Source organism: Trichomycterus rosablanca, chromosome 8 (genome assembly GCF_030014385.1).
Source record: "Trichomycterus rosablanca isolate fTriRos1 chromosome 8, fTriRos1.hap1, whole genome shotgun sequence".
NCBI lineage: Eukaryota > Metazoa > Chordata > Actinopteri > Siluriformes > Trichomycteridae > Trichomycterus > Trichomycterus rosablanca.
In genome coordinates, this window is record NC_085995.1 from 4,200,789 (window position 1) to 4,742,948 (window position 542,160).

Below are 542,160 nucleotides of genomic sequence, written 5' to 3' on the forward strand. Positions count from 1 at the left end.
GATAAGGAAAAGGTTAGGAGAAAAAAAGTCCACAAAAACCACACATTCTACGTATTTTAATTGTCTGCAGGTAACAAACAGTTTTAACAAACTAGGCATAACATTATGAGCACTGACAGGTGAAGTGAATAACACTGATTATCTCTTCATCACAGCACCTGTCGGGGGGGTATATTAGGCAGAAAGTGAACATTTTATCCTCATAGTTGATGTTAGAAGCAGGAAAAATGGGCGAGCGTGAGGATCTGAGCGAGTTTGACGAGGGCCAAATTGTGATGGCTAGACGACTGGGTCCGAGCATCTCCAAAACTGCAGCTCTTGTGGGGTGTTCCCGGTCTGCAGTGGTCAGTATCTATCAAAAGTGGTCCAATGAAAAAACTGTGGTAAACCGGTGACAGGGTCATGGGAGGTCCAATCTAACGGACGAGCCACTGTAGCTCAAATTGCTGATGAAGTTCATGCTGGTTCTGATAGAAAGGTGTCAGAATACACAGAGCATCACAGTTTGTTGCGTATGGGGCAGCAAAAGGGGGACCAACACAATATTAGGAAGGTCATAATGTTATGCCTTATCGGTGTATATATTTAAAAGTAAAAATGTATAATGTAGGATTCACAGAAAAATCGTTGTGAGTCCAGTCTTCCCAAAATCACCAGGTGACACAGCAAGAAAAATTACAGGACAGGAGTACAGGACGCCAATCCATCATCATTCGTGTCTGTATGTAGATTCTTTTTCAGCCGATAGCATAGCTGAGGACTCAAACCGTGAATCCCAGCAGTAGTAATTTACTACAGCTCCACCCAGGCTCCGGTTTAAAATATTTTGTGAGGAAAAAAGTGTGTTCTATCACATTCTGTCAGCACAAGTACATTATTCAGTGAGCAAATAAGTTGAAATGCATGAAAAATAATTAATAGCATATCGAATCACCACACAGAATGATCAGTCCACCACCTCTTGTCACTATCTGTGAGAAGTTGTTCATGTTCATGCCTCATGATAAATGTGGGGCTTATTTTTTCCTCAACATCCCAAAAAACAAAGACGGTTTACTAACTGACTGCTTTAATTTGTTCCAGAGTGAGCGAGTAAGAAAATGTGTGGATACGTGTTGGAATGTCTCTGCTTTGCTTACAGTGATTTCAGGTTGCTCCGGACCCACCACAAGCCTGATCAGGATGAGACAATAGGCACAAAGGTAAAAATAGAAGACCATCATACCCCCTGGCAGTGCAGGTAGTCGACAGTTTTTGTGATGGTGTAAAGTACAGCGCTGGCCTCCCGCTCGGAGAAAAACTTCTGTCTGAGGATCTTATCCAGCAGTTCACCTCCCTTCATCAGCTCCGTCACCAGGTACACGAACCTCCCCTCATCGTACACCTTACCACACACACACACAGTCAGTCAGTCAGTCTGTGATGTACACACAGATCTACACGATGAGACCTTTAGAAGTGATGTTGGGTTTGACACTCACATCCTTTAGTGTGATGATATTCGGGTGCTGCCCGTACCGCATCAGGATCTCAATCTCCTCAGAGGGGTCTCGCTTACTTTTGTCAATAATCTGTAATAATGTGAGAGAAAATTTGGGAAAGGTTCGTATTAGGGGCCACAAAAAAAGTTCAAAAACACTTCTGGCTGAGGTGAGTGATACAGCCAAACCTTTATATCGTAACACAACACAAATATCTACAGCAAGATTGCAGAACAACAGGAAGATTTTTGTTTTATAAAGGTTTTATTGTAGTGTAGCATCTCTCACCTTTACTGCAAACTCCATAGCTGAGACTGCGTGAATGCAGCGCTTGCATATGGAATAGGAACCCACACCGATGGTCTCTTTCACCTCGTAAACGTCAGAGAATAGTGTCGATTCACTGTGCATCTGTGGGGGTGTTTATACAAAGAGGGGGTGTTCATGAAGCAATCACACACAGCCTTTATTTGAACCGACAGTCTTCCTAATGATAGCCCAAAGCTCTACCCACTAGGCTACCACGTGTAAAATGGTATGTAATATGATCCAAAAAATACCAAGTAATTCTGTATTCTTGTGAAATGTACTTGTGTTGTGTATTTTATTATTATTTCCATTTTAAATGAATTTCAGCAAGCGTTAATATGACATTTATATTTGATCTTACTTTATTGTGTGTACCTGTACAATAGGGAGGATGTCAGACAGAGAGGAGATCTTGTTCTCCTCCAGTGAGACAGGAGCTACGAAGCTGAACCCTTTAAAGAGCTGGTGAGCGTTAGCACTGGCAGGAATTCCAGGAGAGTCTGTAGTGAAGAGAACGTGAATCAGAAGCATATAGGATAACACCGAGTACAGACTATGTAAGGTGCACGATTCTGTCTCAGGTACTGCATCAAAATGAACGGTTTAGATAATTAGAGAGGTTTAAGCTATTAATCCCCCATCACAGGTTTTTGGAAATTCTGGATACAAAATTACATCGATCTAATGCTGAGATTAAACAATGTCGTCATTGTTCATAATGTACATGTGTCCAAAAAACTGAGTCTGTAACCAGTAGCACAACTGCTTTGCTGTGTTGGCCTTTCACAGTGCAAAGCCAAAAAATTATAGACAGTTGATTCTTTTTTTTACTTCTTTTATCTACCAATCTAGACATTTCCAGTCCCCGATTGTAAATCTGTAGCCGCTTGCACAACCCCAGAACTTCTTATCACCTACCAGTGTTAGGTTCCCACACAGAGCTGTATCATGTACCCTGCTTCCCAAATATAATGCATCAGAACTCTGTTAGAACTCTCGCAAAACTTCTGATGCGAATACAATTTGCCAGAGATACCAGGAGGAATTTAGTGTAAAATTTCAACTACGACTTACAGACCTGTTTGACCAGTATGACAATTTCTCTGGTACTTCAATCAGTCTCTATCTATTTCCTCGGCTGGTCCCAGTAGGGGTCGCGGGCACAGTTTTTTTATGCCAGATGCCCTTTCTGACACAACCCTCCTTATTTATCCGGGCTTGGGACCGGCACTACAGTGCACTGGTTTATGCATCCTAGCGGCTTGGTACCTATAGGACAATTTAGTGTCTTCAATTAGCCTGGCTGCATGTTTTTGGACTGTGGGAGGAAACCAGAGCACCCGGAGGAAACCCACGCAGACACGGGGAGAACATGCAAACTCCGCACAGAAAGGACCCGGACCGCCCCACCTGGGGATCGAACCCAGGACCTTCTTGCTGTGAGGCGACAGTGCTACCCACTTAGCCACCGTGCCGCCCTGGTACTTCAATCAGTATAGCAGTGTAAATACAGAGATTTAATAACGCGTACCTTTTGGCGTTTTGGCGGTGAACTCTGGGTCAAAGCAGAATGTGTCGTCTGGTTTTCCTGTAGCTGGTTTGAATGGAGGCTGCAGTTCACACCGGTACAGTTTCTGTACACAAAAAAATGCAACTGCTATACAAACACACGTAGACCTGCACTGACAGCACCAGAGACAGGGTTTATACTGAGGTGTACTGTACCTGCGACACCCTTCTGACTTACAGATTCACAAGGTTATATCAAACACAAATCATGGACAATTTTGTATCTCCATTTCACCTCACTTGTATGTTTTTGGACATAGTATGTTACAGACAGGGGGAGAACATGCAAACCACACAGAAAGGATCCGGACCACCCCACCTGGGGATCAAACCCAGGACCTTCTGGCTGTGACGTGACAGTGCTAACCACTGAGCCACCATGCCGCCCATCGCAGCTTATACAGCCTCCTTTCTTCTAAAAAGGCATTTTGCAAGAATTTGGAGTGTGCCCATGGGAATTCTGTCAATTTGGTCAAAAGAGCATTTAGAATCAGGCGCACATGTTGGATGAAAAGGCCTGTCTGGCAATCAATGTTCTGATTCATCCCAAATGTGTTCAGTGTGGTCAAGGCTAAGGCTCTGTTCAGACCACTGAAGTTTCTCCACACCAAAATTAATAAACTAATTCTTTATCTCTTTACACTGTGTACGAGGCAAAGTCCTGCTGGAACAGAAATGGGACTTCCCTAAACTGCTGTCACAAAATTAGGGCATTGAATTTATATCACTGATTTAAAACTCCTATTAGCAATGAGTCTAGCTGAAAGGCCTTAACTCAACATTAGCAGTGGTGTCCACATACCTTCAGCTAAAAAGCGCATAAACATCTCCATTAGGAAACTCACGTTCCAGTCGATGGTGGAGAAGAAGACATGCCGTTTGATCTCCTCGACTCCATCAGGACCTGCTCCTGAACAAGACAGAAATATCAGCACTGAAAAAGGCTCCTGACATTGTGGTCATCATGCTGGAAGCTGCAGTAGATGTGGTGCTCACCTAAACGATTGGCTGGGTTTCTTTTGAACAGCATTCGTAACAGACTCTGTGCTTCAGAACTTAAAAACTGGGGCATTCCCAACTTCGCTCTGGACAAGAATATAAAGACAACGATAATTTAATTAGCACAGTAATAAAACTATTGCAGCCTTTTTAAGTGAGTGAAGTTCCACTCACTTGAGAATCATGTTCATGGTCTCATTTCGGTCTCTCCCTTGGAATGGTAACGTACCTGTTAGCATTTCATACTGAGGAAAAAAGAGAAACAATGCTTTACAAAGTTTGCTAAGTGGGGTGCTATGGGAGCACCTTTCTATTGATAAATGGGATCAATGACAAAGTGCATCTGTATGGTAGGCACAATGAATTTATGTACACGATGGGTATACCTACACAATTTGATATAAATTAAGTCAATTGTTACAGTTTATTTATTTATTTAGATGTTTTACACTGCATTTACACAATGGTTAATATTCACGACAGGAAAGGGTAGGTAATTTCTACAGTATATATCTCTACATGTCTATAGCACTTGTTAAGCACTGTTTTAGTATGTTTTTCATATTCCTTCTTTAAGACCAATTTTTTTTCAAGAATTTGAGAAGTGTTTCTACTTTCTCTTGGTTACAATTTTTTCCATAGTTTTTGGTATTCCTATACGTTGTCACACAAGTATTTGGGGCTTTCGGTTCAATTGTTTCAGTGTACTAGCTAAGCTGTCACACAAAATTACCCAATCAGACAACAAAATGTTCAGTAAAAATGTAGCGACGTGTTGGGAGGCTGACTTTGATTATTAGAAGCCGGTTGTTTGATTAAACTTACAACATAATAAACTTTGGTGCCCACAAATTCATTTCCAGACATTAATCCGCATTCACTGAGCTGCAAATTCAGAATGAACTCCCAAATTACAACCTGACAAAGTGCATCTGTGTGGTAGGTTCATTTTAATAATTGCACAATGACTGTATGAACAAAATAGGTGTACCTAAACAAACAAAAAAAATCATATGATATGTATGTGGACACCACAGTTTTAATAAATTCAGCTATTTCAGCCACACCCACTGCTAACATGTGCAACATCAAATAACCTTTAAATGTGTGAATAACAGCATTTTGTTGCAGCATAGTTCTGTTACTGTACACACAGCAAGGTCCATAAAAACACAATTTCACTGGTTTGATGTGGAGGAACCACAGTCTCGACATCAACCCCATCAAACACCTTTGGCAAAATATGACATGGCAGCTGTGAGCCAGGCGTTCTAGTTCAGCATGAGTGTATGTTGGTGAAGTGTCCACATATTGGAAAAACAAACACACAGAAATTTTAGCATGTATGCAGTTCCTACCATCAGAACACCAAGAGACCACCAGTCAGCACTCTGCGTGTGTCCTTTCCTGTTGACCACCTCAGGGGCCATATACTCCACAGTGCCACAGAATGAATAAGCTTTTCTGTCCTGGTCTACTGACTCTTTACTGAGCCCAAAGTCTGCAACATCGTCAACAACACATCAGTAGGTCATGAACACACTACGTTTAAAACCTTTAAATCAGTATTAAATGTGTTACCGTCGAAAAAGAACGTACCTGTTAACTTGATATGTCCAGCTTCATCAAGCAAAATGCTGAAAATTAAAATCAGATTCTCCAATACAGATACACACAAATATGGAGCAATAAAAACAACAAAAAACACAGACATATAAATATGACAGAATTTAGAACAGTCACAATAATCTGTATGTTAATTATTATAAGACAAAATAGAGACAGAAAGAGAGATGGTTTTATACATATTATGTTCTTTTATAAATATTTAAGGCCAAAGGAATGTATTATGTAAAGATTTAGCGGTCTCAACATCAAAATGATGGCAGTAAATAATAATCACATAATAAATTGATTATTTTCCAAGTCAATGTAAACAATGTTAACAGCAAGTTATTTAACTATAGAAATCACAAAGTTTATTTGATCTGTTTAGAAAACAGACCAAGATTTATCCCAAACAAGTTCAAGTGTGAAGAAAATTGTGAGGAATTCTGGTAAAAGGACAGGCAAGTCTTAATAGGGCAGAATCAAATTTAGTTTATAGTTTAGTTTTTATACATTTTAATAGAATTTTAATGGAATAAAATACAATTCACCCAAGCACACAGCAAAATGTTCAGTAAACATCTAGCGACGTGTTTGGGAGGCTGACTTAGATTGTTAAAAGCTAGTTGCAAACTTTGGGTCCAACAAGTTCATTTCCAGACAGCTGAACTCCCAAATTACAAGATGATTTGGCCAAAATTCTCAGTTAAAGCTAAACTGCTAAATGAAACACAGTGGCAGAGCATTTTGCTTAAAATCTAGCCATCTCAGCCTGACCGTGGCCACTTTGCAAAGCAACAAAAACAGAAAGTATCTGGTGTGCTGAGGGTGTTAGACTGCTGTTAGTCACATGTAACAGAAAGAGAAAGATCTACAGATAAAAGAAAGAGATGAAATATGGAACAGAGGAAGGGGATGCATTACTTTTCAGGCTTCAGGTCTCTGTAAACAATGCCTAGGTTGTGAAGGTGATCCAGTGCGAGGGCCAGCTCTGCAAGGTAGAATTTCACATCCTCCTCTGTAAACATAACCTAGTAAGAACTAAACAGATTTACTCTCTCATCCTTCACCAAAAACCATCAAATACAACAAGACGAGTCCATAACAGTAGCATGAACACAATACACACAGACATGTTATAGAGATCCACACAGTGCAGACGTGAACCAGGTAAAAATAATCTTTAAATGCCACAGTGGCTGAATATGAGTATTTATTTCAGTAATCAAGTTGCATGAGTATAAAATAAAAATGTTATTCATGTAAATAAATAAGCAAATTTTACTTATACTTCATATTATTATGGCAAATATATTATGATTTTCTCCATATAATTTCAAATATATGTTCAATAATAATAATAATATGTTCAATAATTTCCTTCGCGATAAAGTATCTATCTATCTATCTATCCATCCATCCATCCATCCATCCATCCATCCATCCATCCATCCATCCATCCATCTATCTATCTATCTAAAAGATTTCCCCATATAATTTAACATCACTACCTATTGATTAATCAAGACATTTAGGTTTTTAGTAACAGTATGTTTTCAAGTTTTCAAGTTATATTTATTCTTTATTCTTTATATTTATTCTTATCTTTTATAACTAGACTAATTTCTCATCTGTCACCCAGCACTTTTAGCCGTCTTAGTCAATTAAAATAATTAAACTTGTACAACATCAGGCTGAATCGTTTTGCTGTGGGTTTTTATCTTTCTAATTTCTTACATGATGTCAGAAGTCTGCTTAACCACTGAGCTATAAACCACATGCAAAGCACCCTGTAGGGGGTCCTTAGATGTTCAATCAGCAGAAGCTAGCGGGCCAGTGATAACCGTTTATAGCAGAGGTTCTCAACAGGCCTATTTCTACTGTACATTGATGCATGTGTGCAGCTGATGAGGCCAGCTTTACTCCACTGATGAGCCGTGTTTCATGTTGTATAGTATAGTAGTGAAAAGTACGTTAAAGTAAAAGCTTATACAATCTGAAGTCCCTATTAAAGTAATGGAACACGTTGAAGGTGATACACATTTTGGTTGGTACAAACTTTTAGGAGCAATTTAGGTTTTTCAGATGGCTAAGTGTTCAGTTTTTCTCCCTTTCTGTGTATAAATCGCCACCTAGTGGACTTAAAAAAGAAGTTCAAGTTCGATCCGACTTATAAAGTGAAGTGTTAATTTGAAAATAATGTTTAACGTTTAATCAAAGACATTTAAAGACAGGATGACAGGAAACAGGACTCTTACCTCTTTGGATAAACGAGTAAATACATCTCCACCCCTGAGAAAATCCAAAATTAAATAGAGCTTCCCTTCTGTCTGAAACGCTGTGAGAGAAAACACAACATATCAGAGGAGCACATACTAATCAAACACACACACACACACACACACACACACACACCAAACACACACGTCTGAGAAGCAAACATGACACTTAAATCTTAAATAAATATAGGAAAGAGAAAGGGATAAAAAGAAAAGCTGATGATTCCTGATGATCAATGATCAGTACGAAGGCTTAAACACCTTTTTTACTGACATGGTGTCAGGAAACCAGCAAACAACCAGCACATTTAGTTCAGTTTAGAAACCAATCATAAGATAATCAGATGTACAATTTAAAACATAAAGGTCTCATCAACATTTAGTTTTTACCGTATTACTTTCTTTACAAAGCTGGAGCAGCTGGAGTCAGGTGATTATCACGACAGTGGTATTTGCATGAGCAAAACAACAAACTTTTACAACTTGCAAATGTGCAGAGTTTAAGGTTATTTACATGAACATATATAAACTACAGTGATGCAAAACACCCCAGCTCAAACACCATGTTTAAATGATTTATGAAGTTTAGGCAAGTTATCACGCTCGCCTAGAATCGCTGAGAAATCGCTGAATTTCAGCAGGTGCTATCAGCCCACTGGGTGCCAACACAGGCTTGATTGGCTATGTCTGAAGAAAGGAGATGGCCAAACACAGTCTTAGACAATTTAGTATCTCCAATTCACCTCACCTGCACGTCTTTAGACTGTGGGAGGAAACCGGAGCTCCCAGAAAAAACCCACACAGACCCGGGGAGAACATGCAAACTAAACACAGAAAGAGCCCAGAGAAACACAGAGAGATGAAAAAGGTGATGCTGATCTTACCATAGTGCAACTTTACAATAAAGGGATGATTCACTTCCACCAGAATGTCTCGCTCCATCTTGGTACGAACCCGGTCCCTCACTGTCAATCACCATCAAACGACATACATCACCACAACATAAGTTCTAACACCCGATCATCAAAACAACACCGTCTGGCTGAGGACTCACCTTTTAACGAGGCCTTTTTCAGGACTTTCATTGCATAAAGCTGACCGGTATCTGGTCCGATTAACTTCCGTACCAAGAACACCTGAGATCGAGAGTAACAGACGTGATTAATTAATGAAGCAGAACCAGTCATGATTCATCAAGTACCAACATACAAGTTGCTGTTTGATGCACTGAGACCATTTTTCCTTTTGGATACCTGATCCATGTCAGGTGATACAGAATATAGATACTAACTCTAACATAATAATCAAAATATTTATACACTTCAATCAGTTCTATTGTTTTATTTTGGGGGGAAATGCTCTGTATCAAATTAAAACATACTAAGCTTAAATGAACTCATTTTAGATCTTGGAAATATTTAGTGCTGAATTATACAACCAAAAATGTGAATGCAGAATCCACTGGATATTCATTCATTCATCCCAGCAGGGTCACAGTGGGTCTGATTAGTTGAGCGAGAGGCAGGAAACACCCCAGACAGGTCGCCAGTCCATCACAGGGCAAACACACATACACACTCACTCAGGGCTCAGGACTCAATTTTAGTAGCTCCAATTAACCTGACTGCTTGTCTAGGAGTTATGGGAGGAAACCGGAGCACCCAGAGAAAACCCACATGGACACAAGGAGAGCATGCAAACTCCCTACTGGATATTTTACTGTGTATTACAGTCTGTCAGTAATTATACTTTATTATAATACAGTAATATATAACTGACTTCACAGCAGTTACTGCAGTCAGCATGAATATATGAGTGAGGACAAAATAATCCATAATTTATGGTTCAGTGCATACCTTCCCAAAAGAGCCCTGACCCAGCACTTTGAGCAGCTCGAACTGGGACGAGTCGGCCTTCTCACAGCCCTCCTTCACATGATGAGTGATGGGAATCTCCTTATACGACCCTTCATCCTGTAGCAACACAAAACACCATTAAAAAACTTTTCTCACCAATAAAGACTTCAATTTGAGTAGAAATTAAAGTCCTTGTTAGCTTAATGCAGTCAATTAAAAAGATCACAAAAATCCATTGTCAGAAGCGAAAAGTTCATATTTAAGTTAAAAGCAGACCTCAGAGTATAAATACTACACATCAGCCCCAGAAACATTCAAAGTTGTGCATAATTAATTTCCACACCGTTACCAACAACACATCATGACAAATTATGCCCCCCTTTACTTTTTACCCAATCACTGTCTTTAAATGACAATGTACTTTGCCAAATCTCTCTATTCAAGCGAAATAAATAATGACAGTAAAAAACACACAGAGACTGACATGTAGCTTTAAAATAATGTCCCCAAGTCCCGAGGCTTCCCCTGATAGTCACAATTTAAAAATCAGGCATAGCGGGCACCTTCACCTCCTTTTGTAGAAACCAGTTTTTAGTTATTTTGGCTTTATGTTTGGACTTGTAGCCTTGTCGAAACATATTTAGTTTCTGGGCTGATAAGATGTATTTTCCTCTACTTTTGCTTTATTCAGGTTTTCTTCGATGACATATAATACTTCAGTAGCATTTGCAGAGAAGCTGCTCCATATCATGATGCTCCCACCTTTAAACTTCACTTTACGTTAGCTGCTTCTCTAAACATGACCAGCTGGATTGTTACCTGTTTTTTTATTGTTGTTTGTCAAGCACTTATGTGTAAATGTTTTAAACTTCAGCATCTCTGTGCTTCTTTATTTGTATAATGTTGAGCTGTTTGGCACCCAGTAGTACAGTAAATACTGCTCAGGTGGATGTCAGAAGGAAATCCAACAACTATTAACACATTAGCAAAGCAAATGTGACACAGTCAGTGAAGAAACTGAGAGAAAACAGGTGGGATTTTATGACAGGGCAACAGGACAACCAAACTAACATTTACAAACCAAATCAAGCAAATCAAAGTGCTTGCAAGGACAAACGTTGTGGTCACCTGGATTTCTCAAACCCGCAGCTCCACTAGAAATAGAAATGCTTGCATTAAATTAATAAACCAAAGACTAAGTGGCATCTAAAATACAAAACAAATGCTGGTGATGCAACATTAAGCTTACTGAGACACTTGTGCACTAAGCAAATACAAATAAAAACTATTAAAAAAATTTGCTAGTTCTGTTGTCCTGGCTATTGATTTATCCAAGCATGATAATAAACATGATTATGAACATCTCGCACAGTGTTACTTACAAAGTGTGTACAGGACTCTCCCTCTTCCATCGGCTCATCTGTGATCTGATGCCCATTGACCTAAAGAGAAAAAATGTAAAATCACAATTTTAGAATTTTAGCAGTGGTACATAGTTATTTGTGGGGGGTCTTTAACATTACAGTGCACTCTGGGGACCTCTGCCTGTTGCACAACAATCTCACAGGCCCAATGAGGGTGAAAGGCAAGCACACACCTCCTCCCACCCACAGGGCTGCAAGGGGCATCATTTTTTATTACAAGTGTAGTGATTGAGCTGTATTATTGACCTAAATTACCCTCCCCTATCCCTGAGCAGTCAAGCATACTAGACCCACATCAGATAAAAACCATTCAGTACTGAATGTGTGTTTTGCACCTCCTTTAGAGCATCATGCTAAATCAGGTGTAGGTGTGAAAGACTTGATCTGATGCATCCAGTAACCTTTCAGACACCGCTGTGCAATGAGTTTAATAGAATTTAAATAGTAAACATACAAATAGCCTGGGGTTAACACTATATAGTTGTGTTTTGCAGAAAAATCGAATGCACATCCTCTCACATCCTTATGCTGAGCCAATACCCACAAAGCACTGCAAGACTACCTAATGCGTTTGGCCTGGTCCCTCCAGAGGATGAGTCATACTACTTATCACTAGCGCTGAATGGAACTGCTTCGTGTGCTTAAAACACTCTAAGGTAGAACAAATCCATTTCATCTTATAGACATTTATCTTCCAGAGGCATTTTGGGCAATTAGTAGCTAGTATAACGTCATAACTCTTAACCTCAAGAGTCTCACATTCAGAAGAATATTGAAGTGAGGACACCGAATTACACTTTCTGCTTTTATACTCATTTTAACACTCAGAGATAAATTTAGTGTATGAACAGCACATGCCTATTCATTTGATCTGTCTACTTACTGATCAAATGATGAATAGGTGGATGCATCAATGAGTAGGTGGATGAATGAATAAAAGGATGGACGGATGGATTGGTGAATAGACTGATGACTAACAGGATGAATAAGGACAGATTGATGATTGCATAACGTGTAAAAAAAGACAAGATAAATTAGTGGGTGGATAAAAAAAAGACTGATGAATCAATGATTAGAATTGTAAGTAGATTAATCAATAAATTGATAGATTGAAGAATTGATGGACAGATGATTTGATGGATGAAAATATGGATTGGGTGGATAAGTGGATGGAGAAGATCCCAACGGAGGATCCCAGATAGCGGAGGATAAATAAATAGACTGATAGATGAATACGTTAATCAATGGACTGAGAAAGATGATTGATGGGTGGATGGGTGAAGAAACAGAGATGATACAGCTAAACATTAACTGATGTCTTTTTTATTTCATGCATCGGCGTTCTTGCTTTATTAGGGAGGTAGAAATGGTTGTATGGATAAATGGAAAAGTGGATATACGGATGGAGAAATGAGTAGGTGTGTTAATGACCTGGATGTATGGATGAGTGAGTAGATGTATAATTGGATACAGGGATTAATGAACAGATAAAATGATGGATGGATCAATAAGCAGGATTAACAGATAGCTTGATGACTGTGTGGATGGACAGAATGAATATATGAATGGATGGAGTGGTTTCAGCATGTTTAATAGGACCAGAATAAGCAAAGACACCTCTAGCATCATCAGCCAGCTAAATAACATCACACAAGATACTCTACCTGGTTTGAATGCTTTAATGTATGAAAGTGACTCATTTGAATGAGATAAAAACAACACAAGTAAAGATACAAGTAAAAATGCAGCTTTTAAACGATCACTCCATTTACTGAAGATGAAGATTTATTAAAAACCTATATCCCCCATCTGAAAAAGTAACTGTCCCAAAAATAAACTAATAACTGGCTGTGCTAGCCTTGGTAGTAACAACTGCAATCAAACATTTGTGATAACTTGTAATAAGTCTCTTACATCCATGTGGTGGAATTCTGGCTCACTCTTCTTGGCAGAGCTGCTTTAATTTGGCAAAGTGTTGTAACACAGTGAAAGAAAGAGCTGCCATTCTAATACGACCACAAAAAACCTTTTTATGCATTTATATTATTTAAATCAAGAACAAAATTAAAACCCAATTGGAAGCTGTTTAGTGTCTGACTGCATGTTAAACTCTGCATATGTTGACTATTTGATTATATTTTACAGAAATAATGTGGATATTTTGCATCACGCTCCAGTATAAATAATAACCACAAGTTTGATGTCTGGAAATGCTTTAATATAACTACTGCATCCTAATTCCGTTATGATTAGCGCTTGTAATGAACTGTTTGATACTGTCTACCCGTCAAAATCTGCATTGTGAATGCTGAAATGCTTCTAATCAGTGTTTAAGTTCATCTTACTGTTCTACATTACACTGTTTTATTATGAGACCTGAAGTTGCTTTGAAATTACTCTCCGACACCCCTGTCTTTCACATGTATGATCCAGCTCTTGCGACCTTTACATAATAGGGATGTTAACCACTTAACCCTTGACTCTCAAAGAAGTCACTGTTCAATTAATGCTGTTGGTAAAAATGTCATGTGAATGTGAAGCTTGGCTCCAGCTGTACAGAGTAAGAAACTCTCACCCAGCCTCAGTGTGCATGTGACAGCTCTGTGTACACCTGCATTGTGAGTTTTTAATCGAAACAATTTTGTGCATTTATGTAATCAAAATAATGATCCAGTTAACTATTACGAATGAAACTGTGATGCTGTTTTGCATTATTATGGACTATGACTGCTCGATCATTTCTGCACATATGGGTCTGTATTGAAGGTTTGTTTTGATGTGGAGGCTTTGCATCATGTTCCAGTGACAAGGTAAATCTCTGAACGTAAGCTCATAATCAGAATAAGTTATCAGACCAACTGCATTTACAAAAAAAACTTAAAATTGGTTTAGTTAGTGTCTGTAATGACCTTTTATTTACTGACTGTATAAAACTAATTCTGAATGATCTGGTTTTGCTCGTTTGTGTTTAAGTTCATCCTACTGTTTGTTCCACATCACTGCTACGTTTGCTTTGTTACACTGTGTTTTTATTGACTTAATAAAGCATAAATACTTGTTAATATGTGTTCTAAATTACACTTTAACGTCGACTCATGACAGTTGGTTATGAGTTAAATGAAACTGGCAGAATGTGCATCCTTGGAACGTAACATCAACTTTCTTCACCACAAACTTCATCACTTTAATACTGATGTATACAATATTTAAATCACTAGCTCTTTAAAAAACGCACAATAGACATTTGTGGGGCAAAATTACATTTGTAAAAGTTTATGGCAATACAGTATTCGTTCCAATAATTCAGTCAACCTGCGATGTACGGAGTACTGTTAACACTTTAAATGTTCAGCACAGCGAGGCAGTCAGTAAACATTGGTATTTATTTTTAAATTGACTATTCAGAATTAATCAAATCAAAGATAAATTATAGCTCATATCCTCTCCCAAAATATAAGACCAAAAGTCAGGCTTTCCTATCGTCGTACTGCACAAAAGTGTGCGGAATCAGTAAGCTGTACGGTACACTGTGACCTTACGTTATCTGGAGCAGGCAGAGATTATACAGTTGTCTCTGCACTGTTAGCATCTGTGCTAACTCTATTATTGTGAATGAACGTTAGCTACATGCTAAATGCTACACAGTCTTTATAAAAGAGGTAAACAATGCAGCGTTTTGGGTCTCTGACAGTTTATAAAGCCCAGCACAAGTACAAACACCAAAAAACATAAACAGAACGGCTGCTCAACCGTACCTGGGAGCTGAAGCGGTGTATGTCCATGTTGTACCGGGAGAGCTGAGCTTCACACCGGGGGAACCTGCGTTAGAGCCTCCGGGAGACTAACATCCCTCCCTGTACTGATTAATCCCGACTCGCCTTCTCCGCACAATCTACCGGCACTCAGCAGATATTCTTAATTATTAGAATGGACGTAATTACTACACTAATGGTGAATAATAACTATTGTTAATCCTCCGCCTCTGTAGTTCTCAGTAACACTCACACCAACATGGCGGATCACACCCACTCACTGCTATCAACTACCAGCCCACCACACACCGTCACACTGACGCACTACAGCCCGGGTTTCCCTCCACTACCATTTTATTTCATAATAATCATTATAATCACCATCCTTTTATATTATAATAATTGTTAATTAATTTTTTTTTAGTATAGTTTAGAATAGTTTTTCTTGATATTTATTTTACTAACCTCATTATCATGGTGGGGGTTCAGTAGGCCTGCCAATACAGGTAAACACACCCTGGACACTCACCTACTCACATTTAGAGCTAATTTAAAATCACCAATCCATCTCCTAAATGTTTTTTAAATAAGGGAAAACTTCCGATAGACGACAGACAACAACCAAAAATAAGAATTGAGCCTAGGTCCCAGGACTCTATGTAGCTATGCAGGCACTCAAAACACCATCTGTGCAACAGTATCTTTGTAATAATAATAATCAATTGTTGTGTTTCTTTATATTTATTTCACTAACCTCATTATCCTGGTCAAAGGTCAGTAGGCCAACCAAAACAGGTAAACACAACCTGGACACTCACCTACTCAATCCATCTTCTATATGTTTTATAAAAGAGGGAAAACTTCTGACAGACAACAACCAGAATAAAGGATTGAGACTAGGTCCCAGGACTCTATGTAGCTATAAAAGCACACACAACACCATCTGTGCAATATATCGTTGTAGTAATAATAATAATCATCTATTTGTTTTACTGGTCAGGGTTGAATTTGATCTATCATCTCCTGGAATTACTGGATGCAAGGCAGGAGTACACACTAGATTGGGAGTTATCTTTAAATCTTCAGATAAATCATATATACGTATAACATATTGTTTGTTCCAAAATGTGTACAGTAAGACTACATAATGTAAATGTATATAAATTACACTGGCACAAAAATGTATACACACCTTCTCAAATAGTATCACCTCTGCATATTTTGTAGTGTAAATTAAAGTTAAAGTACCGTAAATCCATATGGATGTGGCAAAAACATACCTCACGTGTCGGAGATAGTTTTGCTACTCCAGTTAGTTCATTAGAGAACATGGGTGAAATGAGAAGAGCATTATTACCATAATAAGATCACATTTCAACTATTTTTTTCTTATATTCTTTTGCAAATAGTTCCAATAGAAAGTCAAAACAGAGATGATGTTTAACTTAGAGATGTTTATTGACAGTTAAATCCACACAAGAATGATAGTCGGCAAAAAAGGCCGCAGCAGGTCCGTAACGGTTCAGAAAACGTCCACAGGCACGGTGCGGAGTGTTTAGTACAGGAGAGGAGGGATTACAGTCACACAGGTTCTGTACCTCCGTCCCCCTCTGATACAGAGGAATCCTTCTGGTTACAGTTCATCTCAACATCCCGTTCTTGACTCGCCGCGATGTCGTCTTCAATATGGTGAGGTAGGCTGGATAACAGCTCCTGCAGTGAAAATTAGCAACAGAACCAGGATAGATTAGAATGGAACTGTATTGTTCTAAATTTAAGCAAATAAGCTTTTTATAATGACGTACCTGCTGTTTTTCTGTGTCGTTGCTCTTTAGCGCTGTCAGTAGGTGTTTGGTGAAGGTCATCAGCTCATGGTATTTCCTCTTCTGGCTCTCCAACTCGCTCTCAAGGTACTGAACCTCCTCGTGCTGAAAAACAAACAGGGTCTGTATTCCACTGACTAAGTAAAGTACATTTCTGGAATTACAAAACATTCACATTAATATACATTATATGGGCACAAATATGTGAACACCTGACCATGAGTCTGTTGGAGATACCAGCCAACACTCATAAGGAAAGCTTTCTTCAAGATTTTAGAGTGTGTCTGTGGGAAATGTATGCCTGTTGTATATGGTTGTATCTTAAGCTCACTATTCAGTGTTCCAATGTATCCATAGATGTTCCATGGGATTGAGGTCAGGGCTCTGTGCAGGACACTGGCATTGGCATCTTCGTCCTGCCAACACAGTGTAAATTGTTGGCCCTTATGAACCCAAGTGGGGGCTTTTCCAAACTGTAATGGTCACTTTAAATAGCAGCAACTGGACTCCAGTAGAGTCAAGAATAATTGAAGCATACAGGATGCACATAGCCAACTGTGAGTGACACAGCCAGAAGAATTTGTAATTCGCCAACGTGAGTCATTACATGTAAATGTAATTTCATTTATTTAAAATTAAATCTACAGCAAAAGGTGTGCAAAAAATCAGGTCAGAATTTTTGCTCAATCCACAGTAAATGTCTACAATAAATTGCCAATTAGCTTTATCCAAAATTCTAAAGTACAGTGACGATTTTCTTTCTTCTGTGCTGATAACCCTCCGCTCAGTCCTCTTCTTTCTGAACACATGACTGGTCACATTGGAAGCCCTGCACTGCCACTAATCTATAATCCTCCATCTGAATGAAAAGGTTTCTGCATGACTGAATGAGGATTCACCAGCCGTTCTGCCCTTACTCTCAGATACACACTACGGCTCCAACTTTGCATACAAATAAGAACTGAACGTTTTTATCACATGTATTGCTTTACATGCAGTCAAAGTTACATACAAGTCTACACACATTTAAAACAAAGGTGTAGGTTTGCTTCCAGCACCAGTAGGGATGAGAAGTACATTTTGCTGGAGTGGTGTGAGTAATAATTATAAACAAAAACAATAAATAATGGATGATGATAATAATTACTATTATTACTGTTATTATTCCATGATGAACACGTCCTGTCCAGAATTTGATACTAAATTCCAGAGAAACAAACCCACCGCAACCCTGACCAGGATAACTATGATACCTGATAACTATGAAGGAACTTTTATCTTTAAAATTAAAAATTTTAATTATATATTAAATATAATTATATAGTAAATAATTTGAATATATAATTTCCAATTCCTTTTTACATAAGCATGACAACCGTGCAAAAGACTGCAAGCACACTGCTCCTCTGACACACTGGACGCCACCTGCTGCTTCTTTACACCGGACGGCAGCAGATTCAATTTATTTATTGCGAATACAACTCAAACTGCACTTTTCCTGAGAAATAAACATATTTTCAAGAACTACAGAGCTTCAGAATTAGAATCAGATTTTATGAACACTGGGTGAGAAAAAAAAACCTGTGTGTGAAAGGAACAATATGCACATTAGTCCTAATTAACCTTTAGTTTGTATTACCAAAGGAATCATGGGAGGAAATAGTGTTCAGTGTAAATGTGCTGCTTTAATTGAATGAGCTTAAGCCTGACATGTACAGTAAAAGAAGATCAGGGTTTTGTACTCACTTTGTACTCTAAAAAACTTTGCATTTGCTCCATGTCTGTGGCCATCACATCACCTTCATCGTCAACATCATCGTCATCATCTTCATCAATAATTTCAATCTTCTGTAAGGAAACAGTCAGGAATATAAATCCAGGACCAGGGTGCAACACAGAACACACATGCAAAACAATACACACTACACACTGCAGGTAAAAATAAACAGTACAATAAATACAAAGATCTACAATAAATACAAGAGACATTTCTGTTGGCCAGTACATGGTACTGAGTAAACGATAAGTGAGGTAAAAAAACATATTCTGATATACTGTACAGTTAGCAGCATAGGGTTTATATAGCAGCAGAGATATTTCTATTTACACTATCAATCAATGTTTTATATGAACCATTTAATTTATTTTATGATTTTGCACACATTATTTACACAGTCCTACAGTGAAAAGGCATCACTTAATTACCTTTGTGTTTTAGAGGCAAATTTAGAGGCAAAACTCAACATTTGTCACAGTAATTACATTCTAAACCATAAAAATGGTATGTTCTATGGGAGGTCTTAACTGGTACTGACTGTTAACCAATACCAGTGCACTAAGAGAAATGCATAAACATGTTAATTACACTATAAGGCCAAAAACACAGACACCTGCAGACACCTGACCATGAGCAGTCTCCTCTTTTCTAGAAAGGTACTGCAGAAGATATGGATGTTGGACAAGAAGGCCCAGTTCAAAATTAATAATTGACACAGTCAGTCATTTATTTCATATAACAGATTTAATACACATGTATATGGTGCAAAAAGGTATTTCTAAAACACCAGATCTCAATAATTCAAAAGGGTGTCCACATAGTTTTGATCATACTGTTTATGTAATTTTCAACATGGACAGATCAGCAGCACAGACATCTGGGATAAACATTTTACTAAAATAAGCTTTGCCTATAGGGAATTGTTTTTATATTTCATCTGTAGATGTGAGTCTCCAGATGAGGGTCTCATCATAGCAGGACTGTTTCCTGAGTGAGGCAAATGTGAGAGCGGTTAAACATAAAAGTAAATACTTTAAAATTCGACTACTATGACTAATGACTGCATGCACTGAAGATGGCTCCACAAGTTTGTGCAAAATCTGATGATCGATGTTCTCCAAACATGAGCTGTGTTACTAAATGCTTGACCTTTTTAGTCTTAAAGTGCCTCCATAAATGCTCGATGGAGTTTAGATCAAGTGACTGTGGAGGAAAGTCCTTGACAGTCAAGTGGTTTTAGTAAAACTTTTAGGATGAAGATTTTTGATGGAAACATGCAAATGACAAAATGGATAATTTTCACTAGAGATCTTAAACTTTTGGCTCCCACGGTATATGTAAATTAACAATAGTTTGCTAAAATTTATTTAGACTGGTACAGGAGGGGGTGGCAGATGGCCTGCTATGGATTGGTGCCTTGCCCAGGGTATTCCTGCCTTGTGTCCAGTGTTTCCCAGCAAAACTGGACTGGCCGCAACCTTGGTCAGCATAATGCGGTTGATGAAAATTAGATTAAATCTTTTTTTGTATTTTAGAAAACAATATTTAACTATTATTGTTGTATTTGATTAACACAAAACTCTGTGATCTTATAAAACGAACTGTTTCCTACCATGTTCTCATTAAGGACAGAACTATTCGACCCATCATTCACGTCGTCGTTCTCCTTCAGGTAAGAGTCACTTGCTCCATCTGCAAAAACAAAAGTGATAATATTAGTTTTGTTCATACTGGTACACTATATAGCCAAAACTATGTGGACACTTGACATTGACTGCAACAGAATACTGTGTAAGCAATTAAAGGTTAAGGGCCTTGCTCAAGGGCCCAACAGTGTCAACCTGGCAGTGGTGGGGCTTGAACCAGTAGACTTTCAATTACTAGTCCAATACCTTAACCACTAGGCTACAACTGCCTGCTTAACCAAGAGCATAAATATGGAATTGTTGCCCTTGCTTTTGCTAGAACAGCCTCAACATGTCTAGGAAGGCTTTATCAAGATTTTGGAGTGTGTCTGTGGGCATTTGTGTCAGTTCAGTCAAATTGGCATTAGTGTGGTCAGGTACTCACAATCAACATTACAATTCATTGCAAAGGTGTTCAGTGGGGAGCTGAGGCCAGTGCTTCTCCACACCTCAACCATCAAACCATGTTTATATGAACCTCAGTTTGCACACAGGGTGTGTATGCATACTGTTGCCAAAAAACTAGAGGCATATTGTTTACATCACAATTGATTTTTTACACCAAGCAATGGGAGTGGCTGAAACACCTGAGCTTAATAATTATAAGGGGTGTCCACATACTTTAACCACAGCGTGTGTGTATACATAAATATAATATATAGTTTTATGTATATAAATAGCTAAATTATAACATGATTTTGTACCTTCAGACAGACAGAGTGACACTGCATCACTTTGCTCCCCATCCTGCTGGGGTGCTGTGTACCTAACCCCGTCCCCCTCAGGGGTGGAAGATGGTGGCAGCTCCGTACCTGCTACTTTAGGAAAGGTCACTGGTCCTCCTTTGGGAGGTGGAATTTCAATGCCCATCAGTCTGTACTTCCTTCTGCGATTGCCGATCCACGTCTGCCAGAAAAGCATAAAGTAATAATGATATTAATACTGATGATAAAATAATAAGAATGATTCCAGAAAACAGGTTCAGCAGGAATCTCAATTCACACTGTAGAGACACGAGTCTACCACAGAGCATCACACTCACTCATTTACACTCACACCTGAGGGCAGATTACTGAGGATCAGGCTGAATGTGTGGCTGCGTATATATTTATTTTTTTATGTTATTTGAAGTCACTTTTAAGGCAGCAAAAATCACATTTCTGCTCTTGTGAAATTTCTCCTAAATTTATTTAATTTCGTCCTTTTTCCTTTAATCTCTGATGAGCTTGGCCTATGTAAAACCTCACTACACCTACAGGGGTTGGACAAAATAACTGAAACACCTGTCATTTTAGTGTGGGAGGTTTCATGGCTAAATTGGACCAGTCTGGTGGCCAATCTTCATTAATTGCACATTGCACCAGTAAGAGCAGAGTGTGAAGGTTCAATTAGCAGGGTAAGAGCACAGTTTTGCTCAAAATATTGCAATGCACACAACGTTATGGGTGACATACCAGAGTTCAAAAGAGGACAAATTGTTGGTGCACGTCTTGCTGGCGCATCTGTGACCGAGACAGCAAGTCTTTGTGATGTATCAAGAGCCACGGTATCCAGGGTAATGTCAGCATACCACCAAGAAGGACAAACCACATCCAACAGGATTAACTGTGGACGCAAGAGGAAGCTGTCTGAAAGGGATGTTCGGGTGCTAACCCGGATTGTATCCAAAATACATAAAACCACGGCTGCCCAAATCACGGCAGAATTAAATGTGCACCTCAACTCTCCTGTTTCCACCAGAACTGTCCGTCGGGAGCTCCACAGGGTCAATATACACGGCCGGGCTGCCATAGCCAAACCTTTGGTCACTCGTGCCGATGCCAAACGTCGGTTTCAATGGTGCAAGGAGCGCAAATCTTGGGCTGTGGACAATGTGAAACATGTATTGTTCTCTGATGAGTCCACCTTTACTGTTTTCCCCACATCCGGGAGAGTTACGGTGTGGAGAAGCCCCAAAGAAGCGTACCACCCAGACTGTTACATGCCCAGAGTGAAGCATGGGGGTGGATCAGTGATGGTTTGGGCTGCCATATCATGGCATTCCCTTGGCCCAATACTTGTACCATTCTGGAGGACCATGTGCATCCAATGGCGGTGCCGTGTATCAGGATGACAATGCACCAATACACACAGCAAGACTGGTGAAAGATTGGTTTGATGAACATGAAAGTGAAGTTGAACATCTCCCATGGCCTGCACAGTCACCAGATCTAAATATTATTGAGCCACTTTGGGGTGTTTTGGAGAAGCGAGTCAGGAAACATTTTCCTCCACCAGCATCACGTAGTGACCTGGCCACTATCCTGCAAGAAGAATGGCTTAAAATCCCTCTGACCACTGTGCAGGACTTGTATATGTCATTTCCAAGACCAATTGACGCTGTATTGGCCGCAAAAGGAGGCCCTACACCATACTAATAAATTATTGTGGTCTAAAACCAGGTGTTTCAGTTATTTTGTCCAACCCCTGTATATGAATGTCATTATGTTTCAGGTGCAAATGGCATGTAAATAAATGCATTTATATTCGATTCTAAATCACCAATTGGTTAATCAGACATACAGTAACCCCTGTACTTGTACTTAGACTCAGAGTCAACTTTTAAAGCATTACATTTACAATTAAATTTTTGGCATTTAGCAGTTACTTTTATTCAAAGTGACTTACAGTACTATTACAGTATACTGACTAAGCAATTGAGGGTTAAGGGCCTTGCTGAAGGGCCCAACAGTGGCAACCTGGCAGTGGTGGTGCTTGAACCAGCAACCTTTCGATTACTAATTCAGTACCTTAACCACTAGGCAATGACTGCCCTTTTTGTCCTTTTTTACTACATTTAATCTGAACATTAATAACATCAGTAGTAGTTCTGTTATCATTCAAGTGTAGGTTTATCATTTACATAAGATTGTTCCTCCACACAAATGTCCACTGTTCTTCTATGCCCTTGAATTTGTGCCAACCTTCTACTTTCAACCATGTGATGCAATTTGGTTACATTTGTGCACTTTTCTAGTAATATTTTGAGATTCAGAGTATCAGCACAGTAAAAAGACATTTTCATCTTAAAGACTTTATGACCGGATGCATCAGAAATAATTGCTGGATTAATTACAAACCTTAATGATTTCGGCGTCCACATTGAGCTCAGTAGAAGCTGCTGAGATCTTCTCTCTGCACACGGAGCCCAGACTGGTCATGCCGTTATCCCAGTACCTCTTCAGCGTGTACAGATCCCCATTGCTAAACTGGGTTCGATCCTGGAGCTGCACACAGATTCAATTTAGAGACGCTTATGTTCTAGAAATGACGGCTACTTACGGCGGGAAGTAGATGCACTCACCGTTCTTTTCCTTGAGTTACTGAGAAGCCAGGGAGCCGACATCATACTTTCCTAACAAAACACACAATGATGAGCCACATTTTAACCCATTCCATGAAGTCTAAACTTCTTAAGAAACAGCAAGAAGGAAAATAAAAGCATCAAATAAAACATGTAACATTCTAGAACTCATACATTATATTGACTAATGTATTGGGACACCCATTCTATTTTTGAAATGTATGCGTTTCAGCCAAAACAACTGCTAACAAATGTTAAAAATTAATTATATAAAAAAATTATATGCTTCCAACTTTGCAGCAACAGATAAGGGAAGGCCCTTTTCCTGTTAGCAAGCTCTATAAAGACAGGTAGAAAAGTTTGGTTTAAAGAAACTACAGTGGCCTGCCCAGTCCCACTGTACAGCTTTGGAATGAACTGGAACATCAACTGAGGCATCATGTGCCCAGCCATGCAAATGTTTTTGACTTAATGGGCACAAATTACTACAGACATACTTCAAAGTCTTGTGAGAAGCCTTCTCACATAGGTGGCTGTTGTTATAGCTAAAAAGACCATATAGATCAAATAGAGGTTTAACAAGCTTGTGGTCAGGTGTCCAAATACTTTAGGCCATATAGAGTGGCTATAATAATAATAATAATAACAAAAACTGTGGTAGACATCATTGTACCTTGAGGTCGGGTACCCTTGATGGAGAAGTCTCTGAGACTGGGAAGCTGCCATGTGAAGTTGTACTAAGCAACAGAGGGCTGTTGGTTTGACACCCCTTCTCCCCAAACAGGGCTGAATTTGGGGAATGTGGAGAATTCTGCCCCACATGAAACTGGGACCTTGCTGTCACAGCATAAACACCCTGGTTGCTGATCTGATGAGGCTCTCCTGTTGAGCTCCTGTTGCCCTCCACAGCACTGGTACTTCCTGTGGACTTGCTGAGGTGCAACTGGGCGCTCATGTTGGCCAACTCCTCCTCTCTTGAATACTCATCATCCGCATCTCCTGTTTCCATCGCTATCGAAAAAGTATCTGAGGAGCTGGGCATGTTTATTTTTCTCACCCCGTGATCCTGACTGGTACCAGGAGAAGGTCGAGGTGAGGAGTCCGTGAGCCCAGCGATGGTGAAAACCTGCTGAATCCGAACTCCACTGTCTGCAGGACTGGCAGGAGGAGTTCGGTGAAGGTTTGCTGATGTTTGTTGGTGTGAAACCTGCGGCCAAGGCTGGTGCTGTGGAGCTCCGTATTGCTTTGCCCAGCTAGGGGGCACAGATGCCAGGTCTCTGAGTGAGATTGTCTTCCTCATCTGGTTTAGCATGGGGACCTGAGGGGATTTGCGCTGGAGAGAAGCAACATCTGGGTGCAGCACCAGTCGAGAGTGCAGACTCTGCTCAGGGTTGGAATTCAAGGGCACCACTTTTGCCGCCACCCTGCTCTGAGATGAAGCATCTGGGCGGTTGGCGATGCGCTGGAGGCTGTAAGCACCAGTCACTATGACGTCGTTGTTGTTCTTGAGTCCATTAGAGGAGGGTGAGGATGAGGTTGAGGAAGAAGAGGTGGAAGAAGGGCATGAGGATGGTGGAGGCAGGAGGTGAGCTACAGCTGGTCCATGCTGAACATTACGAACAGCAGCTAGCTCTGAGGTTAACACCGGGGAAACCACAAGGGCACCACTGGCACTCACAATGGCATGGTTAGATAGACCCACCACTCCATTCTTCTCAGCCTTGGAGGCCAGCTTTCGTCTCTTATTGCCAACCCATGTCTAACAAGGACACACAAGGAAATAATTAATGTATCATTAAATTCCAACCAAGGTAACATGATTTGGCTCTTTTACCAACCTGAGAAAGAACATTAGCATGCTATAGACAAAGCCAATCATGTCTGTATGTAGACCCCCGATCGTCTATTAGCAACGATGGGGATTCAAACCCTGGATCCCAGTGATTCTGGGCTGCACAAGCACCTGCTATTAATTGTTTCTTGTCTAATTCTAAGCACTAACATTGTGGCTTCTGCTGTCTGGTTGAGGAATCAATGGTGCACAGCATGATGGTTTGTACATGTTAGAATGCTTGGTAAGTCCATTACATGTATCAGAAAAGACATGTGCTAGCCTGTGGCCTTAACTGGCCAGCAAGGGTGTCATGCCAGTGGCAGAGGGCACCAGAGTACAGGGGAATTGGATATTGCTGCTTGGTACAATGCAAAAAAGTGGGCAAATCACCACGTAAAATTAATAACATGTATACTATCATAAACCAGACTGATGTGTGTCACATGCTGCACAGTCAAAATATTTATTCAAAAATGCGATTCAGAGCAATTTCACTGGTCTACAAACTTCTGTGAATGTGTGATGATTGACAATAAAAGATTTTTACATTTCCCTGGTTCAGTATGGGACCAAACGACCCATAACACCCAGAGACATACCCACCCGGACTACGCTGAAGTCAAGTTTGACCTCCTGTGCGCACTGCAGGATGAGCTGAAAGCAGCCCTTACTCTGATTGGTCATGCCATTTTTGTAGTACCGCTCAAGGATACGCTGCTGTTCTGCAGTGAACACGGACCGAAGATTCATCTAAGGAACAAACAAAGACAAAGAAAAATTACAATCATTTATTATAGGTGCAGCACCTCATCCATATCCAAATCTGCCCCCAACTTTTGTGGCTATAACAGCATCTACTCCTCTAGAAAGGTTCGTCTGTTGAAGTACGTTTAGTCAAAAGAGCATTTTTGTGGCAGTCGGCATTCCACTGATTCCAAATGTGACAAAAGTGGTTGAAGTCTGTTCCTTCACACCAAATTCATTAAATAATGTCTTTATGGAGCTCACTTTGTGTACAGAGGCACATTCATGCTGGAACAGAAAAGGGCCTTTGCTAAACTGTTGCCACAAAATTAAAAGCATATCATATTTTTTTTATAATTGTATATATGTGGATTTTATACCCCTATAGGCGATGGGTGCTGCCAAAACAGATGCACTAAATAACTGGGACAAATCGAAATTGTACACGGTAAAAAAATACCTGAAAGCACTAGGTCCAAAACAACTATTATTTCTAAACACACTAATAGAAAGACCTTCTTAGAACACCTGGTGTTAACGCCAATACTCACAGTGTGCACACTCCGTTTCTCCTGCCATGCTTCCATGCTTCAGGTGAGGTAAGGACGAGATCAGGACCACTGTTCTCCAGCGACGAGCCATTCAGCACCAAATCACAATCAGCTACTTTCACTTCCCTGAGGACTTTATAGTTTCAACCGAACAAGTTCTAGCATGTTGGGATGCTATTGGACAGGGTTAGTCACTCTGTAGCATGGCACGGCTCTGCCCGACTCTACGCTGGCATCGGGATCGCCTATCAGCTCTCTGGTCAGCTCAAACTCAATCTGGAATACAAGGGAGAATAATGAGAGGTACAGCAGGAAACATCATCAATATTGGGACCGAGTGTGAATGAATGAATCAATATTAAATAAAAAATATTAAACAGGTAGAAACTCGTTACACAAGATTCATCAGTTTTTTCTCTCTCCCCATATTCCTCCCGATTTAGCGCACTCAATTTTGTCTTCCGCTGCTGAGAGATACCAGATTGCATCCGAGGAGAGCATGCCGCTGTACACGCCTCTTCCGTCACGTGTACAGCCCTCCTCTTCTCGTCCCTGCATTCTGCACAGGCGTCTCTTCCACCAATCACGGTCCTTACACAGCGGATGAAGACCCACCCACACATAGTCCGGCCCCCACCCTGCAGATACGGTGGCCAATTAGTATCTGCTGCAGGCACGGCCAATTATGCCTGCCAGTTTTGAACCGAGGAGTTCAGAAACTCGGTGCTGGTGTGCTAGCGGAATATCCCGCTGTGCCACCTGGGCACCCATCAGTTCACAAGTTTGACACAGCCATGAACAATCTTGTATCAGACACAGGGAGAACTTACAAACTCCACACAGAAAGAAACCAGGACCTTCTTGCTGTGAGGGGACGGTGCTACCCACTGTGCTGCCTGGGACGGTGGTAGCCTAGTGGGCAGAGCTTTGGTCTATCAACCGGAAGATTGGCGGTTCAAATCCAGGCTCTCCAGCCACTGTTGGGTCCTTGAGAAAGGCCCTTAACCCTCTCTGCTCCAGGGGCGCCCGTACGATGGCTGACCCTCCGCTCTGACCCCAGAGATATGGATATCTTCTGATTCTTTGAACAGAAATGCTGGAACAGAAAAGGACCTTCTTTTTATTTAATTGATTTATTACACCTGCTAGGAATTGTTTGGGAGGAAACGTGTTAATTCAGGGGTAATTAGGAGTGTCCCAATACTTTTGTCAAAATAATGAATCATCTATAGTACAGAATAAAATCAAAGGAAACACAATCAAATGCATCAGAACCAGTGAGTGTTTTGTCTGACAGCGCTTGGATCGGTGGAATACATTTTGATCTATGAGTTGGCACATTTGAAGGGGGAAGGGACCTAAAACAAAAGGGACAGGCTGTAGCAAGTTGAGTTGAGAGGTGCAGCACGGCTGCTGCTGATGCGTTAGCTTAGCCACCATGCTAAAAACATGGCAAGTGCGCGCGGTGCGCCCGAACAACATCAAAGAGCCGAAAGATCAAACGCGACTCCGAATATCTGCTGCACGACCGAATCCTTCCGGATACAATAAGGAACAATAAGTGGGTTTGCAGCAATAAATCGGGAATAAAATGAATGCTATGTGTTGTGTGTGATCTTGAGTTCCCGAATGCAATTAAAATGAATAGGGGGGTATTTTGGGTTATACGTGCATCCCCGAATTTAGAATACCCCCAGTGCGCATGGCAGTGCAATAACAATACAATCACGTTGCACTGCAATGGAGGGGATGAGGAACACTCACATGCACGAGTGGAACCGTTCCAGTTCCCTAATACCACTCCGAATTCAACACGAGAAAGAAAAGTTTGGAATGACCGATGTGGTGGTGCCTGTGCCAGTCAAAGCACCGCGCTCAGGCCCGGCACATCCATGACCACACCGCGCACCCCAAACTTTTCTTTCATTTCCGAAACCTGCCCTGCTCACAGACCCTCTCCTTGTCCAAACCAGTGACCTGAAAGGTGCGGGGTCGAGCCTGCATGCCACCCAAACCCGTGCCACACGATCCCCGACAATAACCAAAATAAATACCTCTCTTTGTTGACAAATCAGCGGCGCTCCAATTCAGCAGATTTTTTTTTCTTCTCTGCACCAGACAATGAAATCAGACCGTCCGATCATCAATTCTAATCATGATCGTGACGTCAGGGCAGACAGGAGCCAATCAGATGGCGAGATCAGCCCGGAGCGCCTTGGTCCCGCCTCCATCTGGCACTCTGTAGGGCACCTATGGAGGGAGCAGGAGGGGAAGGGAGGACACCGACAATTCAATACCAGGCATTAGCACAAAATAGAGGACTTAATTCTAATGGGTAAAATCAATATACGAGGTTGTAAATATTATTCATAAATTCAGTAAACAAGACTGTTTCTGTCTGTAGCACTTCTATAGATCTTTTAAGTTTGTTTGTTTGTTTATTGGGATTTTAACGTCATGTTTTACACTTTGGTTACATTCATGACAGGAACAGTAGTTACGATTCATCAGTTCACAAGGTTATATCGAACACAGCCATGGACAATTTAGTATCTCCAATTCACCTCACTTGCACGTCTTTGGACTGTGGGAGGACACCGGAGCACCCGGAGGAAACCCACACAGACACGGGGAGAACATGCAAACTCCACACAGAGTGTGAATCAGAAGCTTGCCGGTTCAAGCCCCACCTGGCAACAGTGGCAACCTGGCAGTGGTGGGGCTTGAACCGGCAAGCTTCTGATTACTGGACCAGTACCTTAACCACTAGGCTACAGCTGCCCCTGCCAGAATTCAAAGATGGGTAGCACTAAGTGGGTAGCACTGTCGCCTCACAGCAAGAATGTCCTGGGTTTGATCCCCAGATGGAGCGGTCTGGGTCCTTTCTGTGTGGAGTTTGCATGTTTTCCCCGTGTCTGCATGGGTTTCCTCCGCGAGCTCCGGTTTCCTCCCACAGTCCAAAGACATGCAAGTGAGATGAATTGGAGATACAAAATTGTCCAGGACTGTGTTTGATATAACCTATAACTGCCCCTACATTTTTAAGAAATCTAGCCATTTTGCAGCATAGTGGTTCAATTTTGATCCAGCTTATTAAAGGTCTAGTTCAAGAGCTATAACGTGCTTTATACCTTCAAGATTAAATAACATGACTATGTTTTTAAGATGCTTTTATAATCTTTTTTTTTTTTTACTAATTGATGATGGACATCCTGAGTTTGTCAATACATTGACATAACTCGTGTATTTGTCTTGCTTTATAAATGAATGATTTTAACTGTATAATGAATGAGTTTTAACTGTAGTTATCCTCTTTCCATGGGGACAGTGGTAGTGTAGTGGGTAGAGCTTTGGGCTATCAACTGGAAGATTGGCGGTTCAAATCCAGGCTCTGCTATGCAGCCACTGTTGGGTCCTTGAGCAAGACCCTTAACCCTGTCTGCTCCGGGGGTGCCGTATGATGGCTGTCCCTGCGCTCTGACCCCAACTTCCAAACAAGCTGGGATATGTGAAGAAAGAATTTCATTGTACTGTACACCTGTATATGTATATATGACAAATAAAGGATATCTTATCTATCTTATCTGTAGATGAGTGTAGTATAGTATTATACTATTTTCTGATATAAAAAATAGCCAAAGTGAATGTTCCTCTTTAAGCCCAGCTGGGCACAGATGCCCACTGGAAGTTGATGCACAATGCATTGTGAGCTGCATGTGAAATGTGCAGAAATGTGCAGGTGTGTGTGTGTGTGTGTGTTGCAGTGCATGCAGGATTGCAGGATAGTTTCTGTCCACTAGACTTGCTGCACCATCATCTGTTCATCTGGGTCGTGATGCTGAGAGAGAGGGAGAGTGCGAGAGAGAGAGAGAGAGAGAGAGAGATTAGAGGGGGTCTTTTACACCTTATACATCTATACCCCCACAGCGGTCTGATCAAAGGGTGAATCCGATAATGACCGGACCCTGAATGTGTTACTCGCGGATCTGCACCGATGCGCCTCCATCCAGCCCGGGCGGCTCATTCACACATCGCGCTGTCACAGCATGGCTCTCATTATGGAACCCATAAGTAAATGGACACCCAAGCAAGTGCTGGAGTGGATGAAAGGTAAAATAAACGTTTTATTTACTTTGCATAAAGGCATTCGGTGCCATTTGAAATGAAGTGGAACGTGAATGCTTAATATCCTGTTATGTCATGCTCATTACGCCAGATGTGATCGTGGCATGAAACTGGCACATGGATGCGCGTAGTTTTGTTATGACACGAGGGTATTAGATCTACATTTAAATTTAAAGGTTCGATTATGCAGTTGATTCTTTTGGGGTTTTCGTGCCTTTATGGTGTTTATTTATTAATTAGGATTTAAACGTCATGTTTTACACACTTTGGTTGCATTCATGACAGGACAGGTAGTTACTGCTTACACAAGATTCATCAGTTCACAAGTTTACCGTCAAACAGTCATGGACAATTTTGTGTCTCCACTACCATAACTTCCATCACTTAATAATTAGGAGGGTTGTCCACATTTTAGTCAAGACAGGGTGGCAGCGGGTGCTTGTACTGTTTGTAGGTCTATTTCTGTTGTTTAAAATGCAAATGGGGCAGCATGGTGGCTGGTGGGTAGCACTGTCACCTCACAGCAAGAAGGTCCTGGGTTTGATCCCCAGTTGGGGCGGTCTGGGTCCTTTCTTTGTGGAGTTTGCATGTTCTCCTCGTGTCTGCGTGGGTTTCCTCCGGGAGCTCCGGTTTCCTCCCACAGTCCAAAGACGTGCAAGTGAGGTGAACTGGAGATACAAAATTGTCCATGACTGTGTTTGACAGTAAACTTGTGAACTGATGAATCTTATGTAATGAGTAACTACCGTTTCCTGTCATAAATGTAACCAAAGTGTGACGTTAAAATCCTAATAAATAAATAAATATATCCCATTATGTCATATATTTCTGACCATTATCAACATTTTACTGGTACCACAACCTTCCATCACTCAATAATTAGGAGGGTTGTCCACGTTTTAGTGAAGTCAGGGTTTCACTGGGTACTTGTACTGTTTGTAGGTCTGTTTCTATTGTTTAAAATGCAATAGAGATAATTGATTAAAATAAAAAGTAAAATGCATACTGTTTAATTACTGGGTGTTTTTTAGTCTAGACATGATTTTTGAATACTTCAGAGACATAAAGTTATTTATATTCATCTTAAGTTTACCATCAAACACAGTCATGGACAATTTTGTGTTTCCAATTCACCTCACTTGCACGTCCAGAGCTCCCGGAGGAAACCCATGCAGACACAAGGAGAACATGCAAAATCCACACAGAAAGGACCCGGACCGCTCTACCTTCTTGCTGTGAAGCAGCCACCCTCACTGCACTTTACTACATTCTTAAGATGAATGGTTCCACATGGTGTATTTGTACGATTCAATTAGATGATATATTTACATTAAAATTACAGTGAACCAGAAGAAACATAAAAAGTTTGCAGTATTTTGTTAGCTGGTTGTGCAGTTCTAAATAGATTCATTTCCACTTGAAGAACTATCTGAAAGTCTTTGATGGTTTGTCATGTGGTTTGAATCTATTTGAATTTAGACTGGGCATTTTGAAACACCACCAAGATAAGTAGAACCAATTTTTCTTAAACATTTACCTGAAACAGAATGCAATGGTGTGTTGCTGCACCTTAAAAGTGATTTCTAATGCAGGGTTTAATGTAAATAATTTACAATTCATACAGAATACAGTTCAAGCATTTAAGGGTTAAGAACCTTGATGAATGGACCAACAGGCGTAACCTGGTAGTGCTGATTCTTGAACCTGAACCTAATCAATAGCCCAGTACGTTAACCACTGATCCACCACTACCCATTAATTCCTATGAATTGTATGATTCAAATCCTAAGTAAAATATTAGTTGTTCTATTTGTGCTCAAATAGAGCACCACAGGAAAATTTCTGTGGGTAGAATTATATAGCTAAAGCTACGCTGGACCATATAGAACCACTAACGTTTTCCTAACCAAGCTTGTAAACACTGAAACATACAGCATTAGGAGGATTCAACCATTTCTCTAGTTGGAAACCATTCAAGTGACTGAAGGCTGGTCCACTGCAACTCACCCTGGCAGGTGTTTCTGTGTCCATCATCAAGCACTAATTACACCAAGTGTTGTATGTGGGCTTGACTTGACCCACCTCTTAAGATTTAACATAGTCAAGCATAAACACCCATGGTGAAATGAACTTACCCCTGGCATAAAACATAACGGACGCTATTTGATAATTTGCAAAAACCAGCACAACTAGCAAAAACACAACAAATGACACTTGGTGACCAGGAAACCCAATAAAGAATGCAAGTTGGTGACCAGCAAAAACATGCTCATATACAAGCAAAACTAATTCTGCAAAAGCATCATAAACTGCACAAAATTACAGCAAAACTGCTGCTGACCAGATTAACCTAGAACTACATCAGTATACAACAGCATATACCAGCCAACAACTGATGCATTTCTGTTCTTTATTTCAGTTAATTCTAAAAGAGTTTGATGTAGCAGTGTGCTTTACATCTCTTCAGTCAGTGCTTGACTTGTGTAAGAATACTTGGTCTTGGAAACCTGATTTATGGAGTTCTTAATAAATAGTTATATTGGTAACCACAGATAGATTTTAAACAGTTTTGCTATGGGCTTGTGGAGCTTCATTGCTGAGGTGTTGTTGCTCCAAGAAGTTTCCATTTCACAACAATAGCACATGACTAGATAAGCAATAGATAGATATACTTGTTAAAAATGACATCATATGACATTAGCATTTTATGACCAGGTCCGATCTTTATATGGAGTCGTGATTATGTTGGTGATTGGAGTATCAGATGAGTGACTGAACAGCGCTGTGATTAATCACATTTTGATGTTAAATGTGTCCTGATTGTGATTGAAACGAAAGTTTTGAGAGGCTCTTGAGATCACATGAAATGAAAGAGATGCTGTTCAGCTTAGGAAGCACCTCAGATTCACACTTCAGGGATGATCAGGTTTCCCTCTAAGTGCTGAAGGGGTGCAATTGAAGTGCCGCTCAGTTATTTTTTTGTCCCAGTTTTTATGGCAGAATCCTCCTCCTCCCTCCAGTTCAGGTGCATCGCTGTTGTGTAAGAGTTGTGCAATTGAATTATGGTTATTAGATTGGAAATTGGGCTTTCATGAAGCATCACATAATAGACGTACACCGTGAACTATTGGGGGCACCGCTATGAAAGAATCATGGCATCGTCATGGCAACATTGTCCTGAATCTCATCCGCATCTATTGCTTGGAAATGGTAGATCTACTTTGTGAGAGAGGTTTGTGCACTGGAGATCCCCGCAACCTCATTCTGCGACCTCGTGAGAGATGCCTCTGTGAAAATGATTGCATTTCCACCGTGAGACCCTTATGTAATAAAACCAAAAGTAAAAGTGGTCATTTGTGTGTGCGTGTAATTAGTGGATGCCGTGCTGAGGATTAAAATGGTAAATGGTTACATAAACACACACACACACACACAATATATATACAGGGGTTGGACAAAATAACTGAAACACCTGGTTTTAGACCACAATAATTTATTAGTATGGTGTAGGGCCTCCTTTTGCGGCCAATACAGCGTCAATTCGTCTTGGAAATGACATATACAAGTCCTGCACAGTGGTCAGAGGGATTTTAAGCCATTCTTCTTGCAGGATAGTGGCCAGGTCACTACGTGATGCTGGTGGAGGAAAACGTTTCCTGACTCGCTTCTCCAAAACACCCCAAAGTGGCTCAATAATATTTAGATCTGGTGACTGTGCAGGCCATGAGAGATGTTCAACTTCACTTTCATGTTCATCAAACCAATCTTTCACCAGTCTTGCTGTGTGTATTGGTGCATTGTCATCCTGATACACGGCAACGCCATTGGATGCACATGGTTCTCCAGAATGGTTCGGTAGTCCTTGGCAGTGACGCGCCCATCTAGCACAAGTATTGGGCCAAGGGAATGCCATGATATGGCAGCCCAAACCATCACTGATCCACCCCCATGCTTCACTCTGAGCATGCAACAGTCTGGGTGGTACGCTTCTTTGGGGCTTCTCCACACCGTAACTCTCCCGGATGTGGGGAAAACAGTAAAGGTGGACTCATCAGAGAACAATACATGTTTCACATTATCCACAGCCCAAGATTTGCGCTCCTTGCACCATTGAAACCGACGTTTGGCATCGGCACGAGTGACCAAAGGTTTGGCTATGGCAGCCCGGCCGTGTATATTGACCCTGTGGAGCTCCCGACGGACAGTTCTGGTGGAAACAGGAGAGTTTAGGTGCACATTTAATTCTGCCGTGATTTGGGCAGCCGTGGTTTTATGTTTTTTGGATACAATCCGGGTTAGCACCCGAACATCCCTTTCAGACAGCTTCCTCTTGCGTCCACAGTTAATCCTGTTGGATGTGGTTTGTCCTTCTTGGTGGTATGCTGACATTACCCTGGATACCGTGGCTCTTGATACATCACAAAGACTTGCTGTCTTGGTCACAGATGCGCCAGCAAGACGTGCACCAACAATTTGTCCTCTTTTGAACTCTGGTATGTCACCCATAATGTTGTGTGCATTGCAATATTTTGAGCAAAACTGTGCTCTTACCCTGCTAATTGAACCTTCACACTCTGCTCTTACTGGTGCAATGTGCAATTAATGAAGATTGGCCACCAGACTGGTCCAATTTAGCCATGAAACCTCCCACACTAAAATGACAGGTGTTTCAGTTATTTTGTCCAACCCCTGTATATGTATGGTGTATATGCTGTATGGTGTTGTACCTTTTAGAAAGCAATATTAAAAAAGCAGAATGATAAATGGCATGAAACTTGCACTGACATTTGTGAAATATTGTAATTTTAGGGACACACAAGCACAACTATTGCTAGACAATATATAAAATTGAAAGGTAAATAAAAATGCCATTTATGTGAAAGAACAGCTGCTGATATTCTTGGCATGCTGGGAGCTCCAGACAGATCAGCCCAATTTTAATGTGGGCTGTTATAGGGGAAAAAGGGGCTCAAGTAATTTATACTGTTACCAAAGCAAACTTGTAAACGCTTTTACTAGCGACTGGCTAGTGCTGCTTAAGCTCATTGTGATAAAAGACTAAACGTAGCAAATATACTGAAGAACTGTTTGATTTGGTCGCAATCTACTTGTTTCATATATCCCAGATTCATCATGTCAAGTATTTCTGACCATTATCAACATTTTACTGGTACCATAACTTCCATCACTTAATAATTAGGGGGGTTGTTCACATTTTAGTCAAGACAGGGTGGCAGCGGGTGCTTGTACTGTTTGTAGGTCTCTTTCTATTGTTTAAAATGCAAATGGGGCAGCATGGTGGCTGGTGGGTAGCACTGTCACCTCACAGCAAGAAGGTCCTTGGTTTGATCCCCAGTTGGGGCGGTCTGGGTCCTTTCTTTGTGGAGTTTGCATGTTCTCCTCGTGTCTGTGTGGGTTTCCTCTGGGAGCTCCGGTTTCCTCCCACAGTCCAAAGACGTGCAAGTGAGGTGAATTGGAGATGACTGTCCATGACTGTGTTTGATATTAAACTTGTGAACTGATGAATCTTGTGTAATGAGTAACTACTCTTTTTGTAACAAAAGTGTGACGTTAAAATCCTAATAAATAAATAAATAAATATATCCCATCTTCATCATGTCATATATTTCTGACCATTATCAACATTTTACTGGTACCATAACTTCCATCACTCAATAATTAGGAGGGTTGTCCACATTTTAGTCAAGTCAGGGTTTCACTGGGTACTTGTACTGTTTGTAGGTCTGTTTCTATTGTGTAAAATGCTAATTAAAATAAAAAGTAAAATGCATACTGTTTAATTACTGGGTGTTTTTCAGTCTAGACATGATTTTTGAATACTTCAGAGACATAAAGTTATTTATATTCATCTCCCCAAACCTCTCACCTTGTTTATCATCTTCATTAGTGTTGTCCTCTTCTCGACTTTGTGTTTATGCAAATCCAGGTTTATTTATGGAAATCAGCGAGTACCTACTAGAATATTTTACCAGAAAGTCAAGAACAGCGATCGCTGGTTGTAAATCACATGTTTGTGCTGTTTTTGGTACAAATCTGTGTAAACTTGGACACATACTAACACACTCTTCATGTGCTAGTTTAGAACTGCAGAACTGATAGTCAAGTTGACTCTTCTTACTCAATTCCTGAAATCTAAAAAAACTATCCTTTTAGCTTCATGGCATCAATTTGGGGAAGGCTTTTTCCAGGATGACTGTGCCAGTGTGCACAAAGCAAGGTCAGTAACGACATGGTTTGATGGGTTTGGTGTGGGCAGTTTTAGCCTAGTGGTTAAGGTACTGGACTAATAATCCAAAGGGTTGCTGGTTCAAGTCCCACCACTGCCAAGTTGCCACTGTTGAGCCACCGAGCAAGGCCCTTAAGCCTCAATTGCTTAGACAATATACTGTCACAGTACTGTAAGTCGCTTTGGATAAAAGCGTCTGCTAAATGCTGTATATGTAAATGTGCAGAGAAACTCCAGTGGCCTCCACAGTGCTGCTTTATTTATTTCTATGTTAAATCTTGTCAGATAAAATATCTCTAAAAATTATAAATGATCACTGCTAATAAATTCAAGAAAATTATTTACTTGAATCCTCAAACATATAATTCTTTGTTGATTGTTTAATTCTAGGCATTGGGGGTGGCACAATGGCTCAGTGGGTAGCACTGTCGCCTCTCAGCAAGAAGGTCCTGGGTTCGATCCCTGGACCTTCCGGGATGATTCTGTGTGGAGTATGCATGTTGCACCCCATGTCTGCGTGAGTTTCCTCTGGGTGCTCCGGTTTCCTCCCACAGTCCAAAAACATGCAAGTGAGGTTAATTGAAGATACAAAATTGTCCATGACTGTGTTAGACATTAAACTTGTGAACTGATGAGTCTTGTGTATCGAATAACTACCAGTCCTGTCATGAATGTAACCAAAGTGTGTAAAACATGACATTAAAATCCTAATAAATAAACAAACAATTCCAGGCATTGAGAAATGAGAATTTACTCTGATGCTACTGATTTAATTCACAAACTTGAAGCTAAATGTGTGGAGAAATTGTGAGTGATTTTGGCTTTAAAAATGGGTGCTAATAAAGTCTCAACAGGATGAGACCAAACTCAGAGTAGCAAGATTACTAGACTTTTAAACCACATGCTATCATACTTAATCATATGTCCAATTAGTGCACTAACAATGATTTAGTTACACACTATGTAGCACATACGATTTTGTTAAAGGCTCAGCAGGAAATCCCTTGTGTATGCTGTGTAAACAATATCCCTAATCTGGGGAGAGAAACGTCAATAACAGCGCTGTGAGTCTCTGCTGATCTATAATGATACCATACAGTCCGAGTGAATTTAATGCTACATGAACTAACAGCTGCATGCATGAGAATCGAAACATGAGGATTTATGTTGTTGTTTTGCTTGTGTGATGGATGAGACGGGTAGAGGGTAAAAAAACGTCTAAAAATAGCCACTCTCATTTTCAAGACTTTCCCCAGACCTTCATTCATCTGCATGTGCTCCTGTTTAACCTTGGGCACATGTTCCTTTAAACGTCTTTATATGGGCCTGGTATGCAAGTAAAAGCAAGTGCTTTTCTTAAAGTAAATGTTGTGTATGTCAGGATTTGACATAGAAATCAAGAAATCAAAGATCAGATGTGCCTGCAAGTGTGATTAGTGTGATAAACTGACAGAGAATTTAAAATATCTCATGTAAGATGCTCCTCCATCATCTTCTTACATTTTTTATCATCCACACAGTGATGAGAAATCCATCACAGATTCTTATAAACACGGAACGGTGTTGCTATAGAGTTGCATCAGAACTTATCTGGTCTTTATTAGTGCGTGTAGCTGTAGGTTCCTCATAGAACATTTCATGCTGAAATCAAACAGGGGGTAAGGACGGGTATTTTTGTTTTCTTTGGCTTCTTATTATAATCCTGAAGCAAAAGTAGATGTGGATTCAGGGCTTGTCATGATGAAAAAAGTTTATCTTCCATTTATTATGACTGTCATGTACATCATTGTGATTCATGATTGAATTCTCCTCACTGTTGACTTTCTGGAATATTTTTATGTCACTTTTAGTTTGATTGTGAAGGCGGATAAATGCTTTGTGTTTTAAAAATTAATATTATGACATCTCTTTCCATTCCTGTCTCAAATAACATAACAACTGCTGCTTACATCTTTGTGTAACTGCTGCTTACATGTTAAAGTGTGGATTGTAATTCCTTTGAGGATTTGAACTCTAGCATTAAATGTTTTTGACTTTTTATGAGGTTACATGAGGCACATACACCGATCAGCCATAACATTACGACCACCTCCTTGTTTCTACACTCACTGTCCATTTTATCAGCTCCTTTTACCATATAGGAGCACTTCTACAATTGCTAGTTCTACAATTACTGACTGTAGTCCATCTGTTTCTCTGCATATCTTTTTAACCTGCTTTCGCCCTGTTCTTCAATGGTCAGAATCCCCCAGGACGACCACAGAGCAGGTATTATTTAGGTGGTGGATCATTCTCAGCACTGCAGTGACACTGACATGGTGGTGGTGTGTTAGTGTGTGTTGTGCTGGTATGAGTTGATCAGACACAGCAGCGCTGCTGGAGTTTTTTTTTAATACCGTGTCCACTCACTGTCCCCTCTATCAGTCCAGCAGTGACAGTGAGGTGTTTAAAAACTCCATCAGCATTGCTGTGTCTGATCCACTCATACCAGCACAACACACACTAACACACCACCACCATGTCAGTGTCACTGCAGTGCTGAGAATGATCCACCACCTAAATAATACCTGCTCTGTGGTCGTCCTGGGGGATTCTGACCATTGAAGAACAGGGCGAAAGCAGGTTAAAAAGATATGCAGAGAAACAGATGGACTACAGTCAGTAATTGTAGAACTACAAAGTGCTTCTATATGGTAAGTGGAGCTGATAAAATGGACATTGAGTGTAGAAACACGGAGGTGGTCATAATGTTATTGCTGATCAGTGTATATAACCAACAACACACTGAGGGTCACAATGAACACACAGTATTTTCCACACTATAAAGTTATCTACAGATTGGATCATCATTAGAATTTAATGCTAACATTAATCTAAGGACATGCCAAAAAGAAATTGTTTCTTAGCTATTATGCTTCCAACCTAACAGCCATTTAGAAAATAAATAATAGAGAATTGATTTCGGACACAGTGGACATTTTAACCAGACAGCACATTCAAACATAATTTCCTGACCAAAATATTTTGGAGGATTTTGTTATTGCAAGTCTTTCCCCAGGGGCGGCACGGTGGCTCAGTGGATAGCACCGCGCCTCACAGCAAGAAGGTCCTGGGTTTGATCCCCAGGCGGGGCAGTCCGGGTCCTTTCTGTGTGAAGTTTGCATGTTCTCTCCGTGTCTGCGTGGGTTCCCCTGGGAGCTTCGGTTTCCACCCACAGTCCAAAAACATGCAGTCAGGTTAACTGGAGACACTGAATTGCCAGATAGGTGAATGGGTGTGTGTGTATGTGTGTCTGCCCTGCGATGGACTGGCACCCTGTCCAAGGTGGGATAGGCTCCAGCACCTCTGGTTAAGAAAGTGAGTGAGTCTTTCCCCAGTAACCTTGAAAAAAAGACAGTTTGCAAAAAGGTCAAAATTAAAACACAATGCTGCAGGAAGCTAACCATAGATGTCTCGAACCTGGAACACTTACTTTGCAATAAAGTACCACCGGTAATGAATTTATGCTTGAATTATTAATTTGTGCCTAAATACTTCCCTCCAAAAAAGAAAAAGAAAAATGTTCGTATTTATTTATAAGGTAAAAGTCATTATGTGTGTAAAAAGGTGGATATTTTATTTAAAGTATCTTTGTTGGTTTGCTGTGTATGGAGAGAGGGAAGCATGTAATGTATCATCTGACTGTGTGATGGACAGAAATAGCCATTGCTATTTGTGTTTGTTATTCCTGTAAGGAGGAACAATTTAGATTTAGATTTGTATTTCAAGTTAAATATAGCTTTATTGTTATTTTAGCCATATACCGCTGCACAGTGGTAATAGTGTCGCCAAAACCTTAGAAATGCTGATAACAGTTCAGTACAGCAAATTAGGAGGAGCCTCCATAACACCCTCCAATCTTCTGGGAAGGATTTTTACAAGATTTTGTGTTTGTACAAGAGTTCATTTGTTAGAATGTATGGCCATTAAGTTGAACGAGAAGGACTGGTTGCTAATGGCTCTCCAGTGCATCTAACTGAAGTTGTGGGCGGGGCTCTGTGGATTTTCAAACAATGTCAAACAATGACAAAGGTAAAGGGCTTTAACCAAACTTTTGCTGCAAGTATTTAATTCAAGAACATAATGACAAACACCCCCCCCCCCCAATATTCAGATATGCCTTAAATTGAAGCCCCCCTAATATACTGGTATAAATATGATAAACAAACTTTCCACTCACTGGCATTGGGTTCCCATTAGTTGTTGATCTGGAAGGAATATTTTAGAATAGCTGGGATCCCCATTTCTCCCATATACTGTATGTGGTCCCCCCAATGATCAGTTCATGGCTACGGCCTTGATATAACCTTGATATAGAAATGATTTATTTCTAGACCGTTAGCATTAGGAGCACAAGAACATGCAGTGTTTATTAAGGAGATAATTAACTGATCAACTTTGCTCACTAACACTATGTAAGTTACCCAGTGCCCGTTGTTATGAGTTTGAAACCTGATAAAGCTGTGAGCTGTAGTGAGCGTCACCTGTAGCAGAGCCTGTGAGATACTAATGTTTTAAATATAACCGCACATTTACCGCAGCATCTTGTCATCCAAATCATTGGTCAGTTGGCTTTCAGAGTAAGGTTGCTGGATTTTGGCTAGACTAAACCTGGACAGAAAAGAGGTTTTTGGAAGCTCAGTTTACCTTTATTGTTGCATTTGTGGTATTCTCTCGGGTGATATATATATTTTATTTTATTAGGATTTTTACGTCATATTTTACACTTTGGTTACATCCATGACAGGACACGTAGTTACTGGTTACACAAGATTCATTAGTTCAAGTTTAATGTCAAACACGGTCCTGGAAAATTTGTGTATCACCTCACTTGCACGTCTTTGTACTGTGGGAGGAAACCGGAGCTTCCAGAGGAAACCCACACAGACACTGGGAGAACATGCAAACTCCAAACTGAAAGGACCCGGACCGCACCACCCGGGAATCGAACCCAGGACCTTCTTGCTGTGACCAAGCCACCGTGCCGACCTGTCTTGGGTGATAATATATGACCCACTTAATCTGTAAACCAGCTGATTTGCTGTTGGTTTGATCTGCAGTGTTATGTACACGTGTTCCATACAGTTTATATAAAGTATCCAAGTAATAGACACCAGTGTATATTCTCCTCATCTGGGCTCAAACGTCTGCCCCAGATACTTCAGGTACCACATAGCGCCTTCAAAAAAGATTTTCAGAGTGGCCCTGCTGATTAGAATTCTTTAGAATATCTCTAAAATTAAGAAAGAGATTAATGAGATTAATGAAACTGCATATTAATTTAATCAGATTTCTCTGTAAGACACTTTTAAGAACATGAAAGTAGGCCAAAGCGATGGCACAGTTTTGCCCCAAAGGGCTGACAGAATCCTGGATCCAGACCGTGCTCCTGTTCTTTATTCATCATGAACTTTATATAACTGGCTGGCAGCACAGAAAGAGGACAGTTCATTTCTAATCAGGTTTCTTACTCAGATGAGACAAAACCACAGAATCTCACTGATAAGTACGAAGATGAGCACAATGGGACAGACAGGAAAAAAGATACGTCATAAACGAATATTTCAGTTACAAACTTCATTTCAGGAAATGTTGGGACATTTGGCACAATCAGTGTTAAATGTGCCTGAATGACCTATGAGCTTTTAGACAGCACTGCATAAGAAATCATCATGCTACTGTGATAGTCACATGGGACATGGGGTCCACGGTTCAACTTGTATTTGGGAGTAACTTACATTTACATTTTCAGCATTTAGCAGATGCTTTTATCCAAAGCAACTTACATTACTGTGACAGTATATTATCCAAGCAATTGAGGGTTAAAGGCCTTGCTCAAAGGCTCAACAGTTTGCAATCTGGCAGTAGTGGGGCTTGAACCGGCGACCCTTTTGATTACTAGTCCAGTACCTTAACCTACAACTGCCCACACTGACTTCTGAATTTCTCCACACCAAAGTAAAAATAAAGGAGGTTCCAGATTGTTTTCTGCTAAGAGTGCAAAAGCCAACATCAGTCATGGTATGATGGTGCATGGGTAACTTGCATATGTGTGACTGTAGCAGTGACACAGAGATTGTAAACTGAAGTTTAAGAGAGACACATGCTGCCATCAAGTCCATGGTTACTTCAACAAGACAGTCTAGGTCTCATTCTGCATGTGCTACAGCAGTGTGGCTTTATAGTCTCAGAGTGCGTGTGCTTGACTGGTCTGCCTGAAGTCCAGATCTGTTTTCTATTAAAAATGTGCTCTGCATAATGAAAAGGACAGTCAGACTACAGCAGTGATGGACTGTGGACCAACTGAAGTCTTGTATTAAGCAAGAATGGGCAAAAATGCACATGCATAACTGGAACAGTGAGTGTCCTCAGTTCCCAAATTATAAATAGGAAAGGTGATGGAACACAGTGGTAAGCACGCCTCTGTCCCAACTTCTTCTGAGTGTGTTGCAGAAATCACATTTTAAATTTGTTTATATTTACAAAAGACAATGAAGTCATTTTTTTAGGTTTATTTAGTTAATGAAATCACATTTTACAAAATGTCCCAACTTTTTTTATAAACTGGGTTTGTCAATTTAAAGAATGAGAATCACACTATGTTTAGTTTTCACCTTTTGAATGTTTATTGTTTATGGCTATAAAAAAGAAGCACTAACATTGAAAACTGAAACTAATAAGATGAATAACTAGCCTAGGTTCGTGTCTGTGTTTTCTGGACTTTCTTCACTTTTTACTGTATCTTGTGTTTCAGGTTTGGATGACTGCCTCCAACAATACATCAAGAACTTTGAGAGGGAGAAGATTGGTGGTGAGCAACTCCTCCACATCACCCATCAGGAACTGGAGGAGCTCAGCGTCACGCGGATCGGCCATCAGGAACTCATCCTGGAGGCTGTGGATCTGCTCTGTGCACTGGTAAGTCTTAATCACGGCGTCATCATGGCCACTTTCATGCTGAATTTTCTCTTTTATTTTTATGATACTGTGAACAGCAAACATCACATAGGATCCAACATTTTAATTCAAATCTGGGCCACTTATATATTACAACTCACCCTGTCTAAATAGAAGACTTGAAAGGGATTTCTACAAGTTTTAAATCAAACCAACTTGCGATTTATCATAATGAAGAAATCAAATTATAATAAATGCAGCTTTTGAACTGTAATTTATTAAAATATCTGGTATTTCAATGCATTTTAATCCCGAACAAGTTCATAATCTTGTACTACAGACAGAACGACACTTATTATAAACCACTAAATATAATAATGACCAGGATCATTGTGCATCTATTAACTATATTTGATTCCTTTACATTTAGTCAGGTTCCTTTAGATACTTCCTTTGTGGAAATTCATTCATTCATTCTGTGTTGGCTGGTTAAGGTGCCTGTATGAGGGGATGATTGATTTACGGATATTAGTGCACGACTCTCTCTGCTCTCTCTGTGAGACCCCGTCTCTTGTGCATGTGGAAAGGGCACAAGATAATCTGCAGCTCTCCTCAGTCAGGGTGCATGGAGAAAGTTACAGTTGGAGTTTGGATATGACAAAATTAAGAAAACAAGGGGGGGAAATGCAAAAAAATAATTAAATAAAAAAGTGTCGTTTGACTGAAATGTTCCAATTATTCAGTCACAGAAAAAGAACAGTTGCAGATATTGCAATCTTAAGACTGTCATGAAATTTCACACTATTTTTAGTATAGAATTTGATCATCTTGTGCCTGAAAACCATTCCAAAATGTTCAGTTCATCTAAAGCTCAGTCATATTCAGTAATAGTTGTGTGCAGCACCTATTTTCATTTTATTAGAGTCTTGCTGAACCAGCTGAGCTCATCTACCACCAGAGTGGTCGAACACGATGGAGGTGGAACAGTGGGCATGCTGAGAGATTAGAGCTTTAGAGAACCGTTCAGATCTTTATCCTGGGTAAAGAAAGTGCCCGATATCTTAGCTTTGCACTCGGCCACTGGATTAACGTGCACCAGCGCGCTGTCCAAATAAAACCTTCTTAACAACCTCCCCTTCACACCCCACTGAAATAAACAGAAAGGTGCCATGTCTGGCATGGAGTCATAAGATGGTGAATTTCTAAAATTGACAGAGCTAAAATACACCCATCAAACAATAAGTGTCATTCAGGAGTGTCTAAACTGCGGCCCACATGCAATTTGCAGCTTGTTACCATTTTTAAACCAGCTTGTGAGGTATTTATCAGGCTAAAAAAATTGCTTGACATGTTTGAATTCTGGGTTTCGCTATCAAATAAAACAAATCTAAAACGCTCCTCATCTTCCTTCCCCCGACTCAAAACATTAATGTCACTCCTACATTAACGATCCTGAGTTTTTGGTTGAACACGGCGGCTCCAAAGAAACTAAAACTAGACAACGAATGCATAAGATTTCAGGCATGCTGGGAAAATTAACATTTTCAGAGGGAGTTCAGAGGGAAGTGGGTATGTTTCATTTAAAGAAGTATGATAATCTTCATATTAGGATTATTAACTGGTGAATGAAATTGGCAAAATCTTAGTTTACACAACACTGTTAATGATATATCATTAGTCACTCAGATGTCCCCCAACAAGAAAAGTTTGGACATCTCATGTATGCATCCATCCATGCATTTCACTGCTAGCTATACCATGGATGACCTGTATGTAACAAATAAACATTGATTTGATTTGATTCGATAATAATGCTCTAAATGGTCACAAATTCTTACAGACACACCTCATAATCTTGTGTAAAGCTGCAAAGGAGGGAGGGACTTCATATTAATGCTCATGATTTTAGAATGGACTGTTTATCGAGCTCATTTTCAGCTGACCACATACTTTTGGCCATATAAAGTCTGATGATCATTTAATGCCTGTATATGATCGTGCACATAACGATTACACACAAAAGAAGCTTTTCTATTCACAATTAAAGGTTGTTGTCATGGCAACATCCTAAAAAGGCCTCAGGAACGGAGGGGCAACATCAAAGTCAATTACTGACTGATGTTTTAATGTGGGTGAACCCACATGTGTGTACAGTGATGTCATTAGTGATCAGATTGTTAAATTCGTATATAAATACACTGATCAGCTATAACATTAAAACCACCTCCTCGTTTCTACACTCACTGTCCATTTTATCAGCTCCACCTACCATATAGAAGCACTTTGTAGTTCTACAATTACTGACTGTAGTCCATCTATTTCTCTGCATGCTTTTTTAACCTGCTTTCACCCTGTTCTTCAATGGTCAGGACTCTCCCAGGACCACCACAGAGCAGGAATTATTTAGGTAATGGATGATTCTCAGCACTGCAGTAACACTGACATGGTGGTGGTGTGTTAGTGTGTGTTGTGCTGGTATGAGTGGATCAGACACAGCAGTGCTGCTGGAGTTTTTAAATAGCAGCACAACACACACTAACACACCACCACCATGTCAGTGTCACTGCAGTGCTGAGAATGATCCACCACCTAAATAATACCTGCTCTGATGTCCACAGATGGACTACAGTCATTAATTGTAGAACTACATAGTGCTTCTATATGGTAGGTGGAGCTGATAAAATGGACAGTGAGTGTAGAAACAAGGAGGTGGTTTTAATGTTATGGCTGATCTGTGTATATTAATACTATACCCATAAATAAACATATTCATGAGGAGGAGGATGAACAGTGGGATGAAGTCAGGCTTTTATCATCTACATTTAGTTACTAGATTTGAAGATGATAGAAGTTTGATGAAGAAGTTATATAGTTTTTGGGCTGCTCCGGTCCTCATTAGAAGCTTAGAAGACTTAGAAGAAGTCTTGTATTTTTTCCTCTGTGTGATAGCAGCTCATTAATTAAAGCTGCTTCATTAAGGTTTATCAGGCTGTAACGAGATAGCATAGCTAATCAACAGCAGGTCAATCAGAGTCAATGTCAAGCACAAATGTTCATGAAACCGAGTACTGCAGTGTCCCCCCATCCACCCCAAATCCAAAATGATTGCAGATGGGTAACAACATGCAGAATATGACTGAAAGTAGGTTGATGACTCATTTTGAACTTGTTACACATTAATGTCCAAAACCATGAAGAAACATGACCCACATTTTTGTGGCTTTAACAAACTCCACTGTTCTAGGGATGCCAGGCTGCCCATTCAGGTCAGGCACTGATACTGGATGACAAGACCAGACTCGCAACTGACATTCCAATTCATCCCAAAGGTTTTCAGTCAGGTTGAGGTGTAGGACTCTGTACCGGTGCCTGGAGCCTTTCTACCTCTTTGTGGACCTCACTTTGTGCACAGGTGCTATAATGCTGAAACAGGAATGGGCCTTCCCTAAACTGTTACCCAAAATATAATAAAAGCAACTACTTTATTTAATATTATTGCAATGTGGGTGACTAAAATTCAGGAGGGACGCTCAAATTATTTTGTCCATATATCGTATTTATTTTTAAGTTGCTAGTAGGGATTTGAATTGCAATCCTGCAATTTTTGCCCAACTTATTATTTTGTTCCTCAGCTTACATAGGTTGGCGCCCAGGCACACCCGCACCGAGATTCTGAACTCCTCGGTTGCCACCTGTCGGCTGGGCGCCATCTAGCGGGCATAATTGGCAGTGCCTGCAGCAGACACGTTACAGCTAGGGCGGGATGAACGGACTATGTGGGCGGGGTCTTTAAACACTGTGTAGGGACCCTGATTAGCAGATAGAGAGGCACCTGTGCAGAGGGTGAAAAAGGGTTCCGCTAAGGGCTCCCCACGGGTTGGAGGAGGTGTGAGCAGCAATATACCCACCTTGACTGCAGTCAGGGATCCCCCAGCAGCGGAAGACAAATTGACCACACTAAACTGGGAGAAAAAAAAGCTCACATAGCTGAAAAGCAGTGTTTTTAATTTTCATTTATTAATTATTTATTATTATTATCTTCTGTTTCTCTGAATGAAGGTGATGTATATTTTGGATGTTCCTCCTAAATGTGTATCATTCTCTTGTAGAACTATGGGCTGGAAACGGAGAACCTGCGCACTCTTTCCCATAAACTTAGCGCCTCAGCAAAGAACCTGCAGAACTTCATCATGGGTCGACGCCGGGCGGGGCACTACGATGGACGAGTCTCTAGACGTTTACCCAACGACTTCCTCACCTCAGTGGTGGATCTCATAGGAGCTGCCAAATACCTGCTGGCCTGGCTTGATAGGTACAATGATAACAGTCAAACAGACATTTCAATTAGACACAGACTGTAACCGTTAATATGTTTCAGAGGACAAATCGATGCCAAACCACATTTAAAAATGTTTTTCCTTGGTTTTGGTCTGCAGGTCACCCTTCGTCAATGTTACAGAGTACTCACTACTGAAAAACAACATTGTTCAGCTGTGCCTGGAGTTAACCACCATAGTGCAACAGGTACAAATCATTCACTTTCCACTGAGGTCTCTATCAAATTCTCTGAGTTTATTCCTGTTAATAAACTGCTTTTATCAGACGTTTTTAAGCGACTTAAAGTAAACAGTCTAAGCAATTTAGGCTTAAGGGTCTTGCTCAGGGGCTCGACAGTGTCAACTTGGCAGTGGTGGATTTTGAACCAGCGATCTTCTGATTACTAGTCCAGTACCTTAACCACTAGTCTACAACTGTTGTAAGCAATTAATTAAGATTTCTGGCTTAAGCTTTTAAGAATTAAAATTTTATGGTTGCTAATTCTTCTTCCTGCTGAAATTTAAAGACTAAAAGATGAATCTGTTTTTTTCTGTTCAACTACCAGCATTGTTTAATGACTAATAATATAAATTGAATGAATAGAATATAAATGTGAGTTCTGTATGTACAGCGAGAAAGCTGCTAGCTGTGGGATATTCTGCTAGTACACCAGTGCCGAGATTCCGAACTCCTTGGTGCGAAACTCGGTGTTGCCACCGGTCGTCTGGGTGCCATCTAGCGAGCATAACTGGCAGTGCCTGCAGCAGATACTAATCTGCCACCATATCTGCTAGGGCGGGACAACCGGACTATGTGTGGGTGGGATCTTCATACGCTGTGTAAGGACCCTGACTGGCAGAAGAGACGCCTGTGCAGAATGCAGGGGCGAGAAGAGGAGGGCTGTGCACATGTCGGAAGAGGCGTGGGCAGCGACGTGCTCTCCTCGAATGCAATCGGGTATCCCTCAGCAGCGGAAGACAAATTGACTGCGAGAAAATGCATAAAAAAAGAAAGCTGCTAGAATGGGTGTCACACAGCAACATGTGAACCCAGGGACCTAAGTCTGATCCCTGCCTCTGGTTTGTCCGTGAGGAGTTTTGCATGTTCTTACCAGGTTTGTGTAGGTTCACTTTAATTGAATCTACGTGTGTCAGTCATTAAATGTCATTAAAAGTTTATTTCACTCTTTGATGGATTGACACCCTGTTCTAGTGATGTAATTTGAGGGTTTCAGGACCACATGTTCTCTCATGCCTAATGACTGGCACCCTACTTTTAATAGCTAATGGAAAGACACCAGCATGAGGTTTTGTTCGATCTAAGGCACCGCACAGCAGGCCTGCCCTTTATCCCCTTTACCCCACAGTGTCTACTCCTGTTTACATCCCCACGCTGAGTCAGATTGATTCAGTGGTTTGGCGTGGTGAAAGTGATGGCACGGACCCCCCACCCTTCCCGAAATACACATGGCAATATCTATCACATATGTCACAGTAAAGGATTTATGAAATGTTCTGTGGAAACTGTCCTTTATAATGATTTCCTCTGTTTGATCTGTTTGGTTGCAGGACTGTACCATATATGAGACAGAGAACAAAATCCTTCTTGTGGTGAGTTCCTCTCTGTACATAATTAAATATGAACCACATCTTCTCTCCAAATTTAAATACAATAGTGGACACTATATGGCCAAGGGTATTTTATTGATTTTATTGTGTTATCATATATTAAATCACTGATATGAAATATATGCTTTCAACTTTCTTGCTCTTGTACACAGAGCAAGGTCCATAATGACAAGTTTGGTGTGGAGCTCTAGTAGTCTCCATAAAGCCCTTACCTCAAGTTCACTGAACCTTAGGATACACTAGATTGTTACTTGGTTACTTGTTTGCTAGGTCTAGCTACACGTTATTAGGTTAGTTATGTGTTTACTAGGCTTTTTTACAGCATGAGTAACTTTATTGGGTGGTGTGTTACTTGCTTATTTGGTCCCTATGCAAGTCTATCTTCTCAATGTGTTTGATACTCAACTTGAATTGATGAATCTCTAAATAATTAAGTTATCTACTCAATGTGTTACAAAGCTTATTACTTTGGTGCTCCATTATTTATTTATATGGTTGATAAACTTTTGGTTTGGTTACTTGGTTCTTAGGCTGCATCAGTATTGGTACTGGACAGTGCAGATTTGGCTCTGGTATAATCACAATACAACTTGGTATCTCCTTGTTTTTATGGCATATTTACGTGTTATAGATAAATACTTTGATAAGTAAAGCCTAAATTTGCTGTTCTTTATAGCGTATATTAATTTTAACATGTTTAGCTTCCTCAGTGGTTTCTCATTATACCATGAGTGTGTAGCAATGGTCTCGCTCTGCTTGGCTCGGTGTGTATGTGGGAGAAGTCTTTTGAGACTTGACCCATTTATGGTAAAACTTTATCCTCTAGCCCTTTCTCACTGGTTTCACCTCCTTCCCTGTAATTATGACCAGTGGTCTGTACTTCTTTGTGTAGCTTTCAGTCAGCAGTTCAGTGTGGTCCAGTAGTCATATGTGACCCCAAATTCAGTGGCTTTTTTACTGCTGACTGAGCTGTATTGTACCAGTGTTAATACCTGTGCTAAATAAATTAGCTTTTAGCACTGAACCAGAGTTTGCTTTATTTGCAGATGTTGTGAGTCTTTTGCAAAAGTTTGGACACCCCTGGTCTAACTCCATGTACTGAAAATGTGACAAATGTATTCTGTAAATGATAGGCAATAAGTTTGTTCTTTTAGAGGATGTGTTAACTTCTTTTCACTTAGATAATCAACTAAACATGGGATTTGGACAGGGGTGTCCAAACTTTTGCAGAAGCTCTTATGAACCTTATGAATCAAGGTTTTTTAGCCTTGGAAGCAGAGTGCAGTAGATGTAATGGGATCGGTGAATGGCTTATTTATGAGTCGGTCCTCATATTTCTATAAAACAGCAGTTTTCTGTTTGTTGCTGGCAGTTGGTGTTCAATTATGCAAACACCCCCAGTACAGACCATCTCTCGAGCACAGATACATATACTGTGTGTGTGTGTGTGTGTGGATACTGGGCCATGAGTATAATCATGCATGCATGAAAACTTCTGTGTCCTAGTTGTGGAAATCTGTCCGTATACACACATAAAGTACAAAATCTTTATGCATGATGAGTTGATTCATGAAATTACTCATACATACACTAAGCAGCCAAAAGTATGTGGACACCCCTTTTATTTGAGAGGGTTTAGTGCCCTGGTCAAGAGCTGAAAACACTTTGTTGCTGAAAACAGAATACTCTACAGTGCTAGTGGAAAAAGTGCAATGTTTATAGATCTTTACCTCAGCATTCCCAAAAAACATGTATTAACACTTTAGTATGTGAAACATTTGCCAAATTATGATTCAGTAATTTTAAATGTAATTATTATTAATTATAGGATAGGGTGTTTCTTGCCTTTTGCTTAATAAATCAGACCCACCGTGACCCTGACCAGGATACAGTGGTGGTTAAAAAAAGACAATAAATGAATAAATGGATATTTTAAAATTGTTATAACAATTTATTTAACAATAGGTTCTCTCTCGCTGATTAATATACTGTTCTTTTGCTCGGTGGCATGGTGGCTAAGTGGGTACCACTGTCGCCTCACAGCAAGAAGGTCCTGGGTTCGATCCCCAGGTGGGCGGTTCGGGTCCTTTCTGTGCGGAATTTGCATGTTCTCCCCGTGTCTGTGTGGGTTTCCTCCCACAGTCCAAAAACATGCAGTCTGGTTAATTGGAGACACTGAATTGCCCTAAAGGTGTATGAGTGTGTGTGTGTGTATGTGTGTCTGCCCTGTGAAGGACTCGCGCCCCGTCCAGGGTGTTACTGTGTGCCTCGCGCCCATTGAAAAGCTGGGATAGGCTCCAGCACCCCCCTGCAACCCTAATTGGATAAGCGGTTAAGACAGTGAGTGAGTGAGTGAGTGAGTGTTCTTTGCTCTGACTTTAATCTCTTTCACATTTTCTTTCCTTTACCAATGAAAAATAGTGTTTTGATTAAATGATTAAAATTAGAATAGTGTAGAAGTATCTGAGAACATTACATTCTTAGAAGGAGATTCTTTTGAACAAGTCCATGGGAGATTTCACTGATCACAGCAGAGTCACGTCACCCTGTAATTAATCAGAGAAAATGTTATTTCCCTGCTGTCCTAATTTGCTCTCGTTTGTTTTTGTATTCTTCCTCTTTCAGTGTAAAACGTTATCTGGAATCTGCGACCATATCATCTCACTGTCTTCTGATTCATTAGTGAGTCAGTCTGCTCACCTGGAGGTGGTTCACCTCACCAACATCATGCCCAGTGAAGGACTGGTATGTTTGTTTAACGTTAATAACTATCCGTAGTTAATCTAAATGAAAACTCGTATGGGTTAAAGACATAAGATTTATTTCTGCAAATAATAAAAAAGTGTAAAATTTGATCTTTTTTGCTTTGTAATACACAAAATGTGAAGGATACGACTGTTCTAACCATATACTTGGCTGTGTGCAGCTACTAATTATAATTATTATTACTTATTATTATGCGGGTCATATCGTGATTTGCCTTTTGTTGATCTTTTTCCTCAAGGAACAAACGTGTGCACTTCTTAATGCACAAATTACAGTTTCTTTTCTAAATTTACTGAAAATTAAAAAGTAGCATGTGCAAAAGTAATGACACATTTAATATTATTTGTGTTTTTCCCCAATATTATTAATTAGGATCTTTAGGTGAGATCTGTAATGTAGTGACAAGTTCAACAGCTATTTAAAAAAGAGAAAATGTAAAGTGTTAATTTGGCCAAATATATTTTGTTCATGTGTGTTTGTGTCTTTTAAGATTTGTTGTGTATAAATGAATGAAATAACATCTATTGTTGAATAATTGTTTATTTTTTTCATAAGAGGTTTCTGTTTGCACTGTGTATTTGGTTTGGGTAACATCACTTCCACCCTGTCTGTCACAGGGCATGTACATCAAATCAACGTACGATGGGCTTCATGTAATCACAGGCACGACAGAAAATGTAAGTGGCTGATGGGAAGAACTGGATGATCTTTAGATCATCAGAAAAGAACCCATATTCATATGTGCAGATTAAAAGTTATGATTACAAAGCACATCTGCAGTTTTATTGTAAGTGTATTTCCTAAATGTAAACTTTCTGACAGCAGTTTGTGAAATGATCTTCTATATACTAAACCAGCTTAATAATGAAATGGGTTGGGAAGTTTGGTGTGGAAGGACTTGAGGTTATTAACGCTATTGTGGCTGTATGAATCACCGGAGTCATGTCCACGTTTTTCTATTTCTTAATTTGTAGATGCCACATCGCTGAATGCACCATAGACCCGTGCTAGGCTTTATTATTAGACAAACATGTTGATTGACTCTGCACTGCCCCACTCGCCGTCTGTCCTTGCATTTGGCCTCACTGTCCATCTCCTTCATACAGTTTCCATTAATATACCTGTATTGGCCAGATGGGTTCTGCCAGCACCGGTCATTTAGTGAGTACTGAGAGGGAACAGTTCCAGTTCGATGATTACCCTGCCGTTCGCCAGAGAAGCCGGCAAGGTGTTCGTGGAAATACAAAGGACCTGGTGGGTGAGACTGCAGTAGTGTGGCTGGCCTCCACGCTGGCACCTTGTCTGCCAGTGTGGTTTAATCAGCACAGCGAGACTGGCATGAGGAGATTAGTGTAAACGCACGGTTGTTACCGTTTAACAGAGGCTATAATTAACAGGGGGTCAGGAAATGAGGACGGATTTTAAATGAACCATCAGCGGTGTCTGCCAGGATGAGGTTTTGTGAGATGTGTGGCAGCGTCATGGTTTATTTTAGTCTTATGCAGCACCGTTGGAATAAAGAATGTACCGGAAAAATCTTAAGAAAAGTTACTAGCCGGTTTAGCTTCCAGAAAATGTTAGATGATGGACCTTATGCAACTTTAAATTCACACTTTTAAATGAGGTTTACTATCCTGACACACTACACTATGTGACAAAAGTATTTAAGCATCCTGATAATAACTGGGCTTGAGTGTTTTAGCCATGCTGATTGCTAACAGGCAAATAAAATCATATAATCATATAAAATTAATTACATGCTTCTATTTCTGCAATTTTCAGCATGACTGTGCTTCTGCACACAAGCAGGTCTATAAATAAATGTTTTAATGTCTTTGAGCTCAGTATGAATAGTATGATGACAGTCTAGTGATCAGCACAGAGCCCTGACCTCAACCCTAATTAACCCATTTGGCATGAATTGGAATATTAATTGTAAGCCAGGAGTTCTAGTCCAACTTTAGTGGCCGACGTTACACGTGATCTCTTTTTGTGGAAAGTGTTTCCAGTACATCTATTAATGCCCATGGTTTTAACATTGGAATGTACAGCAGGCTCATGGCCACCCATTAAGGTACAGCTCTGCCATACAACCACTGTTGGGCCCTTGAGCAATTCAGATTCTTGGATCCAGGGTTCTTGGATTAAATCTGACAGTCTGGATTTACTGACCAAGAATCATTTAAAACATCGTCTGTAATGAATCATGATTCCATACTGAATTTGATGATATGAAGATCTGATACTGAACGGTTTAGTTTTACGGATTCATTGGGAATTTAATTGACTTTCGGTGACCCAGTTGAGTCTGACAGAGTGATTCCTCTAAACAGCATGCATCTCCATCATGCCCGAGGCACAAAGTCCACCATCTCTAGCTCGATGCTTCCACAGCTGAAGCTCTGCCTCCCGTTGCTATGCAACCATGTGGTTACCTTGGAGACAAAAGCTTTGCTTCTATCTCATGAGTTTGATGAGTGGACCGCCTGAGTAAAGAGCACATGTACACACTGGCCTGGAAAATGAACTCATAATTAATTCCAGTTGTAGCTTATTATTATGCCATGTTTACCAAAAGTTTGTGGACATTTCATCTAATTATTGAGTTCAGGTGTTTCAGTCACTACCACTGCTGAATCCAGAGGTGTATAGAATTAGTTCAAATGAAATAAAATTAACCCCTTTAATTAGGTAGCATTCCTCTGCATGGTAGTACCAAACCAACTTTATTTTAACACATACTGCTCCAGAACCCAATAGTGATGTACTTTATACTACTCTGGACACTAAATATTGTTCGTGGTGATCTTTGGTGCTATTGGCTATGAAAACCTGATTCATGGAGCTCCTGATGAACAGTTCTTGTGCTGATACGGCGTCCAGTAATATCAGCAATATTGGCACTCAGTATTCAGTACATTTTAAGAGAGTCAGATGCTTAGAGCTTGTATGGCTTCATGACTGAGCTGTGGTTGCTCCTAGATGTTTTCATAAAAAAAAAAAAACTCTGACAGCTGACTAGGCAAAGCAGCTCTTGACTTGACACTGCTAAGTAACTGCTAAAGTAACTGAGGTCTTTGGTTTGACCAATGTTACTTCCAGTGTTTGCATTTTGGCTGTTTGCATGCGGCTAATATAGTGCAACACTCTACCCCTTAGAAGAGGTGTCCACATAATTTTGGCCATGCAGTGTACATATTGACTCCACAAACTGTTGGTGCTACCAAATTTTACTCACATTCTAATGTGACATTTTTTTTAGATAGACAGACAGACAGACAGACAGTCAGACAGACAGATAGATAGATAAACAGACAGACAGACAGATAGATAGATAAACAGATAGATAGATAGATAGATAGATAGATAGATAGATAGACAGACAGACAGACAGACAGACAGATAGAATGATATATAAATAGATATATAAATAGATAGATAGATACTTCATTGATCCTGAATGAAATTAAAGATTAAAGGAAATGAAAAACAAATTAATTTAATTTGCTCTCCTTCAGTCTCCTGCTGACCACTGCAAAAAGATCCACGCAGGAGACGAGGTGATCCAGGTCAACCACCAAACTGTGGTAAGTCTAAATCAGTCAAAACTCTTTCTTCTGCACACACTGCAGCTCCAACATGGGGGTTCTTATCTGGGTTCACGTTCAATATTGGAAGCTGAAAGTGCTGATGCAGGACCAGGTTCCTTTGGTTTATAATTGGACCCCTTGGGATCAGATATTTCTTCACTGAACAGCTTGATAAATGCGACCCATGGGTCAGATTTAAAGCATCCTGAAAAAGAGCACACCAGCATGAAGTGTGAACTTTTTTAATCCACCAGAAAATTCTCCGGTCATTATTTCAAGATGCCACCAAAAACTCAGAGACCTGGTGAAAGAGCACCAGGATACAGACTTAGTCGCACTAGTGTTTAAATGCAAATCCACACGTGAAATGATATTCATGATAAATGATTTTATAATGTCAACGTTCAGGGTTCAATCCTCGCTTCTAATCACTGTCTGTGGGGAGTTTTGTATTTTTTGTTGTGCCTCTGGTTTCTAAACCGCTTATCCTCATCAGGTGGGCGGCACGGTGGCTGGGTGGGTAGCACTGTCCCCTCACAGCAGGAAGGTCCTGGGTTTGATTCCCAGGTGGAGCGGTCTGGATTCTTTCTATGTGGAGTTTGTATGTTCTCCCCGTGTCTGTATGGGTTTCCTCTGGGAGTTCCGGTTTCCTCCCACAGTCCAAAAACATGCTGAACTGACAGATCTTTTGTAACCAGTAACTACCTGTCCTGTCATGAATGGAATCAAAGTGTGTAAAACGTTGACGTTAAAGTCATAATAAATAAATAAAATTCTAATCAGGGTCGCTGGAGCCTATGCCAGTTTTCAGTGGGCGCAAGACACAGGACAGGGCGTCAGTCCATTGCAAGGTAGACACACACACATTTATCTATTGGGATTTTTTTTTTTTAGTATCTCTTATTTATTTATCTGACTTTATGTCTTTGGACTGTGAGAGGAAACCGGAGCTCGTGGAGGAAACCCACACAGACACAGGGAGAACATGCAAACTGCACACAGAAGGCATCCAGACTGCTCTACCTGGGAATCAAACCCAGGACCTTCTTGCTATAAAACGACAGTGCTACCCGCCAAGCCACTGTGTCGCCCTACTCTTCATTTAAGGGATTTTTAATACTTGAGTTTTTACACTTTAGCAGTGGGTGTGGCTGCAACACCTGAACTCAGTCATTAGGAGGGGTGTCCACATACTTTTGGCGGTTAAGTATCTGTAATCTGTTCTGCTGTAGGTTGGCTGGCAGCTTAAAAATCTGGTGAACGCGTTACGTGAAGATCCCAACGGTGTGATTCTCACTTTGAAAAAGAGACCACAGAACATGTTAAACTCGACCCCAGGAATGCTGAAGGACATACGATGGAAACCTCTCACCCTACAGGTAACAGGTTACTTTCATGTTTGTTTACTGAACCGACCGGTGATGTCTTTACTGAGATACTGGGGTTCTGATGGGTGTTGTTTAAACTTAATTTAAATTAGAGCCTCTATAATCAGTACTGACATTAACTACACCCTGCAGTTTGTTCCTTTAATAGCTTTAGTTAAAGCATAGTGCAGAGTAGAGATGTGAATGGAAATGTGAGTGGTGATGTGAGTACACAAGTGAGTGCATAAGTAGATATGCAAGTTAAAATGCAAGTAGAGATGTGAGTACACATGCAAGTGCATGAGTAGACATGCGAGTGGAGATGTGAGTGGAGATATGAGTAGACATGTGAGTGCATAAGTAGACATGTGAGTGCAGATGTGAGTATACATGCAAGTGCATGAGTAGACATACAAGTAGATATGCGAATGGAAATTTGAGTAGATATGTAAGTACATAAATTAAGATGCGAGTGGAGATGTGAGTAGACATGTGAGTGGAGATATGAGTAGACATGCGAGTGCATGAGTACACATGCGAGTGCATGAGTACATATGCGAGTGGAGATATGAGTAGACATGTGAGTGCATAAGTAGACATGCCAGTGCAGATGCGAGTGGAGATATGAGTAGACATGCGAGTGCATGAGTAGACATACAAGTAGATATGCAAATGGAAATTTGAGTAGATATGTGAGTGCATAAGTTGAGATGCGAGTGGAGATATGAGTAGACATGCGAGTGCATGAGTACACATGCAAGTGGAGATGCGAGTGGAGATATGAGTAGACATGTGAGTGCATAAGTAGACATGCGAGTGGAGATGTGAGTAGACATGTAAATGCATAAGTAGACATGTGAGTGGAGATGTGAGTAGACATGCGAGTGCTGAAGTAGACATGCAAGTTGAGATGCGAGTGGAGATGTGAGTAGAGATGCGAGTGGAAATGAGAGTGGAGATGCAAATGGAGATGCGAGTGGAAATACGAAAGGAGACTCGAGTAGAAATGCGAGTAGAGATGCGAGTGGAAATGCAAGTAGAGATTTGAGTGGAGATGTGAATGCAGATGCGAGTGAAAATTACGTGTGGAGTATTAATCACATTCTGTTTATGTAACAATTCAGGTTAAATGTAGCATTTAGCATTTTTTGTGCATTTTTGTGCATTTATTTTTTATTCATATTTTCAATTTTATTTTGTATTTTTTGTTCCTGTTGATGATAACGCTGATCATGATAAACTGTAAACATTGTGAATGACTATTACCCTTTTAAAAATTAAAAGAATAATTTAAATATAATAATTACACTTTTTTTATAATATTATATTTTTATATAATTATACTTATTGTTTATTATATAACCTTATATATTTACTATATAACATTTTTTATATATAACAGTATATAACATTCTCAATATATCATATATAATTATATACAACTTTTATATGAAATTTAGTTGTATGTATAAAATAAAGAATTAAATAAAGGACTCAAATAGTTGTATATCAGAATCTGTATTGCTAAAAAGTGTTTTGTGGTAAAATATTAAACACTGAAAGAATATTTAACATTTTGCTGAATGCTGGCACTAAATGCATGATTTTTCCAGTGACTCGTGCCCGTCTCATCATGTTTGGCTCTGTATCTGATGCCCTGTATTCCTGATGAATGATTATCCTCTGTAAATGCTGCTATTTTGAGCTTTTGTGCACCGCTGTGCATCGTTCATAACACGCTGTAGCGTCGTTTAGCTGTAAAATTCTCTCCATTCTGCACTTTTTGTTATGAAGAAGCAGAAAAACCCTTTTCTGAATCTTCTCGTAACATGTGATGATAAAAGTGGTGTTTAGTTCCCTCCAGATGTCAGAAGCAGGTGCAGGTTTAGTTACAGCATTTGTAAAGATCTTAAGTGCTGCACAGCTGCATCACCCAGCACAGAAATCATCTATAATTATATTTATCCACAGATACTTTATTTCTTCTTATTTTTATTAACAACTTTATCCTGGTCTGGGTTGTGGTGGTTCCGTTTTCACTGGGAAACACCAACGGCAATTAAGAAAATGTAGTATAAATTCTTATTATTTTTATTATTTTTAAACAATACACCTCTCATGCCCATCCTTTTGCATCTAGAGACTTATACAGAGGTCCGAGGGGGCGCAGGTACCTGTCCAGGTGGAGTGACGTTATGAGATTTTTTTTTATTTTAAAACTAAAGCAATTCATTTTTCACCCACAGGAGACATATTTAATTAGTCTCGTTGACCACGCCCACACGCATGTTTAATGTTATCCAGTTCAGTCTAAAAAAAAAAACTTTAAAAAATCTTTTATTTCTTTTATTATTCAAATAAAAATACAATAAAATTAAAAATCACAGACTCTTCTTTATATTGCGTTTTACACAATGTCCCAACTTTTCTGGAAATGGGGTTTGTACTTTATTTAATTAAACTTTTAAACGTATTATTACTTAAAAGTGCTTGGGTGGTGCAGCGGTTTATTGACTATCCCACCACTGCTGAGATCTGGGTTTGAATCTCAGTGGTGCTTTGGGGCAGCAGGGCATCTACACAGACATGACTGGCTGTGTCTGAGATGGGGTGTAGTCGAATTCCTGTGATGGATTTGCACCCTGTCCAGGGTATTCCTGTCTTGCACCCAGTGTTTCCACATGGAAGCAGACCCACTCCACTATTCACCAGTAAAACTCTCTCACTTCTCATTCACGGTTCATGGCCGCTACGGACATCACGGTTGCTGAGGCGGAGAGATTGCTGGTGGGTTTCTCCTCACGTCCTCTCATAAATTTTGAGAGGATTCCCGAGGTTCACCCTGTTCATGGAGCATCACTCTGTGCTGTTCATTAGGATGCAAATAAAGCTGCACCGAGCTATCTTTAGCATCGGCATCGATCAGCGTGACTCGGACTGCAGCAGATCTGAATATCTAATCAGTCTGATGACCATGCCTGCTCTGAGATCAGCTGCAGGCCAGTTCTTACCCTTATTTCCTCTTTCATGTCGTTTAAAAAGAGCAGGAATTTGTGTTGGATCCTAGAGGTAAATGGTAATGTGTGCTTACGCTGGTTCCTTACTGTTTGCACTGCATCAGAGACTGAAATGCACATGAGTGAATGCACCAAATTACACTTTTACAGCGGTGTGAAAAAGTAGTTGCCCCCTTTCTATTGCCTCTCTTATTGAATATCTGTCACTGAATGATTTTAGATCAGTAAGCAAAACATAAAAATACTCTACACAGAGGGTTCATGCACTCTGCACCACATATGTTGTGCTTATTTTATTTTATTTATAATAATGTTCAAGTAATAATAATCACTTTATCTGTTTTTAATCATAGCCCATTTCCACCAGTCCTAATGGAGATGTCACCACTCCAACTAGCACAACAGGGTCTAATACACGGGACGTTTTCATTCTGTCTCTAGTCTCAGGACTCTATGGTACCAGGTCAGTACTTTAATAATTTGGTCATTGTTACATGATCACTATTACATGATTAAAATACTTAATATTTGCACAACAAATAAACAAGAAGATAAAAGCAGACCTACAGTTAAGTTTTATGTTAAAATAATTTCACCTGATGATCTTTAGAATCGTATTTAATGTATTTTAACATAATATTTGACACATGTATTATATATAGTATTTAGTCTGGGACACAGCCATGTTCAGTTTAGTGGTTTGCTAAATTCTAATACATTCACGTTAAGCACAAACTTTGACAAATCTCAGTCAAACCTTTTTGCATTAAAAGCCTGAAAGAGCTGTGGCTGTTATAGCTGCAAAGGGAGTTGTATGGTCTTCATTTTAATGCCAGTATTTCCAGAATGGGATGTCCAACAAGGTCATGATCAGGTGTTAGACATTTGGACATACAGTGTATTTTGAATAAAGCGATGATGTAGTACTCTTAGAAACACTGAAGCTACCAGCAGACTTTATCTTCAGTAACTGATGTTTTACCGTTGTACATGATGTTGTGTCCCTCGGTTGTTTCAGAGATGAGATCGGCATCATGTCGTACGATGATCTCAGCAAGTACAGCATGAGCAGGTCCAGTTCCAATCAATCAGAGTCACCTAACTACTACCTCAATCATGAGAGTGGCAAGTTTTACCCTCTGGTGGAGGGTGAGGGGGTTCCCGTTGGATCCGAATATGACCGGGGCCGATCTACAGGGGTACGTAGGAGAGACAAAACCCCAAGTCATGGTAAGATTTGCTTTCTTTCACACTATCACATCTATCACATATATTTAAATCATTTAAAGTTTTAAGGCTTACGAGCCTGTTGATTGTTGTTGTGTGACTGGATAATACACAAAACTTTATTTTAATGACATTTTTCAATAATCTGCTGGATCAAAAGTATATATACAGCACAGCCAGTCTTTGGTTCTATAGTTCTTTTGATCTCCATCAGCAAAGTATTGGAAATGATATTCCTGACTGCTGCTAAGTGACACTAGGAGGACATACAACAAAAATTAATGCTATTCTAGAAATTTCTACACCATCAAATTAACCATCTAAGTTGCTCTATGTATATTCTTGACCAGCCAGAAAACCCACAATAAACTTACATGAGAAAACCCCAAAAATGTGTCAGGTCCCACAGTTATGCAACCCTATTTATGACTGGTCCAAGTCCACAGCCTGGAATTTTCCTCAAACTCCACTTTATTCTATCCTCCCTCACAAACACGCCCCCAATTAATTTTCCGTTCCCCTATTCCACCTACCGCTCACCTACTTTTAGTATTGTTTCCTCTTCTAATAATAATCACTTCACTTCCTGAGCCTGCTGCCCAAATACTGCCCTTCATGCACTAAATAACCCACACCTAAACTGCTGATTGGACTTTTTTAGGAGATCTCAGACCCACGTCAATGCCCCCCGAGTACAACTGGATGGCTGAAGCCAAGGAAACCAGTGCACACAAGCGGGGCAGCCGAGGCGTGTCCTTAAAAATAACAGCACCCACCTCTACTGTTCTGGTGACCCTGAACGTCCTGTAAAACACCTGAGATCATTAGGGACAAATATGTCAGAATTAAAACTTACTTTTATGTAAAAAACAATCATGAATTTTGTGGATCACATATATTATAATAACGGGCGCTCGATGGTGCAGTGGCTTATTGCTGTAGCTCACAACCACTGAGTTCATGGTTTGAGTCTTAGAATGTACTATCAGCCAGCCAGGCATCTACACAGACATAATTGGCTATGGCGAGTCTGTGCTGTTGACCTGTTCTAGGGTTTTTTTATGCACCCTGTAAAAACTTAAAATTATGCTGTTTTCATTTCTTAAATCCAGTCTACAGGTATGTTGGTAGCTTTTAAGCATTTAAGCCTGTGTTCCATTGTACATCATTCTGTACAAAATATATGAGTAATTATACACAGATGAAGCATAACATTATGACCACCTTCCTCTTCCTAATATTGTGTTGGTCCCCCTTTTGCTGCCAAAACAGCCCTGACCCGTCAAGGCATGGACTTCACTAGACCCCTGAAGATGTGCTGTGCTGCTTCTATCAGAACCAGCATGAACTTCTTCAGCAGTTTGAGCTACAGTAGCTCATCTGTTGGATCGGACCACACGGGACAGCCTTTGCTCCCCACGTGCATCAATGAGACTTGGCCACCCATGACCCTGTCGCCGGTTTAGCACTGTTCCTTCCTTGGACCACTTCTGATAGATACTGAACACCCCAGACCGGGAACACCCCACAAGAGCTGCAGTTTTGGAGATGCTCTGACCCAGTCGTCTAGCCATCACAATTTGGTTCTCTTGGTGAGTCAAACTCACCCTCGCCCATTTTTCCTGCTTCTAACATCAAGTTTGAGGATAAAATGTTCACTTGCTGCCTAATATATCCCCCCCACTAACAGGTGCCGTGATGAAGAGATAATCAGTGTTATTCACTTCACCTGTCAGTGCTCATAATGCTATGCCTTGTCGGTGTATAATTGTATTGTTGTTTTTAATCATGTTTAGTATGTAAAATACCCATTATTGGTAAAAATGACATGTATTATAATCACCACTAACAAGAGCTCTCTCTTGTGGAAAGTCCTCCACCCTCCAACACTCAGAGAATGAATTACAAGCCACATTTTACATGACTAAACACCCTGCTTCTGTTTACCTTTCATCCTCAGACTCAGACACGTCCCTCTTCCACTTCATGAGTGACGACAAGATCCTGGCAATCCAGGAGGAGCCGGACGGGTCTCAGGACTGCAAGCGGGACACTAATCGGTATACCCGTAAAAAAAGCAGGAATCCCAACAGCCCCAATTTTCCTATTAGCCCCTCATTACTGGGTTCCACTGTGAGACTGGATGCAGCCGTACCCCCGAACAGCCTGCCTTTCCCACTGCCCGAAAACAACACAATGCCCCATTATCCTGTAAGTACTACAACAGTCCAGTCTAATTCCAGTATAATTATACTGCAGGTTTAAACTGGGGAATTAATGTGTGTGTGTGTGAGTGGCAACGTAAATGTGTTTGCATGTACAAATAAAGTGATCAAAATCTGATTTTGGCAATTATCCAGTCAACACATTAACATGCTCTCTAGTAATCTGATAGTGTTAAAATGTCAGGTGTGATAAGTTAATAATACATTTCTTTTAACAGCATCTTGTAAACAATTAACTAACTAATTTAATCATTTAATTTAATCAACCGCATAATTCTGGTGAAGGTTGCGGCGGGTCTGGATCTGTTGGGGAAACACTGGATCTAAGGCCAGAATCCCCTGGACATGGCTTCAATCCATCACAGGGCTTTGGCCATCCACCATGAGATGGCCAATAGCATAACAGGCCGCTACGCCAACCAAGCCATTGTTATTATTATTTATTATTAATTTATATATAACAGTTTGTGGACATATAACTAAAGACATGTGAAACATCCCAATATAAAAGCATTGCAATTCTACAAAACGAGTAGGGGTCTTTATTTTTACTCACTCACTCACTCACTCACTTAACTTAACTGCTTATCCAGTTAGGGTCGCGGGGGGTGCTGGAGCCTATCCCAGCTTTTCAATGGGCGCAATGCACACAGTAACACCCTGGACGGGGCGCCAGTCCATCGCAGGACAGACACACACCCATTCACCTATAGGGCAATTCAGTGTCTCCAATTAACCTGACTGCATGTTTTTGGACTGTGGGAGGAAACCGGAGCTTCAGGAGGAAACCCACACAGACACAGGGAGAACATGCAAACTCCTCACAGAAGGGACCCGGACCGCCCTGCGTGGGGATCGAACCCAGGACCTTCTTGCTGTGATGCGACAGTGCTACCCACTGAGCCACCGTGCCGCCCTAATACAAAACAGTGGTGTAATAAATATTAAAATTGTAATTTGGTAAATAGCTTCAACAAAGACAATATTTTCAGTGTTTTTTAATAACATTGATAATTGTATTTTGTAAATATAAAAAAACAATAGAATGTGATGCCTGCAAAAAAGAGGCAAAATAATCCTCAAGTTATACAGGGAACACTGTTCTGGAAGGTTCCACAATTAGCAGTGTAACTAGTAACAGGTGCAGCCATCAAGACTGAGTATAAAAGGAGCTTCCACCAAAGCCTCAGTCTTTGCAAGCAAGGATGAGTCAGTTTGTGCCAAACTTTGTGAGTCACGTGTCAGTCAGATCATATGCACAGATTAGGTTAGATTTGATATGGGTTCAATCCAGAGTTCTGTATTATAATTCATAAAATTCAGTTAGTTAATAAATCTAATCTGATGTAATATATCTGAGCATTTTGTTTATGCAAGCACCAAAGTAATCAGATCACATTTGTAGTGCGCACATGAACACGTTCACTGAGCCGGACACGATCAGAAACGCTGTAGCTGAGCAGATGCGGCCCTGACTGGACGGTCCCACTCTCTGTAGTTTAGCCCACATTCCCTCATTAGACTCAGACGTCTGTTCTTTTGCTGTACTACATTATTAATGATCCACAAATGCTCCTGTCAGCCAGAGTTAGTGCAAGTCCAGCAGATCCCCCACGGCACCCAGACCCAGCTAGTATTTCTGTCCTATGCTACAAACAGTATATTTCCTAATGTGAATCCTGAGTCTGTTTCCAATCTTAGAATGAACTGATGATTGTATGATAATCCCTTGATATTTTTATTGGCTTTGTAACTCAAGACTAGTTTGGATGACCAGCGTTTGCCCAATTCTTGCTCAAATTCAGTGCAAAGCAACTCACAAAAAGTGCGAAGCTGCAAAGTACTAAATGATCTGTGTATTTAATTCAGACATCCCAAGTCTCCCGGAAGTTCCGGGAGTCTCCCGCATATACATAGCGGCTCCCTGATGCCCGCAAGTCAGATAAAATCTCCCAGAATCTAGAACGAGTGGTCAAGAGCGACACACACACACACACACACATGCACGCACGCACGCAGGCGACACAGACTTTTTTCCCGATCGTGTATTAAATCCGGTATCTGATATACAATCTAGTGCACTGTGTAGGGAACATAAATCAATTGTCTAATATACTGTCTAGTGCAATAAGTAGGGAACATAAATTCATATCTAAAGTACTATCTAGTATCCGTTACCTGATATACAACTTAGTGCACTATGTAGTACACATTAATGTGTTTGTGACGCGAACAGTTAGCTAAGTAGCTCAGTTAGCAGCTTCTAAAAGTTCTGTTATAGCCCATATGGTCCGGGGGTTCCTCCCGGAAATGAGTTTTTGCAACTTGGGATGTCTGTTAATTACCTGATGAACCAGAGACTAATGTCACAGTAAATCCAACTTTAGGTGACAAGTCATGTATGAATTTAGCTTTGTTCCTAGCGTTTTGGCCACACCTAACTCCTGCGTGTACATAAGGTTTTCACATGCATCACTTGTTGTCAGTCTGCCTCAAATTTCTAAGTTGCAGTTAGCTTGTTAAGCTAAACAAACAAACAAAACAAAAAAACACACACACACACAACCAGATTTTTGCATCTGAAAACTTTTGTGTGATTTTCAAGTTGAATAATATGTAAACAGAAGTGATCTTAGTACACAGCCTTGAGGAACACCCTAATTGGTAGGAATCAATGACTGATGCTCAGGTTTTAGTGGTATGATCAACTACTATAAGATCATTGCAGATTGTTGAAGGTCTGAGTCTCTGTAGTTGGACAACACAACAAGAGCCACAAATCAGAGAAAAGTTGTTGGTCTTTCACCGTGTAAGCCTCATCATCTATTAGCTTTGGTATTGCCAATTAACTACATACACCCAGTCACACAGAGCATGGCAGGAATCTTGGTGGCCCGTGAGGTGAATTACGGGAAGAATTTCACCCAGGGGTTTGATTACAGCACTGAGACATTTTCTGTGAATAAGAGAGAAAGTCTAGAGAAGAACGAGATCAGATGTGGTGCCTAAGAGCAGAAACTGAATCTATTCTTCTGTAATGAAAGTCGTGTCAGGACTCATCACGCAACACTGAGAGAACACTGAGAGAATTCGACTGGATGGATGAATCAGGAGGGTTAATAATAGACGTGCAGATGAGGTTCAGATTAAGTGAAGAATGAGCTTGAGGTGTCGGTAACCAACAGCAAAGTGGGCGAGCAGATGAGAACAGAGAAAGATTCGGAAAAAAGGTCACACAAGCTGTGAAAACCAGCAGATCCAAAGTATGTGGACACTTTCGTGACTATTACAGCTTTTTACAAGATGTTTGATACAGAAACAAAACAGTTTATTTATTTATGTCAATATAATGCCATAAACAAGTCTGATTGTAAGCAGATATGTGAAGCAGTGGTATTCCTCACACCATGATGATCACTACAATGTTCAGTATGACAGAACAACAAAATTGTATAACAATTTCAATAACTGCAGTGAATTAAACAAGCAATTTCTGATTTTTTTTCCAGCAACAGAGAGTGGCTGATGCACTTCGAGTAGAACCAGAGAGGTGATTGATATTCATGTAGTTTAAATAATTTCATAATAAACGTGGTGTAGAAGACATTTACCCATAATTTATGTGCAGGTTTCCAGGTTCTGGTGTTGAAATACAAGGAGGAGCATCCATGAAGAAGGTACAATATACATCACATTTGCTCTTTTTGTAACCTTATTGTGGATCAATCGCTGACATTCAGATTTTCTTTGCCATTGCATATTTGGTGCACAGAACAAATTTAGATTTAACCATTAACACATCATGATGTTACGGAAAGAAAACTCAATTAAAACCTTACTCATTTGGAATGAGGTTATTCAATATCAATTTCACCCTAAAAGTAACGACAATACTGTATCTAAATACTTTATCATTTTGTTTGATTGTTCAACATCACTTGGAAATAATTGTATCTCCATTACTGTCCACAAAGTCCCAATTTCAGCAGACAGGCCACTTCTGGGAAGCTCACTTTGTCTGGAGGTAATGACTCTTACTGTTGTTTGTTGGAGTTCTAGATCCTTGGTTTTGTAGCACTTTTTTTGCTCTTCTAGAACTTTCTTGGATTGTGGCATTGTATTTCTGTTGAAACCTTATTACATTTTGATAATAAGGGTTTAGATGAGAGAAATGTATACCTTATATTACTTCTGAATTCCTGGCTATGCTCAGCCAGCTAAATTGGCTTGATAAAGAACATTTCACAATGATGAAATGGGTGTTAAATAACTTTGTTTATTACTTTCACATCTTTGTATTTTCGGCCATGTAATATGGCCATGTAGTGTTACTCTTAAGTAAAAAACACAAATCGTTTAGGAGTAAAGCATACATTTGTTTGTTTGTTTATTAGGATTTTAACGTCATGTTTTACACTTTGGTTACATTCATGAAAGGACAGCATACATTTGTGATTCTCAGACTTTATACCAGTAGTAATAGTATATACAGTTGGGGTCAAATGTTTACATAATGTACAGCTCACTATTTTTTGTTGTGCTTGGATTATAATTTGGATTTTCAACACACACTTCCATGCCATTTTCATTGTAGTGCCACTGCAGTGCTGAGAATGATCAAGCACCCAAACATTATCCGGTAATTTGGGTTTCTATGGGACATTTATTTGTATGATAGGTTTAGATTATAAGATAAAGTGTACTTATTGTACCTAGTGCTTAATGGGTGTAAGTGTAAGTACACTTTTGACTTCAACTAAAGTAGACCAGTGTTAGGAATTCTACAAAATGACAAAAATAATGAAACTCAATATAATTTGTTTTGTCCTTTTTATTTCTCTTTGCTCCACAGTCATTCACCTACACTTCATTAAGAAAACCCAAAAAGAGAGCGAAAGGTACGTTTGTGCATTTCATCAAAATTATAAATCATATTTGCACCACAAAACCTTTAATGTTCTGTATTTTACTGCTATACAAGGTTAAATATTTTATCATTTGTTGTTAGGTTCTCTGTCCGGCAGCAGCCGGAGGAAAATCTCCTGTAAGGATTTAGGACACGGAGACTGTGAAGGCTGGCTGTGGAAGAAGAAAGATATCAAAGGGTACTTCACCCAAAAGTGGAAGAAATACTGGTTCATTCTGAAGGATTCTTCACTCTACTGGTACACAAACCAAAATGTGAGTGCTGGGACATATCGAGTAATACCATGTTACATCCATGTGTAATGATTTTCTGATGCACTAGAACACTTACACTCACTAAATCATTCTGGTCCGTGTAGCAGTGGGTCTGGTGCCGCCCTCGTAACACTGAACACATGGCATGAATACACCCTGGACAAAGCCATAGTTCATTGCAGGGCATTGCTCACACATAGCCAGTCTATTTTCTGCATATTTTGGGTGGAAAGAGGAAACCCAAGCAGAAATATGCAATAGCAGGCATTGAAAAAATATACCAAACTCCACACAGACATTGACCATGAGATGTGGACACAACAAGTAGGCTTCTATGTCATTGTGGGTTTCCTCCTGGTACCCTTTTTCTTTTGGCTGAGGTGGCATGGATGTTGGCTTCTATGTTACTGTAGGTTTTCTCCTGGTACTCTGTTGTCTTATGGCTTTTTGCTAGATTTTTGGATGGAATTTTTGGATGTCTACTTGTGCGGTTAGCAAAACTAGGTTTCAATTTTTCCCAGAGGGGTTTAATAGGGTTGAGTTCAGGGCTCTGTGCATGCCAATTAGAGCCACACCAAGGTCATTAAACCATATCTTTATGGACCTAGCTTTGTGCACATTCATACTAAAAGAGAAACAGACCTTCCCCAAACTGTTGCCACAGAGCTGAAATGGTATATTTTAAATACATAATTATACAACTGTTAGCAATTGGTTTGAAACCCCTGAGTTTAATAATTAGGAGTGTCCACATACTTTTGGTAATGTTAGGTTCTGAACCCACTGTAGCTCTGATCAGGATGAAGCCATTACTAAAGATGAATGAATGAATGAATGAACGAACGATCTGTTCCTCTCTGTGCAGGATGAGAAGGCGGAAGGTTTCATCAGTTTACCGGAGTTCAGGATTGACAGAGCGATTGAATGCAGGAGGAAATTGTGAGTCTCCGTCAGCTTTACCTCCAGCTTCTCATTTCCTCTCAGCCTCTCCTCACTTCCTGTGCATGCAGAATTGACATCTGAATCTGAATTGCTTTTTGGGTAATTTGGAGCGTGCGTTACCTTATACCTCATGTCTGTTTCAGTGCTTTTAAGGCGTGCCATACCAAAATCAAGAGCTTCTTCTTTGCCACTGACAGCTTGGAGGAGATGAACAGGTACAACTGAGACTCACCTCATCTCATGTATTCAAGGGCACCTAGACTATAAACTATAGACTATATATAGGTCCAAAAGTATTTAGACAACTAATTATAACTTGTTGGACGTCCTATTTCAAAACCATGGCCACATTAATATGACCCCCTACCTTTTAGCGACCCTGGCAACTTTTGCTTTTCAGGCAGGTTTGGCTATGGAAAATTGTGCCAGCTTTTGGGCAGGGTCACAACCAATGGTAACCCTACAACAGTTTATCCTCATTTAGTCGGCCTACCACATTTAGTCCATTCAGCCTACAGCACTTTAGTCCTGTGCATTCAGCCTACTGCAATTTAGTCCTGTCCATTCAGCCTACAGCAGATTAATAAGGCCCATTTAACCTACAGCAGTTTAGTCCTGTTCAATCAGCCTATAGAAGTTTAGAAAGGCCCATTCAGCCTACAGCAGTTTAGTCATATTCATTCAGCCTACAGCAGTTTAGTAAAGCCCATTCAGCCTACAGCAGTTTAGTCCTGTTCATTCAGCCGACAGCAGTTTAGTCCTGTTTATTCAGCCTACAGCAGTTTAGTAAGACCTATTCAGCCTACATCAGTTTAGTTCTGCAATTTAGTTTAGAGCAGTTTAGTAAGGTCCATTCAGCCTACAGCAGTTTAGTCCTGCTTAATCAGCCTACAGCAGTTTAGTAAGGCCCATTCAGCCTACAGCAGTTTAGTCCTGTTCATTCAGCCGACAGCAGTTTAGTCCTGTTCATTCAGCCTACAGCACTTTAGTAAGACCTATTCAGCCTACATCAGTTTAGTTCTGCAATTTAGTTTAGAGCAGTTTAGTAAGGACCATTTAGCCTACAGCAGTTTAGTAAGGTCCATTCAGCCTACAGCAGTTTAGTCCTGTAATTTGGCCTACAGTTCAATTCCCTTCTCTGCCTGATTAACCTTACTTATTCATTGTACAACACTTAATCCAGTTGACCATTTACCAAACATAAGTAAATTTTTACCCTGTAAGTTTACCCAGTTTGGTCCTGCCTATTTAGCCTACTGCAGTTTAGTCCTGTTAATTTAATATACAGCAGTTAAGTATGGCCCATTCAGCCTACAGCAGTTTACCACTAATATACAGCTCCAGAGTTACCCATGTCCTTGTGATCCTCAGTCTTCTCAGGGAGCATGCGAACCTATTTTAGGTGGGTAGATTTTGAGCTTTTTTGAAGGACATATGGGGGTTAATTCAGAATGACAGTCAAATGTTTTTTTCCTGTGATGCTGGTGCGGGGTTGTGGATAATGGAGCAGGTTGTGAGGTTATATTTAGATACATGTCGGCTTGAATTGGCTGATGAAAATGAATGATTTAGTTCTTTCAGAGTCACCAGACCCATTATACAGTCAAGTCTAAGCACAAGGACAGTCAGAAATAGATTCTGATTAGCAGTTTATGCATAATAATGCAGCTTTTCATGCTAATTAACTGACACAACAGAGGAGTGTTTGGGTTTCCAGTTATTTTTATCACACAGTGATGCTCTGCTCCCTTGTTTACAGTCGCTGATGTTCTCTGTTTAACCTCCAACTGTGATCATTTATTCACTGAGTGAATATTTAAAGTCCTAAATCTGGCTGGCTTGAAATACATTAGAGTAATACAGCAGAAGGGGTTGGGCAGTTCAGGTCCAGAGACACAGGTTTGATCCTTGTCTGTGATTCATGCTTCCGTTCATGTTATGTGGAGTTTGATCTCCTTGTGTCCACATTTTTTTGTGTCCTGTTTTTCTCAGGTGCTTCAAATTCCTTCTACATCTACAATTGATTCCACAAAGTAATTTGGCTGCCCTACATTATACCAAACTCTGGGTTTCGATAAATAAGTGATATGTAATAGCTTATGATCAGAGATGGTTAGTAAACACTTTAAACTAGCTTGTTATTTGATAACTTTCATTTCCTTGGTAGGATCAATCTGTGGAATACTATTGTTTGTTTGATAATGAGGCATAACATTATGACCACCTTTCTAATATTGTGTTGGCCCCCCTTTTGCTGCCCCATACACAACAAACTGAGATGCACTGTGTATTCTGACACCTTTCTATCAGAACCAGCATGAACTTCTTCAGCAGTTTGAGCTACAGTAGCTTGTCTGTTGGATCAGACCACACGGGCCAGCCTTCGCTCCCCACGTGCATCAGTGAGCCTTGGTCGCCCATGACCCTGTCACCGGTTTATAACTGTTCCTTCCATGGACTACTTTTGATAGATACTTACTACTGCAGACCAGTTTTGGAGATGGTCCAACCCAGTCGTCTAGCCATCACAATTTGGCCCTTGTCAAACTCGCTCAAGTCCTCACGCTTGCTTATTTTTCCTGCTTCTAACATCAACTTTGAGGATAAAATGTTCACTTCCTGCATAATATATCCCACCCACTAACAGGTGCCGTGATGAAAAGATAATCAGCGTTATTCACTTCACCTGTCAGTGGTCATAATGTTATGCCAGATCGATGTATGTTTTGAACATTAATCAGAAGTAATAACATGTGATTTGTTCTGTTTCTTAGATGGATGAACAGATTGGGTTTGGCAGCAATTGGTTACACACCTGATGATAAAGTGCCCAGACAGGATGAGGGTAAGGATGGAAACACGTTCATGTTCTTAACAGCAATATAGTAAAAGAACAATCAATGTTTAAAATGGAGATGATAAATTAAATCTAGTTTCTGTATCAGATTATTGGAGTGAGAGTGATCAGGAGGATATGGATGGCACAATGACCCTTAAACAGGACGGACCTTCTTCACAAGGCTCCCACCATCAAACATCCTCGGTATATTGCAAGATTCACTCATTCACAAAAATATACTGAAGAGTTTACTGTTGTTTCCATGTTTAACATGTTTTTATCCCAAATTGCATGTACAGTAGTACAGTATAACTATATGGCCAAAAATATATGGACACCTGACCATGAGCTTGATGCACACACCTTTTCAGAGCCACAGAATACATTAATGAGATATTTATGTGCATAGTGGAACAGTCATGTTTAACCAGACCGGCCTTTTTCAGACTTTTTCAGACCGTGACCCTAATTGGATAAGCGGTTAAGACAGTGAGTGAGTGAGTAAATAAAGTAGATCTGCGTTCTTTACATGTAAGTTGGTTCATAACATTTCAGAGCATATTATGTGATTTTTAATCACTGATGCAGCGGTTCAAAAGAAATTAAAAATAAATATATTCTTATATATTATATTACAAATGAATAGATTGATTCCAATTGTTCAGTTTTAGATATGACAAACATGACCCTTGCAAATGTAAGTGAACTTCACCAGTAGATGGTGAAATTTGAAGTTGATTGAAAGCCAATGGAAAATGTTTATACTGGTGTAATATGATCCATTTTGTATTAACCCAGTCTATCAATATAGGGCAAAATACAGATCAGATCAATATGACATGGTTCCAGGCATTTGTCTCATCTCTGGACTCCCTTTGAAAAGTTGATTTAAAAAAATGAAATCTTTATTGACCAATATTGGAAGCAATACTCATTTTCCATGTGCTCCCACTCCGCCTTCCCTGTATTCACCATAAATCCCTCTGACTTCATCCATATCCTTCCTCTCTACACTCCACCTGCCATCAGGTTCATCAGATTTTTCCTCGCTCTCAGAGCTCTGTGAGCTTGATGCGCTGCCCTCCGTCCCCTCTCTTCCTGCAGGTAAACTCCTCCAGCCCCTTTCCAGAGTCGAAACACGGCCGACATTTCTCCAGCGAGTCCACCTACTCTCACTCCTCGGCCGAGGACTCTCGGGGAGGTGGAGAGGGAGGATCGGGCAGCACCCAGTCGTCCAGCTGCCGGTCCGGTCATCGCGAGCGCCGCTCATGGCAGGATTTGATCGAGACTCCGCTCACCAGTTCAGGTCTTCACTTCCTGCAGACGGACGGAGATGACGCTGATCCGGGGGGAGTCGAGTACATCTCAAAAGTGCCTGAACACATAAGGCAGGCCACTCTACCTGTACGGAGGCACCATGTGGACTGTGAGGGACCGTTTCCTCTGGACAAGGGAGTGCAGACGCATCGCAAAGCCCAGCAGCAGCGCAGCCAGAGTTTACCGCGGCACAGAGAGGCGAGGGCACGGAGTTTGCAGAGAGGGTACGCCGAGGAGAGGAGCAAGAACGAGGACGAGGGAGTCTCGACACCTGCTGAGAAAAGCAAGAGCAGCAGAAACGGTGAGCACCTGGTCAAATGTTAATGTATTAGCTCCCAGCTGAGGAATGCTGAATTGCATGTGCAATATAATGACTGCAAATATAAAAAACCTAAAAATATTAGGAGTGTGTAATGGATCGTGAGTGGACACGGTATTTAAAAACTCCAGCAGCGCTGCTGTGTCTCATCCACTCATACCAGCACAACACACACTAACACACCACCACCATGTCAGTGTCACTGCAGTGCTGAGAATCATCCACCACCTAAATAATACCTACTCTGTGTTGGTCCTGACCATTAAAGAACAGGGTGAAAGCAGGTTAAAAAAGCATGTAGAGAAATAGATGGACTAGAGTCAGTAATTGTACAGTAGAACTAGAATGTGCTTCTATATGGTAAGTGGAGCTGATAAAGTGGACAGTGAGTGTAGAAACAAGGAGGTGGTTTTAATGTTATGGCTGATTGGTGTAGATATATATTATGGTACAAATTATAAATAATACTGGCACATGAATAGATGGAGGGAAACCTTTTTAAGAATAAAAGAAGACATTCATACCATTACATATAATCTAATGTAATTCTTATAATCTAATCTGACTTGCACCATATATCATGTTTACAGTAAATGAAGGGGATGAAGTGAATGCAGTGGACGGACTGGAAGACCTCTATCGTACCCTGGTCATGGCTAAGCTGTCCGTCCTTGGTGACCTTCGACCCACCACCAAATCAGACTTCCGGCGTGCATTCCAGAAGCGCTGCAGGGACCCCGTCATCAATGACAAGCTGCACCACATCAGGGCCCTCAATAGCACACTAAAGGTAATCCTTCAAAAATAAAAGCTATCCAGCGACCCTGACCAGGTGAAAAACAACAGAGAAAATATGACACGAAATATTTCATATTTATTTAAGATTTTTAAAGATCTAGCAGGTATTTCATGACAACACTGGGTTGTCTGTAATTTCTGCAACTCTGCTTTTTCTGTGACTGAATGATGGGATGCATCATTCTTTATTTAAAAAAGTTTATTTTGATTTTATTTTCCTAAAATCTGATGAAACTTAAATGTATAAATTAGCATATCATAGCATTAGCACAGTAGCCCCACAGGTTTCACTCCAGTTTATGGGCCATTTAGTTACCTCACCCTTAATCTAAATGCCCAATCATTGATTTGCTTATACCCTCATGTTTCACTAATCTAATCATTGCCATGCTATGAACTTCACAAACACTCTTAACATGAGCGCCGGTGCCTCAGAGGTCACATTTGCACAAAGGCAATGAAGCACATTGAACCAGCCTCCCCTCAGGCACAACCAATTGTGTGTGTTTGGGCATCTGGTCAGTTCAAGAACAGCGTCAGGGATTCCAACTTCAGAGCTTAAGATCTTTTAAAAGTTACAACTTTTAAAAGAAATATATACCGTACAATAAAAAACTGCATAATCAAGAACTTTTAAATATCGTGTCCACTCACTGTCCACTCTATTAGACACTCCTACCTAGTTGGTCCACCTTGTAGATGTAAAACCAGAGACGATCGCTCATCTATTGCTGCTGTTTGAGTCGGTCATCTTCTAGACCTTCATCAGTGGTCACAAGTCGTTGCCCATGGGGCGCTGTTGGCTGGATATTTTACGTTAGTGGACTATTCTCAGTCCAGCAGTGATAGTGAGGTGTTTATAAACTCCAGCAGCGCTGCTGTGTCTGATCCACTCATACCAGCACAACACACACTATCACACCACCACAATGTCAGTGTCACTGCAGTGCTGAGAATGATCCACCACCCAAATAATACCTGCTCTGTGGTGGTCCTGTGGGGGTCCTGACCATTGAAGAACAGCATGAAAGCAGGATAAAAAAGTATGGACTAACAGATGGACTACAGTCAGTAATTGTAGAACTACAAAGTGCTTCTATATGGTAAGTGGAGCTGATAAAATGGACAGTGAGTGTAGAAACAAGGAGGTGGTTTTAATGTTATGGCGAATCGGTGTATTATATAATATAAATATATAACAATATAATAATGTTATAATATCTTCACACACTTAAACAAAGAAAATGAACAAAAATAGTTCAAGTTTAAACATAATTGAAATGTGTTCATGTTTTTACAAATTCTATGGAAAGTGTTTATGATCTTGTACCAGTAGACCTCTCTATTTCCTTTAATTTCTTTTATTCTTTGTATTTCTCAGGCAAAAGTGGACGAGCTAGACGTTATTAATCAGCTGCTGGATGATCCTGGTCTCACAGTGAAGGAATTCCGTGAGTGGAAACAGCAGCATTATGAGCTTTTATTGGAGATTTGTGAGTTTAGCTCGGGCCGGGACAGACCAGCCGAGCTCTCGGCTCTTACATCTCCTTTACTGACCCACACTCACTCGTTCATCGAGACCCACGTGTAAGACCGTCTGAGACTGAACCACGACGCATCAGGATTTACATGCTGCCTCGTTTCTCCAGACATCAACCTTCTACTTTCCTTATTTAACGTGACCACTGAAGCACTGTAACATGTGAATACAGCCACGGAGCAGCAGGTATCTGATCAGCAGCGCTGGACCGAACCTGCTGCACACTTCAGAAACTCACCTAAACCTTTTAATGTAGAATTGATTTCATTAATTTGTTATTTTAGCATTTCTTTATTTATCTTTGTGTGTATGGAGGACAAGGTGTGTCAAGTATGTAGCAAGACAATCTGACAAACAGCCCCTGGGTCCAAGCACTGCTTGAATAAGTCAAAATCTTTAATGATTATATATTAGCCCAATGCCAAAGTATATTTTTGCTCATTTCCTTATTAACCAAAAATTGCATTTACTTATAAAAACACAGTGATTGTGCAGCTGAAACAAAATCCTGATGTTTCTAGTATTGCAAGATTGCTAAGACGTTATTAGGACGTTGCTTTATTCCAGGCATTTGGTAGAAATTTTCAAGGTGGTTATTATGGCATTTCAGGTGACTGCTAGGGTGTTGCAATATATTTGGTGGTTGGTAAGGTGTTGCTAGGTGGTTGTTATGGTATCCCAGGCGGTTATGTCCCTATTGAGCCTGAAAAGTCTATTTTATGTAGAAAATGTGGACAAAATATTTTGTAATTACAGCAAAACACAGGGATTTTACCAGGGTGCCACCATCCCTTTACTAACACCATGTTTTAAGGTGTGTTGTGCAAAACAAAGCAGAAACAAACAGTGTTGCTGGGTCAAGATCTGAAAAGGTTTTCTTTTATTCTAAAGGTGTAGAACAAATAAAACCTATAAAAAACTTGATAAAACATAAACAAGTGTGCAAAAGCGCCACCATCAGGCTGATATGGGTGCCCTTAAAAATGAAGAAAAACAAAAGTGGTGCTTGGACCTTTTCATTTTTAACAAACATAAAACACAAAAAAACATACAATTAATTAATTTACAAAAACACAATTTAATTTTAATAAATAAGAAATTTGTAATGAGTGATCTAAACCAGGGTGCCCAATACGTCGATCGTGATCTACCAATCGATCACGCAGTGCCTGCTGGTAGATTACACCTCATTCAAACAGGTCAACGTGATTGACATGAAATGTGGCCACTGTTTCTTTAATTTGCGGTTTGTTGCCAGAGGTACGCCTCAGCCCGCCTAAAGCACTGCGAATCTAGAAAGTTTTCATTCATCAGTAGCCAGTTTGCACCATTTTTGCATTTTTCCGTTTGTAACCTGCACTGTTTGTGAAGATGAGTGCACAACCGAGCACAAAGAAACCAAAAACGCTTCGATTCGGGCAGAAACGCTGCAGAGACGCTGTTTTGTTCCAACAAATCTGACATTCATATGAAGTCAAGCGCCTCTGCTGGACAATTTTGGAACTGGCTGAGGAAAAATATCCAAACATGAGAAAATGTGCCACATATTTGACAGCATTTTTTGTATCAACCTACTTGTGTGAATCAGCGTTTTTAACATGAAAATAATGAAGTCTAAATATGGGTCCACTCTTACTGATGAACACTTGGAAACCTGTTTAAGAATTGGCTACATAAACCTGGCTGACACCTTCAAAGCTTTTTTGAAAAATGATGAGGCCAACCTTAATAAGTAGATCGCGATGACCTGTCGACTGAAATAGTAGCTCTCAAGCCACGAAAGTATGGGCACCCCTGATCTAAACTGTAAAAGAATTAATTGCATAATCATTGATTATTGCATGTTCCAGTGTTACTGTATTTTATTTCATAATTTTTTTATTTATCTATTTAATTTTTCCATATTATATTGGACATTTACAATTTTGCATCAGCCTTGAACCTCTATTGGGTTGCTGGAAGGAAATCGGAATGATTACAGGCCGATTTTATCATTCCTAACACAGCACTGTAGCTTTATATTAAACCCGACACACCACACACGTCGTCCTGTATATCAGTAGGATTTATTTTATGAAGGTGAGGTGAAACTTTACTGCAGAGCTCCAGACGTTGGTGTTTTTAGACGTAGCCGCTGTTTAAACTGTGAAATATTTCCCTGTGAATGCAATCTATCGATACAGCTTAGTTTGGCTGTGTTGCTGGTTATATGGTGTGAAAGGAAAATGTTATTCTGCATTTAGGATGAATGACGAATGTTCTTTTTTTTGCAGTAGCAGTATTTTTAATTCTTTTTTTTTACAGCTCATAATACAAATATATGAAGCATAATTAAGCACATTTATGATCAGAGGTGAAATATTTTAGCATGTAGGAATTAATAGAAACCTTCCATGCATCAACTAGACAGGATCAGATGCACTGAGGTGTAAAGTACTGACTGATGTGTTGTAGGGAGTTTGTGTTTGTTTCAGTACTGCTGGGATCCAGGGTTCAAATCTCCAGTGGTGCTATTGGCCGATGGGGCGCCTCGATACAGACACTTGGACACATATGTCTGAGGTGGCCGAGACCCCAAAATGTATTGGCATCCTGTCCTGGGAAATTGTACCCACCACGTCCCTAACCTGGACAAATAAAATAAAATGGAAAAATCTCTACAGAATTAAATGACTGCAGAATTTAAGCTCCAAAATTGTTTTTAACTATAAAAAATTGTTTTTCACTTTTATTTGTGTTAATTTATTGAAAGTTTGGGTGATTATTTAGAGTGGACTTTAATGTGATGCATCAAAAGGTAATTTATGCAAGAGTAGCCTTCAGCTCACGTTTGATGAGCCAGTCCGATCTAGTGTGAAATGCTTCAATACATGCAAATAAGATATACTTTATTTGTCATATATACATATACAGTTGTACAGTACAATGAAATTCTTTCTTCGCATATCCCAGCTTGTTTAAGAGCTGGGGTCAGAGCGCAGGGTCAGCCACCTTACAGCGGCCCTGGAGCAGACAGGGTTAAGGGCCTTGCTCAAGGACCCAACAGTGGCTGCATAGCAGAGCCAGGATTTGAACCGCCAATCTTCCGGTTGATAGCCCAAAGCTCAACCCACTAAATCCGCCAGTTTAATTAGTCTTCTGGTAACTCTGACCCGTTGACTAGTTGGTAGAATTGAACCAAAATTGTGTGTGTAAAAATAAAAATGAGAGAAAACATCCAGCAGGTGAATGTAGAAATGCTGAGAATGAGCGCGGATGTTTTTAATGCATGTGCATAAAGGAGCATTTAAAAACAATTTAAAAGTATTTTGAGTAAATGTTTGTATTTGTTTCCTGTGAACGGGAACACAAAGAGCACAAAATATTTATTTTTTTATATCATGCTGAGTAGCAACTGGAATGAGAAGTGTTAGTACTGATTCAGTGCATGTAAATTACTGAAATGTTCAATCATCCTGTCCAAATCAAAACTAACTTCAATAAACAAATAATAACAAATAATAATAAAGAAAATAAAAGATATGATTAAAATATGATTTAAAAAAGAAAAATGACAGAATTAAAACATCCAGTAATAAAGGGATGTAGGAAAAGAATTAGTAAAGGATTGAACAATATGAAGAAGATTAAAGAGTGATAGAAAATATAAGAAAAAAGAAAATAAATGATGGAATAAATAAGTAAAGAAAAGAACATTTGAGGAAGGAAAAACTAAAAGATAATGGTGAATGGACAGACAGCAGGCAGGAAGGAATAATAATTAGGAAAATCTAAATGAATTCAATAGATTTAAGGAGAATAATACAATGTATGAATGATATGAAATAAATGTTATTAAAACAAAAACAATAAGAGAAAAATAAGAAAGAACCAAAAATAATCCCTACTTACACTGTTTGAATATAATGGCTGTTCACACCAAAACTGCAGGTCTGATGTAGCAGCATTAACATGTGAACTGTTCAAATTTGTTTACTTCCATAACCTGTGCTGACCAGGATACGATGCACAAACTACACAGCCAAAAGTGTGTGGACACCCAAACATCACATGCATGCATGATTCTGGAACATCTCAATCCAACACTATGTGCATAAATACTGGGTTTGTGCTGCTGTACCAGTACCGGTCTTTTAAGGGACACTTAGAATTAGAATCTGGAATCATCAACGAGCATTAATCTCATTGGGAATTGACATTAAGTTATAAGCCCTGGCGGGCAGCACCATGGCTTGGTCGGTAGCACTGTCGCCTTACTGCAAAAGGTCCTGGGTTAGATCCCTAGGTGGAGTGGTCTTTTCTGTGTGGAGTTTGCATGTTCTCCCCGTGTCTGCATGGGTTTCCCCCGGGAGCTCCGGTTTCCTCCCACAGTACAAAGATGTGCAAGTGAGGTGAATTGGAGATACAAAATTGTCCATGACTGTGTTTGACTTTAAACTTGTGAACTGATGATTCTTGTGTAATGAGTAACTACCGTTTCTGTCATAAATGTAACCAAAGTGTAAAAGACGTTAAAATCCTAATAAATAAATAAGCCCTGGTGCACAGTGATGGCTCTAATTCGTAGATTTACAGTCAGGGCTCTGTGCAGCAAAGCCAAATTATTACACACCAAACTCACTAATCTATTTCTTTATAAAGGTCACTGTACTGGAACAGAAAAGGCATTCCCCAAACTGTTGGCATTTTTTTTTAAACGTATAAATCTGAAAAACAGCATGCGTTGGTATAACACACTTAATGCACATAAATGTATTAAGTTGGAAGTTGGGTGTTATAAGTAAAAGGGGTGTCCATATACTTTGGATGTGTAGTGCATTTTGTTTTACTGCTTTAACCAGTGTGTGTGTGTGTGTGTGTGTGTGTGTGTGTGTGTGTTATATTTATTATTTATTAGAATTGTTACTTGTTTTTTTTATTGTATTTTAATTCTGAGCATCTATTTATTCTATTTAAAAGAACAAAATCGTGGTACTGAGTGTAGCTACTAATCAGACGTTCACTGTGAAGTTACAGGTTTTCAGAATATTAAATTATTACTAACTGTTAGCACAAATATAATCTTTTTTATATAAAAATACACATTATTTTCACAACAGAGCTGAATCGTCTCAATAACTCAGTTGCTTTTGGTACGATGATTTTTTTTTTTTTATCTAGTTCATTTTAATATTATTTAATGTGTTCATAATTTTGTTTATGATTTCTGTGTCCTGACGTGGTGTTTTATTTTGTGGTCGGTCTCTAAGCTGAGTGTGATTGGACTGCACTGTGTGATTTTTGGGAGTGTACTCCTCTCAGTCTGATGTAAGTTGCACTGCGACATTAACAGAGGAACATATTGCTCTTTATTCAATGATATTACTACTAGCCAAGGGTTCTTATTATATCTGTACTCTGTATTATAGTAGGAAGAGAAAATATTACAAATATACACGACAAATGGCATTTATTCTTCCTAAAGTAGCCTTTTTGTTTCATATATACAAATATATAAATATATATATTAACAGAAATTCAGATTGTAAACTTGAGTTGTAACTTTGAATTCAATAAAATAGTCACTGCACTATGAAACAAAATGTGTGTAATCATTAATAACTTCCTGTAAAAAACATTTTAACTCTAATGTTATGTTTTAAACATTTTACATAAAGGCACATATAATTATTTACAGCATACTCACATTTACTAATCACTATCACAGAAACTCACGTCTACATTTACTAATCACCATCACAGAAACTCACGTCTACAGTTACTAATCACTATCACAGGAACTCACGTCTACATTTACTAATCACCATCACAGGAACTCACGTCTACATTTACTAATCACCATCACAGAAACTCACGTCTACAGTTACTAATCACTATCACAGAAACTCACGTCTACATTTACTAATCACCATCACAGAAACTCACGTCTACATTTACTAATCACCATCACAGGAACTCACGTCTACAGTTACTAATCACCATCACAGAAACTCACGTCTACAGTTACTAATCACCATCACAGAAACTCACGTCTACATTTACTAATCACCATCACAGGAACTCACGTCTACATTTACTAATCACCATCACAGAAACTCACGTCTACATTTACTAATCACCATCACAGAAACTCACGTCTACATTTACTAATCACCATCACAGGAACTCACGTCTACAGTTACTAATCGCCATCACAGGAACTCACGTCTACATTTACTAATCACCATCACAGAAACTCACGTCTACAGTTACTAATCACCATCACAGAAACTCACGTCTACATTTACTAATCACCATCACAGGAACTCACGTCTACATTTACTAATCACCATCACAGAAACTCACGTCTACATTTACTAATCACCATCACAGAAACTCACGTCTACATTTACTAATCACCATCACAGAAACTCACGTCTACATTTACTAATCACCATCACAGAAACTCACGTCTACATTTACTAATCACCATCACAGAAACTCACGTCTACATTTACTAATCACCATCACAGGAACTCACGTCTACAGTTACTAATCGCCATCACAGAAACTCACGTCTACATTTACTAATCACCATCACAGAAACTCACGTCTACAGTTACTAATCACCATCACAGAAACTCACGTCTACATTTACTAATCACCATCACAGAAACTCACGTCTACATTTACTAATCACCATCACAGAAACTCACGTCTACATTTACTAATCACCATCACAGAAACTCACGTCTACAGTTACTAATCACCATCACAGAAACTCACGTCTACATTTACTAATCACCATCACAGGAACTCACGTCTACAGTTACTAATCACCATCACAGAAACTCACGTCTACATTTACTAATCACCATCACAGAAACTCACGTCTACAGTTACTAATCACCATCACAGAAACTCACGTCTACATTTACTAATCACCATCACAGAAACTCACGTCTACAGTTACTAATCACCATCACAGAAACTCACGTCTACAGTTACTAATCACCATCACAGAAACTCACGTCTACATTTACTAATCACCATCACAGGAACTCACGTCTACATTTACTAATCACATTCAAAAAACACTCACCTACTGATACTATTATAATCTCTAAATGTGCTGCTCAGGTGGCGCAGTAGTAAAACACGCTGGCACACCAGAGCTGACATTTCAAACTTGCTAGCCGAAACTCAGCCATCCGGCAGAGCGATTGGCTGTTGTTCGTACAGGGTGGGAGTCGAAGCCGGGACCTCATAACTGATGCAGTTACGACCTCTGCTGGCTGGTTGATGGTGCCTGGACAGAGACAAGGGATCATGTGATCAGGGTGTGGCTCTCCGTACACACAGCTGACACGTATATGAACTCGCCTCGTGCAGGTGAAAAGATGCAGTCGGCTACTGCACACATGTCGGAGGGGGCGTGTGTCAGTCTGGCTCTTCTCAGTCAGACGTGGAGATCAGCATCAGTAGAGAGGAAGCGTAATGTAATTGGATAATTGGATACAACTCTATTGGGAGGAAAATTGGGAAAATGCAATTGTTATAAAAATTTTACCACATAATAATTGTTAAATCACAGAAATAATTGTTACAATCATGCAATAACTGTAAACGGGCAGGTTTTTGGTTCTGGAATTAAGCAGCTTTCTACCAGACTTTAAATGCAGAGAGAGATGACGGCTCATTCCGCAGCTCCACACTGTAGCCGGCAGGTGGCGGTAAATGCACACACATACATACAGAACATTACAGAAGAAAGGAAGAAGCACAACTAGTACCTCGGTCATGTCCAAGGTAAATCAACTTTTTCATACCAGATCATTAAAATTAACCCTTAATTATTATTGTTATTAATAATTACAATGTTAATTATTTCCGCTATTTATATGTGTGTGTCTACGTGTGTCCCTATTAAACAAAACTTACCCAGAATTAAATGTCAAGACCCTAAAGTTCACTCCCCATTTTAAGTAACGAGTTTGGCATATTCTCCGTGTCTGTGCCGTTTATTCTGGGTGCCCTACATCTCCAAAAACATGCTAAAGAATGATTGGTAGGGGAGAGTCTAACAGTTGGTGTGACTAGGTATTCCTGCACTTTTCATGTTGCGCCTCAGTCAGAGTCTACACCGGACTCACCGCGACCGTAATCAGGATGTGGTTGCTATTCAAAATAAACGATTAAATGGAAAGATGGATTGGCTGCTCCAAATTCCTCTTAGGTGTGTAAACTACTGAATAAATAGTTAGGTAAGTGTTTATGCTTGGTCCCACATTATTGGTGTTAATGAGCTGTAAAGCTGTTATTATAAATAATAAGTGTGTGTGTGTGTGTGTGTGTGTGTGTGTGTGTGTGTGTGTGTGTGTGTGTGTGTGTGTGTGTGTGTGTGTGTGTGTGTGTGTGTGTGTGTGTGTGTGTGTGTGTGTGTGTGTGTGTGTACTTTGGTTATACAGATGCTAGTAGTGCACAATAAGGACAGTCTTATTGTATTTATCGTGCACTGCTAGCATCTGTATAACCAAAGTTAAATTCCTTGTATGTGTGAGCATACTTGGCCAATAAAGTCTGATTCTGATTCTGATTAATTTCCCTGTGTGCCCCTCTCAGGTGGTGAAGGTGGCGGTACCTGTCCTGCTGGGCGTGGCCTCAGTCAGAGTCTACACCATGAGCGAGAATAAATCTGAAAGTTTACTTTCACCTCACCAGGTAACCAAATACACCTAATGTACATGATTTACTATTCATCTATCAAAAAAACTCAAACAGCAGGTTCTACAAGTGCACGGGCGGCATCTTGGATCGGGGGGTAGCACTGTCGCCTCACAGAAATAAGTTGCTGGCTTCGATCCCCAGGTGGGGTGGTCTGGGTCCTTTCTGTGTGGAGTTTACATGTTCTCCCTGTTTCTCCGGAGCTCCGGTTTCCTCCCACAGTCCAAAGACGTGCAAGTGAGGTGAATTGGAGATACAAAATTGTCCATGACTGTGTTTGACATTAAACTTGTGACCTGATGAATCTTGTGTAACCAGTAACTATCTGTCCTGTCATGAATGTAACCAAAGTGTAAAATATGACGTTAAAATCCTAATAAATAAATAAATCTCTGTTCAAAGAAAAGCACAGAGATGCTAGCGTGTCTAAAATTTGCAAATAAATCAAAATAATGTTCAAAAGAAAGTGAAATAAAAACTCGTCTGCAAGAGCTCAGCTGGGCTACTGGAGCATTATTTAAAGAAAAAAATACAACATGAATGAAGCAAAAGCTCCAGGACATTAAATGAGAATTAAATCTGACTGACTGAAAATCTACATCTGGACATTATGACATGACAAAGTAGCCAAACATGAAGCCTAAATAAAAATAAAGGCTTTTTAAAAAAGGTGAAGGCGCTTTCAGTTCCTAACCAATCTCCTAATTTAAGTTACATCAGAACTGTGGTACATATGAGCACATAATCGTATTTTATTATGACTCCGTTTTATAATGTCCCGCTGGATGGTGAAAAGAACAGCCATGGCTTCACACTGGTCAGGGAAGCATGTGCTAGTCTGCAGTCTTTCTTGAGTTTCAGTATCAAACTGTGGAAGAATTTGGAAGGAGTAACTTGATCTTCTGAATGTGCTGACACACTAAATCAGCTACACGTGACAGAGGAGGAGTGTTAACCTGCGGCCCTTCTCGTCCGGTGAGGGTGGCACTCGCCAAGAAAGTCCAACTGATTAATTTTGTAGCCACTAAAGCTTGGTACCACGTTATGTACCATGTTATTTACACGTCCACAGTTCCTGCTTGCTGAACACCAGTGCGTAATCAATGTTCTTGCTTTAATATTTTAGATTTTTTGTTGTGTTTCCTCCACAGCTCTCGATTTACCCGCCTCAGGAGAGCCGACACTATATAGAGGAACAGCCGGGCGTTCTACAGAGAGGTCTTGGGAGATTCCGGGAGACTCTGCAGTCCTACGTACAAAACATCAGAGTAAGAAGAGTCATATATAATTAGAGATACACGGATGCACCCGTTTTGTTCTGAGCAAAAACACATAATTTCTCCTGCTTTTTAGAAATTATCTGATTAGATATAAAATGATTTGCAAATAAAGTTTAACATCTGTTATTTATTTGTGTGGGGCTGCACAAGGGAATCAGAATTACAAATTTGTGTTTATCGAGTAATGAAGTTAATAAGATTCTTTTTTTATTAGACCCAAATTCATTGTTGCACACTGAGGTGACATTTATTATTCTAATTCTTTTTTATCTTATTATTATTATTATTATTATTATTTTTATTATTATTATTATTTATCTTATTATTATTATTTATCTTATTATTATTATCATTTATTTTATTTATATTATTATTATTATTTATCTTATTATTATTATCTATCTTATTCTTATTCTTATTATTATTCCTCATCTTATTATTATTATTGTTATTATAATTCTCAGATAAGACCAAGCTGTAAGTCGTATGGACATGGGACTTGGTCAACATGTAGTAGTCCCTCCCACTAATCAGATGCTCAAGCTTGGCCCACTTGACCTGATGGTGGCGCTATAGCGTACTGTTAAACATCAAGGTCCAATTTTCCTATCCTGTATGCCATAGAGACAAAACTTTACACTGTTTGTTTGTAATGTTTGTTAAAGTTAATGTTAATAAACAAGGATTGTCTATCTGGAATTAAATTTGTCATAGTACTTTTGTACCTTCAGAAATGGTCCCACATTGGGCTAACTCGTGCTCGGACCTTGAAAATCACCACTTGCAAAAATGCTTTTCTGTTTGTGAATGAGCATTATATTACAGATTATTGGTAAGGAATGTGACTTTACAACATTTGGACGTTACATGAGGTCAAAGGAAGTACAGATACCATTAAATCATTCTGACATTTAATACAATGTTTTGATCATGCACTGCTCTGTAATATAGACTTAACTGTAAATGAAAACAGGTTTCTTGTACACACATGTGTGATGTGTTTTTGCAGAATGGAGCTTTGTCGGTTAAACAAACGGGAGTGAATTTGTACCATGGTGCTGAAGGTAAGAAAGATAAACAGTGAGCGATTATTTCTGTTTTTTTTATTGCTGTAAGTTTTAAACCAGATCTACACTTTTTTCTTTATATTTCACAGACGTCTATCACTTCCTTAAAGATCCTCCACCTGGGTTTGTACCAAAAGTGACTCTGATCACCGTGTCCGGTCTGGCTGGTGTCATTCTTGCAAGAAAAGGTCAGTCAGGGCAGACACACACACACACACACACACACACACACATTCACTTATAGGGCAATTCAGTGTCTCCAATTAACCTGACCGGAGCACCCTGAGGAAACCCACACAGACACAGGGAAAACATGCAAACTCCACACAGAAAGGACCCGGTCTGCTCCGCCTGGGGATCGAACCCAGGACCTTCTTGCTGTGAGGCGACAGTGCTCTTTTAGGACGTCCTATTCCAAATCAGTGAGCAATAATATGGAGTTGGGACCCCATTTGTAGCTATGAAAGCTTCTACTTTCCTGGAAAGCTTTCTAGAAGATTATGGAGTGTGTCTCTGAGTACCTATTAGGTCAGAACAGCATGTTTAAGGTCGGGCACTGATGTAAATGGTTAAGTCAAGGCCTGGTTTAAATTTAGTCTTTCAGTTAATTCCAATAGTCATCAATTTTTGGGATTTATTAGGTGCTTTTATCCAAAACTACTTACAGTACTGTGACAGTATACAGTCTGAGCAATTGAGCCCAACAGCAGCAACCTGGCAGTCATGGAGCTTGAACCAGTGACCTTCTGATTACTACTCCAGTACCGTAACCACTAAGCTACAAGTCTTTGTGCACAATCTCATCAAAGGAATAACAGTTTATTTATTTATTTCCCTGTTGATGTTTTCCTTATTAAAGCATCGAGTCCATAAAGAGTCTCTAGTGTGATGAGAAACTTGTTTCATTCTTGTCTTCAGGATCCCGTCTGAAGAGAGTGATGCTTCCTGTGGGTTTGACGAGTGCAGGATTAGGGGTTTGTTACCCTGTACAGACTATCACTGTGCTGAAGGTATGATACCTATGCTGTAATGTTATGTAGATGTTTTCAGTCCTGCAGTTTTTCATTTCCTAAATCTTGTTAATAAGGTGAGTGGAAGGAAGGTGTACACGGCCTCACAGTGGACCAGCTCAACTGTAGCATCACTGTGGAAATCAATCACAGCAGTGCCAGTACCAGCCAGTCCAGAGCCACAGGTATGCTACTCTCACACGCTTAAACTATACAGACTGAGTGTGAAAGAATCAGACGTAAGAAAATGAGCAAGAAGGAGTGTATCTATCTGGTAATGCTCATGATCTTTGGCATTTATTGTAAAAAGTCCATGAAGAACATCAAACCAAAAGTTAAGTATTTAAGAAATGTGATCTAAAGCATTTCTGTCGGTCAGGGTTTTTAACCACTGACTGGTGGTGCCACTGCATGTTAATGCCCCAGTAATATGCTGAAGTACCTGGTTGGCAAAGTGGTCTATTGTGCTAGCATACTGCAACCTGAACTGTAGTGCTACTTATACAGTATCCAGAGGGAGTGAAGACGGTAAACAGTAAATCAGCTCCCTATCACAACAACATCGAACCCTTGAGAGCTCCGGTTTCCTCCCACAGTACAAAGACGTGCAAGTGAGGTGAACTGGAGATACAAAATTGTCCCAAAAATTTAACTTGTGAACTGATTAAGCTTGCGTGACGAGTAACTACCGTTTCTGTCATGGGTGTGACCAAAGTGTTTAAAACATGACGTTAAAATCCTAATAAATATATAAATGTGTTTTTTCTCTCTCCATGCAGTCAGAACCATCAGCTGAACCGGTGATCGAAACATCTCCTGCTCAAGCTGATGATCCAGAAATAGAGCAGGTTCCTCCTCCACCTGAAACCAGTCCCATCTCCACACCTGAGGATCAGGACTCTGTTCCAGTTTCACTTTCTGCTCCAGATAACACCAGTTCATCTACAGTGGAGGAATTCCTGGTAGTGAATACAGAGGGAAAACCTTCATCATTATCTCAAACAACTCAAAGAGAATCAGAAAGAGCGTCGTTACCGTCCTCAGAGGAGCTCCAGACTCTTACAGGTGAGCAGATATATTCATTACTGTTCCTGCTCTCATATCTCTTCATTATAACTTCATGATTTAATAAAATGATGAGCATGAACAGAAATGAGCTTCAGTTCTCTTCAGGTCATGTGGCTTCTTATTTCTGTGGTGCCCTGCGAAGGTGGGAATTGATAAGTCTTCTGATGCTTTGTCATGTGCTGATGTGAACATAGTGTTATATGATCACTGAGGTTTTGTGGGCAGAGTCACAATTGTACCATATTTACCATATACATTCTTTCCAAGTTTCCTCACAATTCAGTTGTATCCAATTACCCGATTGCATTACGCTTGAGTGCAGTAGCCGACTGCATCATTTCACCTGCACGAGGCGAGTTCATATGTGGATCAGCTTTGTGTACAGAGAGCCACACCCTGTTTAACGTATTATTCCTTGACTCTGTGCAGGCAGAGGTCGTAAATGCATCAGTTATGAGGTCCCATCTGACACCCCCCCCCCCCTTCATGAAAAACAGCCAATGTTCAATGGTTCAAGCCAAGTTGGCACTGTTGGGCCCCCGAGCAAGGCCCTTAACCCTCAATTGCTCAGACCGTATACTGTAACTGTAATGTAAGTCGCTTTGGATAAAGGCGTCTGCTAAATGCTGAAAATGTAAATGTAGAAGGTTGCCAGTTCAAGCCTCAACCGGTTCAAGCCAAGTTGCCACTGTTGGGCCCCTGAGCAAGGCCCTTAACCCTCAGTTGCTTACCATGTATTGGTCACAATTGTAAGTCACTTTGGGTAAAATGTTAAATGCTGTAAATGTAAATATAATCTGGTATTATGATGACAGTAGTGATCGTGGTGATCGAACAATATTGTAACGTTATAATTTTCATGTCGGCTGTTCCAGAGGAGCGAGAACACCGAGCAAACCCTCAGCTGAAGGATTTCGGACAGTCAAACCCGGAGGACGCAGATCTGTACACCACACGCAGCTAAACCGGATATGAGAGAAGATCTTACCTATTATGAATGAGTGTATGATTATTGATCCCACTTATTGAGAATGAGTGTATGATTATTGATCCCACTTATTGAGAATGAGTGTATGATTATTGATCCCACTTATTGAGAATGAGTGTATGATTATTGATCCCACTTATTCAGAATTAGTGTATGATTATTGATCCCACTTATTCAGAATGAGTGTATGATTATTTGGTTTAATTAGAGCTTTATTAATTTTTTTCAGTGTTCCTAAATCAGAATGCACTGTGTTCTACTGTATGTAGACAGTGTGTTTGTGGATCAGCAGTCCCAAAGTAAATGCACAAGAATGTTTTATTCTTTGTAAAGGCAACCCTATAATCCTGTTTACCAGATTGGACCTGTATGAACCTGATGATGTCTGATCCTCTCAGATTATCCACACAAACCCTGGACATCACCTGTATTAAAATATGAGACCATCACATATTTGGTGTTTTATACATATTACAGCTTGAGTAGGTTGGGTCAGTTATTGTGAAGGTCCTGGGTTGCTATTCAAATGAAATGTGTGTTAAAATGAACCAATAATTGATGATTTATTACCATCAATGAAATTCACAGTTATGTTGCAGAGGAACATAAATATATAGGTATGTACCATGGTCACCAATGGAAAATTCTGGTTTCTGATTGGCTAGCAGGTGTGTAATGTTTTATGATCTGACAAAACTTGTTTACATTTGATCATACTGCATTTTTAAATTAGAATTTCTACACTTCTAAAAAATGCAGAAGGTGCAAAATCTGTTACCAATATTCTTACGATTAAATTAATTATATGAACTGCACAGACACGTGTCATGTGATCATTATTGCACTATTAATGTGGTTGCTACAGGATTAGGGTTTAATTCTACTGGAACGAAGGGGTCCAAACAGTTAATACAGTTTTATTTTATTATTTATTATCATAAAGTTATTACAATTTACAGTTTTATCTGTCTAGTCTGTGAAATGCTGAACGGTTTCCAATACCCCAGAGTCTAATGGCAATGTGCTTTACAGCAGTTACACCAGCCCAAACCCACTATAAGATTCCAGTTGCCATTAGAAATGGTCAAAAGCTAGAAAAACAGCAGCATTCAGATGTTAACCAGAATTAGAACCTCTTTGCATCCCATATTTTTGTTAGTAAGGATTTTGATGCTCACTATGAACTTATTTGTACTTTATATTGTTGCTGGGCTGGGATGGAATGTGTGTTATAGTGAAAGTACAGGGATGAAACTATTGTGTTGCATTATGTGAAACTGAGTGGCTCGAGGAGGATGCAGACCAGTGAGAATGAGGAATGAAGTACAGCAGATTTGGGATGTTCTTACTACATAACCCTCTCACCCCAAAAACATTGCTGTTTCACCACCACCAACTCCCAAAATCCATCATGTCTTATAAACATTACATCAGCACATGGCATCAGCAAAGAACTGAACATGATCAATAACAATCTGCACATGTTGCTAAAAACAGTAATGACATCAAGTGCAAACTCATATCTAGGGTTCTGAACTTCTGTTTACATTTACAGCACCACACAGGCCTACAATTACAAATACACCTTTTTCAAGGATGCGGCAGTGACAACCTAGCAGAGGTGGGTCTAAAACCAACACGTTTCTGATTACTAGACCAGTACCTAGCACAAGTAAAACACTGTCATCAACTGTAATAAACTTCAAAGTCTTCAGAATTAAAGTTTCAGAAATAGGTTTACCATTGGATTCAGTTCTGACAGAGGTTTGTCAATAGTGCTGCATTTTTCTCTAGTACAAATCCTATTTACCCAGGACGTATAGTGTCGTTATTAATCAGCAAACACGTACAGCCCTATTATTTACTTTAACTTTACAGAGGGCGGCACGGTGTATAAGTGGGTAGCACTGTCGCCTCACAATAAGAAGGTCCTGGGTTTGATCCCCAGGTGGGGCGGTCCCGGTCCTTTCTGTGTGGAGTTTGCATGTTCTCCCCGTGTCTGTGTGGGTTTCCTCCAGGTGCCCCGGTTTCCTCCCACAGTCCAAAAACATGCAGCCAGGCTAATTGGAGACACTGAATTGTCCTATAGGTACCGAGTCACTAGGATGCATAAACCAGTGCATTGTAGTGCCGGTCCCAAGCCCGGATAAATAGGGAGGGTTGTGTCAGGAAGGGCATCAGTAAAAACTGTGCCAAATCAATAACCTAACGGGAGCAGCCGAGGAAATAGATAGAGACTCTTGCTTTACAGAAAGTCCTGAAGAATCAGGTAGACTCAAGTAGTTGTTGAACAGATCTCCACTTCTGTCATTCCACGAGCAACGGGAGGATTTTCATCATAAAAAGCTCCAGCCTCCCACCACATCATTCATCCTGGGTTGTATAGGGATTATCATTTAGATGAGGGGTAAAGCTGTTATGCAACCATATGCTGATCTAGCTTCTTTCAGCTCCACCAAACACAAATTGTTATGAGTTTCTATTTTTTATATTAATCTTCTGTATGTCTCCATGTTATCCAGCAGTAATTAATGAATGGAAGATGAAACGTGATCTCTGCCCTCACTGTCACTGAGCGTTAATGAGAGTCACTTAGAAACTCATAAACACTTCCTCTCTGTTATTGTGACTGTCAGGTTCTGTCTATAAGCACTGGCCATCATGCTTCGACCCCATCAGGGTCAGTTACCCTCACTTCCTCTGGCCTTTTTCCTCTATCGTTCCGAATTTAATCTTCCCACAGTCCGTTCGGGGGGGGAGTGCTCCACTGAGGGATGATGGGGATGTAAATTGGCAGAGAAAAACAAACATCAGTGAATAAAATCTAAAGCGGGAGGAGGGTGCGGGCTTTCTCGTGTCTCCAGATCACTGGGTTAAAAGCATTGGAGTGGATGGATGAAAGGATGGAGTCCCATGTCGTCCCACCCACAGACCCCTGTTTCTGGGTTTGTTGGTTATTTTTGGTTCTTCGTGTCTGAATGGAATGCACACTTCAGGACTTTATGAATTTTGTGCTTTCCAGAAAATGTCTGGCTATAGGGTCAAAAGTTTACATACACATGCTTTATGGTCTTGTGATTTTAATGATATGAAGATTGTTTTGGGGCTGGAATGATGGTGCAGCTGGTAGAGTGGGTGCAATGCAACACAGGGCTTTGGTATCTGGGTTCATCGAGTAAACCAGGGTTTTTTCACATTTTCTTCAAGCGACCCACATTTTGTCCATTATTTGCACTGTGACAGACATGCTTAAACAATATGCTTAATTAATAAAAATGGTGGCAATCTGATCCCACTGCAGTTTACAGAATGTTACGTAAAACCTCCACAAGGAGGCGTTCATGTACAAGTTTATTTCGTGTTTGTGCCTGTTAATATTTGTTGATTTAATTATTATTATTTTTCTCTGTAACCCATTTTTTTTGGCTCGCAACCCTTGGATTTGAAACACCCTGGAGTAAAGAATGAGTACATGGGTGGGTGTGTAATGCCTGGTTATGGACTAACACAGTGCCATGATGAAGGTAAATTAGTAAAAATATTAAATATTAAAATATTAAAAAGTAAAAGTATGTGGACACTACTGTTTTAATTGTTGAGTTGAGATGTTTTAAAGTAAAAGTTGAATTGAATTGAATTTAGTCATACTTACTGCTTCGCCTCACAGCAAGAAGGTCCTGGGTTCGATCCCCAGGTGGGGCGATCCGGGTCCTTTCTGTGTGGAGTTTGCATGTTCTCCCTGTGTCTGTGTGGGTTTCCTCCCACAGTCCAAAGACGTGCACGTGAGGTGAATTGGAGATACAAAATTGTCCATGACTGTTTGATATTAAACTTGTGAACGAGTACTATCTGTCCTGTCATGAATGTAACCAAGATGTAAAACATAACGTTAAAATCCTAATAATAAATAAATAAATACTTATTGCTAACAGATGAATACAATCAATTATATCAAATAACTTGTAAAAAAAACTTGTAGCCACAGTTTGGGGGAAAGTCATTTCCTGTTCCAGTAAAACTGTGTCCCTGTGCACAAAACAAGGTCCATAACGACATGGTTTGACAATGATTCACACAGACTCACTCCAGATTTACTTTGAAAACCATCCTAAAAGACGTCACAAAGGCTGGCGACTCATGCCAATGGTTTTGGAATAGGATGTCCAACAAGCTTATGCTCAGGAGTCCACATAATTTTGGCTGTACAGTGTGTGTCATTCCAGTGTTTACTTATTGGCTCGTTTTGATCATTAGCTGTCATGCTACATTATACTAAATATTTTTTGATGATCAGCATGTTTATTATTCTGAGTTTAGTTTGTTTTTGTTGTGCAGAGGGTGGATTTCTCTGTGTGTTTACTTATTTTTGATCAAAGGCCGAATGGCAAACCAGATCCGAGGGAAAACACAGTCTTCATTAAATTTCGGAATAAACCTTAATAAAAACCAGTGGAGGGAATCGGCTCTCCTTAAAACACCTCTGTTCCTCCGGTTACACAACCACTGCATGATTTACAGCAGGAGGGAGAAGAAGCTCCAGAGTTACTGAGAAACCGCTGGATTGTGTCCAGAAATCTGGTCCATCTTGCAATGTTTCATCTTCAAAATGTGTGAATTAAAAACATATAACAACAGGCCAAAAGTGGACACCTGACTATGGGATTGTTCAACATTTTATTCAAAATCTATGGGCATTAGTATTGGTTAACTTACATCCAATATATATAGATCCCATTTGTTTCTCTACATACCTTTTTAGCCTGTTTTCACCCTGTTCTTTAATGGTCAGGACTCTCCCAGGACCACCACAGAGCAGGTATTATTTAGGTGGTGGATCATTCTCAGCACTGCAGTGACACTGACATGGTGGTGGTGTGTTAGTGTGTGTTGTGCTGGTATGAGTGGATCAGACACAGCAGCACTTTTAAATACTGTGTCCACTCACTGTCCACACTATTAGAAACTCCTACCTAGTTGGTCCACCTTGTAAATGTAAAGTCAGAGACGATCGATCATCTATTGCTGCTGTTTAAGTTGGTCATCTTCTAGACCTTCATCAGTGGTCACAGGACGCTGTTGGCTGGATATATTTTTGGTTGGTGGACTATTCTCAGTCCAGATGTGACAGTGAGGTGTTTAAAAACTCCAGCAGCGCTGCTGTGTCTGATCCACTCATACCAGCACAACACACACTAACACACCACCACCATGTCAGTGTCACTGCAGTGCTGAGAATGATCCACCACCCAAATAGTACCTGCTCTGTGGTGGTCCTGTGGGGGTCCTGACCATTGAAGAACAGGGTGAAAGGGGGCTAACAAAGCATGCAGAGAAACAGATGGACTACAGTCAGTAATTGTAGAACTACAAAGTGCTTCTATATGGTAAGTTGAGCTGATAAAATAGACAGTGAGTGTAGAAACAGGTGGTTTTAATGTTATGGCTGATCGGTGTATAACTGATATACAACCCCTGGCAAAAATTATGGAATCACCACTCTTGGAAGATGTTCTTTCAATTGTTTAATTTTGTAGAAAAAAAAGAAATCACAGACATGCCACAAAACTATCATTTCTCAAACTGTCAACCCTCTGGCATTAAGAAACAATAAAAAAAGAAACAAATATAATAGTTGTGGTCAGTCACAATTGCTTTTTTTTAGATCAAGTAGAGGAAAAAAATATGGAATCACTCAAATCTGAGGAAAAAATTATGGAATCATTAGAAAACACTGCACCATTATTACTTTGTTGCACCACCTCTGGCTTTTATAATGGTTTAAACTCTATGAGGCATGGAGTTAACTAATGACAAACAGTATCCTTCATCAATCTGCCTTCAACTGTCTCTTGCTGTTGCCAGATCAGCTTTGCAGGTTGGAACCTTGTCATTGACCATTTTCTTCAATTTCCACCAGAGATTTTCAAATGGATTGAGATCCGGACTATTTGCAGGCCATGCCATTGACGTTATATGTTTTCTTGAAGGAAAGTTTTCACGTCCTTTGCCCTATGGCAAGATGCATTATCATCTTGAAAAATGAAGTCATCATCACCAAACATCCTTTCAACTGATGGAATAAGAAAAGCGTCCAAAATTTCAATGTGGACTTTGGCATTTATTGAAGACCATCTCCCCTGTGCCTTTACCCGACATGCAGGCCCATATCATCAACAACTGTGGAAATTAACATGTTTTCTTTAGGCAGTTATCTTCATAAATTTCATTGGACAGACACCAAACAAAAGTTCCAGCATCATCACCTTGCCCAATGCAGATTCGCGATTCATCACTGAAGATCACTTTTATCCAGTCACCCACAGTCCACGATTGCTTTTCTTTAGCCTACTTTAACCTTGTTCTTTTCTTTTTAGGTGTTAATGGTGGCTTTTGTTTGGCTTTTCTGTATGTAAATCCCATTTCTTTTAGGTGATTTCTTACAGTTCAGTCACAGACATTGACTCCACTTTCCGGCCACTTGTTTCTCATTTGTTTTGTTGTGCATTTTCTGTTTTCAAGACATATTGCTTTGTTTTCTATCTTGATGCTTTGATGTCTTACTTGGTCTACCAGTATGCTTCCCTTTTACAACCTTCCCATTTTGTTTGTACTTGGTCCAGATTTTAAACACAGCTTACTGGGAACAACCAACATCTTTTGCGACATTCCACAATGATTTATCTTCTTGAAGGAGTTTTATAATCCTCTCACTTGTTTCAACTGACATATCTTGTGTTGGAACCATGATTCATGACAATCTGCTTTGTGCAACAGCTCTCCGAGGTGTGAGCACTCTTTTTAAACTGAAGAATAATTAGCAAATCTAATCTGCTGCAGATGTTTTGTTTTTAAACTGCAAATTACAGAGTGATTCCATAATTTTTTCCTCAGATTTGAGTGATTCCATATTTTTTTCCTCTACTTGATCTAAAAAAAGCAATTGTGACTGACCACAACTATTATATTTGTTTCTTTTTTTTATTGTTTCTTAATGCCAGAAGGTTGACATTTTGAAAAATGATAGTTTTGTGGCATGTCTGTGATTAATTTTTTTTCTACAAAATTAAACAATTGACAGAACATCTTCCAAGAGTGGTGATTCCATAATTTTTGCCAGGGGTTGTATACTGATACTCACATCTACATTTACTGTTACAATCACAACCAAAGAAAAATCTGCTATATTTATACAGATTTAGGGCGACACGGTGGCTGAGTGGTTAGCACTGTCTTACTGTGCTACTCAGTGTATCACCGTGCCGCCTTAACCACATTCTGATTTATTTTATGCAGATTTTGCAATTTGCAACCTACAGTCCCCAGGTGGGCCGGTCCGGGTCCTTTCTGTGTGGAGTTTGCATGTTCTCCCCGTGTCTGCGTATCTTTCCTCCGGGTGCTCCGGTTTCCTCCCACAGTCCAAAGACATGCAGTTAGGTGAATTGCAGATACTAAATTGTCCATGACTGTGTTTGATATGGCCTTGTGAACTGATTGACCTTGTGTAATGAGTAACTACCGTTCCTGTCATGAATGTAACCAAAAGTGTAAAACATGACGTTAAAATCCTAATAAACAAACAAAATATACAGATTTAGATTTGGAATGATGTAAGAGTATTAGATGTTACCACATGTGTTTGAGGGTGGAGGCGTTCAACACTTTGCCCAACTATTACGAAGCAAATGTTTCTCCTCCAAGAGGGGGCCTGGACATCTTGATTTAATTTGAGTTTCCTCTACTCTCAAAGTTGAATCAGTTCATCTGGACACAAGTTTGTTGTAGAGATACGTTTCGTCACTCAATCTGAATGACTTCTTGGGGATTTGTGTACCTGGATTATTGAGCATGCATCAACAGTTTCCTCTACTCTCTTCCGAAAACCCTCTCATCTGAGATATATTCATGAGGAACGGGGTGAAACGACACATTTCCTGCTCGTGGTTTCTCTGGCACTGGTTCAGCTAAACCTGGAGGAGGACGAGGTTATAAGATCCAGCCCGAACCTCCCGCTGTTCAGACTGCTGGAGCACTCAGAGACTGTAAGGTAACAGTTTTATATTATTACTGATCACTGCTATAGACTAAACAAACTGAACTAATGTTTTCTAAAATGCATTTTCTTCTTTCTTTAACTTATAACTTCTCATATTGACATGAGTTTAACAGACTTTTATATTTAGAAATGTTGAGTGTGAGGTCTTGTTAATAATTCCACATTTGACTCTTAAAGTCCATGATGAGTTTATACACAAATCAGTTCTATTAGAAATCAATTACATTTACTTATTTAGAATTGTAGCATGTTTTACTTGCATTTGTTTATTTAAAATGATTACTAACATGTTTAGCTATAAATAACCACATTAGTTCTTTCATTAATTGTCTGTTTTACCACCGCTTTATCCTGGTAAGGGTTGTGGTGTGTCCGATTTACTGGATGAAAATCAGGAGACACCCCAGACAGGTCACCAGTATATCACAGAGCAGACACACACACTCACACTTAGGGCAGTTCTAGTAGCCCTATTTGACCTGACTGCATGTCTTTGAACTTGTGGGAGGAAATCGGAGCACCCAGAGGAAACCCACACAGTTGATGGAGAACATGCAAACTTCACATAGAAAATGACTAGGGAATTTAACCCAGGTCCTTCTTACTGTGCTACTCAGTGCATCACCGTGCCGCCTTAACCACATTCTGATTAACGCTATGCTGAATTTGCAATTTGCAACCTACAGTCACAGTGGCTAAGTGGGTAGCACTGTTTCCTCACAGCAAGAAGGTCCTGAGTTTGATTCCCAGGTGGGGAAGTCCGGGTCCTTTCTGTGTGGAGTTTGCATGTTCTCCCTGTGTCTGCGTGGGTTTCCTCCGGGTGCTCTGGTTTCCTCCCACAGTCCAAAAACATGCAGATGAGGTGAACTGGAGACACTAAATTGTCCAAGAATGTGTTTGATATTAAACTTGTGAACTGATTAATCTTGTGTAATGAGTAACTACTGTTTCTGTCATGAATGTAACCAAAGTGTAAAACATGACGTTATATAAACAATAAACAAACAAACACCGCTTTATCCTGGTCAGGGTTGTGGTGTGTCCGATTCATTGGGCATAAAGTAAGAAACAGCCCAGACAGGTCTCACACCTAGGGCAGTTCTAGTATCTCTTTTTGACCTGACTGCATGTCTTTGAACTTGTGGGAGGAAACCGGAGCACCCAGAGGAAACCCACACAGTTGAGGGAGAACATGCAAACTCCACATACAAAATGACCCTAGTCACATGGTTTTGTGCTGTGCAATACAGGTTTGTCAGTTGGGTATCATGTTTTCAGCAGGGTGACATTTGGTTTTGTTGGGTGGGGTAAGTGTGATTGGGGTAAATTTTGCCCTAGTCACCAGATATCTCGGGGTCGGTCCTTTTCTGCCATTAACACAGGCTGCTTTTCTTCACAGTGTGGAAACAGTGCCATCAAGGTGCCAGAATGGCTGGACTGCTTCAGACCAACGTTTCTTTGAAGAACATCTCAGTTGAGCAATATGAGCTGCATTCGAGCTGTCAGATGAGTCCTTCAGTCCAGCACCAGAACGTCTTAATCCCTACCATTTACAGCATTATTTGCATCCTGGGTGTTTTGGGAAATGGATTGGTGGTGTTTGTATTGAGTCACAGCTCAAGTCGTAAGACGGTGGCTAACACGTACATCCTGAACCTGGCGCTGTCTGACCTGCTGTTCGTCCTCAGCCTTCCGTTCTGGGCTGTTTACTACTCTTTCGACTATGACTGGATCTTCGGAAAGCTCATGTGCAAGCTGTGCGGTGGTCTGCTCACGCTCAACCTGTACGCCAGCATCTTCTTCATCACCTGTATGAGCATAGACCGCTACATGGCTATCGTACATCCACTGAAGGCTCAGCGGTGCAGGAACGTTTGCAGAGCAAGGGTGGTCAGTTTTATAGTTTGGTTTGCTGCCGGACTGGCCTCAGTTCCAACCCTGATTTTTCGTGACACTCTTGCTATTGGTGATGTTAACGCTTGTGTGATCCAGTTCCTCAGTCCGAGCTGGTTTGTCGGGTTTGCATTGATGAAGAACATCTTGGGTTTCCTCCTGCCCTTCGCCATCATCACCAGCTGCTACTGCAGCATTGGGAAGCATCTTCTCACAGCGCCCGGTCTAGACAAGAGCACCAGCAACCTGGATAAAGTTCTCAAGATGGTAGGAGCTGTGGTGCTCGCTTTCTTCTTCTGCTGGTTCCCCTTCCACATGCTCACATTCCTGGACGTCCTGGTGAGCCTCAAAGTGCTCCAGCTCTGCAGTGTCAGCAATATAATCAGCCTCGGAATGCCCTTCACTATCTGCTTAGGCTTCTCCAATAGCGCCATCAACCCTTTCCTGTACTGCTTTGTAGGAAACCACTTCCGTGAGCAGTTAGGAGGCCTGACCCAGACCCTCAGCTTAGGATCCTCTCAGAAACGAGGGTCGTTCAGCACCAGGTTAAGTTCCTTTACCAGGAAGCTGAGTGACCTCAGAGATCTGTCGCCTCTGGAGAACGAAGCAGTATGAACGGACAACATGGACTTTTGTGTGTGTGCTGATGGACTTTTTATGGTCGTCTTTATATTTTTGGTCTGTAATCCTAAAGAGTAAATCAGATTTTTTGGAGCAGTGCCACAGATGGAACACTTTTGATTCCCAGATTTCTGTCATGGCTGGAGAACATGAAGCCGTTTATCATTTGTAACATGTATACACCAATCATGCTTGTTTCTACACTCACTGTCCATTTTATCAGCTCCACTTACCATATAGAAGCACTTTGTAGTTCTACAATTACTGACTGTAGTCCATCTGTTTCTCTACATACTTTTTTAGCCCCCTTTCATGCTGTTCTTCAATGGTCAGGACCCCCACAGCACCACCACAGAGCAGGTATTATTTAGGTGGTGGATCATTCTCAGCACTGCAGTGACACTGACATGGTGGTGGTGTGTTAGTGTGTGTTGTGCTGGTATGAGTGGATCAGACACAGCAGCGCTGCTGGAGTTTTTAAATACCGTGTCCACTCACTGTCCACTCTATTAGACACTTCTACCTAGTTGATCCACTTTGTAGATGTAAAGTTTGAGACGATCGCTCATCTATTGCTGCTGTTTAAGTTGGTCATTTTCTAGACCTTCATCAGTGGTCACAGGACTCTGCCCACAGGGCGATGTTGGCTGGATGTTTTTGGTTGGTGGACTATTCTCAGTCCAGCAAGGACAGTGAGGTGTTTATAAACTCCATCAGCATTTCTGATAATAGCAAGAACAAACTGAATGAAAAACATTCCAGAAGATGGGAGACTGTAATAGCTGCAGAGGGGTTCTGTATTATTGCCTGCAGTGGTCAGGTGTCCAAATACTTTTGGCCATCTCGTGTACCAGCTACATGAACAATACCAACAGTTTTTTCACCTAACCTTTTGTAAAACATATAGTTACGTATAATATTACACTGAAAGAAAACACTCATGCTGATGGGATTGCAAAGGTTCTGGACTTTTTATGTCTTTTACCAGAAAGAATAAAAGTCGGTGTTTTTTAATATTCCCATGTTTGTTTTTTCTTCATTATTTGCCAGAAAGATGTTTTATTCCCCTCAGTGGGAATCACTGTGATGGTGTAATGCATGACAGAATGCTTGACATCATCTGAATGTTGTTGCACAATTCCTGTAATCTGATGAACAGAGTTTACAGACAAACTGCTGCAGAATTACTAAACACATGAAAAAGTGAGAACAGGCTGAGCATTTAAAATGCATTTACTAACGCGTCCACATCTCTCCTACAGCCTTGGAAATAAACCTCTGTTTAGATTTGCTAAAGTGCTAACGTGGTAAACATTACTCTCACACTGGGTCAGTGTCTGTGGGGAGTTTGGTATGCTCTCCTCATGGGTCCATGTGGGTTTCCTCCTGGTACTGCAGGATTTTCTCATCTTAAGAAACATTCAGTAAGTGCATCAAGTGCTTTAAATTGTCCGAGGTGTGTGTGTGAGTAAATTACTGAGTCAGTTAATGAGTCAATAAATTAGTCAGTAAGTAAATTAGTGAGTAAATTAATGAGTCAGTAAATGAGTGTGTGAGTAAATGAGTGAGTCAGTAAGTAAATTAGTGAGTAATCTAACGAGAAATTAAAAGAGTTTGTAAATTAGTAAATTGGCAAGTAAGTAAATTAGTGAGTAATTTAACAAGTAATAAATGAGTGTGTAAATTAGTAAATTGTTGAGTGAGTAAATTAGTGCGTAATCTAACAAGTAATTGAATAAGTGTGTAAATTAGCAGGTAATTAAGTAAATTAGTGAGTGAGTAAATTAGTGAGTAATTGAGTAAGAGTAAATTGGTGAGTAAATTAGTGAGTAATTGAGTGAGAGTAAATTATGGAGTAATCTTACGAGTAATTGAATACGTGTGAAAATGAGCAAACTGGTTAGTAAGAAAATTAGTAAGTAATTAAGTAAATTAGTGAGTGAGTAAATTAGTGAGTAATTTAACGAGTAATAAATGAGTGTGTAAATTAGTAAATTAGTGAGTGAGTAAATTAGTGAGTAATCTAACGAGTAATTGAATAAGTGTGTAAATAAGCAAGTAATTAAGTAAATTAGTGAGTGAGTAAATTAGTGAGTCAGTGAGTGAGTAAGTAAATTGGTGAGTAAATTAGTGAGTGAGTAAATTAGTGTGCGAGTAAATTAGTGAGTAATTGAGTAAGAGTAAATTGGTGAGTAAATTAGTGAGTGAGTACATTAGTGAGTAATTGAGTAAGAGTAAATTGGTGAGTAAATTAATGAGTGAGTAAATTAGTGAGTCAGTGAGTGAGTAAGTAAATTGGTGAGTAAATTAGTGAGTGAGTAAATTAGTGAGTAATTGAGTAAGAGTAAATTGGTGAGTAAATTAGTGAGTACATTAGTGAGTAATTGAGTAAGAGTAAATTGGTGAGTAAATTAGTGAGTGAGTAAATTAGTGAGTAATTGAGTAAGAGTAAATTGGTGAGTAAATTAGTGAGTACATTAGTGAGTAATTGAGTAAGAGTAAATTGGTGAGTAAATTAGTGAGTACATTAGTGAGTAATTGAGTAAGAGTAAATTGGTGAGTAAATTAGTGAGTACATTAGTGAGTAATTGAGTAAGAGTAAATTGGTGAGTAAATTAGTGTGTGAGTAAATTAGTGAGTAATTGAGTAAGAGTAAATTGGTGAGTAAATTAGTGAGTGAGTACATTAGTGAGTAATTGAGTAAGAGTAAAATTGGTGAGTAAATTAGTGAGTGAGTAAATTAGTGAGTCAGTGAGTGAGTAAGTAAATTGGTGAGTAAATTAGTGAGTAATTGAGTAAGAGTAAATTGGTGAGTAAATTAGTGAGTACATTAGTGAGTAATTGAGTAAGAGTAAATTGGTGAGTAAATTAGTGAGTACATTAGTGAGTAATTGAGTAAGAGTAAATTGGTGAGTAAATTAGTGAGTGAGTAAATTAGTGAGTAATTGAGTAAGAGTAAATTGGTGAGTAAATTAGTGAGTACATTAGTGAGTAATTGAGTAAGAGTAAATTGGTGAGTAAATTAGTGAGTACATTAGTGAGTAATTGAGTAAGAGTAAATTGGTGAGTAAATTAGTGAGTACATTAGTGAGTAATTGAGTAAGAGTAAATTGGTGAGTAAATTAGTGTGTGAGTAAATTAGTGAGTAATTGAGTAAGAGTAAATTGGTGAGTAAATTAGTGAGTGAGTACATTAGTGAGTAATTGAGTAAGAGTAAAATTGGTGAGTAAATTAGTGAGTGAGTAAATTAGTGAGTAATTGAGTAAGAGTAAATTGGTGAGTAAATTAGTGAGTACATTAGTGAGTAATTGAGTAAGAGTAAATTGGTGAGTAAATTAGTGTGTGAGTAAATTAGTGAGTAATTGAGTAAGAGTAAATTGGTGAGTAAATTAGTGAGTGAGTACATTAGTGAGTAATTGAGTAAGAGTAAATTGGTGAGTAAATTAGTGAGTGAGTAAATTAGTGAGTAATTGAGTAAGAGTAAATTGGTGAGTAAATTAGTGAGTACATTAGTGAGTAATTGAGTAAGAGTAAATTGGTGAGTAAATTAGTGAGTACATTAGTGAGTAATTGAGTAAGAGTAAATTGGTGAGTAAATTAGTGAGTACATTAGTGAGTAATTGAGTAAGAGTAAATTGGTGAGTAAATTAGTGTGTGAGTACATTAGTGAGTAATTGAGTAAGAGTAAATTGGTGAGTAAATTAGTGTGTGAGTACATTAGTGAGTAATTGAGTAAGAGTAAAATTGGTGAGTAAATTAGTGAGTGAGTAAATTAGGGAGTAACTTGTGAGTAATTGAGTAAATCCGTAAGTAATTACATTAGTGATTTAATGAATGAGTGAACAACTCAGTGAGTAAATTACCAGATCAGTGAATGAGCGTGTAAATGTGTAATGAGTGAGTGATTAACTGGGTGAGTAAATTAGTTAGTAAATTAGTGATTTATAAAATGTTTACACGCAGTCGTGACTGCGCTCTTCTATTAGAGTCATTTAAACTTTCTGTAATTAAACCTCTAGAGGGCGACATTTCATAATAAATGCTTTACTTTGGCCTCGCCCTGCTCAAGGTTCTTAACAGTGGTAACTACTGTATACTGGTATCCTCGCTGGGACCCTGAATCGGGTTGGTGTTGGGGATTGGGTGTGGCATGGTGAAAACCAAGGGCGTAAGCATGAACACTGAGGTGGATTTCAAATCTAACGGGCTGGGGGGGAAGAGATGGTTTGGTTCTTGACGTTCTGTAACATTGCTGTCATAAAACTGAGAACAAAGAACTGAGAACACTGACTTATCCTAACATTACACAGAGCTAGGGAGTGGAGTATATTTCTTAATCACTTTATATCAGTTTATAGGGGAAGGAACATTTTGAGCATATTGATTGATTGATTACTTTATTGATCCCCAAAGAGAAATTGCAGTGTAACAGCAGCAGTTGACAAACAACACAGGCATCACACAGATACATCCATGTGCTGTGATTTCAGCTTTGTTGAGAACACTAACAATCTGGAGTTCTTATATTATGCAAATGAAAGCCATTGGCTCATGAATAGGTTCAATAATTTATCACCACACTGGAACAGACTTCTAATGTGAATCTCAGTACTGCTTCTTATAAAACCTGCCAGTTTAGGAGTTTTTCACCTGCTAGTAAACCAGACTGGTCTGCCACTGAATTTAAACTTTCTGTAATTATTTGATATTTTTATTATTATTATTTTCATAAATTTGTTATTATCATACTTCAGAGTTGTAAAAGGTAAGATAAAGTGATTTCACTTACATTTTGTATTAATGCTGCAGTAACGTTTGTCTGTCACTGGTGTCCCAGTATTTATTTATTTAACAGACAGTTAATAATCCTGTGTCTATGTTTCTTTCATTTTAGCGAGATCATTTACATTTTCTGCATTTAGCAGACGCTTTTATCCAAAGAGACTTACAGTATATACAGTCTAAGCAATTCAGTGTTAAGGGCCTTGCTTTAAGGGCCCAACAGTGGCAACCTGGCAGTGGTGAAGTTTAAACCAGCAACCTTCTGCTTACTAGTCCAGTACCTTAACTGCTAGGCTACAAGTGCCAGATCACATATTGTATGTCACTGATGTCACAGTAATTATATAATTTAAATGCTGGTCCCTGCTCCTGATTGGGGAGGACGAGGCTGCTCCACGCCCCCTCCGACAACTAGAGCATTGTAGGTCATATCAAACACACCTGAGATACCTGAATTTAAATCTTAGAATCTCACCAGCAGAATGTCAGTCGAGCTCTAATTTGAAAATATAACGGTAGAAAACTTAGAATTTTTTGAATCACACAGTGTATGTGTTATGTGTAATGTATGTATTTCATATGTCAAACAATCATAATCCTCAGGATTATAATAATGTAAGTTATCACACTTTAAAATCAATAAAAAATTATTAGATTTTAAATAAACACAAATTAAAAACTACACATTTTTAAATTCCACCAAAACTGAATTTGTAAATTGCACTCACACTCACACTTCTACAAAATCTTTAGACAGCTGCTTATAAATCACATTTGCTGTACATATTTACAGTATGTTCCTCATGTTTTAGAGATCGATAGCGTGGCCGGGTTACAGAATCATGTCCTCCTGCCTTGGTAAAAATGGCCAGCAGAGGGAGCATGGTGGTGCAGAAGATGAGTCTTTTCTAAAGCAGGGTCCCACAATTTGACCCACACCGGGCCAAGGCTGGGCAAGTTGCATGGCTCATTCATGGCTGTTTCTGTTGCTCTGGGTTCCTTTCTTTTCTCTTTTCTAAGAACCGTGTAGTCGCAGAAGCTGACATATTGACATATTGTGACGATCAGCTTTCATTTCTGTGCTCCATTTCATTTCTCTATTTCTGTTATTTTGGCCACTAATTTTATTTTCTTTTTAACTCTTTTTGTTTGTATCTTGCTCCACTATGGTTAAGCATATGCAAATTGGGTTCGTTTTTAATTGTTGCTGGTGCGGGGTTACACGTGGTGCTTCAGTTGCAGGTTGCGATCCACCCTGTTACAGCTTTCCTGTCAGACTATGAATTTGGTAATGTATTCATTCATTGTCTGTTTTACTTTATCCTATTCAGGGTTGCGCTGTGGAGAGGTAGAAAACACCCTGGACAGGTTGCCAGTTCATCACAGGGCAAACACACACACACACACATTTACATTCATGGCAATTTTTAGTAGCATGTCTTTGGACTTGTGAAAGGAAACCGGAGCTCCCGGAGTAAACCCACGCAGACACGGGGAGAACATGCAAACTACAGAAAGGACCCGGACCGCCTCACCTGGGGATCGAACCCAGTACCTTGTTGCTGTGAGGCGACAGTGCTACCCACCAAGCCACTGTGCATCCCATTTTTAATTTTAGCTGGTGCGGGGTAACACCTGGTGCTTCAGTGTCAGGGTGCGATCCACCACGTTACAGCTTTCCTGTCAGACTATGACTCTGGTAATTCATTCATTCATTCATTGTATGTTTTACCACCACTTTATCCTATTCAGGGTTGCGATGGGGCCAATTTACTAGGGGAGAGATGAAGCTCCCCTAGTAAAATCCCTGGACAGGTTGCCAGTTCATCACAGGGCAAACACACAAACATATGACAATTTTTAGTAGCACCAATAAATTTGACTGCATGTCTTTGGACTGTGGGAGGAAACCAGAGCACCCAGCGTAAACCCACTCGGACACGGGGAGAACATGCAAACTCCACACAGAAAGGACTAGAATCACTCCACCTGGGAATTAAATCCAGAATCTCCTTGCTTAAAAAGCTAATGAGAAGTGTAAGGACTTAAATAATCATCTGTTTTGGTTTCATTTCTTCTGTTTAGCATCTCTACCATACTGACAGACCTCGCAAGGTTGTAGATTTTTATCTTTCAGCACTAGAACTGCTGCGTAATGTTGAATCTAGTTTAGTCTCGTATGCACTGAAACTGAAAAGCAGATATCAGGTGTTTATCTCCTGAACTCGGCTCCAGCGCTGCTCATTCCGACGTCAGCTGGAGAAAATCAGAAAACATTTTGCAGTAGTGACAACACAAAACCAAGCGAATCTTATCTCTCATCTCACATCAAACCTGCAACAATAACTGTTTAACTGACATTTTCACACTTGCACAAAACCTTTCTTGTTTCTTTTAGGCCTGAAGTGATTTCCTGCCTGGTGTGTCACTTCCTGCTGAAGGAGTCACTACCTTCGGGTTCTTTTGAGGTGCATCAGAGTACCACAGAGAGCATCGAGATGGAATCTCTGCCAGTTTATCACGGTGCCATTAGCAAGGAGATGTGCGAGAGGCGTCTGGGTGAGGCCGGCAGAGACGGCAGCTACTTAATTCGGGATAGCGAGAGCGTACCCGGTGCCTACTGCCTCTGTGTCCTGTAAGTTCTCCATCAGAATGAATGTTAAGCTTTACAGCACTTTGAAGTATATTGAAGCAAATTTATTGTATGGGATAGTGTTATAAATGCCAAGTTACTGTATAAACAATGTTCTGTATTGTGACATTTGGACATTGTGTTGGCAGGTGTGACGGGTTAGTTTACACTTACCGCTTACAGAAGGACAACGCCGGCTCCTGGGCAGCAGAGGTAAGACCTGGGTGTGTATACTGAGAACTTCACCTTTTAAACATTTAAATATGTACTTCTATTTACATTAATAAATAATATAACATTAACACATTAGACACCAAAAATAATTTTAAGAGTTCCAATAATTTTGGACTCTTATGTTTTAATTTTCCTGCATTTCCTTTTGTGTGTTTATAACTTTGTTAGTTTATATAAAGCAGCACAAAATTTAAATGATCCATTTTTCAGTTCTGTTGTGTGAGGTTGAATTATTTTCCACACGGATTTGGTTTATACAGTGACGGAGGCTTCATCAGTTCAGGCTTCATTCCAACTACTAACTGGAGTAAAACTACTTCATAGGCATCAAACACATGATGAAAAGACGATAAGTAATATGTTGCTCCAGATAAATAACCAAAGATTTCACCTGCACTTTTACCTCACCTTCCAAAAATCGAGGTCACGATCTGCACAACATCCGGATTAAACTTACAGAGGCAACTATAATTAGTACTCAAATAATGAAACACTATTAGTAATAATAACACCATTTATTTATTTATTTATTTATTTATTATTATTTATTATTTATTTTTAATAATAATAATAAAAATGCTAATAAAACCTTTAATAATAATAATAATAATAAAACTTTTAATAATAATAATAATAATAAAACTTTTGGGTTTGATTTAGGAAAAACCAAAATGATTAAACAAAAATAATAAACTGTATAAGCTCTCTTTACAAATACAAAACCGACCACACTACAAATTTAGGAAAATGAAGATAGCCAAAGCGGCCAAAGCAACAATTTTTTGTCTGAAAGTTGTGACTTACTTATGTTTGATCATTCGTTTAAAAAACACTGCAAATATCCCACACATTTAAATTCACTGCTAATAAATTATTATTATTTATTATGAATTTTGGCAACACACTTGTTGAAATGTTCCTACATTGAGCTTCTATAACACACTGATAAGCTTGTCAAATTCCTTTAGGTAAAAGGTGGATAATAAAGATCATAAAGAATTTAGAAAAGATTAAGGTACATTTATGTACAGATGCAGCCACAAGTTTGAATGAAAAGTAAACTAAATAAAATCAAACTAAATAGTCAAAAGTATGTGCACACCTCTTGATGATTGAGTTCAGGTGTCTCAGTCAACAGATTTATTAAATCGGTTAAAAAAAGATATGGATCACTTAGTTGGAAGAAGAGGAGGCCTGTTGAACCACAGCCCAAAGACGAGGTCAAAAAATATGGGGCATGGCATTTCCCAAAACTGCTGAATGCAGTACATGCATCACCATGCAGGAGAGCAGGATGGAAAGGGAAAACATTTGTTAAATGTATTAAATGTAACATGTCTTTGTGTGTTTCAAAGACAAAAAAACTGCTTCCTGTTGTACCATGCGTGGTGCTGTAAATGCTGTGTGATGTGATGTTTAGGTGACTATTTAGGTGAATGCAGTTTTAAGAAAAAAAGTTCCACTCTGAGATGTTTTTCTTTCTTTCTTTTCAGTGTTTAAGGGTTTAGATGTGTTTCCCTTATCAAACTGTTTTAATGTAGTTGAAATAAAATGAAATTTTAATTTAAATCTATACTAAAATAAAAACAGTATCATTACATTACATCAAATTTTTTGATCAAAAAAGACCCGATGTTCACTACAAAGGACAGATGATAAAAAAACAAACATATAACATTTTTGAAAAATGAATTGTTTCTTTCAACCACAATACTTAAATTATTTTATAAAATCCTAAATACTAAAACCTTTTTTCTTCTGGGTCTCAGGAGAATATATATATATATATATATATATATATATATATATATATATATATATATATATATTATATATATATATATATATATATATATACATATATATATACTGTATGTATATATATATATATATATATATATATATATATATATATATATATATATAAAACATGAGACAAAGAGCAAAAAACTAAACTAAAAGAGTAAAGCCTAAAAACATCATGGTGTTTATAAACTAAGTGATATATGCTTAAGTCATAAAACAACTTTGGTTGAATTGGAACTTTGATTTTATGCCAGGCTTTCTTGTCCAACGTTAAAAACAGGGATCCTTCACACGGTAACTGGGCTTTCCTAGAATAAGGAGGATATTTGTGTATTTGGAAGAACCGCTGGGTAAAGCCTTCATATCGATGAGAGATTGAAATAAAAATGAACATTTACAGCTAAATGTACTAAAATCTACTAAAAACCTGAATGAACCTACCTAACATAATGTTGAATCACATATTTAGGCATTGCATCCTGTAGCAAATACAGTAAACAGTTTTAAGCTGGTCAGGGTGGCAGTGGGTCCAGATTCCCTGGAATTACTGGGCGCAATGCAGTAACATCCCCCGGACTGAATGCGAGTCCATCAAAAGGCTTAAATAAATGTAAATAATGAAATAAAAATTAAATGATTAAATTATGGGCAGTGGTAGCTCAGTGGTTTTAAGGTGCCGGACTGGTGATCAGAAGGTCATTGGATCAAGTCCCACCACCACACTGTTGGGCCCTTAAGCAAAGCCCATAAGGCTCAGTTGATTGCACTGTGATTAGAAATGTAGGTTGCTTTGGATGTAATGACACAAATATTAAAATCTTACATGTACAGTTGGGTTCATAATAAAACAGTTATACAGAGCATGTGTAGGGCAGGTATATATACAGACGCAGATGAGGCATAACATTATGACCACCTTCCCTAATATTATGTTGGTCCCCCTTTTGCTGGCCCGTACACAACAAACTGTGATGCTCTGTGTATTCTGACACCTTTCTATCAGAACCAGCATTAACATCTTCAGCAATTTGAGCTACAGTAGCTCGTCTGTTGGATCGAACCACACGGGCCAGCCTTCGCTCCCCACGTGCATCAATGAGCCTTGGCCGCCCATGACCCTGTCGCCGGTTCACCACTGTTCCCTCCTTGGACCACTTTTGATAGATACTGACCACTGCAGACCGGGAACATTTGGAGATGCTCTGACCCAGACGTCTAGCCATCACAATGCAGCCCTTGTCAAACTCGCTTAAATCCTCATGATCGCCCATTTTTCCTACTACTAACCTCAGCTTATCCACTGCCTAATAGATCCTAATATATTTATCCTAATAAGTGTTATTCACTTCACCTGTCATGTTATGCCTGGTCGGTGTATATATATAGTTTTTCATTTGAAGCTTTTTCCCCTAACACCTACTATAAGACTGTAAACCCATCAAAAACTATTTGATTTTGAAGTAAGAAACAGGGACGGATCGTCCCGACATGCAGGTGGAGCCGCATATATATATTACTCTTATTGTTCAATGAATAAATCAATGAATTCCTACAGATGTACAATCTTGTGAAATACAAATCAGGTTTCTGGATAAATAAAATCTCATAAATATAAAGCAAAGCTCTGGGAGTTGTTTTCACTCTGAACGCATTGAGATTCATGATAAACATGATGTAAATTTTACACTGTTTCCATTTAAATCCTTACTGAAGTCACACTGCATCAGCGTCTGCTGGAGGTCTGAGGTTCAGAATCCGAGTGTTTTTAAAAGTGTTTTTAATTTTATTACAAAATAAATGATTTTAATGCACAAACTGCAAATCAGTTGGGAAAAAAATCTTAAGAGATTTAATTAACATCTTTAATATCGGCGGCCTGGGCAGATTTCTGTCTTTTTTTTTGTAATTAGTCTAGTACAGGTTATAAAACCATTTCTAATACACTGAGATTCCTCGTAAACCTCAGCAAGAGTCGTTATCTCCAAATGGAGGAACTTTTGAACCTGCTGAATCTATCCAGGAGATAATATCCACATTTTGGACAATAAATTTCTCATTATACTTTCATTTCCTGCAGTTTCTTTTGGCACTTCCTCCTTTTCACCTTCAAATTTAGTTATTTCCAGCTCCCTATTATACAATTCCTGTGCTGCTTGTAATACCCCCACTTGATTTATGAGGACCAGGGACTACCAACCACCCTCTCCAAGTCAGCATCGACTTCTTTACACCAGCCAAAAGCCCTTGTATGTACCTTGTATGAAGAGTCAAGCGATGCTCGCTGTTTGTCCACAATTGAGTCAGAGCCTCGAACAAACATGTCACTATTATTGAATAACCCTTATCTGACCCACTTTCAGACACGGCTAATCGTGTCTCTTAAGTCACCAGCCAGTAGCCAGGTCAGTAACACTGCTGGGCCTCATGCTTTCATGCTGTTCTTCAATGGCCAGGACTCTCCCAGGACCACCACAGAGCAGGTATTATTTAGGTGGTGGATCATTCTCAGCACTGCAGTGACACTGACATGGTGGTGGTGTGTTAGTGTGTGTTGTTCTGGTATGAGTGGATCAGACACAGCAGCGCTGCTGGAGTTTTTAAACACCTCACTGTCACTGCTGGACTGAGAATAGTCCACCAACCAAAATCCAGCCAACAGCGCCCCGTGGGCTGCGTCCTGTGACCACTGATGAAGGTCTAGAAGATGACCAACTCAAACAGCAGCAATAGATGAGCGATCTAGGTAGGACCAACTAGGTAGAAGCGTCTAATAGAGTGGACAGTGAGTGGACACGGTATTTAAAAACTCCAGCAGCGTTGCTGTGTCTGATCCACTCATACCAGCACAACACACACTAACACACCACCACCATGTCAGTGTCACTGCAGTGCTGAGAATGATCCACCACCCAAATAATACCTGCTCTGTGGTGGTCCTGTGGGGGTCCTGACCATTGAAGAACAGCATGACAGGGGGCTAACAAAGCATGCAGAGAAACAGATGGACTACAGTCAGTAATTGTAGAACTACAAAGTGCTTCTATATGGTAAGTTGAGCTGATAAAATGGACAGTGAGTGTAGAAACAACGAGGTGGATTTAATGTTATGGCTGATCAATGTATATATGTTATTGTGTATTGAACATTATCAGATTTCATATTACTTCTTTAGTTGCATTGTGAATCATTGGGTTTCACTCCGCTCTGAGTAAACCCACCAGTTCACCCTGACCCTGTTTAAAACAAACCACAGTTTCCACTGCATGTGTTCTAAGTGGTCACACTTTGAGCTCGCTGAAAAAATCAAGAAGCCACATCATTTCATTCATTTCCGTAGTGCATTCTTTTTTTTTTTTTTATGTTTTACTGCTGCTTTGTCCTGGTCAGGGTCATGGTGGGTCCAGTTTCCCTGAAAGCACTGGGTTCAATGTAGTAACACCCCTCCCCGAACAGGACGCCAATCTATGGCGGTGCCTCAGCCATCTCCGATCATGGGTGTATGTAGATGCCTCACTGGTCGATAGCACCACTGGGGATTCGAACTCTTGATCCCAGCAGCAGTCGACTTGCATAAATTATGGCTGCATCACCCAAGAGCTGTATTTTGATTTTTTTTCATACACTACGATCTGAGTCAGTGTGAAGTTTGTGAAGGATGGACTATGCTTTTTTAGATTGGCCTCTGAGACACGAGCCCTAATGACAGAGTAAAAATACTTTTTTGTGCTTTTTATAATTAAAAATTGCTTAAAAATTAAAAAGTTCAGACCCTCATACACCCAGGTTTGTGACTTTCTAAACAATATATAAGAAATATATTAAAAATGCAACAAGTAGATACCACACCTAGTTTTAATTTGGAGTGCCAAAGCAAAGGGTCTGAATATTTTTATGGATACCAGATTTTAGTTTTTGATTTTTACACACTTATAACACTTATACACCCTTTTGTCTCCCCCACTTTTTCCTGCACTTGACTCTACAATACATACTACACACATTTGTATATATAGTTGTATATATAGTTTCCTATATAGTTGTAATTTGTCATACTGCTGTATAATACTAATTGACATTATATAGTCAATATTTTATTTTATTCTACCGTAATTTATTAGCTTGAACTGTATTTATTTTAACATCTTTCTCATCGCATCTCATCTCATCTCATCTCATCTCACCCTTTTTTTCTCTTCCTTTCCTTTCTCTTCCTTTAATTTCTTTCTCTTCCTTTCCTTTCTCTTCCTTTCCTTTCTTTCTCTTCCTTTTCTTTCCTTTCTCTTCCTCTCCTTTCTCTTCCTCTCCTTTCTCTTCCTTTCCTTTCTCTTCCTTTACTTTCTTTCTCTTCCTTTTCTTTCTCTTCCTTTCCTTTCTTTCTCTTCCTTTCCTTTCTCTTCCTTTCCTTTCTTTCTCTTCCTTTACTTTCTCTTTGTTTCCTTTCTTTCTTTTGCTTTCCTTTATCTTCCTTTCCTTTCCTTTCTCTTCCTTTCCTTTCCTTTCTCTTCCTTGACCTGACCTGACCTGACCTGCATTCAGGTCATTTCTGTGATCTGATTTCTGAATGGGCAGCCTAGAAAAAGTCAAGTTATTTATTTATTTCAGTGCAACTCTGAATATGAACAGAATCCCTCATTTCCGCTGATGGATCTTTATGATTTTTGAAGAAGCTAACAAAGTTACTTGCGGTTTCATTGTGTATTGTGCATTGTGAATAATTAGTCTACATTTAATAATACTACACTGAATCAGCAGTATAACCAAATGTATACTAATCATCTTTGTGTTGATTTTGCAGACGGCACCTGGTCTGCAGAGACGTCTGTTCAGAAACGTGAAGAATTTAATCAGCGCATTTAAGAAACCAAACCAGGGCATCGCTTCTCCTCTGCTGTATCCCATCACTGTTCAGGACCACTGCACAGTGGAATCAGTCAACATACCCTGAACACCCTAAACAGACTCACTATTACCATCAACAACGTCATAACGGCCTCTGAGGATAACAAACTGGAAAATTACCAATTACTCAAATGTTCTTTTTGGGATACAGTTCAATCTGGAATTCAGATTGATTTTCCTGCTGTTAAACTCCTGATGATGATGATGATGATGATGTGTTTAAATACTAATTTGTATCTGTGAAATACTGTATGTCCGCTTTATAATAATCTACATATGTATCTGCTATGCAGCTTTTTAATAACAGCTGAGAAAAAGCTAAAACTGTTTGTTAAAGTTTAACCTCTTAAATTTACCTTCTTTTTTATACTCTGTTTACCTGAGAGACATGCCCAGTACTTTTTTTAGTATAATAGACAAAGAAAAACTGACAATCTAATGTTACAGATAAGAAAATATCTATTATATATTTTCATATATTTTGAATATGCAAATCTTATGGTACACATTAAGTAATAAATCATATCAATCATGGCTTCAAAATTCATTTTGGTTTACATGTAGACGGCAATTAAAGTACATTTAAGTTTTACCCACAACTTAAGTACAGAGAATTAACAGGTTTTTTAAATGAATAATATAGATTTTTAAATACAAAATTCATTATAATACAGTCAAGACCAAAATTTACACACAGTGTAAGAGCCAAGTAGGTCGTATTAGTTTCTTTCTGTGATCGGCTGGCTGGAACACATACAAATGGTGGTCTAGGCAAAGATTGGGAAAGAAAACCCAAACTGTCACCTTATTCTCCAGAGAAATGTTATTCAGAGCTGTAGATGTAATCCCAGAACCTTCTAAAACAGGTCTGCCAAGATTTACAAGCTGCAAGACCATAAGAGACACGGTTCACAGTCAAGCGCCCTTAACATCGCCATGATAAAAAAAAAGCAGCTTCTGCTCTGAAACTGACACCTTGCTTTACTGAAGATTGTTGTTGCTCACAGCACAGCACAGTTGCTTTTCTACCCTGATGAGGATGTAAAGCTTGCTCGACTGTGAAAAGAATGTCTGACTGTGTTTTACTGAATAATTAAACATTACTTATATATTTGAATCTTATTGTTTTAACATTTCTTAGTAACTGTAAGAATTGCTACTAAATCAAAATCTAAACTAAATCTTACATTAATAAATCTTAATTTGAGTCATCATTTATTTAGATATAATTATTAGAGTTGCTACCAGTTAAACCAAAAATAGAAAATGCTGGAGGAATTTAATCCGATTTTTTGCAAAATTCCAGCTGCATTTTAAACTGTCTTGTGGTCAATAGTGTTCAAAACAGATACAGCTGGAAATGTTTTTGTTTTCATTGTTAATTACACAATATATATATAAAACAGTATTCTGCTTATAATTAGCTTTTTTAATTGTTTAAAATAAATACTCGGATAAGATGGTAGAACAAGGGCGTCACAGTGGTTCAGTGGTTAGCACTGTCGCCTCACAGCAAGAAGGTCCTGGGTTTGATCCCCAGGTGGGGCGGTTTGAGTCCTTTCTGTGTGGAGTTTGCATGTTCTACCCGTGTCTGTGTGGGTTTCCTCCGAGAGCTCCAGTTTCTCCCACAGTCCAAAGACGTGCAAGTGAGGTGAATTTGATACACTGAATTGACCATGACTTTGACATTACACTTGTGAACTGATTAATCTTGTGTAATGAGTAACTACCTGTCCTATAAAACATGGCGTTAAAATCCTAATAAACAGATGGTAGAACATCCTTTTGCACTGTTGCAAACCTGTAACATTTGAATTGAAGCAAAGTAACATGGTATTTATTTGGGATCAACCTGTGGAGAAAAGATGCAGCTTTGTATTTTGTGGGTCTTTGGATTCTTCTACAAGATGCCACTTTCAATTTGTGTCCACAAGTCTGGAATTTAGAGTCTATTTTTAAACCATTGAAAATGATTTAATTTTAGTATGATCTGGTTTGGAAAAAAAAGTAACTTAACAAATAAAACATCATATAATTAAGTTTTTTATTAACTTTTTGACTATTACATTTTACTTAATTTCCATTCACTGTACATTTACACACACGTTGACCTACAATGTTTTTTTTTATAAATATTAACAGATTGAACACGGGGGCCAAATTCATTCATTCATTCATTTTCTTATCCGCTTATCCAATTAGGGTCGTGGGGGGTGGGGTGCTGGAGCCTATCCCAGCTTTTCAATGGGTGCAAGGCACACAGTAACGCCCTGAATGGGACGCCAGTCCATCGCAGGGCAGACACACACACACATACACACACATTCACCTATAGGGCAATTCAGTGACTCCAGTTAACCTGACTGCATGTTTTTGGACTGTGGGAGGAAACCAGAGCTCCTGGAGGAAAGAACACGGGAAGAACATGCAAACTACACAAAGAAAGGACACGGACCACCCCAGCTGGGGATCAAACCCAGGACCTTCCTGCTGTGAGGCGACAGTGCTACCCACCGTGGGGCAAAATTCTGAAAATAAAAATATTGCAAACATATAAATATTATATATATGAAAGAAAATCAAAAATGTTCTACCTTAATGATAAGAATGTGTGTGGATTTGTGTATTCTGTTTGACTTCTATTCAATTAAAAATAGTACAAAGACCGGATTTGTCATTCTTGTTTAAAACAATATGCATTTTTTGAATTTTGTAATATGTGGAGTGACTAATTTTATAATAAGTAAAGTAGTCTGATCACGAGCTTCAAGGAAAATAATAAGATCTAGAAATGGAGATGATTGCAGATAATGTAGTTCAATTCTTATTAGTGTGACTGTTGTTTGTGCTGCTTACAGGTTTCCTGAAACTCTTTTAAAGTCACTGTTGGCTTTTATTTTACCATTTTAAAAAAATGGATGTCCACTGAGCTCATGGTCAGGTGTCCAAATACTTCTGGCCATATAGTGTATAGTATGTTTTTAACTTCAACAAAACTAAAGTTGTGAAATATACACTGATCAGCCATAACATTAAAACCACCTCCTTGTTTCTACACTCACTGTCCATTTTATCAGCTCCACTTATCATATAGAAGTACTTTGTAGTTCTACAATTACTGACTGTAGTCAATCTGTTTCTCTACATACTTTTTTAACCTGCTTTTACCCTGTTCTTCAATGGTCAGGACCCCCCACAGGGCCACCACAGAGCTGGTACTATTTGGGTGGTGGATCATTCTCAGCACTGCAGTGACACTGACATGGTGGTGGTGTGTTAGTGTGTGTTGTGCTGGTATGAGTGGATCAGACACAGCAGCACTGCTGGAGTTTTTAAATACCGTGTCCACTCACTGTCCACTCTATTAGACACTCCTACCTAGTTGGTTCACCTCATAGATGTAAAGTCAGAGACGATCGCTCATCTATTGCTGCTGTTTGAGTTGGTCATCTTCTAGACCTTCATTAGTGGTCACAGGACGCTGCTCACGGGGCGCTGTTGGCTGGATATATTTGGTTGGTGGACTATTCTCACTCCAGCAGCGCTGCTGTGTCTGATCCACTCATACCAGCACAACACACACTAACACACCACCACCATGTCAGTGTCACTGCAGTGCTGAGAATGATCCACCACCCAAATAATACCTGCTCTGTGGTGGTCCTTTGGGGGTCCTGACCATTGAAAGGGGGCTAACAAAGCATGCAGAGAAACAGATGGACTACAGTCAGTAATTGTAGAACTACAAAGTGCTTCTATATGGTAAGTGGAGCTGATAAAATGGACAATGTGTAGAAATGTGTGTAAGCAGTTTGCTGCGGCTACGTAGCTTTTTGTTTTAGAGGACTTGATGAAACATGATTTTATTGACCTTGCTCGAGCGCTGGAGGACCATTGTGTGGAACAGGAAAGGGTCAGTTTATTTATGTAAATAATTTGTCTACGTGTGTGAATAACGTTTTAAGCAAACAGCTTTGCATCAATCTGGAAAAATCTGCGCCGCTCCACAGGAAGAGCTCGTTTCCTAGCAACTGCTCACTTAACTCTCCAACAAAGTCAACAACCGCCATCGAAATCAGCCTCATCGTACGTCTTTTTTTTTTACCCTCATGGATATTTATGCTGCTGGTATTTACACAGAGCTGTAGTGGTGGAGGAAAAGCAGCAGATGCTAAAACAAGAAAAATGTAGACAGCACCTGGTCTGGATAAAAAATGAGAGACAGAACAAAAGTTCAAAAAAATAAACATGCTAATCTGTTTTAACTGAGATGGGTGTGTGTATGTGTATGTGTGTGCTTGTGTATGTGTGTCTGCCCTGCGATGGACTGGTGCCTTGTCCAGGGTGTTACTGCGTGCCTTGCGCCCATTGAAAAGCTGGGATGGGCTCCAGCACCCTAACTGGATAAGTGGTTAAGAAAGTGAATGTTTTAACTCGGCACTCTTGGCATTATGCTTATGAACATTTACATTTACATTTTTGGCATTTAGCAGACCCTTTTTTTACAAAGCGACTTACAGTACTGTGACAGTATATTATCTAAGCAATTAAGGGTTAAGGGCCTTGATCAAGGGCCCAACAGTGGCAACCTGCCAGTGGTGGGGCTTGAACCAGTGACCTTTGGATTACTTGTCCAGTACCTTAACCACTAGGCTACAACTGCCTACATGCTCAACAGTTATAGCCTAGTGGGTAGAGCTTAAGGCTTAAGGCTATCAATCAAAAGGTTGAAGGTTCAAATATTAGCTCTGCCATGCTGCCACTGTTGTGTTCTTGAACAAGGCCCTTAACCCTTTCTGCTCCAGGGGTGCTGTACAATGACTGACCCTGCACTCTGACCCCAGCTTCCAAACAAGCTGCGATATGCAGAAAAAGAATTCTATTGTACTGTACATCTGTATATGTATATATGACAAATAAAGGCATTCGCATTTATTTGTTGTAGATATGCTGGGTTTTGCAGGGTACTTTGGGTCTGTACAAACCTTTAGGCAAGCTGAATCTATTTACACAGCAACAACATGGGGTATTAAGCCGGATAAGGTCTCCTCGTAACTGATGCAACTACGACCTCTGGTGGCGGATTGATGCCGCCTGCACAGAAGCGGGGAAAGAGTGCTGTCAGGGTGTGTCTCTTTGTACACAAGGCTGATCCGCATATATGCACTTGCCTAGTGTGGGTGACAAAATGCATACGGAGGGGGCTTGGGTTAGCTTTGTTCTCCTCTCATCAGAGTGGGGATCAGCATTGGTGGAGAGGAAGCGTGATGCAATCGGGCAATTGGATGCGCTAAAAAGTCGGGAGAAAAAGGGGAGAGAATGCATAAACAAAAAAAAAAGCACAATTTTGAGTTTAAATTCAAAACTCTGGTTCTCTTGAGAAATGTCCATGTGTGTCATTATTCAAGCCCCAGCCTCAGTGCTTGGTGGAACATCATTTTCCATCCATAACCACTACTAAGTGATTTTGGCACATCGCTCTCATGCAAAAGCTTCCAGCTCGCTGAGGATTTTTGGCCTTCATGCAGGAACTGTTTTCTTTAAATCTCTTGGATTTGAATCTGAAAATCAAGTAAGCCAAGGATATTCCTGGCCTATTCCTAAACCAAGCTCTGGTTGACTTGGAAGTTTGTTTGGATCATTATCTTGCTGAAAAGTCTAATTATCTCCAGAAGGCAGAACATACCTCCTAAAAATGCCCTGGTATCTGTGAATTATTGATGCCAGTCATACAGTGAAGATTTCCAGTTTCTGCAGCTGGAACTCCATGCTTGACCGTGGGGATGGTATTCTTCTGCTTCTTGCTTTTCTTGTGCCAGACAAATCAGCCAAACAAAAGGCTAAATAGCTTAAATTTTAATTTATCACTCCATAGAACTGTATTCCAGGCCTATCGACATTTTTATCTGGTATATTTCAGTCGACCTTTCCAGTAGTTGCGCACATTGTGTAGGCTGGCCATGAAGTCCTTGGCTGCTAAGTGGCTTTCTTATGTTTGCCATCTTTGTTATCCTGATGGTATTGCTAAGGCCTTGGGACAAAAATGGTCATGTAGGTTTACTGGTGTGCCATGAGTTTAAAACTTGAACACAACACTCCCAATAGCGTCTCTAGAAATGTTCAAGGTCTTAAAAATCTTTTTTATTTTCATTGTTCTTTGGGTGTAAATAATAATTTTCTCTATTAACTTCTGTGAGCAGCTCCAATGTGGTTGCAACATACCTCGAACACTTGAATCAATGGATGGTGTTTTATATAGCACATCACAGCTGGAGCAAATTAAGGGTGGTTATTGAGCTTCCACTGGTTTAAACATGTTGTAACCCAACTTTAGGTCATACAGACAACAAGTAGGCTTCAAAATCAACAATATTATGAATGCGGTTGAATAACTGTAACTCGGCAGTATTAACAAAATATCCTGCAACTCTAAAATACTAGAGTGCTGCACTTTATTGTAAATGCTTGCTTTCATTAAGCAAATATGCAACAACAGAGACAATCAGAAAAGGCGAATCACTTTTTCAAAGCACTGCAAATAAGATCCGTTCACAAAGCATCAGAAACTCTGTTCAGTTACTCGTGACCACATAAAAGAACTGTGTGGTTTATATTCTTGGTCTTTACTTCTGTGGGGTGCAGGTGGGCTGAGAGTTTCTTCGTAATGTCTGCATTGCATGGAATCGCTTCTCTTTACATCATTTTCTCCTGTGGTAAAAATAAAACAACATTCAGGTGATGTTAGCGCTGATCTGAGATGAGGGGTTCTCCCAGAGGATCCATGTGAGAAGTGTTTCATCACATCAGTAACACATCCAGCTCTAATCCTCGACTTTAAACTTAACTCTTAAAGTCCTGTGTAAAAAAACTCACACATGGATCATGATTTACTGAGATCTGATATAATTTAGCATGATATAAAAGCTTTAATTAATATATTAATTAATATCTGTGTAAACATACACTATATGGACAAAAGTACTGGGACACCCATTCTAATTTTTCATATTCATATGTTTCAGCAACCATAATTGCTAACAGGTGTAATAAATCAACTATATAAGGGAAATGATATGCTTCCAACTTTCCAACAACAGTTTAGGGATGGCTTCATCCTGTTTTATCAAATCCCCTGTGCCCAAAGCAATCTCTATAAACACATAAAGACAAGCTTGGTTTAAAGAAACTCCAGTGTCCTGCACAGAGTCCTGACCTCAGCCCCACTGAACAGCTTTGGAATGAACTGGAACATCAACTGAGGCTTTCTTGGCCAACATCAGAGCCCAGCCATACAAACGCTGTCATCTTTTGACTACAGAAGCCTTCTCAGAAGAGTGGCTGTTGCTATAGCTGAAAAGATCACACAGTGGTCACTTTATTTTATTACCATTCGTTTTTGGAAATGGATGTCCAACGAGCTAATGGCCAGGTGTATTTTATGTTTTTAACTTTTAACAAAACTAAAGTTGAAGATGGGCGACACAATGGCTCGGTGGGTAGCACTGTTGCCTCACAGCAAGAAGGTCCTGGGTTTGATCCCCAGGTGGGGCGGTCCGGGTCCTTTCTGTGTGGAGTTTGCATGTTCTCCCCGTGTCCTTGTGGGTGTCCTCCGGGAGCTCCGGTTTGCTCCCACAGTCCAAAAAACATGCAGTCAGGTTAATTGGAGACACTGAATTGCGCTATAGGTGAATGGGTGTGTGTATGTCTGTCTGCACTGCGATGGACTGGCGCCCCGTCCAGGATGTTACTGTGTGCCTTGCGCCCATTGAAAAGCTTGGATAGGCTCCAGCACCCTAATTGGATAATTGGTTAAGAAAGTGAGCGAGTGAGTAAAGTTGAAGATTGAAGAGCCTCCCAAATATCTCAAGTCCTGTAATGAAAAAAGTAGAAATAAATAAAGCAAAATGATACAGAAATGTACACATAATAACTTTAATAAGATTTTATACTCCGATCTCCAGAGCCAGTAATTTCATAGCATATATATATAATCTCCTGAAAAAAAAACTTGCATCTAGTTATAACACTTCATTAGATGACCACATATTTAAAATTAGCACTTTTTGCTATCTACAGTGTTTTAGTGCATATGTATATACAGTATCATTTATAACACAATCTAATCTGAATTCTTTATCAGTTCTTATGTCCGTATCGTGATCGTGAGCGTCAGTGTTATTCTTCAGTATCTGAATTATTTAACAAGGCCTCGCTGCTCAGAATGTAAACTCTATTAGGTTGATGTAACATGAAAAGTGAAATAATGAGAAAATACCGTCAGATTTACACATTCGACCTCTGCATGGACTGAACGATGTGGTTTTTACAGCTTAATTTGAATATTTTGGCACTGTTATCATGTTCTCTTCACATCTCTCATCACAGAAATGATAGAGCTGCATTTAGAGTTCAGTACTCAGCAAAATACTGTAAAAACTGTGTAAACCAGTTCACCTAAAAATATATTAGTTGTGTTGTGAAATAATGTGCTAAAGGAGCTGAGTTGCAAATAATTATCCGAAACACAGAAGAGCAGCATTAAGAATCAATTATTTTGTGACAGTAAAAAAATCTCATTCATATTGATTTCTTAAATATGTATAATAATTCATTGAAATTGGCTTTTTCTAAATATTTGTTTCATTGACTGTTGAGTTGGTTTTGTTCTGGTTTCAGATACATTTCTGGCATGTTTTGCTGTTTGGATTTTTTCTTTTTTCTTGGAGTTTGTATGTTGTATGTGTATAGTTTTGGGTTTGGTTTTTATGATTTTTGGATTGGTTTTTGTATGAGTTTTAGGTTTTTTGTTTTAGAAGTTCTGTGGGTTGGTTTTGGATTGTGTTTTGGGTTTTGTATGAGTTTTGGGTTGGTTTTGGATGAGTTTTGGGTTAGAGCTTTAATGAATTTTGGGTTGAATTTTGTATGAAGTTTGGGTTGGTTTTTATATGAGCTATTGGTTGGATTTTGGATGAGTTTTGGGTTGGTTTTGTATGAGTTTTGGATTTTTTTGTTGGGTGTTTTGGGTTGTTTGTTATATTAGTTTTGGGTTTGGTTTATGGATTGGTTTTTGTAAGAGTTTTAGGTTTTTTGTTGTATTAATTCTGTTTTGGGTTGTGTTTTGTATGAGCTATTGGTTGGATTTTATATGTGCTTTGAGTTTATGTTTGTATGTGTTTTGGGTTGGTTTTTGTTGGAGTGTTGGGTTGGTTTTGGATCGTGTTTTGGGTGGTTTCTGACTGATCTTGTACAGTAATTGTGACCTGCTTTGAGATTGGTTTTGAGTGAGTTTCGGTTGGTTTTGGATCGTGTTTTGGGTGGTTTCTGACTGATTTGGTGTGGTTATTTTTTTTACAGTGATTGTGGTCTGCTTTGTGTTTGGACTTGTATTGGTTTTAGCTGGTTTATAGGCTGGTATTTTGGCTATATTTTTGGCTGTTTCTTAGAAGGCTGTTTTTAGATGTTGAGCTATTGTATGGAATAATATTGTTTTGTTTTTAGACTGGTTAGACAGTGGGATTAGACAGCTGATTTTGGGCTGAATTTTGGACTGGTTTTGTTTTGTTTGGTGTTTTAGGTTGCTTTAGGGCTGTTATTTGGGCTGGAATTGGTTACTTTTGAGCATTTTGGGCTGGTTTTAGTTAGAGTTTCTCTATTTTTAAAGTTTTTTAGTAGACTTTTAGCACTGTCACCTCACAGTAAGGTCCTGGGTTTAATTCTGGGTCCTTTCTGTGTGAAGTTTGCATGTTCTCCCAGTGTCTGTGTGGGTTTTCTTTTGGAGCTCCGGTTTTCTCCCACAGTACAAAGACCAATAAGCAAGGTAAATTAGAGATATGAAATTGTCCATGAGTGTGTTTAACATTGAACTTAAACTGATAAATCATGGATAACCTGTAACTACCTCTCCTGTCATAAATGGAACCATTTCAAATCCTAATAAACAAACAAACAAACAAACAATGATGACATTTCTAGCAATAAAAACATTTTAGTGCACCTTTAAGATTAAGTTGTTAACAATACCTCTCATTTTTAATTGTGATTGCGAATCTTCACTAGAAAACTGACTTGGCGTTTAAGGGATTTACCATTTATCATGTCCACAGTAGCAGAAATATATCTGGTAACAGAACTTCATAGTTTGAGGTCACGATGGTTTAGTTTGTTACCAGTTCTCTCAATTATAAAGAAATACTTCATTTTTTAAGTTAAAGACAGTTATTTTTTACACCCAATAAATTATTTCACATCAGAAACGCTGTGTGTTTGTAGGCTGTAGCTAGCAGAGGAAGTTTGTGTAAATCCAGACTAAAACGATGCTAATTCTTCATCAGTCTTACTTCAGTTCATCTCTGCAGTTCATAAATATGAGAAAAAGATTATCTTCACATAGAAAAGCTATGCCACTGAAAAAAATGCATGTGCCACGTAGAAACGTCACCTGGAACATTAATAATAATAAAATACCATCATTTTGTCAGGATTAAAGGCAGGTGAGACTTGTTCCAAACAAATCTCCAGTTCGTATAAAGAGTCCAGCAAATCTAGAAACAAGTCTTTGGTGAAGCAGCCAGGTCTGACCTGGCGTTACCTCCGTCCAACCTCACTTTGTCTCATGAAGTGAATGTTGTTGGCACTGTCAGCGAGCTCCGGGTGCTGATCCACTGGCAGGACAAAATATCCATCGTACCCAGTGACCTTACCATTAGAAAGCAGCTGCTGTTTCTCCGATTCTGTCCATGCCTGGCTGCCGTCTTCACCGTCTAAAATCCGGCTCTGTTCCTTTGCCCACGCCCGTTCCACGGCCCTCTCCCGTGCCAGCTCCAGAATGTGTTCCCTGGCCTCGTGGGCTGAAGCCCCGTAGCGGACGTTCAAACCCAGCGCCCCCTGCTGGAGCTGTATGTCAGCCACGCGCCTAGTCCTTCCACCACTGGACGACGTCATTTGCGTCACCGTGACGTTCACGCCGTTCTCCATGACGCGCCCTCCGGCGCCGCTCATCACCAACAGGTCCTCCTCCAGAGGCCCCAGTTTAACAAAGTGGTGCGTGTCGCGCCCGTCCACGGTGTAGTGCAGGCCCCCCAGGTACACGGCGCCATGGATTATAGCCGCCAGGCGCCGGCTGTCCTCGCTGGTGACGCTGATGATGTCTGCGGACGCGACGCCGTTCCTGATGGAGAATTTGATGCCCTTGCCAAAGATGGAGGGGAGGGTGGAGAACAGCGGAGTCTGGCTCGAACACTGGTGCAGGCGGCCGATTGGAGGAGTCATGGGGAGCCTCTCTAAAGAGATGAAGGATCGTAGCTGGCGCTGAAGCTCGCACTGAATACCCAGAACCACCTGCCAAGGACACAGAGAAATCAATACACATAAAAAACCTTTTACACTCCTGTCCTCCCATGTTAACCTGTTAGTCTAACATATTTTGGCACATCAGGCTGGTTAGTACATGATGTGCTCTTTAGATACACTATATGGCCAAAAGTATGTGAACACTTGACCATGTGCTTGGTAAAAAAACATACCAAAACCACAGATATCTATATGGACTTTCCATTTTAGAGAGGCTTTCTAAAAATGTTGAAGTGTGTATGGGAAATGATGTTTATTCAGTCAAAAGAGTATAAAAATTGGCACCAATTCAATCCAGATGTGTTCAGTAAAGTTGAGATCATGTGACGAAATTAGAAGCTTTTAATTTAAATTGTATTATTGATGTTATACACCTCTTAGCACTCTTTAGCGCACTCAATTTGTCTTCCGCTGCTGAGGGATACCCGATTGCATCCGAGGAGAGCATTCTGCACAGGTGTCTCTTCCGCCAATTTGGGTCCTTACACAGCGTATGAAGAACACCCACACACACACATAGTCTGCCCCCCCCCAGCAGATATGGTGACCAATTAGTATGTGCTGCAGACACTGCCAATTGTGCCTGCCAGATGCCGCCCAGCCGACCGGTGGCAATGTCGAGTTTCGAACCGAGGAGTTCAGAATCTCGGCGTTGGTGTGCTAGCGGAATATCCCCATATAGTGTATTTTTGAACAGTTTCTTGATATGTCAACATTTTTCTACTACAAAATACTAAGTTGGTCCTGAATTCTGCTCGGCGGCACGGTGGCTAGCACTGTCGCCTCACAGCAAGAAGGTCCTGGGTTCGATCCCCAGCCGGGCATATTCTCCCCGTGTCAGCGTGGGTTTCCTCCCACAGTCCAAAAGCATGCAGTCAAGTGAATTGGAGACACTGAATTGCCCTATAGGTGAATGGGTGAGTGTATGTGTGTGTGTCTGTCTGCCCTGCGATGGACTGGCAGGGCAGACACACACTGTGTGCCTTGAGTCCATTGAAAAGCTGGGATAGGCTCCAGAGTCCCCCCCCCGACCCCCCCACGCAACCCTGATTGGATAAGCGGTGAAAAAAGTGAGTGAGTGAATTCTGTAAATTGTACTTACTTTACTGGCGTCCCAGTCCTGGGTTTTGGTTTGGGTTTTCATCATTTCATAGGTCTGTTCCATACCTGGGTCAGGTTTAGGAAAACCAGGTACCACGTTGTGGAGCTGGAACCCAAACAGCTGCAACCAGCTGCCGATATCTGCTCACACAAGTAAAAAAAAAAAACACAAGTAATAAATCAAGTAACTGACGTGACCTCAATTCTAAAAAAGCTGGGACAGGATGTGCAGTGCTAATACCAACAACAAAAACAACAAAGCAACGACTTTACAGTCTAAACAGATTTTATTTCATCTGTAGTGAATTTATTTCAGTGCAAAAATATGATGTTTGATATTTGTTCATATGAACTCATTTTAAATGTAATTCCCCAGAGACATGTTCAAAAACGTTAGATTGGGATGTTTGCCGCTGTGTTTCATCACCTTTTCTTTTAGCAACACAGTAAAGATTTGAGCACAGGCGCTCAGGTGGCAGAGCGTAACACACACTACAGATCAGGGGTACGAATTTCAGCTGTGTTACTGGTTGGTCGGGCATCAACACAGACATGATTGACTGTTGCCCGAGTGTTGGTTCCAAACCCGGATAAAACGGCACCAAATTTATTTAGTTATTAGGATTTTAACGTCATGTTTTACACACTTTGGTTACATTCATGACAGGAACGGTAGTGTCATGGACAATTTCGCATCTCTAATTCACTTGACTGCACGTCTTTGGACTGTGGGAGGAAACCGGAGCTTCCAAAGCACACCTGAAACACACGCAGACATGTGGAGAACATGCAAACTCCACACAGAGAGACCTGAACTGCTCAGCCCAGGAATCAAACCCGGGACCTTCTTGCTGTGAGGAGACAGTGCTACCCGCCAAGCCAATGTGCCACCAGAAGTGAGGATTGAACCCAGGATCTTATAAGGTATGTTTCTGTGCAGCACCCATACCAATACAGCACCCCTGAGGCCTAATTTGTTCTTCTGCCATCTCAGATAGTAATAATATGTATTATTATGAAGACACGCCCACTTGGGGACAATATCAGTGGCTATATCATAAACATCAAACAGACTGACCCAATACTTCTGAACACACACGTACCTGTGGTAAACTGAGTGACCTCCTCGATGTTTCCCACGGGGCAGTTGTTCTTAAACATGTAGAGATTAAAAGGTTTCGGGCTGGCGCTCAGCTCCCTCCACAGGTTGTAGTCGGGCGTGGTCCACCTTCCCGCGACCACGTCGTAGTCCCTACGCCCGAAGTGCACCAGCTTCGAGAAAGGATCGTACATTCCACCGTGGAATCCGATAATCAGCTGGAAGGAAGGGTTGGAGTCGTGATAAATATCCCCGTATGGGGTGTAGTGGATCTCCTTGATGATTTCTCCTCGGCTGCTGAAAATGGCCCGGGGCGTGGCCGTGTTGTCACAAGCTACGTAGTACTCCTCTCCGCTACTGAGCTCCATGGCGATGATGTGGCCCTCCAGGTCGTAATACAGGGAGGTGATTTCGGAGCTGCTGTGGTTGTACATGTGCGTGACGCGGGTGGGATGAGCCAGATCCGCGTAGAAAAACTGAAGCTGCCGGCCAGTGCTGGACCTGCTAGCGACGCGTCTGCTGAGCCCGTCGTAGCTGTACTGCACGCTCTCCTCTGACACTTTGTTATAGACCCGCGTGAGGAGCCCGTTGGAGTTGTACTCGAATATATCGTTGCCTCTCACACGCAAAAATCCATCGTCATCCACCTTGTATTGGATCTCGCCCAGCCGGGTAATGCGGTCACGCAGATCGTAGCGTAGCGGCGTCAGCCTGGCGCTGGTGCCGTGGCTCAGCAGGTTAATGTTTCCGTTCAGGTCGTAGCTGTAGCGCCACTGGGGGCGCTCATTCATCAGGACGGTCTGCAGCTGGCTGTCGGCATCGTATTCGTACTGGTAACGTGTGATGTTGCCGTCCACGCCAACCCGGATGTCGCAGATAACGGTGCGACCCATGTCGTCATAGTGAACCGTCATCCAGTAAGCGATGGATTTGAGGATCTCGTACTGGACCTCGATCATCTGGCCGTAGGCGTTGAATATCTTGGTGTGCTTCATGGCGTGGGTGGTGATCACCTGGTTCAGGTCGTAATTGATCACGCTGAACTTGCCGAACTGCTCGACACGCCCCGAGACGTCCACGTAGCGGTACAGGTCGATGGGCAGAGGGGTCTCGTTGATCATGGCCTGCATGCTGGTCACTCGGAAGTTGTTGTAGCTGTAGTCGAAGCGGGCGTTTACCAGACCCTCCTCACTGAAGCGGAAAATCTGACGGCCCACAAGCGGACCTGAAACAGGGAATTTTATTTATTTATTCATCAGGATTTTAACGTCATGTTTTACACTTTGGTTACATTCATGACAGGAACGGTAGTTACTCATTACACAAGATTCATCAGTTCAAGTTTAATGTCAAACAAAGTCATGGACAATGTTGTATCTCCAGTTCACCTCACTTTGTACTCTGGGAGGAAACCGGAACTCCCGGGGGCAAACCCACACAGACACAGAATCAAACCCAGGACCTTCTTGCTGTGAGGCGACAGTGCTACCCGCCAAGCCACCATGCCGCCTGGAATTGGAATTAGAAAATTCCTTATTTTTTTTATTTATTGATTATTTTTGGACACATGCATTTTTTTAGGCCGTAGGAGGAACCCCTGTGGGCGTCAGGGTTGGAGTGATCACATGTACGTGCCAGTCTTGGCCATCAAATGGTTTAAAATTAATGTTTTCTTATAGACCTCCATTCAAAATTAGCAGCACATTTCATATAAGGTTCTCAGAGATCAGAAAATTACACATACTTTGGAAGGATAGGAAAGTATTTAATGGCAGGGTTTGGATTCCAATTGTTTATGCTTTTTTTTTGGACTAAATTTATGTAAAATTTTAAAGAAAAAATCCTAATTTTATACACAAATCAACTTGATCCATTTAGTGGTGGAAGTTCTGGAAGGAGCCCTCCTAACTCCTTATTATTGATTATGCCTTAATACAGCTTGAGTTACAACCGGTTTACCATACGAACATTTTGGGTTACGAGCGATCTTTTTCAACTTAACGTATGAACAAATTTCGGACTATGAACTGAAATTTGCGAAACAGGTCTGGACCTAAATGCATTTTATTACGGACCGGGTACAAATTCACAAAGAGAGAGAGAAAAAAACCTCACAGAGACACGCACCAGCCATTCCATAAGAAAGAAAAGGCTAAATTAATTTCTCTGGCTGTGAATGAATCACCGGACCACACAGACAACGCACAGCTTGTCGTCTTTTCAGAGAAAGCTGGAGGTGTTCAGAACTGACACACAGGACGACATGGTACAATTCCCAAAACTACTGGAACAAACGCAGGGACCTGGTCACCAGCGGAGTCCTGCTGCATTCATGGAAAAGCTAATTAAAAATTTCAAACTGGCTTTGAAGACCTCGTCCTGTGTAAACAAGTCTTGCTGTGCATTGAAAAGCCATTTCCTGTCAAAAATGTCATAGAATTCTCAAAGGAAGCACAGAGGGATGGCCCATGGACCAATACGGCTACCATGCAAACAGAGAATACAGTACATTGCTCTGCAGGAACTTTCTGGTACAAAGACGGTCACAGCAGCAAGTGTTCCTCTAGCAGAAGGCGGCTGTTCACATTTTTACCATGTTTGTATCAGAATACATCTGTTAATCGGCATTTCCAACAGTTAATATGGTGAAGAACTCATATCGACTCACAAATAAACACTTAAACAGTGTCTCCGACTGGCAATTTTACCTTCTGTTCCCAAGCTTCAAGACTTAGTAGACTTAGAAGACTAAGTAACAGAAAGCAGATGTCAGTTCTGGATCTATTGAGGACTTTTACTTCATCAGACTCATCTTGTGTTTGGTGGAATGCCTGGGATTGTATTGCTTATCTGTCCTAGGACTGAGGTGGACCTTCAGCTTTGTGGAAATCTAATACGTGGACCTTTATGATCCATATGTAAAGTCATCAGACTACGTCTTCATGGGCCTTGCTCTTGTCCACGGGGCACAATCACACTGGAACAAAGAAGTGCCTTCCCTAAACTGTTTCCACAAAATTAAAAGCACATAATAAAAAAAAAATTGATTAAATGTGTAGCTGAAACAACTATATGTAATACACTGACCAGGCATAACATTATGACCACTGACAGGTGAAGTGAGTATGAGGGTGACCATATTTTGGTTTTCAAAAAGAGGACAATTGGCAGGATGGCAGCATGGGCCAGATGGACACCTGAACTGGACTGAAGGTTTGGTTTAGATGGGGTGGGTGGTTGGCAAAGTAATTTCACATAATTAGTGGCACCATGGCAATGTGTATAAAGTAGAGGTTTAAATATTTAACAAATGCATCAATAACCATCCAACTAAGTTAAATCATCAGCTACTTTTTAACAAGACCACTAACAAATGCATTTATGGTCAGATAATCTTATTACTTTTAATTCAGCTTCCTCTCCACCAATGCAGACCCCCGCTCTGATTGAGGAGAACAAAGCTAACCCACGCCCCCTCTGACACGTGGGCAGCAGCCGTATGCATTTTGTCACCTACACTTTGACGAGTGCAATGCGGATCAGCCCTATGTACGGAGAGACACACCCTGACAGCACTCTTATCCCGTCTCTGTGCAAGAACCATCAATCAACCAGCAGAGGTCGTAATTGCATTAGTTATGAGAGAGTCCCTATCCGGCTTAATCCCACCCCTGTATGAACAACAGGCCAATCGTTGTTCATGTGGTTGCTCAGCCCAGCCGGCAGGCAGAAACGAGTTTCGGCACTTGGGCATTTTTAAGAGAAGTGTGAGAAGGCGAGACCTAAACAGAAAGGTGAAGTCAGTGCAACAACACACAAAGAATAGAAAACACAGACAACAACAGCCGAATCCCGGACATGTTTGGTGATTTAGAAATCCAGTTCTGACGCAAAAAAGGGAACGTCTGGGAAAAAGAGGACGTGTCCAGTAAAAAGAGGACGTATTACCACCCTACCATATAGTGTGTGTGTTTTTTCACAGCTCTGTGAACCTGACACACTCGTGATGAGCAAATCGGCGTTAATAAAAGACCTGTGACATTGATGATAAGAATGGCTTTTAATTTGGACTAAATTGCCGCTGTGAACTCATCGGTGATGATGTTTCTGAACTGGAAGTTGACGACATTTAATGCTTTTAAATGCACCACATTACCACTAAAAGCTTCATGAATCATTTCATCAGTTAAGACCAGAGTGCTTTTAATGCTTCTGCTTCACCATTACAACACAACCTGCTGTAAAATTTATTAGACATGACCAGACCCACCAGTCCGTCTGCTGCTATTTCAGACTCGGACGGTTCGCTGGACAGGAACATGAAACAAAACGCTGGCAAAGTGGACCTGCTTTAGCTAGCACACTTGATAACAGCTAACACATAAAGAGTTTCAGTTTATTTCCGAGTCCGGTTACTGTGACGTGGCTTCTCTGTCTTGTTAATGGCTCCTTCTTACTCACCTTACATACCTTCTGTCTTATTTTAAGACACAATTAGCATTGTCGCTGCTTTTTAAAAGCCCTGTTTTGTTTGAGTGAAATGAGATCAGTTAAAGAAAGGTTAAATCCAATTGGTTCTGAGGACAAAATGATAAACCAGTCAGCAGGGCAGCTGGAAAGCAGAGATTAGCTCACAGAATGAACTAACCGGGACGAAACTGTCGTCCTGACGCTTTATATGACGGCGGGCAGAACACGAGGGAATTGTTTACCGATAGCACGGGCCGCTGCATTTCTAATGAAGCCCCGCTAAACTGCCGTTAATCAGGTTAGCTGCTGCCCGACACTGAAAATTAGCCTTATATTTCAGCTTAAGTTATTTGACTCCGAGATCTAAATTGTAATTACACGGGGAATGTTTACTACAATTTGTTTTAATGAGCACATAAAATTAACAAAGATATCCAGGGTGCTAAACGAGCTCTTCTGCATAACAAGGTATATATCATGGGCACAGATTCCAATAAAACGCAGTAATGGTAAGGGCACGGCATTTAGAGACTGGTTCATTAGTCCAGTTTATCCATAAAATGCTGGGAATGTAAATTTCCTCGGAGACGAAACAGATGATAAGGAGCTTTATAGGCTAAATAAAGGCAGAAAACAAAACAAGCAAAATTAGGAGACGGTATTTGGACTCTTAATTTTAATTAGTTGATTTTGGTCAGACTCGTTTCTAACAGATCAATAGATTCATGGATCAATATTAGCAGTTAAATGGGTCATGCCTAATACGCTAGCCCACCTAGAGGGAGTCTTGAGCCTCGGGTTCAAATCCTGAAAATGCCAATGGCTTAGTCAAGCGCTTAACAGATCTGGACATCTGGAAGTCTGAGGGAGTGGGCGCCAGATTGAGGAATTACCTTCTTCTACAGTGTGGACTGAGGGCAGTCATGAGGTGGAGGAATACAAAGAGTACAGTGAGTACACTGCTGTCCGGCGCTAGTCTGTGACCATTTTTGGCCAAAGTGGGGTTGAAGTCAGAGCTCTGTGCAGATTAAGTCTTAGGATTTCAATATTTTTACTTATACAAGGTACTTGTAACTCAAGCCTAACCCAGCTTTTCAATGGGCGCAAGGCACACAGTAACACCCTGGACGTGGCGCCAGTCCATCGCAAGGCAGACACACACACACACACACCCACACCCACACCCATTCACCTATAGGGCAATTCAGTGTCTCCAATTAACCTGACTGCATGTTTTTGGACTGTGGGAGGAAACCGGAGCTCCCAGAGGAAACCCACACAGACACGGAGAGAACATGCAAACTTCGCACAGAAAGGACCTGGATCAAACCCAGGACCTTCTTGCTGTGAGGCGACAGTGCTACCCACTTAGTCACAGTGCCGCCCTTGACAGCTTTTCTTTTTTTTTAATGTATTAATCTAATTACAAATTAACAATGAACTGTTGTTTTGCTCAGCGCTCGGCTTGAGCGATGCGGTAACAAGTCATCAAAGTGCGAACATGAAACGAATCTGCATTTGTGTGGAATAACCATCAGATCTAGTCTGAAAGCTCCACATGTATCTGTGTTTATCTGGATTTTCCTCACTGTTTCACTTTTAAACTTGTGTTATAGCTCGAGGTTCAGAGAAATTTGAGAGTCTAAACACATAAAAAAGCTTAATATGGCTTAATGTATTAAAAGAATGACAAAGGAGCACTAAACTCTCCTAATTATTACTGCTCATAAGTTCTCGCTCGTTTTAGTACAATAAGTCATGTTAAGCTTTGTGCACCGACACACTCTATAGAAAACAGTCGGCACAAAAGCGGTTTTGCTTGCCTCTCATGTGAATTACTGAACTCACTAAGGAATACGATATTCCAAGATCAAGCATCTCCATGATTAAGAAGCATAAGAAAACTATAAAGAATTAAAGGTAGTGCAGGTTTAATTTTATTTAACTTTTTTAGTTGTAATTCAGTGTTTTTTTTTTTAATTATTATATTTGTGTTATTTTCAGTGTATAAGTGTCAAAACAAGCTATTATTTACATTAGCCTAAAATATATGCAGTTCTATGGGACCGTGGAACACATTAACAGGTTTCCCAAACATCCTTATGGGAAAAAATACCTTGAAACTCAACGTCTTTAAAACTTGAGAACCAATTGACGTTGAGTTTCAAGGTACCACTGTATTGTCATGTGATCAGCACCAGACTTCTGTTAAGCTTTATAGTGATAATTTTTGAATTACAGCCTCTAAGCCCATGGTGATGTGAAGCTATTTTCTGGAGGGTTTCTGAATTACATGGCTCAGTCTAATGACTGCCGTCATAGTCAATTATAATTACAGAATAATAGACAATTTCTACAGCATTACGTTAATCATCTTAGTTGCTGAATGCACCTTTTTTTACCCTGCAGATTTTCTGTAGAAGTGGGTTACAAAACACTCACCGGTCTGCCTGTACCTGATGGTACAGACGAAGCCGTCACGCAGCAGGTGGATGGTCTTCATCAGGCCTGAAGAATCATCGTAGGTAAATGTGACCTGCGTGGTATCATAGATGATTTCGGAAAGTCTGGCCTGCTTGTTGTATCTGTAGAGCACACGACGGCCAGAGCCCAGGTGGAGAGTCTGTAGCAGGCGCCCATCACGGCTGAAGTCCTGCATGACGTGTGCACTGCTGTCTGGAGGGCTGTAGATGTTCCTGTAGTAACCGACGGAGAGCATGGACTGTAGACTGTGCCGCACCATGCTGGGCATGGTCACTGCCAGGAGACGGTCGGTCTGATCGTACTCGAAGCTGTATCTGCGCTGGCTGTGCAGCAGGAGCACCACCGACTGTGGGTACGAGAGAACAATGGAGAACGGTTATTCCATAGCCACAAAGGTCTGAACAAACCTCAACCCCAGAAACGTTCTATCTATGTATCACTCTCTCTTATATGCTGTATATACACTGATCAGCCATAACATTAAAACCACCTCCTTGTTTCTACACTCACTGTCTTTTTTATCAGCTCCACTTACCATATAGAAGCACTTTGTAGTTCCACAATTACTGACTGATCTGTTTCTCCACATATTTTTTTAACCTGCTTTCACCCTGTTCTTCAATGGTCAGGACCACCACAGAGCAGGTATTATTTAGGTGTTGGATCATTCTCAGCACTGCAATGACACTGACATGGTGGTGGTGTGTTAGTGTGTGTTGTGCTGGTATGAGTGTCACAGCAGCTTCTGGAGGTTTTAAATACCGTGTCCACTCAGTGTCCACTCTATTAGACATGCCAACCTAGTTGCTCCACCTTGTAGATGTAAAGTCAGAGACGATCGCTCATCTATTGCTGCTGTTTGAGTCGGTCATCTTCTAGACCTTCATCAGTGGTCACAGGACGCTGCCCACGGGGCGCTGTTGGCTGGATATATTTGGTTGGTGGACTGTGTCTTATCCACTCATACCAGCACAACACACACTAACACACCACCACCATGTCAGTGTCACTGCAGTGCTCTGAATGATTCATCACCCAAATAATACCTGCTCTGTGGTGGCCCTGTGGGGGTCCTGACCATTGAAGAACAGCATGAAAGGGGGCTAACAAAGCATGCAGAGAAACAGATGGACTACAGTCAGTAATTGTAGAGCTACAAAGTGCTTCTATATGGTAAGTGGAGCAGTGTGTGTAGAAACAAGGAGGTGGTTTTAATGTTATGGCTATTATATTAAAATGTAATATCTAAGGTTTTCCTTCTTCAATATGCTTAATAGAAATTATGCACTAATGTTTGCAAAGCAGGAAATTTGACCAGTGGTGTCCAAACCTTTTTGTATTTCAGCAGTAATTTATCATATAATAACTCTAAATCACAGTGTGACTTATTTCTTATCATCATATCTCATATATTTTATAAACCTCACTGCATTATTATCAATAAATCTCTACCACACAAACACAACTAATAACACTACAATAGAACAGCAAAAAAAATCAATACCTTCTCCAGAAACGAGTAGCTCCAGATTTTGCCGTTGACCCAGGTCCTCGATGCCACCCTGCCGTTATCGTACTCCAGTCGTTCAGACCAGTTCCCGCGCTGGATGCTGGTTACCAGTCCGGCAGGTGAGTAGGTAACATTCACCTGCTTGTATTTGCTGCTGGGTGACCACAGGATGGGCCGACCCAGCTCGTCGTACAGGATCTTCAGAGTAAACTTGCGGTGGTCGTCGTAAATCTTGCCCATACGGGTGGTCTGATCAAAGTCTATGGACAGCAGATTTCGGTTATGAGCCTGAAATCAGAGAGATCAGACAGGTTTGGTGTTATGGATAGACTATATGAATAGTTTTTTAATCAGACTTTTATTAGGGCTTTTTCTTTGCCCTTATGGTCTATCTGGTACAGACATGAATTTTTAGTACAGTCAGAGTATTCTCAGATCTAGGAAAGGTCAGAACTTTAGAATAAAAGCCATTTTAAAAATCGTCAGTGTAATTTTATTTATTTTTTTATCTGTATTCAACATTTCAGTTCACAATAAATGTTGTGGGCGGCACGGTGGCTCGGTGGGTAGCACTGTCGCCTCACAGCAAGAAGGTCCTGGGTTTGATCCCCAGGCGGGGCAGTCCAAGTTCTTTCTGTGTGGAGCATGTTCTCCTCGTGTCTGTGTGGGTTTCCTACCACAGTCCAAGAACATGCAGTCAGGTTAATTGGAGACACTGAATTGCCCTATAGGTGAATAGGTGTGTTTACGTGTGTCTGCCCTGCAATGAACTGGTGCCCTGTCCAGGTTGTTACTGTGTGCCTTGCGCCCATTGAAAAGCTGGGATAGGCTCCAGGGCTAGCATGGCATTTACTGGCCGTGTCAGCTAGTCTCATCATTGGTATTGTGATGCTGGGTAATGGTTTCTATGGGTATACCAACAAGTGGTAGCCTAGTGGGTGAAGCTTTGGGCTGTCAATTGGAAGATTGTCGGTTCAAGTCCAGCCACTCCTGGGCCCTTAAGCAAGGCCCTTAACCCTGTCTGCTCCAGGGGCCCCATACAATAGCTGACCCTGAGCTCTGACCCCAGATTTTAAACAAGCTAGGATATACAGAAAAATAATTTCATTGTACTGTATATGTATATAGGTATAACATTATGACCACCTTCTTGATATTGTGTTGGTCCCCCTTTTGCTGCCAAAACAGCCCTGCAACTGTGATGCTCTGTGTATTCTGACACCTTTCTATCAAAACCAGCATTAACTTCTTCAGCAATTTGAGCTACAGTAGCTCGTCTGTTGGATCACACCACATGAACCAGCCTTCACTCCCCACGTGCATCAATGAGCCTTGGCCGCCCATGACCCTGTCGCCGGTTTACCACTGTTCCTTCCTTGGACCACTTTATGTTATGCCTAGTTGATGTAAATGACATAAAGTTGTTCTTCTACAAAAAAAAAATCTTTTTCATCCAACGGCTTCTTCTTCCATCGTGGAACTGATTGTCCCTTTGTCATTCAAACACAGTGACCTTATAAATCCTTATAAAGTGAGCTCTGCATTTCATTTTAATTGAACTGACTCAAGACCTCACATGATCTACAGGAAACATGTTCAATTCGATGATTTTTTCATATCTCAGTGCATGCTGAGTGGTCTGTGGTTTCTTTTAGCGTGCAGCAAATGTCACCTAGGGGCTCAGCCCGTTGACGTACCCGCAGCCTGCACTCATAGGCGCTGTGGTTGCTCTTGGCCTGTTCGCGCCGTTGCCTCCACTCGATCAAGCTCGGACTGTGCTCGCTGGGTAGCGTGATGTTGCACCTGCTAGCAGCCGGGTTCACGGCACCCGCCGAAACGTGCGTCTCGGTGGCCAGCGTGACATCCATGCCACTGGCAAAGGTGACATGAAAGGAGGCGTCGGAGCTGATGCGATACAGGTTCTGAGCGTGGTCTGCAGAGAGAGCGATGAACGTGTCAAAAGCGTTAGAAACAAACGCTGTTAAAAACAAAGGTGTTGCTTTCACGAGTAAACAGAACCGTTTTTTTCATCTGGCTCATCGGGTTTGTCTCCAGAACAAAACTACAATGAATTAAATAAATAATAAATTTAACTTAATTATTCCATATATTTCTATTTTATTAGATTTAATCTCAAAAGGATTGAAAAATTGTGCATAAATTAACACAAGATAAATTAATTAGTGCAGTTCATTTAGACTTCACATCAAACTGTTATTAGTTATTTCTATTTTAATAGAATGATCATGCAGATTAAAATTCAGTAGATAAATACATAACTATCTAAAAATGATATAAACAATTATTTTTATTATGTAAATGTTTAATAATTATATATTAATAATAATAATACATGAATATCTAAAAATGATACAAACAATTATTTTTATTATGTAAATGTTTCATAATTATACAGTACAATAATAATAATAATAATACATGAATATCTAAAAATGATATAAACAATAATTTTTATTATGTAATTGTTAAATAATTATATAATAATAATAATAATACATGAATATCTAAAAATAAAATAAACAAACATTTTTATTATGTAAATGTTTAATAATTATATAATAATAATAATACATAACTATCTAAAAATGATACAAACAATTATTTTTATTATGTAAATGTTTAATAATTATATAATAATAATAATAATACATTAATATCTAAAAATGATATAAACAATTATTTTTATTACGTAATTGTTTATTAATTATATAATAATAATAATACATGAATATTTAAAAACAATATATTAAGTTATTTTTATTATGTAATTGTTTAATAATTATATAATAATAATAATAAGATATGACTATCTAAAATGATATAAACAATTACTACAATTATTATTATTATTTAATAATTATATTATTATTATTATTATTGTATTAATGTTAATATTTGCATGTCTCTTAAATTTAATGTACCTAAATTTCAGAAATAGTTCCTTTTCAAATAATGTGACTATGTATTTACTTATTTATTAATACTCCAGGTTCATAGAATCGTTCATGCTATGTTTCCTGTTTATGGCTGCTTTTAGTTGACGCCTCTTTTAGTTTCACACCTCTGCAAAATGTTCTCACCATGTAACTGAAACCAAATTCTCATCAACTCTAAATAAAGTGTAAAAATAAAAGGTATAAAAGTTTAACACTTAGGGGAGGCAAATTGACCACCATTAAAACAGTTAAATAAAGAATGATGAAAAATAAACATCACTTGTAACTGATTCAAAAGGATATTGATTCTTTTGAAGCATTAAAATGACAGCTTTAATTCTATGTAGCATGGACTCCACAAGGTACCAAAGACATTTGTTTACTATTGTAGTACATAATAATGAATGGTTGTTGGATTCCCCCCTTTTATTTCTCAATCTAGACATTTCCAGTTCCCAATTGTGAATCCGCTGCTGCGTGCAACCACCCCGATCTGATCAAAGAGATTCAATCTGCAGCCACTTCTTTTTACCTGCCAGTGTTTAGTTCCAACACAGAACCGTATCACATACACAGGTGCCGGGACCAGTCCTAGACGTCGCAACAGCGGGAGGAGACTCGAATTCCACTCTGCCAAACACGACCGACTGCGTTTGAAAGGTTGGTGACGCAGCTGAGGTTCAAACTCACAAGTTCAGACACTCCACAGTGGTGAGCTGGTGCGTTAGACCATCGCATCAAATATTGTTGCAGGTTTGATTTTTAATAGCCAGGAATATCCAGAACAGGGCAATTTCTGGGTATGTAAACAATTTTACTATTTATAGGCAGGTGTTTAAGTAAAATAAACCTCTTTGTTTCATTCTATAAACTAATCACATTTTTTATCCAAATTCTTAACACAAATTCTGCCCTTTAGAGCATTTACTTGCTGATAATTCCCAGATTATTGTATTTATTCACATTTACCAAATTGAAACTGTTATGAAACGTGTCAGAGGTTTAATTGCCAGTTTGAGATGCATGTCGGTTTGAAGACCAATGAGTCAGACTCATGTTGAGTCAGACTTTCAGTTTTAGTAACTGAGCTCCACTACTGACTGTATGGGACAAATTAAATTAATGAAACTGCTGGATGAACTCTGGTCGAGTACAAAATGAGTAACACATTCAGAGCAGGTGTAAACTACACTTAGAAAAGGACACATATTCCATATAACTGTGTGTGATTTTTAGCAGCAATAACTGATTACTGCCCAATAGCGGTTTCCTTTTTTTTGCTGCAGTGTGACCAGAAAACACGGCACGGACACATCAAATGCTGATCAGATACAGTTCCACTGCTCAGTAAGCAGATCTTAGTTTTTTCCTTTTTCTCCCTTTTAGCACGTCCAATTTCCCGATTGCGTCAATGCCGATCCCCACTCTGATTGAGAAGAATGAAGCTAACCCATGACCCCTCCGACGTGGGCAGCAGCCGTATGCATCTTATCACCTACACTTACACGACGGGTGCAATGCGGATCAGCACTGTGTATGGAGAGACACACCCTGACAGCACTCTTTTCCTGTCTCTGTGCAGGCGGCATCAATCAGCCAGCAGAGGTCGTAATTGAGTCCCGGCTTATTTAATATCCCACCCCTATCTGAACAACAGGCCAATCGTTGTTCATGCGGCTGCTCAGTCCAGCTGGCAGGCAGAGCTGAGATTCGATACCATGTATTCCAGATCCCAGCTCTGGTGTTCTAGCTTGTGTTTTACCGCTGCGCCACCTGAGTGGCCCAGATTTTTTAGCCTGGCAACTAGCTAATGTTGATATTCAACATGCGTAAAGTTAAACATTGTACCACGGCTTAAATAAAACATGTCTCAGCTTTTTCAAAAGGCGTTGGAACCTCCCATGTTAAAGCAGGCACATATTTACAAAATAAAATATAATATAATATAATATATAACTGCTTTAGTTTTTATTTTTATTTTTGCATTTTTCCCCTAATTTTCCTCCTAATCTAGTCGTATCCAATTACCCGATTGCATTACGCTTCCTCCTGATGTTGATCACTCTGACTGAGGAGATCCGTGACTAACACACGCCCCCTCCGACACGTGTGCAGTAGCCGACTGCATCTTTTCACCCGCACAAGGTGAGTTCATATGTGGATCAGCTTTGTGTACGGATTATGCATTATCTCTCGTCCTTGTGCAGCACCATCAGCCACTAGAGGTCATGATTGCATCGGTTATGAGGAATCTCCCTCCGTGACCCCCCTTAAACAACAGCAAATCGTTGTTCATATAGAGTGTGGTAGCTCAAAAGTTCAGTTGTGGGCGCTTGGGTGGTGCAGCGGTAAATTCTGTTAAATTCGGCTGTCAACCAGTTGGGAGTCTACATACAGACATGATTAGCTGTGTTTGCTGGAGGGAGGGAGGATTTGAAAGTCCAGCGATGGATTGTTGTCCTGTCCGGGGTCTGTTACTCCATTGCACCCAGTGGTTCTAGAAAAACTGGACCCGTCTCAACCCTCAATGGAATAAAGCGGTGCTGTTTTTATGAACATTTTACTTCATTTTTTTTATTACAATATTGTCCAAATCTGGCTACCGAGCCTGGCGAGCCTCTGTACCACGCTGAGACTGGCACGTGTGATTTACACCAACCCTGCCTCTGTTATTCTACACGAGGCAGAATTAAACTGCAGTGGTGCCACTGTACTGAGTGTTAATGAAGTGAAACGTTTCCTGAGGGGAAAAACCCTGAGCTAACCCATTCTAAACAGGACGGTGCCACATTAAGATGGTGGTGCAGTGTCCACCCACAGAGCTGAATCACTCTTCATAACACTGGGGTTTCATCTAAATTCGGGTATGACCCCGGGGAAGCAACGATACATAATTAATGAGTATAAATACATGATTTAGAAAACTGTTTAATATTTTTGTTTAGCAGATACTGAGTTTGGAGGAGGTAGCATGTGAGGGAGTTCACTTGGAGCCACCCGTTTGAGAAATGTACCTTGGCGTAGAGTGAAGATGGTATCTGAGGAGGAGAAGTTGGTAACGGTGATAAAGTTCTCAGAGTTGGAGCTGTCCACCTCCACCCGGACTGACTTCTCCATCTTATCGTGGAAGCTGCTGACCTCTCCGGTGGGGAAGGTGACATTGATGACATGTCCTTCACTGTTGTACCTGAACACAGAGAAACGTTTGGAGGAGAACATCACCGAGGTCCCAAAATCACTCAGAGCCACAGAGCTGATTTATCTGAAACTAAAGGGCAGGTGAAGCATCTCATCACGAGCTGTGTGTGCTCACTGAAAGGTCATTTTTAGCTGAGATGCGCTGAGCTGAACCGGCAGCCACCGCTACTTTTCATTACTTATAAGATTTTTAACACTTTTGGGATGAAGGCGAGTCATAACTCAGGAGGCAGTTCCAGTGTGACCTGATTTTCATTCATTCATTCATTCATCCTGAGTCACTGCTTCATTTTACTCTGGCCTCAGGAGGGGGTGAAAGATTTGTGACGACACAGCACTAACCTGTCAAAGAGCATCACTCATTCATTCAGTCAGTTACTCGGTCATTCAGTCAGTCACACAATAACTCACTTAGTCACTCATTCATCCAGTCAGTTACTCATTCATTCAGTCAGTTACTCTGCCATTCAGTCAGTTTCTCACTCACTCATTCATTCAGTCAGTCATTTATTCAGTTACTTATTCATCCAGTCAGTCACTCCTTCATCCAGTTAGTCACTCATTCATTCATCCAGTCATTCACTCAGTCATCCAGTCAGTCACTTATTCATCCAGTCAGTCACTCGGGCATTCATCCAGTCAGTCACTCACTTGTTCATCCAGTCAGTCACTCATTCATTCATCCAGTCATTCACTCAGTCATCCAGTCAGTCACTTATTCATCCAGTCAGTCACTCGGTCATTCATCCAGTCAGTCACTCACTTGTTCATCCAGTCAGTCACTCATTCATTCATTCATTCATCCAGTCATTCACTTAGTCATCCAGTCAGTCACTTATTCATCCAGTCAGTCACTCGGTCATTCATCCAGTCAGTCACTCACTTGTTCATCCAGTCAGTCACTCATTCATTCATTCATCCAGTCATTCACTCAGTCATCCAGTCAGTCACTTATCCATCCAGTCAGTCACTCAGTCAGTCATCCAGTCAGTCACTCACTTGTTCATCCAGTCAGTTACTCACTCATTCATTCAGTCAGTCAGTCATTTATTCAGTTACTTATTCATCCAGTCAGTCACTCCTTCATCCAGTTAGTCACTCATTAATTCATCCAGTCATTCACTCAGTCATCCAGTCAGTCACTTATCCATCCAGTCAGTCACTCACTTGTTCATCCAGTCAGTTACTCACTCATTCATCCAGTCAGTCATTCGTTCTGAGTCACTGCTTTATTTTGCGCTGGACTCAGGAGGGGGTGAAAACTGTGACCACACAACACTTACCTGTCAAAGAGCATCACTCAGTCATCCAGTCAGTCGCTTAGTAAATCAATAACCCAGTCACTCATTCATCCTGAGTCACTGCTTTTTCACTCTGGACCCAGGAGGGGCTGACACATATATCATTTAGTCAGACATTCATTCAGTCAGTCACTCACTCAGTCATTCACTCAATCAGTCATTCATCCAGTCTCTCACTCAATCAATGACCCAGTCACTCATTCATCCAGTCAGTCTCTCACTCAATCAATGACCCAGTCACTCATTCATCCAGTCAGTCTCTCACTCAATCAATGACCCAGTCACTCATTAATCCAGTCAGTCTCTCACTCAATCAATAACACAGTCACTCATTCATCCAGTCTCTCACTCAATCACTCAGTCATTCATCCATCCAGTCTGTGTTTCACTTAATTACTGTAACTCAGTCATCCAGTCAGTCTCTCAGTCACTCATTTATCCAGTCAATCACTTACTCACTCACACTTACTCACAGTCAATCCCTCAGTCTCTCACTTACCACACTCATTTACTCACTTCCTCATTCTCTATCTCACTCACTCACATACTCACTCACACACTCACACAGTTGCATATCCTCACGTTTTTTCCCCCAAATGCACAGTGAATGTGACTGTCCTGATAATAAAAACATGAGCACAGTGTTTTCTAATCCAGCAGGGTGGGTTTCTGTCCGGCTGTAAGTGAAATAAAAGATGCCACAAGATGGCACTGATAGATCATACTGACCAAAACATTTCTAATAAACTCAGCAGTAAATAAAAGGACACTGTAAGTTTAATAGAATTTACACTACATGTGGTTTATAGTAAAGTGTCTCGTCTGAATATCAGTGAGGGTGACAGACTATACGGACAAAAGTATTGGGACACCGTTTTTAATTGTTAAATCTATGTGTTTCAGCCACAACATCTAACAGGTGTAATACATCAAGTATATAATGGTAATTATATGCTTCCAACTTTGTGGTAACAGTTTAGGGAAGGCTCTATCCTGTTCCAGCATGACTCTGCACAAGAAAAGTTTGGTTTAAAGAAACTCCAGTGACCTGCACAGTGCCCTGACCTCAGTCCCACTGAACAGCCTCGGAATGAACCGGAACTTTATCTGAGGCTTTCTTGACCAACATCAGTGCTCAGTCATACAAATGCTTGTTGACTGAATGGGCTTAAATCCCCACAGACACACTTTGAAAACTTGTGAGAAGCCCTTTCAGAGGAGTGGCTGTTGTTCTGGTTAAAAGATCATATAGAGGTTCTACTACCATTTGTTTTTGCTATGAAACCTCCAACAATCTAATGGTCAGGCGTCCAAATACTTTTGGCCATATAGAGCATGTGATCCTGAATGAGTTTAAAGTGGAGCATTGTCTAAAAATCTCATCCTTACTCATACACTGTGGTCCAGCCATTCTCATCAGTCCTGGTTGCTAGGAGACCGCTGTTGCCATGGTAAGAGAGCTGGGCGATGTCGTGGCCCTGGGCAGAGACCCTCTTCAGCAGGCGGCTGTTACTTACAGTGAGCCAGTGAATCTGCCCCCGCTGGGCCACCAACCAGAGCGGTGTTCCGCTGGCGTCTCGTCGTACGTGGATGGCGCTGCCGTCTCGGGTCACCACGCTGCTCAGGTGCCCGTTTGCCAGGTAGGTGAAGTTGTACAGGAAGTGGCCGGTGATCAGGTGTTTGGTGTAGAGGTGGGTGCCGTTGGGACTGAAAAGGTAAAGTTCACGGTCCACCACCGACGCAATCTCGAACATCCCGGCGGGGTTCAGCTGCGGGCGGTTGGCGCTCATGGAGCGGATTCGGATGTTGCCCAGGTCGGCGATGTAGAGAGTGCCGTTGGGTGCCACGGCCAGCGAGGAGGGCGCTTCTAAGCGAGCGTCACGAGCATAGCTGCCATCACCTGCAGGTACAAGCAGATAATAAATAAGGGTTACTTAAATCTGAGTGAGTGACTGGAGGAGGGTATATTTGCCTGCTCCATGCCCCCTCTAACGTGCGCCGTCCCTTGACCCCTTCTTTTACTCCTGTACCTCGGTGGATTTGCACATGAGGCTCATCCACTTTCTGCACAAGCACCTCGGTCCGCTAACCAGGGTCTCTGCACAGTGTTTGATGACCCCACCCACTTAGTCCGGTCATTTTCCCACCCAGCAGACTCGGTGGCCAATTTTTGCTGACACTAACCCACTACCACTGGGATCCAGGGTCTGAATCTTTGGCAGTGCTATTGGCTGGTCAGGCCGTCCCTCAGTGAGGGACTATTGACTGTTAGTGCACAAAAATGGTGATGATATGTTTGGTTAATCGTTGTTCTTACTGATTAAATATAAAATGTCAGTGAAGGCAAATAAATTTTACTTTATTTTAACTTAATTTGCAATTGTAGTTCCTATTGGCTGGTTCTCTGAGTGGGGCATCAGTTAATAATTCAATATAAGACATCTTAAAACAACATCATGGGTCTACATAGACACATTTTACGCCATACTACACTCCCGAGAAGAGGGCATGTCTAAATTGTTAGACAACTTAAATGCTCCTACTGAGGTGCCTTAATTCTAAGTGATAATCTGACTGCATAACGAGGGAGCCTCCGATGCTTCCTTAGCGCTGAAGGCAATCCCAGCATTCAGTGCGACACAAAATTCCAATTTATTTTTAATTTGTATAAAGGTGAATAAGTGTCATTTATTTATAAATTCGCGTTAGTCAGGGACTGTTTAACCGTTTTCAGTAAACGGAGGGAGACGTTAGCTGGCATGCTAGCGGGTTGTGCCGCCTCAGCCCATTGGTATGTATGGCTTGAGGCTAACTGTGTTAGCTTAGTAAGCGAAAACTGCGGTGACATAATCGTCATATTCGTTGTAGTGCGTCTAAATAATCTGCCTTATGAGTTCGATGTCTTATTAGAATCCTCTCTACTGAGGCAGCTGATCAGGTAGGCAGTAGGCCGCAAGAGTGAGGCAGCTCACTAGGTTTTCAGACAGACCCAATGTCATGGGCTGGAGAAGTAAAATATAGCAAAAGTATTTGACTGGGAGTACTGGTTGCATTACCTTTCCACATGTCAAATTTAGCACCAAGGTTCAACCCCTTCATGCCTTGTATCTAAAAGCAGCTTTCGGATTTACTGTTGGTTTATTCTGTTAGCAGTTTAGCAGTTGCTTTAAGAAAAGGGTATGTTCATAATATAATTGATAGGTGTAAATGTCCTTCCCCCCTGCTGCTTTACATTGCTTTAACTTGCAATTCTAAACACAATAACATATCCTATATACCCACATTTTCTAAAATTAGTCTGAGTGTTATTATTTTCCCTCTCTTTTTATTCTTCACATAAATGACTCAGCTTTTCACAGTATCCTCACACGGGGCACCAATAATGTAAGTTATGTAATACTGTCGCCTTCTCAAGTGTTAGAAGCAAGAGTCTTCCAGAGATACGAGATTACAGACCTGGATTCTCATTTCATTTCTGTGACTTAAGCTGCTATTCTATTTTCTCACTCGTCTTCCACAATCTGTGCAAATCCACATATTAATTTTGAATGTCTGGATAGAAAAAGAATTTCATCATTCGTCGAAACATGGGCACTGGCACAGCTTAGAGTGGCATTAGGGATGTTTCAATGAGTTTGACAGTTGGCAAGACATTCTGTTCTCCAATTGAAAAAATAAGGGCATCCTCGAGGGTCCGCAGTGTGAAGGACAGAATGAAAATGGGAGACGAGAGCCTCTGAAGAGAGTAATAATCTGATACCAGCGTGACATGATGGGAAATATGCAAAACACCCAGGGTAAAGTGGGCACTGTTCCACCCTATTAGTTCTTAGAAGAGCCCAAGGACTTCTTATTACTTTTTTATTTTTTGCTGAACAACAAACATTTCCTAAAAAATTAAAATGTGAGTTTTAGGTTTTTTCACCCGTAAAATAAAACAAGTACAAAACTTCAATCAGAGAATTAAAAATAGTCCAGAACAATTCTGTTGATAATGTGTGTCAGCAGGAAAATAACCGGATGCTAATTCAAGCTCGACTAACCCTCCTTCAGTGGGAGTTGTTAAATTGCACATTATGTGCCATCATTGCCCAAGCTTTCAGACATAGTCATGTCAGGATATTAAATGTCAAAATACAAAATATAGAAAATGCTACAACCTACAGCAGTGCAGCTACTGACGATTCACACAATTTCACCCTCCGACTACAAACGACTCAATAAAAAAGGTTGGGGTGCTTCACAATGAGTCAAGGCAATGAGGTTTGTCAATGCACTCCCTGTAAACTCCCCAAAATCACACACAGTTATATGGAATGTGTCTAAACGTATTCTACATCTACTCTGAATTTGTGTTTTTTAATACTGTAGAAGAGTTCAGCCATCTACTTTCTGAACTTTATTCAACTGACAAAAGTACAACAAAACAACTAAATGTTTGTCTGACCAACTCAATTATTCATATCCCACACTACACTGTTGTTAACATGCCACACTGTACTTTACATACACCAGCTAGGCATAACATTATGACCACTGACAGGTGAAGTGAACAACACTGATTATCTCTTCATCATGGCACCTGTTAGTGGGGGGGGGGGGGGGGGGGTATATTAGGCAGCAAGTGAACATTTTATCCTCAAAGTTGATGTTAGAAGCAATGAGCGAGTGTGAGGATCTGAGTGAGTTTGATGAGGACCAAATTGTGATGGCTAGACGACTGGGTCAGAGCATCTCCAAAACTGGAGTTCTTGTGGGGTGTTCCCGGTCTGCAGTAGTCAGTATCTATCAAAAGTGGTCTAAGGAAGGAACAGTGGTAAACCGGCGACAGGGTCATGGGCGGCCAAGGCTCATTGATGCACGTGGGGAGCAAAGGCTGTCCCGTGTGGTGTGATCCAACAGTCAAGCTACTGTAGCTCAAATTGCTGAAAAAGTTAATGCTGGTTCTGATAGAAAGGTGTCAGAATACACAGTGCAGCACAGTTGCAGGGCTGTTTTGACAGCAAAAGGGGGGCCAACACAATATTAGGAAGATGGTCATAGTGTTATGCCTGATTGGTGTATACTGTATTGTATTATACTGTATTATATTATATGTTATTTCATTTAAAATTTTAACTAATTCTCTTTTACTATTTTTCTATTTTTGTAGAAATGCAAAACTTTACTTAGCACATTATAATTTGTACATTGTCTGCTTATTCTTTAGTCCGTATACTGTATTGTCTGTATATTGTAGAGAGCCAGCTACTGTAATATACACCATAATATAACTGATAGGTGTAAAATGTCCTATTTTCAACCATGCTGCTGTACATTGCTTTTACTTGTGTTCCTTAATTTGGAATTCTAAAAACAATAACATATCATGTATACTCACATTTTATAAACTTAGTCTGAATGTTATAATCTTTCCTTTATTTTTATTCTTCACATAAATTACTTTTCACAGTATCCTCACATGGGGCACCAGTAATGTAAGTTATGTAATACTGTCGCCTTCTCAAGTGTTAATAACAAAGGTCTTACAGAGATCCAAGATTATAGATCTGGATTTTTATCTAATTTCTTTGACTTTCCTATTTTCCTACTCATTTTCCACATTCTGTGCAAATAAACAAACTAAATCTAACTGAGGTAGAAGCGTAAGGACAAAATATAATACACCAGCTACTCAATCCACCAACAGGCCACAACACAATTGCAGACCAATGTTTCTCTGTATCTCTGACAATAACACTAACATGGTGATCACCAATCATTTAAAGTTTCAGTTTTGTATTTGAGAATGATTCTCATGAAGAGAGTTCTCTCCAAAAAGAGGTAGGAATGCAAAGTCTGAGCGCCACACTGAACCGACTCGCTTAAACAGCGGTGAGCTCAGCTGCTGGGCATTTGTGCGAATGAGCACGGCAGCCCCTGGGATTTGTAGTCTTCTGAGAACTACTAAGCATCATCCTGTGATTCCTTCTGCTGGTGAAAGTGCTTATCACAGGCTGACCTGTTACACACAGGAAAAACAGAAGCACTTTTCTGAATTTTAATTAATAAGGGAGGTTTTTCTTTTCTTTATATTGAGTAAAAAATAATGAGGCTACTTATTCATAAATCCTATCAACAACACAGATTTGAGCTTTTATACAAAGTAATGGGCAGACAGTGATATCATTTTCATGCCAGTTACATCAGACGTCTTGGCTCCGAGGGCATCTTCGACAAAAAAGAACCAAAACAAAAAAGACTCGGCTGCAAATTGAAAAAAGCTATTAGCAAAGTAAAGCTTTAGTATCAAACAGTCTCTGACCTTCAGTCCTCAGAAAACTTAAAACAGAGCACATTTCATCCCCCAGGACTGAAAAGAAGGTTAATGAATAATGCCATTAGAAATGAGTCGACTTGTGCAAGTACAAATGAATAAAGCAATCCGCTAACTTAGCATGCGACAACAAAGACTCATGGGTAAATCAAACCAGAATGCCGAGATATTTCAATCTACCTCGCCATTATTTCTCCCAAATCTTCTTTTAAGATACTCAAAGGATGATTTTCATTATTTATTGCTCACAGGTTGTAAGAATAATAAATCACTTTTTTTTTTCCTTCTTATAAAGGGTGCGAGCACTTTAGGACCTTGAATAGGTGGAATATTCGAGACTTATTCTGGAAAGTGTTTAATGTGATCAATATTTAACCACTTAGTTTTACAGACTTTAATTTTACAGATTTACTCAGTAATAACACTAATTTACACTGACCAGCCATAACATTATGACCACTGACAGGTAATGTGAATAACACTGATTATCTCTTCATCACGGTACCTGTTAGTAGGTGGGATATATTAGGCAGCAAGTGAACATTTTATCCTCAAACTTGATGTTAGAGCGAGTTTGACGAGGGCCAAATTGTGATGGCTTGACGACTGGGTCAGAGCATCTCCAAAACTGCAGCTCTTGTGGGGTGTTCCCGGTCTGCAGTGGTCAGTATCTACCAGAAGTGGTCCAAGGAAGGAACAGTGGTAAACCGGCGACAGGGTCATGGGCGGCCAAGGCTCATTGATGCACGTGAGGAGCTACTGTAGCTCATATTGCTGAAGAAGTAAATGCTGGTTCTGATAGAAAGGTGTTAGAATACACAGTGCATCACAGTTGCAGGGCTGTTTTAACAGCAAAAGGGGACCAACACAATATTAGAAAGGTGGTCATAATGTTGTGCCTGATCCATGTATGTACTAGGCAGTGCTACCTCTGAAATTGAATACTAGGTTAGTGCAAGCAGTGGGTGAACTGTTATAGAAATGTTTTGATTGTGATGGACCTACTCACCAGAGAAGCAGTCACAGTTGGGGTCAATCTTGCAGTCACAGTCAGTTGGCGCTCCAGCCACGACCAAGATCTCCCCGTTGGTGGTGACCTGCTGGATGCGGTTGATCTTCCGCTCGTCTGTCTCGGCGATGTACAGCAGACCCTGGTGCGACACCGCTATAGCCTTGGCGGCCTCCAGGGTGGAGTGTACGGCTAATTTGCTCAGCAGGAAATGGTCCACACCTGGGACCTGGCAGTGGATCGGACGACCAGCAACAATACGCACCTCAAGGGTTTCTGACACCTGCAGAACGATGTTGTTATCCAGGATGTAGAGCGAGTTGTCCACGGGGTTGATGGCCAGGTCTGTCGGCCATTCCAGACGCACCTGCGTTGACAAAGTGGGGGTTAAATTAGGGTTGCTTTCTGAATTACAAACCAAATTCAAAAAGGTTGGGACGCTTAAAAAAGCAGTATTTTTGTTAAATATAAGTCATTATTTTGAACCAGCTGTCATTATAACTTAAATATCACATAGAGGTCACATATGTATTTATTCATTGTCTGTTTTACCACCACTTTATCTGATTAATGGTCGTGGGGGGTACAATTCACTGAGCGAAACAGTTGGAATCACCCTGGACAGGTCGCCAGTCCATTACAGGGCAAACACACACACACTTAGTGGGACTTAAGTATCTCCAATTAACCTGACTGCATGTCTTTGGATTGTGGCAAGAAACCAAAGCACCTGGAGGAAACCCACACAGACACGGGGAGAACAAGCTAAATTCACACAGATAGGACCCGGATTGCTCTGCAAATCAAACGCAGGACCTTTTTGCTGTGAGGAAACAATGCTATCGACCGAGCCACCGTGCCGCCACATAGAGCTCCAACAATGATGTCCAACAAGCTCAGTCAGGTGGTCAGGTGTCCAAATAGTTTTGAACATATAGTGTATTTTATTAACCAAGAAGTAAAGTGATAAAAATAGTGGGCTAGCATGATAAATATACATTGATCAGGCATAACATTATGACCACCTTCCTAATATTGTGTTGGTCCCCCTTTTGCTGCCTCATACGCATCAAACTGTGATGCTCTGTGTATTCTGACACCTTTCTATCAGAACCAGTATGAACTTCTTCAGCAATTTGAGCTACAGTAGCTCGTCTGTTGGATCGGACCACACGGGCCAGCCTTCACTCCCCAAGTGCATCAATGAGCCTTGGCCAACCATGACCCTGTCGCCGGTTTACCACTGTTCCTTCCTTGGACCACTTCTGATAGATACTGACCACTGCAGACCGGGAACACCCCACAAGAGCTGCAGTTTTGGAGATGCTCTGACTCGGTCGTCTAGCCATCACAGTTTGGCCCTCATCAAACTCACTCAAATCCTCATGCTCACCCATTTTTCCTACTTCTAACATCAACTTAGAGGATAAAATGTTCACTTGCTGCCTAATACTGTATATCCCACCCACTAACAGGTGCCGTGATGAAGAGATAATCAGTGTTATTCACTTCACCTGTCAGTGGTCATAATGTTATGCCTGTATTATTCTAAAATAAGCCAAAGTTAAACTGCTCCCAAGGTCCAAGGCAGTGTGCTTTACACCAACTCATCAACACTTGACACTGCTGACGATGATCTCAGGCTCATGTGTGCCAGCCTGGTTCAGCCAAGGTACCTCAATCCAAGAAGCTTGTGATAAACACTTCTTCTGCAGTTTAAAACTCATTCATGAGTGGTGTAGCCAAGGACAGATGATTTTATTATTTTATTATTTTGGCACTTCAGCATTTTGCATCCTGTTCTGTGACCTTGTGTGGTTTTACAGCTGAGCTCTTGATGCTCCTGCTCTTTTTAACTTCTAAGAACTCATTTTATAAACTGACTTGATGGAAAGGTGGCATCCTTGGATAGTGCCATGAGCCTTTTTACTGCCAATGTTTGTCTATTTAGATCACATGACTGCAAGCTTGGTTTTATAGACTGTTAGCAATTATTGCAGCTGAAGTAGCTAAACACACTAATTATAAGAGGTGTGCACACACTGTTGACCAGACCAAATAGAAGAACCCAAAAGGTCAAGAGCAGCATGAAAAAAAAATGACCCCTGTCTGTGCTGAAGAGTTAATAAGTGCTCGCAGGCTTCTGGCTTTTTTTTTTTAGTTCCTCAAGCAGCTCCTTGACTCACAGACTCGACATGAACACTCCATCAGGCTGCCTCGTCTGAGGAGAAGCAGAGAAGGGTTGGCAGGGCAATGCGCAGGGTATTATGCCTTGTCAAAACACTAATGAATTATTTATCGCCTGATGCCACGGCAAACACCTGCTGGGAGGAGATGGTTCAGGCTGCTGAGACACACCAAAGTAGGACGCATTAGCCTGGGTTTTCACACACACACACACACACACATGCACACACGCACACAGTGGGCACCTTTTGGTCTTAGCAGTAAGCTGGCACTGGTGTGGATGAGCCGGGGGAGGCCGGATGCCTCCAATTAGCCTCTGATTATCACTTGTTTTAAGTCATACTGACCCACCTCCATCACACATACACCAGTTACACCAATTAGCATATTCCATGTGACCTCCTCACCCCCCAGTCTGGACCATGACACAAATGAGATAAACGTCTTGACATCTTTTGTGTGGATAGTGCTGCCTGGGCAACAGACTGACCCTCAGAAATAATAAAGACTTACAGTACTGTGACAGTATATTGTCTAAGCAATTAAAGGTTAAGAGCCTTGCTTAAGGGCCCAACAGTGGTAACCTGGCAGTGGTGGGGCTTGAACCAGTGACCTTTCTAGTCCTGGATTACTTGTCCAGTTTCTAAACCACTAGGCTACACCTGCCCATAATATTTATTTATTTATTAGTAGGAAACCGGAGCTCCTGGAGGAAACCCATGCACGGGGAGAACATGCAAACTCCACACAGAAAGGACCCCGACCACTCCACCTGGGAATCAAACCCAGGACCTTCTTGCTGTCAGGCAACAGTGCTACCCACTGAGCCATATACAACTGCCCATATTGTTCATATGGAGATCTGTATAGCGCACAGATTGCTACACATCGATCTCAATGATCAGCCAGCAGAGGTCGTAATTGCAGCAATGAGGAATCACCTCCGGCATTCGAACACTAGGACGAGCTAATCACTATCTGGCCTGCTGGTAGCAGGGCTGAGATTCAAATTCACAAGTGTGCTAGTGTGCCACCCAAGCGCCCCATATTAGCCGTTAAAATGGTGTAGCGTGTGTGTACCTGTGTGATGTCCATACGAGAGTCACAGCTAAGCGGCTGGGCAGAAAGGATGCCGTTAGATCCTATAAAAGTGGACAGCACTCCCCTCTCGTTGATCTTTTGGATCGTGGTCCCATCCACAAAGTACACGAAGCCCCTCTTGTCCACAGCAATACCTGCAATACACAGAGCGGAGCTGTTTGTTAGGTGGCCAAAAATTCAAGTCTGTCTTCATCCTGTTCGTCATTCTGCTCAGCCAGCCCTGCTTTAATAAACTCATCCCCCTGTAAAAATGTAATTATGTTTCCTGTAGCACACTGGAGGGATTAGAACCACGCCAAACAAACCGAATAAGGAACCTGTGAAATTAGGATTCAAGAAGTGGGCTGTGAAACCAGAATGCTAAAGGCAGCATAAAGGAAACGTGGCTGATGTCGGTGCATTAGAGCAGCACAGCATTTTAATTCATGCAGTAAACAGACAAACGTCTGGTGTACGTGGGGTGGGGAGATCTATCATCTTGGATGGAAAACCAATAGACCTAAATAACAAAAGTAGCAAATTGACACAAATGATATTTAATTTATTGGGATTTTAACGTCATGTTTTACACTTTCATGACAGAAACGGTAGTTACTGTTTACATAAGATTCATCAGTTCAAGTTTAATGACAAACACAGTCATGGACAATTTTTTATCTCCAATTCTCCTCACTGGCACATCTTTGGACTGTGGGAGAAAACAGGAGCTCCCGAAGGAAACCTCAGGTGACAGTGCTACCCACCGAGCCACCGTGCCGCCCTTATATGATATATAACTGTATATATGTACACATAAGAAGTGATAATGTATTTAAATGTGCAGTTTTTCTCTTAAAGAATGTGGGATTTGATCAAAACAGTCCAAACTTCTGTACAAGAAAGAAAAAAAAATGCAAGCTGCTTTCATGCATAATCAGTGATTGTTTTATTAGAGCAAATCCAGAAATCGTCGTGTTTTTTATTAACCAAGAAGTAAAGTGATAAAAATAATGAATTATTTCAAATTCTTAATTTAAAAAGCAAGTATTTGATATTTTATTTCTCTTCTTGTTGAAAGTGCATTTGATTTGAAGTCGCTGGCTGATAAAGATCAATTTTCTCTGACAAAGATTTGTGAGATAAATATTAATGAATAATTTCAAGTTCAGGTTTGAGCTCAGCAGGAGAGTTTTTACCCCGTCTTCCTCTGCCTCTGCAGCTCTGCTATTTCTGGTGGTCATCATGTCAGGGGGATTTTTATATAAAACTGAGGAAGAAAATGAGCAGGAGGATCTTTGACTTTCACTTTTTGGGCTGTGGAGCACAGTGGAGATGGACGACACGGAAGCACATTATAAGGGGTGGCGTATATAAGCACTGTTTTATATCATGATATTGCTACTATTTAAAATATACCATTGTAATACTACTGTAATACTACAATGAGAAAGAAGTCAGAAAATATTAGCTCTACAGAATAAATAACACAGGAACAAATAAATTATAAAGAACAAGGAACAAATAAACTTAACGTAATCACTAGGGATGTAACGATGCACCACAAGACAGTTAAAAATCGATTCACATGTGTAACGATTTCAATCAGTTTACATGTATAATGAATCGATATTCACTTCAAACCGCAGAGGGCACTGACGCTATTCACCTCGCCTGGTTGACGTCACTACAGGGTTGCCAGGTTCGGAATTTTCCAGCCAAATTTATTTATGTGGGGATACTTTCTTTATTTTTATTATTCATGTATTTATTTAATGTGGGATTTATTTCATTTCAGTTTTTTTACACAAAAAGGGAAATGTGCAGCATTGTTTTGCATAGTTTGCACCCACCTCACATATAAACGAACATTCATTATTTAGATAAATAAAAGATCAAGCACAGATAAAGTATTTTATTATTTTTTTTTAAAGAGAAATAATAAAAGCAAACTTTGTCATAATTTGTCTTCGATTTCATTTTGTTTAAAAAATTTAGAAAAAATAGTATCGTGAGCCCAGTATCATGAATCACATTGCATCGTGGGTAGAGTGTATCGTTACATCCCTAGTAATCACATCTCCTTAATGCAGGAACGACATTAAAATACTTTTGCATTGAGACAAAAGGGCTTTAAACATGGCTAATAAAGACTTGGCTTGATGTGTGGAAGTGTATGGTGGAACAACTCAAGTAGTCTAACAAGAGCTTTAATGACTTTAAATTAAATTAAAATACTGATTTGGAGCCAAAACCTCTCATCTAATATCAGTGGTTGACCCCACAGACAGGTAAAGGCCCTTATATCAAGTGGATGTATAGCAGTCTAACAGATGTCCACATACTTTTGGCCATAAATATATATATACACCGGACCCACTGTGATCCTTATCATGATGAAGGCTGTTACATGTTCCTGATTTAGCAAAAAAATTTTAATAAATAATAGTATTTTTTAAAATTTAGTAAGATAAGCCAAAACCCCCACAAATGTTTCACAATCTATCCTAACATCTATCCTAACCTTATTTCATGTTAACATTAAAAAGTCCTGCACAGATTTAAAGGAAAAACCGTCGACACACACTGTTACTCCTTAACCCATGCCCACTGGGTCAACACAACACTGATCTGCCCGGCTTTGTAATCTTTTAACTCAGGAAAAGCAACAGAAAATGAAAAGTAATAAAGCTCAGCCTACAGGCCGAGCTCCTGCTTCACATCCTGTAAGTGATGATGATACCCGGCAGCTGGAACCCTGTCAGCTGAGGTTGCAAAACATTCATCATGCTGTTTTATGTAAGGGCGTTTGGGCGTACACAGTTGAGTCAGAGCTGCTTGACTTTGCCGGGGGTAATCTTGTCCCCTCTCGCCTGGCTTATCAATTCAGCAGCGACAAAACAGGGTTGCGATGTAACTCCTGCATGGCACAGGTGAACGTGACCTCCGCTGCCACCTGCACCCTTCATCATCCCCCCCGACACTGATAGATTATACCGTCCCTTTCACCCTCAGCTCTTCCTTTAGAGTCCAAAAAAAGAAAACTGAAAATAAAAAAATGAAATACCCACCTGAAACATAATAATAATAATAATAATAGAAATAATAATAATAGTATTACAATATAAATAATAATAATAATAATATAATAATAGAAATAATAATAATAATATAATAATAGAAATAATAATAACAATATTACAATAGAAATAATAATAATAATATTACAATAGAAATAATAATAATAATAATAATATAATAATAATAATAATATTACAATAGAAATAATAATAATAATAGAAATAATAATAATAAAAATAATAATAATAATGATAATAGAAATAATAACAATAATATTACAATAACAATAAAAATATTACAATAGAAATAATAATAATAATAATAATAATAATATAATAGAAATAATAATAATAATAGAAATAATAATAATAATGATAGAAATAATAATATTACAATAAAAATAAAAATAATAATAATAATAGAAATAATAATAATAACTATAAAAATAAAAATATTACAATAATAGAAAAATAAATAAAAATAAAAATTATGAAAAAAAATTATTATAATAGACAATAATAATAGAAATAATAAAAATACTAATAGAAATAATAATAATAGAAAAAATAATAAAAACAATATAAAAATAATGATAATAACGATAATAGAGAAAATAATGCTAATAATAATAATAATAATAATAATAGAAATAATAATAATAAAAATACTAATAGAAATAATAATAATAATAGAAAAAATAATAGAAACAATAAAAAAATAATGATAATAATAATAATATTAACAATAATAATAATAATAATAATAATAATAATCCAAAAAAAATAGAAACAATAAAAAAAAATATATAGATAGATTCAGTTACATTATTATTTTTTAGTTTTACCTTGGTAATTTTTTAATTTCTATTTAATTCACACATAATTTATTTTGGACAGCATATAATTAACATATAACTGATTTTATTTGGCACAGCTCTCATGCTGGATATCCTTCCTGATGCAATTTTTCTTATTTTATCAGGACTTGGTACCGGTACTGAAAGAGCACTAGTACTTGCACCTCCCAATGGCTAAACTGTTCTACCACCCAACTCAACATCATCCCACCTCCCATCTCTTCCTCAACATAGCTAATCATGTCTGTGGAGACACCTGACTGGCCAACAACATAAAAAATCAACACATCACGTCCACCCTTACCAAGCCGCCACGCTGCACCAATTTCACTTACACAGCGGGTTTTTCCCGAGCCCCAAACTGCAGGATTCTAATACACTAATATATTAAACTGTTCCTCTGTAGCACAGATACAGAACATTACTCACATAGAAGACATGCAGCACCTACAAAACAGGTGAGGTGTGGGTCCCAGCACTGAACCCCAGAGGCTTATTATTTAAGTCCATGAAAATGTAAATGTCAAAAAGCGAGGTGCACTAAAGCCTGCTGAAATTCTAGACCATGTTAAAGCACAAGATGAAATGTGCATGAGGCCAGAATCAGATTTTTGTTTCCTGATCAACACTGACTGAGACTAGGGATGTAATGATACACTGTACCCACGATGCAATGCGATTCACAATACTCGGTTCACGATACGATTTTTTATCGATTTTTTAAACAAAATGAAATTGAAGACAAATTATAACAAAGTTTCATTTTATTATTTCTCTTAAAAAATAAAATAAAATACTGTATTTGTGCTTATTTTTTATTTATCTAAATAATGAATGTCCTTTTATTTCTGAGGTAGGTACAAACTATGCAAAACAATGCTGCACATTTCCCTTTTGGTGTAAAAAAAAAACTGAAATGAATAAATTCCACATTAAATAATAAATGAATAATACAAATAAAGAAAGCATTCTAACATAAATAAATTTGGCTGGAAAATTCCGAACCTGGCAACCCTGTAGTGACGCCAGTGCCCTCTGCTATTTAAAGTGTATACCAATTCATTATACATGTTTGTTTGTTTGTTTATTAGGATTTTAACATCATGTTTTACACTTTGGTTACATTCATGACAGGAACGGTAGTTACTCATTACACAAGATTCATCAGTTCACAAGGTTATATCAAACACAGTCATGGACAATTTAGTGTCTCCAATTCACCTCACTTGCACGTCTTTGGACTGTGGGATGAAACCAGAGCACCCGGAGGAAACCCACGCAGACACGGGGAGAACATGCAAACTCCACACAGAAAGGACCCAGACCGGCCCACCTGGGGATCGAACCCAGGACATTCCTGCTGTGAGGTGACAGTGCTACCCACTTAGCCACCGTGCCGCCCCATTATACATGTAAACCGATTTGAATCGTTACACATGTGAATCCATTTTTAACTGTCTTGTGGTGCATCGTTACATCCCTAGCCGAGACCCCACGATGTTGGGGTTTTGGGGATTGTGCTTGTGCACTGCATCCAGTGATTCAGAGTAATACGAGCCCAACATGTCAGGGTGTGTCTCTCCGTACACAGTGCTGATCCGCATTGTCAAAGTGTAGGTGATAAGATGCATACGGCTGCTGCCCACGTGTCGGAGGGGGCGTGAGTTAGCTTCGTTGTCCTCAATCAGAGCAGGGATCGGCATTGGTGGAGAGGAAGCATGACGCAATTGGACAATTGGACGCGCTAAAAGAGAGATCAATGGAGAAAATGCAAAAACTAAAAATATATACAAATAAAACCACCATAAATAATACAAATCTAAATGAACAGTGTTTTCTGAACGCTCTCTTCCTGCCAACATTTTTTGGTTCACACGTTCCACTGATGCCAACACATCTAAATGTGCTAAACCGCCGTCCTGCTGGTAATAAACGATAAATAAAATCAAACTACGCAAATATTTACTAAAGTCAAACATGTTCTTCACCCTAAAAATGATCAAAATACAGAACTAAATAATTTCTGCAATTAAAATTCATTCATAATATCAGCACCATCATCTCACATATCCAGTAAACAAGCAAAGAAAATTCCTGAGTGCCTCGGGTGGATAATCACAGCAATCATCTGCTGCACCACATGGTGCGTAAAAGCCAAAACTGGCTGACAATTCCCACAGGCTTCAGCCTTCACCGTTAATAACTTCAGCACGTTCAGATGAACGGATGGAAGCTGTCAGAAGATTCTCATCCAATTCTCGGCTTGGAATTAGTATGAGAATGAAATGCTCCGGCGTTGATGACTTTCAATTCTGCAGCATAGACACCAATTTCTAACATATAGATGATAATGCTACATTTTCATCACCTCATATTACTGATACTGGAATATTTTCACATCTCGCTGGCTCAGTGAATCTGATGCTTGGTTGGTGTGTGGAAAGTATAAAGTCACACCTAAAGCACCACAGTCTTCATAGAGATAAACATCAGCAGTAAAAATAAGTCATACTAAAGAGTCTGTTGACCTTCAGCATCTGGAAATTATTTGTCAATGATACGGAATTCGCTCCTGAGTACCAAACTGCCCCTAAAAGCAACTTAGAAACAACGTAGGATCCGGTTTTACAGCTCAATGCCCACAACTAAGTGTAAAGGTGCAGAGGAAACAGTGGACTCTGGAGCAGATGTGAAATAATTCATAAAAACAGCTCATCAAGTCAAATGAAAGAATCCAGATTTGGTTTGATCTGAACATCAGGAAACACCCTCTCACAAATCATAATGCCAAATCAAGTGGAAAAATAATACTGTGGGCGACTTCAGCTAAATGACCTTTTAAAGAAGTGTGCACTTTGAACCGTGGGGTGACAGTTTGGGAAATGCCCTTTTCTTTTTTCTGCATAATTACCCTGCAAGCCTCACAAAGTCGGTTATATATAGAAACGGTTTGGAAAATTTGGTGTGGAAGCAACTGACTGTGCTGTTCAGAGCCATAACCTCGACCCCATCCCTCAGCTTTGAGATGAATTGGATTTCCAAGGGTGAATGGTGACACTTGACATTAGTAAGTGCTCAGTAATGCTTTTATGGCTGAATGAAAGCAAATGGAATCCAGTTCAATGCAGCAAAGAGAGCCAACCAGACCAACATGTGTAAATTCACGTGGCTTTAATGTGATGTTCTGGTGTTGGGTGTCCATTGTTTTTGACCCTCTTGCTTGTACATTTACAATATTTATACAAGGGCCAAACTGTGATGGCTAGACGACTGGGTCAGAGCATCTCCAAAACTGCAGCTCTTGTGGGGTGTTCCCGGTCTGCAGTGGTCAGTATTTATCAAAAGTGGTCCAAGGAAGGAACTGTGGTAAACCGGCGACAGGGTCGTGGGCGGCCAAGGCCCAATGATGTACGTGGGGAGCGAAGGCTGACCAGTGTGGTCCGATCCAACAGATGAGCTACTGTAGCTCAAACTGCTGAAGACATTAACGCTGGTTCTGATAGAAAGGTGTCAAAATACACGGTGCATCACAGTTTGTTGCGTATAGCTGCAGATCAGTCAGGGTGCCCATGCTGACCCCGGTCCTTATACAGCGCTGAAGTCCAGTCGTTTCCCATCCAGCAGACTTTTCTGGCCAATATTGTGTGCTGCAACAACTGCCAAATGTGCCCAAAAGCAGAGCTGAGATTCAGAGTTCAGGATCTCAGCGCTGGTTCCAAACAGCACAACACCCCAGAACATAATACTACCATGTCCAAGCTAAGCAGCAGATACAGGGATGTTGGGTTTGAATGCCTCAAATTTCCTCCTCAAAGCCTACGATTGGTCATTATGGCCGAAAAATGTGGTTAAAAAACTCTCTTACAGAGAGTCCATGTAATCAACTTCAGTCAGGGTAAGGGAGAAGCTTCATTCATTCATGGTTTCTAATTATTTTTTGTGGTCATTGGATTACATCTAAACATCTTCCTGACCTGCCAAAGAAACCACTGTTCCATGTACTTTGTACTTACAGACCATCGTAGTAATTGGTCTACTGGTCTGTTCCGTTAATCAGAAGGTTGATGGTTCAAGCCCTACCACTGTTGAGTAAAATGATTAATTGTTCAAATTGTATTCAGTCAAAATTGTAAAAAAAAGCACACCAGCGCCGAGATTCGGAACCCCTCCGTTCAAAATTCGGCATTGCCACTGGTCGGCTGGGCGCCATCTGGCAGGCACAATTGGCAGTGCCTGCAGCAGATACTAACTGGCCACCGTATCTGCTAGGGCGGGACGACCGGATTATGTGTGAGTGGGTTCTTCATACGCTGTGTAAGGACCCTGACTGGCGGAAGAGACGCCTGTGCAGAATGCAGGGGCGAGAAGAGGAGGGCTGTGCACGTGTCGGAGGAGGCGTGTACAGCGACGTGCTCTCCTTGGATGGAATCGGGTATCCCTCAGCAGCGGAAGACAAAATTGAGTGTGCTAAAATGGGAGGAAAATGCGGAGAAAATGCATAAAAAAATAAATAACACACGTCTGCTAAATCCAAATCTAATTGGTCTACACAGATGATCTTGAAGCAGCTCAGACTGACATTTTTGGTCTACGATCCATTTTCTGAGATCTGTAGCGCCTCCTGTAAGCTGTCCTGTTATAATCCTGAAGCTCGGTCTAATGAGTGTGTTCAAACCAGCCTATTTATATGAACACAGAGAAGTCACCTGTGATCAATATTAATCACTAATGGGAAATTAGCAGACCATAGCAGTTTAACCCAGTTTTGTCCCTTTTTCAGTGAATCCAAAACTTAAAAAAGTACATAAAATGCTATAAAACACTAAATAATACTTTTAACACTAGAATGATTCCAGTTATGTTTTTTTGCGCAAGGGACTCTAGCCTCTCGATCCCCCGCTCCCCTGTTGTGAGCCACTTAGTACCCATTATCATGGTAATGACCCACAGCCTGTCTATACACAAACACCTATCATCCCCCTCTGCCTTAATTTTACAGACAGGACTGAGTTACAGGTCTGTGAGAGCCAGAGATCTTGCTTGTTTGTGGGTGACCAAATACTTATTTTCCACCATAATTTACAAATAAATTCTTTAAAAATTCCTACAATGTGATTCCCTGGATTTTTTTTTCTCATTTTGTCTCTCATAGTTGAAGTGTACCTATGATAGCTCAGTGGTTAAGGTACTGGACTAGTAAACAGAAGGTTGCCGGTTCAAGCCCCGCCACCACCAAGTTTCCACTGTTGGGTCCATGAGCAAGGCCCTTAACCCTCAATTGCTCTTCGTGTTCAGCTCATTGTGTAAGTCGCTTTGGATAAAAGCGTCCGCTAAATGCTAAAAATGTAAATGTAAATGTAAATGATGAAAATTACAGACCTCTCTCATCTTTCTAAGTAGGAGAACTTGCACAATCAGTGGCTGACTAAATACTTTTGGACCCCACTGTATATGGCCAAGGGGATACCAGGGACATCATGTGCAGCGTAGATATTTATTTACCTTTATGGCTCAAACAATGTGTGCATTGCTTTTCTGTTTAATACATGGTACTGGAATGCACCATACGGCAATTGATTTCACAACATACAGAGGTAGAAGTTCCTGCTGGTAATGTCCTGCTAACAGATAACAGACTGATATATCAGATGTCTTGTAATGCTGATGTATTCGCAAATCAGAGCTGTTTTGAGCTTATATTAGGTGGCATACAAACATGTGTAAACAGGTATGGCACTTCTGTGTAATACATATGCAGCAGGCCTAATATTGTTAAAAAATTAAATTTTTGGACTAAACTCATTAAAGATTTTTAATATTTCAATCTGTGAATAAAATGCATGAGTGCAAAAAGGTGATAATGCCAATTGGTTTGGTTTACCTTTGATGCAGGGGCGCATATTGGGACTTTAGAGACAATAGAGTGCAGAAATATAGGGTGTGTGCTGTGTGTGACTGTTAAGCTGCTAAAATTTGGTATCAAGCAAGAACAGAGAAAAATTCTACTTAGAAAAAATGCACTAATTAGTGTCCTTGGTTTCTCAATTTCATATAGAAATTAATAAAGAAATTCTGTAGTTAGTCCGAGATCTCTAACAAGTGTGACAGGAAATTTTATACTTTATTAGTTATTTGCATTAAACTCATAAGTTATTTGCTTTTTTAGTTTATTGCTTTCTTAGATCAATAGACCACTGAAGTCGTGCGTCATTCTGTAGTCCTCGTTATGCCCATATTTGGAGACCTGGGTCTAAGCGCGATTTCCAATGGGAAAAATTAACAGGGTTTTCAGAAAATCAACTCTAACGCATCCTGTGCTAAATAAACATGTTCAGAACCCTTTACGTTTTGTCCTGTGTACATTTTTCTCCTGTACATCACAAGTTCAAGTTCACAAATTCAAAGTTCAGAGTTTGGTCAGACCATAACAAGGCTTAGTTTCCCACCACCTTTGTGGCACATGTAATCTAGCCATATTGAGACTTTCCTGCCTGTAGTGGAATTACTTAGGAAAAGGTAACTTTGCTGGGATAAACGTTGGGGGTGGGTTGAATAGTGTGTTATCTGCTAGCATTTGCATGACAAAAGAGGACTGATAGCGCTCTAATGGTTGTGTAGAAGGAGGGGTTTGTCCTCAGAATCTCAGATTTTCAGTGAAGCTAGTGTTAAATAGTGATTTACAGATGGATTATTCAACGCCTCTTCAAATCTTAAACGTATTAATTCATTCTGACTCCCTGTGTGACTCATTTACAGCCCAAACTTAATACAAACAAAGGAAAGTAAAAGCACAGGGGAAAATATCAAATTCATATTAATTTGCATTTATTTTAAATGTATTTTAAAAGTCTCCATGAGATCAGAAACAGTGATGAAACATCCTCGTATGGAGAAGTGAGGCGGTTCGACGTGTACAGGACTGTGTGGGCTGGTGCACGCAGACATTTTTGTTTTTATCAGATCAGGATGTGGTGGTTTTTTCTCCCTTTCTCCGAACCTTCGCTCCGCCTGAAAGATCTTCTTTTTTTGTTCTTTTCTACACAACAGTACGACAGGAAGTTACACCTCCTCATTAAGGTCGAGCAAAAACCTCATTTCCACCGACATCAACAATACAGTGAGAAATATAGAAAACATTTCAGTAGCAACACACGGTAGCAGCATTAACAGCAAAACTGTGATTTTTATGAAAAACGTCTGTGTTCAAGCACTAATACAGAACAACACTTGAGGTTACCTGAGATGCAGAGAGGCTCACAGGAGATTTTCTCAACAAATAAATCTTAACTATTTTAAAAATAATTCTAATATGCTTATTTATTTTAGGCTACTGTTAATCTGGAGCTCCTCTCTTACAAATGACAGTAACAGGGCTGGACGTGTCGCACTATTGAATCTCAAGGCGAATCCACACTTACACCTGCAGGAACAGAAACAGACCCCAAGTTTTACATGCTTTAACCACCTCTGTACAGGCACCTCAGGCTACTAACCAGGGTTATTATACAGCGTTGAAGTCTGGTCTTTTCCCATTCAGCAGACTTCACTGGCCAATTTTGTGTGCTGCAGCAAATGCCAAATGTGCCCGCTAGGGGGCGCCCAGACGACCAAAAGTAGAGCTGAGATGCGGAGTTCAGGATCCCAGCGTTGGTTCCAAACAGCACAACACCCCAGAACATGATACTACCATCTCCAAACTAAGCAGCAGGTACAGGGATGTTGGGTTTGAATTCCTCAAATTTCCTACTCAAAGCCTACGCTTGGTCATTGTGGCCCGAAAAATGTGGTGACAAATAAATCATAAATATTTTTAAAATAATTCTCAAAATGCTTATTTTAGCTTAGGCTACTGTTAATCTGGAGCTCCTCTCTCACAAATGACAGTAACAGGGCTGGACGTGTCTCACTATTGAATCTCAAGGCGAATCCACACTTACACCTGCAGGAACAGAAATAGAACCCAAGTTTACATGCTTTAACCAGGGTAGGACAAGCTAAAAGCCACCAACAAACAGGAGGAAATCGCAAATAAAAGAGGTGGTTAAATTAATAAAAACAAAGTAATAAATGAAAGACACAAAAACATCTGAAGCCCACAAGAAAGATTGTGGACAGAACAGGGATAGCGCAAGAATAAAAACAGGATGTCACAATATTACGGGCTACTCAGGCCGACGGCAACAAGCCAGCTCTCGGAAAAAATAGAAAAATAGAGAACCCTAACACACGCCGGGGACTCCACACCACCAACCGGTGTGGTTCCACTGTGTAGGGTCCGTTCTGGAAAAAGGGTCGTCACACCGTCTCTGGTGACACCCCCAAATTACCACAACATCAGCTTCTCTGAAAATAGATAAACGATGCTGGCCTCCCATGCTAGAAGAAAATCAGACTGGTATCAGTATCAGGACCATGTAAGTGTGCCAATAAAGGAGCTGGAGAAAAAACTTCCATCTGAAGCAAATTAACACTTATTATGTGCCTCTGTGCCCCTTTTGCAGGCCAAAATGCCAACTGGACACAACTTTTATGTGCTGGAATAAACAAAGTGCTGTTTGTGAGAAATATTACTTCCCTTCTTTAGGGAATTAATTTGCTTTATATCTACTCTAGAAAATCAAATGACAGCATGGGCATTGTTGGACAATAGTGTTTGTGTCATTGACACTCCAATTCATCCCTATGTTGTTCAACAGGGTGGAGATCAGAGTTCTATGCAGATCACTGGAGTTCCTCCACACTCACCTGGTGAACCAAGTCTTTATGGACCTCAATTTGCACACAGCCACACTTTTAGGGAATTGAAAAGTGTTCACCCCAAATTTGTATTACATTCACATCATTTAGCAGACACTTTTATCCAAAGTGAGTTACAATTATGACTGAATACAATTTAAGCAATTGAGATTAAAGGGGCCCAACAGGGGCAAGCTGGTGGTGGTGGTGCTTGAACCAGCAACATTCAGATTACTGGTCCAGTACCTTAACCACACGGCTACCACTGTAATCACTGCTATTTGTGCCATAAAGTTCTTTCATATAACTGTTTTAATACACTTGATCGAATCGACTGGGGCTAAATCAGCTAAATTCAATAATTAGAAGGGGTGTCCACACACTTTTGTCCAAATACCGTATGTAAAACCCTTGGTGAGATCAATCCTACTGAAATGAGCAAGTCTTCTATACACTTATTAATTCACAGCGTATATTTTTGTGTAAATCACATTATTAAAGGGCAGTTTCAGGAATTTAATAATACAGTGTGGAAATATCAGAGCTGTTCAGGGTTAATTATATAGTAATATATTATTACAGACATACATTCTTCCACTCAATGTGCTGTTTTGGTTGTGAATAAAAGCAGGAACACTTGAGGTTAAACACGTCCGTGCAGTAAAATCTAATATACACCGGTAAGGAATTAATATCTGTATTTAAGTCGCCGCTGGTTCCATTATGAGATTTCTTACAGGTCATAAAAACTCACTGGTCTCAGTGGCTCCATACAGGACGGTACCTGGCTGCCCGGCTGGGGAATCGAAACCCTAGCAGGGGATAACAAGCCATCTGTGATAACCAAATTATACATACGTCACTTTAATATGTTCAAAACTCTGCTGCTCGAGTCTTTCATGCACTAAAAAATCAGCTCATATCACCCAATTCTGTATCAGATACACTGGCTATCCATCCCGCTCCATATTTAATTAAAATTTTATTTAATTTTAATTTTAAACACACTTAGGTCCCTTAATTTCCTTTTGGATTAATAATCTATCTATATATGTCTGTCTGTCTGTCTCTATCTATCTATCTATCTATCTATCTATCTATCTATCTATCTATCTATCTATCTATCTATCTCTCTCTCTCTGTCCGTCCGTCCGTCCGTCCGTCCGCGCGCCCGTCCGTCCGTCCATCCATCCATCCATCTATCTTAAAGTTCTATTACTGACATATAAATCCCTCAATGGTCTGGCCCCGGTGTATTTATCAGAACTTTTACACCCCTATTCCCCTGCATGAACACTTAGGTCCTCAAATACTGGTCTTATGTCTGCTCCAAAATTTAGATTAGTTAGTGTTGGTGGTAGATCATTTAGTGTCACGGCCCTAAAACTATGGAACGCCTCACCACAAACTCTCCGCCTCCGCTCTTTATTTTCTTCAGTACTTCCTCTCTCCCCCTCGGTCCTAAGTGTTTTTTTGTTTCTCTCTAATTTGATATGTAATATGATGATGCATGTAAAGTGACCTTGGGTATAAGAAAGGCGCTATATAAATAAAACGTATTATTATTATTATTATCTGTGTGAGAGTAGAAGGGGGCGTGACAGCCTCGCCCCTCCTCAAGAGAGAGAGAAGCTCCAGTTGGTCACGACTGGACAGGGTGGAAAACAGGGGAATATAAGAACATAAAAACAAGAGTCCTGACTTTATACAAATGATGTAAATCATTCAAGGTCGTACCTGCAATTTTCCTGCACACGTTAACAACCCCCTGCAATCTGTTTTTATTTCTAAGTGACCCGTACAAGCAGATGAAGGAGAATGTGAGAACCGATTCAATAAAACAACAATCAACATTAAAACTTTAAAGCTGGCAAAAAAATGCATACGCAGACATTCCTTCACCCAGCATCCACCTGAGATCAAAAGTCATCTTATCAATTTTACTGCCAAATGTTCAACAGTCTGGTCATGGACTGACCTGATGATCTCAGTCCTGACAGGGCAAACACACACACACACACACACACACACCCATTCACCTATAGGACAATTCAGTGTCTCCAGATAAACTGACTGCATGTTTTTGGACCGTGGGAGGAAACCGGAGCTCCCAGAGGAAACCCACACAGACACGAGGAGAACATGCAAACACCGCACAGAAAGGACCTGGACCTCCCCGCCTGGGGATCAAACTCAGGACCTTCTTGCTTTGAGGCGACAATGCTACCCACCGAGCCACCGTGCCGCCCCTGTTTTTTTATTTTATTTTATTTAAATAATAATAATTATTTTTTGGTTATGAAAGTTCTTTAATGAAGCACAAGGGAAACCAGTAAAAATAAATAAATAAAAACCTTCTGTTCTTTATTATGCTTCTTTTTAATCATCATGGATCAGTATTCACACTGGGAATGGTGACGAGATGCTTTTTGTTTTTTCTTTTATTTATTTTTTTATTCCTCCATCTGCCCTAGCAGTCAACCGTCTGCCATTATTGGCCTCCTTGCCATGATTATATAAAAGCTTGTGTCAGATCCACCAGACGCAAATGAAATCTATTTCTCCCTTCCATGTGGCATAAATAAAAAGCATCAGTGCTTTAAGGTTCTCATGATTCGCCGCGTATCGTGCTATAGACCTCATCCACCTCCACAACGTACGCAGCCATACGGTCTCCTTGGCCACGGTCGTAGAGAAAGGTCAACGATCAATTTGTGAGTGGCCGAGCTGAAATGATGCAAAGTGTTCGGAGTAAATTGGATCTTTAAAGAGTGAGACACGCTTACAAATGAAAAGTCGATAAAGGAGCTTGAATATTGCACCGACAAATGTCTGAACACGGTCTGCAGGAGCGGTGCACTGGGTGCAGATTTCCAGCTTGATATAAGAAGCAGAGCGATCAGAAAACCTGGCTGAATAAACTGTAATAAATGTACTGGGCAATAGAAATATACAGTATATATATATTCCTAATACACTATATAACCAAAAGTAAGTGGACACTTGACCATAAGCTTTCAGCAAAATTCTGAAGTGTGTATGTGGATATTTGTACCCGTCCAGTTTTTAAGATCAGGTATTATTTTCTACTTATTTATTTAGTGTAGCCAATAAGTCTTCCGCTGCTGGGGAACCGATTGCATTCGATGAGGGTATATTCGCCTGCTCCATGCCCCTTCCGACGTGTGCGCAGTTCCTTGACTCCTTCTTTTTTGCCCGTGCCTCGGTGGATTCACACATGACGCTCATCCACTTCTGCACAGGTGCCTCAGTCTGCTAACCAGGGTCCTTGAACAGCAGTTGAAGACCACACCCACTTAGTCCAGCCTTTTCCCACACAGCAGACTTGATGGCCAATTTGTTTCGCCAATTGGCCAATTGTGCTCGCTAGATGGCGCCCAGCCGACCCAGCAGAGCCGACATTCGAACCGAGGTGTTTAGAATCTCAGCACTGGTGTGCTAGCAGAATATCCCGCTTGTAATTAGTGTTTTTGTTTATTTAGGTGTTGAGAGCTCTGTAAGGCCACTGGGTTTTTTCTGCATCATCCTGTTCAAACCATGTCTTCTATAAATCTATACCTGTTAGTGATGGATGTGGCCGAAACACCAGAATTCAATAATTATGAGGGATCTTCAAAAAGTTTCTGCAATTGTATATTTTTGTTGGAAATGGTGAGGGTGGGAGGAGGAGTAATCAGTCGTGTCTGAGAGACTGAGAGACGCTTATAGTCCGGATTTAGCGCCATCTGATTTACACCTCTTTGGACGCTCAAAGAAGCTTTAAAGGGAAGAAGATTTTCATGTGATGATGATGTGAAAGCACACCTGGGAACACTGGGAAAAATGCATTGGAAGTTGACTATGTAGATAAGTGATGTCATTTGTTTTAATTCTTAATAAATAGCGTTAGAAAAGTGCTGAAACTTTTTGAAGAACCCTGGTAGAAAAGGTATTTATACACATTTTACCATAGTATGTACTTTGTTGGATCCTTAACCCACTTCAAAGTCTCAGTTGTCTTTTAACACAAAATTAAGGGTCTGTCTAAAAACCTAGTGATCTCTCTATAGCAGGAGTGTCAAACTCATTTTCCCTGAAGGCCAGATCTGCATTATGGTGGCCCTCAAAGGGCCGATTGTACCGTATCCTGCTGTGATTGTAGTCTGCCTTTTAAGTCTTGGACAATTTGTTGTTTTTCTTGGAGGCTAAATTCTGTGTTTGGTGTCAAAATGCCAAATTTATACTTCTTGAAGCACAATTCTGTTTTCACTTTATCATCTTTCATTAAATTTCCTCCTTCTGCTTTAATTTTCTCTTCTTGTACATTTTGGAATTATTTGTAAATATTTCTTAACATCATCTAGTGGTGGGATGCGGTCACTTTGCAGGTCACAAAATCGGCATGCATTGTGAGAGATGCAGTTTATGTACAATTTTACAGTGTAATTTAAGACAATTGTTCTGCCCTCGCCAAGTTTTCCCCCGTTCTCTGCTAGACAGACAGACAGACAGACAGACAGCTTCCTCCAAAATACAGTAACGTTGGTTTTATTTGCTTCCCAACTGTACACTGTGTGCATTAAAATGGAGTAAAACTACAGAATAAAAAAAAAAAAAAAAAAAAAACTTACTACAGTACATGCACATAGCTGTAGTTAAGTGTTACATCTAGTATGATATATGAAATTTAAGCAAACGTAAAATAGCGTTAACAAGTTAGCATTTTGTATAAAAATACTATTTGCTATAGTAACGGTAACAACCGTATTTAATTACGGAATTACATTCGTAACTGAAGCGCTGGAACATACACGCTAAACATTTACAAACAACTGAGAATATAAATGTCTACTACTAACAGATGATGCTTCTGTATTGGATTGCAGGGGAATTAACTTCTATTTATTATTTTTTACGCCCACATTCTTTTGCCGCTAAAACATGAAAGTGACATGGCTTCTTAGCAAAGTCAAAGTTAGTTGCCATGACTACGATGTCAACAGTTGCCGCTTAAAGGCACAGGTGTCCCATTAAATTATGAGTACGTCTCTGTAACTACTCGAACCATCACAACAATCGTACGTCTTTTAAGCTCTTGCGGGCCACAAAAAATGACGTGGCGGGCCGGATTTTGCCCGCGGGCCTTGAGTCTGACACCCCTGCTCTATATAGACACATTTTACATCACCCTACGCTTCCGAGAAGAAGGCATGTCTAAATACTTTGATACGTAATCTCTGTCTAAGTAGTGAGTCTAAATAATCTGCATTATAAGTTTGATGTCTTATTAGAATCCTCTCTACTGAGGTAGCTGCCTAAACAGGTTTTCAGACAGATCCAAAGTCTATAAAGTCATTTAAAACGTCTCACAGTGAGTCAAGGTGACTTCCCTCGTCTTGTCATCTAGAAATGACGTTCAAGGTGGCATCATAAATCCAATCTTTCAGGCTGCAGATGTAATTGGGTATAACGAAGCTGCCAGGCTGCATTTTCTTGTCTTTTTCAGGCCATGTTTGTGTCAATCAATCAGCCGCTACAATAGAGCAGAGAGACTGGCAGCGCCGGGGTGACAGTGACGGAGCACTTCAGGCCTCCTGGCACCGGGTATTGATCCCTTCCCTGATTTAGCAAACAGTAAGCCAGAATAATCCCTCATAAGGTGTCTGTGCATTCTGATTCAGACATCTTAAAGCTTTCTTTCAGCCACGCTGTTTGGCACCACATTTTTCTGCTGGCACTCAGTAAGCCGCAAATCATAGCTAACACGACGGACGTGACAGATCGCCGGGGCCGGAGTGTTAAACCAGCTAAAAACGTGCTCCACTTGTTATTCATTATTTACGTGTAAAATGATGCTGGCAGTGTCGAATGTGCCACAACTCTGCCTTCTGCTGATAGACCAAACCCAGAATAAACAATCACTGAATGCTGTCACACTTGGTAAACAACGAGGCAACATTTCACCCAAAGGACGGTGGTGCAATCCTGTGTACATGGCTCAATCTGAAACAGTGCCCATTTACAACCGGCAGGTCTATTTCTGAATCCTCTAAAAATAAAGAATAAACCCTCTATAAGAATATTTTTATTTGTGTTGACGATCACTTACTGTACAGAACCTGATTCTGAAAATTACCTCTAAATTATCCCTAGATTTACACTGTGTATGATGCCTATGGTTAGGGTCTCGAACCTCAGACCTCAGATTTCACACATTTTTAAAGAAAAGTGACACATTTCACAGCAGTCATTACATTACACTCATAAATTGAATGATAGCATAAATAGAAGCTACAATACACAGCACAGCCGACCTTACGAGTTGAATGTAAACCTAGAACATCCTGCGATGGTGCGGGGCTTCATGTCCTATCTCAAATACAAAAATTCTCCTCCGTGTTTTGACCCCCAGCGTCCACAGAACTGGTTGGAAGTTTTTCGAACTCAGTTACCCAAGACTTCAACATCTTGGACATTTTGATTAAGCGATTGCTAACTGAATTGCTGTAGGATTGCTTCTCTAGTGGGACCGGACTTGGTCTGTTTATGATATTAAAATCTGGAAAATCTGTTGGCACATTTTGGTTAAAAATGGGTGGGAACAAAGACTATGAGCCCAAAGTCATAATGACATTTCTAACATCTGTGTAAGTAGCCACTGGTGGGCCCTTAAGCAAGGCCCTTTACTTCTAGTTTGAATTGTATCTTGTCTTTATAGTATGTTGCTTTGTATGAAAACATCTGTCAGATGCCCAGATGTAAATGTGAATCCCGATGCTTTTATATTAAATCCACATTCTGACTTTGTGTGTTTGTTTGCATTTCAAACACCGGTTTTTCATTTCCGTGAGCCGCATGTGCTTTTATATTTACATAATACTGAATTTGTAGCAGTATAAACCCAAATCAGATGAAGCACCGAGCTGTCCCAGCATGTTATAACCACGTGCCCTGGAGAAGCTGGGCAGCTGTTACGTGGCGGAGATGCTCATCAGTAATGTAGGAAAAAACTGTATTACAGAGGGACGCTCGGGAGTCAGAGCAGCATGTAGGTTAAAGTGATAAAAATAACCTGAAAGTGCTGACCACACAAACGGCTACTTCAAGTACACAAAGTCAACATAAAATCTGCTTTAAAAGAGCGATGTGATTAATCACGGGTATGATCTACTGTTATTCATCATCTATAAAAAAGATGAGTAAAATCTGCTCTCTTCTTACTTATATGTTTATACTTATATGTTTCTCAATTTCAGACTGACTAGGTGATACTGTTGTTCGGAGAGTGTATGTTTCCTCCCAGTCTAGTCGTATCCAATCGCCTGATTGCATTACGCTTTCTCTCTACTGATGTTCACCTCCTTTCTGACTAAGGAGAGCCGTGACTAACACACACCCCCTCCAACACGTGTGCCGGATCATATGCGGATCAGCTTTGTGTACAGACAGACACACCCACCTTGATCCCATTATCCCTGGACTCTGTGCAGCGCCATCAACCAGCCAGCAGAGGTCATAATAGCACCAGTTGACACCCTCTCTGCGAACGAGGCGCCCAGCCTGCCGGTAGCAGAGCTAATATGTTCCATTCCCTTTTTTATTCTCCCCACTTTTAGTGTGTCCAAATTTTACCCGGTTGCATTATGCTACGTCTCTACTGGTGCTGACCCCCGCCCATGATTGAGAAGAGTGAACTGACACACGCCCCTCCAACACGTGTGCCGTAGCTGCTTTCAGCTGCACAAGGCGAGTGTTCATATGCGGATCGGCTTTGTGTACAGAGAGACACACCCACCCTGATCCTATTATCCCTGGACTCTGTGCAGCACAAACAATCAGCCAGCAGAGGTCGTAATTGCACCAGTTGACACCCTTCCTGCGAACGAGTCGCCCAGATTTGATACGATGTATTCAAAATCCCAGCTCTGGTGCGCTAGCGTATTTTACCGCTGCGCCACCTGAGAGGCTTGATATGTTTCATTCTTGATATCTACAGTCTACCAAACGTTCAGTCAGGGCCTTACCAGATCAACATTGTTATTATTATTAATAAACATTCATGCTATTATTGAACATTAAAACTAAACTTGTCATGTGGGGTAAACACAGTCTTGAAAGACCGATAAAGCTAAAAGCCTAATTCAGTTCCAAATGAGAATAATAAGTTGCCTTCAATGTTTGATAAACATAGAGGCTAGTGATTTAGATATAAGCATGTAGTCATATATTGACAGCACTGCCAACTGTGCACCATGTTTTGATGTCCAGCATCAATGCCTGACATGACAGGGAATGGACTTTCTGTTCTGTGGGACACACTGAGAGTCGCACAGCTTGTAAAAAGCCTTCAAAGGCTGTCAAAACTTCATGTGTGTGTGAGTGTGTGTGTTAGGGAAAGGGGCGGGTGCATTGTGTGTACGACTCCACATTAATGCCCATGGTTTTGGAATGGATCTCCACATCAGTTGCTCGCAGCTTCAATCTGGGATCAGCACTGATATAAAATATTCACTCTGTATCATTTTAGTTCCACCCGGCGTTTTCGTTCAGGACTCGATTCCCGTGATACCGGCAGCGTCCGTGTCATTTCCGGCGTCTCGGCCTCCCGAGCGCTTTCCTCACTACTCTCGGCTTTTTGCATCAAAAATTCCTCTTTAAAGCCGTCACCCCTCGCCCGGGATGAAAACTATCTGTAAATGGTGTTGACTCAAAGATGAAGGGGGTGTGGTGGGGGGTGAAAGCAGAGACGTGATGACTGTGTGTTAGCACCAGATAAAGGCATTAGTTTGTTGCCTCCGGGGCCGAGGCAGGCTGGAAGCTCGGGCAAGAGCCAGTTTCATGGATTCTTCCTAACTGATGCCACTCTTCGCCGCGGTATCTGAGCTGATCCTAAAATAAAGGTGCTAATGTGTTGCTACTCGTGATGGGAGCGGCACGGTCAGGGTGCAGTTATTGTTCTTTGACTCAGCTGGATCAGGCAAAAGTCATGAATATTATGGGCACAAATCTCCAGCTATGTTTACTCATATTTCACTCACAGTGTGTGAAAGCTGGTCCAGGGAACTTATGAATCTTATCGAGATTCGACACACGTTTCCTCCAGCTTAAGACCTGACCTATTGGGTTCTCACTATTTATTAAAGCACAGGGCAAAAACACCTAAACTGCACAGGCTGTGCGTAAACCTGACCATAAGCTTATTGGACATCCTACAGGCACATACACCGATCAGCCATAACATTAAAACCATTAAAACCTTGTTTCTACACATCAGCTCCACTTAACATATAGAAGCACTTTGTAGTTCTAAAATTACTGACTGTAGTCTATTTGTTTTACTGCATGCTTTCATAGTGTTCTTCAATGGTCAGGACTCTCCTAGGATCACCACAGAGCAGGTATTATTTAGGTGGTGGATCATTCTCAGCACTGCAGTGACACTGACATGGTGGTGGTGTGTTAGTGTGTGTTGTGCTGGTATGAGTGGATCAGACACAGCAGCGCTGATAGAGTTTTTAAACACCTCAATGTCCCTGCTGGACGGAGAATAGTCCACCAACCAACAGCGCCCCGTGGGCAGCGTCATGTGACCACTGATGAGGGTCTAGAAGACGACCAACTCAAACAGCAGCAATAGATGAGCGATCGTCTCTGACTTTACATCTACAAGGTGGACCAACTAGGTAGGAGTGTCTAATAGAGTGGACAGTGTGTTTAAAAACTCCAGCAGCGCTGCTGTGTCTGATCCACTCATACCAGCACAACATACACTAACACACCACCACCATGTCAGTGTCACTGCAGTGCTGTTGTGATTATACAGGTACTTGTTTGTATAATGTGAAGTTTTATAGTGTGTACTATTACTTTACTTGCTTCTGAGTCCTTAATTTCCTTTGGGATTAATAAAGTATCTATCTGTAAGTCTGTCTGTCTATATCTATCTATCTATCTGTCTGTCTGTCTGTCTGTCTGTCTGTCTGTCTGTCTATCTCTATCTGTCTGTCTGTCTGTCTGTCTGTCTGTCTATCTCTATCTATCTATCTATCTGTCTGTCTGTCTGTCTGTCTGCCTGTCTGTCTGTCTATCTATCTATCTGTCGGTCTGTCTGTCTGTCTTTCCATTATCCATTATCTATCCTGATTCAAAGCTGCTTTTTCTATCTGGGATTGGGACCAGCACTGTGAGTGAACTGACAAGTGCGCCTCCCAGTGGCTAGGTTGTTACAACCCCCCCTTTCCCTCTGCCATAGAAAATTAGCCAGTCAGGTTCATGCAGATGCCCTACCAGCCCATAGCTTAGATTCAAACCCTGGATCTGCAGATCTCAGCAGTAGCCGGTTAGCTGCACTATCCAAGCGCCCTCACAAAGAACTTAAATATTCAGACTGAAAATAATATTTATAATGAATTTATGTCATTTCAATTATTTACTAATGTGAATAAAAATTGTAGGACAGAAAAAAGATATTCTTAGCTTTAAAACGATACGTCTGGTGCCGGATATGCAAAAATCTAATCCATTTTAAACGCGCTGGTGAGTCCGCGGATCTTAAAAGGTTGATTAATTTTTAAAGTCTCAGGTGACTTGGTGCAGAAGAGGATGTGCTAAAATTCCTTCTCAAGGTAATCTGGGTCTGAAACTGAGGGACTGGAGCACAGCGGTGCGCCAACCGACCACCATTCATCAGCTAACCTTGAGCAAAGGTGAAGTATTGTGAAATCAGGCTTGTGGAAAGAACGGCCTCTACAGCGTTCCTCTCCTCCAGAGGATCGAAGCACATCAGAACTGCATTAAATTATCTTTAACACGGTCATAAATGAAAACGAGTCGATATGGAGTCGCCTGGGAACCTCCGCTGGTTCACGGTGACGTAAAAATCGTCCTTAATAAACTTACACTCAGCTCTGAATATGGATTTTCTGCTTTCATACACACAATATAAGATCAAAAGTATGTGGACACGTCTTACTATTAAGTTCAAGTGTTTAAGCCACTTCCATTGCTAACAGGTGTACAAAATTAAAAATTATTTAATTACTTCTAAGTTTGTGGCATTAGTTTGGAAATGACTTCTACTTTTCCAGCATATACCTCTGTACACCAAGCAAGATCCATAAGTTCATGGTTTGCCTGAATCACATTCCTAAATCCAATTGCTTGTGTTTCTCAAACAGTTTGTTTAGTATTTGATAAAGTGAGAGTTTGGTTAAATGAAAGATGCCCTTTAAAATTTATTTTTAATTGATTAATTATTATTATTATTATCATTTTATTTATTATTTATTTATTATTATTATTATTATTATTGTTGTTGTTGTTGTTATTATTATTAATATCATTGTGTTTCTTATGCATTTATTTTGTATGTATTTATTATTATTATTATATTTTATCTATTTATTTATTTTTTATGTATTCATTATTATTATTATTGTTATTATTATCAATGTCATTGTGTTTTTTATGTATTTATTTTTGTATGTATTTATTTTTATTATTTTATTTTATTTATTTATTTTTTATGTATTTATTTTTATTATTATAACTATTGTATTTTTTATTTCATTTATTCATTTTAAGTATTTTTGTATGTATTTATTAATATTATGATTATGATTATATTTATTTATTTTTTATGTATTTATTATTATTATCATTGTGTTTTTTATTTATTTGTATGTATTTATTATTATTATTATTATTATTATTATATTTATTATTATATTTTATATATTATATATTATATTTATTTTATTTTATTTATTTATTTATTTTTTGCAAAATCCACCAGTTATTTCACAAGGATTTAAGTGTCTTTAAATCACTTAAAACAAAAAACAAACGCTGAATTTTAATACACTACGGCGGATAGCAGAGCGATAGTAGACAGGGTGGTAAACATAGATGTTTTTTTTAATGGTTTTGTATTGTGTCTGAATACAATTTTTTTAGCAAATGACTGTCTAGCCATGAAGCTGCTGTGCTTCATTTTTTATTTATTATAAACAATATACAGTGTATCACAAAAGTGAGTACACCCCTCACATTTCTGCAAATATTTCATTATATCTTTTCATGGGACAACACTATAGAAATAAAACTTGGATATAACTTAGAGTAGTCAGTGTACAGCTTGTATAGCAGTGTAGATTTACTGTCTTCTGAAAATAACTCAACACACAGCCATTAATGTCTAAATGGCTGGCAACATAAGTGAGTACACCCCACAGTGAACATGTCCAAATTGTGCCCAAAGTGTCAATATTTTGTGTGACCACCATTATTATCCAGCACTGCCTTAACCCTCCTGGGCATGGAATTCACCAGAGCTGCACAGGTTGCTACTGGAATCCTCTTCCACTCCTCCATGATGACATCACGGAGCTGGTGGATGTTAGACACCTTGAACTCCTCCACCTTCCACTTGAGGATGCGCCACAGGTGCTCAATTGGGTTTAGTCCATCACCTTTACCTTCAGCTTCCTCAGCAAGGCAGTTGTCATCTTGGAGGTTGTGTTTGGGGTCGTTATCCTGTTGGAAAACTGCCATGAGGTCCAGTTTTCGAAGGGAGGGGATCATGCTCTGTTTCAGAATGTCACAGTACATGTTGGAATTCATGTTTCCCTTAATGAACTGCAGCTCCCCAGTGCCAGCAAGACTCATGCAGCCCAAGACCATGATGCTACCACCACCATGCTTGACTGTAGGCAAGATACAGTTGTCTTGGTACTTCTCACCAGGGCGCCGCCACACATGCTGGACACCATCTGAGCCAAACAAGTTTATCTTGGTCTCGTCAGACCACAGGGCATTCCAGTAACCCATGTTCTTGGACTGCTTGTCTTCAGCAAACTGTTTGCGGGCTTTCTTGTGCGTCAGCTTCCTTCTGGGATGATGACCATGCAGACCGAGTTGATGCAGTGTGCGGCGTATGGTCTGAGCACTGACAGGCTGACCTCCCACGTCTTCAACCTCTGCAGCAATGCTGGCAGCACTCATGTGTCTATTTTTTAAAGCCAACCTCTGGATATGATGCCGAACACGTGGACTCAACTTCTTTGGTCGACCCTGGCGAAGCCTGTTCCGAGTGGAACCTGTCCTGGAAAACCGCTGTATGACCTTGGCCACCATGCTGTAGCTCAGTTTCAGGGTGTTAGCAATCTTCTTATAGCCCAGGCCATCTTTGTGGAGAGCAACAATTCTATTTCTCACATCCTCAGAGAGTTCTTTGCCATGAGGTGCCATGTTGAATATCCAGTGGCCAGTATGAGAGAATTGTACCCAAAACACCAAATTTAACAGCCCTGCTCCCCATTTACACCTGGGACCTTGACACATGACACCAGGGAGGGACAACGACACATTTGGGCACAATCTGGACATGTTCACTGTGGGGTGTACTCACTTATGTTGCCAGCTATTTAGACATTAATGGCTGTGTGTTGAGTTATTTTCAGAAGACAGTAAATCTACACTGCTATACAAGCTGTACACTGACTACTCTAAGTTATATCCAAGTTTCATGTCTATAGTGTTGTCCAATGAAAAGTTATAATGAAATATTTGCAGAAATGTGAGGGGTGTACTCACTTTTGTGATACACTGTATAATAAATAAAATTAACAGTTTTATTAGGTGAGCACACCATCAACTCTCAAACCCCTTTGTAAAACTGTAGATAATACATACTACTAGTTTAAAACAGCTTACACAGCATGTTTTCCACCAGAAGATACATTCAGTATTCGATACCGGTCGACCTCTATACCCCCCTACACCCCCCTACCCCTCAGTCCTCCCTAATTACTTCATTTTACTGCCTGACAGCTGATAGACTCCACTGTAGAGACTAATCAATACTCATTAACATACATCAACTGCACATTTCATTAAGCTGCACAAGTTTTGCCTTTCTGATCCAAACGTTTAGAGCTTTCACCGAGGGTTACACAGAATCATTACATCTCTGCTTAGAACTAGTCCTCAGGTCTGGAGTCAGGACAACCTCGCAAAGTCCAAGGTGAGGTCAAGTGCACAGAAAACTGAGATCAATGTTAAGACCAAAGTCAAGACTAAGTCAGGATTGTGACTGCAGGGCTGTTGAGTCAGAATAAAGGTGAAGAATTAGAATAATATGTAATCTAAAGAATGTCAGGACCAAAGAGTGTCTAAACCAAGCATAGGTCCCATAATACTAAGGAGAACCCTGAGTAACACACGTCCCCTCCGACACGTGTGCAGTAGCCGACCACACCTTTTCACCTGCACGAGACGAGTTCATACGGGGCTCAGTCTAGCATATGGAGAGTCACGCACTGATCTCCATTATTCCCTAAACCGCTAAAATATGAATAAAAGAACATCGCACAGAAATAAAGAACTATATCCAGGAAACACCTCCATAATGCAGGTACAGGTGCTACAATTCTTTACAAGTAGATAAAGACACAACATGGAAATAAATTCAATATTAAATACATAAATTGTTGTTTTAAACAGTATAAAAAATACAGATTGTTGAGCAAAGGCTGAAAAAGATCAAAAAAATCCTGTGTCTGGACGCTGATCTCCTCCAAACCTCTAAAGCTACATATCAACCACACACTATTATACTGTATATTTACTGTCATCTTTTCTCTTTCTGTTGATCTCATCGTGTTTTTGACACATACAGGGATCAGGTTCTAACCTGCTGATATTTAATCTGAAGCAGCTTTGGTTCTGGTACTGATCTGAGATGTGTGAAGTCTTACCTCTGGGGTTGTTGAGCGACGTGGCAGTAGCTTTGCCGCCCTCTCCGCAGTGGCTCTGGTCAAACGGAAGGCACTGCTCCCCTGTACCTGCGACCACCTCCAGGTTCTTGGCCGGATCTTTGGGTTCGCTGAGCGTTTTTAGCCTGTACACCCTCCTGCTGCTGGTGTCGGACAGGTACAGAGCTTCGTTCATCGGATCCATGGCCAGGTAGTACTTATGAGCTGGGCTGGTGCTGCAGAACCAAAATTACACTGGTTTTAAATCATTACATAATACACTGTGTGGCTAAAAGTATGTGGACACCTAATCATAAGCCTGCTGGATATTTCATTCTAAACCTAGTGGTATGGAGTTGGCTACCCCAACAAGATTACTTGTGATTTTGGAGTAGTCTCTAGGAATTTGTGCTCATTTAATCAAAAGAGCATTTGTAAAGCCAGGCACTGATGGTTCTCGAATAGGCCTGACTCACAATCAACATTCCAATTCAAATACACTATATTGCCAAAAGTATTCACTCACCCATCCAAATAATTGAATTCAGGTGTTCCAATCACTTCCATGGCCACAGGTGTACAAAACCGAGCACCTAGGCATGCAGACTGCTTCTATAAACATTAGTGAAAGAATGGGTCTCTCTCAGGAGCTCAGTGAATTCCAGCATGGTACCGTGATGCCACCTGTGCAACAAGTCCAGTCGTGAAATTTCCTCACTACTAAATATTCCATTATTCGACTGTCAGTGCTATTATAACAAAGTTGAAGCGATTGGGAACAACAGCAACTCAGCCACCAAGTGGTACCACGTAAAATGACAGAGCGGGGTCAGCGGATGCTGTGGCGCATAGTGCATAGAGGTCGCCAACTTTCTGCAGAGTCAATCGCTACAGACCTCCAAACTTCATGTGACCTTCAGATTAGCTCAAGAACAGTGTGTAGAGCTTCATGGAACGGGTTTCAGCAGCTGCATCCAAGCCTTACATCACCAAGCGCAATGCAAAGCGTCGGATGCGGTGGTGTAAAGCACGCCGCCACTGGACTCTAGAGCAGTGGAGACGTGTTCTCTGGAGTGATGAATCACGCTTCTCCGTCAGGCAATCCGATGGACGAGTCTGGGTTTGGCGGTTGCCAGGAGAACGGTACTTGTCTGACTGCATTGTGCCGAGTGTAAAGTTTGGTGGAGGGGGGATTATGGTGTGGGGTTGTTTATCAGGAGTTGGGCTCGACCCCTTAGTTCCAGTTAAAGGAACTCTCAATGCTTCAGCATACCAAGAGATTTTGGACAATTTCATGCTCCCATCTTTGAGGGAGCAGTTTGGGGATGGCCCCTTCCTGTTGCACCATGACTGCACATGACATGGATGAGCGAGTTTGAGCACAAGGGGCAGAAAAGAGCCTTTGATAAATGGTTAAAAAAACACAAAGATAAAAGCCTATAATTTATATTAAACAAATGATTCTACATAGCTGTTAGTAATCGGTGTGGCTTAAACAGCTGAACATAATTCTTAATGGTGTTCACATACTTTCGACAAAGATACAGTAAATTCTTCCAATACTAATAATACGCAGATTGACTGTAGAAAATTTCCTAGGTTAATATTAATCAGTAAACACACAGACTAGTGGAGTGTGCCAGCTGCGCCAGTCTAAAGCTGGCAGTGTAAATAATACAGTGTGTGAGTGATAGAGCAGAACAAACAGAAATATTCGACTGTGGTCGCTCCTGATTTCATTAATACAGTAGCGAGCTCCAAACTCCGACTGGGATGAGACCACGCCCGAGCGTGACGCCTCAGAGGGTTTAATCGTTCCCCGGTTTCATTTAAAAACCCTCCCTGTGCCCCCAGAGCTTTTCAATAAGAGGATAAATACTGGCACAGTCAACACAGAAGGAATTAACTCAGCGCTGAGTAATACACTCAGTGCGTTTTCATTAGAGTTTCCATCCAAAAATTGTTGGTGCAGGAGTACGAGGGTGGATGTTTAATTAGATTATAAATCGTCAGGGAGACACGTGACCGAAGTTAAACCCAGTGACATGGTCCAAAATATACAGCATCAATTCAAAAACATCTGGAGGAGTCATGATGTATTTTAATTCCTCTATAAAAAACTGCTATCATGTAACTGAGGGCTAATGTATGTTTCGGTGTAGATGGAGCTTCATGGGTGCATCCCAAAACACTCACAATGTTCTTAAAAACCTTGTGTCCTTCAGCCAGAAATCTGTCCAATTTTGGCACCTTAAAGTAAGTCTCTATCTATAAATGCATTCCAAGGAAGCAAGGAAGCCAATTTGCAGCCATTTACAAGCCAAGCTGGGACACAATAAAGTGCTTTTTAGATCTAATAGCACATCATGTGTACTTCTTTCATGCTGATATGATGCATTTTGTTTTTTATCTTTTTAATAACACAGTTGATGCAGCACAGCAGATAACAGGTAATAAAAAGGTGATGTGACTAAAGTAAAAGTAGTGAAAGTGGAAAGTGTTCAGCCTTGATTCCTGCGTCCTTGTTTCATTTCCTCGCGTGATTCCTCACATCCGAGAAAAAGAGGAATAAAAAAAATAAATAAATTAAGAAACTTCTTGACTTATTTATAAACTGCATTGCAGACTGTACATAAACTAAAGAGGCTGATGGGTGGAATATATTCAGCAGCAAGTGAACATTTTATCCTCAAACTTGATGTTAGCAGCAGGAAAAATGGGCGAGCGTGAGGATTTGAGCCAGTTTGACGAGGGCCAAATTGTGATGGCTAGATGACTGGGTCAGAGCATCTCCAAAACTGCAGCTCTTGTGGGGTGTTCCTGGTCTGCAGTGGTCAGTATCTATCAAAAGTGCTCCAAGGAAGGAACAGTGGTAAACCGGCGACAGGGTCACGGGCAGCCAAGGCTGACTGATACACATGGGGAGCGAAGGCTGGCCCGTGTGGTCCGATCCAACAGACGAGCTACTGTAGCTCAAATTGCTGAAGAGGTTAATGCTGGTTCTGATAGAAAGGTGTCAGAATACACAGATCATCACAGTTGCAGGGTTGTTCTAGCAGCAAAAGGGGGATCAACACAATAATAGGAAGATGGTCATAATGTTATGCCTGATCGGTGTATGTATATATACTGTATATATATATATATATATATACTATATATATATATATATATATACATTATTAAAGCTTTGCAAAAGTATTTGCCCTTCTTTCTCATTGCCTCTGTTTATTGCCACACTGGTTATTGTAGCTAAAAAACACAGTTAGATTTATTAAATGTCAAAACATGCTTAAAGAAAATAAACAATTGCTCCTTAAGTTGCTAATTAGTTGCACCACCTCAGGCAGCAGCAACAACAACAAAAAAACACTTTCTATAACATCACAAACACAGAAAGATATAAGCATGTCAGCAAATTATGTGTAGAATCACCAGTGTTCTGTCTCCTCCATTTAGAGATTATGGCTCTCACTGTTGTTATCCAGAGTCCTAAAGCATTATACGTTCAAGAATGTGTTCACTTAGCCACCATTTAATTTTGGTATACAGGCTGATTGAGTAATCAAGTAATCAGACGGTGGGGTGGCCACTCAGTTGGGCACTTAATGCCAGTCCCAAGCCCAGATAGTAGGGTTGTGCCAGGAGGTATGCTATGTGGATAAGATTCACTGTGGCGACTCCTATATATACACCGATCAGCCATAACATTAAACCCACCTCTTTGTTTCTACAATCACTGTCCATTTTATCAGCTCCACTTACTATATAGAAGCACTTTTTAGTTCTCCAATTACTGACTGTAGTCCATCTGTTTCTCTACATGCTTTGTTAGCCCCCTTTCATGCTGTTCTTCAATGGTCAGGAGTCTTACAGGACCACCACAGAGCAGGTATTATTTAGGTGGTGGATCATTCTCAGCACTGCAGTGACACTGACATGGTGGTGGTGTGTTAGTGTGTGTTGTGCTGGTATGAGTGGATCAGACACAGCAACGCTGCTGGAGTTTTTAAACACCTCACTGTCCCTGCTGGACGGAGAATAGTCCACCAACCAAAAATATCCAGCCAACAGCACCCCGTGGGTAGCGTCCTGTGACCACTGATAAAGGTCTAGAAGATGACCAACTCAAGCAGCAGCAATAGATGAGCGATCGTCTCTGACTTTACATCTACAAGGTGGACCAACTAGGTAGGAGTGTCTAATAGAGTGGACAGTGAGTGGACACGGTATTTAAAAACTCCAGCAGCGCTGCTGTGTCTGATCACTCATACCAGCACAACACACACTAATGTCAGTGTCACTGCAGTGCTGAGAATCATCCAGGAAATTTAGGAAAAACTCTTTCTTTAAATACTTGGATCAGAGGAACCATCGCTACGATCTGAGAGTGTTTTACAGAACACATGGAGACAATTTTACTGACAAACCACAAATCTTTCACCTTCTACTGATCTCTCATGCAGCAAAAGCTCAGAACGTCTCTCAAACCTTCAGGAGAGACACAAAAAAACCTGCTGCTCATAAGCGCTCTGTTAATATTCCACCTTCATCTCCTTGACATTTAGAAACACGTCCCTGGCCTCCTTCCAGCTCCAAACTGTAAAAGCGCCTGCTAAAGGATCCCGGAGGGTGCTCGACGCCACCTGTTACTATGCTCCGAAATATCAGCTGTAACAGAAGCAAACAGCCTCTGTGGGCAGGGAACGAGCGGCAGGCACAGATAAAACCTACAAAGCACCAATCACCGACGCTCCGTACAGACACAGAAACTTCAGAATTCAAAGCAAAAGCTGCTGCGATTAAAATCGGCTCATCAGGGGAGAGTAATTAGGAAAACAGATGCTGTTGCTGTCACCGTTTCTCCTGTTCGCTGTTCGTTAAGGGATATGCAGATGTTGTCTGGCAGTAGAAAGAGGTGAAATGCAAAGAATAGTGAGGATTGGGGGGGGCACAAACTTTCTGTGACATCAGGCACATTTTTGATACTACTGTATATCGTACAACACAATTTCACGCTCGTGAAAAATGAATTGCCTTTATAATTTATCAATCAGTTGCACCATTTTTATCAGCAATACCTGGAGCTAAAAGCTTTAATGTTCGTTACAGAGACGCTGCTGGTTATCAGACACGAACCGCTCGTCTCGTATCTCGGCATCTGTACTGGGTTCTGTTTCTGACCAGGCTGCTCCAAAATGTCCTGCCATTTAGATGTGAACTTTTTTTGCATTTGTATTTTAGATCCTCGTCCTGCTCTATAAGCTTCAGCTCATGGACAGATGACCTCACATCCTTCTCAAGAACTTTCAGATTAAAAAGTAAAGTTTGTTGTTTCCTCATATCGGCTAGTCGACTCTTTTCTTTTAATGATATGTAGTGCAACAAATATGCAATAACAGAAGTAAAGGATGTGCGTGTGTGTGTGTGTGTGTGTGGGGGGGGGGGGGTTCTTGAATACCTATCCCCATCACTGTATGTCTGTGTACAGAGTAAAGGATGAAATTTGTACCTGTGTCTGGTGTCTCTGTTCCTGATGGGTAGAAAAGAGAAAAAGAACAAAGTTTATGTTTAGAAGTCGCTTTCATAAATTCAACAGCTTACAACTTTCTTAACCGCTTATCCAATCAGGGTCGTTTGCTGGAGCCTATCCCAGCTTTTCAATGGGCGCAAGGCACACAGTAACACCCTGGACGGGGCGCCAGTCCATCGCAGCAGACACACACATACACACACCCATTCTCCAATAGGGCAATTCAGTGTCTCCAATTAACCTGACCGCATTTTTTTGGACTGTGGGAGGAAACTGGAGCTCCCGGAGGAAACCCACGCAGACACGGGGAGAACATGCAAACTCCGCACAGACAGGACCCGGAGCGCCCCACCTGGGGATCGAACCCAGGACCTTACAACAAGTTTTTACATCATTTATTAACTGATTTACATATTTATAAAGAACTGAATATTCTGCAGTAATGGCTAAATCATGGTTTTTATTTGTGTACTTTTGCTGTCCGATTACTTTTGGGTACAAAGCTTTTGGGTTATTTTGACTCTTTGCACTGTTCATTAACCAAAAACTCTGGTTCCTTTAACAAAACAGTGTTGTAAAAAGTACACTACATGTTAAAAAAGTATGAGGACACCACTTTAAATAGGTACATTTATTTCACAGAAAATTGCACTGAAAGCCAGATAAATGTAGGCATGGCACTGTCCTAGATTAAACCCAGTCATCTTCTATTACTGTAAAGTGGAATCATCCAGGAGCAATGACAGCTCAGCCATGATACCACACAACTAATGCTGTACCTAATTCACACCCGTGAAATGAGCCATTCCCTGAGTAATATGCAATTTGCTGTGAAATTCAAACTTTATGGTTTATGTTTAGCGGTTTAACGTTTTCATTCGCGTAGCGTTCAATTGCCTCATGTTTACTGGTTAATTTGCACTCTGAGGTGTCCCAGCAATCCTACGGCAATTCAGTTAGCAATTGGAAATCTGTGATTTTTAAAAAATAAGGTCCGTGAAATTAAGCACATTTTCCCGTGAATTTAGTAGGGTTATAAAGATAAGCTTACAGAATGGGATGCAAAGTCATAAACTACAAACCACGACTCCAGAAGATCCAGACTGCTTCTAGAAGCAATGCTACCACGAGAACTCCTCATTAGAGAATTAATGGACCAATTTTATGGCCGACCAGCCCCACACAAGCCTGTAATAACAGCTATAATAGAGTCCCTAATCTTCTGGGCAGTGAATTCTTCAAAATCTAGTGTCTATCCAGAAAAGTGGAGTCTAAAAAAGCAGCAACATGCAGCTTAATGTTAAGTATGTTTGGGTGTCCACATACTTTTGGGTACTTGGTGCATTTAAACCAAATGACAGCAAGGTTAAATAAAAAAAGAAAAAGAGAACAGAGACGTTCGTACTTGAGTTCGAGGATGTTGTAGATGAAGCCCGTCGGTAGAATACGCCTCACAAAGTTGAAGTCCCCGATGTAGATGCTGCCATCCGAACCGCAGGCTAAAGCCACAGGGGCGAAGAGTTTACCCTCCAGAGCCGGACCACTGCAGCCCAAACAGGGAATGGTGCGGTAATACCCGTTTCCCATCACTGTGTTAATAACCGGGGGCTGCTGGGAAATGAAGATGTTCTCTCCATTCCCCTTGTGCAGGATACCTGGATACCACAGAGGAGAGGAGGAGGTGTGTGAGGAACTGGAATTAAACTGTTTTACTCAACACATTTATCAAAACCTTCACATGGTCACATGTTCTTCATCACAATCTGAAATATGGCAGAAATGTTAAATTTGTTACCCAGTATCAGCCCAGTTATCATCATCCATGTTACCATCAAACCTGTTACCATCAGCACATTTTAAACATTTACTAGACTTTGATTTTATGTGTTTAGCAGACGCTTTTATCCAAATTTGAATACAATTTGAGCAATTGAGGGTTGAGAGCCTGGGCCCAAAAATAGTAACTTGGCGGTGATGGGGCTTGAACCACCAACCTTCTGATTACTAGTCAAGTACCTTGACCGCTGAGCTACCACTAACCAGTAAACATCTAAATAAGAGTTCAGTACCGTAACCGCTAATCTACCACTGCCAAAACAACCCTGTAACCATCAACCCTGTTACCATCAACCCTGCTACCATCAACGATCAAGCCTTTACTGTTTGTGTTACCATCAACCCTGTAACCATCAACCCTGTTACCATCAACCCTGTTACCATCAACCCTGTAACCATCAACCCTGCTACCATCAACGATCAAGCCTTTACTGTTTGTGTTACCATCAACCCTGTTACCATCAACCCTGTAACCATCAACCCTGTTACCATCAACCCTGTTACCATCAACCCTGTAACCATCAACCCTGTTACCATCAACCCTGTTACCATCAACCCTGCTACCATCAATGATCAAGCCTTTACTGTTTGTGTTACCATCAACCCTGTAACCATCAACCCTGTAACCATCAACCCTTCACGATTATTTGTGTTACCATCAACCCTGTTACCTTTAACCCAACCCTGTAACCATCAAACCTGCTACCATCAAACCTGCTACCATCAACCCTCTTACTATTATTTGTGTTACCATCAACCCTGTAACCATCAACCCTGTAACCATCAATCCTTTTACTAGTATGTGTTACCATCAACCCTGTTACCATCAACCCTGCTACCATCAACCCTGCTACCATCAACCCTGTAACCATCCCATTTCCTAATAGTCCAGTGACCCTATTGCTATTAACTCTGTTGCCATTATTCAATGTTTCAGTGCTAGGTTAAGTTTTCAGTGTGAGTAGTTAGGAATACTGAAAGTGTAATGTGTTTTCTATACTAGCCTGCGTTCATTAATGGTCAGTGTGGGTGTTTACAGGTTAAGAGGGGTCGCGAGTGCAACAGAGAATCAGACAAATTAAAAACAGAACTGGACAAAAGTGGGGAAATACAAATATTAAAATCTTCCCTTTTTTGCAGCTGGATTAGTAAACTCAAGGATTTGAATAACATTACATGTAATTAATATACTGTTAAAGCTCATATGGCTTATACAATATATAGCCAAAAGTATCTGGACACATGACTGAGCATGTTGGACGTCTCATTTCAATAACAAATGCTATTAAAACAGGATGACCTCTATATAATTGATTTATAACACCTGTTAGTAATTGTTGTGGCCTAAAGCACATGAATTTAAAAATCAGACGGTGTGTCCCGATACTTTTGTCCCCTCAGTGTTACTGTTTGTGTTTCTGAAGTTCGAGAGACTCAGACTGGAGTCCTGTTCACTTCACCACCAGTCGCAGCCATCAGGGAATTTCTCCTGCAGTCCACTCGTGTTGGTCCCTTTCGGCCAAAGCTCCAGCTAATTGACAGGATGTCGATTTTAGGATCAGTGGGGACGTGGCTGCAGCTGTTGAGTTGTAACTCTCAGGCTGAAGAACTCACAGTTGTTATTATCTAGTCCTCAGATGAAACTTAATCTTTTCTAATGTTTATTGTTACTGTAAATGTACAGGATCTGTAATGTTTCTTACATGTAGACAAGCTACAGCAGTAGAATTGTGGTATTTAGGTAAATTTCAATAAATCTTTTATTATTTACATTTCATTGTTCATTTAAATGCTGAGATTCGTTGTGACATCACTTGTTATAATTTTTAGTTTCAATTAATTTTGTGTATTTATGGTTTGTTTAAATCTAATTCGTTTAACTTATTCTTCAGGCCACTCAAAAAGGATGATGGGGGGTCCTGCTGAGTCTGATTCCTGTCAAGGTTTTTCAAGAGTTTTTCTTTGCCACTGTCACCCTTGGCTGGTTTTTGGTCTGTCGGTCCTGGATCCTGTAAAGTTGCTTTAAGACAATGGGTCTGTCAGAAAACCTAGTGATCTCTCTACATAGACACATTTTACGTCATCCTACACTCCAGAGAAGAAGGTATGTCTAAATTCTTAGAATGCCCTAAAATGCTCCTACTGAGGTGCCTTATTTCAAAGTGATAATCTGACTGAATAACGAGTGAGCATCCGATGCTTCCTGAGCAGTGAAAGCAATCCCAGCATTCATTGTGGCACAACCTTTCTCATGAAAAAATTACAAATATGGAATGTGGAGCAACCAACAGAGTTCTCTACCAAATGTAAATACATTCGGACTGATTTTTGATTTGTATAAAGGTGCACAACCTGCATACCAGCAAGTTGTGCCACCTCAGCGCATTGGTTTAAATGGCCTGAGGCTTACTATGTTAGCCTAGTAAGCTAAAACTGTGGTGATGTAATCGCCGTAATCTCTGTCTAAGTAGTGCACTTAGATAATCTGCCTTATGAGTCGATGACTTATTAGAATCCTCTCTACTGAGGCAGCTGCCCAGGGAGGCAGTACGCAGCAAGGCAGCTCACTAGGTTTTGTCTATAGTAAAAGGTGCTATACAAATAAATTTGACTTGACTTTGACCTGACAAATAGAGACGCTTGCTGACCAACATTCCAGCCGGAACAGGAGGTCATTAAAATGTTGGTCATTTGAACAATTAACAACAATCTGAAACTAGTGAACACACTAGTGAACACCCATGTGAACACAGTCCTGTATGAAATAAAAGTTTTACCGCTGTGCACGTTGAGAATGTGATGTTTGTCAAGCGTCCAGCCACCCAAACCGGAGCCCATCATCTCAAATCCCTGGATCAGAGTGCTCCTCCTCTCCCACAGAATGAAACCTGGACAGGATTCGTATTCATATCCTACAGAAACTACACACACACACACACACACACACACATCAGATGGTATGGTTGGCACTTTATCATCTTAATCAACAAACCACAGATTGGCGCCGGCCTCTCTGCCCCCGTGCTGCCCGTTTCTCTTGTTATTGACACTTCTGCGATTCATTGATAAGAGTTTCGATGTACAATAAACAGTAGCAACGACTCGAGTGCCGAATTCTACTCGCCTCCCGTCCCTGCTCCTCCGTCTCTCTGTTTTGCTCGGGCCTCGTTACAAACCATTCTCTCCCGCAAAGTCATTAGCGCATGCTTAATGATTTGATCATGAGCCTAATTGTTATGAATGAGTTCTAAAAGAGAGAAACTAGCTGCTAACGGCCCACACATGGCCTGATTCGACAAAATATATGAGTTAAAGGGCCTGGGGACGTCATAAAAAATAAATAGCATTTTCTAACAAGTGGCCATGTATTAAAGAATGCAGGAATATTTTGGGCTGGAGGTTTTGGACCCTGGTTGAGAGCTGGACTATTTTCAGACACAAAGAGATGTTTGAAAACAGCCAAACTAATAATCCAGACTAAAATAAAATGTGAATTTGGAGAAGTTACAAATCTTCGTGTTCGCTCTGTGGATCCTCCCTCAGGCACCCTCCAGCAGCTGTGGGATGCACTGCAGTCAGCATGGATCCAGATACCTGTGAGAGCCAACCAGGACCTTACTGAGTCACTCCCAGCCACTCTTGTCGAGGTGCTGTCCGTGCTACACTCGGCGGTTACACTGGATATTAACTGGTGCTCATAATGTGGGTAAGACTGTGTCTGATCCACTCATACCAGCACAACACACACTAACACACCACCCAAATAATACCTGCTCTGTGGTGGTCCTGTGGGGGTCCTGACCATTGAAGAACAGGGTGAAAGGGGGCTAACAAAGCATGCAGAGAAACAGATGGACTACAGTCAGTAATTATAGAACTACAAAGTGGAGCTGATAAAATGGGCAGTGAGTGTAGAAACAAGGAGGTGGTTTTAATGTTATGGCTGGTCAGTATATAAACAAAGACCTGTTATAGTCCACTTACCAGTGTTAGTCACCATTGTAATCGCAACAGCTTTTCTGTAAAGGTTTGTAGAAAATGGCACCTCCTCCTCACTACCCAGACTAAAGAGCTGGAAATAAGGAACTGCTTCGAGCTGCTACTTGCCACCATGACACCAATTTTCCACTTGAGCTTCGGGCTAAACGACAATGTGGAGCCACCTCACAACACAGCCCACTCAGATCCAAAATAAAGAGAGCAAACGGGTAATCAGGGCACTGACACCAATTTTCTACTGCAGCTTTAGGCCAGTTCGCAGCACCACCACCCGAACATAAATTACATGCTAGTGGGTCAAGACACTGCTCCCTCAAAAACAAGACCACGACATGACTTCACTTCAACAGAGACACGTTTATTTCTTTTATACGAGCAGAGATTTTGTCCTGTTGTTTCCTTTTTATCTTTGCTATATAATCCAAAGTATGTGGATGAGAAACAATCCATAATTGCTTGTCGAACATCTAATTCCAAACTCATTTGCATGAATATAAAGCTGGTGTGGAACGGGAAGGGACGCGCCTCGCTAGAGAGAAAAATAATAAGGGAGAATCCCCACACACCTGGTAGAGAAGAATTAAGAATCTATTGTGCAGATTCTCAATCCAAGGTAGAAAAGGGAGAAAAGTGGACAGTCAAAAGGGGACTGATAGTGTAGATTAAGAACTGGGCATGTTTGTTTGTTTATTAGGATTTTAAAATTCATGTTTTACACTTTGGTTACATTCATGACAGGAACGGTAGTTACTCATTACACAAGATTCATCAGTTCACAAGGTTATATCAAACACAGTTTTGGACAATTTTGTATCTCCAATTCACCTCACTTGTACGTCTTTGGACTGTGGGAGGAAACTGGAGCTCCCGGAGGAAACCCACGTGGAGAACATGCAAACTCCACACAGAAAGGACCCGGACCGTCCCACCTGGGGATCGAACCCAGGACCTTCTTGCTGTGAGGCGACAGTGCTACCCACTTAGCCACCATGCCGCCAAACTGGGCATGACTCAATCCGCCCCGTTACATGCTGTTATATCAGCGTCCAGTCTTCTGAGAAACCTTAACTAGAGTACGGAACACAACTAAGTCCAGTTTACATAGAACAGGCAGTAATGGTGGGAGATTAGAAGGGTGTCCAAATATTTTTGTCCATGTGATGTAGATTACACATCTGATTTTATGCTTTGGGTTTTATGCTTTGGGTTATAAATCTCTCTCTCTCTCTCTCTCTCTCTCTCTCTCTCTCTCTCACACACACACACAATAATAAATACATAACAAATAGAAACGTTTTTTCTATTTATTTATGCATTTTCTCCCATTTTCTCCCAATTTAGTGGTGTCAGTTTGTGTTCTGCTGCTGTGGATTTTTGATTGCAGTCGAGGAGGGCACATTGCTGCTCATGCCTCCTCCGACCCACGTGCAGCCCTTAGCGGAACCCTGTTTCACCCATGCATTCTGCACAGGCGCCTCTCTATCTGCCAATCAGGGTCCTTACACAGCGTTTGAAGACCCCAACCACAAAGTCCGGTCATCCTACCTTAGCAGAACCGTGTCTGCTGCAGGCACTGCAAATTATGCCTGCTAGATGGCGTCCAGCTGAACAGTGGCAATGCCGAGTTTCGAACCGAGGAGTTCAGAATCTCTGCGCTGGTGTGCTAGGGGAATATCCCACTGTGCCATCTGGGCACTTAAGACTAGACGTTTAAATGACAAATACCTCACTAATATTAACTAACACCAATGTATTAAATGTATGTGTTTGTCTTTGGTAGTTGTAATATCAGCCTGCACTCTTCTGAGAGACCTTTAACTAGAGTTTGGAACACAACTGAGTCAGTTTTACAAAGAACAGTCAGTAATGGTGGGAAATTAGAAGGGTGTCCCAATATTTTTGTCCATGTGATGTAGATTACACGGCTGATTTTATGCTTTTGGTTATGAATGTGGCTGAAACTAATGAAGAAATGAAAATGTTCCACTTTGTCCATGTAGAGCACAAATGTGTGTGTCTCTCTCTCTCTCTCTCTCTCTCTCTCTCTCTCTCACACACACACACACACAATAATAAATGCATCAATAAATGGAGGAAATGAAAATTGCTAAAATTAAAAGTTTTAATGACAACTACCTCTATAATATTAACTAATTTGACAAACTATTAAATGTGTTTAATTTTTTTGTAGAAAGTGTTTAGAAAAATAAATAAATAAATAAATAAAAAGAATGTGTGAGGACTATAGAAATAAATGAATATAAATGAAGTCACAGTCTGCTAGTGCATGTAATTGGCCAGACTGCAGCACCTCTGAAATCCACAGCTGTGAAGAAAAACAGGAAAAACAAAACAAATACCCTCCTACACACACACACACACACACACACCACACACACACACACATACACACCACACACAAACACACACACACACACACACATACACACACACACACACACACACACACACCACACACACACATTCATTTATTATATTAAATATGCTTTTTTATAACCCTAAATCAGGAAAAGTATGGTACAGACTCAGCCCTTCGTGGACCCTGCTTTTGTTCTAGATCATGATTACAATCACCTGTTGACATCACCTGTTTGAAATAACTTTATTATTATTATTTACCTAATTACTAGCCCTAATTGCCCACGTCCCAACTTTTTTGGAGTGTGTTTCTGGCCTGAAATGCAGGAATGGATGTAGATTAATAAATGAAATAAAGTTGGCCAGACAAAACATGAAATATCTTGGGGTAAAGTAAAAGTAAAAATAATATATGCAGTTTCATTCATTCATTCATTCATTCATTTATTTATTTATTTATCACTGTCCATACAGTCCCAGCTTTTCTGTCCCTGATTTGGGGTTGTATGTCCACCACAAATTCAGATCTTTGTTTTTAGCTTCTTTATTTGTTTGTCGATTCATCATCACATAGATTATATGGGCAAAGGCATTTGGATACCATGAGCTTACTGGACATCCCATTTCAGAAACAACCTCTGCATGATCGTTTCAGCCACTACAACAGTCTCTTCTGAGAAAGCTTCTAACAAATGTCTATGGAAATTTGTGCCCATTCAGTCAATATATGACCACATTTTTATGGTTAGAGACTGGTTTCAAAGCTGACCAGTGAGGCTGAGGACAGGATTCTGGAAACTGGAGCTTTTCTTCGTCTGTATAGAGCTTGTTTTGTGCACAGGGGTACAGTCATACTGGAACAGGAAGGAGCCTTCCCTAAACTGTTGCTACAAAGTGTTTCTGTGATTAATTAATAAAAGTTTCAGTGTGCAATAAACAGTAGTGATACACCGATCAGCCATAACATTAAAACCCCCTCCTTGTTTCTACACTCACTGTCCATTTTATCAGCTCCACTTACCATATAGAAGCACTTTGTACTTCTACAATTACTGACTGTAGTCCATCTGTTTCTCTACATGATTTTTTTAACCTGCTTTCACCCTGTTCTTCAATGGTCAGGACCCCCATAGGACCATCACAGAGCAGGTATTATTTAGGTGGTGGATGATTCTCAGCACTGCAGAGACACTGACATGGTGGTGGTGTTAGTGTGCGTTGTGCTGGTATGAGTGGATCAGACACAGCAGCACTGATGGAGTTTTTAAATACCGTGTCCACTCACTGTCCACTCTATTAGACACTCCTACCTAGTTGGTTCACCTTGTAGATCTAAACTGCTAGCACAGTTGTAGAAAATTATAAGGAGTGTCCCAATACTTTTGTCCATATAATGATTTAATACTGTACGTGCAAGTCACTGTTTCAGCTCCTGTGGATTCAATAAATAAATGAATGATTTTTACCAGAAGCTTCGGTCAGTCCAAACACTTCCTGCCCATAGATGTCAGTTTTGTTCCAGGCCAGAACGTAGACCAGTCCAGGTGCTGCCGGGTACCATTTTTGGTACTTCCTGCCCTCGATGACGGCAGACACGTGCACTTTGGTGAGTCCTGGAGGGACGGAGGTGTGGGTGAGGATGACCCGCAGCAGGGTCTGGTAGCCGGAAGCTCTGGTGCTGAGATAGCTGAGTTTGATGAAGCTGTCGGGGATGAGAATCTCTTCCTGTACAGCCTGCAGAGAAAAAAACAACAAAATCTGCTTTTTTATATCAGCTTCAGCTTCACCATGTGCTCCAAACTGTTCACTTTCACCATCAAACCCTGGCAGAAACATCCGTATCTACTGCCAGTAGTGTGAATTACAACAAAAAGCTGGAGAGTCGAGCCATTACGCTCCATTATCATGGAACAGACGGGCGCAGTGCAGATTTCGGGAGCTGAAACAGGTCTCGGGGGTGGAAGTGATGCTCGTTTGTAAAAAGCTCTTTGTGGTGTTTTGGATTCTGACTCATTAGTGTAAAAGCATAAATGTAATCATTGTTCTATAAAAGATCCATGTTCAAAAAGTACAAATCTGCACCTCTTTATATTTTAACATGTAATAAAATCTATTATCTAATTAACTGAAAATAAAACACGACCTCTATCATTCCAGCTCAGTGTGATTTGTTTTAATATAAAATATACAGAAAGCTCTTCAGGTCAAAGTTGTTTAAATTAAAAAGGAAATTAAATCAGTATTTTTATCTTTTTTGACGTATTTCATTATTACCAGGTGTAAATTAAATTATTAACACCACACTATAAACAGACACTATATAACCAAAAGTATTTGGATGCCTGACCGCGAGCTTGATGGATGTTCCATAAAAAAAAATCCATCCAAATCCATGTTTATCTATACAAGTTAATCCATCCATGTTTATCCATCCATCCACGTTCATCCATCCATCCATCCATGTTTATCCATCCATCCATCCATGTTCATCCATCCATCCATCCATGTTTATCCATCCATCCATCCATGTTCATCCATCCATCCATGTTCATCCATTCATCCATATTTAGCCATCCATCCACCATCCATCCATGTATGTTCATCCATCCATGTTTATCCATACAAGTTAATCCATCCATGTTCATCCATCCATCCACGTTCATCCATCCATCCATCCATGTTTATCCATCCATCCATGTTTAGCCATCCATCCATCCATGTTCATCCATCCATCCACCATCCATCCATGTATGTTCATCCATCCATGTTTATCCATACAAGTTTATCCATCCATGTTCATCCATCCATCCATCCATCCATGTTCCTCCATCCAGTCATCCATCCATGTTCCTCCATCCATCCACTCATCCATTCATCCATGTTTAGCCAAAGAAGTTATTCATCCATGTTTATCCATCCATTTATCCATGTTTATTCATCCATTTAATCATGTTCATCCATGCACCCACCCTGCCACCCACCCATCTATTTATGTATGTTTATCATAAAAGGTATTAAATATTTTAAACAGTTTATTCTCTTATTTACATTCAGATCAAATACTGTTGGAAAATGTGTCTAAATGTATGTAGACTAGGTCTTAGCTTACAGTATGTACACTGAAGAACTAGGAACAGAACTGTGGGCCTCTTTTATACTGCTCTAGTCACATCACATTGGGTGTTGGACTTTTGAACCTCCATTCTGTGCTAACTGTTGTTTCTTATCTGCTTACAACATTTAAAACAGCTTAATGACAGACATGTTGCTTATCTCTGTGCATTTTACTCCCAGCTTAACCTTAGATTCTATACTTTATTCAGATTATACTAAGCACAAAATCCAATTTTTCCATAACAAGGACAAAGGTAACAGTACCTGAAGTTCTGGGATGATGGGTCCTCGGAGTGCACACTCCCCTGTGTACCTGGTCAGCGGTGAAGGTAAAACGATGGGATAAGGACTGATGAAGTTCTTGATATCACAGGTTTGGGCTGTGAGCTCCACCTGAGCCATAACCACCTTATCCAGCACCAGAAAATTGTTCCAGGGCAGCCAGATGGTTCTCTTCTGCGTCAGGAACGGTGCTCTCAGGAACACCAAGGTCACCGAGACAGCCCCCGGTGCCACCAGATCAAAACTGAATAATAAATCCAAAAGAAGGTAAAAGTTTGAGGTCAGTTTGACCCCAACAGACGAGCGCAAAGTGGCACGTTAGAAAATTCATTTTAAATGGTTCCAGATAAGCTACACAGGTTGCTGTGACCCGGACATCGTGGTGAAAGTGTGTGTCTATTATTACCTGCCATCCTTTCTGCTGATGGTAAAGCCGTACTCTGGATGTTGTTGGAAGGTGATGTTTACCCCCACCAGAGGAGCACCGTCCACAGCTATGACCTGTCCCTGCACCACTGCCACCCGGCTGAGGATCAAAACCATAAACATGAGTGACACATCCTGTGCTCCTAATTATTAATCAAATCAATGATTTTAATCTTGTGAGAACAGTTCAGGGAAGGCCCTTCCCCTGTGCAATAAGTAAGGGCCAATAAAGACATGGGGTATGTCCGAAAACCCAGTGATCTCTCTACACAGACACATTTTACATCATCCTATTTGCGCTCCCGAGAAGAGGGCGTGTCTAAATTCTTAGATCTGGCATGCTACTGGGTTGTTCCACCTCAGCGCATTGGTTTGTATGGCCTGAGGCTAAATGTGTGATTACAGCGTAATCGCTGTCTAAGTAGTGCGTCTAAATAATCTGCCTTACGAGTTCGATGTCAGAATCCTCTACTCAGGCAGCTGCCCAGGTAGGCAGTAGGCAGCAAGAGCGAGGCAGCTCACTAGGTTTTCCACTGACAACTTATTGCACATTGTGGTCTGCACAGTCCTGACCTCAATCCTACTGGACACATCTGGGATGAACTGGAATGTTTCCTGATAAATAACGAATGTTATTTTGATTGAACGGGCGCAAATTCCTACAGACACACTATACCTGAGTTATCTATCAGCCAGACACTTTTACAGACAGGATTGTGTGTCTGTCTGATGAGTTTAAAGGAAAATGGGGGTGGGGGTTGGAGGTGCCGACACAGAGAGGGTGAATAATGGGGAGCAGCGTGTGACTCTATGTGATTGGGCTCTTTGTCTGGACTCATCACTTGCAGGTGAAAAAAGTGGTTGGCAACAGCACACGTGCTAAAGATCAGGGGGTCTGCAGAATGAAAAATAAATATTTAAAATGAAATAAAGTAAAAATGTAGCTGTTTAAAGTCAGTGCTTTAAAAAATGTGAATGATTTCATATCAAAAGACCAGACGCTACTTTCCCTGGTTTAAACTGTTCACTGTATCGACCCGAACACAGAGATTAAAACCTCGGCGAGACCTCACATGATCAGACCAGAAACCATCACAGGAACTCATTTCAGCATGAGGCGGGGAGCATAAAAGTCTAAAATTGAGCGCAGAACCTGAGGAAAATTGTGATCCACGGCGCTGTGAGAGGGATGAATCTGCCCGGGTGCAGGTCACTGCCCCCGGCTGCCTGCCTTTTCATACAGACAGCAATTCTGCGAAAGAATTTGACACAGATGCTGCCGTGTATAATTCCTGCTCTGTCCGGGCCCCCGAGTCCATCTCCGAATCCGACCTACAGCGTTAAAGACCTTCAAACTCTCCTGTAATGACTTTTGTAACTCAGATGAGGAGAAATTTACAGCCCCACAAAATCCCAAATTCTGCCCTCATTCACGTTCCCTGCTCAATCACCCTGAGCCCCCCCCCACCACCCCTCCTCTATCGTTCCCCTTTAAATTCTCCACCAAGGACTCGACAGTCTATAAAGCACGAGCTCATTTCACCGACCCTAGAACATTTCTTATATGCCTGTATAAGTGCTCATAAGGATCTGTACTGCAGTGTAAAATACTCATTTCTGATTGGCTGCCGTATTAAATAAATGAAAAATCCCAATTTAACATCAAACATCCAGTTAAATTAAATAAATACAACAAGGCAGAGTATTAAACTTACAAAAACAAACTGTAAACTAAAGTACCACACAGCCACACAGCCCCAGGGAGCTGGGTTCAATCCTTGATGATGTAGAGTTTGCTGAGCATCTGGACACACACATTCCAAAAACATGCCAGTAGATACAATATACAGACAAGTATTGGGACACCGCTTCTAATTTTTGAATTCATGTGTTTCAGTCACAACAGTTGCAACAAACAGGTGCAATACATTTATACAGTTTGGGGAAGGCCCTTTCCTGTTCCAGTATGACTGTGCTGAAGAAAAGAAAGAGATGAAGAAAAGCTCAATTTAAAGAAACTCCAGTGTCCTGCACAGAACCCTGACCTCAGCCCCACTGAACAGCTCTGGAATAAACTGAAACATGAACTTTCCTGACCAAAATCAGTGCCCAGTCATCTTTAGACCAAATGAGCACAAATTCCCATAAACATACTTTAAATCCCTTGAAGAGTGGCTGTTGATGTAGCTGAAAGGATCACTGAGGTCAGTCTATTTTAATAGAATTTATTTTTAAAATGCAATGTTCAATAGCTCATGGTCAGCTGTCCAAGTACTTCTGGCCATATTGTGTGTGTGTGCCTCTAATGGATGGGCTCATATAACTTCTGGATTTGTGAAGCCTGAGATTCGAACGCTTGAAAATCAGGCACTGCTGTAACCAGCAGCTTGGGAATAACAATACAGATTAAAATCTAAATTAAGGTTTAATGAAGGGCTGGAAATGGTGTATCATTGTTTTTGTTTTATGTAAACGACAATATTTAGAAACACTTTGTTAGGTGCTCAGGTGGCGCAGCGGTAAAACACGCTAGCACACCAGAGCTGACATCTCAAACTCATTGGTTCAAATCTCAGCTCTGTTACCAACAGGCTGGGCACCTACAAGAACAAACTTTGGCTTGTTGTTCATACAGGGTGGGAGCCAGGCGGGATCCCTCATAACTGATGCAATAACGACCTCTGCTGGCTGATTGATGGTGCTGCACAGAGTCGAGGGATAATGAGGATCAGGGTGTGGCTCTCCGTACACAAAGCCGATCCACATCGCCTCGTGAAGGTGAAAAGAAGCGGTTTGCTACTGCAAACGTGTCGGAGAGGGCGTGTGTCAGTTACGGCTCTTCTCAGTGATCAGTAAAGAGGAAAATTGGATACGACTAGATTGGGAGGAAAATTGGGGAATTATAGGGCACTTGAGTTGTGCAGCGAAAAAAAAAACGTTTGCCGAATCTCAGTTCTGTTATGAGCCGGCCGGATGCCTGCACGGACACGCGATTGGCTGCGTGACTGTGGGGGAGGGACAACGGCTACACAGGGTTCTTCGCCTGTGGGCAATTACAACATCTGCTGACCGGTCAAGTCAGTGTGTGGCTCTCCGACAGGGGTGTGTGTGACAGTTTCAGGCTGCCTTGATCAGAGGAGGGTGAGGCAGCACTGACGAGAGAGAGAGAGATAAGCTCCAACTGACCACGACTGGACTGAGTAAAAAAAGAGGGCAAGATAAATAATAAATAAATAAATCAATGTTTATAATATAATTCTGCTTTGCACAACACTGTGTCCCATCATCTCTACAATCCTGCCTTTCAAATAAACCAAAGCAATATGATCAATTATTAAATAAAGACGGATGTATGACCTTGAAGAAGTGAATCAGGCTTTCAGAGAAGCTCCGGAGACACTGATGGATGAATCCAGAGGTTACAGATGTGATCAGAACGAATGAATGATGACAAAAATGTTCGGTCGTTCCTCAAACCAACGCATTAAGATTGAATTTCTTTCAACATACTGAAGATTTAATGACCTGATTTGTTTATTTGTTAGCACGTCAGACCGTGAGACGCTCCAAAAATAAAGTTTTTCTAAAGCTTGATGGTGTTTTTTATGATTCTCTCCCCTGCGAGGCGGTACAGGAGGCTTTCGGGGAAATTTATGATGACGCTTTTATAGACGCTTCAGCACAAACCCTCGTAAAGAATGAAGGTGTAACAAACAATCCCTCTCTATCTGGGTCAGTCATGAAACGCTCGTTTTATTCACATCACACTTACAGTTTCTGAGTTATTTCTTTTGCTCTGCACATAAAATCTATTCTGAAATTATTGTTAACTTTATTATTTATTTATTTAGTTATTAGTATTTTAACATCATGTTTTACACACTTTAGTTACATTCATGACAGAAACGATAGATACTGGTTACACAAGATTCATCAGTTCAAGTTAAATATCAAACACAGTGATGGACAATTTTGTATCTCCAATTCACCTCACTTGGTACGTCTTTGGACTGTCGGAGAAAACCGGAGCTCCCACAGACGCTGTCTGTCTATCTATATATTTTTCTGTCTGTCTGTCCATTTGTCTATTTTTTTATATCTGTCTGTCTGTCTATCTATATATCTATTTATCCATTTGTCTATTTATATCTGTCTATCTGTCTGTCTATCTATTAATGTAAAAATAGACACGCAGACACGGGGAACACAAACAAACTCCACCCGGACCACTCCACCTGGGGATCGAACCCAGGACCTTCTTGCTGTGAGGCGACAGTAACGTTATTATTAAAGGTTTGTAAAATATTCAACCGTGTACATACTAAATAATATGCTTTTAACAAGTGGGAACAGTTTAGGGAAGGCCCTTTCCTGTTCCAGCACAACCAGTGCACAAAGCATGGTTTAATAAGTTTGGTGAGCCTGCAGAGCCCTGAACTCAAGCCCATCTGTGTTTGACCTTACAAACTCCATTTTGATTAAATAAGCACAAATTCCCATAGACACACTTAACAATCTTGCATTAAACATGGTTTTATAATTTTGGTGCGTAAAAATGCCGGCAGCCCCCACAGAGCCCTGAACTCAAGCCCATCTGTGCTTGACCTCACAAACTCTCATTTGATTAAATGAGCACAAATTCCCACAGACAAACCTAGCAATCTTGCATTAAACCTGGTTTAATAAGTCTGGTGCGGAGGAACGGCAGTGACCTGCGCAGAGCCCTGAACTCAAGCCCATCTGTGTTTGACCTCACAAACTCCCATTTGATTAAATGGGCACAAATTCCAATAGACACACTTAACAACCTTGCATGAAACATGGTTTAATAAGTTTGGTATGGAGGAATGCCAACGACCTGCACAAATCCCTGAACTCAAGCCCATCTGTGTTTCACCTTACAAACTCCCTTTTGATTAAATGGTCACAAATTCCCACAGACACACTTAACAATCTGGCATTAAACCTGGTTCAATAAGATTGGTGAGGAGGAATGCCAGCGACCTGCGCAGAACCCTGAACCCAAGCCCATTTGTATTTTACCTCACAACATTTCTTTCTTTATTAAATGGGCACAAATTCCCACAGACACACTTAACAATCTTGCATTAAACATGGTTTAATAAGTTTAGTGCAGAGGAATGCCAGTGGCCCCCGCTAAGCCCTGAACCCAAGCCCATCTGTGTTTGATGTCACAAAGTTTCCCACAGGAAAAGGCACAAATTCCCACAGACGCACTTAACAATCTTGCAGAAACCATTCACAGCAAAAGAGGCTATAATAATGATCTGATGTCTGATATCTGATGCAATATTCAGCAAGCTCATGGTCAGCTGTCCACATATTTTGCCCCGTGTTTTTTACCACCAGGTTTTAATATTAGAGTTAAAAATAATAAAAGAATATCCTACTGAGATTTTCTGCAGAAACAGTTTGTTCAGTTCAGTTTGTTCTCCACATCTTTATTTAATCCTTTTCAATATTCTTTCGTTTCATGAACATCTGGGCGGCTGAGAAAAGCTGCCTGTAAATACTCACCTGGTATGAAAAGGTGTGTCTCCATATACAGTGTGGGTGCCAGCCTTGCCCAGGAGGAAGCGTACCCGCTGGTAGAAGGTGTGTGTTGGTAACGACGGTGATGAATCAGGCTGGATCAGGGTGAGGGGGTCTGGGGCCCCCTGACAAAATACTTTAATACTGCAGCCTGGATGATCACAGCAGTCTGGATCCATGCAGTCCGTCAGTCCGTCTGGAAAACAGAAATAAACAAAATTCTGCTTATTAAACCAAACACCTGATCAAACACAACAGAGTAACACATATGGCACGGTGGGGCAAGAAGGGCCTGGGTTCTATTCCCTGGCTGTATGGAGCTTGTATGTTCTACCTGTGTGTTCCTCCGGGTGCTCCGGTTTCCTCCCACAAGTCCAAAAACATTCAGTCAGGTTCATTAAAGCTAGAAATTTCCAGGAGTGTGTGTGTGTGTGTGTGTGTGTGTGTCCGTCCTCTGATGGACTGACAACTTGTCCTGTCTTTCGCCCAGTGTCGTGACTATCTGTCTGTCTGTCTCTATCTCTCTGTCTGTCTCTATCTCTCTGTCTGTCTGACTATCTGTATATCTGTCTGTCTGTCTATATATTTATCTCTCTGTCTGTCTGACTGTATATCTGTCTGTCTATATATTTATCTTTCTGTCTGTCTGTCTGTCTATCTGTATGTCTGTCTGTCTATCTATATATATATATATATATATATATATATATATATATATATATATATATATTGTCTGTCTGTCTAACTGTCTGTCTGCCTGTTTGTCTGCTTTCTGTCTATCTTTCTGTCTGTCTGTCTATCTATCTCTCTCTCTTTCTCTCTCTCTATATCTGTCTGCCTCTCTCTCTCTCTCTCTCTCTCTCTCTCTCTCTCTCTCTCTCTCTCTCTCTCTCTCTCTCTCTATCTATCTATCTATCTATCTATCTATCTATCTATCTATCTGTTTATCTATGTATGTAAAATGTAATTGGCCTCTTTCTGCATTTAAAGCCCAGATAAAGATAAATATAAAAGGTTGCATCAGAAAGAGCACTTGGTGTAAAAACTGTGTTAAGACAGACATACACATTATCTGTAATAGTGAGAAGAATCTAAATATCGGCCAGTGCGTCTTTAATCAGGTAAATTTTCTACCTCGTGCCATTTGACTTTATTTTTGGCCCACTTTTGATTTTCAGATATCAGATCATTTACATGTTTTTTTCTCAAAAAGATTTCTCCTGACCTTAGCAGAAGTGTTGGATTGAATAAAGAGGTGATGACATATATTAAAATGTCGAGTTATTTCCATTTCTATAACAATTCCTGTGTACAGTTTATTTTCCCCTGATAGTAAGAATGACATTGACATTTCTACTAAATCACACAGTCACTTTAGAAATGCCAGTAAGCAAAGAAAAAAAGAAAGAAAAATTAGTTTCAGAGCGAGCAGGTTTAATAACAGTCTTTGTCTGTGTTATAATGAGCTATTTAAAAGCACATTAGCAATATTGTGGTCCTGACAGCCGCGTTATCTGTCGCTGCTGCAGCTCTCTGCTGTGAGATAAAGAAGTTTTAAAGAGTTTTTCAGTTCAAGGTCATTTCCTCCTGAGGGGGCAAATAATTACACACCTGCAGCACATTAGACTTGTAAATGTACCCGCTGTGCATTCATACCAGTAGCTCTGCTACACCATCAAGCCTTGTATAAACGCTAAATTACTGAGTCTAAAACAAGAGCAAAACATTAGCACACAGTACACAGCCACATGTGCTTACCTCCTTTTATTAACTACATGTGGGTCAAAGCTTTTACTAATATGCCAGAAATTAACTACACAGACATAAAATCCTCATAAACAAACACTGGCTGTAGAGTCTGGTTAGAAACATCTAGAAGCAACAACAGCTCAGCTGTGAAGCTCACAGAATACTATATCTTTGTTTATACCTTGTTACAGCACTCACTACCAAGTTCCAAACTGCCTCTGAAAGTAACGTAAGCACAAGTGCTATTCACCAGGAGCTTTTATTTATCATATATACAGATACACATGTACAGGGCAGTTAATTTCTTTTATTTTGTTTGGTAGCTGGGATCAGTTAAGGGCCCAACAGGTTCTGGGATGGCTAAGTGACCTCAGCTGTAATGGTGTAAAGCACAATGTAAGTGGACTCTAATGCACTAGAAATGGACTCTCTGTAATAAAGTATCACACTTCAACATCTGACAGGCAAATCAAGATACAGATGCTGTTTTTAATGCTCTAAATCCTCAGCTTAAGTAAAAATAAATCAGATTCATGCCAACAATTTGGGGAATGCCCTTTCCTGTTTCTGCATGGCAGTGCTACAAAGCAAGATAAGGTTGGTCTGGAGTTGCACAAAACCCTGACATGAATAGAACTCATGCTTTTGAGATGGAAACTGGAACTGGAATGCCAGCTGAGAGCAAGGTCTCTCTGTGAGCTCAGCATCAACTCTGAGAGCGTACCAAAACTCTTACGGCTGAATGGAAGTGAATCCACTTGGAACTGAATGTACTGAGACCTACGCCCATATGAATTGGGGAACACAGAATTCCTCTGGCATCTGTCATTCAGACTTATTATACTGTCACATGCTGAAGATAGAAAATGCACATGCACTGCTTCAGAGTCCAGTTATGGTGTGCTTTCTGCTGACATGTCTTATCTTTGGGTGATCATAAAGTACGTACGACCACTCAGCAATAAGAACCCAATCAATGAAGCCTCCAGTACACAGTTCTCATGAGAGTGCTTTCTATTTAAGTTAGCATTAGCACTCTGGTCCTGTTCATTAAGCTTGTGTAGCTTAATAGCAGAGCTGCTGTTGTATATAAGTAACAGGACTGAGTTTTTAATATAGAATTAGTCACCAAACAATGCAGGGAAAAAGCATTTCTGAAAGATTTTACTCATTATATTATTATTATATTGTAAAGTGTCATAAAATATATGTTATAGGGGTTTTAATTACCATTTTAAATTATATATCCTAAATTTGTAGTTAGTCAATGAGCAGGACACTTTGCTCAGTTTAAAAATGCATTTTAAAGTTAATTATCATATACATTTATACATATAACATCCTGGGGATGGAAATGGCACTGATTTTGCGGAATGGACCACTAGCACAAAGTACACAGCCAAATGCACCCTCATACTAGTAACAACATTTGGGCCAAAGCTTTTACTAATATGCCAAAAAATTAAGCTTTGCAACCATCATGGACAAACACTGACTGTAGAGTCTGGCTGGAAACATCTACAAGCAACAACAGCTCAGACAACATATTTCATTACTGAAAGTAGTGCAGACTGCATGGCTACAGGTAGAGCCTGACCACTAGAAACAATGTCTACAGAATTTTGTCCAAGAGTGGCAGAAATGACGTTTTATTGTAATATCATCCTGCCATCGCGCCAGAGGTGTAAAATCTGTGATTGGCATGTTTCCTTACAGCCCGCTCCTAATGACGCTTCATTCAGAATATAAATGCACCTCTAAATGAGCACTTGAATAGACCCGGACCAAAACTACCTATTAAAGTTTGATTTTTCAATCCACAACCTGGTAATTGAATAGATCTGGCTTTCCTTCTCCTCGGGCACTAAAACGACTCCTCATGGATTTTTCAAGCTGCAATGCAGAATCGAGCTGAGTGAAGCTGCTGGTCTCTGTGTGAAGAAAAAAAAAAAAATATATATATATATATATATATATATATACAGTGTATCACAAAAGTGAGTACACCCCTCACATTTCTGCAAATATTTCATTATATCTTTTCATGGGACAACACTATAGACATGAAACTTGGATATAACTTAGAGTAGTCAGTGTACAGCTTGTATAGCAGTGTAGATTTACTGTCTTCTGAAAATAACTCAACACACAGCCATTAATGTCTAAATGGCTGGCAACATAAGTGAGCACACCCCACAGTGAACATGTCCAAATTGTGCCCAAATGTGTCGTTGTCCCTCCCTGGTGTCATGTGTCAAGGTCCCAGGTGTAAATGGGGAGCAGGGCTATTAAATTTGGTGTTTTGGGTACAATTCTCTCATACTGGCCACTGGATATTCAACATGGCACCTCATGGCAAAGAACTCTCTGAGGATGTGAGAAATAGAATTGTTGCTCTCCACAAAGATGGCCTGGGCTATAAGAAGATTGCTAACACCCTGAAACTGAGCTACAGCATGGTGGCCAAGGTCATACAGCGGTTTTCCAGGACAGGTTCCACTCGGAACAGGCTTCGCCAGGGTCGACCAAAGAAGTTGAGTCCACGTGTTCGGCGTCATATCCAGAGGTTGGCTTTAAAAAATAGACACATGAGTGCTGCCAGCATTGCTGCAGAGGTTGAAGACGTGGGAGGTCAGCCTGTCAGTGCTCAGACCATACGCCGCACACTGCATCAACTCGGTCTGCATGGTCGTCATCCCAGAAGGAAGCTGACGCACAAGAAAGCCCGCAAACAGTTTGCTGAAGACAAGCAGTCCAAGAACATGGGTTACTGGAATGCCCTGTGGTCTGACGAGACCAAGATAAACTTGTTTGGCTCAGATGGTGTCCAGCATGTGTGGCGGCGCCCTGGTGAGAAGTACCAAGACAACTGTATCTTGCCTACAGTCAAGCATGGTGGTGGTAGCATCATGGTCTTGGGCTGCATGAGTGTTGCTGGCACTGGGGAGCTGCAGTTCATTGAGGGAAACATGAATTCCAACATGTACTGTGACCAGGGCTGGACTGGGAACAAAATTCAGCCCTGGACTTTTTTCTTCACCAGCCCACTACAAGCACATCGCGCCACACATATCACCCCCTACTCAAATGTTAGATGATTAATATTAATAGTTTTCATCTATCTTACCACTAAAGTTATTAACTCACTATAATAAAAATTAAAATAATAAAAACATAACTACAAACAATTATATATATTTCCAACTTTCCTTTGGGATTAATAGTTCTATCCATCTATCACACACATAAAATTTACAATTTCTTAAATGGTTCTATTGGATTTCCCCATCCTGTTTCATTAAACCGCAAGAAATTAACCTTTCTTTCATTTAACCTTTAACACTGGTAAATATGCTTTTTTCGCACTTTTATTCACACGTGATTCACGTTTGTTCCAAATTAGTGCATTGCTCCGATGAGCAAAGAAATAAATCGCATGTGTAAATACTTTACATGTTGACAAGGGAAATTAACCATGTGAGCTATGCACATAATCACTCTAAAAAATGTCCTGAACAGCTGCATTTTCCGTTCTGTATTATAGAGGACAAGATAGTGTTACTTTTTCTGAAGAGCAGAGACTAATGGTACCGTCTCAAATTATATCCACCGCCCTATGTAGTGCACTTGGACATGACATCATAGAACTTTTACAAAAATCGTCCTTAAAACGGCTGCTTTAAAGCCCCTGATATCCAACAGTAGCTTAGATAACTACTTATTAATCATTCAGTGACTGTTAAAATAAATGTTTTGTACTGTTAGAAATGTTTTGTACTGTTAGGAAGTACCCTAAGTAGGGCATAGGCGACATTTGAGATGGGCCCACAGTCTCTTCTTAAACGGCGTTACTAACGAAGCCGAGTCACTGAACGCTAACTTTTCCTTTTCTGCTCTTTGGCTATGCTGTAGTTCCTCACTGCCAAACAGGTTGTCCAGTTTCCTGCACTTTTCTGCATCTGCTTGCAGCTTTTTCTGTGTTTTATCACGGGCTTTTTCTGCTCACGCTTTTTCGACCCTTTCTCCATCTCGCACTCATTCTGGTGGTTGTGATTACGGTTTATCCTGGGGGAGGGACATTTCTGTGATTGGCCAATGGACATGCAGTGAGGATACTGTGGTGGGCCAATGCACACTTCAGGATTATTATTCAGGAATATTTAAAAAAGAATTTAGTTTTCACTCTCTCAGCGGCCCACATACAGAGCGGCCCACCGGGAAAACTCCCGACCCTCCCGATGGCCAGTCCATCCCTGACTGTGACATTCTGAAACAGAGCATGATCCCCTCCCTTCGAAAACAGGATCTTTCCAACAGGATAACGACCCCAAACACAACCTCCAAGATGACAATTGCCTTGCTGAGGAAGCTGAAGGTAAAGGTGATGGACTAAACCCAATTGAGCACCTGTGGCGCATCCTCAAGTGGAAGGTGGAGGAGTTCAAGGTGTCTAACATCCACCAGCTCCGTGATGTCATCATGGAGGAGTGGAAGAGGATTCCAGTAGCAACCTGTGCAGCTCTGGTGAATTCCATGCCCAGGAGGGTTAAGGCAGTGCTGGATAATAATGGTGGTCACACAAAATATTGACACTTTGGGCACAATTTGGACATGTTCACTGTGGGGTGTACTCACTTATGTTGCCAGCCATTTAGACATTAATGGCTGTGTGTTGAGTTATTTTCAGAAGACAGTAAATCTACACTGCTATACAAGTTGTACACTGACTACTCTAAGTTATATCCAAGTTTCATGTCTATAGTGTTGTCCCATGAAAAGATATAATGAAATATTTGCAGAAATGTGAGGGGTGTACTCACTTTTGTGATACACTGTATATGCAGTATATATATCTGATGGAGATCGGATGGCTTTTGTCTGGGACTTGTTTGAACTTTACATTATTGCAAGTCAGCGACAGTAAAAAACATGATACAATGTGATAAAATCCTCATTTAACAGCTGATCAGCATATTGGGGGTCTGGAAAATTGTCCATGTGGGTCTCATTTCAACATCCACTAGTACGATGAGGTTTTGTTTCTCCTTTTCACTGAAAAGCTGGTGCTCATTTACAGAACTGGCAGGATGACAGTTTTTATCAGAAAAATATATATGCAAATAAAAAATGACAGGGCATTTGGGTGGTGCAGCGGTAAACTGCACTAACTCACTACCGCTGGGATCCAGAGTTCGAATCCTCTGGGGTGTTTTCAGCTGGGCGAGTGCCTACATAAAGACATGATTGGCTGTGCCTGGGGAGGGTTTGGTGACCGAGGCCCTGTCTGGGGAGTGATACTGCACAGAACACAGTGATTCCCACTGTGACCCTGACCAGGATATAGCAGTGGTGAGACATAAAACATAACAGGCAGGTCAACAGATTCAGTTCTGGGTCTAAAATACGCATACAGCAACTTAAGCGATTCATTAAATTGTGGCTAAATACAAATCAATCCCTACAGTCATGTTCCAAAATCTATAAAGAGTGACAAAAAGGGAACAATCCACAGTAACACAGAGCAGGATGGTCTGCACATATGGATGATATTTGGGTGTCCAAATACTTTCGGTCATGTACTGCTTGTATACCTGCCCATGTATTCTAGTTCCTTAAGTCTACTGTTGTGATGTGGTCAAAAGTATGTGGACACCTGACATTGAGCTTGTTGGACATCACATTCAAAGACCATAAATATGGAGATCGTCTTCCTTGGAATACATCTATGAGAATTTGTGCCCACTTAGTCAATATAGAAGCGTCAGGCACTGATGTTAGATAGAAAGGCTTGGCTCACAATAGACATTCCAATTCATCCAAAAGCTGTTTTTAAGGGGTTGAGGTCAGGGTTTCACTGCACAGGTCACTTGTGTCTCTTTATATCTAGTTGGAAATGAAAAGGTCCTCATTTTAAACATAAGTTTGCAACAATTGAACACATTAAAAGGTGTCCACATACTTATGGTCATGTAGTGCATCCCAGTCATGTGATTCTTAACCCTACTGTGATGTGAGCAGTGGGATGTGACCATGCACATTATGTGGTCAAAAGTATGTGGACACTTGACATTGAGCTTGTTGGACATTCCAATCTAAGTCCGTTAATATGGAGATTGTCTCTCATGGAATAGATCTATGAGAATTTGTGCTCACTTAGTCAATACAGAAGCGTCAGGCACTGATGTTAGATAAAAAGGCTTGGCTCACAATAGACATTCCAATTCATCCAAAAGCTGTTTTTATGGGGTTGAGGTCAGGATGTCACTGCGCATATGAATACATTGATGGGCGTCCACATACTTTTGGCAATATAATGTATGATAAAGTGTGTTCTAACTGAGACCCGTAATAAGGAACGACAGGAGCTAAATTGCTACCCTGTAAACTGGCTGCATTTTAAACAAAACGCACCTGCTGAGCTGCTTTTACATTCCATTTTATTTTTGCCAAATTTTAGTGGCATCATTTTTGCCGGCTGGGTTTTGATCTTCACATATTAGTTCATGTCTCACTGCTTCTGTATCGACAGGCTGTGTGTAGCAGACCCCTCCGCTTCCCTCGCTACACCACAAACAAAAAAAAAGAACACAATCCCTGTTTTAAAATGTTTATTGGAAACCATGTACCACTCCAAATCTACACGCCAATCCGCTCCGAGTGAGAAAAGCAATATTAAAAAGGAACACATGCTTCACCAAGTGCCTGAGCACAATCAGTATTGCCGCCTTTCATCTTAACCCGGTCGACTTATCAACAAATCATTTTCCCCGAGCGCCGCGTCACCTGCATCGCCGACCCTCCGGCTGACAATCTGGCCCACAATCAGATGAGGAACAGATTGGTTTCCTTTGCTGTTTTATTTGTTCCTGTTTGTTTTCCTTTTTGAACCGAACAGAATATACAGGTCTATGTGAGGGTGAATATTTTCCTTCTTTCATCTCAGCATGTTTGGGCGACTTCAAAAGCATTAACCTAGATTGCACAGATTTAAAAACCCCTCAGCAGTCGAGCTGCAGCCGCATTTCGATAACAACGGCGGCTAAAGGCCATGAACACCACGCAGAGCTGAAATATATATATAAAAAAAACGACTAATAAATCGACTGATATTTTTCCACACCTGTAATAAAAAAAACTTTTCACTTAGTACCTACTAATTCATGTGTTTTCTGTGTTCTGGTTTGATGTTGATGTCGCTGAAATAGCGATTTGCACATTTATCAGATTATGGCATTTGGATGGTGCAACAATCTAAAAGACTCAACAGATAGTTGTTCATTAACATTGCTTTGCACATTTATTTGATATTATTACATGGCTGACATGGTCATACACTATATTTCGACACCTGATATAATTTTCTTTATATAATGTATTTATTAAACCTGTTGGCATTTGTTGTGACTAAACTAAATCAATCAATAAACGGGGAGAGTGGAAGTCTAGTGGGTAGAGCTTTGGGCTATCAACCAGAAAATTGTTGGTTCGAATCCAGGCTCTGCTATGCAACCACTGTTGGGCCCTTGAGCAAGGCCTTTAATCCTGCCTGCTCTAGGGGCGCTGTACAATGACTGACCCTGCACTCTGACCCCAGCTTCAAAACAAGTTGGGATATGCGAAGAAAGAATTCCGTTGTACTGAACATCTGTATATGCATATATGACCAATCAATAAATAAATAAATAAAAACACACAGCACACTATGTATAAAACAAATGACCAAATTTAAAATAAAAAGAGAGTTTTATTTTTTGTTAGTTGTATTTTTTAATGGTTCAGCTGGTTGACGAGCAGGACCACAGTGAAAGCGTGACCAACATAACCTGCTTAAGCAAGATGGATAACTAGCACAGCCAGCTTATCAAGACTGATGACCAGAAAAACTGGCTTGACCGAAGTGGATGCTCAACATGCTTACCATCAGAACCACCGAACCAAAACAGACAAACAGCAAAACCAGCTTAAACTAAGCTGCTAGGATTTGTGAAAGACTGACAACCTAACATACGTGTCCACTAATGCTGGAGCTGAATGGAAGCAAATCATCACGATCATGTTGTTAAATACGGTATAAAGAATTCCAGACCAATACAAGCTGATAGAGCAACTAATGGTACAGAACATATAACACACATTAAAGACGTAAAGGTGTCCAAATACTTTTCTTAAATTTTTTTTTGGTTGCTATGGATCCCAAACCTCGGCATTCCAGTTTCTTACCTTCATCATTGTCGATGTTATCCTCGCACTCACGTTCTGTCATGGTATTACAGCCCGGGCCACTCCAGCCAACCTGGCATACACAGTGCCACCCGATCTGCTCCATGGTACAGCGTCCTTTACCATTACACAGCCCCGGGCATCCATCTAACACACCCACATCACTCAGGGTTAGAATGAGCCTCATAGGTCACGGACACACTCACAGTTATTATTCTATCAGTACAGGACAGTATCAGTACTGGTCTATAAAGCTATATTTCATAGGAATAATAATAAAAAGAACTGATTTATTCAATTCCATTCAATTTCTTTTAAAATGAATGAATTCCTGAAGCAGTAATTCGACCCCCTGCGGAGATTCACTCTACATTTCACCGTACAGAGCAAATAAACGAGTAGCAATCAACAAGACGACTGATGTGAAATATTACTGACGTGTTTTATAGAAAGTCTGCATGAAACGGACTGATGTATTTGTAAAAACATAAAATAAAAACAGCACTTACCTTTCACAACCACGTCCAGATCGTGAGCTGCAGGAGAGAGACAATTAGTGTTAGCGTCTGTTAGGCTCTGTATAAAAACCTCTTATCTATTATGTTGATTTAAAGAGCATAACTAAGTGTTTACATGTTCTTACAGTAAAACCGCACCAGATTGTTTATCTAAAAATAAATCACCTGTATTTCTATTAGCCGTATAAATGCACAGTGGATTTTCACTGCTGTGAGTTTTCTCTATTTAACCTTGTGAGAGAAAAATTTACACTAGAAGTATTAATACATAATCAATTACTACTTAAAAATGTAGATATGCTTAGGGCATGATTGCCAGTAGTCATGTTCCAATACTCCAAGAACACTGCTACAGTAGATTGTTTGTTTGAATTTTAACATCATGTTTTACACTTTGGTTACATTCATGACAGGAACGGTAGTTACTCATTACACAAGATTCATCAGTTCACAAGGTTATATCGAACATGGACAATTTAGTGTCTATAATTCACCTCACTTGCACGTCTTCGGACTGTGGGAGGAAACCAGAGCACCCGGAGTAAACCCACGCAGACATGGGGAGAACATGCAAACTTCACACAGAAAGGACCCGGACCGCCCCACCTGGGGATCGAACCCATGACCTTTTTGCTGTGAGGCAACAGTGCTACCCACTTAGCCACCGTGCCGCCCCGCTACAGTAGATTGTTACTGGATGTGTATGTGGTATACGGTAGAAGAAGTGCCTCAGTCGCATTGACTGACGTCCAAAACCCAGTTCTAGCTGATTTAGACCAGTTCCTTCCAGTGTTCTAGCTAAGAAATCTCTGTTAATTGTGGAATCTTCTACTGTCCTACAAGCTCACTGACAGGAGTATATAGAGGTTAAGATTAAGATTAAGATATCCTTTATTAATCCCACAATGGGGAAATTTGCAGAAATGGTAATACATTGGGAGAGTAGGAGATAAAAAAAAACTAGCAACCAGATTGTGCTCCCTGAGGAGCACACTGTGGTAACATGAAAAAAAGCCCCTAACAGCACACAAGCACATGTAAACATAAGAACATAACATAGTCACACAACGAGCCACGGGTTTGGGGGTGAGGGGATAGGGAAGGTACCAGCTACGACAAGCAGCCTCAGCGATATGCAGCCATATGCAGGCGCACACTGCAGACCCGTCCTGCCGTATTGGTGGGATCAAGCTAAGAGAGTGGAGACGTTGTTTTTGAGTTGGTAAAGGTCTGACAGTCATTCGTGCAGCAAGAAAAAGTCTGTACAAAGTTCACGATGACATGGTTGTTGACAGCTCTTACTGCCCCGAATGAACCAGCCAGTGGAGGGAGGGTATGGTACTTCGCAGCAGATCCATTGGAGGAATTTTCTTATCACCAAGGTCGTTGATGATAACAGTGGGAGCCAAGAGCAGAAATGACATGTTGTTTAGTCTGAGCCCTAATACAAATTTAACAAGAACTCACGGAATTAATGCGTCTCTGATCCGTCTCATTTCGCAAAGCCGTTAGTTTCTCCAAAATGGAATCCATGTTGCGATTAATAACCACAGTCTGAGTTCCAACAGCTCTACCCACCATATCAATCAAATTGGGCAGTTCCTTGGGACCATTGACAACTGACCCAACTTTTTTAATTTCCCGATACAGCAGGGCTAAGCCTAAACCAATCAGCAGAAACCCCACAATTAAAGTTCCGAATAGGTAAACATCCTCTACGTCCTCCAACGAAAGAGGTGCCAGGCACACGACTCTCCACTTCCCCCACGAGTCCGTCGCGTATCCTGCCATCTGCGTTCCATCGGGGCATGTGGGTTCCCCCGAACCCGAACTTCTCGATGAGAAGATGGTGTCAATAGCATTCAGAGACCATTTAACCAATTCCATAATTTGTTCTTTGAGGAGCTGTGCTGAGAAAATCTCTGTAGAGTAGAGTAGACGAGACAGTACGATACAGGAGAAGCCAAGCAGGAGAGATAAGGGAGGAGGGAAAATGCAACCGCCTTCCACTAGAGCAAGAAAAAAAAAAAAAAAAAAGAGAGCAAACTGACACGCCCCCTCCGACACGTGTGCAGTACCCGACTGAAACTTTTCACCTGCACAAGGCGAGTTCATATGTGGATCAGCCTTGTGCACAGAGAGCCACACCCTGATCAGCATTATTCCTCTATTCTGTGCAGACATCATCAATCGGTCAGCAGAGGTCGTAATTGCATCAGTTATGAGGTTCGTATCCAGCTCCCTAGAAAAACGTTATTCATGTAGCCTCCCAGCCCAGCCGGATGGCAGAGCTGAGATTCGATACGATGTATTCGAAATCCCATCTCTGGTGTGCTAGCGTATTTTACCGCTGCGCCACCTGAGCGGCTTCTACCACAAATTTGAACCATTATGGCTCTCGCTGTGGTTTGGTGAAGTCCACTGGTGAGGTGATCTCTTTTTGATGTATTTATTAATTTTTGCTTATCCAGAATTCTTACATCATAGCATCATTTTTTTACTAAAACTCCTGCTTGCTTTAATAATGGGTTTTGAGATGGGTGAGCATTAAAAAATCAAGTCCGAATATGGTCAGCTGGCTAAATTGGCTTTTTTTTTTATGAATTGGAATAAAATAGGTGTTATATAACTATGAAATGTGTTGCATTTAATCTAGTTTTAACAAATATATAACAAAGAAAATTAGAAAATAACTTTTACAGCACTGTACGTAGAATAATGTGTGCAATTTTGTCAATGGAAAATAAACATTGTAGGATGTTTAGGAACATTTTGAGAATAAACATTGAGGTTCAGTGTAAGCGGTGGATGGTTTATGTTTGACTGGAGCAGGATGGAAGCGTTCGAGGTTCTTTTGTAGCTCTGAATAATTCACCAATGTTAAAAATTTACAGCATCACAGCGAGTGTTTCGAGCTCTCAGAATAAATATCACACTTTAATTACTGACAGATGAGATGTAAACACGACTGGAGATTTACCAATGGTACAGTGTTCGCCCTCCCAGCCAGGCTTGCACTGGCATTTTCCATCCACACACTGGCCGTGCTCCTCACAGCGTGGGTGGCAGGCCTTCTGATCACATGCCGTGCCCTCCCAGCCCTCCTCACACTGGCACCTCCCTCCGGAGCAAATGCCGTGACTGCTGCATGGCACCGCGCAAAGCTCTAGATGATGCAAAATAATAAAAAAAATAAAATAAAAATGATCAGGCTCAGAGACAAAGAGAAAAATTATGCATTTATTTTCCAGCTGACTTATTTTGGGGTTTGGACACTGATATTGGACAATAAGGCCTTGCAATTAACACAGTAACCTTAGAAAAAGCATAGATGTCTACATATTTTTGACCATACACTGTATGTCCACCTCAACCAAAATCTTTTACTGAGACCCATAATTATTCACGTCTTTCATGCCACAATATTTAAGTTTTACTACAAATATAAACACATTTATTGCTGCTTCTTGCTTTTTCCCACTTTGTGTTATACCTCACATTTTTATTACTATTTCTCTTTTTAATTCCAAGTTCTGCTCATGCTTCGTTCCTCTAACCCACTTCTGCCTGATTTTCTTCATCCTAGCGCTCTCAATCAGCTCTCACTTACAGTAAACAGAGGTGCTAGCATGCTGAGATCGTAGCGTCCTAATGAGTTGAGCAATGCCGTTAATCAATGATTTGCTTTCCTTAAGAGATCACATTACCTCCAAATATGGCATTTATTATTATTATTATTATTATTATTATTATTATTATTATTATTATTATTATTAATAATAATAATAATAATAATAACAACAATAATAATAATAACAGCAATAACAATATTAATAATAATAATAATAACAATAATAATAATAATTAATAACAATAATAATAATAATAATTAATAACAATAATAATAATAATAATTAATAACAATAATAATAATAATAATGAATAACAATAATAATAATAATAATAATAATAATAATACAGTGCCAATAATAATAACATCAACTTTGAGGATAAAATGTTCACTTGCTGCCTAATATATCCCTCCCACTAACAGGTGCCGTGATGAAGAGATAATCAGTGTTATTCACTTTACCTGTCAGTTGTCATAATGTTATGCCTGATCAGTGTATAGGTTAGAACGGCTGTTTTCTTGAAACCACAGTGTCCTCTACAAATATATTATGTCAACCAAAGAGTAGATACGGCCCAAACAAGATTACTTAAATTCAGCTTATTTTTACCAAGTCTTTGGACTCAAAGTAAGCTTGACCAAATGGTTAAGCAGACCATTAAAGGGAAGGAAGCTGCACTGAAAGGGTGCAGTCTCAGTTCCGGCATCTACCATCCATTACAAAATCTCAAAGGAGCGTTTCCAACACCAAGTGAAATTCATACCACCAAGTACTGAGGCTGTTCTGAGAACAAACAGGGTTCTGTTGTAAGTATGTTGTTTCTAATAAAGTGGACGATGAGCACATATAGAACCTCTAGTACAGGTATTTAATCAGTCCTGCAGCAAATAAGGATGCATCCCCCCCTACACTATCTCTCTATCTTCATTACTGTACTGTCTATAGATTTCGCCTGCAGCCTCGTCTCTGATCCCAAATGTGCTGATGAGTCGGGCTAATTAGTCAAATTAGTCTCACACCTCGGCATGGAGTCCTACGAAATGGACAACTGTGCCATCTCACTCCTCACCGTGAATAGTAACACCAGTCGTATCTACTGGCACATCATAACGCAAGATTTACAGCATAAATCAAACTAAAATGCTTTACTATCCACAGGACTGTTTCCACAGGAACTGTTTCCTGGGGTGTTCTGACCCAGATGGTGTCCCACACATTTTGCTCTCTCTCTCTTTTTTTAAGTTGGTGATTAATTCCAACATTTTTAGCCTCTGGCTTCCCTACAGAGTGACAATAAACTGGAGGACAAAAATATTTGGACACTTGTTGGACATCTTATTCCAAATCCACAAGCATTCATACGGATCACCAGCATTCACAAGCATTCCTGCCTCCACAAGATTGTGTGTCTATTGAAACGTGTGTCCATTCCATCTAAAGAGCTTCTTTGAGGTCAGGCATTGATGTTTGATGGTTTGGTCTGACTCGTAATCCATGCTAAATCTCATCACACAGGTTTTTAATGGGGTTGAGGTCAGGACTTTGTTTAGGCCATTGAATTTCCTTCACATGAAACCAGTTTAACCATCTCTTTGTGGATGCTGCTTTGTGCACACAAGAACAGTCAGGCTACAAAGAAGGACCTCTCCCAAACTGTTATCACAAAATTAGAAGCATATAAATAATTTCATACATCTGATGTTATAGACCTGCTAGCAGCAGTGGTGGCTGAATTAGCTCTTTTATTATTATTCACATGAGAAGCGGCAAAACCGCTTATGCGCCGGGGTGACGTTGTTTCCTATGGAGTGTGACGGTGCTGCTTCCCTAAGCGGCACACACTGCTAACCGACGCCGCCTCCGACACGTGGGCAGCAGCCGTATGCATCTTGTCGCCTACACTTTGACGAGTTTGTTTGTTTGCTTATTAGGATTTTAACGTCATGTTTTACACTTTGGTTACATTCATGACAGGAACGGTAGTTACTCATTACACAAGATTCATTAGTTCACAAGGTTACATTAAACACAGTCATGGACAATTTAGTGTCTCCAATTCACCTCACTTGCATGTCTTCGGACTGTGGGAGGAAACCGGAGAACCCGGAGGAAACCCACGCGGACACGGGGAGAACATGCAAACTTCACACAGGAAGGACCCGGACCGCCCCACCTGGGGATTGAACCCAGGACCTTCTTGCTGTGAGGCGACAGTGCTACCCACTTAGCCACCGTGCCGCCCCCTTTGACGAGTGCAATGCGGATCAGCACTGTGTACGGAGAGACACACCCTGACAGCACTCTTTTCCCGTCTCTGTGCAGGCGCCATCAGTCAGCCAACAGAGATCGTAATTGCATTAGTAGACGGAGTAGATAGGAGTCCCTATCCGGCTATAATATCCCACCCCTCTCTGAACAACAGGCCAATCATTGTTCATGTGGCTGTGTATTCGAGATCGCAGCTCTGGTGTTCTAGCGTGTGTTTTTACCGCTGTGCCACCTGAGCAGCCTGTATGAACAATGCTTAACATGACTTATTGTATTAAAACAACGAGTAAGGAATTTCATAAGTGGAGAGAACTTATGAGCAGTAATAATTAAGAGAAGTTTAGTGTTCCTGTGTGTTTTTTTAATACATTAAACCACGTTAAGCTCTCTGAACAGCTGATTCTGATTCTCACAATTTCTCAGAACCTCGAGCTGTAACACAAGTTTAAAAGTGAAACAGGGAGGAAAATCCAGATAAACACAGATACACATGGAGCTTTCAGGGTGAATATTTTACACAAATGCTGATTCATGTCATGGTCACTTCGATGACGTTTTACTGCACCGCTCAAGCCAAGCGCTGAACAAAGCGGCATTTGGCGCGGAGGCTCGCGGTCTTGCCGTTTCTCATGTCAATGCGCCCTTTACATACTTTTGGCCATATCACATAACATAATTGTGTATCTTATAAAACATTTCCAGAAAAGTGTTTGTGACATTTTGTTTAATGCAATTAAAACAAGAATTTGTGACTGTGGGAGGACTGTGGCCACCCAAAGAAGATGAGGGTCTCTGCTGAAACTGGTTCCTCTCAAGGTTTCGTCCTGTATCTTTGTATGCTCAACAGAGGTTTTTGGTCTGTTGGTCCTGGACTCTGTAAAGTTGATTTGAGACAATGCCCATTGTAAAAAGAGCTATATAAATAAATTTGACTTGACTTGACTGTGGAAGAAAACCCACACAGACACGGGGAGAACTCCACACAGAAAGGACCCAGACCGCCCCACCTGGGGATTGAACCCAGGACCTTCTTGCTGTGAGATGACAGTGCTACCCACCGAGTGCCACCATGCCGCCCGATGTGAACGATATCAGTGTGTCGACTATGCCTTATTACAATATCACACACTGATGATAAATAATTCATTAAAAATGTAGCCGTGCTTACAGTCAGTCAGGAGAATGAATTAGATTAGTCGTTGTTTTGTTTGTGTTGTTTATTATTTACAGCCTCTGAGTGAGTTAGCTTTGCTTTCTAACAGACACTTGGACGGCCTTGGCAAACTAGCAACAAACGTCCATTATTTAAAACTCTGTGTACACATTAGATCCGACTGAACCCATTCCAGTGTGTTATTTAGCATTTGTGAAGCTGTAAATCCAGAATGAATTTGGATTTTCAAATGAGTCATTTATAATCAAAATGCTAAGTTCTGGCTAAACCGCTCACTGGATTATTGGTGTCATGGGGTAGTGAGCACCATGTGACAGGCAAATTGTGGAAGCCAACAGCTGGAGATCCAAACAAGGAAGAAGCATTCTATCAATGATTATTATTTACAGTATATACACTGACCAGCCATAACAGTAAAACCACCTCCTGTTTCTACACTCACTGTCCATTTTATCAGCTCCACTTACCATAGAGAAGCACTTTGTAGTTCTACAATTACTGACTGTAGTCCACATGTTTCTCTACATACTTTGTTAGCCCCCTTTCATGCTGTTTTTTAATGGTCAGGACCCCCACAGGACCACCACAGAGTAGGTATTATTTGGGTGGTGGATCATTCTCAGCACTGCAGTGACACTGACATGGTGGTGGTGTGTTAGTGTGTGTTGTGCTGGTATGAGTGGATCAGACACAGCAGCGCTGATGGAGTTTTTAAACACCTCACTGTCACTGCTGGACTGAGAATAGTCCACCAACCAAAAATATTCAGCCAACAGCGCCCCGTGGGCAGCGTTCTGTGACCACTGATGAAGGTCTAGAAGATGACTGACTCAAACAGCAGCAATAGATGCTGTGGTGGACCAACTAGGTACAGGGGCTGGACAAAATAACTGAAACACCTGGTTTTAGACCACAATAATTTATTAGTATGGTGTAGGGCCTCCTTTTGCGGCCAATACAGCGTCAATTCGTCTTGGAAATGACATATACAAGTCCTGCACAGTGGTCAGAGGGATTTTAAGCCATTCTTCTTGCAGGATAGTGGCCAGGTCACTACATGATGCTGGTGGAGGAAAACGTTTCCTGACTCGCTTCTCCAAAACACCCCAAAGTGGCTCAATAATATTTAGATCTGGTGACTGTGCAGGCCATGGGAGATGTTCAACTTCACTTTCATGTTCATCAAACCAATCTTTCACCAGTCTTGCTGTGTGTATTGGTGCATTGTCATCCTGATACACGGTACCGCCATTGGATGCACATGGTCCTCCAGAATGGTTCGGTAGTCCTTGGCAGTGACGCGCCCATCTAGCACAAGTATTGGGCCAAGGGAATGCCATGATATGGCAGCCCAAACCATCACTGATCCACCCCCATGCTTCACTCTGGGCATGCAACAGTCTGGGTGGTACGCTTCTTTGGGGCTTCTCCACACCGTAACTCTCCCGGATGTGGAGAAACCAGTAAAGGTGGACTCATCAGAGAACAATACATGTTTCACATTGTCCACAGCCCAAGATTTGCGCTCCTTGCACCATTGAAACCGACGTTTGGCATTGGCACGAGTGACCAAAGGTTTGGCTATAGCAGCCCGGCCGTGTATATTGACCCTGTGGAGCTCCCGACGAACAGTTCTGATGGAAACAGGAGAGTCGAGGTGCACATTTAATTCTGCCGTGATTTGGGCAGCCGTGGTTTTATGTTTTTTGGATACAATCCGGGTTAGCACCCGAACATCCCTTTCAGACAGCTTCCTCTTGCGTCCACAGTTAATCCTGTTGGATGTGGTTTGTCCTTCTTGGTGGTATGCTGACATTACCCTGGATACCGTGGCTCTTGATACATCACAAAGACTTGCTGTCTTGGTCACAGATGCGCCAGCAAGACGTGCACCAACAATTTGTCCTCTTTTGAACTCTGGTATGTCACCCATAATGTTGTGTGCATTGCAATATTTTGAGCAAAACTGTGCTCTTACCCTGCTAATTGAACCTTCACACTCTGCTCTTACTGGTGCAATGTGCAATTAATGAAGATTGGCCACCAGACTGGTCCAATTTAGCCATGAAACCTCCCACACTAAAATGACAGGTGTTTCAGTTATTTTGTCCAACCCCTGTAGGAGTGTCTAATAGAATGGACAGTGAGTGGACACGGTATTTACAAACTCCAGCAGCACTGCTGTGTCTGATCCACCCATATTAGCACAACACACACTAACACACCACCACCATGTCAGTGTCACTGCAGTGCTGAGAATGATCCACCACCTAAATAATACCTGCTCTGTGGTGGTCCTGTGGGGGTCCTGACCATTAAAGAACACCATGAAAGCAGGTTAAAAAGGTATGTAGAGAAAAAGATGGACTACAGTCAGTAATTGTAGAACTACAAAGTGCTTCTATATGGTAAGTGGAGCTGATAAAATGGACAGTGTGTGAATATATATATTCTTTATATGTCTGGCATTACACTTCTCTTTCCTTTAGAAACTTCCATTCCATCACTATAAATAAAGTTTATTTTTAAAACTTTTCTCACACACACCATTATCCTTACCAGTGAAGCAGTCAGATCCGGTCCAGTTGGGTTGGCACACGCAGGTGCCAGTTTCAGGCATGTATGTGCCATGACCGGAACATTGGTCCTGGCAGGCGGGCAGAGGGCTCTCGCAGCTCATGCCACCCCAACCGGGGGAGCACAGACATTCGCCCTTCACACAAATACCATGGCCAGCACACTGGGGGTCCAAACAGTCCACTGCAGACAAAAATAACAACAGTAAACTGATGGTTACAGCAATCAAACACACACTAAAATATGAGGCCGTCTAAACAACTGGGATCTAAAAAGTACAAATCTCACAACTATATACAACACTGTTAAAAAACTAACAATCATTTTCACTGTGTAGATAAAAAGACTGTTTGGTCTGTACAGGACGTGACAAATCCCACCACTGACCGTTATGTTCAGAATTAAAAAAGTGAATATTGAACACACCTCAATTAATACCCAGTTTTGTAAAAAAATGAAATCTGGCAACCCTTCTAACACCCATTACTATACAAAAACGATCATTAAAATGAACAGACTGGCACTCAGATGGTGTAGCAGTACGATAAGCTGGCCCAGAAGGTTCGAAGATCAGTGGTAATACTAGCCTGGCCAGGCACACTACAGACACAAATGGCTGTGTCTGAGGGAGGGGCGGAGGGTTTAATTAGGAATCACATTATTGCTGTTGAAAGAGCAATTGGTAATGTCTGGTCGGGGTAGAGGTACGAGTAATGGAGGACTACCGAAAGTATAGTGTGCTCCTACATACACTATATGGCCTAAAGTATTTGGACAACTGATCATGACCTGTTGGACAGCCCAATTCAATAACAAATGCTATTAAATCAGAGTGACCTTTATGTGATCTTTTCAATTAGAACAACAGCCACTCTTTTGAGAAGGCTTTGCACAAGACTTTGAAGTTTGTCTGTGGAAATTTGTGCCCATTCAGTAAAATGAACAGTGAACAGTTTAGTGGACAGTGGTAGCCTAGTATGTAGAGCGTTGGGCTATCAACCAGAATATTGGCGGTTCAAATCCAGGCTCTGCTATGCAGCCACTGTTGGGTCCTTGAGCAAGACCCTTAACCCTGTCTGCTCCAGGAGCGCCGTACAATGGCTGACCCTGCACTCTGACCCCAGCTCCCAAACAAGCTGGGATATGTGAAGAAAGAATTTCATTGTACTGTACACCTGTATATGTATATATGACAAATAAAGGATATCTTAAAAGGATGAAAGAATCTGTATGGCTGGGCACTGATGTTGGTCAAGTAAGCCTCAGTTGATGTTCTTGTTCATTCCAAAGCTGTTCAGTGAATAGAGCTTGCTTTGGCCACAGGGGTACAGTCATGCTGGAACAGGAAAGGGCCTTCCCTATACTGTTGTTGCACATGAATATAGTTTCCTTTATATAACTGATTTATTAGACTCACATTAGTTTACATTTGTTGTGTCTGAAACACATGAATTTCAAAATTAGATGTGGTGTCCCAATACTTATAGTGTATGCATCATAAATCTCTCTATAAAAACCCACCACTGTTAGGGGAAAACATGGAAAAAGAATCGAGAGTTCACACAAACAAAATAGGGAACTAGTAATTGCTAAACTGGGACAAGAGGTAAAAGCAAACCCCCCCCCCACTAAAAACCCCTCTAATTTTAAATGTAATTGAGATAATTTTAAGTGCACTGATACGAACATTTCACATCATTACAGACATCATTATCAATCCAGCAACCATAGCCGACTCCATCCTAGAGAAAATGACTGATACTGCGGCTGCATTCCTCTGTAACATTCCCATCACACATAATAAAACTCCATACTGCAAATTTTTATACCAGGACCCTGGAGGAAAGCCGCCCAGCTCTTTCCCTGCTGCATTTTACTGCATTATAATAACATTTTTGTAGTTTAAATGGTCTCTCCTCTCTCTATCCGAATATACTGCACTCAATAAGGATCTAGTTCCATTTTACAAACCTGAGAGGCGTGAAAACCTTCACAATGCCTGTTGGTCTGAAAAGCGGCTTTAACAAGGCGCTGCGCGTCAGAACGGAGCGCTCCAGCGCGAATAAAAGCACCCGACACATTAGCGCACGTCTCCTCGTCGCCTACTGTAATAACGGCCCAGTAAATCTATTCTATTTAGGCCGTGTAATTAGTCCGATCCTCCGGCTTTCAGACGAGCTCAGACTAATCAACTCAGGGTTATTTGTGCTGGTGAGCTTTCAGACAGATTCCTATTATCCTCATGGATACATTTAACCACCAAAACCATTTACTCATTGTTCCAGACAGGGAAAGAGATCCGCGTCCTAAAATGCATCAGGAGGAAAATAACCTGTGAGATGTTTTAGCTCTGGTGCACACGCTGTTTAGCAAACGAGGTGAAAAACTGTCAAGAGAGCTACGTGGAGAAGTGAAAATCTGAGCAAATGTTTACTGCATTAGAGAAGTGAATGAATCAAAGGCCAAAAAAGGAATGAAATAGAGAGACGTCGTCTTACGTCATTCACGTCATTGACTATATTTCTATTTGTGTCGAAAACATTTACATGTTAGTCATTTAGCTGATGCTTTTATCCAACACGACAACTGTGACTGTATAGAATCCAAGCAACTGACGGTTAAGGGCCTTGCTCAAGGGCCTAACAGTGCCAACCTGGCAGATGCGAGGATTGAACCGACAACCTTCTGATCACTAGTTTAGTACTCTAATCACTGAGCTACCACTGTCCTGACATAACAACTAAAAAGTCTAATGAGATGATGCATCTGGGTTGACGTTTGATTTCTTTGTTTGTTTCAGCACATACATCAGTAAATGCATAAGGCACTCAGGTGGCACTGAAGTCCGTAATGCTAGCCCACTGCAGCTGAAATTCAGGTGCTATCAGCCGGCTGGGTATCTACACAGACATGATTATGTCCGGGGTGGCTAAAGCCCTGCGATGGATTAGCGGCTTGTCTAGGCTATTCCTATCTTGCACCTAGTGTTTCCATTCGATCCAGACTCACCACGACCCTGACCATAATAAAGCAGCTAATAAGAATGAAAATAAAAGTACTTTTTCATTGTGTGTGGGTTTTCTTCTATTTTTTATTAATTTATAAAGGTGTACAGGGTGGCAAACAGCATCCTAATAACATAGTATCCTAAGATGTTAGCTATTTAGCACAGGAGTCCGTTATGTTTATGTTTGTGAGCAGTTAATATAATGCAGGAGGACAAATGAATCTCGTCCACCTGTGTGTTTCAGCTGCCTGCATTGTCTTAATAATTCAGTTTTATCATTTCTCCAGATTCTCTCACTTTATTTACAGCGATAAGAGGAAATAAATATGAACCAGCATGAACCTTTAATAACAACATTTGTCAAAAAATGTAATTCAAATAATCTCATTAATAATGAAAAACTCAACAGTGCTTCATGAATCTTTAATGTCGGGATTTGAATGTGGACGTGGTGGCCGACTCGCCTTTATAGGCTTTAATATTTACACATCTGTGCTCTAATTAACCAACTAAGTACTAATTAAAAAAGCTAAAATATTACAATATCACATCTGTGGTTTGAATTGTGTCCCAGACCATCATGTGTGATTAGGAGGACCTTTTATTTATCATTAGAGGCTTCTAGTCACTATATTTAGCTCACAGGAAGAGACTGTTGTTTCTATAACAGGACGGAAGAATAGTCTTATAATAATAAAATAATAATTAGTAATAATTTTAATTTTTAGTGTGCTGGCTCAGAAATACCTTTTTAAACCTGCTACTGTTGGGCCCTTGAGCAAGGCCCTTGATCCTCAATTGTTTTTAAGTTGCTTTTGTGGCTGCTAAAATGCCATAAATGTAAATATTCCTGTTAAAAACTTAAATAAATGAAAAACTTTGTGTAATGTTATATTTGTTTTATGCAATAACACAAGAAATCATAAAGATGCCATTTTTGAAATTTTTACATCACTGTATTTAAAATCTCATCACTGGATGGATCATTTTTCCTCCAATTTTCGCGTACTCAATTTGTCTTCTGCTGCTGGGGGATCCCTGATTGCATTCGAAGGTGGGTATATTGCTGCTAATGCCTCCTCGGACCCGCGCACAGCTCCAGTGGACCCCTTCTTTTCGCCTATGCATTCTGCACAGGCACTTCTCTATCTGCTAATCAGGGTCCTTGCACAGCGTTAGAAGACCCCACTCACATAGTCCGGTCATCCTGCCCTAGCAGACACGGTAGCCAATTATGCCCGCTAGATGGCGCCCAGCTGAGGAGTTCAGAATATCGCCGCTGGTGTGCTAGCGGAAGATCCCGCTGCGCCACCTGGGCGCCCGGATGGATAATTTAAGAGATATGTATACTTTATTTGTCATATATACATATACAGTTGTACAGTACAATGAAATTCTTTCTTCGCATATCCCAGCTTGTTTTTTGGGAGCTGGGGTCAGAGTGCAGGGTCAGCCACCTTACGGCGCCCCTGGAGCAGACAGGGTTAAGGGTCTTGCTCAAGGACCCAACAGTGGCTGCATAGCAGAGCCTGGATTTGAACCGCCAATATTCTGGTTGACAGCCCAAAGCTCTACCCACTAGGCCACCACTGTCCCAATCTGCTTTATGGATTTACTATACCAGTCCACGTCTACTGCTGGTGTTAATGGTTTGATTTTTGTTTAAACTTCACTCTCACCTTGTTCACAGTTGTTGCCCTTGTATGCTGGGATGCAGATGCAGATTCCCAGGACGCATTCTCCATGGTTTGAGCAGGTCGGGTCCACGCACTGGTCCTCCTGGATGTTGCACTCGGGCCCCTTCCAGCCCTCGTGGCAGATGCACCGCCCCTTCTCATACTGGCCATTACCGCTGCACAGTACCGGGCACGTGTCTGCAAACACAAGAGACCAATTAGCACTAATCTATCATCATGATATGTACATACACTAGAGGGACTAAATTACACTATATATAACCAGATCTGTGTGTACATGTGACATTCGCTTAATGAGCATTCCATTTGCACTGGCAGTAATATGAAGTTTGCAGCTATAACAGCACCCACAAAGCTGAAAGAATATAATTTATTTTTAGATGTAATTATTTCTATACAGTAAGTAGAACTGTTAATTAAGACTATTCCAGAAACACTTGATTTCAATAACTGAACGGTGTCCACTTACTTCTGGCCATGCAGTGTATGCAGTTAAGCTTTACCTAATATCAGCATTTATTTTTTTGAATCAGTGAAGTCTTTCTGTCAGCATTCTGTCCAATCTCTAGAGACGGTTGTGGAGAAAATCCCTGAATTTCAGCAGTTTCTGACTTAAACCAGCCGTCTGGTACCAACAACCACGCCAGGCTCAGAGTCTCTCATATCACAACGGATTCTTCACTCTGATCCTTAAAAATAGTCATGTAGATTTAGTCTTTTAGATTTAGTCTTTAGTAATGTAGATTGTGCTGCCCTGCACGACTGGCTGACTGAATAATTACATAAAGGAGCAGGTGTTCCTAATAAAGGAGCAGGTGTTCCTAATAAAGTGGCCAGTTTATCCCAAGGATTCAAGATTCTGGCTGGAATTGAGGCCAGGGCTAAGACTGAGGCAAGGACTCCACTAGACCCCTGAAGCTGTGCTGTGGTATCTGGCGCCAATATGTTAGCAGCAGATCCTTTAACTCCTGTAAGTTGTGAGGTGAGGCCTCCATGGATTGGACTTGTTTGTCCAGCACATCCCACAGATGCTCGATTGGACTGAGATCTGGGGAATTTGGAGGCCAGGTCAACACCTCAAACTCATTGTTGTGCTCCTCAAACCGTTCCTGAAGCATTTTTGCTTTGTGGCAGGACGCATCATCCTGCTGAAAGAGGCCACAGATATCAGGGAACCGTCTCCATGAAAGGGTGAACATGGTCTGCAACAATGCTTAGGTAGGTGGTTCGTGTCAAGGTAACATCCACATGGATGGCAGGACCCAAGGTTTCCAAGCAGAATATTGGCCAAAGCATCACACTGCCTCCGCCCGCTTGCCTTCTTCTCATAGTGCATCCTGGTGCCGTGTGTTCCCCAGGTAAGTGACGCACACGCACCCAGCCATACACGTGATGTAAAAGAAAACGTGATTCATCAGACCAGGCCACCTTCTTTTATTGCTCCATGGTCCAGTTCCAATGCTCACGTGCTTGTTGTTGGCGCTTTCAGCAGTGGACAGGGGTCATATATATATATGCAAAGCACAATAAAGGCTGGAGCTTTTATTCAGCTTAGAGCTTTGAGGGTCATTGATGTCATTGAGGGTCATTCCAGTTCCAGTCTGGAATGTCCAATCAGAAGCCTGGAGCCCTCATTCCTGAGCCAGCACTGTCCATAATAATTATAATACCAATAATATTCACTTATTGTAAATCAAACATTAAAAAAGGCTGCTTTGATGATTTAAGCCACGGACCAACAAAATGTCATGGCATTCTAAAAAATGGCTTGAAGCCCTGGCCTCAATTCCAGTTGGAATATTTGGGATAAATTGGAACAGCCACTGTGAGACAGACCTATTGTGGCATCACTGCATGACCTAACTCATTACTCATTCCTTAGAGACTAAATAAGAGGCGAATCGCTGCAGTCTTGTTTCAAACTTTAGTGGATATTCTACACACTGGTTTAGCAACAAATGCCCACAAACTGGTGAGCCACCAAGATCCGGTCACTGGTGATCATGTGGTGATCTACTACTGTTAACAGACAGATCAGAGGAGGGTACACATACAGTAACCGTACCCCCAACCCAGCGCCTCTTTATCGTGGATCTTCAGCTTTCAAATCCCACAGCCTTTCAGAAGAATGCACACTACGCTGTCCCCATCCAAATAAGTGAGACTCATGCTCAGCGTGCACCAGCCGGGTGCCCGTGCTGTGCCTCCGAATATATCCGTCTCACTCGAGGTGCTCCGAGGCACAAAAAATAGCCGAATAAATAAGCATAGAGCAAGCGATGTGCTTACAGGGCCAACTTTTGATTCATGTGTATCCTATTTGTTTTCCTCCACCTTTCCTGCTGCTAGATAAAAGACAGCCTGGCGCTGCCCGTTGTTGCCCTCAGAGGTGAAGAACTCGGTCCTGTCAAATCTAAAAAATGTCCCAGTGCAAGTATAAGCACAGGGTTCAAGTCACTGGCTGGCAGCCTGAACATTAAATCTGATGTGAACTGATGCCTGATGGTAGAGCGTGATAAATACAACTTTAATAGAATAGATTAGAATAGAACGCCTTTATTTGTCATACATACATATACAGGTGTGCAGTACAACAAAAATCTTTTTTCTTATATTAAGGGCCTCGCTCAAGGGCCCAAAAGTGGCAGCATGGCAGAGCCGGGATTCAAACTCCCAACCTTTTGACTGATATGCCAAAGCTCATATCAGTGTGTCATCAGTGAGATCAAACCACATCATGAGAGTTCACACACAGACCAGCACAAACGAAGCATTTTAAATCAGTAATAGCATGTAATCAGTATATTCCTACTACTACTGCTAAAAAAAAAAAAAAAAAAAAAAAAAAAAAAAAAAAAAAATAATAATAATAATAATAATAATAACAATAATAATAATAATTAAAAAAATAATAATAATAAAAATTATAATAATACATAATAATAATAATAATAGTAATACATAATAATATAATAATAATAATAATACATAATAATAATAATCATAATATTATTTCATATTATTGTTGTTATTTTTATTTTATTATTATTTTAATATCATTATATTATTGTAATATATAATAATAACATGGTAACAATACTAGTAATAAATGTTAGCCTGCTTATTATTATTATTATTATTATTATTATTATGTATTATTATTATTATGTATTACTATTATTATTATTGTTATGTATTATTATTATTATTATTGTTTTTATTATTATGATGTATTACTATTATTATAATTATGATTATGATTATTATTAGCTTAGAGGCCTCATGCAAGAAAGAAGCTCCTGCTTCAAAACTTAAACCATAAAACATGTTTGTTGCTGATTACATAAACAAAAAAATATCAGAAGCAGGAATTTTTTCATGCATGGAAGTCGATTTTTCTCATCATTCTGGAGCTGAATGTATATACGTAGAATAAATCTCTGATCTGAGCGTAACCTGGTCTGTGTTATGATTGCAGGTCAGAACCTGATCATGACGGCTCAACATTCTTATTTAAACAGGAACACCGCGCGACCCTCGCCGAGCTCGTCCTGAATCTCTTGCTCCTGTTCTGCACAACGTTCCTCTCTCCTAGATCCAGAGCTGTCTATTAATCTCCATAACCTCGCTGGCACGCTGCCCGAGACGGCAGCAATAAGGGGGCATTATGTGCAGCACAATAATTCATAGGCTCGGGACCCCAGGAGACGGTGAGAAGGTGCAGGAATCAGGTCCCGGTAATAGGCTATAAGGAACGCTCAATGACATCGCTGAGTCCAAGAGGTGCAACCAAAACCGGCCTGATTTATTGGCTTTGTGCGCTCCAGTCAAGCCTTTTTTAAAGTCTTTGAAGCCTGTAATCATTTACTGGTGTGACGGTGGGTGGAAAAAAAAGAGCCAGAGAGAGAGCGAGAGAGAGGATAGTGAGGACTTCCTGATAGTTAGTACCTGTCCTACAATACCAGAATACCAGTACACTAAAACCTGGTCTTTTACTGGCTGTTTAGGAATCTTATGGTAACGATGTTCTGCAGTTGTGTGTTTCTTTAAAATACTAAAGTTTTGTTATCTCATATTGTTATTTGTGGGAAAGTGATGTCTAATTAATTAATGAATTAATATTTGTGTGTGCTTGTGACGTCAGCAACACAAATGGCACCAATTTTTACTTTAAGGTCTTAAGAAAGACTTTTTGCTAATAATGATTTTTAAGTGAATGATTTTATTTAAATTCAATTAATTTAATATGCAAAAAGGAGTAATAAAAATAATCTCAGGCACCCAGGCGGCGCAGTGGGATATTCCGCTAGCACCGAGATTCTGAACTCCTCGGTTCGAAACTCTGCATTGCCAACTTTCGGCTGGCCGCCATCTAGCAGGCAAAATTGGCAGTGCCTGCAGCAGACACGGTTCTGCTCGGGCGGGATGACTGGACTACGTGGGTGGGGTCTTCATACGCCTGTGCAGAGTGCATAGGTGAAAAAGGATTCCGTTAAGGGCTGCGTGCGGGTCGGAGGAGGCGTGAGCAGCAATGTACCCTCCTCGACTGCAATCAGGGATCCCCCAGCAGCGGAAGAGAAACTGACTACGATAAAATGGGAGAAAATGCATAAATAAAATAGAAAATAATAATAATAATAATCTCAGATATGAGATATTTTGTCTAACTTAAAATTAACTTAAAAATGGGAAAAATGAAAAAGAAAATAAATAAATAAATAAATAAAATGCAAATTTCCATTTGCCTCCTGTTTGTTGTTTAGTTTCAGTCCACAACCTCATAGTGTGAAAGGCCATCAGACAGCCCGCTAGCTCCCTCAAACAAAGCCAACATGGCCGACCGTTAAGCCGAAGCATGCATGCAAGCCTGGAAGAGTGAAATCAATGTGGCATCCACAGGAAATCAGGAGGGGATTATGTTCTATAAAACCCTCCTCCAGGTTTCATCTCCTCTGTAGAGCCTCATAATAGCACATGAGCCGAAACCAGCATGGTGTACGCCAACAAAGAGCTGGGAATAAATGTAGGAAGAGATATCGGCCTTAAATCTTCAAACATTATTAAACCGTGGCTGATGTTCTGGTGTCGATACCGCTGTGCTCCAAAAAGTCCTGATCTGAAGAGGAAACATCCACGTTTTACAGCTTTATAAAGGAATTACCATGAAGGCTGCGTAACTGTTCCTCTGTTTTTATTCATTATGTTTGTGGGTGCTTGTGGCTCACACACACACACACGTTTCATTCCCATTACTGCCTTTATAAAATTTTACTGTCACTGTTACCATTTTATTCTTGTTACTATTCGCACTATTTTTTTATTATTATTTTGTTTTACTTTTACATATCTGTAACTATTTTGTATATATTGTACTATTTTATTGGTATTTTTTCCTTCTTCTTCTTTTTTATTCTTTAATTAAGCTTTGTCAATATGAATGTGCTTATTTATCATGTCAATAAAGCTACCTTTGAGACAGATATCCCTTTTCCACCGACGCAGATCCAGCTCCGTTCCGGTTCGCAAACTTGATTTTGAACCAGTACTTTGTGTTTCCACCGAAAACAAGAGGTTCCAGACAGTGAACTAGCATTCTCATCTGGCACCACAGAGTACTTGGTTTTTCAGCGAGAACCGAGACGTCATATGTGGGCGTGTCACAGTGTAGAGGTTTGGGTGCTTTCACATGAGAAGCTACTGAACTGCTGTGGTGCTAAACTTTCATCTTTTAAAGTTCACCTGATTACATTTTGATCCAGTTTGCCGCTGATATTCACTGATATTTTGATGAACTGTGTGACAGAACGAAAACCGCTTAATGTGAAAAATAAAGCGGAACGTGGCTTGTTGTATTAAAACAATGAGCGATAAATTTCTGCAGTACAGAGCACTTACAACCAGTACAGAGCGTTTATAACCAGTAATAATGGAGAGAAATTAAGTGTTAAGCTCTTTCGACTCTCCCGAGCTGCAGAACCACCACACGTGAAGTTAATCCAGCTAAACACAGATACATGTGGAGCTTTTAGACTGGATTTAATGGTTATTTCACACAGATGTTTGTTTGTGTCGTGGACCTTTGTGATGTTTTATCGCTCAAGCCGAGCGCTGAGTAAATCGGCTGTTTGCGTCGAGGGTCGTGGTGAGAGTGAAGCACAAAACGCTTCTCACATTAATGAACTGAAGAAGAAAAAACTGTGACAAACACGTCTACGTCTTCTTATCACCGATAGCTGATCAATGCTTTTTGCATAAAAACGAACATCTGTACCAACAGCACAGATGCTCGCATGTAATCTACACGCTCCGCCATCATGTTACTACTCTTTACTTTTTGTAACGCCCACCGTTGATGACGCAGGCTTGGTTCCCAAAAACTGGTGGAAACGCGGGTCGGTTCTCGAAGAAACCTGAACAGAACCGGTTTAAGAACCAGAGTTCATTTGGTGGAAAAGCACTAAGAGAGAGTTTTATCGGTGCTTCTAGCTTGGTCGGGTGTTCAACACATACAACCGGCTGTGTCTGAGGAAGGGAGGGACACTCAGGGTTTATTCTCATTCACGATGTAATAGTGACTCCTGATTGGTCAAGGACACAGCGAGACTTTCCTTACACTGTACGTGTTAAAGGAGCCACCAATAAGGTGGGTGCTGGTCTATTTCCTTGGCCAACCCTTTCTAAGCAATTTTAAGAGTACATGGAACAGTGGTCGCTTCAAGAAGCAAACTCAAGTTGTTATCTCATGATGAAAGAACATTATTTCTTCAAAATGACTGGACCACAATGGGTGAGAATGAAGAAACTATAGTTAAGTTAGTAGAGTTGGTAGCTCAGTTTGTTCATTACTGCCATCAGATCACAGAAACAGAATACTGAACTCACAGCTTCTGTCATCTAGTGTTCTTATTTGTTACTCTTATATATGATCATATTTATCTATTTTATATTATTAATATTATTTGTTTATTGTTATTATTATTATTTTGTTATTTACTCACACGCTCACTTTCTTAACCGATTATTCACTCAGAGATGCGGGAGGGTGCTGGAGCCTATCCCAGCTTTTCAATGGGTGCAAGGCACACAGTAACACCCTGGACGGAACGCCAGTCCATCGCAGGGCAGACACACATACACTCATTCACCTATAGGGCAATTCAATGTCTCCAATTAACCTTGACTGCATGTTTTTGGACTGGAGACCGGAGGAAACCCACACAAACATGGGGAGAACATGTAAACTCCGCACAGAACGCACCCGGACCGCCTTGCCTGGGATTCAAACCCAGGACCTTCTGGCTGTGATGCGACAGTGCTACCCACTTAGCCACCGTGCCGCCCATGTTATTTACTTGTTTTCTCTAATGTTTGGCTTCTATTTGTTATTGATTTTTATGCAGAACTGTAATAATTGCATCATGCAAAATGTACCGCTTTGGCAACACAAACTCCCTGTCATGCCAATAGAGCTATTTAAATTTGAAAAAAATAAAATAAAAAAAATAATAATAATAATAATAAATTGAGAGAGAGAGAATTTGTGTGTGAGAGAGAGACAGAGAGATACAATTATTCTTTCTCTCTATGGACCACAATGCTAAAGCAATGTTTCTCTGCTAATGCAGCTTTATTTTATTTAACCACATTTTACTCCACAAATATACAATAAAACTTTAACACTTTTTATTTCTTAATGTACTTTTCAATACCATCATGTGTGGGCTCAAGGTTACTCATGAATGCACTGATGTTCCACATTGATCCTTGGTGTAGAAAAGAATGAAGGACAGAGGAAAACAGAGGATACAGAAAACGTCCTCGGCGCAATTCACCATGGTTCACTATACCACTCTAGAAAATGTGAGCTCTCACCTTTTTCGCAGTTGGGTCCCAGAAATCCAGGAAAGCAGTGGCAGTGCCCAGCTATACATTCACCGTTCCCATTACAGCTAGAGGAGCAGCCGTCCATAGATTCTGTAAAACAATGAGTTCTGTCAGTGCTAAATAAACAGCCAACATTATTTTGATGTTTAACCATTTAAAAGAGCTCACCTTGCCCAGCATGAACCTGCATTAACACATCCTTTAAAAATCTGTATGGTGTTTTCTACTAGCTGACCAAAGACACAACATAACCACCCCCTAGAGACCAGTTCATCTAAACACTAGGATGGTTTAATGTGGTATAATTAAGGTCCTACCTAATTCATGGCTGTGAAAATCGTGTCACGGACCTTGAAATGAGCTGTTTCACGTGTAATAAGCAATTTGCTGTGAAATTCAAAATGTAAGGTTTGTGTTTAGTGATTTAACATTTTTCATTTACAAAGCGTGTGAAATATGAAGCGCAATAAGCAATATGAGGCGGTCCTACCAATCCTACGGCAATTCAGTTAGTGTTAGAGTCTTGTTCTGTGGTGTGCTGTGCTGTGCTGACAATATTTGATGTATGTGTTTACGTACTGAGTGCATTTTGTCCCATTGTGGATTCCATGATCAAAGGAAAAGTATGCTTCTCGACACATGTGATCATCTCTGTGCTGCGCCTCAAAAGAACAAGCCAGTAAGGTATTAAGTTCCTAATAGTTTATCTATGTACAGTTTATTTCCTACTGTATGAACTCAACAAACTCTAAAGACGCTCGGTTACACTAACAATCGGTTAGACAAAATGTCCAGGATGTCGAAGCGTACAGCAGCTAAAAACTAAGTTTGGAAAACTCCCAACCGATCCAACCGAGTCAAAGACATGCAGTTAGACCAAAGTGTGAGTGTGTGTGTGTGTGTGTGTGTGCCCTGTGCTGGACTAGCGACTTCGTCTTATGAATCAGACCCACCATGACCCTGACCAGGATAAAGCAGTGACAAAGCAGGCAATAAATGTATACACAAATGAATAAATCAATGAATCAATGAATCAGTGAATCAATTAATGAATTGCACACTATCACTTGTTGTTTGGTGGGTGGTTTAATCAGACTCTGATGATAAGTGTTACCGTAGCAACTCTGGACCAGTCGTTATTCTGATTCCACCCTGAACAAAACCTGACTGGAATAATGAACTTATGAACACACAGTGAATAAACCACATGCTAATACACAGCAGTCTGTTGAACATGTTTATCCTGGTTCTACATTATTAAACTTTAAACGTATAATTTGTGTTGCACCATCTTGTATCTATTTATTTTTGAACGCTTGCTAGCACTAGCATGGCTATCTGCGTGGTCGTTATGTTAGATGTTACGTGTGCTCTTGCATGATGTATAATCCTCATTATTCTCAGCATCCCTCAGAGCTGCATTATTATTTCTGCAATCTGTTTCCGTCAGCCGTGAAATTATAGTAAATATTGTGTGAGGTGTTCGTTTTGTTTCTAGGGAAATTGGTCTTGGAAAGATCTGGCAAGATCATAGACAAGACTGGGAAGCTATAGTGAAAAACATTGTCTGAATTCATTTATATTCTGAAAATTGATATGGAGAGGTCGTCTGGAGTTCCACTCGGTTTACTATTAAAAACCTTGTACATACTTTTTAGTGTATGTAAATGAATGGTTGGGTAAACGTTCTACCTAAAATTCATTATACACTGATCAGCCATAACATTAAAACCACCTCCTCGTTTCTACACTCACTGTCCATTTTATCAGCTCCACTTACCATATAGAAGCACTTTGTAGTTCTACAATTACTGACTGTAGTCCATCTGTTTCTCTACATACTTTTTTAACCTGCTTTCACCCTGTTCTTCAATGGTCAGGACCCCCACAGGACCACCACAGAGCAGGTATTATTTAGGTGGTGGATCATTCCCAGCACTGCACTGACATGGTGGTGGTGTGTTAGTGTGTGTTGTGCTGGTATGAGTGGATCAGACACAGCATTTTTAAATACCGTGTCCACTCACTGTCCACTCTATTAGACAGTCCTACCTAGTTGGTCCACCATGTAGATGTAAATTCAGAGACGATCGCTCATCTATTGGTGCTGTTTGAGTTGGTCATCTTCTAGACCTTCATCAGTGGTCACATGACGCTGCCCACGGGGCACTGTTGGCTGGATATATTTTTGGTTAGTGGACTATTCTCAGTCCAGCAGTGACAGTGAGATGTTTAAAAACTCCAGCAGCACTGCTGTGTCTGATCCACTCATACCAGCACAACACACACTAACACACCACCATCATGTCAGTGCCACTGCAGTGCTGAGAATGATCCACCACCCAAATAATACCTGCTCTGTAGTGGTCCTGTGGGGGTCCTGACCATTGAAGAACAGCATGAAAGGGGGCTAACAAAGCATGCAGAGAAACAGATGGACTACAGTCAGTAATTGTAGAACTCTTTGACAAAGTCTTGTAAGAATTCTAAAGGACACTTTATTTTAATAGCATTTGTTTTATTAAAAAAAATGGGACGCCCAACAAGCTCATGATCAGGTGTCCAAATACTTTAGGCCATATAATGTATAATATCTTGAGTAAAAGTGGCCTGGGACAAAAGTATCTGCCAGACGTGTAATTGTAAATGCATCGCTTTGCATTTTCTGCTGCACCAGTGTTATTAACACCAGAGACATAAACTGCTGCAATTTAATTAGCGCAATGCTATTAGCCGCTGCGCTACACATTTAAATATTGTAGCACACAAACAATAATGTAATCAGTGTGTACGAGTGTGTATCGGAGCGTGCTTGTACCTGCATCGTTTTCACTATGTATTCAAATTAGTGTAACTATTATTAACGTACATTAAACATAACCAGGCTGCAGCAGAATCTTCAGCATCGCAGCTTCGATGTGGACTTTAGTTCTGCACACCAAATCCATTTAGCCTCTGCAGAATGATGGATGGCTGGATTAAAAATGTAAACAAAAGCTCACGGCGAGGCCCAGCAGGAGAAAGAGGCTAGCAGAGAGATTATTTCAGTTAGCATGAAAAAACTCAAATAAGCTGCTTTTATCCACATGTACGAGCTCCGGCGCATGATCTGCGACGGAAACAGAAACTGTACAGCAGTGATATTTTTATCCTGCGTGCCCACACACGAGAGACGGGATGAGACCAGGAGCATGGCAGCTCCTCTGAAAGCTGTTTTACATGAGCAGATGACTGACTAGTCCATTATAACCAGTGGAATAGATTTTTCTAGCCGTGCAGGATTTACAGGGTGACGAATTTAGATTCTGTTGTGCAGTGTGTACCATCAGGTGTCATCACATCAAGAGCTACATCCAATAACTTTATTTTCTAACAACCGCCAATCTTCTGAAAGTACTTTCAACAGGATTTAAGAGTGTGTGTGTGTGTGTGTGTGAGAGAGAGAGAAAGAGATAGAGAGAGAGAGAGAGAGAGAGAGAGAGAGAGAGCGAGAGAGAAAATTTTACTGGGTGAGAATGAAGAAATTCTAGTGTTAGTAGCTCAGTATGTTCATCACTGCCATCAGATCATAAAAACAGAGGATCTGAACTTATAGCTTCTATCATCTAGTGTTCTTATTTCTCACACTGATCTATTGTTATATTATTTTTATTACTTTTATTATTATTATTATTATTACTTTTATTATTATTATTATTAATTATTATTATTATTGTTATTATTATTTTATTATTATTACTATTATTGTTATTATTATTATAATAATTATTATTATCATTATCATTATTATCATTATTATCATTATTATTATCATTATTATTAATATTATTATTATTATTATCATTATTATTATTATTATTATTATTATTATTATCATCATTATTATCAATCATTATTATTACTATTATTATTATTATCATTGTTATTATTATTATTATCATTATAATATTATTATTATATTATTATTATTATTATCATTATCATTATTATTATTATTATTATTATTATTATTATTATCATCATTATTATCAATCATTATTATTACTATTATTATTATTATTATTTTTATTGTTATTATTATTATTATCATTATAATATTATTATTATTATCATTATAATATTATTATTATTATATTATTATTATTATTATTATTATCATTATTATTATTATCATCATCATTATTATTATTATCATTACTTTTATTATTGTTATTATTATTGTTATTATTATTATTATTATTACTTTTATTATTATTATTATTATTATCATTATTATTATTTTGTTATTTACATGTTTTCTCTAATGTCTGGCTCATAATTGCTATTGATTTTCATGCAGAACTGCATATTACAGAATGTACTGCTTTGGCAACACATCAATAAAGCTATTTAAATTAAAAAAATAAATAAATAAATTCAGAGAGAGAGAGAGAGAGAGAGAGAGAGGGAGAGAGAGAGAGAATTTGTGGGCAGACTGTTGGACCAGAAGATCTGACTAGCAAACAAACTAAAAATGTCTTTTGTGCACAGGGATACAGTCATGAGAAAAGGAAAGGACCTTCCCCAAACTGTTCCAACAAAGTTGCAAGCATATTTAGGCGTATTTGTTAGCAATTTAGTCTGACACAATGATAAAAAGGTTGCCAGCTTGCATTTAGGCCTATAGAGCAAATATTGTACATCTCACTTGGAGCTCTAATAATTGGGCTGTGTCCCAAATCACACTCTAAGAGGGATGTAAACATCCAGCCCAGACATGTGCTTTTTAGGTGCTGTTTTGGTGCAATGGTGCAATGACTAACCGATTGCTAACTGAATTGCCGTAGGATTGCTAGTGTAACAGTGAGCTGGCAATGTTTGATGTATGTGTTCACGTATTGAGTGCATTTTGTCCCACTGTGGATTCCATAGTCAATGGAAAAGTGTGCTTCTCTACACACGTGATCATCTCTGTGTAGTCTGTGCTGTATTTCAAAAGAACAAGCCAGTAAAGTATTCTGCTCCCCATACTTACTCACACATCCACAAAGCTGAATCAGTTCATCTGGACACATAGTTTGGTGTGGAGATTCGTTTAATCACGTTTTGTTTCTCCATGTATCTCCACACCAAACTTTGTGTCCAGATGAACTGATTCAACTTTGGAAACATCATTAATGGAGCTGAACTACGGAACCGTGCGAGCTCTTGTTCTCTGGACTCCTTACCGATGATGGAGCTCAGCAGTAAGACCTGCTCGGTCTTCTTGCCGTCGTTATACAGAGCCAGGTACCAGGTCCCGGGGTCCATGTACTCTATGAAGCCGGTGTCCTGCAGAGTGCTAAGCTGAAGGTTCTTCTGTGCTGAGCTCAGGTTCTCTGAAGATTTGGGTTCTGGTTTGATCAGCTGCTTTCCGTCCAAGAGCTTCACGAAGTCAAACTGAGGAGAGGAATTTAAACACAGTCAGAATAAATATGGACACGTGTCAGGAGGAGCTGAGAGGGAAAAAAAAAACATCTTTATTTATCGGCTGAAGGTTTAGGAGGAGGTGATTCAGTTTCAGACACTGAGTTTTGTTCACTGCTAAAACATAAAAGTTCACATAATAATAATAATAATAAATCTATCTGTCTGTCTGTGTCTATCTATCTGTCTGTCTGTCTGTCTGTCTGTCTGTCTGTGTCAATCTATCTATTTATCTATCTATCTATCTGTCTGTCTGTCTGTGTCTATCTATCTATTTATCTATCTATCTATCTGTCTGTCTGTGTGTGTCTATCTATCTGTCTGTCTGTCTGTGTCTATCTGTTTATTTATCTTTCTATCTATCTGTCTGTGTCTATCTATCTATCTATCTATCTATCTATCTATCTGTCTGTCTGTCTGTCAATAGTAAGACAGACATACACAGACAGGATGATAGACAGACAGACAGACTGACAGACAGACAAATAGAGAAAGACAGACTGACAGACCGACAAACAGACAGAGAGATAGACGGACATACAGACAGACAGACATACAGTTAGATAGACAGACAGGCAGACAGACATACATATAGGCAGGCAGGCAGACATACACAAACAGGCAGACAGATAGATAAACAGATAGACAAAAAGACAGACAGACAAACAAAGACAGACAAACAGAGAGACACAGACAAACACTAACAGATGGGCAGACTGACAGATAGATAGACAGACAGACATGCAGACAGTTAGATAGACAGACAGACAGACAGACAGAAAGATATACATGCAGACAGACATATAGACTGACACAGACAGACAGACGACATATAGACAGACAGGCAGACAAACTGACGATAGAAAGACAGACAGACATATAGAGAGAGACAGACTGACAGACCAACTAAGTAAAAGACAGACAGACATGCAGACAGACATACAGTTAGATAGACAGACAGGCAGACAGACAGACATATAGGCAGGCAGGCAGACAAACAGACAGACTGACAGGCAGACTGCCAGATAGATAGACATGCAGACAGACATATAGACTGACACAGACAGATGACATATAGACAGACAGACAGAGAGACAGACAGACAAACACAGACAGACAGATAAACAGAGAGACAGACAGACAGACCGACAGATAGACAGACAGATATACAGACAGGCAGATAGACAGACAGACAGAGTGACATAGATCGACAGACAGCTAGATAAAGAGAGACAGACAGACAAGCATGGACAGACAAGACAGCAGTCACAGACAGATAGACCAACAGACAGACTGACAGACAGAGTACAAAAGGGCTAAGGACCTTGCTCAAAGGGCCCAACAGTAACTGAATGGCGGAGCCAGGATTCAAACCAACAACCTTCTACGTTTATATCTGAATTAATTAATTGATTAACTGTGTTTTTTTCATTCGTGTGGAAATCGAAGGCTTTAGAAATCAGCTGTAATTACACGTAATGGAAATGGATTACAAACAACTCAACCATCAGCAGAACTACAACATCCCACAGCAGATTCTTCAATAAATACTATGACCATCATTATAATAATAATAATAATAATAATAATAATAATAATAATAATAATAATAATAACTAAAATTATAATTATTATATAATTATAATAATAATAATAATTATTATTATTGCTATTATTATTATTATTATTGCTATTTTATAATTATCATTTTATTTTTTTATTTTTTTATAATTATCATTTAATTATTATAATTTTTATTATTATTGTTATTATTATTATTGTTGTTGTTGTTGTTATCAGGGTCGCGGGATAGAGCCTATCACACACACACACACACACACACAAACACACACACACTCAGGTACAGAACATGGTAGGTTATGCTGGCACAGGTACCAATGCTACACTCAACACCCCACAAGTCCCACATATGTGAGATGGGGATCAAAACTGTGAGTGGTGTCAGCAGCTTTACTCTCAGCGGTGGTGGAGATAACAAGGACCAGATCCCAAAAATGCACAAAAGTTCACACGGTGCTGCACTAAATCACAGATAAGTGGAGCGTGACAGTGGCTTCCCTCAGGCACCCGGTGGTACCTCACCTCACCTCACCACATGTCACTAGATTTGCTTATTTGCTCAGTGATGAGGAGGCTGGCGCGGTTACTTCTCTCGGTTAGAACGGTCACCGCTGCACCGACGCCACCGAGGGGAAAATGAGAAATGAGTAAGAATGGGTTTCATTCACAACCAGATTGGTAAATCTCAGCTATTAACGTTGTGGGTGGTGATGCAAGAAAGAGGCAGAGAAAAACAAACAAAGAAAAAAGTTGAGCTATAGAAAGAAAGGAAATATTTATATAATGTTTACACATTTATTTATCATTTACTCTAAACAGAATTTACATCAAATTAAAATGTATTCTGTGACAAATATACAGCAGTCAAAAAAGTGAACCGAACCCAATACCCAGGATAAAGCATGTCAAAACTGTAAGGCTATAAAACTCAACTGAACCACAGCGAGAGCTATTATTTTTAAATAAAAAGCTTATTTTTTCTAATTATTTTAAAATTATATTCACATTGTTATTGCAAATTTTAAAAATACACTCGAGATACTGACATAAAGGAAAAAGTAATTTTTTTATAATTCATACTTCTTTAAAGATTGTTCTTTTTTGTATTTTTTTACTTACTTAAAGACTGTTATCTTTGTATTTTTTATAATTCATACTTCTTTAAAGACTTATTTTCTGTAATGTATACTCATTTAACTGTAAATTTTTTATTATTTAAAGACTTAATTTGTATGTCTTGTAATTTTTACATATTTAAAGACTATTTTTTGTAATTTTTTTAATCTTTACATTTCCACACACACACACACACACATATATATATATATATGTATGTATAAACACTCTTTATATCTCTATATTCTTGAAAGCTGCTCTAATGCAAATTTGCCCCTGTGGGATCTTATCTAATTCATCCTCCTGACTGAACCATTAATAGTTAACGACTAACGTACTGTTCCATTTCAAATTCTTAAATGCTGCTTTGATGTTTTTGGTGGAAAATGTTTCAAACCTTATTTAAACTCAGATTCTTTCACAGATAAAAGTTAGCACCATGTCAAACAGCCTAATTATCTCCGTCATGATAGCATGATCACATTCAGTAATCAGCACTTTATACACATCAGTCAGATGGGAGGGGGTTATTAGAACCCTCTAGGGACCCCCGGTGACCTGTTAGGACCTGTAACAGCAGTCCGGCGTGTTCGGCCACGTTCACTCAACAGCAGCATATGTTCACTTCAGTGAGCTATCGTCCAAATGATGAGGGGTCAGCGATGCTACTCACACGCCATCCAAACACAGCACGACATTTCTCAGACTATATTATATCAAAATGTAATTAAATAAAAAATGCAGCACTATGTGGCCAAAAGTATTTGGACACCTGACCATGAGCTTGTTGTACCACCTATTTAAAAAAAAACAAAAAACGGTATTAAAATCGAGAGAGATCTGTGTGACTTTTTAGCTATAATAACAGCCACTTTTCTGAGAAGGCTTCTCACAATACTTTGAAGTATGTCTGTGGGAATTTGTGCCCATTCAGTTAAAGAGCGTTTGTAAGGTTGGGCACTGATGTTGTTCAAGAAAACCTTGAGTGACGTTCCAGTTCATTCTGAAGCTGCTCAGTGGGGCATTTTTAAACAGAACTTTATGTCTTTATAGCAAAGGGCCTTCCCTAAACTGTTGCTGGGTTGTTGTGGCTCAAACACATAAATGCAATACATAGAAGGGGTGTCCCAATACTTTTGTCCGTATAGTGTATGTAGACACCACTGCTAATTATAAGTTACAGATGTTTGAACCACACTCATTGCTTACAGGTGTATAAAACCAATTATATGCTTCCACCTTTTAGCAATAGTATGGGGAAGGTCCTTTCCTGTTCCATAAAAAAAACATGCTATGACCAGTTCAGTGTGAAGGAACTCTAAAGACCAGCACAGAGCCCTGACCCAACATCTGTGCCTGACACCATACATCAGACACGCTTTAAAAATAAAAGCCATTTTGGCGAGGGTGTGTTATGACGATGTGACTTTCAGAATATTGAGTGTGTTACTTAGCAGAGATGGGAAGCGAGTACTCAGAATTGGGGCAGACGGGGGTGGGGGATGTTTTGGGAATTATCATGCAACAACCACAATGACTCAGTAACTCTAAACAGTCTGGTGGTGAAACTGAACTCTGTATCATCACAAATGGCACCTAAATGTATATATTTGTTATGAACTACTACTATTATTATTATTATTATGCTCATTCTTACCTATATATTTGATATAATATTTTTATATTCAATATTTATCCCTATATATATGTCTACTCACTCATTTTATCAACTCCACATACCATATAGAAGCACTTTGTAGTTCTACAATTACTGACTGTAGTCCATCTATTTCTTATACATACTTTTTTAGCTCGCTTTCACACTGTTCTTCAATGGACATGACCCCCCACAGGACCACCACAGAGCAGGTATTATTTAGGTGGTGGATCATTCTCAGCACTGCAGTGACACTGACATGGTGGTGGTGTTAGTGTGTGTTGTGCTGGTATGAGTGGATCAGACACAGCAGCGCTGCTGCAGTTTTTAAACACCTCACTGTCCCTGCTGGACTGAGAATAGTCCACCAACCAAAAATATATGCAGCCAACAGCGCCCCGTGGGCAGCGTCCTGTGACCACTTATGAAGGTCTAGAAAATGACCGACTCAAACAGCAGCAATAGATGAGCGATCGTCTCTGACTTTACATCTACAAGGTGGACAAACCAGGTAGGAGTGTCTAATAGAGTGGACAGTGAGTGGACACGGTATTTAAAAACTCCAGCAGCGCTGCTGTGTCTGATCCACTCATACCAGCACAACACACACTAACACACCACCACCATGTCAGTGTCACTGCAGTGAGTAAAGAGTAATTTTATATTATATGAATAGTTTCATTTCATTTTCATGTTTTACCACCACCTGGTCCTGGTCTCAGTGGGTCTGGTTTTCCTTGGAATGACTGGAGAACAGGATGCTGATCAGTTGCATTACAGTCACTCATGTCTGTATGTAGACGCCCAACCAGCCGATAGCACTGCTGAGGATTCGAACCCTGGATCTCAGCAGTACTGGGCGAGTGTAATTTACCACAGCGCCCCCCGAGCGCTCCATATAGAAATCTTGTTTAGTTGAAATCATTACTGTTAAGGGTGGATCAATCAGTTAAGGAGGTAATTTCTTTTTCACATCAGTGTAATTTAACTTAACGATATTTAACAGAACTTTTCTCCCCCTAAGCTGATATCTGTTCACTTCCTCTTCAGGAAAAACTAAATCAGGCAGTAGGTGCATCCTACCAGCCGTTAGCAAGGCAGTTCAGCCGTTCCCGGCAGGGTTAACGATTACCTCCGGTGCTTTTTAAATTCTTCCTATTAGTTTGGTGCTGTTTTTTACTGGGAGCCTGAAGTTTTCAGCTTTCATGCGCAGCTGGATAATGGGCTCCGAACCGAAAGGCTTCTAAAGAAAGAGCAAAACCCTCTCCGGAGAGAACGGGTGAGAGCGAAACAAAGAGGTGCTTTTCTCTTGTGTTTTTAATGTAGGCAGCAGCATCTGCCCGAGCTGTCAGAGGGAAGAAACGTTTTGGGAGGATAATTGGGAGGGACTCTGCATACCTGAGTGTGAGTGGGTGGGTTGTTCCTTCTTCCGTAGATGCCGAGAAGAGCATCCTGGGATATAGACAGGTTAAACTTGATGTAGGTCGGGTGATGAACGGTCATGTGAAAGCGCCAGAAGAACCCGGGTGGGATCATGTGCAGGACCTGGGTTCCGATTTCGACGTCGCTGCGCTCGATCGCTCGCCCACGCTGGTACTTATCTAGCAAAAACAACAACACCACAACAGGTGTATTAGCTAATAAAAACTGTTTAAACAATAGTGTGTAGACATATATATCTCTTCTCTGGCTTATACTAAACAAGCACTTTATTAGGTACACCTGTTTGGTACAGTGTAGATCAAGAACCAATAAGCAGAGGTAAAAAAAAATAAAATCAGTATTTTAATTAATAATAATGAAAAAATAATTTAAATTAACCAACCACATCCACCACGTTTAAGTTTTCAGTCCTGTTTGAAGTGTCAAAGTCATTTGAAGGTCTTTCAGTGAACTAACAAAATAATAATAATAATAATAATAATAAAAATAATAATAACAATACTATTGTTTCTACTACTACCAATAATAATAATAAAAATAATTAATATAATAATAATAATAATAATAATAATAATAATAATAATAATAATAATAATAAAAATAATAATAATAATAAATGACAATACCTAATTATAATGATGAGTTGCTAAAGTGGTTAAAGGCAAGAAAATTGAATACTAAATATTTTATGCTGTGTGATTAATTAATTTATCTTTTTTATTTCCTTTATTTAAAAAAGTAGTAGAAAGTACAAAGAAATAAAAAAAAAAAAAAAAATCATAAATTTGAGAATTAGGCAACAGCAACCACAGACAGTAAAGCAACTGAAGTCTTTTATCAAGCAAGAATGAACAAAAAATCCACTTAGAAAACTAAAATGATTAGTGTTCTCGATTTCAAAATAATTAAAAAATGTAATTACTATGAAAAGTGACGTAACACAGTGGTGAACAGGCCTCTATCTCAACTTTTTTGGAGTGTTTATATATTTTCCTTTTACTTTTGTCAATAGAATTAACAAATAACAGATTTTTTGCCTTTTTTGCATTTTATTTATTTATTTATTTAATTTATTTTTTGGCATTTTTTATTTAATTTATTTATTTATTTTATTTTATTAATTATTTTTGCATTTAATTTTTTTTTATTTAATTTTATTTATTTATTTATTTTGCAATTTACAAAACGTCCACGTTGTAGCAAGCAATAAGAATTGTTTATCCAGTTTCAGGTGGAAAATGTTATAATCAATAATGAATAAATTCTGGATTAATTATTGATGTGGATGTGGTAAATGTTGCAGGAACGTAGCATTGTGCCCAGTTGGCATTCGTCCCATGTTAGTTCTACGCCCAGCAGAACTAATTAAGTCTTTAAATTAACTGACTGGACAACCTCTTTTGTCTCCTCTAAAGCAGCCCATAAAAGTCGCACCAGCAAAGTGCAGAGAATTCATCTTGCAGTACGGCTCTATTGTGTCGTGGTAAATTTAACCTTCTTTGGCCTCTTTGTCGGAGCGGCCGGATTGTTAGCCGCCACCTTTCCCCCACAGGAGAGCGTCCACAGTGGGAAAATATATGGCAGCAGAAGCCCTCAGTCATTACCGGACAAAGACGAGGCAGACCTGAGCGCTGATTTATGGACGCCGCTGTTTATTTTCACTCCATAATGCATTAATCTCGCCTACTACAAATTATCCAGAGGCTCCAGTCAGTGAACGGCGGGAGCGATACGTCACGTGGTGATTCGGCACTAAAGGAGAACGTTTCTTCTCACTCAGTGCACTTCAGTTTCACTTAGAGCTCCATGCACAAGCAAAGATCTTTCAGAGAAGAAGAATGAACCCTTTCCCTCCAGGAAACTTCCACCAAAAATAAAGGTTTAAGCTTTATCATAAAGCTGCCGAGATGCTGGATGTATAACGTCAAGCGACTTACAGTACACAGTCTAAGCAATTCAGGGTCAAGGGCCCCGCTAAAGGGCCCAACACTGGCAACCCGACAGCGGTAGGGCTTGAAAAAGCAACCTTCTGCTTACTAGTCCAGTACCTTAACCACTAGGCTATTATTTAAACCACTATTCAGGGGAAAATGTGCTTCCAAAAATCAGATTTCATGGATTTTTAAAGATAGGAGCCACATTTCACGCCCGTCATTAAATAACACTCATAAAAAGAATCATAGTTATCATACAATACACAGCACAGCTTTAACACCCTAACAACTGAATGTAAACCTAGAACATCCAATGATGGTGAGAGACTTAATGTTCTGTCTCAAATACGAAAATTCTCACCCATGTTTTGCCCCCTCCCATGTCCACAGAAACAGCTTTAAACTTCGACATCTTGGACATTTTGACTAAGCGATTGCTGAACTGAATTGCTGTAGGATTGCTAGGACGCCTCATAGTGCAGATTAACCAGTAAACGTGAGGCACAAACATTAAATCTCTAAACACAAACCTTAAGTTTTGAATTTCACAGCAAATTGCATGTTACACGGTTAAGAAGGCTCATTATATGGTCTGTGCCAATTTTCATGGTACTGAATTAGGTAGGGCGTTAGTTACTGAGGAGTAAAGCTGGTGACTCCTTCATGTCTTTATAAATAAGGGAAGTTTGGCAGCAGTCATTAAAGGTACAGTGGTTTTTATCAGGGTCATTGAAAAAAAAAACAGAATCAGTGAGTGAGTGAGTAATGTTTTGACACTTTGACCCTGACCAGGATAAAGCAGAGATAAAACAGACGCTAAATGAATGAATGAATGAATGACTGTAGCTGGTACTTTAGGGCTGAAGGTAACGTTTTGTGAGGTTATAAAAAGATTAAAGACTTTACACTCACAACACATTAAATCTCTCACATTTCTCACAGATTATTCCCAGCATCACCAGTTACTGTAAAATGTTCCGTCGATAATTTCCTGGCGGCGCACGATAAGAAAACGCTGAGGTTCTTTTGAGCACTAAGCGTGAACGCTCTGCTCCTTTACAGACTGCTGGAGCTCCTGAGATTGACTGATGTCTGTAATTTCAGTCAGAAGGGATTCGGAAGCACCCCATAGTTCCCTGATTGTGACGGGGCTTTGAGCTGATTGTGCCGCAGCCGTGCAGCTGGAGTCACTCAGCTCTGCAGCACAAATTGAATTTCGGGATCTGAATGCAGCCTGATGAAAGAAAGATTCATTTCGACTTCAGTCTTCATTAGCTTATCAAAAAACATGTCGGCTAGCTTTTAAATTCAATTCCTGCGCTCGCTTCGGAGAATTAAGGCACTATTTCATTAGGACAGGACTGAGTTTTGTACATTCATCAAATAAGAGCTGCAGCTATTCAGGCTTTTCTCTCTTTTTTATTCATTTATTTGGAACAGTTTTGTAAATTAGCAGAATCCTACGGTTGCAGGCTGCAGCTGCACTTTTTCTGTGACTGAATGTTCGAAAGTCATTCGTCTACTGCTGATCGTGTGATCAGCAACACTATAAGGCAAGAAGTATGTGAACACTTGACCATGAGCTTGTTTGACATCCAATTTCAAAAGCATGAGCATTAATATGGGGTTACATCCCTTTCCGCATGGCCCACATATCCCTCTTTTGGGCCTTTTTATACAGTATGATGATAAAAGTGTGGGAATTTGTGCCCATTTAGTCTATTTTGTGAGGTTCGAACTGGTTTCCAATCAGCACTCCGTTTATCCCAAAAAATCTTTAATGTAGTTAAAGTCAGGGCTCCATGCAAGCTATTGGATTTCCTCACACTAAATTTTATTTATTTATTAGGATTTTAAAGTCCTGTTTTACACACTTTGGTTACATTCATGACAGGACAGGTAGTTACTGTTTATATATATATATATATATATATGTATATATATATATATATATATATATATATATATATATATATATATATATATATATAATATAATATAAATTTTTTTATTTTATTTATTTATTTTTTTTAAATTATTATTTATGCATTTTCTCCCTTTTTCTCCCTTTTAGCGCGTCCAATTACCCGATTACCCGTCATGCTTCCTCTCCACCAAAGCCGATCCCCGCTTTGATTGAGAAGAACGAAGCTAACCCACGCCCCCTCCGAAACGTGGGCAGCAGCCGTATGCATCTTATCACCTACACTTTGACAAGTGCAGTGCAGCTCAGCGTTGTGTACGGAGAGACACACCCTGACAGCACTCTTTTCCCATCTCTGTGCAGGCACCACCAATCAGCCAGCAGAGCATAAGAGAGAGACCCCATCCGGCTAGTCCCGCCTATATCTGAACAACAGGCCAATCGTTGTTCATGTGGCCGCTCAGTTTAGCCAGCAGGCAGAGCCTAGATTCGATGCAATGTATACAAGATCCCAGCTCTGGTTCCAGCGTGTGTTTTTACCACCTAAGCGGCGTTACTGATTGTTAACTTCAAACACAGTCATGGATAATTTTGTATCTCCAATTTACCTCACAGCAATAAAGACTGGGGGTGGAGTTTGCATGTTCTCCCAGTGTCTGTGTGGGTTTCCTCCAGGAGCTCCAGTTTCCTCCCACAGTACAAAGACGTGCAAGTGAGGTGAATTGGAGACACTACATTGTCCATGACTGTGTTTGATATTAAACTTGTGAACTGATGAATCTTGTGTAATGTGTCATGAATGTAACCAAAGTGTGTAAAACATGACATTAAAATCTTAATAAAATAAAATAGTCCTCACCATTATCCTGGTTTTTTGTCTATTTAAAGCTTTTTTTGTGTTTGTAGATTAGTGAGAAGTATCAGATCATCACCAGAGCCATACTGAGCGTTTTTCTGATTCTACTGCCTCGTATTTTAATTACAGACTGAACGGTTCTGTCAGGTTTCACAGCCTTGTCTAAATAAGCCTGTTTGCAAATCGACTGACCATAGCTTTGTTGGTGACTCCGATTTAGGATTTGGGGTTTTTGGACTGTTTGCCAATTGCATCCCAACAACACCACCATGCTTAACAGTATGTACAGTGTCGTTGGGTTGGCAACTACATTTATCTAAAATCAAATCCAAAACACAAACAAATTAAAGTGTGCAAAGATTTGAATGATAATCTTCTGAATCCACTGCATGTACACTGATGAGCTGATCAGCTACAGTCGTTTAAGTTTATAATTAATGAGTTTTGCCCCACATCCATCTAATCACATCTACTAGAGAGAAAAAAATTAAACAAATTCATTTCCAGTACTTCAGACACTGGTGATGTGTTTATATAAAACACCCTGAAGTTATCCACTTCCAACAATTACACCTGTAATCTGTTTCCAAAGGAACTCTGCTGTCTTTTCAATTAATATTATTATTCCTCAAATGCTAATGAAGCCCCGGCGCAGACCGGCCCGTTTAGTATGTGCGCTGTGTGACTCTGGGAAAATAAAATTAGAGACTGAGCTTCAATAAGGAGCCCGATCTGATCATGCTGCTGACCTTAATGGCTTCCTACAGAACTCGCCTGAGGAGAAACAGAAATATCAGAGCCGAGCGGGTCACAATAATTACAGGAATTCAATAAAAGCTTTTGGTACTGCAACCTAACAAGATTGGCACCACTCTTAGCCCTTTATTGCCAAATGAACGTTAGCTGCAGTCAGAGATGAGATAAAGGAGCTTAGCTGGGGTTATATATTACATTTTATTATATTGTTTAGTGAGAAACACGATGTTTGGGTTATGTGGAACCGCTCTGTCACTGTAAACGGTTCCTGTTCTGTACTGAGAATGTATTATAACATGGAGCATTGATTAAACGAGCTGGAGCAGAGAGCGATCAATAACACGACATGGTACCAAATGCACAATATTGATACACTCAGAATAAAACATCGCATGACTCATTAATTAATCCACCTACTGGAAGTATGTACAGTTCAGGTCTAAACTTTACATTTCAATGATTTCTGCAAGTAATACAGCATAATATTTGGTTCTATTTTCTTTAGCTCTTTTTTAATCAGCTGCTTTTATTAGCCATCAGCAAGCTTCTGTTACACCAATGGTCAAGTTTTCTGGTCCAGTAAAAGTACAGAATTGTATTTCTGGGTGCCCAGATGGCACAGCGGGATATTTTGCTTGGACACCTGTGCTGGGATTCTGAACTCTCTGAATCTCCGAGTCTGAATCTCAGCTGGGCACCCCAAGTGGGCACAATTGGTAGTGCCTGCAGAAGACAAAATTGGCCACTAGTCTGCTGTGTGGAAAAAGGGGGTGGGGTCTTTAATGCTGTGTAAGGAACCTGGTTAGTAGCTCGAGATGTCTGTACATAAGTGGAGGAAGGCGGAGATCAGTGCGTTACTCTCTGTGTGCAAGACTGGCCTCACGGGCCAATAAGAGGGGATTGGTGGACTGCACACATGTCAAAAGGAGTGTGTTTTATGCGTATATACGCTCCTCAGACACGATCGGGTTTCCCAGCCGTGGAAGACTAATTGACTACACTAAATTTGGAAAAAAGGAAACAAATGCATAAATGTTTGTATTTTCTGTAAAGTCCCAAATTATTGATAGTGTTGATCGTCAGGACTTTTTGGAAGGCCGCTCAACAAGCTTTAGCCCAATTTATTTACTACAAAACTTGTTCTGATGTGAACTGATGTGTGTTTGGGTTCATTGTACTCAACACACACACAATGGAGTTTAAATTTTCTTTTTTTTTTTAATTCATCCATCCACTTTCTGCACCAGAGAATAATACTACTACCACCATACTTGGTAGTAGATACAGTATTGTTTTCATCCATCCATCCATTAATCCGTCTGTCCATCCGTCTGTCCGTCCGTCCGTCAATCAATCCATTCATCCATCCATTCATCCATCCAATCAATCCACCCATCCATCCATTCATCCAGCCATCCATCCATCCATCCAGCCATCCATCCATCCAGCCATCCATCCATCCATCCAGCCATCCCTTTGTTCCTTCCTTTATTTATTTATTATTTATTCATTATTTTATCCCAAACTCTCCTCCAGAAAGCTCATTTTCATGAATGAAGTGACTGTTAACATAAGGAGTTTAAGCATTTGAGTTTTGCAAAGAGACGACTGTCCCAAGTATTTTGTCCTTACATGACATTGTGCAGGTCATTCTGACATCTTTTTGATGACATTTTTAGGAAGCATTAGGACTGTTTTAGGCTTGTCATGCAGGATGAATGAAAATTAACAGTGAGCTTAATAGCTCTGTGTCTTCATTCTTGAGTCACTGATGGATCCGAGGCTCTGGTTTTATTATAATTTAGAAGACTTTTGTGAGCGGCCTCAGATCCCCTGACATTATAAAATATCAGTCATTTTTTACAAACCTGAGACAAAGGACGAGCAGAAATGCAAATACTATATTATCTGAGGTTAAATTAAAGATAAAAGCATAAATAATGACCTGAAAATGTGTTAAAAACTACATTTCCATTGTCATCCACATATTTACGATGAAGTAGCAGAAGCACCAGCAGCACCAGCATGCATTTAAAATCAGAAATGTGACCAGCTGTGAAAAATAGTCCTGGTATGAATCCAAATACAGAAGTCTAAAGCACTCCTGCTGTTGGAAATAAACCAGTGGACACATTCTGATCGTAGGATCACAGTTGGAGCACTATTCTCCTCCCAACAACATTGCTGCACCTGATACAGTCAAACTAGAACAACATTGCCATTTCAGTGTCATTGCAAATGTGCCAGGGTGCTAAGAACGTCCCATTCGCCAGAAATCCTCCAGTGATGGGACACAGTGGGATGACAAAGTGTACAACGCAACAGTAAGGCTACAGGCTACAGTCATTGTATACATCAGTTCACCTGTATGGAAGGTTATAAAGGAGAACCTAATAAAGTGATTGAAACTTGAAACATGATAATTTATAGATAAATACTACAATTATAATTATACACAATCAAGTCACAATATTATGACCACTCCCTACTTTCGGAAGTCACGTTCCGTGAGCTGGCTTGGTGGGTATATAAGGTGTGTGATATGCTGTCTGCATATATATCCCTTGTTGCTCTTATGGGTAAGAGTACCATGGGTAAAACTGTTCTCCCTGGAGCGAATGGGATCTTCCAGCAAGACAATGTGACATGTCACACGGCTAGAAATGTCCAACACTGGTTGGAAGAAGATGACCAAGACTTCCAAGTACTACCCTGGCCCCCTAATTCCCCAGACTTGAACCCAAGTGAGCATCTGTGGGACCTTGATGGTCGTGTTTGCTCTATGGATCCTGCCACATGCCCCCTCCAGCAGCTGTGGGATGCACTGCAGTCAGCATGGCTCCAGATACCTGTAAGAGCCTTCCAGGACCTTAGTGAGACACTCCCAGCCACTCCCAACTAGCTGCTGTCCGTGCTGCACACGGCGGTTACTCTGGGTATTAGCTAGTGGTCATAATAATGTGACTCGACTGTGTAGTATACAGTATTATTATACAGCCCATAGTCCAATTGGGAAGCATGGTCCATTTAGAGTTCACAATACACATGGACACATGACCTACACTTTAATTCTAATGGCGTATTATTTCTATGTAATAATAGAGGTGTGTGGTCTACATGGCTGGCTTTTTTGCAGATTAACAAAGAATTTAGACGTAAACGTGTGACATGCAATTTCAGTCAACCACCAATCAGAGCCAGAAATACAGATCACAGTAACACACTGATGTCAAACTGGTTATAAATATACCGATTAACCATAACATTAAAACCACCTCCTTGTTTCTACACTCACTGTCCATTTTATCAGCTCCATTTACCATATAGAAGCACTTTGTAGTTCTACAATTACTGACTGTACTCCATCTGTTTCTCTGCATGATCAAGACCCCCACAGGACCACTACAGAGCAGGTATTATTTAGGTGGTGGATCATTCTCAGCACTGCAGTGACACTGACATGGTGGCGGTGTGTTAGTGTGTGTTAGGCTGGTATGAGTGGATCAGACCCAGCGGCGCTGCTGGAGTTTTTAAACACCTCACTGTCACTGCTGGACTGAGAATAGTCCACCAACCAAAAACATTCAGCCAACAGCGCCCCGTGGGCAGCGTCCAGTGACCACTGATGAAGATCTCAAAGATGACCAACTCAAACAGCAGCAATAGATGAGCGATCGTCTCTGACTTTACATCTACAAGGTGGACCAACTAGGTAGGGGTGTCTGATAGAGTGGACAGTGAGTGGACACAGTATTTAAAAACTCCAGCAGTGCTGCTGTGTCTGATCCACTCATACCAGCACAACACACACTTACACACCACCACCACCTCTGTGGTGGTCCTGTGGGGGTCCTGACCATTGAAGAACAGGGTGAAAGCAGGTTAAAAAGGTATGTAGAGAAACAGATGGACTACAGTCAGTAATTGTAGAACTAGTGGTTCTACAGGCTTCTATATGGCAAGTGGAGCTGATAAAATGGACAGTGAGTGTAGAAACAAGGAGGTGGTCATAATGTTATGGCTGATCGGTGTATAAACTATAAATAGGGACATTTCTGATTTTTTTCTATAAGTGGCAAGTCAGTACACAACAATAAAAAAACTCCAATCCAACCCCCTTCAAATTCTCATTTCTGTACCTACAGTACACAGTAGTCAGTAGGGAGAGAGATAAATTTGGGGAGGTTAAATCTAGTCGACAGTAGGATGAAGGCTCATTCATGCTGAAGTATTTCTCCGTACAGTAGAATAGATTAACGACCGTTTCATCCCGGCCGCTTCTGCTCCACGTACCTGTCACATTTAAAACAGGGCTGCGTCTGAAATACAGTGCCCATGGCATTATAAATTCGGCTAATCCCCCGCTCCTTATTCGGCTGCTTGCTAATCACAAGGTTTTCCGGATCTTGCTCGTCTCAAAGCGGCACTCGAGGAATCTGACAGTGAGCACTCGTTCTTCCCTGAAGGAATATTTCAGTATAAATCATGATGAACGTGGCAGAGCCGGGTGGCCGGGAATAAAGAAGAAGTGCTTCCTCTAGCATTCATGCACTGTTGGACACATACAGGGGTGCTGGGAGGAATTTTGGCATTTCCTGAAAATCACACACTGGGCCTGTTGCCTTCCTTCATTTCTCCTACTGTAACCTGTCAATTACAGGGAAGGTTTAGAAACAATCCAGTCTGCTTATTTTGTGTCTGTATTTTAAGAGCACAATTACATGTATTTGGTATGATTTTGCAGGCATTACAGAGTGCCTGCCTGCAGTCCAGTTTTGTGAATCTAATGATCAAACAACGGCAGCCATAGACAGTCAAGCAGCTGAAGTCTCAACAGTCTCAAGTATTAACAGGCAAAAATTCTGCCTATAAAGCTAAAATAATTAAAGTCAATAATTAAAGTGACTTGCAGGCATCCAATTGTATTTTTTAATTATTATTTTTTTTAAATATTTGTAATATGTACTTTTTTATGCATTTTCTTCTTTTTTTCCTCTCGATTTTAAGCGCATCCAATTTTTACCCGATTGCATTATGCTTCCTCTCTACTGGTACTGACCCCCACCCCTGATTGAGGAGAGCGAACTGACCCCCCCAACACGTGAGCAGTAGCTGACTGCATTTTTTCACCTGCACCAGGCAAGTTCATATGTGAATTAGCCCTGTGCATGGAGAGCCACACCCTGACCATTATTCCTCAACTCTGTGCAGACGCCATCGATCAGCCAGCAGAGGTCGCAATCACATCAGCTATGAGGTCCCTATCCGGCTTCCCACCCTATGTTCATATAGCTGCCCAGCCCAGCCGGATGGGAGAGCTGAGATTCTGTACGATGTATTCGAAATCCCAGCTCTAGTGTGCTAGCGTATTTTACCGCTGCGCCACCTGAGTGGCACAATCTGTACTTTTACTGAGTGATTTTGTAGTATTAGTGGTGCAAAATAGTGGCAGTGTTACACAGTTTCTGAATTTAGGTTCTGTGGAAAATATTGCAGAGCATACCATGTTCACTATACTTACTGTTACATTTACCACTGTAAACTTATTTTATGTCATTAATATATTTTATTGTACTGCGCCTTGGACGACACTCAATGGGTGTGTTCGAAAACCTAGTGAGCTGCCTTGCTGTCTTACTGCCTACATAGGCAGCTGCTTCAGTAGAGAGGATTCTAATAAGTCAATGACTTATAAGGCAGGTTATTCAAACACGCTACTTAGACAGCGAGTTCATCGGGTTTCGCATTTAGCATCTTGCAATTCATACCAATGGGATGGGGTGGCACAGCGCGCTAGCATGTCAACTAACATCTCCCTTTGTGTACCGAAAACGGTTACATTCGCTGACAAGCCCGAACTTGCAAATAAAAACACTTGTGCAATTTTATACAAGTTAAAAATCAATAATAATTTATTTACGTTTGAACATAACTTTGTTCATTTCTCCGCACCGTCAGCCATGTTTTTTTTATCTTTCTGTGAGAGAAGAGCTGCCGCACTGAATGCTGGGATTGCCTTGATCGCTAAGGATGCTTCCGATGCTCACTCGTTCTTGAGTCAAAATAGCATTGAAATGTTAAGATGCCTAACTAGACAGCTTATTAAGGCATCTAGGATTTCGAACAGCCTCCTTCTCGGGAGCGCGCGTAGGATGACGTAAAATGCTGTCATTGTAGAGAGCTCACTAGCTTTTCGAACACACCCATTATCTTTGAAGGCGCTTTATAAATAAACATGACCTGACTTGACTTTTTCCACTGTCAGTCCACGGTCCATCTGGAGTTCACAACACATGGACAAATGACCTACACTTTTATTCTAAATGTCTATTATTTTTATATAATAATATAGAAATATAGGGGTCTGCCTTTTTGGCAATGTTCAGGTTGTACAACTGTACACTGATTGCAGATTAACAAAGAATTCAGATGTGAGCGTGTGACTTGCATTTTTACAATCAACCACCAATTAGAGCCAGGAATTCAGATCACAGTAACACACTGCTGTCATGCCATAAATATAAACTGTAAATAGGGAATTTTCTGACAGACCAAAACCAAATTGGGCCGCAATGATGCATCAGATCAGTGTTTATGCTGCACAGAAACATAAGTCCTAAGAACCTTGGTTTAAGCTTTGCCTCGTGTCACTGTCTGTGAGAAAGTTTGCATGTTCTTCCCAAGTCTGAATAGTTAGCAGTCAGAGTACCTACAGAGTGTCATCATGAATTCTTTATAGGTTCATTTCTAATGCTGCAGGGGTATTACACCGAGGGTAATGAGATTAAGAGATTACATTAACACCAGCAATTTATTCATATAATCATCTCACATTTAATCTCCTGATTTAAAATATTCACTATTACTATAATATTTATACCCACCCTGGTGCCACAGAGCTGCCCGGTACTATACCGTATCATCAGAGGTTCTAAATTAGTAATAAACACATTTCAGAATCTTTAGCTGTTATTTTATCTTGATGAACAGTGATCTGATTTACAGCGATTTACGATTTTTACATATTTATAGCCCAACTGTCAGTGCAGTACCATCAACCAGGTATATTATACAGTACAAAACTATTATGTACTCATTTACAAACCCTGTGTGCACAAAATTTGGGTCTAACCTTGGCAAAGAGACAACTGTTCCATGCATTTACATGCTTTGTGGAGCTAAAGTTGCTCGTAAATGGCTTTAGGTGAAAATGGGTCGATCAGCTGGTACAAAACCTTATAGATTTAAAATTTGTACCGCTTCTGGCTCAGTCTAATGAATGCAGTCAAATTAGAACTGTTCATACAGACACAGAGAAAATACCAGCCGTAGTCAATCAATACTAATAATGAACCTCATATTATTCATTCATTTTGTGGATGAAGAAGTTTTTGTTCTGAACAGTCACAGTAAAAGAGCAGTTGTAGAAAATATGAACGTGTGAAATATGAACACTGAAATATGTCTGCGTGTAAACTTTTGTAAATCATCGATCAGATTGTCAACAGGAAGTAGATGAATCACGTTCTTTTACTGGGTTTTTATGGCTTATTAGTGCTGAGGTACCTTATGACAAGTTCACACTACATCACTTTCCAAGTCGTCAGGTCGCTGTACAGTTCACACTACACGACTTTCCAAGTGGTCAGGTCGCTGAACTGTATCACACTATACAACTGGATCTCTTGTAATCGGGAGTCTTTCAAGTCGGTGTGGCTCTCACACTACACGACTGATCGGCGATATGGGGTTTCACACTACACCATCTATCACCAACTGGAATCGCAGGCGAGCTTCTCTGGTCTCCCAAACTACGTTTTGTCACGAAAACAAACGTGAGAAGTGACGAGGGGTTTAATGATACCACGTCCAAAAATGCACGTCAACAAGTAGCGAGCGATCAAAGTTTGTGCGCTGATGTGCAGCATAAAATCAAATAGGAAAAATAGGAACAGAATGGATTGTTTGTTCTATAGTGAGTTGGAGGTTAATAATATTTTTTTGCAATGCAGCATTAATGTTTTGTTTTGTAGAGAACAATAAGGTCAGAAATACTGTAAAACATGTGTGTGTGCTGATGTATTCTGATATAAACTATATTATGCCCCTGTCCCAACTTTTTACAACTCCTCCCCTGCTTTTCCCCTCACACCGTATCTTGCATTCTCATTGGCTGTTCGACATAGCACTCATGCCAGTCGGGCACCTCAGATCCAGATATCTGACAAGCTAGAAATCTCTCTTTGGTCTCAGAGCACTCAGCGAGCCGCTCGGATCGAGTTGTTGAGTAGTTCACACATAGCGATTGAGAGCCAAGTTTTGATCGCAGAGCGAACGCCGAGTTGCTCCCGAGCTGGCAAATCTAGCATCGACCAGTCGGCGAGCAAAAATCAGGGTAAAAATTGTGTAGTGTGAACTAGGCATTAGTTTGCTAATAACAAATGTTAATAAATTGTAATAAATACACTATGAAATAAAATAAATTTTTAACAAGTCAACTAACAAGTGCATTTATGGTCAAATAATATTTCAATTCAATTACTTTTAATTCAACGTTTAACCCTAAACAAAAACAACCACCACTTTATTTAACACTGGCACGTACGTGACAGTTTGCAGGTCCCAAAAACACAGATTATTTTCATTTGCATTTGAGCATTTTTAAGAGAAGTGTGAGAAGGCGAGACCTGAAGAGAAAGGTCAGATCAGTGCAAAAACACACAAAGAATAGCGCACACAGACTACAAAAGCCAAATCCGGGAGAAATCCTGGCCAGATGGATTTTTTAGGTCCAAATAAGAGGACATTATTATTCAATCAGTGCAAACCTTTAATACTAATAAGAGTTCTGCCCAGCCTGGGGTACTAATGTCATAACCTTTATATTATATTTAGATTGTGCAGTATATAAACATGAAAACTTTTTAAAATTCCTTTAATTTATAAATATTTTTCATATAGAAAAAAAAAATACACTGTGTTATGTGGACATGAATCTACAGCAGCAGGTCCTCCAGACTAACATGTCTACTTTAAAGCTATAGTGTGTGACACTATTATTATTATTATTATTATTATTATTACTATTATTGTTATTATTATTATTATCATCATCATCATCATTAGTGTTATTATTATTATTATGAATACTATTATTAGTGTTATCATTCTCATTATTATTATTATTATCATCATTAGTGTTATTATTATCATTATTATTATTATTATCATTATTATTAATAATATTATTATTATTGTTATTATTATTATTATTGTTATTATTATTATTATTATTATTATTATTATTATTATTGTTATTAGAGTTATTATTATTATTATTATTATTATTATTATTATTATTATTATTGTTATTAGAGTTATTATTATTATTATTATTATTATTAGTGTCATTATTATTATTATTAAAATATTTTTATTATTATTTATTATTATTAATTATTAGTGTTATTATTATTTTTAGAGTTATTATTAATATTATTATTATTACTATTATCGTTATTATTATTATTATTATCATTATTGTTATAATTATTATTATTAATATTTTTTTTTTTTATTAATATTTTTATTATTATTATTATTATTCATTATTAGTGTTATTATTATTATTAGTTAGAGAATTATTAGAGTTATTATTATTATTGTTGTTGTTTTGTTATTATTATTATTATCATTAGTGTTATTATTATTATTATTATCATCATTATTATTATTATTATTATTATTATTATTATTATAATACATGTTCTCGTTTTTGTGATGTGCTTTGAAACCAGCAACAAAAGCAGACAATCACAAACCAAATATCAAAGGCTAGGATCAATCCCAGAGATTTGGAGATTTGGGGACCTCTCTGGTAGAAAAAACACACACTGATGTATCTGATAGCTGCTGGTAGCAAGTCAAAACACATTAGCTTGCTACCAACATTAACGTGCTATTCTACTGACATTATGCAAGAATTAATTAATTAATCCGCTCACATGTTGCAGCTTTAAAGACCTGTAAAGTACGTTCACACTGTTAATAATTAGCCATGTGCTAACCTCCTTTGGGGGAGCGGAAGATCTTGTCCATGCTGTACGTGTCTAAAGGGGTGATGGCACTGGCACTGATCCTGGAGTCCACGTTCTGTTTGCTGATGCCGTTCTCGTACAGATGAGCCTCCGACGCCTTCAAATGCCACGTCAGGCCAAACAAGTGCACGGCTGTGGGGCAGAACGGAGGGGGGGAAATGGTAAAGACAAGAGCAAACAGGCCAAAGAAACAAGGTCAAACCCAGACAAAACACAGCCCTGACAGAATATATGTATATATATAGCATCAGCAATCACAGAGCAAAGAGCTTAGTGAAAAAAAGAGAAAGAAAAAATCAGGTTTTAAATCCCTCAGCGTTTTTATGATGAGCAGCATGACCAGCCTGGTAATTAAGCAGACCTCGGGCACAGTGTAAATCAGAGCAATTATTTTATACAGAAATAATGATCTGTCTGCATATCGGGGGTGTGTATGATGGGCGAGTCACTTCTGTTCATGTCAAACTGTCTGAGAAGCAACAGCACAAACCACCTACTGATTCCCAAAAACATCATTAACTATTCACTCATTTATTCATTCATTTATTCATCAGGGTCCAGGTGCCACTGCATGCTCTGTCTATCCTGGAAACACTTTGTATCTATGACTACTTTAAGACCAAGACAAGAATAAAATACGAGGGTTCTTCAAAAAGTTTCCGCACTTTTTTCAACTCTATTTATTAAGGGGGGCAACACTGTGGCTCAGTGGGTAGCACTATCGCCTCACAGCAGGAAGGTCCTGGGTTCGATCCCCAGGTGGAACGGTCCGGGTCCTTTCTGTGTGGAGTTTGCATGTTCTCCCAAAGTCTGCATGGGTTTCCTCCGGGAGCTCTGGTGTCCTCCCACAGTCCAAAGACGTTCAAGTGAGGTGAATTGGAGACACTAAATTGTCTCTTGTGTAATGAGTAACTACTGTTTCTGTCATGAATGTAACCAAAATGTAAAACATGACGTTAAAATCCTAATAAATAAATAAATAAATATTTATTAAGAATTTTAAAAACAGCCGCTCAGGTGGCGCAGCGGTCAAACACACGCTGGAACACCAGAGCTGGGATCTCAATACATCGTATCGAATCTCGGCTCTGCCTGCCGGCTGGGCTGAGCATCCACATGATTAACAATTGGCCTGTTGTTCAGATAGGGGTGGAATATTAAAGCTGGATAGGGAATCTCTCATCACTAATGCAATTACAACCTCCGCTGGCTGCACAGAGATGGGAAAAGAGTGCTGTCAGGGTGTGTCTCTCTGTACACAGTGCTGATCCACATTGCACTCGTCAAAGAGTAAGTGACGAAATGCATACGACTGCTGCCCACGTGTCGGAGGGGGGCGTGGGTTAGCTTCGTTCTCCTCAATCAGAGTGGGGATCAGCATTGGTGGAGAGGAAGCATGATGCAATCGAGCAATTGGACGTGCTAAAAGGGAGAAAAAGGGCATACAAATTATATAAATATACAGTGCCTTGCAAAAGTATTCAGCCCCCTTGAACTTTTCAACCTTTTGCCACATTTCAGGCTTCAAACATAACGATATGAAATTGTAATTTTTTGTGAAGAATCAACAACAAGTGGGACACAATCGTGAAGTGGAACGAAATTTATTGGATATTTTAAACTTTTTTTAGAAATAAAAAACTGAAAAGTGGGGCGTGCAATATTATTCAGCCCCCTTGCGTTAATACTTTGTAGCGCCACCTTTTGCTGCGATTACAGCTGCAAGTCGCTTGGGGTATGTCTCTATCAGTTTTGCACATCGAGAGACAGAAATTTTTGCCCATTCTTCCTTGCAAAACAGCTCGAGCTCAGTGAGGTTGGATGGAGAGCGTTTGTGAACAGCAGTTTTCAGCTCTTTCCACAGATTCTCGATGGGATTCAGGTCTGGACTTTGACTTGGCCATTCTAACACCTGGATACGTTTATTTGTGAACCATTCCATTGTAGATTTTGCTTTATGTTTTGGATCATTGTCTTGTTGGAAGATAAATCTCCGTCCCAGTCTCAGGTCTTTTGCAGACTGCAACAGGTTTTCTTCCAGAATGGTCCTGTATTTGGCTCCATCCATCTTCCCATCAATTTTAACCATCTTCCCTGTCCCTGCTGAAGAAAAGCAGGCCCAAACCATGATGCTGCCACCACCATGTTTGACAGTGGGGATGGTGTGTTCAGGGTGATGAGCTGTGTTGCTTTTACGCCAAACATAACGTTTTGCATTGTGGCCAAAAAGTTCGATTTCGGTTTCGTCTGACCAGAGCACCTTCTTCCACATGTTTGGTGTGTCTCCCAGGTGACTTTTTATAGATATCTTTGAGAAATGGCTTTCTTCTTGCCACTCTTCCATAAAGGCCAGATTTGTGCAGTGTACGACTGATTGTGTCCTATGGACAGAGTCTCCCACATCAGCTGTAGATCTCTGCAGTTCATTCAGAGTGATCATGGGCCTCTTGGCGGCATCTCTGATCAGTCTTCTCCTTGTTTGAGCTGAAAGTTTAGAGGGACGGCCGGGTCTTGGTAGATTTGCAGTGGTCTGATACTCCTTCCATTTCAATATGATCGCTTGCACAGTGCTCCTTGAGATGTTTAAAGCTTGGGAAATCTTTTTGTATCCAAATCCGGCTTTAAACTTCTCCACAACAGTATCTCGGACCTGCCTGGTGTGTTCCTTGGTCTTCATGATGCTCTCTGCGCTTTAAACAGAACTCTGAGACTATCACAGAGCAGGTGCATTTATACGGAGACTTGATTACACACAGGTGGATTCTATTTATCACCATCAGTCATTTAGGTCAACATTGGATCATTCAGAGATCCTAACTGAACTTCTGGAGTGAGTTTGCTGCACTGAAAGTAAAGGGGCTGAATAATATTGCACGCCCCACTTTTTAGTTTTTTATTTCTAAAAAAAGTTTAAAATATCCAATAAATTTCGTTCCACTTCACGATTGTGTCCCACTTGTTGTTGATTCTTCACAAAAAATTACAATTTCATATCGTTATGTTTGAAGCCTGAAATGTGGCAAAAGGTTGAAAAGTTCAAGGGGGCTGAATACTTTTGCAAGGCACTGTATATGTATAGAATATAAGAATTTTAAAAACAAATGACAGCACTTTTCTACACAGTCACCTTCCGATGCATTTCTCCACCGTTGTACCAACTTTTAATGCCATTAGCAAAAAATGTTTTTGGTTGAGCGAGGAGCCACTAATGTACTTTCATATTATAATCACATGAAAATCTTCTTCCCCTTAAAGCTTCTTTGAGCGTCCAAAAAGGGGGGAAATCAGATGGTGCTTAATCTGGACTATAAGCGTCTCTCAGTCTCTCAGACACGACTGATTACTACTCCTCCCACCCTCACCGCTTCCAACCAAAATATAAAAGTGCGGAAACTTTTTGAAGATCCCACGTATTTACAGGTTAGAACCAGGACAAAAGGCAGCACAGTGGTGCACTTGGTAGTGTGGGTGTCTCATAGCGACATGGTTCCACAGTCCTGGGTTCTATTCTCACCTCTGATGATTGTTTGTGCAGCATGTTCTCAGCGTGTCAGTGTGGGTTTTGTTCAGGTAGACTGATTCACTCCCACCTCTCACGAACATGCACCGGGTGAGCTGGCTGCTCTAAATGGCCCGTGGGTCTAGACGAGAGATTAATTGAGTGCGTAAGTGAGTGTGTAATATAGTGAGTGAATGGGTACGTGTCATACTCTGATAGATTGCCACCCTGTGCTGGGTATGTTCCTGCCATGAATCCAGTGTTTCTGGGAGGTGTTAAAGCCAAACAATGCCTGACCAGAATAGAATAAAGCAGTTGGAAAAAGTGCAAGAATAAAAATAAATAAATAAAATAAATAAAACCAAGACAAGTCGGAGAGAATAAAACCTACAGGGTGGTGGGTCCATTGTGGGGCATCACACTTCTAAATCACTTACACCAAAAAAGTCACAACTAGAATTATTATTATTATTGCTATTATTATTATTATTATTATTATTATTGCTATTGTTATTATTATTATTATTATTGCTATTATTATTATTAGTAGTATTATTATTATTGTTTTAAGTATTATTAGTATTATTATTGTTATTATCATTATTGTTTTTATGAATATTATTATTATTATTATTATTATAACTGTTATTACTATTGTTATTTTATTATTATTATTTTATTATTATTATTACTATTATTGTTATTATTATTATTCTGTTATTATTGTTATTATTATTATTATTATTATAGCAGTTCATATTTTGTGATGTGCTTTGAAACCAGCAACAAAAGCAATCACAAAGCAAATATTAGAGGCTAGGATCAAACCCAGGTTTCTGAAGCTGTGTGCCACCTACTGTATCACCATATTTCTTATACTTGAAGAAAAATAATAACTATAATAATAAAAAAAACATTGTACGATGTAATAAACTGGTAAAGCTCATCGTTAGCTGATATTATTTTGCTGCATGTAGAAGCTAAGTCATTTTAAATGCCAGTGCTGCATTTGTTTAAAAAGAAATATCTAAATAAAAAGATAAAAAGGAAAAAACATTATCGGGAACAAAGAAATGACTGAGTGTTGCAGTTTGTAACATCCAGTAATGATTTTTGCTCAAACAATAATAAGCTTTTCATCAAGTGCCGGCTCCCAGGTAACATCTTCATCTGCTCGCTCTGCTTTTCGGGGAAACGGAGATCATTTTGTGGGAGGATCAAAGTGCTGGAGGGTAGTCGCTTTATCTGCTCGCCGTTCACTCATCACATGGCCCACTGAAGGGGAATTCCTAATTAATCTTCAACTACTTCAATCCAATTTGCATGATCCTCCTCAGACCTCCTCAAACCTCACCATGAACGATGATCTGGGATTAAAATAAATGCAAATTCCTGAGGAGCTCACACAGCGAAGTAGAAGTAGAAGTAGAAGTAGAGCTCAAACTCTACCTGCACTGCAGACCAATGAAGAAATGTGCAGTATTTAAATAGACACGTGGACAGAACTGACCATATTATCATAACCAGCATACAGCAACAGACTAACGTGGTAGTGTGATGGTTGGAGATGCTTTGTGGTATCAGAACCTGGACTGTATGCTGTGGTGAGACCTAAAACCAGCAGATACTGGGGCCAAAAACCTGCAGTGTGCCTTTAATTAAAGTATGTAAAGTGGGTGTTGCACAGCAATAGCAGTCCTTGGGGTTTGGGTTTGGTACTTTAAGGTGTGCATGTGCATATGCAAGTACACGTGTACTGTATAATTGGTATGACAGTAGGGTCAGTCATTGTTCTGCACCCCTGGACCTGAGAGGGTTAAAGGCTTTGCTCAAGGGTCCAACAGTGGCTGAATGGCAAAACTGGGAATCAAACTGTCAACCTTTTGATTAATAGCCCAAAGCTCTACACACCAGGCTACCACTGTCCCAGAAGTTTAGGAAGCTCTTCAACTTTACCATGATTGTCACTTATGTTTTACCACAAAAGCAGGTACATTTAGAAGTACAATGTTAAAAGACATAATGTGTGTAAATGTAAAGCTAATAAAATAATACAAACTAAAGCGTCTGAATACTCGTTTCCCCTGCTGTACGTGATTAACACTGAGCAGCTTTTAATGACAGCACACGTCCATTAATCAGACGATAGATCACAGTAATTAAACCCTTAATGTTTATTTTTGACTGGAACATAAACCTTTTGGCCGCATTTAATGTACAATAACACTCTGACTAACCTCAATTTAGTAATTGGGCTAAACACCCTGGCCCCTCAGGGATCACTGTGTTTTCCGTCCGGGCTCCTTAGAGCTGTTGACCTTTCCTCAGACACTCAGGTAAAGTGTAAAGACGTCCGGGCAGCTCAGCAGGAACCAAATTATGCTAAGAAGTCTGGATTGAAGTAAAGAAGTACCAGGCTGTGTCTTAAATCCAGTCTAATCTTCTGTATCTACAGCGATACTTGACTTCACTTCAAACCACTCATCTGTTGTATCAGAAGCTCCTGCCTGGCTGGTGAATAAACCTAAACTTCTGGTCACTCCAGCCCTGCCGATTTTACTACAGCATCTCTTTTAGGTTAAAGTCAGGACTTTGATCAGGTCCTGCTGTACAACCCAATTACACCCAAAACTCAGGTAGATGCCGAATCCCTGCGATGGGTTGGCGCCCTGTCTAGGGTTTTTCTGCCAGCGCAGGTGTCTTCTTTGGTTTGTAGTGGTTTCCTCCTGGCTACCCTTCAATCACTCCTATTTTTTATCTGATCTTTTTTTATAAAGATTATTTTTAGCAGGCCAATCACGCCTGGGTAGATTCACCACTGTTCCAAATTGCATATATTTGGGAATAATGGCTCTCGCTGTGGTTCGGTGAGGTTGGCGGAGATAGAAATGGTTTTCTAGAGTAATTTATTTTTTATATTCAATCAACCATTTTTGGCTGTTATGGATTTTTTATATCATGGAATATCACAGCATAGTGTTTCTGTAGAGGGTTTAGGGTGACTGCTTGGGATTTCTATTTTACAGGGTTGAGGGTACTAAACTTTGCTTTATATATATATATATATATATATATATATATATATATATATATATATATATATATATACTGTATATATATATATATATATATATGTATATATATATATATATTGTTTATGCATTTTCTCCCTTTTTCTTCCTTTTAGCGCATCCAATTGCGTCATGCTTCCTCTCCAACAATTCCGATCCCTGCTCCGATTAAGGAGAGCGAAGCTAATCCACGCCCCCTCCGACACGTGGGCAGCAACCGCATGCATTTTGTCACCTACACTTTGACGAGTGCAATGCAGATCAGCACTGTGTACGGAGACACACACCCTGACAGCACTCTTTTCCCGTCTCTGTGCAGGCACCATCAATCAGCCAGCAGAGGTCGTAATTGCATTAGTTATGAGAGAGAGACCCTATCCGGCTTTAATATCCCACCCCTGTTTGAACAACAGGCCAATCATTGTTTATGTGTTTGCTCAGCCCAGCCGGCAGGCAGAGCTAATATTTAATACGATGTATTCGAGATCCCAGCTCTGGTGTTCCAGCGTGTGTTTTTGCCAACCAACTTTGCTTCACCTTATTAGACTGCTTAATCAACTGCTTAACCAATGGGAATTTCTCAAGTGATAAATGAATGATGTTGTACAAACTGTGTTGTGTTTTTGATGTTTCTGAAATCCATTATTATGACAAATGTGTGTAAATGGGGCAACATTTCAAGTGTTTTTTAATGCAGAATCGAAAGCACTCCAGTTTTAGTCAATGTGATTTTAAATAAATTAGCATCATGTTTAATTCATAAACTTTATGTATTATTTATTTAGCTAAATGAATGAATAACTTATGGATTTTAAACCACCTCATTGTGCAGACACGTGTAACTGTTTTCATCCGCGACAATTTAACATCATTAATATTTTTATTAGCAGTTTAGCAGGTTTGGAATTCGTGTGTGTTTGTCAGCAGTGTTCCGCCTGAACTCCTCAGAATGATTAGGGATGAGATAAGTGATGTCAGATCACATTTGTGAGTGTTTGAAAGATGATTTGAGAGATATTTATTTTACAGACTTGATGCCAGGAAGGAGATGAGGGGTGAGGCGGTTCAGGATAAATTGTAAAGAAAATGACAGGTTTATTGATTGAGAAGTGCTGCAACTTGAGTGCCACTACTGCTTTGATATATGTTTTATTCATAACAGAAAAATATCGACAACATCCCGCCTGTATCATTACCCAGAACTCATAACAGAGAACCAAAAGAAAAACCCTTGACAGCTATTAAAAACTGAATGGATTAATTAGGCCGCCTCGTTTATTTAAGGTCTCAGGTTGTACTTAGAGTTCAACTGCTGTTTAGACAGGTACCAGGATATGACTAAATGATTAGTTTCACCCATCCTCATGCCAGCTGGAGATGTGGCAAAAAGGTGGGGTGAGCAGATGATTTTACCTGATTAGGATCTGATTAGGTTTTACCTGATTAGGATCTTTAAAACAGAATTGATTACATTAAAGAAGAAGTGTGGGGCAAACCCGAACCCAAACCCGCTGATGCTGTTGGGCGGGTACAGCTGGTGAGACGAGTGTTTTGGTTCTGTAGTCAGAATTTATCAGTGAATTTGTGGCAGTTTGTCAGGGTTTAATGGGGGTGGACAAATAATTATAAACAATTTATATTTTAAGTTCATAGAGCTTATAACAAGGTGTGGGCGGCACAATGGCTCGGTGGGTTGCACACAGGTCGCCTCACAGCAAGAAGATCCTGGGTTCGATTCCCAGGTGGAGGGGTCTGGGTCCTTTCTGTGTGGAGTTTGCATGTTCTCCCCGTGTCTGTGTGGGTTTCCTCCGGGAGCTCTGGTTTCCTCCCACAGTCCAAAAACATACAAGTGAGGTGAATTGAAGATACAAAATTGTCCATGACTGTGTTTGACATTAAAGACTTGAACTGATGAATCTTGTGTAAGCATTAATTATCTTCTGGCTACGTCTGATTTCTGACCCCGAATATAGACAAAGGTGCAGAGCCTGGGGGTTCTAGGTCATAGAAACTTGTGTTGATCAGGGATGTTGGGTTGCTGTCGTTCTGCCTCTCTTGTCCGATCACTCAGGTTTGATGACAGTGGGGGAGGTGGGCGCTGATGTCCTGTGAAAGCCTTAATGACTTTGTTATCTGCACGCTCTCCCTTTTAGTGATGCTGTAATAATTAGGGGTGCCGGAGTCTAAAGGGTCTCTCTACAGAACTGATATTTTACTCCAAATGATTTCACATTTTAACTACATCTTCTGTTTCACCCCGAATTTAAAGACAGCATGTCGAGACTGCCAACAATGCTGCTCCTGCCAGATGTGACGGACACCTGGCTTGTTTGCACCAAAAATGTCAAGAACTCACTACGGACTTTATCACAGACAAATAATGAAGAACTCTAATTATTTTTTACGAGTTATAACTTTTAGTTTAATTTAATTATGTGTATGTATGATTTGTGTAAATCCTATTTATTTAAAGTATTCTCCAGGCCACCCAAGGAGGATGGGAGTCCCTGCTGAGTCTGGTTCCTCTCAAGGTTTCTTCCTGTATTTTAAGGGACTTTTGCCTTGCCACTGTTGCCCTCGGCTTGCTCAACAGGGATTTTTGGTCTGTTGGTCCTGGATTCTGTAAAGTTGCTTTGAGACAATGTTCATTGTAAAAAGCGCTATATAAATAAATTTGACTTGACTTGACTTGACTAGTCCAGTGATTTACCCACTAGGCTACAATGTCCCTACAGCACTGCATTTTATATTTGGCCTGTTTACTCTTTGGTCAGTTAATCCTGAATATAATAACTGTTATATGAATATATTAATTTCTTACAGTCATTTTTCATGCTCTTGTTAAATAGAGGTACTCTACGGGTGGTAGGTGGTAAAGAGGTAAAACCTCGAAACAGATTAGGTGCAAATGTACAAAAACAAACAACAAAGAAGTAATACAGAAAATCCCTCCTCATAAGCATGAGGAACATCGGTGTAAGTGCTGGATTAAAATAATAATAATATAAAAACTTCAATAAGCAAGAAATGAAAAATTTACATTGTACAGAGTTTAATATTGATTTTCATTAAGATCAAGAAGCAGCGCTGCTCTCTCATAATAAATCCTGATGTGTGATCCATTTTTTTTCTTAATTTTATTATTTTCTGTACATTTTGTTCCTTCTACTCACAGCATTTGGTCCTACAATAAAGAGATTTATCATTTTATCTTATTTTAGCCACGTTTAATATTTGTGCCCATTATTTTCATTCAGAGTCGAATATCTGTGTCTGAACCTAGTATCAATTCTGGACTTACTCTAGACATTCTTAATCATTTATCTTCACAAGAAATCCTTTAGATCCTCTAAATTATCTGTATATCTGATCATCATTTTCTCTTTTTTTAATGCATTTTCTCCCTTTTTCTCACATTTTTAATTTTAGCGCGTCAAATTTTTACCCAGTTGCGTTATGCTTCGTCTCTACTGGTACTAATTCCCGCCCCGAATAAGAAGAGCAAACTAACACGCCCCCTCCGACACGTGTGCAGTACCCGACTGCATCTTTTCACCAGCACGAGGTGGGACAAACGAATTATTCCTCGACTGTGCAGATGCCATCAATCAGCCAGCAGAGGTCATAACTGCATCAGTTATGAGGTCCCTTTCTGGCTCCCTCCCTGGATGAACAACAGCCAAACGCTGTTCATATAGCCGCCCAGCCCAACCGGATGGCAGAGCTAAGATTCGATACGATGTATTCGAAATCCCAGCTCTGGTGTGCTAGCGTGTTTTACCGCTGCACCACTTCAGCGGCTGTATATCTGATTATCTGATGTACAGATGTTTATTTGTACACCCAACCACAGGTTTGTTGGTTTGCTCATTCCAAAACCATTGACTTTAATCTGAAGTTGCTCCTCTACAGCAAGTTTGTGGCTAAAAACACAATTAATTTACAGAAAAGACTCTCCACAAGACTGTGCCTGTAGGAATTTGTGCTCAGTAAAAGAATGGTTTGTTTATTAGGATTTTAACAGCATGTTTTACACTCTTTGGTTACATTCATGACAAATGGTAGTTACTCGTTACACAAGATTCATCAGTTCACAAGGTTATATCGAACACAGTCATGGACAATTTTGTATCTCCAATTCACCTCACTTGCACGTCTTTGGACTGTGAGAGGAAACCGGCGCTCCCGGAGGAAACCCTAGCAGATATCGGGAGAACATGCAAACTCCACACAGAAAGGACCCAGACCGCCCCACCTGGGGATCAAACCCAGGACCTTCTTGCTGTGAGGTGACAGTGCTACCCACTTAGCCACCGTGCCAGAGCCGAGGTCTGGGCTCCGTGTGTTTATGAACCTTAATTTGCACAAAGGGGCACAGTCATGCTGGAACAGGAAAGGGCCTTCCTCAAACTGTCTAACAGGCATGTCATTTATTTTATATAATTATTTTTCACTACTGTTAGCAAATGATGTGGCTAAAACACCTAAATTCAATCATTAAAAGCCGTTTCCACATACTTTTGGACATACAGTGTAAATGCATGAATAAATAAAAATACTGATTGGCTTTGACTAAATGGACTTCTAAAAAAACTAAAAACAAACACTTATTTCTTCTTGCCGGGGATGCCAGCAGTACCTCGAGGGCACAGAAAAAAAAAAGATTTAAAGGGCAGAGAATGCGGGTACAGCGACCGGTGGATCTACAGTTGAAGTAAATACGGCATGGATGAATGGCGCCTGGCTTTGGTGGGCAGGGAATAATTCATAGTGGCCTCCATTCAACTATCCTGAAAGAGCACCCGGCGCTTGTGTAGCGGAATAAGGCTTTCTGAGACAAAGAGAGAACGGGTCAATCAATAGCACCTAAACCGAGCATGAAAGCATAAAAGACCTTCTTCCACCCGACGCGGCCTCCTGAAACAGGAAGGATTCCCGGGGTTCGTCTGCTGCCTTTTCATTTAAGAGCTGAAACTTCCAGCAGCCCTTCACATTACCAAATCTTATTGATGAAGAGCCTTTTTTTGGCGTGTTTAGTGGGGTTCAGTCAGAAGTGTCTTCAAGAAGCACCTGAAAGAAACTGAAAGTTTGAGAACTTCTTGGAACAGGAGGAGTCTGGAGTCCATCAAAGTAGAATAAAGAAAGGTGAAAAATACACCGATCAGCCATAACATTAAAACCACCTCCTTGTTTCTACACTCACTAGGAGCACTTTGTAGTTCTACAATTACTGACTGTAGTCCATCTGTTTCTCTGCATGCTTTGTTAGCCCCCTTTCATGCTGTTCTTCAATGGTCAGGACCCCCACAGGACCACCACAAAGCAGGTATTATTTAGGTGGTGGATCATTCTCAGCACTGCAGTGACACTGACATGGTGGTGGTGTGTTAGTGCGTGTTGTGCTGGTATGAGTGGATCAGACACAGCAGCGCTGCTGGAGTTTTTAAACATCTCAATGTCACTGCTGGACTGAGAATAGTCCACCAACCAAAAATATCCAGCCAACAGCGCCCCGTGGGCAGCGTCCTGTGACCACTAATGAAGGTCTAGAAGATGACCAACTCAAACAGCAGCAATAGATGAGCGATCGTCTCTGACTTTACATCTACAAGGTGGACCAACTAGGTAGGAGTGTCTAACAGAGTGGACAGTGAGTGGACACAGTATTTAAAAAATCCAGCAACACACTAACACACCACCACCATGTCAGTGTCACTGCAGTGCTGAGAATGATCCACCACCCAAATAATACCTGCTCTGTGGTGGTCCTGTGGGGGTCCTGACCATTGAAGAACAGCATGAAAGGGGGCTAACAAAGCATGCAGGGGAACAGATGGACTATAGTCAGTAATCGTAGAACTACAAAGTGCTTCTATATGGTAAGTGGAGCTGATAAAATGGACAGTGAGTGTAGAAACAAGGAGGTGGTTTTAATGTTATGGCTGATCGGTGTAAATAGATTAACCACATTTAATTAATACTTGGGTTGAATTATTCCTAAACTTGAACAATGATAAAAAAGAGAGGAAACTGACTAAAAGAATAGTCTATAGTCATAAACATCCTTCTTTTTCTCAAAAGGAAACAAAAGAAGATCCCAGGCTCGGTTTTTCAGGGTGACGGAATGAAACCCAACAGATCTGCTGAACGACTGGCGATGAAGATGAGCACGCCGCACTCAGCTCTTCCTTTCCTGTAATTTAATCATTTGCGTGTCATCTCCTGATTGCGCTGCGATTCCTTCTCCATCATTCGAACACGACCGGCGGACCGCGTTCTTCCCTCGTCATCACGGTAGTGATGCGGTTGCTATGGCGCCCCAGCCCCCATGATATTATGCGTGGCTCATTTGCATTTTCATTCTGGCAGAGAAAAGTGTTTCAATATTGAGTTTTAGCAGAAGCAATAATAAAGCGAAATGTCACCAGAGCCAATTATACGGCTTCCTGGTCGCCATGTAAATACGTTACTCAGGTAAGCGCGGTCGCTGCCGCAGTACGGACTCGAGCGTGGACGGATTCGGAGCGTCTGAGCAACAGTCATCCAGAAACAGTGATGAGTAGACGAGAAAGTGCTGATATTATGCAGGAATCAGCAGTACAGCATCACGCTCCGCAGCACATTCATTGATATTTTCATGACTGGATTTTCTCTGGTAAAACATCAGTAGGTGTTTGATCGAGTCAGAACCAGAAATACAGAAACTCTGTAGAAAAGTTGACCGTTTTTAATTTTATGATTAATGGTAACGCTGGTCTCTCTCCATGTTCAAAGTTATTTGTGAGGGCAAACTGACAGATGACTTAAGATGTTAATTATATAAGCTTTAATTTACCCATTGAACGGGTCACCTTGGCCATCATCGCAACACTGCTTGTGAGATACCTTTTTAGAAGAGTGGCTATTGGGCAGAGGTAGCTCAGTGGTAAAGATACTGGACTAGTAATCAGAAGGTTGCCAGTACAAGCCCTACCACAATCAAGTTGCCACTGTTGGGCCCTTGAGCAAGGCCATTAACCCTCAGTATTTTAAATTGTATTTAATCATAATCGTAAGATGAAATATATGGACTGAAAAGATGACATAGTGGTCAGTCTATTTTATTCCATTTGTTTTTAAAACAGAATCTTTAACAAGCTATTGACCATGTAGTATATAGTATACAGGGCACAAGAGAACTGCAATATTCTACAATACCCTATGTTAGACTCTTAGCCAAGGACAAAAAGAAGACCAAACTGTAACTTTATACTAAAAGAACTCTGTCTGTACGGTCAGACGTAATCCAAGAACCAGCAGGAAAAGCTCTGCTTTACATTAGAAGTTGCTGAATTATGTGTGGGGGTGCATTCACATGAGAAACAGCAAAACTGCTTTTTCTATGGAGTGTTGCACCACACACTTTTGCCATGTTGGGGTCAAAGTCATCCGATTGAACTTTGACCCAGTTTGCCGCTGAACTTTTCAAAGCGCCTCCAATGAGAGAAACTGTTTAATGCGACTTTGTAAAAGCACCATGTGAACAAAGCTTAACGTGACTTTTGTACTAAAACAACGAGCGAGAAATTCCATTAGTGGAGAGAACTTATGAGCAGTAATAATGAAAGTAAGAGAAAAATAGAGAAAAATAATAATAACTACATAAACTTGCATGTGGATGCTTTATGTTACATCTTGTAAATTACAGTGGGACCAGATTGTAAAGAGAGAGTAAGATGCATTGCTTGTGTTGCCTGGGTCACATAAAAATCATTGATAAAAACACAAAACACACTAAACACAGATACACGTGGAGCTTTTAGAGTGGATTGACGGTTATTCCACACACATGCAGATTCGTCTCATATTCACTTTGAAGACGTTTTATGTTAAGTTCACCCGACACGAGTTTCAAAGTGTTCGGATCACTGTACAGTTCACACTACACATCTTCATGTCTTGTAATCGTGTAGTCCGACACCACACTCACTGCCAGTCACAACCTGATCGCAACATTTTTCACTCTACAGGATTTTGAGTCGCTGGCTATTTTTTATGAGTCTGCTTGGCTCTGCAAACCATCATGAGCGGATCGAGTCCTTGAACAGTTCACACATAGCAATCGAGAGCTGATTTGCCTCCAAGCAACCTGTCGGCAAACAAAACTCAGGGCAAAAATTGTGTAGTGTGAACTAGCCGAGCTCTGAGCAAAGTGACGGTTTGCACCAAGGCTCGTGGTGAGTAAAGTGTACTACTGTCTAGTTCACAGTTCCAAACACTTAAAGGCTGCCATGCAAAAAAAGTAGCTCCTGAGTTTCTATGTTCATATGATTAGAAACAAATTTCAGTCAAGCTTTTAGAACAGGTGCTTTTTTTTTACCTCATGACATTAAAGCCTGTGTGACTGTGGACAGTCTTACCCAACTTCCATCAGCTGTTACTTTAAAGCTGACATGTTGTAGGTTGTTCTTAGATTACATCTGAAGGTGACAGTTTCGGTTTTCTGTCCAACACACTTCTGTGCACTTCGTAGGTGGGTGTAGTTAAATAAGTCATATTTATATGGGCACAGAGAATAAATTAGCTGGAATAGCAATATAGAACTTTCATTCATTTATTCAATGTCTGTTTTACAGCTGATGTATCCAGTTTAGGTTCATGGTGGGTCCAGTTCACTGGGCGAAAGTTAGTAAACACTTAGGACAGGCTGGCAGTCCATCACACACACACACACACACACACACACACACACTGCATGTTTCTTGCTCCTGCTGGGAGGAAACCCACACAGACACGAGGAGAACATGCAAACTCCTCACAGAAAGGACCCGGACCGCTCCACCTGGGAATCGAACCCAGGACCTTCTTGCTGTGACACCGCCTACCGAACTTTAATGTTTGTATTATTAATTCAGACTCATCCTGTGTGGGTGTATGTAAACTTTCGACTTTACCGTAAGCTATATTTTCCTCCCACCAGTTCCAGCATCATACTGGAAACGCAGCGTGGTTTCAGAGCGCCAGTTTCATAAACAAAATACGTCATGATAGAACTCGATTCGTTGGCATTTTCCCACGTTGCACTCTGCCAACAGCTTTCTTGTTCCTGCTGTGTATGATAAACCCAGTTTGGTGTCAGTGCCACACCGCTGGCACCCAGTACCCGTCCTAACACGCCTGAGAAATAACATTCAGCCCCAGATCAGTGTGATTCTCCTAAAAAACAGAGGCAGGGCTACCTGGTGTGTATTTTCTGTTCAGTTTTTTTTCCACCGCATGAGTTACACACACACACTAATGTTAGCAAACGCAGCGTTTCTTATTTACTCTGCTTCTATCTGAATGTGAGCGGCGAACATATTGAGTTACATGTTGGTGCCAGTCACAGGTTCCATTAGTCATTTCGGGACCGAGCGTAGGCGCAGCAGGCGAAAACACGAAAACCTGTTAAAGAAGCGGTTCAGAGCTCATATTCAGCTGTAGCTGTGTTCGGTCTGGAGAATAAACACTGTGTATGGGATACAGCAGGAGATATAAAAGCATAAACAATCGTCTTCTTAAGCTTTTAAACTTCATTCACTCACTTTCTTAACCGCTTATCCAATTAGGGTCGCGGAAAGGGGGTGCTGGAGCCTATCCCAGCTTTTCAACGGGCGCAAGGCACACAGTAACACCCTGTATGGGGTGCTAGTCCAACGCAGGGCAGACACACACACATACATACACACACCCTTCACCTATAGGGCAATTCAGTGTCTCCAATTTCTCCCGGAGGAAACCCACACAGACACGGGGAGAACATGCAAACTCCACACAGAAAGGACCCGGACCTTCTTGCTGTAAGGCGACACTAAGCCATCGTGCCGCCCCCTTTAAACTACAGTGGTGTGAAAAAGTGATTGCTCCTTTATCCTGGTCAGGGTTGTGGTGGGTCTTATTCACACAGGTCAGACACACACACACACACACACACACACACACACACTTGGAGCAATTTTAGTAGCTCCAATCAACCTGACTGCCTGTCTTTAAACTTGTTGCAGTTGTAGCCTAACAATTAGGGTATCGGACTAGTAATCAAAAGGACGCTGGTTCAAGCCCAATCACTGCCAGGTTGTCACTGTTGGGCCCTTAAACAAGGCCCTTAACCCTCAGTTGCTTAGACAATATACTGTTACAGTATCGTAAGCCACTTCGGATAAATGCCCAAAATGTAAATGTAAACCTGTGGAAGAAAACCGGAGCACTTGGGAGGAAATCCAGAAGGACACGAGGAGAACATGCAAACTCTACACAGAAAAGACCATGGCACCCAGCCAAGATATCAAACCCAGGACCTTCTTGCTATGAGACAGTGACAGCGCTACCCACTGTGCCACAGTGCCACCCCAGAATTTTCTCCCCTAATCTAGTCATATCCATTTACCCTGATTGGGTTACGCTTCACCTCTACCGATACACCCCTCCACTGCTGACTGAGGAGCTTCACAACTGACACGTGTAACCCTCCGACACGTGTGCAGTACCGACTGCTACTTTTCACCTGCACGAGGCGAGTTCATATGTGGATCAGCTTTGTGTACGGAGAGACACAATCAGCCAGCAGAGGTCTTGGCTGCATCTGTTATGAGGAACCCTGGTCCGACTTATTTACCCTGTGAACAACAGCCAATCGTTGTTCATGTGGCCGCTCAGCCCAGCCGGATGGCAGAGCTGAGATTTGATACGATGTATTCGAAATCCCAGCTCTGGTGTGCTAGCGTGTTTTACCGCTGCGTCATCTGAGTGGCCAACTGTATGGATTTGAATGAATTTACACTAATTCCTGTTGTTTTGATGCCTGCAACACATTTCATTAAAGTTGGGATTGGGCAATATAAGACTGTGTTTGTGAAATATTTGTTCCGTTTTATTATAGTTATTTTGAAATTGGGTTTCTGCCTCCACCTGCTGCATTGCTGCATCATTATTCTGAGCAGTAACCTGGGGGAGAAATGTAAATGACTGACTCTGAGATATAATCACCTCTGCAGAACACTGTGCAACTTCATTTGTTTTGAGAGGTAAAGGTGGCACACGGGCTCGGCTCCCTCGCTTCACCCTGATCTTCCCGGCATCAACATCTCTGTTAACCTTTCCGGCGGGTCAGGATCGGAATAATGTCCGGCGCATAACAAAACAGCACATCTCGTTCCCGAGAGTGTCGCCAAAGCTCTTTCACACCAATCAAACCGGGATTGTGGGATGTGCCTCGATGTGCCGCGCTGCCCGGCCTCGCAAATTAATGTGCTGTGTGGGCAGAGCAGCAGCCGCCGCCTCATTCAGCAGCAGCAGCAGTGTATTTCTCAGCATCACAAAACCATGATGTTCACGGTGACATTTACTACCCAGAAGTCTCGGCAACAATTTTGTACAGAAAGTGCTTGAAAAAAAGATGCAGAAAATAACAAGCAGCAAAATGTTCAAGCTGTGGAAATAATTCTACTGAAACACTGAACAGGTAGAAGAATCTGCTTCCTATAGATACACAGCGGAAGCCAAAAGTCTGAGACCACTAGTGACCGGTGTCTTTATTATTATAATTATTACAGTATATTACAATAATCACATTATAAACTAATAGGGATGTAGCAATACACTCTACCCACAATGCGATACGATTAACAATACTGGGTTCACGATACGATTTTTTCCCGATTTCTTAAACAAAATGAAATTGAAAACAAATTATGACAAAGTTTCCTTTTATAATTTTTATAATTTAATTTTTATTGTTTACAATACTGTATTTGTGCTTATCTAAATAATGAATGCCATTTTATTTTGCTGCACGTTTCCCTTTTTGTGTAAAAATAAATGAAATGAAACAAATCCCACATTAAATAAATAAATGAATAATACAAATAAAGAAAGTATCCTCACATTAATAAATCTGGCTGGAAAATTCCGAACCTGGCAACCCTGTAGTGACGTCAACCAGGCGAGGTGAATAGCGCTAGTGCCCTCTGTTGTTTGAAGTGAATATCGATTCATATCGACACATGTGAATCAATTTTTAACAGTCTTGTGGTTTCACCCATGCTAGTGCCAGCTGGAGGTTTTATCTGATTAGGATCTTAAAAGCATAATTGATGACATCAAAGAAGAAGTGTGGGGCAAACCCGAACCCTCTGATGCTGTTGGGCGGGTACATCTGGTGGGACGAGGGAACTAAGTGTTTGGGCTCTGTAGTCAGATTTTATCAGTCAGTTTGTGTTTAACAGGGGGTGGATAAATAATCATAAACAATTTATATTTGAAGTTGGGGGTGACATGATGGCTTGAGTAGCACTGTCAACCTGGGTTCAATTCCCAGTATGGAGTTTGTATGTTTTCCCCATGTCTGTGTATGTTCCTCCCACAGTCCAAAGACATGCAAGTGAGGTGAATTGGAGACATTAAATTAAAATGAAACTGATGAATCATGTGTAAGGGTGTAAAACATGATGTTAAAATTGCAAAAATAATTAAATAATTAAATAGATAAAATAATTAAATAAATAATTTGTTTATTTGATCTAATTCAGATTAATTCAAATATCCTCAAGGCTGCTCATGTATGATGGAGTCTGGTTCCTCTTTTGGTCCTGGAATCTGTAAAGCTGCTCTGAGAGCGTGTTCATGATAAAGACATAAAATAAATATGCGCTATACTGGTAAATCTGACTTGATGTCTAAGCTTGTTTTCAGGACATCGAGTTCTCTCACCAAAGACAAAACAAACCACCCAGACTGTTACCATAAAAGGTACAACAGGCAACATCTGTCATGGTATGGGGTGCGTCAGTGCCCACGAACGTCCGTGACTTGCATAAGTGTGAAGGTACCACTGACGTGAAGGCGTTTATTGGGATTTTGGGAAGATCTATGCTGCCATCAATCCTGGGAAGCTTTAGGTCAGGTCTTACACAGCAGAGGCCAAAGGTCTGAGACCGCTAGTGACCATTCATTCATTCATTCATTTTCTTATCCGCTTATCCAATCAGGGTCGCGGGAGGGTGCTGGAGCCTATCCCAGCTTTTCAATGGGCACAAGGCACACAGTAACACACTGGACAGGACGCCAGTACATCGCAGGGCAGACACACATTTATACACATACACACATACACACCCACACATTCACTTATAGGGCAATTCAGTGTCTCCAATTAACCTTAAATTCCGCACAGAAAGGACTTGGATCGAACCCAGGACCTTCTTGCTGTGAGGCGACAGTGCTACCCACCGAGCCACCGTGCCACCCCAACTAGTGAAAATGATTTTCATTAAATAAAGTCCTGTATGTATTTAGAACTATAACCTTGGGAATTTGTGTAGCTATCTAACTTGTTGAATACACGTTATTGCTTATATGCGTTACTGAATAAGTTCTACCTTAGGTTACCGCCCTGAACTGTTGTGTTTACCTCTTTTTGTGGGGTACAAGTATTATTAGGAGGGTCAGACCCCTCCAAATCCTCCCTGTAAGATGCCCTGATTCTATGTGCCACCTTATGAGAAATTAGAACTCCCTAAAGATGTAAGACATTCATCAAATACGGGTTTTATTTCTTTTTTATAGCTTTCTGAGCTGCACCCTGATTCCCAAAGTGATAAAAGGGGCGAGATGTCACTCTTTGTAAAGTGTTTTTCTCTGATATAGAAAAAAGCAGATGGCAGGGTGTTCCATCTAAATTAGATACTAATGGTTGGGGAAAAAATTCTAATTAAAATAACAACATGTATCTGGGGTTTATCTGTTCATCAGCAGGTATCAGTCAGTGAAAGCGCTTTAGTAAATGAACCGTATGAACTTACCGATGACGTAGGTGAGCAGCAGCGCCAGCGTGAGAGTCACAGCGGTGGCGGTGAGCGCCGTGCATTTCCAGTTGCAGCACTTGTACGGTTTGTTAAAAGAGAACGTGGGTCTGGAGAAGGTGGTCCGGGGCAGGGGTCGAGGAGGAGGAGAATAAACCGTACTGGAGGTCAGAGGGTAGTTCTGATTGGCTGTGTTTAGCAGCGATGATGAACCTGAGCCGTGCTTAAACAGGAAATGCCTACAAAACAGAGAAAACAATCCTTACAGTCGGCTCAGTAAACATTAAACCATGAGTTCTTTTACAGACAACAGTCTTAAATTTAATAACATCTTTGTATATTATAAAAATATGTTTAATAACCCAACATCATCGAGAATTAACAAAAACACACAACTGACACGACCCTGACCTAACTGATTGTCCACATGAACACAATTGGTGTTTGAAAGATGGAAGGTTGGACAGAGTCTCTTCCCAGTGCCACTACAATATGACATTTTCGGGACTGGTCCGGGTGCCTGAGCAAGTGGGTTGGGAAAGGGGGTACAGATGGGGGGGTTGAGTCACCTAGACTAGTCGAATAGAGTGGCTCTCCATACATGATATGGTTTTGTGTGGGAACACAATACTGGCAGGTGATAAAAAGTGGCCACAGATTGAACATGTGTCTATGGGGGCAGGATGATCCGGCTCTCCATAACTGAGCACCAACCGGCTCTCTTCCACTGAGCACCAACTAATTCACAATTAGGAAATAAAAATAACGTATACACCTCCTTGTTTCTACACTCACTGTCCATTTTATCAGCTCCACTTATCATATAGAAGCACTTTGTAGTTCTACAATTACTGACTGTAGTCCATCTGTTTCTCTGCATGCTTTGTTAGCCCCCTTTCATGCTGTTCTTCAATGGTCAGGACCCCCACAGGACCACCACAGAGCAGGTATTATTTAGGTGGTGGATCATTTTCAGCACTGCAGTGACACTGACATGGTGGTGGTGTGTTAGTGTGTGTTGTGCTGGTATGAGTGGATCAGACACAGCAGCGCTGCTGGAGTTTTTAAATACCGTGTCCACTTACTGTCCACTCTATTAGATGCTTCTACCTAGTTGGTCCACCTTGTAGATGTAAAGTCAGAGACGATCGCTCATCTATTGCTGCTGTTTGAGTCGGTCATCTTCTAGACCTTCATCAGTGTTCACAGGACGCTGCCCACAGGGCGCTGTTGGCTGGATATTTTTGGATGGTGGACTATTCTCAAGAACAGCATGAAAAGGGGCTAACAAAGCATGCAGAGAAACAGATGGACTACAGTCAGTAATTGTAGAACTACTAAGTGCTTCTATATGGTAAGTGGAGCTGATAAAATGGACAGTGAGTGTAGAAACAAGGAGGTGGTTTTAATGTTATGGCTGCAGTGTAGATGTCATTTCTGTATAAATAAATAAACCAATTGTTTATATTTATTTACTTAGTGGTGAGTGTTGAGTCCACACTCCTCATGGCTGTGCTACATTCAGTTATGCTGTATAATCAGGGTTGCCAGAGAATCATGTTCTACTCTGCACAACTTACATCTTATTATTAATGATTTTGTTCACATCACATTTTCTTCATCTTCAACTACATCTTCAGTGTTTTACCCCGAGGTGTTTCTGACCCACCTGAGGCTGAAGCCCGTGGGTTTGACATGCCAACAATGCGTTTCTGCTGGATGTGACGGGAATCTGCAGCGACTGCACTTACAACGTCCAGAACTCACCATCAGACTTTATTCTACCACAGAGCGAACTGACGGACAATAAACTGTAATTACATTCATTATGATTTCTACTTTTGTTAGAATTATTATCATTATTATAATTATTATATTACAATAATTCACATTTTTAAACTAATTATTATAATTCGTTTATTTGAGCTAATTCAGATTTATTTAAAAATCCTCAAGGCTGCTCATGGAGGATGGAGTCCCTGTTGAGTCTGGTTCCTCTCAAGGTTTCTTCCTTGTAATATTTAAGGAGTTTTAGTTTGCGGCTTGATCATTTTTGGTCCTGGAATCTGTAAAGTTGCTCTGAGACCGTGTTCACTGTAAAAAAAAAAAAAGCGCTATACCAATAAATTCGACTTGATGTCTCAGCTTGTTTTTGAGAACATCATCAAGTTCTCCAAACCAGGGGTGTCCAAAAAAATATGCAAAGACGGGGCCACAGAGTCTTTTGTAATAAAACAAATAAAAATATAATAGCCGCTCAGGTGCCGCAGCGGTAAAAACACACGCTAGCTCGTAACTGATGCACTACGACCTCTGCTGGCTGATTGATTGTGCCTGCACGGAGGCGGGGAAAGAGTGCAGATCAGGGTGTGTCTCTTCGTACACAAGGCTGATTCGCATATATGCACTCGCCTAGTGTGGGTGACAAAATGCATACGGCTGCTGCCCACGTGTCGGAGGGGGCGTGGGTTAGCTTCGTTCTCCTCAATCAGAGCAGGGGTCGGCATTAGTGGAGAGGAAGCGTAATGCAATCGGGCAATTGGACGTGCTAAAAAGTCAGGAGAAAAAGGGGAGAAAATGCATGAAACAAAATATAAAATAATAATAATAATAATAATATCAGACCTACGGGATTACTAACAACTACACTTCCTTTTTTATTAGAGTGACTATGGTCGACAGAGTCATGTAAACTAACATTTCACCCATTTCACTCACTAGTTTCTAATCCTAATATAAAGATTATTATACTCCTTTAAATGAAACATACCCATTTCCCTCTAAACTCAGTAAAAAAAATATACATTTTTATTCTCAGCGCACCTGAAATCTTCTGCATTTGCCATCTAAGTTTTTGTTTCTTTGGAGCCGCCGTGATTATCCAAAAACTGGAGAGCGTTAATGTTTATTTATTATTATTATTATTATTATTATTATTATTACTATTATTATTAGGATTTCAATGTCATGTTTTACACACTTTGGTTACATTCATGACAGGACAGGTAATTACTCATTACACAAGATTCATCAGTTCACAAGTTTAATGTCAAACACCGTCATGGACAATTTAGTATCTCCAATTCACCTCACTTGTACGTCTTTGGACTGTGGGAGGAAACCGGAGCACCCAGAGGAAATCCACACAGACACGGGGAGAACATGCAAACTCCACACAGAAATGACCTGGACCGCTCCAACTGGGAATTGAACCCAGGACCTTCTTGCTGTGAGGCGACAGTGCTACCCACTTAGCCACCGTGCCGCCCCAAGCATTAATGTAGGTGTAATGGTAATGTTTTGAGTCGGGGGAAAGAAGACAGGAAGCTTTTTAGATTTGTTTTATGTGATAGTGACATCCAGAGCTCAAACTTTTATTTTATTTCTAAAATACCTCACAAGCTGTTTCAAAAATGGTAAAAGGCCACAAATTGCCCACAGGTCATAGTTTGGACATTCCTGATCCAGACTGTTACCAAACACACCTGGGCATTGTACAGCACATGGGCCACGTCCGGCCCTTTGACTTTTCTCAACCAACCCGCATGAGGACAGTTGCAATTAAAAATCAGATATAAATAAATGTACATCAAACATGCAATACAACAGGATTGTTTTTATTTTTAAGGGACCGCTATTTTTTTTATTTACACGTGTATGTGTGAGTGTATCCAGCTATATGACCGCTATTGGATCACTTTCTCATGTGGCGCCTTGGAAAATTTAATTGCCCACCTCTGCCATAAAAAGTGCAAAAGGCAACATCTGTCATGGTACGGGGTGCGTCAGTGCCCCCGACATTTCTGACTTGCATACGTGTGGAGGTACCACCGACGTGAAGGTGTTTATTAAGATTTTGGAGAGATATATGCTGCCATCAATCTCAGGAAGCTTCAGGTTATTTCTGCTAGACACTGTCAGGTCTCATTCTAAATCACATATTTTTTTCTGTCTACTGGACATGATATGATTTGATCCTATATTTATTTATAACCACTTTAAGCAGATCTTTTATTTGTAACTGTTCACACCGCGGTTGATTTTCTGAGGCGATATCCACAGGCGAAACCCACTGAACTGATAGGATGAGAGATTTCCCCGGAGAATTCACAGAGAAATGAGTGTGGGTGCACAACAGGGGGTCGGAACGGTGAAAGCTCTATTCTTAACTATCAAAGCAGAAGAAAAGTGAAGAGTTTTAATTTAAAATCTCTACATGTGGTCGTCCTGTTGCAGATCGAATATCCCAATCAGCCAGAATCTACATTTAAATCCAGCGTAATTATCTACAAATCCTCGTTTAGTCCCATACACTTTGTAATGCGCTTCTAAATATGCTGAGTGTCTCCACATAGAGTCAATTGAATTAAAAGTGGAAACTTTTTTTGGTATCATTTAGAATCAGATTCTGTAGTGCTGGGTGATTGAAATGCATTTAGAAATACTTCTACTGAGTTCTAGTATAATATAAAATAATTACAATTATTCATCACTATTATTAATTCAATTAGCAACAAAATATACACCGATCAGCCATAACATTATGACCACCTCCTTGTTTCTACACTTACTGTCCATTTTATCAGCTCCACTTACCATATAGAAGCACTTTGTAGTTCTACCATTGCTGACTGTAGTTCATCTGTTTCTCTGAATGCTTTGTTAGCCCCCTTTCACCCTGTTCTTCAATGGTCAGGACCCCCACAGGACCACCACAGAGCAGGTATTATTTAGGTGGTGGATCATTCTCAGCACTGCAGTGACACTGACATGGTGGTGGTGTGTTAGTGTGTGTTGTGCTGGTATGAGTGGATCAGACACAACAATGCTGATGGAGTTTTCAAACACCTCACTGTCACTGCTGGACTGAGAATGGTCCACCAACCAAAAATATCCAGCCAACAGCGCCCCGTGTTCAGCATCCTTTGACCACTGATGAAGGTCTAGAAGATGACCAACTCAAACAGCAGCAATAGATGAGAGATCGTCTCTGACTTTACATCCACAACTAGGTAGGAGTGTCTAATAGAGTGGACAGTGAGTGGACACGGTATTTAAAAACTCCAGCAGCACAACACACACTAACACACCACCACCATGTCAGTGTCACTGCAGTGCTGAGAATGATCCACCACCTAAATAATAACTGCTCTAAGGTGGTCCAGGGAGAGTCCTGACCATTTAAGAACAGCATGAAAGGGGGCAAACAAAGCATGCAGAGAAACAGATGGACTACAGTCAGTAATTGTAGAACTACAAAGTGCTTCTATATGGTAAGTGGAGCTGATAAAATGGACAGTGAGTGAAGAAACGAGGTGGTTATAATGTTATGTCTGATGAGTGTATATGACAATAAACAATGTTCTATTTTATAACTGCATTTGATTGGTTAGATTAGCTTGGCTTGCATTTAATCATTTGATTCAGAATCTACAACTATAATAAATTGATTCTGAAAATCTCTACATGTCCAATCTGACTCAGAATAAAGAAATAAAGAAGCCGAACAGAATCAGAGGAGGATCAGACGAGTGCTGAGGGAAATCAGTGAGCACTTCCTTTAGCAAGTAAACAGGGCAAGAAAAAGCTAAATAACCTTGATCGGCTGAAATAACGCAGCAGTTCGATGTTAGAGCATCTCGCCCTGCACACCGTCAATTAATCTCTGAACGACTGGGAATGCTAATTAATCAGTTCATGAGGCTTATTAATGACTAAAACAGCACAAGTTCAAATGCAGTTGTTGCAAATCAGCAGCACAGAAAGGGGAAGTATAGTTCAGCTACGGGGTTATTTTTAGTCTTTCACCTCTAATATTCACTAACAAAACTGACCTCTGACCTCCTTGTTTATGTCAATTTTACATATTGTATATTAGACTTTTACCTATTTTACATGTATTTAGCTGTTTTTAGCTGTTTTAAACTCTATTCTGTATTTAAGTGCACGACCGCTCTACAAAAACCCTTTCAGACCAAGATGTTTATTAACCAAGGCCAATACAAGACCAGGTTCAATACTTAACAACAGCTAGACAAGACCGACACACAGCAACAGGGAGCAAAACAAGACCAAGATCTATAGCGAGACCTTCACCAATCAACACCAGGATGAAAAAGAGACCCATTTAGCGCCCAGGTGGCGCAGCGGGATATTCCCCTAGCACACCAGCGCTGAGATTCTGACACGGTTCTGCTAGGGCAGGATGACCAGACTATGTGGGTGAGTGTAAGGACCCTGATTGGCAGATAGAGAGGTGCCTGTGCAGAGTGCATGGGTGGAAAAGGGTTCCGCTAAGGGCTGTGCACGGGTCGGAGGAGGCGTGAGCAGCAATATACCCACCTCGACTGCAATCAGTGATCCCCCAGCAGCGGAAGACAAATAGACTACGTTAAATTGGAAGAAAATGCATGAATAAAATAGAAAAAAATGAGACATATTTAAACTAAGATCTAGACGTATTAAAACAAAACAGGATTAAGACCAAAACCAGACTAGGATCTTGGCTTTAGGTGGTAATTACTGTTTGCTGTAATAAACAGTATATTAACTTTACTGTTAAACTAAATATTATGTTGAAGATGCAGTTTGTGGACATTTCTTATTAGTAGGATATTAATTTTTCTTCTAATAATTAATTCAGCTCTGTGTAGCAGCTGAACATACAGAGAGAGGTAAACGTTTTATAATGAATAAATTTCATAGCAGAAATTTAAACATAATTATTTATTCCCCCAAGTTTATTGTTATTATTTTGCTGATGAGCAAACTGACACACACCCCCTCCGACATGCATCTTTTCACCTGCACGAGGCGAGTTCATATACGGATCAGCTTTGTGTATGGAGAGCCACACCCTGATCCCACATTATTCCTCGACCCCGTGCAGGTGCCATGAATCAGTCAGCAGAGGTCGTAATTGCACCAGTTATAAGGTCCCTATCCGGCTTCCACCCTGCATGAAAAACAGCCAACCATTGTTCATGTAGCCGCCCAGCCCAGCCGGTAGCAGAGCTGAGTTTCGAACTGACGAGTTTGAAATGTCAGCTCTGGTGTGCTAGCATGTATTACAAATCGAAAATACACATAAGTCAAAATGTATAACTAATTAATTACATATAATAATGTCATTTAATTTTGTTGCATGGCCACAATTCTGATATTATAGCTGGTGACTTCTCTGTGCCCATATTCAAGTAATACTGTCTCTGACTAGGGTTGGCAAGAAAACACAAAACTCTCCTCTTAGGCCAAAAGTAAATTCATAATAGAAACAGTCAAATGTAAATCATAGATCATGTGACAGTGTTCACAGTCAAGCAAGCTTTAGACTGCATTTAAAGCTTGGCTAAAGTGTGTTGCTGATTGCGTAAATCAAGAAATGACAGAAGTAGAGACTATTTTTGCCAAGCAAAGCTGATGATCCAGTGATTGCAGAAGTTGTTGGAATCCAAAGACTGCCATGGAATACAATCTATGACCAAAAGTATATAGAACTTTTACTCTGACCACAAGTTTGCTTGATTTTGTTCAAAAACAAAGGCATTTATAGAATGATCTACCCTCTTTCTGTCTTTTCGCCACTTTAACAGACTCCACTCATCTGGGAAGCCTTTCCACAAGACACTGAAGAGTATTTGTGGAAATTTGTGGAATGACCTTTTTTTGATAAACGCTCCAATTCCTCACAAAGGCGTTTAACAGGGTTTAGGTAAGAACTTTGGAGGCTGGAGCCAATAGAGCTATTTCAAACCAAACTGGTCATGTCTTTATGGACCTTGCTTTGTGCACAGAAGCACAGTCATAATGGAACAGGTATGTCTTATACCCTAAAATAAAATAATAATAAAATAATCCCAGCTCCAGTTCTCACCCACTGACTAAACTCACTGTGGCTCTTGTTCAATAAACAGACATAACTAGCAGGAAACAACTGCAAATATAAGCAGTTTAATTTTAATCTGAATACAAAAAATATCTGACATTTAAAATCGTAGCATAGCAGTTAAATAAAATAAATGTATTCATTTATTTTGTAATGTATATAAGAGCAGGGCAACAACAGAGCTTTCTGTAGTTAATGTCAAGACCCGAGTAAAAACAAAAAGGTGAGACGGAGCATATTAAATTGCCTCAGGGAAATGAAAATAATAATAATAATAAAAAACTTCAATTAATTCATGTTGGCCTATCAGTGCTGCGAATGCCAAACAGCTCGCGGCGTGAATGGAAACGAGTTGAGTCGACCTAAAGCCCCGTACCTCGACTCGACTCGCAGCCCCTTTTTAGATATTTATATCCACCAAATCATTAATTTAAAAAGTCACTCCATCCAGTTCTTTTTTTCCTGCACGAGAGCAGAGGATCTAATTACAGGTAGATTCATATCTTATTAAAAAGCTTTCTCACGCCAGGCTGGGTGCCAATCTCATCTCCACTCGGTAACTGTAAGAATCCGCCTGTTACAGAGTCTTCATTAAGAATATTAGTGTTGTACAATCTCAAATTCACCATGCATGTACAGAACCCCCCCCCCCCCCCCCCCAATCCCTTCGTACAGTCATTATTGGCACCACGCCTGCAGTTTTAGTGAATTAGGTGGCACACAGGAAATCTGCCAGTTGGCACAGTCGAAATGGAAGTTACAAATCTGACAAAAAGTGTTCAGGATGGCAGATGTTCACGCCAATAAAAATCAACCAGATGGGACTTTACACTGGTAACTGATATTTTTATCCCGGTCCGGAAGTGCTGCTATTATTATCAGATGGCAGAAAGCACCCATCATAACCTTCATTACTCCTCAAGTCATCCCACGAGGATCGTTTAATAACAACAATCTGACTCCTAATGGACATCGAGAGCCAAATACACATTCTTTATAAATGAAACTGCATAACAGCTGGAAATTTTGCTTTTTTATGCATTTTCCTTCTTTTTCTCCCAATTTAGCAAAGCCAATCCACTGCTGGGAACCCCGATGGTGTCCAAGAAGGGTTCATGTAAATTCACCTGACTCAGAGATGTGTTCACAGTCCATCAATTGCTTCGTATTCTCTCGTACTTCGGTGGATTTGTGCATGAGGTCAGCTTCGCGTAAGCAAAGCCACGCCCCGATCTCTGTTCTCTATTTTCCGTACAGGCGCCTGGGCAACCAAGGTCCTTACACAGCTCTGTCCTGTCACTGCAGTGCTGAGAATGATCCACCACCTAAATAATACCTGCTCTGTGGTGGTCCTGTGGGGGTCCTGACCATTGAAGAACAGCATGAAAAGGGGCTAACAAAGCATGCAGAGAAACAGATGGACTACAGTCAGTAATTGTAAAACTACAAAGTGCTTCTATATGGTAAGTGGAGCTGATAAAATGGACAGTGAGTGTAGAAACTGTTAGGCTCTGTGGCATCAGGGGAATGTACCATCTCTCCCTGACGCCACAGGCCTTACAGAGCAGAAACGAGCTGTGCCTTTTATTACCTGGCCAGCTCGTTAGGGCGAAGTGGCTGCACCTGTGCCTTCCCTTATTTAAGGGATAGGTGCAGAGCTGTAGCCGTCGCACCTTCTGCTCTTGTTGGCTGATTCTTTTTTCTTTCTTTGAGTTTGTTTGGCACTGCGGTGTCCTTTTATGTTTGTTGTTTTTTATCTTTAGGTTGTGCCGCCGCACTGTGCCGCCGCCGCCGTGCCGCCGCCGCCGGGCCACCGCTAGTGGGGCGCCACCAGGCCGCCGCCGCCGCCAAGCTGCCGCCATAGTGCCGCCGCTGTCGGGCCGCCGCCGCCGCCTGGTCGCCGCCTTCAGGTCGCCGTCAGGCCGCTGCCGCCGAGCCGTCGAGCCGCCGTGCCGCCGCCACCGAGAGACCCCATTATTGCGCCCAGAGGAACGTGACCCCCTCCCAGCGCAAACCGCTGGTGACAGCGTCACGTTCCGCCCTCTGGAGCGCTTGAGCAAATGGCCACTTCCCAGCCACCCTGGCTGGTGACAGCGCCTTTGCCTTTAACTTTTGAAACCCGCAAATCAATCACACCCGGTAGCTGGCATGGCTCTAGCCAGCATAAGTTGCTGGAAAGCGCCATGCCACGCAGCTATTGTCGGTGTTACCCCCCCTTCTTCGGCCAACAGCACGAGGTGTTCCATCTCGCGAACCCACTCTTTGCCTCAATAGCGCCGGGAGCGAGTCTGCCACTAGCGCCGCTGTGGCAGGCTGTTAAAGCTCCCGGTCGGGAGGCAGGAGTCCTGGGTTCGCGCCTCGCGCTTCCCCTTTTCTTTTGTATGCTTTTTTTGTTCCTTTTCAGCCCCCGACGTCCGGCTGCCTTCGGGATTCCCCGAAGTGTTTTTTGTTATTGTTATTCCTTTTATTTTATGTATATTATGTTTATGATTTAATAAATAAAACCCTTTTTAGTTAAACCTCCGCATCCTTGGGTCCTTCCTCCCCACCTCATAACAGAAACAAGGTGGTGCTTGTAATGTTATGGCTGATCAGTGTATATATACGTATATAACAATATGAATGAGACATATTGTGATGTTTTTAATTATGTATGCACAATACACATTTTCCGTATGAATGATGGATTTAGCAGAGCTGTGATTTCACTTCAAACTAAATCCAAATATTACATGATGGAATATGAAAGCTCCACTTCCAGTCCAGAGCAGGAAATATTTCAGACTGTCCTGTTTATTTCTGCAGTCGCTATTCAAAGCCGCTCTCCTGGTTTCAGACTCTGGGTTAACCACACCTGACTGTTCTCTGACCCGAGCTCCAACCTGGATAAAGCTCTAAAAATAGTCCAGGCTGTTATTCGGAGTTCACCCTCTCACACCCACATGATTGTGGGCTCGGTGTAAGTATTATTTTAAAATCAATGTTTCATGACCTGAGCAGAAGAGCGCAAGAAGAACTGACCTGGCTTCCAGAGGGATGTTACTGTTCATCATCCAGTTACTGTCCGGCTGCCCGTCTCTCTGCTCCGATGCCGAGTTGGCATGGCTGCGGGCATGAGCGGGCATTGTGCTCCTCTTCAGCGTGGACTGGCTGTAGGGTGCCGGACGGGCACAAGTACAGGCGTGTGGAGGAGGAGGTGGAGGAGGCAGGGGTCGGAAGGTGAACTGCCCACCTGGACTGCTGGGGAGATCTGCAGGAATAAAACAGTACATCGATTTTAAACAGATGTAACTGAATTTTAAAAACATAATATAAATTACGTAGTATTTGTTTAAACTTAAATATATATATATATATATACACACACTGATCAACCATATCATTAAAACCACCTCCTTGTTTCTACACTCACTGTCAATTTTATCAGCTTCACTTACCATATAGAAGCACTTTGTAATTCTACAATTACTGACTGTAGTCCGCCTGTTTCTCTGCATGCTTTGTTAACCCCCTTTCATGCTTTTATTCAATGGTCAGGACCACCACAGAGCAGGTATTATTTGGGTGGTGGATCATTCTCAGCACTGCAGTGACACTGACATGGTGGTGGTGTGTTAGTGTGTGTTGTGCTGGTATGAGTAGATCAGACACAGCAGCGCTGCTGGAGTTTTTAAACACCTCACTGTCACCTCACTGCTGGACTGAGAATAGTCCACCAATCAAAAATATATCCAGCCAACAGTGGCCCGTGGGCAGTGTCCTGTGACCACTGATGAAGGTCTAGAAGACGACCAACTCAAACAGCAGCAACAGATGAGCGATCGTCTCTGACTTTACATCTACAAGGTGGACCAACTAGGTAGGAGTGTCTAATAGAGTGGACAGTGAGTGGACACGGTATTTAAAAACTCCATCAGTGCTGCTGTGTCTGATCCACTCATACCAGCACAACACACACTAACACACCACCATTGAAGAACAGGGTGAAAGCAGGTTAAAAAGATATGTAGCGAAACAGATAGACTACAGTCACTAATTGTAGAACTACAAAGTGCTTCTATATGGTAAGTGGAGCTGATAAAATGGACAGTGAGTGTAGAAACAAGGAGGTGGTTTTAATGTTATGGCTGATCAGTGTGTATAAATAATAAATAATCCTACAATTATCAAAAACACATATAAAAAACTTTTTAGTCTTAAAAGCTACTAAACTATCCACTAAAACTACTTTTTTTTTTTAATTCAGTAACACCGCCGACTCTTTACAAGCACTGAATTATTTGTAACCATTATTATCTCACGTCTTCAGTTCACTTCTATTAGATTTTGGATCCACAGCATCATAAATACAGATAAAACGAGACATTCGGCGCCCACATTGAGAGAAAAGAAAGAAATAAGAATCATTACAAACAGAAACATTTTATGAAATCTCGGCGAGACGGATATGAAGCTTCTGTCTGATGTTTATTGGATGTTTCTTTGATGTGTCTCTCAGAGTTCCAGCGAGAGATATTGATGCTGAATGAACACAACAAAACATTTCAGACTGACTGTATTCCACAATAAAAGATAAAAAAATAAAAACACGGAACGTCTCACAACTATGACAATCTGTCCTTCAGATGAATCACAAACTGACTGCATGAAGTTCACTCCGAACTTTCTGATCAAATAAAAAAATATATGTTCAAAGTTTAAAACTCTCACAAACAGCTGAAATCACCGGCTCTGTCACTCGGACAATCTTACACACGGTGATCTTCAGCTGCTGGTAAAAAATCTGAAGAGTTCTGGTACTGTAGCACCAGGCATAAACCATCTCAAACTGGTTTCATCAACATAACATCGAGTTCGAGGTCATTCTGTGGACTCTACAGTCACCTGAATCCAAATGTTGGTCCCATTCACCAATGAATATTTGAAGGCCGCTCAATACTGACCATCATCTAAGACCAATTCACTTTACTACAAAGATACAATAATAAAATAAGGGGCGCTTGGGTGGCACAGGGTGTTTCAAAACACTCTGGCACAGGGTGTTTCAAACCCTGGGTCATGAACCTTGGGTGGGTCGCGAGCCACAAAAATGGGTCGCAGACAAAAATAATAATAATTAAATAAACGAATTTTAACAGGCACATAAAAAATGAACTTGTACATGAGCGCCCCCTTTGTGGAGGCTTTACGTTACACCTTGTTAACCACAGTGGAACCACATGTTTTCACTAATGAAGTATATTTAATTACATTTTGTTTTGATAAATGTTTTGTTTTGAAAGCTGCTGTAACACTACAAATTTCCCCCTGTGGGATAATAAAAGGCTATCTTATCTTATCTTATCTTATCTTAAATTTGACATGTTTTAATGCGTTACCTGGGTCGCGGCAAAAATCATGGACAAAATATGGATGAAAAAAAGTTTGAAAAACCCTGATCTAGCACACCAGTGCTGAGATCTCAAACGACGAATGCACGATTGGCTGTGTGTCTGTAAGGGGAGGGACAATGGACGAACAGGATTCCTTGACGCTAATGTATGTCCGGCCTCTGTTGGCCAATCGAGAAGCCTATGGGGCGGCTGATCACGGGATCTGGCTTTTGTAGTCTGCATGTGCTATTCTTTGCGTGTTGTTGCAGTGATTTCACCTTTCTAATTAGCTCCCGCCTTCAAGTACTTCACTTAAAAAATGCCCAAGTGCAAATAAAAATTCACAGACAAATTACAGAGTGCAGAATGTATGACCTGCAAAGCTAACACATACTGTATGTGTCAGTGTTAAATAAAGGTGCCAGTTCAGAAAAACACAAAACTGCAGCTAAAGGAGAGAGAGTGTGTCAGGCAAATGAACTATTTTGTGAGTAACACAGAAGATGTTGTAACTGTTGCAGAGGGAGTTTTTGCATTTCACACCAAGAAGCATCACAACAGCTACAGAACAATGGTCTGCAGCACGTCTGCCTTGTTAAAAAGCCTTTCCCTGATTCTAAAACAGCGTAAACATTTGCAAATGCACATACCAAGATAGAGTTTATTGTCAATGCTGTGATAGCTCCACATTCTGTCTATGATGGGTGTCTGCCTGGCCCATGCTGCCATCGTTCAAAGTGTCCTATTTTTTGAAAACCAAAATATGGTCACCCTATGTTAGGCTTCCAGCCAGGCCAGTGGCACCGCTAGAACTTAAACTGAACTGTGTTGGTGGGTTAGTGTAGCGGGCCGATGCATCACCAGAGCTCCCCTGTACTACATACCTCTTATACATTTAGCATTACCAGATCAGCATTACCAGGTGTTTTTTGCAAGCTCGCTCAAATCACCAGTCAGACAATTCTAAAACCTCATCAGAAATGCACATTTTATGCTCGTTAAATCATTTGCACTTCTCTCTCCTGGCTGGACACTTCATGCTCTTCCGCAGCCAGCAGCCAGCTAATTGAACTTCAGAGACGTTAACGAACGCTGGCTAATGAACTGACTAAATGAGTTTAGCTAACACTAAAAATGAGCCCGGCTTACAAAAACACTTTTCCTGTGTTCTCAGGGCAGAGATGAGTTTAATAAGGGCGTGATGGAACAAAATCATATCAGGAAATGAGACTGCCGTCGGTTAGAAATCTGGATTTTTTTATTTTTCTGGTTCTGGAGAAAAACTGAAGCTATTGACTTTCATGAAGTGCCAGTGTTCAAGCTTCACTTAGAAATAAGGGTTCTTTTATGCTCCCTGGTTGTTTCATTATTCAAACATTAAAAATTCATTATAATTCTTGACTATAGAAGATCATGAAAGCTCAAATAATGCAAAATAGTACGTTTTGGGATTTAATTAATGTGGGACTGAACTGTTAGAACACAGACTTTTGTTTAAAATGTTCATGCATGAGTTTCTTTCAAATAAAAAAATTAATTAAATAAATAAAAAAATTATAATAAAATAACAATTTAATTTAATTTAATAACAATTTAATGATAATAATAATAATAATAAACAATAATAAAAATAATAATAATAATAATAATAAATACATAAATTACTTAAACAAGAACTTAAAAGAAAAAGAAAATGTATCTGATTGGTCAGATGTAATTCAATAACCACCAGATAACAGATCTGATTTATCTAAAAGCTGCCAAACACAATTCACTGTCCACAGTCAAGCAAGTTTAACACTTTAAACATTCTGAAGCTTATTTCTGCACTAGCGGCCTTTAGGTCCATGATAATATAAAGCTGGCTTGACTGAGGAAGCTAACACTGGTGCTCCTTTTTTTCTGTTTTTCCCGCTTTATCTCTTAATTTAGGCATATCTAGTTCCCAAATAAAAATTTGAAATACATATGTAAATATGTCATGTAAAAGCTGTAAATAAATAATAAAATTGCTGTACTGTACTACTGGGGAGTCATTTCATTTACCTTGTGTGGTTGAGGAGATGTTTTTTTTTGTTGTGATGGTATAGTGGGGACTTAGAGTTTCTATTATCCTGAGTCTAAAGCACTGCTGGTGGGTACTGGAGCAGCGCTGGTGCAGAACTAAGCACTACAACTTGCAAAGTTTAAGCATAAAACAGCAACAAAATGGTAAGAACAAAGTGAGCCTCCCAACAAAATAAAGCAAAATATCACTCATGTAAACAGAGAGTCGTGCGCTGACTAGTGGACAATTACTGAACTACTGGTCTAGGTGCGCTTATCACGGGAATGTGTTGTCCACTAAATTGTAATAAATAAAGCAGTTGACTCCATCCAGTCCCGCTCTGTGTAATATTTCCGTCTCCATTCAGTCCTCACACTCTCGTTGTCCGGTGGATAGCACTTAGACCTGACCGAGATCGATATTATCATCTCCCACAAGCCGGTGGAGCTTTTTTTCTCCAGCCGTCAGGTCACGACCCAGAGTGCTCCTATCAGGAGTGGTACCTTCTTGGATTTAACCTCCCACATTATCTCCGCTTCCTGTGTCACTTCCCGATTTCTCTTGCTTTGTGGATTTCTCCTGTGAATGGAACCATCATTTGGGATTGCCCCTCATTCGCCTGAGCTATTTTCTCTCTCTTATCTGTTATTGCCGGCTCCGGTCGGGTTGATATTAGTTGTTTATCTGTTTGGAGGTGGGAGATCCAGAGGGATTTTAGGTTTGTTGTTTCATTTGAAATAGAGATCATCAGGAAGAGGTTAGATTGTAGCGGTTGTGCTTCTAAAATGTCTCAAAAACGTATTTTTTTATTTTTCTGTAACCTAAAATATGCATGAATAAATTTTAGGCTTTTCAATTGATAGGAAACAAGCCGATAAAAGTGATAAATAGAAGCGATTGGCCGTGTTTGAGAAAGGAAAGGTCGGACGGGATCTCTTCCCGCTAATGCTACGATATGTGATCTCTTCAACCACACAATTTCTCCCCAGTAGTACAGTACACCAATTGTATTATTTATTTACAGGTTTTACATGACATATTTACACATGTATTTACGTTGTTATCATATGTGTTTGTTTGGCACTTTTGTGGACCTTTGTGATGTGTTTTTCTATAGTTTCGCACCCCCAGGAAAAACCCTCGCTGTTTCGGACAATTGCATTTTACGGACCAGTGCTCCCCCTTTTAGTCTGTTAAATTGTGGTTCCACCGCATATAATATATATATATATAGGAACACCTTAAGCAAGGTGCCAATCCATTGCAGGCCACCAACAAGACCCCCCAAACCCCCAATATAGTGCCAGGTCAGCCAATAGAAAGTTTTAATCTCAGCAATGGAGGGATATCATAATTATATGTTTATAAATACTGTATAAAACACATTGGCACAGGTTGGCAATATTTTACATAAGTAGCAATCTTAAAGAAGGTGAAAATGTAAAGTAATATAATAAGAATAAAATAAAAAGACAAAGCTTAGAAGTAAAAATCTACAGAGCCATGGCAAACAACTTTTGTATTATTGTTTTATTTATTATTATTTTTTGTTCCACAATTCACCCCACTTATTTTCACAACATGGTTTGATTAATAATAATAATAATAAAAAAGCTTAGAGAAAAGCCAGCAGCTACTCAAAGACAGTTGCAGTAAACTGCACTATTATTTTATAGTTTAAAAAAAGTAAAAAGAGCACGTCTTCTCTCAGTGCCATAATAAAAACCTGAAAGAGAAGCCAACAGCTACGTTGCAGGATGACCTAAAAGCAGCAGGAAACTCAGTTACACAGTAAACAATAAACTACACCATGTATTCTATGGAATGTGATGAACCTGCTAACCAAAAATAACAAAATAAAATAAAAAATAAAATACCAAAATAAAAGACTTGGAGAAACTTGGTCTTCAAAGTCAGTCGTGTATTAGTAATATTTAATTTATCTGAAGATTTAATAAAAATTTGAGGATTTGTGCAGTTTTACTATTTCACTGTTTGTATAAATGGCTTCTCTAAATGTCAAACTAAAAATACTAAAGCTGTGAAAGATGCTGATGACAGTTTGGTGACTGAAAGCCAATGAACATTAACTAGTGTTAATAAGAATAATAATGGGTGTTGATGGGTGCAAATATGATTTCCTAACCTTGGTGATGAAGATAAGAACCAGACATGATGACAAATACGGTGATCAGATTCATGATAATAGAACTATAGACTGACTTTTATATATTTTTTATATTTTTAAAATAGAACCAGGATTTACTTTTGACCTGCAGCTTGGTGGATTTTTTAAAGGTTTAAAAAGAAAATAAAAGAAAATAAATATCTATTACATTTTATATTTAACAGATGCTTTTTTCCAAAGTGACTTACAGTACTGTGACAGTATACTGTCTCAGCAATTGAGGGTTAAGGGCCTTGCTCAAGGGCCCAAATGTGACAACCTAGCAGTGGTGGGGCTTGAACCAGCAACATTTTGATTACTAGTCCAGTACCTTAACCACTAGGCTACAACATCTATCTATGTAAGGTTAACGTTTAATCTATGTAAATGTATTAATTTGTGTTAATCTAAAAATTCATCTGTTAGGCCACTTGATCATATTTTTATTCTGTAATCATTATTTTAATCCATCAGTATTGATTTTTTTTAGGTTTTTTTTACAGTTTATTTTGTTCCTGCACTTCCACACAGAAGCTGAAAATCATTTAAGCTGCATGTTGAAAATACTTGAGACTGGAAAACTGCGCTGAGTTGTTTATTCCTGTGGGACAGAGCCCACATTTTCAGTTTGGCAATTATGACAAGTGTAACAGAGATGCCAGGCTTTCGTTTTTTAACAACGGGGTACCAGTGTCACCCTGTCTGGGCGAGTGACAGCGCTACCCGTTTCAAAATACACCTTCACTATCGGTGGAGTCTGCAGGGTGCTGGGAGGAAACGTACACGAGGGGATGAAGGTGCGTTAGACATAATGAGCTCCGACCCTGCTGTAGTGGAGGAAACCAAGTGTCAGGAAACAATAAATAAATAAATAAAAATAATCAGAAATTCAGAATAAATGCATCATAAATATAATTTAATCTCTGATTTATAATTAATTCATTAAAACTTACTTACCAACAACGTAGCCAAACACTGCATCTTTCAAATGAGCAAAAAAAACCAATGTTGTTGTTGTTATTGGTTTATTTAGGGTTTTGGATTAAAATCAATGCAAAAAAAAAGTAAGATCCACTATATAACCAAAAGTATGTACTCCTCTAATTATAACCTTACTGAAATTCAATTCCAAAGCAGAAATCTGTGTGATCTGTGTGTTTTGGATCTATTTTTCACGTACTCACTTAACCGCTTATCCAATTAGGGTTGCGGGGGGGTGGGGGTTGCTGGAGCCTATGCCAAGGCAAGGGCGCAAGGCACACAGTAACACCCTGGACGAAGTGCCAGTCCATCACAGGGCAGACACACATATACACACACACCCATTCACCTGTAGGGCAATTCAGTGTCTCCAATTAACCTGACTGCATGTGTTTGGACTGTGGGAGAAAACCAGAGCTCCTGGAGGAGAATGCACCAAGGCACGGGTAAAAAAGAAGGGGTCGAGGGATTGCGCACATGTCAAAAGGGGTGTGAAGCAGGCAAATATACCCTCCTCGAACGTAATCAAGATCCCCAGCAATGGATGACGGTAGAGAAAGGGAGAAATGCATAAATAAATAGAAAAAAAATTATAAGTCTGAATTCTTTAGTGAACAAAAATTTCAGCTCTTGATACTTTATTATTATTATTATTATTAATAATAAGAATTATTATTATAATAATAATAAGAATAGTAGTAATAATAATAATAATAATAATAATATTAATATTAGTAATAATAATAATAATAATAATAATATTAATATTAATAATAACAATAATAATATTAATATTAATAATAATAATACTATTAATATTATTATTAATAATAATAATAGTAATTATAATAATAATAATAATAATAACAATAAAAGTAATACTAATAATAGTAGTAGTAATAGTAATAAAAAAAATTATAGTAATAATAATAATAATAATACTAAGAATAATAGTAATAATAATAATAATAATAATAATAGTTATAATAATTATAATTATAATAATTATATGATTATTATTATTATTATTATTATTATTATTATAAAAACATGGTTACATTTTGTTATTTTGCCTAATTCAGTGTAGAATTCTATTCACTAACAACTAAATCCACAACAATACAAGGTGCAAAACGTCAAGGAATCTGAATCTTTCCTGAATTCACTGTATACAGTGTATCACAAAAGTGAGTACACCCCTCACATTTCTGCAAATATTTCATTATATCTTTTCATGGGACAACACTATAGACATGAAACTTGGATATAACTTAGAGTGGTCAGTGTACAGCTTGTATAGCAGTGTAGATTTATTGTCTTCTCAAAATAACTCAACACACAGCCATTAATGTCTAAATGGCTGGCAACATAAGTGAGTACACCCCACAGTGAACATGTCCAAATTGTGCCCAAATGTGTCGTTGTCCCTCCCTGGTTTCATGTGTCAAGGTCCCAGGTGTAAATGGGGAGCAGGGCTGTTACATTTGGTGTTTTGGGTACAATTCTCTCATACTGGCCACTGGATATTCAACATGGCACCTCATGGCAAAGAACTCTCTGAGGATGTGAGAAATAGAATTGTTGCTCTCCACAAAGATGGCCTGGGCTATAAGAAGATTGCTAACACCCTGAAACTGAGCTACAGCACGGTGGCCAAGGTCATACAGTGGTTTTCCAGGACAGGTTCCACTCGGAACAGGCTTCACCAGGGTCGACCAAAGAAGTTGAGTCCACGTGTTCGGCGTCATATCCAGAGGTTGGCTTTAAAAAATAGACACATGAGTGCTGCCAGCATTGCTGCAGAGGTTGAAGACGTGGGAGGTCAGCCTGTCAGTGCTCAGACCATACGCCGCACACTGCATCAACTCGGTCTGCATGGTCATCATCCCAGAAGGAAGCTGACGCACAAGAAAGCCCGCAAACAGTTTGCTGAAGACAAGCAGTCCAAGAACATGGATTACTGGAATGCCCTGTGGTCTGACGAGACCAAGATAAACTTGTTAGGCTCAGATGGTGTCTAGCATGTGTGGCGGCGCCCTGGTGAGAAGTACCAAGACAACTGTATCTTGCCTACAGTCAAGCATGGTGGTGGTAGCATCATGGTCTTGGGCTGCATGAGTGTTGCTGGCACTGGGGAGCTGCAGTTCATTGAGGGAAACATGAATTCCAACATGTACTGTGACATTCTGAAACAGAGCATGATCCCCTCCCTTCGAAAACTGGGCCTCATGGCAGTTTTCCAACAGGATAACGACCCCAAACACAACCTCCAAGATGACAACTGCCTTGCTGAGGAAGCTGAAGGTAAAGGTGATGGACTAAACCCAATTGAGCACCTGTGGCGCATCCTCAAGTGGAAGGTGGAGGAGTTCAAGGTGTCTAACATCCACCAGCTCCGTGATGTCATCATGGAGGAGTGGAAGAGGATTCCAGTAGCAACCTGTGCAGCTCTGGTGAATTCCATGCCCAGGAGGGTTAAGGCAGTGCTGGATAATAATGGTGGTCACACAAAATATTGACACTTTGGGCACAATTTGGACATGTTCACTGTGGGGTGTACTCACTTATGTTGCCAGCTATTTAGACATTAATGGCTGTGTGTTGAGTTATTTTCAGAAGACAGTAAATCTACACTGCTATACAAGTTGTACACTGACTACTCTAAGTTATATCCAAGTTTTATTTCTATAGTGTTGTCCCATGAAAAGATATAATGAAATATTTGCAGAAATGTGAGGGGTGTACTCACTTTTGTGATACACTGTATATTCTTTGCTTTCTTTGTTCAGTTTAAATCCTCCACATAATGTCACGGCCACTAATGGCTGTATTAAAATGCACAAGAAAAATCTCCTCATTTATCTGAGATCTTTAGATATCAGGTACGATGCCGACGTGGCACAGCACCTAGTAATTGTATTTCATTTTAATTCACTGACGGGGCCGGGACTGAAATATATGTAAATTTATTCAGCAGCTCTGTCAGTGTTCGCTTGAGTCAACAGCATTGACTGTGAGAGCTTTAAAAGTATTAGATCGGGGCACAAACAGCACACGCCGGCTTTAAAAACACAACACAGGAGAGAAATTCAGTAAGAGTGTCGCCGTGGTACGATTGTGTACCCTGCTAAACACCAGCGGCTGTTCCAACTGTTCCAACCATCAGCCGCTTTTACCTGCGATACTTTTAATTGTTTGCACCGGGAGCATTTCGTTCATCTCTCTGCTCATCTCAGCTCAGCAACACTTTTCTATTTCAGTCTGCTGAGCTTTTCAAAAAAAATTCCCATCCTGAAGATGAATCGTAGCAGCAGCGACGTGCTAAGTGCTCCGGCGCAGGAGAGATAAAATGAAAGGTTCATTACTAGGCAGCGCTTAAACGAGACCAGCCCATAATGAGTTTAATTAGTTCGTACATCAGGAGGGCTATTGACAGACGTCGAAAGGGAGCGAGTCCAATTATTCATGCAGTCATAGATGTCATGTAAAAGCCCTTCAACACTTACGAGAAAGTGAGTCAGTCTGAAAGAGTCTCGTCTGGAAAAGAACAATCGTTCTGTGTGTCCTTGAATATGGTGAAAAATAAAAAATATTACAGATAAAATAACAGCTTTTAGTGACTTTATTTTATTTTTATAATTAAATCTGGTGTCTCAGCGTCTCGAGCAAAAAACTCCAGTAAGTTTGAGATTGCAATTGCAAGAAAAGTCTGAGATTCAATTTTATATCAAACATTTCATAGCATTAACTTACTGACTCATTTAATGACTGACTGACCTACTGACTGATTTACTGAATGACTGACCTACTGACTCATTTACTGACTGACTGACCTACTGACTGATTTACTGAATGACTGACCTACTGACTGATTTACTGACTGACTGACCTACTGACTCATTTACTGACTGACTGACCTACTGACTGATTTACTGAATGACTGACCTACTGACTGATTTACTGACTGACTGACCTACTGACTCATTTACTGAATGACTGACCTACTGACTCATTTACTGACTGACTGACCTACTGACTCATTTACTGAATGTCTGACCTACTGACTGATTTACTGACTGACTGACTGATTTACTGACTGACAGATTTACTGACTGATTTACTGACTGACAGATTTACTGACTGATTTACTGACTGACTTTTAATGGATTGTACTTTAATTTCCTACTGACTGATTTACTGAATGATTGACTTACTGACTGATTTACTAACTGACCTACTGACTGATTTACTGAATGAATGACTGACTTACTTAATTGTACTTCACTTTCCTACTGACTGATTTACTGACAGGGGGGCGCTGCTCGGCTGCGCACTGCATGTCAGTATGCTCCGTTTGTTTGTGTTTGTTTTTTATGTTTTTGTGGTACTAAATGATGTCTGATCACTGTTTTTGCTCGCTTCATGACTGCCTGCGGTCACTGGCCGTTTGGATGAGGGGACAACTTTATTAATGATGCCTTTGATTATGTGGATTGTTGGCCTGTGTGGATTCTGGCTTTGGTTGTCACTGCTACCGCTAACACTAGCACATCTGAGTGGCAACAACATGCGCAAGTGTGGGGAGCTGACACAAACAATCCGCTCTTACAGTTGAGAGACTTTACTGGAGTTACGAGAGCAGTTTATGTACAACTTTCCCCCCCGACACTTTGATGCTGGACACCATCCCTCGAGAGCTGTTTAGAACCAAGCGGAGCATCAAACGCGGAAGGAGAGGGGGGGATTAAGAACCGGCTACGGCGGAGATTTAATCGCCCACCGCTCCCCTCAATCGTCTTCACAAACCTGCGCTCAATGAGCAACAAAGTAGTTACTATAAGGACATACAGCAGGTACTGTAATGAATTCCGCGAAGCGTCTTTGTTATGTTTCACCGAAAGCTGGTTACAGCCGACGATGTCTGACTCGCTCTATGAAATTTCTGGGTTCATGCTCGTACGAGCAGACAGGGACGCAGACTCGGGGAAGACCCGGGGAGGAGGCATCTGCGTGTACATAAATGATCTTTGGTGCAGGCAGCACTCAGTGAAATACCAGATATCCAAACGTGGAAATACTGGGAATGACTTTAAGACCGTTCTACTTACCCAGAGAATTTGGATGCATTTTACTCTTTGTGGTATATGCCCCACCCAGCAGTAAAGCCTCTAAAGCAGCCAACATCATTGCTGACCGTGTTCATGAGCTACAACTTAAATACCCTGATGCCCCAGCAATAGTAGTTGGTGACATGAATCAGTGTCATCTAGACTCTGTGTTGCCTGGCTTTGAGCAATACGTAAAAAATAAAACCAGAAAAAACAACATTCTGGACAAATGTTTTGTAAACATTAAGAATGCTTACATTTCAAAATGCAGACCTCCTATCGTAAACTCGGATCATAATGTCATTCATATGATTCCAGTGTATAAGACAAAATTTAAGAGAAGTAAGCCTGAAAAGAAAATCATAAGAATCTGGACAAATGAGAGTAAGGAACAGCTTAGAGCATGTTTTGATTGGACTGACTGGAGCGTTTTTCTTGAGGGCTCTCTAGATGAAAGAACAACTGTCATTAATGACTATATTAACTTTTGTGTACAGTTGGTAGTCCCTACAAAAGAAATTAAAATCTATCCAAATAATAAACTATATGTGACCAAGAACATTAAAGGAGTTATGAACAAAAGGAATTTGGCTTTTAATAACAAAGATACGGTAACACTTAGACAGACAGAAAAAGAACTAAGAATTAAATTAAGAGAAGCAAAATCAAAACACAGACAAGACTTAGAAAACACCTTTAAAACTAACAACTCTAAAAAGGTGTGGGACACCATGAAATCAATGACAGGTATGCAGGTATTACTGACTGACTTCTTACTGGATTGTACTTTACTTTCCAAATAACTGATTTACTGACTGACTGACTTACTGACTCATTTACTGAATGACTGACTCACTGACTGATTTACTGACTGACTGACTTACTGACTGATTTAATGACTGACTGATCTACTGACTCCTTTACTGAATGACTCACTGACTGAATTACTTAATTGTACTTCACTTTCCTATTGACTAAGTGATTTACTGACTGACTGATTTACCAACTCATTTACTGAATGACTGACTGACTGACTTACTTAATTGTACTTCACTTTCCTACTGACTGATTTACTGACTGATTTACTGACTGATTTACTGACTCATTTACTGACTCATTTACTGACTGATTTACTGACTCATTTACTGACTCATTTACTGACTCGTTTACTGAATGACTGACTGATTTACTGTCTGACTTCTTACTGGATTGTACTTAACTTTCCTACTGACTGACTAACTGAATGACTGACTGACTGATTTACTGAGTGACTTCTTACTTATTTATACTTTACTCTCCTACTGACTGACTGACTGATATACTGACTGAATGATTTACTGACTTATTTACTGAATGACTGACTTACTGACTTATTTACTGAATAACTGATTTACTGACATCTTACTTAAATGTACTTTACCTTCCTACTGACTGATTAACTGACTGACTGAATGATTTACTGACTGACTTCTTATTTATTTATTCTTTCTTACTGACTGACTGATATACTGACTTATTTACTGACTTATTGACTGACTGACTGATTTACTGACTATCTTACTTCTTACTTATTTATACTTTAATATCTTACTTTATAACAGACTGACTGATTTACTGACTTTTTTTGAGCAGCCAGCTTGATGACATGAAGCAAACACACGTAAATCCAGGTTCTTCTGTGATTTTTTATTCATTCATTTAAATAAAGCCACTGGTGCTGTTGGTGCTGCTCTTAAGTGTATTACAGCTGAAATTCCCTCACTTGTCACTTGAAGACATTAAATATTTTTAACCCTTTTTAATAACATAGTGTAGACTGAGTGCTGGTACTCATAGTACATTTGTTGAATACAGCAGATAGGACAAGCATAAATAATTTTACAGAAGCAAAATGTTTATGGCCAGACAACTTGGTTAAAGTATCTCTAAAACATCAAAGAATGCATTTATTTAGCCGAGGTGACTACCTACTGACAGTGGTCCAAGGACGGACGAGCCACAAACCGCAGACAGGTTGTTCGGCAGCCAAGACTCATTAATGCCACGAAGGACATGAAGGCTATGATGTCTGGTACACACCAACAGAAGAACTAATACTGTATTTAATACTGGTGATGAACTGAATGTGTCACAACACACAGTGCATCAAATGAGTCTGTATGGTCACAGACTTGAGCCCTCCAGTCCCCTTTAAACCATTATTTTTGTATTTAAATTTTTATTTTTTATTTATCCTCAGTAATCACTGTGGTGAGTTGATGCCTAAAACTCTCCAGTGGTAATATAGAGCAGCCCATCAACTTACTGGGATGATTGTGGAAAGAGGGAGGAAACCAGCATATATGTAAAACTCTTTGAATAACTAAAGAATCTAAACCAGGTGGCTGAGAGAGTGCAGCACCAGTGTGTTCAGCCTTATTCATATTTTATCAGTAAGAAAAGCACACACAGATCCCATCTGTTACAGCAGCCTGTTTTTTGAAGCAAAGAGAAAAAAAGCAGGGAAAATAAGACATAAACTGTCAGCTGGTGCCATGTTCGCAATACCAGGGGGCAGCCTGGGTGCCCTTGATGCCCTGGTATGATAGAAGTTGGAGGTCAATGGGGTGAGGTGCTCTGGACAGACAACAACACGGAGGCAGCGCGGGATCGTTCCACCTGGCTGATCATACTTATGATACCAGAAACGCTACAGCAGCAGCGGTACCTACCGTCATGTGGCATCAGGAACTTAGAGTAACACGTGCGGCTGGTGTTTATACATGACTGGCACAGGCTGGGCGCTGGTCGCAATTACAAAATTTTAAAAAACATAACTGTACTAATACCTTCCCGCATGCCAGTTCATTAAGTGTGTACCTCGCTATAGTAAACTTATGATATTAAGGTCTATAAATTAATGTACAAACATCTAGAAGCAACAACAGCTCAGCCATGATGCCACATGTGTGGCCAGGTTGTGTGGTCTGATTAGTGCCGGATCATTAAAACCATTGATCCTTGGGTACAGCACTTACTACCAAGTTCTAAACTTCCTCTGAGAGCAAAGTCAGCACAAGAACCGTTCATTAGGAGCTTCATGAATCTGGTTTCCTTTCATTCAGATTCAAATGCACAGAGTCAACTGTAAAGTACGGTGGTGGGTGAATGATGATGTTGATGATTTCAGGGCAATTGCACTAATACAAATTACAGTGTCATTCTAGAGCTGAAGGGTTCAAGACCTTTACAAAATGACGGCTACAAGATTTCCATGGTCCATCAAAATTTTGTGTGCAAAAGTCACAATGGACTGCAGTGAACCACTGTGAGAGCCATCATCTACAAATGAAGAACAATTTTAATAGGGATAAATCAAGAACCGGCGGCACGGTGGGTAGCACTGTCGCCTCACAGCAAGAAGGTCCTGGGTTTGAATCCCAGGCTGGGCGGTCCGAGTCCTTTCTGTGTGGAGTTTGCATGTTCTCCTCGTGTCTGCGTGGGTTTCCTCCGGGAGTCAGGTTAATTGGAGACACTAAATTGCCCTATACAGTGTGTGTGTGTGCGTGCGTGCGTGCGTGCGTGCGTGCGTGCGTGCGTGCGTGCGTGTGTGATTTTAATGTTATGGCTGATCAGTGTACAGGTCAGACACCATAAAATCAGACAGATTTCTGGATGAAGAAGATCATTCTCCAACAGAAACTATTTAGTCTGAAATATGAAGAATCATGACTGTCATCAACAGAGGAATACATCATAGAAAAAAACCACATACAGTTTCAATATTTAAAAAAAACCTTGATCCCATCCTGAATAATCCTCGTTTAAGAGTGGGAGGACTGCATGGTGCTTCCTTCATTTCCTGTGCTGGGATCTGTCACGTTAATTCCATCACGCCTGACAGGATTTGATGATTTAGGTCTTTCTGGACCAATCAAAAATGTAACATGTTGACAGCTTCCCAAGAGGAAGCGACACCCCAGGAACACGAGCATTAGTGTAAACTGATCAAATCTCAAATGAGCAGAAATCCATCCGTGTGGAAGAATGATGAATTCTCCTAATGAAAGCTCGATCTACAACACACTGATGTGATGAAGTGAAATCATCAGCCAGGTCATCTTAAAGGTGTTTAATGGTCGAAGCTCTGTGCGGGTCACTTCAGTTCCTCTACATCAACCTTGTCAAACCACGTTTTTATGGATGCTAAAGAAAAAATAGCCTTCCCTAACCAAGTCCACAAAGTTGAATCAGTTCATCTGGACACAGGTTTGTTGTAGAGATACGTTTCGTCACTCAATCCGAATGACTTCTTCAGTCTGAGCTGGTGTTGAATACCCCAACCTTATATGCAGTTGATTTGCATAACGACTGATCACTGCCCATTGCTTAACAATGGAACTGGTGATCAGGTCCATATGAAATTCACAATGACCATTAATTACAATGGTCATGTGTGTCTTTCACACATGATTGGGGTAAAGCTCCAATTAAGATGGTGAGAGATGTACTCTCAGGCCCCCTCCCCGGTTCAGAGATGGTCGTTCCCTCTTCACATAGATGGCCGCTTTGACTCCACGTTCAAACCAGCGTTCCTCCTTGTCAAGGATCTGCACATCTTCATCATTAAATGAGTGGCCGCTGGCTTGCAGGTGAGTGTAAACCGCAGAGTCCTGGCCAGAAGAGGTCGATCTTCTATGGGCATCAACAGATTCCCTAACCAAGGATATAATTACTTATAATTAATTTATACACCTGTAAACAATGACTGGAGCTAAAACACACAAGTGGGTAGCACTGTCGCCTCACAGCAAGAAGGTCCTGGTTCGAATCCCAGGTGAAGCAGTCCGGGTCCTTTCTGTGTGGAGTTTGCATGTTCTCCCAGTGTCTGTGTGGGTTTCCTCCGGGAGCTCCGGTTTCCTCCCACAGTACAAAGACGTGCAAGTGAGTCCATGACTGTGCTTGCTATTGTTAGCTTAGCAAGCTAAAACTGCGGTGACGTCATCTTGTCTGAGTAGAGCGTCTACTTAGGCAGCTGCCTGGGTAAACAGTAGGCAGCAAGGCAGCTCACTAGGTTTTCAGACAGACCCAAAGCCAAGTGTGGCATACAAGGGTGAATTTCTTGTATGTAAACAGTGTTATTTAAATGAAGCTGATTAGATTTCGGTGATAATGTTTGTGATCAACAGTGAATGTATTTATGTATCTAGTACCTAAAACTAGTAAGTGCACAAGCGCACCAGCGCATTAGCTTAAAGATTTGGTTTTTTTTCCCAATATGATATGCATACACCATTTAATTTTATCCTAGCTCGTCACTTCTACTAGTGTAAGATCCAAATTCATGTGATGTTGGGTTGTTAGACGCTATACTGTATGTTAGCTCTGATGTATATAGACTTGATGTTTTCCTGCTATGTTGTGAACCACTTCACACACAACAAATCATCGCTGCTGAAAAGGTCTGTTTTAAAACGCTGATCAATAGCGTGAAGCGTTTAAGTGTCAGCCTTTTGAAATGTCATTTTTTAATGGTGCATCAGGCCGAATGACCTCTAGGTGAGAGCGCTTTCCATTTAAAATGAGGTCATGAATTCAGAACGGCCGAGAGTCCTGCTCTTTTCAGGCAAGAGAAGACGCTTCTGTCGGAGGTTTCGTCTTCCATAATCCTTTATTGTCCGAGATAGAAAAGCTGATAAAAAAGGTTTGATTTTTCATATTTACTGTAAATAAGGAAAATAAAGTCCGCTTCAGAGGTCAGTGGATGATTTTTATTTTAATTAACAACATGGATCAGGTATGAAAAGCTCTCATGATGAACACTTTCTTAAACAACAGAGAACGACAGTGCAGGTTCTTCACTTACAAACACTGGGACATTATTCAATGTTTAAATTCTCAAAAATCAAACAGCATCATCGTACCGGAGCAGTGGGTACAAGTGAAAGCTCACTGATAGGAACAGATGCCACGTTACAGGGTCACAACTAAATACATCTCAATTAATACAGCCCTAAAACACTCACAGAACTGAGCGAGCAGTTTTGCAGGTGGAGGTTTTGCACAATCTTGCTTGATACAAGACTTGAAATAATATGGACTGCAGGCAGGCCAGACAAGCACTCCCAGTTTGTGTTTTGATCCTGCACTTTGCATGGCAAGCTGTAGCCTAGTGGTTAAGGTACTGGACTAGTAATCAGAAGGTCGCTGGTTCAAGCCCCACCACTGCCAGGTTGATGCTGTTGGGCCCTTGAGCAAGGCCCTAAACCCTCAATTGCTCAGACTGTATACAGTAACTGTCATGCTTTGGGTAAAGGCGTCTGCTAAATGACGAAAATGTAAATGATATAGTTTCAGGTTTTATTCTCTGATGCAGCGGTGGACTGTGTTAAGTCACAACAGTTTTCCAAAGTTTTTTCCTGAGTTGTTGTGTACATTTATCAATTTCTCATGCAATGTCATCTGAGTGCTTGAATATAATGATGGATTATTTGAATCATTTACACTCATTTGCAGCTATAACAGCGTCCACTCGTCTGGGAAAACTTCGGGTGTGCCTGTGTGAGTTTATGCCTATTTAGTGGAAAAAGTATTTGTAAGGCCAGGCGCTAATGTGAGACGAGAATCAGCAAAACACAGACGAGAATTTTCACATTTGAGATGTTTCAGGTTTACACCGATGAGGCGTAACATTAAGACCACCTTCCTAATATTGTGTTGATCCCCTTTTTGTTGCCCCATATGAACAAACTGTGATGCTCTGTGTATTCTGACACCTTTCTATCAGAACCTGCATTAACTTCTTCAGCGATTTGAGCTACAGTAGCTCATCTGTTGGATCGGACCACACGGGTCAGCCTCCGCTCCCCACGTGCATTAACGAGCCCTGGCCGCCCATGACCCTGTCGCCGGTTTACCACAGTTCCTTCCTTCTATACTTTTGATAGATACTGACCACTGCAGACTGGGAACACCCCACAAGAGCTGCAGTTTTGGAGATGCTCTGACCCAGTCGTCTAGCCATCACAATCTGGCCCTCGTCAAACTCACTCAAATCCTCACGCTTGCTTATTTTTCTGCCTAATATATCCCACCCACTAACAGGTGCCGTGATGAAGAGATAATCAGTGTTATTCCCTTCACCTGTCAGTGGTCATAATGTTATGCCTGGTCGGTGTACATTCAACTTTTAAGGTGGCTGTGCTGTGTATTGTAGCGTCTATTTATTTATTTATATCCTTTAATTTATGAGTGTAATTTAATGACTGCTGTGAAATGTGGCTTTTATCTTTAAAAATCCGTGAAATCTGTGATATAACCATGTTATTTAGATACAGTGGAGCAAAAGTATTAGGCCAGTAAAAATGGTGTGAACATGCAGGATTGGCTGTAAGTGTAAGTGATTTCTGTAGTAAATAAAATGCTTTTGTGTGGCTCTCTAATCGACTTCTCTCAGAATTCCAAGCCATATTTTATCCACCAATCATTTTGCCAACAGTTTATTTCGGCGTGCTCACTGATGCCCGTCGTGACAGTCGTGACAGCCGCGCTCTCGAGAAACTCCCTCCAAACAGGCACCTCCGTCGACGAGAGCCCGAAATGTCAAAATGGCCACCGGCTCTCCCGAGGACTGCCGACAGCCATTATGCCGTCTTTATTCGCCACGAGGTCAGAAACTGCAGCGCAACACATTGCATTCAGTCGTATCAAAGCGAGAGCGTTTTTTTTCCCAAAAGCAACCCCCCCCCCCCTCCCTCCTCCACGGGAGCGCCGGGACCAACCACAGAATAATCACAAGAGTGACTAAGTGCTCCAAGTCAGCGCCTCTTTAAGCTCGTTCAATCTGTCGGACTTGGATGGAGGGACAGTAAGGCGAGTATTTTTTTATCATGTTGGTGAATGTTGCAGGGACGCCGGCTCTCTCGCTGATTAAAATGAGTAGCTCTCCAGAAGAGAGGCTAAATATAGCAACAGAGAGGACGCACTACAGCCTGGCGTACGGCCTGGCATACGGCCTTACACATGCCAGCCCAAATAGCACGCCAAATAAAGTCAGTATAATTAAGTGGGTGGATTTCAGTTCTGTTTTTACGTTAATAGTGAGATTTATGACAATCTGCCGTGTCAAAATATACAGACAGCGGCTCAGATGAACATTTTGGTGCTGTAAAAAGATGTAGTACAGCTGGTGACTTCTCTGTGACCATATCAATATGCCTAGTGCCAAGGTAGGAAAGAAAATCCAAACTTCTTGGATTTACACTGAGATGAAATGTATCCAGCTGGTCACATCTAATCCCAGACCTACCAAAAACAGCTTTGTGATTAATTCAAATCTGCTGGAATCTATATTGTACTGTCCACAGTCAAGCCAGCTTTACTATAACATACGTATAAACCAGGCCTGCATTAGGTCAGTGGTAATAAGGAGCTGAATATAAATAAAAGTACATCATACAGCTACAGTAGCTCGTCTGTTGGATCGGAACCCACTCCCCACGTGTATCATTGAGCCTTGGTCGCCCATGACCCTGTCGCTGGTTTACCTCTCTCTTCCTTGGAGCACTTTTGATAGATAGTGACCACTGCAGACCGGGAACACCCCACAACAGCTGCAGTTTTGGAGATGCTCCGACCCAGTCGTCTAGCCATCACAATTTGGCCCTCGTCAAACTCAAATCCTCACGCTCGCCCATTTTTCCTGCTTCTAACATCAACTTTGAGGATAAAATGTTCACTTGCTGCCTAATATATCCCTCTCACTAACAGGTGCTGTGATGAAGAGATCATATCAATAGAATCATATTTACTTCACCTGTCAGAGGTCATAATGTTATGCCTGGTCGGTGTATGCAGAATAGTCAAAGGGGTTCGAGGTTGCTGATGTTTCCTCAAATTTCCTGAATCTTTTAATAATATTGTGCACTGTAGAGAGTTGTTGTTTTTCTCAGTGATTGATTTTCTCGACTCATCCTCGCTGATAAGGATTTTTCTAAACACACCCGATATTTCAATCTGCCTGTTTGATCAGCATTTCATATTCTGTTGCAACTTTTCCGGGAGCTGAAGTTTGTATTAAAAGTGCCGCAATAAATCAGGAAAATCATGAAATGTAAACATTGCGACGTGCTCTGAACGCGCAGCCGAAGTGAAAGTGAAATGAATGGTCGGGTCATTTAAAATGCATGACAGATGTGCCACTCTGGGATGGTCCGTCTCTTTGTTCTCTCACATTTCAGTAATGGAATCAGATCTGATGGTGATGAGGAGTTGTCCTGCAGGAGAGGAAACGCCGGCGCTTCAGCGTCCGGAGAGAATTTCTACTGTTTACTTCATTATTATTAAAATAAAGTAGAAATTAATGGGCGGGGAGGATTGTAGATTTAGTGTCAGGATGTGTGAACATTACAGGAGGATTTAATGGAAGTGCCAGTGCTGAGCGCTACAGGGTGACAAGGACACGGTGTGATGTGAAGTACCAGCGTCAGTGGTCCTGACACAAAAGCTACAACAGCAGCATCTATTAGAGAAAGTCCCGAGGACAGAAACTTCGATGCAGCATCAAAACGACAGCACAGAGTCCCTCAGCTATAAATCAGACATGAAAATATAGATTTAATTCACTAAATAATTACATTTACATTTTCAGCATTTAGCAGATTCCTTTATTCAAAGCAACTTACATTACAGTTACAGTATACAGTCTGAGCAATTGAGGGTTAAGAGCCTTGCTCAAGGGCCCAACAGCAGCAATAATAAAAGTAATAATTAGGTGTTCTGGAGTCTAAAGCTACTCTCTGCAGAACTGATATTTTGCTCTTAACAATTTTACATTTGAACTACATCTCTTTTTTTTTTTTACCTTAAGGTTAAAGACTGCACGTCGAGACTGCTGTGCCAACAATGCTGCTCCTGCTAGATGTGACGGGAACCTGGCTTGTTTGAATTACTACGGACTTTATCACAGACAAATAATGAAGAACCCCAATTATTTTTACTAGTTATAACTTTTAGTTTCATTTAATTTTGTCTATGTATGATTTGTGTAAATCCTATTTATTCAAATGATCCTCCAGGCCACCCAACGAGGATGGGGGTCCCTGCTGAGTCTGGTTCCTCTCAAGGTTTGTTCCTGTAATTTTAAGGGAGTTTTTCTTTGCCACTGTTGCCCTCGACTTGCTCAACAGACGTTTTTGGTCTGTTGGTCCTGGATTCTGTAAAGTTGCTTTGAGACAATGTTCATTGTAAAAAGCGCTATATAAATAAATTTGACTTGACAACCTGGCAGTGCTGGGGCTTGAACCAGCGACCTTCTGATTACTAGTCCAGTACCCTAACCCCTAAGCTACAGCTTCAAAAAAACTGACAAATACATCAATATAATCCACATTTTTACTCAGTATAATTGATTTATCATTTATTTATTTGCTTATTTTATGAAGTTGGGTTTGTACTTAGTGTTTTTGCTCTGAACTGTGTTCTCTGACAGATTCAGAGCACCGAGGCCAGGCGCATTTGAAAAGCCCTGATTAACATGAAAGGTTCTGATTGCAGTACTTAACAATCAGTGGCGCGCTCGGCGTGACAAAGATGTCATTTCCAACCAGAGGTCGAGGACAGAAGCCCTTCAGCCAGGACTAACCCAAATTGGTCTGTCCTCTCTTTAAAGCTCGGCTCCTGACGCATCACCTCGGCCTTTCTTTTCATGTCTCGTATTGAATCCATTTCTCAGCTGACTCGCGCCGAACCTCATTCAGGACTTTCACGTTGTTTTGTTCATGTGTTCGTTTACTAAAATCAAAGGGGTGACCTGGGGTGTAACGATTCTATTTAACAATGATCGACCATCAGTGTAGCAACACAGTGCAGGAATACAGATGTGGGTTAGTGTGATACTCTTAATACAATTAAATAAAAAGCATTATTTCAAGCATGTTTAAATTCTAAAGAACAAAACTACAGTATAAAAAAGTTTGATAACTCGAATAGACATTAGAAATAATAACAAAGACCAGGCATAGCATTATGACCACTGACAGGTGAAGTAAATAGTACTGATTATCTCATCCTAGTGGGTTAGTGGGGGGGATATATTAGGCAGCAAGTGAACATCTTATCCTCAAACTTGATGTTAGAAGCAGGAAAAATGGGCGAGCGTGAGGATCTGAGCGAGTTTGACGAGGACCAAATTGTGATGGCTAGACCACTGGATCAGAGCATCTCCAAAACTGCAGCTCTTGTGGGGTGTTCCTGGTCTGCAGTGGTCAGTATCTATCAAAAGTGGTCCAAAGAAGGAACAGTGGTAAACCGGCGACAGGGTCATGGGCGGCCAAGGCTCATTGAAGCACGTGGGGAGCGAAGGCTGGTCCGTGTGGTCCGATCCAACAGACCAGCTACTGTAGCTCAAATTGCTGAAGAAGTTAATGCTGGTTCTGATAGAAAGGTGTCAGAATACACAGTGCATCACAGTTTGTTGTGTATGTGGCAGCAAAAGGGGGACCAACATAATATTAGGAAGGTGGTCATAATGTTATGCCTAATCGGTGCATAATCTGGTTTAAAACTCAGCTGTGCTATTGACCAGCTGGGCGCCCACACAAGAAACGACATGCATGTTTGAGCATAACTGATCCGTACGTCATACTGCTTTCTGTGAGACTCTGTGACAACAAGCAGGGTCGTGACCCTTGGGTGGGTCGAGAGCCAAAAACATGGTTTGCAGAAAAAAAGAAATAAGAAATAAGGAATGTATTGAGGGCAGTTGTAGCCTAGCGCTTAAGGTACTGGACTAGTAATCCAAAGGTTGCTGGTTCAAGCCCCACCACTGCCAGATTGCCACTGTTGGGCTCTTGAGCAAGGCCCTTAAACCTTAATTGCTTAGACAGTAAGAATACTATCACAGTACTGTAAGTTGCTTTGTATAAAAGCGTCTGCTAAGTGCCGTAAATATAAATAAACTCATTTTAACAGGTACATAAAAACAAAATAAACTTATACATGAACACCCCCGTCTGGAGGCTTTACATTAAATCTTGTAGACCATAGTGGGACCAGATTGCCATCATTTTTATTAATTAAGCGTATATCGTTTTGTGTTTCGTTTTGATGCGTTGTTTGTGTTGACTGGGTTGCGGTAAAAATCATAGGCACAAAATGTGGGTCACTTGAAAAATAGTTTAAAAAACCCTGAGCTAGAAACTGTGAGCATGTCGAAGAGAGACCGTGATCGTCTCTGGCTTTCTCGGGTCAGGGTTGAGGTCAGCAGCGGCAGAGGAATTTCCAATCAGAGATACTGGACATGATGACTGAAGGTAAAGGGAAGAACACAAAAATACACTAATAAAAAAATTTAAAAACAATCTAATGGAATAATTACCATATAGAAGCACTTTGTAGTTCTACAATTACTGACTGTAGTCCATCTGTTTCTCTACATACTTTGTTTTAGCCTGCTTTCACCCTGTTCTTCAATGGTCAGGACCCCCACAGAACCATCACAGAGGAGGTATTATTTAGATGGTGGATGATTCTCAGCACAGCAGTGATACTGACATGGTGGTGGTGTGTTAGTGTGTGTTGTGCTGGTATGAGTGGATCAGACACAGCAGCGCTGCTGGAGTTTTTAAATACCGTGTCCACTCACTGTCCACTCTATTAGACACTCCTACCTAGCTGGTCCACCTTGTAGATGTAAAGTCAGAGACGATCGCTCATCTATTGCTGCTGTTTGAGTTGGTCATCTTCTAGACCTTCATCAGTGGTCACAGGACGCTGCTCACGGGGCGCTGTTGGCTGGATATTTTTGGATGGTGGACTATTCTCAGTCCAGCAGTGACAGTAAGGTGTTTAGAAACTCCATCAGCGCTGCTGTGTCTGATCCACTCCTACCAGCACAACACACACTAACACACCACCACCATGTCAGTGTCACTGCAGTGCTGAGAATGATCCACCACCTAAATAATACCTGCTCTGTGGTGGTCCTGGAAGAGTCCTGACCATTGAAGAACAGCATGAAAGGGGGCTAACAAAGCATTCAGAGAAACAGATGGACTACAGTCAGTAATTGTGGAACTACAAAGTGCTTTTATATGGTAAGTGGAGCTGATAAAATGGACAGTAAGTGTAGAAACAAGGAGGTGGTTTTAATGTTATGGCTGATCAGTGTATACGTCATATAAGATTCTATATTTAATATATTCTATATTTAGTCCAGTGCATCTGATTTTGAGCTGATAGAAAGCTTGTGTTTATTCCCACCATGCTTCTACACCTCAGATAAACAGAAACGTCTATTTTTGTGTTGTTTTACCATCTAAACCGCTTTAATCTCAGCACAAGTCTAACCTCACATTATCAGACGATCAGCTTCCGCTCTCAGAGCTTCCGGCAACGGCGTCACCCTTTATATTCCACCGTAACGATCTTTATCTTCAGTAATTACAATCATTTACCATGTCAGTCAGAAATCTCAATAATAATCAGCTTTTACACCAGAAGCAACAAGGACAGGAGCTTCGTTTCACCTGCTGCTCATCAGCAACAGATTTCTATTTCTGTATCATAACACACGGTGAGAGGAAGAAGAAAATCACAGTTATCAATGTGCTGTATGTCACACTGTTCATTTCACCTGAGATTCCTCACGGCTACTGATGTGTACGAGAGCTGCAGGGTCGTTACACATTTTATTATTACTATTATTATTATTATTAATGAACGTGGACCAACCAAAGTCCAGCTTTCCACAAGTCCAAATTTAGAAATGAAGGGTCCTCATAGCAGGTTTTTTTTTAAATTTTTTATTTTTTTACACAAACCATGTTATCATCTTTTCTCTGTGTGATTTTTCTGGTAACTTTCATTAGTTTACACACCCTAAAACATGCAAGAGGTGGATTGGCTGCTCTAAATAGACACTATAATTAAGTGAGTGAATGAATATGTATGTAAATGACGCTTTATGAATAATATAACAGAAAGTGTGTCATTGTAAACATAAATAAACAGATGTTTACAAAAACACTTACACACTGCATTCATTCATTCATTCCTTAATTTAATCATTCATTCATCTATTCATTCATTCCTTTTTTTCTTCCTTTATTCGTTTCTTAATTCACTCATTAATTCATTCATTTATTCCTTCATTCATTCCTTCTGATATTTATTCATTCATTTATTCATTCATTAATCTATTCATTAATTTATTCCTTCTTTTCTTCATTCATTCATTCATTCATTTATTCCTTCCTTTATTTTGTCATTAATTTATTAATTTATTCATTCATTCATTCATTCATTAATCTATTCATTCATTTATTCCTTCATTTCTTCCTTCATTCATTCATTTATTCCTTAATTAATTCCTTCCTTTATTAATTCATTCATTTATTCCTTCATTCATTTATACATTTATTTATTCATCTATTCATTCATTCCTTCTTTTCCTTCTTCATTTATCCCTTCATCCCTTCCTTCCTTCGTTTATTCATTCATTCACTTATTCATTCATTCACTTATTCATTCATTCATTTTTTTATTCGTCTGTTTTACCTGCTTTATCCTGGTCTGAGTTGCATTGGGTCTGATTCATTATGCAAAAGGCAGGAAACACCATGCATAGGTCTTCAGTCCTTTACAAAGCAGATACACACACACACCCACACACACACGTGACTGCATGTTTTCGGAAACCAGAGCACCCGGAGGAAATCTCTGTGGACACAGACAGAACATGCTAACTCCATACAGAAAAGGATCCTGTTTGCCCAGCCGGGGAATCAAACCCTGGCCCCTCTTGCTGCGAGGCAACAGTGCTACCCACTGAGCCACCGTGCCACACCCACACTGTATTTAATGAATGAAATGAATGAATAAATGAATGATAAGCCAAAAACATCGCAAGACGATCAGAAAGAAGCAGAAGCAACAGTTACATATCAAAGACCACACACAAAACTCATTACTCGACTACAACACTAAAGTTCTGACAGGACAAGCTCAGAGATGAAGAAGCCAAAATAAATTAAAGACTGATTTCTAAAAATGCTGCAAATATTTATTATTTTTATAACCCAAGAAATCTTCAAGCTTAACTACAAAGCATCAATATTTACTTGTGATGTCTGAATACTTTACTCATCTCCATCTTTTTTCTTTCTTTTTTTTGCATATATTTGCTAAAGCTTATGAATCCATATTTTTTATTCATACTCTGTTTTAGCCAGTAAAAAATCTCCTTGAATAGTCATCGACACTGTGAGGCGAGTGATACAGCACCTGCTAAAACTCAAACCTATGAACTAGCTTCTGAACTTGCCTTTTTCACAGCGTCCCTTCTTCGTATTGACACAGTTTGGGGAGTTTTTGTTGGAGTATTTGTCAGTAATTAGTGAAGAGAGCACTAATTGTAGTGTATCAACGGCCCTTCAGCATTCAGCGGCTGAACTGCAGCATCTGTTTGCTTCCCGCGTTCTGCTTTAGCTCTGACCGATGCGCGCTCCCACAAAATAAAACATGCACAAACTGCTAATGCACAGCTGTGAGGGTACGATCCAAAATATTCATTATGTACCGCAGGACTTTACAAACAGATTCTCATTTCTGTCACCGAAATCCTCGACGAACTCACCGACCGACCAGCCTGAAGCAGACGAGCGCTGTGAGAGCGGCAAGAACGGCTTCATTTTAATGATACGGTTTTACATCAAGAGGAAGATGCAGCATATGTGTGTATTTAATTTAGCATTCAGAACAATCAGTACAGTTCAGGGCTACGCATAAAAAATAAATAAATAAAATACATAAATAAATTACCCTCACTCTTCTTTACAGAAACACAATAAATCATTACAGCATCTCTGTTGGATTCCATCTAGGATTTCGACTAGGCCCAACCAAAACTTGTTATTGTATTTTGACTTACTGACCTGCTGCATGAACAAGTTACACAGTGGTACCTTGTAACTCAACATCCCCTAAAATTTTAATCTGAAACTCGACGGCCTTTGTCGAGAAATTTTTACCCTTAAACTCAACGCGTTCAGTTTTTTTTTTTTTTTTATGTATTTATTTGCGGGATGCTCCACTACTACACCAGCACCGAGTTTCTGAACTCCTCGGTTCGAAACTCGGTGTTGCCTCCGGTCGGCTGGGCGCCATCTAGCGGGCATAATTGGCAGTGCCGGCAGCAGATACTAATTGGCCACCGTATCTGCAGGGTGGGGGTCGGACTGTGTGTGTGTGGGGGGGATGCATAAACAATATACAAAACAATGAACAGCCGCTTTGCTCAGCGTTCGACATGAGCGGTGGGGTAATACGTCATCTATATGAGACAAATCTGCTTTTGTGTGGAATAGCCGTCGGATTCACTCTGAAATTATACAAAATAATACACAATAACAAATGCACTTCATCAGGGGGCAGTTACATTTTTACAGCACTGCAAAGACCCCTATACAACTATACACTATACAACTATACACTATACAACTATACACTATACAACTATACACTATACAACTATATATAAAATTATGTCTATTAGATTGGACAGTATTGTCTGCTGTTTGAATATTTAGCCCTATACTATAAAGCACAGTCATTATTTTATTACCCTCTAATGTCCTTTAAAGAAATGATACGGGAGCCACTGGTGTGAACCCAGACGAATAATTTAAAGCTTTTCAGACTGGAACGAGGAACTTATTTATCTGGTCTCATCTGGAGTCCATCTTCTCTCATTATCTACATACAGGAACATCTGAGAACATAATGCAGCGCAGAGACTTTCATTATCCATCAACAATCACAGTCAGGAATTGACCTTTATCGAATCAGTCTTGCTTTTAGACGTCAAAGAGAGAAGCTGTACTCGGGGGCGTCGTGATTGGGTGCGTACGGAATGAGTCCGGGGACCCACAGAGACATTGTTATATACAGTTCCCTTTATGTTTATTGGTAAATATAAATAAAATGCTTGTTTTTTGGTGAACTAGATTCATCTCATAATTAAATTCAACCCTAAACTGCAGCAAATTTCATATGAGAAAGAAACAATGATTTTAAACAAAACCACATGTTCCACAATTGTTGGGACCCTAGGAATTCTTAAAAACAAAATGTAAATGAAGCTTTTCTTCCATTTACATTGGACTTTTTTAACATGGGAAATACATGAAAGTGTGTTGACCATCATAAGTCAGGTCATGGCTATTAAAATCATCAACTTATAAATACTTATATCTACAGTTAGGGCACCAATTAAAAAAGTTCCAATCAAGTGGAACTGTGACAAACGTACCTGGACAAGGATTCAAGTTTGTTTTTCACCCCACACACTTAGGAGGATGGTATAGAGGCAAGAATATAGTGTATAAATGTTTCGTATATTTTTTTAATAGCTTTTGTTTGGGTTTATGTTTTGCAGTACAGACTACAGAGAGATGATCACGTGTGTAGAGAAGTGACACTTTTCCATTGATTATGGAATCCACAAAGAGACAAAATGCTCTCAATATGTAAACAGACATCAAACATTGTCAGCACATTACACCACACCCAACTCACCTAAAAATACCCATTTCTACAGTTAGGGCACCAAGTAAAAAGTTCCAATCAAGTGGAACTGTGACAAATGTACATGGACGAGGATCCAAGTTTATTTCCCCCCCAATCACATAGGAGGCTGGTGTAGTGGCAAGAATATAGAAAGTAAGATTCCACATGTTTCCTTTAGATGTCTTTTGGAGATGTCTGTGTCACCCATAGTTCTCCAGATATACTGTCTAATTACTCTGTCACTCACTTTCTTAACCACTTATCCAATTAGGGTCATGGGGGGGGGGGGGGGGGGGTGCTGGAGCCTATTCCAGCTTTTCAATGGGCGCAAGGCACACAGTAACACCCTGGACGGGGCGGCAGTCCATCGCAGGGCAGACACACACACACCCATTCACCTTTAGGGCAATTCAGTGTCTCCAATTAACCTGACAATGACAATGGGACTGTGGAAGGAAACCGGAGTTCCCAGAGGAAACCACAGAAACGACCTGGACCGCCCCGCCTGGGGATCAAACCCAGGACCTTCTTGCTGTGAGGTGACAGCGCTACCCACCGAGCCACCGTGCTGCCACAGTCTAATAATTGAAGAAAAGAAAAAACTTGCATGAAGTTTAAGAGGTAAATCCTACAAAGATTGTTATACTTCATATAAACATAGTTAGCAATTCAATCTCAGCTCGGGAAGAGTAAATAAATTCAGGGAGGCATCATTTACAGCAGATCTCATGCCAACCAGCGACGTTCTTCTGACAGAGTGACACTTCTAAATACTGGAAACCTCTTCCACCATTAAAAGTGACGGCTCTGACTGCATCGACACAAGAGTGTCAATTACTCGCAGGAGACTAGCAAACGGACCGGGTAGAGTCAAAAACACAAAACTTTTCTCTCCCAGCACCGTCCCGAGTGCTCCACCGACCCCAATCTCCACGTCAACACAGAGAGCTTTAAAACATCCAACCGCTCTCAGTTCTTCAGCTCCTCTATTTCTCAGGAACCTTTTTTAATGATTCCAGCAGCTCCCCCCTCTCTATCCGGCTTCCCCGTAGTGCCACATCGCCGCTTTCATGTTTGTTTAATTTCTGAAGTAGAACAGAGTGTGGACAGCGGTGAAGAAAATCAATCAAGGCAGGGGCACAAATCCTCTTTTCAAATGCACATTTTAATTTTCTCCCTTTCGCTGCCGTGTTTTCTTCACAGCTCAGGTGGCCATTAATAAGACGAGAGGGTCTCGCTAACGTAAACAACTTCCCCACCGCTTCTGTTCGGCGCTCCGTGGCTGGATGTAGTGGGACAATTTGATTCACAAAATCTGTTTGTGCTCTCAGAGGGGTTTTGTGTTCTCTGTTGACTCACGGTTTGGTTATTTTAACATCCTCATGCTCACGATTACTACGAGTCAGAGTATAAAAACCTGCTAAGTTCTAAAAATGAGCATGATTCACTAATAGCTTAGTAACACATGTCTGTTTTAAGGGTTTCCCTATGAAACTTCACAAATCAAAAGCCAAAATAGCCTTTTGTCACCCGCACTAGGCGAGTGCAATGCGGATCATCACTGTGTACAGAGAGACACACCCTGATCCGCACTCTTTCCCCGCCTCTGTGCAGGTGCCATCAATCAGCCAGCAGAGGTCATAGTGCACTAGTTACGAGGAGTCCCTATCTGGCTTAATATCCCACCCCTATATGAACAACAGCCCAATCGTTGTTCATGTGGCCGCTCAGCCCAGCCGGATGGCAGAGCTGAGATTCGATACGATGTATTTGAAATCCCAGCTCTGGTGCGCTAGCGTGTGTTTTTACCGCTTGCCACCTGAGCGGCCAGAATAGTTTAATTTATTTATTTATTTATTAAGATTTTAACGTCATGTTTTACACTTTGGTTACATTCATGGCAGTGTAACTCATTACACAAGATTCATCAGTTCATAAGTTTAATATGAAACACAGTCATGGACAATTCTGTATCTCCAAATCATCTCACTTACACGTCTTTGGACTGTAGGAGGAAACCGGAGCTCCCAGAGGAAACCAACACACACACGGGGAGAACATGCAAACTCCACTCAAAAAGGACCCGGACCTTCTTGCTGTGAGGCGACAGTGCTACCCACCGAGCCACGGTGTCACCCTTAAACAAACTGACTGATTCTCCAGATTATGATTACGCAACTTATCACTCTAAAATCAAGCTGCTCCTGCAGTTAAAAGCTCTGAGTTAAGGAGATGAGTTCACACGGGCATAGAGCGAATCTGATTCTTAAAAAAGGAGGACACTCATACGTTCACTTAGATCTAGGGGTAATCTGACAGTCAAAACACCTTCTGTATGTGTAGTCGGTCCTCCGTATCCAAGGGTTCCGCATTTACAAAAGTCCAACCAACGAATAGTCAAACCAGAATTTGTTGTACACTGAGCACTCCACTGAATCCATGCACGTGAAGAGCGGTGTTCATGATTAAAATTAGCCTGATTAAAGTTCACTCCATCTGCACTATAGGCAATCATCCAGTAATCATCATCATCATCATATGAGGATTATCAAGAGAGAGAGCCAGGGTCCTGTAAGTGTTCACACAGTACGTAAAGAGAGAGAGAGCCAGGGTCCTGTAAGTGTTCACACAGTATATAAGAGAGAGAGAGCCAGGGTCCTGTAAGTGTTCACACAGTACGTAAAGAGAGAATAAACTTTTCTTTATTTCTAATTACAGCTTTATCTGTATGTTTTTTTATTATTATTATTTTGCATCTGTACTGAACATGTACAGACTTTTCTCTTGTCATTACATAACTATAACTATTTACATAACATGTACATTGTATTCGATATCACAAGTAATCTAGGTAAATACGTGAGGATTTGAGAAGGTTATATGCAAATACTACACCCTTTTATTTAAGGCACTTGAGAATCTATGGATTTCAGGTTTTAGGACCCCTGTGTATACAGAGCGCTCATTGTGTTTGGAAAGTGGGACAAAAGTCCAGACAGACACACAAGAACCTGCTCACACACAGTGACACACACAGTCTCGTGTGGAACAATTCTTGGTACAACAATTGAGTTCTTTTATGACTTTATATAAGAATATGGCATTCTTGATGATCAAGAAGCTGTTTTGGAATGGAGCTGCAATGGAACAGATGCAAGATAAAATAATTCATAATGTTTTAATCTTGGATGCAGTTTAGTGCTCCAGCAAGACGGCCACCTGAAACACACATCAGAACTGGGTGTGGCATTACCAGATTAGATGGGTAGGTGGATGTATGGATAGATAGATAGATAGATAGATAGATAGATAGATAGATAGATAGATAGATAGATAGATAGATAGATAGATAGATAGATAGATAGATAGATAGATAGATAGATAGATAGATAGATAGATAGATAGATAGATGCTGATGGAGCTACTGGAGAGGCTGCTGCTCACGACGACACCTAGACTAAATAAGGCTACAATAAAGCTTTTAAAATGATATTTGCAAAGTCCTGACCTTAACCCTATCAAGAATATTTGGACTTTGGTTAAATTCTATTAATTCTGCTAAATAAAGTGGTCAAAGATCTGAACGGAGTGGTTACAATAGTGATGCTGGCTACTAAAAGCAGCTGATCGAGGTGAGAAGATCTAGAAAACACAGAACTAAATACAATACAATAATAGAAAAAGCTCAATAAATGTAATGAGTAAAATCTAAAGACAGGTGTATGTAAACTTTTGACTTTAACTATGAATACAACAGAAATAACAGACACACAAGAACCTGCTCACACACAGTGACACACACAGTCACGTGTGGAACACACTTCTTGGTCCAAAAATTGAGTTCTTTTATGACTTTATATAAGAATGTGGCATTTAAACCCAACAACACTGTACCTACTATCAAGAAGCTGTTTTGGAATGGAGCTGCAGTGGAACAGATGCAAGATAAAATAATTCATAATGTTTAATTCTTGGATGCGGTTTAGTGTTCCAGCAAGACGGCCACCTGAAACACACATGAGAGCTGGGTATAGATAGATAGACAGACAGACAGACAGACAGACAGATAGACAGACAGACAAATAGAGATGCCCTCTTGTGAAGCTGGTAGATTAATAATAGAATAAATGAGAAAAAGTGACACAAACTAAAGAATTAACGCTACAGAAGTACAACACTGATGGAGTTACTGGAGAGGCTGCCGCTCACGACGGCACCTACACTAAATAAGGCTACAATAAAGCTTTTAAAATGATCTTTGCAAAGTCCTGACCTTAACCCTATCGAGAATATTTGGACTTTGGATTCTGCTAAATAAAGTGGTCAAAGATCTGACCGGAGTAGTACAAGTGTGTTGCTGGCTACTAAAAGCAGCAGATCGAGGTGAGAAAATCTAAGGGACACAGGACCAAATACAACACAATAATAGAAAAAGCTCAATAAATGTAATGAGTAAAATCTACAGACAGGTGTATGGCTTCATTTGTAAATACAACGGAAATTAAACTGATTTTTACTCTGTTCTTTCCGCCCTGTCCAGCACCGCACAGACACGCTGACACCTGTCCTGATGGCGTGATGGATATTAAACATAAATCTATAAGAGTTCAGATGTATTCACAGCGATGTGCAGACCTGGTGATTACTGTATACAGCTCTAAACCTCTAACGCTCGGCGAGCAGATAATGAAAAAGACAGGAAGCTCCGAGACGAGAGGGTGCAGTTGCCATGAGACGGAGACGGCAGCGCGGCGCGGCCTGTCAAACGCGCTAGATTGGGGTTGTCATGGAGATCGAACCCCGTGTAGGAAAGAGTGTGGCATCTGAGTTTTAACAGCGCTCCTCCACGGCGAGTAACAGCTCGGCCAGAATAAATCGTTATTCCCTCGGAGTGTCTGACTGTTCCTCTTCAAATCAACTCAGGACCATTTCTGTAGAGACGCACCATTTATCCGAGTCAAGATCAGGCAGAGCACGGCACGCCAAAATGAGAAAAGAGGCACTTGGAAAGCTTTTCGGGATTTGCAGAGTCGTCAGATTTCATTCTGACAGCGTTGTCGAGTCTCGCGGGGAGGAGAATCAGTTCAGCGCTGCAGAGCTTCTACGATTTAAAGAGTTTAAATGTTGGTAGTGAAATGATCGATACAGCACCAGGTAACTCCTGCTGAAACGTCGACGTCTCATCTACTGCAGCACTGTGATAAAACAAAGCCAACTTATATCAAGTACTCAATACTTATACTTCACTAAAACTAATGATACTGAGGGGAAAAAAACATAAAGTTACAAACAGGGTCATTTTAATGCTCCACACAAAGGACTATATGCACCCGCTCATCAGCATTCCGTCAGACAGATCTTTCACTTCTGACTAGGGCTGTCGCGGTGAAAGAATTTCCCCTTGCGATATTCAGACTGTCTCAATATCGCGGTATGCGGTAATATCGCCATTTTTTTGTTTTTGAAAATTACTTAATTTATCTGGATTTTAGAGCTATATAAACAAGCTTTATTGTTAGGCTATGATTCGGTATATTATTGTTTTATAATGACAAAGATGAGACAGCTTTAAGACCAATGAAATGCGTGTTTAATGTTAAATACAGAACACAGCAGGGATGCGCGTCTTTTCTCTATTAAAAAAAGGTTTAAATTAAGCTTCTAGCCTAGGCTAGATATACACTGTGAAACAAAATAAAAGTGTTTAGGCTAAATATTTTAAATGCACATCTAATCAAAATATGGTAAAAAAAAAATAGAATAAAGAATAAAGTCTGTAAGAGTTTAAACCTGCGTTATCATGCGCGCTAGAAGAACCAACATGTTCACCTGATGTGGTTTGAGAGGATCTGAGTGGGGTAGCGATGTTCCCCTCGGCACTAAAACTCTCTCTGATGGTGTGCTCGTTACACTAATACACGTGTACTGTACCTGCATGCGACTTTAGAGCGCAGAGGAAATCTAGCCCGGTTATCGCGCCACTATTAACCATCTATTTAGTAGGTGTAACTATCATAACAATATATACTACATTTTAAGTTATTATTCGTTTCAATACATTTTTATTCAACGAAAAAATACATTTAAATCATTCCAGCAAGCGAGCAAGAGAATATTTGCAGGCTGCAATTCCATATTAACCGTCATTAAGTGTTTTAGTACGCCGAGGCTGTTTGAATATAGTCTAAATTACAAGTATTTTATTGTAGCGTTCTGATGGTCTGACAGTTAATTCTGGGTTTGGTGGATACTAAAAAAACTGGTTCCTGCCCACATCAACAATGCTAACTGTGAAGTGTGGTGAAGGAGGAATACTGGTGTGGGTGTTTTGATAGTTTGAGCTTTACATCGCCACTTCAAGGAATAAACCTTACGGATACGGCCCTACCTAATTCACGGGCATGAAAATCGCACCACCGACCATGAAATGAACCGTTTCCTGTGTAATATACAATTTGCAGTGAAATACAAAAAGTAAGGTTTGTGCGTAGTGATTTAGCATGTAGCGTTCAAATTCTTAACGTTTACTGGTTAATTTGTACTACTAGGTGTCCTAGCAATCCTACGGCAATTTAGTTAGCAATCGCTTAGACAAAGTGTCCAAGATGTCGAAGTGTAAAGCAGCTAAAAACACGACTCGGGTAACTGAGTTTGAAAAATTCCCAACCAATTCTGTGGCCACAGAGGGGGGCGTCAAAACACAAATGAGTATTTTCGTGTTTGAGGAAGAACATGAAGCCTCGCACAGTCGCTGGATGTTCTAGGTTTCCGTTCATCTATTAAGGTAGCTGTTCTGTGTATTGTAGCTTCCATTTATTCTGTTTTTCAGTTTACGAGTGTTTATTTAATGACTGCTGTGAAATGCTGTGAGTGTTTTTTTTTTAATCTGTAAAATCTGTGATTTTTGAAAAACAAGATCCTTGAATTCAGTAGGGCCCTATTTGTAGAGAATGCCTTATTGTGTCCACAATGCAAGCTTTCTAAAAAATGGTTTGATAAGTTCAGTGTGAGAAAAGGACCATGCTAAACAAAGCCCTGACCTCAAAAAACCTGACCTCAAACACATCCGACAGTATTGGGATGAATAGGAATGCTGACTGAATTCAGCCCTTATTGCCTAGATTAAGCACCCAACTTTGGCCTCTGTAACAATTGCGACTAAACTGAAGTGAATCCCAAAGGCCCGTCCAGTTAATATTATGTCTACAGTCCACAGTATCGGACATCATGCACGAGCGTCCACATACTTTTTGCTTCATATCTGAAAAGTCTTTTTAAATGAAACAATGCACTTTGCTGGTTAACTGGGTACAAAGTGATGCAGACATGAAAGCCATGCTGATTAATGCTTGTTATTTTCATGTCTTGTCTGTTTGAGTGGCATTTCCATTCTCAAGGCTTTTAGAGAGCAGAATGATGGCAATGAGAACAGAAGCCCAGACCAAAAGAAGCAGCACTTAAAGCCAATTTAAACGTCAAAGTTTCGGCTATTAGACAAAATTTCTGTATCGTGTCTTTCTGACACGCCGTCCTTATGAGTCGGATGAGGAGCGGGATGAAAAATAAAATAACTTCACAGATCATTTAACATTTTATTCATTAATATTCGGTCAGAGGGTTTTACTGATAAATGTTTCACCCGTGTATTTAACCTCTGGTGCTTTGATTTAAGATAAAATAGGGCTGAATGGCACAGAGACTGGTTGGAACATTTGGTGTTAAGTTTGCAAGTCTCTGGGGTTTAGAATCTAATAGAATCTACATTCTTCCAATCTCTCATTTATTTATTCCTCTTCATTAAGCCATTCATTCTGGCCAGGGTCAAGGTGGGTCCGGCACAACCTGCAAACGCTTGGCACAAAAATAACATACAACCCAGACAAAACCCCAGTCCATTTTAAACCATTGCACATTTATCTGTAGTAGAGTCGTAGGAAATTCTTAACATATTTATTCACACCTAAGAACAATTTAGAACAGCCAATCCAACTTCTGCACCTAGGAAGTACCAGGACACCTAAGCAAATGTTAAAAAACACCAAAGAAAGGCAAAAGAAAGGTGAGATTCTAACTCGTGTAGATCCCCAGAATCCTGAAAATATGTTGAACCAACATGACCTGCTACACCACCACGCTAGTTTAATGTAATAATGTACAAATAATTCATTAAGTTTATTTCATATTATTTGTTAGACCAATTAAACATGTCTGGAGAATAGAAATGCTTTTTAGAGATACACTATATGGCCAAAAGTACATAGACACTCATCCTGCTTATTAAGGTTATATGTTTTTTATCCACACCCAAGGCTAACATGAATAAAATCTATAAAACAAATTATGATAGGCTTTTAAATCTGTAGCAGTTATATTTCTTAGAAGAGCAGAGGAAGTTGTATCTACAAAGGCACAGGGTTGCAATAATAATTATGTTCAAGGCTTAAAAATGGTTTGTTCACCAAGCTCAAGGTCAGGCGCCCACATGCACACATTAAAGCCATAAAGTGAGGCTCTATCAGGTGGACACGGTAGTGTCACAGGTTTTATGGATTTCTGTAAAAAAGTGCCGCATTTCATGCAAATAACACTCATAAATTGATATAAACTGTATAATATAGGTGCCCAGGTGGCGCAGCGGGATATTCCACTAGCACACCAGCGCCGAGATTCTGAACTCCTCGGTTCGAAACTCGGTGTTGCCACCGGTCGGCTGGGTGCCATCTGGCGGGCATAATTGGCAGTGCCTGCAGCAGATACTAATTGGCCACCGTATCTGCAGGGTGGGGGCCGGACTATGTGTGGGTGGGTCTTCATACGCTGTGTAAGGACCCTGATTGGCAAAAGAGACGCCTGTGCAGAATGCTGAGGGCTGTGCACGTGAGTACAGCGACGTGCTCTCCCAAAAAATTTTTTTGCACTGGGGCCCATGAGCTCCTAGTTAACCCACTGCACTGTACCAGTCACCAATTTGAATAAAAGCGTTTGCCAAGAGCCGTAAATGAAAACGTACAAATCAAATTAAAGGAAAAATGGTCCTAGGCAACCCCATTCCTCCCTAATTCATTTACCTGGGGATCATGAGTGATGCTGACTAAACGTGCACTTCCTGTGACTGTTGATATTGTAAAATAATGAATTGGAGTGTAAGAGCATTAAAAAGTTAAGCGCTCCACTAAATGAGCTTTTGATTTGTATGAAGAGCGAGATGAGAAGCCGCTGTTATTACTTTAATATCTCAGTGGATGGAACTTCAGAATGGCTTTCCATCAAACACGGCACATCAAACGCTGTTGATAATCCCCGACGTTTTAATTGGATTGCTGTGTTTTATCATGAACGTTAGCAATTTAGCTTTTCTTTATCTTACCGATAGAATTTACCAAACTTTTTATTACTATTTCTTTTTTAGTAGGCAAACAATTTCAGGAGTTTTGACAGGGGAGAAGAGAACAAAGGAGAGCAGTTAAAACAGCACTTAATAACATAATATTATATTTAATATAATATTAATTTAGGTTATGATGTTTAAGCCATGTTTTAGTCACACACCACCAAGTGTGTATAGAATCAACCACAGAGCCACACAACTGAGTAGATCATACTCAACGTCTTTAAACTGCCACTGTCATAGGATGCTACTAACTACTACTTTTGAAATTTCAGCCCTGCTAGATCTGCCACGACTAAATAAAAGTGCTGTTAATAAGAGAAGACAGCGTTTAAAAGGAACTAACATAAAGGATTTAACATGCAGAAGTGTAAAACATGCCGATTCTCTGCTGCATCACTTATTGCAGGGTTCCAGTTTGCCTCAGGATGCAACATCAGCACAGGAACTTGCTTTTAGGGCTTAAAAAACATCAAATTAATTGTCATAGTTGAGCAGCTGCACATTATACTAAGATCACCCAGCGTTGGCTGGCATTGCACATTTTTCACTCAAGGAAAACAACGTCTTTAGGCCTGGAAGAACTCAATTTGGAATGCAAAGACATGACCGGGAGCTGACTGTAAAACTGGCTGCAAACGTTTAATGAAAAAAAAAAACAATTAAACTAAAAGGCTCCCAAATTATGAGCCAGAAACATACCACCTGTACTCGAGGAAAACATCAAAAACTTTTCATTGTGGCATAATGAAAGAAGGAAAAATGAAGGAGTCTTAGGAGACAGAAAATAAACTGGATGATACAAAGATCAGACATAACATTATGACCACCTTCTTGTTTCTACACTCACTGTCCATTTTATCAGCTCCACTTACCATATAGAAGCACTTTGTAGTTCTACAATTACTGACTGTAGTCCATCTGTTTCTCTACATACTTTTTTAGCCTGCTTTCACCCTGTTCTTCAATGGTCAGAACCCCCACAGAGCAGGTATTATTTAGGTGGTGGATCATTCTCAGCACTGCAGTGACACTGACATGGTGGTGGTGTGTTAGTGTGTGTTGTGCTGTTATGAGTGGATCAGACACAGCAGCGCTGCTGGAGTTTTTAAATACCGTGTCCACTCACTGTCCACTCTATTAGACACTCCTACCTAGTTGGTCCACCTTGTAGATGTAAAGTCAGAGACGATCACTCATCTATTGCTGCTGTTTGAGTTGGTCATCTTCTAGACGTTCATCAGTGGTCACAGGATGCTGCCCACGGGGCGCTGTTGGCTGGATGTTTTTGGTTGGTGGACTATTCTCAGTTCAGCAGTGACAGTGAGGTGTTTAAAAGCTCCATCAGCATTGCTGTGTCTGATCCACTCATACCAGCACAACACACACTAACACACCACCACCATGTCAGTGTCACTGCAGTGCTGAGAATGATCCACCACCTAAATAATACCTGCTCTGTGGGGGTTCTGACCATTGAAGAACAGGGTGAAAGCAGGCTAAAAAAGTATGTAGAGAAACAGATGGACTACAGTCAGTAATTGTAGATCTACAAAGTGCTTCTATATGGTAAGTGGAGCTGATAAAATGGACAGTGAGTGTAGAAACAAGGAGGTGGTTTTAATGTTATGGCTGATCGGTGTATTACGGTGGAGATCTATAAAGATACTGAAGATGGAAACAAACATGGAAAAACAACAAATTGTTTTCCAGAAGAAACTTGTGATTAGGAATAAATATTAGCCCTGAGTTGGTATGCTAAGGGCAGATCATATCTGAACGATGATTAAACAACGATGGAAAACACAGATTTCTACAAACAAGTCATCAGCTGCCAAAACACAACTACATAGAGAAACCTTCACTGTTTGAAGATAAAAAGCGGCTTTGAGATCAATACCAAAAAAGAAAGCCACAAGAATCAAAAACATTGCAAGTGAAGTAATTCAAGATTCAAAAGGATATTGGGTAAAATACTGATTATTATTAATATTCCACACACAAAATAATGGAATATCCTCAAAAAGATATAGATAAGGAACACCAGAGCATGTCATCATTCTAATGAGGAACCTCTACGCTGATCAACAAGTCACTGGGCAGCACGGTGGCTCGGTGGGTAGCACTGTCGCCTCACAGCAAGAAGGTCCTGGGTTCGATCCCCAGGCGGGGCGGTCCGGGTCCTTTCTGTGCAGAGTTTGCATGTCCTCCCTGTGTCTGTGTGGGTTTCCTCCGGGAGCTCTGGTTTCCTCCCACAGTTCAAAAACATGCAGTCAGGTTAATTGGAGATACTGAAATGCCCTATAGGTGAATGTGTGTGTGTATGTGTGTCTGCCCTGCGATGGAGTGGCGCCCCATCAAGGGTGTTACTGTGTGCCTTGCGCCCATTGGCTATGAGGCTATGAGATTAATACCAAAAAAAAGCCATAAGAATCAAAAACATTGCAAGTGAAGTAATTATTATGACTTATTATTATTAATATTCCACACACAATTATGGAATGTCCTCATGAAGAGAGGAACACCAGAGCATCTCACCGTTCTGATGAGGAACCTCTACGCTGATCAACAAGCCATTGGGCGGCACGTGGCTAAGTGGGTAGCACTGTCGCCTCACAGCAAAAAGGTCCTGGGTTCAATTCCAAGGTGGGGCGGTCCGAGTCCCACCTGGGGACCTGGGTCTGTCTCCTCCGGGTGCGCCGGTCTCCTCCCACAGTCCAAAGACGTGCAAGTGAGATGAATTGGAGATACAAAATTGCCCATGGCTGTGTTCTATATAACCTTGTGAACTGGTGAATCTTGTGTAATGAGTAACTAAACGGTAGTTTAGTTGTGGATGTAACCGAAGGGTGTAAAACATGACGTTAAAAATGCTAATAAACAAACAAACATTGGTGAAGGAGTTCAACCAGGCTGCATTCTGTCAGTATGCTGATCAGATAATACAAAGAGCAGGTCTGGAGGAAGGATCAAGGATTCAATATTGGTGCAAGAAACATCAATAACCTTCGATATGCAGGTGAAACGACACTCGGCTGAAAACCAGGAAGACCTGAAGGTCTAAAACATAAAGAAACTTAAATAATAGAGTAAAAAAATGGGAATTGGGCTCAGTATAAGGAAGGCAACAGTGATGACAACAGGAAAGACTGGTAACTTTACCACTAATGAGAAGATGTTGAAGATGTCTAAGTGGTGGACAGTTCAACACCAAAGGATCCATCAGTCAGGAAATGTGACACAGACTGGCACTCGGCAGAACAAGAATAATGCCTAGTTCACGCTACACGATTTTTACCCTGATTTTCGCTCGCCGACTGGTCGGTGCTACTCGAAAGCAACTCGGCGTTTGCTCGGCGATCGAAATTCGGCTCTCAATCGCTACATGTGAACTACTCAACAACTCGATCCGAGCGGCTCGAGAGATATCTAGCATGTCAGATATCTGAATCTGAGTCGCCCGACTGGCAATAAGTGCTATGTCGAACAGCCAATGAGAATGCAAGATACGGTGTGAGGGGAAACGCAGGGGAGGAGTTGTAAAAAGGTGGGACAGGAGCTTAATATAGTTTATATCAGAATAGATCAGCACACACACAAGTTTTACAATATTTCTGACCTTATCGTTCTCTACAAAACATAACACCCACATTGCACCAACTCACTATAGAACAATCCATGCTGTTCCTGTTTTTCCTACTTGCTTTCACGCTGCACATCAGCACACACACTATGATCGCTTTCTACTTGTTAATGTGCATTTTTGGACGTGGTATCATTAAACCCCTCGTCACTTCTCGCGTTTGTTTTCGTGACAGAACGTAGTTTGGGAGACCAGAGAAGCTCGCCTGCGATTCCAGTTGGTGATAGATGGTGTAGTGTGAAACCCCCGATCGCCGATCAGTCGTGTAGTGTGAAAGTCACACCGACCTGAAAGACTCCCGATTACAAGAGATCCAGTTGTGTAGTGTGAACTGTACAGCGACCTGACAACATGGAAAGTCGTGTAGTGTGAACGTGGCATAAAGAAACTGAAAGGAATCTTTATATTTTACATTGTGTCTCTCCAAACTAAGCTGGTTATTGTCTTCTATGTTGCTCATTATGGATGTGAAAGCTGGATACTAAAAAAAATCGTTATAGGAAGAATCTCAGTGCCTTTGAACTTTAATGCTGGTGACGACTGTTGCAAGTACTTTAGATGGCAAAGAAGTCAAATAAATGGATCCACGACCAAATCAAACCCAACATTTCATTCTAAGTCCAGATAAACAAACTGACGCTCTTTAACTGTGGACACATTATGAAAAAAATCCATTCATTGGAAGAGATAATTATGCTTAAAAGGGTTAGAAGAGGGTGGAAGGCAACAAAATGGATGGATGCAATTAGAGATAAAATAAACGAGCCTCAATATTATACCTGTGAGAGGAGACGTACTAGCCTGCAACCCTGTCTGGCCAGCCATGCGATGCATTTTAAGTCGATGCATCGTTTTTAAAACTATGTTTATAAATTATCCTTTTTTTTTATATTCTATTTTTCCAATTTTTTCTCCCCTAATCTAGTCGTGTCCAATTACCCTGAATGTGTCCTCTATACTGATTCGACCCTTCACCGCTAACTGAGGACGCCTCTCAACTGACATACGCCCCCTCCGGTACGCACAGTCAGTACAGACTGCATTTTTCACCTGCACGACTCGAATTCATACACCGACGGGCACTGTGTACGAAGGGCCACACCCCCATCAGCAGTATTCCTCATCCCTGTGCAGGTGCCTACCTCTAACTATTTTATTTCCTATATTTTAAGCACTTTGCTTTGTGTACAGAATGCCTTAAACACATGTTGCACTTTGTTTAATACGGGGCACTTGAGAATTTGATAATATGGACATAAAACATGTTTACCTTTAGTTTTGTGACATATTATTACACCATACAGTTTGCTGTTAAAATAAATGAAGCGTAAATGAGATTCTGAATTACATTTTTTAAAGAAAAATTAATCGTTAGATTAATCGACTAATTGATAAAATGGTCTATAGATTAATCGATAGAAAAATAGTCATTAGTGGCAGCCTCACATAAAGTAGGTTCTATTCAGTAGCTACATTTCCCATGGAACCCGCTATTATGATCAGCCTGGATCCAGCTTCCACAACCCTTCACATCAATCCTGTACTGCAGGTTGTAGTGTTCGGACTCACGGATCCTGCGGGAATCATAAAGTAATGTGGAGCTCTAAACCCAAGGATCGACGAACAGCAAGTCATATTAGAAATACAAGAGCAACGGTTAAGTGTGTATTTGTGATGTAAAACTGAAGAAGGTCAGACTGCACTCTGATAATAAACCAAAACACTGCAGTCAATCAACAACAGAACAGATTTAAGTTGAAATGGTGTATTGTGGAGTGTCAGAGTCAAGAGTCCTGACCTCATTTCCACTGAATCCAACGCTAAGTTTCTTATAAATATACATGAATGAATACACACACACACACACACACACACACACAATACAGAGAGAAATAAGCAGCTATTTGAAGTACAATCATCTCTAAAATGATATTTATTACTGGTTTTATTTCCTTTGTATTGAACAAACTCACAGGCAACTTTTATAAAAAAGTATACACCGATCAGCCATAACATTAAAACCACCTTCTTGTTTCTACACTCACTGTGCATTTTATCAGCTCTACTTACCATATAGAAGCACTTTGTACTTCTACAATTACTGACTGTAGTCCATCTGTTTCTCTACATACCTTTTTAACCTGCTTTCACTCTGTTCTTCAATGGTCAGGACCCCCCACAGAGCATGTATTATTTGGGTGGTGGATCATTCTCAGCACTGCAATGACACTGACATGGTGGTGGTGTGTTAGTGTGTGTTGTGCTATTATGAGTGGATCAGACACAGCAGCGCTGCTGGAGTTTTTAAATACCGTGTCCACTCACTGTCCACTCTATTAGAAACTCCTACCTAGTTGGTCCACCTTGTAGATGTAAAGTCAGAGACGATCACTCATCTATTGCTGCTGTTTGAGTCGGCCCCTGTTTGGGGCGCTGTTGGCTGGATATTTTTGGATGGTGGACTATGCTCAGTCCAGCAGTGACAGTGAGGTGTTTAAAAACTCCATCAGCATTGCTGTGTCTGATCCACTCATACCAGCACAACACACACTAACACACCACCACCATGTCAGTGTCACTGCAGTGCTGAGAATGATCCACCACCTAAATAATACCTGCTCTGTAGTGGTCCTGATCATTGAAGAACAGGGTAAAAGCAGGCTAAAAAGGTATGTAGAGAAACAGATGGACTACAGTCAGTAATTGTAGAACTACAAAGTGCTTCTATATGGTAAGTGGAGCTGATAAATTGGACAATGTGTGTAGAAACAAGGAGGTGGTTTTAATGTTATGCCTGATTGGTGTATATAACAGTCAAATCCACACCCAATACAGCTTTGTGGCAACAGTTCTCTGTGGAGGAACATCTACTGTAGTCCAACTTTAGTACCCAACCACACAAATGCTTTTAAGACAGAATGGGAACCAGTTCCCATAGATATACTTTAAACACTTAGAGAAAGCTTTCATAAAATAGTGGAGCCATTCCTCTAGCCGAAGAAAGAGGGGATTGTGGGGCAGTTTTTGGAATAAAGCTCATGGCCAGGTATCTACGTAATCTGGCCCTATAGTGCATATATAGGTTGTATAAACTGTTTATTGTCTTTTAATTATAAATAATCGTGGGGAAAATGTGGGAAAAGCGCGGGAGTGTGTGAGGTGCGCCAACTGAATCCTTACGTGTGAGAAATAACGCGAACGCGCACTCACATACCCCTGCGCGCGCACACACAACTCACTCACACACACACACACACACACACACACACACACACACTGTCGCTCTCTTCTAGGGTCGGATACTGTGCTCAGATAATCTGCTGCATTGTAGTGTCTGTTTAGGGCCAAATAACACTGCATTTTACTTTGAGTTTTAGTTTCAGTTTCCCAATAATTCAGATATTTAGTTCTGAGTTTTTGTGTAATTTGGTTTATTCTAATTGGGTTTACAGATTTCTCCTGTTCCTGAGTCTTTATTGTGTTAGTGTGTGTTAGTGGTGTGTCGGCGTGTGTTATTACAGTGTCTGTGTGTGTTAGTGGTGTATCGGTGTGTGTTAGTGGTGTATCTGTGTGTGTTAGTGGTGTATGGGTGTAGTGACTCAGGACCAGTTGGATGAGGGGACTGGTATGTTTGCTCAGCTCTTGGTGTTTCAGGGCTTTATAATGATAAGATTGGGGGTCGCTCTTATTTAGATGGTTCCAGAAGTTGCACACACTGCAATAAACAACAGACCAAACTAGAACTGTTTGGCAGCAACAGGTGCTGAGTAATCTCGGTTCCTACCTGTATTTTGACGTTCTGCTGTGATGAAGCTTCCAAAAACAGATGTTATATCCAATGTGTGCATATTTGTGTTGCATTACAGTTGGGTGTGGCTGGCAGCATCTTTTGCATTGTAGTGCTTTTAATTATCTGTCTGAACCTTCCGTTGACAGCAGCAGTAGTAAAGTGTGGATAATGGATGCAACACTGTCAGCCTCAGGGATCTGGCAACCTTCGTATCAGCACAAGCGCGAATGCACATGATTGGCCAGAATAGAGTTTAAATAATGCACTTTCTTAACAAATAATTAATTAATACATCAGTTTTAAAAATCAAGGATGATTTGACAAGGTTAAACAGTAAAAAAAAAACATATTAGTGTTTATAAGATGTAGAAAGTAATTAAAAATAAAAGTTAAAGTATCAGGACTGTTTTACAGAATGCATACAATAACTCGACATGACATATATTGGTATAATACACAAAACTCGATGTACCAGGCTGATTTATTACATATAACATATATTTATATATATTATATGTTTATTATATATATATATATATATATATATATATATATATATATATATATATTATATTTGTATAATATATATATATATATATGTATTTACACACATATATATATTTATATATATATTATATTTGTATAATATATTATATTTGTATTATATATATATATACAGTATATATATATATATATATATACAGTGTATCACAAAAGTGAGTACACCCCTCACATTTCTGCAAATATTTCATTATATCTTTTCATGGAAAAACACTATAGACATGAAACTTGGATATAACTTAGAGTAGTCAGTGTACAACTTGTATAGCAGTGTAGATTTACTGTCTTCTGAAAATAACTCAAAACACAGCCATTAATGTCTAAATGGCTGGCAACATAAGTGAGTACACCCCACAGTGAACATGTCCAAAGTGTCAATATTTTGTGTGACCACCATTATTATCCAGCACTGCCTTAACCCTCCTGGGCATGGAATTCACCAGAGCTGCACAGGTCGCTACTGGAATCCTCTTCCACTTCTCCATGATGACATCACGGAGCTGGTGGATGTTAGACACCTTGAACTCCTCCACCTTCCACTTGAGGATGCGCCACAGGTGCTCAATTGGGTTTAGTCCATCACCTTTACCTTCAGCTTCCTCAGCAAGGCAGTTGTCATCTTGGAGGTTGTGTTTGGGGTCGTTATCCTGTTGGAAAACTGCCATGAGGCCCAGTTTTCGAAGGGAGGGGATCATGCTCTGTTTCAGAATGTCACAGTACATGTTGGAATTTATGTTTCCCTCAATGAACTGCAGCTCCCCAGTGCCAGCAACACTCATGCAGCCCAAGACCATGATGCTACCACCACCATGCTTGGCTGTAGGCAAGATACAGTTGTCTTGGTACTTCTCACCAGGGCGCCGCCACACATGCTGGACACCATCTGAGCCAAACAAGTTTATCTTGGTCTCGTCAGACCACAGGGCATTCCAGTAATCCATGTTCTTGGACTGCTTGTCTTCAGCAAACTGTTTGCGGGCTTTCTTGTGTGTCAGCTTCCTTCTGGGATGACGACCATGCAGACCGAGTTGATGCAGTGTGTGGCGTATGGTCTGAGCACTGACAGGCTGACCTCCCACGTCTTCAACCTCTGCAGCAATGCTGGCAGCACTCATGTGTCTATTTTTTAAAGCCAACCTCTGGATATGACGCCGAACACGTGGACTCAACTTCTTTGGTCGACCCTGGCGAAGCCTGTTCCGAGTGGAACCTGTCCTGGAAAACCACTGTATGACCTTGGCCACCATGCTGTAGCTCAGTTTCAGGGTGTTAGCAATCTTCTTATAGCCCAGGCCATCTTTGTGGAGAGCAACAATTCTATTTCTCACATCCTCAGAGAGTTATTTGCCATGAGGTGCCATGTTGAATATCCAGTGGCCAGTATGAGAGAATTGTACCCAAAACACCAAATTTAACAGCCCTGCTCCCCATTTACACCTGGGACCTTGACACATGACACCAGGGAGGGACAACGACACATTTGGGCACAATTTGGACATGTTCACTGTGGGGTGTACTCACTTATGTTGCCAGCCATTTAGACATTAATGGCTGTGTGTTGAGTTATTTTCAGAAGACAGTAAATCTACACTGCTATACAAGTTGTACACTGACTACTCTAAGTTATATCCAAGTTTTATTTCTATAGTGTTGTCCCATGAAAAGATATAATGAAATATTTGCAGAAATGTGAGGAGTGTACTCACTTTTGTGATACACTGTATATATATTTGAACCCATTAAAAAGCACACTGATCAGCCAATAAGCTAAATAGCTGTGTCTCAATCCACACACAAACTACTATACAGTGTGCTCAGTATGTACGGTGGTATTTGGAACACAGTGGTTCTCCTTTATGCGCTTTCAACTCGCTAAAGTTCCACAAGTTTATGGACAAACCTGATTTTAAACTGGCTTTTAGACACAATAAACTGCCCTATTTACTGCCATTTTCTGAAATGTTTTCTACAAAAGTTGTTCCTGAACAATCGGACGTGTGTCCCCTCTGTGGTGCTGTGAAATGTGCAATTCATGTCTGATAACCAGCAGTGCAATTGATTTACGGTTCTGTAAGGAAGACTAGAGCTAAAATCCCTCAGCATTGAAAAATAAATATCAAATTCTAGAAAACATTCAGTCACTGTCGTTACTGTCAAACCTGGTGCAGCTATAAAAAGTGTAAATGACTGTGCTAATCATCTAAAATCATTCAGCGTGACAAAAACTGTACGTACTGAAAACGAAAACCAGAGAATTACTTTAACGTAAACAGCAGAGCACTTGGATGGCATAGCGGTCTAATGCACAAACCCAGCACTGCTGGAATCTCAAATGGGTACAACCTAGCAGCACGGCGGCACGGTGGCTCGGTGGGTAGCACTGTCGCCTCACAGCAAGAAGGTCCTGGGTGGAGTTTGCATGTTCTCCTTGTGCCTGTGTGGGTTTCCTGCAGGAGCTCCGGTTTCCTCCCACAGTCCATAAACATGCAGTCAAGTTAATTGGAGACACTGAATTGCCCTAGGTGGATGGGTGTGTGTATGTGTGTGGGTGTATATGTATTTATGTCTGCCCTGCGATGGACTGGCACCCCATCCAGGGTGTTACTGTGTGCCTTGCGCCTATTGAAAAGCTGGGATGGCCTCCAGCATCCACCTTCAACGATGCTGATTGGATTAAGTGACTGGGTGAGTGAGCATTGTGGTTAAATTTTGGTCCATTACTCTAAGTAAAATGTAATGAGGATCTTACTGATGGACTCCCAGTTACATTTACAAGAACACAAATAGTTTGGCAGTGGCCTTGTGATTGGAACGTACTTAAGGTTCTACAAAATGTTTTGTGTTTTAACTCGAGTTCTCTTTGTTGAACTTGGTTTAATGACCTGAAAGTAAAACACCACTGTGAGTACAACATGAACTCAGGTTTGTGTCAGCGGGTGCTGTGGTATTGATTTTTGTGGTGATGATGCTTATTCTGAGGTAAACAGAGGGGTATCTGGTAAACTCTGTTTGAACCTCGTTCAGCCGGAACCCTGCCAAGTGGCATCTGGGCAGCAGTAGTGGTCAGTTCCTGTTTTTGTTTTTGTTGATTTTGTTTTTGTTGATTTGTCAGCACTTTGGTGAGATCTTCATCAATGTGCTTAATGAAGCGTCTCTCTGGATGTCTGTGTGCATTACTTAAACCCAAACCAGATCCTTCAGACCGATGGAACGGGTCAATTAAAGCAGAACAGAATGATTCCTGGCATGTTGATTCTGCATGAGTAATCTGTTAGTGCAAGAACTTTGAAGATGTTTGAAGATGCTTGTGAAGAAAGAGAGTGGACGGCTGGACTTTTAAATGCCAGGTTCTAATCATCTGGTCCTATTTGTGTCGGGCGTTCTTCCTCTGATTATCTCTTTTACTGACTGTTCCAGTTAGTGTGATACCCTAATACTATCTGCTCACTGAGGCTGAATGAGAAAGAAAAAGTGCACTTCACTGCTTAATACATGACATAATGCTTCACAACACTGTCTTGTTGACCTCCTAAATCCCACTATATGCTTGAGAATATGTGGACAGCTGACGGTGAGAATGTTTGGCATCCCCTTTCAGGACCATTATTGTGGATAATTGTTGTTGCTATAACAACCTCAGACTTCACAATCATTACTCCAATTCATTGAAGTTGTTAAACAGTTCGAGGTCCGGGCTCTGTTCAGGCCGCTGGAGTTTCTTCACATCAAAGTAATCGAACCACGCCTTTATATACCTAATATTGTGGACAGGGGCAGAGTCTTGCTTAAACCAAAATTACAATATCTCAAACTGTTGCCAGGGTTAAAAGCATACCATTAATTTTATATAACTGATTTTGTATGCTACCAACGGTGTGCCTAAAACACCCAAATGTAATAAATAGTAAGGGTGTCTACATACTTTTGCTCATATAGCGTATTAAGGTTCCTCCATTGATGATTAATTATTAGTTTTGGTTGAAGTGCTAAGGTCATAAGGTAGAATGTTAATACACCCATACAGATCAGACAGTTTTTTTCCTGTTATTTACAACCACAAATCAGAAAATGTTGGGACAGCATGAAAAATGCAATAAAAAACGCTGTATTCTTACAATAACTTTTACTTTTATTTCATTGCAGACAGAATGAACACAAGATATTGTATGTCTTGTCTGGTCAACTTAATTTCATTTGTTAATAAACATCCATTTCTGCATTTTAGGTCTGCAACATGTACCAAAAAACTTGGGACGGTAAAGCATTTATTACTTTGTATTGCTGCCATTCTTGCACTGAAATTTCTCCAGATTTCTTGAATTGTTTTATGATATTATGCACTGTTGAGGAAGAAATATTCAACAAATGTTGACAAACTAAAGACCCTTCAAAGACGCAGCCCTTCGCTGACACTCTGTTCCACATCATGATTATAATCACTTGTTTATGTGTATTATTATTCTTATTCTTCTTATTATATTTTGTATTATAAGTTTTGTTGTGAGGGTTTTATGTGTACGTTCAACATTTCATAGAATCAAGACTACATTTAAGTACCTGAATTCACCTGCCAAAAGATCTGCTTTGTATGGACAGAAATCTTTCATTTCCACTGCACAGCTTCAGGTTAAAAAATAACTCCAGTTTTACAATAAATCAGTAGTTTTGACTTAACAAAAACATTAAGATCTAAAAAACAACATTAAGATTCTCAGAAAAAATCCAAATACACTCAGATGTGAGATGTAAAAAACATCAGATTCAGTATTATTCGACTTTTTGCCCAAAACAAGCATCACAAATACATTCATTTCTCAATACATCAGTTTGAAATGTAATAATTCAGCATCGCTGCAGTCTATTGTTTATTCTTTGAGTACTCCGTACCCACCACCGCTCGCCCGCTCCCCCATTTTCAGAGTTTTCAGAGTGCTTGTGATTCAGATTCAGTTGGAGTTTGACACTGAGAAAGGGGAGGAAGCAAATCTAATCCCCCCACTCTCATTAGACATGACCCTGCAGAATCCCAACACAAACAAACAGCCTCTAAACAGCAATTCCATTCCTCACCCTGTGCTTTATTCTACCTTTTTAAATGCTAGAACACGACAATGTCTGTTTAGTAACAACTGTGCATATCACATTATATTAAACGTCGAGCTGATGGTTCTTCATAGGTCATGTACTGAATGCAGGAGGTCTGATCAGCATAAAGATCTGACTGACCTTGATATGGACCAAATCATTATGACCAGACGACTGGGTTAGAGTATCTCTAAAACAGCAAAGGGGTGCGCACAGGCAGCCGTGATAAGTACCCACTGACAGTGGTCTAAGGAGGGACAAGCCATGAACCACTGACAGGTTTTGGATGGCTAAGACTTATTGATCACATAGGACAACCAGAGGCGGTGGCTTTGAATACTGATGAAGTGAACATGTCACAATACACAGTATATCCAACCCTTCTGTGTATGAGACTGCATAGCCACAGGCCAGTCAAAGTGCCCATGCTAACCTTTGTCAATGGGTATGTCGGCATCGGAATGGGGCATCGTAGCAATGGAGGGTTGACTGGTCAAACAAATCCTGTCAGATTGTACCAGAACAATTCACCTTGCAATGTAAAGAAGTTGAAGGACCTTCTGGCAATATTCAGGTACCAGATACCACAGAACTTCATCAGACTTGTGGAGTCCATGGATCTGTCCGAAAACCTAGTGATCTGTCTACATAGACACATTTTACATCATCCTATTCGTGCTCCTGAGAAGAAGGCATGTCTAAATCCTTAGATGCCTTAAAATGATGCCTACTAATGTGCCTCCTTACTAGTGCATCTAATAATCTGCCTTATAAGTCGATGTCCTATTAGAATCCTCTCTACTGAGGCAGTTGCCCAGGTAGGCAGTATAGGCAGCAAGGCAGCTCACCAGGTTTTCAGACAGACCCCACGTCTCAGTGGATTAGAGTTGTTTTGACACCATATTAAACAGGTGGCTTTAATGTTTTGACTGATCATTATCAGGTAATGAACACACCGGTTTATTTTGCATGTAAATTATAGCCCAGTGCACCCACAACCCCAAAAGCATTAAATTATTCCACAGTGCACACTACAGTTTCCAGAATTCAAATTACTAAACCTGTAGCTATTACGGAAATTGCACCTAAACCGCCCACTATGGTGATGTAAGGATGCTTGACTGCAGACAGCGTTTATCATGTTTTAGTCTTTTGTAATTCACTGTTCTTTGGTGTCTTTTGGATCTGACTATCCAGATACATTTCCTCCTAACAACCTTCTGGAAATCCACTTTGGAATTTGTGAACAGTTCAAATAGAAACCTGTTACTGACACTCACTAATGAACACACACCTCACTGGACCTGAAAATAATATAATATAAACACAACCTTAAAATATTTAACCAAACTCAACCCTTATCTAACCAACCCAGAGTCTATCGAAGCGCAGCAGGAGTGACAGGAGCCTCCAGGAAAAAAAAAACAAATTACCCAAATCCAACTGTATTCACTTCATTAATGTCAATATACCATTAAACACACTGACACACACTTCAAGAATCCAATTATAAGTGTGATCCAGTTGGATTTCAGCCGTGCAATAAAGAAGCCATGCAAAAATAACTGAAGAATATTCCGGCTACAGTGAAAAGCGTGGAAATATGTAAAAATGCAAAAGAACAAAACTCAGTGAGAGAAATCCAGACTCTGATTCTCTGTGATCTGATCATTTCTCCCTGTGGTGTGAATATTATATACGAGGTTTAAATACTTCATCAAATTTTTTTAGATGTACGCCGCTGGCGGAGCCGCCGTAAATCAAAAGCGGCTTTTATTACCCACCACCAGGCCTGTCAGGGACACATTTTTTTCAGTTTCTTTAATAATTGCCATGCAAATAATTAAGATAATTGATTAAAGTTTTTTTTTTTTAGAGAACTACCAGCAATTTGCCTAGAATAATCATACAGTCACTCATTCATTGTCTGTTTTACCACCACTGTATCCTAGTCAGTGTTCCAGTGGGTCTGATTCATTAGGAGAAAGGCAGGAAACACCCCGAACACGCCACAAGTCTCACTCAAAACACATGACACACTCACACGTAGGGTCATTTTTAGTAGCTTTAATTGGCTTGACTGCATGTTTTTGGATTTGTCGAAGGAAACCTGAGCACCCAGAGGAAACCCAAACAGACACAGGTAGAACCCTTGCCATCTGGAGACAGGGCTATTTACTGCACCACTGCTGCAGATTGGATAAAAAGCAAAAAGCAAATTTCAGACTAACCCAGATCAAAACTCTAAAGACTTCATGTGATTTTTACTGTTTATGCTGTCCAATGAGAGACACATCTAATTATTCACTGTAACGGGAATGGAGGACACGTCTAGCTAGAGACAGCGTGGTGACTCCCCACACACCTGGTAGAAGAGCAACAGAATCCATACACAGATATTCAATCCATTTACATTTGTGGCATTTAACAAATGCTTTTATCCAAAGCGACTTACAATTATGACTGAACACCTGAGCAATTGAGGGTTAAGCTTAAGGGCTCAGGGACTCAACAGTGGCAACTTGGCAGTGATGGGGCTTGAACCGGCAACCTTCTGATTACTAGTCCAGTACCTTAACCACTGAGCTACTAAGAAAACTAAGAAGCTAAGAACCATTAACTAAAAGGTGAGAATTGAAAGAATAGTGGCCAATTAATAAAAACAAAGTACCAAAGGAACAATAATACAAAATATATGACATCTGCAACCCGCAACAGAGAATACGGAATAGAAAAGGGATAGCGTAGTAATAAGAGCTGGATGCCGTTAGATGTAATGGACTTACACCCTTTCCCTCCGTGACAAGCCAAGCTCTCGGAGAACCTTCTGAACAACCCGGGTCCGATTCTGAAAGAGAGAGCACCACAACCACACTAGGGTATTTCTCTCTTCCAGAATGTGCCCGGTGCAAGGCCAAACCCCACCAAAAACCGGGGCAAGTTCCAAGAATTAAACAGAACAATGACTCTTAGCTAAAACTGGAGCCAGTAGCATCACAGCTTCTAGAGAAAAGGTGTACCAGCTAATGTGCTGACAAAAAATCTTGCCACCTGGAGCACATCAGCATTCACAATCACAGGCGACTGTCATTAAGAGAATTTGTCATTTGCCCCCTTTGCAGCAGGGCAAAGCTCAAAACTTGGATGAGCTGTCGGATTTCATTCTGCAATTCAGCCCCACCCTTCCTTTCTGATATAATGTACACATGAAAAAAAAATCTAATTTGTACCACTTTTACCTGCAGTTTGACAATCAAATCACATGCACAAGCTGAGCGTATTTGTTTTTCACTTTAAAGTTAATTATCAGACAGATAAAAAACAGCAGAATAAATCCATACAACTGCAACGAGACACCACCACGTGCTGTAATCTATTCTGAGCCTAATTGCTTTTGAAATGTTTTAGAATCATCCCAGCAGTCGGGGATGCAAATACATATATTGCACCAATATAACATCATCCACGCTTGGCAGTACTCACCACTCTTGGCATCAGATTTTCTCTCCTGTTCCGTATCAGTGAGAGACAGGACGGAATTGGCTCGGCTGGACAGACAGGAACTCTGCTCTGACTGGCCGTCCTCCATCCAGAGACGAAGGCTGGGTGACGGATCCACTTCTACGTCCGCGTCGTCGTCCACATCTGAACCTGTAGCTACGCCGAGCGAATAGCCACAATCCTCCTGAAAGCCGCTGCTCAGGATCTGCACGGGTTTGCTCAACTCCAGATCTGAAACACAAACAAAAGGGTTTAATGTATCAAATAAATCCTGACCGTTCTGGCTCTCAGCTGGTAATGGTGGAACTGGTCGTGTCTCAGAGGAATAATATCTGAAAAGTTCTGTCCACACAAGGCAGCATTTATTTATTGGAATTGTCTGTTGGGATTCTGCAGAGCTTCAGGTCATTCTGGAAGTCTAGAAGTGAGCAGTTTAATATAGTTTTGATATGCCTCCTTAGATGTGTATCTAACAGAAGCTTAATAATGTGGATTTTATCACACATATAGAAGCAGCTTTTGAATTCTGTTCAGCATTACATTTTTTTACTACAGATACTACTTCCTCTTCAACAATGAGATGTAAAGACAAAAAAGAGTCGAATATTTGTGATTATTGTAGCTTAATTATTCCAATCCTAAATGCAATTTTTACACACACACTTGTGTACCAAATGTTGTACACTAGAGCTGGGCGGTTCCTGAATCACCCGGGTTAGTGATTCGAATCTTTGTACTGAATCAGGAATCACGATTAACCCAGATCCTCTGAGTCCTCTGACTGGCTGCTGTTGAGTATATAGGGCGAGTGAGCAGACTCACTGGTAACACCGCAGACTCATGATTTGGCTGAACTGACTTCACGCCAGTCCGTGAATCTAAGTAATAAGTTACATTTTCCAATAAACAAGTGGTTAAACACACTGGTGTTCGTTATGTGGCTAATTTTATGCACATGTTATTATTCTTATTATCAGTAGTAGTGGTATAAATTAATAATAATAATAATAATATAGTTATATTATTATTAAAATACAAATACTTACAGGCTACTTTAGGACTGTACCACTTAAGGAGTATCACAGCCCCCACGGTAATTTATTGACTGTTTGTTTTGGTGCCACTGGTGCCACTGTGGCTGCCTGACTGGGTGAGGTTACCATGGCAATTTGTTGTTGACCATCCCCCTTGAACCCTTGACCCATCAATATACCCATCTGATTGGCAGGTGAGTCCATCCCCCTCTCCCCCATGATCAAGATTCCACTTAGAAAAAAGTGTCAACTTGTCACTGACAAGAGAAGTGTGAGGTGTCAGGAGAATTAAGAGAGAAGGATTTATTTACAGAAGATGAGTGGATGGAAGACAAGTGATATTTGGATGCATTTTCATGCAGTAAATCAATCGCAATCAGAATGTCAGTACAAGTGACTCAAGTGACTCAAGTGAACCGGATCACATTACTGAGTGACTCAGATTAACCAGGGTCCATAAAATGAACCGAATTTACCACCACTATTGTACACAGATACATTTTCATTAATAAGCTTTTACAAGGGTTCTTTAAAAGTTTCCACACTTTTTTTTTTTATTTATATTTTTCCCCTCTTTTTCCCCCCAATTTTTATCCCCCAGTCTAGTCGTGTCCAATTACCCTGAATGCGTCCTCTATACTGATTCGACCCTTCACCGCTGACTGAGGACGCCTCTCAACTCTCAACTCCGGTACTCACAGTCAGTACAGACTGCATTTTTTTTACCTGGACAAGTCGAGTTCATATACTTGACGGGCACTGTGCACGGAGGGCCACACCCCCTCAGCATTATTTCTCAGCCCTGTGCAGGCGCCACCAGTCAGCCAGCAGGGGCCGCAGTCGCACCAGTTATGAGGACCTATGATCCGACTTTCTTACCCCTAACCCTGAACAACAGCCAATCGTTGTTCATACTGCCGCCCAGCCTAGTCGGAAAGGCAGAGCTGAGATTCGATACGATGTATTTGAAACCCCAACTCTGGTGAGCTAGCGTACTTTACCGCACTTTCCACACTTTTTAAAACTCTATTTATTAAGAATTTCAGAAACAAATGACGTCACATTTCTACATCCTCACCTTCTGATGCATTTTTTCCAGTGTCGAACCAAGTTTTTAATACCATCAGCAAAAAATTTTTTGGGTTGAGTCTGTAGCCACTGATGCGCTGCTGCTTTCACATAATCACCAGATGATCAGATCTTCTTCCCCTCAAAGCTTCTTTAAGCATCCATAAAAGTGGAAATTCGGACTATCCGTCTCTCAGTTTCTCAGACACGACCGATTACTACTCCTCCCACCCTCACCGTTTCCAACCAAAATATAAAAGTGCAGAAACTTTTTGAAGATCCTTCCTCTTATCCTATAATCAACATCTAATCTTCTGAGGGTCTAAGTTGTACACCAATTTTATGTGGGCACTTTGTATAGTCACTATTGCAATTCCTCCACCACAGGCAACATGCCCATATTAGTCAAACACAGTAAAACTTTACACCAGACTGTAACACGTTGGTGAAAACAGCAGAAGAGGAATCACCACCAATATATCAACTGCATGAGTTGATTAAAACAAAGTAAAGCGAGAGGTAATGCACGATGAGTCGATTCGCCGAACCAATTCTGTGAAAAGATTCACAAGGGCGGACAAATGGATCCCAAGTTTGAGGAAGTTGGCGTAATGTGCAAAGGAGAAAGCACACCAGCCGACTAACTTACCCAGTGAGTTGTAGCCTAGCTGTTAAAATACTGGACTAGTAATCAAAAGGTCGCTGATTCAAGTCCCACCACTGCCAGATTGTCACTGTTGGGCTGTTGAGCAAGGCCCTTAACCCTCAATTGCTTAGACAGTATACAAAGGATAAAAACGTCTGCTAGATGCCAAAAATGTAGGTAAGCATGGATAATGACTCAGCACTGCTGATCTCTGGGCTGTCCTTAACTAGCCCAACAATCAGGTGCGGTGCATTAGCGTTTATTAGCTTTACAGCTCCTGGGATTTGTAGTCCGTTTGGGACTATGACGGGCTTTTCTGCACTACTTAGTGATGGATTAACAAATTTGAAGGAACACGCTACATACTCTATATTCCTCTGCCACGCATGAAAAAAACTTAATCAGATAGTCGGCTTTGCTTTTGCAGAGATGCTTCCTATCCAACTTCCCCACGCAGGGTCAATTCTGTCCTCTGTGCACCAGACTAGAAGTAAGAGTAAATACAGTATATGATGTAACTTTAATGGGCCCACCTGCCTTATAGCTCATCAGGGGGACATGGACTATAGTATTATGCCCAGCCGCCATGCTATTAATGGCCAGCGGGGGGCATGGAGGTGACTCAGTGTGCTAGTTCCTTGAACCAACAGTCTCTCAGACTCGCTGAGCTTTAATTTGCTCCAGGTGGACATAGGTCTATAAAATCATATCCATATATTTAATAATTCCTCCACACAGAGTTGCTGGATTAGCTGTTAGCAGCCGGTTCTTTTCTCTGTGAAGTCATGATGCTAAAGATACAATGGTACAAGAGATTTTGTTTATATTTTTGTTGTCTTTAAGGTTTCTGAATAATGTTCTCTTTTATTTTGCAAGTTCTTTTCACTATTCCACTTTAGAACTTTAGAAGATTTGTTAATTAAATGAATGAATGAATGAATAAAGGCCTTTATTTGTCATATATACTGTATATATATATATATATATATACACACACACACAACGATTAGCCATAATGTTAAAACCACCTCCTTGTTTCTACACACATTGTCCATTTTATCAGCTCCACTTACCATATAGAAGCACTTTGTGGTTCTACAATTACTGACTGTAGTCCATTTGTTTCTCTGCATGCTTTGTTGGCCCCCTTTCATGCTGTTTTTCAATGGTCAGGACCCCCACAGTACCACCACAGAGCAGGTATTATTTAGGTGGTGGATCATTCTCAGCACTGCAGTGACACTGACATGGTGGTGGTGTGTTAGTGTGTGTTGTGCTGGTATGAGTGGATCAGACACAGCAGCGCTGATGGAGTTTGTAAACACCTCACTGTCACTGCTGGACTGAGAATAGTCCACCAACCAAAAACATCCAGCCAACAGCGCCCTGTGACCACTGGTGAGGGTCTCAAACAGCAGCAATAGATGAGCGACCGTCTCTGACTTTACATCTACGAGGTGGACCAACTAGGTAGGAGTGTCTAATAGAGTGGACAGTGAGTGGACGCGATATTTAAAAACTCCAGCAGCGCTGCTGTGTCTGATCCACTCATACCAGCACAACACACACTAACACACCACCACCATGTCAGTGTCACTGCAGTGCTGAGAATCATCCACCACCTAAATAATACCTGCTCTGTGTTGGTCCTGTGGGGGTCCTGACCATTGAAGAACAGGGTGAAAGAAGGCTAAAACAAAGTATGTAGAGAAACAGATGGACTACAGTCAGTAATTGTAGAACTACAAAGTGCATCTATATGGTAAGTGGAGCTGATAAAATGGACAGTGAGTGTAGAAACAAGGAGGTGGTTTTAATGTTATGGCTGATCGTGTACATATACAGGTGTACAGTATAACAAAATTCTTTCTTTGCATATCCCAGCTTGTTAGGAAGCTGGGGTCAGAGCTCAGGTTCAGGCATTGTGCGGTGCCCCTGGAGCAGACAGGGTTAAAGGGCCTTGCTCAGGGGCCCAACAGTGGCAGAATGGCAGAGCCAGAATTAGAACTCTCAACCTTTCGACTGATTGCCCAAAGCTCTACCCACTAGGCTACCACTGTCCCAAAAAATCATGCAATCATTTTAATGGGTTTGAGCTTTACAGCTTCATTACATTAAGCACAAACCTCAGCACTGTTAGTAATGGTATTAATTCCCTCTCTTGTATCCCAGTTTCTCCCGACCAGTGATGGCATAGTTACCTTTAAAAAGTAATCTGATTTCTGATACTGATTACTCCTTTAAAAAGTAACTTAGTTACTTTATTGATTACTTGATTTTAAAAGTAACTAAGTTAGATTACAAGTTACTTTATTAGTTACATTCAGCAGCTGCCGTAATGCAACTGGAGCTGCGTAGGCGATTGAAGCGGAATAAGAAACAAGAAAGACGCGGAAAACGGAGTCCTCTGTTCACAAGTGTAAGTAAGATAAAGAAAATAACTTTTTTTAAAGACAAATAAATAACAAAAAGACGATAAATATCCAAAATTTTGGCGAGTGGGGTTTGTAATGAGTCTGTAACTATGGTGATATTATGTCATCACGTCCCCACATCATCACTTGACGTTGGTAAGATGGCGGATGTAGTACGTAGCGGTGTTGTGTGCATACTGCACACTTCTGTACTGAAAGTATGTACTTTTTTACCGGCCGAGTAGTGCATACTTCCTCCAATCTAGTGCATACTCTGTAAGTATGCGATTCCGGACGCAGCTCGTGACTTAATTGTCGCATAGACCAGACATCACTCCAGTAGCTCACACTATGTCTCATCTGTCCTCATACTACCTAGTACCTCATTATGTCTGTCCTTGTACTATTCAGTACCTCACACCATGTCTCGCCTGTCCTAATACTATCCAGTTCCTCACACCATGTCTCGTCTGTCCTCATACTGTACCAGTACCTCACACCATGTCTCGTCTGTCCTCATACTGTACCAGTACCTCACACCATGTCTCGCCTGTCCTCATACTATCCAGTACATCACCATGTCTCGCCTGTCCTCATACTATCCAGTACATCACCATGTCTCGCCTGTACTCATACTTTCCAGTAGCTCACACTATGTCTCATCTGTCCTCATACTATCTAGTACCTCACTATGTCTGTCCTTGTACTATTCACTACCTCACGCCATGTCTCGCCTGTCCTTGTACTATCCAGTACCTCACACCATGTCTGTCTTATAAATGTTCCGGTACCAAACCATGTCTGTATTCATACTGCACCAGTATATCCACCTTTGTGTACCATTAGATCCATTTTGGTTCACCACTGCTGCAAACTATTTAGGAAGGCAGAGAGAAACAGTGGGTGGGTAAGAATGCCCTTAAAAGTATGTTGCCAAAAATAGTCCTCTTTCCCCATCATTTTTTAAACAATACTAAAATGAATAGCAGTTGAGTAAGTAGGTCATGTCCGGCTGTGTTTTTTATATACCCATCATTACAAACTGCGCCAGCAAAAGTGCAACGTGTCGGATGCGCACTCAGGATTATTAACCTTCATTATTTTGAGAGCAGGGGTGCCACGAGGGCATTGATAATGCAGGAAATGAATCATGCAATCATATACCACACGGTGCCTGTGATGAAGCTCTGATTGCTGATTACAGTTTCAGCTCAGTTGAGGCACCAAGTTGGACTCCGGCACAAAGATTAAGCTGGCGCCCTACATAGCGATAAAGCTACTGTCAGCCGTTATAAATACCTGCCTGTGCCAGCAAAACATGGAGCAAAATAGGTGAATGACAGCCTATTGATCAAAGCCAACAATACACCCACTCCAGCGCTGATAATCTGGCATCCCAAGGTCTATTTTCCCTTTAACGCTGGGCATGACCTGCATGAGAACAATCCATCACACACTAATGCCAACTATTCTTCTCCTCCACCAGAGATCTTTCTCCTATTATGTTTAAAGCAGGAGATTGTTCAGAATGACCCATTTTGGCTTTGACTGCTGGAACATATACCTCTAACAGAAAAACTCATTTCCTGTTCCATTATATAAACGTATCTTAGCAAAGCAAAGAAGCTGAGAGAGTCTGGAGGTGGAGAAAAAATACAAAATACAAAAATCAGAGCCAGAGTTCTGCAAATTAATACAAAATATATTAACAAAATAATTACATAGAAAATACCATATAATTATTTTCTCTAATTATTTAACTAGGTTCCTATTGGCAGCTAAGAAGTAAAAAAAATCACTTCTTTCTTAATGAATACACAGGTTTATATACACTATATGGACATAAGTATTTGGAAACCCATTCTATTTAATGAATTTGTTTCAGTTCTCCTAATTCTCACTCACTCACTTTCTTAACCGCTTATCCAATCAGGGTTGTTGCTGGAGCCTATCCCAGCTTTTCAATGGGCGCAAGGCACACAGTAACACCCTGGACGGGGCGCCAGTCCATCGCAGGGCTGACACACATACACATACACACACCCATTCACCTATAGGGCAATTCAGTGTCTCCAATTAACCTGACTGCATGTTTTTGGACTGTGGGAGGAAACCGGAGCTCCCGGAGGAAACCCACACAAACACAGGGAGAACATGCAAACTCCACACAGAAAGGACCCGGACCGCCCCGTCTGGGGATCGAACCCAGGACCTTCTTGCTGTGAGTGCCACCCACCGAGCCACTGTGCCGCCCTTTCTCCAAATTCTATTAGTTTCAATTAGCTGTTGCACATCTGTAACGTTAAATAACTTTGGATCAGGTCGTTTTCATAAGAGTAATATGGGTTTTGGATAACTTTGTTCTTTAAATAAATACAATTATGGTTTTTTTTCCCCTTTTATTTCTTTTTTATGCATTTTGTCCCTTTTTCCTCCCAACTTTAGCCCATCCAATTTTTACCTAATTGTGTTATGTTTCCTCTCTACTGGAGCTGATCCCCGCCCTGATTGAGGAGAGCGAGAGTGTCACACGCCCCCTCCGACACGTGCACAGTACCGACTGCATCTTTTCACCTGTATGACGCGAGTTTAAATGCCGATCAGCTTTGTGCACGGAGAGCCACACCCTGTTTAACGTATTATTCCTCAACTCTGTGCAGACGCCATCAATCAGCCAGCAGAGGTCGTAATTTGCTCAGTTATAAGGAGTCCCTCTCCGGCTTGTCCTACCCTATGAACAACAGCCAATGGTTGAAAAAATATAGAATAGATAAAAAAAACACCTAAATTTTCCTCTAAATAAAAAAGATTTAATAAAAAATAGTATTATTAAAAAGTAGTACTAATTAATCAAGATAAATAGTAGATTTTAAACTAAAATGTACGTCCAATATACAGGGGTTGGACAAAATAACTGAAACACCTGGTTTTAGACCACAATAATTTATTAGTATGGTGTAGGGCCTCCTTTTGCGGCCAATACAGCGTCAATTCGTCTTGGAAATGACATATACAAGTCCTGCACAGTGGTCAGAGGGATTTTAAGCCATTCTTCTTGCAGGATAGTGGCCAGGTCACTACGTGATGCTGGTGGAGGAAAACGTTTCCTGACTTGCTTCTCCAAAACACCCCAAAGTGGCTCAATAATATTTAGATCTGGTGACTGTGCAGGCCATGGGAGATGTTCAACTTCACTTTCATGTTCATCAAACCAATCTTTCACCAGTCTTGCTGTGTGTATTGGTGCATTGTCATCCTGATACACGGCACCGCCATTGGATGCACATGGTCCTCCAGAATGGTTCGGTAGTCCTTGGCAGTGACGCGCCCATCTAGCACAAGTATTGGGCCAAGGGAATGCCATGATATGGCAGCCCAAACCATCACTGATCCACCCCCATGCTTCACTCTGGGCATGCAACAGTCTGGGTGGTACGCTTCTTTGGGGCTTCTCCACACCGTAACTCTCCCGGATGTGGGGAAAACAGTAAAGGTGGACTCATCAGAGAACAATACATGTTTCACATTGTCCACAGCCCAAGATTTGCGCCCCTTGTGTTATGATGTGGGGAGGAAGGACCCAGGGATGCGGAGGTTTAACTAAAAAAAGGTTTTATTTACAAAATCATAAACATAATATACATAAAATAAAAGGAATAACAATAACAAAAAACACTTCGGGGAATCCCGAAGGCAGCCGGACGTCGGGGGCTGAAAAGGAACAAAAAAAGCATACAAAAGAAAAGGGGAAGCGCGAGGCGCGAACCCAGGACTCTTGCCTCCCGACCGGGAGCTTAAACAGCCTGCCACAGCGGCGCTAGTGGCAGACTCGCTCCCGGCGCTATTGAAGCAAAGAGTGGGTTCGCAAGATGGACCACCTCGCGCTGTTGGCCGAAGAAGGGGGGGTAACACCGACGATAGCTGCGTGGCATGGCGCTTTCCAGCAACCAATGCTGGCTAGAGCCATGCCAGCTACCGGGTGTGATCGATTTGCGGGTTTCAAAAGTTAATGACAAAGGCGCTGTCACCAGCCAGGGTGGCTGGGAAGTGGCCATTTGCTCCTGCGCTCCAGAGGGCGGAACGTGACGCTGTCACCAGCGGTAGCTGGGAGGGGGTCACGTTCCTCTGGGCGCAGTCATGGGGTCTCTAGGTGGCGGCGGCACGGCGGCTCGACGGCTCGGCGGCAGCGGCCCGACGGCGACCTGAGAGCGGCAACCAGGCGGCGGCGGCGGCTATGGCGGCAGCTTGGCGGCGGCGGCGGCGTGGTGGCGCCCACTAGCGGTGGCCCGGCGGCAGCGGCACGGCGGCGGCGGCACAGTGCGGCGGCACAACCTAAAGATAAAAAAAACAATAAACATAAAAGGACACCGCAGTGTCAAACAAACTCAAAGAAAGAAAAAAGAAACAGCCAACAAGAGCAGAAGGTGCGACGGCTACAGCTCTGCACCTATCCCTTAAATAAGGGAAGGCACAGGTGTAGCCACTTCGCCCTAACGAGCTGGCCAGGTAATAAAAGGCACAGCTCGTTTCTGCTCTGTAAGGCCTGTGGCATCAGGGAGAGATGGTACATTCCCCTGATGCCACAGAGCCTAACAGTACCCCCTTCTTAAGGAGACCTCTCCTGAGGTCTCCAGCCGGCGGTCCCGTCCCCACCAGTGGCTAAAAGCCACTGGGGGAGTGCCCCCCCAAAAAAATCTTTGGGAGAGGACGGGGTCCTCCGCTGGGTCCAGTAATGGTCGCACCTTGCTGTTATGATGTGGGGAGGAAGGACCCAGGGATGCGGAGGTTTAACTAAAAAAAGGTTTTATTTACAAAATCATAAACATAATATACATAAAATAAAAGGAATAACAATAACAAAAAACACTTCGGGGAATCCCGAAGGCAGCCGGACGTCGGGGGCTGAAAAGGAACAAAAAAAGCATACAAAAGAAAAGGGGAAGCGCGAGGCGCGAACCCAGGACTCTTGCCTCCCGACCGGGAGCTTAAACAGCCTGCCACAGCGGCGCTAGTGGCAGACTCGCTCCCGGCGCTATTGAAGCAAAGAGTGGGTTCGCGAGATGGACCACCTCGCGCTGTTGGCCGAAGAAGGGGGGGTAACACCGACGATAGCTGCGTGGCATGGCGCTTTCCAGCAACCAATGCTGGCTAGAGCCATGCCAGCTACCGGGTGTGATCGATTTGCGGGTTTCAAAAGTTAATGACAAAGGCGCTGTCACCAGCCAGGGTGGCTGGGAAGTGGCCATTTGCTCCTGCGCTCCAGAGGGCGGAACGTGACGCTGTCACCAGCGGTAGCTGGGAGGGGGTCACGTTCCTCTGGGCGCAGTCATGGGGTCTCTAGGTGGCGGCGGCACGGCGGCTCGACGGCTCGGCGGCAGCGGCCCGACGGCGACCTGAGAGCGGCAACCAGGTGGCGGCGGCGGCACGACAGCTGCGGCACTATGGCGGCAGCTTGGCGGCGGCGGCGGCGTGGTGGCGCCCACTAGCGGTGGCCCGGCGGCAGCGGCACGGCGGCGGCGGCACAGTGCGGCGGCACAACCTAAAGATAAAAAAAACAATAAACATAAAAGGACACCGCAGTGTCAAACAAACTCAAAGAAAGAAAAAAGAAACAGCCAACAAGAGCAGAAGGTGCGACGGCTACAGCTCTGCACCTATCCCTTAAATAAGGGAAGGCACAGGTGTAGCCACTTCGCCCTAACGAGCTGGCCAGGTAATAAAAGGCACAGCTCGTTTCTGCTCTGTAAGGCCTGTGGCATCAGGGAGAGATGGTACATTCCCCTGATGCCACAGAGCCTAACACCTTGCACCATTGAAACCGACGTTTGGCATCGGCACGAGTGACCAAAGGTTTGGCTATAGCAGCCCGGCCGTGTATATCGACCCTGTGGAGCTCCCGACGGACAGTTCTGGTGGAAACAGGAGAGTCGAGGTGCACATTTAATTCTGCCGTGATTTGGGCAGCCGTGGTTTTATGTTTTTTGGATACAATCCGGGTTAGCACCCGAACATCCCTTTCAGACAGCTTCCTCTTGCGTCCACAGTTAATCCTGTTGGATGTGGTTTGTCCTTCTTGGTGGTATGCTGACATTACCCTGGATACCGTGGCTCTTGATACATCACAAAGACTTGCTGTCTCGGTCACAGATGCGCCAGCAAGACGTGCACCAACAATTTGTCCTCTTTTGAACTCTGGTATGTCACCCATAACGTTGTGTGCATTGCAATATTTTGAGCAAAACTGTGCTCTTACCCTGCTAATTGAACCTTCACACTCTGCTCTTACTGGTGCAATGTGCAATTAATGAAGATTGGCCACCAGACTGGTCCAATTTAGCCATGAAACCTCCCACACTAAAATGACAGGTGTTTCAGTTATTTTGTCCAACCCCTGTATATATGCTAAGAAAATACTTATTTTAACATTTTTCTAATTGTATTTATCATGTAATGTGTTTATCATGTGAACATAATAACTGCAAATTAAATGATAATGCTAAATATTGTTTCGTTTTACTCGCTTGTTGTCAAATAGCAAAATGACACAAAATGACAGTGATGTTAACAATAAGTTAACAAGTATAAAAGGTTTGTTGCACTAAACACAGCTAGTACAGAACATTCACTAGCACTGTTTGTTACCTTGTGCTTTCTTGCTGAAGGTGCTCGGTCTCGTTTTGTGCCCGTTGTACGTGAGGTGGGCATCCTGGTCGTAGTTGGGCAGAGTTTCTCTCGAATTATAGGATCTCTGACGGCGACCGTTCTCGCTCTCGTCCGACGAGCTGCTGTAAGACATTTCCATCTCCCGCCGGGCCTTGGACAGTGGCTGGTACGGTTTACAGTCCATCTCATCCATGGCTGGAGACACCACACAGCACTCATTCAGACCGCCGATGCACTGCACAGGGCATGATGCCAAGCTAGCTGAAACCACACAATGAACAGCAATGTTGGATTCATGTGTCAGATTCACAACATCATTTACTGAGGTTTCAATCTGGACATTCAGACAGCAAGTCAAACATACTAATGTATTTTTAAACAGTTTGTTGTTGTTGTTGCTTATTGATTGATTTATTGATTATTTGATTGATCCATGAAGGAAAATTGCAGTGTTACAGCAGCAGTTCACAAACATCATGAGCATCACACAAAACACGTCAATGTAGTACAATGAAATAACATAAAAACTACAATGTAATGTAATGCAAAAATAAGATATAAAAATATAAAATATATAAGCACATATAACAAAGAACAGAAAACTGAAGAGGTGCAGCCTTGAAGGTGCAGTTTATAGAAATGATGTGTGCAATTGTGCGCTGTGCAAATAGAACAGAACCATGTTTGTTTTACATACAATATAGGATTAATTTATTATTGAAACATCAGCCAGGAGAGGTGCTTATTTACTGCATTTACCTTATTTTTATTAGCTCTGTATGTTCCTGCACTTATATATTCACAGCAGTAAACCCCATTTGTTTTTATTAAATTGCAAATACATAGTTCTGCTTTTTGTGGAACTTCTAATTCCTAACAACCTACACAGTTCAGGTATAACATTATGACCACCTTCTTAATATTGTGTTAGTCCCCCTTTTGCTGCCCCATATGCAACAAACTGTGATGCCCTGTGTATTCTGACACCTTTCTATCAGATCCAGCATTAATTCGTCTGTTGGATCGGACCACGCAGGCCAGCCTTCGCTCCCATTGTGCATCAATGAGCCTTGGCCTCCCATGACCCTGTCGCCGGTTTTTCACTGTCCCTTCCTTGGACCACTTTTGATAGATACTGACCACTGCAGACCGGAAACACCCCACAAGAGCTGCAGTTTTGGAGATGCTCTGATCCAGTCATCTAGCCATCACAAATTGGACCTTGTCAAGCTCGCTCAAATCCTCACGCCTGTTCATTTTTTCCTGCTTCTAACATCAACTTAGAGGATAAAATGTTCACTTGCTGCGTAATTTATCCCACCCACTAACAGGTGCCGTGATGAAGAGATAATCAGTTTTATTCACGTCATCTGTCAGTGGTCATAATGTTATGCCTAGTACACCGGCTTTGATGATGAGAGAGAAGCTGAATGACTTTTCATAATGCTAAAAATGAAAAAACACAGTTATAGATATAATATGCTTAATTTTACACTTTATATGACAAAAAACGTTTTTCCAGGTTTTATTTGTTTATTTTTGATCATTACACATCAGATTGAACTGTACATGTCAGACAGATAGCAGTTAGTTGGTGCTACGTAGGATTAGCTACACATGTCATCTTCATACATCTATTCCTCAATATTCTTGCAAATAAAGCTTTATACTGTTGCTGTTTAAAAATGTTAAATGAGTAAATAATAAACAAATAAATGATAATATACAGTGGTACTTTGTAACTCAATGTCCCCTAAACTCAAAATCTTTGAAACTCAACACCCTTCATCAAGAAATTGGTACCCTTAAACTCAACGTGTGTGTGACTGCTGCTTTGTTCAGCACTCGGCTTGAGCGGTGCAGTAAAACATCATCAAAGTGCAAATATGAAAAGAATCTGCATTATTGTGTGTGAATAACCATCAAATCCAGTCTAAAAGCTCCACATGTATCTGTGTTTAGCTGGATTTTCCTCAGTGTTTCACTTTTAAACTTGTGTTACAGCTCGAGGTTCTGAGAAATTGTGAGAATCAGATTTTCAGAGAGTCTAAAACGCTTATCGTTAAACAAGCTTAATGAAACTTAATGTATTAAAAGAACAACATCGAAACACTAAACTTTTTACTGCTTACTGTATTTATTTTTATTGATTTTTAACTGTTTTTAAGTGTATTTCAGTGTTTTTATATTATATTTGTGTTATTTTCAGTTTATAAGTGTCAAAAACAACCCCATTATTTTACATTAGCCTAAAATATATGCAGTTCCACGGGACCATAGAGCGCATTAACAGGTTTCTCAGGGAACAGGTACAGCCTTATGGGAAAAAAAACCCCTTGAAACTCAACGTTTTTTAAACTCAACGCCACTCCCAGAACCAAATGACGTTGAGTTTCAAGGTACCCCTGTATATATTATTATATCTGAGGTGGCTAGTAAAGAAATTGTCTGACTATTCCATGTGTAACCCTGTTATTCACTGTAGCTAGTAACCTACGGGATCATTTTTAACAAGCACTACTGAAATGGATAAAATGTGGCGCCCCATGCCAGGAATCCAGTGCACATCGGAGTAACGGCACCAAAGCAATGAGTCATAAATATCAGACAATAATGAAAACGCTCAGCACTAACAAGTCACGTCTCAGCACTTTCCCGGGTTAAACTAAAATCTCCAGAAATATTACAGACGTTTATTACTAACACAACCGCAAAAAAATGAGGAACATCTCAGCTAGAGAAATGCCACCACAGGGCAGAAAAATAAGAAACTGAATGTCGAGGAAAAGGCCAGGATGCAAAGATTGGCTTCAAATGCCAGAGCAGGATGTAGAAAGATTAGAAAGGTCAGCTCATGTATCTGTACTAAACACTCAGTATTCTGCTGGAATGAAGAATATAGTTCTCATTTCAGATACGAATGAAATTTATTATGCACTGATCATTTATTTCATTCATTCATCTGATCAAGAGCAGCAGAGACAAATATATAAACGGTGAATGCACCATATTGTTTAAAATAAGATTTGTAATACATGTTTACATACATGTTAGAGACGTGTATTTGACAGCAGTCAATTTCAGGTCACAGGATCATTTGGATAAACAATTGCGTGCAAATACAAAGTACAACCCGAACCCTAACCCTAGGAACAGTAGTGTCTTTGCCAAGGTTGGTAAAAGTAAACCCAAATTGTCGCATTATGCTGAGAGGAACTTCATTCGGATGGTTGGATGTAACCCCAGAACCACAAAATACCCAAGACAATAGAAAAAAGTAGAAAACTACTGGAACACTGATGATTGTCCAAAGTTAAGCAATCCTTATAGGCCTAAAGTCTGCTGTTTAAAAAAGAAGCGACTCAGTGGAGATTTGTTCTGATTCCTTGGATGAAGAACATCATCTGAAGACATATTCTATGGTCCCATTGAGATATCTGGCCACTTTAAATGCACATATGTTTGGAGAAGTGAGGCATTTAGACCAACATATTTGGTTAATGTCTTCAAATTCTGCCAGGTAGAATGATCAAAGATCCAACCAGAGTTGTATCAGAAGCTTGATGGTCAGCAAAAGCAGCTTATTAGGGTAAAAAAGAGATAAGAGACATGAAACCAAATGTTGTGTATGCTCTCTGTTTATTGGTCATCCATCCATCCACCCAATCGTCCATCCATCCAACTGTCCGTCCGTCCATCCATCCATCCTACCATCCATCCACCCAACCGTCCATCCATCCGTCCATCCATCCAACTGTCCGTCCGTCCATCCATCCACCCAACCGTCCATCCATCCGTCCATCCATCCAACTGTCCGTCCGTCCATCCATCCATCCATCCATCCATCCACCAACCATCCATCCATCCATCCATCCAACCAACCAACCATCCATCCATCCATCCATCCGTCCACCAACCGTCCATCCATCCATCCATCCATCCACCAACCGTCCATCCATCCATCCATCCAGCCATTTATCCATCCATCCATCCATCCATATTACAGGGACAGTAATACATAAAAATATGTAATACATACAGGGACAGTGGTAGCCTAGTGGGTAGGGCTTTGGGCTATCAATTGAACAGGTTGAGAGTTCAAATCCCAGCTCTGTCATGCAGCCACTGTTGGGCCCTTGAGCAAGGCTCTAACCCTCTAGGCTCCAGGCTGACCCTGCACTCTGACCAAACAAGCTGGTATATGGGACATTTTTGGCATTTAGCAGACGCTGTTTATCAAAAGGGATTTACAGTACTTTGACAGTATTCTGTCTAAGCAATTGAGGGTTAAGGGCCCAACAGTGACAACCTGGCTGTAGTGGGGCTTGAACCAGCGATTTTTTGATTACTAGACCAGTACCTAAACCACTAGGCTACAACTGCCCCTTCATTATATGACATGATTCTAATGAAATGATTTTACTAGTTATTCACGCTGCAGGATCCTCAGTGCAATTACTGTTTGTTTTAAACACAAACCACATTCTATTGGATGTGGACGATTTTAAACAGCACACGCGTGTAAATGAGGTGGGTTTAACACCGGTCACTGTTGATAATCAACAACACGAAAACAAATTAATTGTTATTCTGAGTGTTTTTTTCCACTTCTGTTAGCAAATCAGCCCCAAGGCGCTATCAATGCTGCTCGTTAGCATATCATGCAGAAAATACAAAGCTCTCTGAGGCTAAAAGGCATTAAACTCAGTATAGATCGCTGTAGAACATACAGTCTGGTGTTTACGTACCTGCTGAAACTAAACGCTTTTAAATTTAATTGCTGTAGCATTACTGTTATCGCCACGTATATGTATATGCCAATTTGTGGCATTCTGGATCGTCAGGCAACATCTAAATGAATCAGAGTTCTCAGAAACACTCAAATCGCTTGTGTTTACGACTAACGAATCATAATAAAGCATTTACATTTACAGCATTTAAGCAGACGCTTTTATCCAAAGCGACTTATAGTACTCTGAAAGCATATTGTCTAAGCAACTGAGGGTTAAGGGCCTTGCTCAAGAGCCCAACAGTGGCAAGCTGGCAGTGATGGGGCTTGAACCAGCAACCTTTTAATTACTAGTCCAGTACCGTAAGCGCTAGGTTACAACCAGTGATGGCATAGTTACCTTGAAAAAGTAATCTGATTACTGATTACTGATTACTCCTTTAAAAAGTAACTTAGTTACTTTATGGATTACTTGATTTTAAAAGTAACTAAGTTAGATTACAAGTTACTTTATTAGTTATATAATGCGGAATATTTCAAAGATATTCCTTTGCAATACTTTATCATTTGGCTGCCAACTTGTATGTACTGATGAGACTCAATTGAATCCCAGAACATGCTAGTGTGAATGCATGGAAAACAAATTTTAATTTTCTTTCAAGAATATGATACAGACTGACCAACACTATTACGCTAAATCAGCATTGAAAATTGACTTTACTTTTAATAGTCTTCTACAATGCTGGAGCTTCTTAAAACGGAAGATTTTCTTTTAAATAGAAGTGTTATTTAACTGCTATTAAACTGTTTTCCAACACAATCCGCCCAATTTGTCGGATAATCGCCCAATCTGGCAACACTGGAATGCGCAGAGCCAGCTGGCGTTTTTATTCGTAGCGCGCCACGAATACTACTAAATAGTACTACTTCTGTAATGGTGTTGGTGGTTGACATTTATGTTGAGTGTGTTACTGCACTGTTTTGGTGAAGAACTACTCATCTGAGGTGCGCTGCTCCTGCGTGCAGAAATGCTTCCGCAAAAAAAATTGCCGGCAAAGCGGTGGTGGGGGGGCCAGAGGGGTGGCCGAAGATTACTTTATGGTGGCCATGGCAACCACTGGCCACCTCCTGGCTCCGCCCCTGCCAAGAAGAAAGCAAAAATATCTTTTCACTAAGGAAAATGACAAAAATAGTAACGCACAGTAACTTGGATAAGTAACTTTAATCTGATTACTGGATTGGAAATAGTAACGCGTTAGATTACTCGTTACTGAAAAATGTAGTCAGATTAGAGTAACGCGTTACAGACCATCAGTGGTTACAACTGCCCAACTGCATACAACGATCAGCCATAACAATAAAACCACCTCATTGTTTCTACACTCACTGTCCATTTTATCAGCTCCACTTACCATATAGAAGCACTTTGTAGTTCTACAATTACTGACTGTGGTCCATCTGTATACTTTTTAACCTGCTTTCACCCTGTTCCTAAATGGTCAGGACCCCCACAGGACCACCACAGAGCAGGTATTATTTAGGTGGTGGGGCATTCTCAGCACTACACTGACACTGAGATGGTGGTGGTGTGTTAGTGTGTGTTGTGCTGGTATGAGTGGATCAGACACAGCAGCTCTGTGTCCACTCTATTAGACACTCCTACCTACTTGGTTCACCTTGTAGATGTAAAGTCAGAGACGATCGCTCATCTATTGCTGCTGTTTGAGTTGGTCATCTTCTAGACCTTCATCAGTGGTCACAGGACGCTGCCCACGGGGTGCTGTTGGCTGGATAATTTTGGTTGGTGGACTATTCTCAGTACAGCAGTGACAGTGGGGTGTTTAAAAGCTCCATCAGCATTGCTGTGTCTGACCTATCACACCAGCACAACACACACTAACACACCACCACCATGTCAGTGTCACTGCAGTGCTGAGACATGGCCCGGGTTCGGATGAGATGTATCTTCAGTGAGAGGGTTAATGATGCTACTCTGGACGTGGTTGAACATGCACGTGTATAATAATGGAGTTTATTCAGAAGTGCTTGGTATAACAGAAAGTGTTTTACTGCGCTGAGTTTTTAATACCAGTCTAATGATTTCCAATCTCAGTTCTGCTGATCCAACATCATCTCCATTTTATGATTTTCTTCTGTAACTAGCTGAGATCCTGCAGGACTCTGCAGGTGCTGATCACTTTAATTGTGTGTAAAAGCAGCAGGGAGACAAAACACTATTAGAAAGAGCATGAATGAGAAATTCAAGCAAAATTAATACATTTCTTACATAGAAATTGTAAGTAATGTTGGAAATTGTGGATCATATATTTTTTGGACATCTGGAGCTGTGTCTTTTGCAGCTATAACAGCATCTACTCTTTTGGTAAAGCTTTACTGGGACATGAAAAGCTAAAACATCAAAGGGTTTTCTTCTCCCTTGTAGCAAAGTGGCTGGTTAAATATCTATTGTCAACTACATCTATTACATCTCTATACCTTATAGCTATTTTAATCTGTACTCCTCCATCTATATATATATATACAGTGTATCACAAAAGTGAGTATACACCCCTCACATTTCTGCAGATATTTAAGTATATCTTTTCATGGGACAACACTGACAAAATGACACTTTGTCACAATGAAAAGTAGTCTGTGTGCAGCTTATATAACAGTGTAAATTTATTCTTCCCTCAAAATAACTCAGTATACAGCCATTAATGTCTAAACCACCGGCAACAAAAGTGAGTACACCCCTTAGTGAAAGTTCCTGAAGTGTCAATATTTTGTGTGGCCACCATTATTTCCCAGAACTGCCTTAACTCTCCTGGGCATGGAGTTTACCAGAGCTTCACAGGTTGCCACTGGAATGCTTTTCCACTCCTCCATGACGACATCACGGAGCTGGCGGATATTCGAGACTTTGCGCTCCTCCACCTTCCGCTTGAGGATGCCCCAAAGATGTTCTATTGGGTTTAGGTCTGGAGACATGCTTGGCCAGTCCATCACCTTTACCCTCAGCCTCTTCAATAAAGCAGTGGTCGTCTTAGAGGTGTGTTTGGGGTCATTATCATGCTGGAACACTGCCCTGCGACCCAGTTTCCGGAGGGAGGGGATCATGCTCTGCTTCAGTATTTCACAGTACATATTGGAGTTCATGTGTCCCTCAATGAAATGTAACTCCCCAACACCTGCTGCACTCATGCAGCCCCAGACCATGGCATTCCCACCACCATGCTTGACTGTAGGCATGACACACTTATCTTTGTACTCCTCACCTGATTGCCGCCACACATGCTTGAGACCATCTGAACCAAACAAATTAATCTTGGTCTCATCAGACCATAGGACATGGTTCCAGTAATCCATGTCCTTTGTTGACATGTCTTCAGCAAACTGTTTGCGGGCTTTCTTGTGTAGAGACTTCAGAAGAGGCTTCCTTCTGGGGTGACAGCCATGCAGACCAATTTGATGTAGTGTGCGGCGTATGGTCTGAGCACTGACAGGCTGACCCCCCACCTTTTCAATCTCTGCAGCAATGCTGACAGCACTCCTGCGCCTATCTTTCAAAGACAGCAGTTGGATGTGACGCTGAGCACGTGCACTCAGCTTCTTTGGACGACCAACGCGAGGTCTGTTCTGAGTGGACCCTGCTCTTTTAAAACGCTGGATGATCTTGGCCACTGTGCTGCAGCTCAGTTTCAGGGTGTTGGCAATCTTCTTGTAGCCTTGGCCATCTTCATGTAGCGCAACAATTCGTCTTTTAAGATCCTCAGAGAGTTCTTTGCCATGAGGTGCCATGTTGGAACTTTCAGTGACCAGTATGAGAGAGTGTGAGAGCTGTACTACTAAATTGAACACACCTGCTCCCTATGCACACCTGAGACCTAGTAACACTAACAAATCACATGACATTTTGGAGGGAAAATGACAAGCAGTGCTCAATTTGGACATTTAGGGGTGTAGTCTCTAAGGGGTGTACTCACTTTTGTTGCCGGTGGTTTAGACATTAATGGCTGTATATCGAGTTATTTTGAGTGAATAATAAATTTACACTGTTATATAAGCTGCACACAGACTACTTTTCATTGTGTCAAAGTGTCATTTTGTCAGTGTTGTCCCATGAAAAGATATACTTAAATATCTGCAGAAATGTGAGGGGTGCAATGATGAGAAAATGAAAAAATCTATTACTATTTGTTGTTGTATAATTACTCCTGCCAGTAGCCATCACTGTGTATCAGACAGCAGGGACAGTGAGTAAGAGAGAAGGAGGAATTCGGCTTAGTAAGGTATGCTTTCTTTCATGCGATTACAAAATACAACACTATTGAAATAGAAGGAAATAATAGAGAAATATGAGAGTTGTTGTTTCTGGTAGATACATTTTATATAAAAAGAAGGAAATTTATTATGGTGTATGGTACACCACACATACTGTACTGAATGTGTTTTTTATGTACAGTACTACTGTAAATTGTTGTTTATTACAGTAATGTCTATTCTATAATTTAAGATTTAGGGGAAAATATACTTTATTAGAAAGATTAGGTAAGGGGGGTTTAACTAACGAACATTTTGACTTAAGAACAGCCCTTCAGAACCAATTAAATTCGTAAGTCAAGGGTCTACTGTACGTATATATATATAATCTCTACTACAATCTCTACTACCTCATCTATATCTATTACAAGCTCTACTACCTCATCTATATCTATTACTTATCTGTACTACTATATCCATTGCCATCTGTACTACCTCATCTATATTACCATCTCTACTACCTCATCTATATCTATTACCACATCTACTACCTCATCTATATCTATTACTATCTCTACTACCCCATATATAGCTATTACCATCTCTACTACCTCATCTATATCTATTACTTATCTGTACTACCTCATCTATATCTATTACAATCTCTACTACCTCATCTATATCTATTACAATCTCTACTACCTCATCTATATCTATTACAATCTATACTACCTCATCTATATTTATTATTATCTCTACTACCTCATCTATATCTATTACAATCTATACTACCTCATCTATATTTATTACTATCTCTACTACCTCATCTATATATATGTATACATATATACAGTGTATCACAAAAGTGAGTACACCCCTCACATTTCTGCAGATATTTAAGTATATCTTTTCATGGGACAACACTGACAAAATGACACTTTGACACAATGAAAAGTAGTCTGTGTGCAGCTTATATAACAGTGTAAATTTATTCTTCCCTCAAAATAACTCAATATACAGCCATTAATGTCTAAACCACCGGCAACAAAAGTGAGTACACCCCTAAGAGACTACACCCCTAAATGTCCAAATTGAGCACTCATACTGGTCACTGAAAGTTCCAACATGGCACCTCATGGCAAAGAACTCTCTGAGGATCTTAAAAGACGAATTGTTGCGCTACATGAAGATGGCCAAGGCTACAAGAAGATTGCCAACACCCTGAAACTGAGCTGCAGCACAGTGGCCAAGATCATCCAGCGTTTTAAAAGAGCAGGGTCCACTCAGAACAGACCTCGCGTTGGTCGTCCAAAGAAGCTGAGTGCACGTGCTCAGCGTCACATCCAACTGCTGTCTTTGAAAGATAGGCGCAGGAGTGCTGTCAGCATTGCTGCAGAGATTGAAAAGGTGGGGGGTCAGCCTGTCAGTGCTCAGACCATACGCCGCACACTACATCAAATGGTCTGCATGGCTGTCACCCCAGAAGGAAGCCTCTTCTGAAGTCTCTACACAAGAAAGCCCGCAAACAGTTTGCTGAAGACATGTCAACAAAGGACATGGATTACTGGAACCATGTCCTATGGTCTGATGAGACCAAGATTAATTTGTTTGGTTCAGATGGTCTCAAGCATGTGTGGTGGCAATCAGGTGAGGAGTACAAAGATAAGTGTGTCATGCCTACAGTCAAGCATGGTGGTGGGAATGCCATGGTCTGGGGCTGCATGAGGGCAGCAGGTGTTGGGGAGTTACATTTCATTGAGGGACACATGAACTCCAATATGTACTGTGAAATACTGAAGCAGAGCATGATCCCCTCCCTCCGGAAACTGGGTCGCAGGGCAGTGTTCCAGCATGATAATGACCCCAAACACACCTCTAAGACGACCACTGCTTTATTGAAGAGGTTGAGGGTAAAGGTGAATGGACTGGCCAAGCATGTCTCCAGACCTAAACCCAATAGAACATCTTTGGGGCATCCTCAAGCGGAAGGTGGAGCAGCGCAAAGTCTCGAATATCCGCCAGCTCCGTGATGTCGTCATGGAGGAGTGGAAAAGCATTCCAGTGGCAACCTGTGAAGTTCTGGGAAATAATGGTGGCCACACAAAATATTGACACTTCAGGAACTTTCACTAAGGGGTGTACTCACTTTTGTTGCCGGTGGTTTAGACATTAATGGCTGTATACTGAGTTATTTTGAGGGAAGAATAAATTTCCCCTGTTATATAAGCTGCACACAGACTACTTTTCATTGTGTCAAAGTGTCATTTTGTCAGTGTTGTCCCATGAAAAGATATACTTAAATATCTGCAGAAATGTGAGGGGTGTACTCACTTTTGTGATACACTGTATATATATATATATACAGTGTATATATATACATCTTTACTACCTCATCGATATCTATTATAATTCAACTATGTCTACATATTTTACAACCTATACTACCTTGTGTCTATCTATTACTATCTCCACTACCTCATCTCCATCCATTACCTCTCAGATACACAGCTGACTCTTCTATACATTTGACTGACTTTCCACAGTAACAGATGAACACAGCATGAGTGTGATTGTAATGTAAATTGTTATAAAGTTAGGGAACAATGTTGATCAGCATGGTGCAGCTATACACATATATTTTTACTTTAGATGGCATTATTATCAAACTGTACATTCCAACATGTGTCTTTATTGCTAATCTAAACTCACCACATAGGAAGCGAGGTTTATTTCTGAAAGGTAATTACCTGTGGTATATAAATAATCTGCAGTAAATGAGTGAGTTAATGAAGTAACAGAGTGAGCTGTGTATCTGACAGCTTATAGACAGGTGGATGATGATGAAGGAGATGCTACAGCTTTGTGGACACTGATTAAAAGAAAATATGCAGACAAAAACAAGCCCTGTGATGGATTGGTGCCCTGTGCACTGTATTCCTGCTCTGTGGCCAGTGTTTTCCGGTGGAGCGGGGCCTGCCGTGACCCTGACCAGGATAAACTGGTTGATGAAAATTATTATTATTATTATTATTATTATTATTATTATTAGTATTATTATTATTATTATTATTATTATTATTATTATTATTATTATTATTATTATTTGTATGGTCCTATAATAACACTATTATTATTTTATAATTATTATTATATAACTATTATTATTATTATATTGTTATAATTCTTATGGTCCTATAATAATACTATTATTACTATTTTATAACTATTATTATTATTATTATTATTATTATTATTATTATTATTGTTATTATTAACATTATCGGTGAAAATTTTATTTCATTTTCTTTTTTAACCCTTTTTATTTCTTTCTTTACTTACTTAAACTTACTTATAATGATAAAAATTATATTAAGTATTGTAATAATAATAATAATAATAATAATAATAATAATAATAATAATAATAATAATAAAAGAACACTTTATACACACAGTAACCATGAGGATCATCACATTAGTTTAAAACCTGTATCTAAGTTGTGAGTCAGATCTTCCTCACCTCTCTTAGTTATATTAACTTAGTGTCTCACTAAAGCCCATTATCAAGCATTTCCTGTCTAATAACCACCACATTCAATTAGAGACTAAGTCATTTCTCACTGAGAGGCTGCTGCATTGTTCCTTTGACCTCTTTTCAGAGAATTCTGAGCTCAAACTCTGTAAAGTGTGGCTTTTTAATGTGTGCTTTTGATAATGTGTGCTCATTCCTTCATTTATCTCTGGTAAGTGCATCCTGGGCCGGGTGAAATCAGTGTGGAGCCAATTCTAGAAACAGAGCACAGGTAGAAATCCATCCTAAATCGACCTGGGGGTCTGTGATGCTTTATGATGTAGCTTTTAGGAAAAAAGGCTGTTGATTTCTTCATTTAGGTAATTTATGTAATTTGGAGAATTTTTTTAGCACAATAAAGGAATCAGAATGATCATTTTGAGAGCCTGAATTTGAGTCAATGATGAAAAAGCTTGAAATGAAGCCATCATTTATTTACATACCTCAGATTTTTAATGAATGAGATATTAAATATTTAATATTTCAAATTTTAAAATGAGTTCCATGTTTTATCATTTGTTCTACATGTATGCAAACATACAGTATGTATGGGGCAAAGAGTGAGGGGCCTAGTACAGAACTTGGTTGGACACCATTTAAAAATTTAAACCAAGGAATGTTTCACCAAAGCAAGCTGATCCACAAAGGTCTGTACACCACTGTTCAAATTCCACATTTCATCCAAAGCGACTTACAGTACTGTGACAGTACATTGTCTAAGCAATTGAGGGTTAAGGGCCTTGCTCAAGGGCCCAACAGTGGCAACCTGGCAGTGGTGAAGCTTGAACCAGCGACCTTTTGATTAATAGTCCAGCACCTAAACCTCTAGGCTACAACAGCCCTACTCAAACGTCTACACATTTTAATGTTTAATGTTAAATAAAACATTAAATGTGGTAGTATTAGCCCAGGGCTTAATGACTGTATTGAATATATTGATTGGAAGGTCACTGGTTCAAGCCCCACCGCCCTGCCACAACTTACCACTGTAAGGTTCCTGAGCAAGACCTTTAACCCTAAATTGCTTGCAGTTGATTCAGTCATTATTGTAAGCAGCTTTGGATAAAAGCATCTGCTGAATGCCATGAATGTAAAAGCATCCTACAGACAGGTCAGTCCAGCACCTGCAATGTCTTAATACAAAGCTGGAACATCCCTGAAAAAGACGTCAACTAGATAAAAGCGTATACAGTGGTACCTTAAAACTCAACGTCAATTGGTTCTAGGACTGGCTTTGAGTTTCAAGATATTTTTTCCCATAAGAATGTATGGAAAACCTGTTAATGCGTTCCATGGTCCCGTGGATATATTGTTTATATTGTTTTTGACACCTATACACTGAAAATAACAGAAATATTATATAAAAAAACTGAAATAAAAAGCTGATTCTTACAATTTCTCAGAACCTTGAGCTGTAACACACGTTTAAAAGTGAAACAGTGAGAAAAATCCAGCTAAACACAGATACATGTGGAGCTTTCAGACTGTAATTTCACACAAATGCAGTTTCGTCTCGTATTCGCACTTTAATGTTGTATTACCACACCACTCAAGCCGAGTGCTGAATAAAGCGGCTGTTCATTGTTAATTTGAAATTAAATAAATACATTTTTAAAAAACAAACTGAACTAGTTGAATTTAACAGAAACATTGAGTTTAAGGGTAAAAATTTCTTGACTAAGGGTGTTGAGTTTCAAAGATTTTGAGTTCAGGGGACGTTAAGTTACAAGGTACCACTGTAATGCTCCAAAATGTGCATGTACCACTCAGTCACCTATGCCTTTGTACTTACACACCCTCATATAGACTATATATTTGTAACAACTTAGATGTTTCTTTTCCTCATATTATTATCCAAGAAGAACTTGGATGGACTCGTCAGATCATATAAGCACTAAGAAGTAACTTGGCAGTTCTGGATGATGTTGATATACGGCTTCTACTTTACATAATAGACTGAACTTACATTTGTAGATGTAGTGATGATGTATCTACTGACAAAGCTTTCTGTTTTATTCCTGAGCACATGTAGTTATATTTACAACAGAAGCATGACAGGTTTTAATGCAGTGCTGTCTGAGGGATCGAAGGTCACAGGAATTCAATATTGGTTTTTCAGCCTCGTGCTGAATGCACAGAGATTATTTCACTTTATTTTATTCTCCGTGTCTTTTATGGATGTTATGGACAGCCAGTATTAAAAACCACAAATTTCTTGCTATCACATATTGAGAAGAATTGTAATGTTTTATTTTGACATATTTTTCCTCTGCTGTTTTGCCACTACAGTGTGAAGAACATCGTGCTTAAACTGTTGCTTTATCCAACAACTGTTTATGGTAAACAACTAAGCTTTTCTTTATCACTGTTTATATCCACACTTTACTTGTGAAAATAAAAAATAAAAAATCAGAAACAGGTGTTTTAATCATTCCACAAAGTTCCCAGTCTTACACCTTTACAGGGTTTTTTGTAATGTGTTGCAGGTATCATATTAGTGAAAGTTTTATTCTTCTCAAGTTTTCAATGACGTATCTGTAAAACACAGTTTACACATCACTGATTTCTGTTACTTTCTAAAAATAAGTAAATTAATAAGAACACTTTACTCACTCGGCTGTTTATACCAGCATTTTTATGATCTTTTTTTTTTTTTTTCTTTCTCTTGTTCCCCAATTTTCCCCCCAATTTTCTCCCCTAATCGAGTCGTATCCAATTACCCTGATTGCGTTACGCTTCACCTCTACTGATACAACCCTCCACTGCTGACTGAGGAGCTTGGCAACTGACACAACTGACACACGCCCCCTCCGACACGTGTGCAGTACTGACTGCCTCTTTTCACCTGCACGAGGCGAGTTCATACACGAATCAGCCTTGTGCACAGAGAGCCACACCCTGATCAGCATTATTCCCCAACTCTGCGCAGGCGCCATCAATCAGCCAGCAGAGGTCATAATTGCACCAGTTATGAGGAACCCTGGTCCGACTTGTCTCACCCTGTGAACAACAGCCAATCGTTGTTCATGTAGCCGCCCATCCCAGCCGGAGTGCAGAGCTGAGATTCGATACAATGTATTCAAAATCCCAGTCGTGTTTTTATGCACCATTTATTCACAAAACATACTTCACATGTGTAAGATGATTTACAGGATAATCTCAACCCGTTCGCCATTAGGTTCAACATACAAAAACCAGTGAGCAACGGTACCAGACACACATTTCGCGGGGAATAGATCCATTAGTGTTAACATCATTTTGACTCACCCTGTAAATCATGGAATTTTAAGTTTTTTCTGCTACTGTTTTTATCTCTGATCCTAAACGATTGGCACACATCTCTTTGTCCAATAAAACTTAAAGCAGTCATGGTCAAACATCCCAACACCTTCATATTGATTCTAATCAAATACTGCTGGAGACTTCTCTTTGTCCATATAAATATGGCTACTTTGACTGCACTCATTAGACTGAACCACAGGCATTGCAATAAAAAAAGTCTATGAAGCTCTTTTTCCTTCAAGACAGTCTCGAAATTCATGCCGATGTCAGGTTTACTGGACCGTGGATGGTAGCACTCTTGTTACAGGACTTTTTTTTTTTTTCATAGTTTCTGAATTTCTGATTTTTTTCTTTGGTATAAGGTGGTAGTTTGGGTTTTCTTTTCAACCTTGACAAAGAAACCACTGTTCTCTGCATTTGTACTTTTGTGAAAGTATTTTCCATACACATGATTTTGGGATACAAGTCTCCAATGACATTCCTGAAAATCTACGACCTGCTTGTTGAGATCTGTACTGAGCTTTTTACACTTTCTGATTGTTTGTAGCCCAGTCTAACAGATGAAGTAGCTTTACTTCATACTAGCTCTATTTTTATGGAAACAGAGTAAATCATTATTACCAAGTGATACTGGGCAGTTGTAGCCTAGCAGTTAAGGTATTGGACTAGTAATCGAAAGGTCACTGGTTCAGGCCCCACCACTGCCAGGTTGCCAATGTTGGGCCCTTGAGCAAGGCCCCCCTAGCCATCAGAAAATGTAAATGTATTACTGGAACAGATATTAAACATTATAAAACTTTACATCACTTAATCAATCATCTAAGTATCAATCATTCAGTCACAGAAAACCATAATGTATAACTGTATGTGTAACGCTATGGGCTATAACGAGACAAGAGGGGGCGGACACACTTGCAGAGTCGTTTACACTGATTTATTAACAAAAGACAAGACAAAACAAACGGACACAAGACCGACCTAAGCTAAATGCTACGCTAACCTAAACTAAAACACACATGAACGATGCTAATCTAATCTAAAGGCTAAACAAGAATTAAGCTAAACAAGGACTAGACAGAGCTTACAAACAAAGGTTACGACTAAGGCTGAACTGACTGACAGACAGACAGACAGACAGACAGACAGACAGACAGACAGATTAAAATCACTTGCTAAGGTAAATTCAAACAAACCAAACCATCAGATCACAACAGTCTCCAATAAGTCCTTCAAAGCTACCTCCTTATATATCTTGATCATAAACAGGGTACAGCTGTAGATGATTAGCTGGAGACCAATCACAATGAAGGGGGCGTGGCAGGAGACTGAGAGTGCTCCCAGAGAGAGGGGCGTGGCACATAGGAGCACAGAGAGGCTGGATTCGTGACAGTATGTAAAAAAGAAAAAAAACTTTGCTTAATTTGTGTTTAAAAGTTATAAAAAGTACAAATGACATTAAATTTTCACCTTGCACCCCAGAACTGTCCCAATGACTAATTGGAGGTCATCCTTGTGCGTTGGCCATTAGCATTATATATTATAAGAGTCCAGGTAAACATAATCTTTACTGACCTTGCTGGATTTCTGGATACAAACAACTTTAAAAGACTTGGCATTTATTTTAGATTATTAATTTTTATTATATATTTTTTTATTATATACCAGAAACATGACCACACACCAGAATCAGTCTGGTGCTTTATTTTCCTGTAGCCACATACTGAGACACAGGACGGTAATTGCCCTGTGCAGTCTGGATAAATAAATGAAGTGGGTTTAGCGTGGTGGATCAGACAGTAGCTGGTGGTGTAAAATCAATGCTGCTGTGCTGGGAATTTGCTTTAACCAAGCGCTCGGAGGAAGCTGTGGGCTTCGGCTGTTCTCAGCAGCCTCCATTGATGCATCATGAAATATGCAAAGCCGCACATGCATATTAATTTGCTCGTCCCGTCCTGTCTCCTCAGGTGCCCAGCAAAGCACGGAGTCTTTCTAGTACCCTTCAAATGCACAGAAATCATAGCATGCCAGTCTTTCCATCAATGAATGAGCTTAGAGGCAGGACAGACAGTTTGTTCTCAGATGGAACGACAAGAGCACGAGAGGAAAAAAAGAGACGAGCACTCAGTTCTAATTAAGCTTTTTCATGCATCTGACGCAAAAAGCTCTGCCCTCGTCTCGAATGCTAACCTCAACGTCTGAACATAATGTAAGCAATTAGCCGCGCATGTTAGTGCTGTCTGTCTGATCTATGGTCTGGGCTGCGGCTTCTGCACGAATCTCAGATATCAGCAAAGATGCAGCACAAGATCAACCAGCACTGTGGACTCAGATCAGGTCAAAAGTTTACATACACTTTCAAAAGATACACTGATCAGCCATAACATTAAATCAGCTCCACTTACCATATAGAAGCACTTTGTAGTTCTACAATTACTGACTGTAGTCCATCTGTTTCTTTACATACTTTTTAAACCTGCTTTCACCCTGTTCTTCAATGGTCAGGACCACCACAGAGCAGGTATTATTTGGGTGGTGGATCATTCTCAGCACTGCAGTGACACTGACTTGGTGGTGGTGTGTTAGTGTGTGTTGTGCTGAAATGAGTGCATCAGACACAGCAGCGCTGCTGGAGTTTCTAAATACTGTGTCCACTCACTGTCCACTCTTTTAGACACTCCTACCTAGTCGGTCCACCTTGTAGATGTAAAGTCAGAGACGATCGCTCATCTATTGCTGCTGTTTGAGTAGACCTTCATCAGGACGCTGCCCATGGGGCGCTGTTGGCTGGATATTTTAAGTTGGTGGACTATTCTCAGTCCAGCAGTGACAGTAAGGTGTTTAAAAACTCCACGTCTTATCCACTCATACCAGCACAACACACACTAACACACCAGCACCATGTCAGTGTCACTGCAGTGACGAGAATGATCCACCACCTAAATAATACCTGCTCTGTGGTGGTCCTGACCATTGAGGAACATGGTGAAAGCAGGCTAAAAAAGTATGTAGAGAAACAGATGGACTACAGTCAGTAATTGTAGAACTACAAAGTGCTTCAAAGTGGAGCTGATAAAATGGACAGTGAGTGTATAAACAAGGAGGTGGTTTTAATGTTATGGCTGATTGGTGTATATTTATATAGCAGTTTGGGAATTTGAATGAATCTGTAAGGTACTGTATTGTACTGTACTCTACGACTTGTTCTGAGACTGAATGCCTGGAGCATTTACCTGTTGTCCAAAAAAATCTCAAGTTTATCTCAAGTTTAATCTCAAGTGTTTTTCCATTCAGCAAGATGGCATCTGCACAGAGTAAAGGAATAATGCTGATCAGGGTGTGGCTCTCTGTGCACAGTGCCGATTGGCATGAGAACTCGTGCAGGTGAAAAGATGCAGTCGGGTACTGCTCACGTGTCAGAGGGGGCGTGAGTCAGTTCGCTCTCCTCAATCAGTTGCGGGGGTCAGCACCAGTAGAGAGGAAGCATAACGCAATCAGGTAAAAAATTGGATGCGCTAAAAAAAATGGGGAGAAAAAGGGAGAAAATGCATAAAAAACATTATTGATAATGTTTTAATTTATTTAAATACTGAAAATGTATTTAAATTTTTTATTACCAGATAGAGGGTCGGCCTGCTATCAAGTAATGACAGGAACACATGGGGGCATTTTACCCATACATACTTATGAATATTTATAGATTCTGGTGGGTTTTTAGACCAATTCTGTTTACTTTCTCAAGCACAAATCAATAAATGAAGCAAATAAAAATATTTATGTATGTAGCTGTATCTACTGTGTAGTTTTAAGGCCAACATTTTGAATTAATTTAGTATTGTCGAAAGTTCTATAATGTCATTCAACTCTTCGGCATGGCCTCCTAATTCCTTGTTACTGATTCTGATCGCCTAAAGCTGGTGAATTTTCAGTACCATAAAACAAGAGCTAGTTTGACTGCACCCATTAAAGGCAATAAAACAATGAATAACAACAATTCTTTGCTATGGTTAGTAAGAGAACCTAAAGTATCTCCATATGTTGGGGTTTTAATGAAGCCGCTAGAAAATGGGCATCGCTGTTCTCAGCTCAGCAAGCTTTACACTCCCATAAGATTAGAGGCTGCTGTGCAGGACTAGGTATTGATTGTAAAAGCTAACAAAGGTGGTTTCACCAGGTACTGAATGAATGGCTAAATATTTTGATTTGTTGAAATACCCTGATCAGTACACTGATCAGCCATAACATTAAAACCACCTCCTTGTTTCTACACTCACTGTCCATGTTATCAGCTCCACTTACCATATAGGAGCACTTTGTAGTTCTACAAATACTGACTGTAGTCCATCTGTTTCTCTGTATGCTTTGTTATTTGTCGTCCTTTTCATGCTGTTCTTCAATGGTCAGGACCCCCACAGGACCACTACAGAGCAGGTATTATTTGGGTGGTGGATCATTCTCAGCACTGCAGTGACATTGACATGGTGGTGGTGTGTTAGTGTGTGTTGTGCTGGTATGAGTGGATCAGACACAGCAGTCATGCTGGAGTTTTTAAAGACCTCACTGTCACTGCTGGACTGAGAATAGTCCACCAACCAAAAATATATCAAGCCAGCAGCTCCATGTGGGCAGCGTCCTGTGACCACTGATGAAGGTCTAGAAGATGACCGACTCAAACAGCAGCAATAGATGAGCGATCGTCTCTGACTTTACATCTACAAGGTGGACCAACTAGGTAGGAGTGTCTAAAAGAGTGGACAGTGAGTGGACACGGTATTTAAAAACTCCAGCAGCGCTGCTGTGTCTGATCCACTCATACCAGCACAACACACACTAACACACCACCACCATGTCAGTGTCATAGCTGCAGAGCTGAGAATGATCCACCACCTAAATAATACCTGCTCTGTGGTGGTCCTGTGGGGGTCATGACCATTGAAGAACAGGGTGAAAGAAGGCTAAAAAAGTCTGTACAGAAATAGATGGACTACAGTCAGTAATTGTAGAATTGGTAAATGGAGCTGATAATAAGGACAGTGAGTGTAGAAACAAGGAGGTGGTATTAATGTTATGGCTGATCAGTGTTGTGCAAAGAAAAACAGCAGCACGAGCTCACAGATCCACCACCGAGCTTTACAGTGTGGATAAGGCTATTTTTGCATTTGTTATAGTCCGACTATAGAGCACTGTCACCGTAGACAAACTGTAGGTGCAGAGGCTTTTTTTAGCAAGCCTCCCAAACTGATTCTGCTTCTAGGTCCAATATGTTATAGTTAGCGAAATATTTTCACCTCAAAACCTAAACAATGTCTGCAATTTCCCAGCTCCAGCTGTAATGCATGGACTACAGAGGGTGAGAACGTGTACAAAGTGACAAATAGGCTGCAGACAGTGTATTAAATGCTAGTGAGTGGTGTTGAAGTTAAGATAAAGTTCAGGGTGCTATGTGTAGAGCTATGAGGGTAAAAGCCGTTGCACAGTCTGGCAGACCTGGAACATTTACTGCATAATGTTCTTTGTGAGAGGGTCAGGAGGGGTCATCCATGAAGCCTTTTGAATGCAGGATGTGTAATAAATGTTCTGCACACAGGGTAGAGAGGAGCCAACGATTTGCTCAACTGAACATACTATAATATGTATGTAGAGTCTTGTGGTCAGAGGTGTAGCAGTATCCATACCAGACGCAGACGGCCAGGGCACTCTCTTTAGTGCCACAGTAAAATGTGGTTTGGATGGGTAAGGACAGGTCTCTGGAAGAAGTGCAGCCATTGTTGGGCTCTTTTGGCTTGGGAAGTGGTGTTGGATGTCCAAGTGAGGTCTTTATCAATGTGCACACCAAGGAACTGGGTGGCTCAGTATTCTCACCACTATGGAGCCAATGATACTCTGGAGAGGGTGAACAGTACTGAACTTCTGAACATTGCAAGGTGGACCATCACTTCCATGCACACATGCCTTGAGCAAGATCTTGGAAAAACAATATTCATCAGACCAGTTGACCTTCTTTTATCGCTGCAATGTCCAGTTCTGATGCCCACGTGCCCATTGTAGGTGCTTTCAACAGTGGACAAAATGATCATGGGAGTTATTCGACTAGCCTGCAACTATGCAGCTCCAAACTCAGGAGTGTTCAGCCCATTTTGTGTTTTGATACATTCACTTCATCAACAGCATTAATCTGCAATCTGAGCCACAGTAGCCCTTCTGCTGTTGGTCCATACCGGACGCCAAAGTCCTCATGTCCTCTGGCATAAAAAAAAATGGACTTGTTTGTCCAGCACATCCCACAGTTGCTGAATTAAATTGAAATCTGGGTAGTTTGGATTCCAAGTAAACACATTAAACTCTTGGTCCTGTTCCTCGAAATGTATCCCAAACCTAGTCCTGACCTTGACCCTATCAAGATGCTTTGGCATCATCTAAATAGGGCTGTGGATGCAATGCCATAAATATTGATGAAGCGAATTACATTTGCAGGGTGGAATGGTCCAAAATTGCTGCTTAATGTTGTGTAAATGTTATTTGCAGCTATAGGGAACGTTTGAAGGTGGTGATTGTTGCTTAAAGATCTACAGTACTATAAGTAAAACTGTTTGAGTGTTCTTGGTTTGGTTTAGATTCTCTATAATTGTAACTTAGATAACAATAAGACCACATTTTAGTTGTAATCAATGCAAACATCCAGGTAGTTTCAAAGGGTTCACTTACTTTTTCCTGAAACTGGATGAATAAATAGATAAACAGATAAATGAATGGATATAAATGGATAGATGGGTGAACGAATGAACATGGATGTATGAACATGAATGGATGGACATGTATGGATAGATAGATAGATGGATAGACATGGATAGATGGATGAATGGATAGCTGTATGGATGGATGGATGAATGGATGGACATGGATGGATGGATGGATAGATGGATGGATAGACATGGATAGATGGATGAACATGGATGTATGGATGGATGAACATGGATGGATGGATGGATGAACATGGATGGATGGATGGATGAACATGGATTGATGGGCATAGGTTGATGGATAGATGGATGAACTGGGATGGATGGATGAATGGATAAATATGGACAGATGGATGAATGGATGGATGGATGGTAGATGCCTATAAAATTCATCATACCCCTTTAAAATGGTTTAATTTTTGGTTTTATAGGCTAAAAAACAAAACCCACTGAAATTATTTAGCCAGCTTTATTTATTTTTAGTATTTATTCTACCTACCTGTTAGTAGGTTCAAAACTTTTAATAAATTACTTTATTACATGCCAATAATAATAATTTAACATTATAACAAAATAAATCTTTATATTTTTGAGGTGTGTAAAACACCGGATTCTCCTGCAGCAGATAAATTCGATTTTGGGCTCTCTGGGCAGCATAAGGAGCGCTCATACCAAGGTCAATTTCTCTCTGATAGCTCTTATACAGGACATTTTGAGACATGAGAAGTGACTGCTGGGTAAAACAAAACATCATGAACACAAACGTGTAGGAAGAGCAACGTGAAGTACAACATCGTCTTTCACTGTTTGGCTTCTACCACTGATTTGGTGGCTGATAAAATATACTGTGTAAAATTCAGAATGTGTTTACCTGTAGAGATGTTGCTCTAATATTTAGAGTGGTGTGAAAAAGTCAGTGCCCCTCATTCTAATTGCTTCTGCTAATGGATTTTTGTCACACTGAATGATTACAGATCATCAATGCATATTACACACAAAGAACTTGAAAAAAACCCAAACAATTTTAATTTTTACCACCACTTTATCCTGGTCAAGGTCATAGTGGATCTGGTTTCCTTGGAATCACTGGGCACAGTACAGTAACACACGATGGACAGGATGCCTCTCCATGTCTGAGGGGACTCCCTCCCCCTAGACATAGCCAATCTGGTCTGTATATAGATGCCCGACAGCAGTGCTGTGTATTCGAAGCCTGGAACCCAGCAGTGGTGGGCTAGCTTAATATACCACTGCGCCACCTGAGCATCCTAAAAAGACAATCCAGCACCTGTATGCATGTATAAATAACTGCAGGGAAAGTGGTCGCCTAGTGGGTAGAGCTTTGGGCTGTCAATCAGAAGATTGTCGGTTCAAATCCAGCCTGTGCTATGTAGCCTCTGTTAACCCTGTCTGCTCCAGGGGTGCCGTACAACGACTGACCCTGCGCTTTGACCCCAGCTTCCAAACAAGCTGAGATACACGTAATTTCATTGTACTGTATATGTACAGGGCACGGTGGGTAGCACTGTCGCCTCACAGCAAGAAGGTCCTGGGTTCAATCCCCAGACGAGGTGGTCCGGGTCCTTTCTGTGTGGAGTTTGCATGTTCTCCCGTGTCTGTATGGGTTTACTCCGGAAGCTCCGGTTTCCTCCCACAGTCCAAAAAAAAACATGCAGTCAGGTTCATTGAAGACACTGAATTGCCCTATAGGTGAATGGGTGTGTGTCTGCCCTGCGATGAACTGGTGCCCCATCAAGGGTGTTACTGTGTGCCTTGCGCCCATTAAAAAGCCGGGATAGACTCCAGCACCTCCCCGTGACCCTGATTGGATAAGTGGTTAAGAAAGTGAGTGAGTGTAAATGTATACATGTATATATGACAAATAAAGGTCTTCTTCTTCTTAATTAAAGCTTACTTGGAATACAATTTAAATGAAATTTATAAGCCTTAAGTTTACAACCAGTGATCACAAGTGCACACTTATTTTAGTTTAGTTGTTATTTTAGGAATTTAAGCTCCACTCGTTTTTACAGGACTGCTTGGAATCAGACCCACTGCTGGAGATCAGACATGAACTGCATGTTAAGTCTCACCACAACATCTCTAATGAGTTTAAATCAGGACCAGGCCTCTCCAAAACCATTCCGATGCGACCTTGTTTTTGTATTTTAAATTGCTGTCCTGCTGCAATGCACCCCCGTTTTAGCTCATGAACAGTTATTTTTAGACAGAAAGTGGAATTTATTACTCCCTGATCTGTTTTTTTCTACACTGGTTTAAGTTCTATTCTGGTTTGTGAGCCACTCATAGGCCATCCAGTTAAGAACCAGTGTGGCAGATGATACACGGTAACATAAGAGACTGAGATGAGAGGCGAGATGGAGATATAAGCCATAAAAAAGAAAGAGCTGCAGATCTGAACTGTTTTGGAGAGAAAAACAAATCATGCAATGCTGACAACACTAAACAACACTGAAGACTGAACAATTTCTGCTCTTATGTTTCTGTTCTTTTATGTATTGTGCTGCTGTCTTTTATGGAAGAATAAACACGGCATACAAAAGTAAATTCCAGAACTACTGTTTTCTTTTGAATGTTTTTCTGGCAAATAATGTGTTCAATATATTTATCAGTTTGTCATATTAGCAGTAGAGCATCAACATGTGGAGAAACAAACAAACAAACAAGACTGCATTATTTATTCATTCCTGAGGATCATTAACCTGTATTGACCAGCCATTCACGTTGTTGCCGGATCTATTTCTACTGGAAACACATAAACACAGGGTGACCATATTCTGGCTTTTAAGAAAGAGAACACTTGGCAGGGGGTGGTGGGTGTTCGATTGGCAAAGTAACTTTATGTAATTGGTGGTACCATGTCAATGTGTAAAGTTGGGTTTAAATATTTGACAAATGCATCAATAACCATCCAACCGTTTTATTGTACTTTAATAAATAAGCAGCTACTTTTTAACAAGACTAACAAATGCATTTATGGTCCGATAATCGTATTACTTTCAATTCAGCGTTTGGCCCTAAACAGTAACAACAACAAATAAAATAGTTCATAAGTAGAGCTATTTCGACTATCATGGCATTACAATAACCTTTACCTTAGTGCTTCCCAGGGATCCTGACAGAGATAAAAACACAATTGTTTCTGTAACTCGTCTGTGAATTTTCATTTGCGTGTGTGAGAAGTTGGGAGCTAAATAAAAAGGTGAAATCAGTGCAAAAACATGCAAAGAATAGCGCACACAGACTGTCACACGCCCCCTCCGACACGTGTGCTGTAGCCAACTGCATCTTTTCACCTGCACGAGGCGAGTTCATATGCCGATCAGCTTTGTGTACGGAGAGCCACAGTCTGATCAGTGTTATCCCTATCAAGCTCCCTACATGGATGAACAACAGTCAAACATTGTTCATGTAGCCTCCCAGCCCAGCCGGATGGCAGAGCTGAGATTCGATACGATGTATTTGAAATCCCAGCTCTGATGTGCCAGCGTATTTTACCACTGTGTCACCTGAGCGGCGCACTTGGGCATTTTTAAGAGAAGTACAAGAAGGTGGGATCTAAAAAGAAAGGTAAAATTAGTGCAAAAACACAAAGAATAGAGCACCCAGACTACAAAAGCCAAATCCCGGAAATTTTTGGTGGCCCGGATACATTTTTTAGGTCCAAAAAAGAGAACATATCTGGGAAAGAGAGGATGCATGATCACCCTAATAAACATGATTAAAAAGTTGTATAATTATATCCACAAAATTTCACTTTTTATATTATTCATACTGTAGTACCGACACCATCAACGATGATGCAGCAAGAATTATTTTTATGCTCTTTTATTAGACAGATAAAGCGGGAGTCCACTCCCAATAGACTAACTTCTACTCTTCACAGGGCAAAGCCCACCATAAGCACAACTACACATGAGAACAACAGCTTATCATGTATCACATTTTTACATCAGATGATACAAACACAATCTACAACAACCTTGACATGAATAACTCACTCATGAATAACAGTTTAACAGTTATTTACAATGTAAAACATTATTTACAGCAAGTGGCACAAAGCATCCTGGGTAACTGTGCCCACTGGCTTTCACAAGTGTACCACGAGGGATCTCAGGAATGCCAAGATGGTCGTGCCCACTCTTGTCAGCACAGCGAGCTAGCGTGCACATCACATTAGTTTATCCAGTAAAGCAAAATGTAAGATTTGATATTGAACTTCTGTAACATGCTATCCCAGCTAACACCCTGGACGAGGCGCCAGTCCATCGCAGGGCAGACACACACACACACACACACACACACACACACACACACACACACACACACATTACCTATAGGGAAATTCAGTGTCTCCCATTAACCTGACTGTATGTTATTAGACTGTGGGAGGAAACCGGAGGTCCCGGAGGAAACATTTGCAAACACGGGGAGAACATGCAAACTTCACATAGAAACGACCCGGACCTCCCCGCCTGGGGATCGAACCCACGACATTCTTGCTGTGAGGCGACAGTGCTACCCACCGAGCCTTGTATTTTTACTCTGATGTTTGTTTAATCACAAGCTGCTGCCAGTGTTAATCAAATACAACAAGCAGATCCTGCTAAATTACCCCAGAACTTCTTTGAAACCTTATTTACCCCTTATTCTGTTCCCAGGAAACAAAACAGACAGAATGCTTTACCTCCCAAAGGAATAAAACAATGCAATACATTTCTAAAGCTAAGCAATCTTCTGCTTTCTAGATAGATAGATGGATGGATGGATGGATGGATAGATAGATAGATCCTTTATTTATCCTGAGGGAAATGGTTCAGTTCAGTTTTTAACATTTAGACAGGCCCCTAACCACCACAATGCTCCTAATTGGTTAATTGCTTGCAGAAACAGTAAAAAAAAATCTAAGACAAACCTTTAGGTATAGTATTAGTACATGGTTTTATTTTAAAATAGCCATAGAACTGAATGAACAACTCTTAGATCTAATTAGTGAAACTTTACAAAACTGAAATTAATAGCAGCACTGATAGCAATTAAAAAGTGATATTATTTAATAAGTCAGCTTTCACCAGACTGCCTACATCTAGACCCAACAACTCTTCCTACATCATCGTTTAATACATGCAAAAAAGTGGCACAGTAATATAAACTGGCATTATTTTGAAGGATAACACCCAGTGGAACTGTTTATCTGTATCTGTGAGGAAGCCTAAGTTCTGTTCTGCTAATGCATTGCTAATGATGACTAGCTGCAAGACCATCAACTATTATGGTATATTTAAAAATAAATGAATATATCACTATGACTTGGACAGTAAATTGCACTTGAGAGCTTAAGCTAACTTTTATGCCAAGCTTTAAAAGTCTGGAGGTAAAAAGTTGTCTAATTGCATGCAGAATGAATCAGTATACCACTGCGAGTGCACTAATTTGACATACTGTTTATTACAATTATATATAGTTTGAAAATAGTTTAATTTTTCATACAGTCTGCTCCTCTTATATTATTCCAGAAGCTTCTGGAAACCCACGCAGACACAGAGAGAACATGCAAACTCCACACAGAAAGAACCTGGACCGCCCCACCTGGGGATCGAACCCAGGACCTTCGGGTTTTCATCTTAACCTATTTATGTACTTGAGGACAATTGTTGTAGAGATGATCTTGGGACCTGAAGTTGTTTAGAAATCACTCCACAAGACATTCCTCACTGCTTGACTTTGTCCTCTGGGTGCAGTCAGATTGGCCATATTTATACAGACACAAGTGTCAACCTATGGTCAGTCATAATCACTTACATTTACTCACAACAGAAGAACAGAAATACAGCTGCTACAGGTGTATGTAAACTTTTGACCTCAACTGTTCATAGCGAAACTTGAGAGGTAAGTCAAATGCCATCACTTTAAAAAACATTGGTGGTTAAATTGTTCTCGTCTGTAATGCCAAGCCAGAAGTCGCTCTTTTCTCAAGCTGCGAGGGTTTAAAGGTTAATGCTCAGATCCACAAAGCAAATTGTGTGTCCACGGCGAAGCGATGAATCCAATCCCTTCGGGTATAGTGCAATGTATGAAATTTCATGGCACGATCAAAGTCTCAGGGCAGAGCCGTTAAAATTCAAAGGAAACAGCCTTCGGCGTGATGCGTCCTGAATACTTAATGGCAAATACAGAAGCACTTTGATTAGCGACCTGCAGTTATCAAGCGATTCCAAATCGTCAGGTGTAGCATGATCAGAATCTGATTATGTATGAAGTGTGATCTGAGGTGCATAAATTCTGTACATTAGCATTAGCGCCAGGGCAAAAACAGGCAGTGATTGATGAATCTCCTGCCTGCGAGCATACTGAACAACAAATTAAGGAATTGTTTTGATTAGCAGAGTGCCGCTCTTGAGCTGTCATAAGTGACATCCGCGAGTCTGATAAATAGATGTATGTATTCAGCAACTTGCTCCCAGTCTCAATCGAATCAACATTCAAAGGCTAACTTATACAAACATGTTGTTAAAGAAGTTCATATTTATTTGTTATATATCAATTTAGCAGACATTACAAAGCTATTTCTAAAGTTTCTGGACTCCACTGAACCACATTGAGAATCCACACTCTCACCAAACAGAGAAAAATTGGTGTGTTGGAGTGCTAGTGCTTTCCTGCATCAAGAGAAAACAGATTCCACTTTCTATTAGAATGTAAGGTCATCTGTCCGTGAGCTGAAGCTGAAGTATATTTGACAGAATGAAGTTTTTGGAGCAGCCTAATCAAAGTCCTGACTCAAACCCAGTAGATATGTATTGGTAAGACCTGAATTGAATAATTGATTGAATATTAATTGATTACTTTTTGATCCCTGAAGGGAAAATGCAGTGTTACAGCAGCAATTCAATTAAAAGTAATGTAATGCAAAAATAATATATAAAAAAAATATATATATAATAATATAAATAAATATAAAGGAGATCAGGAGACCTGAAACAAGTTTAATGTTTAATAACCAGCAGTGTGCCTGAATCAAGAATGTATAAAAACCTTCTTATTGATGTGAAAGATTAATATCACATTATATAAAGTGTTATGTTGCATTCGTGGTGGCTAAAAGTGGTGCAACCATCATTATTAAGTTGATAGTCAGGCTTAAATTATTGTACATAACATTAAGTTATATACTAAGCCACAACCTGTGGCAAAGTTACAAAAAATAATTGGCTTGTCCGGGGGAGGGAGGGCAGAAGAGGTTCCTCATAAGTGCTGCAATTACAACCTCTGCTGGCTGGTCGACAGTGCCTGTCCAGAGACGGGGGATAACAGAGATCAGTGCGTGCATCTCTGTGCATGATATGGATCTCTATATGAACCCGCCTGTTTCACACATGTTGAAGGGGGGGTGGTGTCATAGGCTGAGTCCGAAATCGCATACTTAAACAGTACGTACTAGATTCAAGGAAGTATACACTGCTCGGCCGGTAAAGCAGTACGCTCTTTCAGTATGCAAGTGTGCAGTATGCACGCAACCTCGCACGTACTACGTCCGCCATCTTACCGACGTCATGTGATGCACGATGTCACAGCGCCACAATTATAACAATTTTAAAATCGTACAAAATTAATTCTGCCGTTCTCCACAAAGCTATTCATAACCTTATTCAGGGTTGTACAAAATCATGACATTTTTAATGTTTGTCTCACTCTGCTTTACGCCATCTTTCTTCTTCGCTACGAACGCCTTTGCAGCTCCAGTTGAATTATGGGATAGATAAGTGTGCATCGTTTGCATACTCAAAAATTGCTGCCCAGGCAGTAGGTCATCCAGGTACTTTTTCACATACTGTTTAATGAATACTATGTATTGGGACACACTAACCGCTCTTGCATACTGCTTTCATGTACTGTTCAGTATGGAAGAATGCGATTTAGGACGCAGTCTTTGTTAAGGCCCTTCAGTGGAGATCAACAGCAGTAGAGGAAGTACAAATCGGGTAATTACATACGACCAATAAAAAATGCAGCCTCACACTATAACAGAGACTAATAACATCATACAACCATGTACCACTGTATAATCACATTACACAAACAATAAAACATTACAGAAAACATTTATGCAAACCCTAGAAATACATCAAAGCGTTTGTATAAAATTATAATCCAAATGATTGCATTACAGTGCAGGAACGAAGTCGCTGGAAGCTTCATTTCTACAATCGCTGATATTAAACAACTTCAGTGATGAAAATGTCACATCTAATAGTTTATAAAATGTTCACGTTCTCCATTATTCCAACCTCCAGACACTGTGTACTTAGCATTAGCATTTTTGCTTCATATTAATTATTAGTCATTTATTCGTCCATGTGACCTTAGTGAGCTTCAGTTTCTCAATCAGAAAGAAACATAAAATTCATGTTGCCGTAAAAATAATTAAATTTTCCATCAGACGGACAGAACATACAGTATAATCTACACTGACCAGGCATAACATTATGACCACTGACAGGTGAAGTGAATAACACTGATGATCTCTTTATCACGGCACCTGTTAATGGGTGGGATATATTATGCAGCAAGTGAACATTTTATCCTCAAAGTCGATGTTATAAGCAGAAAAAAATAATTGTGATGGCTAGACGACTGGGTCAGTCTCCAAAACTGCAGCTCCTGTGGGGTGTTCCCGGTCTGCAGTGGTCAGTATCTATCAAAAGTGATCCAAGGAAGGAACAGTGGTCAACCGGCGACAGGGTCATGGGCGGCCAAGGCTCATTGATGCACATGGGGAGCGAAGGCTGGCCCGTGTGGTCCGATCCAACAGACCAGCTACTGTAGCTCAAATTGGTGAAGAAGTTAATGCTGGTTCTGATAGAATGGTGTCAGAATACACAGTGTATCGGAGTTGCAGAGCTGTTTTGGCAGCAAAACACAATATTAGGGAAGGTGGTCATGATGTTATGCCTGATCGGTGTATATCTGTGCACATTTTCACTCAGTCCTAGACAAAACAACTGCCACACCCAGCCACTACCGCGCCCTCCTCTTTCTCTCTCTCTCGGTAAGAAACCAGGTTCACATTTTAGCCAGTGAACTTTTTACTTATTCAGAAGTGCACAGTTTAGTTTTTTGCAGAGAACCCTTACTCAGCGCTTTCAAATGTTTTACTGTGAATACAGGAGTTTCCTTTGTAGTTTTGCAGCGGCAGAAAATTTTGGGTGATGAACGCCCACTGGTGTCTCATTACTACCGGTCTCGCTACGTACATTCCCAGTGTGCTGGGAATTATTCCTGTTACTCCATTTCTTTTTATTTACTTCTAATTTAAAGTGAGTTTTACAATCTTGTGTCGAAGCAGCACACAAGATTTATACTATTAATATTAACAGACATTTCTGGTCATTGAAGATAAAACTACTGTATTATTACTACAAAACACAAAATCCTTACAGTAAACATTATCTTACAGAAATTATCTTAGGTTTTTAATTAGGGAAATTTGGGTATTTCATTACTCACTCTCTCACTCACTCACTTTCTTAACCGCTTATCCAATTAGGGTCCGGGGGGGTTGCTGAAGCCTATTCCAGCTTTTCAATGGGCGCAAGGCACACTGTAACACCCTGGACGGGGCGCCAGTCCATCGCAGGGCAGACACACATACACACACACACACACACACATACACACACCCATTCTCTTATAGGGCAATTCAGTGTCTCCAATTGACCTGACTGCATGTTTTTGGACTGTGGGAGGAATCCGGAGCTCCCGAAGGAAACCCATGCAGACACGGGGAGAACATGCAAACTCAGATCGAACCCAGGACCTTATTGCTGTGAGGCGACAGTGCTACCCACCGAGCCACCGTCCCTGGGTATTTCATTAATTTCTACTACATTATCAATTTAAAACAGTGGTTGTATCCATTAAACCTCCTAAATCTTCACATTCTGTTTTATTGTCTTTTAAAATCAGATATTAAATAAGATGTTTCAGGGGGTTCAAACAAATACTTTCATTTAATAATACACAGGTATGTCATGTACAACCAGAATATAGGTGATGCATAAATCAAGTATGATAGACAGTCCTAACAGAGCAGTGGTGACTTAGTGGTTAAGGTAATGATTGAAAGGTTGAGGGTTCAAGCCCCAAAACCGCCAAGCTGCCACTGTTAGGCAAGGCCCAAACCCACAATTCCATTAACTATATCATTACCTATATCATTATATCATTATCTTAGATTCCTCTTAATTCAAGAAAGGTATATAAGGATAGAGATATATCTGGCTAAAGGTATGTGGACACCCCTCCCCAATCAAATCACTTTCATTGTCACGTCACATTAACATGGGTGTGAAAGGTAAGTGAAAATCTTAGGTGCATGGTCCCTTACAGTTGTTAATAGACATTAAATACAAAAATATACACATAAACTTACATACACTAGCACTATTTGTTTAATATACACAGGGAGGGTTAGCTTTAGTCTCCTCAATCAGAGCAGAGATCGGCATTGGTGGAGAGGAAGCATGACGCAATCGGGCAATTGGACACGCTAAAAGGGAGAAAAAGCATAAAAGAAAATATATATATATATATACAGTGTATCACAAAAGTGAGTATACACCCCTCACATTTCTGCAGATATTTAAGTATATCTTTTCATGGGACAACACTGACAAAATGACACTTTGACACAATGAAAAGTACTCTGTGTGCAGCTTATATAACAGTGTAAAATTATTCTTCCCTCAAAATAACTCAATATACAGCCATTAATGTCTAAACCACCGGCAACAAAAGTGAGTACACCCCTTAGTGAAAGTTCCTGAAGTGTCAATATTTTGTGTGGCCACCATTATTTCCCAGAACTGCCTTAACTCTCCTGGGCATGGAGTTTACCAGAGCTTCACAGGTTGCCACTGGAATGCTTTTCCACTCCTCCATGACGACATCACGGAGCTGGCGGATATTCGAGACTTTGCGCTCCTCCACCTTCCGCTTGAGGATGCCCCAAAGATGTTCTATTGGGTTTAGGTCTGGAGACATGCTTGGCCAGTCCATCACCTTTACCCTCAGCCTCTTCAATAAAGCAGTGATCGTCTTAGAGGTGTGTTTGGGGTCATTATCATGCTGGAACACTGCCCTGCGACCCAGTTTCCGGAGGGAGGGGATCATGCTCTGCTTCAGTATTTCACAGTACATATTGGAGTTCATGTGTCCCTCAATGAAATGTAACTCCCCAACACCTGCTGCACTCATGCAGCCCCAGACCATGGCATTCCCACCACCATGCTTGACTGTAGGCATGACACACTTATCTTTGTACTCCTCACCTGATTGCTGCCACACATGCTTGAGACCATCTGAACCAAACAAATTAATCTTGGTCTCATCAGACCAAACGACATGGTTCCAGTAATCCATGTCCTTTGTTGACATGTCTTCAGCAAACTGTTTGCAGGCTTTCTTGTGTAGAGACTTCAGAAGAGGCTTCCTTCTGGGGTGACAGCCATGCAGACCAATTTGATGTAGTGTGCGGCGTATGGTCTGAGCACTGACAGGCTGACCCCCCACCTTTTCAATCTCTGCAGCAATGCTGACAGCACTCCTGCGCCTATCTTTCAAAGACAGCAGTTGGATGTGACGCTGAGCACGTGCACTCAGCTTCTTTGGACGACCAACGCGAGGTCTGTTCTGAGTGGACCCTGCTCTTTTAAAACGCTGGATGATCTTGGCCACTGTGCTGCAGCTCAGTTTCAGGGTGTTGGCAATCTTCTTGTAGCCTTGGCCATCTTCATGTAGCGCAACAATTCGTCTTTTAAGATCCTCAGAGAGTTCTTTGCCATGAGGTGCCATGTTGGAGCTTTCAGTGACCAGTATGAGAGAGTGTGAGAGCTGTACTACTAAATTGAACACACCTGCTCCCTATGCACACCTGAGACCTAGTAACACTAACAAATCACATGACATTTTGGAGGGAAAATGACAAGCAGTGCTCAATTTGGACATTTAGGGGTGTAGTCTCTTAGGGGTGTACTCACTTTTGTTGCCGGTGGTTTAGACATTAATGGCTGTATATTGAGTTATTTTGAGGGAAGAATAAATTTACACTGTTATATAAGCTGCACACAGACTACTTTTCATTGTGTCAAAGTGTAATTTTGTCAGTGTTGTCCCATGAAAAGATATACTTAAATATCTGCAGAAATGTGAGGGGTGTACTCACTTTTGTGATACACTGTATATAAAAAAAAAAAAAAAAAACGTACCAACTTTATCGGAAATGAGGTTTGTATATCATGATCACTAACGATATATAAAAAAAAAAAAACCCACTTCTTGTTGTCCATAATATCTTAAAGTATTAAATGGCTTAATGTATCATACAGAAGAAGAACATCAACTTAAACCTTACCAAAAAGATATTTCAGGCATTGGCTTACAGTTCAAATCAATTTCATGTCATTTACTTTTACAACCTGTCCACATATTTCTGCTAAATCTCTAATATGGTCTGAAATTACTGGATTTCCTAGCTTGTAAAAGACAATCATTATTTTTACCAATTATAATATGTGTTTTGCAAACACCACACACAGCTTGAAGCATAATGTGAATCTTTTTTGGGAGCTTTTCAGAAATATCATCTTCTCAGTGATGTTTATGTGTTTATGAGCACACGTGTAATTTCCTGTTTTGGCTGTGATCTCATCTCTGTGAGGTGTGATTTGGTAATAAAATGTAAAATGTTTGAGATGTAATGAGTTTTTTTTTCCCCACCCTCCTTTAGTTACATTCTGACCCAGCGAGACTTCTGATTGGCTGGCTGGTGTGTATTAATTCCTTATAACAGGACAGAAGGTTGATCCAGTCAAATGCAACTCACAGATGTAAATCCTTCACATTTTACTATCACATCACTGAAAGCAAAACAATCATGATGGAGTGCAATAACACAAATAGCGTAATTATCAGTGCTGATTATAGCAGAGCTGCTTTACTGTTTTTCACCCAAATGTATTATTTAATTTTCTCTCTTATTATTTCATCTTTTGTCTAAAAAAGAATTAAAATCAATTTGAATCCATAATCAGCTGTATGTAACCACAGTGTAAATCATGTTAATGTGATGCACTTTCCCAGATTAATTGTGTAATTAATAACATTAACATTAAAACCACCTCCTTGTTTCTACACTCAGCTCCACTTACCATACAGAAGCACTTTGTAGTTCTACAATTACTGACTGTAGTCCATCTGTTTCTCTACATATATTTTTAGCCTGCTTTCACCCTGTTCTTCAATGGCCAGGACTCACCCAGGACCACCACAGAGCAGGTATTATTTAGGTGGTGGATCATTCTCAGCACTGCAGTGACACTGACATTGTGGTGGTGTGTTAGTGTGTGTTGTGCTGGTAGGAGTGGATCAGACACAGCAGCGCTGCTGGAGTTTTAAAATGCAGCGTCCACTCACTGTCCACTCTATTAGCAGTCCTACCTAGTTGGTCCACCTTGTAGATGTAAAGTCAGAGACGATCGCTCATCTATTGCTGCTGTTTGAGTTGGTCATCTTAAAGACCTTCATCAGTGGTCACAGGACGCTGCCCACGGGGCGCTGTTGGCTGGATATATTTTTGGTTGGTGGACTATTCTTAGTCCAGCAGTGACAGTGAGGTGTTTAAAAACTCCAGCAGCGCTGCTGTGTCTTATCCACTCATACCAGCACAACACACACTAACACACCACCACCATGTCAGTGTCACTGCAGTGCTGAGAATAATCCACCAACTAAATAATACCTGCTCTGTGGTGGTCCTGTGAGAGTCCTGACCACTGAAGAACAGCATGAAAGGGGGCTAACAAAGCATGCAGAGAAACAGATGGACTACAGTCAGTAATTGTAGAACTACAAAGTGCTTCTATATGGTAAGTGGAGCTGATAAAATGGACAGTGAGTGTACAAACAAGAAGGTGGTGCGTGATATATTGCAAGTATGTAGTTAAGCAGGGGTTACAAGCTTTTCCTAATGCTCCTGGACTCCACTGAACCACAATGAGGAACATTATCACCTAACGGAGAATTGGAACAATAGTGAAACTACATATATATGTACATATAATATATATTCAGCCTTCAGCTATAGTATTGTGAGGAATCAAAGTTCTACCTCGAGTTCTACACATTGTGAAGTGTGTGTGTGTGTGTGTGTGTGTGTGTGTGTGTTATACTGCAGGTGAGACCCTTTGGAAACAAACAGGAAACAGGATTCACATCACATCATGGTTCTTCACCTCCTGCACGTCTGTTAATTCCATTTAACAAGTTGGTTTGATGGGTTTTGTCTCTCTACCATATTCTCAAGGTAAACTACAATCAAAAAATAAAATAAAAAGACACTTTTTTTCTGGGTGGTGGGGTGTAGTTATAATTCTATTCATAGAAAAAATCATACTCTATATTCAAGATAAGGCTAATGGGTTTTCTAAACAACTGCAGTCCAAAATATTCAGTATTTAAAGATAAAAAACATAATAGACAAATTGAAGACAAAGTAAAAATAAAAACAAACAGAAAACATAATGTGCAATTCATTTTAAAGTAGCTGACCAAAGCCCCAAAGGAGACACGATTGAAAATTTGTAACATAATGATAGTAATAGTAATAATAATAATGATAAGAGGAGGAATAATAATAAGAAGAATATCCTGACGATCTGGTCTACATACACAGTTTTACGCAGACCTAGAAGTGTACATCCCAATGCTTAGGCCATTTTGGCCATACCAGGACATTAGCCAATCACCTGACCTTTGCTTACGGCTGGGTGTGGCAGTCGCGGCCAATAGCACAGCTAGGATTTGAACCCTAGATCTACAGATCTCAGCAGTGGTGGGCTAGCATACTATACCGCTGTACCACCTGAGTGCCCAATGACAATAATAATAATAATATTATTCTGTCTTTATAGTTTAATTGCAACAATAACAGCCTACAGAAGATTTTGGGGTGCCCATTGGTTCAATAAAGCATTTGTGAGATCAGTTCAGTTTTCAACCAGGCAGTCTGGTTATCGAGTCAGCTGTCGCAGTAGGATTTGACACCCACTAATTCAGGTTTAGAGGTTTGGCTGTGGAATACTATGGCAGTTTGGGATAAACAGCTGGGTGAAGCAACCAAGACACTGTTCTGCCATGCCTGGATTATAAACAGTTAGGATCTGGCAACCCTGCTAATACAGCTTTTGCTTCTGTTGTTGTGCCAGTAAAAGCATTTATTTATTTCTTTATTTTTCACTGCAGCACATATTGACAGAAAAAGCTTGAAAAAACTTGCCATTTCATTAGAGAGGGTTTTTTTTTTCTTTATACCCTTATAAATATTACTTGCGTTATGTTTTGCCAGAACCTTCAACTCCTACGGCTACATTTTAATAATTTCCTGCCAATTTCCAATTTCAGGGAGTGTTTGTCCTCCCACTGAAGGTGAATAAGCACCAGCGCCTCTATAACAGATCTCTACTTCATTATTGTCACATACAGTGTATCACAAAAGTGAGTACACCCCTCACATTTCTGCAAATATTTCATTATATCTTTTCATGGGACAACACTATAGAAATAAAACTTGGATATAACTTAGAGTAGTCAGTGTACAACTTGTATAGCAGTGTAGATTTACTGTCTTCTGAAAATAACTCAACACACAGCCATTAATGTCTAAATGGCTGGCAACATAAGTGAGTACACCCCACAGTGAACATGTCCAAATTGTGCCCAAAGTGTCAATATTTTGTGTGACCACCATTATTATCCAGCACTGCCTTAACCCTCCTGGGCATGGAATTCACCAGAGCTGCACAGGTTGCTACTGGAATCCTCTTCCACTCCTCCATGATGACATCACAGAGCTGGTGGATGTTAGACACCTTGAACTCCTCCACCTTCCACTTGAGGATGCGCCACAGGTGCTCAATTGGGTTTAGTCCATCACCTTTACCTTCAGCTTCCTCAGCAAGGCAGTTGTCATCTTGGAGGTTGTGTTTGGGGTCGTTATCCTGTTGGAAAACTGCCATGAGGCCCAGTTTTCGAAGGGAGGGGATCATGCTCTGTTTCAGAATGTCACAGTACATGTTGGAATTCATGTTTCCCTCAATGAACTGCAGCTCCCCAGTGCCAGCAACACTCATGCAGCCCAAGACCATGATGCTACCACCACCATGCTTGACTGTAGGCAAGATACAGTTGTCTTGGTACTTCTCACCAGGGCGCCGCCACACATGCTGGACACCATCTGAGCCAAACAAGTTTATCTTGGTCTCGTCAGACCACAGGGCTTTCCAGTAATCCATGTTCTTGGACTGCTTGTCTTCAGCAAACTGTTTGCTGGCTTTCTTGTGCGTCAGCTTCCTTCTGGGATGACGACCATGCAGACCGAGTTGATGCAGTGTGCGGCGTATGGTCTGAGCACTGACAGGCTGACCTCCCACGTCTTCAACTTCTGCAGCAATGCTCGCAGCACTCATGTGTCTATTTTTTAAAGCCAACCTCTGGATATGACGCCGAACACGTGGACTCAACTTCTTTGGTCGACCCTGGCGAAGCCTGTTCCGAGTGGAACCTGTCCTGGAAAACCGCTGTATGACCTTGGCCACCATGCTGTAGCTCAGTTTCAGGGTGTTAGCAATCTTCTTATAGCCCAGGCCATCTTTGTGGAGAGCAACAATTCTATTTCTCACATCCTCAGAGAGTTCTTTGCCATGAGGTGCCATGTTGAATATCCAGTGGCCAGTATGAGAGAATTGTACCCAAAACACCAAAATTTAACAGCCCTGCTCCCCATTTACACCTGGGACCTTGACACATGACACCAGGGAGAGACAACGACACATTTGGGCACAATTTGGACATGTTCACTGTGGGGTGTACTCACTTATGTTGCCAGCTATTTAGACATTAATGGCTGTGTGTTGAGTTATTTTCAGAAGACAGTAAATCTACACTGCTATACAAGTTGTACACTGACTACTCTAAGTTATATCCAAGTTTCATGTCTATAGTGTTGTCCCATGAAAAGATATAATGAAATATTTGTAGAAATGTGAGGGGTGTACTCACTTTTGTGATACACTGTATATTAGAAAGGGTTTTTCACCAAGTGATTCTGTTGATAAGATTAATGCTGCGTTCACAGACGCTCTTGGCATTTGTCAGAAAATCTATTGACGTGAGTTGAAACTTGCATTTTAAATTAAAGTCTACAAATCACATTAAAAGAGTAACAACACTAATGAGTGCTACTAATTAGTCATGTATTAAGTAAAGAATGAGTGTTTAAGCTATATCCATTACTAAGGTCATCTGCTCGCTCTCCCTTTTAGTTATGCTGTAATAATTAGTGGTGCCGGAGTCTAACGCTAATCTCTGTAAAACTGATATTTTACTTAATTCACATTTGACATTTTTAACTACATTTTCTGTTGTTTTACCCCGAGGTGGTTCTGATGGAAACCTGTTTACCCACCCGAGGTTAAGGAATGAAGTCGAGACTGCCGTGCCAACAATGCTGCTCCTGCCGGATGTGACGGACACCTGGTGTGTTGGCACCAAGAATGTCAAGAACTTACTACAGACATTATCACAGACTGGACTGAATAATAACTTCAATTAGTTTTGCTAGTTATAACTTTTAGTTCATTTTAATTTGTGTGTGTATGATTTATGTAAATCCTATTCATTCAAATGATCCTCCAGGCCACCCAAGGAGGATGGGGGTCCCTGCTGAGTCTGGTTCCTCTCAAGGTTTCTTCCTGTAATTTTAAGGGAGTTTTTCCTTGCCACTGTCGCCCTCGGCTATAACAAGTGTATACAATTGAATGTATAAAATAAATGAGATTAGATGTCATATTAATTCCCAGGGTTGTAAAATAAGATGCCCAAGATGTAATTAGCACAAAGATTTCAATGAGATTTAATCCAAAACAAGTACTGTAGATTATATTTTTATTTTAGTCTCAGATTACTGCTGCAGCTTTTAAGTTCTGGACCCAGCAGTTTTGGATGAGCGCTGATGGTTGTAAATTGTTTCTTTTTTATCTTTCACTCAGCTCAGTCTGTAAAGACGTGTTATTTACAGACCACATTTCCAGAAATGTTGGGACATGTTGCTATAAAAAGGAGAAGAAAAGGTAGAAAACAAGAATATCTTGATGATTTGGTCCAAATACAGAGTTTTTACACCGACGTAGGAGTGTGCATGCCAACGGCTAGGCTGTTTCGGCCTCCCCCAGGACATTAATTTCCTTATAATTTTCTCTAATTTCCTTCGGGATCAATAAAGTATCTATCTATCTATTAGTCAATCGCCCAGATCTCCAGAAGAGAACTAGACAGCAGTGGTGGGCTAGCATACTATAGCGCTGTTCTACATAACCATGGGCATCCTGGCATAAGAGGTGGCCTCTGCATCAACAGTACCTTCATACCCATACCATGAACGATGTTAGCTTTTGCACCTTTCACTGTCTTTTTTTCTTTGGCACAGAGAGCTCAACATCTGTTTTGTTCTCCTTAACCAAGTGTAAACATATACCATCACTCCTTTATACCATCAATCGTTTATACCATCAATACCTGTTTTGATAGTAAACATGCACAAGTACTCTCCTATAGATCTCTACTTCATTATCGTGAGGGGTATCCCTAACCTGCTGGCTTTAATGTCGTGACTCTGAGCATTTGAAAAGAAACACAACATTGATTTCTGTTCTCTGAACTCTTTCCGATGCTTGATGTGATCCTGAGGTGGAGGGAAGAAGGGAGGGTTGGAGTCGAGTTGGCAAAGGCCCCCTGAAGTGCCAGCAGTTCATCAACAGATTCACTGGCACGTGGACGAGCTCGGTAACTGTTTATTGAATTCTGCACCACCGCCTCTCCGAAATGACAAAGCGGCGCTAATTCTGCACCTAAGTGGGACTTGAGTGGATCCTCAGATACTGTAGTGGCTAATAGTGTTTTTCATTGGTGTTATTTATTCTTTCATTATGGCTCCTGTTTAGAGACAGGATGTAGCTGCTCGGTTGCTGCTATCATTATCACCTTTATTACATTTGTGCATTCGTTCTGGCCATGACTTTGTTTTGGCTGTTTGTCTTATAGCTTAGGGCTTACTACCCAATAAAACATGACTTAAACTGTGCTTTCATGGAACTACATGGCCAGAAGTAAGTGGACACTACTTTATAAGTGGTTTAGCTATTTATTCATCGTACTGAGGAGCTCGTCTTGGCACTTTTATATATGAGACTTTTTAGCATCCCAGTTCTAAGCATTTGTGTCCTGCCATAAAGCCACACAAGCTCGTAAAATATGAAGCCAGAAAAGATAACACGCACAGTAAGGTTTTACCTTCCTCTGGAAGCAACATCGGTATAAAAAGTGTTTATCAGGAGCTTTACAGTTAGAATTTATGCTTCCTGAGCTCACCACGAGCGATGGCAGATGTTTGGTGGAGTGGTATAAGGCAGTGGTCCCTAACCATGAGCAGTCCGTGGGTCAGTTATTACCGGGCCGCACAGAAAAAATAAATAATACATTTTTTTTTTTATCGACAATCACACTTTGAAAGATGTTTTATTTCTTAAAAACATCTGTCTGTTCCTCTTTTCTGCAGCGATGACAACCAAAACAAAGTTGTGGAGTAGATTCTACATAAGGAAAACACTCCTATCACCTCTAGGTGGGAGTGTCTCATTGCAGTGAAAAAAGCTCAAGGTTCCCACTGATTATCCATCATTGGTAAACATTATTGTTATGCACTTTGTCTTTTTTATTATGTTCATCTTATAATTGTATTTATTTATTTATTTTTTTTTTCTATTTATTGATGCACTTTCTCCCTTTCTCTCGCTGCTGGGGGATCCCTGATTGCGTTCGAGGTGGGTATATTGCTGCTCACTTGCCCTCTGAACAATGTGCACTTGCCCTCCTTGCCTTCATCCGTGAACCAGGTTCCTTGCACAGTGTTTGAAGACCCCACCCACTTAGTCCGGTCATTTCCCCACCCAGCAGACACGGTTGCCAATTTGTGTCTGCTGCAGGCTCTGCCAATTGAGCCCGTTAGATGGCGCCCAGGTTCGAGTTTCGAACCGGGGTGTTCAGAATCTCGGCGCAGGTGTGCTAGCGGAAAATCCTGCTGCGCCACCTGGGTGCCTGTATAATTAGATTTTAAATCTCTCTGCCGAAATGGTCTTATATGAAACCGGTCCATGGTGCGAAAAAGGTTGGGGAGAAAAAATAGCAAAAAAGTCTGTCTAAATGTACCAACTGTGAAGTATGGTGGAGGAGGAATAATAGAGCGGATGTGCTTATGGTTTGGATGCAGTACTTCGAAAATGCCCATATGTACAAATAAACTCCATGAGGATGTGATTTGTTGATTTCGCTGTAGAAGAGCCTTAGCCACAACCTTTGGAATGAATTGGAATTCTGACAGAGAGTGGTTCTTCCAGCATCAGTGGCCAACCTGTGTAATACCACAGTGGTTGAATACAGGTGAATATTTGCAGTCATATTTCAAAAATATATTGATAAGCTTTTAGTCGAGTGGAGTCTGGTACAGAACCAGATAATGTGTGGTTTTGTGATGTGTGGCAGGATTGTATTGTACATGGTATGTGGTATAATTTGTAAGGGTTGAGTTTGAATAACAGTTATGGGTGGCATGAATAATGAATTCCTGTACTTCCACCTCATTGTCGAGCTGAGCCTGGCTTTAACGGATCTTCTGTCATATCCAGGCCAATCCTGTCAAAATGCAGCACAGCACTCATGTATTAAGTCGTGATTATTCTGTCTTAGAAATAAATGTATACCTTTCGTTTCTCATGCCAGCCTGGGAGCAATCCATTTGATTTAAGATCCACAAATAGGCAGATGATGCCATGCTAACGGGCCCTGCAGCATAATCCACCCGAACACTTCAGAGTAGAAGAAAACAGACCGTCTCTCATATAAGAAAACCTCATGAGGTTCTGATAAGGTCCTTCACAACTTGATGATAAAAAACAACAAAACATGATGATAAATTACATGCTAATTTAAATTAAGAGCTGTTCAGCTATGTTGAGCAATACACCAATCAGTCATAACATTATGACCACCTCCTTGTTTCTACACTCACTGTCCATTTTATCAGCTCCACTTACCATATAAAAGCACTTTCTAGTTCTACAATTACTGACTGTAGTCCAGCTGTTTCTCTACATAAGTTTTTACCTGCTTTTACCCTGTTCTTCGATGGTCAGGACCCCCACAGGACCACCACAGAGTAGGTATTATTTAGGTGGTGGATCATTCTCAGCACTGCAGTGACACTGACATGGTGGTGGTGTGTTAGTGGGTGTTGGGCTGGTATGAGTGGATTAGACACAGCAGCACTGCTGGAGTTTTTAAACACCTCACTATCACTGCTGGACTGAGAATAGTCCACCAACCAAAAATATATCCAGCCAACAGCTCCCCGTGTTGGGTTGTGCATTCCCTCCCCAATTTTCCTCCCAATTTAGTCATATCCAATTACCCAATTACATTACGCTTCCTCTCTACTGATGTTGACCTCCACTCTGACTGAGGAGAGCCGACACGTGTGCAGTAGCCGACCGCATCTTTTCACCTGCATGAGGCGAGTTCAGCTTTGTGCACAGAGAGACACCCGATCAATCCATTATCCCTCGTCTCTGTGCAGGTGCCATCAATAAGCCATCAGAGGTCGTATTTGCACCAGTTATAAGGTCCTGTCTAGCACCCTCCCTGCAAATGAACCAATCGCTGTTTGTGTAGGCATCCAGACTGCTGGTAGCAGAGCTTAGATTCGAACCAACCAGTTTGAGATGTCAGCTCTGGTGTGCTCGTGTGTTTTACCACTGCACATGAACAATATGATTTTTACTCATTAAATAATGAAAAGAAGATTTACAAAATAGCACAAAATAGTACAAATAGTACAACAGTACAGATGAAAATATCCATTTTGGTCAGGGTTGCCAATTATCAGAGCATTACACACCTACACATTCATCCACTCAAACCTAGGGGTAATCTAGTCATGCCAGTTCACCTACTGGCATATCTTTGATGAGAACAACATGCAAACTCCCTTTGGAAAATGATCAGAAGCGAAGATCAAACCCCGTTCCTCAGGATTCATGTTACAGCAGCCATTATGATTTGGTTTTGACAGAGTAGCTAGTTTTAATTTTTGTGATACTGTGAAGTCCCAGACGTTCTACATTCCACATAAAGTTTGGACATGTCTAGATTAAAGGTAATGGAACTGTAGTGTGGGCATCTGGGGAGTTTCTTGGTTGTTTCTCACTTGTTTGTTGGCCTCCCAAGTTCCTGTTTTTGTCCTGTTTTAAACCATCTCCTGTTTCCATTTGTTAATTTAATTTATTAAAGTATTTACTTTTGACTCTCAGATGGACTCGATTTAGATTCTACACCCTTTAGACTTGGACCAAACGCTCAGCTAATCTTGGTCTTGTAGAAGACAGATGTATTCTTGACTAAAGCTCTTCTGTTCTGTACCACAATGCTGCAGAAACGAATGAGACTTTAAATTTTGGTTTGAGCATTGATAAACTTGTCCATTAAGGTGCAGAGGTATTATCTTCCCCCCCCATCACCAGCTCTTATCACACATCAGAGTCCCCAATATCAGGACTTGAGCGCTGGAGAGGTGAGTATATCCGCAGTGCCACCGCTCTTTGTTCTAGTTTTTATGTTTATAACCTCGAGGGAACCAGCCTGCAGGAACAAAGGGTAAAGAGGGACAAATGGGTGACTGCAGAATCTTGAAAATAAGGTACCAACTGAGAAAAAGATAAAAAATAAACAACTGGACGACCTTTAGGGAGGAGAAACTGGTCATCATTGGCAGCAGGACAAGAGTCCAAAACTCAGTTCTGAACTGAAGGTCTGAAAAGAGGCACAATAAAATTGGCCTAGTTAAAGTCCTGAGGGTGATCAAGTGTTGTCACTTATATAAATAAACTGATTCTATAGTAAATATGCAGTTTTTTGTCTTTATATATATATATATATATATATATATATATATATATATATATATATATATATATATATATATATATTTGGACACCTGACCTTGAGCTTGTTGGACTTCCATTTCAATAATAAATGGTATTAAAATTTAATGACCTCTATGCAATCTTTCTCTAATGACAGCCACTCATTTGAAGTACGTCTGTGAGAATTTGTGAACATTCAGTCAAAGAAGCATTTGTGAACACTGACGTTGGTCCAGTAAGCCTCAGTTGATGTTCCAGTTCATTCCAAAGCTGGTTAGTAGGGCTAAGGTCACTGGAGTTTCTTCAAACTGAGCTTTTCTTCATGTCTTTATAAAGCTTGCTTTGTGGACAGAGGGCAGTTGTAGTCTAGTGGTTAAGGTACTGGACTAGTAACTGAAAGGTCACTGGTTCAAGCCTCAACACTGCCAGGTTGCCACTGTTGGGCCCTTAGGCAAGGCTCTTAATCTTCAAATGCTTGGACAATATACTGTCACAGTACTGTAAGTCGCTTTGGATAAAAAGCATCTGCTAAATGCCAAAAATGTAAATGAGTCTTCCCTTAACTGTTGCTGCACAATTGGAACAGTATAATTTATTTTACATGATTTTTTAAAGATATATATATATATATATAAATATATATATATATATATATATATATATATACTGTATATATATATATATATATATATACATATATATATATATATATATATACAGTATATATATATTTAAAAAATCATATAAAATAAATTATACTGTTCCAATATATATATACAGTACATGCCAAAAGTTTGGACGCACCTTCTCTTCAATGTTTTTTCTTGATTATTTTTATTTTCTACATTGTAGATTAATACTGAAGACATCCAAACTATGAAGAATTATGTAGTGAACCAAAAAGTGTTAAACAAACCAGAATATGTTTTATATTTTACCAAATCTACCTCTGCACAACCCAACTGATGGTCTCAAACACATTAAAAAAGCAACAAATTCCAAAAATTCACTCTAGACAAGGCACAAACATTCATTGAAAACCATTCCAAGTGGATACCTAATAAAGCTGGTTGAGAAAATTTCAAAGAGTGTGCAAATCTGTCATTAAAGCAAAAGATGGCTACTTTGAAGAATCTAATATATAAAACATATTCTGGTTTGTTTAACACTTTTTTGTTTACTACATAATTCCATATGTGTTCCTTCATAGTTTGGATGTCTTTAGTATTAATCTACAATGTAGAAAATTTAAAAAAAATTAAGAAAAACCACAGGAATGAGAAGGTGTGTCCAAACTTTTGGCCTGTACTGTATATACAGTGTATCACAAAAGTGAGTACACCCCTCACATTTCTGCAAATATTTCATTATATCTTTTCGTGGGACAACACTATAGACATGAAACTTGGATATAACTTAGAGTAGTCAGTGTACAGCTTGTATAGCAGTGTAGATTTACTGTCTTCTGAAAATAACTCAACACACAGCCATTAATGTCTAAATGGCTGGCAACATATGTGAGTACACCCCACAGTGAACATGTCCAAATTGTGCCCAAAGTGTCAATATTTTGTGTGACCACCATTATTATCCAGCACTGCCTTAACCCTCCTGGGCATGGAATTCACCAGAGCTGCACAGGTTGTTACTGGAATCCTCTTCCACTACTCCATGATGACATCACGGAGCTGGTGGATGTTAGACACCTTGAACTCCTCCACCTTCCACTTGAGGATGCGCCACAGGTGCTCAATTGGGTTTAGTCCATCACCTTTACCTTCAGCTTCCTCAGCAAAGCAGTTGTCATCTTGGAGGTTGTGTTTGGGGTCGTTATCGTGTTGGAAAACTGCCATGAGGCCCAGTTTTCGAAAGGAAGGGGATCATGCTCTGTTTCAGAATGTCACAGTACATGTTGGAATTCATGTTTCCCTCAATGAACTGCAGCTCCCCAGTGCCAGCAACACTCATGCAGCCCAAGACCATGATGCTACCACCACCATGCTTGATGCTTGTCTTCAGCAAACTGTTTGTGGGCTTTCTTGTGCGTCAGCTTCCTTCTGGGATGACGACCATGCAGATCGAGTTGATGCAGTGTGCGGCGTATGATCTGAGCACTGACAGGCTGACCTCCCACGTCTTCAACCTCTGCAGCAATGCTGGCAGCACTCATGTGTCTATTTTTTAAAGCCAACCTCTGGATATGACGCCGAACACGTGGACTCAACTTCTTTGGTCGACCCTGGCGAAGCCTGTTCCGAGTGGAACCTGTCCTGGAAAACCGCTGTATGACCTTGGCCACCATGCTGTAGCTCAGTTTCAGGGTGTTAGCAATCTTCTTATAGCCCAGGCCATCTTTGTGGAGAGCAACAATTCTATTTCTCACATCCTCAGAGAGTTCTTTGCCATGAGGTGCCATGTTGAATATCCAGTGGCCAGTATGAGAGAATTGTACCCAAAACACCAAATTTAACAGCCCTGCTCCCCATTTACACCTGGGAGGGACAACGACACATTTGGGCACAATTTGGACATGTTCACTGTGGGGTGTACTCACTTATGTTGCCAGCTATTTAGACATTAATGGCTGTGTGTTGAGTTATTTTCAGAAGACAGTAAATCTACACTGCTATACAAGCTGTACACTGACTACTCTAAGTTATATCCAAGTTTCATGTCTATAGTGTTGTCCCATGAAAAGATATAATGAAATATTTGCAGAAATGTGAGGGGTGTACTCACTTTTGTGATACACTGTATATATATACAGTATATATATATATTTATTTATGCATTTTCACCCTTTTTCTCCCTTTATAGTGCATCCAATTGCCCAATTGTGCCATTCTTCCTCTCCACCAATGCCGATCCCTGCTCTGATTGAGGAGAACGAAGCTAACCCACGCCCCCTCTGACACGTGGGCAGCATGTCGTATGCATCTTACCACCCTACACTTTGACGAATGTCGTGCAGCTTAGCATTGTGTATGGAGAGACACACCCTGAGAGCACTCTTCACTCATCTCTGTGCAGGCGCCATCAATCAGTCAGCAGAGGTCGTAATTGCACCAGTTATGAGAGAGAGACCCTATCCGGCTTAGTCCCGCCCATATCTGAACAACTTCATTATGAAAGACAAAAGGCTTCAGAGTTTTAATGAAAGAACACAAAAGAACAATTCCTCAATCCATAAGGAACTTTTTATTCTAAGTGCATCCATAATGACGTGATAGAACTGCCCACGTCACCATATATGGGTATGACTGATTTGTTTAGAACATAATGCCACCATGAAACTGCCCGTAGCTAACATCACCACTACTATGACAAACATCATTTGGTGCACCATCAACTCAGCGAATTTCATCCAGTGTGTGATTTTAAAGGCGCTTCCGGAGCGAGTACAAATCAAGCGGGCCAGAGAGCATGCGGTGCCACGGGGCATGGTGCATAAAATGAGACGGTATAAATAATGCAGGGCGGGAATAGCAAAAAAAAACTGATCGTATTGCCTGACTGGAACATACAAAGCGGGGGAAAAGAGGGATGCCAGTGTTACATGGAACTACTTGTGTTTTTTCCCCCTCTCTGACTTGAGCGTATTCAATAATTTATCATTCGGCAGCGAGAGCCATCCAGACAATGATGAAAGTTACTGACATTAATCACACCTACTGGCACAGAGGAACTGTTTGTGGTCGGCTGAATAGATGAGCCGTATAACAATGATTCTTATAAGAGAAGAAGCATGGAAATATTTCACACTGAAAACAACACAAAGCTTTATTTATTTCTTGCTTTTTGCTGTGCTGAGTGGGCAGAAAGCAGAATCGACTTTGATCAGATCAGATGCAGAACAGAAGCATAGCAACAGTGACAGACAGAGGATTAAAAATAAAATCTCCCTCCTATTTTTATTTATTTATTTTCTGATCAGCTTGTAATGCCATGAACAAATTTGTCTGGATGGTCAGATGTAAATCATAAACCACCAAAAACAGGTTTGCCATTAAAATAGAAGCTCCTTGAAAATAAACGTTACTGTCTGCAGTCATGAAAGTAGATGGAGTAATGAAGAAGAAAGATTACCATCAAGATCAGCAGGACGACTATCAAAACCACAGCCAAACTGGTCTTGGAATGTCACTTTTAAAATGGTATTTAAATAGTCCTGACCTCGCCGCTCAGGTGGTGCAGCGTTAAAACACACGCTGAACCAGAGCTGGGATCTCGAATACATCGTATCGAGTCTCGGCTCTGCCTGCCGGCTGGGCTGAGCAACCACACAAACAACGATTGGCCTGTTGTTCAGATAGGGGTGGGATATTAAAAAGCCGGATAGCGACTCTCTCATAACTAATTCAATTAAGACCTCTGTTGGCTGACTGATGGCACGAAAAGAGTGCTGTCAGGGTGTGTCTCTCCATACACAGTGCTAATCCGAATTGCACTCCTCAAAGTATAGGTGACAAGATGCATACGGCTGCTGCCCACATGTCGGAGGTAGCGTGGGTTAGCTTCGTTCTCTTCAATTAGAGCGGGGATCGGCATTGGTGAAGAGGAAGCATGACGCAATCGGGCAATGGGACGCGTTAAAAGGGAGAAAAAGGGGGAGAAAATGCATCAGTCCTGACCTCTACGCTATTGTGAATATGTGGACTGCATTAGAAAGACACGCCTGTACAAGACAACCATGAAATTCTGGCAAGTAGTGTGGTCAAAGATCTGAACAGAGTTGGACCAGTCCTTCCTGGACTGTAGGAAAAAGATGACTGAATGGTCCAGCTCCTTAGACAGGTGCCAACACAAGATTTTACAATGTGCCCTTAGACTAATAATGAGGAAGGTAGGAGAGAAGCCAGCAGTCAATTGAACTAAGTTAAACTAAAAATTGCCTGAAAGCAGCAGGAACAACAGTTACATAGAGGAAGATAAGCATGGAGCTGGACCACTCACAGTCATCTTTTTCCTGTAGTCCAGAAAAGACTGGTCCAACCCTGTTCAGATCTTTGACCACACTACTAGACTTGACTTTTTAATACAGTCCACACTTTCACAATAGGGTAGAGTTCTAGACTTTGTGAAGACCATTTTAAGGGTTTCAATTTAGCCTGATATATTCATTCCAAGACCAGATCTGATGTGGTTTTAATTAACGTCCTGCTGATATTGATGGTAATCTTCCTTCTTTATTACTCTGTCCACTTTCAAGACTGCAGACAGTTACGTCTAATTTCCAGGAGCTTCTACAAGGGTTCTTCAAAAAGTTTCCACACTTTTATTTAATTCTATTTATTAAGAATCAGCAAAAAATGTTTTTGGTTAAGCGCATAGCCACTAAAGCAGTTCTGCTTTTCATTTGACTGTATAATAACTTACACTGATCAGCCATAGCATTAAAACCACCTCCTTGTTTCTACACTCACTGTCCATTTTATCAGCTCCGCTTACCATATAGAAGCACTTTGTAGTTCTACAATTACTGACTGTAGTCCACCTGTTTCTCTACATATCTTTTTAGCCTGCTTTCACCCGGTTTTTCAATGGTCAGGACTCTCCCAGGACCACCACAGAACAGGTATTATTTAGGTGGTGGATCATTCTCAGCACTGCAGTGACACTAACATGATGGTGGTGTGTTAGTGTGTGTTGTGCTGGTATGAGTGGATCAGACACAGCAGCACTGATGAAGTTTTTAAATACCGTGTCCATTCACTGTCCACTCTATTAGACACTCCCACCTAGTTTGTCCACCTTGTAGATGTCTAGACCTTCTAGACCTTCATCAGTGGACACAGGACGCTGCCCACAGGGCATAGATATATTTGGTTGGTGAATTATTCTCAGTCCAGCAGTGACAGTGAGGTGTTTAAAAACTCCATCAGCATTGCTGTGTCTTATCCACACATACCAGCACAACACACACTAACACACCACCACCATGTCAGTGTCACTGCAGTGCTGAGAATGATCCACCACCCAAATAATACCTCCTCTGTAGTGGTCCTGTGGGGGTCATGACCATTGAAGAACAGCATGAAAAGAGGCTATTAAAGGATGTAGAGAAACAGATGGACTACAGTCAGTAATTGTAGAACTACAAAGTGCTTTCATATGGTAAGTGGAGTTGATAAAATGGACAGTGAGTGTAGAAACAAGGAGGTGGTTTAATGCACATGTACATAATTCTTTTCATTTTTTCTGGTAATGACTCAGATCGGTTTGTGTTTTCAGGCTGTACCTCTGTACCTCTAATCCGGTTCCTGTTCCTCTGCTGTGTCTAAATCATTAGATTTTGGATGTGACAAGAAATAGCAGGAGAACATCGACCTCAGAGTCGCTGGGACCATTTTTACACCTCTATGTGTTACAATCGCAAAAACCCATATCACAGCTTCAAGAAGCAGGTTATGCTTGATTAAACCTGGTCTTTTTTTTTTGGAGAATGAAGGCACAGGCACCGGTTCTTTCAGCAGTCTGAATAGTATTACAGTTCTACATGCAGGGTTCCTGCTGTCGTCCCCGCTAATGGCTGTCATCAACACGAGGAACCAACAGAATAAATGACTAGTTCTGCAAACTTTCAGCATTATAGTGCAAGTTCAGCATTTTAAACTTTTCCCTTTAATGTAAAGTGCTGCTGTACTTCAAGAAACTTCCGGATCTTCTTCCATGAACAACTTCCATAGGTGCACCGTGTGCACCGTGAATAATCACCCAAAAAAAAAATATGACGAGGCTTGCTGTTCTCTGAAAATAATGAATAACTGGTTGTTGTGATGCATCTAGTTTTGTGACAAAGGAGATTTTAAGAAACAACTGGCAATTATGGTGACAGTGAAGGAATGAAAAATAATAATAAAACATCACTTGAAAACTTCACATCCAGACCAACAACTTTTATCATCCCTCTCAGAACGACTGGTTCCATCGTTCACAAGTGAAACATTCATTGGAAGCATAAATCTTTCCTACCTAGGTGCCAACACAAGATTTTACAATGTGCTCTTAGACTAATAATAAGGAAAGTAGGAGAGAAGCCAGATGTCCCTTGAAATAAGTTGCAAAATGGCCTGAAAGCAGCAGGAACAACAGTTACACAGAGATTGGTTCCATATATACATTCCATATATACATTCCATATATACTACTACAACAATCATGCCAATAAAGCTCTTTGAATTGGGCAGTTGTAGCCTATAGTGGTTAAGGTACTGGACTAGTAATGGAAAGGTTGCAGGTTCAAGCCCCACCACTGCCAGGTTGAGCAAGGCCCTTAACCCCTAATTGCTTAGAAGATATACTGTCACAGTACTGTTAGTCGCTTTGGAAAAAAGTGTCTGTTAAATGCTGAAAATGTAAATATATACTTTAAAGGGAAGCTGTAATGTAGTGGTTAAAGTACTGGACTAGTAAACATAAGGTTGCTGGTTTAAGCCCCACCCCTGCCAGGTTGCCACTGATGGGCCCTTGAGCAAGGCCCTTAACGCTCAGTTGCTTAGACTGTACACTGTAAGTCGCTTTGGATAAAAGCGTCAGGTAAATGCTGATAATGTAAATGAATTGAATTGATAAGCAGGGACCTGGACCAATCACAGTCAACATTTTGCTGCATTTTGACAAATCAAAACAATATTTGGATGAAACAAAAATAAAACACATGTACACAGCTGGCCATGATTAAAGACAGAGCAGAAAAATGGGTTCGAATAACTTTCCTGACCTGATAGACTTGAGATATATTCATCCTTTTGAGGTCCATGAAAAAAAGTACTTTGTACTTCAGTCTAATAGGTGCAGTCAAACTTTGTGTCCTATTTTAGTGGTCCCCAACCACCGGGCCGTGGACCATTACCGGGCCGCACAGAAAGAATAAATAATTAGAGATTGCTACATTAGCAATGAAAACACTACTTTTTTACGGTTGTTATTGTCTCCAATCACCCCTAGGTGGGAGCAGCGTCTCGTTACAGTGAAAAAAGCTCATTTGTGAGTAGTACAGTTATTCTATTGTAAATCCCCTTGCCCTTGCCGGTCCGTGGAATTATATCTTATATGAAACCGGTCCGTGGTGCAAAAAAGGTTGGGGACCGCTGTCCTATTTATCTGGGCACAGTCATCAGCTGTACTTAATCCTAACCACTGACTATGAAGGCCAAGCATGTATTCATTTATTCATTAACTGTCTGTTTTTTGGCGCTTAATCCTGGTCGGGGTCACGATGGGTGTGATTTATTGGGCAAAGAGTAGGAAACACATCGGACAGGTCGCTAGTCCATCACAGAGCAGACACACACACACACACACACACACACACACACAATTAGGGCAATTTAGTAGCTCCAGATGGCCTGACTGCATGTCTTTGGACTGTGGGCCGTTCTTGCTGTGAGACAAAGACCAGGCAACAAAGTTAAATTATTATCACAGAACTTTCTACACCATCATATTAATCATCTAATTGCTGTATGTATACTTCTGATGTTTAAAAAATTACAAGAACATTAAGGAAGATATTATGTGTGTGTGTGTGTTTTAGTTTTTTTTTCTTTGACAAAGATGTATGTGTTTCAATTACACAGTCACAAAAATACATCTCAATATTAATGTAAATATAATATAAATATAAATATATATATAAAATATATATACAATATAAACTTGTAAAGTTTTCAGTTTCCTGATTGCATGTAAATCTGTCCTGTTTCTGTCTAATTTTAAGAAATTGTTCTATATTTGTTGTTCTCTCTCATAATTTAGCTAATTTTTAATGAACTGTCTTATGCTGCTCTCTTTGTTTTTATCTTAATTATTCTTGATGTTGATGTACTATTTTGATTTTGTACTATGATTTGTATGGTGTATGTACGTATTTGTTTTGATTATTTGTCTTATGTAAAGCGTCTTTGAGTATCTTGAAAAGCGCTATATAAATAAAATGTATTATTATTATTATTATTAATGTAACTTCCCTAAAAAGCATCTGGTTTTTTAATTGCAAATATTTAATGTTTATAGATTTTGGATAGCACTGTCATCAATCACTCAGTGTAGAATACAAAACCATTCAGCAAAATCCTCAGTGTTTCTATTTAATATCTCCACAATAATGCGCTAGTGTGTTGCTCTAACCTGGAATTAGCATAAATTCCAATGCAAAAACATTTGTGCTACACAGAATATTCAAATGTGCCTAAAAAACAAAATGAGCTGAGATTTGGAGCAGAGGGCACAGCCAGAGCTCTAGAGGAAACTTCATCTACCTGTTCCAGCTGTGCCAACTAATGCCCTCATTTAAACAGCTTCTGCTGGATACAGACTAGGCCGAGTCAGCCTTTCCTTTAAGGCAGCTGCATCGCCCGAGTGCTGGCACTGTACACCTGCCACCGTAAGACTAGTAGAGAAAGGCGAGTGCCAAACGGTACGCCTCTCAGCAGTGGAGGATCTGACAGCCAGACGCCGCTTAGCATTAAGTGCAGCGCAACATCTCAACACGGCCCCTCCAAGTTTAGCAGTGAGACGTATCCTCTCCGCTGAGAAAGCACCTGAAAGACGTTACGCTAGTAAAGCCATATTTACATCATGTCCTGAAACAGCAGCTGGATTTCAGCTCTCATAAAAATGCACAAAGAAATTAAAAGAACCAGAATTTGTTCAGGAAAAAGCAATTACGCAGGAAGTAAAGTAACAGATTTTATAATGAAATCGCCTTAAGAATCTCTCAAAATGACATTAAAGCATCATCTGCATTTCATAATTTAGCAGTAGGTGTTTTTTATGAATGTGATGAGTAAATGTATTTACTAATATATTAAATTTTTCGTAAGTTTTACCGTATGTTAATGCAAACATGCCTCATCTCCTCCTTTAACATCTATAAAAGTAAAAAGATAACGTATTAATGATTTAGTTGGTTGTTGTGTGTGCCTTCACGCTGGGGTTAATCATGTTTAGAAATAAACAGAGCCATGACGGTTATTAAAGCAACGCGTATCACAATCAAGTCCATTCTGTTGCGTAATTACTGAACAATTAAACCTGACAAACTGCATCAGCTGATTATGTTTGGCAGTGCCACTGGTAGTGCCATGGCATTATGAGATATGGACGGAAATCCTGCCGTGCACAAGATGGTTTGGGTGATTCTCTGAATCAGGTGGTATAAGCTTTTAAAAAGAATTAATACATCAAACACAAACAAATAAGCTGCACATTAACATTTATTTCTATGTTCCTAAATAATACAAGCAAGACTGATTTATTTTAATGCTGCACCAACATCATGTACAAACACTATAAATAAAAAAAAATCATTCATTCATTTATTTAATGAGCTTAGCATTTTACTCAAATTACTATTATTGTCCTGCTCATGGATTTTTTTTATTCTAAATCTGACGATTAAATTGAATAACAAAACATTTATTCATCAGCGGCTTCCAGCCTTGCCTACATCTATAGTGACTTAAATTTCTCTGGATTCTCTAAATCTTTTCACAATATTATGTACTGTAGATGGTGAAAGATCTAATATATTTTTAATCTTGCATTTTAACTAAGTGCTGAGCCACGACTCACCATTGCTAGCACAGACTGAGCCCTTGGTGATTCTTCTTTTTATATTTATATTTACATTTTCTGCATTTAGCATTTTTAGCAAAAAATGTAAGCAACTTACAATAATGTGACAGTATACTGTCTAAGTAATCAAGGGTTAAGGGCCTTGCTCAAGGGCCAAACAGTGGCAACCTGGCAGTTGTCAGGTTTGAACCGGTGACCTTTTGATTACTAGTCCAGTTCCTTAACCAATAGGCTACAACTGACCAAAGACATATTCATTAGTATTATTATTATTTAAATTTACATTTTTGGAATTACATTACCATGACAGTATATTGTCTAAGCAATTGAGGGTTAAGGGCCTTGCTCAAGGGCCCAACAGTGGCAACCTGACATTGGTGGGGCTTAAACCAGCAACTGGACTTGATTACTAGTCCAGTGTCTTAATCACTAGGCTACAATACACCCAATCATGATTCCCTCACCGGTACCACTTCACCTGCTTGTTGAGTAAAGTTTATTCTAGAAACATTTCACTCATATTTTTTGAGTGTGTTGCATCAAATTCTAAATGTGTTTTGTTCTACCTACAAAATTCGATTACGTTGGTCAGTAAAGACATCAGAAATATTTTCTTTGTAATTTTGACAGTTTCAGAGAATTTTGGAAATATCACAAAATGTCCCAACTTTTCCAGAAAGAGTTTATAGTGCAATTTTAATGCACAATTGTTCCATTGTTTTTAATTTTAAATTATACATGCATAAAAGTTTCACTGTTTGAGTTTCAGCTTTAGCACACAAACAAGGTGCATGATTTAATGTAACACCTGTCACACACTCAGTGGTGGGTGTGGGTGAGATTAAATTCAGCACTGTTTCTGTACTTAATTCTGTTTTTTAATTCACATCAAGCGTCAGCTGTTGAAGATGAACTGACCACATTAACTGAACAATGATTTTATGGTCAGTCATTGATCAATCAGGTGAATGCTTCATCATTAATGATCTCATAAAAATTATTCACAGGAATTTTTATAAACTCTTAACATTTACATTTGGGCATTTAGCAGCTGCTTTTACTCAAAGCGACTTACAATTATGACTGAATACTAGGGATGTAACGATGCACCACAAGACAGTTAAAAATCGGTGCATATGTACCACAATTCGAACCGGTTATTCATTTAGGATGAATCGATATTCACTTTAAACAGCAGAGGGCACTGGCGCTAATCACATCACCTGGTTGACGTCACTACAGGGTTGCCAGGTTTAGAATTTTCCAGCCAAATGTATTTATGTGAGGATACTTTCTTTATTTGTATTATTCATTTATTTATATAATGTTGGATTTGTTTTAAAATTTCATTTAAGTTTTTTTACGCATTAAGCATTATTTGGCATAGTTTGTACCTACTGCAGACATAAAAGGACATTCATTATTAAGATAAATAAAAGATAAACACAAATACAGTATTTTATTTTTGTAAAGAGAAATAATAAAAGGAAACTTTGTTATAATTTGTCTTCAATTTCATTCTCTTTAAAGAAAGAGGGAAAAAATCGTGAATCACATCACATCACATCACATTGTGGGTAGAGTGTATCGTTACATCCCTACTGAATACAGTTTGAGCAACTGAGGATTAAGAGCCTTGCTTAGGGGCCCAACAGTGGCAACTTGGCGATGGTGGGGCTTCAACCAGCAACCTTCTGATTACTAATCCAGTACCCAAATCGCTGAGCTACCACTGCCTTTAAGGTTTGTTATAGGTGCTACTAATTGTAGCATGTAAGAAGAAAGTAGTTTGCATTGATTTGTCACTGCAGTAGAAGCTACTGCCTGTGACAACACTGATACACAATATGGCCAAAAGTATCTTGACATCTGACCATGAGCTTGTAAGACATCCCATTCCAAATCCCCCCACCCCGCCCCCAACCTATTGTGTATATTTAATCTACAGAGCGTTTGTCAGCTCAGACACTGATGCTGAATGACAAGGCCTGGCACACCATCACTTCAATTCATCCCACTTCATCCCTTATGTGTTCACTACGGAACAGATTTTATACACCTGTTAGCAAGGGTGTGGCTAAAATAGATGAGCTTAATCATTAGAAGGGTTGTCCACATCCTTTTGGCAACATATATATCATTTCAGGACTCATATGTCTTCAAATCTGAATTATTTTTAAATAACTGAACAGCAAACCAAAAACTCCATTTGACACTTGTGAGAATAGTTATAGTTTGATATACACTAATGAATCAAAACATTAGAACCACCCACCAAAAATGTGTACTGAAATGCTTATATGACATGAGACTTCAATTAGGGTAAATTTTTATGGTCAGACACCCAAGTTAAAGAACACTGTATGTACAAAAGTATTGGGACACCCCTTCTATTTATTGAATTCATGTGTTTCAGCCACAACAGTTACTAACAGGTAAAATAAAGTAATTAAATAAAGGAAATTATATGTTTCCAGCTTTGCAGCAACAGTTTAAGGAATGCCCTTTCCTCTTCCAGCATGACTGTGCCTCTGTGCAAAAAGCAAGTTCAATTTAAAGTCCTGACCATAGCCCCACTGAACAGCTCTGGAATGAACCGGAACATCAATCGAGGCTTTTTGACCAACATCAGTGCCCAGCCATACAAATGCTCCCTTGACTAAATGGGCACAAATTCCCACATACATACTTCATATCTTGTAGGCATGTGAGAAGCCTACTCAGAAGAGTGGTTGTTGTTATAGATAAAAATAGAGCTCACACTGTTTCAGTACCATTTGTTTTTTAAATAGAATGTGGAGATTTGTGGAGTCCATGTTTTGGCAGGTCAGATCTGATTAGACAGTAAATTATATGTATGGTTCTAATGTCTAGCCTCATCAGGGTAAACATTTGTGATAAATAAAAGGATTCTATATATTTTGTAAATGCAGAATTCTATTGTACAGACGATGAATGTATCCGCAGCAGATATGAACAGTATGCTTGAACACACACGCCGTTCTGCAGTATTCAAATATTCCTCCATGAAGCTCGATTATGCCAATAAATGGTGTTTGGTTTTATCTGGTCGGCGGACTGAAGCTCGAGTGCATCCATGCCAGATTTGATTTAACGAGCTGGAAGAATGTAAGGATGGAGCGGAGTGAATATGAGTAGGTGGTGTACAGTTCCCAGCACAGATGCTCATCTATTAATCACAAATAGCAACAACAGATTGGTGCAGCTTTATCAGCCACAATTAATTCAGCCGGCCAGAGACAAGAAACACGACGGTGCCAACTCGGTGACGCCAAATCAGCTGTGCCAACCCAACTACTCTTCTGTGTTTTTTGAAGAATAAAACTGATGGATTTTATTTTTCTGGAAACCCTGTTTTAATGTATCCTTCGAATAAACATACCTTTGTTTATATCATCATTTTTATCATTATTTTATCTTACCAAGAAACACTGGGCGCAGGATGCTAATCTATCACACTGCTAACAACTCTTACCAGAAATTTAAAAGAGCCAATGTGGCCAATCAAGCCTTTGCTGGAAACACCTAAAAACTCCTGGTTTTATACATCTCGACCAGCCCTGCTCCACCTTATCACCAACCACTCTGAGGCCTTCATACTATTTGTTTTTCAGTAACTGTATATACTGCCAATTTAAAAGAAACTGCCAGGTATGACAGTACACAAACATTAACCTGAATGCTCGTATGCATAATATGGTCAAAGACATATAGATATAATATACAATTATATCTATTAATATTTTAACCACACCCATAACTAACAGGTGTATAACATCAATGGTGGAAACAAAATGATATGCATCCAGCTTTGTGCCAACTGTTTAAAGTGGTCCTTTACTAGACATGGTTGGTGAATTTGCTGTGGAGGAACTTCACTTTTTTCTCTAAATAGGCACAAACTCCCACAGAAACACTCCAAAATCCAGTACATAGTGTAACCCCATATTAAAGCCAGTGGTTTGATATGATGAAGCATGAAATAACATGAAGCATGAAATAACAGCATATTGATGTATGAAAAGAACTAGAGAGCTTTATTCTTACTCACGTCATCTACAAAAATATCCAGTGGAACATTAGTGCATTTACCAAGGCCTGAGAAACACAATACAGCTCCAACGGGAGGAACGTTAGCTACTGAAAAGAGGCACAAACAGGCCAAATAGACTCCTGCTATAGAGATGAAGCAACATCAGAAGCATAAATGCTGCTCTCCATCTAACAGGTACGTCTGAAAAAAACGTCTGACAGACTAACGAGCATTTAATTACAGAACATCAATTAGAACTGAACTGACATGCCGCATTACCATAAATAAGGTTAATGAACACAAAAATAATCATGACGTTTAATTTAATCTTATAAATGAATGTATTATTTATCAATGAATTTTCACTGACTGCTTTATCCTGGTCAGGGTCACAGTTGTTCCGGCACCACACTAAAACACAATACACAGAGTGCACAAACGCAGAGCATCACCCTTACACTCACATCTAGGGTTTATTAAGAGTATTCGATCCACCTCCTGCATGATTTTAGGTATACGATGGTCAAAAAAATTTATATGTACATGAGGAGAACATGTCAAACTCCTCACAGACAGTGACCATAAGTGAGGATTGAATCCAGTTTCCAGGACTCAGTGGTGGTAGTTTAAAGACCGCTGCCGGCAGCTGTTTAATGCCTTTCTAAAATCACCCCGTGATATTTTTGTGGCACGCTAGTACAGCTGAGTGAGTGAGTGCCACACAGCAACATGAATCCTGGGAACTCAGGTTTGATCCTCCCCTCCAGTCGATGTCTGTGAGAGGATTAACATGTTCTCTTTGTGTCTGTGTGAGTTTCCTTGTAGTGCTCTGGGTTTCTCTCACCTTCCAAAAACATGCAGAAGGTGTGATGACTGATCACTGAGATTCAGCTCGGTGAGAATGAGTGAGAATGCAACTGAAGTTGTGAGTGTGATGGACTGGCAACCTGTCCAAGGTGTTTTCAGATCTACTGTGACCCTGACCAGGAGAAAGTGGAAATAAATGAATTATTAAAAGGTAATGAACTGATTTAAATTTTTTGTTTTAAACATTACAAAAGTAAAGTAGTGAAAATAAATAAATACGGATTTATTTTGTTAGTTTGTTTATTCTTTATTTAATTCACAAACCCACTGTGACCCTGACCAGGAAAAAGTGGTTAAAGTTAAAGTTAAAGTGGTTAAGTGAAAATTAATACATTATTAAAAGGTAATGCACTGATTTTTATGTTTTGTTTTAAACATTAAAAAAGCAAAGTAGTAAAAAGTAAAAATAAATAAATAAATACAGATTTATATTGTTATTTTTTATTCTTTATTGTATTAATGCAGTTTTATTTTATTGTTTTATTAGTTTATTTTTATTGTATAAATGTATAGCATTTTAGTTTTATTAATTTATTATTTAAGGAAAATAAAATATATTTGTATACAGATTTATTTATTTATTTTATTTATTTTATTTATTCCACTTAATCCCAAATTGGCCCCTTAATTAATAAAGTTCTTAAAAACGCCTCAGAAACAAATGTATTATTATTATTTATTTTTAATGTATTAAATTGGTACCAGGCTGGTTAATTTAAGTAGAAATTTGAGGATTTTGCTTCTAAACAAGTGCTTTTAATTCCGGTCAAATTTCATTTCACATAGATTTTTAAGGACATCGTATTGGGTGGCACAGTGATGCAGCAGGTCATGTGGGTGACACACAGCATCCGAGTTGGATCTTCACTTTAGGTCACTGACAGGTGGGGAGTTTGGTATGTTCTCCCACATCTACATGGGTTTTCTGCAGGTACTTCGTCTGGTTTCCATCCACCTTATGAACACAAACAGGTGAACTGGCTGGTCTGACTCCTCACTGTGGGGGTGATTAAGTGAATGTGTGAACGAGTGGTGACCTTCTACAGTCCGGTGACCGGTCCAGGGGGTATTCCTACCATGGGCAGGTGTTTCTCTGTAATGTCAGAGCCATTTCAAGTCAGATCAGGTCGTCGTTCTCTAAGTGGAAAGTAATTAACTATTGAATAATTGGATTAATTTGTGGTTGGACCTTCTGTTTCTTTGTAGCTTTATGTGTCTACTAAAATTTAGAGGAAATCCTGAATGCAATATTAATAATAATAATAATAATAATAATAATAATACATTTCTAAATAAATTAATTCAGATCACATGCTGACAGTTCAGCACCATGTGAACCCTCAAAAACTGATCTCACACAAACACACACACACACTCACACACACACACACAATGTGGTGTATATAAGTTATAATAGGGTTATCCATCATCAGTATTTTACCTCAGTCTCCTGCCACCCTAAAATTCTCACCAGCTGAGGCAACTAATCACTCCCGGAACACCCCCCCCCCCCCCCCCCTACACCCCAAACCCTTACAGGTGAGGTGCATCACCGCACAAAATTCACCAACCTGTCACTGCACCCCTCACGAGACAGTTTCTGCACTCATGCATGCGTGTAAAACAACATTTTAGTTCCTCAGTGGGCACGACGAAGCGTGTACCCATCACACAGCCTGGCACACACATCACACACATGTGTAAGACAGAACTGAACCGCGATACCTGAGTTCGAGATGTCTCAGTACCACTCCATTTCCTCCGCACTTTCCAGTCCCTAAATTAAATCCAGCTGTAGGTTCCGCGGAGCCGCACACCTCTCTACCCGGCCATCAAGCGTCCTGGGGTGCAAGTATTCAAAAAAAAAACCCAGGAGCAGAACAGAAGCTCTCCGAGATCAGAGTTCAGGTCGGGGGGTGTTGTGATGCCACAGATGCCCTCTGTGTGCCCGGGTATCCGCAGACTGAGCGCACATTTTTGAGACAGAGCCCCCTCTCTCTGATCCGCGCTATTTCAGCACCTCCGGAATAAACCAAGTGCCGGAGACGGAGGGGGAGAGAAGCCAGAGACTAAACCCTGCCGGGCACATTTAGCAGGTACTGTCCTTCCTTATGGGCACCATTTAGTGCCAGAGTCTCTGTGGATCGTTCAGGATTTTAATAGGCATCTAGTAATCTCAAGCACCAATCAGATTAAAGCATGCTTACTTTAGTCCCTGTCTATTTTGTTTTCTTTTTTTCACTGTTTGCATTATTATTATTATTATTATTATTATTGTTATTATTATTATTATTATTATTGTTGTTGTTGTTGTTGTTGTTGTTGTTATTATTATTATTGTTATTATTATATTTATTGTTGCATATTTACTGTTATTATTATTATTAATATTGTTATTATTGTTGCTTACTTATTATTATTATTATTTTATTAATATTGTTGCATATTTACTATAATTATTATTATTATTATTATTATTGCTGCATATTTAGTATTATTATTATTATTATTATTATTGTTGCATATTTATTATTATTATTATTATTCATATTACTTCTATTAATATTGCTTTTATTGGTGTTGTTTTATGTTAATTAATAATTTTATATTTCTTTAATATTGTAGACAATTGTAAATATTATTTACATTTTATTGTTTTATTATTAAAAATTATTTAAATATTTTTTAGTTTAGTTTTTTCAATGTATTTATTTATTTAGTTGTTTATTTATTTAGTTATTTATTTATATTTGGGTGCCTGGGTAGCACAGCGATAAATTATCCTAGCCTACTACAGCTGGGATTCAAAGATCAAATCCCCAGCCTTACTAAGAGCTTGTTGGGCAGATACATACTGACACGATTAACCATGCTCGTGGGGAGAACCATGTCCCCTTGATGGATTGTCGTCCTGTCTGGGGTATGTTGATGCATTTATTGTTTGTTTGTGTTTTTTTATTATTTACAAATGTCCTTTACTAAATTAATTGCAAATAAAATTTGAGAATTTAACTTAATAAAATCACTAACAATGTTTAAAAATGAAATTACAATTTAACAGTGAATTATTATTAATAATTATTTTTATAAACTTAATTCTGATGCAGAACTGCATTGTGGTTCATGGTGTGCTGGTATCCAAAATCCATGTGTTTTAGAAAAAGTTATATAAAGTTATATAAATACCATTTAAAGTGCTTCATTTCAGTGCTTGTTTGATAAGAGTTTTGGTTTTAGTCTGCACTGGTGATCATGTCAAATTTATAATAAACACAAACATGCTGCTCACTGCCCAGTACAGTAAATAAAGCTTTGTTTAAATATAGCTGTAAGAAAAATAAACCAGATTTATGATAGATTTATTGAAAAAAGATGTTGGCGGAGAATAGAAAAGGCCATGGGGAGGTCAGGAGGAGTTTTCTGAGCTGGAGGGTGATGTTTGGCTCTGCAGTTGAAACTCCTTCAAGGCATAAAAGTAAACAGAAAACAAAAAATGAGGAGGCGTTATTTTTTTTTTTAAATCACCAGTTACAAAACAGCAAGCAAAACTAAATATAGGAAACATGAAGGAAATGAAAGATAAATGGAAAGGTGCTGTATGAAACTGTGAACATAAAGGTGACCAAACTGACTGAAGGGGCCATAAAAGCCAAATCACTGATGTTATATATATATATACACACAATACAATACAATACAATATATATATTGAATTTAAATCTTTGTATTGTATGAACACAAAACATGTTAAACAATATAAATCACACATAAACATTAGTGCATGATCCAACACATGCTTCTTTTGACTAAAGGTCAAAGACTTTCACAGACACATAGTGCAATACAAATTCATTCACTTTCCTATCTGCTTATCCAATTAGGGTCGCTGGGGGTGCTGGAGCCTATCCCAGCTTTTCAATGGGCGCAAGGCACACAGTAACACCCATCGCAGTGCAGACACACATACACACACCCATTTACCTATAGGGCAATTCAGTGTCTCCAATAAACCAGACTGCATGTTTTTGGACTTTGGGAGGAAACCCACTCAGACATGGGGAGAACATGCAAACTCCACACAGAAAGGACCGGGACCGCCCCACCTGGGGATAAAACCCAGGACCTTCATTAATTCATTTATTTGTTGTCTGTTTTACTAACACTTTATCCTGGTCAGGGTCACGGTGGGTCTGATTTCTTGGACAAAAGGCAGAACAGGTCGCCAGTCAATCATAAGGCACACACACACACACACACACTTTAAGGGCAATTTTGGGAAGCTCTGCCAACAAAAAAGTTTGAATGTTTATGAATACGAGAAACAAACCAATAATGCCTTGTGCAAAATATATACAAAGCGTTAAGAGAAATGTTAATAAATACACTGACAACAACAAAAAGAAGGAATCATTAAAAGAAAAGAAGAAATAAAAAGCTAATCCTTGTTTTTTTTATGTAATTTGAAGCAGTGAAAGCATCTCTGAACATTAAAAACAGCAAGAGGAAAAGATTTGAGGAGAAACTGTTTGGGTTGCTGTTGTGAATTTTAAAATGGTTTAATTAAAATGTATGTAAATGTATGTTTATAAGCTAACCTTGCATTTTAAAAGACATGTCTGTGTTGTGGAGCTTTTAGAGTTTTTCAGTACGTTCATCTTTGGTCTACAACTTTGTCAGGTACCAGACATCCATTCCACCTCGGAGATCTCACTCAGTTTCCAAACAGAGCAGTTATGGGAATCACACGGTCAAAGTTCATCCTGCAGTCCAAATACTGCTGAATTTCACATAACCTGAGGGAGTGAATCTGACAGAGACATGTTCAAACTGACTAAACGTGTTTATACATGTATAAATGATGTAGCACATGATGGACAGTGTGGGTTTACAATGACCGGTCTTAATGCAGAGTATTTCTAACAGACATTTAAAGCAGCAAATTAATTTACTGAAAAATTAAAATCAGGGAAAGAAGCCCACATGGAAGCATGAAGAACATGCCAGATTTCTTACAGATTATGAACAGGTGCCAAAATTACAATTAAATCCCCAGGACACTAAAATATATCAATTTGTGAATTCATTTATGTACATAATCCACTTCTTTGTGGAAAGCATCTTTAATTTCCCAAGTTTAGTAAGGTTGCATTTTTAGAATTGTGTACATACATAAATGTACATACACCAATCAGCCATAACATTAAAACCACCTCCTTGTTTCTACACTCATTGTCCATTTTATCAGCTCCACTTACCATATAGAAGTTGTGCTGGTATGAGTGGATCAGACACAGCAGCACTGCTGGAGTTTTTAAATACCGTGTCCACTCACTGTCCACTCTATTAGACACTCCTACCTAGTTGGTCCACCTTGTAGATGTAAAGTCAGAGACGATCGCTCATCTATTGCTGTTGTTTGAGTTGGTCATCTTCTAGACCTTCATCAGTGGTCACAGAACGCTGCCCACGGGGCGCTGTTGGCTGGATATTTTTGGTTGGTGGACTATTCTCAGTCCAGCAGTGACAGTGAGGTGTTTAAAAACTCATACGCATTGCTGTGTCTGATCCACTCATACCAGCACAACACACACTAACACACCACCACCATGTCAGTGTCACTGCAGTGCTGAGAATGATCCACCACCCAAATAATACCTGCTTTGTGGTGGTACTGTGGGGGTCCTGACCATTGAAGAATGGGGTGAAAGCAGGCTAAAAAGTATGCAGAGAAATAGATGGACTACAGTCAGTAATTGTAGAACTACAAAGCGCTTGTATATGGTAAGTGGAGCTGATAAAATGGAAAAAGATTGGTGTATTTCATTAAAGATACATAAATTGGCTAGATCATACAAAATAATAATAATAATTTGTGCATTATTTTTGACTCATAATTTGGACTCTTCAGGAGTAGTTCCATATCATGATCATCATGTTCCCACCAACAGGTTTGTGTTCCTGTGATCATATGCATATGCAGCTCTTCTATCATCAAACAAGACCAGCTTTAGAAAAACCAAAATGTTCTATCTTTGCTTAAACTGAATGTTGTTTTGTTCTATCCAAATGCTCATGAGCTAATAGCTAATATACTTCTTAGCATCAGTAGTTTTCTTTTTTTCTTTCTTTCTGTTACTGTTGTTCCTGCTGCTTTTAGACTGTCCTGCAACTCTTTATAAGTGACTTTTTAAGTGACTGCTGGCTTCTCTTTTCCTCCCGATTTAGCACACTCAATTTGTCTTCCACTGCTGAGGGATCCCTGATTGGGTCCGAGGAGAGCACATCGCTGTACACGCCTCTTCCGACAAGTGCACAGCACTCCTCTTCTATCCTCTGCTTTCTGCACAGGCGTCTCTTCCACCAACCAGGGTCCTTACACCGCGTATAAAGTTCCCACCCACACATAGTCCGGTCGTCTCGCCCTAGCAGATATGGTGGCGAATTAGTATCTGTGGCAGGCACTGCCAATTATGCCCGCCAGATGGCGCCCAGCCGACCGGTAACAATGCTGAATTTCGAACCGAGGAGTTCAAATCTCAGTGCTGGTGTGCTAGTGGAATATCCCGACACCTGGCTTCTCTTTTTAAGTGACTCCTGGAGATCATGTTTTGGAATCTTGCTCGGTGCACCAGTCTGGGGCAGTTTGGGAATCTTCCACTTAAAAATTTTGGGACCAGTTGTACTGACAGGGATGTTTATGGTGTTGGCTGTAACTTTGTGGCTTTATTTTTAAATGTTGTTTGATCATTTTGTTCCTGAGGAACTTTAGAAATCATCTTTACCTTCACCATGGTCAGTACTTGTTGGGTAATATCTGGCAAATCAGTAACAACATCTTAAAATGAAACCAGGTGCAATTTGCATCAGAACATTTAATTTTTTCATCATCTATAAATCCTGTATTAAATAATTCTGCCCAACTTTAGCTATGCTGACTGACAGACATTTTGCCAATAATCAGACATCAGCCTGAAACACTATAGACCCGAATCAGGTTGAGGAAAATCCAGGCGAGTAAACAGCAGGTTTGTAAAACAGATTCTTTCAAAATGTGTAATTGACAGTAAATATTGATAGTGGGATTGAGGATAATTCCCTCATGTGTTTCATTGATTTATCTGCTTCTCTCTACAATGAAGGAATTGACAAAATCATTTAGTTTATTTACCATCTGATAGATCACAGCCAGTCGTGGTACAGTATACAATGCTCATGTAAATACAATCACAAAACACTTACTTTTACAATCATGTGAATAATAAAACTATTTAAAGACAAATTTACTCCTGCCATCAATACAAGGCGTCATTTTATCAAGTGGTTTGAATTAATAAGCAGGTTTGTAACAAACATAGGTACTAGTGAAAGCTCACTAACAGAAACAGATATCATTTTGCAGGGGTGTTACTAAATACCCCCAAATTAATGGTGAAGCTTTACAAACCCAAATTCATGACAGCACTGTCAATCTGACATAAAAAGTAATAAATACAATAAGATATCCAATTCCAATTCCAATTGTGAATTTGCTGCCGCTAGCACAACCCCCCACATCTGATGAAGAAGAGTGGAATCACCACATGCCTCTTCAGACACGAGTCTAAAAATCAGCCGCTTCTCATCACCTGTCATATGGAGAGACACGCTAGGCTCCATGTTACTCCACCCCAACTCATGCAGCTACCCGGACCAGTCCCGGAAACGTAGGCAACATGAAAAGACCCCATAAAACCCTACCTCCTACAAACACGTCCAACTGTGCTTGTGTGAACATCAAAAACATAGAAACTGAATGAATTGATGTTTGGGAGAAATCAAAAAAGATCACTGGAGGATCCATCATGGTACAAGCAGCACCGTTTGCCAACAATTATTAGGTAATTTTAAAGGACCAGGTGCACCCTATGGTGCAAATTTGCATTCTGTTTGATGTTTCAGGATGATAAAGTTGCAGACCTACTGCTGACCTTATTTAACAGAGTTTAATGAAGACCAGGATGAAGTCAAGTGCCTTCCATGTTCTTCTTAAATACACAATATACTGTAAATACTAAAAGACACTTGCTTTGTCCCTTAAACAACTCAAAATACAACTCAAGATTTGTATAAGAACAATATGAGATTGATTAAAGCTCTTCTGGATGCAAACTGCTTAAAAGGTTTATGTAGTGTTTAATAGGGCATTAATTAAAATAAAGATGTAATTCATATCGAAATAAAATATCTCCACAGTTTACTGGAGACCTTGTTCTTACTGAATTAAAAAAAGCCAGCAGTGGAGACATGGCCTACCCATGACAGGGTCTGACATTCACCTCATCTGCTATAATGTGTTAGATAAATCTCATACATTTTTTAAACAGTGCTTTATTCTGCTCAGGCTTGCAGTTGGTTCGAATTATGGGACAAAAAGCCGGAAACACCCCAGACAGGTTGCCAGTCCATCACAGAGCACGTACACACACACACACACACACACACACACACACACACACACACACACTGACACTTAGGATCATTTTTGTAGCTTGATTCGGCCTGACCACATACCCCAGAGGAAACCCACACGAACACAAGAAAAACATGCAAACTCCACACAAAAAGGAATTAAACCCAGATGCTTCTTGTTGTGAGGCGACAGTGATATACCCAAAGCACCCTGCTGCAGATATCAGAGATTATTATTATAAAACGGAGATGAATTATGAGCAGGTGATCTTTTTTGCATGCTGCATTTTGTGATAAGACACTAGAAAACGTAGTAGTGAAGGATCCATCAGTAGCACAATTATGCGCCTCGCTCAGCCATCACTCTTGAAGATCCCTAATCTGTCATTTTTCTGTGTCTCACTGTGGTACTAAAGATGTGATGAGGTAGAATTTTTTTTTATAATCAAATAAACATTATCTTCCCCAAAAGAAGACTTTGTCCCTTGTTTTCAGTATCAGCTGTAAATAAAGTGTTGTATAAATAATATATATAGTATATATCTGCTACATCTGCATACAACAAAATAAAATGATGACTATGAGCAGATTTCAATTTAAATCTTTCTTTTTCTATTCTATCTTTTTTATCCCAAAGTAGTCATTTCCAGTTTAATTTCCAGTGTCATATAAAACTGTCAAAAGGGCCAAGAAGAAGATCCACAGTTACACTTGTACCTGAGCTTCAGATCACATTCTGATGACCAGACATTCACCTGCAGTACTTTCTGATAAAAAGCAAAAGTCATGGTTTAAACCTTACAGCTAGTTGCTCAGGCTCTGTAACAGTTTGTTTATTGTTTATTAGGATTTTAACGTCATGTTTTACACTCTTTGCTTACATTCATGACAGGAACGGTAGTTACTCATTACACAAGGTTCATCAGTTCACAAGGTTATATGGAACACAATCATGGACAATTTAGTATATCCAATTTACCTCACTTGCATGTCTTTGGACTGTGGGAGGAAACCGGACACACAGACATGGGGAGAACATGCAAACTCCACACAGAGAGGACCTGGACTGCCCGAGCAATTGAAATAAAGAGTCCTCGATTGAAAAAACATACTATCTTATGTATATGTAAGCCAGGCGGCAGGTTGGCTAAGTGGCTAACCAGGATCTTCTTGCTGTGAGGCGACAGTGCTACCCACTTAGCCAACCTGCCGCCTGGCTTACATATACATAAGATAGTATGTTTTTTCAATCGAGGACTCTTTATTTCAATTGCTCGGTCACATCTGTTATCTGTGAAAAGTACAAAGGTTAAGGTATGGGGCTGCATCAGTGACCACAGCATGCGTGAGGATACATTTTACTGGACGAAAGGTAGGAAACACCGTGGACAGGTCCCCAGTCCATGGTCAAAACACACACACACACACACACACACACAATTAACCTGACTGCATGTTCTTTGGACTGTGGGAGGAAACCGGAGCTCCCGGGGGAAGCCCACACAGACACAAAGAGAACATGCAAACTGCACACAGAAAAGACCCAGACTGCTCCACTTGGGAACTGAACCCAGGATCTTCTTGCTGTGAGGCAGCAGTGCTACCCACCGAGCCACCAAGCCACCCCAGCTGGTATGTTGTCATGGTTACATTCTATCTACAGCAATTATTCAGCATTTTGAAACAAGGAATTACTGCACACCTTCATGTCAATCAGAAATGATGATTTATATGTGGTGTAAGGCTACATATAAAACATAAAGGTGTTACAAAGTCATTTCGTAACTTTCTCTTACAAGTTTTGAAGTAAAACTTCATCTCCACATAACAAATCTTCTTCAAATCAGAGTAAATTAAAGGGGAGATCAAAGCGGGTCTAATCCAGGTCTCCACTGTGGCGCTTTTGTCAGAAGCCTTTTATATTTCGGTCTAAAAAGGCCTCATAAATGTCACTGTGGAAGACGGGCATGATGCGATCCTTTTATCAGCATCTCTCCTGGCTCTCACATGTGTACTTACCCTCAGAAACAGCTTGCTTCCTCCAACCAGCTCATTGAATTTCAAACGGCGGGCACCTCAGTGCTCAGTTCGGGAACCACCTACACACCTCGAGCTGTCACTTGCCAAATTTCTATATATTTTTTTACTTGAGGGTTTTTATCTCCCACCTCATCCTGCCTTATCACATTAACTACATGCCTCACATGGTTCCTCGCATGATTCCTCTCAGCAAAGTGTTAGCCTCTGCATGCCACCTCTGCCCACACGCCGTTCTTCAGCTGCCGCATGGATATGCCAGTCTGAGAAACATATCTGTTTTTAACTCCCCCTCACCAGATCACATTCCATATTTTATTTCAGAGTGAAGTCCTCAGTTCAGTGATCTTAATCAGATCTGTGCTTTGTACTGTATAATGATGTGAATTTTGGGCACAGGGGTTCAGGGAACAGTATTGCTATTAGTCTTGTGGTTAAAATTAATGGACACTCAAACAGCACATTTACAACAATTTATGTGATTGTTGAACACACACATACACACACACACACACACACACACACACACACACACACACACACACATAAAACTGAATTAATTGCACAGTAAAATTAGCAAGTAAACATTTTAAAATTGGCAAACGGTGGGTAGCACTGTTGCCTCACAGCAAGAAGGTCCTGTGTTTGATTCCCAGGTGAAGCGGTCCCGGTCCTTTCTGTGTGGAGTTTGCATGTTCTCCCTGCATCTGCGTGGTTTTCCTCCTACAGTACAAAGAAGTGCAAGTAAGATGAGAAACACAAAATTGTCCATGACTGTGTTTCACATTAAAGCCTTGAACTGATGAATCATGGGTTACCTGTAATTATCTGTCCTGTCATGAATGTAACCAAATGTTAAAACCCTAATAAATAAATAAGAAGTAAATAAATAGAAGCAACACACCTCAAAATATGTGTGTGTGTGTGTGTGTGTGTGTGTGTGTGTGTTTGCCCTATGATGGACTGGCCAACTGTCCAGGGTGTTTTCTACCTTTTGCCCAGTCATGGGTGATGTAGCGGTAAAACACACTTGCCCACTACTTCTCAGACCTGAGGTTCGAATCTCTAGGAGGCGGATGACAAAACAATCTAGCTATTAGGAGGTGCCCTTTTCAGTGCTCTCTCTGTGCTGCTCCTAAGCCTGGTCAAAATACAGAGGGGTGCATGGGAAGGGCTGAGTGTCAACACTGTGCCAAATCAGGAATGCTGAATGCAATTATGATCCACTGTGGTGACCCTAAATTCAGGAGCAGCAGTCTGTTTCTCTTCAGGTCTGAGTCTTAATCTCGGTGCACCTGAGTTAGAGGTTATTATCCCAGCATAAACCAGTTATAAGACCCAACATATGGAGCCTGAAGTCGTGAAAATACTGTACGAGTAAACAAGTATTGAACCACATTTGATTCTGTTGTTAAATCCAGCTGTGAAAGGTCTGAGCTTAGAACTTCTCTTTTGCAGCATTTCACTTAGTGTCTACGTCTAAGAGGCTACCTCTGATTGGTTCTTACTTTTTAAAATACTTCAATGGGTTTAGTCATTTTTAAAGAAATGGTGAGCATTCTAACTGTGCTATGCTACAGTCTTTAGCTGTCTGTGTTTTGATCACAGAAGTTCTGGCATCACAGCTGAGTTGTTGTTGCTCCTAGATGTTTCCACTTAACAATGACAGTGGAATTATGATCTGACACTAATACTGTCTTGTTGGGAAGTGGACATAATACAATAAAATATAAAGAAGCAGATTAAAACTGACTGAGATCTTTAGTACGATGTATCATTCTACTACAGTTTTAGGTCTGTTGGGACTGAATGACGATGTGATTGATTTAATGCACCATATAAAAGTGTCTTTAAGTCTCTATGGCTAGAGACTCACTTTTTAAAATACTTATAAAATACTTACATTTACAAATTTCCAATGGGATTCAGTCATTTTTTAAAATAAATAGTAAATATTTTAACTGAGGACCGATGATATTAATGCTATGCTAAAGTCTTCAGCAGCGTGTGTATTGATCAGTGAAGGTATTTGGCTTCACAGCTGAGCTGTTGTTGCTCCTAGATGTTTCCACTTCACAATGACAGTCAAATTATGATCTGACACACGGTGGTGTGATTAATTTAATGCACAATATAAACGTGTCTTTAAGTCTCAAGGGCCTCTGATTGGTTATCATCTTTTAAAAGACTTACATTTAAATACTTACTTATTTAAATACTTACATTTTTAAGGAGATTCAGTCATTTATTTAAAGAAACAGCATTCTAACGGAGGGCCAATGATATAAACGCTACACAACCATCTTTAGCAGTCTTACTTGGCTACACAGCTGAGTTGTTGTTGCTCCTAGATGTTTCCACTTAACAATGACAGTTGAACTATGATCTGACACTAATACTGCTTTGTTGGAAAGGGGACACAATACAATCAAATATAAAGATTAAAACTGACTGAGACCTTTAGTGTGATTCATTCTACTACAGTTTCAGGTCTGTTGGGACTGCATGGCGCTGTGATTGATTTAATGCACCATATAAAAATGTCCATGCAGCATTCTCTAACCATCCTACACTAACTGTAGAGTATATTTGCATTTCCCAGTTTGGTCTTTTGACCTCTTATCTTATTTACCCAGCATGTGACGTGCTTAGTAATAAACAAAACCCAGCACACATCATGCTGATTGTCATGCCATAAATGTGTCAGTTCCACAACAAAACATCATGATTATCTTCTTTTGTTCAGCAAGGCTGGTACAAATCTTCCTAAATTATTTCAATATTTCCACATCTGCGAGGAAATATGTATGCCAGAGCACTATATCGGTCCAGAAACAGGTGCGGCGCAATGTGCCAACAGGGTTTACACCTGTAGAACGGTGCCCATGTCAGCAGAATCCTGATTTAAACTGGCACAGGTCCAGCGGTACAGGAGAAAAGTTTCATCAGGAGGACGAAGCAGAATGTAAAACACACGGTGCATGTTCAGTGCATGTGAGCTGAAACTGTGGGATACTTTCTCCCCGGCGCAGGTGGGCACTTTTCGGGCAGCCATCCATGCTGATGCAATATTAAAATCAGGACTAAGTGTAACCTTTCTTGTCCAATCAGCATGGAATGTCAGATAATTACCAGCTATTTCAGAATCTATCACACTCAATTAATTTGGATAATGGCACCTTGGGTGTAATTGCATTTCTGCGCTGGTGCATTTCCGCCGTTAGTTATACCCGGGCAACTTTATTTTTCCTCAAAAGAAACAAGTTAAACAGAATAATGGGTGCTAATTTAAGGGGCGTGAGGAGTATCAAGCTGAGATCTAGGTTAGGATGAAACTACAACTCGGATTATTTTTTTAAACATTTTCACTTCATTTCCAGATTTACCATCTGCACCAGTCTGGCTGGTCATGAACAGGACTGAGGTCTGCCAGGGAAAGCTGTCGCTGGCAGGGGAGAATGGTAATTCCCGCTGCAGTGTCTGAGTTGTGCCAACTGACATGGAGCTTAAACCACACACGGTGTCGGTGATGCTGATGGAGATGCCACCCTAAGTGCTAATTGTTCTGTAAAGCACAGCTGGGTGAGGGTGATTTTCCTTACCACTGGAACACAGGCTGGTTCAATTCTTAACGAATAAAAAAAATGAATATTTTGTAACACATTTAAAAACGTATAATTATAAATAAAAGTATAAAGTAAAATTAAAGTAAAAAAGAAAATAAATGATTTTTTTATTAATTTATTGTTGGCTTTACCACTGCTTTATCCTGGTCAGGGTCATGGTGGGTTTGATTAATTGGAAAAATGGCAGGAAGCACCCAGGACAGGTCACCAGTCCATCACAGGGCACACACACACACACACACACACACACAAACACACACACACTTAGGCCAATTACACACACACACACACACACACACACACACAGGCCAATTTTTAGTATCTCTAATTAACCTGATCGCATGTCTTTGGATTTGTGGGAGAAAACCGAAGCTCCCGGAGCAAACTCACACTGAAAAAGAGAGAACATGCCAAATTCAGAAAGGACTGCCCAGCATAGGAATCGAACCCAGGCCCTTCTTGCTGTTAGGTGACTGCGCTACCCACTGCGCCACTGTGCCGCCCATTTACTTTACAAATAATTATTATGGAATAAATCATGAATAAAACATATTTGTATTTGATTAATTTTATATATTATGTGTTGTTGTTAATAGTGTCTACTTCAAATAACAAATATATTTGCTAAAATGCAGTTTATTATTGAACATAAGATGTCTTATTTTATATGTATTTAATGCGTATGCAAGTAGTAACAATATATTCAGTAACATACATTTCGAACTACTGTACTGTGTTTGTAGTTACATAATATTAAACATTTTAAGGGTTATTTTTAACATGCTGAACATATACAGTACTTACCAACATTCATAAAAATGTACTGTACAATGTATTATTTTCCAATTTTCCTCTCTGTTCGGCTCTTACTGTGGTTTAGTGGAGTCCTAAAGCATTAAAATGGCTCTGCCTGCCTTTTAATTTATTTATTTAAGAAAACAAAAGCATGAAGAGCTGTGGAGGAAATGGGGAGAGGGTGGGTGTGAGGATCCTGGCATGTGCCAAGTGTTTTTGGGTTCGAACTGGGCCCACCCTGGCGGCACACACTGGCGGTTGAGAGTCTACATTCAGACATGCCAAAGCCATGCAACTGATTGGCGTCCTGCCTGCTGTGTGCTACAGCATAGAACCAAGTGATTCTGGGGAACCACAACCCTGACCAGGATGAAGCAGTGGTAAAACATGCAAAAAACTAAAATAATCCAGTTTGAGATATATCTTAAAACAGACTCAATTAAAAAAGAGGATTTTTATGCATCATTGCTGAAATATAAGAGAATAAACGCACTGGTCCTCACAATGCTGAGACCTGGTTTATTTAGTGGAGGTGTATTTTCCTCCCAGTGGTGTGAATTTGACTCTCCGCTGCCGCAGCTGTAGTGGATGCTGCAGCACTTCTAAATGGACACGACCCCGCTGGGTTTGAGCAGATGCTGTTTTTTGTTTCTTAGTGCTCCTGACTCTCGTCCTGGCTCTGTTTGTATACAGTGGCAGATGATCAAGCTGAGCACATGCTACAGCGGCACAGTGAGAGCGCTCGCCACTTCGAGTAAAGATGTGATTTAACTCTCGCTGGCAGGAAACAACAACAACTTTTTTTTTTTTGTTGGAGAACTGGAACTGCAGAGTACACTATCATTTTCTAACCACTGTGGAAATAAATGACACAAAATATTATTTTTTGCAGGTATGTGTTGAGAATTGTCCCAAAAAAAGACAAAATAATATATGAACCTGGAGCAGATAAATCCTCCAACCACATTCTCACAAAGCCCACTGGTAAGCCATTTGTGTCCAGTGTAGACAATGGGTGGAAAGCTAGGGTGACCATGTTTTGGTTTTCAAAAAAGAGAACACATGGGGCAAATGGACACCTTCACTGAGTGTAAGGTTTAGGTCAGGAAGGGGGGTAGGGGTTTAAAAATTTGACTGTTACTGAACTTTAATAAATAAACAGCCATCCATTGATCTGTAGCTGTTGTGATGCTTCTTGGTGTGAAATGCAAAAACTCCCTCTGCAGCAGTAACAGCATCTTCTGTTTTTCTCACACAATAGTTCATTTACATGACAAACTCTCTTTCATTCAGCTGCAGTTTTGTGTTTTGCTGAACTAGCACCTTTACTGGACACTTTGCAGGTCATGCATTCTGCTTCCCAAGGATCCCGACCCGAGAAGAAAACACAGATTTTTTTTTGTAATTCGTCTGTAAATTTTTTGTTTGCGCTTGGGCATTTTTAAAAGAAGTGCGAGAAGGCGGGACCTAAAGAGAAAGGTGAAATCAGTACAAAAACACGCAATAAATAGTGCATGCAGACTACAAAAGTCAAATCTAGAAATCCAGGTCGACGCATTTTTTAGGTCCAAAAGCTGGCAACACTCACTTACCACCTTAATTACCATCTCACTTAATGGCTAATCAACCTTGCGCAGGTGAAAAAATTTGACTACTGGACTACCAAACGTAAGCACACGTAGACACGGCTAAAACATAGAATAGATAGAACACCTTTATTTGTCATATATACATATACAGCTGTATAGTACAGTTGCATATCCCAGCTTGCTTGGAAGCTGGGGTCAGAGCGCAGGGTCAGCCATCGTACAGCACTCCTGGAGCAGAGAGGATTAAGAGCCTTGCTCAATGGTCCAATGGTGGCTTCTTGGCAGAGCTGGGATTCAAACTCTTAACCGTCCAGTTGATAGTCCTAAGCAAAGATAGTACCCACTAGGCTACCACTGTCCCTACGTGGTGTACCTTGTAAACCTATTCACAGACAGTGACCAGAGACAAGAACTGAACCCAAATCCCCAGGACACTGTTGCTCTGAGGCACCCACACTACCTGTTTCAGCATTCTGACGCACTTGACTATTTCAGCCACTTCAATTGTTAATTAGAAAGTAAAGTCATGGCTATAGTATTGCAGTCTTATAAACAAATATTGTCAGTAGAACCAATTGTACTAAAGAGTTCAGTGGTTTTCAGAACGACTCTGTCACAGGATGCCATCAGGTGAGTTTGTTAGATTTCAGCAAACAACTGTGCTGGTATTTTAAATAAAACTGGTTCTTCAACCATTTTGGTCTTCTCAGATCTTCCCAGTGAACCCCCTAAACTTCTTGCATGAGCATATAGAAATGTTATTTTTATATTAAGTTATTAAAAACATCCCAAAATAACACCAAAAAACAACAAGAATTCAGAGATGTTAAAACTACATTAGAAACTTGTTCTACCAGGGTTTGTTTTTCTCTGCACAATTTAAAGTAGATTCATCTTAAACATCTCCAATTCCCATCATACAATGTCTTTAGCCTCCAGTTTCTTTATTTTATCTGAGCGCTTTTCTGTATGCTCTTGTAAACACATCGTTTTTAAACTGCTAAAGCAGCTTGTTTGTTTACACTCCTCCAGTCATTTCAACATGATTTTATTTGTGTCAAAAGATCTAAGAATCACTTACTCAGCCCCACCAATGGTGCAGTGGTAGCCTAGTGGTAAAAGCTTTGGTTCAATCAAAAGGTTGAGAGTTCTAATCCCAGCTCTGTCATGCAGCCACTCTTGGGCCCTTGAGCAAGACCCTTAACTTCTTCTTTCTTGGCCTTTGTCCCGTTCGGTTGCGGGGTCGGCTCTCGATCATGATCCACATTGATTTGGCACCATATTTGCGCCGGATGCCCTTCCTGACACAACCCTCCCTATTTAATCCGGGCTTGGGACCGGCACTACAATGCACTGGTTTGTGCATCTAGCGGCTAGGTATATATAGGACAATTCAGTGTTTCCAATTAGCCTGGTGGCATGTTTTTGGACTGTGGGAGGAAACCGGAGCACCCGGAGGAAACCCACGCGAACACGAGGAGAACATGCAAACTCCGCACAGAAAGGACCCGGACCAACCCACCTGGGGTTCGAACCCAGGACCTTCTGAGCAAGGCCCTTAACCCTCTTCCAAAAAAGCTGAAATGTGCAAAGAATGAATTTCATTGTATTGCTACACGTGTATATGTATATATGACAAATAAAGGCATTTTATCCTATTAGGGCAGTTATAGCCTAGTGGTTAGGGTTCTGGACTAGCAATCAAATGGTTGCTGGTTCAAGCCTCACCACTAGCAGGTTGCCACTGTTGGGCCCTTGAGCAAGGCACTTAACCTTCAATTGCTTAGACAATATACTGTCACAGTACTGTAAGTCACTTTGTGTCTGCTAAATGCCATAAATGTAAATGCAATACACCTTATGACCAATGTTAATTTTGAGCAGCCAGTCTACGTTCTGCATGCTTTTAAGGGGTAGAAGGAAACCCACACAGACACAGGAAAACATCTGCAACTTCTCAATGTCAGTGATCAAACCCAGGACCTTAGGGGCCATGCTGCTGTGTGCCCCTTGCTCCACCATCTGTGCTTCTGTGCTGCCCGTTTGGCACTGTGCATTGTGATTTAAAGCTTGGTTGGCCATGAGTCCACACAGACATGGGCGCCTGGTACGTAAAGCTTCTGATCAACAGTTTTTGTGACGATGCTGCTTCTAGAAGCAGTTTGGAACTTGGTAGCACTTATTGTAGATGAGGATTATGCTACACGCTTCAGCACTTGGCATCCTGTTCTGTAAGCTTTGTGGCATTAAATTGACTTTTCAAAAGGGTGGCATTCTGAAAATAAGTTTCTACTTTGATCAATTCTACAGCCAAGTTTGTTAATAAACGTAAACAGATTAATAATAATAATAATAAATATAGTACATTTAGTATCATAGATAAAAACATTTCTTTACACCAGCATGAGTTTAGTTAAGGCGTGTTCACATACTTTTGAGCATGCAGTGTATTTGAGCTTAACCTGTAAAACAGCTCGTGTTTTTGCAGCATTGTCTTTGTAAACAAAGCGGGTGTAGTAATAATGAAGGGCTCCATGATAATCCGTTTACAAAAGCAGCTCTGTGTTTCCTCCCGCTGGGTGACTAAGTGTCTAAATACTTTGGAATGAATCATGCTGAGTGCCTCCCGATCCCGAATGGTCCGAGCCTGCATGCAGATATCAGACAGTTTTTCATTCGGCCACATCAAACACACAGAAAAAAATGCATGTCTAAGAGAAGTGTCGAAGGCAGTCGTCCCCCCGGTGCCCCCCTGTGAATCTTTATTCAGACCTGCCAACTACGGTGGCTTGGGAACCTGGCACTGCTCTGTTTAATTGAGTGAATAAATAATTTTGCTTCCAGTGAATACTGGTCTCACTACAAACCCTCTGCCAGGCCACTGCCAGCCTGAATTTAATTAATTTTTAATTAGGAGGGAAAATTGGGAACTAACTGGGGACAGACGAGACCTTTGTGCATTACTGATAACGCTCTTAAATATTTACAGCAGTGAAGCTTAGGGGGAGTGAAATGTAATAGATTTAAAGTGGAAGTGCACACGATTTCAATTCAACATTCGAAATTATATTAATCTTTACACTTACAATAACATCTAGTTACCTTTACACTCACAATAACATCTACAGTTACCTTTACACTCACACTAACATCTACAGTTACCTTTACACTCACACTAACATCTACAGTTACCTTTACACTCACAATAACATCTACAGTTACCTTTACTCTCACACTAACATCTACAGTTACCTTTACACTCACAATAACATCTACAGTTACCTTTACACTCACAATAACATCTACAGTTACCTTTACACTCACAATAACATCTACAGTTACCTTTACACTCACAATAACATCTACAGTCACATTTACACTCACAATAACATCTACAGTTACCTTTACACTCACAATAACATCTACAGTTACCTTTACACTCACAATAACATCTACAGTTACCTTTACACTCACACTAACATCTACAGTTACCTTTACACTCACACTAACATCTACAGTTACCTTTACACATACAATAACATCTACAGTTACCTTTACACTCACACTAACATCTACAGTTACCTTTACACTCACACTAACATCTACAGTTACCTTTACACATACAATAACATCTACAGTTACCTTTACACTCACACTAACATCTACAGTTACCTTTACACATACAATAACATCTACAGTTACCTTTACACTCACACTAACATCTACAGTTACCTTTACACTCACAATAACATCTACAGTTACCTTTACACTCACAATAACATCTACAGTTACCTTTACACTCACAATAACATCTACAGTCACATTTACACTCACAATAACATCTACAGTTACCTTTACACTCACATTAACATCTACAGTTACCTTTACACTCACATTAACATCTAGTCACCTTTACACTCACATTAACATCTAATCACCTTTACACTCACAATAACATCTACAGTTACCTTTACACTCACAATAACATCTACAGTTACCTTTACACTCACAATAACATCTACAGTTACCTTTACACTCACAATAACATCTACCTTCACCTTTACACTCACATTAACATCTACAGTTACCTTTACACTCACAATAACATCTACCTTCACCTTTACACTCAATAATATTTACACTTATCTTTACACTCAATAATATTTACACTTATCTTTACACTTACAATGACATTTACACTTATCTTTACACTTAACAGTTACCTTTACATTTACAATAACATCTACAGTTACCTTTACATTAATGATAACATTAACACTTATCTTTACACTCACAATATCTAGTTACCGTTACACTCACAATAACATTTACACTTACCTTTACACTCACAATAACATTTACACTTACCTTTACACTCACAATAACATTTACACTTACCTTTACATTTACAATATCATTTACACTTACCTTTACACTCAATATTATTTACACTCACATTTATTCACACTTACCTTTTACATTTACACTTACCTTTACACTCACAATTAAGATTTACACTTACCTTTACACTACAGGAATATTTATTTACGCTTACCTTTACACTCACAATAACATTTAAAGATGGTAAACATGTTGAATAAAGTGTGGACTGGAGAACATCTCACATCTCTCTGAGTTTTTCCTATAATTAATCCATGACATTTAGATAAACTGATCAGTCATGGATTTGCCACTAGTTCTTTCCCCTCATTAATGCCCTGAGAGGTTCCTCCCCACTCCTCCCCACTCCACCCTACTCCTCTCCTCTCCTCTCCTCTCCTCTCCTCTCCACTTCTCTCTACTCCCTCTTAGATCTGTGTGGAGTAACTGCAGTGTTTAGCAAACACTCAGCAAATAAGTTCCATCAAACCTTCTGCTACATCTGCTGCTCAGAACATCTAAAGCTTTTATAGTTCAGATCAATTAGTTTTAATGCATCATTAATATTATCCAAGTGAAAAGTAACCGCCCTCTTAAATCCAAAAATCACAAACTCAGTCTAAGATATTTTGCTACACCATTCTGAGAGGATGTTTCACTGTTCAAGGTTTTTCTTTCCTCTATTATTATTTATTATTATTGCTCGCACTGTGGTTTACTGGAGTCGCAGAGACTAAAATAGCTTTTTAATCTTTTCCAGACTGATTTATATAATAGTAATCTCTTCTCTTTGGGAATGTATTTGGACTGCAGCATAGTGTGCTAATCATAGACGTCTGCACCCCAGAACCCCCTATAAAGCTTTAATGATGCTTGAATCTGATAATTAAGTAGAGCAGGGATGGAGCTCCACTTCACCCACGTGTTCATTAAATCCCTCTTAAATAATTCTAGCAGTATGTACTAAGTAATTATAATTTAAAAAGGTAAAAGTGAAAGAGGATGGCCAGCAACCAGATGAATAGATACAGTTAGTGGAACAATAAACAAATAAAAAAAAGTCATTAAGAACCTTAAAACAGAAGGCGTTCTTCCATGGTTCCATGGTCACCAGGATCTGGAATCAACTAATGATAAACTTAAAAAAATAATTTAAAAAAAAGTTAAATATAAATGGAAAAAATCTGTTATGTTTTGTTTCTAAAAAAATCTAGAGCTGACAATAATTGAGATACATGTAATTTTAATTTTTAATTTTAATTTAACAATTATTTTAAATGAATAAATTTTTATAATTATTTATTTGTATTTTATATTAATTATTTATATTATATATATATATATATATATATATATATATATATATATATATATATAAAATTATTATTATTATTACTACTATTACTATTATTATTATTATTATTATTGTCATTATTATTATTATTTTATTATTATTTTATTATTATTATTATTATTATTATTATTATTATTATTATTATTACTACTACTACTACTATTACTATTACTATTATTATTATTATTATTATTGTCATTATTATTATTATTATTATGTATTTATTATTATTATTATGGAAAATAGGGACTGTATGAAATCCAATATGCTTTTATTTCTAGGGGTCCAGGATTTGTGCCAATCTCTGCAGAATTTGTGCCAATCAACCGCATCTTTCTCATAGAGAGCCGTATCACGCACTGAAGGCTACACTAAGCACTTTGCGAATCGTCCCTCAATAGTGCAGGGGTCTTGACCAGACAGCAGAGGGCGCAGTTACTGTGCAGTTGCGGCATTGAAATAAATGCTTTCGACCCCCCTCATTCAAATACAGCCAATAGTGCCTGTTGGACAGGTTGATAGCACTGCCTCCAGATCTTTACCCCACCTAAGCACCAGTGTTCTTATCACCATCGTATCAGGCATGTACTTGCTTTATCCTGACCAGGGTCATAAAGAGAACATGCAGACAAACACACGACTTGCTGTGTCACCCAAAGCTCATACAAAGAACTACTATTCCATAATGAACCTTTAGACATGTACGCCAGATAAACCTGCTCAAAATCCCGAAAATTCTGCAAACCCAGGCGGCCTGTTAAAGCTCTGCTGATGAGCTCTATTAATTCATTTCAAATCTCCTGTTCAGGTCTGATAGCTCTTTTAAATTCTTTCACATTAACAGCTTGAACACGGTGACCTTGCTTTGCGAGAGAATATGAAATAAGTTCAGCCATTATTTTCCGAATTATAAAGTCACCCTTAAGCAATTAAAGTCCCACCTTAACATTTTACTGTGCTTTATTGCTTGCTGACTTGGCTCAGGAATTCAAGGTCAATTACGGTGGGTTCATCTCTGCAGATATTTCTGTCAGGCGGAGAAACGGCCCACCAGACACTAAATAAAAGAACTTCATATTTTAAATGACTGTTCATGAGTTAGAACTGACAAAGGAACAATTTTAATATGAAAAAATAAATAAACAGAATCAAATGCATTTTATCAATAAGCCAGAAAATACTTGAAGCTTCATTTTTAGGGTAACGTATTAGTAATCGAAAGCTTGCTGATTCAAGCCCCACCACTGCCAAATTGCTACTGTTGGACCCCTGAGCAAGGCCCTTAACCATCAATTGCTTTCTTTAAGTATGATCACAAGTTTAAGTCACTTTGGAGAAAAGCGTCTGCCTAATGTTGTAAATGTAAGGGTGCATTCACATGAGCGGCAAAGATACAGAAAAAAGCTACAATTTAAAAGAGTAAATTTAAAAGGGTTCAGATCAGTATCTAAACTTCTGCACTAGCACTACGCTATAATAATTATATAATGTTATTATACAAAGTATATTACACAACAGACAGCCATCACATTGTTGTTTGGTCTGTTTGAAGATTTACAAAAGATTTGTGTGTGTATGTGTGTGTTTGTGTGTGTGTGTGTGTGTGTTTGTGTGTATATTGTGTTTTCTCTGGGGGTTGGAGTGTTGGCAGAGGTTATAAGAAATATGGAATCAATTCCAACGTGTGCAATTTACAGTTTAATGTAAGTTTTTCTTTTTTTTTCTTTTTAAATAAATTAGTTTTATTATCCCTGCATCCACCAAGTGATTAAGAAATAATTTTTAAGGACTTAATGTGATTTCCATTCTTATTAGAAACATTAAGATGTTAAAATGTTCCTGCAGTTTCAGGTGAAAAGAGTTTAAAATCATGTGAGGAGTAAATTATTCTATTCCATCAGGAGTTCCAGTAAAGAAGTTTAACAAAGTAAAAACATAACAACAATAAAACTGATATTAATGTCCTACTTTACCAACTTCTTACTGGTTTTGATTACTGCAGCTTTCTAAAATAAAGTGTTCGTATTTTAACTGACTGTTCATGAGTTAAAACTGACAAACGAACAATTTTAATATAGAAAAATAAATAAACAGAATCAAAGCATTTTATCAATAAGCTACTAAATACTTAAAGCTTGGTACTTAAGGTAATGGACTAGTAGTTGGAAGGTTGCTGGTTCAAGCCCCACCACTGCCAAATTGCTACTGTTGGACCTGCTATCAATGTCCTACTTTACCAACTTCCTACCAGTATTGATTACTGCAGCTTTCTTAAATCTAAAGATAATTAAAATAAAACCTTTCCAAGTCCACCAATGGAAGATTTAAAATAAACTAATTTAAACTTTAAATTAATATTTAAATGTATAAATGTATTATGAAGACTTAACGTAAGTCCATTAAAAAATCTTACATTATTAAATATGCAACTAAAACATGGCTCTTAAAAATAGACAAAAGAAAGGACTGACAAGGACTGAACTGAATCTATTTTCAAAATCACTGAATACAAGCCAGTAATTTTCTTCTGCTGAATCCAACAATAGCAGAGATCTGATAAGCTCGGATTTACTGCCATCAGAAACTCTTTTTGGCATTTGCGGTCACTGAATGCCACCAACCCGACTCTCTCACACACTGTAAGCCCGGACTTTATATTTAATCAAACATTTTTAGTACAACACACATAAATTATTTAAGTTTTTTTGCTCTACTATAAAATGCAGAGTACATTGTACTAATTTGAGTACACATTTAAATGTGCTAAAAGATTTAAGTTTACTAAACAAAAAAAAAGACTTTTCTATCAGATTAACTTAAAAAAGTTAAGTTAAGGTAATTAAACAGAAAAACGCCACCATTTACATGTAAATCCGCCTTTTTTCAGCTTGCTGTTGGTGAATCAGGCAGCCATTTGTTTTAACTTTTGAAACCTGTTGTTGCAAATTACTTTTTACTTTTCATTTAAGACTTTTTGCACAAGTAAACTTGTCTTCCTGAAATGTCTTTTGTGAAGTGGAACCTTTGTTAAACTAAGTGGACAAACATTTTCTTCCTCATTATGCTATTTTTGAGTAGCATGTACACCAGTCTGATGGGGCTTTTTCATCTTCCGTCTAATTTTGGTAAGTGTTGTACTTTACTTAACAATTTTGTTTATAATAAATGATCTTAATGTTGACACTAAATAAATAATCAAACAGTGCTGCTTTATTTGCCGTATTTAGGCTACATGCTAGCATGTTAGCATGCTAGCCTTCATACGAAGCAAAGAGTGTGCTGGCTTGCTTTATTTTAATCCTTAAATTAATGCTATTAATGTTGATATTAATACTTCTGTTTCTTGTTTCTTTTTGTTGTTTTACAGGTTCATGGTTACTGTGAGGAGCTGTTTGTGTTTCATCAGAACTTTATATACAGTTTGTACAGTTTTAAAGATGTTTTCTTGACATGTTGTATTTTAAGTAAATACTTCTGAAGTGAAATAAAGAAAAATTATTTTATAATTGTGTCTGTTTCTCTATAAACATTTGTAATTCATATTTAAAATGTAATTAACATGAAAACTAAGAAAAAATCAATAGATTTTTCCATTGAGCTCAAGATATTAAGTAGAACTATTGGGAAAAGCAGTTGGTATAACAAAAAAAAGAAAGTTTAATCAACTTGCCTTTTAGGTGTAATAACTTAATGTTTTAAGTTATGCTAACTCAAGTTTTCATTATACATTACTTAACTTTTTTAAGGCAACCGGTTTCCTCAAATTTTTTAAGTAGATTGAACTTATCCGGGCTTACAGTGCAGTAATATAATATCACATCGGATCACCCTTGAGAAATTGAATTTAACTCAGATGTTTTTTACTGATCTGAGATCTGTTACATGAAAATAAGCATCGACATCCAGAAGAGAAAGAGAACACGTGCAGTTAAACTCGACTCACCAGCAGTACAGCTACAGCTAGCAGGATAAATACACATTTAATTACAGAATGCATCGCAGTATGATCGTATTCCTGATGAATGGCTTATAAATGTCATGTACAGCTAATTAAGTGAGGAAATTTACCTGAACGATGATCCTGCATGTGTAATAACAATACGATAAATTCAGTGATGAATATAAACCAATGCAAGAATAAAACACAATCGTTAAAAGAAATTATATTGTATTGATTATATTTAGACCCCAGCAGAGTGTCTGAGCAGATTCAGAAACCTTATAAAGTTAAGAAGAAACATCAACAGGAAAAGTTTTAGCATATACAAATTAAACAGAAGCATTAGCATAAATGCTGCACTGTAGATATAAATGACTACATGCAAAAGTCCCAAGACAGCAAAATGCTTTCACAGACTATAAAGTATCTCTAGGTTTTAAGTGTTTTTGCTTATATAACTTTGCTACATATATAAATAAAATTGAATTATTTTATAAACTTTTATGTTAGGGTCCATCTATGTATTATAAACAATTACATTAAGCAATTTACATATTGTTTAAAGTGCTGATCTGAGAAATATATTAAGAAAAAATAAAATTGGATAATGGATTATTTTTAATAAGAGGATTAAAAAATAAATAAAAAGTGCTGTAATAAAAGTAGAAAACAAAAAAAAGACAGAAAATGTGTTTGTGTTATTACAGTAAAAATAGTCTTTGTTAAACATAAAAAATACTATCACAGTATTTTGAAATAATTATTATTTGTTGTATTTGTTATTATGTGTTATATACAGTTTGGGCTAAAAGGCTATAAACTGAGGCGCCCAGGTGGCGCAGCGTGATATTCCGCTAGCACACCAGCGCCCGAGATTCTGAACTCCTTGATTTGAAACTAGGCAGTGTCACCAGTCGGCTGGGCGCCATCTAGCGGGCATAATTGGCAGACACATTTCTGCTAGGGCGGGATGACCGGAATATGTGGGTGGGGTCCTCAAACACTGTGTAAGGACCCTTACTGGCAGATAGAGTGGTGCCTGTGCAGAATGCATGGGTGAAAAAGGGTTCCATGTGGGTCGGAGGAGGCGTGAGCAGCAATATACGCTAAATTAGGAGAAAATGGAAGAAAATGCATAAATAAAATGTAAAAAAAGTCTGTAAACTGCTTTGATTTAGCATTATTCTTTATATAATTTAATATAAGTTTTCCTTACAAATCTCAACCATTAAAGCTTAAAAAAAAACGAAGTCACATCACATCATATTACAGCACTAATGTTGTGAAATAATACTGAGATAACATGGATTATCAGAGTCCATGCCAGCTCATGTGCATGCTGTCTTTATAGCAAATGATAATTATAGAATTTGCCATTGAAAAGCCTAACATGAGGTGTGGTCACTAAGTCCAGTAAATTCATACTAAATTCATAGTGCTGAAATGTCCAAGTGATAAGTTGTTTAGTAGTGTTACTGTAGTAAAGTTTCTACAAATTCTACATTATACAAATGATACTTTTATTATCAATTACCAAACTTTTCATAAATTTAACCGAGACATCAAGACCAATGCATGGACAAATGAAAAATTATTGGAATTACCTAAAAGGGTTAGATTTTTTGAAAATCAATCAATTTCAACTTATTTTAACATCTGTAGTCTATTGTAAATATATATCAGGAACCCAATCACTCACCTGATTCTTAAACTGGCAGAATGACACCCCTACTAGTCTGGCACCCATGTACAACCCGTATAACTCTGACTAGAAACAAAACCGGGAATTTTAAGCAGGTAAAAGTGTTATTATAAATGTGTAATTAATACAAAAATAATAGCCTTTAAACAGAGAAAGCTCATCTGACAGCTCTAGTGGGAATTCAGAGTGTGTAGAGGATCTGATAAATTTCGGGTGGAGTGCTGTTCTGTCTGAGTGGTTAGTGCTTAACACTGAGCTGATTAAAATGCTAATATAAACAACTTCAAAATCTAATTTGACTGGAAACTTTTAGCTCTAATTTTTGTATTCTGAACAGATGTTACGTGGCCAAATAGTAGACGTCTCTCTAATTATTACAGCTGGTTCAGCCACACCCATTCCAAAAAAAATTAGAGAATAAAATCTATGATTGTTTGTTTGTTTGTTTATTAGGATTTTAACGTCATGTTTTACACTTGACAGGAACGGAAGTTACTCATTACACAAGGTTCTGCAGTTCACAAGGTTAAATCGAACAGAGTCCTGGACAATTTTGTATCTCCAATTCACCTCACTTGCACGTGTGGGAGGAAACCGGAGCTCCTGGAGGAAACCCACGCAGACACGGGGAGAACATGCAAACTATCAAACCCAGGACCTTCTTGCTGTGAGGCGACAGTGCTACCCACTGAGCCACCGTGCCGCCCCAAGGATAAAAAAAAAAAAGATACTATACTGTATACAGTAGCATGCTTCAACAAACATGATGAGTGTAATGCTGAGATACATATGTGGCTTGCACAGAGCACATCTGGATAAATTTAAACTTGAATTGAATTGCGAGCCAGGCCTTTATATTTATTATCAATGTCTGACTTCACAAATGCACCTTCAGTAAACGGGCACAAATTCCCACCAGCACAATCTAAACAATCCAAAATCTGTACAGTGGAGGCTGTTGCAAGTAGGGTTGTGGTATAACTCCATATTAATGCAAATGAATTTGGAATATAATGTCCAACAAGCTCATGATCAGGTATCTACAAGCTAGCTCTAGAGATGCTCCTGTGACCACACCCATCACTGCAAATTGAGATTCACAGCATTCCCAGCAAGACCAGCATCATTCCCAGAAATACAGATCATGATGAATGAGGACAGAAATGAAGCTTGATACTCAGATTTTCAGTGGATGCCCACATGATGCCCAGATTTGAACAATGATGTCCAGGGAACATGATGTTCTCTTTAATGTTCGGACATGTCCTCCAGGCTTTGAAAAGTTCTCCAATAAACCAAGATGTGCACATCATTATAGAGAGTTCTATTCTGCTGTTTTCGGTGCAGACATTCTGAGCTTTGTGATATCTGTGCATGTTTGGGTGGGACAGAGTTTGTCTCCGTCTGGAATGAGGAATAATGAAACCTTTGGCCTTGAACACAAAACAAACAGGTCTGTTGTTTGCTAGACAGTGTGCAGCTTTCAGATGTAATATTGTGAAAGCAGTATTTTGAGGGTGTATCGTTTCTGATAGCAATAGATGGGTGTTGGCAGAAATAAAGGAAGTGAAATAATAACTCTCCACTCGGGTGAAGCTGGCTCAACCATTAGAACTTCTCTGAGATATTTATTACTTCATTCTATTGAAAGACTGTTATAAAACCAGACAGTAACCTTCACAGATTGTTTGCAGAATCCAGACAGATGTTTATGTCTATAGACTAAATTCTGAATGTGGTTTGTCATTTTTAAAAACAGAAAAAATAAAAAAGAAAGTATGAAAAAGTGAATCCCATCAAGCATTAATGAAAACTGCAATTCAGGGTTTCACAACATCAATCCTGGAGACCTTCTGCCTTTTTCTCTCCACAAAAAACCTGATCCATCTGTTGTACTGGATAAACAATATAAATCTATAATTTATGGCTATGCTATGTGAACACTTCACCTTTTTATTGACTTTTAATGTTAGCCGCAACCTTTGCTATGTGCTGTATATACTTCATGTCACAATCCCTTTTATGTGTCAAGTAGTTGTAGCCTGGCTGTAAAGGTACTGGACTAATAATAATCAGTCAGCATCAGGTTTAACCCAAACCCTAACCCCCTAACAAAACCCTATCCCAACCCTAACCCCTAAACCTAACCCCAACCCTAACCTAACCCAAACCCTAACCCCCTGACCTAACCCTAAACTCTAAGCCAAACCCTAACCCAACCCTAACCCCCTAACCTAACCCCCTAACCCAAACCCCCTAACCTAACCGTAAACTCTAACCCCTTAACCTAACCCCCTAACCCAAACCCCCTAACCTAACTGTAAACTCTAACCCTAACCCCAACCCAAATCCCCTAACCCCCTAACCTAACCCTAAACTCTAACCCTAAACTAACCCAACCCTAACCCCCTAACCTAACCGTAAACTCTAACCCTAACCCAAACCCTTAGCCCTAACCTAACCTAACCTAACCCCCTAACCCAAACCCTAACCCTAAACTCTAAGCCAAACCCTAACCCAACCCTAACCCCCTAACCTAACCCCAACCCTAACCCCTAACCCAAACCCTAACCCCCTAACCTAACTGTAAACTCTAACCCTAATCCCTAACCCAAATCCCCTAAGCCCCTAACCCAACCCTAACCCCCCTAACCTAACCCCAACCCTAACCTCCTAACCCTAAACCCTAACCTAACCCTAAGCCTCTAACCCTAATCTTAAACCTAACAAATATTTATTTTTTCCTAACCCTATATATACAGTGTATCACAAAAGTGAGTACATCCCTCACATTTCTGCAGATATTTAAGTATATCTTTTCATGGGACAACACTGACAAAATGACACTTTGACACAATGAAAAGTAGTCTGTGTGCAGCTTATATAACAGTGTAAATTTATTCTTCCCTCAAAATAACTTAATATACAGCCATTAATGGCTAAACCACCGGCAACAAAAGTGAGTACACCCCTTAGTGAAAGTTCCTGAAGTGTCAATATTTTGTGTGGCCACCATTATTTCCCAGAACTGCCTTAACTCTCCTGGGCATGGAGTTTACCAGAGCTTCACAGGTTGCCACTGGAATGCTTTTCCACTCCTCCATGACGACATCACGGAGCTGGCGGATATTCGAGACTTTGCGCTCCTCCACCTTCCGCTTGAGGATGCCCCAAAGATGTTCTATTGGGTTTAGGTCTGGAGACATGCTTAGCCAGTCCATCACCTTTACCCTCAGCCTCTTCAATAAAGCAGTGGTCGTCTTAGAGGTGTGTTTGGGGTCATTATCATGCTGGAACACTGCCCTGCGACCCAGTTTCCGGAGGGAGGGGATCATGCTCTGCTTCAGTATTTCACAGTACATATTGGAGTTCATGTGTCCCTCAATGAAATGTAACTCCCCAACACCTGCTGCACTTATGCAGCCCCAGACCATGGCATTCCCACCACCATGCTTGACTGTAGGCATGACACACTTATCTTTGTACTCCTCACCTGATTGCCGCCACACATGCTTGAGACCATCTGAACCAAACAAATTAATCTTGGTCTCATCAGACCATAGGACATGGTTCCAGTAATCCATGTCCTTTGTTGACATGTCTTCAGCAAACTGTTTGCGGGCTTTCTTGTGTAGAGACTTCAGAAGAGGCTTCCTTCTGTGGTGACAGCCATGCAGACCAATTTGATGTAGTGTGCGGCGTATGGTCTGAGCACTGACAGGCTGACCCCCCACCTTTTCAATCTCTGCAGCAATGCTGACAGCACTCCTGTGCCTATCTTTCAAAGACAGCAGTTGGATGTGACGCTGAGCACGTGCACTCAGCTTCTTTGGACGACCAAGGCGAGGTCTGTTCTGAGTGGACCCTGCTCTTTTAAAACGCTGGATGATCTTGGCCACTGTGCTGCAGCTCAGTTTCAGGGTGTTGGCAATCTTCTCGTAGCCTTGGCCATCTTCATGTAGCGCAACAATTCGTCTTTTAAGATCCTCAGAGAGTTCTTTGCCATGAGGTGCCATGTTGGAACTTTCAGTGACCAGTATGAGAGAGTGTGAGAGCTGTACTACTAAATTGAACACACATGCTCCCTATGCACACCTGAGACCTAGTAACACTAACAAATCACATGACATTTTGGAGGGAAAATGACAAGCAGTGCTCAATTTGGACATTTAGGGGTGTAGTCTCTTAGGGGTGTACTCACTTTTGTTGCCGGTGGTTTAGACATTAATGGCTGTATATTGAGTTATTTTGAGGAAAGAATAAATTTACACTGTTATATAAGCTGCACACAGACTACTTTTCATTGTGTCAAAGTGTCATTTTGTCAGTGTTGTCCCATGAAAAGATATACTTAAATATCTGCAGAAATGTGAGGGGTGTACTCACTTTTGTGATACACTGTATATATATATATACATACCACTGCCAGGTTACCACTGTTGGGCACTTAAGCAAGGCCCTTAACCCTCAATTGCTTAGACTGTATACTGTATAAGTCACCTTGGATAAAAGCGTTTGCTAAATGCCGAAAATGTAAATGTAAGTACATTATGAAAGTCATTGTTAATAATAGCTAAGGCACTAATTTACTTCAGTTTTTTTTTACTCTATGGAAATTTTAGTGGATTAAAAGTTATTTAAAGTATTTGGAAACATTGCCGTTTAATCAAATAAAGCACTTAGAAAGCTTTGTAATATTCTAGCCCATTTTTCCCGACAGAACTGGTGTAATTCAGTCCAGTTTGTTTGCCTCCTTGCATTTTTTGCAGTTCAGTCCACACGTATTCTAAGGAATTCAGGCCAGGACTTTTTTTGTGATGGCCAGTCCATAACATTCAATGTTTTATTTTCAAACCGTTTGTCACAACTTTGGAAGAATGCTTAGAATCACTGTTTGGTACAATTTAAGACCAAGTTTGCCTAAAAGTGTTGCTTCAGTATTTCCTTATAATCTTCCCTCTTCAAGACTCCGTCTACTTTCTGTAGAAGTGCACCAGTCACAGCTGAAATGGTTTTCTTTGGATTAAAAGCCTCACCAATTTTTCTTTACACATGCTGATGGCCAAACAGCCAACATTTTAATTTTATTCAACCAACGAACACTCCTAAAAAAGACCAGGTCTTTGTACTGGTGATCAATTGCAATTTCAGTCTGGCTTGCAAAAAAGAAATTCCCTTTTTCCAAGTTTTCCAAGAAATTCCCTTTTTCTTTCAGGCTATGGTGATTTTGCACTTTTTTTAGGGTGGGTGCAGACAGTTTGGTACCTGATGTTTCTAGCTCCTTTGCCAGTTTACACCGATAAGGCATAAAATTATGACCACTTTGCTGCCAAAACAGCCCTGACCCGTCGAGACATGGACTCCATGGATCAGACTTGTTTGTCCAGCACATTCCACAGATGCTCGATTGGATTGAGATCTGGGGAATTATAATATAATGATATAATGAATTAAAGCTGAACTAAAACATTCAAAAATGACTTCTGATGTTAACAATCACAATATTCATAATAAGTATAATAACAAGAAGTGTGTGGAGTTGTGAAAAAATGGGTTTGAAAGACTTGGGGGGGGGGGGGGGGGGGGGGGGCCACTATATCAATGCTGATGATTTTGGAATGGGATGTTTAACACTAGCACATGGTCAGATGTCCCAATACTTCTGGCTTTAGTATATATATATATCGTTTTCCTTCTTAAAACCTTCAAGGTACACAGCATAACTTCAGAACCAGGAGATTTTAAATGTCAGGCTCTGAAAATAAGCTGAAACTGGGTTGTGGTCGGACCATCTGTCAGAAAAACATTCCAAAACACATCCAAGCTTTTGTTAAGAACATTCTAGTACTGACCTGAAGCCTTCTGAACAGCTTTGGGAGGAGATGAGGAGAAGAGAGAACTAAGGATCCTGGAGGAGCAGAAGAGGTTGAGGATTGAGAAGTTGCTCCCAAAAGACTAAAGTGCTGTGGCAAAAAATACTTTTAAGATTATTAATACCAACCATGTAACATGACCATTTATTTCTTATACAGCTGTGATCACATGTGTCAGAGCTTTATCATGTTTTCCTGATAGGCTAGGTAGCTAACGGACAAGCCAAGGACTTCAAATTTTTGAAAGTAAGTGCTGAGTTATTTCAGTGACTCTGAGATGGTGTGCAGCTTGTGACTGGATCGATCGGACATCAGAGCGGCGAGAATAAAGTATCAAAATCAATCTTCATTTAGTGAAGCCGATGGCCTAATGCAATGATGATATTGTATTGGGCTAATTTCTCTCCTCGAGCAAAAAAATACGAGAGGACGTTGAGGAAATTAAAAAAGATTAAAAAAGGATGACTTCTTCTCCTTGCTCTCAGATATAATTTGTGACTATAACATTGAAAAATACTTTTATTATTATTATTTCTTTACTTGTTGCCTTTTTGTGTGTGATGTTTATTTGCCCAGAAATAGAAAATATCCAGAAACAGAAATGTTAACCCATGTTAACCCATTCCTACTGGAAGCATGAAAAAAGTTAAGAATAAATGGACATCTTATTATCATAACTGTTTTGCCTTTTAAGCAAACACTCACTCACTTTCTTAACTGCTTATCCAATCAGGGTCGTGCGGGGGGGGGGGGGGGGGGGGCGCAAGGCACCCTGGATGGGGCGCCAGTCCATCGCAGGGCAGACACACACACACTCATACACACACCCATTCACCTATAGGGCAATTCAGTGTCTCCAATTAACCTGACTGCATGTTTTTGGACTGTGGGAGGAAACCGGAGCTCCCGGAGGAAACCCATGCAGACACAGGGAGAACATGCAAACTCAGCACAGAAAGGGACCAGGACCTTGTTGCTGTGAGGCGACAGTGCTACCCACCATGCCACCCTTTTAAACAAACAATTTAATGGAAATTTAGTATAAAATATCTTCCTAGATTTTTAAATTGCTTGTGTGTTTGTGTGTGTGCGTATATATCTTACATGACAGTTATTTTTCATGTCTTTTATTTACTTGACATATAATAAGTTGAATGTAAATGTCCTATTGATTTTTTCGATGCTGCAGTCCAGAAGTTCTTTTACATTCTGTCAGGGTTTTTAGGTTCTAAATCCAGCCGTTTTCAGTGCCAGCAGGACCTTGGCATGCACTCTGAGCTTTATGCCACTTTTCATTTTCTCTGATACATATTGATGATTAAAAGTGGTTGAAAAGGCACTTTTCTCGCGGTGTGACAGCACTGTTCGGCTTCACTCGGGCACACCGGGGACGCTCTGACATTAAAGTGTAAATGATTTATTCACTCACTGTGAGGAAGTATTCTATAATTTCCACTGCAAGACTCCATTAATCAGGACCAAAGTACACAGCGGCACACGGTGAGAACTGCAAAACATCCACAATTCAAACAGTTTACTGTAGTAACAATAACCTGAAAAAGTGTAGATGACGAAAAGTATTTATGTATTAACCTCTAATAATTACACTGTCGGCTTTTCAGACCTATTTTACACCTATTGCTAGCAGGTGCATAAAATCAGTATTAAAATCTACATGAATGTGCAATCTTTACACATCAACTATTTTATTATTTTGGATTATGTAGGTGCCAGGCGTCTATAGGGCCGACAGTAATGTGTGGTGGAGCAGGCATAATGATGTGGTTGTTTAATGGTTTGGGTCTCTAAGTTTAAGCAAAGAAAATGTTGAAGCAGCATACAAAGCAATTTTAAAGACTATCACTGCAATGACACAAAAACAAAGAAATCTCTATAAGGAAGTTGTTTAATACATTTGAAAGCCTTAATCTTAACTGTTCCACTTGTTGGGATGAATTGGAATTTTGAGTAAGAGGTTGCCCAAAAAACACTGCTCAACCTCATTAACTAATACATTATTATCATGCTTTTATCTGGTGGAAAGCGGAGTGGAGGCTGTTAAAGATGCAAAGCAACACTAACTCTACTGTATATTAATGCCTATATAACTGCCTATAAGCTTGCTGGACATCACCTTATAAAAGTATGTTAATATGAAATTGCCCCCACACACCCTACTCCTTTTTCAGCTTTAACAACCTTAACGGTTCTGACCAGGCTGTCCACAAGATTTGAAGTGTGTCTGTAGGAATTTGTGCTCATTGATTTAAAAGAGCATTTGTAAGGTCAGGCACAAATGTTGGACACAAATGCCCAACTTGTGGTCAATGTCCACTGGAAGGCCACTCAAAGGCCACTGAAGTTCATCCATACCAATCTTATTAAACCATGTCTATATTCTTCCTGGGTTTTTTCATTATTATAAAACTGGAAAGGGCCTTCATTAAACTGTTGGCAAAAAAGAATCATCTAATCTCTTGATCTAAATGAGGTGTGTTTAAAACACCAGAAACACCTGAACTTAATGTCTGTGAGAGGTGTTCACTTACTTTTGCCAATGTAGTGTGAATAAGTTTGAAAAATACTTATTCTTACTGAAAATATGAAAAACACTTAAAGTAAATGGACAGATTATTAGCACTGCAGCAGTGTATGATTTTGGACGTGTTTACTTAAGGTAAGCTCATGCTGGAGCCGTTGTCCATATAGTTATTGATCGGTGGTGCTAAGAGATGACATGAGTTGTTGCACAGCTAAGCAATGTCCCTCATTCAGCGATTAACCGGATTTGAAGCTTTGATTTATCTCATGTAACCGTGTCTAAGGCAAGGACAACAAAGGGCGTCCACATCTGACACTGCTGCTTCTTCCATCAAGTGTCTGAAGTTTATTTAAAGATCAACGCTTGACTGTAGCTTGGCTTCATCGCTTTGTCTAAAACAAAATCAAATTGACCACAGACACATCACCACAAACACATCAGGGCTTCAATCATACCACATCGCTTTTAAATTCTGATACATTTTCAAAAAACAGCACAGAAGTACTGCAGTAAAATACTCCATATATATATATATATATGCTGTTCTTTAATGATCAGGACCCCCACAGGACCACCACAGAACAGGTATTATTCGGGTGGTGGATCATTCTCAGCACTGCAGTGACACTGACATGGTGGTGGTGTGTTAGTGTGTGTTGTGCTGGTATGAGTGGATAAGACACAGCAGCGCTGATGGAGTTTTTAAACACCTCATTGTCCTTGCTGGACTGAGAATAGTCCTCCATCCAAAAATATCCAGCCAACAGCGCCCAGAGTCCTGTGACCACTAATGAAGGTCTAGAAGATGACCAACTCAAACAGCAGAAATAGATGAGTGATCGTCTCTGACTTTACATCTATAAGGTGGACCAACAAGGTAGCAGTGTCTAATAGAGTGGACAGTGAGTGGACACGGTATTTAAAAACTCCAGCAGCACTGCTGTGTCTGATCCACTCATACCAGCACAACACACACTAACACACCACCACCATGTCAGTGTCACTGCAGTGCTGAGAATGACCCACCACCCAAATAATACCTGCTCTGTGGTGGTCCTGTGGGGGTCCTGACCATTGAAGAACAGCATGAAAGGGGGCTAACAAAGCATGCAGGGAAACAGGTGGACTACAGTCAGTAATTGTAGAACTACAAAGTGCTTCTATATGGTAAGTGGAGCTGATAAAATGGACAGTGAGTGTAGAGACAAGGAGGTGGTTTTAATGTTATGGCTGATCAGTGTATATACCAGCGGCGTCTGCTGGTCTTTCAAAAAGGGGAAGCTCATTGTTGGCTTACATCGTAAAATTTGTCAATTTATTTTTACATAAATTCTGCCCTTCGTTCCTTTTCAAGAAAATGGCCTGAAATGGGTTGCAGTTTGCCTTTCGACTTCACTCGCAAAATCTGTGATGGGACTGAAGCTCCCAGTGATTAAGTGATGGTGTAGAGATCAAAATAGCTGTCAATCAAAACGAGATTCAGCCTTTCGACCGATCCTCCAATCATCTTGCAGAAGCTCAGCGTCCAGACCCGCCTCAGCTCCATTCACCCCCAGACGCTCAGCGTCCGGGGGCGGGACAAAATCGTGGCATTTATCCAATGACCGGCGAGTTTCGAAGCAATGAAAAAAAAACCTTCCATGCAGTCCCATTGAAGTGAATAGACGCTCAGCTTCTGCGGGCAAATGCATTATCGCTAATGTATGAGAAGTTAACAAAATCGAGTCAGTCGATTTGTGATAAGTAGCTGATTCTGAACGAACTCGTCTTCGAGATGAACGTGTTCTAACGCATTTGTAGTCAATGGAATGTTAACACAACTGTACATATTTGACCATTTAATTTTTGACATTTTAGGGGAAGCTGAGTTTCACTTGCAGTCTTAGAGAAATCGCCACTGGTATATACTGAATCTTTTATAATGTATATATACAGAAAGATCTGAAGGCTTTCATAAGAAAACTTAAAGAACAAGGTGAGAACATGGAACTTCAGATCAATGTGAAGAAAAGGGCAGCACGATGACCTGGTGGGTAGCACTGTTGCCTCACAGCAAACAGATCCTTGGTTCAATTCCCAGGAGAAGCAGTCCAGGTCCTTCCTGTGTGGAGTTTGTATTCTTCTCTTGTCTATGTGAGTTTCCTCTGGGAGTTCCATTTTTTCCCATAGCACAAAGACGTGTAAGTAAGGTGAACTGGAGATACACAATTGGCCGTGACTGTCCTGTTATGAATGTAACCAAAGTGTGTAAAACATGACATTCATGTAAATCCTTATAAACAAACAATACGAAGAAGACAAAAGTCATGACAACAGGATAACCAGTAACAACCACTGACAGAAAAGATTTAAAAGTGGTGGACAGCTGTTGCCTATTTGGATTCATTAATAAAAACAAAGCATCCAGGAGTTAGAAAATGCAACACAGGCTGGCACTTGGCAGAACAAGAATGAAGGAACTGGAAAAGATCTTTATTTGGAGAGAAAGTCATTACAGATCAGAATCGCCAGATTATGGTCCTCTTTGTTGTTCTTCATGGATGTGAATGCAGGACAGGAACAATATTGATGCCTTTCAACTTTGTTCTCTTTGGTGTCTAGAGTACTCTTAAAATTCCTCACCAGCACCAAACAAATGGATCCCCATCAAATCCAGTCTAGCCTTTCACTCAAAGCCCAGACAACCAAACTGAGGTCCACTTATTTTGGACACCAGTTGTTTAGAGATGTCAGTTATGTTTACAAGAACGAAGATGGCCAGCAACAAGATGGATGGATACTATTAGAGGAACAATGAAAGAGCCACTGAGAAGCCTGAAGACCCAAACAGAGGAGAATGTTCTGGAGAAACACTACCTATATTGTCGCCTGGAATCAGAACCGACTTGACAACACCTAATAATAACAATAAGTGGCAGCAAGTCGATTAGTAAAGGCCAAACATGTTTTCACAGCACTGTAATAGGATGTTGCAGGTAGGACAAGGTTTAATATGGCAGCCAATCAGAGAGTTAACTAGCGGAGATAATTAGCTTCTATTTAATCACTTTACACTTTCTCCCTGTGTGTTTCCTCCCTCTTGTTAATGCATGGTGACAAACGACTGACCTATAATGCACTCTGATCCATGACAGACCTGGTTGGTTCTCTAAACTCCCAGAATTTGGTGACAAAGTGACACATTTGTGTAGGCAGCAAGCAGAACAAAGAGGTCTTGGAGCATTGTTTTTCTAAATGAACATTTAAATTCATCATCCCTCAATAATAGCAGGTTGTCCATGTCCACATTACATAACACTACCATCAGCATGTCTGCATTGTCAAGAGACCTACACTTCTTTACATGTTTTTTCTTCTTCAGTCACTCCTGGGTAGGTTTAATTCTGTTCAACAGTATTTATTTAGAGATTATGTTTCTTTCTGTAATTCTGTAAAGTCCTATAAAGCTTTAAAATAGCTTTGTACCCGTGTTTTGTTAATTGGCACTTGTAACCATCAGATATCTTAATGTTTTCTCCACTAACTGTGGAACATTTCTACAACAGGTTTTTTAATTAAAAAAAGTAATACTAAAAATCTAATATGCCATATGGAGGTGCAGATGGGAAATCACCTCCCTGGATTTCTGGCCAGCATAAATAAGTCTAAAACATTATTGAAATTAAAGAATTAAGGAATACAAAAAAGAAAAGAAATTGTATAAAGGTATTAAATAGTGAATGCTTGTGGTTATTGATATTTCAGACAGCAATGCATTAAAAAACAGTGTGCCTCTGTATATAATATAACCACTTGGGCAGTTTGTTTGTTCATTTGTTTATTAGGATTTTAATGTCATGTTTTACACTTTGGTTACATTCATGACAGGAATGGTAGTTACTCATCACACATTATTCATCAGTTCACAAGTTTTAATGTCAAACACAGTCATGGACAATTTTGTCGATTTTGTATCGCCAATTAACCTCACTTGCACGTTTTTGGACTGTGAGAGGAAACCGGAGCTCCCGGAGGACATGCAGACACGGGGAGAACATGCACACTCCGCACAGAAAGGACCCGGACCCCTGGTCAATAAACACAGACTGTGATCACATCTATACATGCAAATTAAGCCTTCACTACTACATTGAACAAAAGCCTGATATGAACTACATTCAAATGTCTTCGGGCTCAGGCTCATCAGAAATGGACAGATGCAAAATGAAAACATGTGCTCTGGTCTGATGAGTCTATGTTTTAAATTGTTTTGGGGCCAAAAAGGAAAAGAACCATCCCAACTGTTACCAACACAAGGTTCAAAATCTGGAATCGGTCATATGGTGGTGTGTTTGTATTAGTATCATGGACAACTTGCACATCTGTCATCTTTAGTGCTGAAAAAATACAAAATGTCCATACATTCACTCTGTTTGTTTGTTTTTTTAGATCATACTGTAGCCATAATACAGAGGGGCACGGTGGCTAAGTGGGTAGCACTGTCGCCTCACAGTGAGAAAGTCCTGGGTTCGATCCCCAGGTGGGGCGGTCTGGGTCCTTTCTGTGCGGAGTTTGCATGTTCTCCCCGTTTCTGCGTGGGTTTGCAGCCAGGCTAATTGGAGACACTGAATTGTCCTATGGGTACCTAGCCACTAGGATGCATAAACCAGTGCATTGTAGTGCCGGTCCTAAGCCCCGATAAATAGGGAGGGTTGTGTCAGGAAGGGCATCCGGCAAAAAAACTGTGCCAAATCAATAATGCGGATCACGATCCGCCAGCGACCCCTAAGGGGAGCAGCAGAGGTAATAGATAGCTGTAGCCATAATACAAAAAACAATAGTTGGGTGTAAATGTTAAATATCTTGCATATGTAAATACGTAAAATATTTTGTGAATTTGTTATTATTGTTGTTTCTTTTTATTCTCTTCTTTTTCTTTTTTGATCGTCTTTTTCTTTTTTGATAGACGATTGAAATTTGAACATTTTTGGAATTTAGGTTGAGGGTTTTCACATTTTTTGCATTTAATCAAAAATTTTTTCATGCAGCACAGAACAAACACATCTGAATAATGTTTTTCCAGAAAGCAGAATATTTTGTTGTAGCTTTGATATTTTGATATTTCCTTTCATTGTCTGATGCTCCACCTGCAAATGTCAGGATGACTACAGAGATAGGATTAATATAAAAGTGTGCCGTGCCAGACTAAAATCAGTAATGCCCTTCAGAGATGCCGCTCTGTGATGATGAAATTGTTCATTACTGATTTAAAAAAAAAGATTCCTGTCCAAACATTCATCATCATCATTCAAACTATAGAACATCCTGAAATAATAAAGATCTAAAAATGATTGGTGTCGGAAATGATTTCTGATTGCCTTGTAAAAAGCCATATGATGCACATGAAGTTGGAAAATAAAACATGGACAGATTTCAAAGCTGCTGCAATTTTATATCCGTCCTCATTTCTGCAGCAGACGGATTTTGTGGGCGCATATTTGCATGTCAGAAATACGAGCTGTAGGTTAAGTAGCATCATTATGGATCCTGTGTAGAATGCTGTGGTTATAAAAGTGTCAGCCATCATAAAGCATGTGCCTACTGTATATGCAAATCAACTTTTATATTTACAGCATCATAAAAAATATGAGTATTGTGTGTATGCAAATGAAAACACCAGCTCATTAGCATTGCTCCGGCCTCATATCAAGGAAAAACTTTCATTTTATGTAACCTCAGCAAAGAATATTTTAAATATGTTAATATATTTCACTTTTTGATGACAATGCACTGTGTATGTTAAAAATAAACACACAAATACCACAATTTCCCTTCGGGGATTAATAAAGTACTCAATCAATCAATCAATCAATCAAAAAATCGTTTTGCTCTGAAATATATACACTTAAATTATTGGAAGACAACTGAAACATGACCAATGTGATATCCTACATATTCTTAATTAAAATATATCGATATTTCTGAATTGTAGACTTCCAGGTCACATCACTTGGCTAATATCTGTACAGTTAAATCATGCTATGAGGGGCTTCTCAGTGGCAGAGACAAGGAGACCAGTAAGAACTGAGGGACAGATAAATGCAGCTAAATACAGAGACATGCTTGAAGAAAACCTCCTTGGAAAAAAGACCACAAAGCATACAGCCAAAATGACACTGGAGTGGCTTTGGAACAAGTCTGTGAGTTGCCAAGCTAAAGTCCAGACCTTAAACCCATTAAATACTGGTGAAGAGACCAGAAGATGGCAGTTCACGAATACTTACCATGCACTCAGATGGAGCTTAAAAAGATCTGCTGTGAAAAATGGGATAAATTGCCCAAATACAAACGTGCAAAGCTTGTAAAGACATATCCAAGAAGAACGACTACTGAAAGGGTCTCCTACAAAGCTCCTACAAAGTCACCAATGCAGACAAAAACCTTTCCCTGGTTTTACTATTTTCTGTTATTCTATAAACTGCTGACAATATTTCTCTTAAATTCCAAATAAAGACATCATCATTTAGATTATTTGTTTGCAGAAAATGGTCAAAACTCCAGGATAACCTTGTATGTGGAAAAATATTGATTAATGCAACCTTTGCAAAAACAAATCAGTGTGAGTCCAGCTGAAGCTTATGATTCAGACAGTGGTGACCACAGACCAAAAACCGCACTTGCAAAACTGCATCATTATCTGCAATTTCCAAACTATTAAAAAGTCTAGTAAAGGTGATGCAACACAATAGCTAACATGCCTCAGTCCCAAACATACAAACATACCTCTGAATAATAACAAAATTATGGACAGAAAACACTTTCACTTTCTTAACCGCTTATCCAATTAGGGTCGCGGGAGGGGGTGCTGGAGCCTATCCCAGCTTTTCAATTTTAAAATGTATTTGTAAATAAGCATAAGCAAATAAGCACATTTGTAAATTCTCTGTACAAAAAACCCCAAAATCTTATTCTTACTTTTTCCTAAAACACATGAACAGACGACCTTAAACAGGTGGGTTTGATCTCCTCATCAGAAGCTTGTTTAAGATACATTTGCAGTTGTTGTTCACCTATTAGAAATATGGTTGTATCAAATTAATTCATGTATATTTTTCTTTTTCCATTTAAATTTGTATGTTATAGGGCAACTGTAACCTTGTGGTTAAGGTATTGGTCCAGTAATCAGAAGGTTGCTAGTTCAAGCCTCACCACTGCCAGGTTTCCACTGTTTTCCTTGAGCAAGGCCCTTAACCCTAAATTGCTTAGATTGTATACTGTCACAACTGTAAGTCGCTTTGGATAAAAGCGTCTACTAAATGCCGAAAATGTAAAAAAATGTAAATGTATGCTGATATGATTTGTAACAGATTTAATTCAGTGCAAAATAAAAGCATTTTTACTGGTAGTGCCAGGCTTTTGCCCCCGCTGTATATGTAGATGTTAGATTCTGTACTACTAGTGATGCATTACTGATGTGACATAAAATATAAGAAAATCAACAGGAAAAGAAACACTGATTTCTGTCTCAGTGAGTAAGTGTTTTAGAAAGATGTTGTGTTCCATTTTTTTATTATTTATTTTGCATAAAAATCAATACTGTTCACATCAACATGGCATTTTTTAGAAAAAAATAAATTTAACCTCCATTTCTGTGTTTGGGTATAAAACGTGAACCGGCTGACAGCTCGTTAAATATCCTGAACGCCCACATTCCACATTTCACTTCATCCAAACATCAATAACATTGATGTGAGGAACCACAACTCACACAAATGTTTAGAAGACCCAAAAACATTACTTATATTACTGTTTGTGTTCTGTTTCTGTTGAATGTTACAATTACCAAATTTAAGAAAGCTTCAGTGGTCCTAAACCTGATCATTTTACTGCCAAACTGATTTCACGTCCCTTCTGCTTTCTTACCTTCTAAATTTGTCTTGTTGCTCACACTGATAATTATGATGTTAATTAGAAGCCTTTGTATAATTGTTAATTACTGCTTGTGTTGAAGATACTAAGATACACAGTTGCGTGCATAGAATGCAAACCAGGAGAAATCTAATGTACAACACCAAATCAGAAAAAGTTGGGACAGTATGGAAAATGCAAATAAAACAAAAATGCAGGCACGGTGCCTCGGTGGGTAGCACTGTCACCTCACAGCAAGAAGGTCCTGGGCGGGGCGGTCCGGGTCCTTGCTGTGCGGAGTTTGTTCTCTTCGTGTCTGCATGGGTTTCCTCTGGGGGCTCCGGTTTCCTCCCACAGTCCAAAAACATGCAGTCAGGTTAATTGGAGACACTGAATTGCCTTATAGGTAAATGGGTGTGTGTGTGTATGTGTGTCTGCCCTGCAATAGATTGAAAAGCTGGAATAGGTTCCAGTGCCCGCCAACCATAATTGGATAAGCGGTTAAGAACGTGAGTGAGTGTTATTGAGTAACATAATCTTACCACAAAATTCTGTTAATGTTTCTGGTTTTTTGTCTATGTGATCAGTGGAAGTCTTGATGATTTTGGAGCAGGAGTTTCTTTGTTGCAGTGCAGCCTTTAGCCCATGACGATGTACATAGTGCTTGTCGTCCATGTTTATCACAGTTCTTAGATCATGTTTGACCATCTGGACAAATTTCCTCTGAGCATAAGGTCATGGTGATGGTGACAGTTTGGGCTCTTTTCCCAATCTTGGCAGAATGACCACTGTTTAATGTACTTTGTACTAATGGACGATTATTTCTACAGATGGTGTTGGACATAATTTCGCTCAATATGGCTTTTTCTAAATCGTACAGAGCTCTTCAGTCTTTCCTGTTATTATGTTTGTGATTGGATTAAAATCTATTTAAATCTGCAGATTACATTTGAAATGTTCAGTACTTTGGGGGTCAATGTGATGTTAAATAAGGTCTACAAAATCAATACAGAAAAATACAAAATAAATAAATAAATAAATAGATATGTGTTTAGGCTTTTTTTTTAAATATGAGCAGGAAAAAAAAAACAATAACATGGAAAAAAATAGAAAATTAAAAGCCTAAAGTATCAACATCAAAATATAATTTTGGTGTTTATGTTGATGCCATACAGCTCCAGCTACCAGTGATACCTGATGTTTGCAGTAGGTACACAATAAGTAAACACTAAGCAGACAAGTTTTGTATGTTCTCCTTGTCTGTCTGTATGTCGGCACACAGTAACAGCCTGGACGGGCCGCCAGTCCATCGCAGGGCAGACACACACACACACACACACACACCCATTCACCTATAGGGCAATTAAGTGTCTCCAACTTTAACTTTTAACCTGACTGCATGTTTTTGGACTGTGGGAGGAAACCCACACAGACACGGGGAGAACATGCAAATTCCGCACAAAAAAGACCCTGACCGCTCCGCCTGGGGATCAAACCGAGGACCTTCTTGCTGTGAGGTGACAGTGCTACCCACTGAGCCACCGTGCCGCCCCTGGGTATATCAGTTTTCAGTAATCACCAAAACATGCCAGTTGGTTGGATTAACCCTGGATGGATTGGCTGGATTTCTCTACAGTACTAACTGTTTAATGCATTGAAATGGACTGGTGCCCTGACCAGGATAAAGAGCTAATTAAGGTAATAAATGAATGACTGAATAATGAATGAAGCTACTCATGGCATTGGCCAAGCCACTAGAGGACACTCTGTTTTAATTTTAAAATTAGCACTTTCTGTTTCTTTTAAACCACAGTGTGATGAGCTCTGGATGTAAGGACCATGCTGCTCAATAGGTTTTGTGATGTCTTGCTGTTTTACTGTCTGAGCCCTGTGTGCCTTGCTATTTTGATTTTGCTGTTTGTGTAGGACCCTGCTTTGTTTACCCTCCTGTGTACTTCTGGGATTGCTATATTGTACCTTTGCCTTGTTGTTGGGCTGCCTTTGTGGTCCTGAATTCCTATCTGGACAAAAGGGCAGGGCAGATTTGCTGTCAATGTGTGTATTATTAAATATATTTCTGCAAAAGGGATCACAACTGCTGTGCAGTCCTTGTTATTTTATAGTAAATAAAAGTACATACGGGCGGCATGGTGGCTCGGTGTGTAGCACTGTCTAAGCAAGAAGGTCCTGGGTTCGATCCCCAGGTGGGGCAGTCTGGTTCCTTTCTGTGTGAAGTTTGCATATTCTCCCAGTGTCTGCATGGGTTTCCTCCAGGAGCTCCGGTTTCCTCCCACAGTCCAAAAACATGCAGTCTGGTTAATTGGAGACACTGAATTGCCCTATAGGTGAATGGGTGTGTGTATGTGTGTCTGCCCTGCGATGGACTGGCGCCCCTTCCATGGTGTTACTGTGTGCCTTGCGCCCATTGAAAAAGCTGGGATTGGCTCCAGCACCCCCCGCGACCCTAATTGGATAAGTGGTTAAGAAAGTGAGTGAGTGAGTAAAAGTACTTACAATATAGGCCAATAGTATGTGGACACTTCTTTTAATTATTAAGCCAATGTGTTAGGCTCACATTTTACTGATGGTGTATAGATTACATTTAAAAAAATACATTTCATACTTCTAATTTGGTGATTACAGTTTGGGGAAGGTCCTTTTCTGTACCAGCATTGCTGTATCCCACTGCACAAAACAGCTTTTTAAAATATTATTATAATATTTTTATTTTAATACCTATTGTTTGGTGAGAGTAAATACTATGCAGTTGTATTATTATTTTGCTGGCTGAAACAGCAGAGTGGGGACTGATGTGCTAATATTATCACTGGGATTCTGAGTCATGTCTCCAAGAAATAACCCGGGAACCTCGCTGCACAAGGCGCTTTAAATCATCCTGCAAAACGTCCACATCAATAAAACTACGGCCAACAGCGACGAGTTTACAATGACTTTACGACAAGTACACAAGCGAACGTCCACTGTGTTTATGACCTGTTTACCCATTCAGCCAAGCCTGTACTGATTTCAGAGGGGCACATTCACACCAGTGTGTACCTGCTCCTGCCAGCCTGATGAACCTCCTGATCTCACATTAACACCACACAGACACACTTGCTCAGTGTCAGCCTGGCATGGGAATCATTAACATCCATCACTTGCCCACCGAGGATCATTTGCTGCAAACTGTGCATGTTTTACTCTGGAGCGATGCACGCTTTACGGCAGCTAATCATGAACCCGAATGGCATCCGTTTCTCCTGGCTTCCTGTGAATGTTTACCACTGAGATCTATTCGAATTATCTTGTCGTCAATGAATCCCTGGGCAAAAATAAGGAGACGCTTTATGTGAGGCTGTGTTTTATGATGCTGCAGCACTCATTTATTTTAGTTCTGTGCCACTCAACTCCAAAGGGGACAGTTAGTGCTGTTTTTTTCCCCTATAATTTCAGTTTCTCACAAATCCACAACACTTTAAAAAATCTTCCCAAAGCCTAATGAGTTTTTCTTATGTGCAAGCATAAGAAAGCATAGAAATCTACAGCATTTATTAAATAACATGTCACACAGCTTCAGAACCAAAAAACCTATCCCCAATATCGACCGCAAACCATAAACATTAGCCCCAAACCATGGTCAGTAACAGCCCCAAACCATGCTCAAAAACAGCCCAAAAACATCCCCAGTATTAGCCTGAAACCAAGCTAAACAACAGCCCAAAAACATTCCCAGTATCAGCCCAAAACCAAGCTCAGTAACAGCCCAAAAACATTTCCTGTATCAGCCCAAAATCAAGCTCAACAACAGCCCAAAAACATCCCCAGTATCAGCCCAAAACCAAGCTCAACAACAGCCCAAAAACATTTCCTGTATCAGTCCAAATACAAGCCCAACAACAGCCCAAAACACTCCCAGTATCAGCCCAAATACAAGCCCTATAACAGCCCAAAAAGATTCCCAGTATCAGCCCAAATACAAGCCCAACAACAGCGCAGAAACTTTCCCAGTATCAGCCCAAAACCAATCCCATCACCAGCCCAAAAAATTACACCACAACTGTCTATTAACAAATGTAAAAGAACTGAGTAAGAGTAGAATATTGATAAAATGTAACTCTGTACCAGTTGAGTCTAAAGAGGAAAGTCAATGGTTTGTGTTTTCCTGTTTTCTTTTTTCTTTACTTTTCATCATGTTTTACCCACATCACTTTTAAAAAATTCACTGAAGCTTAATGAGTTTCTCAGCAGAGCGAGTGAGGATATGAGTGTGTATGAGTGAGTGAGGGTATGAGTGTGTGAGGATATGAGTGTGTGTGAGTGCGTGAGGGTATGAGTGTGTGTGAGTGAGTGAGTGAGTGAGGTTATGAGTGTGTGTGAGTGAGTGAGTGAGGGTATGAGTGTGTGTGAGTGAGTGCGTGAAATTATGAGTGTGTGTGAGTGAGTGCGTGAGGGTATGAGTGTGTGTGAGTGAGTGAGTGAGGGTATGAGTGTGTGTGAGTGAGTGAGTTAGGGTATGAGTGTGTGTGAGTGCGTGAGGGTATGAGTGTGTGTGAGTGAGTGAGTGAGGTTATGAGTGTGTGTGAGTGCGTGAGGGTATGAGTGTGTGTGTGTGAGTGAGTGAGGGTATGAGTGTGTGTGAGTGCGTGAGGGTATGAGTGTGTGTGTGTGAGTGAGTGAGGGTATGAGTGTGTGTGAGTGAGTGAGTGAGGGTATGAGTGTGTGTGAGTGAGTGAGTTAGGGTATGAGTGTGTGTGAGTGCGTGAGGGTATGAGTGTGTGTGAGTGAGTGAGTGAGGGTATGAGTGTGTGTGAGTGCGTGAGGGTATGAGTGTGTGTGTGTGAGTGAGTGAGGGTATGAGTGTGTGTGAGTGAGTGAGGGTATGAGTGTGTGTGAGTGAGTGAGGGTATGAGTGTGAGTGAGTGAGTTAGGGTATGAGTGTGTGTGAGTGCGTGAGGGTATGAGTGTGTGTGAGTGAGTGAGTGAGGTTATGAGTGTGTGTGAGTGAGTGAGTGAGGGTATGAGTGTGTGTGAGTGCGTGAGGGTATGAGTGTGTGTGAGTGCGTGAGGGTACGAGTGTGTGTGAGTGAGTGAGGGTATGAGTGTGTGTGAGTGAGTGAGTGAGGGTATGAGTGTGTGTGAGTGAGTGAGGGTATGAGTGTGTGTGAGTGAGTGAGTGAGGGTATGAGTGTGTGTGAGTGAGTGAGTGAGGGTATGAGTGTGTGTGAGTGAGTGAGGGTATGAGTGTGTGAGTGAGTGAGTGAGGGTATGAGTGTGTGTGAGTGAGTGAGGGTAGGAGTGTGTGTGAGTGAGTGAGGGTATGAGTGTGTGTGAGTGAGTGAGGGTATGAGTGTGTGTGAGTGAGTGAGTGAGGGTATGAGTGTGTGTGAGTGAGTGAGGGTATGAGTGTGTGTGAGTGAGTGAGGGTATGAGTGTGTGTGAGTGAGTGAGTGAGGGTATGAGTGTGTGTGAGTGAGTGAGGGTATGAGTGTGTGTGAGTGAGTGAGGGTATGAGTGTGTGTGAGTGCGTGAGGGTATGAGTGTGTGTGAGTGAGTGAGGGTATGAGTGTGTGTGAGTGAGTGAGTGAGGGTATGAGTGTGTGTGAGTGAGTGAGGGTATGAGTGTGTGTGAGTGAGTGAGGGTATGAGTGTGTGTGAGTGCGTGAGGGTATGAGTGTGTGTGAGTGCGTGAGGGTATGAGTGTGTGTGAGTGAGTGAGTGAGGGTATGAGTGTGTGTGAGTGAGTGAGGGTATGAGTGTGTGTGAGTGAGTGAGTGAGGGTATGAGTGTGTGTGAGTGAGTGAGGGTATGAGTGTGTGTGAGTGAGTGAGGGTATGACTGTGTGTGAGTGAGTGAGGGTATGAGTGTGTGTGTGTGAGTGAGTGAGGGTATGAGTGTGTGTGAGTGAGTGAGGGTATGAGTGTGTGTGAGTGAGTGAGGGTATGAGTGTGTGTGAGTGAGTGAGTGAGGGTATGAGTGTGTGTGAGTGCGTGAGGGTATGAGTGTGTGTGTGTGAGTGAGTGAGGGTATGAGTGTGTGTGAGTGAGTGAGGGTATGAGTGTGTGTGAGTGAGTGAGGGTATGAGTGTGTGTGTGTGAGTGAGTGAGGGTATGAGTGTGTGTGAGTGAGTGAGGGTATGAGTGTGTGTGAGTGCGTGAGGGTATGAGTGTGTGTGAGTGAGTGAGGGTATGAGTGTGTGTGAGTGAGTGAGGGTATGAGTGTGTGTGAGTGAGTGAGGGTATGAGTGTGTGTGAGTGAGTGAGTGAGGGTATGAGTGTGTGTGAGTGCGTGAGGGTATGAGTGTGTGTGAGTGAGTGAGTGAGGGTATGAGTGTGTGTGAGTGCGTGAGGGTATGAGTGTGTGTGAGTGAGTGAGTGAGGGTATGAGTGTGTGTGAGTGAGTGAAAGTATGAGTGTGTGTGAGTGAGTGAGGGTATGAGTGTGAGTGAGTGAGTGAGGGTAGGAGTGTGTATGAGTGAGTGAGTGTAAGCAAGCCCTTGTCTCTATGCAAGCCCATGAGCGCCTTAATCCACCATCGATCCGACACAGATTTGTTGTTGTCAGCTTTAAAAAAGAAGAAAAAAGAAAAAGAAAAAAGAAAAAGAAAAAGAAAAAGAAAAAAGAAAACACCCAAGAGCACTCGGATTTCCAATTAGCTGTAGTTATAATTGGGTGTTATTGCAAAGTGCTAGCTGAGTGGTGTCACGTCACTCTTATGCTTAATCTCTTCACGTCAGGGGATAAATCTCTCGGCATCCTGAAGCACCTCACACTAATACTCATCCTGCTAAATGTCACTTTCTTACCATATAAAGCGTAAAACCTAAACTCAACAGTACCTGCGGATACCTATCTTACTGTTTTTAAGCCTAAAAACCTCACAGTTCTGGCGTCCAAGGTTTGAATTTGGGTCTTTGTGGGTTTCTCGTTCCTCTACCTCCCAAAAACGTGCCAGTAAATTAAACAGGGTACTTGACTGTACCCCAAGGGGTAAGTGGGTGAACGGGTGGGTGGGAGAAGGCATGTGATGTTTATCACACGTTATACTCAGTATAATCATGGTGTTTGAACATGACTTTTTAAATTAAATAAATGCATAAAAATAATTTTAAAACTAATAAAACTTAAAGTATGATTTTTTAAATTTTTTTTATAAAAATGTAAATAAAAGTAAAAAACAAAAAATGTATCTCATTATGTGCAATTTATGCATAATTATTATGAGAATTAGAACATTCACACATAGAATTAGCTCAGTTTTTACTTAACATTTATATAGAATAACATTTTAATATTTTATTATAGAATAGTCACATAATGTAACAATATGGGCTAGGACGAGACATGAGGGGCGGACACACATGCAGAGACGGTTTAAACAAAAGTATTTAATAATGACAAAAGACAAGACAAGGTTGTAAACAAGACATGAAAGAACAAGACATACAAACACACGACCTATGCTGAAGCTAAATTAAATGCTAAACATGAAACAAGTACCTAAACCCTAAGCTAAGCTAACAACATGGTACAAGACAGAATCACTTAAAATACATGAACTAAGCTAAACCAGAACTAGACTAAGACAAACTGGACAAACAAAACAAGGCTAAGGCAAAGTGACAGTCAAACCAAATTCAAATCAAAATACAAAGACTAGTCCACAACTGCTTCCTTATATGCCCCTTAAACGAGGTGCAGTTGTGGGTAAGTAGCAGCGGGGACCAATCATAATGTGGGGCGTTGGTTTCAGCATGTGCTCCTGGAGAGTGGGGCGTGGCACATAAACATACTCCAGGAGCACAGAGGCTTGATTTGTGACATAATAAAAAATATAAAATAATTGTGCCTATAGATTTATCATGCTTTTAGTTGTTGAAAATAATTTGTGCATTTTAATCAAGGTAATGAACCCATGTATTGTCCTGTATTTTTTATTAGATTATTGGCCAACAGTAATTTTGTGCTTTTAACTTTAGTTGCTAGTAAGTTAAATGATTTCTATATTATAGACTTCTTGACTGTGCATTTTTGTGCTGTAAATTAGTTGTGAATTAATTGTCATTTTTCCTCATCATTCTACACTTAATCACTGTAATAACAATTAAAACTCTAAAAACATGTTTTTACTTTAAGAAAATATAATAAATAAAATTTATAAAAATTTATTTTAAGTTTTATTGCATCAGTATCATTTTTTTTATTTACTGCCTACAAAAGAACTATCAAAAAGTAAAATTTAGTTCTGTATTCAGTTCTGTATGTGGTCTGGATCTTAATCAGTATTCCAGTTCATTCCGAATGTTTTCAGTGAGGTTAAGGTCAGGCTCTGTGCAGGTCCATGGAGTTCCATCTAAAATAAAAAGAGGTCCAAACCTGGTGTGGCTGAAACACCTGAACTCAATAATTAATCGCTCATTAGAACACAAATGTTATAACAATGATAATACCTGTTTTTTTTAAATGAAATTGAATTACCATGAATAATCTTTTTCATTGTTATTTAGAGATGCATTTAATCTGAAAACCCCCTAACATCCCCTCTCTCTGCAGCAGATTTACATTCATCTGATGTTTTAGTGCATTAGATTAGAATCTGATCTGCAGCGGTGGAGGAACGTCTCTCATCTATAATGCATTCATACAAAGCCAAACTTCTTACTCTGTTCTTCTTCACAAAAAAGATAAAAGAGAGATCAGGCAGCAGTTCAGTCGTCTGAATTCTGTACAGAATCATTATAAGGAGGGTTTGCATGAAATGTGGAACTGAACACATCACCATTTCTCCTGCATTTAACACAATGTTCATCGGAAGCTGCTGCGTTTAATCACAGTCTACTGTCAGGAAATACAAAAGAAAATAAATCACATGTCATTCAGTGACACTTTTACAGAGAAATGCATCAATTATATCTAGTAAATTACCTTCTCTATATCACTGTTCATTTGTTATAAAGACAAAAGTAGTGGTACAACCCTTGTAATATATGTGTTTTGTGAATATATACATTAACTAAGCAGGGGTAACAAAAAGCAGATAAGAACCGCAAACCAAAAAGGTCCAAAACATCTATGACCAGCCTAACTGATGCTCTTGCTGTTAATGGGGTATTTTGGGTTTTACACTATGTGGACAAAAGTATGAATAATCTTTTACTTGTTGAATTAAACAATAAAAGTCCAAACCAGTTGTAGACTTATGGGACAAAATAGAAAGCTGTTTAAGAGCCAGTGTTAGTGCATGATCTTACAAATGCTCTTTCACTCTGAATAAGCTTGTATACATGTTAATATGATTGAAACGGGATGTCCCACATGTGCAAAATTAGGTGCTCACAAACTTTTGGCCCTTTATGTATTTGAGATAAATCTGCACACTGATATGGACATAGATCAGGAAAATTAGGACTATACAATCCCTCGTCGTTACACACTGAACAGGTTTTATATAGGGGTGTGGATCCTGAACCTTCATACCCACCACCTCTCTTTGGTGAAAAGCTCTATTAGGTAGGAGGAGGGGAAATTTTGGGACAAATACAGCCTGGCATTATCAGATCAAAAGCTGCTACCATGGTAACAGAAAAGCAGCTGATGGAGATGCCAAAAAAAAAAAATCTAATGACATTCATCATCCAGTGATGTGAAGCAGGATCTGCATTCCATTTTAGAGAAAGATTATTAAACCGTACACATATACAAATGAATCATTAAAAAGAATAAAAAGGTCAAAATGTAAAGCTTCAAATTGCCAGTTACAAACCCCAAAGTTGGGACATTTCCAGACATAAAGAAAACTTCACTCTAAATAAATGCTGAGTTGTTTTTTCTACCCAAACGCTGGGTTAAGGCAGTTGAGTTACCTTGTTGGGTTATTTCTCACTCAAATAACCCAACTGTTCTCAACTCAGCATTTGGGTTACCATGTCCTGTTGCCAATGGCTAAATTCCATTAAGAATATAAATGTACGTACATTTGTAATGGCCTGTGTTGCCAGGTTGGGCAGATTTTATTTGAAACTAGCAGGGATTTTATGTTAACATTTTCCAAATCTGTTTTTTTGTGTGTGTATCCATATACATTTTTGTATTTAATAATTTATTTTTTATTTATTCTAAATAATAAAAACAAAATTCAAAAACTTTGAGTCTGTGCTGTTTATTATTGTTGTTATTATTATAAGAAGTAGTAAAAGTAGCAGTATTAGTATTATTATTTACATATCAGCATTAGGTTAAACAATGCATTGGAGTAAACAACCCAACATTCATGGTAAAATTAACCCAGCAGTCAGGGTAAAAAAGAACCTTACAGTTGGGTTGTTGTAACAACCCAGCACAATGGTTAAATTGCATAACCCAACAAGTTGAGTTAAAATAACCCAGCGTGTGTTCTGTCCAATATTTACCCAGCGCTGGGTTGCCAAATAACCAAGGTTGGATTGTTTTCAGCCCAGCATTTTTTAGACTGATCTGACTGACCAACATGATTAAACTTTCCAAACATAAACTAATTTTATATTAGATGCCCACAACACACTCAAAAATCAGAGGCACAGTAGGAGTAAAAAGTTTATAGAATATTCAGGTTACATCATTTTAAAACAGTCCACAATAAGCAGGTAAATTGGTAACAGGTGAGAAAATCATGTTTGAGTATAAAAGTCAATCAATTGTATGTCAATTAATTTAAAATGAACATTTTTCAATGCATAGATTGTAAATAATGTACCATACGTGTAGGGCAAGGCCAGACACCACTGCTGAAGGTGCACGACATTTGAGCACTCAGACAGCACTGCCAAATATAGCTCTCATCGTCTAACTCCATCATGCAGTCGAGAGTATTTCAGAAAACCATTATCATTTAACACAGTACATCACTACATCAAAATAAGCAGAGTTTTGTGGTGGAAACATGCTGTGGTCAGATGAGTACTGACCAGCTTGTTATTGGGAATAACGGACATCATTGAGTCATTGTCAAAGATGTAAAGGACAAGCCAGACTGTTATCAGGGTGACAGTGATTGATTGGTTGAGTGAGTAAATGAATTATTGGGTAAATGAGAGAGTACATTAGTGAACACACTCATCCACTACACTAATTTTGCTTCTTTAGTTTTTAGAATTTTAAAATACTACAACAAAATAGTATGACTGTACTATTATACTTAATACAAACAGGTTTGTTTCATTTTATTAACTGCTATTTTTTCAAAATTTAAGTCTGGAAACTAACTGGTGCTCTCACACTTTTCAGGGGTCAGAAAAAGCAATAGAATTTTAAGGCACATATTAAAAATATAATGCTATTTCTGTCACAATACACTCATCGTGATTTACTACAAATCAGCACAGTTGTGACAGTTTATGACAGCATTTGACACTGGAACAACAGGGTTATGCCACGCTCATGTCAGTGGCATGATGAGGCACTCAACTAAAGTGCTAACAAATAAAATCTTGCAGAAAAGTTGTGGAAAAGCTGATTTTTTTCTTACTCAGCACTGTTTTGTAATAAGGTTTGTACTATTTTTCACCTTCACAATACCAGTGTCTGGTGATGTCACAGCTCAGTAAAGTGATAACTAATGGGCAAAACAGCACCTGACACCTTGTCCCTTCTTTTACTGATACACAGATGGAAAAATGAACTGGTCCCTGTTGACCCATCAAAATGCCACAAGCAGCTGGTACGCAGTCCAACAGACAGGTATCGGGGACGGGATAAAATTTTTCCACTGACAAATTTACTCCACTGCAAGGAAAGAATACAAAAAAACATATCTTGAGGTTTAAAGAGTTGACTTTGAGGACAATAGGGACTTAGAGGAATATCATAGATACTGCTTTTTTTCCATTTTGTTTTATTTGCTATGGTATTGTAGGTGATTGCAAGGGTGTTACTAAGCAGTACCTTTGATAAATTTAATTTATTTTTTGTTTTATCCCATGTACTGCTTAGTAACACCCTTGCAACCACCTACAATACCATAGCAAATAACTAGCAGCACAATCATCAGAAGCACTATATCAAACATTAAGCAACATTTCTGCAACCACTTGGGATATCAAAGCAGTCTGCTGGCAACATCCTAACAACCACCTGAAATACTATAGCAAAAACTGACCAACACCCTTGCAAATATCTGGCAACATCCTAGCCACACCAGGAAACTGAATAAGCTGGAAATTATTTATTTTATATTGTGTTTCTTTAAATACTATTGTGGTACATTAGATACCTTGTCAAACTACTGTATTCATTTTATTTATTTACTTATTTTTATTTTCATTTATTGTACTCTCTTTTATTTTCTATAACTGTATTTACTCAATGCTGGAGCTGCTGTAACACTCGAATTTACCCCCTTTACATTTTATCCAATGCTTATAAGTTAATTTTTTATATAAAGCCAGATTTTCATCGTTTATCAGGATGCAGAGATGTAAAACTCTAAGCAGCTTTAACAGCAGAGTAAATGTTTGAATCATTTCTGAGTTTCACGGTTCATGAGAAGCAGAAACAAAATCATCATTTAGTGATCGATGGTTTGATGGTAATGGAAGGCCATACAGAAGATTCAGCAAAATAGTACCAATGGTCGCTTTGTTGGATGAGACGGGTCAGTGATAATAATCACAGAGCATCAGACTAATGTGAAACTAATGCTCTCTGACATTAGATAATGTTAATATTCCTCTCTGATATCAGCGCTGCACTAATAACTTCGGAGAGGACTGATCACAGCACACATTACAGCAGCATCTATAAATCATTTAGAATTTTATTTACTGATCATACAATATCTAATGGCGACCATCAGCATTTAAACAGGCGCTGCTATGTACATATACACTACATCATTACTGTATACACTACATATACTGAATATACAACAGATCTAAAGGTGGACAGTGGTGTCTGGATTAGATCATTTGATTCACATCTAGCAGATCCATTCAATTCCATAGGTTGCAGGGTGGAACCTTCATGGATCAGACTTGTTTATTCAGCACAGGTGCTTGTTCGGACAGAGATCTAGGGAATTTGAGGGTAAATTTAACACCTTAAACTCTGTCATGTTCCTGAACCGTTCCTGAACAATCCAGGGAATATAAGGGAATCCCATAGCCATTAGGGGTGCACTTGAGCTGCAACAATTTTAGGTAGGTGATACATGTTAGAATAACATCCACATGAATGCCCAAGGTTTCAGAGCAAATTTATGTTTGTTATGTTGCCCAGAGCATCACACCGCCTTGGCTGTATTCCCATAATGCATTCTGGTGTCATCTCTTCTTTAAATAAGCAATGCTCACTCAACCAACTGTGTACATGATGTTAAAGAAACCATGCTTTATCAGACCAGGCTACTTCTCTTATTGCTTTATGGTCACATTGTTTACCCATTAATATTTCATCTTCATTGACATGTACACCAATCAGCTATAACATTAAAACCACCTCCTTGTTTCTACACTCACTGTCCATTTTATCTGCTCCACTTACCATATAGAAGCACTTTGTAGTTCTACAATTACTGACTGTAGTCCATCTGTTTCTCTGCATGCTTTGTTAGCCCCCTTTCATGCTGTTCTTCAATGGTCAGGACCCCCACAGGACCACTATAGAGCAGGTATTATTTGGGTGGTGGATGATTCTCAGCACTGCAGTGACACTGACATGGTGGTGGTGTGTTAGTGTGTGTTGTTAGCATCCTGTGACCACTGATGAAGGTCTAGAAGGTGACCAACTCAAACAGCAGCAACAGATGAGTGATCATCTCTGACTTTACATCTACAAGGGTAGGTAGGAGTGTCTAATAGAGTGGACAGTGAGTGGACACAGTATTTAAAAACTCCAGCAGCGCTGCTGTGTCTGATCCATTCATACCAGCACAACACACACTAACACACCATCACCATGTCATTGTCACTGCAGTGCTGAGTAAACCCACGCAGACACGGGGAGAACATGCAAACTCCGCACAGAAAGGACCCTGACCGCCCTGCCTGGTGATCAAACCCAGGACCTTTTGCTGTGAGGCGACAGTGCTACCCACCGAGCCACCGTGCCGCCCTACTGTGAACCTGTGATTTGTTATTTAATTAACAGAATGTCTTTAAATGTTTTGGATGACCAACTTTGTATTTTGTAAATATATAAATAAATTGTAGTTAATTGGTTTATAAAATAAAGCATTCAACCATACAAAGCTCCTAGACACGCACTGAACACAGATTGTGTCAAGCTTAAAAACTTTATTCAGAGACTTTTAGTCTGGCACTGAAAATACTTGGGAAAAACCCTGTCTATTTTACCTCTCCTGTAGCTACAACTCAGTTAGCATTGTGGGTAAATCATGCCTTATAAAACATTAATAAGCAGCATTTTTCTTTTTACGTATGAGAATTTAGGAACCTGCAAAGCCACAGAAGCTAAAACTGTCACATTGACAAACTTAATCAATGTTCCTGCTGGAGAGCACAAGAAACAAAATGAAAAAGAAAATCTATAAATCATTTAAAAAGGTCCACACTAAGATCCCCTCACAACCATCTCACTGTTCCTCATGGTAAAGCAAATGTGGCTGACTCATTGTTTTAGATTTGATTATACTATAATATATAGTTCTTGCTTAATATAATAACTTTTACTGTTAGACTAGAATAATAGTGTAAATAAGTAATCTAAAGTGTAAATACATTATACCTATACTGTGCTGTACTGAAGCACGATGTAAAGCCCCACACCTGCAAGAACAGAAAATAAACCCAAGTGAAAATTGCTTGATCAAGGTAGATCCTTGTTGTGGTTAAAAGACTACAAAAATAAATAGTGTGGTCAAAATATAGGAAACAAAGTAACAAATGATAGACATAAAAACATCCACAGCTACAGAAAAAGTGAATAGAACAGAGATGGCACAAAGATAAACTGAGAAGAGGTGTCACAGTATGACAGTCTGCTTTGGCCGTCTATAACAACCAAGTTCTTGGAAAGAAAAGAAAGATAGAAAACCTTATCATGAGCCTGAGGCAGCAAAACACAGGCAGCACACCCACACCATTGACTGGCACAGCCTGCGCCCAGCGTGGTTCCAGAACATGGGTCATCATGCTGCCTCTGGGGAAGCTTTCAAATCTGTACGAGTAAAACCATGACATATAGAAACACTCCCACCTGAAGTGCATTCACGTTCACTAGGTGACTTAAGAAGATCAATCAAGAGAAACCAACATCAGTCCTCAGCGCCTACGCCCATTCCCCACGGCCAAAACAGGCAACGCAGAAGGGTATGACTCCAACGTGGCTCACTGCCAAACTCCTTCATCAGCTAAGCTATGTTACAAAGTGCAGATCATACTAAGATAAGATCTTTTTATTATTTGTTTTATATTAATATGTCTAGTTATTGTACTTTTGATTTTGCGGTAGATTGTGTGTGATGACAAATCTCATTAACATTCTTCCTCAGAATCAGCATTTATGTAGTAAAATAATAAATTATGTGCTTTTACTTTTTCCTAGATCCATTAATTCGTATAAAAACTATGTTTTGTGTTAATGTTTTGTGCTAAAATGTTTTATTGAATAAGCATGGATGAACTTGTGCAATGTTTCATTATTCACCTCTCATATTTTTTATATAAAACAGTATTAACCTCAACCACCAACTTTGTGTCTCTACGTTTTATATAATCTCATCATGTCCATGAGGTTTTTTGTTTTTTTTACATCAACACTTATCAAACCCCCCCAACACCATTATCAGAATATATTCATCCATTCTACTTTCACTGTGCTGTTATGTAATGATGGCAGAGGTTTAATCGATCATGATTGCAGTGGTGTGGGGGCGTAAAAACAAAACTAGCAACTCTTTAACCCGTTAAAACTCTCAGGCCATGTTTACAACGACATTTAGAGATCGATCAGCAAAACACATTAACCTTATTAACTCCTCACTTCATTAAAAAAAACAAGTATGTGCAATTCAGGTGGAAGGTGTTACATTTATGTTGGGTGTTATAAGGTTACTTTATCAGAAATAATATCTATTTTATGGTGTATTTATGTGCCAGAACAGAACATCATAATCTTCATCTATTCACATCATTCTGTGGACTTTTAATGAGTCTCAGCAAGATTAGCTGAACTGAGTTGCTTTAATTACAAAGGAAGTGAAGTGTCTTTTCAGCTCATTATTTCTGGTAGATACCCAAAATATAAGGTAAATGATCCCAATAAAAGTGCTTTTAAAACATGGAGTGTATGAGAGATCCGTTTCTGCAAACAGATAAAAAGATTTATTAATTCTACCTACAAGTCATTATCTGTGCAGTACAAACCTTAGTTAACGCCTCTATTAAATACAGTGCGTCCGACATTCAGGCAAACCTAATATGTGCCTTACCTGCTAAAATAAAATCCATAATTTCAAAGTACCTGCATTTTATTTCTGCCAAACCACCACTGGACTGAAATTAAGTCCAGGATCGGTTGCTAGTTTGTGTCATGGTGAAATGGGCATGATGTGATGTGAGCTGTTTAAATGATTCATTTATGTTTTAATTCTAAGAGCTGCCACCCAGCTTTTATTTAGCTGCAATCTGTAAACAAAATGCATCTGAAAATTGTTGTGTTGGGAGAAAGAATAGTGCAGTGGTACCTTGAAACTCAACATCAATGAGTTCAAAAGGCGTTGAGTTTTTAAGGTATTTTTTCCATAAGGATGTTTGGGAAACCTGTTAATGCGTTCCATGGTTCCATGGAACTGCATATATTTTAGGCTAATGTAAAATAATGGGGTTGTGTTTGACACTTATACACTGAAAATAACACAAATATAATATAAAAACAGTGAAATACACTTAAAAACAGTTGAAATCAATAAAAAATATAATAAAACCTGCACTTTACCATTACTTCTTTATTGTTTCCTTATGCTTCTTAATTAGTGGAGAGAACTTATAAGCAGTAATAATTAAGGGAGGTTTAGTGTTTCTATTTTGTTTTAAGTTACATTAAGCTTTTTTAATGATAAGCGTTTTAGACTCTCTTGGAAAAGCTGATTTTCACAATTTCTCAGAACCTCAAGCTTTAACACAAGTTTAAAAGTGAAACACTGAGAAAAATACAGCCAAACACAGATACATGTGGAGCTTTCAGAGTGGATTTGACGGTTATTCCACACAAATGCAGATTCGTCTCGTATTCGCACTTTGATGACGTTTAACAACAACTGCTCAAGCCGAGCACTGAACAAAGCTTTGGATAAAGGCATCTGCTAAGTGCTAAAAATGTAAATGTAATGTAAATGTAATAATGACTTGCATGTTGTATCTAACTGGCTCACAAACTTCTTGGGTATGTCAACATTAAGATAAAAGTTTTACCTTCCTGATTTAGTTTTTTTGGCAGAAATTCTTGCAGTACAATAAAAATGTCATTTTTGTATTAATTTGACCCCCAAATCCTAAATGAATCCTACAATTATGGTTAGACTTAGCTTGCTGAAATACTTCAGACGCTAGATTTTAAAGCCTTTGCATGATGCTGTAATTAAGGGTTGCCACATTTACTAAAAAAAAATACAAAAAATAAAAAATAATAATTTTAAGCTTGTTCTAAATAAATGAATTCAATATATATAAGCCACACTAACTTTATACTAGATGGATTTAATTAAGGATAATTTAATTAAGAATTAAGAGAGGCAGTTTGCATATAACTGTGAGTTTTCGCTCATGACAAGATCCTGACAGGACAGGACAAGATTTTCAGGTTAAAAATAAGATCTGCTGAATTCCTCAAGATCACATGATTAAGATCCAAATTTAAACCTGGATGTTACACTATTAACAGCAAAATTGCTTTTGCCACGAGCTGAAAACTTTATCAACACCTTAAAAACAGCTGAGAAGGAGGAATGATTTTGCTGTCAGAATGAAAAAGGAATGAACACATAAATAATTCATATTAATTTCTCCAGACATTGATCTGGGATCAATGAGTTCCAATTCAAAATGACTAAAATATAGAAAGAATAAATTTGGCATTGCTTCTAAGTGTGAAGTTTTAACCCATTTAATCATTAATTTGTTATTTAATTGATGGGAAGGTGGTGAATGTCGCGTGATAGACTGGCACCCTGTACTGGTTTGTGCCTGCTTGTGCACGAGGGCTTATGGAAGCCAGATTTGAACACCAAAACCTAGACCATGATTAAACATTGAATGAAGATGAATGAATTATTACATGAATAAATTAATCATCAGAAGATATCAAAAATTAACAAGCAAATGTTTGGCAGAGCTGTGTAAACTGGGTGCTTCACAGCAACATAGATTCTTGCCACCTTTCACATGTTCTCTAACGGGACCTCCAGTTTCCTTTTACCTTTTGTAAACATGCATAAGGTGGATTGGCTTTATAGGGTGAATTCCTGCCCCAACTGTTGTGTTATATAGCCAGCATTCGACCATAAGTTGCCATTGCCCTTGTGGCTAGAACAGCCTCTAGTCTTCTGTAAAGACTGTCTGTAGAAAATTACGCCCATTCCAATCCATCACAGATGGATGGGTGTTTCAGGCTTTCTCTATAACAAATTTATCAAACCTCATCTAGACTTCGCTTTGTGTAAAAGGGTACAGTTATTTTGGAACAGGAAAGAGCCTTCCCCTAAATGTTTCCACCACGTTGAAAGCAAATAATTTATGTTATATAAATCAAATCAAATCAAATCACTTTATTGTCACGTCACATTAACACAGGTGTGAAAGGTGAGTGAAATGCTTAGGTGCTCAGTCCTTCACAGTTGCAATACACATTAATTACAAAAAATATACACATTAACCATCATAAAAACTAGCACCATTTGTTCAATATATACAGATATAATACAGGAATCTTTATGTACAGATGTACAAAATTATGAAAAGTGAATGAATATAAATATATAAAATAGAATTGGAATAATAAGTCCGACATGTACAGTTGTTGTGCAAGATATGAATTACACATGGTAAAGTGCAGAGTGCAGAATGGGTTGTATGGGGGGGAGATCACTGTATTGATTATGAGGGGTGTGCTTGTCCATTGCTGTTCAGCAGTCTGATGGCTCGGGGGAAGAAGCTGTCTCGGAACCGGCTGGTTCTTCTGGTCCTGATGCTCCAGTACCTCCTGCCGCTCGGCAGCTGTAAAAACAGGCAGTGGCTTGGGTGGGTGGAGTCCTTTATAATCCTCCTGGTCTTCCTCAGGCAGCGGCTGGTGTAAAGATCTTGGAGGTTCAAGATAATTCAGTGGGTGTGGGTAAAACACTAAAACTCAATATTTAAAATGATAATCAACATTTATTTCATGATTAATTTACAGATTAATTTGCAGATTAAATAACTTTAAAAGCTACAAAAATATGAATGCATTTGATTTATTATTCATTAATTTCTTTAGTATTTTAATGGATAGTTAAACATTTTTAACATGGTTAACTATGTATTTTCTTTTTTAAAAACTATGGTCTGTAAGATTTTTTTGAAAAATCTACCTTACCAAAAGCAAGTTTTACTGTGTAAATAAGTAACAAAGTGGAACTAGGGATGGCTTCTAGCCTGACCTTTGTGCTGCTGTCCATTCAGACTTTATTTGCCACTTCCATTAAGGTGAATTATATCTCAAAATGTCAATAAGGAATTAAAAGGTGAGTTAAGGGTGTCTGCCAGCTTGATTAATCATGGCTCTGTGTATACGCCATTGAAAGAGGGGCTCGTTAACAAACCTAATTTAGATTTGGGACGCTATTGACACTGTTGTCAGAGTAATATATATAACAAGAGTCGTTACTATCAGAGGATCGTTGTAAAACAAAAGCAGTTTGAACAAAAGAGCTGATAATTATTAGCGTGAACAAAGAACCACAGCTGGGGTGATTGTTCTTTTAGTGACTTTATTGTTTAAAGAAAAGAGAAAAGGCACAGCAAGATTAGACTTTATTATCTACACCAACAACAAAATGAGAAATGCTGGTCTACAATGCCACAGAAACGATTGATTAGCTAAAAGCAATGACAGATGCACTTAGAGTTGATGCTATACAGAACTTAAGTGCGGTGCTCAGCTACAAAACATCACACACAGATTAATATTCAGTGTGTAGAATGTAGTAATGTATAAAGTACTTAATGCTCAAACTTGTGTTTGTTTGGACCACGTATTCACCAGTGACTAATCAGTGTCAATCAGTGTTAATTAATAAAACATTTCCAGTAAAGGTTATTTCCTTTACTGGAAATCACTTAAGTTTGCTCATAATAAATCATTAGAATTTCTAATCAGACAACTACATACATTCATTTATTTAGAAAATCTTTCAAAATGATATAATATACAAAATAAATTATATGCTTCCAACTTGTGGCAATATTTTGTGAAGCACCCTTGCCTATTTTAGCATGACTGTGTCCCTGTGCACAAAGCAAGGTTCATATAAATGTGTTCTGACCTGTTTGGAATGAAGGATCTTTACTTGCCTGTACATAGCCCTCACCTCAACCACATTTCACATCTTTGAAATGAATTGGAATGTTGATTGTGAGCCAGGCCTTTTTGTCCAACATTTGTACCTGGTCTTGCTCTTTTGACTGTAGTGTGTCTTTGGACATTTGTGGCCATTTAAAGTCCAGTAAGAGATGAGGCTGTTATAGAAGTAAAATGGGGAAACTTGGCATTACTGCCAATAGTTCTGACCTAACAAAAATAACAAAAATGTGCAACAAGCTCACGGTCAGGTGTCCACATACATTTAGCCAAAGTTTGTTTCTTATTTAAAAAAAACATATTAAAGTGAATGATGATGATGATTCAAATCCTGTAGGACAGAGGCTTTTTACTCCAACCACTTTAACTTGAAATTACATCCATTGCATCGTTCCAGTAGCTGATGATTTCTAAGCTGCAGTTTCTTGACTAACTGTGTCATAGTTGCCTCAAGAACTTCCTGATATTTAGTGGAATCTGTTCTTTCATTTACTCGTGCAATGTTTCTCCTGCCACCAGCAAAAAAACATGCAAATAATTGCAAACATCTCTAGCCTCAGCCAAGCTCAGTGTTCATCAGTCCATATAATAGACTCTGTAAAAATGAGATTCCTGGGAGGACAGAGAAGAAACCACTGCTATTCAAGAGAAACATCAGTGCTCGTCTGACTTTTGGAGAAAAAAAAAAGAATAAAGAAATAAATACAACATCTGAATGAGCCACAAACCTTCTTGCTTCAATAACCAGTCCCTCTAAAAGTGGGGACTCATTGTTTGGAAATGAACTACTAAAATGGAGAATTTAATGGCACGATGAGGGCAGAAAGATATGTCCAATTAACTAGACCCCGACCTTAAATACAATGTGAACATATTCAGAGAGACAAAAATCCTTCTGACCATAACAAGCTCTGTAAAGATCGACCCTCCAACCTGATGGAGCATGAAAAATGTCGGATGTTGGATTTGAGCGAGACTGCAGCTCTCATTAAAACCAAAAATGAAACGTTGAATGGTTGACTGGAGCACGAGGTTAAAAAAGCTCATCTTGTTCTGTAAGCACCTAACTGACCAATTATTATCACCCCACTTCTCATCATGTCCATTTTCATTTTTAAATACGCTGATATAATGAGCAATACAACTTCTGAACCCTGAAGGATAATAATGAACATGAATACATTAGTTCGACACTGTTCCTTTGCTCCTATAGAATAAAAAGTAGTATATGCTGGACAACTGATGAAGTTTTCTTTCTTTTTTAATGGCCAGTCAGCATCAGTAAAGTGGAATCATGTATACAGTTATATGCTCACTGAGGAACAGATGTAAATGTACAGGGTCATTACAGCACAACACCAAAAATACCCACAGAACTGAATAAACATGTGTATAATCATCAACAAAAAATTGTACACAGAAAAAACAACTTTATACAGCTGTCATTATGAAAACAACAACATTCCAGGACATTTTGTATTTATTGTATACCACACTGTACACACATTTTATATCTGAGAAAAATGAAAAAGCTTATTTGATAGCTTATATTTGTTGAATGTTTTATATATATGTCAGCCTTCTCTCATCACGTGCATCAATGAGCCTTGGCCACCCACGACCCTGTCGCCGGTTTACCACTGTTCCTTCCTTGGACCACTTTTGATAGATACTGACCACTGCAGACCGGGAACACCCCACAAGAGATGTAGTTTTGAAGATGCTCTGACTCAGTAGTCTAGTTATCACAATCTGGCCCTTGTCAAACTCGCTCAAATCCTCACCATGCTGGTCCTTTTTTCCCGCTTCTAACACATCAACTTTAAGGATAAAATGTTCACTTGCTGCCTAATATATCCCCCCCCACTAACAGGTGCCGTGATGAAGAGATAATCAGTGTTAATCACTTCACCTGTCAGTGTTCATAATATTATGCCTCGTCGGTGTATATGCACTTTGTACAATCAATACTCCCTATTTACTTAATTTGTAAATAATTCTATCAAAGGCACCAACAGTAGGCATGCAAACATTAAGACTGGACATCGGAGCAATGAGGGAAGATTGAGATCTAATTTACCAGCAAGGACCCACTGGTATAATCCTGGCACCATATAAGGTAGATGGTTTTTGATTAGTGTCTGTCCTGTGCACAGGTGCTGACTAGTTCAACTGGTGGTCTAGTGTACCAGCCCCCCTTTACCCCGTTTAACAATCTATCAGGACCACTATAGGTCCACCATATTTAGCAGTAAAACCTCTGACCTCCATTTCCTAAACAATTTGATAAGTAATTTGACAGACTGAATTATTCCTGAAGTAAAAGTAAATTAAATTATTAAAAATAATTTAGATTCCACTGACCAAGGTTACTCACCAATGAATACATGGTTAAATGCACACTGGAACGTGACTGGTTCAGGCATCACAATGATTCCAAAAATTCAGCAGGAGATAATTGGGCTCAATTAAGTTCCTCTCACATAATGAAATAATATGGTGGGCATGAAGGTCGACACAGAAGATTCAAGCTGAGCTGGAAATGCCACGCATAACTGACAGCTTTGATAATTACTGCTGCTACTGCAGATATAAAAAAAGCTTGGTGGCAAAAAAATTTGGTGCCAACCTTCATTATTTCATTTCACAGAAACAGAAAATGAATAAATGAGGGGTGATATTTGTGTTTGGAGTTAAATTTAATCACAGTGCAAAAAAAACAGTCTCTAAATTTCAACAATGGTTTGATCAGGGCTTCCAGGAACATGTTTTTTTAAAAACATTTAGTCATATAGCAGAAGACAGGATCCAATTCAAGCAACCCAGGTTTAAAGACCTTAATTTAGAGCCTGATAGTTGCACCTTGGCAACAGTGGAGCATGAACTCATTAATTCTTTGTCTTTTACCTCTACTTTATTCTATTTGGGGTCGCAGTGGGTCCAATACACTGCAGGAAACACCCTGGACAGTTCGCCAGTCTATCACTGGTCAAACACACACTTAGTATCTCCAATTAACCTGACTGCAGGTCTTTGGACTGTGGGAGAAAACCGAAGCACCTAGAAGAAACCTACACAGACAATAAGGACATTGCCATTAAAGACTGATCCACCTGGGAATCAAGAGCTGGAGCCTATCCCAGCTTTTCAATGGGCACGAGGCACACAGTAAAACCCTGGATGGGCGCCAGTCCATCTCAGGGCAGACACACATACACACACACACACACACACACACACACACACACACACACACACACACATATACATACACACACCCATTCATCTATAGGGCAATTCAATGTCTCCAATTAACCTGACTGCATGTTTTTGGACTGTGGGAGGAAAACCCATGCAGACACAGGGAGAACATGCAATAAGGACCCAGACCTCTTTACCTGGAAATCAAACCCAGGACCTTCATGCTATGAGGCGACAGTGCTACCCGCCAAGCCATTGTGCTGCCTAAGCTTAAATTCTAACCTTCAAATCTACAGTCTAGCTGAGCCACCAGTTAATATGCAACCACATCCCATATTCACATTATTACTGAAGGTTAATAATGTCCCCACAAACTCCAGAGCTTTCAAACCATTCATAAAGCAAGAGCTAGGTAAATTATCCTGCCTGCTAGCTGCCACGTTTCCAGTGTGACCTTCAGACCTAAAATGACCTTCAGACACCACTACTGCTGCTCTCTTAATTACAATGTTAAAGAATGTGGAGAAGAAAATAGGAAACTGAAATTAATTGCCTAATTTCTTCTGATTTGTGCTTCTTTCTTATTCTGCCTGTCAGTCCATCATCCATCTCATCACCCCCCATATTTTGACAGGAATTGAACCTGTCCTTTATATTCCTCCGTCTCTCCTTCATCTATCAGGTGATAACCCTCAGTTAGCTCAAATACTGACAGAAGACGTTCCATGTGAAGGAGATCAATTAATAAACATTACATTTTTCACATCTGAACACTAACAGACCTACTGGTGCGTCCACAATAAATCAAATTTGCATTAGATGAAGAACTAGTGGTCACATGTAGATGCCAGTTTTATTTTATTTATTAGGATTTTAACATCATGTTTTACACTTTGGTTACATTCATGACAGAAACAGTAGTTACAGGTCACACAAGATTCATCAGTTCACATGTTTAATGTGGACATGGACAATTTTGTATCTCCAATTCACCTTACTTGAACGTCTTTGGACTGTCTGAGGAAACCCACACAGACACGGGGAAAACACAAACTCCACACAGAAAGGACCCAGACCGCCCCGTCTGGGGATCGAACCCAGGACTTAATTGGGACCATCTGAGGCAACAGTGCAACCCACTGTGCCGTGCCACTCAAATGCCAGTTTTAATAATAAAATCTTTAACAATATTATATATATATATATATATATATATACACAATATATACAGTATATCCACAGTATAAATAATTGCAGTTTCTACATTTACAGTATTTAAATCAGTATGAGCCAAGGAAATACAGAGGAGCACGCTTTTCTTTTCATATTCTTCCGCCACTTATACCAGCATCTCAAAAGTGGAAAAAGTGAATCCCTACACAGATTTCCTTCCCTTGGACATGGTCAGTTGTGTCTGCTAAGTGCACATCCTTACTTATACTTATTTTTTCCCCTTCTATTGTATTTGTATTGTATACAGTTGTATTTTTTTAACTTTGCATGATGTAATTGCTTGCTCAGGGCCCATACAATGGCAACTTGGCAGTAGTAGGGCATGAAAAGCAAACCTTCCAATGTCTAATCCAGTACCTTAACCGCTAAGCTACAATTAGAAAGCATTAAGACTGTAGAAATAATTTCAGGTGAAAAATGTACAAATCAGACTGGGTTTTAAAGGGGGTCTCATTTAAAAATGTTTGATTTATATCGTCTGTGTTGTGCATGCAGGCAAAAAATTGACCGTGATTCCTTTAACACGTCAAGGGCAAAACAAAGGTCGTACGAAGTAAACCGAGCAGACAGGCTATCGTTTCCATCGATAAGATTTATTCTCACTGGCTGGTGGAAACACATGGCTAATTTAGCAGCCATTACAGGTGACATTTTGATAAATGATAAAACCTGAATGCGCATACACAGCCAGCATAATGGTCAATTTACTCAGATCCGCCTGGTGCAAAGTACAAAGAACAACACAAAGTAGTTTGTTTTTACATGAAAAACATGGACATGCTAGAAATATTGCTTTGCTAGCAAAAGACTTTCACTAAAAAAGTTGAGCCTGCTTATCTCATTTGTAAAATAAATAAATAAATAAATGAAGAAGAAGCATTTCGAGTTTCAACAAGAGGCACAGTGGGGCTTATTTTATTGTTTGTAATATTAGCTACACATATGGTGGAAGCGAACGCGATAAATCAGAACAATTAAAGCAATGTGAAAAGGTTTATTATAAGTGAGGGTGCAGGATGGGAAAAAAGATGCAAACTAAATTAATAATTTTACTTATTGTTGGTTTTGTTTGCAGTGTTAAAGGTAAAAATATTGTTGTTTGAATACTGAAATATATGTATTAGGGCCACTTTAAAGTAAAATATTTTTTTAAGTTTCGATTTCGAAATTAAAGTTAAAATGATTTTGAGATTAAAGTCGAAATGATTTTGAGATTAAAGTTGAAATTATTTTGAGATAAAAGTGGAAATATTATGGCCATGGCAACCTCCTTGTGTTAAAATAAGAGATGTTCATGATTTGGTAAAGTTATACTTTCGTATTGGTTTCACAAATAAAGAAATCCCCAATCTCCTGCACATCAGCACCAGTTTGTTATTATAATAAGGACGCTGAAACGGCTTTGTAAAAAAAACTGGGTTTATTTAGAAGAACGTGTGCCACCGGTGCCCTCGGTGTCTGCGTCGTCACCAGTACTTCAACCGAGCCTTATGGCATGTCGTAATGTCATGTGGATGGAAGCGTACAATACAAACAACCACCCAAAAGTAATCACGGGCTATTGGATAACCACAGTAACCTGCATTGGAGGCTGCCCTCAGTGCTTGCGTGCCAATTCAGCTACTGAGACCCGTGCTTCTCTGAACTGACAAGCCTACAACAGCTACACACTTTTTGGCCATAATATTTCCACTTTATTCTCACAGTCATTTCAACTTTAATCTCGAAATAATTTCAACTTTATTCTCATAATATTTCCACTTTATTCTCACAATCATTTCAACCTTTTTCTCAAAATTGAAACTTAAAAATATGTTTTTACAGTGGCCCTAGTACTCGTAGAAATGTGGTTAAAAATTATTAAAAAAAATTACATACAAAATTTAGAGTTAACATATAATGCTTTACAAAAACAGGTTAAGTAAAACAGAAGTTGCCATTTAGCAACATTGATCAATTTCATACAAACCTACACCATATCCGCATATACTGCCAACAGGTCTGTGTCTAATTTTAACAGCTTTGCCATTTTAATTCCTCACATGATTCTACTATGGTTATTAATTAAACCAGTCATTTTATATTGTTCAAAAACATAACTTAAAAAAGTTAACTATCATAAAGACTAGATTTTCTTACAGTTGTTTTTTTTTATTTCTGTAATCAGTCTTACTGATGATTTTTCTATAAAATGTAATTGTAAAAATAATAAATAAAAAGTGCATTTCATGTCATATAAACACTTTTGGATTTGTGTGTGTGAATTTGTGTTTTATTGATGCTCCATCTATAACACATTAATCTATAACATTATAATTACATTTTATATTATAGATTCAACATCAGGCAAATTATATATTATACATATATTTAAGAGAATGCTCACACTTGCTGTTTTTGATTGTAGTATCACATGTCTGGTTGCCTTGTTTAAATCTCTTCTGAGATATTGGCACCTTTGGAACAGTGGTAGCCTAGTAAGTTGGCTTTGGGCTATCAACTGAAAGGTTGAGAGTTTGAATACCAGCTTTGCCCTGCAGCCACTGTTGGGCCCTTGAGCAAGACCCTTAACCCTCTCTGCTCCAGGGGTGCCGTACAGTGGCAGACCCTGCGCCATGACCCCATCTTCCAAACGAGCTGGAATACGCAAAGAAATAATTCCATTGTACTGTACACCTGTACATGTATATACGACAAATAAAGGCATTCTATTACTGATTGACTGAAGTTAGGACAAAGAAAAAGCAGAAGCTGTTATTAATCCCATGGTAATGTAAAACTTGCTCAACTGTGGACAGCGTCACCTGTGTTCCAGCTGTTCCTCTTTTTTTTATTGATTATATCCAACCATCCAGATAAATTTTCTCTCAGCATAGAGTGACAGTTTGGGTTTTCTTTCTGACCGTGGTAAGGGACCACGGTCTCATGTATTTTTTAATGAGTGCAGTCACCAGCTGTCACCGCTAATGAGGAAGGCCATTCAACAGAGTTAAATGACAACGTGGTACTTTTATATTTATTTTATCTAATTATGATTTTAACGTCATGTTTTACACTTTGGTTACATTCATGACAGATACGGTAATTACTGGTTACACAAGATTTATCAGTAATGTCAAACACAGTCATGGACAATTTTGTATCTTTAGTTAACCTCACTTGTACGTCTTTGTACTGTGGGAGGAAACCCACACAGACATGGGGAGAACATGCAAACTCTACACAGAAAGGACCTGGATCGCTCCACCTGGGGATCAAACCCAGGACCTTCTTGCAGTGAGGCGACAGTTCTACCCACCGAGCCACAGTGCCACCCATCTGGTACTTTTACATCATCAACACAACAGCCTACTGTAATTTGCAGTTTGTATATTTCTGCCCAATGACATTTGCAGGAAATCTACTATAAACTTATTGGCCAGTATTTTTTGGCCATGTTCCGTCCAAGTGAATTTTTTGAATGGTATTTGAGACCTTTGATCTCAGATCTGTGAAAGATGTATTCTTGAGGGTACCCTTCCAGCAGCAACAAGCAAAGGTACATATTAGTTCTTCAATTTCCAAGAGTGCAGGTCCTAAGCAAACCTACAGAAGTGTTTGATGGTGTAGAAGAGATTTGAGATTTTTTCATTCCTCTCTGATGCCAGGGGTTGCTTTGTTCTGCCTGAGTGTGCCTGTAAGAGTAACAGAAGTACACGAGCTTTGCTCTGAGTGCTGAATCAGAGGTGAATCAGAGAACTTTTATTAGTGTGACATTGAATTCGTTTTTTTAAGATAGTCCCTGGGGTTCTTTTCCATGTTTGCATAAGTTGTCTGAAGTAAGGCTTTTACCCAGAACTTGCAGTATCACCACCACACACTTTTTAACAGTCACTCGTATCAGTCAACAGGGGTAGCATTGTTGCCTCACAGCAAGAAGGTCCTGGGTTTGATCCCCAGTACGAGCGGTATGAGTCCTTTCTGTGTGGAGTTTGCATGTTCTCCCCGTGTCTTGCAGTTCAAAGACGTGCAAGTGAGGTGAATTGGAGAAACAGAATTGTTCATGACTGTGTTTGACATTAAAATCTGGCTAATCATTAGTTATAAATACTGGCGTTGTGGATTCAGGACAATAATAAGATGTTACAGAGGGCATTAAAGTGAACTATGTGAGAAAGCTAAAGCTTTAACAGGACAGCAATAACAGGATGTGGTTAAATCAGTGTGTAGGAGAATAAAAAATTTCTGACACCTCACCACCAGTGATAAACTGCTCACCACAGCACTAAAACTGGTAACACGTGCCCAACCTAATGATGTACCAGTACCATACCCCGAAATAACACTGCTCACCCATGACGCAAAGCACGGCCACACTGATGAAGTTCAGCTGCTAGAACAAAAAATTCTGATAAAATAAATAATAATAATTTAAAATCTTGTCAAAGGTGTACAATGTCTAAAGAGAATTAAAACAGCAGTTTTCTCAAATCTGTATAAATTAATTTAGAAAAGACACATGTAGCTGATCACTACCTTTACCTCCAATCTCCAATGGTGGCAGATTGTTTTTTTTATGGTATTTCTCCTTATGAAAGTGGAATTTCTCTGGATCCAAAATATTTACTGGGTTAAGTGTAGACATCATAAGAACAACTTTTAACTGTGGATGTACAGGAGCCAGAATATAATTAGCAGAATATAATTAGTAGATATAAACAAATAAGTGGCCAAGGTCATTGAACAAAATGTATAATGATTAATACACCCCTCATTCAGTGCTTTGAAAGAGTACTCAACCCCATCAACTATTTTATTTACCCCTCATTACTAAAGAGAGGTGTGAACCGATGAGCTTTATAATGAAGCTACTTCTATTAGCAGAGTTGGTACACTCCACATTTTCTACATCTAACACTTACTCTGAGTGTTGAAGCTCTGAGGATTAAATTAGGAGAGGCGAAGAGGTATTTGGTGGAGGTGGAACTGCTGAACATTCTGGATGCTCAGTCCTGCTGTTACTGCTGGAGCGTGATCAGAAGCATGGAAACAAACCATTACACCATTATCACACTTCCCAATTATAAAGTTACACCCTTGAAAAGTTTTCTTGAGTAGAGGTATGGAGAGCCATGGAGAGCCATGGGATTTTACTTCAGTACGGATGAAGAACTTGGTGGTGAAAAAGCTGGCAGAAGTAGTAAATATTTAATTATTATTTTTATATTTGTGGACATACAAACACAGTACATGTATGTATACAGTACAAATGCACCATGTAAAATATCACCTGGAAGTGATTATATATACACCGATCAGCCATAACATTAAAACCACCTCCTTGTTGCTACACTCACTGTCCATTTTATCAGCTCCACTTACCATATGGAAGCACTTTGTAGTTCTACAATTACTGACTGTAGTCCATCTGTTTCTCTGCATGCTCTGTTAGCCCCCTTTATGCTGTTCTTTAATGGTCAGGACTCTCCCAGGACCACTACAGAGCAGGTATTATTTGGGTGGTGGATCATTCAGAGCACTGCAGTGACACTGACATGGTGCTGGTATGAGTGGATAAGACACAGCAGTGCTAATGGGGTTTTTAAACACCTTACTGTCACTGCTAGACTGAGAAAAGTCCACCAACCAAAAACATCCAGCCAACAGTGCCCCGTGGGCAGTGTCCAGTGACCACTGATGAAGGTCTAGAAGATGACCAACTCAAACAGCATCAATAGATGAGCGTTCGTCTCTGAACTGTCTCTGATCTTACATGTACAGGGCGGACCAACTAGGTAAAAGTGTCTAATAGAGTGGACAGTGAGTGGACACGGTATTTAAGAACTCCAGCAGCGCTGCTGTGTCTGATCCACTCATACCAGCACAACACACACTAACACTAACACACAATAACACTGTGGTGGTCATGACCATTGAAAAACAGCATGAAAGGGGCTAACAAAACATGCAGAGAAACAGATGGACTACAGTCAGTACAACTACAGAACTACAAAGTGCTTCTTAATGGTAAGTGGAGCTGATAAAATGGACAGTGAGTGTAGAAACAAGGAGGTGGTTTTAATGTTATGGCTAATCGGTGTATAAGCAGTGCTGTAATTATTTAATGCATAGAAATGCATGTAGAAATCACCCATTATTACCAGTGGCTTCTCAAAAAGCAGCTCATTAAAAATCTGATTAAACCCAACTGGCACTCAGTAAAACAAATACTTACTGAGAGATTTATTTTGTTTATTTTCATATTAAGTACATAATATTTAAAACAAAAATGTAAAAAACCTTCTGTAAATATGTGATGGACTTGGTGTGACCTTTTCGGATCCTCTCTCCCGTTCGGCTCTATTGTTGGGGTGAAGGTCACCTCCACAGAGCTCTAAGTGTGGGTGAGATTCTTGGTGAAAAGAGGAATCGATTTAAATTACTTGCTGTGCGTTTTAAAAAAAAAAAAACAAGTAAACAATTTTGTATTGTAACATTTCACAGCCTTTATGAGCCACAGGTGTTGCTCTTCACCCTCACAAAACTTTTCATTAGTTGTAGAGGGAGGAAAAAAAATGGAACAAATAGCAATATTGACTTCTTCGTGCTGGTTTGTTTAGCTACAGAGATTCACAAGGTTTTCTTGAACAATGACTATTTTAATGGCTCAAAAGTGTTGTAACTCCACTAGAACCTTGTGAGCTATCCAGCACTTTGAGTAGCTGCATTTATTTCAAGATGTTTGCAAGTGATTTTCTCTATAAAAATAGTGAACCACTAGTACTTTTGTGTAGTTGATATCATGACTAACAAGAAAGCCAAATTAAATAAATGGTCTAGATCACAATAAAGTGCTTCTCTTAATTAGCCCTCAGATTTCAGCTAGTATTTTTATATGCCACCTCAGACAAAAGTGGGGATTCATAATACATAAGGAAACATACAGTAATGAAAACATTTCACATCAGTTGTGTTTTTTTCCTGTTTGTTTTCCGTGCCCTGTCACCACCTCTCGTCTGTGATTTTGTACCATCGTCAACACCTTTTCCCCAAGCACCTTCCTTTTGCATTTGCCTAAGAGCCCTTTTGTTTTTGTTACCCAGGACTGAGTATTGCTGTTGATACATGTTTGCATTTTACATATGCATATGTCCTTTCTTTTTTATAACGGAGAGGATGAGAAAGAGCTTTTTCCCCCACAAGTTATTCGGGTCCTCAACCAAAATAGCATTCAGGACTAAATTTACACAGATGTAAATTTATATATGTGTGTATATATATATAGATATATATGTACGTATGTGTAAGTACATGTATATAGATTTGTATTTGTTTATTAGGATTTTAACGTCATGTTATACACTTATTTTACACTTGGTTACATTCATGACAGGAACGGTAGTTACTCATTACTCAAGGTTTTGACGCACACGCACACAAACACACACACTCTACTGTGGCCGAGCAGTCACAAAAGCATTTCACTGCCAGTTGTAGTGTGTATGACTATGTATGTGACAAATAAATCTTGATTTGATTCGATATATACTGTTTTGGTTTTGACCCTGTCTGATAGTTGAATCTTAATTACAGATTTGCCTGTAATTACTCTGTCTGAGGTCTGACCTGTGCCCTTGTAAAGAGATTCCCAATGTTATGCCCCTGCTTCCAGCTTTTTTGCCCACCTGACTTTTCAATATCATCATTATTGTATAACATGAGTTAGACAGCATGGCTTTATATTGTTAATTTAAAAAAAAGATGCCTGACCAACAACAGGGAGTAAAGAGGAGTCAGGGAGTTCATTACCCAAATGATTTGGACCCACATGCAGTAAGCTGAACTAAATTTGAAAAAAAAATATATATTTTTAATGTTTATCTTATATCTCTTTTACTTTTTAACTTCAAAGCAGCTAACTGACTGATTACCTTACCGGCTTCGTCATGCAAAGAGTCAGCGCAGAGCTGTGGTACCAGCCTGGCTTTAAAGTGTCCTCACAGCTGCAAACAATAATTGCTCATTAGTGATGGTACGCTTGGGAGTGCAGTTCTCTGAAGGACACCTTTCTCCTCTGGTTGACATGGACTTTCAAACTGGGAATTTACACTGATGTGGTTAAAAAGTAGAAGTTTAAAGATTTAGAATCTTAGGTGTCTACATGTAATTAATTGGTAGATATTACCTTATATATTAAAAACCAAAATCATTTAAGACCTGCTGTTTGTTTATTAGGATTTTAACGTCATGTTTAACACTTTGGTTACATTCATGACAGGAACGGTAGTTACTCAGTCCACAAGGTTATATTGAACACAGTCATGGACAATTTAGTATGTCCAATTCACCTCACTTGCATGTCTTTGGACTGTGGGAGGAAACCCACGCGGACATGGGGAGAACATGCAAACTCAGAAAGGACCCGGACCGCCCCACCTGTGGATCAAACCCAGGACCTTCTTGCTGTGAGGTAAAAGTGCTACCCACTTAGCCACCGTGTTGCCCTAAGACCTGCTGACGAATCAGTTCATCTTTACAGAGTAAAAAACACACCCTAGGCTCTTGAACTTTACAGTAAAGAGAGAGGATGATAGGAAACCAGTGGAAGTCATTTATTGTCAATGCACTGTTAACACACTGTCTTTGTATTTGAATTTCATACAGCTGCATCTGAGGAATTGTATTGATTTATTTAAAGTGTGTGGTGATGGTGAGGGGGTTAAAACGTTTCATTATTAAATTTTCCTAGTTTAAAAGACTAAGACTTCAGGTGGAAAATGTTAAAATCCCATTTTATACAGAGTTTAAGTGAGGTTAAGGGTGTTGCGAGATGCGTCGCAATATTTCCACTATTGTCAACGCTTCTATTTACCAATCATACAGCGATGTTAAGGCAGACGAGTCTCGACCCAGCATGTAATTATCCACTCTGTCTCATCACACTAATTTAAAACCTGTCCCTCTCCGTCATTCTCGTCAAATCTATCAAACCAGAGTACCCAAGAGTCTTCATCATTTCTTCTCTTTACTTCCCGCAGTACCTAACATCTGTCTGACAGCAGGTCTCCACACAGACAAAAACCCGGGACCAAAACCCGGGAGGAACATCACCTCACGTTTAATGTCTACCAAACGTCATGTACAGTAATTGAGTTATAGCCGAGTGTTGGGTGATAAAAGGAGCTGCAGGGTGAACGATATGAAGTTCTGATGGTGGCATTTCAGAGATCAGAGTCAGGTTCCTTTAACCCAGTTCTCTTATCTGCATGCATTTAATACAGTGGTAAATTATTTCCACATCACGCACCAACACACTGAATAAGGATCAAGAATTCTATTACTGCCAACAAGAATTCATTTAGAGTTCTGCAGAAACATGAGCGCTTTAGATATCTAACAGAACTGTATGGCCAAAAATACAGTATGTACACTCCTGAACATACGCTTGTTGGACATTCAAAAGCATCAACATTATTATACAACATTATTATAGAATGACCCACCTTGGGCTTTGCTCAGTATTTGGGAGATTTTAAAGCCACCAATTTCATAAGTGAAGGTCTGGTTCACCATAAACACTCCAGATCATTCAAAAGGTGTTTGAGTTTCTCCACACCAAACTTTCTCCATGTCAAACCATGACTTTATGGACCTTGATTTGTCCACACTGCCACAGTCATGATATAAAAGGTAAGAGCACTTTTCACAGTGTTCTCACAATGTAAAAACATTATTTATTCCATATAATTGATTTTATTCAACTGTCTGCAATATGTGTGGCTGAAACATCTTTGCTTTATGATCAGAATGGGGTGTCCATATACTTTTGAGCATATATTGTACATGTACTTTTCTTATGCATTGTAGTACAATTTGGGTCCTTGTAATTATTCTATTATTAAATCTTAGTAAAAATGAAGAAATAACAGGTGCCCACTCCACTGCAAAAGCGTGAAAGTGTGAATTTGGAGGGTAGGTGTGGGTGTAAAGGGCAGGTAAACAGAGGGGATGGTGATGCAGCAGAAAAGGGCACTTGAGAACAAAAGCTGAGTCATATATATATATATATATATATATATATATATATATATATATATACAGTTGAAACCAGAAGTTTACATACACTATATAAAAAGACACATGTGCATGTTTTTTCTCACTGTCTCACATGAAATCAGAATAAACTCTTCCTGTTTTAGGTCAATTAGGATTACCACAATTATTTCTATGTGCTAACTGCCAGAATAATGAAAGAGAGAATTTTTTAAGGCAATTTTTACTACTTTCTTCAAAGTCAAAAGTTTAAATACACTAAGATTACTATGCCTTTAAACAATTTGGGACAGCCCATATGATCATGTCATGTCTTTGGAAGCTTCTGATAGGTTTATTGGCAACATCTGAGTTAAGTGGAGACACCTGTGGATGTATTTTAAGGCACACCTGAAACACACTGCTTCTTTGTGTAACATCATGGGAAAGTCAAAAGAAATCTGCCAAGATATCAGGAAGAGAATTGTGGACTTGCACAAGTCTGGTTCATCCTTGGGTACAATTTCCAGATGCCTGAAGGTGCCTCGTTCATCTGTACAAACAATTATACGCAAGTACAAACAAGATGGGAATGTCCAGCCATCATACCGCTCAGGAAGGAGACGGGTTCTGTGTCCCAGAGATGAACGTGCTTTGGTCCGAAATGTGCACATCAACCCAAGAACAACAGCAAAAGACCTTGTGAAGATGCTGGCTGAAGCTGGTAAGAGTGTGTCATTATCCACAGTGAAACGAGTACTGTATCGACATGGGCTGAAAGGCCACTCTGCCAGGAAGAAGCCATTACTCCAAAAGAAACATAAAAAAGCCAGATTAATGTTTGCAAATGCACACAGGGACAAAGACTTTAATTTTTGGAGACATGTCCTGTGGTCTGACGAAACTAAAGTTGAACCGTTTGGCCATAATGACCATCGTTACGTTTGGAGGAAAAAGGGGGAAGCTTGCAAGCCTGAGAACACCATCCCAACTGTGAAACATGGGGGTGGCAGCATCATGTTGTGGGGTTGTTTTGCTGCAGGAGGGACTGGTGCACTTCACAAAATAGATGGCATCATGAGGAAAGAACATTATGTGGAAATACTGAAGCAACATCTCAAGACATCAGCCAGGAAGTTAAAGCTTGGGCGCAAATGGGTCTTCCAAATGGACAATGACCCGAAGCATACTGCCAAACTGGTTACAAAGTGGCTTAAGGATAACAAAGTCAATGTTTTGGAGTGGCCATCACAAAGCCCTGATCTAAATCCTATAGAAAATTTATGGGCAAAGCTGAAAAGGCAGGTGCGAGCAAGGCGGCCTACAAACATGGCTCAGTTACACCAGTTCTGTCAGGAGGAATGGGCCAAAATTCCTGCCAACTATTGTGAGAAGCTTGTGGAAGGATATCCTAAACGTTTGACCCAAGTCATACAGTTTAAGGGCAATAGTACCAAATACTAATGAAATGTATGTAAACTTTTGACTTTGAAGAAAGTAATAAAAATTGCCTTAAAAAATTCTCTCTTTCATTATTCTGGCAGTTAGCACATAGAAATAATTGTGGTAATCCTAATTGACCTAAAACAGGAAGAGTTTATTCTGATTTCATGTGAGACAGTGAGAAAAAACATGCACATGTGTCTTTTTATATAGTGTATGTAAACTTCTGGTTTCAACTGTATATATAGGTCCATCTGTAAGTCCTAGTTGATTTTGGTCAGCTCATATTTCTGTGCCAATTATTCGACATGGTGGTGCAAATCCAAGCTGCTGTATTGATGTGTTATTGAGGTGATGATCCCTCTGCAATGCCATGCTGATCAATTAAAGCATCTCTGAGCTGTATTCAGCATCACAGAGGACCTTGGACCTGTAAATCTGAGCGTGCTGGATCATATCTACCGGCGAATAAGCTACAGGAGGCAGGTACAGAGGGCACAGATGCAGCTCAATTACTGTTTCACACCATATACTGGATATACCAGTTTATACAACACAAAAGCATGGTACTCTTCACACTGAAGCAAATAATATACACCGATCAAGCATAACATTATGACCACCTTCCTTAATATTGTGTTGGTCCCCTCTTTGCTGCCAAAACAGCCCTGCAACTGTGATGAACTGTGTATTCTGATATTTTTCTATCAGAACCAGCATTAACTTCTTCAGCAATTTGAGCTACAGTAGCTCGCCAGCCTTTGCTCCACACATGCATCAATGAGCCCTGGCCGCCCATGACCCTGTCGCCGCCGGTTTACCACTGTTCCTTGCTCGGACCACTTTTGATATATACTGACTACTGCAGACCGGGAACACCCCACAGGAGCTGCAGTTTTGGAGATGCTCTGATCCAGTCGTCTAGCCATCACAATTTGGCCCTCGTCAAACTCACTTAAATCCTTATGCTTGTCCATTACTGCTTCTAACATCAACTTTGAGGATAAAATGTTTACTAAAATCAGTGTTATTCATGTCACCTCTCAGTGGTCATAATGTTATGCCTACTCGGTGTATGATGCACTGTTTGCACCATGTGCTTTGGATTCAGAATAAAGTTTAATACAGAGCAATTTTATCCACACTAAAATAAATCATACTATCCATAACTGAAGATTGGCAGTAGTTGCACTGCTTGGCTGAAATGCAGGCAGAACAAACATCAACTGTTGAATCACATAGCAAGATGTAGAAATCATTTGTGCTTATGTACAGCATTCCCTTCTGAGTTTCAAACTGGCCCTGGAAGCAAGGTTATCGAAGAAAGTGTTTATTAAGAGCTTCGTGTATAGTCACATGGCCGCACACATACTTTAATCAGCATGTACAATGCCAAACGTCAAACGCCTTAAACGTCAAAGTTAACATTAAGTCTGCCAGCTGTGGCTACTTATTTGCATATTTTTGCTTTTATATCAGTTTATTAGGTATACATGCTTTATAATGTCATGTTTTTATACAGAACGTTTATAATATAATTGTATTATTGTGAGCAGCGTGAATGTTCTATTCACCACTAAACATGTGTTATAAAATAAAATCTTCACTCTCCGGACAGATGAAAATAAATGAATGCACATATTAAACCTCAGAATCTGGTCAGGATTAAAGGTCAGGGTCTGATGGTGGGCGAATTTGCCCTTGGTATAAACACCAAGAGAATGTTAGGATTCTCCTTTAAACCAAAGAAACAGGACGCAGATAATTGTCTGAAGTGCACCGTCGGCAGGTTAAGTTTGGGGAGGCGCGAAAGGCTAAGAAAGAGAAACCTGAATCACGCTTTTATTGGATTTTCTGACCTGCTGCGTTAAGGGCGAGATGGATGGATTGGACACAGAGGAGCGAGGAGCAAGCTGAGCAATGTGAATATCAATGATGCACCATAGACGTTATGGATTTCTGCTCTGTCTCACGGTGCCAACTTTCAAAGAGTCAACAAGAGCATCGAGTGAAGCAACAAAAGAAAGTGATAGTTGATGTTGCAGAGTAGTGTCAGGTCTCAAGCGCTGAATTATTTCCTCCATCTCTTTTCTATCCACTGGGCTGAAAAATGACACCTTTTAAACATAACAAATTATACTTTCCTTTTACTAGCAAATTCTTTAAGATCTGCAATGGTGACAAAATGAAAATCCTGTCATTGCTTGAACTATTAAACATTAAGAGGGCTACTAATGTTTTTTTTGTTTTCAATTCTTTACATCAGCAAATATATGAGGTTTTATTTTATAAATACTTCTACATTTAAAGATACTTCTACATTTAAAAATACTTCTGCAAAAAGTCTAGAACGTGGCTTAACTATTTTGTTTTAATTATATAATATAAAATTATAATTTCAGCCACTCAGGTGGTGCAGCTGTAAAACACGCTAGCACACCAGAGCTGGCATTTCGAATACATCGTATCGAATCTAAGCTCTGCCATCTAGCAGGGCTGGGCGGTTGCATGAACAACGATTGGCTGTTGTTCATAGGGTAGGATAAAGCCATATAGGGACCTCATAACTGATGCAACTACAACCTCTGCTGGCTGGTTGATGGCGCCTGCCTAGAGTTGAGGAATAATGTGGACAGGGTGTGGCTGTTCGTACACAAAGCTGATCCACATATGAACTTGCCTCGTACGGGTGAAAAGATCCACACGTGTCGGAGGGGCGTATGACAGTCTCGCTCTCCTCAATCAGGGTGGGGGTCAGCTCCAGTACAGAGAGAGAGTGTAATGTAATTGGGTAAAATATGGTTGCGATAAAATCGGAAGAAAAAGGGACAAAATGCAAAGAACAAAGAATGTAATAAACAGAGTGTAAAAGAGGTGATGAAGATTTGAGCAGAGCAGCACATCAACACATCAGAAATAAAAACATAAACACAGCGGTGTATGTTATAAATGGGTTTCATTATTAATTTTATGGACATTATTTCACTTATCTACATTCTGCTAAAACATTTAAACCCCAGTCACACTACAGTCTAGCTGTCTTTCTTTCAGTTGGTGTTATTAATAGTGTTAATGGTGCTGATTGCATTATTAGTGTTACATTTTTTATAATGTTGGAGTAGAGAGTGTTGTCTGTGCTGTTGTTGGTACAAATGGTGCTGATTGTGCTGAAGATGTTGGTAGTGTTGATGATGGTGGTGTTAACAGTGTTGATCGTTTTGTTGGTATTGATCATGCTAATTGTGTTGGTGGCGTTAATGGTTTTGTTGGTGTTGGTGGTGCTGATAATGGTGGTATGGATAGTAAAGAGCAGATCTTGGATCAGTTTGATATGTGTGTCAATGCTCTAGTTTAATCTGTGGACTTTCTGTGTTCCTCCCCAAAGTGCTCATCGCCTTCAGGAGCCAAACAAAGGATTTGGGTTAAAATCTCTTCTGGATCAAATCAGTTTAATCAATATCCTGAAGATCAGCACTGACAGGAGGAGTAGGAACATTCACTCACTCACACAGTCACTTACACACACCCACACTCACATACACACATTGAAAGACACACTCACCCAGGCATTTCATGCTGTGAGGCGACAGCGCTACCCACTGTGCCACCGTGCCGCCCTAGCAGCTAATTTACTTTATTTAATTGATATGAGATTAATTATAAGATCAGTCACCAGATATTTCTATCACAGCTTACAGCTCATCTCCTAACAGTAAATGTCAAGCACTTTCACAAAACCAACACTGCACCCTCTTTGACCATCGTCACTGCCCAAGCCAATATGAAGGAAAGCAAATGAATATATAAGCCCATATATAAGCTCACTGAATAATGGTAGAACTACCATCATCTGTGTATTCATACACTGCATGCTCAGTTGTAAGCAACGTTTTGGATACTTCAGGAGCATCAAGAGTCACAAAGCCATGCAATCTTCATGCATTAAAGTGTTCAGTGATGTTCAGTGTAGCAGTGTAATAGTACATCACCTTTACGTCAGGTCAGTTTGGCATTCTAATGGGCTTGGTACTGAAGAGATCCCCCTTTTATGGGGGCATCTTAGCATTTTTTTAAATGCATTTTCTCCCCATTTTCCTCCCGATTTAGCACATTTAGCCATTTTTGGCTTTCGCTGCTGAGAGATACCAGATTGCATCCAAGGAGAGAACACTGCTGTACACGCCTCTTCCGACACGTGAGTTTGGGGTGAAAGAACTGGACTGTGGAATGAACTGGAATATCAGTTGTGATTTTGTCCAACGTTAGTGCCTGACCGGACCTTACAAAAGCTATTCTTACTGGAGTGAATCCCCAGTCATGTTCTGTAATCGAGTAGAAGGATTTGCATAAGAGTGGAGGCTGGTATATCAAAGCAGCACAAACTCTATATATTATGCCAAATGAAAATAGAATTGGTTACGTTGGTTCTCATGTTTATTTCTAACAATAATTAATGTTGGAATGCTTGTATCATATAATAATTACATCATATGACTTAGTTTTGCTCGGGGATTTTTTATCTCTGTGATAAAACCCAAAAACTTTTTACTGTTGTGAAATGTAAGGTTTGAAGCTCCTCTCATCTTTGAAGTTAATTCCTTGCCTCTGTTCTCGAAGGTTGAAAGAGATTTACTTTTCATGTCACCATATGAAAGTCATCCCAACTAAGTCTCTCAGTGCCCGCGCCGAGCCTGAATCATATTCAAAATATTCCACTGACAGGCTGAGGAGAGGAGACAGCCGCACATTAATTTATGTGCTCTTGATAGAACCGGCAGCTGAAAGGTTTGCACTTCAAAGAAAATTTTCCCTATTGGCACTTTACAGGGTATCAGATTCCAAACGCTGCTCAGAAAGCACGCTGCTCCTCAAATTGTTTATTTTTCACAGGCGTATTTGAATTAGAATCTAAAAGAAGCCTGCACAACTTTTCTTGTCTTTTGATGTTGTATTTGTCAGGCTATGATTTGTTTTTGTTGTCGGACACAGACAGGGCCAGATATTTGTCCTCTAACCTACAAAATTATTCTACATTGTAAAATATGTATCATAAACAATTTATGTGGATTACTGTGGAAAAGGACGTATCAGGATTTAAATCATTTCTTTTATTGGACCAGAGGGGTTGGAATTCATACCTTTCGGGTTCAATAAATGTTTTATATGTTCATTGTAGGTTTGCAAGAATTGCCTGCACATACAGCACAGATCATTCATCTGTTGGCGTAGAAAGGTTTACAATGTTTGGGTTTAGACATAGCTCAATAATTCTTTATAAGTGATGAAGACAACTGGGAACATGTCTGTGTCCATATAAATTAGATTATTTGAAATTGTATAGAATAGAATCTCCTTAAATCCTCCTAGTCCTAAATAGTCCTAAAATAAAAAAGAAGACCCAAACTGTCTCTTAATGATTTCTTCTTATAAGACATTTTTATACTATTTTTAACATTTGTATATACAGTGGATTTAGAAAGTATATAGACCCCTTGACATTTTGCACATTTTGTCATTGTGGATTTGATTTTCAGTAGATTTGATTTACACATCATGTTTACACACTCATTTACCCATAATGTTAAAAAGAAATACAATCAAAAAGTCTCCTATTCAAGTATTCACACTCTTTTGCTCTGGCAATTCAAACTGTAGAGTTTGTTGGACTCCAACCTCAACTGGACCTGTTCAACCTGTTGCAATTCCAACTGACTGGACACAGTTTGAAAAGACGAACACCTGGATCTATAAGCACCCACAGTTTACACTGCATTGTCAAAACAAAAAACAAGCCATTAGGTTTAAAAAAATGTCTGGACCACATCAGCACCAGTTTGTTATTAGTATAAGGACGCTGAAACGGCTTTGCAATAAACTGGGTTTATGTAGAAGAACGTGCACCACCGGTGCGCTCGGCGTCTGCGTCGTCGCCGTACTTCAACCGAGCCTTATGGACTCAAACTAAAGCTGTATGGCATCGCTATAAATGGTTGCATTGACGGGTTTAGTCGTCATGTCATGTGGATGGAAACATACAATACAAACAACGACCCAAAAAAGTAATATTGAGTTACTGGATAACCACAGTAACCCACATTGGAGGCTGCCCTCAGCGCTTGCATGCCGATCCAGGTACTGAGACCCGTGCTTCTCTGAACTCCGAGCCTACAACAGCTGCACACTCTTTGGCCATAATATTTCGATTTTATTCTCATAATCATTTCGACGTTAATCTCTAAATAATTTCAACGTTATTCTCATAATATTTCAACTTTATTCTTGAAATCAAAACTTTAAAATATTTTTTTTACAGAGGCTCTAATACGCTGTCGTAGTGGCAGGCATACATCATGGGAAGAATTTAAAACATCTAATGGTTTGTGAGTTCCCAGGACCACAGTGTCCTGTATAATCCTGATTAGGAAAAAGCTTGGCACAAGCGTGAACATTTGTAAAGTTGGCCAGCCAAATTGGGCATCCAGAAAAGAAGTGCCTCAGTTAGGCAGGAAAGAACCCAGCAGCCACTTTATACAAGCTAAGAAAGTCCTGTGCATGGCCTTTACAGCAGAGTGGCAAGACACAAGCTACTTTTATGTAAAAAGCATATGCCAGCCTGCTTGGAGTTTGCTTAACGGTGATTGTCATTTAGTGGCCCAGCTGAAGGTCAGCCTAAAACCTCATTGAACAACTGTGGAGACACCCACAAGATGGGTGCCAGTGAAACAGAGCTTAAAAGGGGCCCCTGAGCAAGGCACCTTACTCTAAATTGCTTACATTATATAGTCACAATTGTTAAGGGCTTTAGATAAAAAGAGACGGGGAATAATGGAGATCAGTGTGTGGCTCTCTGTACACTATACTGATCTCCATATGAGCCACCACGTGCAGAAGAAACGAAGCATGTTAGTCATGACTTTTCTCGGTGAGGAGTGGAGGTCAGCAGCAGTAGAGGAAGCAATTTTTGATCGGGTAATTGGATATGACTAAATTAGGAGGGAAATTGTAGATTAAAGTACATTTATGGCCGCTCAGGTGGCGCAGCGGTAAAGTACGCTAGCTCACCAGAGTTGGGGTTTTGAATACATCGTATCGAACCTCAGCTCTGCCTTTCCGACTAGGCTGGGCGGCTGCATAAACAACGATTGGCTGTTGTTCAGGGTTGTTAGTCGGATCATGGGTCCTCATAACCCCTGCTGGCTGACTGATGGCGCCTGCACAGGGCTGAGGAATAATGCTGATGGGGGTGTGGCCCTCCGTGCACAGTGCCCGTCAAGTATATGAACTCGACTCGTGCAGGTGAAAAATGCACTATCTATACTGACTGTGCGTACCGGAGGGGGCGTATGTCAGTTGAGAGGCGTCCTCAGTCAGCGGTGAAGGGTCGAATCAGTATAGAGGACGCAATCAGGGTAATTGGACACGACTAGACTGGGGGATAAAAATTGGGGGGAAAAATATACATTTAAAAAAAAAAAGTACATTTATTATAGGTTAATTCATTTTATAAAATGTTTGATTAGGTTTTAGACATGGTCTCTGGAGGAGATGACCAACATCCTCAACAGGATGTAAATAAAACACTCCCAGAGCTCAATTGATACTTAACCGATTACTGATCTTCTAAAATCTACTGATCACTCATTAAATAAACAACTTTCTTTACAGATTTATTCATCTAATTGTTTTCAGAAGCTTGGTTGCACATTCTACATCCCCATTACTAGGCTTTGGAGAAAACCGGAAAAAATCTGGTGTGATTAGCAGTAATTAGGAAACTCAAGACTGGTTCAGAAGAATAAATGAGCGTCACGTCAAATTTATCGGGTGTTTACAGGCACTCGGCCACCCACCATGGCTCGGCTAGCGCTCACCACCGCTGCACCACTGTGCCGTGTTCCGGCTGACATTTTCAGGAGCAGAACCCCACTGCTTTTCCTTTTCTAAATGTTGTTTTCAGCTCATTTGCAGTGAATGAGCTCCAACTATTCCACTGTGAGAGAGCAGCACAAATAAAAAGAAAAGCATTGATTTCAGCCTTCTGGCCATGGAGTTCAGACTCATCAGCTTCCTGCTTGTAATGCCCTAGATTCCCTTGGTAAAAAGCATATAAATAGAATATAAATATCAATAAAAATAACGTAAACAGAATCAGATGAGAAGAGCTGGACACCAGAATGACAATCATACTGGTGTCACCAGTGTCACTATATAAGAAGGATTAACCCAGGGGTGTCCAAACTCTGTAAGAGTGGGCTACGGTTTGTAGTAATAAACTGTAAAAGATCAGTAGATCTTCTAAAATCTACTAAAATAAACTAGTTTTTATCTATTTATCTAATTGTGGGTATTTGGATACAACTAGATTGGGAGAAAATTTCCTTGTATTGTATTGTACCGTATATACAATGACAATAAAGGCATTCGTTCATTTATTCATTTATAATTATGAGCTGGTTACTTATCGACAAAACAATATATATATTGTCGATAAGTAACCAGCTACAGTATATATATATGTATATATATATATATATATATATATACGTATATATATACACACACACACATACTGTATATTATGGTGTATTTTTCTAAACCTTCAAAATATACAGTATGCATTAATAATATAGACTCAATAAGAGGTACACCTATCTGCTATAGACATTCATTGATTATTTAAGCTACACCTACCGTAAATACGAACTCTGTAAGTATACCATTACTGTCTGTTGCACATTTGTTGCTCTGTACACTGACACACATCTATACCCTATTTATCAACTGAAAGGAACCCCGATAGGACCCTCACTGACCAGATAAGGTTTGGACTATTTTCAGCACTTCAATGACACTGACATGGAAATGGCATAGTAGTGTGTTAGTGCCCCATCCAACATTTGCAATCTGGATCACCCCCCAAAATGCTTGTCTGAGGGAGGGAGGATGTAGGGATTCATCATACCTGCTGCAATTATGACCTCTGCTGGCTGATTGATGGCATCTGCACAATGAGACTGGGGATAATGGAGATTAGTGCCTGACTCTCCGTGCGCTATACGGATCCCCATATTAACCTGCCCCGTGCATGTGATTTGAAGCGGTCGGCTACTGCACATGTGTGGGAGGGGGTCATGGTAGTTACGGCCCGCCTTGATCAGGAGTGGAGGGCTGCAGCAGTAAAGGTGAAAATACAAATTGAGTAATAGGATACGACTAGATTGGTAGGAAAATTGGGGTGGAATGTAAAGTAGAGTGAGAATAAAAATTGCTGCTGCTTTTTGCAAATTAATAAAGAAAGAGTCTGGAAATGCTACTGGCACAGTCATTTTGGTTGGTCCTATCTAATAAAATCTAATTAGACTTGGTGGTGCAGTCGACTGCTGGAAGAATAACCATGTATGTGGAATGCATGTGCTAATTTATGTGAGTGCATGCACCCAAACCCCCCCTTATACACACACACATGTACACAGGCCACTAAGAATTCCCACAGGTGTCACTGCAGAGCAATAAACTCTGATTAAATGCCCCGGGGTGCAAATATTTATTCATCGCATTATAACAAGGCCTGAGTAAGGACCCACACGATCTTAGCTAAATAACCTGAACCGGTCATGAAGCATTAACACTAAAAATACACAAGCAGATGCAGGAGCAGAAGCAGATGGACTCAGTGAAACATGCAGGGAATTTATTTATTTTACTTATTTTCACTTCAATAACCACAAAGCTCGTTTTTTATCTGATGAACGAGCAGCCTGGGATCACCCCCGTTTTTAGAAACCTGTCAGTCAGGCTCCGTTGGCAAGACAGGAACACAGAGCGTGGCGTTGTAGTGTTTGGCCGGTAACAGTAACGTGTCAGGAATGATTACGGAGATGACGGCCAGCGTCCTACTGGGATGTAATTATCACAGAACCTAAAGCCAGTGAGACGGAATGGATCTGTTCCGGTGAGCCCTAGACGGAGAGATGTGTTTTCTATGGAAAATAACTGTACCAAAGTGCTGTCATGCCCGGGCGCTATGCTGCTTTTAAAACAATTACAGCATTATTTACAGAAATCAAACCTCAGACGTCCTCCTCGGTAACCTGAATATTGCGTGTAATTGGGTAGATTGTTTTTGACATTAAAAATTCATCATGCTTTTTCTCTGTTATACACCAAGACATTTTAGATTTGAAATCCGCCGGGTTTCAAATCCATTCAACTCTATTATTTTGTACAGACTAAAACTTTAAATTAATTCATTCAAGCATGCAGGCTCAATGTTTATCTCTAGACAGTACACAATAGTTTTTTTGGAAACTGGCTGCGGATGTTTTTGTGTCTTTTATTTGCTACTCTGTTTCTGTTATTTTGGCCACCTTATTATTTGTGACTATTCTGGGTGGCATGGTGGTTTGGTGGGTAGCACTGTCACCTTACAGCAAGAAGGTCCTGGGTTCCATTCCCAGATGGAGTGGTCTGAGTCCTTTCTGTGTAGAGTTTGCATGTTCTCTGCGTGCATTTCCTCCGGGCGCTCTGGTTTCCTCCCACAGTCCAAAGACATGCAAGTGAGGTGAATTGAAGATTGAAAATTGTCCATGACTGTTTTTGACATTAAACACTTGAACTGATGAATCTTGTGTAACCAGTAACTACCTGTACTGTCATGAATGTAACCAAAGTGTAAAACATGATGTTAAAATCCTAACAAATGAATAAATATGTGACTATTTCCTTTTTATTAGTAGCTTTTTAGCCACAGATGGTTTGACCTTGGTTATAGCATTTGCAGTTGGGTTATTTTCATTCTTGCAGGTGTGGGGCTTCACCTCATGATTCAATATTGAGGTGTGACTTGTACCACTACAGAAAGCAGAAGACTCAGGTGTTTAAACAGACAGGGAAAGCTCATTTCATCTTCTGTATGCTAAGAAAGACAGGAATCAAGGTTCTTGTCTGTACTGAGTTCTGACAAACAACTGCAGGACTTGCTGACCTGAGTTATTATTAGCTTCCTAAAATAGATATATAGTTTCTGATATTTTGTTTATCTGTGTCTGTACAGTTTCTTAATGAAAAGTCTCAATACCCGACAACGTAAAATTGAGATCAAAAGTAAACACATGTGTGAGGGATTTCAATGATTTTTGCTTGGGTGCCTCAGTGGTCTTGTATGCTCACCCACCCCCATCAAAGATCCAGGAATCTCACTGCTCAGTGGTGCTATCAGTTGCCCGGCGTCTACACAGACCTGATTGGCTATGTTTTGCAGAATGGCTACAGTCATGTGATGGATTGGCACCCTGTCCAGGGTATTCCTGCCTTGTGCCCAGTGTTTCACAGTGGAACCAGACCCACCAGGGACAGTGGTAGCTTAATAGGTAGGGCTTTGAGCTATAAACTGAAAGGTTGAGAGTTTGAATCCCAGATCTGCCATGCAGCCACTGTTGAGCCCCTGAGCTGCTCCAGGGGTGCCGTACAATGACTGATCCTGCACTCTGACCCCAGCTTTCAAACAAGCTGAGATATATTTGTACATATGTATATGTATGACAAATAAAAGCATTCTATATTCTATTCTATTCTACCATGACTCTGACTAGGATAAAGCGGTTGATCAAATTAAAAAATCAGACTTCTTTTTGAGCTGTATTATTTTTTCAGGCATAACTTTGGCTTCAGAGAGACATTCTCTCAAAGAAAGAGCTTGTTCTGCATCTGCAAATGATATTAAAATGGAAGCAGAGAGAAACATTCTGCTGATGAGGATCTTTTAAATGATCACATTAACCAAAATGCACGAATGCTAAAACGTGTGCATGAGAGCTACAGTCACGAGTTGGATTAAAAATCTGATACTGTATTTTCTTTCTATGCAGGCGGCTAATTTTTAATTTTCTGGATTTAAACACATGATTAGAATTGGATATGTGAATGAAGAGGAAACATTAAGCCATTTATCACCTGCAATGGTTCCATTTTCTTCCTCTTCACATCTTTATGCATACTTTCTCTTCGTTTCAAAAAGTAATTAAGTAACTATAAAACTTTTTTTTTTTTTTACTGAGACCCTGTCATTCTCTCTGGCCATTTAAACATGTTCTGAGGTGAATAATGAATATGAAATACACACTGATCAGCCATAACATTAAAACCACCTCTTTGTTTCTACACTCACTGTCCATTTTATCAGCTCCACTTACCATATAGAAGCACTTTGTAGTTCTACAATTACTGACTGTAGTCCATCTGTTTCTCTGCATGCTCTTTTTAACCTCCTTTTACTCTGCTCTTCAATGGTCAGGACCCCCACAGGAACATGTCCACTTACTGTCCACTCTATTAGACAATCCTACCTAGCTGGTCCACCTTGTAGATGTAAAGTCAGATACGATCGCTCATCTAATGCTGCTGTTTGAGTTGGTCATCTTCTAGACCTTCATCAGTGGTCACAGGACGCTGCCCACGGGGCGCTGTTGGCTGGATGTTTTTGGTTGGTGGACTATTCTCGGTCCAGCAGTGACAGTGAGGTGTTTAAAAACTCCATCAGCATTGCTGTGTCTTAACCACTCATACCAGCACAACACACACTAACACACCACCACCATGTCAGTGTCACTGCAGTGCTGAGAATGATCCACCACCCAAATAATACCTGCTCTGTAGTGGTCCTGTGGGGGTCTTGACCATTAAAAAACAGAGTAAAAGGAGGTTTAAAAAGTATGCAGAGAAACCGATTGCATTAACATGGTAGTGTGTTTTCTGGTGTACGTGTATTATGTGCAGCAGTATTATTAGGGTTTTTTTAATACCACAATGTCAATGCTGGCAGGAAAATAGTGCTGCAACCAAAATCTGAAGCCAGCAACATCATGTGATCAGATAGTGTCCACTAATAAAGGACTAGAAGAAGATAGATTACCTCATGTCGTTCAGGAGAAATTGATTAGCACTAGTCTCTAATTGCACATTGGGCAGTTATAGCCTTGATCAAAAGGTTGCTGGTTCAAGCCCCACCATTGCCAGGTTGCCACTGTTGGGCCCTTAAGGAAGACCCCTAACCCTCAATTGCTTAGACAATATACTGTCACACTACTATAAGTCACTTTGGATAAAAATGTCTGCTAAATGCAGAAAATGTAAATGTACATCCAAAACCAGTGCTGACAGGGCGTGTTCCTAAAAAAGAGGTATATTTTAATAGTATTCAAAAATCCCAACAGCACTGATGCACCTACTAGACTCAGAACAGAACATTAGTGTCACTGCAGTGCTGAGAATGCTCCACCACCCAAACATCATCAGGTCAGTCTTGACCCCTTTACTTTAACTGTACAGAGAAACAAAATAACCTACAGTCAGCAATTTACCCAAAAAGTTCATCTGTATGCTAGGTGTAGCTTATAAAATATTCAATAAGTGTACACACCATATAGATGTACCTAATAAAGAACTAAATAAAGCTAATCTGGATAAAGTTTTGATCACTTCCTCTACTGCGGGTCATAATCTCTTCAGTAGATCACTTCTCCATCTGCTTTATACGTTACCTTCACACAGCCTGACGGATCTGCTAATTAAATCCAGCATGATGGAGGTTCTGTGGTTTTAAAGAACGTCTTAAGTTGTTTCCACTACCACTGAATAAATGAAAGCAGACGGGCGAAGAGAGAATCTTAGTGAAACAACCTGTTCTGCAGATACATCAGTAAAAACAGGGCGCGACAGATCAATCAGCACTGATGTTTCTTTTGATTAGTAGTGGTTTCTTTCTTGCTACTCTCCCATCAGTATCATCACTAGCTTTCATATTGTGGATTTATAAGCAGAGGGGCATCTCAGAATCCTAAACATGTCAAACCTTTAGGCAAATTGGCTACCATAGTAGAAAATCACATTAGGTTCCACTGCTGTCAACCAAGAACGCCGAGGCTACAGTGGTCACAAGGTCAACAAAACCAGACACTTAAAGATTAGAAATGTGGTGAATGAATACCTTGTCATACTTTGGGAGTCACCCTTATCTGATAACTGGGGTACAGGGGTGTGAAGTCAAGTGTATAGAGCAATAGCTGGGCTACAGTCAGCAAATGTGTGTCTCACAAAGCTCAACTGAATGGTAGGAGCTGCATATAAAATAATCAGTGAATGAATGTATATGTACCTAATAAAGTGCTATGTGAGTTTTTTTTATTCATTTATTCATTCATAGTCTGTTTTAACCACCACTTTATCCTGGTCAGGGTTGCAGTGGGTCTAATTTATTGGGAGAATAACAGGAAACACCTCGCATAGTTTGCCAGTCCATCACAGCACACACTTACAATTAGGGTAATTTCTACTATCTCCAATTAACCTGACTGCATGTCTTTGGACTGTGGGAGGAAACCCACAGACACAGGGAGCACATGCAAAGATTCTCTGGTTTCCTTGTCAGAGTATTGAACCCAAACCCTTCTTGCTGTGTGTCACCACACAGCAAGAAGGGTTTGGGTTCAATACTCAGTGCTACCCATTGCACCACTGTGCCATCCACTTTCTAAATAAACACTTTCATTGTGAGGTAAGACTAACAGAACTCTAATAAACATGAATAAGTTGTATATTAATACACAGTTCCTGCAGTATTCACCAATTATAAATATTTAGTTGTCTTTACCATTTCTAAGATTTTGGTTTGTGATCTGATTTCACTGAAGGCTCTCAGATGTCCAAACCAAACCTCCACACCGCCCTCTCCTCTCTTGCTTTGATGGTTTGGTGGTGGACATGGTGATATTGTTCCTGTCACATGAAAGCTCGACAGATTTTGCTGAGAGGGTCAGAGTAACCTGAAACTGACCTCCTCTTCAGAACACCAAAATCTTCAGTATCAGAACAAAATCTCCTCTTCTTCTATCAGATGTCAGGTTTTTGGTTACTGACTGCTCACTGATGTTAAAAGACTGGGCGAATATTATCATTTTTGTCAAGACTTGTTAACATTACAGTACTGATAATAATTCAAATTTTGATATTCAAAAAAAAGTAACATGATTGGTAAAACTCTTAATGCTACAACATGATTATATCACTATTTGAAAATGTGAAGAAGTGTGTGTGTTTGTGTGTGTGTTTTAAACAAACATATGTGACTGTTATATAAGGTTATATAAGGTTTTGTGGGGAAAAAACCCTCTACAATTATAGCTTTTTTCTTAAAAATCTCTTTAATCTAAAAAGCCATCACATTAAGATACTACATTACAGTAGCAAAATCTGCATACATACTAAAACAATTTTAGAAATCCCTCTTCACCCTGTGGTTCCAACTCTAATAATTTGATTTGTAAAAATATTTGTAACTTCTGCCCATTTGCAAACTTAAGAACTAATTTACTCTTTGTTTTTAATGTTTGTTGTGCTGAGAGTTTAAATAATTCCTTCTCTGCAGCAGGAACAGGGCAGCTAAAGTAATTAGCATTAGATTCTGTATGTACACTGTAATATCGGCTTGTTAACCAAATCTCCAACTGAACGTACCCACTCACTGACCTCACGATCGGTCGGGGATTCTGTTAGGAGGAGGTAAATTGAGAAAGTGGATGCAGCAGGGTTATAAACACAATTAGGAGTCCATGCCAGATCAGTGTGAGAGAAACTGTGAATCAGGTCTTCTTTTTAATTACCACCCAACAGGAAACAGTGGAACTTACACAGCAACTCCAGAGACACTGCAGTATAACAGTATAGCAGCTATACTGTAGATATATACATTTAGCTAGATAGATAGATAGATAGATAGATAGATAGATAGATAGATAGATAGATAGATAGATAGATAGATAGATAGATAGATAGATAGATAGATAGATAGATAGATAGAATATGCAGAATATAAGTTAAATGTACATTATTTTCATATAACTTTTTTATGCTATTAACACATTACACTTCTGCACTGGTAGAACAGTGAGAGAAAAAGCTCGTTGGAAAAACTATCAAGTAAAAAATTATGTATAAAAATCTGTAATGAAACCTTAGATTCTTTATTATAACTGTAAGGCAGGATGGAAGCAATATGCTAAATAAATAAAATATGTGGGTGACTTTATTCATGTGTCTCTATTTGTCTTTCAACCTTAAATACTGGTAGGTGGATTGGTTCTTTAGAATAACCAGCCTGTATCAGTTTTCCTAGAATAGGCTCTGGATCCATCATGACCAGTTAGCTAAATTAAAGTGAGTTCTAAAGCTGTATGAATAAACGAATGAATAAATGAAGTAATAAATAAGATATGAGGTTGTGACCCCAGTGGTCTTCCATACGCAATACATATTTAATAATAAATAATAAAGTAATTATACCCTGTAAAACAGGGCGTTGCTGATGTAGTCTGCATTTTCGTGCAACTATTTGTCAAACCACTGTTTATCAGACTTCAAATAGACTGTTACAGATCTACAGCGCCACCATGTGGAGTCCTGGATTTATATTTGTATTTATTTATTTATTTATTTATTTATATTTTAATCGGCATATGTTTTAATGCAATAAATCAGACAAAATATAACAGATGGAACAAACCGAGGTGATCCTGAAGACAGTCAGAAGCAAAAAAAAAATTTTTTTTATAAGTGCTCAATCATAAGTTTACGAGTTTGGGAGAAATTATTAAGTTTATTAAACGTACAGAACTTTTTTACAGTTTGTTTGATGAATTAAAAATACAATACATAACCATGAGCTGACTGTAAATGATAATAGTCTTTTTTCTTTTAAAAATAAAGTGTAAAAATCTAAGCTTTAAGTCTTTTAAGAAAATGCAAGAAAAACACTTTCTTTATATCCATAAGATTCTCAAAACGTTATGTAACATCTAATTTGCATTCTTTTCCTCTAATCACATTATATTCCGTGAAACACTGACGTTCCATTGACTCATTTTTTGGTGAAACCAGTGCAAAGCAGTGATGCAAGTAAAGTGATGCAGCAAAAAAAAACTGTGTTTCAAGGTGAAGAAACCTACTGTTCATCTTTGACATTCATCTAGACATTATCAAGTTCCATCACTGTTGTTATAATCATAATCATAATCATAATCATAATCATAATCATAATCATACAAGATTAATATCATTACATTTGGTGAGTATTTTGTATCTTAATAAAAAAGACCATTAATTGATAATACTGGCCAAGCTGGGTAGCACAATTGGCTTGGTTTAGGTGACCATAATAACTAAATGCTGTATGTATCTAAATATGATTTGTTTTTCTTTGTCAGTTTGGCATTTTAAATCACATTTAGATTAAAATACAGTCCAAGTAAAATGTGTGGGAAATCCTCTTTGACAACATCCATAGATTTGTCATAGACATGTGCATGAAGCACAGTGGGTGACACAAAGGTCCTGAGTTTGATTCTCCAGCCAGGCAGCCAAGGTTCTTTCAGTGTGAAGTTTGCATGTTCTTTTTGTGTCTGTGTGGGTTTCCTCCTGGTGCTCTGGTGTCCTCCCACAAGCCCAAAGACATGAAGTCAGGCTAAAGAAAGACTAGAAATTGCCCTTTGTGTGTGTGTTTTTGTGTGTGTGTAAATGAATCAGACCCACCACACACCGGACAGTCCCACCCTCCACCTTCACCCTCCATATCCATTTAGGATAAGATGAGTGTGAAAATGAGAGTTTATTACAGGCTGTAAAGCAGTGACCTGTACGATTCCTTCGTCATGATCAAACACAAAGATCCATGATGAGCAGAACGACAGCAATCACCACACAGTAATCAGAACCGGATTCTTAAAAGCACTTTACACTGCCTCATTATCACCTGAGTAAAAGAGCTGGGAAAGAGAAGCTGCTTCAAGATGGCACTCATCATTATGGCTCCAATTTTCCACTTGTGCTTCAGGCTAAACAACAACTGAGAGCCACCTTACGACACAACCCACTCAGATCCACAATAAAAGGATCAAACTGCTAATCAGGTTGCTGACAATCGTTCTCTGCTGCCGCTTCAGATCAGCACCACTGTCCACCTGTTTTGAGATTCTGGGGTAATGGGTTTTCTTAAATAAATGTGTGGAGGAATAGTAAAGAGCAACAATAGGTTTATCAATTGTTTTATAGAGCTGCTGACAATACTTTACATATCCATCTCACACCACTTCTAGAAGGATCTTTCAGACTTTTTGTTTTTTGCAGAGTAAAATGCTTGATTTTGATTTGTTGTAAAAAATAGATGTATGTGATTTCTGTTCAGCTAATATTCTAATGTAGTCCATGTAAAACTGAAATTAAATGTGAAAATTATACTGTACTTTGCCATCGAACCTTATACTGCTATACTGAGTGAAGTTCCAATAAAAATCTAAAAATAAGACTCCTCTTTAATAGCTCCAAATACCAGGCAGAGCAAATGTCAGTATAAAAAGCAATTTTGGCACGGAGGAGGCATAGACGGCTGAGGTCGGGGACAGAATCTGAGGAATACTGGGGAGTGTGGGTGGATTTTGCTACGGTGCATGTTGTTGCCCCTGGCTGCTCGACTTTTCAAAGAGGCAGCAGTTCTGCCCCAACGTGACACAGATGCTGCGAAGATTAATTTATGCTCTGTCCAGACCACAGAGTCCATCTACCCTCCAACTGTGAAGACCTTCAAAGTGTAAGGACTTTTTAAATCAGTTATGGAGAAATTGACAGTGCCAAAAAAGTAAAAAATGATTAGTAATTAGATGTGGAGAAACACAGCCCAGATGCTTTTTATGTTTTACAATAACCTGCATTGGATTATTTTGATATATAGTAGTAATGTCTGAATTATACAGTCAGTGTAAAGCTCTAGTGACAAACAAATTCGTTCCAGACTGACTGACAACCACTAACTTTAACACAACCCCTAACATTAATCCTACTTTCAACCTCATTACACTCAGCCCTAACACTAACTTCTAACACCATCTACTAACACCAACCACTTTACACTAACCCCTAACAACCTCCATTCCCTAACACTATCCTCCTACACCAACCCAAACACATAACACTTAATATTTAACTTCAACCTATAACCTTCATCTATAACACCTATAACACCAACCCCTAACACTATACCCCTAAATCCAAACACTAACCTTCACATTAAGACTTTATTAAGTCACAGTATCAACCCTGCAGTTATGATCTTTAGTCTTGCTTCCATTGAGAATATACACTCTCTTTTGCCACTCCAGACCTTTTAATTACTACACCCAACTATAGATTTAGCCTGCAGCTTCATTTCTGATCCCAAATGTGCTGATGAGCTCCACTAATTAGTATGTTACTAAGTCTTACCCAGCATTAATTAAATGGAAATTTATAAATGTTATACTGCATTGAACTTACAAGAATATGGAACTCTTTTTTGATCTCTTACTCTGTTTGTACGTAGGTTCATTTAAAGCAAATACAGTCATTTAGAAGGAGAGAGGTGCTGCCCTACTACTGTCCATGGTGTGAGTGGTCAGAAGTCACACACAGTTTAGAGCAGTGGTGTTTTAATGGTTACGGTACAACACTATCAATCAAATGGTTCATGATTCATGCTCCACCACTGGCAATTTGCCACTGTTAGAGCCATGAGTAAGGCACCTGACCGTAAGCGGCTTGGATTGCATCTTGTTTCAACTGAAAGTTATGTTAAATACCTAAAAGGCCTAAATGTATATGCACTGGATGATGCACTGCATTATAGAAATTGTAGTTATTTTAATCAATAAGACCTCAGCATAACTATAACACATTAAAACGTTTAAGGATGTCCTGAAGTGGGTTGTTTGGCTGCACCTTGAAGTTTATATAGAAAAAAGGTCTAGGCCTCTAAGGGTTAATAAAGCCATCATGTGCAAATGTTAAAGAGAACCTAAGGAACGTATGTTAACCCTGAAGGATCAATTGTGATCAGTATTCCCAGCAGAGCAGTAGGGGATTAGGCTCTATAAAACCCTCCGTGAGGAGATCATCCTTCTAAAGGGATTCCTAATGATGAAGGAGTAAAACCCAGCATGGTGTAAACTAATGAAAAATCCAATCTGCGCTGAAGAATAGCTACGAGACATCCAGAATTTGTTTGCATAGGGGATTCCATTCGACAAGGCAACTTCAGTTTAAAAAAAAACTTGTGATAGTGGGTAAAATGTTAATAAAAACAGACAACCGTGACCTAATAAAAAGTACAGAAAGTATAAATATAATATTTTCTCTGAACTATAAGTTTTTTGTATATATACTTATTTAAAACTTGATTGCTGCAAAACCTTCTAAAAATGTTGGGACAGGGCATGTTTACCACCATATTACATCATCTTTCCTTTCAACAACAACATTCTGTATCATTATTCTTAGTATAAATTTAGTACAACAGCTATATGGTTGTAACTAAGTAGTAAAATTACCAAAAAGTAAACAATAAAACATAACTTTTATTACTTTTTAGCTAATGCTATGTATCTGTTGTTTAAAAACAAGATCCAGTCAAACACCAAACCCTTTAATTAAATTTAAACCAGTTAGGTAGGAATAAAACTTCATATTAATGCTCATGGTTTTGAAACAGGATTTCCATTAAACTTAGTAATAAAGAATGCTATTCTGCATTACTGTTATATTAAATATTTTGTAGTAAATCTAGCATGAAGGCATTGAGTATTATACTTTATTATTTCATGAAATAATCATTTATTAATCTTTATGTAGGTTCATCTTAGTTGTCAAATGTATGGCTTATGTATAAGCCATAAGCTTATGTAGGTGTAATGTGGCCATAAGAACATCACCTCTAGGTGTTGTTTGGTCCTACCAAGCACTGAGAGATGAACCTCAACATCTCCTTGTTTTCTCAGACTCTGATGAAACAATAATCTGATTTACACTGCTCTGATTGTGTTTGGCGAGCAATGAAACCGTCGTAATTCAATTGCCAGCAGTGTGACCACCCAATAATTTCAACGATTGGACCGTGGGGAATGTGGATATCTCTGCTCTGAATTGGATGAAGACAGTATAAAATAAAACAAGGCAAGAGTCTGAACACGACAGCTTGAAGACATGAGAATTTAATCAGAAGTGTGATAACTCCTGTGGAGTTGCAATGTATCCAGACCCAGTCCACAATAAAACATCTTTTTTTAATCAATTTTGCTTTTTAATGTTTATTAAACCCATTGTTAAATAGTGAAAACAAAAAGGTTTATACATTTTATACAATGTTTTATACAAAAAAACTTTTACTAAGTACACACTTAGTAAAAACCCTTATACTGTTAATAATAATAATAATAATAATAATAATAATGTGAAATACTCTTAATAATTTTGTTTCTTTTTATTTCCACAGAATAGTGATAAATAGTGACATCATAATGTCACTTTTACACTACATAAACATCTGCAGAAAAGTCTGCAGAATCACTTTTTTAATTACTTTTAATTACTTTCATTACTTTAATTTGGTATTTCTTGTTGTATATTTTTATTCAGTTCTATGATCATTACTATAATACCTTTTATATTGTGTGTGGGGGGGGGGGTGAATATTTCCAATTGCAAAATCATACTTTACACTTTCTGACTACTTTATAAGAACCACCTGCACTGATGACCATTCATGTTATTTTCACATGTAATGTCACAGCAGCATAATGTATGAAATCCTACAGACACGGGTCGAAAGCTACTTTAATGGTTAAGGTACTAGACTATCAATCAAATGGTTAATGGTTTGTGCTCCATCACTGGCAAGTTGCCACTGTTGTGAGTAAAGCACCTGACCATAAGCTGCTTGGATTGTATCTTATATTAACTGAGAGTCAGGTGGAATAAAAGTGTCTGTCAAATACCTGAAAAGCCTAAATGTATATGTACTGGATTGATGCACTGCATTATAGTAGTAGTTATTTTAATCAATACAACCTCAGCGTAACTATGACATGTTAAAAATATTTAAGGATATCCTGAAGTGGGTTGTTTTTTAATTAATTGTCAGCATTTCTTGTTGTAAATTTCATTCAGTTCAATGATAATTACTATAATACTTTTATAAGCTGCTTTATTAGAAACACATGCACTGATGACCATTTATGTTATTTCCACATGTAATTTCAAAGCAGTACAATGTATGAAATTATACAGACACGGGACAAAAGCTACTGTTCATGGACAAATAATTTAAGTGATAATTTAAGAGGCATGATTGGTGGTACCAGACCGGCTGGTTTGAGTTTACTGGAAACGGCTAATCTCCTGGGAACAATCTCTACAAATTGTTGGCACTACATTGAAATCAATACCAACTGTGTATGATGTGAATGTGACAGCATACCTGAACATTACTGCTAACAATGTGCATCTGTTTATGACAACAATTGACCATCTTTTAATAGTTACTTTAACATGCGTATACACTTTGTCACAAAGCGCAAGTCATCTCGAACTGATCCTGTTAACATAACAGTACGTTCAGTATACTTTGCTTTTCTTTACTGAAGTTTTAAATGTTTAAAAAAAATCTAAAAATGAAAAACTGTGATTAATTAAATAATTTTATACAGTCGCAGAAACTTGCTGATTTCAAAATAATGAGAAATTCATTTAAAAACAATCACCTGAACTGATTATATATGAATGGAGGTATTTACCTGTATAGGATTCACAGAGATCCATTCATTAGCTAATATGCTATGTAATTAGCAGACTCATTCATGTTTACTCAGGGACTCATAACCGTTTTGGTTGCTTTTCATTGCACCCTAATGCTTCGACTAACCACAGTCCAGCAGTTTAGCTAAACACCTCAGTATTCCTCGGTGCTATTGACCTTTTCTTTAAGCACTTAGGTGAGGAGTAAAGATGTTCCTCCAGCTCAGCAGGAGAGGAATTATGTTAAGAAGGCTGGATTGTGTCTGATTAGAGTTTGAACAGAACCTGGTACCACTTTACCAAAACCAACAGAGATTATTAATGAAGAGACTCATGAAAGCTACAGTTAGTAACTTTAAATGTTCTTCACACATGCAGTGATTATAATTTATATTGGTGTGAAAAAGTAATTGCGTCCTCTGTTATTGCACATTTGTCATGATTTAGATAATCAAAACATATTTTACACCAAGATACCATCATTTAATTTAATTTAGAACCAAAGAATTTTAACACCCTTATCAACACTATAAATCTTTGCACCACCTTAAGAGAGATTTTAGCTGCAAACATCGTCAAAAGAAGAAAGTCAGCATTTGACTTGGCTGCTTCAAAACCTTTATATAATTTTAGCCACTCAGATGTACAATCATTTTAGTTTTTTAGATGGTTGTCCCAGTGCATAACCAGATTACACCTCAGCTCCAGCTCATGGATCATGTGTCTACAAAGCAACACTGTTGTAGTGCATACAAAATGAGACCTGGCAATGTATTGCTCTATTAACCATAGACTTCCAGAGAAAAGAAGGCACATAAATAGCAGCATATTCTTACTAAACTCCCAATACAGGCCTCTGAGTCAGTGAAACCTTTACAAATATTCAAGTCACCCATGTTGAGGGCATTGATGCAGCCCCATGACAGATGTTGGCTTTTGCAGCTTTGGCTTATAACAGTCTGAGGGGTCCACTTTGTCTTTGGCACAGAGACCTCAGTGACAACTTTTCCTCAAAACAAGCTGAAACATGGACTCATCTGCCCACATCAGACGTTTCCTCTGTATTTTAAGATGAGTTTGAGCCCAAAAAACTTGGAAGCATTTCTGCACTGAATTAAAGTATTGCTTTCTCTTTGAATATAAGTTTAGGTAATGTAAGGTTACATTTCTCACTGCAGTGGTGGACTGTGTCAAGTGACAATGGTTTTCTGAAGCACTCCAGAGACCGTAAGGCTAAATTTCTCAAATTTGCATGATGGTTTTTCAAGCAATGCCATCTGAGGTCACACACATTCATCAGTTGTGTCCGGCCTTGAATTCCTTGAATTTTGTCACAGTGTTATGTACTGGTGATGCTGAAAAACCTAAATTGCTTGCAATCTTGTCTCAAGAAAATTTAAAGCAAAAAATAGTCAGCTACAACACACATAAGTAAATCATGATTCCCTGACCTGTTACTAAGTCACCTGTTTATTGTGGAATGTTTTAAACTAGTGTTACATGAAAATTGTATAAACTTTTTACTTTTATTTTGCCACTGTCCCAACTTTTTGAGTGTGTTGCAGTCATCAAATTAAAACGTGTTTATATTTTCAATTTACAGCCAAAACATTAAAAGTTATTTCTTTGCAGTTTGTCAGTTAAATATTGAAAAAAGTTAAAAAATTATGGACTCTTGTCCAGACAATGATAGTGGGTTTGTCAAAGCTACACACAAACATCATTACACCACATTACTATCTGCCATGTTTTTATGGTTGTTTGTTGTGTTTTGAATACAGCACTAACCAGATTAACAAGACCATAAGGCAGCAGAAACCAGTATACACAATTATCTAACTAATGCTAATCTGTACCTTTTCCAACTGAAACCACTTTAATCTAAACTGAAAAAGCTTTACATGTACCACAATATTAAATTCTGTTTCATGATGACATCCCAAAGAAAACTTACACCTACTTATCCAAATGTAATTATTTTAAGTAAGTCTCTATTCATAATCACTGAGGTTTTTCATGATTAGATTTTGAAGTTTGGACAGAAGCTGGAACCTCTCTACCTTAATCAGACACAATCCAGCCTACTTAACATAATTCCTCTCTGCTAAACTTGAGGAACATCTTTCCCCCTCATCTGAGCCCCTAAGCAAAGGTCAACAGCTCTGAGGAGCTCCAAAGTGTTTAGCTGAAATGCTAATTTACGGTTGTCTGAGCAACAGTGTGAAATAGAACCAGCCAGAAGGATTGAGTCCATCAGGAGAAAGTACAGAAATTAAACAAACATTAAGTCTGTAATCACATCTTAACAACCACAACTACAGATTAGATGATGGATTGCTGCTTCCTGTTCAACATCAAGGTATATATTTACAGGACACAATCCATCAACGTATCCTTTATTTATAATTTTTTTACTTAAATAAATATTATTAAAAAAATGTGATTTGGTGTCTTTATTTGTCATATATACTGTACATATACAGACTGTCATGGATTCAGCCCTCTGTGCTAAAGTGTAGAGGTGCCACGCCCCTCTCTCACTCTCAGTCCTGAGCCAATGCCCCTTTTATGATTGGTTCCCTCTGCTAATTAGCCCCAGCTGCCCCTCATCTGAGGGTATTTAAGAGGGGAGCTGGGAAACAGTCTTTGGATACTATTTTGATCTGGTTCTCCAAGTGCCAAGTGCTTTTGATTTGTATTTTGAATTGACTCTGTCCTGGCCTGGTTTGTTAGTTTTCCTGTTTGCTCTTTCCCCTGTGCATGATTTTGGTTTACTCTTGTTAGTCAGTCCTAGCTCTTGTTAGTTCCTGTTTGATTTTATTTAGCTTAGGGTTTAGGTTTGCTTTTGTTCTTGTATGTTTAGTTTAGCATTGTGTGTTTAGCAGTTAGTATAGCATTTAGATTAGCATTAGCCTTGTTCATGTTTAGTTAGCATTAGCAATTAGTTTAGCATAGGTTACGTGTGTTTATCTGGTCTTGTCTTGTTATAACCTGTCTTGTGTTTAAACCTGTAATCCCTGTCGTGTGTTTTTGTTATTATTAAACTCCTTGTTAACCTCTCTGCGTGTGTGTCTGCCCCTCTTGTCTGACACAGCCCATAATGTTAACGCAGACATGCAGTACAACACAATTCTTTCTTCATATATCCCAGCTTGTTTGGAAGCTGGGGACAGAGTGCAGGGTCAGCCGTTTTACGGTGCCCCTGGAGAAGAGAGGGTTAAGGGCCTTGCTCAAGGGCCCAACAGTGGCTGCATGGCAGAGCTGGGATCAAACTCTCAACCTTTCAGTTGATAGCCCAAAGCTCTACCCACTAGGCTACCACTGTCCCAATATTATAGTATATACTATAATATAATTATGTACATTATATTATGTACTATATTAACCTTATTGGTAGTTTAGTGGTCAAGGTATTGAACTGTTGATTAGAAGGTTGCTGGATCAAATCCTACTTTCACCTAGTTGCCACTTAACCTGTTATTGCTTGTATTTTGTTTACTGTATTCTGCTAAATGCTCTAAATCTAAATGCGTTACATGTAAAGAAAGGTAGTTTTGAAAATGATGATTTGTATCGAGATAACATTGTTGCAGTAAGCTTTACTCTTCTGTAACACTGCTGATGTTATGTATGTATTGTGTATTTCACCAGTCTTACATACTGAAAATGAATGAGGGTATAATGATGTAAAATAAGATTAAAATCCTACTCGTATATATGTGAAAAACCAGGATATTAGCTGTCACTATGCCAGCCTGGAACAGCAATGTTTACTGACAGCAAAACGCCCTAGAGCCTAATCATTATACCACCAGTAGCTTCACTCTCAACTGAAATAAACCATCAGCTGATTCCAGCATGTTTGTAATAATCGAACAATGGTGTCTTGGTCAGCATGGTTAGCATTTACAGTATGTTCTTATTAGAAGCAGGTACGTATTTCCTGCATGGGAGCTGTTAAGCCCATTAGTGTGTTTCTTTTCTTATTTGTAATTTTGCTGTTGCTTTAGCTGTCATGGTGAGCTTGGGCTGTGTTTGAATTTATTTTTTGAAACATACAGGCTGTATAGGATCATTTTTACATTACTGTACACAAATAAGACTAGTTTAAGTTGAGTGTTGGCTCGGTGCTGCATCTTTCTCAAACTCAGTCTGAAATGAGACCTTTGAGCAGTTAAATCTGACTCAGTTAAAACCTGCAGGTGCTTCTAAGCCCTGGGGAAGAGGCAGGGGTAAGCACAAAAATCTGAACGGAGCTTTATTGGATTTTCTGATGGATGAATTGGACACAGAGGAGCAGGCTGAGCCATGTGAATATCAATGATGCGCCATAGATGGTATGGATTTCTGCTTCGTCTCCCACAGCCAACTTTCAAAGAGTCAACATGGGTATCGAGTGGAGCAACAAAAGAAAGTGATAGTTGATGTTGCAGAGTAGTGTCAGGACTTAAGTGCTAAATTAATTCCTCCATCTTATTTTCAATTCGCTGGGTTAAAAAAAAAAAGAAAAAAATATTTTATACAATAATGCTCTAGTCACTATATCACTAGTGAATGAGAGCATTATTGCTGCATATTCATGTGATCACATAATTAGGCAGTCATGTGGCAGCAGAAGAACGGCCAGACTAAATCCATTTGACAGGAAGCCTATGCTAATTAAATAACTTCAAATAAAGGTTAAATTAAATAATTACATAAGGCTTAATTAAATAAGCACTCTTTTACAACCATGGTGAGCAGAAAAACATCTCACAACAACTTGAACGTTGAGCTGGATAAGCTACAGTAGCAGAAGAACACATCAGGTTTCACTTCTGTCAGGAATAGAGTGGACACGTGTCTCACTAAAACTGGACAGCCAAGGATCCAGTCTTTGTCAAATGTTGCATGGTTTATAAATCTGGATTTTGCTGCAACATCCAGATTGTATCAGCAGTTCAGGCTGTTACTGGTGGTGTAATGGTGTGCAATATGATTTCTTGGCAAATGATGGGGGCGACCTTATACCAGTCGGGCATGGTTTCAAAGCCACTGTCTATCTGACTAATGTTGCTAACCAGGTGCAAAGCTCATTGACCACAACTGACCATCTGATTATGGTCAATTTTAGTAAGATTATGAACAAAGTCACAAAGCACAAGGTATCTGAGTCACCAGTCTGAATCCAGTAAAGTACCTTTGGGATGTGGTGGAACACAAGATTCACAGTATAAATGTGCAGCTGAAAAATCTGCAGCAATATCCACACACCAGTAAATTTAGGCTGTTCTGAGTGTGTGTGTGTGTGTGTGCGTGTGTGTGTGTGTGTGTGTGTGTGTGTTGGGCTAACTCATTATAAGCATAATAAAATCATTTACTTCCTTAAGCAGTTAATTTCTAACAATTAAAAATTACAAATATATATCTGACTTTTAATACACGAGTCTAAATAATCAACCTTTTTATTTTTAATTACATTATTATTAATTAAATTCATCATTTAAAATGTTTTCCTTCTAAAATTGTTTAGCATTGAAGTCGTACATCTTCCTGGACTTTGAGTAAAACAGAACGGTTCTTATAAAGGATTTTTTGGACTTTCCCACATTTTGATTGCGCTGCTCTCTCTTCATCTGAGAGAAGCGGCTCTGTCTCCAGCATGAGATAATCTGTAAATCAATGAGGCGAGCTGTAAAACTCTCACTAAGTCGTGTAAACCCAGCTGGAGATAAAATCACTCACCTGCAGAACCAAAGTCCAAATCAAAGCAACTGTAGATTTTAGTGGGTAAAAGAGAACTAGGAGAGGAGAGGATGGGGTGTCAGAAACTAAATGTGTTTTACATTAATAATAATAAACAATTCTTTATTAAACAAATGTTAGCCATTTTAAAATAAAAATATAACGCAGTATCTCTCTCTCACTTTCTTAACCGCTTATCCAATTAGGGTCGCGGGAGGGTGCTGGAGCCTTTCCCAGCTATTCAATGGGCGCGAGGCACACAGTAACACCCTGGACGGGGCGCCAGTCCATCGCAGGGCAGACACACATACACACACACACACACACCCATTCACCTATAGAGCAATTCAGTGTCTCCAATTAACCTTGACTTGTTTTTGGACTGTGGGAGGAAACCGGAGCTCCCGGAGGAAACCCACACAGACACGGGGAGAACATGCAAACTCCACACAGAAAGGACCCGGACCGCCCTGCTTGAGGATCGAACTTAGGACCTTCTTGCTGATCCACCGAGCCAACGTGCCGCCTATAAGCCAATATATAAATATAATAATAAAGGCAGCCAAGTTGCAAGCAATTGGTTAGTAGGCTGAATAATAATAATAATAATAATAATAATAATAATAATAATAATAATAATAATATTAATAATAATAATAATAATAATAATAATAATAATAATAACAATAACTAAATTATAATAATAAAAATAACTAACTAAATAATAATAATAATCAAAAAATAATAATATTTCATTTACTTATTATGATGTTGATCATTTTGGTGGTATGGATAGTAAAGAGCAGATCTTGGATCAGTTTGGTATGCTAGGCAATGCTCTAGTTTAATCTGTGGACTTTCTGTGTTCCTCCCCAAAGTGCTCATCGCCTTCAGGAGCCAAACAAAGGATTTGGGTTAAAATCTCTTCTGGATCAAATCAGTTCAATCACTATCCTGCAGATCAGCACTGACAGCAGAAGAATGACGAAATACCACGCTGTGTCAAATTTGTTCTGGTTTCTAATTTACTCTTGCTTTTTTGGTGCTTTCTGTTTTAAAAATAAAATGTAACATTTAATCTAAAAATAGCATAAATATACATACTTGTGTCTTTTTTACAGCTAGCTTAATTACACCACCTGTTTTAAACAGTGTTATTAATGCTGAATATGAATCATTTTCAAATGAGCAGATATGTTAATAGTCATTGTCTGATTTACAAAGTTAAACACAGTTTTTCATTATTGTATGCATCTTTCACTAGTTTCAATCATGTTGATGAACAGAATGTGACATTTGCCATTTCACTGTTAGAAAAAAATCCTTATTTATAAAGATTTTCATTCAGTTGGATGGATTTACTTTGGTGAAGTTACATGTTACATTTATTTTTAAATTTAAATTTAATTTTTGTTTGAAATACAAATAAAATCGTATTTTATGTCAAACGTTTGTGTACGTGGACAGAGATGATGTTGTGTTAAGTCACAGCGCCACCATGTGGAATCCTGGGTTCACATATTTTCTTCTCTCAGGTTCTTTTTCTTGCATGGCTTGATGTTGACAGTTTATAACCTAAAATAAGCCGATTTTAAGAAATCCCATAATAAATTGAAAATATTGTTTTTGATATATGATATATGTAATTTTTACCAATATAACGTGTGTTTGGTTTGAGTTCAGTCCATTCATACAGTTGAATTAGATAAACTATAAATGTATTTAATTTTGACTATTACTACCAATAACATGCAAATTAACTAAACAACCCTTTTCTCTCTCTGATTACACTCCCAGGCTTGGGTTGTCAAAATGCCTCATTGAGCCTGTAGAATCAGTCTAATATAACCCCAGTGGTAGTGCGAACACAGATGTATACTGACTGTAGTCCATCTGTTTCTCTGCATGCTTTGTTAGCCCCCTTTCATGCTGTTCTTCAATGGTCAGGACCCCCACAGGACCTCTACAGAGTAGGTATTATTTGGGTGGTGGATCATTCTCAGCACTGCAGTGACACTGACATGGTGGTGGTTTGTTAGTGTGTGTTGTGCTGGTATGAGTGGATAAGACACAGCAGCGCTGATGGAGTTTTTAAATACCTCACTGTCACTGCTGGACTGAGAATAGTCCACCAACCAAAAATATCCAGCCAACAGCGCCCCGTGGGCAGCATTCTGTGACCACTGTTGAAGGTCTATAAGCTGGCCAACTCAAACAGCAGCAATAGATGAGCAATCGTCTCTGACTTTACATCTACAAGGTGGACTAACTAGGTAGGAGTGTCTAATAGAGTGGACAGTGAGTGGACACGGTATTTAAAAACTCCAGCAGCGCTGCTGTGTCTGACTTACTCATACCAGCACAACACACATTAACACACCACCATGTCACTGCAGTGCTGAGAATGACCCACCTGACCACTGAAGAACAGCATGAAAGGGGGCTAACAAAGCATTCAGAAACAGATGGACTACAGTCAATAATTGTAGAACTACGAAGTGCTTCTATATGGTATATATATAACAGTAATTATTATTGTTGGATTTTTCTGCTTGTGAATTTCCCTTCACTGTAAATAATACATGCTGTTACACCGGCCATTTTTTAAATTTTAGTATTATTATTATCTTGACGAATTAAAAAAATGACCACATTTTTTAATGCCTCCTGACACAAATAATTTGCATCCATAAAACACATCTGTTCATGTTTACAGTGATAAATAAATATTCTTGTCTGAATGAACTTTTGTTTGAAAGTCACAAACACGATGGTTAGTTTTACGATTTATTTTCAGTCTGTACATGGAACTGTAAAATCTTTATGTGTTACAGGAGAAAAAATTATATCCAGTGCAGCTATTAGACATCGACATTAAAAACTGTTTATTAAATACAATCTACAAACGATTAACTGTGCTTATTAGAGAGTGGTGACAAAACACAAACCAAAATCAACCCAAATGATCTCAAATATTCATGTTCAGTAATATTTATACTATTAAACAACTGAATGTACAATAAAAATAACTGTTTAACAATGTGACCTTAAATCAAAGCCAATTCCAAATGCAAACAAAAGCAGAAAGCAGTGATTTGTAAACTGCATTTTATAGACGTTTAATTGAAAACAGCACAAACAAGAGATACTTTATGTTTTACCTTAACAACTTTTTTTTTTTTTTACTTTGTTTCAAAAAAGTTGGGACAGGGGCAATGCAAGACTGGAAAGTTGAGGCGTGATCAAATACACCTACTTTGAAACTACACAGGTAACTATGGAACTCGTGATGGTATTATTTTTATTGGATATAAAGAGGAACATTAACAGAAGGCATAGTCATTACAGCTAAGGATGGGTTGAAGTCCCAACTTTTTTGGAACAAATTGCAGCCATTAAATTTAACTGTGTATACAAAACAAACTATTTATTTGATTCATTAAAACATTGAACATCTTTTTTTCACTGAATACAGACCAGAAAGTATTTGCATCTTTGTCTGTTTTAATTTAATATTGTTCCTACTGTCCCAACTTTTCTGGAATTAAGTTAAGAATTAATTCATTTAAACTATATGAAACAGTGAGGCTTTAACTAATTAATAATTGTAAAGCGTGACTATTTATTAATTAATAATAAAGATAAACTAATAGTCTATCAGCAGTACAGAAATATTTGTCTGATGCTACTGAGATGCTGGTAAAATTCACACTAATTACAGTGATTCAACCCATAACAACTGTCATTTGGAGCTTAGAGATCTAAAGTTTGGCACAATAAACAATATTTTCAGATGGAAGCTCATTTAGAGTGAATAAATACCCTGTTCCCAAAAACAGTCTGCAAATTCAAATGACTTTATTAATGGTGTAACCAGGTTTATGCTTCATTAGATGTGCTTCTATAAGCCTTTAAATTAACTTTCCTTTCATTCTCAGAGCATTCATGTTTTATCAAAAGGTACTAAGTTATTCTATCAAAAAGGTGGGTAGTAAACCAAAGTAAAACTGTCCTTAAATAGGTGCATAGAAAACATCCTGACTACCTCATTACTGAAAAGTGAAGTTAAACATGGTGAAACATTAGAATATAGAACACGTATCACTGATTAATTCAAAGCTAAAGTTTATCTACAATGAGGGCCAAAGTCTAAGTCTAATTTATGACAAATCTTAAACCACAAATCATTGCAACAACCACTTCAGGAGCGCCGACTGTCATTGACTTTCTTCCTGACCTAAACCCATCTAACATTTACTGGGCACTTGAAAACACAGAAAGCCAAGCATTCTGAATCATCACAAGATGCTTTTTTTATTTCATTTTATTTTAACCATCTCTTTATTCTGATCAGGGTTGTGGTTGGCACACTGCTGTAACACACCCCAGACAAGACACCAGTCCATCTTGGGGTCTCGGTCATCGCCTTTCCTCAAACTCAGCCAATCATGTCTGTATGCAGATATCCGGACAGCCAAAAGGATTGCTGCCAAAGGATTCTAACTTTGGATACTAGCAGTACTGGGCTAGAGAAGTTTACTGATGTAGGACCTGAGTGCAGATGCTCTTCTGGTATAACACTGGTCATCAGAATGTTGCACTAAATTGTTGAGTCCATGCTAGTACAAGTGCATGCTGCCATTACAGCAAACAGGGGAACAAACCAAATGCAACAAAATTCTAAAATGTGTATAAAAATGGTGTTAAAATCTAGAACAATAAGATGACAAGAAACATTTTCACAGGTCTCAGACTTTTGGCTGAGATTTGGCTAAAAGTATGTGGACATATTCCATTGTTGGATATTGTTATCCTCGATTTACTCAACTTTTCCAAATACAGTTGATATTAATGAGAAAAAAAAACCCACAATTAAAAATTAATCTGCCTTTATATTAGTTGTAAACTGACATATCTCTTGTGCTCAAAATGTACACATACAGTTATCACCTTTGAATCAATCACTGGTGTGTTCCATGTTCTAAAGTGTTACCACAAACTTCCTACAAACAGTACAGTGGTGTTGCTGCCTAACATTTCATCATATATAGTCTTTGTTTAAAACCAGAGGCTGTGTCCTGAACTGGCTGTGTCCTAAACTGCATACAACTGAAACAACTAAATACTTTCAAAAGAGTGCTGTCATAATCAGTGCTGTAAAATGTAGATGTAGCAAACTATTTACAGATCATCTAATCACAGCAGCAAAAGTTTAAACATTAGCCAGATGTTCACACATTTCAGGATGATGACAATTCCAAACACCTCCACCCAAAGCACATCCATGCACCATATCCGACCATTAGTAGTATAAACCAGGCGTTAAGGTTGGCACAAGGACCAGATTTGATGCTTACACCTTCTCCTATTGCTATCAAACTAAAACCGCATTTCAGAACTGCTGCAAACTTTTGAGAACTTGGGTAAAAGATTTGGCAGAAGCTTTTAATCATAAAGTGACATCTCCTCATTCTATCAGCATGGTACAGCCCCAGAGGAACTTGTGAAAAGCTAGGTAGTTCATCCCCAAAGAACCCACGCCTTCATACTGACACATCCGAACAGATACAGAGAAAATATTCTGCGCAAAAACGTTTGATCACCTGAAACATGTGTCAGAGCCACTTCAAAGAAACCAAAGTTGAAGAAATTTATGTAATTATATCATACTTTTGGACTCTGAAGACAGAAATATAAAAAATGCACAGGGCTAACTTACACCATGATCAAACTGAGTGCATTATTGTGGTGCAGCACACGATAAATATTTAGATCTACCGGGCTGGTGGAGACGCTGAGGTATTAGGGTAATACATAAAGCTTGTTTTTGTCTTTAATTGCATAAACATTACTACACTGCATGGCAATCAGTAAAAATTTGGCTAACAGCTAATCTTATATTTGGCTTTTTTGTCTAGCTGTTTTTATTTGTGTCCTTCTTTAATCCCACTTTTAGAGCAAGAAAATCAGTTAAACGTATTTAACTATTTTCTTCTTTTCTCCTTTAATCTATGGGTTATTGCACCAATTTTATGTAAATTAGTAAAAATGGTGAATTGCTAGATGCAAATGATGTGGAAATCAGAAGCGATTTATTAGTTGTGCTCAAATTAGCAAATGT

General features: G+C 39.9%; 7 protein-coding genes across 11 annotated transcripts in view; 4 read left to right on the forward strand and 3 right to left on the reverse strand.

The window, feature by feature from the left end:
• rps6kal (ribosomal protein S6 kinase a, like) overlaps positions 1–15,531 on the reverse strand; it is a 20,607-nt gene extending 5,076 nt beyond the window's left edge. Inside the window, exons 1-17 of the mRNA XM_063000388.1 lie at positions 15,281–15,531; positions 11,484–11,543; positions 10,102–10,218; positions 9,300–9,381; positions 9,130–9,210; positions 8,225–8,304; positions 6,891–6,997; positions 5,958–5,995; positions 5,717–5,859; positions 4,533–4,603; positions 4,356–4,444; positions 4,205–4,269; positions 3,322–3,424; positions 2,166–2,290; positions 1,770–1,892; positions 1,482–1,571; positions 1,226–1,384 (exon numbers count right to left, since the gene is read on the reverse strand). Coding sequence (XP_062856458.1) covers positions 1,226–1,384; positions 1,482–1,571; positions 1,770–1,892; positions 2,166–2,290; positions 3,322–3,424; positions 4,205–4,269; positions 4,356–4,444; positions 4,533–4,603; positions 5,717–5,859; positions 5,958–5,995; positions 6,891–6,997; positions 8,225–8,304; positions 9,130–9,210; positions 9,300–9,381; positions 10,102–10,218; positions 11,484–11,543; positions 15,281–15,307 — 1,560 coding nt within the window. The 5' untranslated portion in view covers positions 15,308–15,531. The remainder of the gene's footprint in view (positions 1–1,225; positions 1,385–1,481; positions 1,572–1,769; positions 1,893–2,165; positions 2,291–3,321; positions 3,425–4,204; positions 4,270–4,355; positions 4,445–4,532; positions 4,604–5,716; positions 5,860–5,957; positions 5,996–6,890; positions 6,998–8,224; positions 8,305–9,129; positions 9,211–9,299; positions 9,382–10,101; positions 10,219–11,483; positions 11,544–15,280) is intronic.
• A 1,180-nt stretch (positions 15,532–16,711) lies between these two features.
• hdx (highly divergent homeobox) lies at positions 16,712–28,134 on the reverse strand. Of its 2 annotated transcripts, XM_063000390.1 has the most exons (11): positions 27,865–28,134; positions 27,035–27,310; positions 26,343–26,489; positions 24,579–25,664; positions 23,906–23,956; positions 23,682–23,828; positions 21,267–21,468; positions 20,490–20,569; positions 18,847–18,948; positions 17,083–17,205; positions 16,712–16,990 (listed from the first exon to the last, which is right to left on the reverse strand). In XM_063000390.1, the coding sequence occupies exons 2-11, from the start codon at positions 27,068–27,070 to the stop codon at positions 16,859–16,861; spliced, it is 2,106 nt and encodes a 701-aa protein (XP_062856460.1). In that variant the 5' UTR covers positions 27,071–27,310; positions 27,865–28,134; the 3' UTR covers positions 16,712–16,858. The 2 variants fall into 2 exon arrangements, with proteins under 2 accessions (XP_062856460.1, XP_062856461.1); XM_063000391.1 differs by lacking the exon at positions 27,865–28,134 and having other exon boundaries at positions 27,035–27,683.
• A 2,837-nt stretch (positions 28,135–30,971) lies between these two features.
• On the forward strand, positions 30,972–77,552 carry LOC134319302 (connector enhancer of kinase suppressor of ras 2-like). The gene is made up of 24 exons (XM_063000389.1): positions 30,972–31,144; positions 44,200–44,363; positions 48,452–48,654; positions 48,779–48,866; positions 50,228–50,269; positions 52,913–53,032; positions 53,671–53,730; positions 56,572–56,640; positions 57,876–58,022; positions 61,381–61,490; positions 62,046–62,257; positions 62,916–63,002; positions 64,215–64,465; positions 67,989–68,029; positions 68,108–68,156; positions 69,332–69,377; positions 69,488–69,660; positions 70,526–70,599; positions 70,746–70,817; positions 73,377–73,447; positions 73,548–73,645; positions 74,546–75,059; positions 75,668–75,867; positions 77,257–77,552. The coding sequence occupies exons 1-24, from the start codon at positions 31,081–31,083 to the stop codon at positions 77,464–77,466; spliced, it is 3,165 nt and encodes a 1,054-aa protein (XP_062856459.1). The 5' UTR covers positions 30,972–31,080; the 3' UTR covers positions 77,467–77,552.
• A 7,602-nt stretch (positions 77,553–85,154) lies between these two features.
• apool (apolipoprotein O-like) lies at positions 85,155–92,341 on the forward strand. Of its 4 annotated transcripts, XM_062999724.1 has the most exons (10): positions 86,986–87,093; positions 87,270–87,386; positions 87,613–87,638; positions 87,863–88,280; positions 88,408–88,462; positions 88,555–88,653; positions 89,384–89,475; positions 89,553–89,660; positions 90,255–90,540; positions 91,419–92,341. In XM_062999724.1, exons 4-10 carry the CDS (start codon positions 88,206–88,208, stop codon positions 91,505–91,507), a joined length of 804 nt encoding a protein of 267 aa, XP_062855794.1. In that variant the 5' UTR covers positions 86,986–87,093; positions 87,270–87,386; positions 87,613–87,638; positions 87,863–88,205; the 3' UTR covers positions 91,508–92,341. The 4 variants fall into 4 exon arrangements, with proteins under 4 accessions (XP_062855791.1, XP_062855792.1, XP_062855794.1 ...); XM_062999721.1 differs by lacking the exons at positions 86,986–87,093; positions 87,613–87,638; positions 87,863–88,280 and adding exons at positions 85,155–85,203; positions 86,017–86,115; XM_062999722.1 differs by lacking the exons at positions 86,986–87,093; positions 87,613–87,638; positions 87,863–88,280 and adding exons at positions 85,594–85,658; positions 86,017–86,115.
• An 8,671-nt stretch (positions 92,342–101,012) lies between these two features.
• LOC134318794 (type-2 angiotensin II receptor-like) lies at positions 101,013–102,270 on the forward strand. Its single transcript, XM_062999725.1, has one exon. The coding sequence runs from the start codon at positions 101,013–101,015 to the stop codon at positions 102,090–102,092; it is 1,080 nt and encodes a 359-aa protein (XP_062855795.1). The 3' UTR covers positions 102,093–102,270.
• Positions 102,271–109,368: 7,098 nt separating this feature from the next.
• sh2d1ab (SH2 domain containing 1A duplicate b) lies at positions 109,369–116,663 on the forward strand. The gene is made up of 3 exons (XM_062999726.1): positions 109,369–109,515; positions 109,662–109,725; positions 116,348–116,663. Exons 1-3 carry the CDS (start codon positions 109,379–109,381, stop codon positions 116,495–116,497), a joined length of 351 nt encoding a protein of 116 aa, XP_062855796.1. The 5' UTR covers positions 109,369–109,378; the 3' UTR covers positions 116,498–116,663.
• Positions 116,664–127,012: 10,349 nt separating this feature from the next.
• Positions 127,013–429,005, reverse strand: LOC134319304 (teneurin-1-like). The gene is made up of 32 exons (XM_063000393.1): positions 428,793–429,005; positions 365,856–366,137; positions 354,034–354,282; positions 297,886–298,114; positions 286,980–287,218; positions 266,563–266,724; positions 250,981–251,183; positions 244,991–245,201; positions 239,772–239,873; positions 231,882–232,076; positions 227,178–227,378; positions 220,525–220,710; positions 217,536–217,562; positions 217,027–217,173; positions 207,043–207,253; positions 201,485–201,604; positions 201,061–201,322; positions 199,149–199,416; positions 194,082–194,225; positions 190,874–191,123; positions 189,448–189,468; positions 183,939–184,171; positions 156,513–156,667; positions 153,246–153,612; positions 147,310–147,820; positions 144,436–144,608; positions 140,162–140,397; positions 138,459–138,752; positions 136,913–137,300; positions 130,005–131,225; positions 128,903–129,042; positions 127,013–127,788 (listed from the first exon to the last, which is right to left on the reverse strand). Exons 2-32 carry the CDS (start codon positions 366,067–366,069, stop codon positions 127,036–127,038), a joined length of 8,112 nt encoding a protein of 2,703 aa, XP_062856463.1. The 5' UTR covers positions 366,070–366,137; positions 428,793–429,005; the 3' UTR covers positions 127,013–127,035.
• Between the last annotated feature and the right edge of the window lie 113,155 nt (positions 429,006–542,160).

Coding starts and splice junctions, on each gene's coding strand:
- LOC134319302 (XM_063000389.1), top strand. CDS start 31,081: ATGGCTCTCATTATGGAACCCATAAGTAAATGGACACCCAAGCAAGTG. Junction 58,023..61,380: donor GGAAACCTCTCACCCTACAG/GTAACAGGTTAC, acceptor TTTTAATCATAG/CCCATTTCCACCAGTCCTAA. Junction 75,868..77,256: donor CCCTCAATAGCACACTAAAG/GTAATCCTTCAA, acceptor TGTATTTCTCAG/GCAAAAGTGGACGAGCTAGA.
- apool (XM_062999721.1), top strand. Junction 87,387..88,407: donor CCTACGTACAAAACATCAGA/GTAAGAAGAGTC, acceptor GTGTTTTTGCAG/AATGGAGCTTTGTCGGTTAA. Junction 89,476..89,552: donor AGACTATCACTGTGCTGAAG/GTATGATACCTA, acceptor CTTGTTAATAAG/GTGAGTGGAAGGAAGGTGTA.
- LOC134319304 (XM_063000393.1), bottom strand. CDS start 366,069: ATGGATGAGATGGACTGTAAACCGTACCAGCCACTGTCCAAGGCCCGG. Junction 217,563..220,524: donor GGGCGAACACTGTACCATTG/GTAAATCTCCAG, acceptor TCTCTCCTGCAG/CTCACGATCTGGACGTGGTT. Junction 147,821..153,245: donor CAACTGTGACTGCTTCTCTG/GTGAGTAGGTCC, acceptor TTGTACCTGCAG/GTGATGGCAGCTATGCTCGT.
- hdx (XM_063000390.1), bottom strand. CDS start 27,070: ATGGAAGCATGGCAGGAGAAACGGAGTGTGCACACT. Junction 21,469..23,681: donor TGGACGCCGAAATCATTAAG/GTTTGTAATTAA, acceptor CTTTTCTGGCAG/ACGTGGATCGGCAATCGCAG. Junction 16,991..17,082: donor ACGACACAGAAAAACAGCAG/GTACGTCATTAT, acceptor TTTTCACTGCAG/GAGCTGTTATCCAGCCTACC.
- sh2d1ab (XM_062999726.1), top strand. CDS start 109,379: ATGGAATCTCTGCCAGTTTATCACGGTGCCATTAGCAAGGAGATGTGC. Junction 109,516..109,661: donor GCCTACTGCCTCTGTGTCCT/GTAAGTTCTCCA, acceptor TTGTGTTGGCAG/GTGTGACGGGTTAGTTTACA. Junction 109,726..116,347: donor CCGGCTCCTGGGCAGCAGAG/GTAAGACCTGGG, acceptor TTGATTTTGCAG/ACGGCACCTGGTCTGCAGAG.
- LOC134318794 (XM_062999725.1), top strand. CDS start 101,013: ATGGCTGGACTGCTTCAGACCAACGTTTCTTTGAAGAACATCTCAGTT.